Below are 560,678 nucleotides of genomic sequence, written 5' to 3' on the forward strand. Positions count from 1 at the left end.
GTAACATCATTGTATACTTTTTCTGCACTTGTTCAAATGTATTGATATATTTCCTGTATGTAGGTGGCCAGAACTTCATGCAGTGCTCAAAACTAGGCTTCACCAACATCTTTTACAACTTCAACATAACATTTCCTGATTTATGAAGGAAAACATGCCAAAAGCTCTCTTTATGATTCTATCTACCTGTGATGTTAATTTCAAGGAATTATCGACCCGTATTCCTAGATTCCTTTGTTCTACTGCACATTGCAAGATTCAAGATTGTTTAAAGGTCATTTCCAGTACATAAGTGCAGAACAGAATGAAATAATTGCTGCTCCAGATCTGATGCAGCACAAAAAAAAACAGGAAAATAAAGAACACAACAAAATATAAATACAGAAGATAGCTTATATACATAGATTGATTATATGCCCAGAAGGTGACGGTAGGCATAGGAGTGCCTGTACATAAGGTGACTGACAGGAAATGATAAAGTAGTGGTGATTGAGGATGTGGAGGGGTAGATTAATGGGTGAAAACGATGATCACCCTTACTGCTTCCAGAAAGTAACAGTTTTTGAGTCTGGTGGTCCTGGTGTGGATACTACGCAGCCTCCTTCCTGATGGGAGTGGGATAAATAGTCCATGAGCAGGGTGGCTAGGATCCTTCACGATGTTACTAGCCCTTTTCCAGCACCTTTCTGTATATGTGTCTTTGATGGTGGGTAAGCTGGTGCTGGTGATGCATCGGACAGCTTTGACTACCCATTGTAGAGTCTTCCTGTACACCGCAGAGCAGTTTCCGTACTATGCAGCGAGGCATCTCGTCACGATGCTCTTTACTGCGAATCTGTAGAATCACATGAGCAGAGACGTGTATAGTCCAGATCTCTTCAGCCTCCTCAGAAAGTAGAGGCATTAGTGAGCTTTCCTGATTGTGTACAACGTGTTCCAGGACAATGACAGATTGTGCAAGATGTGCACTCCCAGGAGTTTGAAACTGCTCACAGTTTCCACTGCTGTGTCGCCAATGGAAAGAGGGATGTGAATGCTCCGAGTTCTTCTGAAGTCAATAACTATCTCCTTTATCTTGTTGACATTGAGGAAGAGGTTATTTGTCTGTCGCCAGGGCTCAAACTCTTTCACCTCCTCTCTGTAGGCTAAGCACAGCCCAACATTCACTATGCAAGTCTCAGCCTGGTTTGTCATCCCAAAGTGCAACACTTAACACATGTCTGCATTCTTCAAATACACATCCAAATAGGTTTTGCACATGATTAATGTTTTTGCCTTACCTTTCGGGCATTTTCAGATAGCTGTCTTCATTGGGTCGGAAAATTCATTTATCATTTGTGCTGTTAGTTTCTTCTAATTACTTTATGCCCCCACTAAAGAAAATAGGTCCTTCCCACTTAGTCTAAGATCATCATAATTTTATTTGCCTCAATTAAATCTCCTCCTAACAAATCTGGCTTACTCAAAATTTCCTCACCACTGCAATTTTTTTTGTCCTAGCAGCATTTTCATGTATTTCCTTTGCACCCTCTCCAGTGTAATGACAACTTTCCTGTAATGTGGAGACCAAATTTCAAGCTGTGGTTTAACTAGCCATTATTGACAGTTCCAGAATGAACTCCCTGCTCACTTATTCTGTGCTCCTTCCAACAAAAAAAGCTCCCACTATGCATTTTGAACTATTTCATTGATCTGCACTTGTGCTGGGTTCCTCCACATCAATGTCCTCCCCAAATCTATTACCCCAGACTTTTCTGAATTAAGTTCCATTTGCAAATTTTCTGCCTCAACAAACTTCACCATTTATATCTTCCTGCAGGCTAAAGCTCCTTTCCTCCCTATCAACCATGTAATTGTATTGCCAATAAATTTCTTTTCTATGTCACTTACAGTTAAGTTTGGATCATTTTTTATTGCAGAAAATAAGGGGCAAAATTCTAGGATTTGTAGGAATCCTGTGGTAACAGTCCTCTAATCATTCATTAAATCTTAACCCTTTGCTTCATGCAAACCTAACCGGTTTTTGATCCAATTTGCCACTCATCATTGGATCACATGGACTTTTATAACCAACACACATCAAAGTTGCTGGTGAACGCAGCAGGCCAGGCAGCATCCATAGGAAGAGGTACAGTCGTCGTTTCGGGCTGAGACCCTTTGTCAGGACTAACTGAAGGAAGAGCTAGTAAGAGATTTGAAAGTGGGAGGGGGGGGGGAGATCGCTTACTAGCTCTTCCTTCAGTTAGACCTGACGAAGGGTCTCGGCCCGAAACGTCGACTGTACCTCTTCCTATGGATGCTGCCTGGCCTGCTGCGTTCACCAGCAACTTTGATGTGTGTTGCTTGAATTTCCAGCATCTGCAGAATTCCTCGTGTTTAGACTTTTATAACCAGCCTGCCATATGAGCCTTTGTCATGAAGTTACACGTAATCCCCGAGCACTGATTTGAATAGTTTGTCCACTATCAAAAACAAAATAGTTCACAATTTTTCATTTTATTCCTTCCTCCATTTTTAACCAACCAGGATTGAGCAAAATAATAGTAATGGCTGCCAAAATTGTCCCCCTTGCTTTCCTGGGTCTGGGATATATTTCATCCTGACCTGTTGACAACTACTTTCAAGGCTACTAAATCCTTGAATATTTCATGTTTTACTCTATTTATCACATTCATTATTTTGCAATTGTTCTACTTAACGTCAACATTGGCAGCTCCCCCTCTAGTCCAAATACAGCTGCAAAGCATTCATTGGGAAGCTTATCCATTTCTTCTGATGCACAGCAGGTTACTGCATATGCATTCAGTTTTTTTTTAGGTATTCTGCTGTGTCTCATAGGGAGCTTGTTAAAATGGCTGATAGCCTACGCTCAGCCAGGCAGCGAGGCGTCATTTATCCTCCTTTCACTGCCTCAATAAGACCATAAGACATAGGAGCAGAATTAGGCCATTCAACCAATTGAGCCTGCTCCACCATTCCTTCATGGCTGAGACTGGATTCCACTCAATCCCATACTCCTGCCTTCTCGCCATAACCTTTGATGCCCTGACCAATCAGGAAACTATCAATTTTCACTTTAGCCATACCCATGGTCTTGGCCACCACACTCCACAGCTGTCCGTGGCAGAGCATTCCACAGATTCATTACTCTCTGGCTAAAAGAATTCCTCCTTACCTCTGTTCTAAAGGGTAGCCTCTCAAGTTTGAGGCTGTGCCTTCTTGTTCTGGACACCCTCACCATCGGAATCATCCTCTCCACATCCACCTTATCTCGTCCTTTCAACGTTTGGTAGTTTCAATGAGATCCCCCTGAATTCTTCTAAATTCCAGTCAGTACAGGCCCAAAGCTGCCAAATGCTCCTCATACTGTATGTTAACCCCTCCATTCCTGGAATCATCCTCATGAACCTCCTCTGGACTCTCTCCAATAACATCACATCCTTTCTGAGATATGGGGCCCAAAACTGTTGACAATACTTCAAGTACGACCTGACTAGTGACTTCTAAATCCTTAGTGTTATCTCCTTGCTTTTATGTTCTATTCCCCTTGAAATAAATACCAACATTTCATTTGCTTTGTTACAGACTCAACCAGTAAATTATCTTCTGGGAATCTTGCATGAGGACTCCCAAGTCCCTTTGCACCTCTGATGTTTGAATTTTCTCCCCATTTAGATAATAGTCTGCACTTTTGTTCCTTTTATCAAAATGCATTATCATACTTTTCCCAACACTCTATTCCATCTGCCACTTTTTTTCCCATTCTTCCAATTTGTCTAAGTCCTTCTGCAATCACATTGCTTCCTCGGCACTACCTACCCCTCACCTATCTTCGTATCATCCACAAACTTTGCCACAAAACCATCGACTCCATTATCTAAAATGTTGACAAACAGTCTGAAAAGCAAAGGTCCCAATACTGGCCCCTGAGGAACACCACTAGTCACCGGCAGCCAACCAGAAAAGGCTCCTTTTATTGCTGCCTCCTGCCCGTCAGCCATTCCTCTATCCATGCCAATATCTTTCCTGTAATGCCATGGGATTTTATTTTGTTAAGCAGTCTCATGTGTGGCACCTTATCAAACGCCTTCTAACGATCCAAGTAAATGGCATTCACTGCCTCTCCTTTGTCCACCCTGCTTGTTACTTCCTCAAGGAACTCTAACAGATTTGTCAGGCAAAATTTCCCTTTAAAGAGACCATGCTGAATTTGATTTCTTTTATCATTAGTCTCCGAGTACCCTGAAACTTCATCCTTAATAATGGACTCCAACACTTTCCCAACCACTGAGGTTAGGCTAACTGGCCCATAATTTCCTTTCTTTTGCCTTCCTCCCTTCTTAAAGAGTGGAGTAACACTTGCAATTTTCCAGCCCTCCGGAACCATGCCAGAATCAAGTGATCCTTGAAAGACTATCACCATTGCATCTGCTATCTCTTCATTAACTCTTCCAGAACTCTGGGTTGTAGTCCATCTGGTCCAGGTGATTTATCCACCTTAAGATCTTTTAGTTTGCCAAACACTTTTTCCTTTGTAATAGCAATGGCACTCATTCCTACTCCCGGACACTCACGGTCCTCTCACACACTGCTAGTGTCTTTCACAGTGAAGACTGAAGCAAAGTACCTATTAAGTTCATCTGCCATTTCTTTGCCCCCCCATTACTACCTCACCAGCATCATTTTCCAGTGGTCAAACATCAACTCTCACCTTCCTTTTACTCTTTATACAACTGAAAAAAAACTTTTAGTATCCTGCTTTATATTATTGGCTAGTTTGTCCTCATATTTACTCTTTTCCCTTCTTATGGTTTTCTTAGTTGTCTTTTGTTGGATTTTAAAAACTTCCCAATTGTTGAAATTCCCACTCACTTTTGCTACATTATATACCCTTTCCTTAGCTTTTATGCAGTCCTTAACTTCCCTTGTCAGCCATGGTTACCTACCCCTGCCATTTGAGAACTTCTTCTGTGGGACATATCTATCTTGCACCTTGTGAACTATTCCCAGAAACTTCAGTCATCTTTGCTCTGCTGTCATCCTTGCCAGTATCCCCCTCCAACCCCGCTGGGCAAGCTCCTCTCTCACACCTCTGTAAAATTCCCTTTGTTCCATTGTGGTACTGATGCATCTGACTTATGCTTCTCCCTCTCAAATTGCAATATGAATTCAATCACATTATGATCACTGCCTCCTAAGGATTCATTTACCTTAAGCTCCCTAATAATATCTGAGTTATTACACAACACCCAGTCTAAGTAGCCTTTCCCCGAGTAGGCTCAAGCACAAGTTGGTCTAAAAAGCCATCTTGTAGGCATTCAAAAAATTCCCTCTCTTGCAAACCGGCACCAACCTGATTTTCCCAATCCCTTTGTATATTGAACTCCCGCATTACAACTGTGATTATTACACGGTGATGTAACCCTTATTACACGATGATGTAATTGCGTAAAGTACTTTTACTGTGCTCTGTGTTCAGTGTTTGGAGTATTATAAATGAGTTGTTATGGTTTTTCTTAAACATAAAACACCTCCGCTGTTTTTATTTGTGAAAATCTACACCTGTGCCTTCTTCCAGAAGGCAGCAGTGAAAAAAGAGATGGTAGGTGGCCTTCATGATGGATGCTGCTTTCCTGGGACACTGCTCCATGTAAATGTTCTCAATGGTGAGGGGAACTTTTCCTTCATTTTAGGTTTAGGTTAGATGTCCATTCTCTTGTAAGAATGAAGGTGACTTTAATGAAAGATATAGAATATTAAGAGGGCTAAACAGGGAAAATGTCTCCCACAGTAGAGAGAAGCCCTAAGGAGAAATTTCGTCCCGCTGACGGTGTTGGATCTTTGGAATTTTCTACCCCAGTGAACTGTAAGATTCAGTCGTTGACTACATTCAAAACATTAATTGAAAGATTTATTAATATTAAAGAGAAAGGGCTCCTATTTCTTTATGTTTTTATGAACTCCTCCTAAGTGTTTTTTTTCCCATTATTCGGTCCAAAGGCAGATGTCTAAAATTGTTCAGAATCATATTAGATAACAGCGTCCCATCAACAGATGAGGCACTGTTCCGGGCTCCCCGATAGCGAGTGCGCAGGCGTGAGCTGGCTGCTCAGTTGGAGGATGTGCGCATGCGGCGATGCACGAGCTGTCCGGAATGATGCGCCATCAAGGTTGAGTGCGCATGTGTGCGAGCTGGAGCGCGGCGCGGTTGTCATGGAGCTTTTGGAGCCGGAGAGTCGGTCTCGGAGAGTGAAGCATTACCCAGCCTCCGGCTCCTCTCTTCCTTGGGATAGGTTCTCTGCCTGGCTCGAGTGCATCTGTGTGGTCACTTTTGACTTGGAGCTCGGTCAAGCCATCGAGGTGAGTTGATCATGCTGGAAGCGCGGCTTGGAAGGGTCGGACACGGGCGGTGGAGGGTGGAGCCGAAGGAGGGCGGTGATCTGCTGGGTAAAATTTACAGTGCATGATATATAGCATTTAATTTATATAATTTACACTGGCATTGTGCAAGTTTGGCCTCTTGTATTGCCATACACATCACACTGTAACGTAATGTGAAGATGAAGTATCACTGACGACACCTAGTTCTGTCTCAGCATCTTTGTCCACCTGACCTAGTAGTCTTAGTTTTTTCATTTAACAAATAATCAGACATATAATTTTCTAATTAAGTATTATGTAAAACAACATCGGCTTGTGACAGATCGTGTGCATTCGCGAGGATTGTTGCAATGTGTCAAATGGTATTACTGTCGTTATGATGCCGGTGTAGTAAACTAGATGCCAGGACAAATTAGGTGGGGTGAAGAATTTGAAAATCACCTTGAGAGCTGTGGAAATTAAATTCAGTCTACAATAACATGGTCGCTGTAATTACTGGAAGCCTGGCCTATCAAATCTGCAGTAGGCTTGTGTTCTTTTGAATGTCCTTTAAATTGACGTAGTAAGTCATTTAGTTCAAGGGCAAATTCGAGTTACCCAATGAATGCTGGCTTTGCTGGTGAACCGATTTCTGTGAATGAATGAAAAAAGACTGTATTGTTCAATTTTGTCGTGAATTAGGTTTTTATCACTGGAAAAGAATCATTAGACTCTGGAGTTCCATCCTAGATGTCCCCTCTTCAATTTCTTTTAGAACTTAAATACACCAATACAGCACAGAATATTGTCTAATCTTACTTGCCAAGGATTTTTCATGGCCCCTACAATAATTTCTTTATTATCTTCTTTATACGTAATTCTCAAGAGCTCTTTTTAATCTTAGTTTCGTAAACCTTAAATCGGGTTCCTTTTCCTTCTTGACCAAATTAATCTTCTCTCTCTAGATAACCAAGATTCCCTGACCTTGCTATCTAACCGTTCGTTCTGACTGGAACATATCTGTAATCTGTGTAGTTGGTCTATAAATACCTTGCATATGTCAGTTGTGAACTTCCCTAAAAGTAGCTGTCCCAATTAACTCTCCCTAGTTCCTGCCTTATACTCTCCTAATTTGCCCAGGGCCAATTTAGTGTTCTCTCACAGTAAATATATTATGTTCAAAGTAAATATATTATGAAAGTACATCTATGTCACTAGATACAATCCTGAGATTCGTTTGCTTGCAGGTATACTCAAAAGATCCAAAAACCATATTAGAATCAATGAAAGACTGCACCCAAGAGGGTGGACAACCAGTGTGCAAAAGACAACAAGCTATGCAAATAGAAAAGAAAAAAGTAATAAATAAATAAGCAATAAATCTCTCTCTCTCTCTGGCTCTCCATCCCATAGGATGATGATGGTTCCTTTCAATCAGTTAGTGGGGTTTAGGATACCCCACTCCTCAGAAAGGAACAGGGTGTCCGTGAATGGATTTTAGGTGAGTGGGGGGGTTGCACAGGTCCAGACCCACCCTCTTGACATCCCCTCCCAGATCCAGTGGCATGGTGGGGTCCAAGACGGCTGGGGAAGTTCTGTTGCAGTGAATGGGCACACCAAGCTTCGATGCAAGGGATGCCCTTTCCGCGCTTCACGGCACGTGTTTGCTAGATGGCCGTTGACCCTATGAGAGGGTTCATCCGCCCTTTGACAGGTCTTGTTTATCGTCCTGCAGGGTGTCTAGCCACCCTGCTCACCAGGAAAGCCTGGTGGGGGAGCCGGTTTAGTCGCTGACCACCTGACCATGCAACAGGTAGTACTGGGTTACATGGTACCAGTAACACTCAGACAAGTGACCTGACCTGAGCAATAAATATTGAGAACATGAAATGAAGAATCCTTGAAAGTGAGACTGTAGGTTGTGGGAACATTTCAATGATAGGGCAAGTGAAGTTATCTCCTCTCGTTCACAAGCCAGATGATTGAGGGGTAATCACTGTTCCTGAACTTGGTGGTACAAGTCCTGAGGCTCTATACCTTCCTCCTGATTCCAGCAGTGAGAAGAGAACATATCTTGGGTGGTGGGGTCCCTGACGATGGATGCTGCTTTCCTGCAACAACACTCCATGTAGATGTACTCAATGGTGGGGAGGGCTTTACCCATGATGGACTGGACTGTATCCACTCCTGAAAGGATTTTCCATTCAAGGGCATTGAGTGTTTCCATACCAAGCTGTGATGCAGCCAATCAATATACAATATACCGTAGAAGTTTGTCAAATTTTTAGATGTCATGCTGAATCGAGGACACCTCTTTTTCCCTTATTAGGGAGAGAGAGAGAGCCCATGGTATGTCAAACTACCGGGTGAATGAGTACTCTTTGGAGTACTGCAAGTCTGTGTCTTTATTGATGCTTTGCTGCACGCTTGAGTGCTTGGTGGGGAGTGCTGATGCTTTTTTTTTTGCTGGTGGGGGGGTGTCGTTGCTTTGCTGCTGCTTATGTGTGGGTGGGGGGAGCTGGGGGGAACTTTGGGGTTCTAACATTCAGTCTTTGGGGCACTCCTGTTTTCATGGATGTTTGCAAAGAAAAAGAATTTCAGGATGTATATTGTATACACTTCTCTGGCATTAAATGTACCTTTGAAACCTTTGAATCTTAGCAAACTTCTAAGGAAGTAGAGGCGCTGCCATGCCTTCTTCGTAATTGCATTTATGTCCTGGGCCCAGGACAGGTCCTCCGTAATGTAAGACAGGAAATTAAAGTTACTGTCCACCTCTGTTTCCATGATGAAGACTGGCTCATGGATTTCCAGTTTCTTTCTCCTGGTCAATAATCAGCTCCTTTGTCTTGCTGACATTAAGTAAGAGGTTGTTGTTATGGCACCACTCAGCCAGATTTTCAATCTCCTTCCTACATGCTGATTCTTCACCACCTTTAATTTGGCCATCAACAGTGGTGTCATCAGCAAACTTAAATATGGCATTGTAGCTGTGCTTAGTCGGAAGTGGAAAGCGAGTAGAGCAGGGGATTAAGCACACAGCTTTGTGGTGCACCTGTCCTGATGGAGATTGTGGAGATCTTGTTGCCAGTCTAGGGTCGTCAAGTGAGGAAATCGAGGATCCAATTGCACAAGGAGGTATTGAGGCCTAGGCCTTGAAGCTTGTTGATTAGTTTTGAGGTGTGATAGTATTAAGTGCCAAGCTGTAGTTGATAAAGAGCATCTTGATATTTGAATCTTTGCTGTCCAGATGTTCCAAGGTTGAGTGAAGAGCCAATGAAATGGCATTTGCTGTGTACCTGTAGTGCCAGGAGGCAAATTGGAGCAGATCCAAGTTGCTTCTCAGGCAGGACTTGATACATTTCATCACCATCAATTCATCACAGTTGATGTAAGTGCTACTGGATGATAGTCATTGAAGCAGATTACCACGTTCTTCTTAGGCACTGGTATAATTGAAGCCTGCTTGAAATAGGTGGGTATCTCAGACTGCCGAAGTGAGAGGTTAAAGATCTCAGTGAACACTCCAGCCAATTGATCAGCGCAAATCTTTAGTACTTGGCCAGGTACTTCAGCTGGGCTGGATGCTTTTCGTAGGTACACTCTCCTGAAGGATGCTCCCATGTTGGCCTCAGAAACTGAAATCACAGGGTCATCGGGGGCTGAGAGTTCGTGATGATTCCGCTATGTTTTGCTGGTCAAAGTGAGCATTGAAGGCAGTGAGCTCATCTGAAAGCAAAGCTCCGTTGTCACCTATAGTATGTTGCTTGATTTCACTTTGTAAGGGGTGATAGCTTTCAAGCCCTGCCACAGCTGTCGAGCATTCTTCATTGATTCAAATTTAATCCAGAAATTCCTCTTCTCCCGTAAGATGGCTTTCTGAAGATTGTACCTGGACCTCTTGTAACTTGCTTGAATGCCTCTGATCTGGCTCTCATCAGATTGTGGATCTCATGGTTCATGCAGGGCTTCTGGTTGGGGAAGACTGAATAATTTTGTGGGGACACATTCATCTGTGACTGTTTTAAAGTCTGTGACAACTGTGGTGTATTCATTCAGATCCACAGATGAATCCTTGAACGTGGCTCAATCCAATTCCATAGCCGCTCTTCTGCCTTTTCGTTGTCCTAATCTCTGGAGACTTGCTCTTTAGCCTCTGCCTGTATGCGTGTTGGAGAAGGACAGCTAACTAATCAGGTCTCTTGAAATGCAGACTGGGCATGGAAGGATAGGCATTCTTTATCTTATTATAGCAGTGGACCTCTGGTGCTAGAGGTTATATGATAATGGTAATTGGGCAGCAGTTTCTTCAAACGTGCCCTGATTGAAATACCAGACTATGATTTAAAATGCGTTGGGGTGGGCTGTTTCTTGTTTGGTGACGGCATTATGCAATACCTCAAGCGCTTGATTATAGTCTGCCACTGGTAGAATATAAACTGCGGTCAGGATCACAGAGGAGAAATCTTTTGGTAAATAGAACGGTCAGCATTTGATTGTTAGGTGTTCAAGGTCAGGAGAACATGAGTATGACAAAACTGCCACATTGGAACACCATGGAGAGTTTATCATGAAACTCAACCCCCAACTTTTGCTTTTTCTGAATCAGCAGTTCAGTCCGTCCAGTGTATTGAGAAAAAATTTGGGTTTATTCGCCGTACCTGGCATACTTTGAGTAAGCCACACCTCTGTAAAATGCAGAACAGAACAATTTTCACTTTATTTTCACCATTGATGTTCAGTCCCTATATACCTCCATTCCCCACCAAGAAGGTCTCAAAGCTCTCCACTTCTTTTTGGATTCCAGACCTAACCAGTTCCCCTCTACCACCACTCTCCTCCGTCTAGCGGAATTAGTCCTTACTCTTAACAATTTCTCCTTTGGCTCCTCCCACTTCCTCCAAACTAAAGGTGTAGCCATGGGCACCCGTATGGGTCCCAGCTATGCCTGCCTTTTCATTGGCTTTGAGGAACAATCCATGTTCCCAGCCTATACTGGTATCTGTCCCCCTCTTTTCCTTCGCTACATCGACGACTGCATTGGCGCTGCTTCATGCACACATGCTGAGCTTGTTGACTTCATTAACTTTGCCTCCAACTTTCACCCTGCCCTCAGGTTTACCTGGTCCATTTCCGACACCTCGCTCCCCTTTCTTGATCTTTCTGTCTCTATCTCTGGAGACAGCTTATCTACTGATGTCTACTATAAGCCTACGGACTCTCACAGCTACCTGGACTATTTCTCTTCCTACCCTGTCTCTTGCAAAAATGCCATCCCCTTCTCGTAATTCCTCCGTCTCTGCTGCATGTGCTCTCAGCTGGATGAGACTTTTCATTCCAGGACGAAGGAGATGTCTTCCTTTTTTAAAGAAAGAGGCTTCCCTTCCTCCACCATCAACTCTGCTCTCAAACGCATCTCTCCCATTTCACGCACATCTGCTCTCACCCCATCCTCCTGCAACCCCACTAGGAATAGGATTCCCCTTGTCCTAACCTACCACCCCACCAGCCTCCGGGTCCAACATATAATTCTCCGTAACTTCCACCACCTCCAACGGGATCCCACCACCAAGCACATCTTTCCCTCCCCCCCACTCTGCTTTCCGCAGGGATTGCTCCCCACGCGACTCTCTTGTCCATTCGTCCCCCCCCACCAATCCCTTCCCACCGATCTCACTCCTGGCACTTATCCTTGTAAGCGGAACAAGTGCTACACATGCCCTTACACTTCCTCCCTCACCACCATTCAGGGCCCCAGACAGTCCTTCCAGGTGAGGCGACACTTCACCTGTGAGGCGGCTGGGGTGATATAGTGTGTCCGGTGCTCCCGGTGCGGCCTTCTATATATTGGCGAGACCCGACGCAGGCTGGGAGACCGTTTCGCTGAACACCTACGCTCTGTCCGCCAGAGAAAGCAGGATCTCCCAGTGGCCACACATTTTAATTCCATGTCCCATTCCCATTCTGATATGTCTATCCACGGCCTCCTCTACTGTCAAGATGAAGCCACACTCAGGTTGGAGGAGCAACACCTTATACAGTCAGCCCTCCTTATCCGCAGGGGATTGGTTCCAGGACCCCTTGCGGATACCAAAAAACAGGGATGCTCAAGTCCCTTATTCAACCTGTCTCAATGCGTGGACCTTAGGACCCAGCGGAACCCCGGACCTTATTTAACCTGTCTCAGTGCGGTGGATATTAGGCCCCGGCGGTGGAGCTCTGAATCCGCAGTGTTTCTGTTCACGAAAATAATCACGATCACGATTTAAAATAAAGTGGAAGTAATAAAGCAATCGGAAAGAGGTGAAACGCCATCGGTCTTTGGAAAAGTGTTAGGCTACAGTCAGTCAACGATTGGAACAATTTTAAAGGATAAAGTGAGAAAGGCCCTGCCCGATGAAAGCTACAATTATTACTGAGCAACGCAGTGGTTTTGGGTTCTTGATCCCTCACATCAACCCGGCATGGATGGAGAGCGTGCTTGGGAGCGGTCTGTCACTGGATTGAACTCGGGAATTTCTGTTCCTGAGCCTGGCACTGAAACATACGTTTCTTAAGTGTTTTATATGCATAGAAAGGTAAAATATATACTATATACTAAGACAAACGTTTGACTAACTGACGCTAAATAATATCAGATGTACCTGTTCCGACTTAATTAGTAAGAGAACTTCAGTTTTTTTCGATCCCGATCCATAACATATGCACATCTTCCCGTATACTTTAAATCATCTCTAGATTAGTTATAATTCCTAATACAATGTAAATGATATGTAAATAATTGTTATACTGTATTGTTTAGGGAATAATGACAAGAAAAAAAAGTCTATACATGTTCGAACAACAAGTGCTGGAAGAGCACTTCCGGGTTTTCTTGCTTCGCAGTTGGTTGAATTCGCGCATGTGGAACTCGCGGATAAGGAGGGCCAACTGTATTCCATCTGGGTAGCCTCCAACCTGATAGCATGAATATTGACTTCTCTAACTTCCGTTAATGCCCCTCCTCCCCTTCACACCCCATCCCTTATTTATTTAATATATTTTTAATATATTTTTGATTTTCCCCCCTTTTTTTTCTCTCTCTCTTTTTTCTCCTTCTGTCCCTCTCACTATAACTTCTTGCCTGCTCTCTACCCTCCGGGCTCCCCTCCCCACTTCTCTTTCAACCCAGGCTTCCCGTCCCATGATCCTCTCCCTGATTCCAGTTCTTAGATCCACCCCTCCCCTCCTGTCTTCTATCATTTCAGATCTCCCCCTCCCCCTCTCACTTTCAAATCTCTTACTATCTCTTCTTTCAGTCAGTCCTGACGAAGGGTCCCAGCCCGAAACGTCGACTGTACCTCTTCTTATAGATGCTGCCTGGCCTGCTGTGTTCACCAGCATTTTTTGTGTGTGTTGCCTGAATTTCCAGCATCTGCAGATTTCCTCATGTCTGCGAACAGAACAATTCCTCATTTCCCTACAATACAACCATCTTGCCCTTAGGTTCTCAATTTTGTTCTCCAGCAACTTCACATTTGCTAATAAGATGCTGTGTAAAGGGGGCCTCATCCCTCTGTTTCAACCTGGCTTAGAGCTCCTACCCCTGCCTCACTTCTGATCATGGCAATGAACCTTCATTTGCTTAAAGGTGCTGTATCAGTTTGCTTGAGTATTAAGTCGCCAAGTAATACAGAAGATTCTGAAGACTGTAGTTCATTAAGTCAGTTTAAAAACATGTTGCTTAAAGGAAAATTACAGGATGTAAATTGCAGTGAGAGTAATTCAAAAGAGGTATATATTAGTTATATACGTTATATACGTAGTCATAGTCATACCTTATTGATCCCGGGGGAAATTGGTTTTTGTTACAGTTGTGCCATAAATAATTAAATAGTAATAAAACCATAAATAGTTAAATAGTAATGTGTAAATTATGCCAGGACCAACCTATTGGCTCAGGGTGTCTGACCCTCCAAGGGAGCAGTTGTAAAGTTTGATGGCCACAGGCAGGAATGACTTCCTATGACGCTCTGTGTTGCATCTCGGTGGAATGAGGCTCTGGCTGAATGTACTCCTGTGCCCAACCAGTACATTATGTAGTGGATGGGAAACATTGACCAAGATGGCATGCAACTTGGACAGCATCCTCTTTTCAGACACCACCGTGAGAGAGTCCAGTTCCATCCCCACAACATCACTGGCCTTAGGAATGAGTTTGTTGATTCTGTTGGTGTCTGCCACCCTCAGCCTGCTGCCCCAGCACACAACAGCAAACATGATAGCACTGGCCACCACAGACTCGTAAAACTTCCTCAGCATCGTCCGGCGGATGTTAAAGGACCTCAGTCTCCTCAGGAAATAGTAGTTTGCAGAATGCCGCCGTGGTTCACCGGCAACATCTCATCAAGATCCATATTCATCATTATCTATGGCCATGTTAAAGCTTAAGGGGTTGTGATCACTGTTCCCTAACTGTGCTCATACTGAAAGATCGTTATAGAACATAGAACATAGAATAGTACAACACAGTACAGGCCCTTCAGCCCACAATGTTGTGCTGACCCTCAAACCCTGCCTCCCATATAACCCCCCACCTTATTCCTCCATATACCTGTCTAGTAGTCTCTTAAACTTCACGAGTGTATCTGCCTCCATCACTGACTCAGGCAGTGCATTCCATGCACCAACCACTCTCTGAGTAAAAAAACCTTCCTCTAATATCCCCTTTGAACTTCTCACCCCTTACCTTAAAGCCATGTCCTCTTGTACTGAGCAATGGTGCCCTGGGGAAGAGGCGCTGGCTATCCACTCTATCTATTCCTCTTATTACCTTGTACACCTCTATCATGTCTCCTCTCATCCTCCTTCTCTCCAAAGAGTAAAGCCCTAGCTCCCTTAATCTCTGATCATAATGCATACTCTCTAAACCAGGCAGCATCCTGGAAAATCTCCTCTGTACCCTTTCCAATGCTTCCACATCCTTCCTATAGTGAGGCGACCAGAACCGGACATAGTACTCCAAGTGTGGCCTAACCAGAGTTTTATAGAGCTGCATCATTACATCTCAACTCTTAAACTCTATATGCCTCGACTTATGAAAGCTAACACCCCATAAGCTTTCTTAACTACCCTATCCACCTGTGAAGCAACTTTCAGGGATCTGTGGACATGTACCCCCAGATCCCTCTGCTCCTCCACACTACCAAGTATCCTGTCATTTACTTTGTACTCTGCCTCGGAGTTTGTCCTTCCAAAGTGTACCACCTCACACTTCTCTGGGTTGAACTTCATCTGCCACATCTCAGCCCACTTCTGCATCCTATCAATGTCTCTCTGCAATCTTTGACAATCCTCTACACTATCTACAACACCACCAACCTTTGTGTCGTCTGTAAACTTTCCAACCCACCCTTCTACCCCCACATCCAGGTCGTTAATAAAAATTACGAAAAGTAGAGGTCCCAGAACAGATCCTTGTGGGACACCACTAGTCACAATCCTTCAATCTGAATGTACTCCCTCCACCACGACCCTCTGCCTTCTGCAGGCAAGCCAATTCTGAATCCACCTGGCCAAACTTCCTTGGATCCCATGCCTTCTGACTTTCTGAATAAGCCTACCATGTGGAACCTAGTCAAATGTCTTACTAAAATCCATATAGATCACATCCACTGCACTACCCTCATCTATATGCCTGGTCACCTCCTCAAAGAACTCTATCAGGCTTGTTAGACACGATCTGCCCTTCACAAAGCCATGCTGACTGTCCCTGATCAGACCATGATTCTCTAAATGCCCATAGATCCTATCTCTAAGAATCTTTTCCAACAGCTTTCCCACCACAGACGTAAGGCTTACCGGTCTATAATTACCCAGACTATCCCTACTACCTTTTTTGAACAAGAGGACAACATTCGCCTCCCTCCAATCCTCCGGTACCATTCCCATGGACAACGAGGACATAAAGATCCTAGCCAGAGGCTCAGCAATCTCTTCCCTCGCCTCGTGGAGCAGCCTGGGGAATATTCCGTCAGGCCCCGGGGACTTATCTGTCCTAATGTATTTTAACAACTCCAACACCTCCTCTCCCTTAATATCAACATGCTCCAGAACATCAACTTCACTCATATTGTCCTCACCATCATTAAGTTCCCTCTCATTGGTGAATACCGAAGAGAAGTATTCATTGAGGACCTCGCTCACTTCCGCAGCCTCCAGGCACATCTTCCCACCTTTATCTCTAATCGGTCCTACCTTCACTCCTGTCATCCTTTTTTTCTTCACATAATTGAAGAATGCCTTGGGGTTTTCCTTTACCCTACTTGCCAAGGCCTTCTCATGCCCACTTCTTGCTCTTCTCAGCCCCTTCTTAAGCTCCTTTCTTGCTTCCCTATGTTCCTCAATAGACCCATCTGATCCTTGCTTCCTAACCCTCATGTATGCTGCCTTCCTCCACCTGACTAGATTTTCCACCTCACTTGTCACCCATGGTTCCTTCACCCTACTATTCTTTATCTTCCTCACCAGGACAAATTCATCCCTAACATCCTGCAAGAGATCTCTAAACATCGACCACATGTCCATAGTACATTTCCCTGTAAAAACATCATCCCAATTCACACCCGCAAGTTCTAGCCTTATAGCCTCATAATTTGCTCTTCCCCAATTAAAAATTTTCCTGTCCTCTCTGATTCTGTCCTTTTCCATGATAATGCTAAAGGCCAGGGAGCGATGGTCACCGTCCCCCAGATGCTCACCCACTGAGAGATCTGTGACCTGACCCGGTTCATTACCTAGTACTAGATCTAGTATGGCATTCCCCCTAGTCGGCCTGTCCACATAGTGTGACAGGAATCCGCCCTGGACACACTTAACAAACTCTGCCCCATCTAAACCCTTGGAACTAATCAGGTGCCAATCAGTATTAGGGAAGTTAAAGTCACCCATGATAACAACCCTGTTATTTTTGCACCTTTCCAAAATCTGCCTCCCAATCTGCTCCTCTGTATCTCTGCTGCCACCGGGGGCCTATAGAATACCCCCAGTGGAGTAACTGCTCCCTTCCTGTTCCTGATTTCCACCCATACTGACTCAAAAGAGGATCCTGCTACATTACCCACCCTTTCTGTTGCTGTAATAGTATCCCTGACCAGTAATGCCACTCCTCCTCCTCTTTCTCCGCCCTCTCTATCCCTTTTAAAGCACTGAAATCCAGGAATATTAAGAATCCATTCCTGCCCTGGTGCCAGCCAAGTCTCTGTAATGGTCACTACATCATAATTCCATGTGTGTATCCAAGCTCTCAGTTCATCACCTTTGTTCCTGATGCTTCTTGTATTGAGGTACACACATTTCAGCCCTTCTACCTTCCTGTCTTTACACCATTTATTCTGCTTCTCTTTCCTCAAAGCCTCTCTATATGTTAGATCTGGCTTTACTCCATACACTTGTTTCACTGCTCTATCGCTCTGGGTCCCATCCCCCTTGCAAATTAGTTTAAACCCTCCCGAACCATGCCAGCGAACCTACCTGCAAGGATATTGCTCCCCCTCGAGTTCAGGTGCAAGCCATCCAATCTGTACAGGTCCCACCTTCCCCAGAAGAGATCCCAATGAGCTAAAAATCTAAAACCCTGCTCCCTGCACCAACTCCTCAGCCATGCATTCAACTGCCATCTCCTCCAATTCTTACCATCACTGTCTCGTAGCACTGGCAGCAATCCTGAGAACCTCACCCTGTTCTTCAGCCTTCTGCCTAGTTCCTGAAACTGACAGTTAAGGACCTCATTCCTCTTCCTGCCATGATGGCAGGGCCTCCGGCACTGAGTCTGACTCTGTGGTGCAGAAGTGTGGGACGGAGAAGAGGAGAGCTGTCGTCATTGTAGACTCTATAGTCAGGAGAGCAGACAGGAGCTTTTGTGGACGTGAGAAGGACACCCACATGGTTTGTTGCCTCCCCTGGTGCCAGGGTCTGGGATGTCTCTGACCGGGTGCACGACATCCTGGTACGAGAGGGAAAGCAACCAGAGGTCGTGATACATGTTGGGACCAACAGTATCCAGGACGGTAAACTTATTATTCAGGGCAATGGCTACAGGGGTGCTCTGCACTACCTGTCTGCTCACCTTCGCTTTCCCCCCTCTGACTGTCACCCAACAACCTGCTTCCGACAGCCTAGATGTGACTACCTCCCTGTAGCTCTCATCTATGACTGCCTCATTCTCCCTTATGAGTCGAATGTCATCCAGCTGTTGCTCCAGATTCCTTGCACGGTCTTCCAGATCGCCCAGCCGCATGCACTTCTGGCAGATGTGACTCTGCGGGAGAGGGGCGTTCCCCCAAGACTGCCACATCTCACATCTCAGGAGGCATTGTAAAGGAAAACTGTGAGCAAGCTCATCCTCTGCTTCTTCTCGTCAAAGCCTCAAAGCTCCACTCACTCACTGGCCGCTTCCCACAGGCCGCTTCGCTTGAGCTATCCCTCTATTTATCTGTTTGAGCTTTTCAAAATGCTTGGTCACCTGACCTCAATTGCCCAATGAGCTGCTTTCTGCTGAGTCTGAGCTATTCAAATCTTGATTGACTTGATTGCACAGACCAACTGCCAAAACTGCCAGAATCTCTCGAGTCAAAGCTCCACTCCTTCACTGGCCCACTCACTCACTGACCGCTTTCCACAGTATCCAGTGTGACATACTGTTGGATTATCTACATAGCAATTAAGGAAACCCTCCTGGATGCCCATAACAAATTTTGCCCCGTTTAATTCTCTTGCACTAAGGAGGCCCCAGTCTATGTTACAGAAGTTAAAGTCAGCCGCTGCAAAAACCCTCACAAAATGCTGGCGGAACTCAGCAGGTCAGGCACCATCTACGGAAATGAGTAAATAGTTAATGTTTCGGGCTGAGACCCTTCATCGGGACCAGAAAGTAAGGGGGAAGAAGCTGGAATTGGATATTGGGGGGAGGTGATAAGTAGGTGAGGAGAAGAGGTAAGAGGCCAGAGTGGGGAAATCCCTCCTCCTTCCCTTTCTCCCATGATCCACTCTCATCTCCTATCAGATTTCTTCTTTTACAATCCTTTGCATTTTCCACTTAGCACCTCCCAGCTACTTACTTCACCCACTTTCCCCTACTGTTCTTATCACCTTAAGCTATCATGTCTATCCTCCCCCCTCCCACCACCTTCTTATTCTGGCTCCTTCCCCCTTCCTTTCTGGTCCTGATGAAGGGTCTTACCTGAAATGTCAACTGTTCATTCATTTCCATAGATGCTGCCTGACCCACAGAGTTGCACCAGCATTTTGTATGTATTGCTCTGGATTTCCAGCATGTACTGGATCTCTTGTGTTTATCCTGGATATTTACTGTCTGTTAACTTTTTAAAAAGTTACTGTTCTACCTTGCACACAGCAGTCTGCTTCTCTGTTTGAGGTAGGGATTTGAGTAGTAACAAATTGCTTTGTGACAGTTATGTGCTTAAGATTTACAGATTAGTTAGAGAGAAATTGTGGTCTTTTGTCAGTCATGTTCTTCTGGTAATTCATCTGTTGTAAATACTAGCAGAAAATCATTAATAAGTTCTTTTGGTGATGGAAGATTTGATGTATTGCACTTTCAACCACATGGCTGTGCCCTTCAGCTTGAGGTTGTCAATTCCTTTTCAACAATGGTCAACCTTTTAAAGAGGTTTGGAATATCACTTCAATTTTTGGATCTTCCATCTCACAGGGAGATGGGGACAGTAAGTAGTCACATGGAGACCATGCAAATTTTCTACAGACAGCACCATTACTAGGAATTGAATCTAAGTAACTGGAGCTTTGCCATTGTCCACCTAAATGTGCTATTTATGAAGTTCTTGCCCTTACGGATGTTCCATAGTGACCCCAGTCACTGTGCTGGCTTTGAAACATGAAATTTAGTCTACTGCAGCTGCAGTTGTTTCCTGTCATGTGGTTATCTAGGCTATTGGAAGCATCTATGATTTTCCACATGGCACAGAATGTGGATTCCTCTCGGGTGAGCTGCCTTGTCATGCCTAATGTTCATAAATAGCTTCAAGAAACTTGCTAGAAAATGCTCACCAGTTACTCACCAGTCAGCTGCCTTACATCACTTTTGAGCTGTTGGTTGTCTTGCCCTGTTTGACTGTGCTTATTTTTGCTCCTGCTCATTTTTGCTCCAACCTTACTGAAGCCCTTTGACCCACCAAAGTCACCATTCTGAGAATCGTTATTCCAAGGGTTGCTGTGCTCAAACCAAGTTTAAAAAAAACTTTAAAAGAAATCAACAACTTAGTGGAAAATTTCAGGATGTTATAATTTGCTTCACTTCAATTCATTTTATTTTGATTGAGGTAATAAATAATTTACAACATGTCTGGCATGTCTGCTATATATTTGTTAGAATCCTGAAATTGTTACCAATTAAATGAAATAAAGATTCCATCATCTTCACTGTAATATCTGAGCCAACTTTATTTTTAACTTATTGTTGACAACACTGTGGGGGTATATACTGCATATTTCTTTTTAGTTCTGCAAGTTTTGTCTTATTTTTTCTATCTCTACTCTTAGACTGTTTGAGGTAACTCATTTTTTATTTTTCCTTACTTCTTTCCTCTTTTTATGTTTGTATATCTGTGCACTTTTAATGCTACTGTGATGCTGTAATTTCCTTTGGGATCAATAAAGTATCTGTCTATCTATCTGTTCTTTCTCTTTCGGATTAATCAGTTCATCTCTTTTGTGTTAATCTCTGAGTGTTGCAATATCTGACTCATCTCCCCATTAGGCACTTATATTTTCACTGCTTCTCTTCAGTCATCTCACAGAATCAATATGCCACTTGCAAGACATAATAAGCTTTTCATTAACTTCATTCATCCATTTTCTACTTTTGTCTTGGGAACTTTGTAATTCACAGTGGTCTCCAACAGACTTGCCCATCTAACTTACAAAAATTTTCTCTTTGAAGATACAAATCTTCAACTGTATATATATTAACTTGCTGTGTTGCAGCTCCTATTATCTTTCACCGTATAAGTAAACTTCACCCTGCATACAAACTTCACCATGTAGACAATTGTAAATATTTTTATCTTTTAGTAATTTTCAGAGAAAGTGATGATAAAAGAAATGATATTTGTTATTTTAACAGGAGATTCAGGCAAGAGGAGATGTTTTATCAAGCATGAATAATTTGAAATTGCTGTATGAAATGTGTTGCTTTGCAAAACCACCACAGGTATTCCCCTGCTTCTGAACCAATTACTTCTGTACAGCCCATACATATGAAAAAGTATTTGGGAGACTGGCAAGATGGATTTGGTGGCTGCTGTGAGGCTGTGGCATCTTCTAGGAACAGTTCACAGGAATGGAACCCTGCCATTTAATGGAGAGGCCCTGTAACTTGCTGTTATGAAGTTCCTGTAGCTGCATTGAAAAATCAAACTAAAGCTGTCAGAAAATTATATGCAAACAACAAGAATTCTGCAGATGCTGGAAATTCAAGCAACATACATCAAAGTTGCTGGTGAATGCAGCTTATCTTACCTATTTCAGTTTTGGTCTCCTTTTAAGTACAATATATCAATTACTGGCAGTCAACCTCTGATTGTGAACAGTAACTATCACAACTCGGAATGTTTTATTAATTTTAATTCACAGAGATTATAATACTTTTTTCCCTTTCACTTTTTCTTAATTTCTCTCCATATGCTTGAGTTATAGAATCATACAACACTACAGCATAGAATCAGGCCCTTCAGCCCATCTAGTCCATGCCAAACCATTAACCTGCCTAGTCCCATTGACCTGTCCCCAGACCGTAGCCCTCCATACTTCTCCCATCTATGTACCTATCCAAATTTCTCTTAAATGTTGAAATCAAACCCACATTCACCACTTCCACTGGCAGCTCGTTCCGCACACTCATCACCCCCTGAGTGAAGAAGTTCCCCCTCATGTTCCTCTTCAACATTTCACCTTACGTCCTTGACTTCCAAGTTGTAGTTTCACCCAAACTCAGTGGGAAAGCCCTCGTCCCGGCAACATCCTTGTAAGTTTTCTCTGCAGTCTTTCAATCTTATTTATATATTTCCTGTAGATAGGTGACCAAAATTGGACATAGCATTCCAGATTAGGCCTCACCAATGTCTCTTACAATTTCAACATAACATCCCAGCTGCTGTGCTCAGTACATTGATTTATGAAGGCCAATATGCCAAAAGCTTTCTTTATAACCCTATTTATCCATGACTCTGCTTTCAGGGAATTATGGATCTGTATTCCCAGATCCTTCTGTTCTACTGCACTCCTTAGTGCCCTACCATTCATTGTGTAAGTCCTACCCTAGTTTTCCCTCCCAAAGTGCAACACCTCACACATCTGCATTAAATTCCATCTGTCATTTCTCAGCCCATTTTTTTAATCTGGTTCAAATCCTGCTACAAGCTTTGGTCTTCCTCGCTGTCCACTACACCCCCCAATCTTGGTGTCATTCACAAATTTGCTGACCCAGTTAACCACATTATGACCCAGATTGTTGATATAGATGGTAAACAACAGAGGACCCAGCACTGATCCCTGCGGTACACCACTAATCAGAGGCTTCCAGTTAGAGAGACAACCCTCTACTACCACTCATTGGCTTCTCCTATGAAGCCAATGTCTAATCCAATCTGCTACCTCATCTTGAATGTCAACCAACCCTCTTGACCAACCTCCCAACCTCCCTGTCAAAGGCCCTGCTGAAGTTCATGTAGACAACATACACTGCCTGCCTTCATCCTCCTTCCTGGTAACTTTCTCGATAAACTCTATTAAAATTGGTTAGGTACAACTTACACGCACAAAGCCATGTTGACAATCCCAATACTATATCTATCCAAATACTTATATATTTGGGCCCTTAGAATAGCTTCAAATAACTTTTGCACTACTGATGTTAGGCTCACCAGTGTATAATTTCCTGGCTTATTCTTAGAACTTGTCTTAAACAACGGAAAAACATTAACTATTCCGCAATCCTGCGGCACCTCACCTGTGGCTGGGGATGTTTTTAAATATCTCCCCTGGGCCCCCTTCAAGACTCCCACAGGGTTCAAGGGAACACCTTGTTAGGCCCTGGGGATTTTGCCACTCCAATTTGCCTGAAGACAGCAAACACCTCCTTCTCTGTAATCTGTATGGGGTCCATAAACTTGCTGCTGTATTACATTCACATCTATAGATTCTGTCTCCGTCTCCGGAGTAAATACAGATGCAAGAAGTCCATTTCAGATCTGCCCTCTTTTTCGGGTCCACACATACGAGTGGTGATTGATAAGCTCGTGGCCTAATGTAGATGAAGTTAATTTTAGAAAACCTAGCACATTTACTTTTCCTACATTTGCACACTTAGTCCAGCGGTCATGGAGCATATGGATCCCTTCTTTGTAGAAGTCGGCGTCTTGGACCTCCAGAAGTGGTCCACAGCTTGGGGTGATTGATATGTTTGTGGCCTGAGGTAGAAGGAGATGAGTTATTAACTTCAAACTTTCTGCATAGTCACTCAAAGAGTTGAACTGCACGTGCCTGTAACAAGAGTTGTATAACTCACCTCCTTCTACCTTAGGCCACAAACTTATCAATCACCCCTGCTGTGGATCACCTGGAGGTCTAAGATGCTCTTGTTACATGCACGTGCAGTTCAACTCTTTGAGTGATAATGCAGAAAGTTTGAAGTTAATAACTCACCTCCTTCTACCTTAGGCCATGAACTTATCAATCACCCCTCGTAGATTACCATTCTGATCTTCCAGAGGGCTAATTTTGTCCCTTACAATCCTTTTGCTCTTGCTATATCTTTTTCTATATTTACTTTGAAACTAATGGCATTATGATCACTAGATGCAAAGTGTTCCCATACACAAACTTCTATCACCTGCCCTGTCTCGTTACCTAATAGGAGATCCAGTATCACACTCTCTCTAGTTGGGACTTCTATGTACTGATTAAAGAAACTTTCCTAAAATCATTTAACAAACTCTTTCCCATCCAGCCATTTTATAGTATGGGAATCCCAGTCAATATGTGGAAAGCTAAGAACATCTATTATCACAACACGTGCCCAACAACAACAACCCGTTAAGGCGTTCGTCTAGTGATCTGAAGGTCGCTAGTTCGAGCCTCAGCTGTGGCAGCGTGTTTGTGTCCTTGAGCAAGGTACTTAACCACACATTGCTCTAGTGTCTGTGCGAGGAGTGGCGTCCCACAGACTTCCAATCTGCACCTTGTAAGGCATGAAAGTGCCTGACGCAGGCCTCTGAGCATGGTCTGAGTCGATGTTCCCTCCCTCCCCTCCCCATTATCACAACCTTAATTTCTTGAAACAGTCTGCGATCTCTACAAATTTGCTCCTCTAAATCTTGTGGACTGTTGGATGGTCTATAATATAATCCATTAATGTGGTTCTGCTTTTCTTATTCCTCACTAGATGAGTTCTCCTGTCTGTCCTGTCAGAGCACTGCTGTGACACTTTCCCTGACTAGTAGTGCCATCCCTCCTCCTTTAATCCCTCCTCCTTTAATCCCTCCTGCTCTGTCACGTCTAAAACAACAGAACCACAGAACAATGAGCTGCCAGTCCTGCCCCTCCTGCAACCGAGTCTCACTAATGGCTTCAATGTCATAATTTTAGATACTGATCCATGCCCAAATCTCATCTGCCTTTCATACAATACTTATTGTAATAAAAGATAAGCACCTCTTGGATCCTGTGCCAGGTCTGACCAGAAACTAGGGAACCTCAGCAAAATTTGACCCATCATGTGGAACACGCTGACAGATTCTCCGCTCTGAATGTCTTGGCATGTCACAGACTTGCATGTTTTGCAGCACTTGTGTCAGTTTCCTCTGTTGAGCACAGGCAGTTTGAAAGGAATTGTCAACACGCAGTGTGTTGTTCATTATCCTAATTTATTCTCCTTTTGCATCCTCTTCCTCTCAAGTACAAACATATCATTAATGTCTTGCAATAACTTCCACAAAAGTCAGAATAACCTAATAAACTACTATATTAATGCAATCTGAATATTGGATATTTTTTGTTGGATAATGTGCCATTTATAACTGGCCATGTTAAAAGAACATGGTTTGGGTATTGATATGTACATAAATTATTCGCTGGATAAGATAGAAGCTGTTGTTTTGTAGTGAGATAATTTATTTTGTTCTTTTTATAAAATGCCTTCTGCTAAGCTGTTTATATATTTTTGATTCCTCAGCTTGTATATCCCCATGATGTGCGGCTCACAGAGAAAGAGGTAAGATAGTAAATTAATAGAATGACTATTCGTTTAATGACTCCATTAACAGTCTTGCATGAATCTGACAAACCTTCTGAAGTCTGAAATGCCTCAGAAAGGAAAAGATTGTTCAAATTGATGTCAGTTGTCCCTTCCTCAGAGATCAACCCAACTCACTAACTTCTCATACAGCCATCAAAGAAGTCGATAATTTTTGTTGGGGTGGTGAACTGAAGTTAGTGAAAAAGAAAATTTTGTCTTTGATCTAAATAAAATCCCACTCTCAGTTGCTTGGTTATCTCATGAACTCCATCACACCTTATGCTAATGTAGATTTTCCTAAACTAGTGTGAGGTGGTTTATTGCTATTGTTCCCCCCCGCCCCCCCCACTCCTGAGTCAAATTGTCATGTGCTTGAAGGCATTATAGGATCTGAGCACATGATCTAGACTGATATGCAATTGCATTATGAAGTAAACATTTGAAATTATCAACTTGCTTTTATCTTTTTGATGAGAGGACAGATCAGGTGATCAGGTAGACAAGATAAATTTCAATTTTTTGTTGTTCTGGCCAGCATTTATCCCTCAAGCAAACAGGTAAACAGTTGTAAGTGGTCTAAAATACAAACAGAAGATGGTGGAAATGCTGAGCAGACAAGGTAGCTTTCGTGGAAAAGAAACAAAATTGATGTTAGGTGATGTCTGTCAGATTAATTGATAGTTTAGTTTGCTACAGTTTGTGGAGCTCAGCTTGATAATTTAGCCAACACATTTTCCAACTAAGAAATGACATTAGATTTATATTCCTTATTCTTTGCATGAAAATGCACGGGATAGATGAATGTAGATCATCTGCAGGTAGAAATACTTGTACGATGATGTACTGTACCATTCCATGTACTATTTTAACACTTTTGGCTAATGACTAAGTGAGCTTTATAAGTGTCTTACTTTCCTGTCAATAGATTTGTAATTTTGTCTTAAATGCCACTACTTAATATAGTAAAACTCCAATAATCTGCTGTCGAACTATTGAGAAATCATGAAAGTTTGGTATCTGGCTGCTCTTCCCCTGATGTGTTAGGGCACTGGTTCCTGCCCTCCCTCTGATGCATTGGAGCCCCGATTCCCACACAGGTGAAGTGAAGATTGAATTTTGATAAAATATTCTTGAAACATCATTTTTCTCCCCCCCCATGCTGCTTGACCTGCTGAGTACTTCGAGCATTTTGCATTTTTCATTTTTGTTTTACATGCCCAATCATCTGTACTTTTTATATTGCAAAGATTAAACGAAGATTTATACTGCTGTTCAATTACATTCAAAAGGCAAGTATGAAAACAAAGCACAAATCTGATGGGATTTCTATTTAATTATCTTAGAACACTCTTTGAAACAATTGTGAAATTGTGGTGAGGAACGAAATTTGTGCTCCAAGTCTTGAATGCTGAGTAATCCCTGAAATTCCTCTTCCTCTTTCTTAATGTACTGTAATACCTGTACAGATGGAAAGAGACTTTGTTTGTGGGAATATGGAATGGATTGAAAATAATATGTTTTTCAAGTTCCATTTAATGTTCTTTCACTTTCATCTTTTTGAAGTCATTCTGTTTTGTGGCTATTAGCAAAGAAGTCATTGAGACTTTTTCATCTTCAGTAACAGAGACATTTATTTCGAGACTGAAATATTAGAAATTGCTTCACCTTTGGTCAATCTCATTAACTTGACATTTGTTTTATCTCTCTTTTTGCTTCTCTTTTCCTAATTTTCAGAAAACCAGCATCTGCTACCTCTCTTTTCCAGATTCCTACTCTGGTAAGAAATTTACTCAAATGAGGTTTTTATTTTTCTTTGACATCTTTTCTACAAAACACCATTCAATGTTCTGACCTTTATATTGCTATTATTACATTTCTCTTTTTAAAAATCACTACTGGTTTGTTTGGAAAGAAATCCAGAGACAATTCAACTTGACAAAATTAACATTTAGGAAGGATAGCATCTTAATATATAAAACTTTCTTCCAAGTAATAAATGCACACATTTCTTGTGTTTAAAAAATAGTTGACAATATCATAAAGCGAATATCCAGCATCTTCTTGCATTTTCCATTTTTTAAAAACTTGAGACATACAATTTTAAGAACAAAGGGAATACCTAGAAATCCTGGTGGGTGCAGGATTGCTGGCTCTTTTCCATATCTTCCATAATTTTTACTATTGTTTCCTTTTGCTTTTGAGTTGTTGTTGTTGCTTGGGTTGTTCTGCTGAATATTGTGGGGTGCCATGTTGGCACCTGAACGTGAGGCAACACGTACATCCTTGGCTGTCCCAAGTACATCCTTGGGTTATGTTGATTGCTAGCGCAAATGATGTATTTCACTGTATGTTTCTATATACATGTGATAAATAAATGAACCTACATCTGAATTTGAATATGAATCTAAATAATCTTGATTGCACCTGGGTAGTAGCTTTAGTGGGAAACTTGAAATGTTCATTGGTATACTTGAATCCTTTAATGGTTCTGAACACCATGGGGCCTTTTTAAATAACTTCTAATGTGATTCAGCATCTCCCACATATTGGAGATTTGCTAAGAGGTTTCCTGTAGAATAAAGGTTTCTTTGGTTTTCGACTCTTGAGATATCCCAGCACTGTAGTTATTGGTCTGATCAAAGTAAGCATGTCAGATTTTGGCAATACAATATACAAAAAGGAAGTACTCAACAGGTCAGATAGCTTCTGTGGAGAGAGAAAAGCGTTGTTATTGGTTGATGACTTTACGTATCAACTAGCCAGTTACAAATGGTTATCTGGAACTGTTGGAGTATTGTTGAGTCCTGTGGTCAATCATGTATCTAGGCAGAACATGAGTTTCTGTACATTGACCTCATGTTGGCCTTTGTTAGAGCATTTAAGGTGCCAAACACAGAGCTATTAAAATGGGAACAGCATGAGCAACTGGAAGTTCAGGGACACCTTTGCCAATTACATGTCAGCAATTACATGAGAGAAATGAGTTATGAGGACACAAATGGATGTATTACCTGTTTAATGTCAACAGTAGGATACAAAATTGAGGAGTGCACAGCAGCATAGTTGGTAGATCTGTGACCTTATACATAGCTCTTTGACCAGGTTCAATCCTGATACTATATAGTCATAGTCATACTTTATTGATCCCGGGGGAAATTGGTTTTTGTTACAGTTGCACCATAAAAAATAAATAGTAATAAAACCATAAATAGTTAAATAGTAATATGTAAATTATGCCAGTAAATTATGAAATAAGTCCAGGACCAGCCTATTGGCTCAGGGTGTCTGATCCTCCAAGGGAGGAGTTGTAAAGTTTGATGGCCACAGGCAGGGAATGACTTCCTATGATGCTCTGTGTTGCATCTCGGTGGAATGAGTCTCTGGCTGAATGTACTCCTGTGCCCAACCAGTACATTATGTAGTGGATGGGAGACATTGTCCAAGATGGCATGCAACTTGGACAGCATCCTCTTTTCAGACACCACCGTGAGAGAGTCCAGTTCCATCCCCACAACATCACTGGCCTTAGGAATGAGTTTGTTGATTCTGTTGGTGTCTGCTACCCTCAGCCTGCTGCCCCAGCACACAACAGCAAACATGATAGCACTGGCCACCACAGACTCGTAGAACATCCTCAGCATCATCTAGCAGATGTTAAAGGACCTCAGTCTCCTCAGGAAATAGAGACGGCTCTGACTCTTCTTGTAGACAGCCTCAGTGTTCTTTGACCAGTCCAGTCTATTGTCAATTCGTATCCCCAGGTATTTGTAATCCTCCACCATGTCCACACTGATCCCTTGGATGGAAACAGAGGTCACCGGTACATTAGCTCTCCTCAGGTCTACCACCAGCTCCTTAGTCTTTTTCACATTGAGCTGCAGATAATTCTGCTCACACCATGTGACAAAGTTTCCTACCGTAGCCCTGTACTCAGCCTCATCTCCCTTGCTGATGCATCCAACTATGGCAGAGTCATCCAAAAACTTCTGAAGATGACAAGACTGTGTGCAGTAGTTGAAGTCCGAGGTGTAAACGGTGAAGAGAAAGGGAGACAAGACAGTCCCCTGTGGAGCTCCAGTGCTGCTGATCACTCTGTCGGACACACAGTGTTGCAAGCACACATACTGTGGTCTGCCAGTCAGGTAATCAAGAATCCATGACACCAGGGAAGCATCCACCTGCATCGCTGTCAGCTTCTCCCCCAGCAGAGCAGGGCGGATGGTGTTGAATGCACTGGAGAAGTCAAAAAACATGACCCTCACAGTGCTCGCTGGCTTGTCCAGGTGGGCGTAGACACGGTTCAGCAGGTAGACGATGGCATCCTTAGCTCCTAGTCCGGGCTGGTAGGCGAACTGGAGGGGATCTAAGTGTGGCCTGACCATAGGCCGGAGCAGCTCCAGAACAAGTCTGTCCAGGGTATTCATGATGTGGGAGGTCAATGCCACCGGTCTGTAGTCATTGAGACCGCTGGGGCGCAGCGTCTTCGGCACGGGGACAAGGCAGGACGTCTTCCACAGTAGAGGAACCCTCCGGAGCCTCAGGCTCAGGTTGAATACATGGTGAAGTACTCCACATAGCTGAGGGGCACAGGCTTTGAGCACCCTGGTACTGACACCATCCGGTCCTGCAGCCTTGCTTGGGTTGAGACGTTTCAGCTGTCTTCTCACCTGTTCAGCTGTGAAGCCCACCATGGTGGTTTCGTATGGGGAAAGGGTACAGTCATGAGAGCAGGGTGGGGAACTGTGAGGAGGGGTAGGAGGGGAGAGTGGAATATGTGTTAGTTGGGGGCTGACAACAGATGGCTCATGTGGGGGATGGGCAGGGGCCACAATGTCAAATCTGTTAAAGAACAGGTTAAGTTCATTGGCCCTGTCCACACTGCCTTCAGCTCCTCTGTTGCTAGTTTGCCGGAACCCAGTGATGGTCCTCATCCCCCTCCAGACCTCTCTCATGTTGTTCTGCTGGAGTTTCCACTCAAGCTTCCTCCTGTACCTATCTTTAGCCTCCCTGATCCTGGCTTTCAGGTCCCTCTGTATTGCCCTCAGCTCCTCCCTATTTCCATTTCTAAACACCCTCTTTTTAGCGTTCAGGATGTCCTTAATGTCCTTTGTCACCCATGGCTTGTTATTTGAATAACAAAGGACAGTTCTTGTCGGAACATTTTAGTCCACACAGAAGTTAATGTAATCAGTAATGCATTCTGTGAGCCTATCAATATCCTCTCCATGTGGTTCACAGAGTGCCTGCCAGTCTGTCACCTCAAAACAACCCTGGATTGCCTCATGAGCCTCCTCCAACCATTTTCTCACTGTCCTCGAGGTTGCAGGTTTACTCTTCACCAGAGGCACGTAGCAGGGTTTTAGATGCACCAGGTTGTGATCTGTGATATGGGTAGAATTTGAACATTCCTTTTGTAAGTTTAAGGTGGCACTGGAGGTGTGTGACAGCTTACTGGTAGTTAGAAAGGCAAGGAATTCAACTAAAAACATTACTTGTAACATCTTTACTGAAGCAAATTGTGGTGAACTATCACTGCAGACAGTGAGGAGACAGGTGGAGGCGAGGCTGATTTGAGGGGTGAGTCGTGCTGGGACATTGCGAGGTGCAGCGTGTTTGAGCCTGGGTTGCAGACGGAGTTGGCATCACTGCTGGAGATGGAGTGAGCAATTTGGAGAGGAGTAGATATGGAAGAGTTTTGATGCCTGCCCACCTGACCAGGATGCGAGGTTGGATCACTCCAAGTGTCGAGCTGATGTGGTGAGATCAAGAATGGCTTTGGGCTCGGCAGCCCAAGCATATTGTGGTGCTGGGGCCCGGGTCCTAGAGCGAGGCACTGCCTGGTGTTTAGACAATTTAAATGCTGGTTCAGATAGACTGGAAGCCTGTGTGTCAGGACCAGAGGCGAGTGTTGGGCTTATTTTGCTCACCCTCCTGTGAATGTTCATTCCTTTCTCTCTGGCACTGAGGCTGTGAACTGATCGGCTGCTGTGCATTTTTGCCCTGCTGGTGTGATGAGCGGTGACTCCAGCTGCTCTGGGAGTGGATCTGGGGTTTCGGTCTGGTTCAGAATGCTGTTGGCTTGCTTCTGTTGTTCACATGATTTGTGTTTTTTTTTCTCTCTCTTCCTCTGTGCTGCTGTTTTTGGCCTTTTAAAAAAAAATTGGGTTATTCGGGTTTCTTGCTTCGTGTCTGTCTGTAAGCAGACAACTCTCAAAGGTGTATAATTTATACATTCTTCGATAATAAATGTGCTTTGAATCTTAACCATGAGGTTTCCTTTGGATGCTCTGTTCTTTCACTCACATCCTAACGATCTATGCATTAGTAGGCTAAATGGCCTCTGGAAATTGCTTTCAGTGTGTAGGATCTGGGGGTGGTTCATTGGAATGTAGCAAAAATCAATTTGGACTAGCATTGGATTTATGTAAATACTTAATGTCCACCATGGGTTCATTGGGTTGAGGGGCCTGGTTCCTACTCCATGAGTCAATGATAAATCATGTTTATAATCTCAGTTTCAGAATGAGTTAGCATTGCTGTGAGATTATAAATGAGTGTGGTATAATAATGCATATTTAAATATAGTACTGTTTATCACGTACATCAGAAGTTCGAGGTACAGTAACTTAGCTGTTTGAATTTAGAATTGGCTTGTCCGTAGAAGATAGCGGGTAGTGGTCGATGGGACTTCTGGCTGGGGCTCTTGACTGCTGATGTTCCACAGGGACCTGCACTTAGTCCTCTGCTGCTTATGATATGTGTAAATAAACTGGATGAACATGTGGATGGGTGGATTAGTAAATTTGCTGATGATTGCTGGTGCTTTGGATAGTGTAGAAGATTTGTCAGAGGGTACAATGGAATATTGATCAATTGCAGATATGGGCAGAGAAATGGTCAAATGTGAGGTGTTGCACTTTGGCAGGTTAAATCTAAAGGGACAGTATGCTATTAATTCCAAGACCCTTAACAGTATTGATGTACAGAGGGATCTTGGGACTCTGATCCCTGAAAGTGGCTGCACAGGTTGATAAGGCAATAAAGAATATGTATTGCATGCTTTTCTTTATTAGTTGAGGCATGAGTTCAAGTGCTGGGTCATTATGCTGCAGCTTTATAAATGTCTAGTTAGTCAGAATCTGGAATATTGAGTTCTGGTCGTCCTATTATAGGAAAGTTGCGGAGCCTTTGGATAAGGTATAGAAGAGGGTTACCAGGATGCTGCCTGGATTAGAGAGCATGTGTGGTGAGGAGTGGTTTGACAGAGTTGAGTTGCTTTCTCAGTAGTGGTGGAGGTTGAGGGGAGACCTGATAGAAGCTTATAAGATTATGAGAGAGAGAGGTAGACTGGTGTCTTTCTCCCAGGGTTGAAATGTCTAAATCTAGACGGCATGCATTTAAGGTGAGAGTGAGCAAGCTGAAAGAAGATGTGCTGGGCAGTTTTTTTTTACAGTATGGTGGTTGCTGGCAGTGGTAATGGAGATAGTTACAACAGAGCCATTTAAGAAGCTCTTGGATAGGCACATGCATGTGCAAAGAATAGGGATTTAGACAGTCTGAACGCAGAAGAGGTTAGTTTAATTAGACATTCAATTACCAGTTTAATAAGTTCAGTACAACAACATGGGCTGCAGGGCCTGTTCCTATGCTATACTGTTCTAAGTTCGTATTTTCCCTTGAGTTTGAAACATTGGACAGTGCCATGGCACCTGCTCTTAAAGGACTTTGACCCTATGTCACTGTGGACTGCCTTGCTGTTGCAGCTTGACATGTTCATGTTCTGAAATCAGGTTGAATTGTTAGATTTTGTAGTCTGAGTGTGCTTGCACCACTGAGGCAAACTGACACTATGCAATAACTTGTTTGACGTTGGAAGTTCAGTATCTTTTTCAGCACCAAGTGCTGCTCACTAGCCACTTCTAAAGGAGCTCCCTATCTGAAGTACTTTTAGCTAAAATCCTAGCCCTTGCTTTATATCTTTTCTTTGCCCGGTCTCAAGTTTATGTCTGTAGACTCATCGATTCTGACCTGTTTTCTCTCCTATACTTTGTTGACATTAACTTTAATCATTTTCTGTAGTCATTTTCCTTCGTCACCCTTGTTTTTACATTTGTGGTTCAATATCTTTTTCCATGTGCAAAATCCAATTTAATCCCAAAGTGTTTTGGAATGTTTCTGTGTCTTTACAATTATGAGCCATTATTGTTACTGACGCTTTAGGTTGTCTTGGAGACACACAGTTCAGCTTTCGAATCCGACAGTCAGTGGGACACAAACTGTCTGCGATTGGAGATGAAGAGAAGTACAACCGAGATGCCCCAGTTGTTCTTCAGGTGTGTTTAGCAGAATGTTCAAATCCTTTATTTTCCAGTAGAAAAGACCTCGATCATCCACTTATAAAAACATATAGTGACACAAGGTAGAATAATCTGAAGCTGGACTAAGTCTTATCCAGGTCTTCCTGATCAACCCTACTTCCCCTCCCTGCATAACCCCTAATCACTTCCCCTTCCCCAAGTTTACTCTGTTACCCTCCATGGTCTGTCCTCTGCTTCCTTCCATCTCTAGTCTACTTTTTAATTGTATCTGAAAATAACGTGAAGCATACTGAAAATTATTCCACTGTTATAAACACTGACTCTGCCAATTAATTGTATGTTTTTTCACCACTGTTTGAGCACATCCTTCAATTCCTTTAAAGGATACCTGGCGAGGATAATTTAAAAAGGAAATTATGCTAAAATAACTTTTACTGGGTATGTTGATCAAGGAACATAAAGATTGATATAGTACTGTGGTTAACATGTGAATGATCTAACAAAACGCCATGGACAAAGTAGTGCATAGTACATCGAAACTATTGAGATTGAAAGTTCAATAGCAATGTGGATATGAATTTGGCTAAACAATAGAGGTGAAGAGAGTTTTTTTTCCAAGATTGGAGGGTAAAGTATTTTAGTGCTTTCCAGGTGTAGGTTGAGTACCCCTTATCTGAAATTCCGAAATCCGAAAACCTCCAAAACCTGAAAATTTTTTGAGCGCTGATATGACATCACAAATGGAAAATTTCACCAGGCACCGGGAAGGTTCCCAGGCAATGCTCTGGTTTCTGTGCACCACGACAGTTCTGAGAAGTGACCTCACATATGTAATGAACAGGAGTTAATGAAAAATAGAAAATCACTGCATAAAGCAAAAAATGAAGATCTCATTCGTGTATTGAAAGAGTGGATTAATTAGTGTCAGAGAGAACATATGCCACTTAACAGTATGTGCTATCATAATGCAAGCAATGATCTCTCACGACAAACTGAAAGTTGAAGGTAATTGTGAATATTCAGCAGGCTGGTTGGAAAAATTTAAGAAAAGACACAGTATTAATTTTTAAAAGATTTGTGGTGATAAAGCATCTGCTGATCATGAAGCAGCAGAGAAATTCATTGGTGAGTTTGCCAAGATCGTCGCTGATGAAAAATCTGACACGCTGCATCAGTACATATGTGTGATGAACAAGTGGAAGGCTGCTTACCGGTAGCACATTATTTCAGACTTGGAAATGATGGCGATCCTAAGTTATCTCATTATATATTCCAAAATCTGAAAAAAATCCAAAACACTTCTGGCCTTAAGCATTTCTGATAAAAGTTACTCAACACGTATTTGGATTATTGTTCTTTTTAATATAATTACTTAAATTGATTATAGGTAATACAGTTTCAAAGTTTGCAGATTATGTGAAAACCAGATAGTCCTACGGAGTGAGAAGGAACTTGCTGTCTCTTCTAAACTATCCTTCCAAAAATCCAGCTGCTGTCTTTTACCATGGCCTTAGGAAACTCGATGGCCAACTCTAAAACATACAAACGAAAGTAAAGTCTGAGCTGTCAGCCTCAATAAAAATACTTAAATTGACATTTCAGCTTTTTAAAAAAATCCATTCATCCATCTAATTCCAGCTCAGTTGTTTTGTTTTCCCAAATCTATTTTTGCTTATCATCTCTCCCGAGTTTCTGCTGAACCAATATTGCTTGTTTTTAGCAGCTGGTGTTGTAGGATGTATTTCAAAGATTAAGGGAAGATTTGATAGAAGCATTTGTAATTAAGTACAACACTGACAAGAACTTGAAAAACGAGAGCAAGAGGAGGTCACAGAGACTTTTGAGTTTGACATAGGTCCACAATTCCTATACCATTTCCCTGTCCTGATGTTGTATGATTTGATTGCTTAAACCCTCCAAAGATGTATTGATGTCAGTGTTGACTATATTCAAAGAATAAATATACACCAGCCTTTTTATAGAACATTTTCCAAGACTTAAAATGATCTGAGTGAGGAAATTACTCCTCAGTTTAGCACTAAATTATCATCCATTTATTTTGAGAATATGCCTAATTTTATATCTTTTACTTAGGAGAAATAGTTCATCCTCCTCTACCCTGTCAAAACTCTAATGTTCAATGAGATCACACTGTATTCTTCAAAAACTCCAAGGTACTAGGGCTCATTGAGTGAAAATTTGTCTCATAGGGTAATCTCACATTCCTTCTAAGGCAGGCAAACCTCCAGTTGGTGATAAGTGAACTAAAGACAGTTCTCAACATCTGTTTCATGGGAGCACTATATAACTGTAAGAAGACTTTATTGTTCTTATACTCCAAACCATAAAACATAAAAGATAGGAGCGGAATAAGGACATCCAGCTCAGTGATTCTGCTGTGCTATTCAATCATGGTTGATTTACCTTCTCTCTTAATTCCATTCTCATGCCTTCTCCCCATAACCTTTGATGCCCTTACTGATCAAGAACCTATGAACCACCATTTTAAATATACCTAATCACTTGACCTACACAGCTGTGTGTCTTACTTTGTACCAAATATTCCAGGTTGCTACACAGCTGTGTGTCTTACTTTGTACCAAATATTCCAGGTTGCTTGCTTGCAATATCGATGTATTAAGTTTTTTTATGATTAGTATGCAAAAGATACTCAGATCTGACTGAATAGCAACAATAATTCATTTTTTGCCTTTTTAAAAACTAAATTCTTCTTACCTATTTTATATATATGTGAAATAATTTTTATATTTCTCTGGCTGATTTTTTTGTCCCATTGTATGCTTTTGCAACTCTTTTGCTTCATTCAGAGAAGCTGCAGGAAAACGGATAAAGAGCAGCGGATTTGATTAATTGAATAGATCTTTCAAAGAGTTCACCATGATGGACTCTGCTACTATTACATGATATGGTTCATATGCTAATAGACTCAAATTACATTTTTCAGTGGGATCGAGCACATTACTATGGATTTGTCTACTTCCGACAAGTCAAGGATAGTACAATAAAACGGGGATATTTTCAAAAGGTAATCGAATTTCTAAAATAAAATTGATTTGTTTATTTTGTGGATTAGGTTCAACACTTTAATAAGAATATATTTTATTTGGTTAGATTTATGTTAATGGAAATGGTTAAACTTAGACAAGGCACTAAGTTTCATTAGTTAATGACCTTGTCCTAAGAACCTTCGCCTGTCTTATTGAAAAATAGTTTGTTTTCAGTTTGAGCAATGTGCAACCTTTCAGCATGTCACTTATGCAGTATGAATAATGTTATCTAATATGAACTCTGCAAAGTATACTTCTAAGTAGTTTTTGGGCAGAACATGAGCATTGTAGAAATATTTCTGTGACATCATGAGCAGTGCTGGTTTTTGTCAGCATGCAAAGCAATTCTGTCAGTTGGTCCCTTACAAAATAAAGATAGTGTTAACCAGAATGAATTATTCCATCCTGTTCCAAAGGTAGAACCCATGTTCATAAAGCCTCTTTAAAGTAGCAGATAGCATTCGAAGAAATGTTAATTTTTTTTAAATGGTGCTGAATAGCTTAAAGAGAGATGAAGGCACCTGAGCAAAATCTTGGTTTGAGCAGTAGGTCATAAGGAATGTATTAAAAGAGGAAAGAGATAGTTTGTCAAAAGGTTTAAGGAGGGGTGGTTGAGATTCTGATATCTGAAGACATGATATTTAGGAATACATATGTCCAGTATTGGAATAACATGTACTGTACCTGTCTGAGAGTTTAAGTTTGGATAAAATTACCAATCTTATGCAATGTATGGAAGGTTTTGATCAGAGAGATAAGAAATTTTAAAACTAAGTTTTGTTAATTCATTCGTAGTGTAGGTGGGCGAACACGGGACTTAACGTATGATATGGGCAAAATAATTTTCAATGAACACAAGTTTAGAGTCTGATTGAACTTCAGTTGCCAGAGTGTGGGACTGTATCCAGCAAACAGTATGGCGAAGGATTGTGAAGATGGTGACTTTGGTCTTCCCAATAAGCAGAGCAATTATTTGTTTAATAATGGACTTTATCACAATTTAGAAACAATGGACTGATTGAGAAAAGTGGTGGTGAGATATAGCTGTAGATCATCAATGTATATACAGAAGCTGATGATGTGTTTTCAAGTGATGTTGCTACGGGTTTTCATGTTGATGATAGATCCTTTAGAAATACCTGAATTACTGCTGGCACCGGCAGAGAAGTCATTCCTGGCCATTCACTTACAGAGCCTCCCTATTTCCCTTTGCAAATATGCTGTCTCTCCTCAAAGTCCGCTTTCCCATCAATCTCTCAACAGCAAACTTCAATAGTTTACATACTATCTTTTCATCTGTGTAATTGTGTAAATTGTGAATGGCTGAGAGACTAGGATTGATCATATCCCATGAGTAAATTTGCCAACCTGAAACCAAAACACTTATTCTGGAGTTTTTAGTCTTTTAACAATAGTCATTTATCTGTCCTAGTGACTTTAAGTTATCTCACCAAACAATGTTGTTGTGCCTTTCTGCGCCAAATGGCACATTGGGTGGCACCCTTTCCATTTCTTTTTCTGTTTTTGTCTGTTTTTTATGAGGCCAAGTTGCTAGCTCAATGCTCAACCCAGCACGGTTGGAAAGCCTGCAAGGAGCCGGCCAGATTTGAACCTGGGACCACACGCCTTGAAGTCCAGTGTGGATGGATGCTGCTACACCACTGGCCGGCTAACACTAAAGATTATTACATATCAAATAATTTAAAAAAAGACAAGATATAGACATCCACTGGATTGCCATTTTCCCTTATTAAAACCATAATTACGATTTTATTAATGCCATGTTGCAATGTTTTTAAGGATGAGTTTCAGCATTAGACTGGATTGTGTAAAAGGGTCAGATTTCCTTTCATGAAGGACGTTTTTTACGACAATCTAATAGTTACATGGTTACCATTACTAGTGCAAACCTTTTTATTTCAAACTTATTTAGTGAAATTTGAATACTTCATACTTTATTGTTGCCAAACAATTGATTCTAGAATGTACAATCATCACAGCGATATTTGATACTGTGCTTCCCGCTCCCTGGATTACAAATATTAGATATTAAAAAATATTAAAAATAGTAAAACTTAATAAATATTAAAAACTTAAATTATAAATCATAAATAGAAAATAGAAAAATGGAAAGTAAGATAGTGCAAAAAAACCAAGAAGCAGATCTGGATATTTGGAGGGTACGGCCCAGATCCGGGTCAAGATCCGTTCAGCAGTCTTATCTGGGTCAAGATCCGTTCAGCAGTCTTATCACAGTTGGAAAGAAGCTGTTCCCAAATCTGGCCATACAAGTCTTCTAGCTCCTGAGCCTTCTCCCGGAGGGAAGAGGGACGAAAAGTGTGTTGGCTGGGTGGGTTGTGTCCTTGATTATCCTGGCAGCACTGCTCCGACAGCGTGTGGTGTAAAGTGAGTCCAAGGACGGAAGATTGGTTTGTGTGATGTGCTGCGCTGTGTTCACGATCTTCTGCAACTTCTTTCAGTCTTGGACAGGACAACTTCCATACCAGGTTGTGATGCACCCTAGAAGAATGCTTTGTACGGTTCATCTATAAAAATTATAGGGGACAGGCCAACTTTCTTTAGTTTTCTCAGGAAGTAAAGGCGCCAGTGAGCCTTCTTGGCAGTGAACTCTGCTTGGTTGGACCAAGTCAGGTCATTTGTGATATTGACCCCGAGGAACTTTCGACCCGTTCCGCTTGCGCACCACCGATTTAAATTGGGTTGTGCGGTCCGCTACTCCTTCTGAAGTCAACAATCAATTCCTTCGTCTTGCTGATGTTGAGGGATAGGTTATTGTCTTCACACCATGCCACCAGGTTCTTAATTTCCTCTCTGTACTCAAACTCATCATTACCCAAGATACGGCCTACAATTGTGTCATTGGCAAACTTATATATTGAGTTTGATGGAAACTTGGCTAGACAATCATGGGTGTACAGTGAGTACAGCAGGGGGCTGAGTACACAGCCTTGTGGGGCACCGGTGCTCAGAGTAATTGTAGAAGAGAGCTTCTCCCCTATTTTTACAGCCTGGGTCCTGTCTGTGAGGAAGTTGAAGATCCCCTTTGTTGAATTTGGATGTGAAGTGTCTGCAGATAAAGACTGCTGAACTCTAAATAGTTGTCTAAGTAACTTAACCTCAATGTTATCAGTGCATTCCTTGTGATAGCATATGTCATGAATTCCTGAGTTTTGATTTAGCAACAGTAATATACACACAAGTCAGGATTTTAAGATAATTAAGTGATAAGAGTACAAGACTTGCTGTTCTTATTTTCTTACTGGTGGAAACCTTGTGAGAGCAGTTGCTCCATTTGAGGTTAATTCTTGTTACGAAGGGGTGCATGTTGTACCAGTCTCTGTCTTACTCAAAGTACATTCATGCCATCACCAAAGCTACTTCATACAAAGCTCAGCAATGTTACTTTTAATCTTTAAATCTGTATGTGTGCCATTAATATGAGAAAAAACAATTTATTATTGGGCAGGGATTTGGTGCCCTCTGCTGTATTGTATAAATACAGCTTTCAAGACTGCAGGGTAGAGCCTCACTTGGTGCGTGGGATACCTTTCCATTTGTTTATTTGTTGAGACCCGGCACAAAACTGGACCATCCGGCCCTTGGAGCTACACCTCCCAGCAATCCCCGATTTAACCCTAGCCTAATTGGGACAATTTACAATGACTAATTAACCTACCAACTGGTACATCTTTGGACTGTGGGAGGACTTTTGACCAGAGCACCCGGAAGAAACCCATGCGGTAACAGGGAGAATGTACGAACTCCTTACTGACAGTGGAGGGGATTGAACCTGGGTCACCTATCCTGTAAAATGTGTGCTAACCACTATGCTACTGTACCACCAAGAATGAAAGAATGAGTGAAATCAGCAGTAAAAGAGATCATTACAGAATCTTGTGCAGAAGGGTGTGCTACTGATATTGATGCTGTGTGTAGGACTTGGATTCTGGGAATCTGGCATGAATCTATTTCAGTTCATTGTGGAGAGGCTGCTCGTGAGGGCTGGTGTTCGGTAAGATGGGGCATGCTGTGTCACCCCTCAGTGCTGAGATGAGGCATTAAGGTCTGACCCAGGTTAGCACATTGAGTGTAGTTCAGTCCAGCTGAAAGTGTTGAGAGACGATCTGATCAGATGACATGGAGCAGATGCTGTCGGTCCTCAGCAATGGCCCTTGCACACCATACCATCATAGGTGTAGCCCTGAGCCTTTGGTCACCTAGCAGCCGTTCTCACATGCTACATCTCCACAAAAACTGTGAGTGATTCATTGCTGGATTTGAAACAGACTTCAGCACAGCTGTGTGCAAAAGCATGAATGGACGTGATTCATGCCCAAGTTCCTGGCACCACAGTGTGCAGCCGAGTGGATGACTTTATCAAAGTACTGGAGGTTATATACCTGTGAATGTTTGGACTTCAGAACTAAGAGTACTGTGGTGAATTGCCATTAAGCAGGGTATGAGTGTATGTTTTAATTTATTCTCAAGAGGTCTTGATTTGCATTGTAATGTGCTTGTTTTTTTCTTCTTCTTCAGTCATTGGTTCTTATTTCTCGACTTCCTTTTGTGAATCTCTTCCGCTCTCTCCTACAACTTGTTGCACCTGAATACTTTGAAAAGCTGGAGCCTTGTCTTGAGGCAGGTTAGACCATTCATTAGAATGTTAGAATTATCACAAACTCATGGAAATTACAGATGAATTTCCAGAAGCTAGTGTGTTTTAAAAAAAATCTGATGCTTGTTGGAATAGAAAGCTTTGAAAACTGGAAAAAACATCTGGAAAACAGCTAAAATATCTTTAAATTAAAAAAAAATCTTTGTGTAATTTACCAAAATCTTAACTATGTGCATTCCTTTTCTCCAAACTTTTATTCCTGCTATCATCTTCTCATGGTTAAAAGAAAACTTCTATGTTATAAATTACTATTGCCATCTTTGTGTTGAATGGAAGTTTCCTTGGTGAATTTGTGATATTGAAATTGCATATTCTAGTTGCTTGATAATAATGTGCACACCATTTGAAAATTTCAGTTGCACTATATACTTTCAGGTACTGGACAAAGATATATTTTAAAAAGATGTTTTAGCTTTAAAATCAATTTTGATTTGAAATCAGAGAATCTTACAGTTCAAAGGAAGTCTATTGGATCATTATACCTGTCAGTTTGGAACAGGTAACTGTTTGAGTTCCATACACCTTTTCTCCTCAACTTTACACTTTATCCTTCTTCAAATATGGTACATGTTTAATTGTCCTTTTGAAGTTCATATGAAATCAGGTACCAGGTCCAGATTCTAAAAGGCATAAGCATGAGAAACCTATTTCCCTTCATTTCTTTGCCAGTTATTTTAAGTCTATGGCTACTGAGTGCTGAAGATAATTTTCCACTCCTTACTCTATCAAAAGCCATAATAACTTAAAACTTTTGCCTCCTCTTCTGCATTATCTCAGGGATACTGAATGAGCATTGTATTTCCCATTATCTTGCCCTGAGACTTTTCTCTATGTTTCTCTGAAACTTCACAACACAGATAGAGAAACACAGAGAAAAGTCAAGGAGAGGAAGAGGGGAAAAAAAGTTAATGGAGTAATAGGTTTTCTGCTTTGGATGGAAAAACTTCATTTTCATTCTGTTCTTTGTACTCACCAGTGAATGATCTGTGTCCCTGTTGGTAGATGGCTGTAATGAAGATGCTGTTACAAGGGTTCCATCTAGTAATGACCATGTTCATCTGGTACCCGTGGTGAAGCACTATGTTGGAGCATAAGCACTCAGTAGATTAACTTGCTCTGTTTGGATAGGCAGAAAGAAAATAGTTAAAGCAATTTATAAGGGTCCTATTTTTGAGAGCAACTTTTTTTACATGCTTTTCCCCGGCTAGATGAATTTGTAATGATCTCCTTTTAATAATCAATTGTCAACATGCACTATCCCTCATCTGGAGGTTAAGTTAAAACTCTGGATGGTCCTGACATTACAGCTCTTCAGTCCAAGCCCTGCGATCTTTTGCATTTCTGGTAGGTTTAGTTTATTTGTTCAACAAAAATCGGAAATTCCATGCACCCAATGAAAAAAGAGGACTGAGGTGGGTCAGCACTGTACTTGTCCGGAGCTGAGTGGGTTAAAAGCTAAAGGGACAAAGGTCTGTGACCTCTTACACTGTTTCAGTGAAACTCAACACAAGCTTAAGGAACAGAAACTCATCTTATGAAATAGGCAAGTTAAAGTATTACATTCTGAAGATTGAATTGAACTATTTCAGATCATCTATCTGTACAGTTTATATCAAAACTGGCCACTTGTGTTCAAAGGTGAAGAGCCCGTAATGTTAACTCAGCATTTTTCTCTCCACAGATGTTGCCTGACTAGCTAGGTACGTAGTTCCAGTAATGGAAAGCAAATGAAAAAAAGACTTTAGATGTTTGAATTTGAAAGAAAATCAGAAAATATTAGAAAAACTGAGCTAGTCAAACAGCATCTGCGGAAAGAGAAACCAGTTATTGTTTTGGGCCAGAGGCCCTTTCCCTTCAATAATTAATATGACTGTTTCAAAAGTTATGGTTACATTTCCTTTCAGGAAGTGCATTGCTGATTACGGCAACAACGTGTAAGAATATTTCTCTTTATTTTGCTTCTGGTGAGACTGGGAACTCTCTTGATGTAAAAAGTTCCATTCAGTCACGCTTGTATCATTGATTTAATTATTTGATTTATTATGGTGTTAAAAATTCTGAGCGAAATGTTTGGTTAAGAAAATAATCGCAGAAGATTGTATGTTATTTTTTGTATTCTGAATACAGTCAAGCTTCTTCTGTTTTCCAGTTTGCAATGAGGTAGACCAATGGCCAGCACCAGTCCCTGGAAAAACACTTAGCCTTCCTGTCATGGGAGTGGTCATTCAGGTACGAATAGACAGAGCATTAGAATATGGATGTTCGGCATTTAATGGAAAGAAAATCAAATGTATTGTAGTTGTTTGAAGCACAGAAGCATAAGGAGAAGATATTGTGTTCGCTCTTTGAAACAAAAACAAACATTTCTCTATGGTGTATTGGATGAAGAGTTTCTGAGGTGAAAGGTTGTTATTTGGTTTCACCTCTTTGTTCAACCTCACTTTTAGAAATTTACATCGCAATTTTCTTCTCCAAACATGCAGGATTTTAATCTATTCTTATTTTTCTCCTTTGGTGTTCCTTAATCTGCATTTGAGTTTATGGTGTCTGCTGTTGTTTAAGATGTCGTTCAACTCCCAACAAGAGAGAGAATACATATATACATATTGTTGGGTATGATTAATCAATATTCTTCACAGTATGACCATATTAAACTGAAATTTCAACAATTCCATGACACTTAGCGCTTTGTCAGTGACTTACTACTCTTGTTGTCATCTTTGCAATGCAGCACAATGGTGAGAATTTTTGTTCATGACAATGTTGGTCCTAGATGACTAGAAAGGAATGACACACACACATCAGATATGTAACCCAGAGTTCTGCTCAGACTGATGACATTTTATAGAGGCTTCTTTAGATAATTAAATGAATAGACAGAATATATAATTGGTCTTTTTACCAATACTATTGATCTTGGGCTGTGTGCCCAACTACCTAACATCAGATGTTGTCTGATTTTGGTCAATTGGAGTAAAATAAGATGCCTCATATGGTTGAATTAATCTTCTCTAAATTGTGGGTTGGTAAGTGTATTGAACGAGGAAAGGGAATGCACAAATTGAAGTTATAAAGGTAGATAGTATTGGACAGTTTTTGTCGTGATTGCAAGCTATTGTACTGATTTGCATAATAAAGATCCACTGAACAATTTTTCCTTTGACTCCTCCCACTTTCTCCAAACTTGAGGGGCAGCCATTGGCACTCACCTGGGCCCCAGTAATGCCTGCCTCTTTGTTGCTACATAGAACAGTCCATGTTCAAAGCCTTCCTTGGTTACACTCCCCAACTCTTCCTCTGCCACATTGATGACTGCATTGGTGCTGCTGCATGCACCCATGCTGATCTCATCAATTTTATCAACTTTGCCTCTAACTTCCACCCTGCCCTTGAACTCACTTGGTTTATCTCTGACATCTCCCTCCCCTTTCTCAATCTCTCTGACTCTCTGTTTTTTATACAAACTGTCAACTGACATTTTTTATAAGCCTACTGATTCCCACAGTTATCTTGACTATACCTCTTTCCACCATTTCTCCTGTTTAAAAAAAAACAATTACTTCGCCTTCACCGCATCTGTTCCCTGGACAAGGTTTTCCATTCCAGGACATCAGATATGTCCTTCTTCTTTGAAAGACAGGGTTTCCCTCCCACCACTATTGCTGCTGCCCTCACCCATGTGTCCTCCATTTCTTGTATATCTGCTCACCTCATCTTCCCGCTGCCTTACCAGTGATAGAGTTTCTCTTGTCCTTAACAACCACTCCATCAACTTTAGCACACAACACATTATCCTCTGCAACTTCTGCCATCTCCAAAGGGATCCCACAACTAAATATATCTTTACCTCCACCCACCCCCACCCCAATTTCCGCAGGGATCACTCCCTCCACGATTCCCTTGTCCATTTGTCCCTCCTGACTAATCATCTTCCTAGCATTTATCACTGTAAGCAGTCTTAACTGCTACCCTTGCCCATACACCTCCTCCCTCACCTCCAATCAGGGCTTCAGACAGTCCTTCCAGGTGAGGCAACACTTCACTAGCAAATCTGCTGAGGTTGTCTATTGCGTTTAGTGCTTCCAGTGTGGCCTTCTGTGGCCTCGTTGTAAATTGGAAGTCCACTTTGTCAAGCACCTCCACTCCATCTGCTACAAGCGGGACTTCCTGGTGGCCAAACATTTTAATTCCGATTTCTATTCTCATTCCGACGTGTCGTCTTGTGCCAAGACTAAGCCCACATCAGGGTGGAGAAGCAACACTTTATATTCCGTCTGGGTAGCCTCCAACCTGATGTCATAAATAACGATTTCTCCTTCTGGTAAACAAATTTCCCTGCTTCTCCACCCCCCTTCCTCTTTTATCTTTTCTCACTTGCCTATTACTTCCCCTTTGGTTCCTTCCTCCTTCCTTTTCTCATGTGGTCCACTCTCCTCTCCTAATCAGATTCCTCCTTCTTCTGCTCTTGACATTTCCCACCCACCTGGCTTCACCTATCGCCTTCTAGCTAGCCTCCTCCCCACTACACCTTTTTATTCTGGCATCTTCCCCCTTCCTTCTAGTCCTGAAGAAGGGCCTTAGCCCAAAATGTCAACTATCTGTTCATTTCCATAGATGCTGCCTGACCTGCAGAGTTCCTCCAGCATTTTGTTTGTGTTGCTTTGGATTTCCAACATAAGACTTTCTGGTGTTTATGTGAATCTTTGTATAGTTTGGAAGTTCTGAAAACATTATTTTTATAATGCATTTAGGATTTTTTTCCTTTGCCTGCACAACTACAGGTAAGGATACCATCTAAGAATGACAAGATTGGAACAAGTCCTCTCAAGCAATCTAACCAAGAGGTATGCCAAAAGTGCAGATTATTATCATCTATTCTGATGATCTATCTCCATACTTTTTAATTTAATAAGTTTTGATAGTTTAAAAAAACTGTTAAAATTGTTCAGCTTGCAGGACAGGGTTGGTATAAGTATTGCAACTTGAGCTTTTATGTAAATGGATACATAAAGCAGTGGCAATGTGTTTTTATAAGCCCCTTAAGCATAGTTGCAATTCTTGAGGTATTTGCAGGTACACTTATCAGAAGAAATAAGTCAAGCAAAAATTTTTGGGGACATATTAGGATAGATGAGTAAAAGCTTGGTTGAGGGAGATTTTTAAGTGTGCTGAGACAGAATGCCCTGAAATGTAGGAAAAAAATCTATAATTTAGCCAGCTTCAGGAATGGCTGTTAATAATGGAAGCACAGAAATTAAGGATGTACAAAAGTCTAGAATATCTAAGACACTCTAAGATAGGCACATGTATGAAAGAAAAATGGAGGGTATGTAGGAGAGAAAGATTAGATTGATCTTGGAACAACATACATCAAAGTTGCTGGTGAACGCAGCAGGCCAAGCAGCATCTATAGGAAGAGGTGCAGTCGACGTTTCAGGCCTAAGCTAGTCCTGACGAAGGGTCTCGGCCTGAAACGTCGACTGCACCTCTTCCTATAGATGCTGCTTGGCCTGCTGCGTTCACCAGCAACTTTGATGTATGTTGCTTGAATTTCCAGCATCTGCAGAATTCCTGTTGTTTGAGATTGATCTTGGAGTAGGTTAAAAGGCCAGATAATGATGCAGCCAGCTCATCAGTCCCACCATATTTATTCACATGCCACTTGCTGTCCTCCCTTTCAGCCTCACCTGTCATTACATCTCTCTTGCACTCAACCGGGAAGTTGTGCTGCTTCCCTGGAGCCAGGGTCAAGAATGTCTCATAATGGGTACATGGCATCCTGGGAAAGGAGGGTGAGCAGCCAGGGGTGTGGTCTATAGAAGTACCAATGATAAAGGCAGGAGCAGGGATGAGGTTCTGCAAACGATTTTAGGGAACTAGGTGGGAAAAAAAATAGGAGTTCCAGAGCACCCATTGCCCTGTTCCGATGGTTCCCATTCTCTTGCTACGCTAGATTTAACCCTTTTGAGTAGAACCAGCAAACCCCTGGGCAAGGATAATGGTTCCTCTCCAGTTCAGATGTACATTGTCCTGTTTGCATAGGTCCTGCCTGCCCTTGAAGAGGGCTCAATGATACATAAATCCAAAGCCGCCCCCCCCCCCCGCACTAGCTTCTTAGTCATGCTTGGAACTGTATCTCTTTTTCTCCTCACTGGCATGTGGCACAAATAATAATGTTGCAATTACAACCCTGGAAGTCCTACATTTTAAAATTTTCCACTTAGTTCCCTAAAATCACTTTGCAGAACCTCATCCCTGCTCCTGCCTTTCTCACTGGTACACTGTGGACCACAACCTCTGGCTGCTCACCCTCCTTCCTCAGACCATCTTGTACCTATTATGAGACATCCTTGATCCTGGCTCCAGGGAGGCAATGCATCATTCTGGAGTCTCAATTATAGCCGCTGAACGTTATATTACTCCTTTCTATCAAGCCGCCTATCACTATCGCTCTGCCTGACTTCACTCTTTTCTTCTTTGCCTCAGTGCTAGACACTGTGCCACTGGCCCATCTACTGATTCTGAAAAGGAATCACTCCCTAACAGTATCCGAAGGGGTATACCTATTAGTGAGAGGAATGGCCACAAGAGAGGTCTGCATTGTCTGCTTACTCCCCTTACTTCTTGTGGTCACCAGCCCATCTGTAGCCTGCACCACAGATGTGACCACCTCACTAAAACGTGTTAACTATGATGTGCTCAGCATCCCCAATGATCCTGAGTACATCCAACTGCACTTCGACTTCCTTGACCCAGTCTATCAGAAGCTGCACCTGGATGCACTTCCCACAGATGTAGTCATAGTAGTCATAGTCATTGTCATAGTCATACTTTATTAATCCCGGGGGAAATTGGTTTTCGTTACAGTTGCACCATAATAATTAAATAGTAATAAAACCATAAATAGTTAAATAGTAATATGTAAATTATGCCAGGAAATAAGTCCAGAACCAGCCTATTGGCTCAGGGTGTCTGACTCTCCAAGGGAGGAGTTGTAAAGTTTGATGGCCACAGGCAGGAATGACTTCCTATGACACTCTGTGTTGCATCTCTGTGGAATGAGTCTCTGGCTGAATGTACTCCTGTGCCCAACCAGTACATTATATAGTGGATGGGAGACATTGTCCAAGATGGCATGCAACTTGGACAGCATCCTCTTTTCAGACATCACCATCAGGGAGACCATAAGATTCCCTGACTTCCCACATCTTACAAGAAGAGCATTCAATTGCCCTGTCTTCCAATTTGGCTACACAAAATCAAAGGTCACAGATTAACAGGAAAATAAAAGTCTTACCTGCTTCTCACCTGTCCTTCCTTAGCCAAGCCTCAGAAATTCCATTACCACTTTGGCCCACTCTCACAGTAGCCACTTCAGTTGACCTTGCCTTCCTTTTATCAGCTGAATTGTCTCACATTTAGCCAATCAGAAACAATTTTTAAAAAGCTGCTGGCCTCCCCTCTGCTGCTCTGGCTTTAATTGGGATATTTCTATTGTTTAGGAGCAAGCAGTCTAAAAGCTCAGAACAATGGAGGTCATAGGAGAACTGGATACCATCAAAGTGCATTTGGGTCCTGATGTGTCATTGAAGGCAACATGTAGATGAGAAATGACCCCCAAATATATTTGAAAGCATATTCAGTGCAAAGGGATTTGCTACCTTTGGCTGGATGCACAATAATTTGATTGGACAAGGACAGTCATACCCGAAGACACCGGAGAAAGATGGTGCTGGCAATTTGATAAGGATTAAGGAGAAGTGGGTTATCATGCTCACAGTCATTTAAGAGATTGATGAGCGCTGTGGCAGAAGTCAAAGCATGCACAAAGAGTGACAGATAATTCAGTAAAGGAAAATGAGGGGGCCATCTGAGAGACAAAGTGATTCGGAAGCAAACATAAAATGTGATGCATGAAATAAAAAAGCAATTTGTAAATGAGGATATTTGAATGGAAAACATAACATAATTTCCATATGGCCAAAGGATTTGAGCAGAGTTCTAATCTACAACGTGTGCAAAGCATTATGCCTGCTGGAATCAGTAAACATGTGGTAGGTCCAAGTCTGTTCAATCAATTTTGCTTCAGTAATTTCCTGGCAAACCTCCATTTAAACGATGGGGCCTGTTTGTGCCAGATTTGCCCTTCTAATGTTGAGGGAATGCAGTGTATTTACAAAATCACCATACTCCTCCAACAGCCAAATAGATATTCATTTGTGGTCATTTGAGGCACTGATGGTGATAGCATCTGGAACTGAGGAGAAAAAAAATGGAAACTTTCCTTCAGTAACAATTATATTTGAACAATATCTTGGTGTTATCTTTATGCAGGACTCCTGGTGGTAATCGAGATGCGTTCGGATCCTTTAAATGAAGTAGAAAGCATTAGCCACTGATAATAGCTTCTGTCCTCAAGAATGTGACATACTGCATGAATAGAAGATTACTGAAGTCAAAAATCTGAAATAAAAATAGGAATGCTGAAAATACACAGCAGTCAGGCAACTTCTGTAGAAAGAGAAACAGAATTAACCTTTAAGGCTAAAATACCTTACATCATACCTTTCACCAAGGGTAGCATGTCAATGTTTGCTAATGACACTAAATTAAATGGAAAAGCAAATTGTGCAGAGGATACAGAGGGTCAGCTGATAGCTATAGATGGGTTAAATTAGTTGCCAGGGGTCTGGCAGATGGAGTTCAATGTTGATAAATGCAAGGTCATCCACTTTGGAAGGAAAAATAGAAGATCGGATCAAATAATGAAAAATTGCAGCATATTGTTTTGTGGAGGTGCTTGAGGGGCACTTGTGCATGAGTCATAAAAGGTTGGTTTGCAGATGCAACAGGTTTTTAAGAGGGCAAATGCAATGTTGGCCATCATTGCCAGAGGTATTGAATTTAAGAGCAGTGAGGTTTGCTGCAATTGTGCAGGGAAGCACCAGCAGTACTATATGCACTTCTGGTCTCCTTACTTGAGGAAAGAAATACTGGTGTTGAAGGCAGTGCGGGAAAGGTTCACCAGGTTGATTCTGGAGATGATGGGTTTGGCCTCTGAGGAGGGATTGAGTTACCTGGATCTATACTCACTGGAATTCAAAATAATGAGAGGAGATCTTGTAGAAACATAAAATTATGATCAGCCACTAAGAAGCCACAAGGGGAGAAAAGATGAAATATGAAGGTAAGCTAGCCAACAATATCAAAGAGAATACCAAACATTTTTTCGATATATAAAGAGTAAAAGAGAGGCAAGAGGTAATAATGGGGGACAAGGAAGTGGCAGACAAGCTAAATAAGTATTTTATATCCGTCTTCACTGTGGAAGATCCTAGCAGTATGCTGGATGTTCAAGTGTGTCATGGGGTAGAAGTGAGTGCAGTTGCTATTACTAGGGAGAAGGTGCTTGGGAGGCTGATAAGTCTTAAAGCGGATGTCGTCTGGACCAGATGGACCACACCGCACCGTTCTGAAAGAGCCGGCTGGAAGGTTGTGGAGGCATTGGTAATGATCTTTTAAGAATCACAAGATTCTGGCATGGTTCCAGAGGACTGGAAAATTACAAATGTCAGTCCACTCTTCAAGAAAGGAGGGAGGCAGAAGAATGGAAATTATAGGGCAATTAACCTGACAGTGTTTGGGAAGATGTTGGGAGTCGATAGTTAAGAATGAAGTCTCAGGGTACCTGGAGGCACATGATAAAATAGGCCAAAGTCAGCATGATTTCCTTAAGGGAAAATCTTGCCTGATAAATCTGTTGGAATTCTTCGAAGAAGGATAGAAGATTGGCTGACTGGCAGGAAGCGGGAATAAAGGAAGCCTTTCCTGATTGGCTGAGTGACTAGTGGTGTTCCATAGGGGTGGTGATGGCACCGCTTTTTATGTTATATGTCAATGAATGATCTGATGATGGATTTGATGACTTTGTGGCCAAATTTGCGGATGATATGAAGATTGGTGGAGGGGCAGGTAGTGCTGAGGAAGCAGGGAGGCTGTAGAAGGACTTAGACAGATTAGGAGAATGGGCAAAGAAGTGCTAGATGGAATATAGTGTTGGGAAGTATATGATCATGCACTTTGGTAGAAGGAACAAAAGTGTAAACGATCTTCTAAATGGGCAGAAAATTCAAAAATATGAGGTGCAAAGGGACTTGGGAGTCCTTATGCAGAATTCTCTAAAGTTTAACTTGTAGGTTGAGTCGGTGATGAAGAAGGCAAATGCAATGTTAGCATTGATTGTCTGATCCCTGGAGTATTTCTTGCATTTTCATATTTGTACTCTTTTCTGGGCTTGCGATAAAGTTGAGTTGCTCAATGGAAGAGCTGTAAATGGACAACTTGAAGGAAATGGAAAGGAACGGGGAAAGGGAGAGAGAATTTAAAGGGAGGTGAGGAGAATAGAACAGAGTTAGTTGTTTGTAGGAAAAGATGCCAGCTGCATAGGAGCAAGGTCAATATGTAATATAATCAGACTGTATCACCACCATTGTGTGGTGTGCAGATAGATAAGCAAACAAAGTGAGGGTAGATTTTGAAATCTATTTGGTAAGGTTCAACTGAGTTATAAAATTAGAGGTGTGACTTGCAAATCTAAATGAGGCCATATCCACGATGTCAGTTTTAGTTAACATATTTTATGAAAATTGAGAAATGTTTGGAAGTAAACAATATGGACAATTGATGAGATAAACTTGTAAGGAAATATTGTCACTCCAGTCACCAGAAAAGTGAAGAATGAAGAAAGATTTGGAACTGAGTTTTTTGAAAATTTACTAAACAATGCAAACTTGATTCCAGGAATATTTTCGACACCAGATTCAAGGATTAAAGAACTCTGTTCAAAGAGTTTTGAGAGAAACTGTGAAATGTATGGAACATGCTTTTTGATAAGAGGCTTGGAATGTTGAAACAGACTAGCAGTCATGTTCAGGAAAGAGATAACAGACAAATTTTAAAAGGACCAATACCAGATAAGAAGGGTAAGCCTGGTGGATTAAAGTTATGATTCTCTATTTAGAATAGAGAACTCCGATTGTCCAACTAGAAATTACGTCTGAATGCTGAGTCACAGAAACCACGGTATCTAAAAACCTGTTATAAATGTTGTTGAGTAGATACTTGTTTTAAAGCACATATATTTTTAGTGACTAGTACAAGCATGTTGTACTCTGCTTCTAAAATTCAGCTCCAGTGATGTCAACATGCTCACATTCAGAGGTGGAGAGAGATGGAGTTTAACTTGTATACTGCATTGGGTGTGGTGAAAGATATTGGATCCAAACTTTAGAGAACTAAGTTATCTCTGATGTTTTTTTTGACATCCTTTTCCATGCTGGTATTAAAATTGTATTATTGTGAATACTGAGTATATTTTTTTTATCTCCCTCAGAATCTGCTCCCAGCACCAATGGTTATTCCTACTGTAAATGAGCTGGATCTCTTCAGGCAAGGGCTCTTCGGTGTAGCAAGTGAACTTTATTAAATATTTTGGTGCTGCTGTATAAATATCTTGTAAATATTGACTGTAAAAAAATTGTTGGTAACCTTAAAAAGAAAAGATCATAATACCCTTCCTGGTTGTTTTACTATTCATCCAGGTCAGGGTAATTTACTTAATAACAGAAGGTCTTTGGGATCTGGGAGGAACGTAGAACACCTGGGCGCAGGAAGAATCTACATAATTACAGGAAGAAACTGCAAAGTCCATATAGACAGACCAGAGGTCAGGATTGAACCTGGTTTATTGAAGCTGTACTGCCAGCAGCACCTCTTTGCTGCCCTAACAGCCACCTTAAACAGGGGCAAACAAATATTTGCTCTTTTGTTAATTAATTTCTTTTGGAAGGATAGCATTAATTTATTAAGTGTGAATAATATAGTGAAAGATGTGGACATTTTAATAGCTGAACAGATGTGCTTTGGGAAGAGCAATTGTAATTTTCAAAATGAAACTCTCTCTTGAGAGTATTGGAAGAAATCAGAAACAGTAGCTTCTTATTTGACCTTGTCTAAGAACAAGATTGAATTTTCTGTTTTTCAACCAAATCTATTTCACTAATGAATTCTTTGTCTGACAGATGTTTCCAACAAATCCTGATTCACATCCAAATGGTTTGGGAGCTAATGTTGCTTGGAGAACCAGTAATTGTTATGGCAACCTCTCCCACAGTTTCTTCAGATACTGTGCTGGCACTCATAAGGTGAGTTGAGAATGGTCTACATTAAATCTGTTATACCTTAAGGAACATTTCAAAGATTATTTTTTACACTGAACTTCAGCTCGTGCTACTCACACCCCTCTTTAGGTCGACGCTATGGCAGTGTTTATTTACTGTGAATAGTTTCAAACTCCTGCAAGTGAATATCTTGCACAACCTTCCATGGTCCCAGAACACATTCTACACAATCAGGAAAACTACCAATGCCATAAATTTCTGAGGAAGCTGAAGTAAACTGGACTATGTACATCTATAGTCACTTGATTCTACAGATGTGCTGTAGAGAACATCCTAATAAGCTGCAACACTGTGGCAAACAGGAAGGTTCTACAGCAGGTAGCCAAAACTGCCCAACATATCATCGGCACCAGTCCACCCACTGTCAAGGCCATATATACAGAAAGGGCCAGTAACATCATGAAGGGTCTCTCTCACCCTGCTCATGGACTGTTTGCCCTACTCACATCAGGGAGGAGGCTACAAAGAATTCATGCCAGGTCCACCAAGTTTTAAAACAGATTCTTTCTCTAAACAGTGAGGCTGATCAACATCTCCAATCGCTAACCCACCCCACCACATCCCCAACCACCACTACGTTAACATTTCTGGTCAGTCAGCTTATGCACAGACACTCTTGTGCCTACTGTCACTTTATAGACATACAATCAATTTATTTATGTAAGGTATTTTATGTATTTATATTTATTGTGTTTTATTTTAATTATTATTGTGTTCTTTATGTTGTGTGTGTGTGTGTGTGTGTATTTTTGTTCTTCATCAGAGTAGGAGTAACAATTATTTCATTCCCCTTTACACTTGTGTACTGGAAATTACATTAAACAATCTTGAACTTTGGGAAGGTGAGTTAATTGACTGAATGTGAAATTTGGCTTCGGCACTATTCAGTTAGACCAGAGCTTATGCAGGATTAAACTAGACAGATCTAATTCAATTTAATCTTTGTGCCTTGACCCTGAAAACTCTGAAGGTAAGCAATTCCATTAACTAATGTCTCCTTCAATGAAATAACATTATCTCTACTCATTTCTGCCTATACTTTTCCCCTTTACGTCCTGTCAAATCTGATGTTCTTGGTTGATGCAAAGAAACTGAGGGATCAGATGAAGAAATCCAGATGAAGTGTCTTGACCTGAAGCATCAACTGTCCAATTCCCTCCACATATACTGCCTGACCCACTGAGTTCCTTCAGCATCTGGCTTGTTGCTCCAGAATCTGTTGAGCCTCTACTGAATTTGGATGATAACTTATCATTTGTGGTAGATGGCAACAAAATGTGAAATCTGTTCTGGGGACAATGAACAATCTAATGGTACACTCCACTCAGCTCCGAGGAGCACTGTAGCTATCCTTGCAGTTGCAGAGTACAATAAGACCAGGTATCGGGATTGAAATGATAGAAGAAATTGCTTTTATTTTTCTGAAGAGCCAATAGCTTCTTCCTCCACCACAGCAGTTGAAATAAAGTCAAACAGTCATGGACTCATAGTACACAAAAATGGGACCTTTGGCCCACCACACCTACATCAATTATGTTAACCACCAACAATCTTATTTGTCTGTATTAGGTCCTTATTCTTTATTGCCCTGTCCTTTCAAATGTCAATATAAGTGCCTTTTAAACATAATAATTATATCTGTTTCCACCAGCTCCACTTGAATTAAATTCAAAATTATCAACTACTCTGTGTAAAAAAAAACACTTGCCCTCAGATCCACTTTGAAACTTTTTCCCATTAAACCTATGTCCTTTAGTTTTTAATACCTCGACTATGGAAAACAGATTTCTACAACCTACCTATCTCTGCCTCTCGTTGGTTTATATACTTCTATGAGGTCACCCCTTAGTTTTCTTTGCTCCAGTGTAAACAGTCCAATCTTTCCCATAATTAGCATCCTTAATCCAGAAAACATCCTGTAGAATCTGCTCTGAACTCTCTCCAAGTGCATGAGCTGTGGGTTGCCTGAGTTATCGTGGCATGAGCATCCTGAACATAGGTCGTCTATATTGTTGATAATAGCGGAACATTTGTATGTTCAGGGAGTAAAGATCTTTGCAGTTTACAAAGAGCTGCAGATTCAGAAGCTGCAGTTAATCTGCAATCATGGTATACTAGCTCTGTGTTCAAAATGAAGGAAGCTAACTCCCCTCTTGAATAAGGAGGATTGATCTTGTTTGATGTGTCACAAGGAGAAGTCTGAAAAGTTAAAAAGTGACTTGAATTGGTCACTGCACAATAGAATGATCTAGGGTGTAAAATGTTCAGGGTGACTCAGCTTGAATCCTGGGTGGAAGGATTCAGAACTTGGTCATTATGTCTGTAGAAGTATTAGCCTCTGGGTGCATAGCTTCTTGAGGAGTTGGTGTGACTGTGGCTTCCAAAGTTTCTGGGGATATGCTGTCCCAGCAACAGCCCTTTTGTGCCTTCTCTTTTTGACTTCTCTAGTAGGTTTCAGGTCTTTAGCACCTGGCATAATATTATCGTCGATGCAGAAAGCCCAATCGGACTGCATCCTGAGCAGTATAAAAGGTAATCTTGAGCTAAGTCTTTATTCAGACCCAGTGTGTGACCAACAATCACAGTAATGGATCGAAGTGAACTTAGCTTCAGCTGGCTGCCCAACAGGTGATGATCCATTTTATACAATATGTTTGCAAGCATAAGACATGTTGTTGGCTTTGAGTTCTTTTCCTGTGTATGGTTTGCACCAAGCCTTAAATTTCATCTTCAATATCGTATTTCTCTAGGTGGCTGACAGTTGAACAATATATGTGAATAGAAATCCATTCTATATACCTCATTTGCAGTGTGTGGATATGTCATGTACACAGAAATGATCAAATTAATACAATAAGTGGGCTTGAACGTTTACAGTTGTGATGTGTAATAAAATTAAATTGTATGAGACTTAGAAGATGTGCTTTAATTCTTAGCTCTTTGTCTCAATAACTTATTATATGCTCAAGATCATTGACAACAGTAAATACAACAAACTGATTTAGCATTAGTAAAATATATCTGTTAACTACCATATTGTATATTCCACAACTTTTGGTAAATATTTCCATACAATTCTTCACATACATTATGTACCTCAGCAAGCAACACAGATTTGTATATTGTATATTTGTCTTCTCTTGTAGTTGCATTGCACCCCTGAAATACTGCTGTGACTATCGGCCATACTTTACCATCCATGATAATGAATTTAAGGAGTATACAACGCGGACACAGGCACCGTAAGTTATAGCAGCAAGAAAATGCTGTGTTGAAGTTGTGGGTTGGAGTTTACAGTTTGCACACTCAAATGAAAATTCCCATAAATTGATAATGGTAAGGGAATTTCTTTGCTTTTCTCCTGAGCACAGAATAATACCACATGCAATAACAAGACCAACACAAAGAAATTCCTTCATTGTGCAAGTTTCAGCAGTTGCAAACATACTAAGTACCTTTCTCTTCATAGTCAATTGACCTGAATCTCTGAAAGAATCCTGAGTCTAGATTGTAGGAAGAGAAAAGTGAACCTTTATTAAATCAAGATATTTTCTTTAGTTTTACAATAGAAACAGGGAATAACTATAAACAAGACTTGCATTTTAATGGCAATTGCCACATTAGGATTTCCCAAACCACTTTAAAGTCAATGGAATATCTATGGACAATTGTCATTTTTCACTGTGTGATACTTGTCATGCAATTTTAGGATAAGGTCCTATAAAGAGCATTAAATTGTGTTACTTGATCATGTGACGTTTAATGACATTCTTTGAGGTGTAACTAATGGCTTGGACCACCAGAGTAGGTCAGTATTTTTTGTATGAAGTATTGCATGATCCATTAATACTTTCTGAGACTGCAAGAAATGCCTCAGTTTACCATTTTGTATGAAAGTCAGCACCTTTGACAGAGCAGTATTGCCCTTTGATGACGAAGCACTTATTACTGTATCCAACAGTGCAGCAGTTTCAACAAACCAGTGCTTCCATGGTAGTGCACTGGATTTTATAAATTCCAATATGAATTTGCTCTTGACCAAATAGATAATAAGGATTAAATAAATAAATGACCAGGGAGTCAGCATGGTGACTAATTAATTAGTACCTCATAATTTTTCAGCTGGGAAATTGTTATTGTGCGTTGTCTTTTGAAATAAGGTAAATTGCCTTTGTATTGCTTCCCCAATCTGTCAGTATACTGTTCATGTTTTATTTTGCTAAAATGTAAAATTATTTCATTTTTCAGACAACAAGAGAAAATGTTCAGGCTCATTACAATAAAATAACAGAATCTGCTGCTCCTCCTCAGGAGTCTTGCTTGGGAAAAAAAGAATCTTAACTTGTATTCTACATTCCAGTCTTCTGATTTTAGGTATTCAGTCTATCTCAGTTTCCATTCAGAATCAAATTTATTATCACTTTCTTATGTGAAGTGAAATTTGGTTTTGTTTGTGGCAGCAGTACAGTGCAAAGACATAAAATGATTATAAATGATAAAATAAATAAACAGTGCAAAAAATATAATAATGAGATAGTGTTTGTTGGTTCATGAGCCGTTCAAACATCTGAAGACAGAAGGGAAGAAACTGCTGCTGAATCATTGAGTGTGGGACATCAGGCTGCTGTACCTCCACCCTGACAGTAATAACGAGAAGAGGGCAGGTCCCAGATGGTGAGAGCTCTTTATGATGGATGCGGCCATCCTCAGGCACTGCCTCTTGAAGATGTCCTCAGTGGAGGGGAGGATTGTGACCATGAGTGAGCCTATGCAGCCTCTTGCAATGCTGTGCATTGAAGCCTCCATGTAATGCAAGCGGTCAGAACGCTCTTCGCCACTCATCTATAGAAATTTGCAAGACTTTTGTGACATACCAAACCCTTTCAACTCTTAATGAAGTAGGGCCGCTGAGGCACCTTCTTCATGATTGCATCGATGTGTTGGGGCAGGACAGATCCTCAGAGATGTTGACACTGAGGAATTTGAAGCTGCTCACCCTTTCCACTACTGACCTTTCAATGAGGACTGGTGTGTGTTCTGTTGACTTCCCCTTCCTGAAGTCCACAATCAATTCATTAGTCTTGCTGACACCGAGTGTAAGGTTATTGTAACACCACTCAACCTGCTGATTTATTGCACTCATTGCCACCTGAGATTCTTCCAATGACTGTGGCATCATTGACAAACTTATAGGAGGCATTTGAATGGTGTTTAGCCACAGGTTAGATCAAGCTTGCACACTTGAGCTGCTCCTGTCACCTGTGAGTCTGTTGGGGTCATACACTGTGTCCAGTGCTCCCGGTGTGGCCTCCTGTACCCCTACACCTCCTCCCTCACTACCATTCAGGGCCCCAAACAGTCCTTCCAGGTGAGGTAACACTTCACCAGTGAGTCTGTTGGGGTCATACACTGTGTCCGGTGCTCCTGGTGTGGCCTCCTGTCTATCGGTGAGACCCAATGTAGGTTGGGAGAATGTTGTGCCGAGCACCTAAACTCCATCCATCAGAAAAAGCAGAATCTCCCATTTTAATTCCACTTTCCACTCCCATTCCGATATGTCAATCCATGTCCTCTACTGTCGCCGAGGCCACGCTCAGGTTGTAGGAGCAACACCTTGTATTCTGTCTGGGTAGTCTCCAACCTGATGACATGAACACAACTTCTTGAACTTCCGGTAATGTCTCACCCCCCACCTCCCGTCCTTCACCAGTCCCTGTCCTCTTTTTCCCCCTTTTCTTTCTCTCATCTTATCTCCTTGTCTGCCTGTCACCTCCCTCTGGCGCTCTTCCCCCCCTTTCTTCCATGGCCTTCTATCCTCACCTACCAGACTCCCACTTCTCCAGCCCTGTATCTCTTTCGCCAGTCAACTTCCCAGCTATTTACTTCATCCCTCCCCCTCCCAGTTTCACCTATCACCTTGTGTTTCTCCCCCACCCCACCACCTTTTAAATCTATTCTGCATCTTTTTTTTTTCTCCAGTCCTACTTAAGGGCTTTGACCCAAAGTGTCGACTGTACTTTTTTCCACAGATGCTGCCTGGCCTGCTGAGTTCTTTCAGCATTTTGTGTGTGTTGCTTGGATTTCCAGCATCAGCAGATTTTCTTTTGTTTGTGAGGTGTACCTGTGTTGACTGTCAATGAGGAAGGAGATGATATCTTGCAATGTGGAAGTTGAGGATCTGGTTCCAGAGGGAGGTACAGTATATGGGCCCAGGTTTGGGATCTTGGTGATTAATACTGGTTAATATGAAGTTAGTGGCAGCATACAAGGCATCCTTGGTCAACAACTGCTTTTTATCTTAAATGTGTTTCTGGAACTGTTAGAGCCTGCGATTTACAGTTTGGAGATTGATTCATTGAATGAGTGATGTAGTGCTTTGCTATCTCCAAAAAAATTCCAGGAAGCCAATGCTAGCGGTCTTAAGGCGAAGAAGCTTAGTGACGGGTTGTGAGCCCGTGATTGACTCCATTTCGCCGAGTAAAGAGTCCATTAATTTGCTGATTAAAGCATCAAGAAAGATTGAAACATCGAAATGAATGCGGAAGACGAGCGGGGGTTCAGCACCAAATACCTGCCTCTTGATTGCTGCTGACGCATCTCTCTGCTGCTGAAGAAGGAGTCTTGTGTGTTATCCTATTGCTCACTGTTGCTGGAGGGAAAGCCTCTGCATTTGATTGGTATCTCTGTCTCTCCCGATACTGTTAGAGGATGTTACCGAAGTTCTGCGATTTATGGATTAGATAATGGACTGTGGACTCTTTCAGTTCTATGGTTTTTATTTCTGTGTTTTCACTGGTTCTGTCTTATTGCCATTTGGGAAGCCTGTTAGTTCTTTGGGGAAGGAGGTGGGGTTTAGGGGTTGACGTTCTGTTGCCATTTGGCAAGTTTTTTGTGCGGGGAATTTAGGTGTTGATGTGCTGATGCCATTTGGTGAGTCTGTTAGATTTTTTTTGTTGGGGGGTGGTTTGGGGTTGATGTTCTATTGCCGTTTGGTCAGTTTGTTCGTTGTGTGTGTGTGTGTGTGTGGGTGTGTGTGTGTGGGGGGGGCAGGGGGGTTGGGAGTTGATGTTGCTGCAGGGCGCATTTTGATAGTTTTTTAGATGGGAGGTTTTGGGATTGATGATCATGTTGCCATTCTTTGTATGGGGGAGTGGGTTTGATGTTTTTCTAGACTTCCAAGGTTTTTTTTTGTTTCATGGCTAGCTGGAGAAGATGAATCTCAGAGTTATATGCTGCATGCATACTTTGATAATAAATGAACTTTTGAACCTTTGTATTATTTTGTGGCTATCCCTCGAGGTCGAGGATGATGGTCTTCGTTCCGTTGATCTTTTTTTGGGCTGTCAAGTGGCTTATGAGTCCAATCTTAGCTTTGAAAGTTCTTCTGCATTCAAGACAGGTAGTTCCAGATGGCAGATCGGGCTTTGGTTGTTGCTGCCTCTTTTTCCATTTTCTTCTCTTTTCTTCTAATTCTGCACATCTGTTGGCTTCAAAAGTTGCTGTTCCTTCTTGGATGATGGCTTGCCAGAGTTTCCTGTCTTTGGCATTGGTTTCCCAATTGTTGATGTTGATGTTACATTTCTTCATGTTGGCTTTTAAGACTTCTTTGAATCTCTTCTGCTGTCTGCTTCTTTTACGTTTGCCTTATTTAAGCTGGGGGTAGAAGATTTGTTACAGCAGACGTTCATCTTTCATTTGAACAACATGGCTGCTCCATCTTAGTTGGCTCTTGATGACGTAGGCTTCAATGCTTGTTATTTTTGCTTCATTTAGCACGCTGACGTTGGTTCTTCTATCTTCCCAGCTGATATTTGAGATGTTTTGAAGACAGCGTTGATGGAACTTTTCAAGTGCCTTCAGATGTCGTCGGTATGTTGTCCAGGTTTCTGATGCATACAGAAGCATTGGGATCACCACTGCTTTGTACACTAACATTTTGGTGTCTGTTCAGATGTCACGATCATGAAAGACTCTTGTTCAGAGATATCCAAAAGCTGTTCCAGCGCATTTAAGATGATGTTGGATCTCGTCATTAAGGTCGATATTGGAAGAGAGGTGACTTCCAAGATATGGAAAGTGGTCCACGTTTTCCAGGGTTGTTTTGCCAAGTTGAACTGATGGTTCTATCCAATTTGTCTCAGTTGGTGACGGTTGGTAGATGATCTGAGTCTTTTTGGAATTGATGGTAAGTCCAAGTTTTGTGTATGCACGGTTGAAGGCAGTCAGAATCTGTTGTCGGTGGTTTTCTGAGAGAGCTTGCAACACTGTTGTCATCTGCGTATTGGAAATCGATGAGGGAACTCATGGATGTCTTGTTTTTGGACTTGAGACAGGCAAGATTGAAAAGTTTGCCATCTGTTCTGCAGACAATTTCGATTCCTGGGGGTAGGTCGTCCTTGAAGATGTGGATGATTGTCGCAATGAAGATGGTGAACAAAGTTGGGGCAATCACGCATCCCTGTTTTACTCCTGATCTAACTTGAAAAGACTCACAGTTACTGTTGCTGACCGTGATTATGGCAAGCGTGCCATCGTGGAGGAGTCTCAGGATTCGAATGTACCTTTCAGGGCATCCATAGGTGGATAGGACATTCCATAGGAGTTCCCTTGATACCGAGTCAAGGGCTTTGGTGAGGTCGATGAATGCCATGTACAAAGGTTGAAGTTGTTCATGACATTTTTCTTATAGTTGTCGCATTGTGAAGATCATGTTGATTGCTCCACGTGGTGTCCTAAAACCGGCTTGTGTCTCTGGAAGGATCTTCTCGGCTGAAGGCTTGAGTCGGTTGTTCATGATGCGGGTGAGGATCTTTCCTGCTGTTGCTAACAGGGAAATTCCACGATAGTTTTTGCATTCGAATCAATTGCCTTTCCTTTTGTAGATGGTAACGATTGTTGAGTCTCTAAAGTCTGCTGGTATGTCTTCATTTATCCAGATCTTGATGAGAAGTTGATGCAGTTGGTAAGGAAGCGGGTTACCTCCAATTTTGTAGACCTCAGCTGGTATTCCATCGAGTCCAGCGGCCTTGTTTTTTTTCAAGGTTTTGATGGCTTCCTTGACTTCTTCAATTGTTGGTACTTTGCTTAGGGAGTCTTCAACGGGCTGCTTTGAAATGTTGTTAATCACATTCCTGTCAAATGAGATGGTTTAATTTAGAAGATCTTCAAAGTTCTCCCTCCATCTAGAATTGATGTCAGCATTGCTCTTCAGGATGGTTGAATGACCTCTGCTTTTGAGAGGGGCTTGACCATGAGTGGATGGGCCAAAAATAGCTTTAATTGTGTTGAAAAAGCCTCGAGTGTCATTGGCGTCTGCTAGTTGTTGGATTTCCTGAGCTTTCTTCCGCCACCATTGGTTTTTCAGGTTTCGGGTGCTCTTCTTGACTGCAGCCTTGCATTCCTGATAGCGTTTCCTTTTGGTAGCCGATTGTTGGTCATTTTGTAAGGTGATGAAAGCTTTTCTCTTTTCGTCGATGAGTTGTTGGAGTAGTTTGTCATTATCATCGAACCAATCCTGATGTTTTTTCATCTTGGACCCAATTGTTTCTTTGCAGGAAGTGATGATGGCGTTCTTCAATTGATTCCAGTGTTCTTCTACAGTTGGTGGGATTTGTTGAGGCAGCTGTTCTTGAAGATTTTGTTGGAACTTCTGTACATTGAAGGATATCAACATTGAATTTCCTAATAGTGTTCTGATTTTGGTGTTTCCTTTTGGGCTGAATCTTTATTCTCATGGTGGACGAGATGAGTCAATGGTCTGTCCAGCACTTGTCGGCACCCGTAACAGCTCTTGTTATCAGTACATCTTGTTGATCCTCAGATTCTATGATGATGTGGTCGATGAGGTACCAGTGTTTGGAGCGTGGATGCTGCCAGGAGACTTTGTGCCTGTTTTTCTGGCGAAATAGGGTGTTTGTAATCACCAGGTTGTGTTCAGCACATTAGGTGAGGAGGAGTGTTCCATTGGCGTTGACCTTGCCAACTCCTTCCTTGCTTATTATTCCAGTCCAGAGCCTATGATCTTTCCTGACTCTGGCATTGAAGTCTCCCAAGAGAATGATCTTGCCGTTGTTGGGAACAGAGGAAAGGACGTCGTCAAGTTGGGCATAGAAGTTCATCTTTACTTTATCTTCAGCATCCAGAGTTGGAGCATAGGTGCTGATGATGGTGGCGTGTTGGTTCTTGACAAGCTGGATTCGCAGAGTCATGAGGTGTTCAATGATTCCCAGTGGTTGCTCTGTCAGCTTCTGAAGTTGGCTGTTTCGGATGGCAAAACCAACTCCACGGATCCTTGGTTGTTCAGGATCAAGTCCTTTCCAGAAAAAGATGTTTCTCTGTGGATTGTCACCTTGTCATGGTGGAGAAGCTTGTGTGGTCTTGAGATCCCGAGAGCGATGCCATCTGGAGCTATGCTCCTGGTAGGGTCACCCATGGCGGTAAGGTCGAGGGTGAGGTCCCTGACAAAGAACAATCCAACCAAGACCTCAACGGTGGAACAGGCAGACGAAGTTACTTCGAACTCAACGGCTGTGAAAGCGGATGAAGGCTGCAACAAATCCATCAGCTCCAATCGTCGTGGTTTCCGTGCCATTGGAATCAGTTGGTTGATTTGTGAAGTATCGTGTGCTTCTTGGAATGCAACATCAAGTACACGTTAAACAAATACACGCACAGGCGTCTTCGCTCTGTGGGCCACTTCTTCAAGTCTTTTGGCGATCGGGGGAGGGCGACGGGAGCAGGCAATGTGATGGCTGGAAGCTCCTAGTCAAGAACTGGCACGAAAGCGGTGAATACTTGATTCAGTCGCTCAACTTTTGGACAGAAGCAGGAAAGTTGTTTGGCAGTGGTATTCACGTCTGATCAGCCCTATTTAGGAAATACTCTGCTCACATTGAACTGGGAAGGGACTAGAAAAGGTGCCCTAAAAATAGTCTGCTTCACCTATCCTGTCTGGAAAGCTGCGTCCAGAGGGATCACCATCATGCAGTCGAAAAACTTTGAGAAGTGAAACTATGAAATTTGGAACCTGGAATATATGAACTCTGATGGATAACCCAAACTCAGACCGACCATAGAGGAGAACTGCCTTTGTTGCCCAGGAACTCCAAAAATTCAACTTTGACATTGTTGCTCTGAGTGAGACCCGCAGAGCTGGAGAAGGGTAACTAAAGGAAGAGCTTTGTATTATTATACTGCTGGTGATATAGAACATCAGCAGCCTGATGTATAAACACTTCTCGGGCTTCCAGCTGGGTACAGGTATTAATTACTACCAACGTATCGATGCCAAAGTCTGCCATCTTCATGAGGGATGATAACTGTGCATGTCTAGTTCGGTGGTATTTATACCACTGTGGTCTATCCCTCCTGATTGGTTAGTCCTCATCCAATCAGGTTTCCACTCTCCCACCTTGTTTACAATCGAATGTCATTTCTTACTTAGAGTAAGACCTTCATCTTTGTTAAAATTCTTTTCCTCTAATTTTATTTCAATGGCTTGCTTTACTAAGCGGTCCCAAAAGCCATTGGCACAGTACAGTAGTTTTGTGCTGTTGAAGTCAATCCTATAGCCATTGTGATTTCTACCACCAATTTCTCCCGATAACCCAAAAAGATACACCTCTTGTGCTCCTTGATGTGGGTTTCCACCGTGCGTCCTGTCTAGCTGATATACTCTGCTCCGCATTCACAGGGAATCCTGCAAACGCCAGCTGACCTGATTCCCAGGTCACCTTTGACCCGTATAGCATCATGGGTTTGTGGATGGCATTAATCTGGCATTTCTTCAGGATCCTGGCGATCCCTTCAGAAACCATGGAAGTATAAGCAAAATAGGCGGTAGCAACAGGTTCCTCCTCATTGTTAGGTTTCCTGGTTTTTTGTTGGCCCTTTTAGGGTCCAATTGATTTCCTTCACCTCGTAGCCATTCTGTTGGAACATCATGCATAATCATCTTATTTCTTCAGGGAAACTCTCTGGGTCCAAAGTAGTGTTTGCACAGTTGATCAAAGTAGAAAGAACCGCTGTACGTTGGGAGGCATGATGGTGGCTGATATTGTTGAGGTAAAAGTCTGTATGAATGAGTTTCTGATAGACAGCATGTCCAAGGCTACTGTCTGGTTTTTATCATATTAGGATGTCCAGGAATGGGAGGCAACAATTCTTCTCCACTTCTATCGTAAGTTGAATGTTTGGATGTGTACTGTTCAGATGGTCGTGGAACTGTTAGAGTGCCTAGAGTTCATGAGGTCATACTACGAAGGTGTCATCTTTACCTGGAGAAATCGGTGGTAGCAGAACATCGCATACACAATGGCCGTAGGATTGACTTTGTCAGCTCAAAACTACTGTGCTGTGCCTAAGGTTTTCGGGACAGTTTGGTAAAGGAAGCTATTGAAATAAAACTGGAGGAAAAAAACTTTAACAAAGACGAAGGTCTCGCTCTAAGTAAGAACTGGAATTTGATTCTAAACAAGGTAGGAGAGCGGAAGCCTAATTTGATGAGGACTAACTAATCAGGAGGGACAAACTACAGGGTATAAGTACTGTACCACTGGACTAGGCATGCAGAGGCATCATCCCTGATGAAGATGGCAGAGTTTGACACTGAATTGTTGTTTATAATTGAAACCTGTACGGCGGCTGGAAGCCTGAGAAAAATTTATTTGTCATATATGCTGGGAAAGCACCAGATCCTTTTCAGTGATTTATGTTTTGCTATTGTCTAGGTGCTCCAAATCAGTGGAGAGCCAATGTAATTCCCTGTACTGTAGACTGTTGCTGCAGTAAGCAAATTGTAGAGGGTGCAGGTCCAGGTCCTTCCACTAGTCATAACCCACCTCCTGAAGCACTTCATTATGAGTGCAACCAGTCGGTAATCATTCTTCTCTTCTTGGGCACTGGTAGGATTGCTGCCCTTTTGAAGCAGGTGGGAACCTCAGACCACAGCAGAGAGCGTTCGAAAATGTCCTTAAACACTTCAGGCAGTTGGTAGGCATACGTTTTCAGAACCCAGACAGTTACACAAATCAGAGCCTTATGCCTTGTGAGGGTTCACCCTCTTGAAGTATATTCACATAACTCCTGCTGAGAATTTTGAGATGGGAATTGCAGAGTATAATACTTAAGAGGCATTTATCAATTACCAGAATAGAAATTTGAATTGCTGGTTGTTTTTAATGCCTAATTTCTAAATGTTTTAACTACCTTTTACTTTACTTAATGATATTTATATATACATCATTAACACCATCATCAAATAGCAACTTCGTTGCTAAAATATTTAAACGAAATTTATAAATGCATAAAAATTATACTGTAATGCATATTCGCTTTCCTTAATCCTTAGACTCATGAAAGATGTCTGAATGTGACCTGTTGTGAAAAACAAGGATGTCATGTTGTTTTATTCTGAAATGTAACAAGAACAAGGCAATGAGTTTAATTGGAAGCAGGTAGATGAGTTGTTTTAAAATGATGTAATGAACCTGCGATTTGATGGAGATAGTGGTTCAATGCTTGAGGTTAGAACAAAAATTTTTAAACTTCTTCCCAGTGAATATTGAAGGTGAGGGTGGGAATAGTGGGGTGAGATTGCTGTTTATAAGTAAAAGGAATTCAGGAGTTCAGTCCTGCCAAAGGGTTTTGGCCCAAAACGTCGACTGTACTCTTTTCCTAGATGCTGCCTGGCCTGCTGAGTTCCCCCAGCATTCTGTGTGTGTTGTTAGGAGTTCGGGATTGTTCTGTCTTGCAACTTGGTCATAGAGTTGCAGAAAGAATTGGCTATTGTAAGAGAAAAATGACCACCAATTCCATCACAGCCTAATTAGAATGGTAAGTCTTAACCTAGAGCATGAGTTATCAAAAATTGATAATGTCAATAGCATTTTCAAATATTCAAGTGTTTACTCTTATGCTTAACATAAGTGGCTAGTCTGTAATCGCATGTGCCTTAGCAGTGCTTCCTGTGAATTACATTCTTAGAATATAAGTGTAATTACTGAAAATCTGAAGAGGGCAATTTAGATGTTCACCAAAGATACCCTTAAGAATTTGTAGGTTGTGTTGATTGCATATCAATAACTGGATGGCATTCAGAAGTCCAGGCCACCTGGCTGACAAGTAACTGCAAAGGAAATGGTGGGGCGATTTCTTATTTAGTTTGCCCACTGCTGAGTAGCTGAGACCCTATAGCCTTTTGCACTGAGGAGATGTTTATGACAGTCACCTAAGCTTTGTTGTAGTTCTTCATCACTTCATGGAAGATACCATTAGTAAAATGGCAGCTGCTTAGTGTTCCAGTTATTCCATAGAATACATTTGACATTACATGGCCCTTGATTGGGGATAAACCTTGACCTCCTTTATCTAGCACTAAATAATGTTGGTTTCCATAGTTACACATTGCAATTGGGCATCAGACCCGAGCTGGAGAGATTGGCTTCCAGGTGATCCATTAATCTAAGGGCTAAGCTCCATCTCAAATAATATTTTTAAGCCAGCTGTCCATTGCACCAACCATTTAGTTTGACAGATTCAAAAGTTTCCTACTAAGATTAGTGCTGCAAGAACTTCCTCTGTCTTCTGTGTGCTGCAGCTAGAATGTGTTCTTGCCAACAAGAATTTTTTTGTTATTTCTTGTAGTCCGTATCAACTCGGTGCTGTGATTTTGTTTGACAGGCCAAATGTTGCTTTAGGAGTGACCAATCCTTTTTTCATCAAAACATTCCAGCACTGGCCGCATATTATTCGTCTTGGAGAAATCAAAATGTCAGGTAAGAAAAGAATGATTATTACAACACAAATATGTGCAGGGTGCAGTGTTCAAGAAAAAGGGGTTGGCTTTTTTTCACCAAGCACAAAAAGCCTTCAAGGAAAGATCCAACATTCTCCCCTTTGTCAAACCTTCTTTTCTAAGGTGCCACATTTAAGTGACATCACACTGCTCTTTAAGTGACACCTCTGAGTAAGAGAGGTTGAAGACACAGAAGTCTATATATCTACAATTGTAATCTTTGTACAATGGAATAGTTTTGTCATACACATACTTCCAAATAATGTGTAGTAGTTCAAGCCATAACCTCCTATGGATAGCTAAATCTATCTTTTCTACTTCATCCTGTTGACAATTTGTATGAACATGTATAATATAATAATATACATGTAAAAGTTATTAATTACTCTTCTACCTTATATAAGCTGCATTGGTATTGTGGACAAAAAGCAACAGCTCCTTTTCCCTCTTCACTGAATTTGAGTGACCAAATTCTCAAATTTATGTTCTGCTTGTATTGGACTCAATCTGATATCACTTTATACATCAACACGAACTGTTCCTTTTCAACCCATATCCAACATACATAAAGGGATTCAAATTAAATAGTGAGGAGTTGGGGATAAGGTGAGTTAGAAATGTAAAGGGTTAAAGAAAAGGATAAGATAATGGGGCAGTGTAATGTATGAACTATAACATACAGAGTGTGACATGAAAGGGCATTTTAGGTGCTTGTAATAATGCAACAGCAAATGGCATCAAGGTTAGGTAAAATTATTAAATTCAAAATAAAATTCACCCCACTTTATTCAAAATTAAAAAAACAAAATGGATGAATCTATATTGCAAAGAATGATGTGTCTTTAATAGCCTCTATAGGTTGCACGATGACCAAAACTATAAATTGAATATTTGAGGTTATTTTATATTTTGCAAGGATGAACAGTATATAAAAGATAGGGAGGAGTTAAAGCGTTGGGGATTGTGGTACCTCTGTTGTCTTTAGAACAATAAACCTCTGGTTCACATGATGAAGAATTAAAATCACTTTCGATGGAGGTTAAAAAAGAACAAAGAGGAGAAAGTGTTAGCATCCTGTAAAGATAGCTAACTGTTGGAGGAAGTAGCAACTAAGAAATAACGGGAGCTTGTAACAAAGATAATACAATAATTTTGATCAAATCAAATTAACAAAGGTAGTCTTCAAGACAAGATCATGGATTCATTCAGGACTTTTCCTAGAACAATACATTAGGGATCCAATTAGGGAAAAGACTATTTTAGACTTAGTCATATCTAGTGGGCCAGGAAAAAAATTATAATTTCATTGTAAACGATCCCTTGAGGAAGGGTGGTCATAGACTGCTCAAATTTTGCTTTTACTTTGAGAATGACAAACTTAAGTATTAAGTTAAAGTATGAGTGGCAGTTTGACTTAAGGAAAATTAAAATATATATTTCCTGAAGACATTGAATTAGACTATTTGGCCATTGAGTTTTGCTGGTTCTGAGTAATCCCATTGATCCCAGGACTCCACTTCTTAAAAGATTTAATGAGATTAAAGATCAATCTTTAGCTCTATTTGTCACAGGTACATCGAAACATACAGTGAAATTCGTCATTTGCGTCAAATCAAATTAGTGAGGATTGTGCTGGGGGCAGCTTGCAAGTGTTACCATGCTTCTGATGCCAACGTAGCATGCGTACAGCTCACTAACCCTAACCATACGTCTCTGGAATGTGGGAGGAAACTGGATCACCTGAAGGAAACCCCAACTCAGTCACGGGAGAGCAAACAATGAATCCTTGCAAACAGCGCCAGAAAGCAAACCCTGATTGGTGATTGCTGGCACTGTAAAGTGATTGCACTTACTGCTAAGCTACCGTGCCATCTTTTATTTCCCTTTTGAGAATAGATTTCCCTTTAATCTATTCTTTTAAACAAAAGGAACGTATAGGACCTTAGGGCCTGTTTCTGTGCTGTAGGTTCTCCAAAATGTACTTAGTAGTATCCCCAGTTTCCTACAATACACTTTTTCCAGTGCAACTAATGTGGCGGAGAGTGGAGCAAACAATAAACCCATGCAATATTCAACACAAACAACACTGGAGATCAGTATCAAATCTTGGTTGCTGGAGCGGTGAAATAGTTGCACCAGTGAAACTGCCATTGTGCCAACCGCATGCCATCATGAATATATGCAGAGTCAGATATTTAAAGTTTTGAAGAGAATATAAAGAATTAAGATTCCTTGTCTTGTTAGTACTTTCTTATGATCCATTGTTACAGAACTAGGATGTTTATCTCACTGGATTTCTTATTGAATTCTGTGCTTGCCCTCCATTTTCTGTGTGACGCTTGATATCATTGGTCAAATATCTAGCCTGATTTAAGCTCATGTGTTGCTTTTTCCATCTTCTCTATAGCTGCTAGAATTAGAGCTTCTACATTCTCATTAGACTGTGTTTTTCAGGTGATTTACCAAAACAAATAAAAGTGAAGAAATTGACAAAGATTAGGACTCCCGACACAAAACCAGGTACTGGATGGCTGTCGCTTACTTTGAGACCTTCTCAATTCGAATCTTTCGTTTATTAGTTTGAAGATGGATTATGTGTGTCAAGAGTCTGAAAGAATCTGTTAGAAAGGCATAGTTTGTTTCCTCCTTAAGTTTGTATTCAAATCCCTTCAGATGTAGTAGATAAAGATCTGGGACTGAGTTGTGTGCAGTGAGACCAATGCTATCCAGTTTGACTCTCAAGCCTGTCTCTGATTGGTCTGATTTTTCATTGTATTCTAGTAGTTGAACCAACAAGAGGCAAAAGGGCTAGAAACAACAGTACACAGAATTTAAAGACTGTAAGACCATAAGATATAGGAGCAGAATTAGGCCATTTGGCCCATTGAGTCTGGTCTGCCATTTCATCATGGCCGATCCATTTTCCCTCTCAGCCCCAATCTCCTGCCTTCTTCCATATCCTTTCATGCCTTGACCAATCAAGAATCTATCAATGGCATATGCAATAGTACAGCACTGGAACAGGCCCCTTGGTCTACTATGTCTATACCGAATTAAACTATTCCATCTGCCTGCATATGATTCATATACCTCCATTTTCTGTATGTTCATATGCTTACCTAAATTCCTCTAAATAACACTATGTTTCTACCACAGTCTCTGGTAATACATTCCAGGCACTCTCAGTGATTTAAACAAATTTACCTTCCATATTTCCTTTTAAACTTTCCATCTCTCATTTTATTCATACTATTTATCTATGTCTCTTATAATTTTATAAACTTCTGTCAAGTCTCCCCTCAGCCTCATTCTCATGCTTCAGAGAAAATAATTCAAATTTTTCCAACCTTTACTTATAGCTAATATTCTCTAATTCAGCCAACATCTGGGTGGCAAAAGAGACTGCAGATGCTGGAATCTGGAGCAAAATAGAGGATCTGAAAAAAACTATGGAAGGAACTGGATAGTTGACATTTCTGGTCGAAACCCTTCAAGTGCACTGATGATTATTGTGTACAGTTTTGGTCACCGAATTATAGGAAAGATGTCAACAAAACAGAGAGAGTACAGAGAAGATTTACTAGAATGTGACCTGGGTTTCATCACCTAAGTTACAGAGATAAGGTTGAACAAGTTGGGTCTTTATTCTTTGGAACGTAGAAGGTTGAGGGGGGACTTGATAGAGGTATTTAAAATTATGAGGGGGTTAGGTAGATTTGATGTGGATAGGCTTTTTCCATTGAGAGTGGGGGAGATTCAAACAAGAGGACATGAGTTGAGAGTTAAAGGGCAAAAGTTTAGGGGTAACATGAGGGGGAACTTCTTTACTCAGAGAGTGGTAGCTGTGTGGAAGGAACTTCCAGCAGAAGTGGTTGAGGCAGGTTCGATGTTGTTTAAAGTTAAATTGAACAGCTATATGGACAAGAAAGGAATGGATGGTTATGGGCTGAGTGCAGGTTGGTGGGACTAGGTGTGAGTAAGAGTTCGGCACGGACTAGAAGAGCTGAGATGGCCTGTTTCTGTGCTGTAATTATTATATGGTTATATTAGAGGAGATGGTTTCCTTAAGGGAAAATTATGGCTGATAAATCTGTTGTAATTCTTTGAAGAATTAACAGGCAGGATAGACAGAGGAGGATCAGTGGATGTTGTGTACTTGGATTTTTAGAAGGCCTTTGACAAGGTGCCACACATGAAGCTGCTTAACAAGTTAAGAGCCCATGGTATTACAGGAAAGATACTAGTATGGATAGAGAGTTGGCTGATTGGCAGGACGCAATGAGTGGGAATAAAAGGAGCCTTTTCTGGTTGGCTGCTGGTGTCTGGTGGTGTTCCACAGAGGTCTGTGCTGGGACTGCTTCTTTTTACATTGTATGTCAATAACTTAGATGATGGAACTGACAGCTTTGTGGCCAAGTTTGTGGATGATACAAAGATAGCTGGAAGGGCAGGTAGATTTGAGGAAGTAGAGAGGCTACAGAAGGACTTCGACAGATTAAGAGAATGGGCAAAGAAGTGGCAGATGGAATGTTGTGTCAGGAAATGTATGGTCATGCACTTTGGTAGAAGAAATAAAAGGGAAGACTATTTTCCAAATGGAGAGAAAAATTCAAAAATCAGAGGAGCAAAGGGACTTGGGAATCATCATGAAGGACTCCCTAAAGGTTAAATTGCCGGTTGAGTTGGTGGTGAGGACAGCAAATGCAATGTTCATTCATTTCGAGAGGACTAGAATATAAAAGCAAGGATGTAATGTTGAGGCTTTATAAAGCACTGCTGAGGCCCCTTATTGTGAACAGTTTTGGGCCTCTTAGCTAGGAAAGGATGTGCTGACATTGGAGATTGTTCAAAGAAGGTTCATGAAAATGAGTGTGGAATGGAGAGGCTTGTCATATGAGGAATGTTTGATGGCTCTGGGCTTGGTGATTCATTGGAATTCAGGAGATTGACGGGTGACCTATGTCGAATGTTGAAAGGCCTTGATAGAGTGGATATGGATAGGATGTTTCCTATGGTGAGGGAGTCTAAAACCAAAGGACACTGCCTCAGAATAGAGAGACATCCTTTTAAAATGGGGATGAGGAGGAATTTCTTTAGCAAAGAGGAGTGAATCTGTGGAATTTGTTGTCGCAGGCAGTTGTGGAGTCCAAGTCATTAGGTATATTTAAGGCAGAGTTTGATAGATTCTCGATTAGTCAGGGCATGAGAGGATACGGGGAAAAAGAAGGAGATTGGGGCTGAGAGGGAAATGGATTAGCCATGATGAAATGGCGGAGCAGACTTGATGGGACAAATGGCCTAATTCTGCTCCTATATCTTATGGTCTCATGGTCCTACAGCCAGTATAAAATGGTGGAGGGAAGGGGTGGAGCAAGAGCTGGCCAGTGATTGATGGATCCAGGTGAGCAAGGGAGATTGGAATTAGCAACAGAAGCTGGGAGATGATTGATGGAAAAGACCAAGGGCTGAAGATAATAGAATCTGTTAGGAGAGAAAAATGGAGCATGGAGTGAAGTAAGGGAGGTGGGTTTGTCAGATGGGAACAGTGGGAGAGGGGAACCAGTAGGAAGTGTGTGTGGATGATGGAGTGGGGCCAGAGTGAATGTGGGAAGAATTAGATAGATCAGGACAAGAGAGAAAAGAGTGACAGTGGGGGAACAGTTTTAAGTGCAGTGTTGAGGAACAGCATATCATAGCCCATCTGGGTAGTCTACAACCTAATGGCATGAACATTGAATTTTTCAGCCTCTGGTAAACTGCTGTTAAGCAGCTGTTGTAACTCAATTTCATTTGTCTGTTAGCTGATTTAGTTTCAGACTTGGACTTTATCTTATTTTAACTTTTATTTACAATTTTGCTATGTGATACTTAATTCAAGCAATAAAATAAAGTTTATTGGGCATGATTTGTCTTAAATAAAAATCTCTTACTCTTTCATGTACCAAATATTATCTGTCAGGATTATTGTCCTAAAAGTTCTTCCACAATATTGGCTGCTGTATATTTCCTAGATATGTAATTTCTCTCTTGTTTGACATTTAAAATCCTTTCTGGCATTGTAAAAAAAAAAGTTAAGATTGCAAGATTGTGGCTAGAGCCTTTGTAGTTACCGTGCTTATTGTCGTATCTTAGAATAACTTAGTGTTTGGATCAGTGATTTTTCAACTTTGAGGAACGTTTAACTACTTGTTTTGATCCTAATCCTCTCCTTATCTATACATTCTGGGTATCCTTAGTGAAAGTAATTGTGAAATGCACATCTGTTTTCTTCAGCTGGACCTATATTGCCTATAGATTTCCAGTTCTGATCATGATTTTGGTATTTATCTTTGGAATAGTCTTGTGTTTCCCCCATTTTATTATTAGTGATGAATCTGTTGTTGTGCTTTTTTTCTTGATTAGATTGGCTCTGCGGTGTTTTCATTGATTCTTTAAGTGCAGGGTTGTCCTAACCTGGCACAATTACAGATCTTGCAGCCTCAGGCCTCTACTTCAGTGGCCAGATTATTTAACCTACTGAAAAATGACTTCAGCTTGGAGTGGCTCGGACAACCATCTCCCTCTGGTTCAGTTCCATCGCCCCTGGCTTTTGGCCTTCATCTGGATTCTGCCATGCCCTTCATTCCTGCCAACCATCAACTTTGTTCACTGCCTACGCAATCTTGGAACCCAGACCTTACCCATCCTTGCTACAGATTTTAGCAAATCATAACAATAGAAAGCAAATATCGTTTTGTCTTTCTTGTCCATAATTCAGCTTCAATTTTATGAAGTTCATCCTACAATTTAAATAGGGGTTATTTGAGTATGAAATTAAATGGAATAAGCCTCCTTTTACTATTTGATTTGGACTTTTCTGAAGAAGAAATTTAATAGTATGTAGTCCTTTCTTTATGGACATCACAAAAGCTTTGACAGGCATATACTTATGAAGAAGGCATACACAGCTAAGATTAATTTAAATATCATAAATGAACTCTCCAGCAATAACTATATCAAGTGATCGTATACATTAGTTGCTGGAATATTTCTTCTCACTTTTGGTGTAATTCTTTACATTTCTACAGACTTATCCAAAGGTTCAAGTTGCCAGTAATGGTACTGCAAGTGCTGAAGATTTATTGTGGAAATAATAGCTTGTAGGCATTGGCAACCTTCTCTTGAATTGAAGATGGCTAGGAGATAGCAAACCTACTCAGAAGAAGGAGAGGAAGAAATGCTCCCAAAGGAATTCTATTTCTGCTACAATTTTGAGGATTTTTAGAAACAGTTGTTGGCCAAAACATGAAGAAACATAGGCAAAAAATTGTGAGTAACAATTGTTGCAGCTACCATTTTCAGTTTTGGAGCAGGGAATTGAGCCTGTTTCTTTGGCTGTCAAATGACTTGGCTGCTCCTGGTTTGCTACGGGAGACAAAGAATTGGGGCATCAGGTTATGACTGTACAAGAAGATGATGGGGCCACACTTGAAATGTTGTGCACCTTCCTGCCTATAGGGAGGATGTCAATAAGCTGGAAATGGTGCAGAAAAGATTCTTAAGGATGTTACCAGTACTGGAGGGCTTGAGTTACAAGGGAGACTGGATAGGCTGGGGCTATTTTTCCCTAGCAAGTAGGAGGCTGAGGGATGAACTTGTAGAGGCATATTAGATTATGAGGGGAATGAATTAGGTGAATGCTGTCTTTTTCTCAGGGTAGGTGAGAAACGGCACCACAGCATAAAAGCCAGGACCACCAGACTCCGGGACTGCTTCTTCCACCAGGCCATCATACTGATTAACTCACGCTGATTTGGGTGTACTCTATATTACATCGACTGTTCTATTTATTATAAATTACTATGATTGTACATTGCACATTTAGATGGAGACGTAACAAAAAGATTTTAACTCCTCATGTATGTGAAGGATGTAAGAAATAAAGTCAATTCAATTCAATTTTAAAACTAGAGCACTGCCAGTCTTGAGGCTGCATATTGTGGCAGAATCACTGCAACTGACGGCTGATAGTCTGATGAATGCCCAGTTGTAAGCTGCCAAATCTATTTTCAATCTATCCAAACTGGCATGGTGGTAGTGCCACGCTACACAATGGAGGGTGTCACAAATGTGAAGAGAGAACATAGCCTCTAGTAGAGTTTAAAATGATTAATCTGCAAATATGTAAATATTAGCTGCAACTTATACTGAGCAGATAGATTATTTATGGCACTTAATTACATACCAGAAATACCAGTCGGGAAAGTTACAGTGATTCCAGACTGAGACAGGTAGGAGAACTGGCAATTATTGTATTTTCTTTGTTTTTTTTTCTCTCTCTTTAGACCATGATTTTAAAATTGGATCTGTCAGGTGAATGAATGCCAGATACCATGAAACAATGTTCAAGTACCTAAGCCTTGATCTTAATGCATGACTTTCTTGCCTAATCCAGCCATGAAAAATTGACAGTTCATTTTGAATGTTGTCAGTTACAAGATGTTCCTGTTCTGATTAAATGTTTTTTCTGCTCAGTTCAGCTAATTGCCTCTGACCTTTAACCAGGTATTTGCTAGTTGCTATGGTCTTGTTAAAGCCTAGCAACGTAGCTCGGCTTTGACAACACCCTTGGGGTGTTGTCCTCGGAGTAGAGAACTCTCCTCTCTGCACCAGAGTCCCTGCATAAGTCCAAACGCTTATGTCCGCATCTCCAAGGCACTTTGCTGTGATTGGCTAGCCTTTTTAGACTTATTTTAAGACCAAATATATTATTTTGCTTTCAGGCAGTAACACATTTTCTTAATTATTAACCTGCTGGTAGAATAGTTTGCCAATAATACAAGCAGCGCACAACTGAGCTTTAGTTTTTGATACTAGTTTTTGAATCTAGTTAATTTACATTGTATGTTACAGTATTAAACAGGGACTATGTTTTGTCATTTGGAAGCATGATATTGTTCCAACACTGACCAAGCCATGGTTGGTATGGATATTGAAATCCTGAATGACTTTTTGCACTCCTGCTTCTTTCAACATTCAACAATGGAAGGAAGGAGGTAATAATCAGGGAGAGACAACACATCCTTGTCTTTGATTTGTTGCCACTTCTGCTCTCAACTCCATAATTTTGAGGAATGAACTTACAGGATTTGTACATTCATTTTCCATTAAATCAGTCTTAACAATTTAATAACAGTTGATGCAATTCCAATCAGTCTGTTTAGCTGAGATGTTTAAGCTTTGTTCTTGCAACTAATTAAGGTTAGAAATATTGGAAGTTTATAACTCTTAATTCTTTTTAACCAATTCTACCTTTGATTTCTCTTTCTATATTTGATATGGCTCTAATTCATTCTATTTTTATCGGCCATATTTAACAGTACCTAAATCCTAATGATTAAGTAGATAAACAGTTGCTTTTGTCCTCCACCCGGGACCAAGTTACCATATTGTCCTTACCAAGCTTTTCTAACTTGCATTTTCAGCAATTAATAGCACAAACTAAAAGATGCAGAATGAAGTCCAATAGCTAGTGCTGGTAGCTGCATCATTCCAAAAGACAATAGACAATAGGTGCAGGAGTAGGCCATTCAGCCCTTCGAGCCAGCACCGCCATTCACTGTGATCATGGCTGATCATCCACAATCAGTATCTAGTTCCTGCTTTATCCCCGTAATCTTTGATTCCGCTATCTTTTAGAGCTCTATCCATCTCTTTCTTGAAAGCATCCAGAGACTTGGCCTCCACAGCCTTCTGGGGCAGAGCATTCCATATATCCACTACTCTCTGGGTGAAAAAGTTTTTCCTCAACTCTGTTCTAAATGGCCTACCCTTTATTCTTAAACTGTGGCCTCTGGTTCTGGACTCACCTATCAGTGGGAACGTGCTTCCTGCCTGCAGCGTGTCCAATCCCTTAATAATCTTATATGCTTCAATAAGATCCCCTCTCAGCCTTCTAAATTCCAGAGTATACAAGCCCAGTCGCTCCAATCTTTTGACATATGACAGTCCCAACATCCTGGGAATTAACCTTGTGAACCTACGCTGCACTCCCTCAATAGCAAGAATGTCCCTCCTCAAATTTGGGGACCAAAACTGCACACAGTACTCCAGGTGTGGTCTCACCAGGGCCCTGTACAGCTGCAGAAGGACCTCTTTGCTCTTGTACTCAATTCCCCTTGTTATGAAGGCCAGCATGCCATTAGCTTTCTTCACAACCTGCTGTACTTGCATGCTTGCTTTCAGTGACTGATGTACAAGAACACCTAGATCTCGTCGTACTTCTCTTTCCCTAACTTGACTCCATTTAGATAATAATCTGCCTTCCTGTTCTTACCACCAAAGTGGATAACCTCACATTTATCCACATTAAACTGCATCTGCCCACTCACCCAGCCTGCCCAAGTCACCCTGCATTCTCATAACATCCTCTTCACATTTCACACTGCCACCCAGCTTTGTGTCATCGGTAAATTTGCTAACGTTACTTTTAATTCCCTCATCTAAATCATTAATATATATTGTAAACAGCTGCGGTCCCAGCCCTGAACCCTGCGGTACCCCACTGGTCACCGCCTGCCATTCTGAAAGGGACCCGTTAATCGCTACTCTTTGTTTTCTGTCAGCCAGCCAATTTTCAGTCCATGTCAGTACTCTGTCCCCAATACCATGTGCCCTAATTTTGCCCACTAATCTCCTATGTGGGACTTTATCAAAGGCTTTCTGAAAGTCCAGGTACACTACATCCACTTACTCTCCCTTGTCCATTTTCATAGTTACATCCTCAAAAAATTCCAGAAGATTAGTCAAGCACAATTTCCCCTTCGTAAATCCATGCTGACTTGGACCGATCCTGTTACTGCTATCCAGATGTGTCATAATTTCATCTTTTATAATTGACTCCAGCATCTTTCCCACCACTGACGTCAAGCTAACTGGTCTATAATTCCCTTTTTTCTCTCTTCCTCCCTTCTTGAAGAGAGGGACAACATTAGCCACCCTCCAATCCACAGGAACTGATCCTGAATCTATAGAACATTGGAAAATGATTACCAAAGCGTCCACGATTTCTAAAGCCACCTCCTTAAGTACCCTGGGATGCAGACCATCAGGTCCTGGGTACTTATCAGCCTTCAGACCCAACAGTCTATCCAACACCATTTCCTGCCTAATATAAATTTCCTTCAGTTCATCCATTACCCTAGGTCCTTTGGCCACTATTATATCTGGGAGGTTGTTTGTGTCTTCCCTAGTGAAGACAGATCCAAAGTACCTGTTCAACTCGTCTGCCATTTCCTTGTTCCCCATAATAAATTCACCAGACTCTGTCTTCAAGGGCCCAATTTTGGTCTTAACTATTTTTTTCCTTTTAACATACCTGAAGAAGCTATTACCATCCTCCTTTATATTCTTGGCTAGTTTACCTTCGTACCTCATTTTTTTCTCCGCGTATTGCCTTTTTAGTTACCTTCTGTTCCTCTTTAAAAGTTTCCCTATCCTCCGGCTTCCCACTCATCTTTGCTATGTTATACTTCTTCTCTTTTATTTTTACACTGTCCCTTACTTCCCTTGTCAGCCACGGCCTCCCCCTACTCCCCGTAGGATCTTTCTTCCTCTTTGGAATGAACTGATCCTGCACCTTCCGCATTATTCCCAGAAACACTTGCCATTGCTGTTCCACTGTCATCCCTGCTAGGGTATTGTTCCATTGAACTTTGGCCAGCTCCTCCCTCATAGCACCATAGTTCCCTTTGTTCAACTGTAACACTGACACTTCCGAGTTTCCCTTCCCCCTCTCAAATTGTAGATTAAAACTTATCATATTATGGTCACTACCTCCTAATGGCTCTTTTACCTTGAGGTCCTTGATCAAATCCGGTTCATTGCACAACACTAAATCTAGAATTGCGTTCTCTCTGGTAGGTTCCAGTACAAGCTGTTCTAAGAATCCATCTCGGAGGGACTCCATAAACTCCCTTTCTTGGGGTCCAGTACCAACCTGATTCCTCCAGGCTACCTGCATGTTGAAATCCCCCATAACAACTGTAGCATTACCTTTGCGACATGCCAATTTTAACTCTTGATTCAACTTATACCCTACATCCAGACTACTGTTTGGGGGCCTGTAAATAATTCCCATTAGGGTCTTCCTACCCTCAGAACTTCTCAGTTCTATCCATACTGACTCTACGTCTCCTGATTCTATGTCCCCCCCTCGCAAGGGACTGAATATCATTCCTCACCAACAGAGCCACCCCACCCCCTCTGCCCATCAGTCTGTCCTTTCGATACATAGAAACATAGAAAATAGGTGCAGGAGTAGGTCATTCGGCCCTTCGAGCCTGCACCACCATTCAGTATGATCATGGCTGATCATCCAACTCAGAACCCTGTACTAGCCTTCCCTCCATACCCCCTGATCCCTTTAGCCACAAGGGCCATATCTAACTCCCTCTTAAATATAGCCAATGAACTGGCCTCAACTGTTTCCCGTGGCAGAGAATTCCACAGATTCACCACTCTCTGTGTGAAGAAGTTTTTCCTAATCTCGGTCCTAAAAAGCTTCCCCTTTATCCTCAAACTGTGATACGACCTTGAATATTCATTTCCCAGGCCCAGTCCACTTGAAGCCATGTCTCTGTTATTCCCACAACATCATACTTACCAATTTCCAACTGAGCCTCAAGCTCATCTACTTTACTTTTAAACCTTCAGAATGTCCTTTATTTCACTGCACTTCACTTTGCAAGTCAACCCAATTAACGATGAAGAATTGTTGCTCTTTAACTAGGGAATATTTGAACGTGGTCATGATGAGATCTGTCATTACTTGATCAAGTCTTTATCCAAGTACAAAACCATAACCATTTCATTGTTATACAGGTCGACCTTCACTAATCCGACTACCTGTAATCCGGATCCTTCGATAATCCGCACTGATTTCAAATTTCCCACGCAACTGTAATTTCAAATTTTCTGGGCCACCATACCAATCTCCTGCACATTGTTTTGGTTATGCTAGATCTGTTCACATGTTGGCACGCTCTTGTAAGCACAGACAGGCGATTCCTGCTTGTTTATCTGCATTTATTAATATCATTTGGGTGAGGCAGTACAGTACAATAAATAATAAAATACTGTAAGAAATATATAAAAGATAAATAGTGCAAACAGAGAGCAAAATGGGTCAATGGTCTGTTCAGAAATCTGATGATGGAGGGGAAGAAGCTGTTCCTACAAAGTTGAATATGCACCTTCAGGCTCCTGTAGCACCTCCCTGGCGGCAGTGATGAGAAGAAGGCATGACTTTGATGATGAGGATCCCCAGTAATGGATACCGCCTTCTTGAGGCACTATCTTTTGAAGATGTCTGTGATGGTGGGAGGCCATGGTGGAGCTGGCTGAGTGTAAAACCCTTGGTAGCTTTTTTTTCGATCCCATGCTTGGGGCCTCATACCAACCACTCAGAATACTCTCCACGGTACTTCTGTAGAAATTTGCTAGCGTCTTTGGTGACATACCAGATCTCAAACTGTTTATCTGCACTGCAAATTACATGCATTTGAATTATATTCTATTAATTTATTTATGGTAATATTTTGGTTTATGTGCTGTGAGTGATAAATGCTTTCTGGGTACATTGTGGTCAGGAAAAGTGTTTCCTTTGGTTGCGTGTGTGTGTGTATATACAATCAGCTGACAATTGACTTGAACTTGCTTCTGGTGTGCCTTTTGTGTGATTGGATCAATATATTTGGTTACATTTGCTCCCTACCTGACAAACCAATCCCATTGAACTGAATTTCACTTAATTTCCATAAGACCACAAGCCACAGGAGCAGAATTAGGCCATTTTGGTCCATCGAGTCTGCTCCGCCATTCAATCATGGCTGATCTTTTCCCCCTCCTCAACTCCATTCTGCGGCTTCCTCCCCATAACCTTTGATGCCGTATTCAATCAAGAACCTATCAATCTCTGCCTTAAATACACCCAATGACCTGGCCACCACAGCTGCCTATGGTAATAAATTCCATAAATTCACCACCCTCTGGCTAAAGAAATTTTTCTGCACCTCTGCCTTAAATGGACGCCCCTCTATCCTGAGGCTGTACCCTCTTGTCCATGACTACCCCACCATGGGAAACATCCTGTCCACATCTACACTATGTAGGCCTTTCAGCATTCAAATGGTTTCAATGAGATCCCTCCTCATCCTTCTAAATTCCAGCAAGTACAGACCCAGACCTATCAAATATTCTTTGTATAATAACCCTTTCATTACCAGAATAATCCTTGTGAACCATCTTTGGACCCTCTCCAATGCCAGCACATCTTTTCTTACATGAAGATCCCAAATTTGTTCACAATAGTCAAGGTGAGGCCTCACCAGTGCCTTATAAAGCCTAGCATCACATCCCTGGTCTTGTATTCAAGATATCTTGAAATGAATGCTAAGATTGCATTTGCCTTCATCAATATTGAATCAATCTGCAAGTTAACCTTGGGAGTCCTTGTGCAGAACACCCCAAAATCCCTTTGCATCTTGGAGTTTTGGATTTTCTCCCCATTTAGAAAACATTCTGGACATTTATTTCTACTACCAAAGTGTGTAGTTTGTTTATACTAACAATAGATTAATTGCATAAGTGGGATGAATGGTCTGCTATTTGTGTCAGGTTAGTTTGCAGTAGGACCAAAGATCCAGGTGGAGTGTGTTCTGATTGCTAGACCATTTACCAGATTGAGGATTCCGGTGTAAGATGAACAACTGAAGACAATGTTGTTGCAAGGGGTTAATTTGCCTATTTGCTTGAATACCTAGTGTGTGGAAAATAAGACTGGTGAATTTACACCAAAACCATTCCTAGAGATCATGATTTGATCTGGCCTATTTAAAGTGGAATTAAATATTAGTAGTTAAAAACAATGTCGGAAGATGCCATCATAAGGAAAATGGCTTATAGAAGACACATTTTCTCTTGGGGGGGGGAGGCATCAGAACTCCCCGAGTGACTAAAGATATGATGACTAAAATGAAACAGCAAAAGAAGCCTTTAATTAATATTGGTTACTATTTCAATAGAAAGTCGAGTTATAATCTGAAGTTCCAAGAGTACAAGGGAGAAATAAAACAGTATTAATGAAATATGGATCAGCAGATAACACAAAACAAAATACAGAAGTCTTGAAGAGGTAGAAGGTATGATTAAGATTCAAGATAAGTATTTTCCGCCTGCCTTCACTAAAGTGTGGTACCATAATGGTTAGGTTAAAGATAGAAAAGGAGGAGGTACTTGATAACCTGTTATAGGAGAGTCATCTAGTGCTGATTGATTGTGCTCCAGAGAGCAGAGGAATAAGGGTAGAAATTCTGGAGGCTTTAACCAAAATCTTATGATCTTTTTTGAAATAATGGAATGTGCATGTTAAGTGAAATATTGGAAAGGGTGTTTCACTTTTCAAAAGGGGTGAAGGAAAAGCAAACAACTGTAGAGCATTAAGTTTTGTGGAAACAGAAATAGAAAAAAATTAGAGCTTACTTGGAAAAGTGTGGGTATTGATGAGATTTAGTCCTAATTTCTTAAGCACCATTCCTAATTGACTAACTTAATGTAGATTTATTACACTATAAGAGTTCTGATGAAGGTAGTGTAGTTGATGTTGTGTATACTGGCTTACAAAAAACATTTGCCAAAATAGCATATAATATATCCATAAGCAAAACTGGAGCCTTGGATTAATGGAGAAGTGACTTCATGCTCATAAAATTGAGCACAAGGAAGAAAGTAGTGAGGAATTGCAAACATATTTCAGATTAGAAGGGTCTATGCAGTGTGGTCCCTGTGGATTGGTTTTGTAACAGTAATCTTTTTGAAATATATAAATTATCCGGGAAGGTATAGATTCCAGGATTGCAGATGACAGTTAAAGGTGCTAAGAGCAGATTTCAAATTAAAGCAGGTGAAAAGGGAAGACATAGTTTTAATTTTATGTTGAGAAGAATAAAGAGGAAAAATGGAATAAGCATTTTATAGAAGGGGGATATGAAGAAGCTTTATTTGAATGGTATCTGAAATGGAAAGATAAGTCTGTTATTCTATCCCATTTACTTATTCTTCCAGCCGTTACTGAGGTCATTTTGATAATTGAGAATCCAATCTGCAAAATTGTGTTTAAAATGAGCCATCCTATGTAGATACTTTGATCATTTTAATTTTCAAATTTAGTTTAATGCTCTCCCTCAATTTTGACAGGGTATTTCTATCTCAGAAATACCCTCCGTGACAGGGTGTTTCTGAGACAGAGGTACCCTGTCACTGTCCAGGCCTCAGGTAGTCTATAATTACACTTGAGGTTTTATAAGGACAAAACCTATTACACATGTGGATACTGGAATGAAAAGCAACAAAAAAAATGAACGCTATTACAGGTTGTGACAGTGGGTGATCAAATTTTGCTCACACAAAGTGAGCACCAAAGAAAGATTTATTAAATCTCTACTTTCTGTGCAGGTATCTATACGTCTTACAGAACTTTTCTGCACAAGGACAAGGCATTTATTAAACGACTTTTAAAGGTAATTGTTTAAATTTGAGGAGGTAGGTTAGAAATCTTGGGTTGAATCATGAATTCCTTTGTACAGAAATGAAAATCATGATCTGATTTAATGTATTACCTAGCCAGGAGGTAATAAGGCAGTTGTGCTCCTATCACTGTTCTGTAAAACGGAAAGAGACTTGGGGACTATGTGACTAGGCATAAGGTGGAAGATGGAGATTAATGTAAAGGTGGGGGGGGAGCAAGATAAGCCTCTTTGAATTAAGGATAAAACAAGACATTTTGAGACTAGAAATTGTACAGGAGGAAAGGGTTCTTTTACATGGCTAACTAAAGACCATGCAGAGCCACAGAACGTAAAAGACTTTAAAATCGGAAGGAATTAGAATCCAAAACAAGGCAGTTGGGCAATTAAGGAATGAAATGGGCAGTCAATTTTATATACAAAAAAACAGTTGAAATCCAAAAAAGTCTTAAAATGTTTTAAATCCTGAATTAACAAATTCTAAAAACTAAAATTGTTAAGATGTTGCTACATTAGGGTAGCAAAGTAAATGACATAAAGAGGAGTAAATACAGATCAACCACAATCCAGTAGAATTCCACAGCAGGCTTGATATGCTGAAAAGCCCCCTCTTTTATCTTTTAATCAAATAGATTCTGCTTTGCCACCTATTCCTTCATCATTCTTTACATTTTAATGAAACATCAAGATTATTTTCTTTTATTTTAAAAATAGATCCTTGCATGAAATTTGCAAATAATTAAGACCTTCTAAAAGTTAGCATTAGTGGTGCAGTATATTTGTCATGTACAATTCATTGCACAGCAGATGTGCAAGTTTAGGATTTATATCATCAGAAGGAAAACTGTATGTATATTTCAGTGTAAATAATCTGAAAGGTTTTTACTTGTGTTATAGACATCTAGTATGCAAAAGTGGGAAGCCTTCAGCTGTGGCCATTTCTACTTTATCTTTTGTGGTCACTGCATCATGCTTGCAGTACAACCTTGGTTAACTAAGCTGCAGTTTGAAAAGTTGCCGTTGTCCCCGACGTTGCAAAACCAACTATTTTTAGGCAGACCAAAGAGTGCCTTTACTGAGTTTTCAAGAAGCTGCTGTTATTTCCCTTGGTCTGTGTTGTGTACTTCTTCAGGATGAATCTTGCTAGAAACTATTGCATCCTTTCCAAGACTTTTGCAAGACGTCCCAGTAGAAGGTGGATGACTGGCTCATCTCTGCAGCATGTTTTGCCCAAGAAGTTTGGCAATGTATGAAGGGTCTGATGAAGTTGGTCTTTCCCTTCATCTGCCAGGAAATGTCTTGATGTTTGATTGAAAGTTCTGTGATGTAGCATTTTGCCATATGTCTTTGATAGTCTACTTAGGGAATCATTAAACAGGATCCAACATGTTTTGTTTTTGTATGGTCTCACGTACAGTCAGCATAGACTATATTTTGCTTTATAAACAGAGGCATATAACTTCAGGGCTTTCTAATCAGTTATCATTTGAAATGTTGTTTCCAATTTTGAGACACCATATTTTGGGAAAGATGACAAAGCCTCCAAGTATGGACAGATTTACCAGAGTGGTGTCTGAAGTCTTACTTAGATTGAGAAATTGGTGAGGTTAGATTACTTTTCTTCCTGTCAAGGAAAATCATTTGTAGTTCAAAAGATCCCTGAAATGCAACATTAGCAAATCAGACGTTTTCATTCCTAATTACTGTTTGCTCAGTTACAAGATGTTTTAGAAATGTATGCTTTCATTTTTTAAACAGTGCTAATGTCCAAGCACTGATGCTATATTTGCTATTCTTTTCCCAGGGCATTCAAAGAAAGCGTCCGTCAGAAGTACAGAGTGCCATTGTACGTCGCCACTTATTGGAGCTTACACAGAGTTTCATTATTCCCCTGGTAAGCATTTTGTTTGTCTTTACAATTTGAAAAATCTGAAAATAATTTGCAAAAGGAAAGTCTATGTTTTGTTTTTAAAGTAAGTAACTAATCTTCATTCCAGGTGTCCCAGCCGTAGCACCTTGAAAACTTTTAAGATGCCATCAATGATTTATAAGAGTTTTAAATCAGTTAAAATGATGGAAGCTTATGAATGGGGGTTTAAAATAATCTGTGATGGAATGGAAGCTTGTATAGTCTTTCATTATTTTCATTTCTTTCCTTTCAGGAGAGATATGTTGCCAGTCTGATGCCCCTTCAGAGAACTATCACTGCATGGAAGGTAAAACAGGGTATTGTTGATAAACTATGGTGTTCACATTTCATTTATTGTGTTATATCAAACTGATGACATAGAGAAGATTGATAACTTTATGTTTCTATTGCAGTTCATTGAATGTGGGCTTTGGTAAATCAAACATTTATTCATTATTCCTAATTATCCTTCAGAAGGTAATAGAGAGCCCGTGCTTGACCCTGATGTTTAACTATACTAATTCCACTTGCCTTCATTGGGTTTGAATAGTGAATGCATTCTACAATGTTATCAGTAACATGTTCCAGGATTCTGACCCAGTAACAATAAAGTCGTGGTTACACATTTTCAAGTCAGGATAATATATGACTTGAAACGGAGTTTGCAAGTGGTGTGTTCTCCTGTAGCATCTTCTCTTCTTCTGGAGATTTTGCAGGTTTGAGATCATCATATATCTGTATCTCAACTCTATTGATATGCCTTATTTCCACAACCCTTAATACCCTTGATTAACAAAAGCCTACAATTTTAGTTGAACATTTTCATTTGGACTCGCCCAACATAGCCTTTTGGTTAGAGAAATCAAGGTTCGTATTATCTTCTTATGTGAAAATGGTTATTGTCATCAGCTGTGAATGGCTCAGCTCTAACTCATTGTTTTGGACTCTTCCTATCAAACGAGTCAATACCTTTTAATGCAGGCAACACACACACACAATGCTGGAGGAACTCAGCAGGCCAGGCAGAATCTATAGAACAAAGTACAGTCAACATTTCGGTTGCTCTTACTGCAAGGATCTTTTATGTGATGCCTTATTAAGTGCATATGAGGAACATCCATCACCTGCTTCAGTCTGTACTTCATTTTCAATTTATTCTGGTTCAATTTGACCTAATAATATTTCTTCAGACACTCAGCATTATGTTCCCAATGGAACTCAAGTAGATGCAGCAACGCATGTATCAGAATCAGGTTTAATATATGTTGTGAAATTTGTTGCTTTAAGGCAGCCGTACAGTGCAATACATAAAATAGCCTATAAATCACAAAAAAAATATTAAAAGGAGGAGGAGAAGATGGCGGTGTGGCACAGCTTGCACGGCCACTCCGGTGAATGATATCTGTTATCTGTCAAGTAGGGGGCCGTGCACAATCCTGATTTGATGGAGACAGACGTGAGAGCACGGAGGAACATCTGGAGAAACTCTGAAATGCCTTCTTCGCTGCCGCTGCTACTGTGCGATCCAGAATCTCCGGAAGAGGAGGCCCCGAGTCCTCGGTTTTGCTTGTTGCTTTGCGGTCGGAGTGGGGTCGAAGCACTCGGCAGAGATGGTGCTCGGTGTTGGAGGGCTGGTTGGAGGCTCGAAGTTTTCGGATGGACTCAGAGTCAGCTGTGGTCGGGTGCTTCCAATGCATCGGCAGTTGTCGGCGCCTGGAGGTTTATGGCAGGGGGAGTTTCTCCCTTTTGCCGCCGCTATCAGGACTATTGGGAGTTGATCGGAACATTGAGACTTTTTTTTTACCGTGCCTATGGTCTGTTCTTTATCAAATTATGGTATTGCTTTGCACTGCTGTAACTATACGTTATAATTATGTGGTCTTGTCAGTGTTAGTCTTTGGTTTGTCCTGTTTTTTTGTGATATCACTCTGGAGGAACATTGTATCATTTCTTAATGCATGCTTTTCTAAATGACAATAAACGAGGACTGAGTGTTCTCATAATCTAATCTAATATACTGTACATACTGGAAGAAGAGAGCAAAATTAGTGAGGGAGTGTTAATTGTCCCATTTTGTGTGACACTAGTTTGGTACACTAATGCATTCAGTGATCTACACTGACATTTGTGGCAGCAATACATGCAGTGATGCTTCAGGGCTGATTGATGTAATGAAGCATGCAGGAACCTCCATCTGCTGTGTTCTTGATGAACTGAACCAAAAGTCTTAAGATTGGAATATTGCTGAACTCTTCCCTGTCTGATGAGAAGAGTACCATGGGAAGGTGTAATTCACCATCTCAAGAATTTGAAAGGTTTCTTAAGTACAAAAGGAAATGTGCTTTGCAACAGAAGGTAAAATTACTTTATTCTTTTTCCCATTTTTTTTTTCAGAATCCACCACAGATTCGGCCCTTTATCCAAGAGGAATTCATGAAGACTTTGGAGCATACAGGTCCACAACTGACATCTGTGCTGAAAGGAGATTGGGTGGGATTATACAGGTAGAGCTTGAATATAACTAAAAACATGCTTGAGGGAATTGTGAAGTATTTTGTTTTTAGGTAATACTACTTCACACTAGTTTGAAAATCAATAACTGGTCTAAAATTATTTTAATGACCTCTGACAAAATGTCCATCTTCTGATCCAGTTTTTTTTCACATATCATGCCAAATTCAACCCAGCTATGCATAACTTTGTTCACGGTAGCTTGAGTTCAACTAGAAATCCTGCATTCATTTGACAGTCTCCAAACTTTTGCTCCAATAATGTTCCTGCTGCTAGTTGGAGCCTTATAAATATCTTTCCCTCAGGTTGATGTTGATGTCCTGAACTTTACCTTGTATAAACTTCAACTTATCTGAGCTGTTGATAGCAGGAGATCTATTATAAAAGGTCTAATAATCCTGTCTTTCTAATCTACTGTTCTGAACAATGATCTTGAAATCGTTTTTTCTAAAATCCTTCCATGACCTTCCTACTTAAAAGTTGCACAATTTCTCTTCTGTATTAGATCACTGCCTTTGTTGTCCAAATATGGATTTGCTGTATTTGACCCCACCTTCCCAACCCCAACCCTGCCTAATCCCCAGCTGTCCTTCCCAATCTTTTGAATTTCTTTTAAGACCTCCTCATGGCATGCCTCCTGTAACACCTGCTTCAGTGGTTCCTATTACAATCACTGTTTTAGGGAGAGTAAGTTATAACCATTGAATATAAAGAACAAGAACTTCATTTAAGTAATTCTATACATGCTTTTATATTTCCTTTACCTGTCCAAATCTGGTGATATTATGATTGTTATTTCCTAACTGCTGCTCCAATGCCCCTTTTCATTCTAGAACCAAAGCAGAATCAAAGAGTATTTCAAAGATCATAAAATTGTATAGCACCAAAACAGATTCCATCAACCCACCTCGACCTTGCTAATCCTGATCCCTATATACACTTGGCTTTTTTAACCCTGTATATACCTCTACCTTTCCTTTGCAAGTACCTGTCCAATTCCCTTTTAAACATTCTAATTGTATCTTCCTCCACCACCTCCTCTGGCAGCTCATTCCAAATATTCACCACCGTCTGTGTGGAAAAATTTGCTCCTCAGATCTTCTTTAAATTTCTTTCCTCTCACCTTAAACATCTGCCTTTTAGTTCTAGACTCCCTGATGAAGGAAGAAGATTGTGAATATCTCTTGTAAACATATTTAAGGTCACTCCTCATACTTCTACTTTTCAGTGAGAGTAAATCAAGCCTGTTCAATCTCTCCCTATAGCTCCAGTCCTTCATTCTAGTTAACATCCTGGTGAATCTCTACTGTACTCTCACCATTACAACTGCATCCTTCCTGTAGGGTGATGATCAGAACTGTACATAATACTCCAAATACGATCTAACCAATGTTTTAAACAGCTGTACATAGTTCCTTCTGAGCTTTGCTTGTGGGAAATGTCGTTATGATTTATGTCATGAAAATTTTGCTGTTCCTTGCTTTTAACCTTCATGGAAATATCAACTGGAAAATGAGAAGTCTTGGATTGGCACTTCTCTGTTATTATTGCTTTCCGAAGTGGTGGTAAACTACAGGACAAATGAGAATTGTTCCACCTCTGTCACTTCCTGTCCGTAACAAAGTCAACCAACTTCAGTTATTGAGTTGCAGGATGCAGACTATGAGTATAATTTGTATGTTTGGAGGCCAAACTCCCAAGTCATCATGGAGAGTGGGCCTTCTGAGTTAGAATTGGCAAAATAAAGATATTTACTAACTTGGATCTACATCAACATCCTCTGAAGTAAAAGTCCACAATTAAACTCTGGAATATGTGATTGCTTCCCATTTGTCATTCAAGATGAACATTGCACCAGCACAGCTTATGGTTATTGAAAGGAAAAGAGTGTTAAGATCAAGACCTCAAACCCAGCACAAAACTAATGGTCTTACTGAGTGGCAGTGGTCTCTCTTTGCCCCACTCTGCACCCCTCTGTCCATCAACCATGCTTCTGAGACAAAATCTACCTACAGTAGACATCTCAGAGCACTGGAGACACATCACTAACACCGTGTCTGTGGAATCCACTATTATAATAAGTGAACCAATGTCAGTGGCCAGGCAAAACAAACACTCTATTTCACGTTTTTAAAAAAAAATTATTTTTATTTGGATGTATTCACAAGTAATACACAAACTTTTCTTTACATATATAACCTTTTCCATTTTTTATGTGAGTAAATCTATATTAATTTGTACATTCACAATCTCACATTGAGATAATATAGAAAATAATTAGGCACTCAAATAGATGTTTATGTGCAATTGTAATTCCGCTCTATTAAACTAAATAATGATAATAGTTGTTATAAAAATATTAATAATAGTGGTTGAATGCTAAGTTCCGTGTATCTCTTCTGGTCCATTTCTTTCTGGTCCAAAATTTCCCCACATCCTTTCTTTACTTGTGTTAATTCCACGTTTTCAAAAAAAAAGAACAGTAAACATTCGAGGCAAGGGTGCTTACGTTAACACTATTACAGTGTTGGTGAGACAAACAGAATAAACCATTAGGAGAGTCATCTAAAGTCTGCTCGCTCTGGGGTTATAAATTCAATCCATTTATTCCAAATTTGATAAAACTTTTCCTTTTGAATTCTCAGAGAGTAGGTAATCTTTTCCATTTTAGATATTTCCAAAATGATTTCATGCCGATCTTCTAATGTAGGTGATGTTGGATTTAACCACTTTCTGGTGATTGATTTCTTACTTGCTGCTAAAAGGGTCTGCAGCTGCTTTATATCTTTCTTCTGTTCCAAAAAACGATACATGCCCCAAGTAGAGAGTCTCAAAGTTCAGAGGTTTCTGAGTCTTAAATACTTTAACTAATGTTCTGTGAATATCTTCCCAATATAAACTTAATTTAGGGCAATCCCAAAAAATATGGAAATGATTTGCCTCCTTGGAGCCACACCTTCTCCAACACGCCACGTTTGTGTCTTTATATTTTTCCTGGTATAGGGTCTTGAAGTATAATATTTTTCCAACAATGTTCTCTCCAAATCAGAGAGTTAGTTGAAGATCACTGGAGCTGCATATTTTCCCCCAAACCTCCTCTGAACGTACCAACCCTGCTTCTTTCTCCCACTTCTCTTTAATATACAATGTGTTTACATCTTTGGCATGAGAGAGGGCATTATATAATCAAAAAATTAATTTACTTGGTATTGAACTGTAAGCCAAATTCAGAATCTTGAAAAATTCTAATTCTACTGTTGATAAGTCTGTATACAAACTGTCTATTTCAATGGAGAGGCTATGTTGCTCACGTGCTCATCACGAAACTCCTGAAACAGTTGCTCTTTCTCAAGCTCTGTCTACACCAAGTGATGGCAATGTGGATTGAGCTAATGATTTGGGATGTTCTCAAATTCTGTTTTAATATCAATGTTTGTGTCTATTATGTCTCAAATAAGTTAGGCTACTGGTCTGAACAGTATTTCTTTTCTTGGATTGACAGACGATTTATTAAATCACCTAACTTTGATGGCTGGTTTCGTATGAGACACCAAGAGATGTGCAAGAAGCTGGAGATTCTTCACCTGGAGGTGTTATGTCAGGCAGTAAGTACATGCCAGTGTCAGGATTTCAGAGATTACAAGATAGGTTTGCATTATAATTGTCGCTCACAGTAACCATAGCTTTTTTCAGTCCTGATGAAGGGTCTCAGCCCAAAACATCGACTGTACCTCTTCCTATAGATGCTGCCTAGCCTGCTGCGTTCACCAGCAATTTTTATGTGTGTTGCTTGAAATTCCAGCATCTGCAGATTTCCTTGTGTTTGCTTTTTTCCATTGCAGCAATAAATCAGTAAATCCAAATTAGAGGTTTCTGACAAAATTATAACCAATCATCTATAACATCACTCTCAAAGTTGAGACCAGGGCAGGATAAAATGGCATATATTGCTCTTTGATGCCAATACAATGGAACTGCAGCAACAAGCACATGGGTCGAATTTCTGTGGAATTCTCATTAAATTTCAGTAACTGCCATTAGAATCTTACAGCACTAAAAATGTGCGGGCAGCATCTCTAGGAGGAGGTACAGTCCTGACGAAGGGTCTCGGCCTGAAATGTCGACTGTACCTCTTCCTAGAGATGCTGCGTTCACCAGCAACTTTGATGTGTGCTGCTTGAATTTCCAGCATCTGCAGAATTCCTGTTGTTAGCACTAAAAATGTAATTTGTTCCATGGTGCCTATATAGCATTTTGATGGTCTAACTTAACCAAGAATTTTCTCAAAGACTAACTAATATTAATTCTTTTTAAAAAATGACTATTTCGTCATCTTCTGTCAACTTTTTGTTCCACTTCAGTCCAACTCATGGTGTTAACTAAGATCTTCTCATCACCCCTATGCTTCTTTCAGAATTACTTTGATCTGTGTCCTCAGGCAATAGAAGTTCCTGCTCCCAGAAACATTTTCTCCTCATTTCCTCATTAAAGTTGTTTAGAATTCTGAACACTTTCACTAAATCTCCTCTTAATCTTCTTTGTCGTGAAGTAAGGAATTAGTTTTTTTACTCCACCCACAAAAGTGCTTATCATTGTACCACATCTTACCTCAGATTTTATCATCGTTACTAACCAGAATTTCAACTCAGGCTTATCTGATGTTTTCTACTCTGTAACTCTCTGTAGAAAGCCTAGGATCTTTATATTTTTAAAAATTTCAACATATTGACTTGTCTTCAAATAATTTAGTCTATTTAGACCCCTTTAAAATTGTTTCATTAAATTAGTATTTCCTCCCTTTGTTCTTTCTATCAAAATACATCACTTCACAGCACTAAAATATATTTCATCTCCCAATATGCCATTTTACCTCTGTAAATCTTCCTGGAGTCTGCCATAACCTCCTCAGAGTTTATATTTCATCCACTAACTTTGAAAATATGTACTATATACCCAAGTACAAGTCATGAACAAATATCACAAAGGTAGTGATCCTGAGAGTGAGGCATTTCAACATTATTGCATTCCTTATGAAATATCATAATCAACTTAACCAACAAACTTGTTTAAAAAGTATGCAATGTCAAAAAATTAACTCAAGCACTTGAAATTCAGTTTTGAGGATAATTTAGGACAGCTTTCTAATTGAGCAGTGAAAATCCATCCAGTATTTTATTACAAGCCTTAAAATTTTCTAGGATCTACTCATGTGGATTCGGGAAAAGTCTGAAGTGGAAATAGTGGACCTGGTTATAAAACTACGTGAAAAACTGGTAATACTTCCCTTGCAATTATACATTTCTGTTAAATGGATTGTGTTTGTCTCTGTGAGTTAGAACATAAGACCATAAGACATAGGAGCAGAATTAGGCCATTTGGCTCATCGAGTTTGCTCTGCCATTCAATCATGGCTGATTCTTTTTTCCCCTCCTCAGTCCCACTCCCCAGCCTTCTCCCTGTAACCTTCGATGCCGTGGCCATTCAGGAACCTATCAGTCTCCGCCTTAAATACACCCAATGAGCTGGACTCCTCAGCTGCCTGTGGTAAAAAAAATTCCACTAATTCACCATTCTCTGGCGGAAGAAATTTCTCCGCACCTCTGTTTTAAATGGATGTCCCTCCATCTTAAGGCTGTGCCCTCTTGTCCTCAACTCCCCCACCGTGGGAAACATCCTTCCCACATCTACTCTTTCTAGGCCTTTCAACATTCAAAAGGTTTCAATGAGATCCCTCCTCATCCTACTAAATTCCAGTGAGTACAGGCCCTGAGCCATCAAACGTTCCTCATATGATATCCCTTTCATTCCTGGAATCATCCTTGTGAACAACCTCTGAACATTCTCCAATGCCAGCACATCTTTTCTGAGATAAGGAGCCCAAAATTGTTCACAATACTCCAGGTGAGGTCTCACCAGTAACTTATAAAGCCTCAGCATCACATCCCTGCTGTTACATTCTACACCTCTTGAAATTAATGCTAACAATGCATTTGCCTTTCTCACCACCGATTCAACCTGCAAGTTAACCTTTGGGGTGTTCTGCACAAGGACTCCAAAGTCCCTTTGCATCTCAGATTTTTGGATTTTTCTCCTCATATAGAAAATAGTCTGCACATTTATTTATTCTACCAAAGTGCATGACCATGCACTTTCCAACATTGCATTTCAATTGCCACCATCTTGCCCATTCTGTTATAAGTCCTTCTGCAGCCTACCTGTTTCTTCAACACTACCTGCCCCTCCATCAATCTTCATATCATCTGCAAACTTGACAAAGCAGCCATTTATTCCATCATCTAAATCATTGATACACAGCATAAAAAGAAGCGGTTCCAACACCGACCCCTATGGAACACCACTAGTCACTGGCAGCCAACCAAACAAGAATCCTTTTATTCCCACTTGCTGCCTTCTTCCAATCAGCCAATGCTCTAACCATGTTAGTAACTTTCCTGTAATACCATAGGCTCTTAACTTTGGCACCTTGTCAAAGGCCTTCTGAAAATCCAAATATACAACATCCACTGCATCTCCTTTATCTATCCTACTTGTCATCTCAAAGAATTCCAAAAAGTTCGTCAGGCAAGATTTTCCCTTAAGGAAATGATGCTGACTTTGTCCTATCTTGTCCTGTGTCACCAAGCACTCCACAACCTCATCCTTAACAATTGATTCCAACATCTTCCCAACCACTGACGTCAGGCTAACTGCTCTATAATTTCCATTCTGTTGCCTCCCTTCTTTCTTAAAGAGTGGAGTGACATTTGCAATTTTCCAGTCCTCTGGAACCAATTCAGAGTCCAATGATTCTTGAAAGATTATTACTAATGCCTCCACACTCCCTGCTTCTGCCTCTTTCAGAACCCTAGGTTGTAATTCATCTGGCACAGTGACTTATGTACCTTTAGGTCTTTCAGTTTTTTGAACACTTTCTTGTAATAGTAACTGCACTCACTTCTCTTCCCTCACACTGTTCAACACCTGATTCACTGCTAGTGTCTTCCACAGTGAAGGCAATTGCAAAATACTCATTTAGTTCATCTGCCATCTCCTTGTCCCCTGTTATTATTCCTCTGGCTTCATTTTCTAGCAGTCCTATATCCACTCTCATCTCTCTTTTATTTTTTATATATTTGAAAAAGCTTTGTCCATCCACTTTGATATTGTTTGTTAGCTTGCTTTCATATTTCATCTTTTCCTTCTTAATGATTCTTTTAGTTGCTTTCTGTAGGTTTTTAAAAGCTTCCAATCCTCTATCTTCCTGCTAATTTTTGCTTTGTTGTATGCCCTCTCTTTTGCTTTTACATTAGTTTTGACTTCCCTTGTCAGCCACTTTTGTACTATTTTGCCAGTTGAGTATTTCTTCATTTTTGGAATACATCTATCCTGCACCTTCCACATTTTTCCCAGAAACTCAAGCTATTGCTGTTCTTTTGTCACCCCTGCCAGCATCTCCTTCAATTTACTTTGGTCAACTCCTCTCTCATACCACTGTAATTTCCTTTACTCTACTGAAATGCTGCTGCATCTGACTTTACTTTCTCTCTATCATATTTCAAGTTGAACTCAACCATATTGTGATCACTGCCTCCTAAGGGTTCCTTTACCTTAAGCTCCCTAATTGCCTCTGGTTCATTACATAACACCCAATCCAGTATAGCTGATCCCCTAGTAGGCTCAACAACAAACTGCTCTAAAAAGCCATCTCATAGGCATTCAACAAATTCACTCTCTTGAGATCCATTATCAATCTGATTTTCCTAATCGAAATCTCCCATGACTATCATTACAAGCCCTTTTGACATGCTTTTTCTATTTCCCATTGTATTCTGTAGTCCACATCCCAGCTACGTTTGGAAGCCTGTATATAACTGCCAACACGGTCCTATTAATTTCTTAATTCAGCCCACAAGGATTCAACATCTTCTGATCCCATGTCATATCTAATGATTTGATGTCATTCTGTACCAGCAGAACCATGCCTCCCCCTCTTCCTACCTTCCTATCCCTCCAATACAATGTGTAACTTTGGACATTCAGCTCCCAACTACAATCATCCTTCAGCCACGATAGAACATAGAACATTATAGTGCAGTACAGGCCCTTCAGCCCACTGTGTTGTGCTGTAAGTGTTGTCACCACATTCTAAGAAATCTCATTGAAGAAAATACTTTGATTTATTTTCTGTACATCAGCATCGCTGCATTGATTAAATGTAGAAAAGAATTAGTTGGGCCTGTGCCACACTGTTTCCTCATCAATGATTCCAGACCAGTTACTTGTTTCAATCTCAATATGGGTAGTTTAATGTTATTTCTGTTGCTCTTCCAATATTAACCGTGCTCAGTTGTCTTTTTCCTGAGCAGTTTATTAAGATTGATATTGGTCTGTATTTTAATTTCAGGGTGTTTTTTATTAAAACATTGGTTTGTTAGTTGAATTGGAACTAAAGAAAATTTATGTTGTCCACGTTTTCCAGCTATGAACACTGTTGATCCAACTTGTCAACGGATCACTTAATCCTTCTTCAGCAGAGTTATCTTGAACCATTTATTTTTCCCATTTCCCTGTAATTTACCCATTAACCTGATTGCCCTGTACTTGGAAATGGACAGCAAAACTGCAATTGGAAAAAGGAGTCAAGAGATAATGTGTGTTGGGAAAACAATGTTGACTATGTTTACTGTAGGAAATTCATTTGGCCATTTGAGACATACAGTAATAAAGTTAAATAAAAATATTGTCCAGACTTAAAGAAAATGGGAATTATAGAGGAACAACAAAATTAAGTAATTCCTGTACATAGATAATTCAATGCTAATGGGCAGGATCAAGAAGGGATTAAAAATGGGTTCCACATTAGTGCCTTAAAATTTTTACAGCAACTAAATTCTAAAAAACAAGTTCATTGGTTTAGTTTAATTATATTTTACAACTTAAAAAAAAATCTTTAATGGAAAGTGTTTGTTTATTCAGATAAAAGCAAGAGTCTATCAGCTGCCAGTCAGAGAAGATTTGTTGGAGAAGCTGGAGTTGTATGTGGAAACTGTAATTAGCTCCTTACCTGATGATCTACAGGTAGTCCTGCATCGACATTGATTGGAACAAGCAAGTGATCTATAGCTCAGCCTTTTAGAGAAGTCACATCAGATCCACCTGCTTTCCACATCCTGAATCATCCATTGTCAAAAGACACCAAGTGATGCCACTGAATATTAACAGAAGTTTCCACACAACAGCCAGATTTAACCAAATGATGAACTAAGATGCCTGTGATATGGATTGGTTTCCATAACACATTTATTACTGTCATTTTTAATTAAAAAGATGCCACCTGATTAAAGTAGACTGTTTTAAACCCATCGTGGTGTTGTTTGTTTGTAAAATCTTACAATCGATCAGTAAATGTATGAATGTAATTTGCACAGCAAGATTGTTCGCCGATTTTTGTCTTGTGATCTAATCTGTTGGATGATGAGATTGCAGAACTGGCCAATGAAGCTCTTTCTCCTTAACTTGATGGAGTTGGTGTAGTTTGACATTAACTCTACAAGGCTGGTAGAATAGTTTTCCAATTGGTACTGATACATACTTCAACATAAATTGGAAGAAAAGCTTGGAGTAATCACCAAAAAAAAACAATTATTAGTTTGTCTCAACAGGAGAGCAACAGTAGAAGAAGTGAAGAGGAAGTAGAGCAGTTGGATAACTGGAGCAGAGGAAAAAAATTGAAGGACCCAAAGAAAGTAAAAGTGCTAAGGTGACTAACCTTTTACCTGAAGGACACCTAAAGCAGTGACCACTTTTTTTTTGATAACAGCATAGATGTTACATTGTGACACTAGATCAGATGAATTCAAATTGGACACCTCTACTCAAGTACTGTATAATGAAAGAAATCAATGATATTTTCAGATTACCACTTTGACATAGTACAGGTTGAGTACCCCTTATCCAAAATTCCAAAATCCAAAATCCTCCTGAAATCCAAAATATTTTTGACTGTTGAGATGAGGTTGCAAAAGGAAAATTCCACAAGGCTCCCGGGCAATGTGCAGGTCTCTGCACCCCACACAGTCCTGAGAAATTACCTCACATATGTAATGAACAGAAGTTAATGAAAAATTGAAAAACACTGCATAAAGCAAAAAATTAAGTTCTCGATCATGTATTGAAAGAGTGAATTCGTCAGCGGAGGGAACATATACCTCTTAACACTATGTTGATCATGAAAACAGCAAAGATCTATCATGACAAACCAAAAATTGAAGGTCATTGTGAATATTCAGCAGGCTGGTTGCAGAAATTTAAGAACAGGCACGGCATTAATTTTTAAAGATGTGCTGATAATGCGTCTGCTGATCATGAAGCAGCAGAGAAATTAATTGGTGAGTTTGCCAAAATAATCCTGATGAAAATCTAACAGGCTAATATGCATCAGTACACGCTGATGAGAATCAGTACCTATATGTGATGAACAAGTGTAAGATAAAGACTACTTACTGGTAGTACATAAGTGGTTGGAAATGATGGTGATCCCAAGCTGTCTCATATATTCCAAAATCTGCAGCACTTTGGACCCCAAGCATTTTGGATAAAGGGTACTCAAACTGTAATTGGATGAAGTGAAGTGTTTATCATGGGGTGCCATTTGGCGTAGCGGTTAGTGTGACGCTACTGCATCTTGAGGAGTCAGAGTCAAAGTTCAATTCCGGCATTCTTCCTGCGTATGCGTAGGTTTCCTCCAGGTGCTCTGGTTTCCTCCCACAGTCCAAAGATGTGCCAGTTAGTAGGTTAATTGGTCATTGTAAATTCCCCTGTGATTAGGTTAGGGTTAAATTGGTAGGTTGCTGGGTGGCGTGGCTCAGTGGCTGGAAGGGGCTATTCTGTGCTGTATCTCTAAATAAATAATGCAAAATAATAGTTATATCCTCAGCCAGGCTTCTTTGATGAAAACCCTGCCCAGTTACCATCAGCACCAGATTTCCCAACACACGAGGCAACTGCTAGACTAAGATAAGGAATGCCTACCATTCCATGCTCAACCCACATTTCAGAAAATCTTGTTATTTAGCTGCCCTTCTCTGACCTGCATACAGGCAGAGGCTAAAGAGGAAGGCTTCAGAGATGAGAGGAAAAAAGAGATGGTCATGAGGGGCAGAGGAGCAGCTACAGGATTGCTTCAAGTCAGTGGACTGGGCCGTGTTCAAGGAATCATTTGTGGATCTGAACGAATACACCATGGTGTCATGGACTTTATAAAAACAGTCATAGACGAACGTGTCCTCACAAAATCATTGTGAGTCTTCTCCAACCAGAAGCCCTGAATGAACTATGAGATCTGCAAACTGCTGAAAGCCAGATCTGAGGCCTTCAAGTCTTATGATGAAAAAAGTTACAAGAGGTCCAGGTACGACCTCCGGAAAGCCATCTCATGGGCAATGTGGCAATTCCAGACTAAACCTGAATCAACGACGAATGCTCAACAGTTGTGACAGGACTTGAATACAATCGCCTCTTTGTCACTTGATTTAACTTTATAAGAGTGATAAAGGCGACAACAGGGGTTCACTTGCAGATGAGCTTAAAACCCTTCTACGCTCTCTTTGACCGTCAAAATATGGAGGAACCATCACAAACTCCTGCATCTCCCAATGATCCTATGATTTCAGTCTCTGAGGCTAATATATGAACAGCCTTCGGAAGACAACCCACGAAAAGCAGCTGGCCCAGAAGGGTACCTGGCCAAGTACTAAAGACCTGTGCTGATCAACTGGCTGGACTGTTCACTAAGATCTTTAACCTCTCTTTTTCGGTGTGTGATACCCCCTTACTTCAAGCAGGCTTCAATTATACTGGTACCCCAGAAGTGCTTGGTGATCTACTTCAATGACTATCATCCAGTAGCACTTACATCCACAGTGATGAAATGTTTTGAGGGGTTGATGATGAAACATATCAATTCCTGTCCGAGAAGTGATTTAGAACCACTCCTATTTGCCTACCAGAGCAACAGGTCCACAGCATATGCCATTTCATTGGCTCTTTGCTCAACCCTGGAACATCTGGACAGCAAAACTGTGTGCTTAGGCCCCTGCTCTAATTGCTTTACACTTAGGATTGTGTGGCTAAGCACAGCCTGGTATGGAAAAACCAATTCTCTTGAATGGAGAATCCTACAAAAGGTAGTGGATATGGCCCAGTCCATGAGTTGTAAAGTCTTCCCAACCATTGAGTACAACTATATGAAACACTGTCGCAGGAAAACAGGATCCATCATTCGGAGCCCCCACCGTCCATGGCACACTCCCTTCTCACTGCTGCCATCAGAAAGAAGGCACAGGGGCATCAGGATTGACACAACTATGTTCAGGAACAGTTACTACCCCTCAACCATCAGGCTCTTGAATGAAAGAGGATAACTTCACATGTCCCATCATGGAAATGTTCCCATGACTAATGGGTTCACTTTCAATGACTCCTCGTCTTATGTTCTCAATATTTATTGCTTATTTATTTATTTATTGTTATTATTTCTTTTTGTACTTGCACAGTTTGTTGCCTTCTGCACTCTGGTTGAAAGCCCAAATTGGGTGGCCTTTCATTGATTTTGTTATGGTTATTATTCTATAGATTTATTGAGTATGCCCACAGGAAAATGAATCTCAGGGTTGTAAATGGTGATATACATGTACTTTGATAATAAATTTGCTTTGAGTTTTGAACTTTTGGACATGGTCAATGATCAATATCAAATTTTATATATAAAAAGCAAAGTGTGTCAGACTTAATGAAGTTTTCTTAAAGAAATTATATAATGAAGACATTGAATCTGAAATGGAATTTTGCAGGGAAATTATGATATTCTTAAAATTATCCCTGATATTATAATTAGAGTTATCCAGCATAGAAATGGCCAACCAAAATACCCATCTTTTTTTTTATTTGCCTAAGGTTGGCTCATATCCTTATCTCTTCCTATCCATAAAACCTATACAAACTTTTTTAATGTTTTAATTATTCTTGCCTCATATACTCAATAACCTCTGTGCAAAAAAAAACTTCTCTCAGATCCCCGTTAAATTTTTCCTCTCTCACAAACCTATGCTTCCTAGTTCTAGAATACCTTAGCCTTGGAAAAAAGGAGTCCAGAACACCATATATACCTCTCATAATTCTATAAATCTCTTCAGTGTAAACAGCAAGCCACCCTACCCCAGGAAAAACAGTCCCTATTGCTGCATTCACCAGCAACTTTGATGTGTGTTGTTTGAATTTCCAGCATCTGCAGATTTCCTTGTGTTTGCCCTATTAATCCAATCTAACCACATTAAATCAAGTCATCTAGTTCTGAATCTTTCTGCACCCTCTCTAGCTTAATCACATCCTTTATAACATGATGACTAGAACAACACGCAATATTTAAGTGCAGTCTAACGTTTCATTGACGGTAAGCAAAAATCATGTGCCTTCTTCACCAACTTGTCACCATTTCAGGAAATTTTTCTAGGTCTCTCTGTTCTGCAATACTCTCTTAAGGCTCTGCCATTTACTGTGAAAATCCTGCTCGATTTAATGAAATGCATGACAAACAATAGGGGACGTAGCACAATCCCTGTAGCACACCACTCATAGGCCTCCAATCTGAAAAGCAATCCTTCACTATTAACCTCTACCTCCTACTACCAATCCAATTTTGTATCCAGTTGGTTAGCTTGTGCTGTGTACCATGTTTTAGCCTTCCTGACTAACCTACCAGATGGGACCTGAGTTGACATAGAAAACATCCACTGTCTTACCCTTGTCAATCCTCTGGGTCATCTTTTCAAAAAAAAAAATCTCTTTTCCATGCTCAAAACCCAGAGGCAAGGTACTAGAAGAGCAGAGAACAGCCAATGTTTTTTTTGCTTAAGGAAGACAAGTGGGCCAAGCCAGAAAGTCATAGGCTGGCGAGCCTTATATCTTCAACACTTCACTTGTGAGTCTGTTGGGGTCATCTATTGCATCCGGTGCGGACTCCTCTACATCGGTGAAACGCGACGCAGATTGGGGGACCACTTCGTCGAGCACCTCTGCTCCGTCTGCCACAAACAGACAGGATCTCCCGGTTGCCACCCACTTCAACTCTGCTTCCCAATCCCATTCAGATATGTCCATACATGGCCTCCTCTACTGATGAGGCCATGTATGCCATGATGAGGCTAAACTCAGGTTGGAGGAGCAACACCTCATATACTGTCTAGGTAGTCTCCAGCCCCCTGGTATGAACATAGAATTCTCCAACTTCCGGTAATTCCCTTCCTCTATCCCTATTTCACTCTGCCCCATCCCCCAGCTGCCTATCACCTCCCTCATGGTTCTGCCTCCTTCTACTACTCATTGTGATTTCCCCTATTCCTGCTTCACCTTTCCTATCACCTCCCTGCTTCCCCTCCCCCACCCCTTTGTCTTTCAAATTACTGGTTTTTCACCTGGAACCTACCAGCCTTCTCCTTTCCACCCTCCCCCCACCTTCTTTATTGGGCCTCTGCCCCTTTCCTCTACAGTCCTGACGAAGGGTTCCGGCCCAAAACGTTGACTGATCGTTTCCACGGATGCTGCCTGACCTGCTGAGTTCCTCCAGTGTATTGTGAGTGAGCCTTATATCTTATAGCAGAATCAGTGGAAAGGTTTTTAGGTCACATAGAACAGTATAGCACAGTATGGGCCCTTTGGTCCATGATATTGTGCAGACCTTTTAACCAACTCCAAAATCAGTCTAATCCTCACACATAGCCCAATCACAAACAAGAGAAAATCTGCAGATGCTGGAAATCCGAGCAACACACACAAAATGCTGGAGGAACTCAGCAGGCCAGGCAGCATCTAGGAAAAGCATACAATCGATGTTTTGGCCCAAAACATCAGCCGTATTCTTTTCCTAGATGCTGCCTGGGCTGCCGAGATCCCCCAGCATTTTGTGTGTGTTGCTCCCACACAGTCCTCCATTTTTCTTTCATCCATGTGCTGATCTAAGAATCTCTTGTGTATCTGCCTCTACCACCACCCCTAGCAGTGTGTTTCTTGCACTTACCACTCTCATTATAAAAACAAAACTACCTCTGACATCACCCTGTTGTTTTTTTAATCACCTTTAAAGTATGCCCTCTCATGTTAGCCATTCCCTGGTAAAAAGACACTGGCTGTCCAATCTCTTATCATCTCTATCAAGTCTCCTCTCATCCTCCTACACTCCAAAGAGAAAAACCATACCTCACTCAACCTATCCTCATATGTTCTCTAATCCTGGTAAACCACACTTCCACATCCTTCCTATAATGAGGCAACCAGAGCCAAACATGTGGACTTAAATGCATGGAGCTAAGTATAGTCTGGTGGAGGTTCTGTCTCACATATTTGATTTGAGTTTTATAAAGAAAGGAAATAATTGTTGAGGGTAGGGGAGTGAGTGTTGTCTACATGGAATTTATAAAGGATTTGGTTATGTCCTTCACGACAGGCTGATCCAGATCATGTCTGACGAGATCCATGGGAAGTTGGTAAATTGGCTTGGCTATAGAAGAGTGGATTATAGATTCGGGGTATTTTCTGACTGGGGGTCTGTAACCAGTGGTGTTTCTGAAGAATCAGTGTCGTGAACTCTGTTGTTTTTCTTATATAAAAATGATCTGGGTGAAAATATAAGTGTGCTGATCAGTATGTTTGAAGGTGACATGAAAAATGAGCTGTATAGAGCAAGACCATCATATATATGATTATAGATTAGTTGGAAATTTGGGCAAAAAATAATGGATGGAGCTTAATCTGGATGAGTGTGAGGTGATACATTTTGGGAGGTTAAATGCCACTGGAAAGCATGGAGTACATGGCGGGATCCTTAGGAGTATTCACGTGCAGACGGATCTTGGGGTGCAAGTTCCAACCTTCCTGAATGTGGTAGTAAAGAAGGCATATGACATGCTTTTCTCGAACTTCCAGTAGCTATTCCCCCCCACCCTCATTCGCCGTTCCCCTTCCCTGTTTCCCTCTCACCTTATCTCCTTACCTGCACATCACTCATCCCTGGTGCTTCTCCTTCATCCCTTTCCATAGTCTTCTGCACCCCCCCCCCATCAGACTTCCCCTCCTCCAGCCCTTTACCTCTTTCATCAGTCAACTTCCCAGGGCAGGCAAGTAGACATGAGAAAATTTGATTTGGCCATTATCTTAAGTGAATGGCAGAGCAAGCGCAAAGGGTTGTATGACCTTCACCGTGCTTCTATGATCTTCTCTATATTTGTTGAGAACATAATGCAAAATGTTAAATCCATCGATTATTCTAAAGTCAAATAGACTACAGTACCATGAACTTTACTAACAATGCCAAAAATCATGAGAAATATTGTAAAGGGTAGTCATCTCATACCTGAGCCCCTTGACTGAATAACAACTTCCAGTCTGCAAGATGCTATGATTTTTTCTTTTTATGGTGCATCTGAAAATCAGCCATATAATTTTGTAAAATGTCCTAAGGCAAGACCCACATCAACAATTGATTCATATTTTGCCATTTCACCTTTGCTCAGGATTCTCATGTCTGGCTTCCTAACTTTTCCACAGATAATCAGACAGCATTAATTAAACCACGGAGAGAAATCCTAAAAAGGTGAAAATTCCAAATCTTTCTTTAATTAGAATTGACCCAGCTTAGACAGTGTTCTTTGAGCAAATAATTACTGGCACTTATTATTCACAACAAAAGTTCAACTGCAGGTGAACAATTTGCTCATATTGTTTAAAGGGCACAGGAACAAAATCTATGCATCCAGTGAATAAAATGGAAAAGTCAGAGAGTTACTGATCATTCTGTTTTATAATAAGAACTGCATTGGCAACTAATAAAGTGATTTTCTCAATAAGCTATTTCACAGGACAAAGCTTTTTGGCACTAGCGTTTGAAGCAGATATTATGAAGATAATGTTGCCATTAAAAGCTTAAAAGAACTTGTTTTCTCTTATTTCATGTAAGGTTCATTTCTTTAATCCTCCTAAAATTGCTGCCCAGAGATATGAACCAGTCTACAAAACATTCCATCATTGTAAATATACAACTATCACTAGGTTGGACAGTAGAAGTGATCTTGAAAGTTTTATTTTCAGGTTAATGGCAATGATACCAAGGTTGAGCTTACAAAACCATAACTGGCCTAGCACAAATCTGTCAATATCAATGACTTGTAAAAAGTGGAAATTGGAATCAAAGGACAGACAAAAGATAACAAATATTGCACAGATCATCTTTTCCCAGAACTCCACCAACTGGTGGCTTGCTGCTTCATCACACTCTGCTTCTCCTGAGGACTGAAATGCAGAACGGTGAGAATGGCAGTCAGTGTCTGCTGGCGCCCCAGAGCATCAGGCAAGGTCAGGAACCTGTAGATCACATTTTTCACATATTCCAGGTTGGCTCCTTCTCGCTTTTTGTCCCTGAGGTGTTTCTGTACCTCATCTTGGAGAACTTCAACATCTTCTTTATGTCTTTCTTTCTCCATCAGGAGACTGTCCTCCAGCTGATGAACTATGGCTTCCATTTGGTGCTTCTGCTTCCTTAGTGTTGTGACCTCAAGCTCCTTTCGAGCCAGCTGCTCCGCAAAATGAAGAAAAGTAGGTTCATTAGGTCCAGAAAATTTAGCAGTCTGTTTCACGATATCTTGACAAAAATCTCCCTGAAGATCATCTTCATTCTGAGGACTATCCCCATCAGACCAAATCTTGCTTTCAACAAAGTTGTTGTGACTCAATAGCCCACTGGAGCCTAAGCGTAAAGTTTCAGTCTCTCGGTCTTTCTCTGCTAGGACCGCAAGAGCTCTGTCTCTTTGTTTGTGCATTTCTTCTTCCAATTTAATAATTCTTTCATGATACTGGATCTCAACCTTTTCCAGTTCTTTCTTATGAGCTGTTTGGAGTTGGGCTATATACTGTTTATTTGCTTCATTGTCATTTTTGTGCTTGGCCTCCATTTCATCACATGCAAGGCGGAGGGTGATGTACTTCTCCTTCAACTCTGCCAGCTCCTCACGCAAACTCTCCAACTCTTTGGTTGTATTACCATCTTTAGCATTTTTATTTTTGAGTACAACTTGAGCCCTCATCTTATACCGTTCAAATTCTTCCTTCAGTTGTTTCAACTCATGTTGATAATAGAAAACAGAAGCTTTCTCTCCATCTGATGTTTCGGTTGTATCTGTTGAATCAACTTCACAAAGCTTCTCCATGTCTAAGGGCGCCTGTGATTTCCGGACTGCCAGTGCCAACAGTTTCTTCAGTTTTTCCATTTTGTCTCTTAAAATATTCACATCCAGATTAGATTCATCAATGATTAGATCCAATGAGGTTCTGTTGGATGCAGCATTGGCCAATGTCTTGTTCTCCATGTCCAATTGTATTATTCGTTCTTTCAGTTTGTGAATTGTCATCTTGTCTTTCTGCTTACCCTTATCGTACGTGCCCACAAGCTCAGAAAGTTCAGAGACTCGGTTTTCCAAATTTGCAGCGCGTTCCTCCTCCATCTGAGAGAAATGACGTAGCTGTTCCTGGGCCTGAGCAGCCTGAGCACAGGGAGTGAAGGAAGATAGTCTTAAGAAAAATACAAAATACATAACAATATAACATAGAATGTAACATAAAAAGAAGATTAATAAATTGATTTCTTTTCAGAATCTGTCAGAAATGTTACTGGTAAGACATGCATAAAATTTTACTTAGTTGCAGTACAATTTTCAGCGAGAGTTTTTTCCTGTTCTTTAGCTGGTAATGAAAGTAAAAATGTTATACAGCCTTTATTTACCAAAAGTGTGATAACACTAGAGGATGCTGAAGTTTAACCTTACAGATTTTGAGTATTGAAATGAGCATAGTGGATGTGCACAAAGACCAGAGACAAAAACAAAAAAAAAATATCCTTTGCAAAATACACAAAATGTTGAAGGAACTCAGGCAGCATCCATAGAAATGAACAAACAGTTGATGTTTTGGCCGAGACGCTTCTTCAGGACTGGAAAGGAAGGGGGAGGGACGGAGGATAGAAGCTGACAGGCGAAGCTAGGTGGGTGGGTAAGGTAAAGGGCTGGAGAGAAAGGAATCTGATAGGGGAGGCAAGTGGACCATGGGAGAAAGGGTAGGAGGGGTACCAGGGAAAGGTGATAAGCAATTGAGAAGAGGTAAGAGGCCGGAGTGGGAAGGGGGATGGAAATTTTTTTCCCCACTGGAAGGAGAAATCAATATTCATGCCGTCAGAGGCAATCCAGATGAAATATAAAGTGGTGCTCCTCCACCTTGAGGTGGCACAAGAGGAGGCCATGGACTGACATGTCAGAACGGGAGTGGGAACCTGAATTAAAATGTTTGGCCACTGGGAGTTCCACTTTTTGAGAATGAAGCAGATGTACTTGATGAAATGGACTCCCAACTTACGACGGGTCTCACCAATGTAGAGGAGGCTGCACTGGTATCACTAGGTACGACAGACAGCCCCAGCTGATTCACAGGTGAAGTGCTGTCTCACCTGGAAGGACTGTTTGGGGCTCTGAATGGAGGTGAGGGAGGAGGTGAACTGGCAGGTGTAGCACTTTGGCTGCTTGCAGAGATGAGGGTCGGAAGGGAGATTAGCTGGAAGGGGCAAACGGATAAGGGAATCACAGAGGGAATGATCCCTACGGAATTCAGAGAGTAGGAAGGGGAAGGTAAAGGTGTAAAAAAATCACAAACAAGAGAAAATCTGCAGATGCTGAAAATCTGAGCAACACACACAAAATGCTGGAGGAACTCAGTAGACCAGGCAACATCTATGGAATAAAGTACAGTCGATGTTTTGGGCAGGACTGGAGAAAAAACAGCTGAGAAGTAGATTTGAAAGGTGGAGGGAGGGGAGAGAGAAACATCAGGCGATAGGTGAAACTTGGAGGGGAAGGGATGAAGCAAAGAGCCAGGAAGGTGATTGGTGAAAGAAACAGAAGACCATGAAGAAAGAAGAGAGGGGTGGGGAGGAGGAGCACCAGAGAGAGCCGATGGGCAGGCAAGTAGATAACATGAGAGAGGGACAAGGGGATGGGAAATGGTGAAGGGGGGTGTGTGGAGGCATTACTGGAAATTTGATAAATTGATGTTCATGCCACCAGGTTGGAGGCTACCCAAACGGAATATAAGGTGTTGTTCCTCCAACCTAAGTGTGGCCTTATCCCAACAGTGGAGGAGGCCATCGATGGACATATCGGAACGGGAATGGGAAGTAGAATTAAAATGGGTGGCCACTGTGAGGTCCCTCTTGTTCTGGTGGACTCTCCCTATGTGACTCCCTTGTCCATTCGTCCCTCCCCACTAATCTCTCTCCTGGCACTAATCCTTGCAAGCAAAACAAATGATTCACCTGCCCCTACACCTCCTCTTTAACTATCAATCAGGGCCCCAAACAGTCCTTCCAGATGAGGCGACACTTCACCTGTGAGTCTATTGGGGTCAGATACTATGTTTGGTGCTCCCAGTGTGGCCTCCTGTCTCTTGTGTATTGGTGAGACACAATGTAGATTGGGAGACCGCTTCGCTGGGCATCTACACTCCATCCACCAGAACAAGCAGGACCTCCCAGTTTTCTTTCAGTGGGTCGATATCCACTTTAGCCTCCTTTTAGTCTTTAAGAACTATGTAATCTATTTTATATTATTGGCTAGCTTTCATTCATATTTTATCTTTTCTCTCTTTATGGCTTTTTCAATTGCCTTCCATTGGTTATTAAAAGCTTCCCAATCCTCTATCTTCCCAATAATTTTAGCAATATTATAAGCCCTCTCTTTTGCTTTTATGCTATCTTTGACTTCTCTTCTCAGCCACAGTTTCCTCATTCTCCATTTAGAATACTTCATCTTTGAGATGTATCTTTTCTGCTCCTTCCAAAATTCCCCCAGAAAGACCATCCACTGCTGTTCTGTCGTCATTCCTACTAGAGGCTCCCTCCAATCAACTTTGACCAGCTCCTCTCCCCGCCTCGGTAATTCCCTTTACTCCACTGTAATACTGACACATCTGATTTCAGCTTCTCCTTCTCAAACTGCAGAGTGAATTGTATCATATTATTATCACTGCCTCCTAAGGGTTCCTTTACCTAAAGGTCCCTAACCAATTGTGTAATTACATAACACCTAATCTGTTCCCTGAGTAGGCTCAACCACAAACCACTTTGAAAAGCTATCTTGTAGACATTCTACAAATTCCATCTCTTGGGATCCAGCACCAACCTGATTGTCCCAATCTACCTGCATATTGAAATCCCCCATGATTCCTATGGAAACATTACCCTTTTTACTTGCCTTCTTTTTAACTTATGTTGTAATTTGTATTCCACATCCTGGCTACTGTTTCGAGGCATATACTGTATGACTCCCATCAGTGTCTTTCTACCCTTGCAGTTTCTTAGCTCAACCTACACGATTCTCCATCTTCCAATCCTATATCACCTCTCTCTAAGGATTTGATTTCATTTTTTACCAACAGAGCCACCCCACCTCCTCTGCCCTCCTGCCTGTCCTTTCGATACAATGTATATCCTCGGATGTTAAGCTCCCAACCATGATCTTCTTTCAACCACAATTCAGAGATGCCCACAACATCACACCTGCTAATCTCAAACTGCACTGCAAGATCATCTACCTTATTCCATATACTGCTTGCATTCAAATATAACACCGTTAGCCCTGTATTGCATCACTTTTATATTTTGGTCCCCTGTTACACTTTTAACTCATCTCACTGACTGCATTTTTGCCCTATCATCTGCCTGTCCTTCCTCACAGTCTCACCATACACTGCTTCAAGTTGTTTACCAACTGTCCCATCCTCAGCCCTATCACTCCAATTCCCGCCAAATTCGCTTAAACCCTTCCCAACAGATCCAGTAAACCCGCCTGCAAGGATACTGGTCCCTTTCGGGTTCAGGTGTAACCCGCCTATATTGTACAGGTTTACTTACCCCAGAAGAGATCCCAATGATCCAGAAATCTGAAACTTTGTCCCCTGCACCAATTATTCAGCCACTCATTCATCTGCCAACCTATCCTATTCTTACTGTCACTGGCATGTAGCACAGACAGTAATCCGGCGATTACTACCCTGAAGGTCCTGCGTTTCAGCTTTCTGCCTCACTCACTATATTCTCTTTTCAGGACCTCCTCCCTTTTTCTACCTATGTTGTTGGCACTAATTCCAGATGTTCACCCTCCCCCTTTAGAAAGCTGTGGACCTGATCCGAGACATCCCTGATCTTGGCATCTGGGAGGCAACATACCGTCGGGTGTCTCTTTCATGTCCACAGAATCTGCTTTCTAACTATGGAATCCCTTATCACTACTGTACTCCCGGTAGGTCATCCCCCCAGCAGTATCCAAAGCAGTATTCTTATTATTGAGGGGAATGGCCACAGAGGTACTCTGCACTGGCTGTCTATTCCCTTTCCTTCCCCTGACAGTCACCCATGCACCTGCCTCCTGCAACCTGGGGGTGACTACCTCCCTGAAGGTCCTATTTATCACTATCGCATTTTCCCGTATCAGCTGAAGGTCATCCAGCTGCAGCTCCAGTTCCTTGACATGGTCTCTCAGGAGCTGCAATTTAGTGTACTTCATGCAGATGTAGTTATCAGGGAGACTGGACGTCTCCAACAGTTCCCACATCTCACACAAAGTACATACCACCTCCTCCGAACCCACTCTTAGTGCACTAGCTATGTACTAACAGAAAAAAAACTTACCAGAAACTTACTTAGAACCCCTGCCTGTGCTTGTCAAAACCTGACCACTCTAACACTGGCCATATTCCAACAATGGCCGCCCCACGTCCCACTTATAACTCCCTTCTTTTTATTGGCCCTGCTCTGATTGTAGCCCGCCAAAAAGAGCCAAAAGCATTGGAGCTCTTTTTAAATCTTGTGCTGTGTCACCAATGAACGACCTCTCACGCTGATTACAGCCCACTAAAAAATGCCAAAAGCACCAGAGCTCTTGTTAAAACCCAATCTGCAACATCAATGAATGACCTCTCTTGCTGATTGCAGCCTACTGAAAAAGAATTGCTCTATTTGGTGGACATAAAAATAGACTGATGGCTATTAAATTGAAATGATAAACTAAAACAAAAACCAAGATGTTCCACTGTGCAGAGGAACCTAACTCAGTGGAAGGAAAACCTAATTCAAAGTTGTATGAACAGGTATTACGGCAGTGACCAACAACTCAGTAAAAAGAAAATGGTGTTAGGAGCATCTTTAAAGAGGCAGAAAATACCGAAGTGTGGCCTACTGAAGGAATAGCTTATTGAAGGAATCAATACCAATAGAGGAGAAACTAAAAGCGTAGATGTGTGTAAATTAACAAACCTGAAAGCCAGATGACTAAGTAGAATGATTTGAAACTAATGTTGAAATTAATACTTACACTGAGGCACAATATAAATCAGCAAGTCCATGAGTGATGGGTAAAGATGTCGTGGTTTAGCAGAGGATAAGCTAAGAACAGAAGCAAGGAACTTTAATTCACAAAAGCTGAAAGATGAGAGGTAAGTAGGTGAGATGTCAAGTGAAGTTAAGTGCAGAAGCACTGTTTTTCTGTGGAAAGCAACAGTACAGTAGAAAAGACTATAATGAAAGACTGAGATGTCTGATGTATCAGGAAGCAGTTTAGCCATTCTAAAGATAGAGAAGATGACTGATTCTATTGCACTGACTCAGAACAAAACCATTAAAATCTCCCAGAATTAGAAGTGAAGTGTAACATTATCATTATTGGTAAGTTAACTGGACTATGATGTAGCTGATCCACATGGTTAATCAGAACTGACCATATTTCAATTATTTTCAGTTTTGACAGACCAATGACTAAAAATTTATATGAGTGTGAATTATCAGTTAAAACTTTTGGTAGTTGGATTTTTTAAAAAATCAATGTCCACCTCAGAAGTTATCAGCGAGAAAACATAATCAGTTAAAGAAAAGTCAAAACAAAGTGTATGTCGCTAAATCAGGCCACCATCTTGGCAATTGATAATTAAACTGGAAGGCATAAATAATAACACAAGTTTCCTTCAGTTTTTAATAATTCCAGGACTAAATAAGGTAGAACTAAATTATATGTGCACAACACACAAATAAAATCAGTAGGTTAAAGGTACTAAGAACCTTTAGTACATATAAGTTAAGGCTTTGAAATGCCTTAGGTAAGAGTTAATAAGAATCATGAAGAGGGTTAAATCACCTAAACAAAAATTATCTCAATCTTGGTTGAATTAGAAACATATAACACTGGATTTAACACTATTGAGCAGATAAATAAAGCAAGAAGAGAGGGAGCATTAATAAGAAAAACCACCTAACTGGAAGTCTATTAAAAGAAAAAGCAAAGATTTGGCAAGACTATTCATTGCAGGTTGCTGAATTGTAAGAACTAGTAATAGGAAGAGGTTAGCAGAGGTAATTTGCTATACTGGGCGTAATAGCTATCCACAAGCCCATATAAACACACCAATGGTGGCAAAAGCAGATGATGGTTTATAGTAAATGAACACATTTCAGAAACCTAAATAATCAGTTTCTGGCCATTTGCTGATATGAGGTCTATTACCTTTCTCATTTCCAACTGAAGTTGTGCCTGGTAATGAGCTTTTGTCTCATTCATTTCTTCTTCCAATTCCCGCACACGTGGGTCTGGTCTTCTTTTCTCTTCTTCAGCAAGACGTAGTGCATTCCTCACTTCATCCACCTCCTTGCTCAAATGCTTCACTTGAGACTCACAGTCATCTACCCTGTCTGCTGCATGACTTTTTGATGTCAACATATCCTTTGTGTCTTCAAGTTTTAGTTCAACATCTTGACGCAAAGCTCTCTCTTCCTGCAGCAACTTTTGAAGTTCATGAAGCATTGTGGCATGGTCATTCTGCTCGCGGTCTCGTTCATGTTGCTGGGTAATAATCCGTGCTTTGGCCTCTGCTAGTTGTTCTTGGACTTTTTTAATTTCCGCTTCATATTTTGAGTTTTCTTCTTGAAACCTCTGTGTCAAGTCTTCCAGCTCTTGTCTCATTTTCTTCTTGTCTGTTAAGTAAGAAGCTTCCATTCGAGATTTTTCCTGTGTGACAGTTGCCAAAGCATTTGTCAGTGTTGCCAACTGACTTTTCAAATGCATCTTTTTATCAGTTTCACTGTGGTTTTGCAGTTCCCCACACACAATACCACTTTCAGAGCTGTTAGCTTCCTCACTCTTTGGTGAGCTTCCTCGAACGTCTGATTCCAAGACCCTATCTTCATTACTTAACTCTCCCTTGCTGCTATTTGTCAAGCTAGCTGCTGTGTCCACACTATTCGCCGTCCCTAAACTATCCTCACTATGGACTGAGCTTTGATCATCTCCAATGTCAGAGGCTGCACTGGCAACATCTATGGTTTGTAAACTTTTATCTGCTTCCTGTGATGCAGAGAGGACTTTTAAACTGGCTTCTAAAGCCTCTTTCTCTTTAAGGAGGCTTTTGTAAGCCTGGACAACATCTCTCAGCCGTGTCTGGTACTGGAGCAGCTGCTTCTTCTGTGTTTCAATGGTATCCAAAAGCTCTCTCTTACTCGGGCCACCACCAAAGTTTACACCAAACTTCTCCATGTCAATTCAAGGTGGATCTTAAAGCAAATAATCCATCTGCAACAAGGAGAAAAAATATATACTTAATAAAATCTTATCATTTCTTGAATAATAGGGAGCAAAAGGATATATTTTTCTTAAATTTCTGGAAAACTTGATAAAATGCTGCATCAAAGGTTATCGCAGAAAATCGAAGCTGGTATAAGAGATAACAGATTGGCACAGGTAGACGATTAGCTAGCTGAGAGGGGGAGAAAAAGAGAACAAGCCAATAAATACCTTTTGTTGTTGCCGGTTGGAGTACCACAGAGAGGGGGCTGCAATTTTTTCAAAAAATATATAAATAACTCAAATGAAGGCATCAAAGATTTGGTCGCTAAATTTGCCATTGACCAAAAATGGGAAAGTAAGCTTGTGTACAAGGAGGATGTAAAGATGCTACAAGGGAACCTTGATGAGTTAAGTGAGAGAACAAAGCTTTGGCAAACGAATATAAAACAGAAATGTTCAATATTGTATATTTGAAAAGAATTATATGTTAATAGTACCTTATTATCTAAATCGTGAGAGATTGCAGAGCTTTGAGATATGCAGGGATTTGGGTGTCCTGGGGCATGATTCACACAAAATTAGTATGCAGCTACAGCAAATAATGAAGAAAGCTGATTACAAAATCAACTGAATGCAGAAGTATGAAGGTTATGCTTTGGCAATATAGGACATTGCTGAGACTATATGTGGATTATGGCATAAAGTATTAGACTACTTATTCAAGAAACAATGTTTTATTCACCTTAGATTCTACCAGTCACAATAGGGGTAATTTAAAATGGTCAATTAACCCACCTACCAGCATGTTTTTGGGACGTGGGCAGAAACCAGAGCACCCAGATGAAACCTACATAGTTACAGGAAGAACGTGCAAACTCCATACAAATAGGACCCAAAGTCAAGATTAAACCTTTAGATTGACTGAGAATGCCTGCAAGAAAATAAATCTCAGGGTAGTATACTGTATGGTGATATACCTGTACTTTGATAATAAATTTACTTTGAACCTGCCTCTCAGATGCTGTGAGGCAGAGCTCTACTATCTGTGCCAGTATTCAAGGAAAGCTTGCTCAACAAATATCTGAAACAGTAAGGTTGACTTGTAAGGAAGGATAGGATAGAGAGACTAGACTTCTATCCACTGGAATTTAGAAGAACAAAGGAAAACATACAGGATCCTGAGGGGCACTGACCTGGTGGATATGGGGATAATGAAACAGAGACGCAGCGTACAAGCAGCATTTAGGAAGCAATATCCTAGTAATTCAATGGAGTGCAAGAACAGAATCCCTGTGAGTTTAAGAGGAGCACAGGAACAAAGACTTCGTTAGTGTAAAATGACTGCAGGATCTAGAATCGTAATGAATTTAGATAATGGAAAGAATCGGTCAACGATGGTATAACAATAAAAGAAGCAGAGAGAAGGAACTGGGTACCACTAAAGCACTCTGTATCACTTTCCAGTCCATGGACTATCAAATTCCAATTTCACTCAGCTTAGTAGTGACAGAGATACAAAACAAGCAAGGGAGGAGAAATCAGGCACCAGTCTTGCATTTGTCCTTTTTATTATTTTACATGATGCTTAGCCACTGAACCCACATCCTTTGTTTTCTTCCAGCAACACACAAAATAGAAGCAAGTGTATCCCGTTCAGCCCATCCTGCCTCCTCTGCCATTTCATACTGTGATGGCTTCAGGAAGAGCTTATGTCACATAGAACAGTACAGCACAGGAACCTGCCCTTTGGTCCACAATGTTGTGCTGAACTAGCTAAAAAGTAAATCAGATACCGCCAAAAGCTAATCCCTCCATCTTCCTCGCATTCATGTGCCTATTTAAACGTGTCCTAAAGGTCTCTAATGTATCTGTCTCTACCACCATAGCAGGCAGTGCATCTACAACTCTAAATAACAAAAACTTACTCCTCATGTCCCCTATGAATCTACCCTCTCTCACCTTCAATGCATGCCCTCTGGTATTAGACATTTCTACCCTGGGAAAAAGATACTCCTGGTATCTTTTCTTTTGAGTAGATACCCTATCTATACCTCTTATAATCTAATCAACCTCTCAGGCTCTGCTGCTCCACAGAAAACAATCCAAGTTTGGACAGCCTCTCATGATAGCACATGCCCTTCTAAACCAGGCAGCATCCTGATAAACCTCTTCTACACCCTCTCCAAAGACTTAACATCCTTCCTACAGTGGGGCGATCAGAACTGTATGCAAAACTCCAGATGTCACCTCATCAGAGTTTCATAAGCGGGAGGGGAGGGGGGGGGAAGGGGAAGGGAACGTTGACTCAGACCAACAGAGGCCTGCGTTGGGCATTTTCATGGCGCAGATTGGAAGTCTGTGTGGGTCGCCACTCCTCGCACAGACACTAGAGCAATGTGTGATTAAGTGCCTTGCTCAAGGACACAAACACGCTGCAACAGCTGAGGCTTGAACCAGCGACCTTGAGATCACTAGACGAATGCCCTAACCACTTGGCCACGTGCCAGTTTTATAAGCTTGCAACATAACCTCTTGACTTCTGGGATCAATGCTTCGACTAACAAAAGCAAGCATTCCATAAGCCATCTTAACCACCTTATTGATCTGTGTAGCCAATTTCATGGAGCTATGAACTTGGACCCCAAGATCTCTCTGCTTACTAACTGTTAAGTGTCTTGCCCTTACCAGTGACCTACCTGCTTGCATTTGTCCTACTAAGGTGAAACACCTCATTGTTATCTGGGTTCAATTCCATCTACCATTTCCCTGTCCATATCTGCAACTGATCTGTATCATGCTATGTGCTTTGCCAGTCTTCTACACTATCCACAACTCCACCAATCTTGGTATCATCTACAAATTTACTAACCCACCCATCTACATTTTCATCCAGATTATTTATATACATTACAAACAGCAGAGGTCCCAGCACAGATCCTTGTGGAACTCCCGCTCGAATAAGTTCATTCAACTACTACCTTATGCGCAAGCCAATTTGGAGTCGTAACAGCCAATTTCCCGTGGACCCCATGCATCTTAATTTTCAGGATTAGGCTTCCATGAGGGACTTTGTCAAACACCTTATTAAACTCCATGTAAACAACATCCACTGCCTTACCTTCATCAATCTCTCTTGCTGCTTCGTCAAAAAACCCCCAATCAACTCCCAACCTGCCCAGCACAAAGCCATGCTGGCTCTCCCTAATTTGCCATGGGTTTCCAAATGCTGATATATCCTACCCTAAGAAACCTCTCCTGCAATTTCCCTATAAATGGCACCGGTCTATAATTCCCAGGATTTTCCTTTCTTCCCTTCTCAAATAGAGGCACAGCATTAGCCACTCACCAGTCTTCTGGGACCTCACCTGTGGCTACAGAGGACACAAAAATACTGGCCAAGGCCCCAGAAATCTTGTCTCTTGCCTCCTTCAATAAACCTGGGTAAATCCCATTAGGCCCTGGGGACTCATCTACCTTAGGACTCATTAGGTGGCCCTACATTTCTTCCTTGACCTCTAAATTCCCTAACATATTTATACCCTCAGCAAAGAACTCCTGGAACTCCATATCCTTTTCCCTGATAAATACTGAATCAAAGTACTCACTTACCTCACTCACATTCTTCACAAATGTTCCCCTCTTTATCCTTGAGTGGTTCTACCCTCTCCCTGGTTATCCTCTTGCTCTTGGTGTACATATAAAATGGCTTTGGATTCACTTTAATCCTACTTGCAAAGGACTTTTCATGGTCCCTCCTGGCTTTCCTAATTCAGTTCTTTTCTGGTTTCTTTATGTCTGATGTGTCACTGTAGAAAACCTTACGAATTTCTGCAGCTGTACCGTGGAGAGCATTCTGACTGGGATGGGGGCTCCAATGCACTGGATTGGAAAAAGCTGTAGACCCAAGCAGCTCCATCATGCGCACGAGGCTCCCCACCATTAAGGACATTTTCAAGAAGGCAGCACCCATCATGAAGGACGCTCACTACCCAGGACATCCCTCTTCTCACTACCATCAAGAAGGTACAGGAGCCTAAAGATGCACCTTCAGCTCCTTTCCCTCTGCTGTCAGATTTCTGTGTGGTCCTGAGCCCATGAACACCATCCCACTGTTTTGTTCTCTTTCTGCACTGTGTTCTGTTTAAATATTCTTACTGCTATTTACAATGATTTTTATGTATTGCACTGTACTGCTGCTACAAAACAGCAGATTTCATGACGTATGTCAGTGATAATAAGCCTGATTCTGGATTCTGATGCTAAGAGCATCGAGGTTAGTTGGCTTTAAGAATACATAGGCATCACCAGACATATGACCAGACAGACAAAGTAAGTACGAACAGTTAGATCTTTTGTGTAAGACGCGAGAGAATCTTGCTCCCCACATTCAATTCCTATCACTGCTGAATTTGCAATTTCTCTGTGAACACATGGATTTCCACCCTTATACCAAATATCATCCGTGAAAGAATGAGCAATTTCGGTGTCAACGTCTCTGAAGATCTATCCTGGACCCAACATATTGATGCAACTACAAGAAGGCACAACAGCAGCTATATTTCATTAGGAATTTGAGGAGATTTGGTATGTCACCAAAGACTAGTAAATTTCTACAGATGTACAGTGGAGAGCATTCTAAGTGATTGCGTCACTGTCTGGTATGGAGGGGCCACTACACAGGACTGCAGTCGCAAACTCAGCCAGCTCCATCATGGGTACAAGCCTCCCCAGCACCGAGAGCATCTTCAAAAGGTGATGCTCCAAAAGGTGGCATTCATCATCAAAGTCCCCCCTCACCCACGACATGCCCTCTTCACACGGCTACCAACAAAGAGGAGGTACAGGACCCTGAAGACATACACTCAATGTTTTAGGAACCACTTCTTCCACTGCACCATCCAATTTCTGAATGAATAATGAATTCACCCACCTCACTATTCACCCCCCCTCTTTTTGCACTACTTAATTAATTTTATTTCTCTGTATTATATATTCTATTGTAAATCATATTTTTATTATGTATTGCACTGTACTGAGGCCACAAAAGAATTCTCACGACCAATGTCCCCTCTAATTTATAATGACTGGTGTGCACAAAAATCTTGTGCTGTGCAATTTTTTTGCCCAGTGACAACAACATGTGTGCACCGAATAATTCCTTCAATAAATACAGAATAAGTCAGTTCTTAAATATGCAGACAAATCATCGCAAACTCAACACCGTCCGCATCAGAAACGAGAAAAGGAAATGTGATTGTGTACAATCGTGAAATATACTTAACATACTTAACGTGCGCAGTTTAAATTCCTTTGTGCGCTAGTAGCAAAAGATGTGTGCGGACACACGCCGCACACCTTAGAGGGAACATTGTTCACAACACATGCCAGTGATATTAAACCCAATTCAGAAATATGTGCAGGTTCGTAGACTTCTTGGCCACTCTAAATTGTCCCTTCTCTGTAGGCGAGTAGCAAACTGGAGAATTAGTTGGGGAATGGGATATTGTTAACAGGGCTGAAATGGCCACTCTTCTGTTGTAAGGAAACATAATACAGCCTGAATAATGGTGGCAGCTTAACCAAGGCAAAAGCACCTTTTATAGCTCAAATGTAAAGGGAGAGATATTAAAGATCAAGGGACTAATAGTTATTGGGTATTATAGTTAGGATATCAGTTTGTAGTTACAAATACAATTCAAAAAATGGCACGTTACCCCTGTTGAGGATATCACTGGTGCTTGTGGAAAGGGTGAACTGCCAGAGCTCATTGTCTGGACCAGGCATGGGCTGTGAGTCATGGAAGGACTGCTCGACGTGCTGAGATTTATGCAATGGGACTGTGCTTTATATTGATCTCTTTCGGGTTTTTCGACATTTTTTTTTCTTACGGCCAGTCGGCAGGTAGAAATAGTTCTTTGTGTATGAGAGGGTGGGGTCAGGGGTTCTGATGCTACTGTTGCTGTTCCTATTTTGTGAGTGAGGGGTCGGGGATTGTTTATGTCACTGATTTTTCTGTGGGGGAGGGGTTGGGGATTTGTTGCTTTTGTCACTTTTTCCTGTGAGTGACGGGGCCGGAGATTGTTACTGTCACTTTTTTCTGCAGGGGAGGGGGTAGCGATATGTCGCTATTGTTGCTGCTTTTATTTCTGTGGGGGAGATGGTGGGTGATTTTGGGGTTTCTGGGTTTTTATTTCTTTTACATGCGGGGGGGTTGATGTACCGTCTTTCTGTAATCCATGGCTATCTGCAGAAGACAAATATCAGAGTTGTATTGTACATGCATACTTTGACAGTAAAATGAACCTTTGAACATACAGGCATCAACGATATTGGCTGGAAGTCTTGCAGGCAGATTTCAGAAAGTTATTATTATTATAAATAGGGACATCAAAGATGGCAATCCCTGGACTATTTCGTGTGCAGTGCTGCTGAGAACAGAAATGGAGGATAACATGGATTAAAACAAAATAGCAATATTTTCAGTTCTAATTTTACATTTCCAGAATCCACAATATTTTACTTAAGTAGGTGCTTTCTTCTTCCTTGATTGTGTCAGATTTTAACCACTCTGCTGGAGCTTTAAGAAGCCTTATTTTGTCCACTGGGCCTGTTTGATGGCACTTAAACCCAGTGTGGGTTTCAGTTTCACCTTAGCAATTGGTATAAAGATCAAGATTCCTCCTCAGTGCTGTGCTCAGAAATTCTGTCTTGTAAATGGGATATTAAAAAAAGCCTTTCAAAACAAACATAAGACATCCATGAGAATGCATTGAAGAGCTTTAGCCCTATTGTCCTAATACTCGTCTCTCAATGGACATCAGTAAATTATATGATCATCTTGCTCGCAACTGGCCCACCCTTCTTCAACATTATCAAGACCCTGCACAACCAGTGAGGTACTTTTGAAGTAAAGTCACTGTTAAGCAAGCGGGAACATCAGAGAGAATGCACCCCCCTCCCTCCGCATACGACCCATGGGGGAGGAGGGCGCTCCTCTTCCAATCACGGGCTCCGAGCAGACCTAAAAGGGCATCTTAATCCCTAGTGTTCCGTCAGCATCATCCCTCCTCAGACGGACGCCTACAACTCAAAGCCCGCGTTTTGACAACTGACTCAGGACCACGAGTCTCCCCACCCCTGGACCCGTTCCTCACCCGGATTCCCCCTCCGCTGGAAATCCGACTTCTCATCGAGGTTCGCCTTCAGTTCAGGGCACAGCCACGGCGGCCCGAAACCCTTCGCTGACGTCGCCAATAGAACAAGAAGTACGCCATCTTGAGAAGGTCGCCGGTGAGGCGACGTTCCACGTCCCCATTTGACAGTCACCGTTCGTTGGTCACCCCGACCGGAAGGAACGCGTGGAAGTTCAGCTCCAACCTCCGCTTCTGACGTCATTTCTTTATTGTTGGCCGGAAATCATCAGTAGAAACGTCAGCCGTGTTCGAGCCTGCAGACCGTTATCAGATCCACCAAATCCGTTTAATCCTCAAATCGGGACTTTTATTTTAGATACGGCGCTTTGCACTTGCTCGAGTAGAGAGTCGCTCCCGTTCGATTACGTTCATTAACGAAAGGGCCAGAATCTCGATTTTTTTTTCCGGACCCGCCCGAGCCTCCAACCTCCATTTCGAGTTTAGCAGGGCGCCAGTCACCAGGCCGCGATCCACCTTCACAACCATGGGGCTCTCCATTTCCAGCTTATTCACTCGATTATTCGGAAAGAAGCAGATGCGGATCCTGATGGGTAAGGTTGGAAGGGGTCCCTATCGGCCCCGAGTAACTTTGGGTAAAGGTGAACCGAAATGGGGATCATTGTGTTTCACGCGTTGAGGGCGAAGTATGCGGGCTGCCATTCTCGGGGTTTGAGGGATTGCGGTCTAAGGCGGGTCACCCTTTCATGTGATTGAGGGTTATTTCTTTCCATTCCGGTCTCTCTTTTGTTGGTTTCTTGAGCGATAAGGACTACCAGAGAACCAAAGGCTCGTGTACGGGAGTGGTGAGGGAGCAGGTGGTGGCTGCCGGGGAGGGCCGGGTACGCCTCTTCCGTCGCTTCGGTTACCTTGGGAGGGTAGTCTTGCTCGTGGTCAGAAACTGTGGCTTTCGTGGAGTTTAGTGATAAACTAATAGTCCAAAATGTAACGTTTGTTTCAGAATTATGTCGTTAATGTGAGACATTTGGTGTTTTTTTCCCCTAAAGGCCGGTTGATCTCTCTCTGAATTGGTAACGATATATTTCCAACAATGGTGGAGGGTGGATGGGGGAAACACAGGACAGCACCTGGGCGTTTATCCATTGGGCTTGTTTTCGACGCCTTGAATATTATTTAGCTGGTCTATTTTGCTGTTTTTTCTTTTCCATAATGCACTGATATTTGTCTATTTACTAATTCTTTTGAGTATTAAATTAAACTGCAGTTAATACATATTCAGACACCTCTGGTCATGACCAGTCAGCTATAGTCATAGAACACTACAGCACAAAAACAGGCCTTTTGGCCTATCTAGTTTGTGCTGAACTATTCAGCCTAGTCCCATTGACCTGCGTCCTCCATACCCCTCCCATCCTTGTACCTTGTTGAAAGCAAACCCATGTCCACCACTTGAGCTGGCAACTCCTTCCACACTCTAACCACTCTCAGAGTGAAGAAATTCCCCCTCATGTTCCCCTTAAATTTTCCACTTTTTATCCTTAACCCATGACCTTTGATTGTAGTATCACCCAACTTCAGTGGAAAAAGCTTGCTTCCATTTGCCCTATCCATACCCTTCAAAATTTTATACATCTCTATAAAATCTCCCCTCATTCTGCCCTGCTCCAGGGAATAAAGTTCTAACCTATTCAAGCTTTCTATATAACTTAAGGCCTGGCAAAATCCTTGTAAATTTCTTTGCATTCTTTCAATCTTACTGATGTCTTTCCTAGAGGTAGGGGACCGGAACTGAGCAAAATGCTCTAAATTGGGCCTCACCAACATTTTATGCAATTTCAACATAAACATCCCAACTTCTGTACTCGATACTTCGATTTATGAAGGCCAGTGTGTCAAAAGCTCTCTTTTCAAACCTAGCTACCTGTGACACCACTTCCAAGGAATGGATCTGTACTCTCAGATCTCTGTTCGACTGCACTTCTCAGTGTCCAATCACTCACCATATAAGACCTACCCTGACTGGTCTTCCCAAAGTGCAACGCCTCACATTTTTCTGCTTTAAATTCCATCTGCCATTTTTTTGCCCCATTTTTCCTGCTGGTTCTGTTCCCTCTGCAAACTTTGGAAGTCTTCCTCGTTGTCCATTTCTCCCCCAATCTTGGCATTATTTACGAGTTTGCTGATCCAGTTAACCACATTATCGTCCAGAATGTTAATTATAGATGAAAACCGGAGGGCCTAGCATTGATCCCTGCAGCACACCGCTAGTCACAGGCCTCCAGTCAGAGAGGTAACCAGCTACAACTACATTCTGCCTTCTCCCGCAAAACCAATGTCTAAGCTAATTTACCAGCTCAACTTGAATGCCAGGTGACTCGGTCTTCTTAACCAGGTCTTTAGCAGGACCTTGCTCAAGTCAGGCAGACAATATCCACTGCCTTGCTTTCAACTTTCCTGGTAACTTCCTTGATGAGAATGGCTTCTTATTTGATACATCCATATCAATTTATGTGCCATTTTGTAAAATCTCACCGTAACTGCTTAGCGCTATGCCCTGTGCTTTTCTAGACACCATTCAATACCATTTCCAAGATTCTGACATCTTTCTTAGCCAATGAAACACAATTCTCCAACTGCATCAATGATTTTGATAAAGGTATAGTTTAACCGCTTGTTTCTGTCTTCACAATGAGTACCATGCTTTTTAATCAACCTTCTTAACTTGTCCTGCCACTAGGTCTCTGACTTTGCACCTCTTATTAAATTCAACCATTTGGTTTGTACTGGCCCCATTTGTTTCTTCTACTAAAATGATCTCTTCAAATGTATTTATTAAAATTCATGTCATTGTTGTAATTTCGGACTGAAGTTGCTTGTTACTTCACTGCTTACCAAAAGCTTCAGTTTCTTCACCCCATCTTCCAGGGCAATTTGAAATCCCAACCCTTTTTTCACTAAAAGTATCATTTATTGCCTTAAATCTGTTCCCTCTGCCATACTATGGTGTCCCCCCATTAAACAAAACCTCTTAAAATAAATATTTTTTTCTAATCTTGACTCAGCTAATCTGATAGCCTCTTCTAAAAGCCTTACTTCTACCACCAAGAAGTATAATGGTTAATAGGAACAGAGGCCATTTATTGAGCTGTGTGTAAACCTCAGAACTCCCAATCTTTTGGCATTATCTCACTTCTTCTTTTCTCCAAATCTGGCATCTTGATTGTGTTTGCAATTTTTGACTTCCCCTTGAAAATTATTCCTTGAGGTGCTTAGATTCTCAGTTCTGACATTCATTCCCTATTTTTTTCTTGAAACCTATTTGATCGTTTTGTTTTTGGCCATCTGTCCTGATTCAGCATTAATGGTTTTGTGAACAAGCTTGGTGTTTTACATTGTTAAAATCACCATATAAATTAAATCTGCCATATATGTCTAAAGCTACACCAGCCAAGCGTATTGTGTTTAATTTTTTACTGCAAAGTTTTGTGCAAGTTTTGAATTATGATCTGTAACTTCATCCACAAATCTTTATTGTGTATTCAGAATAGTAATGAATGCTGAAGAATTCAGGAATACACAACTACCACTGGTCAGGCACACAACACAATTTCCTTGAGTTACGTTCTTTTGTTCAACCAATTCTTTATCTTTATCTGTATCTGTCTTTTATCCTTGAGTTTCAATTTTGATATTATGTACCATGTGTATATATACATAATCTTAACTGCCCTCATCCATCCTCCCTTTTAGCTTATCAAATCAATTTTCCCCTAATTTTCTGCCTCTTCAGTGTCCATACTTGGCTTTCTCCCAAAATATTATTCCAGTGAGCTTCTCTGCCACTTATTAAACTGGCCTGGAGTTGTCATATTCATTCTTGGCCCACTTGTTTCCTGATCAAAACTGGAGTGTAGCATAAGGAAATCTCCATTTCTCTGGCACTGACTAGGAAGATTGAAGGAAGTTTGGTTAAAGTCTCATCAATTTTTCTTCTGTATTTCTCTTGGCAGACTCAGATACAATCTATGTGGTAAATAAGTTGTCTATTTTTGGGTGATAGGTTTTCTAATATTTTTTTCATGGTCTGTTTGATTACTTAAGCTTTGGGCAAAGTCCTTTTCTTTGATAATTACCAATTAAAAGTATTCCTTGGCCTTGTGCTTTCACCATTAATTGTCCATTTTGCCTGTAAAATTGGCTTCATTACTCTGACGAATTATAATTGAAATAAAGTGGACTTTCCATTTTATGTTAGCTACCACTCCACTCTTGTACTTCACTAACCCCTCCTTTTCACTGTATTCTGCTGGATTGACTCTCCCTTTGTATTCTCAATCTGTCATTTGCAAATTTAGAAATTATGCACTATGTATCAAAGTGCATGTTGTTAATGTATTAAGAAAAGCAGTGGCCCTTTACCATATGTGTACTTGTCTCTTGTCTGAAGAGCAAGTGTTTACCAATAATATTTTCTACCCTTTTAGCTAAGTTCAAATCCATGCGGCAATTTTGTAACAAGTATTTTAGTCTATACTAACTTGTACAAAAACTTGTGTCCATGGCATCCAATGTATTGCCATTATTAAGCTGTTCATCAAAAAAAGTGAGGTCTTGCTGGCATTCATTCGTTTATTTATTTATCACTTAGTATTGCTTTTCCTCTGTATTAAAGTTCCTCAGCTACTCATGTTTACTTAACCAGTCTTAGCTGATTTTCATACAGTTTGATTTACTTTGGTAGTGGGATTAATAATGCTGGAACGTCTGTTTAAACTGTTCGTCCTCACAGTAGTCCCAAGTTGGATTGAACTCTGCAGATAAAGCTAGCTTCAATCCTTCAACTTCCCTGTTCTGGAGAGCTTTGGGTGGTAAAATTTGGCATAGGATGAGATGAGGTTGATAGCATTGCACTTTCCCCACAACTTTCCACATTGCACTAGCTTCTGCACAGAAATGCCAGCAGTAATTTGCTTACATTAGGAACCCCTGAATTATTTTTATAAAAGAGATTTAGATTCCTTTTATGTTAACCACTAGCCTCTTCATTTGTCCTTTGCCCCTCTTATCCTTACTTTTATTAAAAATTCTACTGGGCCTTTTGAGTCTGCCCTGGTTCTTCACTGAATTACAAACTGCTTTCTGTCTAAAAGTGTTAAATTTAATTTTCTGTGGTTTGAGTATGCTGGACATCATGAGAAAGTGACAGTACTCACTGCTGTCCTTCAAGAAGGGAATCTCCCAACAGCTTTTGATCTCCAAACTACAGTTTCTTTTGCTGTTGTCAAACATTGCTGTCCAGCATAAGGTTATTTGGCATTTGAAATTGGAATGTGATAAACTTGGAAAAATATTTTCTTTCTTTCAAGTGATGATATTGGTAATGATCTGATTAGTATGATTTGGGCATAAAATTAGTTTTTAAGACTAAGGACTTTAGGTCCATAATCATCGAGTATTTATGTGTTATAAACTTGATAACTTGAAATGCAACTCTATCAATAAACATTTAAAAAGGACCCTTTTATATTTAAATTGTATTATACTCGTTGGTAGTACACATTAACTGACTCATCATTTAGTGACAGAGGTGACTGGCATAGGCGTGTTTACGGGGGGAAGTCAATAAATGCACAAGGGCATTAGGAATAGACCATAAGACAAAGTAGCAGAAGCCGGCCATTCGGCCCATCGAGTCTGTTCCGCCATTTTATCATGAGCTGATCCATTCTCCCATTTAGTCCCACTCCCCCGCCTTCTCACCATAACCTTTGATGCCCTGGCTACTCAGATACCTATCAATCTCTGCCTTAAATATACCCAATGACTTGGCCTCCACTGCTGCCCGTGGCAACAAATTCCATAGATTCACCACCCTCTGGCTAAAAAAATTTCTTTGCGTCTCTGTTCTGAATGGGCACCCTTCAATCCTTAAGCCATGCCCTCTCGTACTAGACTCCCCCATCATGGGAAACAACTTTGCCACATCCACTCTGTCCATGCCTTTCAACATTCGAAATGTTTCTGAGGTCTCCCCTCATTCTTCTAAACTCCAAGGAGTACAGAATAGAAGGATGAGTTGATGGATTGAGGGGAGATTGCTGGAAGGATCATAAATGCCAGTATAGATGTTTTTGGGCTGAACAGCCTATTTCAGTGCTATGATTTCTACGTAACTAGCTGTTCTAATCTGATGACTTTGCTGTTGTTTTAACCCCTCATTTCATCGTAGAATTCCACAGCTTTGCGACTAAGTAAAGGAAGAGTTTCTTGAGCTTTGTCATCTAATTGCTGCATCATTTATCCTGGGCTCCTCAGTGTCTGGAAACCATCTATTTTTTTAATCAACTAATTTATGTCTTCATTACTTTAAATGTGTCTGTGAACTCTCCCTTTATTAGAGACAACCCCTGAATTAATGAAAATTACCAAAACATGACCCCCAGCTGTAGCTGTAAATTCATATGCATAGGAGCAAAATTAGGCCATTTGGAAAATTGAATCTGCTCAGCCATTCCATCATGGCTGATTTTTTTGTCCCTGTTAGTCCTGTTCTCTCACCTTCTCCCCTTAACCTTTGACACCATTACTAATCAAGAACCTATCAACCTCTGCTTTAAGTATAGACAAAGACTTGACCTCCAAAGCCAACTGTGACAGTGAATTCCATAAGCTAAAGAAATTCCTTATTTCTGTTCTAAATGGACATCCTTCTACTCTGAGGGCGTGCCCTTGGTTCTAGACTTCCCCGCTATAGGAAGTGTCTTCTCCATGTCCACTCTTAGCGAGGTTTCAATGAGATTTCCCTCTCCCCCACCCGAAAATCTTATTAAGCTCCAGCGAAAACAGATCTGATGCCATCAGATGCTCATGTTAACCCTTTCATTTCTGAGATCTTTCTCGTGCACCTTCTCTGGACTCTCCTCTATCAGCATATCCTTTCTTAGATATAGGGTACAAAATACACCATACGTGGGGTCTGACCAGTTCCTTATAAAGCCTCAACATTACATCCTTGATTTCATATTCTATTCCTCTCAAAATGAATGTTCATCGCATTTGCCTGCCCTATCATTGACTCAACTTGCAAGTTAGCCTTCAGGGACAAGACAAGGGCTTCCTTTGAGTTTTCTCCCTGTTTAGAAGATAGTTTATACCCTTATTTTTTCTACCAAAGTGACCATGCACTTCCCTGCACTATATTACAACTGCCTCTTCTTTGCCCATTCTCCTAAATCTGTTGGAAGTCCTTCTGCAGCCTCCATGCTTCCTCAACACTACCTGTCCCTCCACCTTTCTTCATATCGTCAGCAAACTTGGCCACAAAACTATCAATTCAATCATCCAAATTAATGATGTATAATGTGAAAAGAAGCAGTCCAAACACTGACCCCTGTGACACACCACTGGTCACTGGCAGCCAACGAGAAAAGGCACCCTTCATTTCCACTGTACGCCTCCTGCCAGTCAGCCAATCTCTATCCATGCTAGTACTTTTCCTAAAATACCATGGGCTGTTATCTTGTTTATCACACCTTGTCAACGGTCTTTTAAAAATCCAAGTAAGCAACATGCACTGACTCTCCTTTGTCTACCTTACCTGTTATTTCCTCAAAGAATCCCAACAGATTTGTCAGGCACGATTTTCCCTTAAGGAAACCATGTTGAATTAATCCTATTTTATCTTGTGCTTCCCCCAAAACCTCATCCCTAATAATGAACTCCAACACCTTATCAAACATTAAAGTGAGGTTAACTGGCCTATAATTTCCTGTCTTTTGCTTCCCTTTCGTCATTTTGAAAGTTCCTTCTCTGTGGTTGTATCTTTGTATTTTAAAATTGTCCTATGGATTATTTTACAGTTAATATGGTTCCATGGAATTTTTGGCATACTATTATCTATCTAAACTAATTTGTTTTTGTTTTGTACCTTAGTGGGACTTGATGCTGCTGGGAAAACTACAATCCTGTACAAGCTAAAGCTGGGTGAGGTTGTCACCACCATTCCTACTATTGGTAGGTTTCTTGTTGGTTTAATATTTTAGACACTTTTGTCATCATCCTGTTTCTTTGGTACTGTCCGAAGGCAGTCAGCTGACCTATTCCTTTGCCATCATTTAAACTGCTACGGAGTGTGCCCAGAGAACAGTCTCAAGTAAAGGAACATGAACTTTGTATTAGACCATAAGACACAGGAGCAGAATTAGACTATCTGGCCCATCGAGTCTGCTCTGCCATTCAGTCATGGGCGATCCTTTTTACTACCTCCTCCTCAACTCCAGTTCCTGGCCTTCTCTCTGTAACCTTTGATGCCATGTCCAGTCAAGAACCTGTCAATCTCTGCTTAACGACCTGGCCTCCACAGTTGCATGGGCAACAAATTCACCATCCTTTGGCTAAAGAAATTTCTCCGCATCTCTGTTTCGAAGGGGCGCCCTTCTATAATGTGTTCTGTTCCTTTCACATAGAAATTATGTCTTTTTTCAGAGTAGAATCAGAAATATGATGAAGACTGGTCCAAGAAAGTGATATTGGGAATTGTAATGAAAATTTAAAAAATTGTTTGGGTTTTAAGGAGGATCTTGAGGAAGGAGGGCCAAATGGAAGAATATAGGGGAGGGCTTTTAACAGGGTTGGGTCTAGGAGCAATGTGGACCAATCCTATATCAGGTTTTTGAAGAAGGGACCACAGAAGACCTTGCAGAAGATGTAGTTTGTGACATTGATTTAAAAACATGGAAGTCTGAACAATTTTGGGGAGAAAAGCAAATGGAAAGAAGTATCATCAAAACAGAGGGCTTGTTGGTGACTTAAAAAAAAAATTTTGGCTGATGGAAGTTTTGAAATGGGTGGCAGTACCGAAGGAGAGGGAAGCATCAATGTTCTATCTTTGAGGTTCGAAAGGATTAGTTGGGAGAGAAGTTTGGTGACTGCTTAAGTTTAGGGTGTTCCGGGAAGAGCCTGAGGGTTTTCATGACCTAATTGTGAGAAGAAAGGGTGTTGGTGATTGAACTTCGGCTGCTTATATTTCAGGTTTTAATGTGGAAACTGTTGAATACAAGAACATCTGTTTCACTGTGTGGGATGTTGGAGGTCAGGATAAAATTCGCCCTCTATGGAGACACTACTTCCAAAACACACAGGTACATTGCTTCTGGTAATACTTGGTTAAGTTTTATGTTCACAGATAAAAGAAATTCCTTTAATAGAACATTTACCATTTGAGTGCTTGGTATGTGATGGAAGGGATTTGAATGATTTCTCATCAGTGGGTGATGCTTTTCGATATATTCAGTATAGTAATAATATAAATAGACCTGAGGTAAGTATAAAGGAAAAGTAGATTTCAAGTCAGTCAGTTGTAGTTACCTTTGACATTGGCATTCATTCATTTCTTGACTGCCAAATGACGCAGATATATTCTGTCTGCTTGAATCAGTCTTGATTGGCCAATTTTTGCCTCCCAAATCTAAGTAAGAGGTACCTTTGACTCTATCTTACAACACTTATTTAGATTCAAGTTGCTCACTGATGCTGAGTTGGGTTCTGACAAAAATAGTTTCTTGCAGAAACTTGTAACCTTGGAACATCACATGGTCAGAGTGGACCTGTGCACTGAATCTTCTTTATTGCACCACATCAGTGCATCTCAGGACCTGAATGCAGTTTTGGTCTAATGAAAGTTATAGAAACATAGAAACATAGAAAATAGGTGCAGGAGTAGGCCATTCGGCCCTTCGAGCCTGCACCGCCATTTATTATGATCATGGCTGATCATCCAACTCAGAACCCAGCCTTCCCTCCATACCCCCTGACCCCTGTAGCCACAAGGGCCATATCTAACTTCCTTTTAAACATAGCTAATGAACTGGCCTCAACAGTTTGCTGTGGCAGAGAATTCCACAGATTCACCACTCTCTGTGTGAAGAAGTTTTTCCTAACCTCGGTCCTAAAAGGCTTCCCCTCTATCCTCAAACTGTGACCCCTCGTTCTAGACCTCCCCAACATCGGGAACAATCTTCCTGCATCTAGCCTGTCCAATCCCTTTAGGATCTTATACGTTTCAATCAGATCCCCCCTCAATCTTCTAAATTCCAACGAGTACAAGCCCAGTTCATCCAGTCTTTCTTCATATGAAAGACCTGACAGGAACTTCGATGGTTCATTGGTGATTTAGATCAGTGACTAGCAATGAGGCTAATCAAGCTGCATGGAATCAAGGAGCCTCGGCAGAGTGAAGGGCAGGTTTCTTTCTCTTTCTTCCCTGTGGTCCCCCCCCCCCCCATCGTAAGGGATGATAACTGGGGATCACTGGTAGAAGAATCAAATGGAGATGTTGAAAATAATTTTCTGGAGCAGTTGGGGATCTGGAATTTGGTGAATGGTAGAGAAAAACAGAACTGAACAGTTGAAAACTGTTATGTCCGGACCTGTGCAGCACAAGCAAGAAGTAGGTCACCTGGCTCCTCAAATCTGCCCTGCCACTCAACATGGGACGGCAGACCTCAAGTTGTCTCCTATGTCCCCCTGTACCTCATTCAACACAAGTCTCTTTCCATTTAGATCATCTTTTTAATTCCTGAAGTGCATGATCTCTCACTTTCTCACATTAGTTCCATTTGTCATGTTTTTGTCCTATTGCAGAGTCACAATATCCTCATGTAATATGCTCTTTCACCCATTTTTATGTCATTACCAATCATGGATACCATGCATTCTGCCCTCTGCCAGGTCATTATTATAAATAGTAATATGCAGAACCCAGTGTTACTGCAATAGTTAGAAATTTCCAACGTGGAAATTATTCTAGCTCTAATTCCATATGATGTATTTTTTAATCCATGCTAACACTTCTTCCAGTACCATAAGTTCTCGAGAATCAATCATGTGGCACTTTGTCAAACGTTTCTTGAAAATCCAAATTCACCACTTCAGTAGTTTTACTTCTGTCTCCTCTGCCTGTTAAATCCTTTTTAACAAAAAAGGTTCATTAAAATATGATTTTCCTTTAATGAAACCTTGTTCATTTGGTTGGATTGGCTATCTCTTGGATGATTGTCTCTAGCATATTGCCAACTATAGATGTTAAACTGAATGCTTTATAGTTTCCCACATTTTGTCTTCCTTTGTTCTTGAACAAGGATGTCATATTTGATGTTTTCACATCTAACGTTATTCTCTCAGAATTGAGTGAGTTAAAATAAAACTTTAGCCAGTTCTTTTAAAATTGTTTATGCAAGCTCCTGGTGAATTTGCCTTTTTCTAATACCTCATTACTCAATTGTTGGGCATGTGGCCAAGAGGTTAAGGCGTTTGTCTAGTGATCTGAAGGTCGCTAGTTTGAGCCTCAGCTGTGGCAGCGTGTTTGTGTCCTTGAGCAAGGCACTTAATCATACATTGCTCTAGTGTCTGTGCGAGGAGTGGTGCCCCACACAGACTTCCAATCTGCATCTTGTAAGGCATGAAATGCCCAACACAGGCCTCTCATGGTCTGAATCGACATTCCCTTCCCCCTCATCACTCAAGATCAAGATTTTTGCATGTTTTCCCATGCTATTTGAAGCTAGCCTATTGTCATCGAGATTGTTACAATGTCTATGGTAAAGACTTGCAAAAGAATTGTTTACTGTATTTGTCATTTCCTTGTTTCCTGATGTGAGTTTCCAACCTTGTAGTCTAGGTGTCTCACTCTTGAATATTATATTCCTCTTTTTAATATATGTAAAAACTTTTACTGTTGATTTTTGATATAACAATCAAGTTTTCTCTATTTTCCCCATTTACACTTTTTTGTAGTCTTTCACTGCTTGTTGAAAAATTGTATGCACTACTTTTTAATTTATTATTATCCTTGATCCTTTTTATGAATCATAGATAGTTGTTCTTTCTTAGGGAGTCCCTCTACATAGTTGAGATGAACTTAAGTCGCAACATTTGTCCGTGAGCTCTCTGGCATTAATTTCTCTGGTCGTGGTAAATGCTACATAGCCCTCCTCCCATCTTAATTCATATCACCCCATAACTAGATCCTTCTGTTCCTCAAACTTCATACTTGCATGTTATTAAACTGGAAAGAATGCAGTGAAGTTCAACCAGGATGTTGCCTGAACTTGGACCTAGCTCACAAAGAGGGGGTTGCATCGACTAGGACTTCATTCCCTGGAATGTAGGAGATGGAAGGAGGTATATAAGATCATAGTTTTTCTTATTATCCCAGGGAGATGTGCTCAGACAGAGGCACATAACTTTGAGATTATACGGGAGAGATTGAGCTGGTTGAAACAGGCCATCAGTGCTGTTTAAAAGTAATTAAATAATTACATGGATAAGAGAGGTTTAGAAGGCTGTGGGCCAAACTAAGGCGGGTGGGACTAGCTCTCTGAGCAATGTAGTTGGCATGGACTAGTTGGACCAAAGGGCTGCAGAACTGACCATGACAGCAAGTTAAGTCATGAGATTCTGGTCAAACTAGTTAACTGGGGATTCTGCTGCTGAGCTATGAATTGGGTAGAACAGCAGAAAGTCAAACTTTGATCCTCAAAAGTAACAGCAGAGGGGATCTTAGAAGAAAGTGGAACACATAAACCTTGAATATTTAAATTGCTACTGTAGAAAAAATATATGAATTTAAACCATTAATGAAGGTGGCCATTTCTTTTTATTACTAATTTAGATTGCAGTGAGTTTTCAATTGAATCCCGGAGTTTGGATTCCAAAGCCTAGAAGTTTGGAGTAAATCTTTGCCAGCAGCACAAAAATATGATTTTTAATTTAAATTTTTGCAGTGTTTAATGTTTCTATATCCTTTTTAGTTTTCCCTTGAATTGAATTCTGTTATTTATCTTTAAGGTGTATTCAATTGCAAGGGTGGTGTGAAGAAAGTTTTTGAATTGTGTATCCTGGAAGAAGTCTCAGTTGTATTTGCCCTATTTTCATCTGAATTGATCTTTCCTCATTGTTTTTTTTCTATGATAGTTATAACTAATAGGATGCACAATTAAAGCATTTTTTTTCTGTCACTTAATGGGCTAATCATCTCCTTGTTGTTTCAGGGCCTGATTTTTGTTGTGGACAGCAATGACCGAGAAAGAGTCCAGGAATCATTTGAAGAACTACATAAAATGGTGAGTGTGAAATTGCAAATTTTTAAAAAGAATTTTGTTGTGGAGTTGTGTAATATATCCCTATGCTTTAGGCTTTGCAAAATGAAATGTTTTTTGATTGGGTGCCTTTGCCTTAACCTACCTATAGAGTAAACTTTTCAACTAAATGAGTACATGCATATTTTGACCTTGAACTTCCAAAGATATTTGAAAAAGCTTATCATCTTGATGCCTAGTCTAACCATTTTATATGGCACCTTTAATGTCAAGGAGCTCCCTTTTACTGCACATGGCATAGATTTCTCTATTTAAAGATTAGGAAACTTTTTTGGGGAAAAAAAAATCACTTGTTAAAAGGTTTTGAAATTAAGGACATACATATAAGTAATTCAAGCATACTACAAAACAATCTAGTTTTCCAAATACCTTTATCAATTGAATGATCAAGAAAACTCTCAAAAAAAAATAGTGAGATCTGCAAGCTGCAGGCGTTTTCCAAAATGAGAGACTGGTTTATGTCATGAACCAGTAATTCTGGAAAAACGAATTGATTAAAATACGTTAGATTGGACATTTGATATATCAGTGAGGCATTTTACCTTGAGTTTCAAGGCTGTTGCTTGCTATTAATCTTTGTAGCAAAAGAGCTTTTGAAAATCAAACTGAAGAAATTGTTGCCGGAAAAAAAAAGAAATTGTTAGTCTTCATTGAATTAGTTGATTTTTGTCTAGAGCGGGTATTGTTAAGTGCATGAACAAAAGGGGCAGGGTATGGTGGGAAGCTGCTAGTTTTCCTACGTATTAATTCTTGTACGCAGATGGGTTGGTTGCAGATTGAGCTTTACTTTGTCTGGAATGTGTTCATAGTTGGAAAAATTATCACACTGATCATTCTTGAGTTTGTTCATTAGTCTATGTAAGAAATCAAACTCCGGGATAACAGGATATCACACCCTAATCACTAATAAAAGCAAAAGTACTCGGAGGGGAGAGCAGGTCAGAAAACATCTGCAGAACAGAACAGTAGTTTTTTAATATATTATTTCTGTTTCTGCATGATTTTAATCTATTCAATATACATATACTGCAATTTATTTATTATTTTTCTTCCATATTATGTTTTGCATTGAACTGCTGCTGTTAAGTTAACAAATTTCACGACACATGCTGGTGATAATAAACCTGATCCTGAATCTAGTAAATGTTTCGGGTCCTGAGACTATTCATCGAAACTGAGAAAGAGGGGAACCTGTCAGTCCAGCATTTTAATAATTGAGATTTCGGAAGCTTTGCTTTTCATTTTCTGTGGATGTAATGCCATAGCCAGTTAAATGCTGTATCATTTGATGTTTCATGTGCTTCATTGTAGCATTCCCTGCCTCTCCATTATACAGTCATACAGCTGAGGCCTGGACGATTGAAGAATTCATTTAGACAGTTCTTAAAAGCTGTCAGTGACTAATTCCAACAGTTAAGCTGTGCATTTCATGTATTCTCCACTCTAGATGAAAATGGTAGCCTTCTCGGATCCCTTTCAAGGCTTCTGCCTCTGTTCCTAAATCTGTCATTTATCCTCCTCTTAGAAACCTAGAAACATAGAAAACCTACAGTACAATACAGGCCCTTCGGCCCACAAAGCTGTGCCAAACATGTCCTTACCTTAGAACTACCTAGCTTTACCCATAGCCTTCTATTTTTCTAAGCTCCATGTACCCATCCAGCAGTCTCTTAAAAGACCCTTATTGTTTCTGCCTCCACCACCGCCGCTGGCAGCTCATTCCACGCACTCAGCACTCTGCGTTTTTAAAAAAAACTTAACCCTGACATCTCCTCTTTTAGAGTTACGTTACATTGCTGCACAGAAGCAGGTCTTTCGGCCCATCTAATCTGCTGAGCTGTTATTCTCCCTATTCCCATTGACCACACGTGGACCATAGCCCCTCCCCCCCCATCCATGTACTTAACCAAACTTCACTTAAATGTTGCAGAGGAACCCACATCCACTGGCATTTCATTCTACACTCGTTCCACCCTCTTGAGTGAAGAAGTTCCTACTCGGGTTCCCCTTATTTATTTCGCCCTTAACCTGTGGCCTCTGGATCTAGTCTCACCCAACCTCCGTGGAATGCTTGCATTTACTATGTCTAGCCCTTGTAATTTTGTTCATCTCTTATCAAATCTACTTATTCTCATGTGCTCCAGTGAAAAATGTCTGAGCCTATTCAACCTTTCCCTATAACTCAGGTTCTCAAGTCTCAGCAGTATCCTTGTAAATTTTCTCTAATAATCTTCTGTGGGAAAGTTATTGAAAGGTATTTTAAGGGACCAGATGTATAAGTATTTGGATAGACAGCGATTGGTTAGGGATAGTCAACGTGGCTTTGCGTGTGGTAAGTCTTGTCTGTCTGATCTTAAACTTTTTTTTGAGGAGGTTACCAGGAAAGTTGATGCAGGCAAGGCAGTAGCTATTGTCTACATGGATTTAGCAAGGTCTTTGACAAGATCCCACTTGGGAGGTTGATCAAGAAGGTTCAGTCGTTTGCCATTCATGATGAGATAGTAAATTGAATTAAACATTGGATTTGCAAATGAAGCCACAGAGTCGTTGTAGATAATTGCCTCTGACTGGAGGGCTGTGATTAGTGGTATGCCAGAGGAATTGGTGCTGTGTCTGTTGTTTACCATCCAGGTTGATGATATAGATGACAATGTGGTGAACTGCATCAGCAGATTTGCAGATGACACCAAGATTTGTGGTGGTGTGGACAGGGAGGAAGACTATTGCTGTGGATCTGGACCAGTTGCAAAAATGCCCTGAACAATAACAGATGGAATTTAATGCAGAAGTGTGTGAGGCATTGCACTTTGGGAGGACCAAAGAGGGTAGGTCTCGGATGATGAGCACTAAGGCACTGAGGAGTGCAGTAGAACAGAGGAATCTGGGAATACTTATTCATAATGCCTTGATAATGGCATTACAGTTAGATAGGGTTGTAAAGAAGCAATTGGCACATAGGCTTTGAGTACAGGACATGGGACGTTATGGTGAAATTGTACACAATGTTGGTAAGGCCTAATTTGGAGTATTGTGTGCAGGTTTGCTCACCTTCCTTCAGGAAAGATGTAAATAAGACTGAAAGAATGCAGGGAAAATTTACAAGGATGTTGCTGGGACTTGAGGACTTGTTGTTGGGAAAGGTTGTATAGGTTAGGACTTTACACCCTAGAGTGTAGATGATTGAAGGGAGATTTGATAATTATACAAAGTTGAGGGGTATAGATAGGGTAAATTCAAGTAGGCTTTTTTCAATGAGGTTGGGTGAGACTGCAACTGGAGGTCCTGGGTTAAGGGATGAAAAGTGAAATGTTTAAAGGGAACATGAGGGGAAACTTCACACAGAGGGTGGTGAGAGTGCGGAGCAAGCTGTCGGTGGAAGTGGTGGATGGGCGCTCGATTTAAACATTTAAGAGGAACTTGGAGAGGTCCATTGCATGGAGGGATATGGTCCAGGTGCAGGTCAATGGAAGCAGGTAGATGGTTTAGCATACACTAGATGGCCCGAAGGGCCTGTTTTTGTGGTGTAGTGTTTTGATTTCTTTTTTCAATCTTTTGGTGTCTTTTCTGCAGGTAGATGACCAGAATTGCACACGATACTCCATATTAGGCCTCATTGGCTTCAACATACCATCCCAACTCCTGTACTCAGTACTCTGATTTATGAAGGCTAATGTGCCAATAGTTCTCTTTATGATCCTATCTACCTGTGATGCCACTTCCAAGGAATTATCGATCTGTATTCCCAGATCCCTTTGTTCTACCGCACTCTTCAGTACCCTACCATTCACTTGTATGTTCTGCTCTGGTTTGTTCCATCTGCCTTTTATTTGAAGCCCACTTTTTTCCATCTGGTCCGGATTCTGCTGCGAGCTTTGATAGCCTTCCTTGCTGTCCACTATAGTCCTAATCTTTGTGTGATCCAGTTTATCACGATATTATCCAAATCATTGATACAATGATAAATAACAGGGGACCCAGCACTGGTCCCTGTGGCACATGTTAGTCACAGGCCTTCATTCAGACAGACAACCACCTACTACCACTGTGGCTTCTCCTGCGAAGCCAGTGTTGAATCCATTTGCTCATTCTGAATGCCAAGCAACTGAACCTGCTTGACCATCCTCCCATGTGGGGCCTTGCTAAAGTCCGTGTAGAGAACGTCCCCTGTCCTTCCTTCCTTCCTGGTAACCTCCTCAAAACTCAATAAGATTGGTTAGAGGCAACTTGCCATCCACAAAGCCATGTTGACTATCACTAAAGGGGCCTTGTCTATCCAAATGTACAGTCCCTTAGACTATCTTCCAATAGTTTACCCTATCTGTACCCCTTTCAGTATCTTGTATACCTTACTGATATCCTTTTTAACTATTTCTGTTCCATGGTAAACAGACCTAATTTCTCCAGACTCTTTCCTTCTAACTGAAATGTTCCAAGCCAGATTGCATTGGGGTGAATTTCCTCTGCACCCTCCAGCAATTTAACATCTTCCCTGTGGTGAGCTGATCAGAACTGCATATAACGCTCCAGCTGGTTGTTGTATAAGATAGGAGCATAACCTCACTACTCTTGTATTCATTACCTCAAATAATGAAGGCCAGTATCACATATGCCTTCCTAACCATGTTATCTACCTGTGTTGTTACTTTAAAGAACTTTTACACCAAGGTACCTCTGTTTCTCAATACACCCTCGGGCCCTACAATTCATGGTGTCTGCCCTAGCCTCATTAGTACTCCCAAAATGCATCACATTTCATGTATCTTGATGAAGCCCCATCAGCCATTTTTCAGGCCATTTTACCGACATATTGATGTCACCGTTCAGTCTAAGCAACCCTCCAAACTGTCAACAACTGCACCATTCTCAGTGGCCCTAATAATTACACCTCTTACATCCTCATCCAAACCATTATTATATTACAAACAGCAAGGTTCCAGTATTGACCTCTGTGGAACATCAGCTGTCACAGATCACAAAAAGAACCCCCTACCATAACTCGCATCTCCTAACGTTAAGCCAGTTTTGAATCACTGCCACTAACCTCAAAGTTCCCTCACCCTGCACCTCCTGTTTCTACCTCCTATCCAAGATCCACAGACCTACCTGTCCAGGTAGACCCATTGTTTCTGCTTGCTCCTGCCCCACTGAACTTGTATCTGCATAACTCGACTCAGTTTTATTCTTCCCCTTCTCCCTCCTATCAACATCTGTGACACTTCACACACCCTTGATTTTTTTCCAAAAATTTCAGGTTCCTTGAAATATATTCACTATGGATGTCCAGTTCCTTTACACCTCCATCCCCCACCAGGAAGGCCTCAAAGCTGTCCATTACTTTCTGGACACTAAACCCAACCAGTTCCCTCCACTACCCACACCTCGGTGTAGTGGAACTGTCCTCACCCCTAATAATTTCTCCTTCGGCTCCTCCCACTTCCTTCAAACAAAAGGTATAGCAATGGGCACTCGTGTGGGTCCCAGCTATGCCTGCCTGTTGGTTGGCTATGTGGAACAGGCTATGTTCCAAGCAGCCACCGGTATCGCTCCCCAACTCTTCCTACGGTACATCGATGACTGCATTGGTGCTGTTTCCTGCACCTGTATAGAACTTGTCGACTTCATCAACTTTTCCTCCAACTCTGCCCTCAAAATTACCTGGCCCATTTCCAATACTTCACTCCCCTTTCTCGATCTCTCCGTCGCTATCTCTGGAGATAGCTTGCTCCCTGATGTTGATTATAAACCCACTGACTCTGTTACCTAGACTATAACTTCCCACCCTGTTACTTGTAAAAATGCTATCCCCTTTTCTCAATTCCTCTTGTCTCTGCTGCATCTGCTCTCAGGATGAGGCTTTTCATTCCAGAACAAAAGGGATGTCCTCCTCGTCCAAAGCAGGGAGCTTCCCTTGCTCCACCATCAACGCTGACCTCAACCGCATCTCTTCCATTTTGCACACGTCTGCCCTCACCCCATCCTCCCTCCACCCCACAGGGATAGGGTTCCTCTTGTTCTCACCTACCACTCCATCAGCCTCCGTGTCCAAAACGTAATTCTCCGTAACTTCCGCCATCACCAGCGGGATCCCACCACCAAGCACCCACCCCTCTGCTTTGCTTTCCATGGGGATTGCTCCCTATGTGACTCCCTTGGTCCTTCCCCACTGATCTCTCTGATCTTCCTCCTGGCACTTATCCTTGTAAGGGGAACAAGTACTACACCTGCTGCTACACCACCTCCCTCACTACCATTCAGGGCCTCAAACATTCCTTCCAGGTGAGGCACCTGTAAGTCTGTCAGGATCATCCACTGTATTCAGTTCTCCCTGTGAGGCCTCCTCTCCCTCCTTGACACCTGATGTAGATTGTGGGATGGCTGTGTCGAGCATCTTCGTTCCATCCACAACAGGCAGGATTTCCAGATGCCCCCAATTTAATTCTTCACATTCCCATTCTGCCATGTTGGTCCACAGGCCTGTACTGTCCTGATTAGACCACTCTCGCATTGGAGGAGCAACACCTCTTATTCTGTCAGGGTAGCATCCAACCTGACAGCATGAACGTCAATCTCCCTAACTTCTGGTAGTTTCTACCCCTTCTCTTTTTCTATATACCATTCTGGCTTCCCTTCTCACCAGCCTGTCATCACCCCCCCCCCCCCCCCCGGTGTCCCTCCTTCCCTTTTGGGCATCGTGCACTCTCCTATCAGATTCCTTCTCCTTCAGGCCTTTACCTTTTTCACTATCACCTCCCAGCTTCTGACGTTATCACCCCTCCTCCACCCACCCTGCCTATCACCTGCCGGCTTGTACTTCTTCCCCTTCCTCAACTTGTTAATCTGGTTTACCCCTTCCAGTCCTGATTAAAGGTCTCAGCCTGAAATATTGACTGTCCATCGATGCTGCTTGACCTGCTGTGTTTCTCCAACGGTTTATGTGTCAAAGAAGTTCGTTTGTTCTCAGCCTTTGTTTAATTTTAGTGTATAATTACTGAGCTCGTGCTGCATTTTCTTTCCCCTTTGTTCCCAGCTGCAAGAGGACGAGCTGAGGGACGCAGTGTTGCTGGTATTTGCAAACAAGCAGGATCTGCCAAATGCCATGGGTGTAGGAGAGCTTTCTGAAAAGCTGGGATTACAACACATGAGCCAGAGAACTGTAAGTCTTTATTTTCACAGAGTGTGCCTACACAAAATTAGTGTTCATTTACTTTGTAAATGTATTACAGCAAAAGGTAGTGAGCTTTAAGCACAACTCTCAAATTGACCTGAATATTCGTAGCGAGGAGTGTGCCTGTAGCTGATGCACCTTGATGGTTAAAAGTAGTCAATGTTCATTGATGGTACTTACACCTGAGTTTCAATATATTGGCTTTGTGTGCTGCTTCTATATGTGAGCATGGTTATTGTCTTTAGCATACATAGGGTGTGAACAGCATGGAAAATAGCTTTTTGTAATATCAGCACAGTACATTAGAAAAACAGCAGGCACAAGTTAGCTTTAACATTTACTGTAAATGCATAAAACTAGTACAAGTTGAGAGAGGAAAATACACATAGTGTGAAGTAGCACTACGATTTTTCAGGTTAGTTCAAGAAGCACAGAAAGTGTTGTTCGTCTTCAGGATCCTGATAGGTTTGGGGAAAGTGTATGACCCTGGTTGGTGGGGATCCCTGATTATAAAATTGATTATCTGAACATTTATCTCTGGTATTTGTGGCATCCTGCTATGCCTGGGGGATCTGTACTGGGTCCAGTGTTGTTTGTCATATATATTAATGATGGGGTGCTAAATTGGATTAGTAAGTATGCAGATGATATTAAGATGGGTGGAGTTGTGGATAATGAAGTAGGTTTTCAAAGTTTGCAGAGAGATTTAGACCACTTAGAAGAGTGGGCTGAAAGATGGCAGATGGAGTTTAATGCTGATAAATGTGAGGTGCTACATTTTGGTTGGACTAATCAAAATAGGACATACATGGTAAATGGTAGGGCATTGAAGAATGCAGTAGAGCAGAGGAATCTAGGAATAATGGTGCATAGCTCCCTGAAGGTGGAATCTCATGTGGATAGGGTGGTGAAGAAAGCTTTTGGTATGCTGGCCTTTATAAATCAGAGCATTGAGTATAGGAGTTGGGATGTAATGTTGAAATTGTATAAAGCATTGGTAAGGCCAAATTTGGAGTATTGTGTACAGTTCTGGTCACAGAATTATAGAAAAGGTGTCAATAAAATTGAGAGAGTACAGAGGAGATTTACGAGAATGTTACCTGGGTTTCATCTCCGAAGTTACAGAGAAAGTTTGAACAAGTTGGGTCTTTATTCTTTGGAGCGTAGAAGGTTGAGGGGGACTTGATAGAGGTATTTAAAATTATGAGGGGGATAGATAGAGTTGACATGGATAGGCTTTTTCCATTGAGAGTGGGGGAGATTCAAACAAGAGGACATGAGTTGAGAGTTAAAGGGCAAAAGTTTAGGGGTAACATGAGGGGGGAACTTCTTTACTCAGAGAGTGGTAGCTGTGTGGAAGGAACTTCCAGCAGAAGTGGTTGAGGCAGGTTCGATGTTGTCATTTAAGGTTAAATTGGATAGATATATGGACAGGAGAGGAATGGAGGGTTATGGGCTGAGTGCAGGTTGGTGGGACTAGGTGAGAGTAAGAGTTTGGCATGGACTAGAAGGGCCGAGATGGCCTGTTTCTGTGCTGTAATTGTTATATGGTTATATATGTGAACATGTCTCAATTTGTAGAAGTGCTGAATCAGTCCTTCTATAAGTTTAAACATATGCACATAACATTTACTTCGTAATGTGCTGGAGATGTTCAAAGGTGTTATAGGAATATATCTTTTTGGTGACCGCCTCCTGGAACTGCTGTTGTATGAGCTTTGCAAGGAGACAGATCTGAGCTTTCTTACTATCATTGATCATATACTTCTTGCCATCTCCAAAGAGAACAAAGATCCCAAGGTGCTTAATCTGAACTTTCTGACATGTATAGAGGCTTGCATATAAAGAAAGTCCTTTTGGGAGCTGCTGCTGGTCTCTGTGAAGCAACTGATGAAAAGTGGAATCACAAGTAGATATTAGGCTTACTGGTCTATATTTCCCTGATGGAACCCTCGGCAGGTTCCCAACAGCTTTCTCCACCCACCTGGTTTAAACCCTCTATAATAACACTAAGCAAATCTGGTTGAGCACAGTAATGGCACGGTGAGACTGGCCTTCTGTGTTAAGCAAGTTACTGGAGAGAATTCTGAAAGATAAAATACACAAGCATTTGGAAAGACAGGATTTGATTAGGGTTAGTTGGCCTTTTCTGCATGTGTTCATCATGGCTTATGAACTTGATTTTTAGATTATGTGACCAAGGAAGTTGATGAGGGCAGGTGGTTACAATGGTTGATATGGACTTAGTAAAGTCTTTGATAGGATCCACATGGCAGGCTGCTCTGGAAGGTTAGGTTGGACGAGTCCAGGCAGAGCCATCTGATTGGTTACAGATTTGGCTTGATGTAGGAACCAGAGGGTGAAGGTGGAATTTTTTATTTCTCAGGCTGAGACCTATAAATAGTGATGTGCCTCAGGGCTTGGTGTTGGAGCCATTGTTGCTTGTCATCTATTAGATTATGAAGACACGCAGTCCGCTTTTATTGTCATTTAGTAATGCATGCATTAAGAAATGATACAACATTTCCTCCGGTGTGATATCACAAAACACAGGACAAACCAAGACTGAAAAAACTGACAAAACCACATAATTATAACATATAGTTACAACAGTGCAGCAACACCATAACTTGATGGAGAAGTCCAAAAGTCTCTCAAATGTCCCACATCTCACGCAGACGGGAGAAGGAAGAAAAACTCTCCCTGCCATGCCCGACCACAATCCGTCTCTGAGTCATCCGAAAACTTTGAGCCTCCGAATCAGCTCTCCGACACCGAGTACTGAGTGCCATCTCTGTCTGAATGGTTCGACCTCAATCTCAGTTACCAACAGCAGGCAAAGCCGGGGATTTTGAGGCCTTCCCTCCGGAAGATTCCCGACCACGCAGTAACAACAGCAGCGAATGAGCGTTTCAGAAATTTCTCCAGATGTTCCTCTGTGCTTTCATGTCCATCTCCATCAAATCAGAATTGTCCACGGCCCCTATTTAAACGGATATGATATCATTTTTCACTGGAGGGCTGCGCACTGCTCTATCTCCTCCCGCCATTACCAGTGATTTGGATGAGAATGTACAAGACATGGTAAGTTTTCGAATGTTAGTAAATTAGATACTGTCCATGAAGATCATCAAAAATTACTGGACAGATCTGATCAGCTGGATAAGTAGGCTGAAGAATAGTGAATGTAGTTTAATTCGGGTAAAAGCCAAATCCAGTTTAATTATCATTCAAACCATACAGCGTTCCGTTGGAGCCAAGATGCAAAAACATACACGCGCATTCACAGTGAGGGTGGGGGGAGAACAGTCATGCAAGAAAACACTTTTTAGTTGAAGACCCTGAGTGACGATTCCCACAAATTGATGGTTCCTGGCGGTCCAGCCTGTAATTCCACTGATCCAGCACTGTGGAAGGCAGCACCAGGTGAGGCCACCCCTATCTGAGTACGGACACCACAGTATACTGTCTCCATTGTCTCCTCACCTGGACTACAGCAGTAGGCATACCTGAGGCTTGAAGCCCAGTCCTCGCTACAACAGAGGCAACACTGCTGCCTCGCCTGTTGCCTCAGCACCGAACAAAGAAAACAGACCTGCGGCAATCAATGTTCAACAGGTCCTTGTAATCATAAAAGAAATTTCCAAGAAAGTGACTCATGGTTTGCTGCATGCTGCCTTCGAGCACCATCTCCGGTACCTTCGAGTAGCAGGCAGCAGCATGGTCTGGACTGGGGAGAGCTCCCCCGAGCCCAATCCAGCTCCTCCAGCGGCCCTGCTCTGCTCCTGCAGCCCAGTGGCCAGCCTCCCCTTCTCTGAACCGCTGGCTGGCTCCTAAAACACCCTAGCCGGTTACTCTGAACAATGAGCAGCTCACCTGTAGTTATTGGAGTCCAGTAGAGTCTTGCGATTAAAAAAAAACATACTTTACAAAGAAAAAGCATCTTTGGCTGGCCCCTGAGAGGCCTCTGCGTCTACATGTACCATTTTACCAGACGTGTCGAGGAGTTGCACTTTTGGGAAGTCAAGTCAAGGTTGGTGTTGCAGCACCGAAAGGCCGTGGAGTTCAGGTCCACTGGATTAAGATGGGTTATTTTCTGGTAAATAAATGGTAAGTGGGAGGCCTTCAAAAGTGAAATATTGAGGGTTCAGAATCTGTATGGTCCTATTGGAATAAAAGACAAGGCTAACTGGTTTTGGGAACCTCTGTTATAGAAGAATATTGAGGATATATAAAAAAAGAGGGGGAGGCATATAGCAGGTGGTTTAAGATCAAATGAGGCACTTTTGTGTAAGAAATGCAAGAGAGAACAGTTATAGAAGGAAATCAGAAGGGCTAAAAGAGAATATTAAGTTGCTTTGGCAGACAAGGTGAACAGAATCCCAAGGGTTTTTTTAGATGTATATTAAGAGCAAAGGGATAGCAAGGGTCAAAATTGGCCCTTTTGAAGATCAACATAGTCATCTATGCATGGAGCTGAAAGAGATGGAGGAGATCTTAAATTAATTTTTTTGCATCTCATTATTTGGGAACTGAAGCAGAAGAGTAGTGAGGTCATTGACTATATCTGGATTGCAGAACAGGAGGAGCTTACTGTCTTTACATTAATTCGAGTGGATAAATCTCCAGGGTGGTGTGAGTGTGGAAATGGTAGATGTGAGGTTATTTGTAACATTTTAGAGAGTTTGGATCGGTACACAGATGAAAGCAGTATGTCTGGCTGTAGGTAGATGGGCTAGGCGGAAGACCAGCCTGGCGTGCACTAGATTGCCTGATGGACTGTTTGTATGTCATAGTGCTCTGTGACTGTGATGTGGTTCCCTGAAAGTGTCATCACAATAAGTGTGGCGAAGAAAGTTTTTGGCATGCTGGCTGTTAAGTCGGGGCATTGGATATAGAAGTTAGGAGATTATGGTGTGGTTGTACAAGACAATGCAGAGGCTGCACTTGGATAATTGTATTCAATTTTGTTCACCCTGCTACATTAAAGATGCTAGTAAACTGGAAAGATTGCAGATAGGATTGGCAAGGACTTTCCTAGGACTTGATGGACCGATTTGTGGGGAAAGGGTGGACAAGCCAGAGCTGCTTTTCCTTCGATCTTGGAAGACAGGTGAAGTTACAGGGGTGTAGAAAATCATGAGGGATGTAGATAGGGTGAATACATCGTCTTTTTCACAGCACTGGGGAATCAAGAGGAAACAGGTTCCCTCTTGAGAGACAGCTTAATAAAAACTCGAGGGGGAACTTTTTTTTTGTTGCACAGTGTAATATGTATAAGGAAAGAGCTGTCAGAGAAAGCTTTTGAAGGTACATTCACTCATTTTTTCCAAATGTCTTTTAAAAATTGTTAATTGGAAAGGTTTAGAAGGCCAAACACAGGGAAATGGGTCTAGCTTGGTCTGGCAACTTGGTGAGCCTACCTCAAGAACTAATGCCTGGTAGCTCTCTTATCTACCGTGATATGATGTGCTTTGAAGGTTTGGTCATGGCCAAAACTCTTGCTTGAGCAAGGACCTGGACCTGCTGAAATTTATCTATTGCCACAACAGGTCTAGTGGGCATAATCTGGCTCTCCACTCTAGACAACAGCAATATATATGTCAGGCTGCTGTTTAACATTTACAGCTTGGTGATCAATATCATCATGCCCTCACTACTAATCAACAAGCTGAAAAACCTGGGCTCCACTTCCCTCTGTAACTGGATCCTTGATTCCTCATTGGAAGATTTCTGACAGTGCGGATTGGTGATAACATCTCTTCATTGATAATCAGCATGGGGTCTTCTCAAGAATGTGCGCTTAACCTACTGTTCTACAGTCATGAATGTGTGGCTAGGCATAGCTCAAGCACCATCAATAAACTGGCTGATGATGCCACAGTTATCAGGTGGCAAGGAGTGAGATTGATTGATTGGCTGGCTGAGTGGTGTTGCAACAGCAACCTTACAGTTGGCTTCAGCAAGACTAATGAATTGATTGTGAACTTTAAAAATCAGAAATCAGGAGAACATGCACCAGTCCTCATTGAGGTGGCAGTGGTAGAAAGGGTGAGCAGCTTCAAGTTCCTGGGCGTCTATGTAACAGAAGATCTGTCCTCTGCACAGAACATTGATGCAATCACAAGTAAGGCAGGCTAATTGCTCAGCTTCATTTGGGCTAGGAGGAGATTTTGTATGCCACCAAAGGCTCTAGCAAAGTTTTACAGATATACAATGGAGATCATTCTGACTGGTTGCATCACCGTCTGGCATAGAAGTTCCAATGCACAGGGTTGGAAGAGGCTGCAGAGGATTGTAGACTCAGCCGGTTCCATCAAGGACAACCTCAAAAGGCAGTTCCATTAAAAAGGGGGCATCCATCATTACACTCACCATTCAGAACATGCATCTTCTCGTCACTGCCAACGGGGAGCAGCTACAGGACCATGAAGAACTACACTCAACGTTTCAAGAACTTCTTTACTCCCTCATCAGATTTCAGGTCCACTACCTCACCATTCCACTTCAGTACTATATTTTTTTTTATTGACTGTGACTTGAATTTTTTAGGTCTTACACTCTTGCTGCAACAAAACGATAAATTTCATGACATGTCAGTTATGGTGAACCTGATTCTAATTCTGAGTTGTTTCTGTGTCGTATGACTCTTATCATTTGTGGTGTTGCATGTTTTAAATTATTCTAAATCAGGCAGCTTAAAAATATAGATTTTCTCTATTTTGTTGCAGTGTTAATGGGTAAATTGACCTCTTGTCTTTCACATAACCCTGCTCTTAAGATAATGCATAGATTTTGGTCTGATCTTGTATTGAAGATTCAGACTTGGGAATTTCCTGAAAACTTGTATCAACAACTTTTTGTTAACTTCAATTATTCCTGTTAATCTGTTTCATCATTATTCACCATTTCTGGTTTCCATATTGGAATTTCTGGTTTCCATATTGCTGTGCATTACAACAAAGGTTATGTGACGTGATGGATGAATTGTGTGTGTGTATGATGACTTTTTTCTTTGGAAAGAATTCTTGTAATGTGGTTTTAATTTCTCTCTCTTTGTCTTCACAGTGGCACATACAGGCTACATGTGCTACCCAGGGTAATGGCCTATATGAAGGACTGGACTGGTTGTCCACAGAGCTCTCCAAACTGTAGGAGAAGAATAACATCCATGTTCTCGCCTGCATTGGTGTGACAACTGCTAGGACTTGAACTCAAAGACTTTAAACAGCTTATTTTCCCTTTCTTCCATTCTGTATACCCTTATTTTCATTTCATCTCCTTCTGTTTGCCAGCTCTTTATAATGCATGTTTTTTTTTAATTTATCCAAGGTTGGACAGGGATTATCCTTTCATTCAAACAATGCATGGATATTCCTTGCAGGACCAGTTTGAGGAATAACAGCATAAGTTGCCTCTTAGTTGCAAATTAGAACTTTTTTTGTGATTAAGAGAACTTTGCAACCTGCTTTCAACTGCAATAGTTTCCCACTGCAGTTCTAAATACATACCCAAGTAACTGGATGAGCCACATCAACAGTATCCCACAGAGCTTGTTAAATCTGATTTTGGACCATAGAGTATTTTAAATGGTTGCTTGATGCACAATAATGACCCCCCCCCCCTTCAGAGTTCCACAATCAATGTTTTTAATAAGCGGATTCCAGCAAAAGAAGAGGTTTTGCATTTGTTTGCTTTTTGGCTGCAGGTGCCGTAAATGAGCATGGCTGTATTGTTTCAGATTTAGACAAAGTGGACACATGAAGCCTTGTTCAGTCACCAGCTAAACTGTAGCTTGTAGACTGAGTTTTTAAATCTTCATTTTGTGAAGAGTACCAGTTATAAGATAAACAGATTCGTGAGCAATCTTAGCTTAACTGCAGCAATCAGGTGTTGACTGGATAAACCAACTTTCTTTTCATTCACTGATCCTTGCCCTGTGTGAAAGAGCCTTTTATCTTTGTGTCAAGTTGCCCTTTATTTTGATGGATGGTCATGTCTCCCCTCCCAGCATATTCCTCTAAAATGGGATGATAATGTTGGCATTTTCTTCAGTGTAACATCAGGTGACCAGTGAGAGTTGTGGGCCAACCTAAATCTTGCTAGGAAATACTTTATGAATGGAGGTACATCACTTAAAACTACAACAATTTGTATATTTTACTTGATGGCTGTGCATTTTTCACCAACTTAAGAATAAACCATCAGGTTACAAAGGGCACTGGTTTGCTGTTTTAATGGCTTGTGAGTAAATCATACTTTCCACTGTAGTATAGGGCAAACTTGGTTAATAATTGTGCCTCTTTGTGTGTATATATGTGGTTTAAAGATACAGCCAAATCTTAAATTGTATGCATGGGCATTTACCTCATTCTGCCATGGTATGTATTTGTGCTTATGTAAAAAATTATGGGAAGCCCTTTAAAATTTCCCTTGTGTTAATGTAATGTTCTTTTTGGTTATGTAAACACTTAGAGCTTTAGCTGCTGTAAACACATCTGCAAATTTTTTTTGCGTTCCCTGTGGAAACTGTGATCCTGATAACTGGCATTAATCTAAACAGTAAATCAGTGAGCTGAGACAAACCATTCTGAAATTGCTGAGGCAGAGTACCTTTCCTGAAACTGACTTAATCTTAATAAAGGCCTTTTCAGAAACATTCCCTAATATTTTGTGCATGAATTGTGCTTTCAGCTTCATCTTTTATGTTTAAAAATGGGACCAGTGGATGCCAATGTGTCCATCTGACATGGTGGGCAAGGGTTGGAATTTGATGCTCTGGAAAATAGCTTCCTCGGTGTTTGGGAGTGGTAGGAGTATCCTACCAGTTCTGGGAAATGAGGTGTGGAACAAAATGCGGTCATGGTGAATATTGGGTTTTGTAGTTGGGCAAACCTTTTGGTGGGGGGAGGGGTAAATGACAAACCATTTACTTAAATATTTGGCCTAGGAAATGCAGTGTAAACTAGATTGTTTAGAACAAAGCTTTTTTTCCCCTCCGCCCGGGCTATGGATTCAGGATCTTTTTGGTGAGCAGGAGCCAGCATGAATGAATTATAGTATCCCGAGACTCTTGTGCCATTTGTGAGATCATGTCTCCATTATCCTTTAACATCTGTGTGCAGAAATGATCAAAACTTCATTCTTCTCTTTGGATGCAATACTGTTAACCTAACAACATTTGAGGGTTCTAATGAGCAATTGTAGACCTGAGAGATTCTCTATTTCCATTTAGACACACTGATTTCGAGTATTTTTGGAATTTTCAATAATCTTAGATTTACAAGATGTGCTGTTTCCTTTTATTGCATTTCAATCACTCCTGTAAGCCCTGGCTTTAATTCTTAAGTATATGATCCTTAGACTTAGAGCAATGGAAATGGTCTTTACTGTCAACTTTAAATATCACATTGTTACTTTCTTAATTCTAAATTATGGTCATTGTACAATCTTTCTTTGTAATCCAGCATATTTAAAAATCAAGTCCCAGAGTCATTCTGGTAAAATTGCAAATTGTCCAAAATTGCTCCTGGTATTCCCACAATGATCAAACCAGTTTTGTTGGTGTTCTGTAACTATAATGCCTTGCTTTGTAGTCATTTAGAAATAAAGGGCAGCATTTTATTAGCTCTTATTTTTTGTACATTTATAACATGCATGTTGATCTATAAAATACCTTTAGTCATCCACTACCTAGACTTTAGAATGGGATATTTGTTAAGTCATACTTTTTGGGATAAATTTTGTTTACATTGAGTGGCATTTGTTAGTTTGCTATTAAATTTGTACTTGATGCTTCCATTTACAATGCCTCCTATTCCTGTCATCATCAAATTTGGGTGTGTTTTATTTCATAAGCAAGCATCTTTTACTCTAAGATTATTTACTTTGTTGAGAAAAAGCTTTGTTGCTTTTGAATTTCATTGAATTTAGTAGATCTCCTTAAATAAGTTATGAAAAATTGCTAATCCACTACTTTTGGCACCTCGGGCATGAGTGACCCAATTTTGTGACAACAGTCAAGTCTGGTTACATAGCACACAGACTGGGTGTAGCTTCTTATATTGAAGAGATGGCATGCAATTCAACACCAACACCATTAAACCAGGGTGGGTCAACTGTTGTCTTGGTGCATTGATGCAAACTAAGATGGAATATAAATATTAACAGCATTGTGTTAACATATGGATGCTTCCTATGGGTGCAATGGCATTGAAAAGCAAACCTTGGGATGAAATAGAATGTTTAAAATGAGGATGAGGTTACAGGAAAGTGGGATTAACCCAAGAACCAGCATAGACTGATGCTGAAAAGGAAATTGTACTAAAATATTAAAACATGGGTTTGTTTGGCAAGATCTACAAGATAAAAGGAATTGCAGTAACTCATTCAGATGGTGCAAAATCTCCCTATTTTCAACCTAAGCTGGATCAAAACTTTAGAATTGGACAGGTTAATAAAACTCATATTGATTGAAGATCAAATCCCAGGAAGTGTTTGAGTCTACCACGTTAGGTAAGTGAGGGAACAATAGATATGATTTAAATACAATAGCCGAACATGATGGGACTTGGTCAAAGGCCTCAGTGACAAGATCTAATGAGGGATGGTCCAAAATTTGCTTGGTAATAGGCTGAATATGTTGAAGGGTTGTTTGATTATACAAATAAGATGTAATTAAGTTCGTAGATGACTCAAATCATTGTTATTGATAGATTTAGGTCACAAGATGATACACAAGTTGCTAAGATGGGCAGAATAATGTATATTTTTACCAACTGAACTACAGCAATCTTCTGTACATACACACTCACACATGCTTTTGTTTGAGAAAAGATCCAAACCTAATATTTTAATATATTTTATTAAATTTGTTTTTCCCTTTTTCTAAGCACAATACAGGACTCAGTATGGAGACCACAATGTACAGACTAATAGAAATCCCAAACTCTACATGGTTAATGTATTTTACAATATGGACTTGCCCATCTTTATACAGGAAATGTAAATTGAGAATATGTACAAATTATCTTCATATTTCAAATAAAAGTATTTTCAAAGTTACAAGTTTAGGTCAAGAGTAGAATTATTTTAAATTTGGGAAGGGAGAGAAAAACATCACTTCTTAAACTAAACATAGCCTGAACAGGATTTTAGAAATCCAAAAATTAATGGCTCAATCTGCCAAAATGTTCACATGAAGTGCTAGATAAGATGCCACTTCATCTATCCTGAAATCATACTCAGCACTGCAATCTTGTAAGTGGGACACCAACTAGACAATTTACTTATTTCTGCCAAAGACCACTTGCTGTCTGTATTTCTTATTGTTCTAGCAAAATCAAAAGACTATAGAATCTGATGGATCACATGATTGTGAGGCCACCACAGGCCTCTCTGAATTACATGAACTGTAACTGCAGAACCTCTAAAGTAGCGAACTTTCTACTATGGGAGCCCTAAGGAGTGCTGATGCTCCTTTAGAGAGAGTTAAAAGGGGATCGAGTTCTTTTCCATCCTCTAGACTTATCAAGGTTCACAAATCACTTACATGGGGTGATGTAGAATGCAGCAAAAGCTGTGGAAATGGAGTAGGCTAACTACCAATGCACTTCTCAGACAGCTAGGAATTAAATAATGCCCAGATTCTTCTCAGTCTCATGTATGGATTTCAATCATGTTTCTTTGCCCTAAAATCAGCTAGGCATAGCCCACAGCAAAAATAAAATGCATTCCCAATAACCCAGAAAGATCCAAACAGCTGATAGTTGGAATAAGAATGAGCTTTTATACAGCAGATGGAAATAAATGCTCACAACTCATGCCTACCCCACTGGAGTATTTGTTGGCATGAGAAAATGGGGAGATTCCCATCTATGCTGTCTGCTCTGGCCTTGTTCAGCTAGATGACGTAATGGGAGCTCTGCTGAAAAGTACTAATTTAGTGCTGGGCCTATTTGCAGTGTCTGATGGGACAGTGTAGAGGAAGTTATACTGTGCCTAGCCTGTATTGCAAATTGCTGAAAATTTTAACAAAATTGACGCAAGTTTTATTCTGCACCTGAACCATGTCTGGTGAATTTAGAACATGCTAAACTGGTGTCGCTGAGTTGAAAGAAATGGGGAGCAAAATATACATTCAAATGTTTCTAAAAGAAATTTCAAATTGGGGCAAACTATAAACCACAGACAGAAACTTATGCTGTCATGCTTTTGTTAGTAATCCATAGCGCGGCCCTTCCCCCCCCCCCCAATCAACAGTAAGCCCCTGTACCAATTGGCAGCAAATTGGATAACTGATAGGGGCAATAACACCACCCTGATTTTGGTCAGTTTCTATAACTCACATTGAAGGAAGAGATTCAATTCCTGCTGAATTCTAGTCAAAATGAAAAACGGAAATGCTGGAAATGTACTAGTTCTAAAACTACTAGAAAAATGAAACAAATGTATGGACCATTCACTGGACAGGGCTGTGGACATTTCCAGCACATTCTGCTTTTATTCATAGCATAGTACAAAGAACAATCAAACAGTATTGCAAAAAGATAAAGCCTCAATGAGGCAGCCTCGTGAGGAGGATGATAATGAGGCACACGAACTATGAACGAAAGGTCACTTTCACTCATTCCAGGATCCTTCTCTAACTTATAATATTAATGAATTAAACTTTAATTTGGATGTTAATACATCATTCTTTCAAACTTCAGTATACCACTCAACACTTCGTGACACTGGGAAGATTAGGTGTTAAACTTAGTGCAGAATATTTGGCTTGGGAACTTCTATTTCTAAGTGGCTGAAAAAAAAATCAACTGTTTTAAGGACAGCATTTTTCTTCAACAAAGCCACCACAAACAGTTTGCACTTCCCAGGATTCCAGGGAGACTAGTGAAGTCTATCATGACACTACAACCTTTAACAGTGTTAGAAGTTAACTGGAATCAAGTACCAATGATAAGATCTATTGCGATCTGACAGCAAAGAACTACAAGCAACAATTACTGAATTTAAGACATTGTGAAATACAGTGAGATCACACAAGCCTAAAGCTGCAAAATGTACAGAAACTGCTCACAACAGTTAGAGTACACAATTTGGACAGAGTGAGAAAGAATGCGTTGAGAGATAGATTTTAGTATCAGTATTCAAAACTTGGCGATCACAATATTAACACTAAATAGGAAAACAGTTTAAATATATTTGAAGACAGACTGAGAAATCAATACTCCAAATGCTATGGATCAAGGGCCCATCAGTTTTTCTCAATTCATCCAAAAGTTTGTTTTTTTCTATTTTGGATAGATTTGCTGAGAACTATCAATTGGATGGCAAAGACTCTATCTGCTGTGGTCTAGAGTGGTGAAGATCACTAAGAGGCGGCACTGTGTACACTGAACCCAATAGTACTGTTGCTTCCTGATGCAGAACAGGCATGCTTTTGAAGTCCTTATTGCAGTGGGTTGGCAAAACACAATATTGAGCCATTTATCAATGTACAGCTGGGCTCAATGTCTTTGCTTTCTTCGAGGAAACAACACTGGAAAAGATGCACGTGTGGATACACAAACTATCATCCAACCTGTACACTGATAATTACAGGAAGCTGTTGCATAAATAGAACACGGATTAAACTATGTACAGCTGTACATCACTAACAATAGAATAAAAGCTACAACACTGCTAAAATAATCTCACAGCTGTGATGTTTCTGTGCAGCCACTCTGAAGAAGTGGAAGCCCCCTCATCTTTCCACTTTCACTTGCCCTTTGCCTGTTGATACTCAATGGAATCAGTACTGCTCAGTATGATGTAATGGAAGGGAACACCAGGCATATCGGGAAGAAGAGAGAGAACTCAATCTGGGGAAAGGAGTTGGTCAAACCAGCTTCACTGCACTCAACCTTTCACAGCTGTATCTGTAAACATTCTGAGCGTATATCACCTGTCAAGCCCTACCCTTTGCATAAGTTAATGTAGAACCAATCACACAAACATTATTTCTCATTGTCCTACTGCTGTCCTTGCAATTTGAAGATATCTAGCCATTTTAAAGAAACATTAACACTCCCTCAGAGAGCTGCTCATTGTGCACTGTATCTTTTAAGTTCCATCCACACAAGCTGCAAACAGCTGCAGTTTACCCCTCGGCAAATTATTTGCAGATTTCTGCAGCATTCCTCAGCTGTGCAGGAGTGAGACTTCACTCATATCACTAACCCATGAAAATTAAACCCAGCAAAAACTATTCCCAAATGTGTTTGTAAACTGCTTATTGCATTTTTTTTTTAAAAGGTGCATCCTTTCTAAAAAGAATTCACTTCAAGGCGAGAGGATTTAAACATTCCCCTCTTTTGGAATTGACCTGTTTCTGATGCAGGAACTGCTTGACTTGTTCAGTTCTCGCTAACCTGACAGAATTGCAACATCACACAAAGATAAACTAATTACAGGTATGTAACAAAGTCAATAATAATGACAGTGAAATGACTGATCAGCAATCTACATCCTCTCTGAAAACAGGTACCGGTAATTCATCCAAGAGAGTATAGCTGAAATTCTGGAAACTGAACAAATTTGGTGAAAGAAGCTTTTAGCTGTGGCATTTAAGTTATGAAACCAATGACCTAATACGTCAACACTAACAGAACCAGAAGCAGAAGAAATCATATCATGCGAGAAAAGTTTGAGGAAGAAAGAATGAAAGGATTTTGTGTTTGGTTTATTCTTATTCTGATCTGTACCATCTTTAGTGGTGAAATGTGTCTTTCCCACCATCTCTGAGCAGCTCCTGACTCTCAAATGGACTTCCATCAACAAATGCACAAGTATGCCAATACAAAACGTGGGCAGCAAGATATCCAACCACTGTCCTCAATTAATTCTTTTGGATTCCATGATTGGGTGGCTCAGAAGTTACCAATTCCCACAATACACTGGTTCAATACAACAGCTGCTGTCCAGTATGAAGAGAGATCCAGGTGATATAAGCTTTACACCCAGCCGTCCATGGGCAATGCAAGGTACTCATGCATCTGACAAGCAGCTCTGTATTTTATCAATCCACTGCTGGGCACTCTGGCAGTCTTGGGCACAGAAATTGTAAACTCTTTTAGTCGTCTTCAGCTACAGATAAAATAAAAAGGATAATTTTTGTTAGTATGTAACCCATCGTTGTGATGTAATAAAATCAGCAATGTTGATGATAGACTCACATCGAAAAAAGCTTTCTCCTCAATACTTTTGGGAGCTCCCATTCCCGCAGTTCCCAAAGTCACGGATTCTACCTCTGCAAGATCCACAATCCCCTTCACATCTGTGTCTGATTTACTGTCGTAATATCTCAGCTGTGAAAGATAACAAAAAAAAAGCATATAATCCCAGGCAACAAGCATAGTATTAAGTCTAACTCTTGGTTTCATGATACAATCATCCTTTATGCACAAATTGGATGACAGGCTCTGTGTGCTATACCTGATCTTGTAGAATACAACTGCTTGGCTTAAATGCGAGATACAATACAGATTTCCAGAATAAGTGCCATGTCCCGAGTTTGGTTTGATCTGATGCCTTGCCTGGCCTGAGTTACAACCTTCCATCTTGTTTCATAAAATGTCACAGCAATCAGGCCAATTAGCTCATGGTGCCAGATGGTTCTTTGAAGTGCTCTCCAATTTAGACCCATACCCATGAAACTACAACATGCCCACTACTGATAGCTGCACTGCATTCTGATTTCACATCCTTTTTAAGATGGTGCATTCCAAACGATGCCAACAACCTTACCAACTTTCTTGTAAGCTTCAAAGATTTGTGAGCATTCATTCTCAAGCCTCTTGCTTTTGGACTTAAAACCTCACCATAATTTAGATTGAGTTGCTTCTTCCCAAAATGGGTCACTTATATTATACTGCAGCTCCACTGTAAGCTCACCTCAAAGGCTGACATCATTTGAAACTATTAGAAATTTTGATGACTACATTATCAAGTGTTTGTACTTTCTGCCTGGTCATGTAAACCGGTACTATAATATCCCACTGTGAAATGAGAGAGAGGAGATGGCTTCAGGGTTACCTGATGTTTTGTCTTATCAAGCACGAACCAGCGTGGTTTCCAAGCTTTCAGTAAAGCACCCCTCTTGTATAGTATTCCCTCGTACGACCTAAAATCAGAGAAAAGACAGGAAATTAAAACGCAGAAAGCTTGCTCTTTGAAAGACTGTCCTGTACTTTCACATTCAGTATTCAAGAGAATTGCCGGGAAGTTTCAAAAGAACAAGCAATCCCCTTAACATTTATTTACGTCATCAACTGTTGCCACTGCTTCAAGTAGAGAATTCCTGATTTCACTCCTCTCATTCTCCTGCCAGTATTTAGATCTCACTTGCCTGAGGAAACAATTCATTGCCAAAGCAAAGATGGCTGCAGAGTAGCATTTTTGCACAAGGAGAGCAGCCTTCAACTTTAATATCAAACTACCTCATCCCATAGAACATCTTGATAACCCTTTTTGGTATTGCTTCAAGTCATGGTCATGGAAAACTAGAACATAGACAACAATCCTTTGGCCCATCTAGTCCATGCTGTGCTGACCCATTTAAACTGCTTAGTCCCATCAACCTGCACCTGATCATAGCCCTCCATTCCCCTCCCATCCGTGTACCCATCCAAACTTCTCTTGAAATCAAAATCACATCCACCACTTGTGCCGGCAGCTCAACCCACACCCTCACCACCTCTGAGTGAAGAAGTTTCTCATGAACTCCTTAAACATTTCACCTTTCACCCTTAATCTATGACTTCTAGTGGGTCTCACCCACCCTCAGTGGAAAATCTCCCATCAATCTTCTACTTCAGGAGTGAAGTGCTAACCTATTCAATCTTTCCTTATAACTCAGATCCTCCAGACCCAGCAACATCCTTGTAAATTTTCTCTGTACTCTTTCAATCCTATTTGCATTTTTCCTGTAGGGAGGTGAGCAAAACTGCACATGACACTCCAAAGAAGGCAAGTGTGTGGGGTTGATAGGATCTAGGGTTAGCCATAATGGAATGGTGCAGTAGATTCGATGGGCTGAATGGTCTAATTCTGCTCCCATGTCTTATGGTCTTATCCCAACTCTTACCTTGATTTATGAAGGGCAAGGTGCCAAAAGCTTTCTTTACCACCCTTTCTATCTGTGACATCACCTTCATGAATTACAGTCCTGTATTCCCAGATCCCTTTGTTCTAGCACACTGCTCATTGCCCTACCATTCACTGTGTAAGACCTACCCTGGTTGGTCCTACTGAAGTGCAACACCTCACACTTGTCTGACAATGGGTAGAGCAGGGATGGGCAGCCTGTGGCTCACTGGATGATTAGAAGTGGCACATTGCACCCCAGTGATAATAATAAAAAAGTAAGCCTACTCATGCAAAAGTATTAACCAAAAACCGATTTGTAGAAAAAAAATCTGTAACAGGAATTCAAGTAGCTTAGAACTAGAAATGGGTTTTACTGACAATAAATCTAAAACTTAGCAATTATTTTTAGCGATTTTATTATTTCGTGCACATCTTTTGGCGAATGTTATCTTCTTTCACATTAATCTGTTTTCAATGAAAAAAAAACACGTTCAATGAGTCAAACTAGGAAAGAAGCACTTTTGTTCTGCAGTCGTTCCATTACTGTACAATACACGTTGATACTTGTTCAATCCTGAAGCGCCAGGCGTCTGCACCAGCGGTGCATCGCAGATTTTTGCCAGTTTACAATCGACACTCGTACGCTACGGAGTTGTGCTTTGTTTGTCATTTGTGAACATTTGCAGTTTTGTACTTTGCTGAAAATTAAGCCTTGCTTTTACATTCAGTTACCCATCACAGTGCAAAAAAAAATGAGCATTAAAAAAGCAGTAAGTGATAGTAAGCATGAATTCAATGAACAGTGGGAAAATGAGTTCTTATTTATAGCAGGTCTGTCAGGAAAACCGTTGTGCATTATTTGTGAAAACACTTTCTCACATAATAGAAGACATGATCTTAATAGACACTATAACATACAACATCAGACTGAAATAGAAGGAAAAATGAAGCTAGTGCTTGGGTCTGAGTTACGGAAAGAACGTGATTAAGAAAAGAAGAAATCAAAAGACGACAAAATATATTTGTTAAAAGAAGTTGTGAAAGTTTGGCGATGACAGAAGTGTCCTACGAAATTGCTTTAGCGTTGGCCAAAAAACGGAAGTCTTTCTCTGATAAAGAAGAAATTGTTAAGACTCGTCTCCAAATATTTGCAAGATGTCTTGGTGATAAAAATATCGATAGGAAAGTAGACGAAATTGCTCTGTCAAAGCAAACAGTTACGAGACGCACTGAAGAATTCCGTCATGATGTATCTGAGCAACTGAAAGGCCTTGTCCTTGTTTGTACTTTATTTTCTTTAGCTTTGGACAAATCTGCTGACATATGTGATGTAGCCCAGTTAAGCATTTTTATAAGAGGAATTGATTAATAAATTTTAGTGTCTTTCAAGAACTTATTGGTCTTGAGTCGCTTCATGGAAAAACAAGAGGATCAGACATACTTGACAAAGTAAAATCATGCCTAGAAAATCTACAACTAGATTCTAGTAAACTCTTCGATGTTTGTACTAATGGAGTGCCGCCAATGACAAGTAAAGCTGCTGGGACTACAAGTTTGCTTGAAAACTTTTTAGGTCGTCCTCTACTAAAATATCACTGCATTACAAACCAAGAGTCACTGTGTGGAAAAATTTTAAATTTGCAGCATGTTATGTTACTGGTTGTGAAATGCGTGAATAAAATTAGAGCAAGAGGATTAAACAGACGACAATTCAGAGAATATTGTGAAATGTTAGATTTGGAATATGGCGATCTGGTCCTTCATTGTGAGCTGCGCTGGCTTTCCAGATGACAGGTTCTGAGTAGATTTTGGAAACTGACAAAATACTGTTCATAATTTTCTGAAAGAGAAAAATGAGCTGCCTGAGGAAAGAGCCCTTTTATGTGATGACAGTTGGTTATTTGATTTAGCATTTTTAGATGATGTCACCAACCATCTCAATGATGTAAATTTGAAACTCCAGGGCAAGAAAAAATTGTTTCCTACCCTAGTAAATGATATCAATGCATTCAAGATGAAGTTAAAACTATTCACCTCTCAGTTAGAAACTTAAAAGAGCAGAGTGAATGAAGATAATGGCAATTTTACAAAATATATTGAAAAAAATCAGGTTATTGCAAGTCATTTGAAAGTCGTTTTCATGATTTTGCTAAAGAAGAAGACTGCATACTTGCATTTATAAACCCATTTTCACTTAGTGAACAAAAAAATCATGAAGATGCCTAGTAACATACAAATGGAACTTATTGACTTGAAAACAAATTTATTATTGAACATGAAATTTGATGAGCTTCCCTTAGTCCCAAATGCTTCTGACATGATTAATTTCTGGTGTCATTACCCTGTGAACATTTTCCAGAACTAAGAAAATTTGCCCTGTCATTTCGGAATGACGTACAGATGTGAACAAGCATTTTCAGCCATGAAGTTGATTAAAAACAAAATGAGGTCACGATTGACTGATTCAAATTTGAAGAATTCTCTGCTGCTCTCAGTAATTAATTTAACTCCAAACATTAAAAGCTTGGCGAAATCAAAACAGACTCAAAAATCTCATTAAGGTAAGTAATATTTATCTTGTTTTTATATTAAATCAATATATCATGTAAAAATGCTAAATATGTCTATATTAACATATTTTTACAAGAATTGAATGGGGGTACAAGAGTTGTATGGCGCATCTGAACTCATGCGTGAAAAAATTGACGCATGGAATGTAAAAGGTTGGCCACCCCTGGGGTAGAGTGTTAGAGTAGGGAGACTTTTTAGCTTTGGCTCAACAGGTTTGGGCGATAACAGGCGTGGGTGACACAAGTATTCAGTAAGCTTTTTCTTACTCATTCGTCATCTGCAAGTATATAGTTAGGGCAGTAAGAATGGCTCCAGAGGCTGTGCTTTGATCTGTGTGTGAGATGTGGGAATTCTGGGAGACCTCCAGCCTCCCGGATACCACATCTGCACCAGGTGCACCGAGCTGCAGCTCCTCAGAGAACATTGTTAAATAACTGGAACTGCAGCTCGATGACCATCAGCTTCTTTGGGAGACTGAGGAGGTAGTCACCCCTAGGTTGCAAGAGGCAGGTGAATGTCAGGAGTGGGAAGGGAAGTAGGCAGCTGGTACAGAGTACCCTGCAGCTGTTCCCCCCAATAACAAGTATACCATTTTGGGTGCTGTTGGGGGGGGGGGGTTGGGCTGGAGGGAAGAGAACAAGCTACCAGCGGGGAGCTACAGTGAGTGGATCTCTGGCACTGAGGTTCAGAAAGGAATGTAGTGGTGATAGGAGAAGTTCTATAGGAGTCTGTGGACATGATAGAGACACCCAGAGGGCATGTTGTCTCCCAGGTGAAAGGTTCAAGGACGTCTCTGATCGTCTCCATGACATTCTACAGTGGGAGGATGAGCAGCCAGATGTTTTGGTACATATTGGTACCAATGACGTAGGAAGGAAAAGAGAGGAGGTCCTAAAGAGAGAATTTACAGAGCTTGGTAGAAAGCTGAAAAAAAAATTTCCAGGGTAACGATCTCTGGATTGTTGCCTGTGTTACGCACCAGTGAACAGAATGATTTGGCAGATGAATGTGCGTGCTGAGGAACAGGTTCAGGGACACTGTTTCAGATTTACGGATCACTGGGATCTCTCCTAGTGAAGATATGATCTGTACAAAAGAGATGGGCTACACCTGAACCTGGGGGGGTGGGTCAATATCCTTGCGGGAAGGTTTGCTCGAGTTGTATGGGGGGAGGTTAAACTAATTTGGCAGAGGGTTGGGAACCGGACTGATAGGGCTGAGGATAGGGATGTTGGTTTACAAGCAGAGGTAGTGTATAGCGAAACTGTCAGGAAGGACAGGCAGATGATAAGGCAAAGTTGCAGTCAGTGGGATGGGTTGCAGTATAAAAGGGGGGGAGGGGGCAAAATTTAAATGGGTGACAAATACAGGACTGAAGACGATATATTTGAATGCATGCGGTATACAAAATTAGGTAGATGATTTTGTAACTCAGTTAAGAGATTGGCAGGTTGGGTGTTGTGTGTATCATGGAGTTATGACTGAAATACGATGGTAGTTGGGAGCTTAATATCCAAGGATACACAACCTATCTAAAGGACAGGCAGGTAGGCAGAGGAGCAGTGGCTCTGCTGGTGAAAATGAAATCAAATCTTTAGAAAGAGGTGACACAGGATCAGAAGATGTAGAATCCTTGTGGGTAGAGTTAAGAAACTGCAAGGATAAGATGACCCTGATGGGAATTATTTACAGGCCTCCAAACAGTTGCCGGGAGAGGCAACCATCTATTAGAAATCTCTGGCTTCTCCGGCAAAGCCAGCCAAGGTGAAGGAGAATCCTAAGAATATCTACAGATATGTTTAGAGCAAAAGGATTGCAAGGGACAAAATTAATTTTCTGGAAGATCAGAATAGTAATCTATACATGAAGCCAAAAGAGATAACGGAGATCTTAAATCAATTTTTTGCATCTGTATTTACTTGGGAGATGGAAAGGAGGGGAAGATGCCAGAATAAAAAGGAGGATAGCTAGAAGGTGGTAGGTGAAGCCAGGTGGGTGGGAAACGTAAAGGGCTGGACAGGAAGGGATCTGCAGGGAGAGGAGAGTGGACCATAGGAGAAAAGGAAAGAGGAGGGGACCCATGGGGAGATGACAGGCAGATGAGAAAAGGCAAGAGGCCCAAGTGGGGAATGGAAGAAGAGGGGAGGGGAAGGGATTTTTTTTAAACCGGAAGGGGAAATCAATATTCATGCCATCAGACTGGAGGCTACCCAGACGGAATACAAGGTGTTGCATTTACCTAGACTACAAGACTCTAAACAGGAAATGGAGGTGTAGATATATAGGCTACTTCTGCAATAACTAGAATCAATGGTTTAGAGGGGGTAGAATTTTTAAGGCAGGTTTTTGAACCTGCAGAGTCATGGAGTCATATCGCACAGAAAGAAACGCTTCGGCCCAACTGGTCCCTGCGGACTAAGATGCCCCATCCGAGCTAGTTCTATTTGTCTTTGGCACATAACCTTTCCAATCCATGGCTAACTTGTCTAACTGCCTTTGTACCTGCCTCAATCACATCGTTGGCCAGCTTCATCTTTAAACAATTGCCCCTCAAATTTCTTTTAAATCTTTCCTCTCTCACATTAAACCTCTGCTCTCTAGTTCTTGATACCCAAACTCTAGAAAGCATAGCATCTTTGCCGTGCACAATTCTGATTTGATGGAGACAGACGTGAGAAGCAGAGGAACACCTGGAGAAAACTTCTGAAATGTCTGGTTTGCTGCCGCTGCTACTGTGTGATCGAGAATCTCTGGAGGGAAGGCCCCAAAATCCCCGGCTTTGCCTGCTGATGGCGACCGAGGCTGGGGTCGAAGCGTTCGGCAGAGATGGTGCTCGGTACTCGGTGTCGGAGGGCTGATTGGAGGCTCCAAGTTTTCGGACAACTCAGAGTCGGACTGTGGTCGGGCATGGCAGGAAGAGTTTTCTTCCTTCTCCCGTCTGCGTGAGATGTGGGACTTTCGAGAGACTTTGAACTTTTTTTACTGTGACCATGGCCTGTTCTTCATCAAGTTATGGTATTGTTGCACTGTTGTAACTATATGTTATAATTCTGTGGTTTTTGTTAGTTTTTCAGTCTTGGTCTGTCCTGTGTTTCTGTGATACCACACTGGAGGAATATTGTATCATTTCTTAATGCATGCATTACTAAATGACAATAAAAGAGGCCTGCATGTCCTCATAATCTAATCTAATCTATGCCCCCCATGATTTTATACACCTCTGAGATCACCTTTTAGTCTCACAGATATCCAATGAGAGAAGGAGCAGTAACGGACATTTTACTCTCAGTAGAGGATTCCTCCAGCCAGTCCTGAAGATCATGAAATTGATAAACACTTGAAACACCCCAATATACAAGGCTACAGGAGAAATATTAGAGAATGGGATTAGTACAGTTAGCTCCTTGATGACCAGCGTGGACATAGTGGGCTAAAGGGGCTTTTTCTGAGCTGTATAACTCCCTGCCCAACTGAATGTCCCATCTCTCTGTCCTTATCACTGAATTAAAAGATGTTGGTGAACAAAAGGTACAGCAGCATTTCCACAGAACTGTGGCAGATTAATTCAGTCTGCTCTTACCAAGTTTCTTTCGCAATGTCAAAAGCAGATAATGAAGTTGCATCCACAAGTCTGTAAAAGTTATTGGCTTTGTTGGGGAATTTCAGAAATCCTTAGGATTCACAAACTAAGGACAGTTTTCACTGACCTGGCTTGCATACAATTTTCATAGACCTGGTTTTCAGCAGGATATTTCAGAGTGGATGCAGTGAAATATTAACCCCTTCAGAAAACGTGCCTATGATCCTAAAAGGCTGCAGGATAACCTCCTCTATGACCACATCTCAAACTCATGGAGCTCTTAATGCTCTCCCATCTGAAATACACCATGGAAGTTATACAAAAAAAAAGACGATTTCAGATAGAACTTCCTTGACAAGGCTAACTGGCCAGGAGCTACGTTCCAATGCAAATCAAAAGTGTAGCATTTATAAACACTGAATGTTAAAAACTACTTAGTTTCCTGTTTTCCTCTCTTTAAATTAAGAAGTGGTGTTACATTTCGACCCTTTACTGCCTCATAATCTACTGGATTTTGGAAAATGCTCGTCAATGTATCCATTTTTTTTATGGATTCCTCTATTACTTAGGATGTTATCAGGACCTGGAGATTTATTGGCTTTCAATGCTATTTCTTTTTCCAATTGTTTTTTTTTACAAACTTTTCAAACTAATCTCCTGTAAATTTTCCTTGCTATTATCTCCTGTAAATTTTCCTTGCTATTAGACTAGATTCTCTAGCATTTTTAAATTAGATGAGTCCTTTTCTGTGAAAATGGGACCAAATTATTTGTTAAACAGCTCTACCTTTTCTTAGTCCTTGTCATAAATTTGCTTGTTTCTACCTTTGTTTTCACAAATCTTTCTTTTCACATACAAGGTTTTTACAATCCTTTATATGTATCCTCTATATATGACAATGTTGAACTATTGAGATGATGAATTTCATCAAGTGCATTCAAACTTTTGCATTAATAAGCATGTTCTGAACAGACTTTAGATGCAGAAATCTCTCAGCAAGATGAGTGTTAAATGATGGTGCTTCTCAATTTTCCCTTCAGCTGTTCTTTTCAACTTGTACACCAGCAATATTTGTTAACAGCTTCACATCTTTACCTGCATCATTCATATTGTATCAGCCAACATAATGTATTTCATAGAAATTGTCCCTGAAGGTGATCTGCAAACTCTACAAAATTATAACTGAACCCGAGGCTCAAAAACTGGTAAAGCTCAAGTGGCTGCTTCCTCATTGTATCTCAACAATTCTCAAATGGCCAGCTTTTGTGGAATTAAAATAATACATGAGAAAAAAAACATTATTTTAGAATCACGTCTGAATTGAATCAATTAGTGCCAAAACTCTGACATTTCTGATTAAACAGGTAGCAACAATGATAAACATTATGGAGCAGCCTGCTGGACGAGTCTGGAGAGGCAACAGTCATACCCTGGTACAGCCCCACAGCTGATGGTGCACTCCTATCTGCTGCCAAACCATCAGACACTCTTCCCATTGATTGAGATAAACGCTATCGTTATTAAATATCACTTGCTCCATTGTTAGAAGGGATTCTGCCACACTTTGACAGCATGGCTGATCTTGAATTTCTGCTGTTTAAGGATATTTTCCACACAGAGTTGTAGGCTTAAATCAAATAAAACCGTTTTGGTCACATGCTTCAACTTTCATTGAACACACTAGAAGCTGAAGAGCAAATACTGTAAAATGTGCACCAACAATTTATGGGACACAGAACATATGAACAAATGAGTAAAGGATTCATTGTTCTGCATTGGTATGCAATGCTGTTAAAGAGCTACATGGTAAAACTCCTGCATGGATTTTCAAATTGCTCAAGAAGTGAAGCATTCAACTTACATTGCTAGTAACACCTTGGCTGACCATCAAGCCTCAAAATCCTACTCTAAATAACATGCATTTTTTGTTGTTCTTTCTTGAACCGCATTGCAGAATAATGACTTACGGAAGAACTGCATTTTCTGAATGTAGACCCAATCAAATTAATCTTGTGTTTACAACAGTCTTACCCAGTACAGCTGCACAGCTGATACTGCTGCCAAACCATTAAGTGAACCCTTCAAAGCTGCAATCTACTAGAGCAGGGGTTCCCAACCTGGAGTAGGCTAACCCCTTGGTTAATGGCAAGGGTCCATGGCATAAAAAAGGTTAGGAACCCTTGGTCCAGAGGATACATGGCTTTTACACTCTCTCCTGGCATGACAAAAGGCAAAAACCAACACACCTGCAGATCATACATGCATGCAGTTTAACAGGCTCTGATTTGATACACGAGCTCCAAAGGAAATGGGTACTTGATGCAGCAAAATGAACAGACCCATGTCTGCCCATACAAAGTTATTCCACATTTTTCTGCCCTCATGATGTGTAGTTATTCTTTACCTGTGTTCACTCTCTGATGTCTGGAATTGGCTGTATAAGGTGCTTGTGCTCTTTCGTCCCATGACACCACTGGAGGGAGTGGAAGTTGTGCTGCTGTCCGTGTCCAGACTCAGATTCAAAGTGGATCCAACTGCTGCCTCGTGCAAATAAACACACTGTGATCTCCGGTGATGGGACAGACTTGATGACATCAACAGCGAACTTGAAGACAAGTGCTGCAAAGAAGGGAAATTAGCAGAGAATAGACACAACAATGTATTCCATAACCACTCCCTGATTACATACCAACCACAACTCCTTTTTTATACGTACAATATCCCCTTCATACTCACCTCATTTCCAATCAACTGATTCACCTATTCTGAGCGTTTGAGACACCATGGCTAGGCATCAGTCCCTCAGCACCCACCATATCAAGCTCTCTACCAATTTTAAACATTGCAATAAGGCTATCTCTCTAGTTTCCCAAACTTTAGGAAGACATACTACTTATAATTTACATATTTTATTCCAGGAAGTGATCTAGTTGAGTTTCTCTCATTCAGAGGTGATTTATCCTCAAAGTTCACAAATCACAACAAGACTTCTTATCCTTGTATTCTTGCTCCTTTGAATGAAAGACAATGATTTACCTTCCTAATTGCTTGCTGTCTTTACATATTAACTTCATGATTCATTTCTAAGGCTAGCCAAATCCCTGCTTCCTTTCACTCCTTTTAAAAATATTCCTCTTTTCCACTCCTTTTCTTTTAAATGAATAACATCACACTTACATTATATTGCCATCTAGGTCCACATGCTTAAATTCTTTTCTCCTTACAATTACAGTATAGTCGGCCCTCGTGTGAAGGGCCTTGGTATACAGGAATATAAGATGCAGAGTAGGCCATTCAGCCCCACATATCTGCCCTATCATTGAAGTTGCTTTTGTGTAATTATTTATTCCGAGAGGATATTTACTAATAGATTGGTAGATTTTATTTTGAGTTATACTTTTCTAAACCACATTTGCTGTTGATTACAGTGAGCCCAGGGTGGGTTTCTACCCCTCACTTGCTTCTTCTTGTCCAAAACAACAGGATCACAGCAGCGCAGGTAAAACATGCATTTACATCCTATCTAGCATATCACAAGCCCTCAACTATGAATGGGCAATAAATGCAGTCCATTTTCATGTGAATACATTAGTGCTGGGATGTTGACCTACCTTACCCTCCTGCTTGCTCTCTGTCCGTTGGGTTGTTTTGATCTTGTCCCAAGTTTCCTTCCATTTATCCGGCACTTGACCCAACTCACTCTCCAACATCTGCATCTCCTGTTCAGAATCAGAATCAGTTTTGTTATCACTGACATTTGCTCTAGAATCTGTTGTTTTGTGGCAGCAGTACAGTGTAAGACATAAAAGAACTGTAAGTTACAATAAAAATTGGAAAAAAATGAAAAAGAGGAATAGAGAGATTGTTCAAAAATCTGATGGTGCAGGTGAAGAAGCTGTCCCTAAAATGTTGGGTATAAGTCTTTAAACTCCTGTACCTCCTTCCTGTTGCTAGCAACAAGAAGAGGGAAAGCCCTGGATGGTGAAGGTCTTTAATGATGGATACAAAGGTGATAATTCCTGAATTCACACCCATATATTGTATGCTCCCCAGCCCTGCTGCTCCACAACCTCATTTTTGCTGTATTTTAAACATAATTTATTTGTATTTTCAACATTATTGAAGTAACCTGATTCACAAACCTCATACTGTCAAGCACAAACAGACAGCACATTCATTCATTCTTTCTATCTTCTCATTGTTTGATTAAACAATTAGATTCAGATTCCCCAACACTAATTATTCCTTCCATTTATCCGGCACTTGACCCAACTCACTCTCCAACATCTGCATCTCCTGTTCAGAATCAGAATCAGTTTTGTTATCACTGACATTTGCTCTAGAATCTGTTGTTTTGTGGCAGCAGTACAGTGTAAGACATAAAAGAACTGTAAGTTACAATAAAAATTGGAAAAAAATGAAAAAGAGGAATAGAGAGATTGAAATAAAAGGAGATTTTGTCAGGTTAAATGATGCACTGTCTTCCCTCTAATGAACATAACAATTTCAATCTGTACAGCATCATTACCATAATAAAAACATACCAAGTTCCTTCATAGGAACTTATCAAACAATACATTGGCAAATTACAATGACAGCAAAGGGTCTAAAAGAAATACAGTAGGCTTTAAGGAGGGTCAGTAGAAAGGTGGAGAGAATTAGAGAGGGAAATCAAGACCTTTAATGTCAGCTTCTGAAGTCACTACTGCCACTGGTGAACCAACTAAATTCAAGGGTGTTCAAGAGGTCGCAAGTACAGAATACTCAGGATATTATAGGGCTGCAGAAGCTTTTAGATATTAAGACAAGTGAGACCACAGAGGGACTTCAAAACAGAAGTATGAATTTTAAAACTGAGGTGTAGGAGAGCAAGGAGGGGGATACTAGGAGATAGTTTAGGTGTGATTGAGGACATGAAAATCAAATTTTGTATGACTTTAGTTGAAGGCTGATTGGCCAGGAATGCCTTGGAATAGTTGAAAGAAGAGGTTACCATGACGTGCATGAAGATTTCAACATTATAAGACTTGGGAAGAGGGGAAATTGATTAGAGGTGGCAATAGGTGGTCTTCGCAATCGCTAGGATGATACATCTGTACTAACTGCAGACTAAAATATTAAAGTAAAGCTGTGAGAAAGCACTTTCAGATGCAGACTACTCCCAAGAAGATGGTGCAATGAGTGGTTAAAGGTTACAGTTTATGATAAGAACAAAAGATGACAGCATTTGCCTTCTCAAGTGTTTCACTGGAGGGAATAGCTGCTCGTCCAATTCTGCATGTTAAAGAAGCAGTCTGATCAGAGATACTTTACAGTCAAGAGCTTTGAATGATGAGGTAAAGATAAATGTTGATGAGAGAAAACCAACAGTCAGAGAGTTAGAGAGATGATCAGATTATGTCCCCTCACACTGCATAGCAGACAGCAGAACAGATTCATGGATTCTGCACCCACACGTTTGGACATAATAATAGTGGAATAGACAAGAGGAAAAAGGCTCAACTGCACAGAAGCACAACCTCCACAGGTAATCCAATTCACAAAGCCACTCCAGCCAAGGCCGCAGGTTCTTATTATGGACCTATTGTTGGCATTTTCTCAATGATAAATCAGTACTTACAAGATAGATGAAACTCCTGCTGGCCTTAATGTGAACCATAACCACTATATAAATACAGGGCAGCAACCCCCCACCCCCCACACACAGATTTAAGATTTAATCCCCAGTAATGACTTTACCTCCAACAATTTGCTAATAGCATCTGGTTCCATCTTATTCTGGTTGTCGTAACAGGGCCAGACAATCTTACGCTGTGTCTGAGGAGCCATGGTATCTGTTCTTTCCCCGTCATCCACCTGCTCTTTTCGACCGTATACCAGCTCCCAATCATATGGTGGCCCTTCAGAAAGTGTCTCATGTGTGTAATAATCCCAGATCTTCAGATTGGAAATGTTACTATATGGCCTCAAAACCTGCAATTTAAGAGGCTAGAATCAATGAGATTTATAAACTGTCAATTCAACTGGACCAATGCTTGATGGGATTATCGAAAGGCACCACTGTTAGATCAATAGTTAATGGGGTCATAACAGTAAAATGCCTAATAATCACTTATTATATTTTTTGAAGAAAGCTCTCACTTCCACAACAAACGGCAGGAAACCTCACCTCTCCATCTTCAGGTGCATATAGATAATTGAAGAACATTGGCGTTTTCTTACTCAGCCGGTCAATGTAGTCCCACACAGATTTGTATATGTGTTGGCTCTTCCTTTCACCTTTCTCTTCATACATCAGTCCTGTTGAATGCAGTCAGAAAAAAGTATCCTGTAAAACTAAATCAGGACTATTATGAAATACAATATTATGGGCACTTGCCTATAAGGCAGAATAGGATGAGTAATGCTCTATAACCAGGCTAATCTCAACTGGCAGGAATTTTTCTGCCCCCATTCCAGTTTTCAACACCTTACTGGAGACCATGTACTCCTTCAGCTTATCAGCCTGTATTGAATTCTGGAGGACTACTTAAATCAAAAGCCTCAGAGCAACATAACTAATAAATTATAATTATGGCCAACTAAATGGACAAGTGCTTAAATATTTCCCTCACTTGCACACTTATATATTTTTCTTCATTTTTTAACCCATTCTTCTACGTGCTTACCTCTGGAATATGACACAAATTTAGCTACTCTCAGGGAATGAGGGACAAGCTGGTAACTTAGGTGTTTGAACATGGTTTGTGGTAAAAGGCAAATTTTTTTGAGTGAAGTTTTTGTCGACAAGGCACAATGTGGTGAGCAAAGCTATAACTAGATTAATTGTATTTTGGTAGGAAGCATCTGACCGTTAACATTCTACTCAGAGACCAGCACTGCTGCAGCTCATCAACTGCATTGAATTCTAGACAGCAAGTTGAAATGAACAACCTCAGAGTAATAAGCAATCAGAACTCTCAATCAGGCTGCCAAAATCTTTGGGCTTTGGGGACCTTTTTACAGAATTGCAGGCTGATACTGTTGCCAATTCTTCTGGATGCTTGATGGTCTAACAGATACAAAGTGTGAATTAGAGCAGCTTGCTTACCCATCCTACACCCCCATGTCAGCCCAAACAGACATCATTCTCTGCATGCACCACCTGCTCCCACACTCTTATAAAGACAATTAGAAGCTGGTTGCAGTTTTACCACATTCAATCCTTTCATGATCAGAATCCAGCAAGAAAGTTCGGAAGCGGTTGGACACATAATGATATGCCAGAAATTTCAAGTAGTATAGACTGAACTCGAACTCCATCGGAAACTGCAAATGAATCTGAAAACAGAAAAGAGCTATTGAGGGGAACTGCCCATAGGAACTGAGCAAAGATCCACTGGTGAGAAAGAATAAATTGTTACAGGAACTAGAACACTATTAGTTACTGACTGTCAGCATGGCCACGCATCGTGATGGCCTTACAGGAAGGGGTGGATAGTAGTGAGATTAAATGGATGAAATAACCACACTGGCTATAAAATATGAGGGCATGTAAGATCTAGAAAGTATGGTACTGATAGAATGCAGAGAACTCAGTTCAATTAGATTGGCTTTCTGGTGTGACCACTTTCTACACTAGGGGTTGAAATGCTACTTCATTCATCAACTTACATTGATGAGATCCAGTCAGTAAATTAATAATCTGAATGACCGTTACTCAGAAACCATTATTCTTTCTATCAATTAATCCCATTTACTGAAGTATCACTTGCGACTAATAAAATGCTGTTAATTATCATTTTAAGAGACTATACTGTTGTGTAAATTTATTTTTATGTAGAGATACATCAGTTACAGGCCCTGTTTGCCTAATGAGTCCACACCACCCAATTACACCCATGTGACCAATTAACCTACTAGCCCATACATCTTTGGAATGTGCGATGAAACCCACACACCCAGAGGAGTCCTATGCGATTACAGGGAGAACTTATAAACTCCTCCAGTGACAGAACTGAATCTGGGGCACTGGCGCTGAAATAACATTCTCCAGCTGCTATACTACTGTGCTGCTTTAATTTATTTGATAAATTTACAGAAAGGAAAAGGATTTTACATTTCTCTAATAGTTTACATGATGATTGTCCCCAAATATTATTACAACATGAAGTCTAGAACATGGAGATAGTGTGGCAGCCAACTGAATGGAACAAGGCCCAACAAGACAAGAATGACAAGATAATCTTGCAACACTATTAATGTGATAAATATTAACCAAAGTATAGGAATAAGTTTTAAAATGATACCGTTGGTGACCTACTGAGGGAGAAGATTAAGGCTCAAAACAAAGATGCAGCAAGTAAAACTGTCCTGGACCCATTATATAAATATTGTGAAGAAAGCACGACAGTGCCTTTACTTCCTCAGGAGTCTGCGGAGGTTCAGCTGTCATCAAAAAACTTGGCAAATTTCTATAGACGTGTGGTGGAAAGCATGCTGGCTGTACTATGGCCTGGCAATGGGAACACCAATGCCTTTGAATGGAAAATCCTACAAAAGGAAGTGGATTTGGCTCAGTACATCATGGGTAAAACCGTCCCAACCATTGAGCATATCTACATGAAACATTGCTGTAGAAAACAGCATCCACCAACAAAGGTCCTCACCACCCAGACCATACTCTTCTCGCTGCTGCCATCAAGTAGAAGGTACAGGAGCCTCAGGACTCACCCCACCAGGTTCAAGAGCAGTTACTACCCCTCAACCATCAGGCTCTTGAACAAAAGGTGATAACTATACTCGTTTAAGGACTCTTATATCTTGTTATTTCATGCTCATTATTTATTGCTATTTATTTATATTTGCATTTGCAGTTTGTTTACAGTTAATAGTTCCTGATATTTACAGTTTACAGTTACTGTTCTATAGATGTGCTAATTATGCCAGCAGTAAAAGAATTTCAGGGTTGTATTGGTGACATGTAAGTACTCTGATAATAAATTTTACTTTGAACTTTAATTCATTCATTTAACACAGCACACAACATGAATGACAAGCATATGTAAATAAAAATACTATCTAAACTGGTCAATGCTTCCAACAAAGTAAATAATAAGGAATTCATGATTCATTAAGTATATTACAAAGGTAATCTTATCAAGGTATTGATATCAATCTTCCTACATTGTGTACTTTCCCTTGAACTCCAATCACGATGGAACCACTGATACTGAGATAGATGAGACAAAGAAGACAATAGCTCTGAGTCTTTAGATACATGGAGCAGAAATATACTGGAAGGAAAATAGAAGAGTAACTCCATATTTCCTACAGTGAAAAAGGCCAAAGAGCCAGTGGCCACTTTATAATGTACCTACCTGATGCACACAGTCAAGAAATTGCAGAAAGACTGGTGTGAAGCCACTGCTCTGACTAGCCATTGTCTGAGCACCACGGTGACTGAAACGATGCCCAAACGACAGCCACTCCTTCTCAACCAGAAGTCGGAAGCCCTCCAATGTTCTGTAATGTTGGTCAGACAACAACTGCACTAAGGACACTACCTGAAAGCGATTCAAGGATATGTCAGAATATCAATTCCCCATATTTTACTGTGCAAAAGCTGTTAGAAAAAAAATAGCTGAGTTGTGATGGAAAACACTTTAATCTCACCACCTCTGTGTGTTATTAACACCTTCTCCGAATGCTCTTCACTTAACTGTCAATATAAATTAGCTGTTCTTTGTACTCATCAAAACTAGAGTTCAGTTATATCAATTAAAACAATTATTCCCCATGGTAGTGAATTTCACATTCTAATCACACAATGGAAGTTTCTCCTGAATTCCTAATAGTACATTCAAAGGTACCTAATATTTATGACTTTCAGCTTTGAATTCCTTCACTGACAGCAGGTCTACAACTTCTGTAACATAGAAGACCTACACCTGGTCACCTCCTCCTGGCTTTCCTTTACTGTATAACAGACCTGAAGTCTGAACAATATTTCCAGTTAATTACTTCAGCTTTGGTATCACCCTTGCACATTATTTTTGCATCTTCAGTAATCATTTTTATATTATAAAGATGCTACTTCATGAAACTCCTAGTGCATTTTTGCTCTGGTTCTAAACTAACAATAATATAATTTCTCTCATTCTGAATTCTATTCTAATAGAAATGAATTCCAGGATTTTAGCATTTTAATAGTGCTTTATTGATATTATACAAATGCAAGTCAATCTCCTATTTAGTATTGAAAAAATTATTGCCAAATGTTACAAATGAAGTATATTTAGAATTTCAGTCACTGTGCAATGAGAAATGGAAACCAATTTATACACAGCAAATTTTCAGAAACAGCAATGCTAATAACTCAATTCTTGAATGTTTTTTTGTTTGAGGGATAACTATAGGCCAGGCAACAGCACCAATTCCCTTGCTATTCCACTGGACCCATGCATCTAAATAGGAAATGTTCTGTCATATAAAGATGCTTTAATGTTTTCGCCAATACTCTGCACTGCTCATAGTAACTGCAGAAGTAGGCTGTATAAGTAGCCATCCTCAGATACCGTAGCTCCTACAGACTGAACCCTCCACCCCTCTTCAGCCACTAAATATATTTCCCTTGTCTTGCAAAATCTGCTCCACATCAACAAATCAGCTGTGGTACAACTAAGGGTGGACCTTAAACATATAACCACACTGAGTTTAAAAAGGATTGCTGCACCATCTTTGGTCAACTAATTGGCAGCAAAAAAAAAGATTATGATTAATACAAACATTACCTCACAATTAACAGTTTGTGAAATGTTTTCTTTGAGTAAACTTTAGAGCCCAATGGGTAAATGCACATCCCACTGTAGTGTTGTGCCAGATGGACTAAGATTTTTCAGGTCAGATAGAGACACAGAGTCAACTTTGATCAGCTGGTGTCACTTAAATCATCAGACAAGATGCTGAGCTTCAATCATTCTTTGTTTTCTCCTGCTAGAAAGTCTGCACAGGAGGGAAGTATGGATGCACATGGAGGGTGTATGTAGGCCCTGGTGTGCCTACAAACAGAGAAAAGCCAGGCTCCTATCAGACATGCTATCATAATCTTTTTAATGTGTTTGCAGGAAATATGGTCACAAAAGTACAGCTCATAAATGTGGACCCTGAACCCTAAATGTAGCGAGCAGCTCCAAGTTATGATGAAAAATTTTTAAAAATCACCATGAAGATGTATTCTTTTCTCTTACAAATGTATAAAAAAAAATCACAAACCATGTTGGATTTGTGACGAGAATACACATAAAATTAAGATGTTTGCTGGCCTGGGTTAGCATCAGTGACATCAGCAAGTGGTCTGCCACCTGCCCTCAGGGGAAGGAGAGATAAGGAACAATGGAGCAGCGTCTGGAGATGTGTAATGAAGGGACGGGGGAGAGAGAGCTGTCTGGAGCGGCTCCCCCCTTTGAACCTTGAACTGTTTGAAGTGATGGACAGGCGATACCCCAGCAGGGGGATAAAAAGGGACCGGTTCGCTAAGGGACACACACGCCACCCGAGGTAACGAGACCCTGGAAGCGTTACGCTTCTCACGAGTCGGTGGGAAGTACCAGACAACAGCCAGGGTGGAAAGGTACGATCAGCGGGAACCCGGTGTGTGTCCGCCCTTGCCTGGGTGCCAAGTTCACTGCAGAGGATCGACCGCATCTGGAGGAGGGGTCACAGTCGGTGACCTCAGGTGACATCGCCAAGGACCCGCCCAAAAAGCTGCTTGTGAGCCATCTCGCCAGTCTGTGAGTGAAGCTGTGTCTGAATGATCAGTTGTTCCTGTTCCCTCTCTCCCTTCCCCCACGTTGTCCATCGCCATGGCAACGATTACTGCGAACTGAACTACTAAACTGGACTGAACTTTGAGTCACTTTGAAATTTGGTCATTTACCCCTAGACAACGATAGAGCTTGATTGATGCTGTTATCTTAATTCTGTGCACAAGTGTGTTTATCATTGCTAAACTGTTGCATTTATTATCCTTTCGATTACTGTGTTGCTTGTTTCTTTAATAAAACTTCCTTAGTTCTAGTACTCCAGACTCCAACTGAGTGATCCATTTCTGCTGGTTTGGCAACCCAGTTACGGGGTACGTAACATAAGTGGGGTTCTCGTCCGCGATTTTGAACGCTAAATTTGGGACGGAGTAAATTGATTGGGTTAAAATTCCCGAAAGAAAGAAAAGACAAACAGCAGAGATGGAGGCTGAGGAATTTATAAAGGCGCCGACCTTGGAGGCATTAGAGGATGCCAGGAAATCGGAATTGATAGCTGTGGCCAAACGGTTGAATCTTGCTAAGGTGAAGTCGACAATGAGGAGAGAGGAGATACACAGAGCTATTGTAGAGCACTATGTATCTAAAGGTGTGTTTCCCCAAGGTGAGCTGGGGGTGGTGTCTATTGAAAAACCTGCTGGAGACGCGGTACAGGTACAGCTTGAAAAACTGAGACTCGAGCACGAGTTCCGGGTACGGCAGTTAGAACACGAAGAGAAAGAGAGGGACAGACAGTTGAAGAGAGAGGAGAAACAGAGGGAAAGGGAATTTGAGCTGGAGAAGTTAAAGATAAGGGCCGAGCAGGGGCTCGTGCCGAACCAAGGTGGAGGGTTCCGGGCGACCCAGGAGGTTAGGCTGGTTCCCCCATTTGACGATACCGACGTGGATCGGTACTTTCTCCACTTCGAAAAAGTGGCTATAAGTCAGGACTGGCCGAGGGATAAGTGGATTGTCTTACTTCAGAGTGTACTGAAAGGGAAAGCCCAACAAGCTTACTCAGCTTTGTCCGCGGAAGATGCCCAGAGGTATGAGGTGGTGAAAGAGGCCATCTTCAGGATTTATGAGTTGGTCCCGGAGGCATACCGGCAGAGGTTCCGGAATGCGAGGAAACAGTGGGACCGCACGTATTTGGAGTTTGCCCGTGAGATGCAGACATATTGTGAGCGTTGGTGCGCCTCGAAGGGGGTAGAGGGGGATTATGACAGACTGCTACAACTGATCCTGATTGAGCAGTTTAAAGGTTGTGTCCCTGAGGGTATGAGACCCTACCTCGATGAGAAAGAGGCAGCCATGTTAGCCGCAACTGCTAAGTTAGCGGATGAGTATGTGTTGACGCATAAAATGAAGTTTGCCCCGAGTAAAGGCTACCAGAAGGGTAGTCAGGACGGCGGGGAGAGTCCGCCGGAAAAGTCAGAAAGTAAGCCGGGGACTAGTGAAAAGGATAAGGTAGACCGGGAGCAGTCTGGTAGGAAGTCTCCTGGGGTCGTCTGTTATAATTGTGGGAAAGTCGGACATTTTGCGTCCAGGTGCTTTGCCCCAAAGAAGGAGACGGGAAAAGGAAAAGCGGAAATTTTGAATGGCTGTATTGAGCTGTTAAGCGAACCGCTAGGGAAGGACAGGTCTGAAAAAGTCCAGGAAGGGCGCGAGAGGTTTATCTCGGCCGGACTGGTGTCAGTGAAGGAGAGGTTAAAACCAGTTCCAGTGCGGATCTGGAGAGACACGGGAGCGTGTCAGTCACTAATACTGAAGAGTGTATTAGAGTTTAGCTCAGAGACCCAGACTGGGGAGGTAGAGGTCAAAGGTGTTGGGGAAGGGACAGAGTCAGTCCCTTTGCACCAGATACACTTACGGAGCAACCTGGTCTCTGGACAGGTCACGATCGGGGTGAGGTCCGAATTACCGATGAAAGACGTGGAAGTCTTGCTCGGTAATGACATCGCCGGAGGAATCGTGTTCCCAGTCGTGAGATTGACAGGTCAGCCTGCCAGCATTGAGGCCCCGCCCATGGACTCACAGGTTCATCACGGGCCCGCGATAGTGAATTTAGCTGAAACGTTTCTGCCAACCTTTTATGAGACGGGGTGTAGTGAGACAAGAGGTAGTGAGGGAGCTGGGACGGACGTAGCAGTAGCCAGGAAAGAATTTGTGCAGACGCAGGAGCGAGACGAGGGGCTGATGGTTGTGGCAGAGCCAGCTCTCTCTGACACAGCTTTAACAAGGGAACTAGTAGACTATTGTGTGGAGAAGGAAGTGCTAAGGAAAAAAGGGAAATCAAGTACAGTACCCGCAGATGAGGAATGGGGGGTGGTGCAAAAGAGTTATGGGGATGAGGTTTTTAACATGGCCCACGAGGTACCCCCCCGGTGGACATTTTGCGGTGCTGGAGGAAACAGTTGGTGGAATCGTGAAAGAGATTTACCGGCTGCCCAGGGGGAAAAATGTTATTGATCATGACCGACGCGAACTGAGACGGTCACCGGCTTTTGATATGCTAACAAACCTAGTCGGTGTTAGCGTGGAAATCAATGAAGCTAGGGGCCCCCTGATAAGAGGAAAAAAACATTTTGAAAAGATTAGTATGGGATCGATCAGATGGGAGAAGGCTATTGTTCTAGCCAGGTCTACTGATAAGGTCTCTCCCTTAATCCCCGAACAAAGCGAATCTTTAGAAGAAGTAATTAAACGACTCGCACCCGTGTGTTTGATTGTCCCGAGGAAATGCAAAGAACTGGGACGTTGGGTGATGTCTGTTACAATAGGGCAGCCTAGTAAAGAACACCGATATATAATGAGTAATTCAGTGACTAAAGGGCTGATGAACACAGAGGTGTGTATTGGCAATTTAATACGGCTGTCTGAAGCCAGTTTGATAGTGAACCTTGAAAAAAATGAATTCGGCCACACGAAGGTCACTTACCTGGGAACTGTGGTGACACAGGGGCAGCTGGCAGCGATGCAAGCTACAGTGCAGGCTATCGCTGACCTCCCAACCCCGACAGACAAGAGGGCCCTCAGAAGGCTCTTGGAGATGGTGGGGTACTGCAGGAAGTTTTGCAATAACTCTGTGGTCAATACCCATCCCTCTCCTACTAAGCCCTTGCGAGAGAAAACTGAGTCGGAATGGAACGACCCTTGTTATTGTGGTCCGGGACAAAACCAAATGAGAGGTTACATTGGTCGCAATTCATCAGTGTTTTTGGCCACTATGAAGTTTGCTGAGTTGGAGCCTGGTCTAAGGGATTATTAATAACACGTGTAAAAGGAACAGAAAATGTGATGACTGTCTGTCAAGGTGTTGACAGCTTCAAACTCGCTGTGTTAGCCAAATAGCTGATAAAGATGTATATTTGTGTATGTATCAAATAATGTATTCATGTTTGTAATTTTTACCTCCCGGTAAAAATCCTTAAAGGGGGGAAGTGTGACGAGAATACACATAAAATTAAGATGTTTGCTGGCCTGGGTTAGCATCAGTGACATCAGCAAGTGGTCTGCCACCTGCCCTCAGGGGAAGGAGAGATAAGGAACAATGGAGCAGCGTCTGGAGATGTGTAATGAAGGGACGGGGGAGAGAGAGCTGTCTGGAGCGGCTCCCCCCTTTGAACCTTGAACTGTTTGAAGTGATGGACAGGCGATACCCCAGCAGGGGGATAAAAAGGGACCGGTTCGCTAAGGGACACACACGCCACCCGATGTAACGAGACCCTGGAAGCGGTACGCTTCTCACGAGTCGGTGGGAAGTACCAGACAACGGCCAGGGTGGAAAGGTACGATCAGCGGGAACCCGGTGTGTGTGTCCGCCCTTGCCTGGGTGCCGGGTTCACTGCAGAGGATCGACCGCATCTGGAGGAGGGGTCACAGTCGGTGACCTCAGGTGACATCACCAAGGACCCGCCCAAAAAGCTGCTTGTGAGCCATCTCGCCAGTCTGTGAGTGAAGCTGTGTCTGAATGATCAGTTGTTCCTGTTCCCTCTCTCTCTTCCCCCACGTTGTCCATCGCCATGGCAACGATTACTGCGAACTGAACTACTAAACTGGACTGAACTTTGAGTCACTTTGAAATTTGGTCATTTACCCCTAGACAACGATAGAGCTTGATTGATGCTGTTATCTTAATTCTGTGCACAAGTGTGTTTATCATTGCTAAACTGTTGCATTTATTATCCTTTCGATTACTGTGTTGCTTGTTTCTTTAATAAAACTTTCTTAGTTCTAGTACTCCAGACTCCAACTGAGTGATCCATTTCTGCTGGTTTGGCAACCCAGTTACGGGGTACGAAACAGATTCAAAAGTGAACTGATGGTTTCAAGACTGTGTAAACAAACTTCAGCTTGCTAATTAACAGCAGTTACCTGAGTGGTTACATCCCAGCCATCCTCCAGACTGATGAGCACTGAGGATCCGCTGTCCAATAATTCAACAATCAGCACGGAGACCTGAAGCAACTTGTGCAACTATTAAAGGAAAACAAAACCAAAGGTCAGAGCAGGGGGAAGGTAGAGTGCTCAGAGAAGAGGAATTAGAGCTGGAGAAAGGCGAAAGGGATCAGAGATGAATGACAGAAAATGCGGCAAGAGCTGGAGGAGAAAGAAGAGGAGTTGTCAGATTTGTAGGGGAAAATGATGGGAATGCACATGAAGGAACAAGAAATATAGCTGAAATACCTGAGAGAGCCAGTCTGATTCCTCCAGCAAACGGTAGAAGGACAGGTCAGGATCAGTGGATGCTGAACTTGGCACACATGCCTTCATCAACTTCTTAAAGCTGTTTTTCACTTGTCGGACATCAAATATTTCAATGGGAACAACTTCCCATTGCTGTAGAGGGTCCTGTTTTGCCCCCTAGAGAAAGAATGGAATATTTGAGTTTCCTGCCTACTGCAAACTCAGTATACAATAGTGTACACAAGTCCACAGTGTATGTATATGTATGTGTATATAGGATGTATTAGGAAAATTTCCCCCCAGAATGGTACATCAACCATTGGATTCAAAGGATCCATTTTGAGTTCTCTTTGTTTGCAATTATTTGATTTTCAGTCTACACATTGATTGCAAGCTCTGATCAATTTATCTACCAAATCCAATTGCTGCCAGATACCCACCTATGAGAGAGAAACATCAGATTTCCTTCTGGGTCTCCATTTCAAATGAACATTAGGCAATTCTACATCACAGTCCATGCTACAGAAAATTCCCAATTCTGAGTCAACACCAATGAGTGCGAAGATGACAGAGACCAGAGCAAAGACGTGGAGATGCTGTATTGCCTTTTTTGCCCCTTTTCATTATGAATGTAATAAATGCAGTGGGGAACATATGGATGTTATTTACTAGGATTTCCAGAAGGCGTTTGATAAGGTGCTAATAGAAAGCAGAGAGTTGGGATAGCAGAATGTTTCTCTGGTTGACAATCAGTGGTGGGCAGTGTGCCGCAGGAGTCGGTGCTGGGCTCGCAACTGTTCAAGATATACATTAACAACCTGGAAGAGGGGACTGAGTGTAGTGTATCAAAGTTTGCTGATGACACTAAATTGAGTGGAAAAGCAAATTAAGCAGAGGATAGAGAGAGCCTGCAGAGAGGTATAGAAAGGTTAAGTGAGTGGGCAAGGGTCTGGCATATGGAGTACAATGTTGGTAAATGCAAGGTCATCCACTCTGGAAGAAAAATGGAAGATCAGACTATTATTTAAATGGTAAAAGATTGCAGCATGCTGCTGTGCAGAAGGACTTGGGAGTGCTTGTGCATGAATTGTAAAAGGTTGGTTTGCAGGTGTAGCAGACTCTCAAGAAGGCAAATGGAATGTTGGCCTTCATTGCTAAAGGGATTGAATTTAAGAGCAGGGAGGTTATGCTGCAATTGTATAGAGTACTGGTGAGGTTGCATCTGGAGTATTACAGGCAGTTCTGGTCTCCTTACTTGAGGAAGGATATACTGGCTTTGGAGGCAGTGTAGAGGAGGTTCACCAGGTTGATTCCAGAGATGAGGGGGTTAGACTGAGGAAAGATCAAGTCGCCTGGGACTGTACTCGCTGGAATTCAGAAGGTTGAGAGGAGATCTTACAGAGACATATAAAATTATGAAAGGGATAGATTAGAGAGAGGCTGGAAAGCTGTTTCCACTGGTAGGCGGGGCTAGAACTAGGGGACATAGCCTCAAGATTCAGGGGAGTAAATGTAGGATGGAGATGAGCAGGAACGGCTTTTCCCAAAGAATGGTGAATCTGTGGAATTCTCTGCCCAATGAAGCAGTGGAGGCTAAATATATTTAAGACAAGGTTGGATAGATTTTTGCATAGTAGGGAAATTAAGGGTTATGGGGAAAAGGCAGGTAGGTGGAGGTGTGTCCATGGCCAAATCAGTCATGATTTTACTGAATGGTGGAGCAGGCTCGACAGGTCAGATGGCCTACTCCTGCTCCTAGTTCCTGTGTTCTTATATACTTCAAGTTTTGTCTCAAGTGTTTAAGAGTAGCGTTCTCACTTTTAGCTGAGACTTCTCTCCGATGATGTAAAGGCCTGCTCGCTGCTGCCTGAAGTAGTGCGAATCTGATGGACCTCCATTTGCCTGCGGGGACAGTGTCTCTTTGCCTGCTAATCGGAACCCCACATCTGAACTCAAGGAATAAGCACTTAATCGTCCACTGCCCCGAATACTGCCCCACTTCCCTGGAATAGAAAGGAAAATCAGAAGTTAATATTAAATTGCCATCTCTGCTTTAAACTGGATCTTAATTGTGGCAAGACTACTAGCATTAATCATCAATTCTCTGTCATCATCTTCAGGCTGTTACATGAGATGGAGTAGGTTATGGCAAGCAAATGGGGATATGGGTGGAGTTATGGAAGGAGATGAATGCTTGAAGGCAAAATGAGTGGAAAAGGGCTGATGACACCAGGGAAAGTTGGGAAAAGAAAGAAGGGTAGATCGCTAACCCAAAATGTTAGCTGCTTTCTTTTTCCACAGAGGGTGCTCAATTGGCTTAGTTCTTTTTGCATTTGTTTTTGCTTCAGATTCTAGTATCTGCAGTTTTATTTGCTTTGCAAAGTAATTTGTTTTTTATAGTTTATTGTACACCACATTTTACATGCTGACATAGTGGCAAAGTGAGCAAATTGCAGGCCTATTGAAAATCAAAAGGTACAGACGACAAATGCAGGCAATGATAGCACAATGGCAAGTATACTTCCAAATTTATCTTAAGGATCATTTGAAGACATTTAGGAAAGGGAAAAGATAATGAATAAACTAATCAGCTTGGCTAGGATGAAACCACTGGGTGGTTGCACCAGTACAGATTAGAAGTAGTTGGGGGAAGAGATATTTTTACAGATATGGAAACAAAAATTGCAAGAAAGGGGAATAGAGCGCAAGCTTAATGTTCTTATCTCGCTTTTCAAATAGTGGAGAGCAAGTTTAAGAAACCGTAGAGCAGGCAATTTAATGATAGGACTGATAATGGAAGGATTACTCAATTTTTTCAGAAAACATTCAGAGGTTGAAAATATAAGAATAGTCAAGAAAAATTCTAAAACCATAAGCAGTTAATGTCTGAGTAGACTCGAATTGCAACAAGACACAATAAACTTGCAAATGGGCATATAGTTGACCACAAACTTCAATTAAGATAGCTGATAACGATATTTTAGACATAATAGGAAACAAATATCTAAAAAAAAAGTTCAAGAACAGAAGAAATACACAAATTTTGAAAGTAGCAATGTAATTTAATCAGGTCATTAAAGTGCAAGGAATATAATGAGAATATCACATCTAGATAAACAGCATGTATAGAATCTAGGCTGTACTACATCAAATACTGTAAACAGTCCTGGTGCTCATACTATTAAAAAAGGCACTGGACAGGGTATAGAAGAGACTTCGTAAACAATTCTATTGCTCATTTCAGAGTAACGGTCACTAGTAACTCCAACACCTATTGCCCATCCTTGCCTCGAGAAGGTGTTGATGAGCCACTTGATTGAACCTCTATATAATCTTTCTGGTGACTATATTCCAATACTTTTGAGTAAGGAATTCTAAAATTCAGACCCAATGAAATGACGGGGAACAATGGATGATATGTTTCTACCTTGTTATGACCTTGCACCTCATTGTCTGTCTGCACCACATTTTCCCTATACCTAACATTTTATTCTGCTTTCTGTTATTACTTTCCCTTGTACTACTCAATACACTGTTGTGAAGAAATGACCTGTATGTATGGCGTGCAAAACAAACTTTCACTATAACTCGGTATATGTGAGAATAATAAAAATAAAATTAAGCAAACCAGGTTACCAATTCAGGATGATAGTGAACAAATATTATAAACCCAATGACATTTCAAGAAATGCAGTGTTATCTGTTAAGGGCTAGTACACCTGGTCGCGATTTTATGCATGTGATGCCCTTGCCTTTTTGATGAGAAACTGCATGTTTGTAGGGCGTACATGCACTAGAACTTGTCAAGTAACTACAATGCGTTTTGTAAATGGTATATAATGCAGTCTCCAATCAATAGTGGCAGAGTACCACGACTATTTTGTTCTGGAATGAGTTTTTTCAATTTTAGAGCTACTCTTATCCAGGTAAGTCAAAGTATTCCATTACATGCCTGACTTGTACCCTGTAGGAGGCAGATAGATGGCTTTGGAGAGTTAAGATATCTTGTCTTTATTCTACTTTTGTAGCCGCAGTATTTGTGGCTGGTACATTTAAATTTCTAATTAATGGTGACTCTGCTCCCCACCCCAAGGAATTGATGACAATGCAGTGGAAGGTACAGGATTGAGAGATTATGTTTATATAAACAGCAACATGAGTTATAATAGGAAAGATCGACACCATGCAGAGCAAGTTTCATGCAGATGCAAGACTTTTAATATATAATGGATTATATAATACCTGAAATAGTTATTTAATAACTATGATACAAAGATATAAATAATTTCAACATATTCTTCCCTTGCAGCATTATCTGCTGCTGAGCAAAAACTTAAGCCACAACTAATTTAGTCATGAGAGTACAAAAGGATGTTAAAAGTGTTAGAACAGGAGGCAGTGTCAGTTTGTAGTACAAGCTGAAACAGGGTTATTTCTTGCGTGTGCTTATTCTTGGTGTTAGCCCTTTCAAACACAAGGGTAGTATAGGTTATTTGCCTTGTGCTCAATTACTATACCTTGAGGGCTTTCTCTCTCCTTCGTTGTGGCCCTTGGATTTGCCAGAGTGATTACTCTGGCTCTGTTTCCTAATACTGAGAAGGCACAGCAGAAAGTCGGTGAATTTTCTCCAGAATTAAGCACTACATGTCATATGACAGTCACACATTAAAAACAGTGCCATATGCAACATTAGTCAGCTGTAAAGGTCAGGCGTATGTCTCAATTAATATATAACAATGATTTGGTACTGCACATTGGTTATTCATTATGATCTAGTACAAGACATTCCAATACCCATTACAATCTAGAACAGAGTACACAATCACAATTCTAGTATTATAAATGGCAATGATTCTCACTTCCTATTAGGATGGAGCACAATTGCATACATCATAGCCTTTACAACACTAATACCCATTGGTTTAGTGTAAAGCACACACTCTCAATACTGTTTCCTACAGAGCAGATGCCCACTTGTTATTTGGGGTTATTACAGGGCATAATGATTGATGTATAGAGTACATGTATCCATTGTAGTCTATTACCCATCATTGTGGAATTCATTACAGCTTACTACTGGCATACTGACACATCCTAATACCAATGTAATTATGTTGTACAGAGCAATGATACTCAGTTTGGTCAAAGGTATGGCAATATAAGATCCTTTATAGTCTGACATACTGATGTCCAACACTCTTATACAGGGGACGCCAATATCTATTGCAGGTTACTGCATGCATAATGAAAACTTTAACAGGGCATGATGTTACTTATTGCAGTCTAGTGAAGGGCAAGCTGACTTCAGTGTGCTATGTAAAAGATACAGAGCAGCCCCTTTTCCAATTAATTGAATTCTGTTGTCTTATAGTTCAAGTTGGACATTTTTAAACTCAACCACTTTACTCTGAATGGGCTAATTATTTATGACTAAGAAAAACACTCAAATTCAGTTTTCTTTTAAACCACCCTATGTAGCGTATAATCAGACTGTGATTTCTGAACAGTGTCTTGGATTATAGTCAAACACCAATTGCTTTATTTCAATAATGTGGAACAGCACACATCTTTCAATGCTGGTTGTCTGGCCTACCTGGTGAAGATGCGATCTTTGAGCAAGCAATGCTACCAGCATGTTATGGAAAGGAACAATGTAGGCACTTAGCACAATGATCAATCACTAAAATGTGCTGCCTTATCCATCTTCAGCAGCAAACATTCTGACATGTATACATATACAAATACACAAACAGTTGGAGAGTTACCTCAAAACAACCTCCAAAGTTTAATTGTAATGCATATAATGAAAACCACTGGTACGGAGGCTGCTTGTGTATGCAGTCTATAAAATACACTGTAACCATTGCCACTGAGGATGTCAAGAGATTCAGGCATCATCAGCAGCCACCTATCCAAGCTGAATACAAATTACATTGTTCCTTTACCAGTGCTGGATTGAAATTCCAGAAGTCCTCTCCCAACATTATTTATGCTGCAGATTTATAAAACTCTGGTTAGACTGCATCTGGAGTACTGCATTCTGTTCTGGTCACCCATGATAGCAAGGATGTGGAGACTTTGGAGAGGGTGCAGAAGAGGTTTATCACGAAGCTACCTGGATTAGAAAGCATGTCCTATGAGGAGAAGTTGGACAAAATAGGACCTTCTTTTGCGCTATGTTTAAGAGAAAGGCATTTGAGAGGCTCTTAAATAGGCACATACATATGCAGCCAGTAGAGGGGTATGTACACATACAAGCAGAAGGGGTAACTAGGTAAATTACTTTGGCACACATCCTAACTGAAAGGCCTGCTCCTGCACTGTTTTATGTTCTACATTATTGTAGGAATATTTTCACCAGAAGGACTACATCCTTTTCAAGGGCAATCAGGATAGGCTGATTCAACATTTGTGCTTTGACTCCAAAAAAAAGTTAAAGATCGCAAATTCAATAATTTACATTGACACTGGAACTTTACATGGGGGGGGGATGGTTGGTGGAATTAGAATTCACTTGGCACAACTTTTTTTTATATATATTAGTTGGATATAATGATGAGCACAGAGTTGTCCCTTTACATTATATATTTGACTATATTCCACTATTTTCAATTATTAAAAACTCTTCACGAGTCTGTTTCCTCAACACCTCCATTCACTCCCAATGATTCTGCAGTTCTCCCTCAGTCTTAGACTTTTGTTGTGCTGACTTTATCTAGGTTAGAAAAGTTAGGGCCTCTGCTGACTAAAACATCAGTGCTGACAGTTCAGTCCAGCTGCATCTCGCTCTCATTAATTCTGCTGGAGGGAAACTTCATTTGAAGGATTGGACTATTAATGATTAAAAACCAAGTTAATTATGTGCGCGCCCCAGGGATTCAGAGTGATTCTCACCTCCGCGACTGAAAGAACTTGACACATCTTCCTTTCCACCCATCACCTGTTTCATCAGCACACCAATCTTTGGCTGCCTCTGTTTATCAGATGAGTCTACAGAACATAACAGGAGACAGGTCAAGAAAAGATTCCCCAGAATAGAACAGGGAACAAATCCACGAAAGGAATCCAGATTCACCATGACACAGGTCGAGTAAAGATCCCCCAGAATGTAACAGGACACAAGTTAGGCTAGAGCTGCCATCAGTAGGGATAGAGAAGGATAAGGTACAAAAGCATTCAGAGATTGAGTCGGAGGTTGACAGAGCAGAATAAATCTATCTTGCCAAGTGTCTTCATGCCAAAGAGCACTGAGAGAAATAAGCAGCATTTCCCACCATCTTGCCTGGAAGGTATCCAATAATCCAACTGTTGTCTAATTTAAGAAGTTTGTTCAACTTTAATGCTGTAGTCTTACTTTTGCATTTTGTGCTACTTTTATATTCAAGTTTTAAGATAGAAATATGCCCGTTTAAAGTGGTGAGGTGACTATTTTTGGGTATTTAAAATTAAAGGTGTGGTTCAAGTACTAGTTGAGAAATCCTTTATCTTACATACTATTGAAGCACAACTACATCAATCACAAGCTTGAGCAATGTTAGATAACATCATGAAGGATGACCAGAATTGCACCCATCCTTAGACTAGCCTCAACTATTGGCCTGCAGATTTAGTATAACTCTCAGTTCAATGCTCTCCAGATGCAGCCAATCAATATTTTACTCCACTGATAACTTAGACCATAAGACGCAAGAGAAGAATTAGGCCACTCAGCTCATGAAGTCTGCTCCGCCATCAATCGTGGCAGATTTGTTTTCTCTCTCAACCCCATTTCTCGCAAAAGGGAAGATCTCACAAACCTGAACTGCTCATGTGAGCAGAAGTGAAGCCGCTGAGTGTGTTGCGCCCGCCTGTGTCTGCATAGTGAGGCATGGAATTAATCACTGCCTGGAGATACTTTTCTTGCTCTAAACTGGTGGAATCTGTCTGAGAAGGACCTGAAATAGAGAAATACATTTGGGAAAGCAAAGTAGGTAGCTTACATACAATAGACTCAAATTAGCATGATAACAACATAATATGATAAAAATCACAATAAGAAACAAAGTCAAGGTAAAAATTCTCTTGATGCCTGGGATCTTGGTGACTCGAGGGCTTGGTAAAACATGAAGTCAAAAGAAATCAGTGAACAGGGAAAACACGTGCACAACAGAAAGTATTGCTTTTTATTGGATTGTTGGCATGACGGGAAATTATTCCCAATCCCTAATGCTTTAAAGTTGATGGCACTGTGCCATCCACCTGTAGAGGTTTTATGAGAATGCTGTGCTAATGACAGTACATTTCATCATTTTGGTCCCAGACAATCACCATAGAACATCTTCCCTGCAGCACTAATTCATTGTCCTTCTATAAGGAAGTAGCCCAATTCAAATCATACCTAGAGTCAAAGTTTTCCATGAAGGTGATTCAGGGTTGAAGTGATCGAGGTATATAAAGTTAAAATTGGAAGAGATAGGGTAAATAGTTAATCATCTTTCCATGGTAGAGATATCAAAAAGAAGAGGAAATAGATTTAAGATGAGAGGAAGGAGTTTTAATGCAGATTTAAGGGGAAGCTGGGTAAGTTTTTATCTCCCTGCCGCCCACACAGAGTGTGGTTGATATTTGGAGTTGCAGCTAGAACCAGGTAACACTCATTGAAAACTGGGCCCACTCTCTCGACCCCACCCACACTTACTCTGCAGTGACAACTTAATTTCCAAGCCAATAGTATTTGGCAAGACCCTGTAAAGCCAGCGCCATCCCACTGAAAAATAAGCCCTGTTCTGAGAAATGTTAGGACTGCTAGAGAACTCTCACCCTACCCTACACTTACTATCTGTTAAAGCTCTCAAAAGAACCCAAAATGTCCTCCAAGGTTCAATCTTTAACTTAAAAGATGCTATAAACCCCTGCTTATATAGAGGTGGAGATGTTCAAGAACTTCAAGTTCCTAAGTGTATCACTAATGATTTTTCCCTCTTCAGCTCCATTTCTTCAGAAGGCCAAAGAAATTTGGCGTGTTCCTGATGACGTTCACCAATTTTCACAGATTCACCATAGAAATCATCTTATCCAGAGGCATCACAGTTTGGTATGGCAACTGGTCCACCCAAGTTTGCAAGAAATTGCAGAGAATTCTGAACACAGACTAGTCCATCACACAAAACGAGTCTCCCCTCCATCGACTCAGTATACACTTACTGCTGCTTCGGGAAAGCAGCCAAAATAATCAGATTCCTCCCATTTCAGTTATTCTTTTATCCTCCCTCCTGTCCAGAAGATACAAAAGCTTGAGACCATGTACCTTCAGACTCAGGGATAATTTCTATCTTTCTCTATATGATTCTTGAATTGATCTATTATACACTAAAGATGAATTTGATCTCTCAATCTACTTCATCATGGCCTTTATATTTGCTCATCTGCACTGCATTTGTTTGAAACTGTAATGTTATGTTGTGCATTCTGATGTTTCTGTTCCTTTTATACAACCTCAATGTGCTTATCTATGGAATGATCTATCTGGACGGCATGCAAACAAAAGCATTTCTTTGTAACTCAGTGCATGTGACAACCAACCAACTACCTGCAACTATAGCCCTTCTTAGAGCTATTTCTGTTCATCAAAATGAAATCACTGAACCGCACAATGTTTTAGTAGGTAGATTTATTGCTGAGAAGTGCAGGAAATTGTCACTCCTGAGCTAGATTCCATAAGGAGTCCAAAGTTGGAACTTGACAGAATAACTACAGCAAGGATATCACAACTTAACACTTTAGTGACTGAATGGGCAAATTTCCAAAGTGGTTTGGATTGTTTATCCGATACTCCCATGCATAAAATTAAGCACCACTGATGGAAAACAGAAGATTGTTCATCAGTACTCTCTGTGGCCAAAAGCTCCACCAACTCAACCAGCTGAAATCTGCCCAGAACATTTGCAGCTCCACTGCCTGCATTTACATCCACAATCTACTCCTGTCTTTTTAGTTAACTCTTTCTTACCACTTAGCGCTCACTGTCTGAACTGTTTTGCACATATTCTCAACTTTGCAATAACTGTTTTGTTAATAGTTGCTGTTTGCAATCTGTAATTGCCACAGACTACTTCTTTAATGGGTCATTGTGGGTCACACCAATAATTTCAATAGCTCTCTGTTTAAGTGCCTGTAGCACACACAGTCCTACCCTTATGTAACTGTATATTGTAACTCCAGCTTCCACCAACTATAATACATTTCTGAGCTAGTAACCCACATTCCCATTTGTATTATTTGTACTCCCACTTCACCTGTGCTCCCACTTACAGGAGTGGTATATTTCTGCCTCACTTTGACATTGTCATTAATACCTGCAGATGGTGCATTCTGGGATTTAAAGAACCCAACGACACTCTTCCCGTGCAGTCCAGCTGATCGCAGGAGCACTGCCTTTGTGCGTGAGTTCCTCCAACACACAACGGGGAAACGGTTCTGTCTGTAACACCGTGATATGCGTTGCATCGTGCTGTCTTGTATCATCTGTGGGATAATGAGGAGGCTAGGGTAACTGAAAGGGAAAAATAGTGGGTTATCCAAAATTCTGCACTTCCAACTTCTAAATACAGTAAACTTTCAATCATGGTAATACCATTAAAGGTCTCCTCTTTCAGATCCTGCATCTTTACACCTTAACTCAAGCCAGAGAATGGACATTTAATACTCTTTAAAAAAAAATACAAGCCTTTCACATCTCTTTCAGAACCTTACATATTTTACATAATTTTGAAGTGCAATTTTCTTCAACATTGCAACACTCTTTCAATTTTAAAATATAGGAAATAGAATAAACAATTTGTACATTGCATGGTCTTACAAGTACTAATGTTTTCTTTAACCTTTTAATGAAGGGATAAACATTGGATTTTTGATGCCCTGGTCTATTCAGTGGGTAGTAAACCCCAGGGGAAATGAGGAATTACTGTGTTCTGTGTTTCACAGAGACATGGTTCACTCCGGACAAGCCAGATATATTGGTAAGACTTGAGGGCTTCTCGATACACCAGATGGACCAGACTGGTGATTTGGTAGGGGCCTGCTTCAAAGTTCCCTCTAATTTGTAATGACAAATGTGTGCAAAAATCTTGTGCTGTACAATTTTTTTCCCAATGACAACAACATGTGCGCACTGAATTTTATAGAAGTATTCATTTTAACAGCTGGCGAAATACTGTCAATAAGAACTTTGAACTCCTCTGGATTTGATCGGTTTTGCTCTCGTTCATCTGTACTCTCACAAAACATATGTAGCAGGTCTGTTACAGGTAATGAAAGATTTCCTCACTGGAGCTTTTGCACACCATCCATATGTGATTTACTTGCTAAATGAAGTTCTAAAAAGTCAAGTTTCCACATATCACTCCACTTCTTCCCACTTGTAAATTTTCCAGCAACTTTGGCAGTGGAATTTGACATAATGAATGAAAAATTTCTTCAACAAAAACACTATAAATATGCCAGTTCTAAAATCTGTGACAAATCATCGCAAACTCCACACTGTCAACAGCGTCTACACCAGAAAATGGAAAAAGAAATGTGATTATGCATGATTGTGAAATATATTTAACATGCCAACAAGGCAGAGGGTGACTACTTCTTGTGCGCCATTTAAATTGCTTTGTGTGCTACTAGCAAAAAATGTGACTGCACAAACACACGCACACCTTAGAGGGAACATTGGCCTGTTTCATGATAAACTTTTTGTGGTGCTTGGACACAGCGGTCTTGACACACTTGTTTCCCCGACCTGGAACTTCTCATGATTAAGTGCCGACCATTCAAATTATCAAGAGAGTTCTCTTTTGTGATCCTAACCACAGTTTACATACTACCAAAGGTAGGTGTTAAAAAAGCTCGATCCATTGAATGCCATAATTATCTAACGAGCAACAACCTACCCTGCCGCCTTTCAAATTATAGTCGGGGACTTGAATCAGGCTTGTTTGAAGAAACCTCTGCCCAATTATCATCACCATTTCACCTGCAGTATGAGTTGTCGCAATACACTCTACCACTGTTACACTATGATTAAGAATGCTTACTGTTCCATGCCGAGATTACATTTCTGGAAATCTGATCACTTAGCTGTCCTCCTCCTACCTGCATACAGGCAGAGGCTAAACAGCAAAGCTCCAGAAACAAGGACACAAAGAGGTGGTCGTGGAAGGTCATGGGATTACTTTGAGTTGACAGACTGGGCTGTGTTTGAGAATTCATGATCTGAATGAATACACCACTGTTGTCATGGAATTTAAACAGTTGTAAATTGAGTGCATGCCCACAAAATCATTCAGTTTTCCCTAAGTAGTAGCCCTGGATGAACCATGAGATCCGCAATCTGCTGAGCACCAGATCAGTGGCATTCAGATCTGGAAACCAAGTTAAATACAAGAGGTCCAGGTAAAATCTACAGAAGCCACCTCACGTGCTAAGTGACAATTGTGGTCTTGACTTGACTCAATGAAGAATGTTCGACAGTTATGGCAGCACTTGAATGTAATCACCACCTAAAAAGTGAAACCAAGTGACATAGGTGATAACAAGGCTTTCTCCCAGTTGAACTCAATGCCTTTGATGCTCACTTTAATCATCAAAACATGGAGGCACCTTCATGAATTCCCATAGCCCCCAGTGACCTTGTGATTTCAGTCTCTGAGGGCAACGTAAAAGTGTCCTTCAGGTGGGGGTGAGGGGTAAATCCTTGAAAAGCACCAGCCCAGATGTGGTTCCTAACTGAGTACTAATTACCTGTGCTGATCAACTAGCTGAAGTGTTTACCAATATCTTTAACCTCTCGCTTTGACAGTCTGAGGTATTCACCTGCTTCAAGCAGGCTTCAATTATACCAGTGCCCAAGAAGAATATGGCAACCTATTTCAATGACTATTATCCAGTAGTATTTACATCCACAGTGATTAAGTGTCTTGAGAGGTTAGTGATGAAACATATCAACTTCTGCCTGAGAAGTGACTTGGATCCACTCCAATTTGCCTATAGCCACAACAGGTCAACAGTAGATGCCATTTCATTAGCTCTTCACTCAATCCTGCAACATCTGTATGCATACGTCAGGATGCTCTTCATTGACTACAGCTTGGCATTCAATATCATCCCTTCAAAACTAATCAATAAGCTTCAAGTCCGAGGCCTCAATACCTCCTTGTACAACTGAGTCCTTGATTTCTCACTGCAGATCCCAGTCAGTTCAGATTGGCAACATTTCTTCCACCATCACCCTCAGCATAGGTGCATCACAAGGCTGTATGCTTAGTATGCCTGTGAGGCTAATCACAGGTCCAATGCCATACTTAAGTTTGTCAATGACACCACTGTCAATTAAACACTTATGTGGCAAGCAAATACTCCTTTTGGAACAGTTCCAAATGTATTTAATAACATGACCCGAGAGCTTCTCCACCCATTTGGGATTATAAGCAAACTTACCTCTTGCATACCATATACATGCGATTTACTGTTGTTATTCGAAATGGTTCATTCTTTGACCGTGTCAAACTATTACTGAGTGTACCCAAGCCCAGCCGCTGATAGTCACGACAACAAGCTCGCTCGACCATGTGGCTCATGGTTGATTTATCTGATGATCTTATTGTGCTGGACAGTGTCAATGCACTTTGCTCCATCTCCTCTGAAACTACAAAAAAAAAATAGTATCATGTAAGGGTGAGACCGGTAGCTGCATATAATATACGTTTTCAGGAAAAGCAAGATTCCTGTAGGGTGCTTGCTCAGAGTGGCGCTAAGGCAATGCTGCACTGTGAGAGGGGTAGTGCTTTAAACCTGAAGACCTGTCCCTCCTCTGAATGCGACACCTCCACAGAATAGGCCATTTTAACTTGCACACTTCAGCAACATGGTGTTCCTTGGTTTCATGCCCCTTTCGTGCCGTGCTCTCTCAGTAAACAACATCACAAAGAGGAGTACATCCTAACTCCCAAAAGCCTGTTCTGCCATTTTATAACATGGCCAACCCTCTGCACTATGCATTCACCACCATATCCGAAAATCTATTTGATCATAGCCAATCCTCAAAATTTTCCTCATCTCTCTTAATTATTAAGCCCTTCTCCTGAGACCTTCTTCTCTATGTCTGGAGTCTTCTGCCAGAACAAAGAGCTTCTCAGTATCCAGCTTGTCAATCCCTCTGTCTGAATCCCATTTTTTTAATATATAAATCAAGATACTCTTCTTTTATTAAACTCCAGATCAACTCTGCTAGATCTCTCCTCAAATGCAGTTATCCATAAGACATAAGAGCCGAATTAGGACATTCAGCCCATCGAGTCTGCTCCGGCATTCTATCATGGTTGATCCCGGATCCCACTCAACCCCATACACCTACCATTTCGCCATGTCCTTTGATGCCCTGACCGATCAGAAACTATCAACTTCCGCCTTAAATATTCCTATGGACTTGGCCTCCACCACAATTTGTGGCAGAGCATTCCACAGATTTACTACTTTCTGACTAACAAAATTCCTCTTTACCTCTGTTCTAAACAGTCCCCCAGTATAGGAAACATACTCTCCACATCAACCCTATCTACTTCTTTCAACATTTGGTAGGTGTCAACGAGATTCCCCTGCATTCTTCTAAGTTCCAGTGAGTACAGGCCCAAAGCTGCCAAACACTCCTCATATGTTAACCCTTTAATTCCCGGAATCACCCTCGTGTACCTCCTTTGGACTCTCTCCTTTCTGAGATATGGGGCCCAAAACTATTGACAATACTCAAAGTGCAGACTGACTAATGTCTTGTAAAGGCTCAGCATTATCTCCTTGCTTTTATATTCTATTACCCTTGAAATAAATGCCAACATTGCATTTGCCTTCTTTACCATAGACTCAACCTGTAAATTAATCTTCTGGAATCTTGCACGAGGACTTCCAAGTCCCTCTGCACCTCAGATGTTCGAACCTTCTCCCCGTTTAGAAAACAGTTCACACTATTGTTCCTTTTACCAAAATGCATTATCATACATTTCCCAACACTGTATTCCATCTGTCAGTTTTTTGCCCATTCTTCTAATTTGTCTGTCCTGCTGCAATCTCATTGCCTCCTCAGTACTACCTACCCCTCCACCTATCTTTGTATCATCCGCAAACTTTGCCACAACGCCCTCAATTCCATTATCTAAATCATTGACAAACAATATGAAAAGTAGCAGCCCCAATACTGACCCCTGAGGACCACCACTAGTCAACGGTAGCCAACCAGAAAAGGCTCCTTTTATTCCCACTCGCTGCCTCCTGACTGTCAGCCATTCCTCTATCCATGTCAGTATCGTTCTGGTATCCATCTAGTGCATTTACCACTCACCACCTCTAAGTATATCATTCTTGAGGCAGAGACAAGAACTCCACATTGTACACGGTCCCACCAAAGTTTTGTAGAACTGTAACAGGGATTTCTTTACTCCAAATCACAATCAACAGATAACAACATATTGTTTGCCCGAAACTGCATGGTGATATTCTGTTTCATAAACAAGATCCATCAAATGCCATTTTCTCACATTTATAAAATTTCTTAAATACTCTTCATACCAAAGTTAAAAACTTCACTTTATAGCCTAATTGCCAACATTTTTTTTTCATTTGCTTAACACACTCACAAAACTCTTTAACCAATCTGGATAGAAAGCTTATTTTCCTACCCAGCCTTCAGTTCGTAACAAATGGGAAAGCCCCCTCTTCTTTCACCCAAGTGATCAATACAGATTAGAAACAGCTGATGACCCAGTACTTAATTCCTCACTGTAGTGCCAGTAAGAGCCTACAACTCAAAAATATCCTTTTATTTCTACCAAATTAGGATAATATATAACCCCACATGCCTCACTTATAAATTAAGTGGTAATTTAATGTATGCCATTTTAAAATCCACTGATCTTATTTTCCCCTTTTTTTTACTTCCCCAAAAATCTCTCAAATTTGTCAAACATGACTCAACTTCTATAAAACCACATTGTGACTTAGTGCCTTGATATCACATCCTGAATAATATATTTCCATTAATGAAGATTAATTTCTTTGCATTTGTCTAGCACATTCCTCAGGCAGTCCCATTGCTATCCATTCAGTCTACCTGGTGCCACTCCCTCACATAGTGGGTATGGACTACCTGATCTGCCTCACTCACAACACGCTGGAGGAACTCAGCAGGTCGGGCAGCATCCGTGGAAACGATCAGTCAACGTTTCGGGCTGGAACCCAAAAAGGGAAGGGGCAGAAGCCCTATAAAGAACATAGAACAGTACAGCACAGTACAGGCCCTTCGGCCCACAATGTTGTGCCAACCCTCAAACCCTGCCTCCCATATAAGCCCCCACCTTAAATTCCTCCATACACCTGTCTAGTAGTCTCTTAAACTTCACGAGTGTATCTGCCTCCATCACTGACTCAGGCAGTGCATTCCACGCACCAACCACTCTCTGAGTAAAAAACCCTCCTCTAATATCCCCCTTGAACTTCCCACCCCTTACCTTAAAGCCATGTCCTCTTGTATTGAGCAGTGGTGCCCTGGGGAAGAGGTGCTGGCTATCCACTCTACCTATTCCTCTTAGTATCTTGTACACCTCTATCATGTCTCCTCTCATCCTTCTTCTCTCCAAAGAGTAAAGCCCTAGCTCCCTTAATCTCTGATCATAATGCATACTCTCTAAACCAGGCAGCATCTTGGTAAATCTCCTCTGTACCCTTTCCAATGCTTCCACATCCTTCCTATAGTGAGGTGACCAGAACTGGACACAGTACTCCAAGTGTGGCCTAACCAGAGTTTTATAGAGCTGCATCATCACATCGCGATTCTTAAACTCTATCCCTCGACTTATGAAAGCTAACACCCCATAAGCTTTCTTAACTACCCTATCCACCTGTGAGGGGAGAAAGTGGGGGGAGGGTGGGAAGGAGAAGGCTGATAGATTCCAGGTGAAAAACCAGTAAGGGAAAAGACAAAGGGGTGGGGGAGAGGAAGCAGGGAGGGGATAGGCAGGAAAGGTGAAGAAGGAATAGGGGAAAGCACAATGGGTAGTAGAAGGAGGCGGAACCATGAGGGAGGTAGTAGGCAGCTGGGGGAGGGGGCAGAGCGAAACTGGGGTAGGGGAAGGGAGGGGGAGGGAATTACCGGAAGTTGGAGAATTCAATGTTCATACCATGGGGCTGGGGACTACCTAGTAGGTATATGAGGTGTTGCTCCTCCAACCTGAGTTTAGCCTCATCATGGCAGTAGAGGAAGCCATGTATGGACATATCCCAATGGGAATGTGAAGCAGAATTGAAGTGGGTGGCAACCAGAAGATTCTGTCTGTTGTGGCGGACGGAACGGAGGTGCTCGATGAAGCGGTCCCCCAATCTGTGTCGGGAGCCCCAAACAGTCCTTCCAGCTGAGGCAACATTTCACTTGAGTCTGTTGGGGTCATCTATTGCATCTGGTGCGGCCTCCTCTACATTGGTGAAACCCGACTACTACCCATTGTGCTTTCCCCTATTCCTTCTTCACCTTTCCCGACTATCCCCTCCCCCACCCCTTTATCTTTCCCCTTACTGGTTTTTCCACCTGGAACCTACCAGCCTTCTCCTCCCCACCCACCCCCCACCTTCTTTATAGGGCCTCTACCTCCTCCCTCTTTGAGTTCCGGCCTGAAACATTGACTGATCGTTTCCACGGATGCTGCCCGACCTACTGAGTTCCTCCAGCATGTTGTGAGTGTTGCTTTGACCCCAGCATCTGCAGAGTATCTGCCTCACAGTGAGCACGGTCTAGCAGGCAATATACCTCATTCTGAGATTACCAGAGAAAAAGGCTGTGATCCACTTGTATAGAAATAGCACATACCAGAAATTTGGTCTAGGTTGTCACCATGGGCAGGAATGCCTCGTTGGTCCAGGGTTGGAGGTGTGAACTTTTTCCTAGTGACGTACTGCCTCCCAATTGTTCTCTTTGCATTCTTCATGATATTCTTGGACATGGTTCTGAACAGATTAAATCACAATTCATTTTAATTTAAAAAGGAACTCATTTCTTTTATCAATTTACTCTGAAATAATCATAGTACAAAGACCCAGCATTGATTTTGAAGATGTATTACCCAAACACACAGGGGTCAAAAGCCTGAGCCTAACATCCCACACACTGAATTCTTCTCTGTGGAACCTTCGGAGTGGCATCGTGTACTATGTAAACAAAAATCACCACATTCAGCAACAAATTGAGGATCTATTGTTACGGATTCAAAGCAGAGTGGGATCACTAGTCTTTGTTATTCTGTGGATCCAGAAATGCAGTAAACCACAAATGGATGAAGACCTGGCAGCACAATGTGTCTGCATGTTTTCCAACACACCTCTCCAACTCACCTCAGCGACGGGTTCTTCTCCTTTTGCTTCGGCTCTATTACTTGCTTAGCTGACTGGCCGGCAGTGAAGGCAAAGCTGCTGTGCACATCCTGTGGGTATCTCAGCTTGTGGATGTGCTTCCGAAATAGTTCAACCATCTCAGACCCCACCTCTTCATCGAAAGCTATTTTCATCAACTGTTGGAAGTGATAAAGAACAGTCTTGGAATTTCTTTTATTCTGGAAAAAGAGACACCATCTAGTGCAGGGGTTCACAATCTGAGGTCCACGGACCCTTCGGTTAATGCTAGGGTCCATGGCATTAAAAAAAGGTTGGGGACCCCTGATCTAGTGCACTGGATACTCTCTGGTAAAGCTCTTTCTCTTACGGAGTGTGATCCAATTTGGTTTTATTAAGTACTGCAGATGAATATCAAGGCAAGCATTTACAAAAGTAGTGTTGGGAAGAAGCCAATTATTTTGGATACTGGCAAAATACAAGTCATCTCTCATGTTGACAAGACTGGTGAATACAGTGTTAAGGTGTTATATTTGAATGTATGCAGTAAACAAGGTAGATGATTGTTCAGTGCTGTTGGAAATTGACAGGTACGACACTGTAGTCATCAAGGATTTGTGGTTGAAAGAAGATCACAGCTGGGAGCTCTACATCCAAGGATATATATCATATTGAAAAGGCAGGCAAGTGGGCAGAGAGAGTGGGGCAGCTCTATTGGTAAAAAAATGAAACCAAATCCTGAGAAAGAAGTGGGGGCCACAGTGGCGTAGTGGTTAATACAAAGCTATTACAGCTTGGATTGTCGGAGTTCAATCCCAGCATCATCTGTAAGTAGTCTCTGTACGTCCTCCCCACGGAATTTATGGGTTTTCTCCAGGTGCTCTGGTTTCCTCCCACAGTTCAAAAACTCAACAGGTACGTTAATTGGTCATTGAAAATTCTCCTGTGATTGAGTCTGGGTTAAATCTGGACTGTCGAGGGTTGTAGGGTGCCATAGCTCAAAGGGCCGGAAGGACTTATCCTGCACAGTACCTCCAAATAATTAAATGACATAGGATCAGAAGATTTAGAATTCTTGTGGGCAGAGTTAACAAACTGCAAAGATAAGAAGACCCTGATGGGAGTTGTGTGCTGGACTCCGAACAGTAGCTTGGATGCAAGGTACAAATTACAATGGAAGACAGAAAAGCCATGAAAATGGGCAATGTTACGATGGTCAAGGGGGATTTCAATATGCAGGTAGATGGCAAAAATCAGGACATTATTGGATCCCAAGAGGAGGAATCAGAATCAGAATCAGGTTTATTATCACTGGCATGTGACATGAAATTTGTTAACTTAGCATCAGCAGTTCAATGCAATACATAACATAGCAGAGAAAAAAAATAATAATAATAAGTAAATCAATTACATACATATGTTGAATATATCAAAGAAATACTGTATATTAAAAAAAGGTGAGGTAGTCCAAAAATTCAATGTCCATTTAGGAATTGGATGGCAGTGGGGAAGAAGCTGTTCCTGAATCGTTCAGTGTGTGCCTTCAGGCTTCTGTATCTCCTACCTGATCGTAACAGTGAGAAAAGGTCATGCCCATTGTGCTGGAGATCCTTAATAATGGATGCTGCCTTTCTGAGATAATGCTCCCTAAAGGTGTCCAGGGTACTTTGTAGGCTAGTACCCAAGATGGAGTTGACTGGATTTACAACCTTCTGCAGCTTCTTTCAGTCCTGTGCAGTAGCCCTTCCATACCAGGCAGTGATGCAGCCTGTCAGAATGCTCTCCACGGTACAACTATAGAAGTTGTTGAGTGTATTTGTTGACATGCCAAATCTCTTCAAACTCCTAATAAAGCATAGCTGCTGTCTTGCCTTCTTTATGACTACATCAATATGTTGGGACCAGTTTAGGTCCCCAAAGATCTTGACAACCAGGAACTTGAAGCTGCTCACTCCCTCCACTTCTGATCCCTCTATGAGGATTGGTATGTGTTACTTTGTCTTACCCTTCCTGAAGTCCACAATCAGCTCTTTCATCTTACTGACGTTGAGTGCCAGGTTGTTGCTGCGGCACCATTCTATTAGTTGGCATATCTCACTCCTGTACACCCTCTTGTCACCACCTGAGATTCTACCAATAATGGTTGTATCATCAGCAAATTTATGGATGGTATTTGAGCTGTGCCTAGCCACACAGTCACGTGTATATAGAGCTGAGCAGTGGGCTAAGCACACACCCCTGAACCGCACCAGTGTTGATCATCAGCGAGGAGGATATGCTATCACCAATCCACACAGATTGTGGTCTTCCGGTTAGGAAGTCGAGGATCCACTTGCAGAGGGAAGTAAAGAGGCCCAGGTTCTGCAACTTCTCAATCAGGATTGTGGGAATGATGGTATTAAATGCTCAGCTATAGTCAATGAACAGCATCCTGACATAGGTGTCTGCGCTGTCCAGGTGGTCTAAAGCCGCGTGGAGAGCAATTAAGATTGCATCTGCCGTTGATCTATTGTGGCGATAGGCAAATTGCAATGGGTCCAGGTCCTTGCTGAGCAGGAGTTTAGTCTAGTCATAACCAACCTCTCAAAGCATTTCATCGCTGTTGATGTGAGTGCTACGGGGCGATAGTCATTAAGGCAGCCCACATTATTCTTCTTAGGCACTGGCATAATTGTTGCCTTTTTGAAGCAAGTGAGAACTTCTGCCCACTGCAGTGAGAGATCGAAAATGTCCTTGAATACTCCCACTAGTGGGTTGGCACAGGTACATAGAGCCTTATCAGGTACTCCATCGGTACCTTCCACCTTGTGAGGGTTCACTCTCTTAAAAATTCTGTGGAATGCCTGCAAGATGGCTTTTTGGAGCAGCTTGTGGTTGAGCTCATAAGGGAAAAGGCATTCTGAACTTGGTGTTGTGCAATAAACCAGATTTGATTAGGGAGCTGAAAATAAAGAACCCTTTAGGAGGAAGTGATCATGTTGTAGTATTTATCCTGCAGTTTGAAAGGGAGAAGCTGAAATTGGATATATCAGTATCACAGTTGAGTAAAGGGAACTACAGAGGCATGAGAGAAGAACTGGCAAAGATAATTGAAATGGGACACTAGCAGTGATGATGTTACAGCAGCAATGGCTGGATTTTCTGGGAGTAATTTGGAAAACACAGAATCAGTTCATCCCAAAGAAGCAAGAACATTCTAAAGGAGAATGAGGTAACCGTGGCTGACAATGGAAGTCAAAGATAGTAAAAGAGCAGGAAGCTTTAAAAACCAACAGAAAGCAACTGAAAAGGGAATAAAGAGAGAAAATATGAAATACGAAGGTAACATAGTCAATAATCTAAAGCAGGTACCAGAAGTTTTTTATTCCAGATATTAAGAGTTAAAAAAAGAGGCAAGAGTGGACATCAGACCACTGGTGTGGTAGCAATGAGGAACAAAGAAATAGGGAACTGAATAAGTATTTTGCATCGGTCTTCTGTGTAAGACACCAGCAACATTCCAGAAATTCAAGACAGTCAGCGGGCAGAAGTGAATGTAGTTGCTATTACTAAGGAGAAGGTGTTTGGAAACTGAAAGGTTTGAAGATAGATAAAGTCAACTGGACCAGATAGACTACACCTCAGTGTTATGTTTTGTAACTCAAAGGAGCCGAGAGGTAACTCATGGAAGCTTGTGTTTTTTTAAAAAATCTTTAAAATGAGGCGTATACCTCTCACGTGGTAGCATCATGATGTATGCAATTCACATATTTTTACATATAACCCCTGATGAATTATTTAGACAAATTAAGAATGCTTGAACATTTACAATACTGTATTAGACAAATACTGAAATATTAAATACACAATAATCCTCACTGCTTAGCAATAAGCTCCAAGTCAATATAGAATGCATCTCAACTATACAACATATACTATATATGTAAGTATACTATATAAAACTACTTACAGACATCCGCAGTATAGTAACTTTTAAACTGTCCCATTCAGGCCTAAAGATTTAATTGTTATGGATGATCTCTTACTCTTGTGGGATAATATCTTTCCTGACAATGGGTAGGGGAGGGGTCACTCTGCTTGACAGGAGAGGATTGTTTTGGGGCCTCCTTCGTGGTGGTTGTAAGAGTTGTATTTGGGACTGCAGGAAGTGGATCTGACAGCTATTGACGTCTTTCTTTTGGACATGTTGGGATGCTGAAGAGCATGTATGGCAAGCTTCATTGATAACATGGATGATAATGTGGAACCACAGTGTCTGATGTACACCATTTCCTTTACCTATTGGTACGCCATGTCACAATGCTTTGTCCATTGCCATTTCTTCCTGATCTGTAGTAACGAGTTAAAGGGGTGGAGCACAGTAACCAGGTTTGGCAGGAACCTGTTATAGTAATTGACAAATCCTAAAAATGACCACAACTGTGACATGTCCTTTAGTTTTAGGGCATCCACTACTGCTTGAATTTTCTTAGCATACTTGTGTAAACCATGTGCATTGATAGTGTGACCATAGTAGGTGATGCTTGGTTAAAAGAATTCACACTTGTTAGACCATAAGACCACAAGATATAAGAGCATAAGTAGGCTATTCAGTCCATCGAGTCTGCTCCACCATTCAATCATGGGCTGATCCAATTCTTCCAGTCATCCTCACTCCCCTGCCTTCTCCCTATACCCTTTGATGCCCTAGCTAATCAAAAACCTATCTATCTCTGCTTTAAATGCACCCAATGATTTGGCCTCCACAGCCGCTCATGGCAACAAATTCCACAGATTTACCATCCCCTGATTAAAGTAATTTCTCTGCATCTCAGTTCTAAATGGACATCCTTCAATCCTGAAGTTGTGCCCTCTTGTCCTAGAATCCCCTACCATGAGAAATAACTTTGCCATATCTAATCTGTTCGGGCCTTTTAACATTTGTAATGTTTCTATGAGATCCCCCCTCATTCTCCTGAACTCCAGGGAATACAGTCCAAGAGCTGCTAGGCGTTCCTCATACGGTAACCCTTTCATTCCTGCAATCATTCTTGTGAATCTTCTCTGAACCCTCTCCAATGTCAGTATATCCTTTCTAAAATAAGGAGCCCAAAACTGCACACAATACTCCAAGTGTGGTCTCACGAGTAGCTTATAGAGCCTCAACATCACATCCCTGCTCTTATACTCTAGAAATGAATGCCAACATTGCATTCACCTTCTTCACCACTGACTCAACCTGGAGGTTAACCTTTAGGGTATCCTGCACAAGGACTCCCAAATCCGTTTGCATCTCTGCATTTTGAATTCTCTCCCCATCTAAATAATTGTCTGCCCATTTATTTCTTCCACCAAAGTGCATGGCCATACACTTTCCAACATTGTATTTCATTTGCCACTTCTTTGCCCATTCCCCTAAACTTTCTCAGTCTGTTTGCTCAACACTATCCATTCCTCCACCTATCTTTGTATCATTAGCAAATTTAGCCACAAATCCATTAATCCCATAGTCCAAATCACTGACATACATAGTAAAAATTAACACCAACCCCTGTGGAACTCCACTGGTAACCGTCAGCCAGCCAGGATAGGATCCCTTTATTCCCACTCTCTGTTTTCTGCCAATCAGCCAATGTTGCATCATGCTCTGAGCCCATAATCTTCTGATCTTTTTAACAATGTCCTGAGATTCTGGTGATGTTTCTTGTCATCCTTACTGGTATTGATGATGTCATCCAGGTAACAGTGAGTACCTGGACAGTCTAGCAGTACCTGGTCCACTGCTTTCTGCCAAAGTGCAGGTGCAGATACCATTCCAAAAATAAACCTATTATAGCAATGAAGCAGTCTGTGAGTGTTTATGGTGAGAAACAGTTTGAGGCCTCAGCTTTGCTGAAATGTTTATTTCCAGAAAGGTTTGCAAAGATGTCCTCTATCCTGGGCAGACAATATTGATCTACTATCAATACTGGGTTCATGAAAGGTTTGCAAAGATGTCCTCTATCCTGGGCAGACAATATTGATTTACTATCAATACTGGGTTCATGAAAAGTTCGCAAAGATGTCCTCTATCCTGGGCAGACAATATTGATCTACTATCAATACTGGGTTCATGAAAGGTTTGCAAAGATGTCCTCTATCCTGGGCAGACAATATTGATTTACTATCAATACTGGGTTCATGAAAGGTTCGCAAAGATGTCCTCTATCCTGGGCATACAATATTGATCTACTATCAATACTGGGTTCATGGTGACCTTAAAATCATCACAGATCCTGACAGTCCTACTTTTCTCGGCTACTGGGACAAGGGCTGCACTCAACCTTAAGAAGAATTCCTGCAGCCTCCATCTGATCTAGTTCATTGGCCCCTTTATCACGGATAGTATAAGTAATCGGACAGGCTTTGTAAAACTTGGGTGTGGCATTTTTATGTAGCACAATGTTATCCTTGATTTGTTTGAGATTTCCAATACCATCTCCAGACACTACTGTGGTACCATCTAGTATCTTAATTCACTTTCAGTTGACTCTTTTGCAGGGGATGTGGCATGCAAATGGTGGATGGATCATTGTAGTTGTCTCAGCCACTCACATGCCCACAATGCTGGCCCTCCTGTTTTTACCACACTTAAGCCCAATGTGGTTTGTTGATTGTTGTAATTCACTGTTACAAATGTCAATCCCACAGGAGTTATATTTTTCTCCAGTACAAGCTCTTAGTCAGACATCTTTGAAATGCTGTTCCAATTCATTTTGTGGAATGACTGAAACAGCTGAGCCAGTGTCCAATTCCATTTTAATTACTTTGCCATTCACTTCTGACACCAGCCATATTGTTTGTCTATTGTTAGTTTTCACACTGTAAACCTCAAGGCTACCTAGTCCTGCATTACTTGCATTCTTATTTCCTTTTTCATCAACAGTATGCAGAATAGTGCTTTTTGAAACTACAACTTAACTTTTTATCTTTTTCTCTTCCTTGTGCAGTCTGTTTTTATTTGTCTGCCTAACATGTTCTTTGTATGTGTCCTACTTTGTTGCATTTTCTGCAAGTTTTGCCTTTAAATCTGTATTGGTCTGGTGTATGTGGAACCCCTGCCCAACAGTAATACTATTTGTTTGGTCAGACAGGTTTCTGTTTGGATGTTGCAATTTGTTCACACTCATTTTTATTCCTGACTGGAGCACAATTGCATCTCTGTCTGCTGTTTCCATTGATACAACAACTTCAGCTGCTCTTTTAAATGTAAATTGTGTTTCAGTTAGAAGCTGTTTTTGAATGCATTCTTGTAAGATTCCACAAACTGAACAATCTCCCAGTGCATCATTAACCCCGTCACTAAACTGACAATGCTCAGACAATCTCTTCAATTCAGCCATGTATGCTGAAATGGACTTCCTTTCCTCTTACAAAACCTAAAGTGGTCTGCCATCAACAATGATTTTGGTTCCAAATGTTCCTATGTTACCTTAAAGATAACAGCAAAGCTTACTACTGCTGGCTTGGCAGGAGCAGTTAAAACTTGAAGTGATCTATATGCTTTTAAATCCAATGCACTCAGCAAAACTGGCCCTAATTTCTCATTGGCTAATCCATTTACTTTAAAATATTGCTTGAGGTCTATATACATATTCCAATTATCTGTTGTGCAATCAAACACGTCTATCTTTCTGATATAGCCAGCCATTTCTGCTCTTTATATCTTCCAGTACTCAATGTTTATGAACCTGTGAATTCTTCCATGTTCTGACTCTTTTTATTTACTCGATTGGCTTTCCTTTTGTGACGAAAACCTGCTGCACTGAAGGAAAAAAAAATTGTGCTGCACTTTTTTTCTAAAAAACTCGACCATTTCTCACTGCGTTTTAAAAAAAAATCTCGAATGTCTTACTGCGCTTCAACAGGTAGGTAGTCTTCTTGGGTTCATTTTAAAAATACCTCATTGCCACTGTTATGTTTGGTCACTCCAAAACATAAAAAGTAATTGAAAGGAAAACAAGGGAGCCCGGAGATAACTCGTGTATGTTCATTTTTTTTTACTTCAAGTGAGATGCATATATATCATGTGGTAGCATCACGACATGCAATTCACATATTTTCTTACACATAACCCATAATGAATTATTTAAACACTTAATATCACATTTACAATATTACTCAAATATTACTGAAATATTAAATACACAACACTCAGGGTCTGAACAAGGTCATTGAAGAGACTGCAGATGCATTAATAATGATGTTCAAGAACCTCTAGATTCTGGAATGGTTCTAGATGACTCGAAAATGGAAAGGGAGGGAAGCAAAAAAATTATAGGCCAGTTAGCCTAACTTCAGTGTTGGCAAGATGTTATTCCAGTATTAAGGCTGAGGTTTTGGGGAACTTGGTGGCATATAAGTCAGCATGGTTTCCTGAAGGGAATATCTTGCCTGACAAATGTGTTGGAATTCTTTGAGGAAGTAACAGGCAGGATAGCACAAGGAGAGACAGTGGATGTTGCTTACCTGGATTTGCGGAAATCCTCTGACAAGGTGCTACAGGACGAAGCAGCTAAACAAGATGAGAACCCATGGTAGATACTAGCATTGACTGAAGATTGGCTGATTGGCAGAAGGCAAAGAGTGGGAATACAGCAGGCATTTTCTAGTTGGTTGCCTGAGACTATTGATGTTCCACAGCTGCTGTTGAGCCTGCTATTTTTTTACATTACATTTTAATGATCTGGGATGGAATTGATAGGCTTGTGGCCAAGTTTGCAGACGATACAAAGATAAGAGGAGGGGTAGGTAATGTTCAGAAACCAGGGAGTCTGCAGAAGACTTGGATACATTAGGAAAATGGGCAAAGAAGTAGCAGATGGAATACGGTACAAGGAAATATTTGGTCATATACTCTGGTAAAGGAAGAAAAGGCATAAACTACAAACGTATTTTCTAAAATGGAGTGAATTCAGAAATCAGAGTTGCAAAGGGATTCAGGAGTCCTCATGCAGCTTCCCTTAAACATTAACTTGCAAGTTGAGTTGGTAATAAGGAAGGCAAATGCAATATTAGAATATTAGCATTCATTTCAAGAAAACTAGAATATAAAAACAAGGATGTACTGCTGAGGCTTTATGAAAGCACTTTTCAGCCCACATATGGAGTACAGTGATCAATTCTGGGCTCTATATCAAAAGAAGGACACACTGCACCCAGGGGAGGTTTATAAAAATGAACCCAGAAAGGGTTAATGTATGAGGAGAACTTTGTAGCTCTGGGCCTGTTCTCACTGGAGTTTAGAAGAATGGGGTGGGGGGGGGCGGATCTCATTGAAGTCCACTGAGTAGTGGAAGGCCTGGATAGAGTGGAAATTGAGGGAATGTTTTCAACAGTGGGAGGGTCTAGGACCAAAGGCACAGCCTCAGGATAGAAGGGCATCCCTTCTGAACAGAGGCGAGTGATTTCTTTAGCCAGAAAGTGATCAATGGGTGGAATTCATTGCTACAGCTGGATGTAGAGGCCAAGACATTGGGCACATTTAAAGCAAAGGTTCTTAATTAGTAAAGGTGTCAAAGGTTACAGGGGTGCAGAAGAATGGGGTGGGGAGGGTGTTCAGAGAAAAAATAAAACAGCCATTATCAAACAGTGAGCAGAATGACCCAATTATACTCCTGTCTTATAAATAATAAACAATGAATCACCTTCTCCTAGTTATTTATCCGCTTTTTAAGAAGGGTGGGAAGCAGCAGAAAGGAAACTATAGACCTGTTAGCCTGACATCAGTAGTTGGGAAGTTGTTGGAATCAATTGTTAGGGATGAGATTATGGAGTACCTGGAGGCACATGACAAGATAGGCCAAAGCCAGCATGGTTTCCTGAAAGGAAAATCCTGCCTGACAAACCAACTGCAATTTTTTGAGGAAATTACAAGCAGGGTAGGCAAAGGAGATGCAGTAGATGTGGTGTACTTGGATTTTCAAAAGACCTTTGACAAGGTGCCGCACATGAGGCTACTTAGCAAGATAAGAGCCCATGGAATTACAGGGAAGTTACTAGAATGGGTGGAGCATTGGCTGGTCAGCAGAAAACAGAGAGTGGGAATAAAGGGATCCTATTCTGGCTGGCTGCCGGTTACCAGTGGAGTTCCACAGAGGTCGGTGTTAGGACAGTTGCTTTTTACGATCTATGACAATGATTTGGACTACGGCAGTAATGGATTTATGGCTAAATTTGCCAATGATACAAAGATAGGGGAAGGAGCGGATAGTGTTGAGGAACAGAGAGCCTGCAGAGAGACTTAGATAATTTAAGGGAACGGGCAAAGAAGTGGCAAATGAAATACAATGCTGGAAAGTGTATGGTCATGCACTTTGGTGGAAGAAATAAATGGGCAGACTATTATTTAGATGAGGAGAGAATTTAAAATGCAGAGATGCAAAGGGACTTGGGAGTCCTTGTGCAAGATATCCAGGTTGAGTCGGTTATGAAGAAGGAGAATGCAATGTTGGCATTCATTTCTAGAGATATAGAATACAAGAACAGGGATGTGATGTTGAGGCTCTATAAGGCACTCGCGAGACTACACTTGGAGTATTGTGTGCAGTTTTGGGCTCTTTATTTTAGATATACTGTCATTGGAGAGGGTTCAGAGAAGATTCATAAGAATGTTTCCAGGAGTGAAAGGGTTACCATATGAGGAACATCTGGCAGCTCTTGGGCTGTAATCCCTGGAGTTCAGGAGAATGAGGGGGGATCTCATAGAAACATTACAAATGTTAAAAGGCCTGAATCATCCTATTAAAAGGAAAAAAGTTTTTAAAGTGTTCCGGAGACTTAAAGCACAAATTTTATTTTTACAAGAGACCCATGTACGGAGGGGGGACAGACTACGTTTTTTCAAATTCTGGAAGGGACAACAATTTCATTCGAACTCCAATGCTAAGATTCGAGGCGTCTCTATTTTTATAGACTCCTCAGTTACTTTTATACAACAGGATATTATCTCTGATCCGAATGGTAGATTTTTATTGGTTAGTGGTTTACTATTTAATAAAAAAGTAGTTTTGGTTAATGTTTATGCTCCTAATATGGATTGTCCGGAATTTTATAAATCATTGTTTGATCAGTTTCCGAATTTGAACGAGTTTTCATTGATTTGGGGCGGAGATCTTAATACCTGTTTATCTCCAGCTTTGGACCGTTCGGCTCCTTTACGGACTTTACCTAATAAATCTGCAAATTTGATTAATTTTTTCCTTTCTGATTCTGGGTCGACGGACATTTGGCGTTTTCTGCATCCTCAGGAAAAAGATTTTTCCTTCTTTTCACATGTTCATCATTCCTATTCAAGAATTGATTATTTTTTCATTGATTCTTGTCTCATTCCTTCAGTGATTAAATGTGATTATGATTCTATAACCATTTCGGATCATGCTCCACTTAAGCTTTCTATTAAAATTATGGCCAATATACCAAACAATAGACAATGGCGTTTTAATTCGCTGTTGCTTCAGGACTCGGACTTTGTTAATTTTATGAATGAACAGATTGAGCTTTTTTTTACAATTAACCATACAGAAGATATTTCGGTTAACACTCTTTGGGACACTTTTAAAGCCTATATTCGGGGTCAGATTATTTCGTATTCCGTTGCTTTGAGGAAGAAACAGAAGCAGGAGGAGATGGTAATTGTGGACAAGATTAAAGAAATTGATAAGAAATATGTTATGGCTCCTTCTGAGGAGCTATACAAACAAAGAACTGAACTTCAAATGGAACACAGTTTACTACTCTCGTCCTCGATTGTAAACCAATTAAAGAAAACAAGAAGTGATTTTTATGTTCACAGTGATAAAATTGGCAAGCTGCTGGCTAATCAATTGAAATCTAATTATGTTAAATCTCAAATCAATCAGATTTATAACCAAAATGATCGATTGATATTGGATCATGTGGGGATTAATCAAACCTTTTGTGATTTTTATTCTTCTTTATATCAATCAGAGTCTCCTCGAGATTCTAAATATATGAATGATTTTTTAGATAAGTTAGACTTCCCTCAGATTTCACAGGATATGTCTTCTTTATTAGATACTTCCATTACAATGGATGAGATTAAGAATGTTATTTTTTCTATGAATCTGGGGAAAGCTCCTGGCCCTGATGGGTTTACCGTTGAATTTTATAAATGTTTTGCTTCTTTATTGATTCCTTGGCTCTATAAGGTTTTTGAGGCTTCTTTGAAACTTGGTAAACTTCCGGAATCTTTTAATAGAGCATCAATTTCTTTAATACTAAAGAAGGATAAAGACCCTGCTCAATGTGCATCTTATAGACCAATATCTTTATTAAATGTTGATTCTAAAGTTTTTTCTAAGTTATTAGCAAATAGACTAGAAAAAGTACTTCCTTCTATTATTTCGGAAGACCAAACGGGTTTTATTAAAGGTCGTTACTCTTTTTATAATATTCGTACATTGTTAAATATCGTTTATACTCCCTCACAAAATGTTCCTGAGTGTGTTATTTCTTTAGATGCCGAGAAAGCTTTTGATAGAGTAGAATGGCCTTATTTATTTAAGGTGCTTGAAATGTTTAATTTTAGCTTGAAATTTATATCCTGGATTAAACTGTTATATCACTCCCCTGTAGCCTCGGTTCGTACTAACTCCTTAAACTCACCTTTTTTTCCTCTCTTTCGTGGTACTCGACAAGGCTGTCCTCTTAGTCCCCTATTATTTGATATTGCATTAGAACCTCTTGCAATTGCTATTCGAGAATCTTCAAATATTACTGGGATAACTCGGGGATTAAAGTCCCATAAATTATCACTCTATGCTGATGATTTACTTTTATATATTTCTAATCCTGAGAGATCCATTCCTGCTGTTTTAGAGTTATTAGCACAATTTGGTCTTTTCTCAGGTTATAAATTAAATCTTAGTAAGAGTGAACTTTTTCCGATTAATAAACATCTTCCCTTATATTATAAATTTCCATTTAAATTGATTAATAATTACTTTTCATATCTTGGGATTAAAATTACTTGTAAACATAAAGATTTATTTAAGACTAACTTTTTACCATTAATAGACCATATTACTCAACTTTCATCTAAATGGTTTCCCTTATATTTAACTTTGATTGGTCGTATTAATGCAGTTAAGATGTTTTTTTTGCCAAAATTTTTATATGTGTTTCAGGCATTACCAATTTTCGTTCCTAAATCTTTTTTTGATAAAGTTGACTCTAAAATTTCTTCATTTATTTGGCAGAATAAGAATCCGAGACTGGGTAAAATACATTTACAGAAAGCTAAGAGAGATGGAGGTTTAGCATTACCTAACTTTAGATTTTATTATTGGGCTATTAATATTCGACATATGAAATTTTGGTTACTTGACCGGGACATACTATCTATTCCTAAATGGGTAGCATTGGAATTACAATCTGTTCAGGGTTATACACTTGGTTCTATTTTAGGTTCCTCTCTTCCTTTTGATTCGAAACGTCTTAAGCAGGTCTCTAACCCGATAGTTAAATATGCTTTGCGCATTTGGTTTCAATTCAGAAAATTTTTTGATCTTAATCAATTCGGGTTAGCGATTCCTATTTTAGGTAACATATTTTTTCCTCCCTCTTTTACGGATCGCGCTTTTCAAACTTGGAAGACTAAGGGTATTTTACGGTTTTTGGATTTATTTTTAGATGGTTCCCTTATGTCTTTTGAACAATTATCTAATAAATATAACTTATCAAGAATACATTTTTTTAGATATTTACAAGTTAGAAATTTCCTAAGTACTATACTTTCTTCCTTTCCAATGCTTCCTCCTATATATATTTTAGATTCGATAATTAACCTTAATCCATGTCAGAAAGGTGCATCGGCTATGATTTATAATATTATTATGAAACTTAGGAAAGCTCCATTTGATAAGATTAGGGTAGATTGGGAACAGGAATTGGGGCTTACCATTTCTGTGGATGATTGGGGGCAGATTTTACAATTAGTTAATACTTCCTCTATTTGTGCTAAACATTCCCTAATTCAATTTAAAGTGGTTCATAGAGCACATATGTCCAAAGATAAGTTAGCGCGTTTTTACTCGCATATTAATCCTTTCTGTGATAGATGTTCGGGGCAGATAGCCTCTTTAACTCATATGTTTTGGTCTTGCCCTACTTTGGAAACTTTTTGGAGAGATATTTTCAATATTATTTCTAAGGTATTAAATATAGATATCTCTCCTCACCCTATTACTGCTATCTTTGGACTACCTAAAATTTCTAGTAATCTTTCCCCTTCAGCCCGTAGAATGATTGCATTTCTTACTTTAATGGCGAAAAGATGTATTTTACAACATTGGAAAGAGCTTAATGCTCCAACTACCTTTTTTTGGTTTTCTCAGACGATTTTATGTTTGAATCTGGAGAAAATTAGAAGTAACCTTTATGATTCTTCATTTAAATTTGAACAGATTTGGGGACCTTTTATTCGATATTTTCATTTAATGTAATATTTACCCTTCTTGTTTTTTCTTCACTGTTTTAATGGAGGTCGGGATTGAGGACGTGATTTTAAGTTTAACTCTGTTTGGTTTCAAGTTAGCCCATTGCTTTGCTTTGCTTTTAGTTAGTTGCACGGTGGGTTTTTTTTTGGGGTTTTTTTTTTTCTTTTTTTTTCCATTGATATATATAAAATCTAGTATACTATTATGTTATCTTGGTTTCTTATGCTTAAATTACATTGTTTGTAGTATTTTCTTTTTGGTATTGTTATCTTTTGGAATTTTATTATACTTTAACATTGTATTAATGTTTATATGGCTTACCTTTTTTGTATACTTACTCAATAAAAAGATTTAAAAAGAAAGAAAGAAAAGGCCTGAACAGATTAGATATGGTAAAGTTATTTCCCATGGTAGGGGATTCCAGGACAAGAGGGCACGACTTCAGGATTGAAGGATGTCCATTTAGAACTGAGATTTTTACTTTATTTAGAGGATGGTAAATCTGTGGAATTTGCATGAGCAGCTGTGGAGGCCAAGTCATTGGGTGTATTTAAGGCAGAGATCAATAGGTTCTTGATTAACCAGGGCATCAAAGAGTATGGGGTGAAGGCAAGGGGAGTGGGGAATGACTGGAAGAATTGGATCAGCCCATGATTGAAAAGTGGAGCAGACTTGATGGGCCGAATGGCCTATTTCTGCTCCTGTATCTGTATCCTGGTCGAAATAGTGCCAGAGTTATGAAAAAGCATCGTCATGGATGAACATCTCTGAACTCTACTGTATAACAATTTGGCATTCCATAAACACTGCAATGGAATGTCAACAGTATTCTGTTCCAAGATCACGGAGGAAGGCTGCAGTGCAGTACTTTTGGATACAAGAAATTAATATAATAACAATTCTGCCATCACTAACAGTTCTACAAGGGTAACATATCAGGAAATATATAATCAATGCACATTGCCTAATATTCTTTGAAATTCATACCTGAAAGGTGGAGGATCGCAATTGGAGTCTATCCTGCACATCCTGGTCTGTGCGTGAATGCGGGCTAATCTTCTTGTCTTTCATGAATGATGCAACAGGGAATGAACGAATCACAGTCTGTTCCCCTGCTATAAGATCAGACAAAAAAAATTATTAATGCTCCAGAAATAATTAATACAGCAGTATTCAACCAGAGAAACAGAATCCTTTATAATCTGTATTTCACTAATTAAATTGCAGCCTAAGACACTATAAATTCATTGATCCACATGTTAATTCTCAGAATTTCTTGATTAGTTCCCACTCTGCCATCCATCAGTATCAGGTGCATCTCCATCTTCTTACCCAGGGTTTCTGTGGGTACCCCTTTAAAGATGATGCGGTAGGTGGTAAGGAAAATGGCTCCCTCTGCTGGAAGAATATTGGGTCCTCCCACGGAACCTCCCATTGATTCTTCCCGACCATCAGGTTCCAAGAATACTCGTAATCCTTCCATTACCAACTCCTCTCCGATCAGTAGACTGGGGCGCAGTAGCTTAGGCTGAAGATCATAACAATTGAGAGAGAAAAGGAATTGTTAATGGTGAAAAGATTATCAAACCATGGCATAAAAAGGAGCAGTCTCTACATACATATTAACATCTAGTTGTTCAACCGTCACAAATATTGAGCATTATATCTTAGATGATTTAACTACAACTCCTGTAAGCTGATTTTGACTTTAAGTTTGCTAACTGAGAACAAACACTCGATTAATAAAAAGGAAACACAACTTGTGACAGACTAAGAGACAACTAGAACAAGACAAGCAGATAGTTGGGAGTACTTTGTCTTCCCCTTGTTGGGTCAACAGGACAAGCACTTGTGTTCAATCACTAGTTTAGCAAGGGGTGGGGTGGGTCTCAGAAAAGGCTGATTCACAGAAGAAACCTTTCACCAATATATTTATACCTCTTAAAGTTAAAATCTCAAATAGTTAATCCCCTCTTTCTCTTTAAGAACATTGCTCATTACGCTGCAATTTTTTGCGGGAATATAGCTAAGAATCAACTTCTCCAAGCCTTTTAATCTCAAGCCTGGCTGAGCAGCAGAATGTTCTTGGCTCCTTTCTCATCCTTACAAACTGTTATCAATATTTGCCCGAGCTAATGAAAACAGACCACTTGTAGGCCACTTTCAAACCAACATACATACTGCTATAAATCTCTGCTCAAACAGATTGTTGTCAGTTGTCCTTCAGATTAGCACATAAAGTAGGAATCAACAACTGATGTATTAATTCACAACTTCATTATTCTATTGCAGCACGAGCACAGATCCAGCTTTGTGAAGAGCAGTGTTTCCAACCGCTGACTATTCACAATGTTGATCTATGCTTCTGATTCTATAGATTTGCTAAGTATGCCCACAGTAAAAGAATCTTGGGGTTGGATGAGGGGTCATACATGTACTCTGATAATAAATCTTACTCTGAACTTTGATCAGTGTTTTTACCTTAATTCAATCTAGCTTCCAGCAAAAGGAGTTATTTGTAGAAATATATTCAATTTCTCCTTAATGCTGCTCTTTAACATTAAACAACAGAAATTCCTGATTCCAAATTCTGCCAAAATTAGAACCTGGAATGGCTGGTACAGCAGTATGGAGAACAGACAGGTTACCATGAACTGACAATATACTCACTTTCTGAATGGGAGGCAAGCGCTTGCTTTCTCGATGAACAGCATCCAGTGTCTCGATGTGCATTTGCACAATGTCTGCAGAATATAATATAAATAATTACCTTGTAATCAGACCAGGGAATGAGGTGGGTGGACAGAGAATAATTTCAATGGTTGAGGGGGATCTAGGAGGGGATGTGGATATCCAATTTAGAATAACCAGCTTGAAAATAATAAAATGAAGAGTTGAAGCTGCAAATTTTACATCTACAATGCATAACAAGACTAGAGACTACAGTGATACCACAGCATGGTCTTTGTTGTGTGTGGTTTTTCATGGATTCTATTGTTTCTTTGTTTTGTGGGTTTGCAAGAAGATGAATTTCGAAGTTGTATATGGTATATATACTTTGATAATAAATATGAAATCTGAATACAGAAGAACAGCCCGGACAGATTTTTCCATGAAAATCCTTCTACTTTGAGCCCTCAAACTCAACCAGCACATGTTAGGCACAGAGTTAAGATCTCTCGAAACTATGGCTTCAAGCACTTCCAAGCAAGCACAGCATGATTATCTGGAAATTAAAAACTTCTAGTCTGCTTAACAAGGGAAGTCTGATCATTAGACAGTATATCTTATTCCTGGTGAATATAGAAGTTTTGTAAACACAAAATAATCTGCAGATGCTGGGGTCAAAGCAACACTCACAACACGCTGGAGGAACCCAGTGGTCCTGACAAAGGGTTCCGGCCCAAAACGTCGGCTGATGGTTTCCACGGATGCTGCCCAACCTGCTGAGCTCCTCCAGTGTGTTGACAGAAGTTTTGAGCACCAGTCCACCATCCATGATCCTGAACCCTACTCACAGCGAACATTCCAGACAAGAAATCATAGCTCACCTGGTAAATTCGCATGAAGTGCTTTGAGGTGGTCACTACTGACACCACTCTCTGTGCACACTTTATCCACAAATCTGTTGATGAATCGAACCACTGAATTTGCCACATCAGAAGTCTCTGCATCCTCAAATCCACTTTCAGTATCATAGCTCTCAGCCACACTGCCTGCAATACTGCAGACCAAGGAACAATTAGGGCAGAACACAATAACAATGCATCAATTCAGCTACATATACTGAAAGAAAGCAGGATTGTCTGGTAGAAAACTATCTGGATTTGGAGCACTGCTCTTTATGAGATTTCCCCTTGAAATGAGTTGGATGATCAGCCATGATCATACTGAATGGCGGTGCAGGCTCGAAGGGCCGAATGGCCTACTCCTGCACCTATTTTCTATGTTTCTAACTGCGAAGTGCTTCATCTTTCAATTCCCCCACAAATGAAAAAGAATTTCATTATCTGAATAACAGGGTTTCATTGACTCAGCATGACTAATAGCACAGGTTGCTGTTTCACTGTCAATGAGTACCCACCTACAGACATGTAATAACAAAACACAAGTGAGCTGGTCCTTACCTGTTTGTTACAAAGCTGTTGCTGACACTCTCCATGTCTCCAATTGCTGTAGAGCGAAGAAGGCGATTCTTGCTGGTGTCAAGTGGCAGGAGCAGGTAAGTGAGACGATTACCATAGTGAATAGCCTGACTATATACTGTGCTTTCCTCTTTATCGATAAGTTCTTGCTGTTTCTCTTTACTGTATGTTGGCCACATACGTAACTGTTCTGCTGCTACCTGCAGTGCTGACCTGTGCTCTCCCTCACCATTGACAGAACCCTGCAAAACAACAGAATGGCTGAACGCTCAGAATATCTTTCATTACCTCAATACCTCATAATTATAATAATTTTTTTCTCTAATATTAACATTATTCATTTTGTGAGTTTCCTTGTCTGTGCGAGTAATCTCTAATAGAAATTTGATTTCTGTTATGTTTGCGTGGAACAACAAGAACTTAGTGGACTTAAACCTCTTTTAGTGATTCATATTAGTAATGATACACACTGGGCCACTTACAATGTGGGAGCTACAAACCAGGCCCCCCCGAGATGAAAAACACGCACCCCTGAAAGCTCGCACCCAAATGAGAGTGCCTCCCGCACGTAGGAGACCCAATTGATTCAGTACGCGATCAACTGGCCGCATGCACTCTTGCCACATTCTCATAATTGATCCGATAAGGTTCAGTTTCATCGTCAGGGAGCGAATCTCGGGTCAGATTAAGGTTTCACACAGTCTCTCTACACGACCATCAACTGCGACTGATGTTCCAATATCCTACAGCTGACGATTTTACTATCAGTGCCTGAACAACTCTACAGGTTAAGTAGTGACTGCTCTCCATCAGATTGCTGAATTTACGTGACATGAGCAATAATTGGTTGAAGAATGGTTGATTAGGGTTGAACTCTTATGAAAATGGTCAGAGTGCAGAATCAAGGACACAATGTCATGTTTGTCAAAATCTTGGGTAGGCTGCATTTCGGATAAAATATAGTCAAAATAAGCACTGATCAGTGACTTGATGTCCATCATGGATTCCCTAATCAGCTGTGACCAATGGGAGCACCAGTCAGTGATCAGGGAGCTACTTACTGTTTCTGAGAGATGATCACTATCCATTTCCAAATACAATGCTCGGATATGTTTCTGTACATCACTGTAAAACATGGCTTCCCAGAACTGAAGATTAGTCCATACCAGATGATCCTGTACACAGCTGTATGCAAACTGTGTAACACCAGACCCCAGTTTCTGCAAACATTGAAGTACATGATTAAAATACTGTAAAATACAGAACCATTGGTTGGATCTATGGAATAATTTTTAATACCACAGTCATCACCAACATCTTGTGCTTACAAATTGCCTTTATTGGAGCTAAATCCCTTAACCACTTTCTATACAGTGTATTCAAGCTAATATAGACACATCAGGACCAGTACATTTTAGCACAATTAAGTTAGCCAAACCCAATTAGCCAAAGTTTCATGGAAATAGTCAAAAGCAAAAAAAAAGACAAGTCGTGGTTTAACTAGGTAACAATCTGTATAGTTAAATGAAGTGCTATACCAATTAGAACACTGCTAATACCTTTACAGTACTGCAATGCTGTGTACTAGTTCCTAATAGTTATCAATGGAGGAATTCATCTGCCGTGTCCTTTTGATTGGCTGTAAATGAACAAAATCAGTGCAGACACCTAGTGCAGATAATGGACTGCCTTCATGCTTTAGACATCTGCATCCTCCAAATCTTCATTTTCATTGGAAGATTTATGATGAGTGTTAATACTTTCATAATTCCTATCTTGAAGTAGTGAAATTGTGTCGTTTTCACTCCCAACCGTTTCTAGTATCGCCAAGTCTGAATATCTGAAACTGCGGTGAGTAAGACAGCTCAGAATTGTCCTACTGCTTATTTCTTGCCACCTATCAGTGATACAATCACTGCTTTTAAACACAACACATGCAACTGACTCTACTTAAAAACTGATCGCTCTAAGCACAGTGTAATGTCTAACAGCCAAGCAAGTGCATGTGACAGATGCTAGTTAGAAACTGTTTAGCAATAGTCTCCTGTCCCAATTAAGAGGCATAGTGTCCCAAATAAACAAAGGGAATCCCTGCTATTCTCTCGATTTACTTTTTGTTCCTTGAGTTGTCTCAAACAAATGGCTGCCCTGATTAACTGATGGCCCAAACAACCAGAATCCACTGTATACTAACTACCAGAAACAATAACTCCAAATTCTTATCGTCAGCTCGGTGCTGGCTTCCAGATTTTGGTAGCTGGGCATTTATTTATTTAGTGATATCGCATAGAATAGGCTCTTCCGGCCCTTTGAGCTGCATGGCCCAGCAGCCCTCTGACTATCCTTATTTAACCCTAACCTAATCAAGGGACAATTTACAATGACCAATTAACCTACCCAGTCTTCGGACCATGGGAGGAAACCAGAGGACCCATCGACACACGCACTCCACAGGGAGAACAGACAAATTCCTTATAGAGGACGCCAGGACAGAACTACGAAATCCAATGCCCGAGTTGTAATAGCACCATTCTAACTGCTCTGTTAACATGCCTCCAAACCTGTATGTAGATCTTTTCCAAACCCTGTCCCATGTAAGCATTCAGGCCATTCCTCCTCCTCTCAGCCACCTGTCCTTCTCATTCAGATCTCTCTTTCTTTGCCCATCTTCTCAGAAGTGATACTCATGCATGCATTTGGCACTTTCAATTTGGCTTGTTACCACTGGCCTGTGAATGTTCACTATTCATTGTGCAGAGTTGGATATGCACATCACATAAACTTACTCTGCAGAAAGCTGTAACCAATGGGAGTAGAGCTGCTGCAACTATATGTTCATCCAATGGTGTGCAATCCTGTAATAAAAAAGGATCAATTCAGATCATTTTACCTGCGCAGCCCTAATCCTGCTGCAAACTCTCCTTTCCTAAGCCTGTGACTGCATAATGGTTTAAACTGAAAAAAATACTACCTCAAACAAATCAGAAAGAACAGCTTAAAGAAGTTAATTTGTCATTTGAAAAGGAAAAACCGAGAAGTAGGGTAAATGCTGAGAATGGAATCAAATGGAGAATGGGGAAATGGTGTAAAAGACACTGAAGCCAGTCTAGATCAGCCATCATCATTTTTACTTATAGATAAAGCACAGTGACAGTCCCTTCCGGTTCAAAGAGCCCACACTGCCCAATTATACCCTTGCGACCAATTAATTTACTAACCTGTATGTCTTTTGGAATGTGAGAGAAAACCAGAGCACCCAGAGGAAACCAAAGTGGTCATGGGGAGAACGTAGACTCCTTACAGACTGTGGTGGGAATTGAACCCAGTAATAGTGTTAAACTAACCGCTATACTACCATGCTGCCCATATGGAATACTGGGGCAGGCTTGAGGGGCCTAATCTTAACTGTTCTTGAGAAGATGGTGATGAGCTAGCTTCTTGAATTACTGTAGTCACTGCAGTGTGAATATGGCCACAATGCTATTAGGGAGGGTGTTCGAGGATTCCGAATATACTCAGGTCTTGAATGTACACAGCTTTTTGTATAGAATTCTTAAGATGCTCAATGCGTGATGAAATTTCTTTTTGACCAGTTACTCCTAGACTGTGGTCCCTGAGTCTAAGCATCCCAGCAGGAAAACCACCATAGCTATTTAGAAAGCTCCACAAGAATTTTATAAGATGAACTAAATGTCTCCTCCAATGCAGTCCAGTTCTGTCAGAGGCAAAGCCTGCTTACATTGTAGAGTGCTATTTCATTTAGAAAACAAATTACTAAACAAAGTACCAAATTCACCAGCAATGGAAGAAAGAAGCCCAAGGACAGAGATTTAAAAAAAGAATCAACAGCCTATTGCCATTTGAGAAGAAAATCAAAGTACCTGCAATGCACAGTTCATCATCCGGACAATATAGTCAAACTGTTGATGATCGAGGACTGCTCGATTTTGCAGAACATGTAAATTCAACTCTTCAGTGAGGCATTGTCGAGCAGCACGTCCCTTAAGTGCCCTTAACATGGCAGGTAACAACTGTACAGAGAGAAAAAATACATCATTTGGTAAAATAAATAATGGTTACATTTAAAGCTGATGATTGTTCTTACTATCACATGGAAGGTCCTACACCACCAGATTCAGGAAGAGTTACTATCCTACAACCATTAAGCTCCTGATCTGGACTTCAACTTCACTCACCACTACTCAGAACTAATTCTACAAGCAACTTTCAAAGACATTTTAACACCTCATGCTCTAAGTAACTAGTTCCTTGAGGTTGTTATAACAGGGAGTGATAATGGGGACAAGCTCCCATTACTTATTAAATGTTCCCAATGGTGTGCACCTCAAATAGCCTCTGATAACCAAGTCCAGGTCCTAGCCTTCACGTGTGGCTTAGCTACTAAGCCCACCAGATCAGTGTCTACTGACAGGAGAAGAAGGGGGAAAGATGGGTAACTGGCGCCTTAACACTAGTTGCTTCAGGCAAATGGGGCTCATCAGCCATAGTTGGCAGCTCATCTAGAAGGAAAACTCTGATCTCAAACCTCTGCCATCTTGCAGCTATACCCACTCATGGGGAAGGCTTTGGGAGTAAACCACAAGGAAAAAAATTGATACTGGAGTCCCTTAGGCAGTCCTACATTGAGTTCAACACTGACCGGCAACTCATGCGACACTGCTGGCACCAAACTGTTTCAGTCTCTGCCATTCCTTTGGGTTCACCAGATACGTGGAGAAGGGGAGCTTGCTGCATGGGCATCAGCTTGCTCTCCATATTACACTGCCCAGGCCTGCATATCTAGACAGCTAGGACACAATATCCATGTTTGACCTCAATCAACGGAGGCCTCACTCGCTCACCCTCAGTAACCACTGAGCAAATCTACATGAAACACTGTTGCAGGAAAGCAGCATCCATCATCAGGGACCCTCACCAACCAGGACAGGCTCTCTTGTTGCTGCTGTCATCAGGAAGGTACAAGAACCTCAGGAATCCCACCACCAGGTTCAGGAACAGTTACTATACCTCAACCATAAGGTTCTTGAACCAAAGGGGATAACTTCACTCACTACATCAATGAAATATTCCCACAATCAATGGACTCACTTTCAAGGACTCTTCATCTCATGTTCTTTGCATTCACTGCTTTTTAAGAAAAAATTATTATTGTTTCTTCCTTTCATTTGCAGTTTGTTTTCTGCACTCTGGTTGAATGTCCTGGTTGGCGGTCTGTCACCGATTCTGTTCTATATTATTCTATAGAATTGTTGAGAATGCCCACAAGAAAATGAATCTCAAGGCTGCACATGGTGACATATACGTACTTCAGTAGTTAATTTACTTTTGTAACTTAACGCCCAAGGTATCTCCCAGATACTGCTGAATGATCTTTCCTAACTTCCTAGCACCCTGATATAGATAGGATTTAGCTACAGAAGTTTCCTCTTAGCTACACCATTAACTTCGTCTGACACAAGTCACACAAAACATCTTGTAATGGACCATTGTACCAGTTTTCCACAGGTCTTTATCAGTTGCACCAAGTCTCTTTGCATGAGATCACACTTCATTTATTTGGCAAAAAGTGTTTGGCATGGGCATCAAGTTCAAAAACAACTAAAAATCAATGGCCATCACATGACAATTAAGTATTCAAAAAGGCAAGGTACAATTAGGTAACAGAACATTAAACTACCTTTTTGGCCTCCAACATTTTATTTTCAAATATGTAGGTAATGCAGTTCCTGACAACCTCTAACCTTCGGGCACTGTTGGCAAGGACGATACCATTTCGATCAATGACAGCAGCTTTAAATAAAAGAAAAATTCTTTCAGAACCTTTCTATGTAGTGAATGTCTTCCAGCATCCTCTTTTGCTTTCACTTTGCCCTCACCCACATCATCGAAGATACAGATTGGTCAGACAACACGAATTTAAGGTGATCAACAAAAGACAATAAAAAGACAACTTTTTCATTAAATGGGAAATGATCTCCAATTTACTGTTTGAAAGACTGTGAAAGCAGTCATGTTGTGGCATTCAAAGAATGCACCCAAAGGCAACGGCTAAAGGATAGAACTGGATTGCACATACAAAAGCTGGGCCAGTACAAATCTTTATCATGCTGTAAACATTTGATGAATCAAAAATTCACATATTCCCTTGTACCCAAATCAATTATAAACACACGGGCCCCAGTGCCAGCAGAAGGCTCACCACTGATCCGAGACTTCCAACACACTCACCACTTGGAGGGCCCATGGGCACTATGCATTTCATCTCAGCTTTGACAGCAGGTGGAGCATTCTTTAGTTTGGCTGTGGCCTGGTCAATGATCCACTGCACCATGCTTTCATCCAGTTGAGGAAAGGTGGTTCGCTGCAACCGTAGGTGGGAGCCCTCAGTTGGTTTCTGTATTTTGTGCATTGTGACTGCTGGGTAAGGGTTCTCCTAATGGAAGGGTAGAGATGACATAGTGAACTTGAAGACTTCTAACTTCAGTCTTCCAAATTAAAGAGTGAACAACAATCTGTGAAAATGGCACATTTTGCAGCTCGTCATCCATTTATAGCCCAGAAGAGTAAACTCTCTTTTTAATGTCTCAATGGATAAATATTCCAAAAGTGAAATCTTAAACCAGATTTTCTGCCAAACAATTAATGAGTAATTTAAAATTGATGTTGATATTACTGTCCTCATTGAATCTAGAAAAGTAACACAACCAGACACAAACTTCCAAATTCCCAGCAGCAGATTATCTAAGTTGTTTCCCAACAGAGCATGGCAAGTTATCAAATCAAGTAGCAACTGTTTTCCAACCATGAACATACATTCCGATGAAGCTTTTCTGATATTTCTTTCACGTGCTTTAGAACTCTCTGCGGGTTTCCCTCTTCTGATCGTATTCTTTCTATTTCATTAGCTACCAGCTGTAAACAATCACAGAAACACATGTCACTCCTTAAAGGTCAGAATCAAACTGTTAAATGCAAACAGTGCTGAATAATAAGACCTGCAAAGGGAACAAGGTGTAACCGGCAACACAAAGCTGATGGCCTGCCCATTTTGCCTACTTACACTCAGGTGCATAGAAGTTAAGGCAGGATCAATCATTTATTTTCTGGTTGGGTCGGGGCTGGGGATGGATTTGGTCAGACTGAGGTGTCCTCCGATACTTTATACCACTCCAAGCTAAGAGCAGATTGATAAATGGGCTCAACCCCCATTACCCTCTAAAAGATGGTTATAATTATCAGAAAGTAGACCATTCATATCAAAACTTCCAGTAACCTGCTGTGCAGCTGGCAATTAATAACCCAAACCTTGCATTAACCATTACTTTCCTTTTTTTAAATCTTTTTATTAATTTTTCAAAATTATAAACTCAATAACAAAGTTGGTACACAGAGATTGGAAAAACGTTCTTCAACATATATAAAATGAATTTTAAGTAACATAGATATAAAAGACTTCCAAACTCATAATGAGATTAAACATTAAAAAAGAAATAAAAAGAAAAAATATATATAAACAAAAAAACCCCAAAAGAAAAAAAAGTAAAAAAAACCCCAAGACAAAAAAACAAAACAGGGCTAGACCAACAGCTTATATCGGACATGTTCAATAATGTCGTTAACTCCGCTCCCCTCCTCATATAATTTAAGTTTAGAAAAAAGATTTGGAAAGGTCAGATTACATCATATGAAAATGTTGCATAAAAGGTTTCCAAGTTTCTTCAAATTTAACCGAAGGGTCAAAAATATCACTTCTAATTTTTTTCCAAATTTAAACTTAATATGGTTTGAGAAAACCATTGGAATGTAGTTGGAGGATTAGTTTCCTTCCAGTTCAACAAAATAGATCTTCTCGCCATTAAAGTAACAAAAGCTATCATTCAACAGGCTGAAGAAGACAAAGATCTATGCTCTACCATTGGCAATCCAAAGATTGCCGTAATAGGATGGGGTTCTAAATCGAAGCATAGAACTGTTGAAATAATATCAAAAATGTCTTTCCAATATTTTTCCAAAAGTGGACAGGACCAAAACATATGAGTTAAAGAAGTCACTTCAGAGTGACATCTATCACAAGTAGGGTTTATATGGGAATAAAAACGAACTAGTTTATCTTTGGACAGATGAGCTCTGTGTACTACTTTAAATTGTATTAGAGTATGTTTAGCACATATAGAAAAAGTGAAATGAAAAAAACTAATTGAAAAATTTTATCCCATTTCTCTGTAGGTAGGGAAAGTTGAAGTTCCCTGTCCCATTCATTTTTAATTTTGTCGGATATATCTGGCTGTAATTTCATAATTATATCATAAATTATTGCTATTAATCCCTTCTGCAAAGGATTAAAGCCTAAAATTTTATCAAGAGTGCCAGAAGGATTGGAAGTCGGAAAGGTAGGCAACGTAATATTTAAAAAATTTCTTATTTGTAAGTATCTAAAAAAGTGGGATCTAGGCAAATCAAATTTCTCAGATAATTGCTCAAAAGACATAAAGCAGTTATCCAAAAATAAATCGCGAAAACATATTATGCCTTTCGTTTTCCATATCAAAAAGGCTTGGTCCATTACCGAAGGTTGGAAAAAAAAATTAGATATAACAGGACTTGATAACATAAATTCATTCAGGCCAAAAAATTCACGAAATTGAAACCATATTCGCAATGTATGTTTAACTATAGGGTTGAAAATTTGTTTATTCAATTTAAATAGTGCAAAAGGCAACGAAGTTCCTAAAATGGAGGCTAAAGAAAACCCTTGTACAGAATGGCCTTCAAGGGTTACCCAATGTGGGCTTGGAGTTATATTCCAATCTTGTGTCCAAAATATTAAGTATCGGATATTAATTGCCCAGTAATAAAATCTTAGGACAGGCAATGCCAAACCACCTTCTTTCTTAGATTTCTGTAAGTATTTTTTACTTAATCTGGGATTTCTATTTTGCCATATACAAGAAGAAATTTTAGAGTCAATAATATCAAAAAAAGATTTTGGAATAAAAATCGGTTTCGCTTGAAATAAATATAAAAACTTGGGTAAAATAATCATTTTAAAAGCATTAATACGGCCAATCAATGATAGAGACAAAGGGGACCATTTGGTAATCAGTTGTTTAACCTGATTAATTAGTGGTAAAAGGTTGAAATTGAATAGATCCTTATGTCTCTTAGTAATTTTAACTCCCAAATAAGTAAAATAATCAGTAATCAATCTAAATGGAGAATTTCTATAAATAGGAACCTGCATATTTAATGGAGAGAGTTCACTCTTACTTAGGTTCAGTTTATAACCAGAAAAGCTACTAAACTGAGCAAGCAAAGTTAATACTGCCGGAATAGATTTTCCTGGGTTAGAAATATATAATAGTAGATCATCTGCATATAGTAATAATTTATGAGTCTCATTTCCACGAGTAATACCAAATATATTAGGGGAATCACAAATGGCAATAGCTAACGGTTCCAAAGCAATATCAAATAATAATGGACTAAGAGGGCAACCCTGCCTAGTACCACAGAATAAATGAAAGAAAGGGGATCTTTGGTTGTTAGTAAATACCGAGGCCAAAGGGGTAAAATATATCAGTTTAATCCAGGAAATGAATATCGGACTAAAATTGAATTTCTCAAGGGTATTAAATAAATATACCCATTCAACTCTATCAAAAGCTTTTTCAGCATCCAATGAAACGACACATTCTGGAATTTTGGGTGAAGGCGTATAAACGATATTCATTAATCTCCTAATATTAAAAAAAGAGTAACAATTTTTAATAAATCCAGTTTGATCAGCAGAAATAATTTGGGGTAATACATTCTCCAATCTTGTTGCCAACATTTTAGAAAAAATCTTAGAATCAACATTCAGCAGAGATATAGGCCTATAAGATGCACATTCAGTAGGATCCTCATCTTCTTTAAGAATTAGGGAAATAGAAGCTTGATAGAAAGATTGTGGTAATTTACCTATTGAAAAGGCATCCCTAAAAACGCTACATAGCCAAGGAGTTAGTGTAGTTGAGAAAAATGTTAAAAATTCTACTGTAAATCCATCTGGACCAGGTGCTTTACCTGAATTCATTGAAAAAATGGCATTCTTTATTTCCTCTACAGTAATAGGTACATCTAGTTTTGAACGTTCATTAGATGATAATTTTGGAATATTCAATTTCTTAAAGAATTCATACATTATAGTAGAGTCATCAGGAAATTCTGATTGATAAAGAGAGGTATAAAATTCTTGAAAGGATTTATTAATCTCATGGTCAACTGTCAAAGTGCCATCTTGTTTACGAATTTTAAGAATCTGTCGTTTAACCGAGGCCGATTTCAATTGATTAGCTAAAAGCTTCCCAGTTTTATCACCATGTATATAAAATTGACTCTTAGTTTTAATTAATTGACTTTCAATTGAAGATGATAATAAAAGGTTATATACATCAAAGTTGCTGGTGAATGCAGCAGGCCAAGCAGCATCTATAGGAAGAGGCGCAGTCGACGTTTCAGGCCGAGACCCTTCGTCAGGACTAACTGAAGGAAGAGTGAGTAAGGGATTTGAAAGCTGGAGGGGGAGGGGGAGATGCAAAATGATAGGAGAAGACAGGAGGGGGAGGGATAGAGCCGAAAGCTGGACAGGTGATAGGCAAAAGGGGATACGAGAGGATCATGGGACAGGAGGTCCGGGAAGAAAGACAAGGGGGGGGGGACCCAGAGGATGGGCAAGAGGTATATTCAGAGGGACAGAGGGAGAAAAAGAAGAGTGAGAGAAAGAATGTGTGCATAAAAATGAGTAACAGATGGGGTACGAGGGGGAGGTGGGGCCTTAGCAGAAGTTAGAGAAGTCGATGTTCATGCCATCAGGTTGGAGGCTACCCAGACGGAATATAAGGTGTTGTTCCTCCAACCTGAGTGTGGCTTCATCCCCACAGTAGAGGAGGCCGTGGACAGACATGTCAGAATGGGAATGGGACGTGGAACCAAAATGTGTGGCCACTGGGAGATCCTGCTTTCTCTGGCGGACAGAGCGTAGATGTTCAGCAAAGCGGTCTCCCAGTCTGCGTCGGGTCTCACCAATATATAAAAGGCCACATCGGGAGCACCGGACGCAGTATATCACCCCAGTCACATCAGGAGCACCGGACGCAGTATATCGCCCCAGTCGAAAAATGGTTATGTTCCATTTGAAGTTCAACTCTCTGTTTATAAAGTTCTTGATTGGGAGCTATAGAATATTTCTTATCAACTTCTTTAATCTTGTTAACTAGTTTAAGTATTTCCTTGTTAGTTCGCTTTTTTAATCCAGCAGTGTATGAAATAAAAACAACAGGAATTCTGCAGATGCTGGAAATTCAAGCAACACACATCAAAGTTGCTGGTGAACGCAGCAGGCCAAGCAGCATCTATAGGAAGAGGCGCAGTCGACGTTTCAGGCCGAGACCCTTCGTCAGGACGAAGGGTCTCGGCCTGAAACGTCGACTGCGCCTCTTCCTATAGATGCTGCTTGGCCTGCTGCGTTCACCAGCAACTTTGAAGTGTATGAAATAATTTGTCCACGAATATATGCTTTAAAAGTATCCCAGAGGATCCCACTGGAAATATCATCCGTGGAATTCGTTGTACAGAAAAACTTAATCTGTTCATCAATAAACCTAACAAATTCTGAATCTTGAAGCAAAGAGATATTAAATCTCCATTGTCTAGAATTAGTAGATATATCCCTTAAGTTGATAAATAATTTCAATGGTGCATGGTCAGAAACAACAATAGAATCATATTCACAACTCGTAACAAAAGGAATTAATCGAGAGTCAATAAGAAAATAGTCAATTCTTGAATAATGCTGATGTACATGTGAAAAAAAAAGAGAACTCTTTGTCATTCTGATGCAAGAATCTCCAAATTTCTGAAATTCCAGAGTCAATCATAAAAGAGTTAATAAGGGTAGCCAATTTATTCGGAAGTGCTTGATTAAATTTGGATCTATCTAACAAAGTGTTTAAACAACAATTAAAATCACCACCCATAATCAGCATATAGTCATTTAAATTGGGAAGAGATGTGAGGAGATTCTTGAAAAAATCAGGACAGTCAACATTTGGAGCATAAACATTGAGCATGGCAACTTTTTTGTTAAATAGCAAGCCAGTAATCAATAAAAACCTGCCATTAGAATCTGAAATTGTCTCAATGCGTAAATGAAATTGACGAATTTATAAATATAGAAAAGCCCTTTTACTTTAGCTTGTGAATTCGCATGATACTGTTAGCCCTTCCAGAATCTAAAGAAGTGTTGATTATCCTCATTCCAGACATGAGTTTCTTGTACAAAAATAATTATGAGCATTCATCCTGTGGAATACTTTGAAAATTTTCTTCCGTTTAACCGGGTGGTTTAAACCATCTGTATTCCAAGAAACTAAATTAATGGTCTTACCCATCATAATGAGCTCGAGTATAAAGAATGTAAAGGGTTAACCAGAGTAGAGACTCATGACCCCGGAAGAGGAAAAAAGGTCCAAAGAGGAACCGGAAGTTACGACATTTCAAGACATTTTAGTGGTTTCTGGTCAGCCCATTTAAAAAGAAAAAATGAAAAAGGAATGTGACGAGAATACACATAGATTAAGATGTTAGCTGTCCTGTGCTGGCACCAGTGGGATCAGCAGTTGGTCTGCCACCTGTCTTCAGGAGAAAGAGAGATAAGGGAAAACAATGGAGCAGCATTTGGAGATGTTAATGAAGGGACGGGAGAGTTTAACAGAAGGAGAGCTGTCAAGATTGGCTCCCCCTTTGAACCCTGAACTGTTTGAAGTGATGGACAGGCGATACCCCAGCAGGGGGATAAAAAGGGACAGGTTCGCTAAGGCAAGACACACACGACACCACGAGGTAACAAGACCCTGGAAGCGGTGCGCCTCCCATACGTCGGTGGGAAGTTTTGGAAGGCTCGTCGCGGGACCAAGCCATAGATGCACAGGGTGGAAAGGCACGATCAGCGGGAGCCTGGTGTGTGTCCGCCCTTGCCTGGGTGCCAGGTTCACCGCAGAGAAACGATCGTATCTGGAAACGGAGGGGTCACGGTCGGTGACCTCAGAAGACATCACAAAGGGCTCGCCCGAAAGCTGACTGCGAAGAATATCGAAGGTCTGTGTGGAAGCCGTTTGAATATTCATTCGTTTTGCTCTCTCTCTCCTTCCCCCCACTGTCCATCTCCCACAGCAGTGATTACTGCGAACTGAACTGAATTCAATTGAACTGAACTTTGCGTCACTTTGAAACTGGTCATTTACGCCTAGACGACGATAGAGCTTGATTGATCCTGTTATCCTAATTCTGTGTACATGTGTGTTTATCATTGCTGAACTGTTGCATTTATTATCCTTTTGATTAGAGAACTGTGTTGCTTGTTTCTTTAATAAAACTTTCTTAGTTCTAGTAATCCAGACTCCAACTGAGTGATCCATTTCTGCTGGTTTGGCAACCCAGTTACGGGGTACGTAACAGGAATAAAAGGAAAAATACCACCCACCTCCCACAAAACCCCAGAAAAAAGCCAGACAGTGGCCAATGCTAAATCTAAGACTAAACCTACCCCATCTTTCCGGAGGGCGACCCAACAGAAATATGTTTATCAAGAAAAACACCACCCTTATGGAAAAAAGTAAAAACTAACTATAATAAGAAAAAAAAATCGAAAGCGATTAAAAGCATTAAAAAGTTCCTTACTACTCATATTTCAAAGAACATCAAACATTAAATCATATTACTATGTTAATTTTTCAAATATAAATGATCGGAGATGACATAAGAAACAGCAAGGATTCTGGGGAGAAGAAAAAAACAATCCCCCATTTTAAAATATAATACTTTAGTAACATTTCGAAAAGAAAACAATCATTAAACTTATAACTAAATAACTACCCAAAGGTATTAACAGTAAGATATACAGGATAACTAACAAAAAAGCCTAATATCGTTTAACTATGTAAAACGAACCTACACTGCCAGATCGAAAAAACAAAGCCTCGATCTAAACAATCAGAAACAAGAGAATAAACCAAATGATACATTGACTAATCCTCCGTAGAGGAAGACAGATCATCGAGAAAGATTTGGGCTTCCATCGGATTTTTAAACAGACTGCGTGAGTTATCCGGCATAACCACTCTCAGACGGGCTGGAAACAGTAGCGCTATTTTATAGCCCCGACGATAAAGTTCTGCCATCTGAGGTTTAAAAGCCATCCATTTTTTCAATACGTCTTGGGTGTAGTCTTCAACAGTTCTGAACTTGAAATCTTGAAATTCGATCATACCTTTCTTCCGAGCTGCTAGGATAACTCGTTCCTTATCATGGACATAATGAAACCAAACGATAATTGGTCTCGGTTTAGCCGATCTCTCCGGATTAAAATGGAATGAGCGATGAGCAAGATCTAATATTGGTGGTTCTTCCAATATATCAGAGCCAAACACATCCATTAGCAATTTAGAAAAGTATTTAGTAGGATCTCCCTTCTCCACATCCTCAGGGAAACCAATTAAGCGCAAATTCTGTCGTCGGGAACGATTTTCAAGATCGATAGTCTTAGCTTGATAGCGTTCCAATTGCTGAGTTACCGAAGTTAAACTTTTTTCGAGCGCTTCAATTCTTTTATCTCTTTTACGGCCATCTTTGTCTAACTCCGAAATCCTGACTTGATGTCGGTTGATTTCACGTCTGAATGTTCTTGATTCTTCTTTCCTTAAATTCAACGCTTCTTCAATTGTGGTGAGTCTTCGATTAACTGTATCTTCTAAAAGTTTCTTCATTTGTTCCATAGTTACTGGAGCATCCTTCGAAGCTCCAGGATCACCGTTTTTTTTCCCGTTCCCGGCAGAACCTTTCCCTTCTTTGGCTTCTCGTGTTCTGGTATTCATCTTCAATAAGTAAAAGTCGTAGTTCAATAATATAGATCGTTTAGTGTAGGTATAGGTAAGGTAAGTAAGAGTGGTTACGTGCAAAAATGTAAAGGGTATGGAGCAACGCCCAAAAGCAGCTCACTCCATGAGTCCCCTGTCAGAAAGTCGTGTAGTTACTTTCCAAACACAAAATTTACAAATCCAGCATTACAATTCACAATCACTCTTAAACTGATAAATTAATATGCCTTACCTCATCAAACAAATCACATGCTCGATATGGTGAGCCTCTTTCTGATATAAATCCCGCAAAAGCCATCCCATCAAGAACTTTGGTGAGAAACTCATCGTCCAGCAATACTCTTTGGGCCAAGAAGGCCACCTGTGTCAGTGCAGAGCAATAGTTATAGGCCCACAAAATATTCCAGCAACAACTGATAAATGTTACCTTGAAGATATTCAAACTACTTTTCAATAAACAGCAGATCATTCTGAAAATTATCATGAACTATCAAGTAATCCCTCTAAACTGCTGAAGCATTTAACCATGATATCTGTCCACCTGTATACAACTTGTACTGCACGATTATTCTCAACTGTGTAATGATTTTGTAAACTCACTGACATCTCCTTAGATCCCTTCATAGTATGTTCATTGCTTCTCTCTAGCTTCCTGAAACATGGAGTCACCATCACCAGTGAGGATACCAGCATCATGGGGTCACTGCCATCCCCTAGGCTCCTTGCAAGTGGGCTGTACGCAGCACCTATACCTTCTGTACTGTCTTGGCAATTTCACACCTACACTCACCAGACACTGCTAGCCCTATGTACAGACCGTGCACTGTGGGGTCACAGTAATGCCTACATTCCCTATTGCATGTATACATTGTCACCTGTACACAATGTGTTGTGTGATCATTTACTATGTGAACATGATTGCTTGCTTACCACGCGATCGTTGTTAATTCTTCATGCCGTGTACTGTGTAAAATATGCAAGATATACACTCAGTGGCCTCTTTATTAGGCACACTTGTACGTTAATGCAAATACCTAATCAACGAATCAATGCAGAAAAGCATACAGACATGAACAAGAGTTTCAGTTGTTGTTCAGACCAAACATCAGAAAGGCAAAGAAATGTGTTCTCAGTAATTTAACCGTGGAATGATTGTTCCTATCAGATGGGGTGGTTTGAGTATCTCAGAAACTGTTGATTTCCTGTTACTTACATGCACAAGTCCTCTACGGTTTACAGAGAATGGTGTGAAAAAAAACATCCAGTGAGCAGCAGTTCTGTGGGTGAAGACGCTCTGAGAGGTCAGAGGAAAATGGCCGGACTGGTTCAAGCTGACAGGAAGGCAGCAGTAGCTCAAATGACCATGTGTTACTACTGTGGTGTACAGGAGAGCATCTTTGAATGCGTAACACTTCGAACCTTGAAGTTAATGGGCTACAGCAGAAGACCACAAACATACATTCAGTAGCCACTTTATTAAGTACCTAACAAAGTGGCCAGTGAGTGTACAATTCCCTTATAACAAAGCATTGAACGCGCTTTAATTACATTGTGATCACTATTTGTTCATGCACGTGGCCAAGTGGTTAAGGCGTTCGTCTAGTTACCTCAAGGTCGCTAGTTCGAGCCTCAGCTGTGGTAGTGTGTTTGTGCCCTTGAGCAAGGCACTTAATCACACATCACTCTAGTCTGTGCGAGTGGCGCCCCACACAGACTTCCAATCTGCGCCTTGTAAGGCATGAAAATGCCCGATGCAGGCCTCTCATGGTCTGAGTCGACATTCCCTCCCTATGTGGTACGAAATCTCTGTAAACTTTATGTACGGTATGATCACTCTTTACTACATGCTCTACCTTGCTCATTCATTTTTTTCCCACCTTTGAGGCTCTGAATGTTCCCTGCTTACCTTGTGAAAACGAATTACTGGCTCAGGATGGATACGAATGATTTGCAGGCTCCAGCGGTAACTCTGAAACAATTGTGCAAACAAGCGCAGGAAGACAGCTCTGATTTCTTTATCCTGTCGGAGGATATAGAGTGAGTTAGGTAGCATGAAATTAACTTCAGAGAATAAGTGACATGCAAGAGATCTGCCCTAATGAAAATGTACAGAAATAACAGTACAAGTTACATTAAGAAAATTATAATAATGTAATGCACAACTAAATCAGTGACAGTTTCCATGGCTGTTCCACTCACATAATAAAGGCATCACTTCACCTTACTAGATTGAATAAACATTGGATACGCTGCGTGATTAAGTTCAAGTGATTAAGCCTCCTTATTCCACATTAAAGTAAACATCAGAATTTTTAGATGGTCAGACTATAATCCTCTCACAGGGCTTTTTACAATCTTTTGACATCAAAGCAATAATCGGGTTATTAACTGATTGAAAACTAATTGAGCCAAAACCGATGCAGACATGAAATGCAGAACACTTTAGAAACCACAGATTTGTTCATTCCAAGCATGTTGATCCCAATTATGACACAGGAGGCCATTCAGCTTCTTGGGTCCATGTTTGTTCCCAGCTGAGGAATGCCATAAGTTCCATTTCCTCTATCTTTACTTCCCTATGCACCTACAATTTATACATTCATGAGCCTATTGACAAAGTATCCTGGATTATTTTGCCTTCTAGTTTTACCCAGGGATAATTTTCAGAGGCCAACTTAAGTAGCATATCGTCAGAAGGAAACCAGAGCACCCAGTTATTGAAAGTAGGGCAAATTCCACACAGACAGCATCTGAGGTTAGAATCACCTGAGATGGAGTTGAGCAGCACCTGTACCATAGCATATTGCAAAGTGTTACTTTCAATGCTAATTAACACAGTAACTTATAAAACAGACTCTACAGACACAATGTCTAAACCAGAGCTAACTTGCTCTACTGTTCTACAAACTAGAAACGAACTTTGTATTTTTAAAAAAAGCTGCATGATACTTAAACATAAAGTTGATCTGCTTTTTGGAAGGAATATCTTTACGTCTCTCTTCATACATCATACAAACAGATTACAAGAACTGTTCACACAATTAGGAATGTGTTTTAAGATAAATCAATTTATACATCACTCTAGGAAAACCTCCTGTTCAACATATTAAATAGTGCTTAATAATACAGTATTTATTACTCAGAGGTTAAACACACAACTAAACTAATTCTTATCTTTGCGATAGAAAATTAGTCAAATGATTTTCTTGACAAATGACTAAATGCTCAGACTTTAACACTTTTCTTTAAAACAAGAGGTAAACCTCTCGAGTCTTTCTTGTAAATTCAGCATCTTAATTTCTTCCTTACAACTGGATCTAGTACTCAAGTTGAAATATGATTAGTATACTACAGTTTGATCATCTCTTGCTTTGATTTATTGCACTGTTCTGATATTTTACATCACTAAACTTTGCATTGGTGGATAGTTAACTATAGTTAACTATTTGTTTTCCTCCTCTCCTTAGTTAGTTAGGCTTAATATGTGGAGCTAAGATAACATAGTCACTGGACGAATAGCCAAGAGTTCTGGATCAGTGATCAGAATTATGAGTTCAAGTACCACCATGCCATCTGATAATTTAACTTAAAGCAATTGAATAAATCTGGAATTCAAAAAGCAGAAGTAATGGTAGCCAATTACAAGAGAAAATCTGCAGATGCTGGAAATCTGAGCAACACACCCAAAATGCTGGAAGAACTCAGAAGGCCAGGCAGCATCTATGGAAAAGAGGATAGTTGACACTTGATGCCAAGATCCTTTACTAGTTCTCTAGTCCAGGTGAAGGGTCTTGGCCCGAAATATCGACTATACTTTTTCCATAGATGTTGCCTGGCCTGCTGAGTTTCTCCGGTATTTTGGGTGTGTTACTAGTTAATGGTAGCCACGAAGCTACCAGATTTTCATAAAAACCCATCTGCTTTACTCATGTACTTCACAGGGAAAAAAATATCAGCCATCCTTATCCTTGCCTGTAGGCGACTCTCGACTGAAGGGGCAATAAGGAATGGGTAATTAACATATACTGTATATTGCCAGAAGCATCTATATTCCACAAATTTTTTAAAAAATTTAATTTTAACTATTTCATTTGTCTAATGTTTTACCTACCCCAAGTTCAAATATTATGCTAATTGACATTTTCTTTGAAATGCTCCTGTAAAGGAACTACATAAATGCATGTTATTGTTTGTGTAAATCATACAATCTTCAAAATCACGACAAGAACTGAAATAGGTCAAACTTTCCTGGCAAATGTACATGAATGACCATCCATAACCTTCTGAATAATTCCAGAGTACGGTCAAGGCCAGGACTGATCGATCTTTGGATATTAAGAGAATAAAAGAGTATTGGAACTGGTCAGGAAAATGGATCAATCAGGACCCTCTTGAAAAGGTAAAACAGACTTGAGAGCTAAATAGCTTACACTTGCTCTACCTCTTAAGCTTCTTTCCACAAAAAGTGTTAAGCAGAGAGAGCTGTACTACTTTAGATACATAGTTGGTAGACAAATAGATTAACATTTTAAAAATGTGGAGTTTTATGTATAAAGGAAGAATAGTAAAATCCTTTGCAAAGCTCCTGATGGAACAATCTATCAACTTCTGGCACCTCAGTTAAGGAAGGATATCTTAAATCACAGGCAGGATAACATTTACTAAGATTAGACCAGATATGTGAAATTTAACTTGTACAGGTTAACTGGTGTTGCAGTTCCTTCCATTACAGCAGGTAGAGCTATGATGTGATTTAAAAGGTGCACATAGAGGTCAAAAATTTTCAAGATCAAATTCAAGTTCAGTTCATTGTCATTCAATCATATATATGTATACTGGTGTAAGTAAGGAAGCCCTTTTACCACAGGCTGAGGAAAGGATTTAGGAGTGTCTTTCAAATTCAAGTTCCTAGAATATGGAATACTACATCTCAACTACAACTTACAAGTCAAAACAGAACTCCATTTTTAGAAAAGGAACTAGAGACTTACTAAAAAGAAACTCTAAAAGCTTATGGGGAAAAAGAAAGTAAATAAGACTAACGCTTAGCTCTTTTAGAGATCCCAGACAGAAGTGATGGGCATTGTTTTCACCACCCTCCAGTCCTTTGCTGCCAATCACTACACTGTGTGCAGATTATACGATTAACATTGGTAAAGAGGTTCTTCGCTGAGCTGAGATGTAGGGGGAAGAACAGAAGCACTTGCTGGAAATCCAAAAAGGGAAACAAATACTACAGGAAAGTTTACATTTGCAATCTAAGACCAATCTCTCAGAACATATGGAAATAGTTATAGGATAATATGGGCCATCTTGACAAATGACCTACTGACCACATCTCAACTAACTTGCAAAACAGTTGGATTTTGATTATTCAGCAACATCAGGATCTCTCATTGTAAGTTTGCTGTTTGGTGAGCAGGATAAGGATTAATCATCAACTGCAGAGTCGGCATTTGGTCAGGGTAAAAGGTGAAGCAGTACATAACTGTTTATTCGGAGCAAGGAATAATCCCCAACTGTAAAGTTACTGTTCGCTTAGGGTAAGAACCAATTCCCCAAATGTACAGACGTACTGTTTTCTTTTCAATAGTCTTTTTAACCCTGAAACAAAGTTCATCATCAACTGATTAACTCAATCCTAATTCAGAGTGAGGTTTCCTCGCGGTAACAATAGCAGCCACTTGTGCACATCAAGGGCTATTTACTAAAATCATACCAACTTGGGCTGTCATTTCAGGAAGAAATAAGTTAATCCATATAGAGTTACAAAATTAACTATTTATTAATTTCCACTTCTCATCTGCTTTCATTACTATACCTGAAATTTCATTGAAGATGCTGACATAGAAGGTGGGAAGGCATAATCTGCATATTCTAACTCTGGGTCCAAAACCTGTAAGAAAACATGGAAAATACACATTTAAATCAGCCAAACATAGAATAATTAAAAATCCAATGCCCTTGCTCTTAATTTCTTCCATTATGAGTTGTTATTGCAAACACACTTCTACCCAAGTGGTTAATGTCATACTAAGCCCTACATTGTTAAAAATCAGCAGAAATTCCCAAATTTCCCATGTTTAAAAGTAAAACTAACCCAGACCTTTGAAAAACTGAATGCCCAACATGTTCTAGGATCTGAGATAAACCATACACCATATTGTGCTTATTTATGGAATGTACAGTATAGAGAGATGTTTGAGGGATCACTGATAATGAACAGATATAAACATGAGAAATTCTGCAGATGCTGGAAATCCAAAGCAACACAGACCAGGTGCTGGAACTGCAGGTCAGGGAGCACTTATGGAAATTAATAAACGGTTGATGTTTCGGACCAAGTCCCTTCTTTAGGTTTGGAAAGGAAGAGGGAAGACGCCAGAATAAAAAGGTAGGGGGAGGCGAAGGAGGACAGCTAGAAGGTGATAAGTGTGGGCAGGAAAGATAAAGGGCTCGAGAGGAAAGAATCTGACAGAAGAGGAGAGTGGACCATGGGAGGAAGGGAAGGAGAAGGGGACCCAGGGTGAGGTGATAGACAGGTGAGAAGAGGTAAGAAGCCAGAGTGGGAAATAGAAGGTGGTGTGGGGGAGGGGGAAGAAAAAGAGATTTTTCCTCCCAGAAGGAGAAATTGATATTCATGCTATCAGGTTAGAGGCTAAACAGATGGAATACAAGGTATAACTCCTATATTCTGAGGGTGGCCTCATCTTGGTATATGTTGGAATGTAAATGGGAATTAAAATTAAAATGTTTGACCACCAGGAAGTTCCGCTTTTGTCGAATGGGGCAGAGGTGCTCGATGAAGTGGTCCCCCAATTTACGACGGGTCTCATCAATGCAGAGGAGACCACACTGGAAGCACAGGACACAATATATGACCCCAGCAGATTGGTGGGTGAAGTGTTGCCTCACCTGGAAAGACTGTTTGGGGCCCTGAATGGAAGTGAAGGAGGTGAATAGGCTGGTGTAGCACTTTGACCACTTGCAAGGATAAGTGCCGGGAGGGACGAATGGACAAGGGAATCCACGGAGGGAGTGATCCCTGTGGAAAGTGTCGGGGGAGGGGGAAGAAGAGGGGTTGGGTGGTAAAGATATGTTCGGTGGTAGGATACTTTTGGAGATGGCAGAAGTTGCACACAACGATGTGTTGGATGCAGAGGCTCATGGGGTAGTAGGAAAGGGCAAGAGGAACTCTGTCACTGTTAAGGTGGTGGGAAGATGAGGTGAGCGCGGTTGTTAAGGAAGTGGAGGAGATACGGTTGAGGGCAGCATTGATGGAGGAAGGGCAAGTCTGTTCTTTGAAGGAGAACATCACTGATGTCCTGGAAAGGAACAGACATTCCTCAATTTACAAGTGGACTGTGTTCTAAGAAAACATTGCACTGTCATTTACTTACAGTAGTCTGTCACTACTTTGCTTAGTAAAAGTAGCTTAATGAGGAGTTCTAAGTGCAAGCAAATCAGCAGTGGTCATACTGACTGGTCAAGCAACTCCAGAAACTGATTGGTCTGCTCCTGCTCCTCATTTGAATCTTTGCAAGTAAGTTGTAGTGGTGGATTTGCATGCCAATTTAACAGGAATTGTGAAGGAGTTTAGAGGTGGAGTCATCATTTATGTTCCGATTATGTTGATGATAGCAAATTACAGCTGGATGAAATTTGCAAAATTAAACACAAGGATTCTTCTCCATAACTGTTCTCAGAAGGCTGATGAAAGGACATTAAGGTTCAGGCAGAAATATGACAGCTCTCCTCTTTATCATCAGATTAAGCTCCTTGCAGCAAACCATATGGCCGAATCTAATGTTGCACTCCATATTGTGATCATCTTGAAAATGGCATACAATCACCCATGGAACTGTCTCCTAGAAGGGCAAGACATAGTTTGCTGCCTTGAAGCCCATTTTTTCAATCCTCAAGATGAACATCCCTTTTCAAAAAGAGTTTCATCTCATTTTATTAAGCACTTACAGATGCAAGAAAAAGTTTGTGTACCCTTTGTAATTACCTGGTTTTCTGCATTAATTACTCATAAAATGTGGTCTGATCTTCTTCTAAGTCACAATAATACACAAACACAATCTGCCTAGCCTAATAACAATTGTACTTCTCATCAATACTCGGTACACCATTTAAACAATCACAATCTAGGTTTCAAAAAAAGTACATGAACCTCTGCGGTAATGCCTTCTACAAAAGCTATCATTTGGAGTCAGGTGTTCCAATCGATGAGACTGGAGGTGTGAATTGTCGAGGTGCCCTGCCTATATATAAAAAAAGACACACAAGGTCAGGTTACTGACGAAGCCTGCTCTTCTTAAGAAAGATCTTGTTATGTGCACCATGGCTCAATCAAAACAACTTTCAGAGGACCTCAGAAGAAAAATTGTACAGGTGCATGAAGCTGGAAAAGGCTACAAAAGCATTTCTAAAGATCTGAGTATTCACCAGTCCACTATAAAATAAATTGTGTACCAATGGAAGAAAACCAGTACTGTTGCTACTCTCCCTAGGAATGGGCATCCTGCAAAGATCACACCAACAGCACAATGTGTAATGTTGAAAGAGGTGGAAAAGAACCCAAGGGTAACAGCACAGACCTTCAGAAATCTCTAGAACTTGCTAAAGTCTCTGTTCATGTGTCCACTATAAGAAAAACACTGAAGAATGGTGTTCATGGAAGGACACCATTGTCGTTGTGGACATCACCGAGTCGTGGCTGAAAGAATGCCATAGTTGGGAGCTTAACATCAAAGGATATTCTTTATATCGAAAGGACAGGCAGGAAGGCATAGGCAATAGTATGGCTCTGTTGGCAAGAGATGGAATTACATCTTTAGAAAGAGGTGATATAGGGTCAGAGAATGTTGAATCTTTGTGGGCGGAGTTATGAAACTGCAAGGATAAAAAAAAACACATTATAGGCCTCCAAATAGTAGCCAAGATGTGGAGTTGAGGTTGCAAATGGAGCTGGAAAAGGCATGTAATAATGGTAATGTCACAATTGTAATGGAGGACTTCAATATGCAAGGGATTGGGAAAATCAGGTTGGTGTCAGATCGCAAGAGCGGAGGCTTGTTGAATGCCTATGAGATGGCTTTTTAAGAGCAGATTGTGCTTGAGCCTACTATGGGAAAGGCTACCTTGGATTGGGTGTTGTGTAATAACCCAGATCTTACTAGGGAGCTTAACATAAAGGAACCTTTAGGAGGCAGAGGTCATAATATGATTGAACTCACACTGCAATTTGAGAGGGGAGAAGTATCGGTATCACAATGGAATAAAGGGGATTACAGAGGCACGAGAGGGGAACTTTCCCAGGTGGATTGGAGAGCAGGATACTGGTGAGGATGACGGCAGAGCAGAGATGGCTGAAGTTTCTGGGAATAGTTCACAAGGTGCAGGGCAGATATGTCCCACAGAAGAAGCTGTTCTCAAACAGCAGGGCTAAGCAACAGTGGCTGACAAGGCAAGCTAAGGACTGCATAAAAGCCAAGGAAAGGGCACATAAGGTAGCAAAAGTGAATGAGAAGTTGGATGAGAAGCTTATAAAATCCAACAAATGGCAACTAAACAAGCTGTAAGAAGGCAAAGGATTAAATATGAAGGCAAACTAGCCAATAATATAAAGCAGGATACTAGAAGTTTTTTCCAGTAATATGAAGACTAAAAGGGAGGTGAGAGTTGACATTGGACCACTGGAAAATAATGCTGGTGATACAGTACTGGGGAAAAAGAAATGGCAAATGAACTTGATGGGTACTTTTCCTCAGACTTCACTGTGGAAGACATTAGCAGTGAAAGAGATCTGTGAGTGTCAGGGAGCAAGAGTGAGTGTCATTGTTATTACAAAGGAAAAAATGCGAAGCAAGCTCTAAGGTCTTAAGGTGGATAAGTCACCTGGACCAGATGGACTACATCCTTGAGTCCTAAGAGAGATTGTAGAAGAGATAATGGATGCATTGGTTATGATCTTTCAAGAATCACTTGATTCTGGCATGATCCTGGAGGACTGGAAGATTGGAAATGTCACTCCACTCTTTAAGAATGGAGGAAGGCAAAAGAAAGGAAATTATAGGCCAGTGAGCCTAACCTCAGTGTTTGGGAAAATATTGGAGCCCATTATTAAGGATGAGCTATTAGGGAACTTGGATACTAATGATAAAATAAAATGGTTTCTGTAAAGGGAAATCTTGCCTGACAAACCTGTTAGAGTTCTTCGAGGAAGAAACAAGCAAGGTGGACAAAGGAGAGGCAGTGGAAGTCATTTACTTAGATTGTCAGGTGGCATTTGATATGGTGCCGCACATGAGGCTGCTTAATAAGATAAAATTCAAATGGCATTACAGAAAAGATACTGGTGTGGATAGAAGAATGGTTCACAGGCAGGAGGCAGCAAATGGGAATAAAGGGGGCCTTTTCTGGTTGGCTGCCGGTGACGAGTGGTATTCCTCAGAGGTCAGTATTGGGACCACTACTTTTCATATTGTTTGTCAATGATTTGGATAATGGAATTGATGGCTTTGCGGCAAAGTTTGCGGATGACATAAAGATAGGTGGAGGGGTAGGTAGTGTTGAGGAAGCAACGCAATTACAGCAGGACCAAAAATTGGAAGAATGGGCAAAAAAGTGGCAGATAGAATGAAGTGTTGGGAAATATACAACAATGCATTTTAGTAAAAGGAACAATAGTGCGGACTATTATCTAAATGGGGAGGTTCAAACATCAGAGATGCACAGGGACTTAACAGTCCTCGTATAGGACTCCCAGGAGGTTAATTTACAGGTTGAGTCTATAGTAAAGAAGGCACATGCAATCTTGGCATTAATTTCAAGGGGAATAGAATATAATAATAATGAGATAATGCTGAGGATTTATAAGACACTAGTCAGGCTGCACTTGGAGTACTGCCAAAAGTTTTGGGCCCCATATCTCAGAAAGGATGTGGTGTCATAGGAGAGAGTCCAGAGGAGGTTCATGGGGATGATTCCGGGAATTAGGGAATTAACATACGAGGAGTGTTTGGCAGCTTTGTGCCTGTACTCACTGGAATTTAGAAAAAATGCGGGGGGGGGGGGGTTCTCATTGAAACCTACCGAATGTGGAAAGGATGGACTTGGAGAGGATGTTTCCTGTGGTGGGAGTGTCCAGAAATAGAGGGCACAGCCTCAAAATTGAGGGGCAACCTTTTAGAAGGAGTTTTTTTTTAAACCCAGAGAGTAGTAAATCTATGGAATACTCTGCCACAGACTGCGGTGGTGGTCAAGTCCGTGGGGATATTTAAAACAGAAGATGATAGTTTCCTGATTGGTCAGGGCATCAAAGGATATGGCGAGAAGGCAGATGTATGGGGCTGACAGGGATCCAGGATCACCCGTGATGGCATGGCAGAGCAGATTCAATGGGCTGAATGGCCTAATTCTGCTCCTATGTCCTATGGACACCAGGGAGGAAACCATTGCTCTCCAAAAGAATCACTGCTGCACGTCTCAAGTTTGCAACAGCCTACCTGGATGCTCCACAACGTTTCTGGGACCAGTGAGACAAAAGTTGAACGTTTTAGTCATAGTCATACTTTATTAATCCTGGGGGAAATTGGTTTTCGTTACAGTTGCTCCATAAATAATAAATAGTAATAGAACCATAAATAGTTAAATAGTAATATGTAAATTATGCCAGTAAATTATGAAATAAGTCCAGGACCAGCCTATTGGCTCAGGATGTCTGACCCTCCAAGGGAGGAGTTGTAAAGTTTGATGGCCACAGGCAGGAATGACTTCCTATGACACTCTGTGTTGCATCTCAGTGGAATGAGTCTCTGGCTGAATGTACTCCTGTGCCCAACCAGTACATTATATAGTGGATGGGAGACATTGACCAAGACAGCATGCAACTTGGACAGCATTCTCTTTTCAGACACCACCGTGAGAGAGCCCAGTTCCATCCCCACAACATCACTGGCCTTACGAATGAACAGAAATGCACACCACTATGTTTGGAAGAAAAAGGGCACTGCACAAAACCTAAACCCCACACCAACCGCATAGTAGAAGGAGCATCATGGTTTGGAGCTGCTTTGCTGCCTCATGGCCTGGACAGCTTGCAATGCTTGAGGGAATGATGAATTCAAAATTCTATCAAGGAGAATGTCAGGGTTACGATCTGTCACCTGAAGCTGAATAGAAGCTGGGTGATCAACAAGACAATGATCAGAAACACAAGAGTAAATAAACACCAGAATGGTTTAAAAAGAAGAAAATTTGTGTTTTGGAATGGCCAAATCAGAGTCCAGACCTTAACCTAATTGAGATGCTCGATATGACCTGAAGAAGTCTGTTCATGCAAGATATCCCAGAAATAACTGATGAACAGAAACAACTTTGTATGGAGGAATGATCTAAAATTCTCCCTCGTTATTGTGCAAGTCTGATCAGCAGCTACAGGAAACATTTGGTGAAGGTTATTGCTGCTAAAGGAGGTTCTACCAGTTATTAAATACAAGGATTCACATACTTTTTCCAGCATGGACTGTGAATGATTAAACAATGTGTTTGCTCAGTAAAGACATAAAAAGTACTATTGTTCGTGCGTTATTCGTTTCGGCAGATTGTAGCTGTCTATTATTGTGACTTAGATGAGGATCAGACCACATTTTATGAGGTATTAATGCAGAAAACCAGGTAATTGCAAAGGGCTCATAAACTTTTTCTCGTAACTGTACTTAGGGGAGCAGCCAGCTACTCAGTGAGTCGTTTTATTTACTTGAAAAAATTTTCTGCTGCCAATCTCCTCATTCTCTCCTCCCAAAAAACACACACTGACACAACCTAATTATTTCACTTTTTCTTGGATCATTAAATTCAGAATCAATGAATCTGATCTTTGAACTACACACTTAACCCTTTTACATTTTCTCATTATAACAACTCTGTATCGTGTAAAGCACTCCCACAGGTAGTACTTTTGGCACTGATTCTTATTTTGTTTGCCTTGTTTTGGATTGTTAAATCTTCAGCTTCAGCAGCACAAAGGGTGGATATCACAGAATTTGCACATTCTTCATATCCATTAATACCGTCTACTGTAATTTTGTCTTAATATTTAAGGTTTGCTTCAGTTTCCTAGGGGTGCAATACTTGAACTTCAGAGGCATCCAGATGCCAATTTCAAAAATGCGCAGGATTCTTATGCACCATGATAAGAAGAGGAGCACTAAAAATGACATGGGAGGAAGGGCATTTTTATTACAGCAGTTATTACACCAATCAGGGAAACATACCCAAAAGTCAATTTAAAGATTCACATGCTCATAAATTGTTGAGTATCTTGTGGGACTAAATGTAGCACTCTGGAGATGAGTCCTGTTTACCCATGTGAATTAATTGGGCAACTAGTTAATAAAGATAGTTTGATGTCCCAAGGGGATATCATTTTAAGGTGAATGGAAGCTCCTGCCAGGGGTGGTGATAGAAAAATAGGGGACTATGTAGAGGATTGATCTTCGAGTTGGTTAAAAGGTTGATACAACATCGTGGGCTGAATGGCCTGTATTGTGCTATAAACGCTCTATGTACCAAAGGAAAGGCAGTGAGGAAAAGATGACAAAAGTGATGAATTATAATGATATCTTCAAATGATCTTGTCGATCAATAGTATACGTAACAGATTATTTCACAATGATATTTATTTCGTTTGTGATCATTTGAAGCATTAAACTGTGTTAAACTTAGAGTTCTAGCATTAAACAATACGGCTTAGCTAATAATTCAACAATGACACCTTCACAGCAATATAGACACTCATCGTCTTACTTCCCAGTGACCGAGCTTGTGTGAGGTTGTCCAGATTCCAACCAATTCAATTCTACTGTTAGGTTCACCACACACATTGTATCCACAAATAAACTATGGAAGTTGCAGCAAGGCAAGGGTTGGAATGTTGTGCTGACAGAGATAGTACAGACACTGCAGTTATTCAAGATGAACAGGGCTCTTGAAAACTTAGATTCTCTTTACACAGGCTCTTTGTTCAAGCCTGGGATCCAAGGTCACCAGGCATACCAAGACTAGATAAGGATGCAGTGAAGGATTGTAGGGCATGTACTAGCTATTGGACAGTTATTTTACTAATTCTGTTATCATTAGCCTTTAACACAAAGATTTTATTGGTTATTAACACAAGAAAAATGTATTGTGATTGGTACTTATATATGCGAATTATGAAATTCAGAAGATGCACAAAGCTTCTACTGGATCAATATTTGCACAAAAATTGACAATTCTGAGCTAAAGTTTCAGAACAGCTTAGTGACTGGGGCTGAACTGTTCTTGTCACAAGCACATAAAGTGTGATTGAGAAATGAGTGCGAACTGTCAAGAGTCCAGTCCATTGGCAATGATAAAATCCTGCAACAATTGAATTAGATAGAATCTCACTGGATGCTTTTGCTCCCCAACTGTATCCCATCTGCCAACATTACCTAGTGACAAAAAAGATCATTACTGGTAATCAGGAGTAACTTACCATGGAAAGTGCTGTTTGAGTCTGAACCAAGTAGGGCTCTGGCAGAACTGAAATATGGATACACTCTGGGATCACAACTGTGCCACCATCCAGATCAGCCACAATTACATCCAACTGGAGACAAAACAACAGTGAACAAATGGAAACTTACCAATTCCAATAACACTAATATTTTCTCAATTCCCTCCTATCACATACTAACTCTGCTAACCACTGAAACTTACGTCTGCTCAACCCCTGCACATGCCACTCTCACACCACTGGATAATATTAAATTTCAGCTAAACCCAAATCCAGCTTCTTGCCTTTCACTCTACTAGCCTCCACATCTATTCTGAACACTGAAATTTCCAATTTTAGGTAAACCACAACTCATGTCCTTCCTGACTTGCACAAGTTCCCCCAGGTTCTCTCTCCTTTGGTTCATTTTTTCCAATCCACTCTCCCACCTGGCTCTATCTGTCTATAAATTACCCCCTCATCTAGTTCTGTTAATCACTTACCAGTTCCTGTCCCACCCCTCCCCTGTATTCCTCTGTACTAACTGCTCCACTCCCCATGACTCCAAATTGACTCGTATCTCAGCATATCGCTTTTGCCTCCACAGATGCTGCTTGAGCCAGCAATTTTTTTGCTCCAGATTTTTAAATCTAAAATATTTTATTTCTCAAATTTAAAATTTGTTTGGGTTATAACTGATCGTTAAAATTATAAACACCAAATACATAAATGAAATGCGAAATTAAGAAAAACCAAAGACACAATGACTGGGCTTAAAGATTTGGATAGTGTACTTTACTCACCAAGTCCTGCATATCTGCTCGGAAGGAAGAGTGGATTCCAATGATGAATGGTGTGGGGCTGCTCAGCACTTCAATTAGCTGAGCTGGTAGGATTGGAATATATGTAAAACTACAAAGAAACAAAAAGGTTCAATAGCAATAGTCCCAAGAAAAAAAAAGCTCTCCACATTCAATTCTCAATGAAGCCACAAACTGTTGCTCTTCTCACACATCACCATAAGTGCATTTTACCCCAGACCACCGCTTACACTCAGAGTTTGATGGCGTTGCTCTAACCCAAGCATTCAAGTGCTTGTAAATATACAAGAATGATAAAATACCCATACAACTGAGAAGCTCATTCCTCCAGCTGACTTAACCAATAATATATTAATAATCATCAAATTTCCCAACATTTTGGTGCCTTTGCCATGGTTATAACAGCGTCCCAATGAAGATGCTGACATTCTCCTAATTACCTGTACTTTAGAGGAAACATGAGAGCAAGTAGTGCTCGGCAAGCTTCTGTTAGCCTTTGGTAACTGGAGGACAGGAACAGAATCTTGTGTTCGGTTAGGGCAGCACAAAAAAGATCCAATACATTGTTAATACCTAAAAAAAAAATGGAAGAAATACAAAATATAATCTACGACTGTAAATGGTGTAAAATCTATTGCTCTATCTTTTAGATTATGGCAAGCAGGATAGTATCTGTCAAAAACACCTCATCAAATATGCTTTGTACTAAAAAAGATAGTGACCACCATGCCCACTGGTAGCAATGCAAAAGTAACATGGACAAAATTAATCAAACCAAATTGGTTTTTAAATATTTTTAATGGGATGAGGGTAACACAGTCACTTAATAGGGAACCTAATTGTCCTTGGAAAGGTGATGGAGAAATGCTGTTATGAACTACTGTAGTGCTGTCAGGTAAGTCGTTTCATTATCTTGACCTAACAAATGCACAAAATATTTCTAAGGACAAGACAGTGCAATAATTATAGGAAATGTGCACTTGTGCACTGAGACCTTTGTAGCAGGGTACGGTCTTAGATTTAAGAGATATTCCTAAAAGTCTTTGAAGTTATTGTGCTGCATCTTGTTTATGGTAATCAATGCATTCATACATGGCAGAGTGGGGTGGTAGATGGGGTACAGACAAATAGGTTATTTTATTCCATAGAAAGGAGTAAATAGTTAACATTTCAAGTGGAGACCCTTCATCAGGACAACCAGTGAGAACTGATGGAGCTCCATATACTCATTTAGAAAGTAACGAATATTTCACCATCATCCTTACTTATGGTTTATCATCATTATCATCAGGTGCCATGCCCAGTATGAGCTTTGACTGCCATGGCCCACACACTCCTGTTTCCGGTCAAGTGGATCAATTCATTGGTATTCATTTCCAGTTCTCTGGCTGCTATCTCCATCATCAATTGTCTTTGTCTTCTTCTTGCTTTCTTCCCTTCAATCTTTCCCATAATTACCATGCATTCTAACTCCTCTTTCTTAATCACATGTCCAATGAAGTTACCTTACCTTTTCATGATCTCATACATTATTCTCTTTTTGTGTTTGCTCTGTTCATGACATCCTCGTTAGATATTCGTTTTGTCTATGATATTCTTTGCATCCTCCTCAAAAACCACATCTCTGGAAACATTAGTTTCCTCATGTTACTAGATATTGTCCAACATTGAGCCATATAACATAATTGGATAAACGTAACATTTCAGTACTCTGAGGTGGGTTGTCATGCCTAGTTTAGTATTGGTCAGTATAGTCTTCATTCTCGTAAAGGTGTCTTTTGCCATCTCTCTTCTTCTTTTGATGTCCAAGTCGCACCTGCCATCTGATGTCACCCAGCTTCCTAGGTAGCAAAAGTTCTGTACTTGTTTTATGTCTTCCCCATTTATTCTCGGACTGCAGACAGGATTCTCCTTCTTTTAGGATATCACCATACATTCTGTCTTTTTGCAATTGATAGACAGACCCATTTTTGCATTTTCTTCAACAATTATATCAATTAAGTTTTGTAGTTCTTCCTCCGTACTTGCAATTAACACAGTGTCATCTGCACATCTGAAATTATTGATGTTTTCACCGCCAACTTTGATTCCCAAGATGTCTCTTATTTTTTGTAATATTGTTTCACTGTACACATTAAATAAATCAGGGGAGAAAACACACCCTTGTCTAACACCTCTCTTGATTTTCGTAAACAGACTCACTTCTCCATCTATTCTTACAGCAGCAATTTGTTCCCAGTACAGATTTCCGATTAGGCGGAGGTCTTTCGAATCTAGATCTAGAGTTTTCTGTAATATTTCAAATAACTTATTATGCTTCACTTTATCAAATGCTTTTGTGTAGTCGATAAAACAAACAAATCTTTTTGCACTTGAATAGCTCGTTCTGATAGTATCCTTAACATCAATATTGCGTTTCTTGCACTTTTGTCTTTCAGAAAACCACATCTTTGCCTATTTCAGCTTATATCTTACTTTTAGCTCTTGTCATCAAAATTCTTAGAGGTATCTTGGTGATATGACTCATTAAACTTATGGTCCCATGTAATTCATATTCTATTGCTCCAGCTTTCTTAGGAAGAGTGATAAATGCTGGTTGGTGGAATAATTCAGGCAAATCAAGTGGAGAATCACTCTAGTACATCTACCTTCTGATCTGCTCCTCAGCCACTATATTCATTTTGCTGGACTAGTTAAGCTTTACGTCAGCAACACCACCATAACTTTAAAAACGTCTGTGAAATTTGGTGACAATGGTGACAGAGTTTAAAGGAAGATGGTTAGAAGTACTGGGGAAGGTCATGGACTGGAAATTGTGTGGTGTGAATGTTATTTACTGGTCAGTTCTAGCTGTTGCCTGAGTGTACGTACATGAGCTACCAGCAGAAACAAAATTCATCATGTGAACCGGGGAGAAGAAGTGGGAAAAGAGTGGTTGAAGCAGCAGAAAGCAGATGGGTCATATTAAAAGGACAGTGGCAGCATCCTGGGGGGGGGGGGGGGTGTAAAACCGGTGTAGAAATTGTTAAGCAAATACAGCAATGAACTTCTGCCATTCTACATACATATCTGTTTTAACTCTTCCTTTTACCCTCCTTTTCCCTGGTTTTGTGCTGGCTTACACATCTGTGCGCACATGTGTGTGTTTTGCACTAAGAGTTAATTATCAACTTTGCTTCCCTCTGCTTGGGCTACTGAACGCTTCTTGTATTGTTAATGGAAAGATGACACCTTCCAATATTTTGCTTTTGTTTACATTCCCAGCATTTTTCTCATGCTGGAAAAAAGTTTGATTCCAATAATAAAACCTGGAAATATAACAAGCAGCAAGGTTCAAATGGTGATAGCAGAAAAGCTGCGGCTCCCTTCTTAAAACAGAGAAAGCCAAAAGGATGTAAAGGTGTTCAAAATCACAGAGTTAGTGAATAAGCACAAATAACTTCAGTGACAGTATGATCATTTATCACTTTTAGGCATAAATGAAAGAGGTGGGATGAATAAGGGTATGGCTCTCCTTTTAACGAAAGAGTTTACACAGAGGAAAAAAAGGCAACAACTTCAGCAAGTTAGCAGACTCTAGGTGGTGTAGTGGTGGAAGGAAACAACTTCTCAAGGGTAGTTAAAAGCAAAATTGATAAAAAAATAATGGGAAGTACTGGATGGAGGCAGAGAGAACATGGAGATAGAGGGGTGCATGTGTGTGTGCACCATGTACCTTCAAAGTGGATGGGAAAGGGAGAAGGGAAACTAGCACACCTTTTGTGGGGGAGCCCACGTTTTTGAGTGGGTTAGGCAAGGCTGTGGTTCTTCAATGTGAGTGAAAGGGGCAGCAAAGAGTACCATTAATGTGAATGGAAGGATACTTACATCTGATGGCATGAACATTGACTTCTCAAAATTCCGCTAATGCCCCACCTTCCCCTCTTACCCCATCCATTATTTATTTATTTATATACTCACATTCTTTTTCTCTCTTCTTTTTTCTCTATCTGTCCCTCTCACTATACCCCTTGCCCATCCTCTGGGCTTCCCCCTCCCCCTTCCTTTCTCCCTAGGCCTCCTGTCCCATGATCCTCTCATATCCCTTTTGCCAACCAACTGTCCAGTTCTTGGCTCCATCCCTCCCTCTCCTGTCTTCTCCTATCATTTCAGATCTGCCCTCTCCTTCCCACTTTCAAATCTCTTACTAGCTCTTCTTTCAGCTAGTCCTGACGAAGGATTTTGGCCCAAAACGTCGACTGTACCTCTTCCTAGAGATGCTGCCTGGCCTGCTGCATTCACCAGCAACTTTTATGTGTGTTGCTTGAAATTCCAGCATCTGCAGATTTCCTCGTGGATACTTACATCTTCATTGTTTGGGTGGGTGAAGTGAGCATACGCCACGAAATGGGGTGAGTGAGAATGCACCACAGGCGGGGTGGGGGAGGGAAATGAGTTATACATCTTTGGGACAAATCAACAGTAACAGCAGCACTTTTAGGGTGGGGCGAATAAGGGGGGTATGGCTCTCCACCTTTCTTGTTCAGGTGGGCTGTGGAAAGCAAGCACACATTTCGAGTTGGGGCAGCCAACCAAGTGGGTGGGTATTGGAGTGGGCAATCTCACACCTTTTAGGTTTTGCAGGTTGGCATGTGGAGAAACAACTGGGAGTGTGGCTTTCAGGTGAAACCTCAATACCATCCGTCTGATGACACTTTGGATGATGTTTAGTTGAACTAACTTACACACAGAATAAACATAGGTGGATCAACACAATAGGCAGGGCTGTCCTGTACTCACTCTCTTCAACTGTTGTAATAAATAATGCAGTATTTAAAAAATGTTTTTGAAAAGTTGATGTATAAAATTGAGGTCAGTAGAATCAATGCACACAGTCTGTTCTGTTGCAAATATGTGGACTACAAATACATACCTAGCTGTTTGAGGAGCAGTGCAACACTGCAACCAGTGACTGGCAGTGCATCACTAATAGGAGTCTGTATGACTTGACGGTCTCCTGCTCCCAGTGAGATTGTTCTCTGTGGAAGAATCAAGCACAAGTTATAAGTAAAACTTTTACCAACATTCAGAGTGGCTTGATTAAGTAATTTTACCAACAAACAATACTCTCCTTTAGTAGAGGAGCCTAAAATCAATGTTCAGAGACAAAAATTGATCTTATTGGGAATAGAAGAAAGCAAGCCTATAATTTCAAAGTCAAATAGCATACTTGGTTAAAGAGTACACAGCAAAGAAATTGGGTTATACGACATTTTAAAGGAAGGTCAACAAATTGTCTAATCTTCTATATAATGTTTCCAGCAAAACAGATTATCCACATAAACAGTATTTCACAAAGGTGACCAGCTGGTGGAGCTATTACATCACATTCAAGGCCCCAATGGTCACCATTAGGAACTGCAAGTAACTGCAGCCTGAAATTCTTGTTTCATCCTTCCATGAGATAATTTAATCTTTATTATCACTATGAATCTATATCCTCAATATACCCAGCCATAAAATAATCTTTCAATCAGATTTAAAATTAAATAGAAATAGCAACTACCATTTTCAGCGGATATATTGAACACTTAACACTATCTTTCTTACGTAGTGTCCCAACTTCTCTCTTGAAGAGTTCAGCTGCAATTTTTAAATCTTGCTCTTACATTGGAAGCCCCCAGTAGGAGGACAACCTAATCACTACCTATCCGATCAATTCCCTTCCAAATGCTAAAAACCTTAGTTAAATGACTCCTTAATCTATTATTTTATGGGGCAACTGAGTGTGGTCAATTGATTCTTGTAATCGAACACAGTAACATTCTGATGAATGGCCAATACACTTCTTCAAAGGCTTACATATGCTTTCTAAGCTGCAGGATGCAAAACTATACACGCTACTCAAGAAATCATATATCCAGGGCATTGTATAGCTATAGTAAAACTTAAATTAGATGACTACAACATAAATGTAAGTATTCTATTAATGTTTTTCTAGCTACTAATTTTTTGCTGTTAGATATACTGTACACGGCCTCAGAAGCATTAGGAATACGGCTACTTATAATATATAAGATTAGGATTTGATTTCATTTCAAAGTGAAACTTGAATATAGTATATCATACACAAGATACTGATGAAATGGGCAGAATGTAAAATGTAAAACAATTTTACGAAAGGAACAGATGCAATACATACTGTAGAATTTTTTTTTAAAAAGATTTGTAGTCAAGAATTTGTTTAAAAAAGGATGATGATCTCAAAAAAAAATCACTAACAGGTTACAGGGAAAGAACTTGATAAACATGAGAAATTCTGCAGATGTTGTAAATCCGAAGCAATTCACACAAAATGCTGGAGGAATTCGGCAGGTCAGCCAGCAACTATAGAAATTAATAATTTATTCATTTCTATTGATGCTGTCTGACCTGCTGAGTTCCTCCAGCATTTTGCGTGCATTGATAAACACCTGAAGAAAAAAATATTTATAGGGGTATGCTAAATGAGTAGAGAAATGCAATTAACTGGACTGCTGTTTTTTTTTTAAAACAAAAGAGAACCAGTTTAGACCAAATGGCCCAAATTCTCTCATTCCAAGACTCACTTTGAATCAATGAATTAAACAAAATCTCTGAAGTATCACTGTACACAGCTTTAACATTTTAAATTATTAAAATTTGCACTTTTTTAGTCCAAAGCAGATACTTGTTACTTACCTGCATTGAAAGTAATTGCCTGTTTGCCTAATTATTTGACAGCTTAGCAATTTTACGCCCATGGCTCTTCCACGTATTATGACACAAAGAAAATATAGGTGATTTGAAATTTCCTCTACATTGAACAAACTACTTGTTTGTTATGGCAATGACATGTCATGGATATGATATCTTGACTATGGTGCACAGTTCTGCTTCCTACAAGCCTTCAAAGGAGTGTATCACAGATTCCTGAGAAAGTCATAGAAGATGTTTCCCAATTGCCAGATCCAGGGTCAAGCGGAAATGAGGGAAGGAAGAAACTGGGCAGAGGCTCGTAAGTGTCAAAGCTGATAAATTGCAAGGACCCAATTATTCACTTCTCAAAGTTTTGAAAGAAGTGACTCTAGAGATGGAAGATGATAACTGTAGTATCCACTAACGAGCTGTAGATTCTAGAACTATGCTCCTGGATGGAGTTACAGCAAATGTGACATCGTTATTTAACTGGAAAGTAAAAACCAGGAAATTATCAACCCGTTAGCTATCAGTGATAGGAAAAATATTGGCATCTATAATGAAGGGTCTAATTACAAAACTGCTTGTAAATAATATTATTGAGCAGTCAACATGGATTGATGAAGAAAAACATATTTGGTTTATCCACTGGAGTTCTTCAAAGACATGACCAATAGAACAGATAATGGTGAATTAATTAATTTTCTGAAGGCTCTTGATAAGGTACTACACAATATGCTGGTCAACCAAATTAAAGCATGTGGAATTGGAGGCAGAAATACTAAAATGGATTGAGAATTGGTTATCAAATAGGGAGCAAATAGCTGGGTGGGGGTGAAGACATTCATTCTCAGGTTGATATGTAGGATACTGTAGGAATTAGTACCATTTATTAGAGCCTCATCTGTTCTCAGTCCACATCATCAATTTGGTTGCAAGGACAAAACATTGATTTCCCTTCAATTTCATGAACTTTCATACTGGCTACCAGAATTTTATGTAACACCACAGCAATCATCTTCTCTAAATTCACATAAAGCTAAATTTGAAGATTGACATGATTTTAGCTATTGAGAATTATACAGACTTAAAATGTTTATGACCATATAAAATTGTTAAGACACAGGAGAGACCAACCATTGGTCCATGATTTCCATGATGACTCCTTGTGGAGTATTCCGGGGGGGGGGGGGGAAGAGTTCAGGCTGCATGTCAACACCTTCAGTTGGAGTCAGTGCACAAGAGAATAATAAAAATAAGATTCTCAGAGGGATAGGAGAAGTGGTAGGGAGAAGAGAGCATAAATAGGGCGCTAACTGTTTCTAGTTGATCTATAAATGCAAGAGTTACAAAATCATTTAAGATGTTACTGAAAAGGAAAAACAACAGCTATTGATTAAAAAAAAAACACTTCAGATGTCTTTAAAATTGAGAGCTAACTGGGCAAGTTGGATGAGAATAAGAAATCTTCCACATGTGCAAATCCAATTCAGGGGCCCATACGTCCACATATTGATGGAAAATAAGGAGAACCAATCTTGGAGTTGCTACGAGGTGGAAATCATTACCATCATGGTTGAAATGTAGATGCTTTCAAAATGATACTAGTTAGTTCCACAATAGAAAAAGGGGAATTGAAAGACATGCTGAAAGACAGAAAATGCAGAAGGAATAGAAGGAGACTCGGAGCATAAACATCAACAAGGCTAAATATCCCATTTCCATTTTATGTTCCAAAAATTTGTTAATATCTCTTTCATGCTAATTATAACTCAGCTTCTTTTCCTGAACCCCCTTTTAAATAATGACATTATTCTGAAATGCCAATTCCACAGCTATTCCCTTAATCCCCCCAAAGCAGGATGCATTTTTGTCTTAAAAAATTTAAGGACTAACTAATCATGTAATGTTAGCAGTAGAAGCTGCCAAGATCCAGAAATGCGGACTTAAGTTAAAAGTAATTAAAGCAACAAAAGATTCATACCACTGCTTCCTCGTTCTCATCATCCATCTAGGTTAGCAACAGACAAGACATATGGTAGATTAAAAACAAATGACAGATTAGAGATAGAGAATTTGAACAAAATCTATGAAATGACCAAATAAATAGCATGATCAGCCCTGTAGAAACACAAGAAAAATTCTTACATCATGGCTTGCACTTCCAACTCATTAACTGCTACTTCACAAAGGGAAAAATCTACTCTTCCCCATCTTCACCAATCTAGCTATTGCTGATGCATCAGTCAACAACAGTATCAGGTGGAATAACTACTGCACAGTCCTTGCGGAGAAGTCCTGATTTGACAGTTTCTATGGCACTGTTCACCTTATTGAACGGGGCAGGCTGCTAACAGATCCAGCAACACAGGACTGGTTATCTGAGGTGACGTGGACCAGCAGCAGCACCAGAATTGTACACACTCACAATCTGTAGCCTTACAATCTGGCATACTATGTCCCACTCTACCTTCACCATCGAACCAGTGGATCAATTCTGATTCAATGAAGGATGCCAGGATCAGCACCAAGCGCACAGAGTGAGGGATTAATCTGAAAAAGCTACAAAACTGGATTACTTGCATCAGACACCATAAATTGCATGCAACAGACAGAGCTAAATGATCTTGCAGCCAATGAATCAGATCTGAATTTTGCAGTGCTGCTATATCCAGTAGTCAATCAAACAATTCACTGCGAGTGTAATTCAGATGGTGACGAGGAAGCATAGAGCAGGGAGACAGGTTGGCCAGTTGAGTGGTGTCACAACAATAATCTTGCACTCAATGCCAGCAAGACCAAGGAATTAATTGTGGATCAGTCAGGGGAAGTTGGGTGACAAGCTTCTGATTCACTGGGGATCAATGGTAGAATAGGTGAGCAGCTTCAAGTTCTTGGACATTAACACCTCAGAGGATCTATCGTGGGCCCAACACATTGATGCTATCATGAAGAAGGCACGTCAGCCCATCTACCACATCCACTTTGATCCTCTCAAATTTTTTAAATCGCCACACCAACCAAGCCTGTAAGAAGCTGCACAGTTGTAGACACAGTTCCACATACCAAGGATACCAGCTGCATCTTCATGGACTCCATCTACACTTCTCACTGCCCCAGTAAACCAGCCAGCATATTCAGAGACCCCATCCATCCAAGACGTTCTTTCTTTAGTCTTCCCCTCCCCCCCGCCACTGGACAAAAGATACAAAAGCCTGAAAGCATGTACCACCAAGCTCAAGGGGAGCTTCTGTTCTGCTGTTATAAAACTACTTACTTGTTCCCTTATATGATAAGATGGCCTCTAGACATCACAATCTACCTTGTTAAGACCTTGAACCTTATTGTCTCCCTGTACTGCACTTCCTCTGTAACTAACATTTTATTCTCCATTCTGTTATTGTTTCACCATATCCTACCTCAATGTGTGGTTGTAATGAAATGATTTGCATGAATGGAATTCAAGAAAAGCTTTTCTCTGTACCTCAGTGCACAAAACAATCATAAACTAACTTACCATTGGCTCTTCTTAGTTAGAAGTTTGAAGTGATTTGTTTTGTCACCAAAAACTTGCAAATTTCTACATGTGCGGTGGAGAGCTTTCTGTCTGTTTGCCATCACAGCTTGATATGGAGCTCCAATGTACAGGATTACAAGAGGTTGCAGATGGTTGTAGACTTAGCCAGCTCCATCACAGGTACAATACTTCACATCATCAAGGATATTTTCAAGAATGTGGCATTCATTACCATGAACCTTACCATCCAAGACATGTCCTCTTTGCTTTACTACCATCAAGGTAGTGGCACAGGAGTCTGAAGATCCATACTCAATGATTTATGAACAGCTTCTTCCTCTCCACAATCACATTATTTATTGGTTCATGAACCCTACCTCACTATTACAGCAGGCAGTGAAGAAAGCTAATGGCATGTTGGCCTTCATAACAAGGGGAGTTGAGTATAGGAGCAAAGAGGTCCTTCTGCAGCTGTACAAGGCCCTGATGAGGCCCCACCTGGAGTATTGTGTGCAGTTTTGGTCTCCAAATTTGAGGAAGGACGTTCTTGCTATGGAGGGAGTGCAGTGTAGGTTCACTGGGTTAATTCCAGGGATGGCGGGAATGTCATATGTTGAAAGATTGGAGCGACTGGGCTTGTATACACTGGAATTTAGAAGGATGAGGGGGGATCTGATTGAAACATATAAGATTATTAAGGGATTGGACACGCCAAAGGCAGGAAACATGTTCCCGATTTTGGGGGAGTCTGGAACCAGAGGCCACAGTTTAAGAATAAGGGGTAGACTAGAGTTTAGAACAGAGTTGAGAAAAAACTTTTCACACAGAGGGTTGTGGATCTGTGGAATACTCTGCCTCAGAAGGCAGTGGAGGCCTATTCTCTGGATTCTTTCAAGAAAGAGTTAAATAGAGCTGTTAAAGATAGCGGAGTCAAGGGATATGGGGAGAAGGCAGGAACAGGGTACTGATTGTGGATGATCAGCCATGATCACAGTGAATGGCAATGCTGGCTCAAAGGGCCGAATGGCCTACTCCTGCACCTATTGTCTATTATTCCTTTTTTTTTTGCTTTATTTATTTTGAAACTTATAGTAATTTTTATGGCTTTGTGCTGTACTGGTGCCACAAAAAAAATTTCATGTCATATAAGACAGTGGTAATATACCCAACTCTGAATCATAATGGATGTTCCCTCGCTCCTTTATAGTGAAGCCCAATTCATGAATGCAAAACAGAAAGTTGAAGCATTTGCAAGGATCTTCAGCCAGAAGTGCCATGCATATGATCCATCTTGGTCTCTTCCAGTGGGCCCCAGTATGAAAGATGCTTGTTTTCAGCCAACCTGATTCACTTCTAGTCATTGCTACCTGTAAGAAGTTTGTATGCTCTCCCCGTGACCACATGAGTTTCCTTCCATATTCCAAAGACATACTGTACCAGTTGGTAGGTTAATTGGTCATTGTCAGTTGTCCTGTGATTAGGCTAGGATTAAATTTAGGGATTGCTGGATGGTGTGGCTCAAAGGGTCGGCGGGGTGGGATGGGGGGGGGAGGGTAGAGATGGACGAATAGACAGACACAGCAAAAGGCAGAAAATACACCAAAGGCTGTGGGTTCTGACAACTTGCTGACATTAGCTCTGGAGATATGCGCTCCAGATCTTGTCACACTCTTGGCAACGCTGTTCCAGCACAGTATAATATTGGCATCTATTTGACACCATGGAAAATTGCCCAGGTATGCCCTGCCCACAAGTAGCAGGATGTTCAACCCAGCCAATTCCTGCCCCATTAGCCTATGCTTGATCATCAGCCAAGTGATGGCAAGTTCTCTATATTGCTATCAAGTTATTGCTTAGCAACAACCTGCTCACAGAAGTTCAGTTTGGGCTCTGCCAAAATCATTAAGCATCTGACCTCAATGCAGCCTTAGTGAAAACACAGACAAGAGAATCAAAGTCCTGACTTGCATTGTGAGTAACAATCTTTGATATTAAGACAGTACTTGATCAAGTATGGTAACAGGGAAGCCTGACAATGGGAATCATAGGGAAAGCCCTCTACTGCTTGGAACCCTACCTAGCACAAAGAAGGACAGGAGGTTGGAGGTCAATGGTCTCAGCCACAGGACATCTCTTCAGGAGTCCTTGGCCCAAACATCTTAAGCTGCTTCAAGCATAAAGTCAAAGTAGGCATGTTAACAGATAATCACACTATGTTCAACAACAGTTGTAACTCCTCAGATTATGAAGCATACTTGTGCTGATTGTTGTAAAGTAATATTTGTGCCACATGCCTTGTCAGGAAATCACAATTACCAACGAGAGAAAATCCTGTTCTCTATCTAATCCAATGGCATTACTATCACTGAATCCCCCAACTATTGATATCCTTGGGGGTGGGTTACCATTAACTGAAACTGAACTAGAATACCCTTATATACAATATACCTAAGATTGCAGGGTCAATTGCAATTCCAGGAATCCTGCAGTGAGTGACTTGTCTCCTAACTCCTCAAAATCCTCCACCATCTACAAGTTTCAAGGCGGGAGTGCGATGAAATATGCTCCACGTGCCTGGGTGAATGCAATTTGAACAACACTGAAGAAGGTCGACACCATACAGGACATAACAACCCATCCTCAACAATAGTCATTACCACCCTTGTAAAGTTGGAACAATTTGTACTAATACACACAAAATACTGGAGGAACTCAGCAGGCAAGGCAACATTTAGGGATTCATCTTCGAATCTGGATGAGTATACCGCAGTTGCTACCATCTTCATTAAAACCTGTGTAGATGAGTGTGTGCCTACAAAGACTTGCTGTACATACCCAAATCAAAAGCCGTGAATGACCCAGGAGGTTCCTCATCTACTGAGGGCTAGATTGACAGCATTTAGGTCTGGTGACCCAGAACTGTACAAGAAAACCAGGTATGACTTGGGGAGGGGCATTTCAAGAGCGAAGAAACAATTCCGAGCAAGATTGGAGGCAACATCAGATGCACTTCAACTCTGGCAGGGTTTGCAGGACATTACTTCCTACAAAGCAAAACCCAACATCATGAATGGCACTGATGCTTCACTCCCAGACAAGGGAGTGAGAATATAACTACAGCTGTGAAGATCCCTGCTGAATTTTGTGATCCTGCAATCTGTGTCTTGGAAGCCAAAGTTAGGCTGTCTCGCAAGGTGGCAGTCCCCGATGGAGTACCTGTTAAGGCTCTGAAAACTTGTGCTAACTAAACTGACGTGAGTATTCAAGGACATTTTCAACCTCTCACTGCTATGGTCAGAAGTTCCCATCTCCTTCAAAATGGCAACAAATATACCAGTGCCCAAGAAGAGTAGTGTGAATTGCCTTAATAACCATCATCCAGTAGCACTCACATCTACAATAATGAAATGTTTTGAGGTTGGTTATGGCTAGATTCAACTCTTGCATCAACAAGGACCTGGACCCACTGCAATTTGCCCATCACCACAATAGGTCTATGGTAGATGCAATCTCATTGGCTCTATATACAGCATTAGATCACCTGGATGATACAAATACCTATGTCAGGATGCTGTTCATTGACTATAGCTCAGCATTTAACACCATCATTCCCATGTTCCTGATCAATAAGCTACAGAACCTAGGCCTCTGTACTTCCCTCTGCCATTGGATCCTTGACTTCCTAAGGAAGACCACAATCTGTGCGGATTGGTAATAATATCTCCTCCTTGCTAACAATCAACACTGACGCATCTCAGAGGTGTGTACTTAGCCCACTGCTCTACTCTCTATATACCCATGACTGTGTGGCTAGGTATAGTTCAAATGCCATCTATAAATTTCCTGATGACACAACCACTGTTGGTAACGTTATGATGGAGATGAGAGGGCATACAAGAGCAAGATATACCAGTTAGTTAGTGGTGTCGCAGCAACAACCTTGCACTCAACGTCAGTAAGACAAAACAGCAGATTGTGGACTTCAGGAAAGGAAGGACAAGGGAAGCGAATCAATCCTCAGCGAGGGATCAGAAGTGGAGAGAGCAAACAATTTCAAGTTCCTGGGTGTCAAGACCTCTGAGGATCTAACCTGGTCCGAACATATTGACATATTGATGTCACTATAAAGAAGGCAAGACAGCGGCAATATTTCATTAGGAGTTTGAAGAGATTTTGTTTGTCACCTAAAACACTCTAAAACATCTATAGATGTACTGTGGAGAGCATTTTGACAGGCTGCATCACTGTCTGGTATGGGGGGTGGGGGGGGGGGGAGAGAGAAAGAGGCTACTGCTCAGGACCGAAAGAAGATTTAAAATTAGTCAGCTCCATCTTGGGTACTAGCCTCTGCAGTATCCAGGACATCTTCAAGGAGTGGAGCCTCAGAAAGGCAGCGTTTATTATTAAGGACCCCACCAAACATTACATGCCCTCTTCTCATTGTTACTATCAGGAAGGAGGTACAGAAGCCTGAAGGCACACACTCAGCAATTCAGGAACAGCTTCTTCCCCTCTGCCATTAGATTCCTAAATGGACATTAGACCCATGAACACTACTTCATTTTGTTTTTATATATTATTGTTTTTGTAGTCTTTTTAACTATTTAATATACAGGTGTCCCCCGCTTTTCAAACGTTCGCTTTACGAAACCTTCACTGTTACAAAAGACCTACATTAGTTACCTGTTTTCATTAACAGAAGGTGTTTTCACTGTTACGAAAAAAGGCAGCACGCGATAAAAGGCAGCACGCGCCCAGGCAGCCAAGCTCCTCCCCTGGAACTGCTTTCTAGCTGGCATTGGTTAAACACGTGCCTGTGAGCCTCCATTTGCAAGATGAGTTTTAAGGTATCGGAAAAGCCTAAAAGAACTCGTAAGGGTGTTACACTTAGCGTAAAACTAGACATAATTAAGCATTTCGATCGTGGTGAACGAAGTAAGGACAAAGTGAGTTTAGCTTGTGGAAGTTGACGAAGTTGAAGTTGAAGAGGTTTTGGCATCTCATGACCAAGAACTGATAAATGAAGAGCTGATGAAATTGGAAGAGGAAAGGATAACAATCGAAACCCAATGCAGTAGCGAAGGGACCGAAAGTGAACGCGAAGCAACTGCATGAGATTTTCGCTGCAATAATAAAGTATGACTTTAATTTTGAAAGGGTACGTAGCTTTAGGGCGTATTTGCAAGATGCTTCGAGTGCTTACAAAGAACTGTATGATAGAAAAATGCATGAGGCTAAGCAGTCAGGCATACTATCATTTTTCAAGCCTTCCACATCAGCCACAGCAGACGACGAACCTCGACCTTCGACATTGAGGCAGGCAGACATAGAAGAAGATGACCTGCCTGCCCTGATGGAAACAGACGACGATGAGATGACACTGCAGTGTCCCACCACCCCAACCCCCAGGTCGCAGACCGATACATTGCCACGGAGAATGCAGCGGTAGCTGGGACGCACCCAGCACATCTTTAAGAAAAAAGCAGAAATAAACAAGCTAATTAATTATGTGCCGGGCGGCACCTAATTAATTAACTTGTCTATTTCGGTTTTTTTCTTAAAGATGTGCTGGCTGTGTCCCGGCTACCGCTGCACCCCTGCATTCTTCGCGGATCGGTATCGGTCGGCGGCCCGGAGGTTGAGGACCACTGCACCACCCCAACTTCCGACGACTCAGCCTAACACACCACCATCAGTGTGCTTGGCGCTGTCTTCCCAATTCCGGCAAGTGATACTACACTGTAATACATTATTTCTACTTTATATAGGCTGTGTATTTTTATGTGTTATTTGGTATGATTTGGCAGCTTCATAGCTTGAAGGTTGGAGAGTGTTTCTGCCCCGAGCGCTAGCGTGAGATTTTCGCTACGGAGAACAGTGTGGCAATGATTGTAGAAAAGTATTTCTACTTTATATAGGCTGTGTATTTATCACATCATTCCTGCTTTTACTATATGTTACTGTTATTTTAGGTTTTATGTGTTATCTGGCAGGTTATTTTTTTGGGTCTGCGAACGCTCACAAATTTTTCCCATATAAATAACTGGTGATTGCTTCTTCACTTTACGACAGTCCGGCTTACAAACCGTTTCATAGGAACACTCTACCTTCGGATGGCGGGGGAAACCTGTACATATATACTTAATTGATATACTTTTTTCCCTTTTGTATTATAATGTATTGCATTGTACTGCTGCCGCCAAGTTAACAAATTTCACTGAAGCAGCTTGCCAAGATTTCTTCATCAGCATCTTCTAAACCCACAACCTCCACGAGCTGGAAGGATAAGGAAAGCCAAAACATGGAAACATCATTACTTGGAAGGTGCTCTCAAAGCCACAAACCATCTTAACTTGGAAATACATCACCATTTCTTCACCTTAGCTGGGTCAAAATCCTGGAATTCACTACCTAATAACATTAGGTGTACAGCCATATCTCAAGCACTGCAAAGGTTCAAAAGTTAGCTCACCACCACCTTTTCAATTGCAATTAGTGATAGCCAAATAAATTCTGGCTCAGTTTACGAAGGTCACATCAGCCGAATGAATAAAAAAAATACATTGCTTTTCGTGATTGGTATTCTGCTGTTCTGCTTGCTATTTTTTCTACCCCTTCAGATAATTATTCAGTTAGAATTGGATCTGCCGTTACTACTACCTTTTGCAATCTACTCAAAGGTCAGAGTTCAAAGTAAATTTATTATCTAAGTATACATATGCCACCATTTTCAACTGTCATTTTTTTGCAGCATACTCAGTAATTCCAAGACATTTTCACATCGCCTTGTCTCCTGAAAGTGTTAAAACCCTTCCAGCCGTGTAGTTACAGAGATAAAACAATGGTATGTTTATCAGGTTTGAAGGCTGATGGAAGAAGGGTGAGCTTCAAGGACAGTGGGCTTACACAGGGAATAATAAAGGTGGTAAGAAACCACAAGAGTAATGGAATAACTGGTCAGATCATTTAAAGAAAAGGGGACTGGTAGGCAGAGTGATAATTCAACTGGAGTAGAACATTGACACTTGGAGCAAAGGATGGGATTGGATTCGGAGAAATATTGAAGAACACAATGAGCAACTGAAAGTGGAACTGGTCTAAGTAGGATGTTGGCAATTCCACTGGTACAGATGTGAGGTGCCAAATGCTCATATTTATGTCCTGATGTTTTCTGTTTGAATCATGATTTCAACTTTTACAATTTGAAGTCAGCTTCCAAATGCTAATAAATTTGAAAGAGGATGAAATGGGCAGACATACAACGGTAAATCTTTAGCATACAGCAGGCTAATTCAAATTGTTCGATGGGGAACCTCCCCACCTTCACTTTCAACAACGAGCAACATGAAAAGCAGAGAATAAATATTCGAAACCCTTTCCTCAACTCTAAAAGGTATTTTACTATGCTGTTTATTAAATAGAACACTTAATGAGGGAGGGCACATAACTTTCCTCAGTCTGCCCTGGACAATCTGTATAATACTCTGCATGATACTCATGCATGACTCAGCTACTTAGCAACTCCACCCACTTTGTTTTCAGGAACAATCTGTAAGATACTCATGCATGACTCAGCTATTTAGCAACCCCAGCCACTATGTTTTCAGGAACCAGAACAGTAAGCATTTATTGTCCAACCCCAATCACACAGGAATATGTGATACTGAGTCATATCTTTGAACCATAGATATACTGTATATCTGCCGTAGGTATTCCACAATGTTACTGGAGAAGGTAAAGACCTAACTTTGACAAAGAAGCCGTGATATAGTTTCAGGATGGTGTCTGGCTTGGAGGACCTTGATGTTCCATATATCATAATTTATGGTGTAGCATTCACTGTTTTAAGAGGTGCTGTCACAGTAGCCAAGATGAGTAACTGCAGTGCACATTGTAAATGGCTCACACTGTTATGTCAGAAGTGGATGGGATAGCAGCCATGCAGGCTGTTTTGTCCTGGGAGGTGTTGAGCCTCTTCACTACCATTGAAGCTGCACTCATCCTAGCGGAAAGTATTTAATCACAATCCTGACTTTCCTTTTGTAGATGATGGAAAGGCTTTGAGGTATCAGTTAAACACTCACAGATTACTCAACTCCTGACCTGTTCCAGTGGCCAAACTACATATTTTTGGTCAATGGCAACTCCCAATAGGTTGATGGTGGGGTACCTGTTGTTTGTCCAAGAAAGAAAATGAAATCACCAATCATTCCATTCTATAATTTGCTTCTGGAATAGGTTCTCAGAACAACAGCGCACAGATACTCAATCCTGGTGCATTCAAGTGTTCCAAACATGACCTGAACTTCTCAGCAAAGGAAATCCAAATGGAATCTACCACTGCACAGAATTATCTTCTTGCAAAATTGAAGCCCCAGTCTGTTCTTCTTATGATAGTCACTCATCTTTATTTAAATGAAAAAGACAGTCAACATATGCCTTCACTAATTTCACCAAAGTATTTATTGATAATTCAACACAGTTCTGGAAAAACGTCATTATTTCGGAAACTGAACTAAACTGAGAATGAAAAAAAACATGCTCAGACTGACTGACCTGGGATCCTCCTGTGATGGGAATGATGCAAGTCAGCAGGTTCCCAACCACCTTCTCCAATGGAAAATCCAGACAGTCAATGTAAATGGTGTACATTAGACCCAGGCAATTCTGCATGAGAGACAGAGGAGAAAGAAAGAGAAACAACTGGAGATAAATCACTTATATTTTCTATTACACATAGCAGTAAGTTAAAATACAAAGATGCTTGAAATACTCAAATCAGGCAGTGACTGCAGCCATAAACAAAGGTAATTTTTTCAGTATAATTCAGGACATTTCAGATGTTTTTTGTAAATTATATAGGCCTGGTTTTGCTTTTTTCAAGGATGACACCTGGAGAGTCAGTATTTCAACAGACTGCCGACTACTCTTGCTACACAGCCAACAGTGACAAAAGGAAAGACAGCTGCTACTCTGGTCCTTAGCTGCTTATACATTAGATTGCAGGACTCAGACTGCCCTCCTTCCCCTGCTTGTACAGGAAATGTTAAATAAGCAATGGAAGCTATATAAAGGTGTTCACATGTAATGTCACCCAAACAGCGCAAATCAGGAATGACCACAACTTAACAACTGCAGTCACAGACCCCTCCCAGAGAAACAACAATGCAGGAGAATGGTCTCAATCCTGTTGAAAACCAAGCACTGGCCCTGTTTTTCGTCCCCAAGATAATGATGTGAATCACTGTCGTTTGAAGATTGGATCAATTCCTGCCAAGATCAATCTATAAAGTCTGGATTCCTGCTGGTCTCTAGCTGTAAGTCAGACTAACATTTGTTCAAGTATGCCAACTATAGCAAAGGCTTGTCTGGAATACCCCAAGAGGACCACAACCTTGTTGTAGGGTTTGGAGGCTTGCGTGCCTCAATGACCCGGACAGCTGGAGTCAGGGGCTTGTGATTTGACTCCTGGTAGGATCACCCATACCAAACAGGTCAAAGGGTAGAGGCCAGACTAAGAGTGGTGCACTGCTCCTCCAGGTTCAGAGGTTCAGCTCAGGAGTAACAACCCTGACTGGTCAAAAAAGAACAGAAAAGCAATGAAAACTCTCATTGCTGCCCTTAATGCCAGCGCCATAACAGGCAGACAAAAAAAAATCTCTGGAATGCTAAAACAAGAGATTCTGCAGATGCTGGAAATCCAGAGCAACACCCACAAAATGCTGGAGGGACTCAGCAGCTTAGAGAGCATCTATGGTAAGAAACAAACAGTCGATGTTTCAGGCTGACACTCTTCATCACGACAGAGGTGATAGTAAATAATACTATATATCTTATCGTAAGATAATACTATATCAGAACTATGAGATATAAACTACAGATGTGGTAAGGCAGCTTCCACTGTGGTCTTCAAGAGGGAATTGGATAAATACATGGTTGAAAAAATTTGCGAGTCTGCAAAGCATGAGCTGGTAGATGGACCTCGAGAGCTGCACTGGTAGAGAGCTGATGCACACTCAACAAGCCAAATACTGGCCCCTGTGGGGTAACCAAGTATAATTTGTTGTACTCAGTTCCATCTCAGTACATCACTTAATTCCTCCAGGGCCTCCAATTTATCACAATCTTTGTCTGATAAGAAACCACAAACGAGTTGCAATTATCACTCAAACTTTGGCATAACTGATGCCAATGCTTTTGGTCACCCCTGTAAACTTTGTACATACATTACCACTTCTGTACTTCTTCCACATCACCATCTGAGATGGAACAGAGTTTGTAATCTTAATGAAACTTGTTCCCAAGCAAGCTTTTGACTTGAAATCTTTCATCACTATAAGACTGCCTATTGTCACTGCAAACTTCTTTGGTCACGCTCAGTTATCTCTGGCTGTAACAGTTCCATACGTCCAAAGTAAACCTGATCGATTGCTCAACTTTTCAGCTAATTCAAAATTCTGCTTGTACTCTGATTCTCAACCTTCAAGCAATACTCCTAAATCCACTTAAGTGCAAATGCAAATGTAAAATTCTTACTACATTGAAACACGAAGCTTCTTTGCCTTCTTCTCATCTTTTCTGGTATGTCTTTATGAGCTCTTCAAATTTTAGGGTTCTCACATCCCTATAATGGCCAATCAATTAGTTAGCTGAAACCAAGCTTTGGAATTTTCAACCCCCAATCAACTCAATAATCTCCTTGTGTCACTGGATTCTCGATTTCCTCACTTGCAGACTCCAGTCAGTTTGGATTGGCTAAAACATCACCTCCATGATCTCCATCATCACGGGTGCTCCACAAGGCTGTGTGCTTACTCGCTTTATACTTATGCCCGTGTGGCTAAACACAGCTCCAATGATATATTCAAGTTTGCTGACTACACCACTGTTGTAGGCCAAATCAAAGGTGGTGACAAATCAGAATATAGGAGGGAAATCGAAAATCTGGCTGAGTGCTGCAATAAACATATCCTCTTTCTCAATGTCAGCAAGACCAAGGAACTGATTACTGACTTCAGGATGAGGAATCCAAAGGTGAGCCAGTCCTCTGAGGTTCAGAGGTGGGGAGGTCAGCAACTTTAAATTCCTCAGTGTTATTATTTCAGAGGACCTGTCCTGGGTCCAGCATGCAAGTACAATTATGAAGAAAGCACGGCAGCACCTCTGCTTCCTTAGCAGCTTGTGAAGATTCGGCATGGCACCTAAAACTTTGACAAATTTCCATAGATGCGCAGTGGAGTGTATTTTGACAGGCTGCATCACAGCCTGGTATGGAAACACCAATGCCCTTGAATTGAAAATGCTACAAAAAGTAGTGAATATGGCCCAGTCCATCACGGGTAAAGCCTTCCCCACCACTGCATACATCTACACAAAGCACTTTTGCAGAAAAGTACCATCCATCATCAGGGACCGCAACCACTTAACACATGCTCTCTTCATGCTGCTGCCATCAGAAAGGTGATACAGGAGCTTCAAGACTCAAAACACTAGATTCAGGAACAATTATTACCCTTCAAACATTAGGCTCTTGAACCAAAGGGGATAACTTCACTCAGCTTCACTTGCCCCATCATTGAAATGTTCCGACAAACTATGGACTAATTTTCAAGGACTTTTCAGCTCACATTCATATTTATTGTTTATTTATTGTATATGGAGGACAGGTATATGGAGGAATCTAAGGTGGGGGCTTATATGGGAGGCAGGGTTTGAGGGTCGGCACAACATTGTGGGCCGAAGGGCCTGTACTGTGCTGTACTATTCTATGTTCTATGTTATTATTTCTTTTCTTTTTATATGTGCATAGTTCATTGTCTTTTGCACATTGGTTGAATGCCAAGTTAGTGCATTCTTTCATTGATTATATTATGGTTATTATATTATTATGGACTTTATTTTGGATTTAATGAGTATGCCCACAAGGAAATGAATTTCAGGGTCGTACATGGTGACATATCTGCACTTTCATAATAAAGTTACTTTGACTTCTAAACTTCTCCAGCCCCGGTCATCATTAAAACCAACCTACATTCAACAATTTCACATCAGCCATTCTGGTACCTAGTTTTTCTTTCCCCGCTCTTTCTTCCGGTAACTTCAGTTTTTATTTCCTTCTATTTATCCCAGATGCACGTTTTGTAATTTATTCACCGTTACTATCCTTTTCAGCTATCATCACTACCACCACAATCTTTCACAATCTTGACCCTATCACAAACCTTTGTTCTGTAGAACCATCCCAACAATGTTCCTTTTTTTGCAACTCAAAACTTACTTCCAACTTTTCCCATTTTTGATGAAAGTTCATTACCTTAAAATGTTAGCTCTATTTCTTGACCATATATGCTATGGGATCTGCTGAGAATTTCCACCATTTTCTGTTATTACTCAAAGTAATTAATTTTGGAGTGCTTTTGAAATTTGTTCGATTATGCTTCCCTGATATGCTTTGAGAAGTTTGTTTTTTTAAAAACATTAACAATCTAGGCTAGTCATGTGATGATTTTATGATAATAAATCATTATGCTGTATGTGAGACTCTGCATTGCTAAATGACCATTTGTTCCATGACATTTTTGTATGACTAAATAATGACATGTACAATTATTTATATACTTCATAGTTTCCACTAAGTTAAATAAAAATGCACGGTTTCTTGTCATCCATGCAGTTCTTACCCTGAACACCTCCGTGTAGTCCAACTGTGAAACCAGAACCAGACTTTTTGGGGCAAATAACTGTGGAGTCTGAAATTTTGAGTCCTCTTCAGTGCAATTTCCATGATTTTGCTGAGGTTTTAGAGAAAAACATTAAGCAGACCTCAGTGAAAAATACAGTGTAACATATGCAAATGCTCCAGTAAATCAAGACCCCAGCCAATAATTGCAGGCAAGAAGTCCAATACATGAATAGGAATACAGTTACCTATTCAAGGAGGGGGGGAGGGGTGGCATTTAAGCATGTTTTATATGACTGGTTATCCAGGTCAGCTGGGATCTAATGTAATGAGAACACAATGAACTGCAAATACTGTTCAACAAACAATCTGTTGGAGACCTCAACAGGTCAAGCAACATCTGTTGAAGGAAAGGAACTGACAATGTTTTGGGTTGAAACACCATTTTGCTTTTCTTCAACTTCCTCCACTCTTACATTCCTCTGAGTTATTGCTGCTTCTCAAACATTTATTCAGTCAATCATCTGTAGATTTTTAGATGCCCAAGGACATCAATTATGAATCCCCACTCCACAGCTCTTGGCTTTTTCTTCTCAAACTCTCCAGAAAACAAGCTACTCTGACAAGGGCATCTGATAACTGCATTAAGATTTCAAATAGATCACTGTTGCTCACATGAAACATTGTGGGACATTACTGCCACATTAAAAATGTTAATTAAACAGAGGTTACTGTAGTAATATAAATACCTGTGAACTCTCAACTGCTTCCCAAAAGGTGAAACATGCACAATAATGTCTCTCTGAGTTGATATCTGTTAAAACTGCAACAAAGAAGTTTGGAGATTTCCTTTCAAGAACCAGCTGCCATCCACCAGGTTGACAAAACTGCAAGAGGTGATCAGAGAAAATGAAGAATTTACATACAAATCTTCCAATGTGAGATTATAACAACATCTGTTATCCAATCATGAAGTACTTACACACATGGAAATCCCAGTATCATACACACTCCTGTAGACTGCAAGACTGGCTGAATCAAATGAGGGTGAGGACTGAGGCAACCATACAAAACTTTTTAACATTTACTTAGGCAGAACCTTTTTAAGTGTTTAAAATGTCTTCGCCTTAAACCTCAATGTCACAGTAGGGAAAATAAACACTCATGAGTTTACCTTCTTACTCTAAACTTTCAGATCCTTCAGTGACATTTTCAGTCCCTGATACTCCTCCTACAATGCTACACTCAGATCAAATTCGTTGAATTGGCTACTGTAGGATAACCGAGGGAGTGGAGAAAGGGAGAGCATTCACTGTCAAATACAAGAGGAAAGGGAATTTGTCTAAAAGCTAGCATAAACTTGAAGGACCAAATGGCCTCCCATACTGTAAGGAAATATGAAAATACAGAATGACAAAGTAAAAAGATGAAGACAAAATGCATTTTAAAAGGTAGTTCAACAGCCTGCATGGTATTATAAGGACCTGAATACATGTAGATATTGTACGTGGTAGCCCATGTTCAGAAAGTAGACAGCAAAGTACATGAACCTGGGTTTTATAAACCGAGGCAAAGACTACAAAGAAAAAGAGTCCATGTTGAACCTTTATAAAGTACTATTTTGTTCACACATAGGATACTGAATCCAACTCTGCTTACCACACCTTAGGAAGGATGAGATGGTCCCAGCACAAAGTAACACTTTATATTTGTCAAGTTTAAACCCCATCTGTTATTTTTGTGTCTGTATCTACAATTGATCTATATCCTGCTGAATCCTTTGCCAGTCTTCTACACCAGGGGTCCCGCGGACCGGTTTAATATTGACAATATTCTTGCGGACTGGCCGACCAGGGGGGTGGGGGGGCGCGGGGGGATGTTAATTACAACTGGAATATAGGTGATAAGTCAACTATAAGTCACTTATAAGTGGCTAATACACTCAATTTCATTTCTAAAAGGGTTTATCTAATGAATTTAATATTAAACACAGCACATATTTTTCTTGCATGAATATAGTGATAAGTCAATTATAAGTCACTTATAAGTCAATAGCATCATAACATTTTAAGTAACGTTTGGATATTAAACACACAGCGCATATTTTCCTCATAAGAAGATATAAAATCATTGCAACACACCAATATTGCTGAATCAGTGGGAGCCCTGGGCTTGTTTTCCTGCAACAAGACGGTCCTATCGAGGGGTGACGGAAGACAGCGATACTCGAAGGGGCTTCCTTATGTCCAGTCTATTCTGCAATTCAGTTTTCGTTGCATTCATTGCAGAGATATGATGTTGGAAATGGAAGCAAAACTTTCAGTGCTTTCGTGGCTACCTCAGGATATTCAGCAACACACATCAAAGTTGCTGGTGAACGCAGCAGGCCAGGCAGCATCTCTAGGAAGAGGTACAGTCGACCTTTCAAGCCGAGACCCTTCGTCAGGACTAACTGAAGGAAGAGTTAGTAACAGATTTGAAAGTGGGAGGGGGAGGGGGAGATCCAAAATGATAGGAGAAGACAGGAGGGGGAGGGATGGAGCCAAGAGCTGGACAGGTGATTGGCAAAGGGGATACGAGCGGATCATGGGACAGGAGGTCCGGGAAGAAAGACAAGGGCGGGGGGACCCAGAGGATGGGCAAGGGGTACAGTCAGAGGGACAGAGGGAGAAAAAGGAGAGTGAGAGAAAGAATGTGTGTATAAAAATAAATAACAGATGGGTACGAGGGGGAGGTGGGGCATTAGCAGAAGTTAGAGAAGTCGATGTTCATACCATCAGGTTGGAGGCTACCCAGACGGAATATAAGGTGTTGTTCCTCCAACCTGAGTGTGGCTTCATCTTTACAGTAGAGGAGGCTGTGGATAGATATGTCAGAATGGGAATGGGATGTGGAATTAAAATGTGTGGCCACTGGGAGATCCTGCTTTCTCTGGCGGACAGAGCGTAGGTATTCAGCAAAGCGGTCTCCCAGGATATTCAGCCTTCACTTTGATCCAGAATGCCGGCAGAGATGTTATGTCAAACATACTTTTCAGCCCACTGTCATTCGCAAGCTCGAGGAGTTGATCTTCTTGCGCTGACATGGATGATTCACCGGGGACATTCACAAATGGGTCACGGACCCATTCCTTTGCACGTCTTGGGTCATTTGCGGTTGGGACGTAACGCTCAAATTTTGTTGACAGCGAAGATAGGTGACGTGAGTTAAGAGCTTTTACTTTGATGTGATTGATATTTTCAACGTCATTCAATATGCTGTTAAGATCAGCTGACATTTTTCAGCTAGCCAGCATTTCCCTGTGTATGACAGTGTGCAGACTGGCGTTCCGGAGTAACCCCTTTGACTCAGGAAGTGAAACCAGACAGCCGCCCAGTCATAGCTACAGCCCCGTTTGTGCATATTCCAACACAGAATGACCAGTCCAGCTTGCCTGACATGAAAACTATTCAAAGACTTGAATAGTTCTGCCCCAGTTGTGTTAGTTGGCAGCAGCAGTGCACACAACATATCCTCATGCACATAGTCTTGAAATGTATATCACACATAAACCAGCAGTATTGCCTTGTTGTCGACATCTGCAGACTCATCGACCTGGATAGCATACCATGGTGACTCGTTAAGCCGTTCCAACAGCTGTGCTTCGATGTCCTCCACTATGTCATCGATTCTCCTTCAGACTGTGGTAGCTGAAAGAGAAACCTGTGCCATCCTGTTAGCTGCAGCTTCTCCCAGCAGTTCATAGCACATGTCCTTGGCAGCAAGCGGAATCAATTCTTCACCAACAGTGAAAGGCTCCTTAGCCTTAGCAATACGGCTAGCCCCCAAGTACGATGCTGTCAGAGCAGCAGCATTTGTGGAGATGGTGGCTCTCAGCACTTGCTTCTGTCCCACTTGCTCACGTGTTTTCCGCTCAAAAAACTCAACAGGTTTGTCTTTAAGTGCAGAGTGCTTGGACTCAAGGTGCCAAAGCAGTTTTGAGGGCTTCATCGCCTCATTGGACAGCTTGTCTCCACATATCACACACAGGGGGCTTGGAGCGTGCGAGTCACCGGACACAATAAAGCCATGTTTTTTGTACAACTCGTCGTATTTTCTGTTGAAGGAAGCTTTCTTCTTTTTTTGCAGTCTCGGCCTCAGCTGTCTCTGTGTTATCATCACCGTTAGGCCTTTTATGTCCTCTACCACCTCTTCCAAAGAAACTCTTAAGTGACGTTTGTTTTTTACTCATCGAGTAGCTGTAGGTTAATGACCGACTGATGACCTCGTGTGCATTCAAGTTCAACAGTGGGCGTGACAGGGAATGAGGAAAGGTGCAGCTGACTCATAATTTCATATCACCAAATCATATGGTTTCCTCATGGCCCGGTAGCACATGCTTTGTGGCCCGGTACTGGTCCGCAGCCTGGTGGTTGGGGACCACTGTTCTACACTATGAAACACCAATCTTCGTATCATTTACAGACTTATTAACCCATCAAACTTCATTTACATATAACGAACAACTATAGATCCCTGTGGAACGCCACTAGTCATGGACCTCCAGCCAGAACAAGTCCCATGACCAGTATCATCTGTCCTCTATGAGCAAGCCAATTCTGAATTCAACCAATTCATATGGATTCCATGCACCTTAAAGTTCTGGATGAGCCGCCCCATGAGGGACATTGTCAAATGCGATACTAAAATTTGGCAGGTGACTGCGTGGCTGAAGAACTGGTGCAGGGGGCAGGGGTTTTGATTTATGGATATTAGGATCTGTTCTGGGGAAGGTACGACCTGTACAAAAGGGACAGGTTGCACCTGAACCCAAGGGGGTCCGATATGCTTGCAGACAGGTTGGCAAGAGTTGTTTGAGTGGATTGAAACTAATTTGGCAGTGGCATTGGCACCGGAGTGATAGTGCTGAAGATGAGGTAGTTGGTTAACAAACAGTAGCAACGTGTAGTGAGGCTCGTAGCAAGGAGAGGCTGATGATAGGGCAAAATTGCAGTCAACAGGATAAGTTGCAATGTAAAAGATGGACAAAATCAAAAAAGGTGAATATAGGACTAAAGCTGTTATATTTGAATGTGCGTAGTATATGGAAAAAGGTACATGAGCTTGTGGCACAGTTACAGATTGGCATATATGATGTTGTATGCATCACTGAATCATGCCTGAAAGAAGATTATAGCTAGGAGCTAAAAGTCCAAGGATACACATTTATCGAAGGACAGGCAGGAAGGCAAAGAGGGTGGAGTTGCTCTTTTGGTAAAAATTGAAATCAAATCATTAGAAAAAGATAACACAGGAAAGTGTTGAATCATTATGGATAGAGCCAAAGAATAGCAAGGATGTTTTAGACCCTGATGGGAGTTACATACAGACCCCCTAAGTGTAACAAGGATGTGGTCTACAAATTACAAATGGACATAGAAAATGCTTGCCAAAAGGCAAAAAGTTGCAACAGTCATGGGGGATTTCAATATGCAGGTAGATAGGGAAAATCAGGTTGGTGCTGGATTCCAAGAGGGGAATTTCTAGAATGCCTCCGAGATGGCCTTTTAGAGCAGCTCATGGTTGAGCCCACTAGGGAATCAGATAGAAACATAGAAAACCTACAGCACAATACAAGCCCTTCGGCCCACAATGCTGTGCCAAACATGTACTTACTTAGAAATTACCTAGGGATACCCACAGCCCTCAATTTTTCTAAGCCCTATGTATCTATCCAGGAGTCTCTTGAAAGACCCTATCATATCCGCCTCCACCACTGCTGCCGGCAACCCATTCCACGCGCTCACCACTCTGTGTAAAAAAACTTACCCCTGACATCTCCTCTATACCTGCTTCCAAGCAGCTTAAAACTGTGCCCTCTCATGTTAGTCATAGATGTTTAGGACTGGGTGCTGTGCATTGAATTGGAATAGATTAGAGAGCTTAAGGTAAAATGACCCTCTGGGGAAAGTGATCACAATGTGATCGAATTCACCCTGAAAACTGAGAAAGAGAAGCTGAAGTCATATGCATCAATACTGAGTAAAGGTAATTTCAGAGGCATGAGAAAACAGTTGGCCAGAAATGACTGGAAAAGAATACTGGCAAGGATGATGGCAAAGCAGCAATGGCTGGAATTTCTGGAAGCAATTCAAAAGACACAGGATATATACACATCTCAAAGAGGAAGTAGTATTCTAAAGGCAGGATGACACTACTGTGGCTAACAAGAGAAGTCAAAACTAATGGGAAGTTAGAGGATTGAGAAGCTTTTAAAAACCAACAGAAGGCAGCTAAAAAAGTCATTAAGGTCAAGATGGAATATGAAAGTAAGCTAGCCAATAATATTAAAGAGGATACCAGAACTTCCTTCACATACATAAAGTGTAAATGAGAGGTGAGAGTGGATATCGGACCGCTGGAAAACAATGATAGATAGGTAGCAATGGGGGGAACAAAGAAATGGCGGACAAACTGATTAAGTATTTTGCATCAGTCTTCACTGTGGAAGACGTGAGTAGTATGGTGGAAGTTCTAGGTGTCAGGCAGCATGAAGTGTGTGAAGTTACCATAACTAAAGAGAAGGTTCTTGGGAAACTGAAAGGTATTAAGGTAGATAAGTCACCTGGACCAGATGGTGTACACCCAGGGTTCTGAAAGTGGTGGCTGAAGAGATTGTGGAGGCATTAGTAATGATCTTTCAAGAATCAACAGATTGTGGAAAGGTTTCTATTGACTGGAAAATTGCAAATGTCACTCCGCGCTTCAAGAAGGGAGGGAGGCAGAAGAATGGAAATTATAGGCCAGTTAGTCTGACCTCAGTGGTTGGGGAGATGTTGAGATCGATTACTAAGGTTATGGTTTCGGGGTACTTGGAGTCACATGATAGAATAAGCTATAATCAGCATGGTTTTCCCAAGGGAAAATCTTTCCTGACTAATTTGTTGGGATTCTTTGAAAAATAACAAGCAGGATAGACAAAGGAGAATCAGTTGATGTTGTGCACTTGTATTTTCAGAAGGCCTTTGACAAGGTGCCACACAAGGCTGCCTAACAAGCTACAAGCCCATGGTATTACAGGAAAGATTCTAGCATGGATAAAGCTGTGGCTGATTGGCAGGAGGCAAAGAGTGGGAATAAAGGGAGCTTTTTCTGGTTGGCTACCAGTGACTAGTGGCGATCCACAGGGGTCTGTGTTGGGACCAATTCTTTTTACGTTATATGTCAGATTTAGATGATGGAATTGATGGCTTTGTTGCAAAGTTTATAGACAATACAAAGATATGTGGAGGAGCAGGTAGTTTTGAGGAAGTAGATAGGCTACAGGAGGACAGATTAGAATCTGCAAAGATAGTGACAAATGGAATATAGTGTCAAGAAATGTATGGTCATACACTATGGTAGAAGAAGTGAAGAGAGTGACTTAATTGAAACGTATCAAATGGTGAAAGGCCTTGATAGAGTGGATGCGGAGAGGATGTTTCCAATGGTGGAAGAATGCAAGACCAGAGAACACAGCAACAAAATAAAGGGGCAACCATTTAGAAAGGTGATGAGGAGGAATTTCTTTAGCCAGAGAGTAGTGAATCTGTGGAATTCATTGCCACAGGCAGCTGTGGCAGCCTGCTTTATGTATATTTAAGGCAGAGGTTGACAATTCCTCAATTGATCAGGGCATCAAGGAATACGGGAGGAAGGCAGGAGATTGGGGCTGAGATGAAAATGGATTAACTATGATGAAATGGCGGGACAGACTCAATGGGCCAAATGGCCTAATTTTGCTCCTATATCTTATGATCTTGTATCTTAAAATCAATATAGAAACATCCACAGCTCTATCTTCATCAATCACCCTCTTCACTTCCTTGAAAAGCTCAGTCAAGTTAGTAAGACATGATTTGCCCCGCATAGAGCCTCATTTGGCCAAATAGAACTTTCCCACATTAGGCCAAGTATTTCTAATTGCTCATAAATCCCATCTCTAAGCATCTTCCCCAGTAACTTCCCTAACAATGAAGTGAGACTCACTGGTTTTCATTTTTCAAGAGGGAATAAGGACATGACATTAGCTACTCACCAGTCCCCTCGTATCTCACCTGGGACTAGAGGGGATCTCCATTCTCACCTCTTGCCTCTCTCAATAACCGAGGGGTATACCTATCAGGCTATGCAGACACATCTCCTTAATGTTCTTTAAGAACCTCACACTACCATCATCTTTTTAAAAATCTCAAAACATGCTATCAAATTAGCACTTTCTGCACTGATCTCCCTGTCCTCCATGTCCTTTACATCAGTATTTACCAAGGAAAAGTACTCATTTAGGACCTCACCTGTACACTCTGCCTCACTCTGCCTTCGGATTCTCTCTATTCCTATTTGCTAAGGACTTTCCATGGCCCCTCCTGGCTCTCCAAACTCCCTTCCCGAGTTATTTTCTAGCTTCTTTATAATGCTCATGGGCTCCATTTCTGATTTTAGTTTCTGAAACTTTACATAAGCTTTCTTTTTTCTTCTTGACTGAATTCACCATCTTTCTTGGCATAATTTAACATCTTTGTCCTTCCTTCTTACTGGAACATACCTGTCCTGTACTCTGTGTAGTTGGTCTTTATATACCCACCACATGTCAGATTTGGACATGCCCAAAAACAGCTGTTCCCAATTAATTCGCCCTGCTTCCTGCCTAACACACTCATAATGCCTAGCATCCTGACAATGCCTAGCCAAACCTGACACTTAAAGTTCATGCTCAATACTCTCCTCTTGACTAGCATCTTCCTGCTCCTGGCACCCGTCTCTCTCTTTAGCTGCCAACTACGTTAGCCCAGAGCCCAAAAGCCAAATGGTCACTGAATGCACCCATCCACAAGAGCAATCTTGCCAAGTAGAGGGCCTGCCCTCCCTAAAAGTGCACTGTGACACCTTAGTCCCCATTGAGTATGCCTAATGTAATATCTGCCCGAGTGTCTGAACCTGCAGAGAGATCGCATGCTTGTGCACACGAATGCGTGCGAGTGTGTGAAGAGCAAAGAGAGACAAACTAAAGGATTAAATACCTACTTTCAAAAGGTAAAGACTAACAATATTTATAGCAGGGACTAACCAATTGAATGCCCTCTGGAAAGGGATTGTCTTCCCATTCCTTTTCAGGAAAGCGCTGGAGAATCCGTCCCTGACCATCACCACTCCCTGTAAAGGAACAAAAATCCATATTAATGACTCAGATCACAACACAGTAAACTAGATTAAACAGCTTATACTGTATCAGTCCATCGGTCTGGTCTAAGTGTTTCCCATGAGCAAGTGTAGTACTTCATAATGCAATGAAGAACGTCTTGGGTGCAAAGACAAGACATTATTTTCACAAGAACTGTGTGGTTGCCAATTCTACTAATAGCATTATGGACAAGTTACAACTGTCATAAGGAAATTGTCAAAAACAAGGTTACGAAAGCCTATCCTACATGTTGGCTCTTTCATTACCTCCAATATTTTATAAAGCAAATCAATGGGAACTTCCCTAATACTTCTGACATAGTGAGGTCTATTTTCATTGACATATGACCTTTCCATACATTGAAGTTCAATTACAAAAAGAATGGAGAGTGCTCTTCAGCAGTCAGCTCACTTAGCTCTACAATCACAATTCACAGACATTACATACTAATTAGACATACACGGCATCAAATCACTTGAACAACCAATGAATGTAATGCATACAAATCAGCCAAAGATCCAACTACTCACTTTAGTCCTAGATAAATGCACCAAGCCAAAAAAATCACACCATAAGCAAACATGACATTTAAAGTCATATTAATGAAAAGATACTAGCCTTTCCTATACTCATACATCTTCAAAGATGAACAATTATAATTACTATTTATCTTCAACATTCTGCAAATGAATTTTCATTTTTTCAAAAGATGGCAAGCTGTAGCTTTGACAAAAGTAGCAGACATGTGGAATGAGTTGCTGAAGGAAATGGTAGAGGCAGGTGCAATTGCAAAGTTTAAAAGACATTTGGGCATCTACATGGATATAAAGGGTTTAGAATGATATGGATCAAATGCAGATAAATGGGACTAGTATAAGTTGGGCCAAAGGATCCATTTCCATGCTGTATAACTATTATAAGGAAAGTGGTAGATCACATACACGGAACACGAGAACACACAATTCTGGGAACAACCGTACTGTATTTCAGCGGTTTGACTTGCCAACTGTTCAAAGCACAAGCCTCACGCAGCAACTTTTCACTTTACCCAATATGATTTACTTCATCATTTATCTGGATAGCCTGTTCCAGATTAATCATTTTATATAAAACAAAAAAAACTAAATAGACGATTTAGCTTTTTTGTGCAAATGAAACACTTGTATAGACTTCACTAACAAAAGATCAGCCTTATATGGGCTCAAATTAAACAAATCACATAACGAACTCAAGCCCAACCTTGAACCTTGGCATGCTCACATCTTCAGGGAAAAGCTTACAAAATTTTTTTCACGACTCTTGCCAATATGGAATTAAACAAACAGCTATGAAGTCTTAATCCTAATGATCACTGCAGAACATTCTAGGTATATAGGGTGCAGTACCAGGAACATTCCATTGAGTGACAAAGTTTAAGGTTGCACATACTGGGTTAATTAGCTTTCAAACACACATTTAGTAAAACCATACCACATTCAAAGAGCTCAAATAAACTTTACAAAATTATAATGACCTTGTCTAATGGTCTGCTCAATATTAATTATACAGAGCTTCAATAATTCTTTCAGATTTGTAACTATGAACAGCAATCTATTATCCTAATAGAGACTGGTGGTGTTGCATGGGTGAAGGAGCGTGCCTAAATATTAACCTGTTAGAACATATTCAGAACAGCACTAAGGCAAGTAATTTACCTTGGAGAAATCAAACTCCAGATATGAATTAAATTCAAATAAAAGGCCTTGAATTCCTTAACGCCATGATCCTACCAATAACACCTCCAATGGCAAGAGCAACAGATTTGCTCCTGCATTTCAGGGGAAAAATTTGACAAAGACCACCCAGGGAGAGGTCGGCAAATCCAAAAGGTGGTAATATCAAACCTTTACAAGTTCGTCTTGGCTCTCAACTGGTATTTTCCCTAATTTTGGGTGCCACACCACTCTAAGATTTCTATAGTTCAACTAGGCTTAGAGTAAATTAACTACTGCAGAATGAAATCAGGGTTGTGGGATTTCAGTTATATGAATAAAGTGGTTCAGATAAGTTTATAGTCACCGCAATGAAATTCCTTGCTCACATCAAGCTCAGGGTTAACAGGATATACAGTAATAATAAACACAACAGTAAGTACAATGAAGAGCAAAAGACAGCTGAATGGTGCAGGTGTTTTACTACAATCTGAAGTAGTATGGAAAAAATACTAAAGCAACAGTTAGCAGAATAATCAAAAGAGGTAGAATCAAGAGCACAAGAATTTGGCACCACTGGCAACGGCTGTGGAAGAGGTGATTGGTTCAGACAAAAGAATTGCACAAGACTATAAGACGTAGGAGCAGAATTAGGCCATTTAACCCATCGAATCTGCTCCGCCATTCCACCATGGCTGATCTCGGATCCCACTCAACTCCATACACCTGCCTTTCGCCATATCCTTTGATAAGGAAACTATCAACTTCCACCTTAAATATACCTACAACTTCTAGAATACATTGAACCAGAGTTAAGGGAGTGTGATAAGAGAAGATTGGTTCAAAAGTCTGACAGCAGTGGGGAAGAAGCTGTTTTTCCTTAGCAGAGGAAAAGGAGAGATGTTCAAAATTATGACCAGTAAGGAACGGAGAGCACATTTCTGGTGACAAGCAGATTGGTGAAAGGTCACATTGAAAGTTTATACAGCCACTTAACAGAAGGATAGTAAATGCAATTTTAATACTAACTCTAAAACAAAATTCCCTAAAGGATATAATCTAGACGGACACATATTCTTACTTTAACAGCTCTTAGACAGATGGGCTGAACAACTTCCTTTTGTACTACTCTATTCTGTGATTCTAGAGTGATCATTATTTTCAGTTTTATAGCTTTCTGAGTTGAAAATAGTCCTTCTGTAAATGTCCTGGCAAAACATAAGTTTGTTTTGGAAAGCCGTACCAAAATGGGCAAATCAAATTGTATAAATTTTAGTCCTGCCAAAAGGATTATAAAGTTAAATTAGGGTGGAACATACACAGAAGATGCTCTGTGGAATACTGAAGAAGTGAAACACTGTCCAGTACATCAATCAGTTAACATGGCAGCACAGGTAGTTAGGGTTGCCACAGAGTTAAAAATGCCCAGTGAAGGAGTGGGTTTATTAGCCTACAACATCAGTACCAATCCTTTTATCCTTCTACATAGATTCCACTTACTCGCATTAGATCTGTCATTCTATATCTTGCCTATTTGTGTGTCTCAGTTCCTGACTCAGTCATGTTCAGTGGCAATTTATAGAGTCAGTTATTGAGTATGACAGCACAGAAACAGGCCCTTCAGCCCATCTAGTGCTTGACAGACGGATCTTCTGCTAGTTCCATCTGCTTGCACCTAGACCGGCCAAATCCCTCCCATCAATAAACTATCAAAACTTCTCTTAAATATCCTAATTGAACCTGATTCTACCACTCCCACTAGCATCTCACTCCACACTCAAACCACCCTGAGTGAAGAAGCTCCCCCTCACAGTCCCCTTAAATATTTCACCTTAAACCTATGACTTGTAGTTCTAGTCTCACACAACCTGAGGGGGGAAAGCCTACATGCATTTACCCAATCTATACAGCTCATCATTTTTATATACTTCCATATGATCTCCCTTCATTGTGTTCTCCAGTCATGCTTTGATTTGGATGATGGAATTGATGGCTTTGTTGTAAAGTTTGCGGATGATATGAAGATAGGTGGAGGAGCAGGTAGCTTTCGGAAAGTCGAGAGGGTACAGAAGGACTTAGAGATTAGGAGAATGGACAAAGTAGTGGCAGATGCAGTACAGTGTCGGAAAGTATATGGTCATGCACTTTGGTAGAAGAAATGAAAGGGTTAACTATTTTCTAACTGGAGAGAAAATACAGAAATCTGAGGCGCAGAGGGACTCTAGAGTCCTTGTGCAGGATTTCCTAAAGGTTAATTTGCAGGTTGAGTCTGTGATGAGGAAGGCAAATGCAGTGTTAGCATTCATTTCAAGAGGACTGGAATACAAAACCAAGGATGAAATGCTGAGACTTTATAAAGTACTGGGAGGGGCCTCACTTGGAGTATTGTAAGCTGTTTTAGACAACTTATCTTAGAATTTCATCTATTCAATATACATATACTGTAACTGATTGATTTATTTATTGTATTTTTTCTTCTTCTATATTATGTATTGCATTGAACTGCTGCTGCTAAGTTAACAAATTTCACGACACATGCCACTGATAATAAACCTGATTCTGATTCTGAAAGGATGTGCTGAAACTGGAGAGGGTTCAAAGGAGGTTCACAAAACTGGCTCCTGAATTGAATGGTTTATCATATGAAGAGCGCTTGATGGCTCTGGGCCTGTATTCGGTAGAATTCAGAAGGGGGGGTGGCGGGCAGTGACCTAACTGAAACCTATCCATTGGCGAAAGGCCTTGATAGAGTGGATGTGGAGGGAATGTTTCCTATAGTAGGAAGCCTCAGAATAGAGGGGCTTCCTTTCAGAACGGAGACGGTAAGGAATTTCGTTAGCCAGAAGGGATACAGGGAGAAGCAGGAATTTAGGGCTGAGAGGAAGATTGGATCAGCCATGATGAAACAGCAGAGCACATTTGATGGGCCAAATAGCCTAATTCTGCTCCTATATCTTATGGTTTTATACCATAGGGAGCTCAGAATGGCTACTGTGGGTAGAGTGAAACTTTGTAAACCCGTCACCTAGCCTGTTCCAAACATCAACCACTGTCAAAAAATTCTCCTCTGAAACTCACTCCTCTCACTTTAAACCAATGCTTTTCAAGGGGAAAACAGAAATATATCTATCCTGTCTCTGCCACATAACTTAATTTACCTATATTTGGTCACTATCAGAGCCTCCTTTACTTCAGGGAAAACAACACAGCCTATCCAAACTTTCCCCTAAACTGACGTCCTGTAATCCAGTCAATATTCGGGTGACTCTCCTCTGCATTCTCTCTAGCACAACCACATCCTTCCCATACATACTGTGACAAAAAGAGTTGCATCTGATACTCTGTGCGGTCTAAAGATGCAATATAATGTTCCAGCTTTCATATTCTACGCCCCAGTCCATGAAGGCAATACACCTAATATGCCATATATCTACTTCACCGAACTGTTTGTTGCTACTTTCAGGGAACTAAGGACTTGGACCCCAAGTACCATGTTCATCAACATTCAAAAGGCAGCATGAAGGGTGGTTTGCCTCATTATTTGTGGCAAAGATTGTAAGAGCAGGGACATCAGGTTAAACTTTATAGAACATTGGTTAGTCCACACCTGAAGTATTGTGTGCAGTCTGGTGGCTTGGTCGATTACTGGTTACCACAATACTTTACAGCACTGGTGACTTGGGTTTATTTCGCACCACTGCCTATAAGAAGTTCGTACATTCGCCCAGTGACCTTGTAGGCTTCCTCCCGATGCTCTGGTTTCCTCCCACAGTCCAAGTACATACCAGCTAGTAGGTCAACTAGTCACTGTAAATAGTCCTGTGATTACTCCAAATACGTACCGGCTAGTAGGTTAACTAGTCGTAAATTGTCCTGTGATTAATCCAAATACGTACCGGCTAGTAGGTCAACTAGTCCTGTGATTTGGCTAGGATTAAAATTGGGGGATTGCTGGGCAGGATGGTTCAAAAGGCCAGAAGGGTCTGTTCTGCACTGTATCTCAATAAGTAAATAAACAAACACCATTGAAAGTATATAATTGCACTGGAGATTAACCTGGCAGTATCCTGGCAAAAACTATACCATGATGACAAAAGAACACTCCAAGCAACTGCGAAAAGGTTATTGAAAAGCACAAGTCAGGAAATGGATAAAAAGAAAACTTCCAAGTCACTGAATATCCCTTGGAGTACAGTCAAGTCAATCATCATGAAATGGAAAGAATATGACATGGCTGTAAATCTGCCAAGAGCAGGCCATCCTCACACACTGAGTGACCATGCAAGAAGGGAACTTATGACAACTCTGGAGAAGTTACAAGCTTCAGTGCCTGAGGTGGAAGAGACTGCACATACAATAACTGTTGCCCAGTTGCTTCACCAGTTGCAGCTTTATGAGAGAGCGGCAAATTGACCAAAGTTTAATTTAGAACCAGCAATGCTGACAACTTGAAATGGAAAATATATAATATAAAGCATTTATTTGCAAAAATTTCTTCACTAAATTCTGATGGTTTTAACTATCAGCTATGAATTTCACAAGATAGTTACAAAACAAGACACCAAAAAGACTTTTTTATTTCTATAAAAATGCAAAAACAAAATTTTTACATTAAAAGCCATTACATTCAGTAACGTCTTCTTCATGTGCCTTGCACGTTACATGCTTGGGCAATCGTGGCTCTGCACATCGAACGATCCCTCACAGCGTCAATGATATCTCGCACACTTAGATCTGTTAGTTCTTTCACTTGTCCATATATTTTCTTCTTTGCCTTCCTCTTCCGCGTTTCCCAGACCCTCCCTTGGAGGGTCAGACATCCTGAGCCAATAGCCTGGTCCTGGACTTATTTCATAATTTACTGGCATAATTTACATATTACTATTTAACTATTTATGGTTCTATTACTATTTATTATTTATGGAGCAACTGTAACGAAAACCAATTTCCCCCGGAATTAATAAAGTATGACTATGACTAATACAGCCTTGTAACGTAAGGCATTCTATTTCTCCCTTTCTGATGACATGGCCCAGGAACTTAAGTTTCCTCTCACTTAATGTTCTCATTAAAGATCTTTTTGTATGGGCACGTTGGAGTACTGTCTCATTAGTTACCCTATCTCTACATGATATTTTCAGCATTCTTCTAAGAAACCACATTTCTGTTGCTTCTAAGTTTCTTTGGAGTTCTGGTATTATAGTCCATGTTTCAGAAGCATACAGCAAGATTGACCGGATGTAACATTTTAGTAGCGGAAGCCTTGTTGTCATAGAAATATGTCTGTTGGTAAAAATGGGCTTCATTTTTTGGAAGTTGGCTTCGGCAATGGCAGATCTTTTTATTTCTACTTTACTTCTAGCATCTTGTGACATAAAGCTACCAAGGTAATTGAACAAAAGACCAGCTTTAATCTCCTGATGTACAATTGGCAGTTGGGAGTATCCTGCTGTTTTGATATTACCATACATTTGTGTTTTTTTTTTACAGTTGATGGTTAGATCAAGATCTGCACTTGTTTGTACTACTTTGCCTAGGAGGATTTGTAGGTCTTCTGCAGCACTTGTTATTAGGGTGGTATTGTCTGCATATCTTATATTGTTGATGTTAACACCTCCAATTTTTATCCCATCTAGGTCTTCTATTTCTCTGAGAATCATTTCACTATAGATATTAAATAATTCCGGTGAGGCAATGCATCCTTGTCTAACTCCTCTTTGAATTTTAGTCCAACTGCTTATATTATCATCAATTTTTACCGCCACTGTTTGATTCCAATATAAATTTTGAAGCCGTTGTTGGTCCCTTCCGTCAATGTTTACTTTAGCAAGAATTTGAAATAATTTTTCATGTTGCACTTTGTCGAATGCTTTAGTGAAACCAATAAAACAACACATAAAAAGACATTATTTTGATATTCGGCTGCCCTTATTGAAAGCATTCGTAGTATGAAAATTGTGTTCCTAGTTCCTCTATCTTCAATAAACCCACATTGCAGTTTAGAAGTTTCTGGCCTTAACTTGTTTTTAATTCAACTCCGAACAATTCTCAACAAAATGTTTATTATGCGACTCATAAGACTAATTGTTCTATAATTTTCGCAGTCAATAGTTCTAGGAATTTTTGGCAGAGTTATAAATACTGATTTCAAGAGAATGTCAGGCAATACACCAGACTCATATGCCATTAAACAGTTCAAAAAGAATATCTGTGCCCAGATCTTCTAGGGCTTGTATCATTTCCACTGAAATTTCATCAGGTCCAGTGGCTTTACCATGTTTCACACTTTTCATTGCTTTAGTTATTTCTTCTTTGGTAATAGGTGGGCCAGTATTAGGGTGTTTAATATCTGGGGGTTCCCCTCTATCATCTTCAAAAAGCTGCTCTATATACTGAATCCACCTCTTCACATTCTTTATCTGGATCTGTTTGTATGGATCTGTCTGCTGATCTTATACATCCTGTAGAGGTTTTCTTAATTCCAGTAATTTCCTTAATTTTCTTGTGCATTTCTTTGCTGTTGTTAATATGGCCTTCTACTTCATTGCATTTTTGAGTCAGCTTCCTTTGCAATATTGCACAATTCTCTGTATTGCACTTCATTGTTCTTCACTAACCTCCTTTGTTCCATCAGATCTAGAATTGCTTTGGTTATCCACCCCTTGTTGGTGTGTTGAATTTCTTGCACTTGGATTATCTCCTTTGCTGATTGCTGTATAGCATATTTAAACCTGTCCCAAATAGATGTTGTTTCGTTTTCATTGAGGTGTTCTTCTACAGCTGTTTTGAATTGTTGCTTACGTATGCTATCATTTTTAAGTTCTCCCAACATATACTTCCTTCTCTTTTTTCCACGTTTCAGTTTCTTTAATTTTGTTTTGATGGTAGCCATTACTGGATGGCGACCTGAACCACAGTCTGCTCCTAGGTAGGCTTTAGAATTTGTGATATTATTTCTAAAGCATTCATTGATGGTAATGAAATCTATTTGATTCCTTGTTCTATCTCCAGGGCTAATCCAAGTACACAATCTACGTGGATAGTTTTTATAGCAAGTATTGGTGATCACTTGGTTGTTTCTGACACACCAATCAGTAAACCTTTCTCCACTTTCATCTTTCTCCCCTAATCCAAAAGGTCCTATGATGTTATCAACCCTTTCCTGTCCAACTTTGGAGTTAAAATCTCCCATGACTTGTTTTATATCCTGAGATTTACATTGCTCATAAGCACTGTCAGGATCTTCAAAAATAGACCTGTGCCACTCATGTGGCCCTCTGGACAGATCTGCCCTTTTCATAGCTGGAGGAACTTCCCGTCTCAAACTCTGCCCCTCTATGTGCAGTACTGAAGGAGCCTATTCTGTGGTACTTCCCCACAAAGACTTAGTATTGGCTGCACCAAGTTTCAGTCCTTCCCTCAGCACATACTCCCGCAGTCTGGACTGTGCTGAAAGACCAACAAGTTTTGGGCAGACCAAAGGGCAAATAGGTGACATTCCAGCAGCAGTTGACGTCTGATTGGTATGTGTTCCTGAGATCAGAGAGTCCTCTGTTGGGGATGAACTGGGATAGTGAATCTTGCATCTGTCACTACAACTTGCTTGCAAATCCACATTCTACAAAAAGGTGGACGACTTTCTCTTCACAGCCATACCAAGGGTAGGTTGCACTGGGGGTACATTACTTGCAAAGAAGAATTTAACTGTGGCTCCCCAGCAGCCAAGTGAGGTCTTGGTGTTTATTGGTGAGAGCTGGCGATGAGGCATTCTCTGCCAGATGGTTTAGACAGTTTGCTCAGGGAGCCAGTCAACCATATCCTAAGTGAGCCTGTCCTGCAGTATCTGCAGGATGCTTTATGCTGATCACTGCCTGCTGGACTTATGGTCAAAGGTGTCTGATCGGAAGTACTCTTCCACAAAGGTCAGGTAGTGCACCAATGTCCAACTGACTGGGATGCTGCACAGTAACAGAGCCAGATCCATCTTCTGCAACACTAGTGATAGGTAGAACTTTAGCATGTAGTGACACTTGGTCCCTGTACTTTGGGTCCACACACTACTTGTTAGAGCCATGCATGAAAGTGGTCATCAAGATGAGGGAAACATTGGGTATGATTTTGCTCTCATTCTCTGGCGGTTTCCGAATTGTCACCAGTTGAGCTTACTTCACAAATGCTAAATATGCAAAGGTTGCTAAATTGAGAACCATTAGAAAGGCACTTCAAGCATGCAAATAAAAGGTTACTGGCCTAGTTACAAGGTTGTAGATATTCCACCACTAACTGAAACAAACACTGCATGTGAAGCACCAGTTTATTTACATTGGCATGTTTCAACAGTACAGTTAACCATTACAAGGCAGAAACAACAAGGACAATGAATTTAAAGAGAGAGTAGATGGTGGAGTCTCAGGTTTCATATTACCCACTGCAATCTCATATACATAACTGCACATCACTAACTAATAAAATTGCATCTTTACACCTGCAGCATTTTAAACTGTATGCAAAGAACAGGCTCACCACCAGATAGCGATGTCATTTCTTCAGGTTTTCTTCCCTGCACAGTTTTTAGTCCTTTGGTTTCGCCAGCTCAATATAGCCTCTTCTCATCTCCTCCCCAAGAATCAAAGCAGGACTGTTGTGGAATACCCATTGGGGTGGCCTGCTTTTACCACAAATAATTTAGTTATACTTACAATGATTCTAATCCCGTTCCTCTTGTTCAGTCATTACTCACTTACATCCATGCCAGGGCATTTTCCTGTACCCAAATGGCTTATGTTCCTCATGGATGTCCAATCTCCCTTCACTTTCATCACTCATCAATATGTTCTGAGGTTCTTCTTGCTTGAACGGACTCTGCCAGCTCCCCCCACATCACTGCTCTTGATCACATGGATGCACACATTTTTACACTAAAGGACAAGTCATTCAATTTCTCCTGCAAACATTCATAGGCCCAAGCAATGTTTGGCCTTTCATGGACATGTGGAACAGTTTATGCTTCATTCCTACACTCAACAGAATACCTTGCATGTTTTTTTGTTAAACTCAATGGGAATCCCAAGTTTCCAGTCATCTGTTACTTTAATTCTCCACTCTCTTCCCACCCTAATCATTGTCTTGGATCTTTTTCATTAATGCCATGTATAAGCTTGAGGAACAGCATCCTGTCATCCATCTGGACAGATTGCAGTACTCAGGATTTGATTTCAAGTGACTACCAATGGTTTTAAATTCTCTCTTTAAATGTGGATATATTGTTCTGTTTAAATTCATTACTTTACTTTTCCCTAATGCCTCTACCTCAACAGTTTTTAAAAGTAATTATTACTTGATGATATTAATCTGCATCTTATCAAGGCATCCTCAGTTCTTGCTTCAACTTAAAACATGCTTGTTTTCTCACTCTTCCGGTTCTGATGGAGAATCCTTGATCAGAAATATCATTCCCCATGGATGCTATATGGTTCTGTTGAGCTCTTTTGACATTTTGTGTTATTGTTTCATACACCAGACAAAGAGAAATGAAATATTTGTTCAGGCTAAGAGGAAGTGATGGGGGTGAGAAATGAGCCTGTCCATAGTGCAAGATCAAAGGGGACACCCAATACCTTTAAGGTAAAACCCCACTAATGATTAACATTTCAGACACAGGTTCCTGCAGACAGGGAAGGGTGACTTAGTCAGACATCAGGGGCTTTGTTTTGCTTGATGAATAGCAACTGACCTCCATGTCAGAGTGGGAAAGAGAAAGAATATCAGAATTGCCTTTAACATTTAAGGTAACAGTCACTTATCAACCCCAAGACAAGGTACATCATAACAGAATGAGGAACATTTGTCTTTTGCTGCCTGTCAAATCTGTGAATTGGACTTTACAGTCCAATTCACAGATTTGACAGGCAGCAATGGATTGAGTTACTCCAAACTTGCACAAGTTTTACACATTTCCCAGAAGCTCTGGATAATAGCATAATGTTGTAACGTTTGGTCAAACGATTGATGAAGCATAAGCTGTTTTGAAATTTCCAAGCCCACAATATTCAGATGTGAAACCAGTGAACAGAAAACATATATAAAAGCACACTTTCCGTAAAGTTCAAAAATTACACAGTTAAATACATTCTATTTTGGAAGGATATTACAAACCAAGATAATAGCAGAGTGCAGATTGATTGCAAGAATATGATGTTATAAACTAAACCTCAAGAAAAGTATAAAATTATCATCAAGCAGTCCAGTCTGTAGAGGGGTACTTTAAAAATTGCAAAAAAATTTTAACACTACAAGGTTGTTTGTAATATTGTAGTTGGGGAATCAGTAATAATAAGCAAATTCAACAGCAATCACTATATATACTGTATGATTAACCTATATTGAATAAGTTTTGTAAAGCTTGAAGATATATTCCCTCTTGAATCTTCAGACTTTAATACGTTTAGTTATTTAAATAAAAAAATGGTCCTTAGCAAAAAAATGTAATCAATATATACAATTTTACTTTAAACTGATAGGGGGTGGACATATATCAGTTAGGAAGTAATCTATCCACGGCCAACAATTAAGAATAGTATCATATGAAATGCTTATAGAACATAGAATAGTACAGCACATCACAGGCCCTTCGGCCCACAATGTTGTGCCGACCCTCAAACCCTGCCTCCCATATAACCCCCCACCTTAAATTCCTCTATATACCTGTCTAGTAGTCTCTTAAACTTCACGAGTGTATCTGCCTCCACCACTGACTCAGGCAGTGCATCCCACGCACCAACCACTCTCTGAGTAAAACAAACCTTCCTCTAATATCCCCCTTGAACTTCCCACCCCTTACCTTAAAGCCATGTCCTCTTGTATTGAGCAGTGGTGCCCTGGGGAAGAGGAGCTGGCTATCCACTCTATCTATTCCTCTTAATATCTTGTACACTTCTATCATGTCTCCTCTCATCCTCCTTCTCTCCAAAGAGTAAAGCCCTAGCTCTCTTAATCTCCAATCATAATCCATACTCTCTAAACCAGGCAGCATCCTGGTAAATCTCCTCTGTACCCTTTCCAATGCTTCCACATCCTTCCTATAGTGAGGTGACCAGAACTGGACACAGTACTCCAAATGTGGCCTAACCAGAGTTTTACAGACCTGTATCATTACATCGCAACTCTTAAACTCTATCCCTCGACTTATGAAAGCTAACACCCCATAAGCTTTCTTAACTACCCTATCTACCTGTGAGGCAACTTTCAGGGATCTGTGGACATGTACCCCCAGATCCCTCTGTTCCTCCACACTACCAAGTGTCCCGACATTTACTTTGTACTCTGCCTTGGAGTTTGTCCTTCCAAAGTGTACCACCTCACACTTCTCCGGGTTGAACTCCATCTGCCACTTCTCAGCCCACTTCTGCATCCTATCAATGTCTCTCTGCAATCTTCGACAATCCTCTACACTATCTACAACACCACCGACCTTTGTGTCGTCTGCAAACTTGCCAACCCACCCTTCTACCCCCACATCCAGGTCGTTAATAAAAATTATGAAAAGTAGAGGTCCCAGAACAGATCCTTGTGGGACACCACTAGTCACAATCCTCCAATCTGAATGTACTCCCTCCACCACGACCCTCTGCCTTCTGCAGACAAGCCAATTCTGAATCCACCTGGCCAAACTTCCCTGGATCCCATGCCTTCTGACTTTCTGAATAAGCCTACCGTGTGGAACCTTGTCAAATGCCTTACTAAAATTCATGTAGATCATATCCACTGCACTACCCTCATCTATATGCCTAGTCACCTCCTCAAAGAACTCTATCAGGCTTGTTAGACACGATCTGCCCTTCACAAAGCCATGCTGACTGTCCCTGATCAGACCATGATTCTCTAAATGCCCAGAGATCCTCTCTCTAAGAATCTTTTCCAGCAGCTTTCCCACCACAGACGCAAGGCTCATTGGTCTATAATTACCCGAACTATCCCTACTGCCTTTTTTGAACAAGGGAACAACATTCGCCTCCCTCCAGTACTATTCCCATGGACAACAAGGACACAAAGATCCTAGCCAGAGGCTCAGCAATCTCTTCTCTCGCCTCGTGGAGCAGTCTGGGGAATATTCCATCAGGCCCTGGGGACTTATCCGTCCTAATCTATTTTAACAACTCCAATACCTCCTCTCCCTTAATATCAACATGCTCCAGAACATCAACCTCACTCACATTGTCCTCACCATCATCAAGTTCCCTCTCATTGGTGAATACCGAAGAGAAGTATTCATTGAGGACCTTGCTCACTTCCACAGCCTCCAGGCACATTTTCCCACCTTTATCTCTAATCGGTCCTACCTTCACTCCTGTCATCTTTTTGTTCTTCACATAATTGAAGAATGCCTTGGGGTTTTCCTTTACCCTACTCGCCAAGGCCTTCTCATGCCCCCCTCTTGCTCTTCTCAGCCCCTCCTTAAGCTCCTCAATAATATATACAAAATGTTTTTAAGAGCAGTATACTTGAACACTGAGACAATTTTAGAAGGCAGCATCCAAAAAAATGGAAAAGAGAACAAAGTAAATCAGCACAAAGTACTACAACAGCAAGAGTTTCCCCAATTATGCAAAAAAAAGGAAAGTAGCAAAATAACTCAGGAGAAATTATATTTATGGAGTATAAAAATAACTGAGACTACCTGTCAAAAATTAGATGACTAATATAGTGTACAAAATGAGATACAGTGTCCGGAGACTGACTCAAGTCTGAGGAACTTAACTTCTAATATCATGGATCAGAAAGCACAGGAAAAAGTTAAATAATAAAAAAAAATCTTTAAGCTGACTGCTTGAACATTGTTTTTCAGAAACAGCTGCAAAGACAGTAGATACTTTATTATTACAAAAATTCCCTCAGCTCTGGGAAAAGTCCCAGATTGGAAGATAGCCAATTTAACATGCTATTCAATAAAGAAGCGAGCGCAAACATACGAAACTGCAGTAACTGCAATAAGAACAAACTAGACATGTTAACGGGGTTGTCAAAAATTCATAATATGATTGGGCAGAAAAATCAAGATTTGCAGAGGAAATGTAATATTTGATATATCCAGTAGAGTTTATTCAGAATTTAACAAGCATGCTGTAAAACATGGGAACTAATGAATATGGTATACTGAGATTTTGAGAATGTGTCACATAAAAAAAAGATAGTTACCAAAAAAAAGCAAACAGGGGCCCAGTGGGTTGAGGGTACTATGTTAGCACAGATAAAAGACAAGTCAAAATAAAAAGTAATGTCACTTTCAGATGGCTAGGCTGATGCCTATGGCGAGGTGTGGGATCAGTATTTGGCCCTCAGCTTTCAAAACTTATATTAATAATTTCGATGAAATTACAGTGAAACATATCCAAGTTTGCTGACGATTCAAGGCTAGTTAGCCAAGTAAGCCACATGATGCAAAAGGTACAGAGAGAGTTCAGGGAGATGTCAAGGAGATAGCAGATGATGTTTGTTTTGGATAAAAAGTATTTACTTTGATAGGAAACATTATAAAAAAACTAACTTAAAGGGGAAGAAGCCATTAAATATCAATATTCAGTAAAACATGGATTTTCCAAGAACCAATAGTTAAAATGCAGATATGGAAAGCAATTACAAAGACATTTTTAAAAATTTTCATTGCAGGAGATTTAGAGTGCTTGCATTGATCCAATTGTTCAGAGCTTCAGTGAGAATAAGCTTGGCACACTGTAATTAGCTTTGTTCTCTGTATTGTTTTGGAGATGGAGCAGCGCAGATTTGATTCCTGTGAGGAGAGTTAGCACAGATCAGCTATTCAGCACACCACGTCCATGCTGAGCACCATGCAACTATTTATGGGTTATTATTGTCATATGTACCAAGATACAGTTAAAAGCTCATACTGTCTATATAGATCAAATTATTACAGTGCACTGAGCTAGAATAAGGTAAAACAATAATAATGCAGAATAAAGTGTAAAAGTTATCAAAACAATACAGGTAAATGACAAATTGCAAGATCATAATGAGGTAGGTAAAGTCCATCTTATTGTAAAAGAGTTCGATAACAGTGGAATAAAAGGTTTCATGAGCCTGGTGGTGTATGCTTTCAGGAATTTGTATCTTTTGCCCAATGGGAGGGGAAGATGAGAGGATGTCCAGGCTGAGGAACAGGAGCTACCCTATGAAGAGAGACTGAATTGCCTGGGACTATACTCGCTGGAATTCAGAAGAATGAGAGAGAATCAAATAAAAATGGATAAAATTATGAAATGAATAGATAAGCTAAGAGGCAGTAAAGTATTTCCACTGAACCATCGAGAATAGAACTAAGGGAAATAGCCTCAAGATTCAATGGAATAGATTTAGGGTGGAGATACGGAGAAACTACTTTTCCCAGAGAATAGCAATTCTGTAGAATTCTCTGCCCGGGAAGCAGTACAATTTACCTCATTAAAAATATTTAAGACAGTTAGATAGATTTTTGCCTAGTAGGCAAATTAAGAGTGGGGGGGGGGGGAAACAGGTAGATGGAGCTGAATCCATGATCTTATTGAATGGTAAAGTAGGTTGGAAGGGCCAAGTGGTCTACTCCTACTCCTGCTCCCATTTCTTTAGCTCAAGTTTCTTAAGAGAACGACTAACAGGGTCAGATGCTGAGAAGTGGTTTTCTCAGTTTAGTCAATGCAGAACTAGGTCATCCTTTAGGAATAAACAGATATTTTATACCTGAAGGTTGTGTGCTTTCAAAATTATCTACCACAAAAGGCTATTGACTCTCACATTGTCAGCTATCAAGATTGAAATTTGATCTTCAAACTCAAAGGAAATCAAGAGGTCAAGAGAGAAAATGCACAATCTCAATAAATGAGACAGCAGGCTTGAGGATTGATATAACTTATGATTACTATTTCTAATTTTCTTAAGGAAGTTGTATCACTGAATACAGTTGGAAGATTGGCAAGTACCCATAAATTCAAGGAATTTTGGGAAATTCAAAGAATCACTGCTTGCTTTTAAAACAAACTGAATGAAAGCAAGTTTTTTTTGTTAAATATGTAGATGTTTCTTGAAGCGAGACAAATATTTAATGCTCACCCCCAATTCCACTTTAAAAGGTGGTGGTGATTCACCTTCCTGAGTCACTGCAGTTCTTTACTGGAGGCAAACCTACAATGCTGTCATGAAGAATGAATGAACAGCAATATAATAGCAATTCACGGTGACGTTGAACTTGTTAGGGAGCCTGTAATTGATGGTGTCCATAAACTCCTGTTGCCCTCACCCAGATTTGTGGAAGAGAACTTGGGTTTGGGAATTGTTCTTCTCAGACAGCATCTCAGAGAAAAAAAATACAACAGATTTAACTTCCTCGGCAAGACAACTTCAAAGAAAAGTGCAGGGAGCTGTGCCAGCCACCATGTGTAGTCCTTGTTGGCCTTGTACAAATTTTGGATGTGCCAATGTTGATTTTTTTTGGCAACATTATAAGGCTTTGCTATCTTTGACTTCCTTGATTAGCCACAGATTAACCACTTTTCCTGTTGGGTCATTGTGTCTTAGAAGGGGTAGTTGCTGTAAACCACAATCTAATTCTTTTTAATGTTAGACACTGGTTGATTGCCATCATATCTTAATTAGTTTCCCAAATTCTATCATAGTCATGCCTCATCTTCATTATTTGGTTTAGATTTAAGACTTTGGAAATGACTCTTTCCTAAAGCCTTCTTAACTACTAGAGCAATCAACACGCTTTCCTTAAATAATCCAAAATCTTTTCCATTATCAGCATATTGACATAGAAACATATACACTCCATTTATAAACTATACAAGGGGTAACTTTGTAGGTGTATATAAAATCATGAAGAGCATAAAGAAAGTGAATAGTGACAGTTTTCTTTCCCCCAAAGATAGGGAAGTCAAAAACTAAAGAGCATACATTTAAAGTGAGGGGGGGGGGGATTTTAAAAGGGATCTGAAGGGCAAGCTTTTCCTATAAAGAGGATGGTGGGTATGTGGGTTGAGCTGCCAGAGGAAGTTGTAAAAGTAGGTACAGTTACAAGGTTTTAAAAATATTTACACAGGTATAAAGATAGGACAGGTTTTGAGGAATATGGGCAAAATACAGGCAAGCAGAACCAGCTCAGTCATGATTTTGGTTGGCATGGTTAAGCTCAACCAAATAACCTTTTCCTGTGCTGTATAACACTATGATTCTATCAATTCAGTCATAGACTATTACTGTTAAAATCATTGAAATTTAAGGTCACTGTCCATTCATTAGAATCCTTTCTTTGCCAGTTCACTTGATCAGCTGTGTTTCAAGCTTGTATTTCAGATCATGTCGGTTTAAGTATAGATTAAAAGACTCCCATGATTATTGTTTTAGTCTTGAACAAGCAACTCTAATTTCCCTATTTATTCCAATCTCTACATTACTGCAGGTGACTCGCTATGTTTTGGCCTTACAGAATTGACAAATTATAACTCAAAAATACATGATGCTGAATAAAATTCACTTTTAAGGAATCTGTAGAAATAAAGTAAATTAACAAAATTTATTGTTTCTACTTGTGTTTTTTTTGATGTTCTGATACTTAGTTCTGATCCAATTTTCCTCTCAGCCCCAATTTCCTACCTCCCCCCCCAATATCCCTTCACACCCTGACCAATCAAGAATCTATCAACCTCTGCCTTAAATATACATAAAAACTTGGCCTCCACAGCTGACTGTGGCAACAAATCCCACAGATTCACCAATATGAATTTACCAGGGTGGTTTGAGTAGGTTGTGAAGAGATAGAGAAAATCTACAGGGTCTTTTGAACAAAGATGGAGAAAATTATCCAGCATTTTGATGTGTGACCAATAGAGTTAGTTTTATTACAGGACTGCAGTTTACAATCATAGCTAATGGTACATGATTTGTTCAATCTATGAGCAAAACAATTTTGTGGACTGAAATGGCAAGCTTTCACATCTTAAATTATGAACAAAATAAACAGACAGCAGAAAAATCACAAACACATTGATAATTCTATGATGAACAAGTGAGAGGCCCCACAGCAGATTCATACTCAAAGAAAAACCAATAGGGAGAATCCAGACATATGCTTTTATTACCAGGAACTTGAGATCACCTCCTAAAACAACTAAGTTAGGACCCTGAAACAGGAATATTCCAAGACTAACAGCACAACATCAAGCTATTTTCCTCAGAGAAATAAATTATAATGACTGAATTTTTAAAGTCTATTTCCCACAATACAATCCTCAGACTGAGATATTCAGTAACTAACTAGTTACCTCATTTTGACCTTACTCACATGGTAAGTCGTGCATTTATAGTACCAGCCCAATTTAAAATTTTTCTCCACAGGTAGGAAAAAACTAGCTGGATTTACAAGCTTATATCATTAGATCACTAAGCACTGAAACCATGCAGACCCCATCTGCAGTATCTGTAGACATGCATGCTTCTTCTGTTAAATTTGCTTTCAAGCCTCTACTCCCACACTTACACTTAAAATACCTTGTTTGCAACAACAGCAGAAATGAAATTTAAAATATGCCCATTAGTTAAGGTCTTAATTTTGCTGGTCCAACAGCAGAACTGAGACATTAGATCTTTTAGATGTCTTCTTCCATATCTGGTTGTAATAGGTATATTTATTTTTTAATTTTACTAATTTTCAAATCTCACTGTGATAAATATAAAATCAAATTTCTGGATCAGCCTGCCAAAAAAACAAATCTTAAGTACCAAGTTTGAAGACAGCTAAAAATAAAGTGCAGTTATCTGCCCTTGTGGTTCAAACATTAGCTTCAAGGGTTGAGAGGTGTTCTCATGGAGACATGTAAATCAGGGATGTTTAGTTGGTACTGAATGCCCTTTCAACCTGGGGGTGAGAGGCTGGCTATTTTGAGAATATCCTTTACTAAAGTGCCATTGTACATATTATTTAAAGCCAAAGATCAGCAATGACATTGAATACTGGAACAGACTCAAGAGGCCACACACCTATTTGTGCTTCAATTTCTTGTGTTTATCTTACACAAATTAGCCTACTGTCACCATCTGGCGAACTGCAACTAAAATCTGGCATTGAAACAGAATAAAATGCTCATGATGGTGCATTCCAATTTTTCACTACAACCAGAGTGAAGGGAATGGATTTTTTTAAATTATTATTTTGTAAGCAAATAATTGACTCACTTCATCAGTATTTACAAAAATGTGATGCACTGCAGCTTCACAGAATGGAAACCTTGTTGCCTTTTAATGGACCTGTCACTTCTGTCCTTTGTACATACAATGCACTTCAACTTGGATTCCAGGCCCAAGTCAGATTTCTTCTTTTTGATACTGCTTAAGTCAGAATGTCATATACAAGTGAAAGTATGGGTACTTGCAACTACATTGTATTAACTACAGCATTAATTATATGTCAAATCAGATTTGTAGGTAAAGCCCATGACACTTTAACTAATAAGCTCTCAAGGTTGAATGCATCTGCAACAATGTTGTCAATATTTTCAGCAACGCTTAAAAATACCTGAACAGGCATTTTCTCAATGTGCTAATTGATCTAAATATTATATATTCTGGCCACAAGTTTGTAAATAGCGGAACCATTTGTAATCTACCTCCAACCTTTCGCTACACCAGAAGATTTTAACTTCAGAAATGCAACTGTGTTGTAACACACACAAATTCAGCAAGTCAGGCAGCATCTATGGAGAGGAATAAACAGCCTACAATTCAGGCTAAAATACTTCATCGGGACCCATGAAGGGAAGAAAAACATTGTATATTTAGTAAATATACCAAAAAGCTCAAAAGGAAAGTTATTTTACTGCATTTTAAAATAACAGTGTCACAAAAATTAGTAAGCAGTACCTTCGCCACTGGACAAGCAAATATGTGGCCACAAATTAACACTGCATCATGGCATATTGCATTTATAAAATATGACGATTTGAAACCCAAAATCGACTTTGAAAAACAAATTGATTCATTAACACCCTTCCTTGAAAAAAACTAATCAACTAGTTGCTTTGATCTACATCTGAACAGAGCCACATTTAGTGTCTTTCAGAACTAAATACTAGCCCATTTGCCTTACATTAACAGTGAAATGACCATTAGAAGTAATAAAAGTGATTGAATTTCCAGTTTTTTCTGAATAAGGAAACAAAATAAACTGCTAACAGGCGTCAATTAGAAGTTGACTCTAGTCTCCATTTATAACTGTACCGAAATCTGGACAAATTCTGGTTATCCCATCTGCATTTCTGAAACAATAACAATTGGAGTTACCAAGTATCAACCTTTTACCCAATACTCGTTTACTGTCACTGGCTCAGCACACAGAATAATAATTCAAGACAACACAAAGCATCATCAATAATTAAAAAAATAACTGCATATCTGAGGCATACATAAATGAAATGAACTATTCTGCATATTTTAATGTTCTTTCTTTTCTGAAACAAAAGATACCAGTCTACAACTGTCAGCACATAGAACAACAATACCAAAGCAATATACTGGAGGCACACATTCTAGAGGCCAACTCAATCAGATGTTACTGCTCAGCATTTTCTGACGTCTCTCCTAGGGTATGAGATATCCCTAACTATCTATCACAGGAAAATGCATAACCCCAAGAATCTAGATTCATAGGGCTTTAATTCTTCCCACTGTCCTATGTCGATGACCATGTCTCCTGATGCTCATGTATTTTTTTTGTCAATCAAAACCCTTCAGCATGCTACCTAACTCTAAAACAAATTTCAACAATGCTTTGGGACACCCGAAGGGCCAGTTGCATCACAAAAGACCACTTAAGAGAAAGGCTTTGGAAATTGCGAAGTAACCACTTAACAATTTACCAATGATGCTGTTCTAATCAGTTTTGGACTTTACTGCACCAACCTAAAAGCAACCCAAAGAATCAGTTCCAAAAAAAATAGAATGGAAATTGCTTAATATATATCACAACTCCTTGAAAACCGGGATCTCAGGAGATGAAGTCACATTGCTGCTGTTTATAAATGGGGCAACAGATAAAAAAACAACTCCAGTTTAACTTGGACTACTGACATTGGAGTTTTCTCTTATAAAAATAAGTCTCAAGATTCCCATTTGTTAAAATAACACATTGAACAATGGCCTCCAAGCTAATTGTACAAATAAGATATCCATCTTAATTTTTTTTTAATTCTTGTCATTCCAGAATTGGAAACCCTATGAAAGCCACTACTGTCTGCCTCGCAGGTTCACAATAAACTTAGAGCAAAAACAAATGAAACTGTTGGAGGTTATCAATGGTCCAATCTCTTATAATGCTGAACCTGAACACCACTCAGTAACATGATTAAAACAGGACAACGCACAAACATCCACTCAATAATAAAGAGGAATAGAATTCTGTGGGTGAGGGCCAGAATCTGCAAACAGCCATCAGAAGGCTCTTAGCTGTCATCTTGACTCAAAATGTTTTTGGTATAAAAGGGTAAGTAAAGGTAAATAAATAAATACAGACAAAATCCAGGTGAAAGGTCTCAAACAGCAATGTTGACTGTCCATTTGCCTCCATAGATGCTGCCTGACCTACTAAGTTCCTCCAGTATCTTGTGTATTTTTACATGCATATTTATTGAAGGGGAACCACTGCACTAGGCTTTAGCACTACTTAAACACTGATTGTCCCATCAACCCATCAGGCCTGGAGATGGGTTCATACCCTGAAAATTTTCCAGCAGTTTCCTACTTATCTATAAAGGTCCAAAGCTTTTCAGTCTTGGTGGCAATGTCAAACACTACAGGGCATAGCTTAAAGGTGAAGGGCAAAAGTTTAAGGGGCATTTATGAGGAAAGCTTTTTTTTAAAAAAAAGGTAGAGTGGCAAGTTCCTGGAATGCTTTGCCAAGGGAGGTGGTGGAAGTAGATATAGCAGCAGCATTTAAAAGACACTCAGACAGGTATTTGGATATGCGAGAAAGGCAAAGATATACTGTACATCAAGCACAGGTAGATGTGATTAGTTTAAATTGGCAATATAGTCAGCAAAAACATCATGGGCTGAAGAGTCTTTTCGTGTACTGTGCTATTCTGTGCTCTAGATTAACATAAAAATCAAATAAACAGATGACATTGTAAAACTCAGCAGAACAGAGCATCTGTATGACAAGGGCCTTGTTTATAGTCATTCATTTTATCTGCTAGGAATCTGAGACACCATTTAAATCATTACCACTCTATCACAAATAAATGGAAATGTTCCTAGTCAAAGTCTTAGAGGACAGAATCTGGCCTTTGAGGATGGGCAGACTAGGAATTTTTTTCTTGGAGCATAGGACACTGAGAATATTATTCTAGGAAGTATATAAAATCTGAGGGGCATAGATAGGGTGTAGTCAGTCTTTCATTCTGCCGAGTAGGGAATAAAGAACTAGAGGGCTAAAGTTTAAGATGAGGGGCAAGAAATTTAATAGGAACCTGAGGGATATTCGTTTCCACACAGAGGGTGGTATGTACGTGAAACAAGCTGAAAGAGGAAATGATTGAGGCACAATAATGTCGGTAAGGTTTAAAGAGATATGGATCAAATGCAGACAAGTGGGACTTGATTAGATGGGCATCTTTGTAAGCACACAAGCTGGGCTGCAGGTCATTTCTGTGCTGTATATTCCTGTGACATATATCTTAATAATATAGGTCATTTGTCACATTTCCTGCAGTTACAAAGAACAAGAAATAGATGTAAACAATGTTAAATGATAGGATATATTATTGTAAAGGGATCAAGCATAATATTTCTAGAGTGGCAATTCAAGGCAATGTGGCAATGAGGGGTGCAAGAATGATACAGAGAGGATGTACGTTTATGGAGATACAAAAAGGCCAAATGGATGGCCAAAAACATGGTAGATGGAATATAATGTGCAAGGACATGAAGAGAGATCAAGACTATGGCTGTACTCTTGAGAGTTTAGGTTACTCCATAAAACTTATAAAATTTCTGTAGGACTTGACAAGGTAGATATTTTCCCCAGGATGGAGTGCCAAAAACCAGCAGTCAGTGTCTCAAAATAAAAAACAGGTCATGTAGGGCTCAAAGAGTAGTCAACTTCTGGAATTCTCTATTCAAGAGACTGCTGGAGGCTCTAACCATGACAGTCAGGAACTGGTATATATTAAGGAAATTACTGGATCTGAATTTGTGTAGAAAATTGGTCTTTAGGTTAAAAACTCAACTGTGACCGTGACTAGCACAAGGAGCCGTGCTTCCCTTTCAAAAAGAAATAACATTGGAATACTTCAAGAAGTTGATCATAAAATTCCACGCTACTGCAGGTTAAATGGGCAGTTGGTACAGATTACATCTGCAGAGTGACTGAGACCATCTGAGTATTGCTCGATGTTTCACGAAGTCCCAATACCACGCGGCACAAAGCCTAACCACAATGCAAATTCTCTCTCTAAAGAAACTTCTATGAAAATTCAGATCACTGTTGTCATCCTCTGCTCAGTGTTCAATGTGCTCAGTCAGGTCTTTTATATAGCACAAGGACATTACAATGACAGCACTTCATCGTGATAAAGGAACACACGATGTGTGACGATACAAACAGACTGAATAATTCAAACCCATAAACTCCAGCACAATAAAAAACAATACAATCCCAATTATAGGCATGAAGACAGCACTATTTTTAATCTGACTGCTTATATGTATAATTTATTAAGCAGGGAGAAAAAAAAAGAAATATTCTGTGTAATTTAACTGTACAAATGGGAGAGGCACCAGTGCCATTTTGTTGCTCACACGCAAACGTGTGAGCAAAGAATGGGCGGCACTGTAGTGCAGTGGTTAGCACAACGCTTTACAGTACCAGCAATCTCGGTTCAATGCCCGCTGCTACCCGTAAAGAGTTCGTACATTCTCCCCAAAACTGTGTGAGTTTCCTTCCACCATCCAAAGATGTATTAGTTAGTTGGTAGGTTAATTGGTCATTCTAAATTGTTCAGTGAGTAGGCTAGGATTAAATTGAGGATTTCTAGGCAGTGTGGCTCGAAGGGCCTGAAGTGCCTATTCCACACTGCAAGTCAATAAATAAATCTATTAGTGTCACTTACTACATTTGGTGCTTCTAGTGTGGCGACTTCTACATCAGCGAGACTTGACAACAGACTTGGGGAAAATCGCTTCATCAAGCAACTTTCCTCCATTCACTATACCAGACAGGATCTCCCTGTGGCCAGCCATTTTAATTCCACTTCCCACTCAAAAGCTGATGCTAGATACAACACCTCATATTCCACCCTAGTAGTCTCCGACCACATAACACAAACATTGATTTCTCTCACTTATGGTAACCACACCCCTTCAAACTCTTTTTCTCCCCCCCCCCCGTTATGTCATTAGCCCCATCATCCAGCCTCTTTTTCCATTCTGCTGTCTTCTTTATCCACTCATCACTCAGCCTTTTTTCCCCCTCAAGTTCCCCTTCTCAGGTCTTCCTTTTATGCCAGGGTCCACTGTGCCCTCCTATGAGATTCCATCTTCTTCAGCTCACTGTCACTTCCATCTACCCTCCAACTTCTTACATCATTCTCATTCTTCCTTGCCCACCTCCATTTGCCCCCTTCTCATCAGGATCCACCAAACACCCACGTGGTTTTTGGATTTTGGAATTTCAGATAAGGGGTACTCAATCTGTAGATTCTTTACATGATTGAAAATGCCTTTTTATATTCTGGACAGGGTTCTGATCATTCCACCAAGTCTGTATAAATCATTTCACACCCCCCCCCCCGCCAAAGATTCAAAAATTCTGTAAGTTGACAAAACAGTTTGAGGAGACTCATTTGCTATGTTTTTTGAATCCTTTGTTTGAGGTCTGCTAAGTTCCTCTGAAATTATCACTGACTTCTCAATCAGTAACAAAAGATATCTGTACTTACATGTAGCCTGTCATAATTTCAATATGTCCCATATCATTTGAGTCAATGAAATACTTAGAAGTGAAGTTTTACAGTCTTGAATAATTATCAAGTAAAATGGTGACTTCTCTATCGTTTGATTAACATTTTTCATCAAGACTGAATTCCTGAACCAATGACAATAACCCTCTCTGAGATGTGATAGCCAGCACATTGGACTTCAATGAGAGGTGACATACCAGTGCAATGCATTCTTAATAGTGGAATTACATTTATGGTTTCCAATCCTCTGGAGTACAAGGAAAGTTCAACCAATTCATTCATCATATCTCTACCTTTTTTAAAAAAGGAATTAGGATGCAGGCCATCAAATCTAGTGGTCTTATCAATCTTTGGTTTCATTAGTTTGCCTGATGAAATATTTCCTATTTCTGGGGAAAAGTTAACTTCCCACTTCCTATATCCCTTCTATTGGTGATTGATCTGAAATAACAATTAAGGATCTCTGCCATTTCTTCATTTCCCATTATTTCCCCCCTCATTTTTGCTCTTCCTTTTTCTATATCTGTTTTCATTTTTTTAAAAACAATTTTTAAAGAAGTGATCCTTTGCAGGCCTCTAAAAAAAAACTTCCCATCGTTTAGCTAGCCACGAATTTTCACAATATTGTTTGTCCATTTTTGCACCCCATTCGATACCACCCTTCTTAGTAAATGAAAAACTGTGCATCATTCTCACAGGCTGCACTGGAACACACTTACTCACAAATGAGTATCTCCTTTAATATCTACACTGCTAATCAGCACTCATTATTTTAAAACAATAGCAGTTACAATTGCCTGAGGACAGAATTGGTAAAATTGACTAGTAAAATAAATTAAAGAAATCATACTTCTCACCCTAAAACTCATTTTGAAATTCTAGTGTTATGATCACTCTTTCTGAGAGAATATTTACCAAAAGCTTAATTTATTTTATCACAAGATACAATGTATGTAAAATATCCAATTTCATGATGGCTCCTCCAAATAGTGCTCTGAGAATCCACCCCATATACGCTCAATAAACTTGTCCTTCAGGATAACCATGCAAATTTGATTTGTGAAATTTATGTTAATAAATAAGCTTCCATTATTTCTCAATGTCAGCTTCCCTTTGCCGGATCTTTCTTCCAATCCAGACTGTCACTCAGCCCACCAAACACTGATTAAGATACACAGAACCATAGAAACTACAGCACAGAAACAGGCCTTTTGGCCCTTCTTGGTTGTGCCGAACCATTTTCTGCCTCGTCCCACTGACCTGCACACGGACCATATCCTTCCATACACCTCCCATCCATGTATCTGTCCAATTTATTCTTAAATGTTAAAAAAGAACCCGCATTTACCACCTCGTCTGGCAGCTCATTCCATACTCCCACCACTCTCTGCGTGAAGAAGCCCCCCCAATGTTCCCTTTAAACTTTTCCCCCCTCACCCTTAACCCATGTCCTCTGGTTTTTTTCCTCCCCTTGCCTCAGTGGAAAAAGCCTGCTTGCATTCACTCTATCTATACCCATCATAATTTTATATACCTTTATCAAATCTCCCCTCATTCTTCTACGCTCCAGGGAATAAAGTCCTAACCTATTCAAACTTTCTCTGTAACTGAGTTTCTCAAGTCCCGGCAACATCCTTGTAAACCTTCTCTGCACTCTTTCAACCTTATTTATATCCTTCCTGTAATTTGGTGACCAAAACTGAACACAATACTCCAGATTCAGCCTCACCAATGCCTTATACAACCTCATCATAACATTCTAGCTCTTATACTCAATACTTTGATTAATAAAGGCCAATGTACCAAAAGCTCTCTTTACGACCCTATCTACCTGTGACGCCACTTTTAGGGAATTTTGTATCAGTATTCCCAAATCCATCTGTTCCACTGCACTCCTCAGTGCCTTACCATTAACCCTCTATGTTCTACGTTGGTTTGTCCTTCCAACATGCAATACCTCACACTTGTCAGTATTAAACTCCATCCGCCATTTTTCAGCCCATTTTTCCAGCTGGTCCAAGTCCCTCTGCAGGCTCTGAAAATCTTCCTCACTGTCTACCACACCTCCAATCTTTGTATCATCAGCAAACTTGCTGATCCAATTTACCACATTATCATCCAGATCATTGATATAGATGACAAATAACAATAGACCCAGCACTGATCCCTGTGGCACACCACTAGTCACAGGCCTCCACTCGGAGAAGCAATTCTCTACCACCACTCTCTGGCTTCTTCCATCGAGCCAATGTCTAATCCAATTTACCACCTCTCCATGTATACCTAGTGACTGAATTTTCCTAACTAACCTCCCATGTGGGACCTTGTCAAAGGCCTTACTGAAGTCCATGTAGAAAATATCCACTGCCTTCCCTTCATCCACTTTCCTGGTAACCTCCTCGAAAAACTCCAATAGATTGGTCAAACATGACCTACCACGCACAAAGCCATGTTGACTCTCCCTAATAAGTCCCTGTCTATCCAAATGCTTGTAGATTCTGTCTCTTAGTACGCCCTCCAATAACTTACCTACTACCGACGTTAAACTTACTGGCCTATAATTTCCCGGATTACTTTTCGATCCTTTTTTAAACAACGGAACAACATGAGTCACTCTCCAATCCTCCGGCACCTCACCTGTAGACAGCGACATTTTAAATATTTCAGCCAGGGTCCCTGCAATTTCAACACTAGTCTCCTTCAAAGTCCGAGGGAACACTCTGTCAGGTCCCGGGGATTTATCCACTTTAATTTTCCTCAGGACAGCAAGGACCTCCTCCTTTTCAATCTGTACAGTTTCCATGATCTCACTACTTGTTTCCCTTAATTCCATAGACTTCATGCCAGTTTCCTTAGCAAATACAGACGCAAAAAACCTATTAAGATCTCCCCCATTTCCTTTGGTTCTGCACATAGCCGACCACTCTGATCTTCAAGAGGACCAATTTTATCCCTTACAATCCTTTTGCTCTTAATATACCTGTAAAAGCTCTTTGGATTATCCTTCACTTTGACTGCCAAGGCAACCTCATGTCTTCTTTTAGCCCTCCTGATTTCTTTCTTAAGTATTTTCTTGCACCTCTTATACTCCTCAAGAACCTTATTTACTCCCTGATTCCTATACACGTCATACAACTCCCCCTTCTTCTTTATCAGAGTTGCAATATCCCTTGAGAACCAAGGTTCCTTATTCCTATTCACCTTGCCTTTAATCCTGACAGGAACATACAAATTCTGCACTCTCAAAATTTCTGCTTTGAAGGCTTCCCACCTACCAATCACATCCATGCCAGAGAACAACCTGTCCCAATCCACGCTTTTTAGATCCTTTCTCATTTCTTCAAATTTGGCCTTCTTCCAGTTAAGAACCTCCAAGATCTCCTGATCATCTGATCTCCTCCAAGAAAATTTATAAGCACCCACACCAAACTCCGTGATAGCTACTAGTTAAAAATCTCCCAATTGCTTTCTGTAAGAAGGCAGTACGTTCAGATTCAGTGGCCTCTTGGGAGCTGACCAGAAGTGTAATGCTGGACTCTTAAGAACTTCAGGTACTGCAGGTCTAACTCAACAGTCAGCTGATCATTGGCGGATGATCTAGACTGTGCAGGCCTTGTTGCTGCCTGCTACAGGAAGGCATTGGAGTTGGTGCATGAAGGCGGCATGCAGGGTAACTGTGAGTAATTGTCTGAGATGTTTCCCTTGTGATCACAAAACCCTGTTAGATACTGATAATGTAAGATGCTGCAGTCCCGTTTCCTTTGTCTGGTGGTGCACCAGATGGCAGGGGAACTGTGCGGCCTCAGTTTTTAGCAAGGACTAGGCCTCAAGCTGCAGGGTTGCCTGCTGCTGCAGTCCAGGATAGGAGATGCCAGAGATGAAGCAGTATGGTGTCCATGCTCAGTTGAGGGCTGGCTTCTCCCGTCGATATTGCCCTACAGTTTTGATCAGAGAATGACAAGGTGGATTGCGTGCGTGTGTTTGTCTGTGGACTTCTGGGAAATGGATCATCAATTTGCAGGACATGTCACTCAGGGACTTGGGCTATATATAGTTTTTTACATGACTGTATGTGCACTTGCTATCTTGAATGTGCTGTGTATGTTTTGCACCTTGGTCCTCTGCTATTTTGTTCGGCTGTATTCATGTATGGCCGAATGATAAATGAACTTGAATTTGAATTTCTGTTTGTCAACCCATGCCAATGTGCAGTGCTTACAAAAAGTATTCACCCCCCCTTGGAAGCTTCGATGTTTTATAATTTTACAACATTGAATCACAGTGGATTTAATTTGGCCTTTCTTTGACATGATCAACAGAAAAAGACATTCGTGTCAAAGAGAAAACAAATCTCTACAAAGTGATTTAAATTAATTATGAATATTAAACATAAAATAATTGATGCATAAATTACTCACCCCCTTCAAGTCATTACTTAGTAGGTGCACCTTTGGCAGCAATTACAACACTGAGTTTGTGTGGATAGGTCTCTAACAGCTTTGCACACCTGGACACTGCAATTTTTCCCTATTCTTCTTTACAAAACAGCTCAAGCTCTGTCAGATTGCATAAGGATCGTGAATGAATAGCTCTTTTCAAGTCCAGCCACACATTCTCAATTGGATTGAGGTCTGGAATCTGACTCAGCCACTCCAGGAAATTAACTTTTGTTTTTAAAACCACTCCTGTGTGACTTTGGCTTTATACTTGGGGTCATTGTCTTGCTGCAAAACAAATCCTCTCCTAAGTTGCAGTTCTCTTACAGACTGCATCAGGTTTTCCTCCAGGATTTGGCTGTGTTTTGCTGCATTCATTTTACCTTCTACCTTCACAAGCCTTCCAGGGCCTGCTGCAGTGAAGCAACCCCACAGCATGATGCAGCCAACACAATGCTTCACAGTAGGGATGGAAGCAACACACATCAAAGTTGCTGGTGAACGCAGCAGGCCAGGCAGCATCTCCAGGAAGAGGTACAGTCGACGTTTCAGGCCGAGACCCTTTGTCAGGACAGCAGGGATGGTGTGTTTTTGATGCTGAGGTGTTTGGCTTACAACAAACATAGCATTTAGCCTGATGGCCAAAAAGCTCAATTTTGGTTTCATTAGACCATTGAACCTTCTTCCAGCTGATTTCAGTCTCCCACATGCCTTCTGGCAAACTCCAGACAAGATTTCATGCAAGGTTTTCTTCCCCCAACAGTGGCTCTCTCTTTGCCACTTTCCCAAAAAGGTGTAACTGGTGAAGCAACCAGGCAACAGTTGTTGTATGGGTAATTTCTCCCATCTCAGCCACTGAAGCTCCTCCAGAGTTGTCATAAGTCTCTTGGTGGCCTCCCATACTAATTCCCTTCTTGCACGGTCACTCACTTTTTGAGGACAACCTGCTCTAGGCAGATTAACAGCTGTGCCATATTCTTTCTCTTTCTTGATGATTGACAACTGTATTCAGTGACTTGGAAATTTTCTTGTATCTATCTCCTGACTTGTGCTTTTCAATAACCTTTTTGTGGAGTTGCTTGGAGTGCTTTTTCTTCATGGTGTAGTTCTTGCCACAATACTGACTCACCATACCTTCCAGATAAAGGTATATTTTTACTACAATCAATTTAAACACCTTAATTGCACACAGGTCTCCAAAAATAGATTCATTTAACTATTTATGTGACTTCTAAAACCAATTGGCTGCACCAGTTGGTGTGTCATATTAAAGGGAGGTGAATACTTATGAATCAATTATTTTGTGTTTTATATTTGTAATTAATTTAAACCACTTTGTAGAGATCTGTTTTCACTTTGATACGCAAGAGTCTTTCTGTTGATCAATGTCAGAAGAGCCAAATTAAATTCACTGTGATTCAATGTTGTAAGACAATAAAACATGAAAACTTCTGGGGGGCGGGGGGGTGAATACTTTCAACAGACACAATTACACCAATCCCACATGCTTCAGTTTTAGTTGATACCTCATGTAGCACCTTATCAAAAGCTTTCCTAAAGGCCAAATACAACTCCATGAGCTCTTAGCTTATTTAGCAGTGCAATTTTTCCCATTTCAACCATTCTATCATTCCACCATTTCCTCATTCTTCAAGTTCCAGGGTGTCATAATCTCTGAGGATCTAACCTGGTTCCAACACACTGATGTAGTCATAAAGAAGGCAAGACAGCAGCTATACTTTATTAGGAGTTTGAAGTGATTTGGCATGTCAACAAATACACTCAAAAACTTCTATAGTTGTACCATGGAGAGCATTCTGACAGGCTACATCACTGTCTGGTATGGAGGGGCTACCGCACAGGACCGAAAGAAGCTGCAGAAGGTTGTAAATCTAGTCAGCTCCATCTTGGGTACTAGCCTACAAAGTACCCTGGACATCTTTAGGGAGTGGTGTATCAGAAAGGCAGCATCCATTAGTAAGAACCTCCAGCACCCAGGGCATGCCCTTTTCTCACTGTTACCATCAGGTAGGAGATACAGAAGCCTGAAGGCACACACTCAGCGATTCAGGACAGCTTCTTCCCCTCTGCCATCTGATTCCTGAATGGACTTTGAAGCTTTGGACACTACCTTACTTTTTTAATATACAGTATTTCTGTTTTTGCACATTTTTAATAATCTATTCAAGATATGCAATTGATTTACTTGTTTATGTATTATGTTTTATTTTATTTATTATTATTATCTCTCTCTCTGCTAGATTATGTATTGCATTGAACTGCTGCCAAGTTAACAAATTTCACGTCACATGCCGGTGATAATAAATCTGATTCCGATTCTGATATATTTCTTCTTCCTTAAAACTAGTTGCCCAAAGTAAATAAACCATAAGACCATAAGACAAAGGAGCAGAGGTAGGCCATTCGGCCCATCGAGTCTGCTCCGCCATTTTATCATGAGCTGATCCATTTTATCCTATTTAGTCCCACTGCCCCATCTTCTCACCATAACCTTTGATGCCCTGGCTACTCAGATACCTATCAATCTCTGCCTTAAATACACCCAATGACTTGGCCTCCACTGCTGCCCGTGGCAACAAATTCCATAGATTCACCACCCTCTGACTAAAAAAATTTTTTCGCATTTCTGTTCTGAAAGGGCGCCCTTCAATCCTGAAGTCATGCCCTCTCGTACTAGATTCCCCCATCATGGGAAACAACTTTGCCACATCCACTCTGTCCATGCCTTTTAACATTCGAAATGTTTCTATGAGGTCTCCCCTCATTCTTCTAAACTCCAAGGAATACAGTCCAAGAGCAGACAAACGTTCCTCATATGTTAACCCTCTCATTCCCGGAATCATTCTAGTGAAGCTTCTCTGTACCCCCTCCAACATCAGCACATCCTTTCTTAAATAAGGAGACCAAAACTGCCCACAGTACTCCAAGTGAGGTCTCACCAGCGCCTTATAAAGCCTCAACATCACATCCCTGCTCCTATACTCTATTCCTCTAGAAATGAATGCCAACATTGCATTCGCCTTCTTCACTACTGACTCAACCTGGAGGTTAACTTTAAGGGAATCCTGTACGAGGACTCCCAAGTCCCGTTGCATCTCAGAATTTTGAATTCTTTCCCTATTTAAATAATAGTCTGCCCGTTTATTTTTTCTGCCAAAGTGCATAACCATACACTTTCCAACATTGTACTTCATTTGCCACTTCTCTGCCCATTCTTCCAATCTATCCAAGTCTCTCTGCAGACTCTCCGTTTCCTCAGCACTACCGGCCCCTCCACCTATCTTCGTATCGTCAGCAAACTTAGCCACAAAGCCATCTATTCCATAATCCAAATCGTTGATGTACAATGTAAAAAGCGGCCCCAACACTGATCCCTGTGGAACACCACTGGTAACCGGCAGCCAACCAGAATAGGATCTCTTTATTCCCACCCTGTGTTTCCTGCCAATCAGCCAACGCTCTATCCACGTATGTAACTTTCCTGTAATTCCATGGGCTCTTATCTTGTTAAGCAGCCTCATGTGTGGCACCTTGTCAAAGGCCTTCTGAAAATCCAAATATACAACATCCACTGCATCTCCCTTGTCTAGCCTACTGGTAATTTCCTCAAAAAAATTGTAATAGGTTTGTCAGGCAGGATTTTCCTTTAAGGAATCCATGCTGAGTTCTGCCTATCTTGTCATATGCCTCCAGGTACTCTGTAACCTCATCCTTGACAATCGACTCCAACAACTTCCCAACCACCGACGTCAAGCTAACAGGTCTATAATTTCCTTTTTGCTTCCTTGCCCCCTTCTTAAATAGCAGAGTGACATTTGCAATCTTCCAGTCTTCCGGAACCATGCGAGAATCTATCGACTTTTGAAAGATCACCGCTAATGCCTCCGCAATCTCCACAGCTACTTCCTTCAGAAAATGAGGGTGCATTCCATCTGGTCCAGGAGATTTATCGACCTTTAGCCTATTCAGCTTCCTGAGTACTTTCTCTGTCGTAATTGTGACTGTGCACACTTCTCTTCCCTGCCACCCTTGAGTGTCCGGTATCCTGCTGTCTTCCTCAGTGAAGACTGATGCAAAATACTTATTCAGTTCCTCTGCCATCTCCTCATCTCCCATTACAATTTCTCCAGCATCATTTTCTATCGGTCCTATATCTACTCTCACCTGTCTTTTACTCTTTATATACTTGAAAAAGCTTTTAGTATCCTCTTTGATATTATTTGCTAGTTTCCTTTCATAGTTAATCTTTTCTCTCTTAATGACCTTCTTGGTTTCCTTTTGTAAGGTTTTAAAGACTTCCCAATCCTCTGTCTTCCCACTAATTTTTGCTTCCTTGTATGCCCTCTCCTTAGCTTTAACTTTGGCTTTGACTTCTCTTGTCAACCACGGTTGCATCCTTTTTCCACTCGAAAATTTCTTCTTTTTTGGAATATACCTGTCTTGCACATTCCTCATTTCTCACATAAACTCCAGCCACTACTGCTCTGCCGTCTTTCCCGCCAGTGTCTCTTTCCAGTCAACTTTGGCCAGTTCCTCTCTCATGCCACTGTAGTTTCCTTTACTCCACTGAAACACCGACACATCAGATTTCGGCTTCTCTTTTTCTAATTTCACAGTGAACTCAATCATGTTATGATCACTGCCTCCTAAGGGTTCCTTCACCTCAATCTCTCCAATCACCTCTGGTTCATTACACAATACCCAATCCAGTACAGCCGATCCCCTAGTGCGCTCAACAACAAGCTGTTCTAAAAAGCCATCTTGCAGACATTCTACAAATTCTCTCTCTTGAGATCCAGTGCCGACCTGATTTTTCCAATCTACTCGCATGTTAAAATCCCCCACAATTATCATAACACTGCCCTTCTGACAAGCCTTTTCTATTTCCAGTTGTAATTTGTAGTCCACATCCCTGCAGCTGTTTGGAGGCCTATAAATAACTGCCATCAGGGTCCTTTTACCCCTGCTATTCCTTAGCTCAACCCATGAAGATTCTGCACCTTCCGATCCTATATCACCTCTTTCTAACGATTTAATATCATTTCTTACCAATAAAGCCACGCCTCCCCCTCTGCCTACCTTCCTATCCTTCCGATACACCGTGTATCCTTGGACGTTCAGCTCCCAGAGACATGCATCCTTTAGCCAGGTCTCAGTGATGGCCACAATATCATACCTGCCAATCTGTAGCTGTACAACAAGATCATCCACCTTATTTCTTATGCTGCGTGCATTTAAGTACAACACCTTAAGACCAGTACTTGATACTTTTTGCTTTGATTTCACTGCAACTCATCCCAATGGCTACACATTTGCCCCATCACCTGCCTGTCTTTCCTGACATCTTTACTGCTCACTATCTTAGATTTATTTCTGTTTTCCCCTTCCTCCGCTCTATCATTCCAGTTCCCATCCCCCTGCCAAATTAGTTTAAACCCTCCCTAACAGCTCTATTAAACTTTCCCGCCAGGATATTGGTCCCCTTCGGGTTCAGGTGTAACCTGTCCTTTTTGAACAGGTCATACTTCCCCCAGAAGAGATCCCAATTATCCAAGAATCTGAAGCCCTGCCCCCTACACCAGTCTCTCAGCCAGGCATTCATCTGCCTGATCCGACTACTCTTGCCCTCTCTAGCACGTGGCACAGGTAGCAATCCCGAGATTACTACCCTGGAGGTCCTGCTTCTCAGCTTCCTTCCTAACTCCTGGAAATCTCTCTTCAGGACCTCCTCCTTTGTCCTATCTATGTCATTGGTACCAACATGTACCAAGACATCTGGCTACTCACCCTCCCCCTTTAGAATATTCAGGACCCGATCTGAGACATCCCGTACCCTGGCACCTGGGAGGCAACACACCATGCGGGTATCTCTGTCAGGCTCACAGAATCTCTTGTCTGTTCCCCTGACTATGGAATCTCCCACGACTACCGCATTTCTCTTCTCCCTCCTTCTCTCCTGCACAACAGCGCCAGGCTCAGTGCCAGAGACCCGGTCACCGTGGGCGTCCCCTGTCAGGTCATCCCCCTCAACAGCATCCAGAACAAGATATTTGTTGCTGACAGGGACAGCCACAGGGGCGCTCTCCACTATCCGGGCATTTCCCTTCCTTCTCTTGACAGTGACCCAGTGTTCTGACTCCTGTAGCCTAGGGGTGACTACCAAGACTGCAAAATGAAGGCATGGGAACAACACTGGCAGAGGGTTAATTAAAACAAAGTTTATATTAAACATGTGAAACCAGAAATTAGTAATAAAAATTAAGACAGGAAATACATTTTACATAGGAACTGAGGGCATACAGCAAGTATTTAATACTGAAAATACTCATACTAGCTGCAGTTTGTGAATAGAGATCACTTTGCTTATTAGGAATATCCTATCTCAAATTCTATCTCACCAGTGTTAATATATTGATAGTGAAATTATGGTGGTAAGAAATGAATGCACAGTTAATGTGGGCCACACCCCCTACCAACCTCATCATTTCCTCACCCAACTCTCCAGGAAGATCCTCTCTCCACACTACCAAGAACTTCCCATCCAAACCACCCAAGCCCAATACAAACCCTGCATCTGAACAGTCTAGACATTGTCTCTCTCTGCATAAAGCTTTATAATTCTCATTGTCTCAATACATTTGAATTTCATACATATCAGAAAAAGCAATTTCCTTAGTGGGAAATTTTATTTCAGACTATGAAGGTACAATAGTAACCACATTCAAGAAGTGAACAAACACAAGCATTAATTAACAGTTACATATGGTCTACAAATTGTCCAAGTTCTCAAGCAAACATGCAAATGATTAGGTAAAATATACTGTGGGTGGGGAAAGATCCAAAACCAATGAAAAAAACCCTCCCTCAATAAGACCTGTACCACTTTCAATCAAACCACCCACAGACATGCCAATGTGATACAAGCTGAAAGACAGTATTCAAAATAATGAAATAGAGTCAAGGAGCAGTAAGTAATTAGGGGCTTTCACCACATGTACAGTTTCAGACACGCAGTTCAGCTCTACTGCACAAACAGCAATTCTAAGCTGCATTGCAGCAAACCTTTCTATTTTAAGCACTGGCAACAGTTCACTGAGAACATATCAACTGAAAATTTCTTACAAATTCCAAATTCTAGTGAAGCTATCCAAAAGTCTGCTTTTTATTTATCTAGTCTTGTGTACAAAAATCTTGTTATTCAGCAAACCCCAAAACAAATATGCTGTTATTTACAATCTATAATACAGATAAAAGTATTTATCATGTAAATAATGCAGCCAGGGGAAAGCAAGCACATTGCGGGGAAACATCTAGTGCCTCAGACTCGAGATCCAAAGTTTGTGACGGGAATGTCCAACTTGCCTCTTACAGACCTTACCTCAGCTAGTTTGTAAAAGCATTTACATTCCTGTCACCATCTTCCTGGCCCAACTGACATATTTACTCTTTGTTTAATAGAAATAGACTTTCATCTTGAGCTCTGAAGGGACGTTGCATAGTTTGTACAGCTGTTCAGGCCCCATTTATTCATTGCAGTGCAACAGAGAACGAATTTGCACAAAAAATCTAAACATGGGTACCAATTCAGACTCTACGTGTTTAGTTGGGGGGGGGGTAGTTTGAAAATATCTGATGGCCCGATCAAGGGAATGGCGGCGTAAGGAAAAGGTCTCTCGACAAAAAAGAAGGTAAACTGCCCCAAAATCGAATTTAGACAAATACTTAATATTGCATAACTATATTAATAAAAGGGGCAAGGATGATGCCTAAGAACAAGAATAAAAAGTCCGCTTCGAAGGCTGATAAACATAAAGAGATGCAGCAAGGCGAAGGGCCTAGCTCCCCCACGGCAAGCCAGGACGGAGATAATGAGGGGGAATCAGTGACTCTGACTTTGATTCTCGGAGAGATTCGCGAGTTCCGACAAGATAACAGCAAACAGCTGGAAGATATTAAAGGAGAAATAGTAAAAACTAACTCGCGGATAGATGAAGCCGAAGCGAGGATTGTTGGAATTGAAGAGAAGCTACAAAATGCCGAGGAAGTGATAGCAGAAATGCTGAAGCTACAAGACCAACTCCAGTGGAAACTAATAGATCAAGGCGGCCGCTCGAGAAGGGAAAATGTGAGGATCTACGGAGTTCCCGAAGGAACCGAAGATAAACCCGGATTGATGATTCCCTTCGTGGAGAAGCTGCTTAGAGAGAACCTTGATATGCCGGCCGCAAAAGACCTACAGATAGAAAGGGCTCACCGCGCGTTGGCACCACAGCCTCCGGCAGGCGCCCAGCCCAGATCGATTCTGATCAGATTTCTCAGTTACAGAACGAAGGAAGAGGTGCTTAAAAGAGCATGGCAAAAGAAAGGTTTCATGTGGAACAACTGCAAAATCAGTTTAGACCACGACTACGCACCGGGGATTCTTGCCAGATGGAAGGAATATACGGAAACACGGAGAGTCCTGAAGGAAAACAACATCAGATTCCAGACCCTGTATCCAGCTCGGCTGAGAGTCTTTTACGACGAAGGGACAAAAACTTACGATACGGTGGAGGAGGCAACGTCGGACCTGGCGGACCGGGGACTACCTATTAAAGTTATCACCCAACCGGAGTCGCTACTGGAGAGGATTCGGCAGAAGTCGTGGCAGTTAGTGGGGCGAGGACGCTCCACTCGAACCAGAGTGTCAAACTACAAGGAAAAGCTGCAAATATTCAGACGCGAATGTACAGAGAATACAGATTAATTAAGAGAAATGACTGAAAAGAGTAAATCGGACTTAAAAGTAAAATGAAAACTGGTAACTGAAAATAAACTAGGCGGAATAACTTGAATGATAGCAATATGGTCGAGACATAAATAGGAGAAAATTCTCTATGATTATTCAAACTGCTGAGGGCCCTCTAACACAGGGTGAAGATAGAGGTTATCCCTCTGAACTGAGGCGGGTCGGTGCTCAGGCCTCACTGTGGGAAGTCGGGAAAAATTTTCAAATGTTATACGTTCAGAAATGTCTAGGGTGTGGTTATATGTCTTGGTTTACTGTTGAGAAGGGATTGCTTACTGTTTGGTTAGAAAAGGAGAGTGCTTTTTTTCTACTAGAGAAAAATGCAAACTGAATTGGTAAAAATAATTTCCTATAATGTTAATGGGGTTTTGAATCCAATTAAAAGAAATAAGATTATGTCTAAATTGAAAAAAGAGAGGGCACAAATAGCTTTCCTCCAGGAAACACATATGAGCCAATCTGAACATGGAAAATTAAGAAGAATGGGCTTTAAGCATGTATTTTATTCATCATATAAATTGAGTCACAAAAGTGGGGTAGCTACTTTAATATCAAGTACTCTTAATTATGAACATATTTCAGAGACTAGAGACAAAGAAGGACCGTTTGTAAAAATCACAGGAAAAATAGAAGGTACAGAAATAACATTGCTGAATGTTTATGCTCCTCCAGGTAGTGAATGGTCATTTTATAGACACATTTTTGACCTAATGGTCAGTTCTGGAGGGGTAGTAATTTGTGGAGGGGATTTTAATATTAGATTAAATCCTATATTAGATTCTTCAAGAATAGTTACTCAGAATAAACCTCTGACTCGGAAAGTGAATTCATTGATGGAGGAGTTGGGAATTATAGATGTCTGGAGGGAATTACACCCTACTAGTAAAGATTATACATATTACTCTTTCCCTCAATCAGCCTATTCAAGGATAGACTATTTCTTTATCTTTAATACAGATAGACTCAGGATAAAAAACTGTAATATTGCAACAATTGATCTGTCAGATCATAGCCCAGTCTCTATGTCTCTAATCCTGGAAAGGAAAATGAGGAAAACACTATGGAGGCTAAACTCACATATACTTAATAACCCAAAAGTAATGGAGAGATTAAGGGGAGAAATCAAAGAATATCTAGACCTTAATGACACGGGAGAAACATCACCAGTGATTTTATGGGATACATTGAAAGCTGTACTGAGAGGGAAAATTATTTCCATTACTACTCACATGAAAAAAATCAATGCACAAAAATTAGCAGGCCTTCAAGGAAAATTAAAACAACTTCAAGTTGTAGATAGCAACAAAAGTAATTCAAATCGAAAACAGGAAATTAGGAAATTGCAAAGTGAAATTGATGATATTTATACGTTGGAAACTCAAAGAAATTTTCTTTACCTGAGACAAAAGAATTATGAAGTAGGAGGTAAATCAGCTAGATTATTAGCATATAAATTACGAAAACAACAAGCAGACAATACAATTCATAAAATAAAGAATCCAAAGACAAAGCTTGTGGAGAGTACAATAGGGAAAATTCAAGAGAGTTTTGAAACATATTATCGAGAGCTGTACTCCCAACCCCGGGCCCCCAATGAGCCCTATATAGACAGTGTATTGAATTTTTTAGATCTACCTAAACTTACAGATTTACAAAATGAAAGTTTATTAGAACCAGTAACTGTCAAAGAACTGAACGTGGCCATCTCTAGGTTAAAGGCTGGAAAGTCCCCGGGTTCTGATGGGTTTACCTCAGAGTGGTACAAGTCCCTGAAGACACAGTTAGCCCCATTACTACTTAACACCTTTAACTGGATCTTGCAGAGAGGAGAAACTCCACCTTCCTGGAGAGAAGCGATTATTTCAGTTATTCCTAAAGAGGGTAAAGATAAACTAGAATGTGGCAATTATCGGCCAATTAGTGTTCTTAATTTAGATTATAAACTATTTACATCTATATTAGCGTGCAGATTGGAAAAGCTTTTACCTGGCCTAATCCATTTAGACCAGACTGGATTTATTCAACAAAGACAAACACAGGACAACATAAGGAGAACTCTGCACATATTAGAACAGGTTAATAAGAACGAGACAGAGACAATGGTAGTAGGATTGGACGCTGAGAAAGCTTTTGATTCGGTTAGTTGGGCATTCCTATACAGAGTGTTAGGAAGATTCGGCTTTCAAGAAAGGTTTATTAAAGTAAATCAGACTCTATATGATAGCCCTACAGCCCGAATTAAGATAAATGGGGACCTCTCTGACTCCTTCATTTTAGAGAGAGGCACTAGACAGGGATGCCCAATTTCTCCTCTTCTTTTTGCGCTATATATTGAACCACTTGCCCAACTAATAAGACAGAGCGAAATCGTAAAAGGTATCAAGGTGGCAGGGATTGAACAGAAAATGGCGTTATTCGCAGATGATGTTTTGGTCTATCTGAGTGAACCAGAAAAATCATTTATAGGATTGTTTACACTGTTGGATGACTTTGGGAAAATATCAGGTTATAAAATAAATGTAAAGAAATCGCAGGTTATGTCCCTAAATTATACACCATCCAAAAAATTGCAGGATACATACGATCTTAAGTGGGAAGCTAAATCATTAAAATATTTAGGAATAACCCTGCCGAAGGATCTTTCAACACTGTCACAGGTAAATTATGGGCCATTAATCTCAGAGATAAAAGCAGATATGCATAGATGGAATCTTATCCCCTTTTTAAGTTTAAATTCAAGGATAAATACTATAAAAATGAATATTCTTCCTCGGTTATTATATCTTTTCCGTACTTTACCAGTGGAGGTGGATGATAATCAATTCAGGGAATGGGACAAATGGATTTCCCGCTTCATTTGGCAAGGAAGGAAACCGAGAATTCGATATAACACCTTACAGTTAGGGAAGGAAAGAGGAGGTATGGTTCTTCCTTGCCTGAGAAATTATTTTTATGCCTCACAGATAACCCCTCTGTTATATTGGTGTAATAGGGAATATAAGGCTAGATGGAAGGAAATAGAATTTGGATTAGTTGACAGTTTTCCTCTTCAGGCCTCAATAGCTGACAAAGGATTGATGGCCCAGTTGGAAAAATTTAATAATGCTTGGATAAATCTTACATTAAAAGTATGGCAGAAGGTGGTTAATTCATGTGGAATTAATAACATGCTAAAACTCTTTAGATGGTGTGCATATGATACCGAATTCCTTCCCAACAGAGGAGATAAAAGATTTGAGCTATGGATAAAGAAAGGTCTTACAACCTACCTCTCATTTATAGATAAAAGAGTATTACAAAGTTTCCAAATCCTGCAGGGCAAACATGGCCTAGAACATAATGACTTTTTTAGGTACCTTCAAATACGAAACTATGTTAACCAGAGTTGTAGATATACAGACCTATCAACAGTAGAATTAGAATTTTTCAAGATTCTGAATTCGGCTTGCAGTTCAATACCTAGTAAATCAGTTTCTCGCCTATATAATGCACTCTCCCATGCTAAAAATGTAAATACACTGTATATTAAAGAGAAGTGGGAGAAAGAAGCGGGGTTGGTACTTTCAGAGGAGGCTTGGGGGAAAATCTGCAGCTTTCAATGGTCCTCGATTAATTCTTTGACTTGGAGAGAACATTGTTGGAAAAACATTATAAGATACTTCAAGACCCCATATCAGGAAAAATATAAAGATACAAATGTGATGTGTTGGAGAAGGTGCGGCTCCAAGGAGGCAAATCATTTTCATATTTTCTGGGATTGCCCTAAATTAAGTCTATTTTGGGAAGGTATTCATAGAACATTAGTTAAGGTACTTAGGTCCCAGATACCTCTGAACTTTGAGACGCTCTATTTGGGGCATGTATTGTTCCTTGAACAGAAGGAAGATATAAAGTTGCTGCAGGCCCTCTTAGCGGCAAGTAAGAAATCAATCACTAGAAAATGGCTAAATCCAATACCACCTACATTAGAAGATTGGTACGAAATTATCTTGGAAATATTTAAAATGGAAAAGTTGACTTACTCCCTGAGAACTCAAAAAGAAACATTTTATCAAATCTGGAATAAATGGATTGAATATATAACCCCAATGCGAGCAGACTTTAGATGACTCTCCTAATGATTTATATTGCTCTTCTCATCAACACAGTAATATTGCTAACGTAAGCACCCCTAGTCTAAATGTTTGTTGTTTTTTTTTGGAAAATAGAGAATTAACACAAGTAAAGGGAAAGATTTGGGAAAGGGATAAAAAAAAATGAAAAAATTAAGTAAATAAGTACATAGGGATTGGATAATTATGTCTGCGGGCAGGAACAAGCACGAACAAATTGGGATATAAACACCTACAATGGTTGGTATATAGGCTTGTATGCAACATTTTGGACCAGTGGAAATGGTCCAGAAGGGTTGTATGGAAACTATTATTACCATTTTTCTTAACAACTAATTTCATTACTTAGCCCAATAGGTTAGATTTACCACAGTACATAATTATCTATTTAAATGTTTATTTTCCTTTTATATCATCTCAATGTGTACTTAAGAATGTATAAATAATTGTAGTTTTATACATATAAAAAAATGGAAAAGGTTATATGTGTGAAAAAAGTACATGATAATTGTGAATTCCTTATCCAAATAAAAATAAAATTAAAAAAAAAGAAAATATCTGATGGCCCATACCCACTGAACAATAGCCACAGTTCAGACTTCTGGACAGTTATCAGGCATTGCACACCCAGTAATAAGCATTCAGAAAATTCCAGAAAAATAAAAGAGGTCCAGTAGACCCCACGACAGTTAACATGAAGACAAGGGACACGCTAAATTACACAGATGAATTTTATTTGCTGAAACAAGAAGCCCAAGAACACCAGAATAAAATTCAATTTGGACAGACTGAAGGACCTCTCCATTGCTGAATCTTTTAAAGCTACAGTTGGCGGAAGAATTGCCCCACTGCTGACGCTTGACAAAGATGCTGAAGCTAGATAGCTAGATTCAGTGAAGTGATGACAGAAACAGCCAATGAGATACTTGGAAAAAATAGCCAGAAACCCAACCCTAGATAACAGAGGAGATCCTAAAATGTGTGACACTAGGAGAGACTTAAAGAAAACTAAGAACACAACAGATAGGGTACAGAGAAAGAAGACAGCCTGAACAAGAACAAGAGCAGGAATGCAATTTCAAATTGTGAGGAACCTCACTAAACAAAGACAGAGACAGCCATGAGTCAGCACCATCCAAGAGAAGAAGGAAACTGTCTCACAGAAGATGAAGGCATTCTCAACAGATGGACTGAGCTTTGTTCAGACCTTCACAACAATTGTACCCAAAAAGACCCCAGCATACTTGCAAGACAGGATTCTTCAAAAATGATGATGACTTTCCAATTCTGCGGGAAGAAGTAGAAGCAGCCATGAGATTGCTGAAGAATGGGAAAGCTGTAAGAATAGACAACATCCTGGCTGAACTGATAAAACATGAAGGAGAAACAATGATAGATGTCCTCACTGAAATCTGGCAGACTGGGGAATGGCCAACAAAATAGACAAAATTACTCACTCTCCCTAAGAAAGGCAACCTGCAGCAGTGCCAGCATTATAGAACCACAAGTCTTATCAACCATGCAAGCAAAGTGATGTTGAAAGTCATCTTAAACAGACTGAAACCACAGGAAGAAGAAATAATCACGAAGAGCAGGCTGGATTCAGAAGTGGAAAAAGTACAACAGAACAGATATTCAACCTCTACGTACTGTGGGAGAAAAACAACCAACATCAACAGGACATCTTCTACATGTTCATAGACTTCTAGAAGGCATTCTATAGGGTGTGGATGATGCACTGTGGGCCACAATGAAGAGATATAACACAGGCCAGAAACAGATGCAAACCATCAAGCAGGCTTACACCAAAGCTAGCAGTGTGATACTTGTTCAGGGCAGAATTGGAGTCCAATGAGAGACAGAGACAGAAACACAAAATGCTGGAGGAGCTCAGCAGGTTAGGCAGCATCTATGAAGGGAAGTGAGCAGGTGACATTTCAGACAGAGACCTTTCATCAGGAATGAAATGAAAGAGGGCAGCAGCCACAATAAGAAGGTGGGGACAGGGGGAAGAAGCACAAGCTGGCCTGTGATAGGCAAATCCAGGTGAGAGAGGAAGGCAGGTAGGTGAGGGAGGTTGGAGAATTGAGAATGATGTACAAAGCGAGAAGTGATAGGTGAAAGAGGCAAAGGGCTGAGGAAAATGCAATCTGATAGGAAAGCTCAGGAGACCATGAATTAAAGGTAAGGAGGTGAGTAACCAGAGGAGGAAGGTGTGGGCCATGGGCAGGTCATGTGGACAGGAGACAGGAAAGAGAAGGGGTAAAGGGCACAGAGCGATAGGGGAAAATAAAGTGGGGGAGGAACAGAAGGGAATGGTCACTAAAGTTAGAGAAACCGATATTGATGCCATCAGATTGGAGAATACTAATACACAATATGAGGTGCTGTTCCTCCAATTTGTATCTAGCCTCAAATTAGCAGTAGAGGCGGCTCTGGACACAAACATGTCAGTGTGGGAATGGGAGGTAGAATTAAAATGACTGGCCAACAGGGGATCCTAACTGATTTGGTAGGTGGAACAAAAGTGCTCGATGAACTGATCGTTCAATCTGTGTCAGGTCTCATCAATGTAGGGTAGGCTGTAGTGGGAGAATCAGATGCAAGAATCTGGTCAAGATGGTCCCCGCATACAATGCTCCTTTGGTCAACTTCTGGATAGATCATGAAAGCATACATTTCACTTCTGTTAAGTCTCTTATGTTTGTTTTTCTTCTTGGATGTGATTCTGGAACTGTCGAAGCCTGTAATTTGTTGTTTGGAGATTGTTTGGGTGGCCTTGGGGTTCCAGGAAGCAGAGGCAAAGTGCACGACCCTCATGGCTGGCAGGCTGTAGGCAAGACAACGTTTGACTCCATTTTGCTGATTAAAGCTTCCATTGCGCGCCAATTAAAACGACAAGGTAGATTGAAACATTGAGACAAATGCAGAAGGTGAACACCGGTTGCTTGCCTTTTGATCACTGAGTGTCACTCTGCTACGCTCCCGGAGAGGGGAGAGCCTGCTGTTGAGCTTGGAGAATGTTGCTCAGTTTTCTGCATTTAGAATGTGGACTTCAGACTTTTTTTCTGTCCTAGTTTTTTTGTATTCTGTGTTTTTTTCCCCAATCTTTCTTGTTATTTTTTCTGCCGGGGGGGAGACAGAATTTGGGGGTTGGTGTGCCTGTTCCTTTTTGTTCATTTTTCTTTGTGTGGGGAGGGGTGATTTGGGGGTGGGGGGTTGACATACTTGTTTCATTTTAGTTTGCTTTTTTTGTGTGGGGAAGGGAGGAGAGGATTTAGGGTTGATGATTGTGCTGCCTTTCCTTTTCTTTCTTGGTTTCATGGTTACCCAGGGAAGAAGAATTTCAATATACTTCAATAATAAATTAACCTTTGAAGAAATGACACCACTAGATTCACATGTCAAGTGCTAACTCACCAGGAAGGATTTAGTTTAATCCAAGCACATGTGAGCTGGTGCAGTTTGGGGGGAGGGTCTAATGTAAGGGGAAAGTATACAGTTAATGGCAAGACTCTTGGGGTTCAAGTCCATTACATACTGAAAGTTGCCATACAAGTATAGAGATGGTAAAGGCAGAGTATGGAATGGTTGCTTTCATTGGTCAGTGCATCGAGCACAAGAGTCAGAGAATCATGTTGTAGCTATATATAAAAAAAAACTTTGGTTAGGCCACACATAATTTCATGTGCAATTCTGGTCGTGCCATTTCAGGAAGGATGTGAAGGCTTTGTAAAGGGTTAGAAGAGGTTTACCAGGATATTGCCTGGATTAGGGAGTACGAGCTACAAGGAGACATTGGACAAACCTGGGTTGTTTTCTCTGGAGTGTTAAAGGCTGAGGGGTGATCTGATCTGAGGTTAATAACATTTATAATGGTAAAGATAAGGTAGACAATCAGAACTCCCTGCCCCCAGATAGAAATATAAATATGACAGCACATGCAGTTAATCTCAGAAAAGTTTAAAGGAAACATGAGGGACTGTTTTATTGAGGGGCTGTCAGGAGTAGTGATAAAAGTGGACATAAAAGTGGAGTTTAAGGCATTGTTCCTGTGCTATCTAACATGCTGATAATAGAGGGATATGGATCACGAACAGGCAAAAGAGATTTAATTAATTTAATTTAATTAAATTAATTAATTCAGCATTATGTTCAGCACAGATATTGTGGGTGAAAAGGACCTATTCCAGTGTTGGACTGTTTTTTGTTCAGCTCATTCCAACCACTCACATTAATCCTCCACTAATCCCATTTCACTCTCCCTACAATCCCATGAACGCCCAAGATTCTACCACTTTGTAGTAAGCACACCAACAACCTAGGTTCAATCCTGACCTCCGAGTGGAATTTCCATGCACTCTTTATGACATCATGTGTTTTCTCCTGATGCTCTGAATTCACCCTGCCCTCCCCACCACATCCCAGATGTGTGGGTTGGTAGATTAACTCGCTGCTGTAAATTGCCGTTAGGCAAGGCAATAGTTGAATCCAGAGGGGTTGATAGGAATCTAGGTAGCATAAAAGTGAGATTAGAATAAATGGTTGCTTGGGCCCAACACATTTCTATGTTGTCTCTCTGACACTACAATTTCAACATCGGTGACACATTAACTTATCAACCTAAATTTTTTGGAATGATAGAGGAAGCTGGGGCATCCAGGGAGAAAATAAGAACTCCACGAAGACAGCATCCAAGTCAGAATTGACCTGTGTCACTGGAGCTGTGATATCCCAAAGTTAAACAGGTCTCAGTACAAGCTGGACTAAATTTAAAAATCCATACCCGATTTAAATTTTAATTATTCAAAACTAATACTAAATTATGGACAAAGTCCAGCAAAGAAGTGGCTGTCACTGAGCTGAGCGATTGGAACAATGCTCAGTACAGGTTACACATTCACAATCAAGAAGCTCTCTGTGACTGAGAGCTCATTTTTATATAATACTAGTCAAGGCCTGGGTGCAGCAATGTTTTCTGATTAATTAAAACATCACAAAATATTCCAAGCAACACACACAAAATGCTGGTGGAACACAGCAGGCCAGGCAGCATCTACGATATTTTGTATGTCAGTCTGGGAAAGTTATTGTCAGAGCCTCCATGATCTGAACACATATTACTCACAAATTATTTTTGAGAACTGAAACACTGCTTCATACAAAGGGAGAAAGTTTAGTGGAGAGTAGCAATGTATTAACAAATCTACAGACTTGACTTTTATTTTGGACACAGGTAGTGCTACTCAAGTGTTAGTCATTCATTTATTTTATTTGATAATAATATAAAATTATCCAAGTTGTGTGCCATCACTTATTGGATGAGGCAGCTTTAGTAGAGTATCTAAACATCTTTGACTGATTTTAATCAGCAATGATTTCATTTTTGTTAAAAATAGAATGATAAAGGATAGTGTTCCTCTTTGAAAGGTGCCAACTGATCTTCAAAATACTAACAGCACCATCTTAATATCAAGATTAAACACTTGTATGATTGTTCACAGCAACAGGAGCGCAAGACCCATTAACAGACACTCCAACAAATTCTAATTAACACAAGATACACAATAACATGAAAGTTGTGATTATATCATTCGTAGTAACATTGTTCTATCAAGTAGAAAAAACAAAGTGTATTAGCAGTAATTAGCAAATACATTTACAACATTAATTAGATAAATCAAAAATATTTAGGCAAATAGGGCTCCATACCTAGATTCAAGCTGTCATAATTCATTAGTGGATTAAAAATTCCAACAAATGTATTTTATAATTCAAAAGCATGGCTCAATACTGACCTTGTACACTATCAAACCAGGACTGCATGCAACAAATTTGGTGCTGCCATTTTTGTGCACATGGCATAAATCTGCAGTGCGATTATGCAGTTGGAATTTGAATGCACGGAGGAAAAAGTACACAGAACTGAGCAGGAGGCCGAACAATGACAAATATGAGAAATGAAATGTTGAGAGCAAGAGGTCACAAAATACCTTAAAGAACAGCAAAAGTAATACATTACTGACAAGATAGGAAAAGCAAAAATAAACCAGAAAGAAAATTTTGATTAGTTTATTAACAATTTCCCAGACATTAAAAAAATCGGCAGTCGTTAAATTCTGAACTGCTGAAATCCAGCTTCCCATGAGATGTTCAGCATCCCTACCCTCTACAAATTGAAATTGAAATGCAAGCTGCAAGTCTCAAGATCTTAGATTCTGAATTAACAAGGCCTTGGGGAATCTACAACAAAAATATTTCAGGGCATTTCCTTTGGGGATAGGAAGAGGCAGTTGAAGAATAAAGCTCAATGGCTCTCTGCACCAAGACAAGAGATATGGAAGTGACAGGAGGAGAATAGGCATTTGTTCTTGTGTTGGTGTGTGGCCAAGTGGTTAAGGCATTGGTCTAGCGATCCGAAGGTCGCTAGTTCAAGCCTCAGCTGAGGCAGCGTGTTGTGTCCTTGATCAAGGCACTTGCTCTGTGACGACACCAGTGCCAAGCTGTATCGGCCCTAGTGCCATTCCCTTGGACAACATCGGTGGCGTGGAGAGCAGAGACCTACAGCTGGGCAACTGCCGGTCTTCCATACAACTTTGCCCAGGCCTGCGCCCTGGAAACCTTCCGAGGCGCAAATCCATGGTCTCACGAGACTAATGGATGCCTATTTTTCTCTTAAGACTCCCATCATCCCAATCCCAAATTACTCACAAATAACCATTTTGCTAAATATCAGCAGCTAGCTTCCAGGAATCACTTCTCCAAGCCACCAGCTCACACTCCTTGCCTCATTTGACCACGGATACTTATTCCTTGCTCCATCCAAAGACTAACTAAACTCCATGGTAATTTAAGGACTGTCTGTGATGTTCTAAAGCACAAAGTCTGTGTCAGGGTGAGGTTATTAATGCAAGGCAAAGGGTTAGGTGATTATACCAAACAAGTGTGTGGTGGGAAGAAGAAATGCAAGGGGAAAATCACCAATAATGGAAAGGTAGTACTTTCCCAAAGGGAGATCGATACTTTAAATGTTCTGAAAGCAGCTTTAGAGTCCTGCAACTGATGCTTCAGCCAGCCGGAAACCTCCAAATGAGACTTTAATTCAGTATTTTCATAGGGTCTCCTTTCCATAGCAGTATTTCATGTCAGAGGTATGAGTGTGCTATTTATGTACTGCATGTGCCTGGCTCCTTCTGTATCTTTGCATATCATGCCAATAAAAACATTAAGGCTTACAGTCTTCAACCTGAAAATAGTCTTCAAAGCCCTAACATTTGGGAATGAGCTTACATAGGAACATCAACTATGCACAAATACTGTCCCTGCCCATCCCCAGAAAGTGAAAGCATTTGGATAATTTGCCCTACAGTGATGATGGAGCTGACCACCGAAGAGATTTCTATGTTTAATCTGCAAATAAAGTCCAGATGCTGCTCAATCCACATCAATCAAAAAGGCCTGCAGTGAATGGTTAATGATCAAGTGAGAACCTGTCAAAACTCAAAAAAAAACTTGAGAACAATGAAACAAAAATCAAATCAAGGTTGAAGAGCTGAATATTTTTTCATACTCCTTTTAAGAATCTAAAATTTTAAATACTGTTCACCATCTCATAATGGACCCCAAAGATTTATTATTCTCATCTAGAATGAAACATCAATAAAGAAAAAGTATTCAATTACTGAAGACATAAAAGTTATGCTTGACACTGTTCTCACCTAGCTCTTTCTAGAAGTGTCAGTGACAAGTAACTACAACTGTGCCAGTTACTTGCTGTATAATTCACGTGTGAAAAGCATATTCCATGCTATTAACATAAATTTTAATGACTATCTACAGACTAGATTTCCAGCAGTGTCAGTCACTGCTCACCAATGTATATGGAGAACTGAAGCGGTCAAACATCACATGGGTGTTTAATACATAAAATGAAGTATTTCCACAAAGTCCCACTCCTTTCTAGTGAAAAGCATAATTATATCAAAAACAGCTATAAAATGCTAAGTCCTGTAGAATACTAATGTGCACCTGATCTAATATAATTGATACTTATTTCACAAACAAATTTAAGAAATCTTAAAAGTTATCATTTAAGCTGGGTCTCTAGGATTCCCAAAGTAATAGAAAGGCATTAGGAATCCATCGTGAAAGTAGTTCTTTTTTTAATGACTCAAAATACTGCAGTAGCACCTCAATCCAGTGTAGTTTTGTAAAATGACTGACAGCACAAAATGTTTTTACCCATTACTCCATACTTTTATGATGGACTTTGAGGACCACCCTCAATAACTAACAGTGTAAACTACCAAGTAATCGCTACTCTGATGACAACCCATTTTGCATTTGATCAGCACAACAGCTGTCCATGAGCCAACACTTCCAGTCAGTGCAATGTGGGACTAAACATTTTGAAAACAATAGCCACACTTCAGTCTCTGTAATAAAGAGATAAAACAGCACAGATCTTTGCATACTGTTTATGTGTATTAATTGAAAGAGTATATTGCATCTTTTGTCTTGATTTTTTCACAGTTCAGAGCCACAGGACAACCACTGAACAGTTCAGAATTTGCCATACCCCCTCCTTTTCCACTCTGAAATTATTGCAAATACAATGAACAGATAATTAGAATATTCATCTTTTTTGTGGTTCTTTTCTGAACTCTAATAAAATTATGAATCTTGCATTACTTTTCCCTGTGACTGCCTGGTACCCTAAATACCAATTATTGATACTAGAATCAAATCTTATGCTGGCCTACATCTTCCCACTGCTGCTGCAGCAATCTTCAACCCTTCCTTCAGTCACCATCTAGAAATCACAATTAAGCATCTTTGTTTCTAAACAGCAAAGGAGACTGATTCACCATGGCTGAAGGGCCTCCAACTATCTGTTCCAAGTTCTCCACCTCTGTTCTTGCTCAGTGTCATACAAAAAGTACTTTCACCACTCCTCACAGCAGTCCAAAGAGGACATCTCTTCTGAAATACCCTGGTCAGTTCCTTAATCACTTCTCTTATTCTACTCTTTCACAGAACTCTTTCTCTAATGTACCTTTCCCAGTTCTGTAATTTAAAAATTATATTTTATTTCTTCCCAATACCCAATTAAGATTACTGACCTGAAATGCTAACTTTGCTCAGTCTTCCCATGCAAGCTCAGGAATGGCAACAATTCACCATACCTCAACAACCTCAGACCTCAAGCACTCCTGCTCACTTAAATACTGACTTGGTTCTACTTTTTAGTTGTGGTCATATATTCAACGTATGTGTTTGGTGTTTCCAGTGAAATAATGACCACAAACAGACTTGAGTGGAGCACCAACACAGAGGCCATGTATAAGCGTCAGAGTCGCCTCTACTTTCTGAGGACACTTGGAGTATGCAGGCCTCTCCTTCACATGTTCTATCAGTCTGTTGCTGCCAGTACAATCTTCTATAGGGTGGTATGCTAGGGAATTGGCATCACAGGTGATGCCAACAGGCTCAATAAACTGATTAGAAAGACTGGCTCTGTTATGCATGCCACCTTGGTTGAACATAGGAGCACTTTCAGTAATAGCATAAGACAACTGCACTGCTCCAAAGAGCGCTATACGAGGTCATTCTTACCCTCTGCCATTAGACTCTATAATGAGCCTATAGCTGGGGAAGTGATGACACCCTCCTATTAGACTGTATGTGGCAACTTTTTTTTATTCTTTCTACTTCTCTTCAAACATTTTTATCTGTGTACTTGTAATGCTACTGTGACACTGTAATTTCATTTGGGATCAATAAAGCATCAATTTATCTATTTTGCAAATACAAACATTTGTAGATCTGCTCACTACAGAACCTCAATTTTCCATACGATTCCCTGTCCAATATTGCAAAGTAAGCTCCTCAAGATATTAAAGATTATTAGCCTGAAATGTTAACTCTTTTCCTCCATCTCCACAGTAAATTCCTAACCAAATGCTCAATTTTCTGATATTACTCATCAACAAGCTTCAAAACCTGCGCCCCTGTAACTGGATCCTTGATTTCCTTATCGGGAGACCACAGTCATTGCAGATTGGAAATAACATCTCCTCGTTAACAATCAACACCGACACACCTCAAGGATGTGTGCTAAGCCCACTGCTCTACTCTTTCTCCACCTATGACTGTGTGGCTAAGCACAGCTCAGATGGCATCTTAAATTTGCCTTTGACACAACTATTGTTGGCAGAATCTCAGATCATGACAAGTACAGAAGTAAATCGATCAGTGGGTTGAATGATGTCGTGACAACAACCTTGCGCGCAACATCAATAAGACCAAGAACTTGACTGTGGACTTCAGGAAGGGGAAGTTGAGATGACACATGTCAGTCCTTATCGAGGGATCAGCAGTGGAAAAGGTGAGAAGTTTCAAGTTCCTGGGTGTCAACATTTCTGAGGATCTATCATGGGCTGAACATATTGATGCAATTACAATGAAGGCACATCAGTGGCTACATTTCATTAGGAGTTTGAGGAGATTTCGTATGTCACAAAGACTAGCAAATTTCTACAGATGTACTGTTGTGAACATTCTAACTGGTTGAATGCAGGGGTCACCGCACAGGATCAGAGAAAGCTACAGAGGGCTGCAAACATAGTCATCTTCATCATGAGTACTAGCCTCCCCAGCATTGAGAATATCTTCAAAAGGTGATGCCTCAAAGAGGCAGCATCTATCATTAAGGACTCCCATCACCCAGGACATGCCCTCCTCTCATTGTTACCATTAAGGAAGAGGTACAGGAGCATGAAGGCACACACACTGTTCCAGGAACAGTTTCTTCCCTCCACCATCAGATTTCTGAATGGACAATGACCAACCCCATGGGCACTACCTCGCTATTTTTGGCTCTTTTTTGCACTACTTACTTAATTTAATTTTTATATATAGTGTAATTATATTTTTATGTATTGCCCTGTACTGCTGATGCAAACCAACAAATTTCACTCATGCCAGTGATTTTAAACCTGATTTTGATTCACAAAAGTGGTAGCCCAATAATAGAATAATAATCCGCAGGTTATTCAAACAATATATGAAGTTGCAACATTAACCATCAGAATTCAAATGAAAATCCATTCATGCCATAATATGCAACTCCCTGAATTAGGCCTAAGACTGCTTTGTGCATGTATCACCCATCATCCGATATCCATTACAAAAACATATGTACTATTGTTGGATATGGACTGGATCACAATTGTTGATTGACATGCCTAGAACGATATAGCACTTTGGTTTGTCTGATCTTTCATCTTTACCATGACAATTGAGTTAACCACGTCTCAGGAATTTGACAATGATAAACATGTTTATTTTGATGCCTGCAATGTTAAGCATTTCCTTAAAATTCTCCATCTTGTGTTTTTTTTTGTATTTCAGAACACCTTAAGAACCAACTGCATTGTTGATGAGGTGCCAACATTTTTAAAAAAGTATACACTGATCGTGTGCCTTGTCAAAAGCCTACGTCTCAAGTCTAAGGAAGCAAAAGAAGATACTGCACAGGAAGTGGTATTTTACAACTTCAATTAGAAGAGCAAAAAGAGAACTCTCAAACCACAAAGTTGCACTAAATTATACAGGCAACAGGCCATGAGGAACATCACATTAAATAACTTCCTTTGCAGTATCCTCTTATTAACTGCCACGTTCCAATGTTTATATCTCAAGAATGTAAGATAAAAATTATCTCCAAGACTGTTTACTCTTGTGCCATTACTTGGTAAGAGGACAAAACAACTGACTCAGCCAGTAGGCTTCCCTGCATCAGAGAGAGGAAGTTAAAGGCTTGCGCATCTCCAGAATGAACACATGATCTAAACTGAATGATTTGTACTGAAGGACTGTTGCACATACTTGAAGCATCCATACAAAGCTCAATCTCTGCTTGATCTTATTGTCCAGCAGATGCTAAAAATGCCATTTTCATAAATAAAAGGAAATTGTATTGAATCCGTTAACATTTCCTCTCTTGAGCAACATTTCTAAAAACAGTATAATTGGTCAACTATTTTTGTGAAATGTCACTAAATACAAATAATCTGCTATATGCTTTCTCATAATGCTCATTGCACTGTTTAACTTTTATACATACAACACACACAAAAAATGCTGGTTAAAGCAGCAGGCCAGGCAGCATCCATAGTAAGAGGTACAGTTGACGTTTCAGGCCGAGACCCTGCGTCCTGAAGGGTCTCGGCCCAAAACGTCGACTGTACTTCTTCCTATAGATGCTGCCTGGCCAGCTGCATTCACCAGCATTTTTTGTGCCTGTTGCTTGAATTTCCAGCATCTGTAGATATCCTCGTGTTTGAACTTTTATACATAAATTGCTTTGAGACACAGGAGTTCTAACAAGGATAATAAACAAATTAACTTTTACTCCATATATACAACTGCTCCCTATTGGAAATATTTATGAAAAATAATCTGGCTATTACCGACTAGTGTAATTGTCTTCTCCTTACAAAATTACTCAGTTATTCTGCAAAGATGCCAAAAGTTGCATCACTGAAGTACACATTTGTATATTCACATAATAGAACAAAGAATGCTGACTTGTATTAAGGTACTGCTCATTGCAGCACACAGAATACTACTGGCCATTTGGCCTAGCTGGCATTGTTAATGCACCTATTAACTACTTATCTAAACCATATCCAACCTGCGTTATATATTTTTCTATATTTTTTCTCTTTTATATTTACCCAGCTGCCTCTCAAGTACATAGACCACTCGCCCACCATTCCATGTGATAACAAGTTCCACATTCTAATGATAAAGAAAGGATACTCAGAATCAGGTTTACTATCACTGGCATGCAATGTGAAATTTGTTAACTTAGCAGCAGTTCAATGCAATACGTAATCTAGCAGAGAGAAAAAAGATAATAAAACAAAACATAATAAATAAACAAATCAATTACATATATTGAATAGATTTTAAAAAACGTGTAAAATAGAAATATTGTATATTTTTAAAAAGTGAGGTAGTGTCCAAAGCTTCAATGTCCATTTAGAAATCAGATGGCAGAGAGGAAGAAGCTGTTCCTGAATCGCTGAGTGTGTGCCTTCAGGCTTCTGAACCTCCTACCTGATGGTAACAGTGAGAAAAGAGCATGCTCTGGGTGCTGGAGGTCCTTCATAATGGACGCTGCCTTTCTGAGACACTGCTCCCTAAAGATGTACTGGGTACTTTGTAGGCTAGTGCCCAAGATGGAGCTGACTAGATTTACAAACTACTGCAGCTTCTTTCGGTCCTGTGCGGTAGCCCCTGTATACCAGACACTGACGCAGCTTGTCAGAATGCTCTCCATGGTTCAACTATAGAAGTTGTTGAGTACATTTGTTGACATGCCAAATCTCTTCAAACTCCTAATAAAGTATAGCTGCTGTCTTGTCTTCGTTATAATTACATCACTATGTTGGGACCAGGTTAGATCCTCAGAGATCTTGACAACCAGGAACTTGAAGCTGCTCACTCTCTCCAATTCTGATCCCTCTATGAGGATTGGTATGTGTTCCATCGTCTTACCCTTCCTGAAGTCCACAATCAGCTCTTTCGTCTTACAACCCGGTTGAGTGCCAGGTTGTTGCTGTGGCACCACTCCACCAGTTGGCATATCTCACTCCTGTACGCCCTCTTGTCACCACCTGAGATTCTATCAACAATTGTAAACACAACTTTGTTGGATCAAATAACGACAGCACAAAAAGATCGTTACTTATCTTTTCACCCATTTATTTCTTCGAGCTCAGCCGGCGAGTGAACTTGGACCCGACATCAGGGAGAGACCCTTTCTCATCTCCCCGGCGGTTCTACAAGTTCACTGCCTGATGTCAGAATTGTCAGAAGTTATAAGGCCACCGATACAAAAGAACAATCAGTTTGATAACCATTCTGTTCAAGTCAATGGATTATTGATACAGAGAATAATCAGTTTGATAACTATTCTGGCCAAGTCAATGGACTATTGATATAGAAGTACAATCAATCTGTTAGACACTCCAGCCATCTCAATTAAAGAATGTCCTACCTGGTTTGCTGGAGCCACAACTTAATTACAAAGATAAGAACATCCGTCAAATTTATGCTTTAATTAAGAAAAGAATGTTCTGTCTAATTTCCATCAGGTACTGCTATTTGTCAAAATCAAAAGGTGTGAAAAGCCCAGAGACATCTATGTGGATCTGGGCAAACTTTAATCATCTTGCTCCAAAGAAGGCAGCTGTGAGACATTATTCAAACACACTGCAGTCACAGACATAGTCAGTACTTAATTCATTGTTTACAGGGATCTGAGAATCCCCCATTCCCTTAAACTTTATCACAATGGGTATATCATCAGCAATGGTATTTGAGCTATCCCTAGCCACAGAGTCCTGTGTATATAGAGAATAGAGCAGTGGGCTAAGCATACTCCCCTGAGGTGCGCCAGTGTTGATTTTCAGTGAGGAGGATATGTTATCACCAATGCACACAGACTGTGGTCTTCCGGTTAGGAAGTCGAGGACTCAATTGCAGAGGGAGGTAGGAAGGTACAGAGGTCCAGGTTCTGCAACTTCTCTATCAGGATTGTGGGAATGAAGGTATGAAATGCTGAGCTATAGTCATGAACAGCATCCTGACATAGGTGTTTGTGTTGTCCAGGTGATCTAAAGCCGTGTGAACAGCCATTGAGATTGCATCTGCTGTTGACCTATTGTGGCGATAGGCAAATTGCAATGGGCCCAGGTCCTTGCTGAGGTAGTTCAGTCTAGTCATGACCAACCTCTCAAGGCATTTCATCACTGTCGATGTGAGTACTACTGAGCGATAGTCATTAAGGCAGCCCACATTATTCTTCTTAGGCACTGGTATAATTGTTGCCTTTTTGAAGCAAGTGGGAACTTCTGCCCATAGCAGTGAGAGGTTGAAAATGTCCTTGAATGCTCCCGCTAGTTGGTTGGCACAGGTTTTCAGAGCCTTACCAGGTATTCCATCAGGTCCTTCTGCTTTGCGAGGGTTCAGTCTCTTAAATTCACTTATTAAATTTTTCAATAGATACTTTCATAACCTATCAATGAATCAGAATCACGTTTATTATCACCGGCGTGTTGTGAAATTTGTTAACTTAGCAGCAATTTAATTTACCAAGTGATGCCTTTATGTTGAGAGGCTTATTGTATCATATTGTAATAATGATATTTCAACTGAGCTTGCAGTAATAGCTTTTTTTTCATGCTTACTCAACACCCTTTACTGTTTTTAGTCTGGAATTCTTATCTTTTCAGGTGTCTCCCAAATCAATAATCTTAAAGCTTTTAAGTAAGTTTTTTTTTAAAAAACACAGAGAGTAGTGAGTGCCTGGAATGGGCTGTCGGCGGCAGTGGTGGAGGCAGAAACGATAGGGTCTTTTAAGAGACTCATGGATCTTAGAAAAATAGAGGACTATGAGTAAAGCCTAGGTAGTTCTACATTAGGGCCATGTTCAGCACAGCTTTGTGGGCCAAAGAGCCTGTATTGTGCTGTATGTTTTCTATGTTTCTAAATCATCTAGAATGACAAAGACAGATCACCACTTCTTAGTCACAGACCAGTGTGATTTTAAAATATCAATATTCTCATGCTGTCATGAATTCAGATTTCTGGAATTAGCCCAATGGCAGCCTGGGCACACCCTCACCATATATTTCAAGAGAATAGTTCTCTCCCATCTGAGAATAACAATTACCAGCCTTGCTAAAAGCTCCACCCCAAAAATGAATCTTTAAAATCCTACTGGATGAAATTGTTATCTGTGGACACCACAAATTAAAATAGTCAGACTTAAGATGACACTTCATGAATGATGGATTCAACATTATTCCAGCTGCATCCCCATTGCCTGTAACAAACTCTCCAAACAAGCCAAGCCCTAGTGCAGATTTAATATTAATTTCATTATAGCTTTCAAGCTAACAGTATAAGCACCAAGAGTTTCATGTGAACAGGCTCTGATAAGTGAAGCTTTGTTTCTGGAATGCTATAACTTCAACCAAACTTCCTTAGTTCTATTCCATAGAACTCTTACTGTTTTAACATTCATTTCCACAAACTAAACATGGATTAATCATCCTGCCTTTTAAAAGTCTAATTTATCCTCAAAATGAACTGAAAATATATAGCAACAATTTAAATTCTGCTGTTAGAAAATATTGTGCATAGCAATTCAAAATAGGCCATCTACAATCCATTAGATTTCATTATTACAATACTTATTAATAGAGCTGAAATACATCATTATTCATATCTCAGTCCATCAGGTAGACTGCAGCTATATTGACTATATATGGGAAAACTTTTGCACAAGCACACTGCTTCAGAGAACCACAAGCTTCCTGTCTTCTTCCTCCAACTCTATAGTAAGAGAACAGCTTCACTTCCACCAGAACCAGTTAACTTTACTCCAGAGCATGAAGTTTTAAGATCAGTCTTTTTACAATGAGATTTCAAACTCTTATTTTAAAACTGTAGCAACAGTATCGATTTAGAAATCAAGAAGTCAAATGAGATATTTACAGATACTTCATAGTAAGCACCAAATTGTAAGTGCAGATATTTCAGTTTACAAAAGCCAATGCTGTCACCACCCATAGCTGGCTGAATTTCATTTAAGTAAAAGATTCCAGATGCTCCATTTCATTCAAAAGGACAATAGTTGGGGATATGAATTTTGCATAGCACATGATATCATTAAACACTCCCTGAAACAGCAACAAGTTCCTCATATTGCATCATTACTGACACATATAATCAAAACCACAAACTTTTGTCTAGTTAACTTCCCATTAGTTCTTTGCTCCCTTTACATGCTGTTTTTAACACCATTTGCTGTAGCACAGAAGGGAAGATTTGATGCTCTGGAATTTTATAAAGTTACTTTTCAATTACAATCTGTATGAAGGTTGGACACATTAGAACACACTTGCCTTTAAGTAAACGGAGTATTGATTTGGCAATACTTTCATCTTTACACTGGAACTCCTTACCCAACAGCACTGTTGGAATAGCACTACCAGAGAGACTTACAGTGGTTCAAGATGGCAGCCCATTACAACTATTAAGGACAACTAGTGAAGATGCAATTAGAGGTGAGCAATAACTGCTAGCCTTGCCAACAAGACATTCATTCCATGAAAAGATCAATTAAACAAAATGCCCAGAGTCCATTCTTTTCAAGAGGTGCACATTACCCAAATACTTAGCGCAAGTGATTATGCCCAAGAATACTTCTCACTTTACCTTCGATTTTGCATTGGTTTTATTGACCCTCTCCACTACTATTCAGTAGTAGTTTGGTACACTTTGTGGGACTGCATGGCTTACTCAGACAGCATAGAAAGAATGAGAATCCTCTAAAAATTCACATGACAGATGACTTTGGAATTCCACCTTGTACCAATGTTCAACAACTCTGAAGCAAGCTCAATTGCTGATGAAATTCAAGTAAATCCAACTCTGCACTGTAGGAAAGAAAGTGACTCCAAAATCCCAGAATGGTTAAAAAGCATTCAAGTTATTCTGCCTATCCAGTCTATATTCATTCTATATCAGAGAAGCTACTGAGACACATTCCTCCATAACCCTGCACATTTCTATTTGTTTTGAAATATACATCCAGCTCCCTTTTGAATGCTGGCACTAGGGTACCTAGTCACCCTAATCATTTGTTGTGCAAAACATTTCTCCTATCATTTTGGTTCTTTTGCCACTTCCCTCATTCTCTGTTCCCTGGCAAACGGAAGTTTCTTGTTGCACAACCCCCCGCCCCATTAACTCTCTGTAACTTTCATTATTTTAATAACTTTACCAGGTCTCCCTGCGACCTCCTCTGTCCCAAAGAGAATCATATCAGCATATCCAGTCTATTCACTTGTGGATCTTAACCCCAAAAATATTTTCTGTGCCCTCTCTACTGTCTTTACAATCTTACTAAGGTATAACACCCAAAACTGGAAATGAATACTCTAGGAAACTGATTATTTCTGTGCCTCACTTTATATATTTTTTAATTGACCCTTATTCATCATTCCTGAGGAAACTGATTAAAACACATTAGTTATAACAAGTCTATAACCATCGTTGACCTAGCAAAATGTCCAAATCATCCACAACCATTTTAACAAAATTTGAAACAGATTCACACACAGAGATACCTGTACAAATGATCAAATGGCTTTTTAAAAGCACTTTAAAAGGGGGTGAGAGTTTGGAAAGGAACTTTATCATTTAGAGCTGAGACAAGAAGACTCTCAAGGTGAAGAGGAGGAAATTGGAATGCATAATGTGTACCTGGAGGAATACAGACTTATGGATTGAGAAGCTTACTTAGATATTAAATATAATTTATAAAGTTTTTTTACAGAATAAAATAGGGCCCTTCAGTGCAAGCGGTCCATACCAGTGCTTTTGCTTTACAAGAGCCTCCCCATTCAGTTCATTTAACTCCATCTATAACTACACCACAGATGATAGCAAGCTATGTTATTTTTGAATTCAGCCTATTCATTATTTTGTACTACTGCTATCCAAGGATAATTACAGATGGGCAATAAATGCTGACTTTTTCCCATCTACAAACAATAAAAAAAACACTCTACTGGGAAATTAAAATATTCAGACTGCCATTCACGCCACAGTCCTCTATTACTCAATCAACATTAACACAATTATCCTGGATGGGCCCTTGCTCCAAGATGACAACAAAACCATGGTGAACATGGAAGCCTAAAACTACAAATGGGCCCTCTGCAGCCAAGTGGTATTTTCATTCAAGTAGAATCCATATCATAATTGAAGGGTAGCAATTTCACTGCCATTCTTCCCACCACAATTTTCTTTGCATAATTTCATTTTACTCGTTATTTTAGTTTGTCTATGGCCTACTAAAAGGACATGACCTACTTATTCACCAGATTCATAAACTTCATCATATCGTGAAGATCCTATAATGTGTTAAAACTAGTACTGTCAAAAACAACATCAACCCAAATTGTGAGTTAAAGCCTGCTGCGTTCCACCAGCATTTTGTGTGTGTTGTGAGTTAAAGAACAGCCGTTTCCCTTGGGATCTAGATTCAAGTGCAGCCCAGTTTAATCGCTTTCAAGATTTCCAAATGCTTTTTGTTAGGATTTAATACAAATATTTGTTTGGATTGTCTCGATTCAGTCCCTAGTGAGTACAAGTATACTTCCAAGCCTAAAAGTTGTTTTTCACATACACAAGATGTCTTGTGCAGTTTTTAATATTGAAATCTTTTACTTAGATCAGAATAGAGGAAGCTTTACTCTGTGCTACATATCTGACCTGGTGACTCATATGTGCTCAATTCTAAAACTTGCTCGCAGATCCAAAATAAATATTCCTCACTATCTTATAATCATTTCAGTGATTTGTTCCTTTTGTCTCAGCCCTTGCAGAACACTACAAGCTTCTTGAGTGATAACCAGAGTGATTCAGTATTCTTTTCAACAATGATGCCCATTCCCTTCAAGGGTCCATTCCTTCATTGGGCAGATTCTCATTCTCATAACATAGAACTGTACAACCCTTTGACCCACGGTGTTGTGCTGACCTACAAAAAGCTACTCTATGATCAATCTAACCTTTTCCTCCTACACAGACCATAACCCTCCATTTTCCTTACATCCATGTGCCCAAGGGTCTTTTAAAAGTCCTTGTTATATCAGCCTCTACCACCACCCTGCTCAGTGCATTCCAGGCACCCACAAATGTGTAAACAAAAAACTGTGACATTTCCCTTAAAGTTCTTATACTTAAACTTATTTTCTTAACTCCTTAATATTATAAGAGCAAAGTAATAAGTAGCAGCATCCCCTGGCCAATCCAGATTTTCCAACAAGGTGGAAAATGATATGCATTATTTCTTTTTCTACCAATTAACACACTCAAGATAGTGTGATCACCATAGCTGATCTAAAGCAGACCAATCCTCACTTCAAATCATAATGGCATTGCCCTTTCTTTCTTCACAAAAGCAAACGAGAGTTTTCTTTCCAGATTTCCATCGAGTTGAAGCTGCCCAGATGCTCATCACATAGGGCACAGAATTCTCCTTCAAAATCACTGCCCCATGAATACTCAAAAATTTGGTGACTTTATGCTTCCAATATTACTCTATATTTGTGATACACCCACCTTTATTATGCTGAAAGACAACCTTGATCTCTATGGCAACAACATTAATGCAATAATAGACACACCCAAGAAAATCCTGTATAACAAGGGAGGCACTTAATTGCTAAAGTTTGCATTCTCAACCTCATGAATTTTTTAAATACACTATACAATATTTTCAGGGATTTTATTTTTACTCCTTTCATCCATGCTGTGGTGGAGCTGATACCTGCAAAATAGTTTGCAAAAGAGCCAGTGATCCAAAGAAAATTACAGATCTCAACTCTACACCCCTGTCATATCAATTAATGATTTACCACCATTCACATAGCTAAATGGAGGAGATGACAGCACAAACCCCTGTCCTCAGCAATAAGCGGAGTACACAAGAGTTGAAGAGTGAAGCATTAGCAACAACGCTTATCCCTGAAGTGCCAAATGGAAAAACCTTCTGGCCTAGATCTCAACAGCATAAATCAACTTTCAGTCAATTAGGTTCACTCCACATATTACTAATAAATGTGAGTGCTTTGGGTGCAGCAATGACTTTGGAATTGACAGCCTTCTGTGATATTAAAGCCTTGAACTCCAAGAATAAACAGCATGCACAGCCATGCTATTCCCATAACAAGTGGAAAACTGACATCTCCCAAAAAGGCAGAAAAGTGCCGAGGTAAATCCTGTTCAAAATGCAGGAAATGTTCAATCCCACTAATTTCCAATCAGTTTAATTGCAAGGTATTGTAACACAACATTATGCAGCACTTACTCGTCAATTATCTGCTCACCAATGCCAGGTTGTGTTTTGCCAAATCCACACTGCCCTTCATTACAGCCCTGATCCTAAGAACTGAAATCCATGTGATGAGATGAGAATAAAGCAAATTAATGTAACGAAGGTGGAAAATCCTCAAAGTATTGATACAGGGGGGGAAAGGGAGAATATCCAGATACTGAACAATTTTGTGACAATGAGGGGTGTCTCCTTTCCATAATTATGGGATTAACAATATCCTACACAGAACAGCTAGTGAGTATCACCCATCACTTCTAGGATTGATTACTGGCATATGTGATGCTGTTGAACTCTGCACCCTTATAAACCTTACCTTATGCCTGATAACTCCAGACCATGTGGCCTTAGGAGAACAGAATAGTAGATAATTCTGCCAAAGAAGCTAGCGTGCTTGCATCACTTCCTTTCAACATCTATACCAACTATAATCCACTGCCTAAAGAAAGTAAATTTCTCATCCATGCAATCTTAGGAAGATTGGTATAGTTAAGGGCAGAGAATCCTGAATGAAATTGTCTTGCATCTAGCAAATATGGAATTTCTAGCAAATTCCATATTTCAGCCTTTCACCTTCAAAATCAACTTGCACAAGAATTAACTTACTAGTTGAGGAGCAAATTAACGTGTACTACATATACACATAAGAGTTATCTATTAACTGATGATAGAGTTAATCATCAAGTAACTCTAATATAAAATCTGAAGACAAAAGACAAGGCTAACACATGAAACACCACTCTGCAAATGCTCACAATGTTTCAAACGGACCCTACCACATCATAGCCACAATCCTACATGATGGTAATTTCAAATGCCATACAAAGAAAAATGCATTTTGTTGTTTGGAGGTCTACGCATCAGACCATCACAGGAAGAATTCTTCAAAGCAATGCCAAAATTAGAATCAGAATCTGGTTTAGTATCACTGACACTTGTTGTGAAATTTGTTGTTTTATTGATGGGTTGGTTCATTGTCCATTCAAAAATCTGATGGCAGAGAGGAAAATGTTGCGTGTGTGTTTTCATGCTTCTGTACCTTCTCCCAGAGGGTAGCAATGAGAAGAGAGCATGCCTTGGGTGATGGGGATCCTTAATGACGGATGCATCGCCTTTTGAAGATGACTTTGATGCTAGGGAGGCTAGTGTCCATGATGGAACTGGCTAATTTGGTAACCTAATGCAGCTTTTTCCAATCCTGTGCAGTGGGCAAGCGCCTCCACACCAGACAGTGATGCAACCAGTTAGAAAATTCTCCATGGTACAAATGTAGAAGTTTGCTAGGATCTTTGGTGATATACCAATTCTCCTCAAACTCCTAATAGAGGGGTTTTCAACCTGGGGTCCACAGACCCCTTGCTTAATGGTATTGGTCCACAGAATAAATAAAAGTTAATAATCCCTGTCCTAATGAAATATAGGTGCTGATGTTCATTCTTTGTAATTCTATCAATATGTCGGATCCAAGGTAGACCCTTCAGAGAAGTTGACACCTGGTGGAGAATCTCACCTGGTCCCGCAACACCAGCTCCATAGCTGAGAAAGCCCAGCAGCATCTTTACTTTCTGTGAATTCTGAGAAAAGTCCATCTCCCCCCACCTCCCCCCCCCCCACATCCTCACCACATTCTGCAGAGGATGTATCGAGAGCATCCTGAGCAGCTGCATCACTGCCTGGTTCAGGAATTGCACCGTCTCAGATCGCAAGACCCTGCAGCGGATAGTGAGGTCAGCTGAGATCATCGGGGTCTCTCTTCCCGCCATTACAGACATTTACACCACACGCTGCACCCGTAAAGCCAACAGCATTGTGAAGGACCCCATGCACCCCTCATACAAACTCTCCTCCCTCCTGCCATCTGGCAAAAGGTACCGAAGCATTTGGGCTCTCACAACCAGACTGTGCAACAGTTTCTTCCCCCAAGCCATCAGACTCATTAATACCCAGAATCTAGACTGACAACTACATCATTTATTATTATATTGTAATTTGCCCTCTACTGTGCCTATTGTCTTGTTTATTATTTATTGTACTGCCCTGCTCTGCTTTGTGCACTTTATATAGTCCTGAATAGATCTGTAGTCTAGTGTAGTTTTTGTGTTGTTTTACATAGTCTAGAGCAGCCTTGTGTTGTCTCGCTTAGTCTAGTGTAGTTTTGTGTTGTTTCATGTAGCACCATGGTCCTGGAGGAACATTGTTTTGTTTTTACTGTGTACTGTATCAGCAGTTTATGGTTGAAATGACAATAGAAGTTTCTTGACTTGACTTCTGATCCTTTGATGAGGACAGCTGTGTAATCCCGTGATCTTCGCTTCCCGAGGTCCACAATCAATTCCTTGGTCTTACCGACATTGAGTGCAAGGTTGTTGTTGCGATACCACTCAACAAGCTGATCTATCTTATTCTTGTATGCCTCTTCATCACCACCTGGGATTCTGGCAACAACAGTTGTGTCAATGGCAAATTTATACATCACGTTTGAGCTGTGCCTAGCCACACAGTCATGGGTGTAGAGACAGTTGAGCAGTGAGCCAGTGGCGATTGTCATGAGATGTTATTGCCTACAAGCAACAATCTTTAATGTCTGCAACAAGGGGCAAAACAAGGGAAAGTTTAATGATTGCACAATTTCCAATATCATTTTCAATTATTTTGGAAACAGCAGAATCCATTCCTGCATACAAGTTTTTCAAATTCAAGTTTATTACATGGGCATATATAAACCTGGGTATAAATAATATGAAAATTAACTTCTTGCAACAGCAGCACTGCACAGTACAAATTATACACAACATCCATAGAATGTAAGCATAGTGCAGGTTCTTCAGGCCACAATGTTGCGTTGACCTTTCAGCCAACTCTATCTCTACCACCACCTCTGGCAGCATGTACCATGCACTTACCACTGTGTAAAATAAAATATATCTGACATTTCCTCCCATCACCTTAAAGATATGCCCCCTTGTATTAGCCATTTCAGTACCAGGAAGTTGTCTATGGCTGTCTACTCGATTTGTGCTTTGTATAATCCTGTACACCTTCACTAAGTCACATCCTCTTTCTCCCAAGAAAAAGTCCTAACTCGCTCAACCTATCCTCATGAGGCATGCTTTTTAGTCAAGGCATCAGCAGCCTGGTAAAATCTCCTCTGCATTCTCACCTTCCACATCTTTTCTGTAATGAGTAGAATAGAACTAAAACCAATAATCTAAGTGTAATCTAACCAATTTTATAGAGCTGCAATATTACCTTGCAACTCTGGAACTCAATTCCACCCCCCACCCCCCCACAACTAATGAAGGCCAACACACCACACACCTTCTTAAGCACCTCCCAGCTTAGATGTGAACCCCCAAAATCCTTCTGTTCCTCCACACTGTTAAGAATCCTGTCAATGATGGATGCTGCCTTGTTGAAACATTGCATCAATGATAGGGAGACCTCTACCTGTAACCCGTAATGGAACTGGCCATATCCACCACTATGGATTACTTGTGTCTTGGTGCTTTGGAGTTTCCATACCAGGCTGTGATGTGACCAGTCTGAATGCTTTCCACCATACATTTGTAGAAGTTTATCAGAGTCTTTTCTGATGTACGAGAAAGTAGAAGTGCTGGCAAACCTTCTTCATGATTGCATCTATGTGCTGGGCCAAGTATAGGTCTGAGATGCTGACACCCAAGAAGTTGAAGTTGTTTACCCTTCCCACTGCAGACACTTCAATGACGACCATTGTGTGTTCAAAGCAAAACACACACACACACACACACACACACACACACACACACGGAACTCAGCAGGTCTGGCAACAGCTATGGAAATGAATAGATAGCTGAGGTTTTGGGCTGAGACACTTCTTCAGGACTGAGAAGGAAGGAAAGATGCCAGAATAAAAAAAGGTGTGGGGAGGGGAAAGAGGGGATGTGTATTCGTCTATCCTCCTCTTCCTAAAGTCCACAATCAGTTCCTTGGTCTTGCTGATATTAAGCACAAGGTTGTTACAGCACCAACTAGCTTTTCCTTCCTGTACACTGCCTTGTCATCATCAGTGATTCTGCCAACAGTGATGTTATCAGCAAAATTATAGATGGCATTAGTGCTGTGATTAGCCTCTCTGATATAGCTATAGAGAGAGGTACAGCAAGGGCCTAAGCATGCAGGCCTGAAGTGCTCCTGTGTTGGTGGTCAGTGAAGAGGAAATTAGGTTTCTGATCCATATTATTTCTTGTCTGCCAATGAGGAATTCAAGGGTCCAATTTGAAAGGGAGGTACAAAGGTATGTTTTGAAGCTGGTTAATAAGTTTTGAGGGGATGGTGTTGAACGTCAAGCTCTGGACAATGAAGAACAACCAGGCATACACATTCCAGTTGTCCAGAGCAGAGTGGAGAAGCAGAGAGATAGCACATGCTATTACGGCAATAGGTGAATTGAAGTGGGTCCAGGTCCCACAGGTCCTGAATAAGGCTGGAGTTGATTTAAGATGTAACCAACCTCTCAAGGTATTTTATTACAATGGAAGCAAGCACCACTGAGTGGTAGTCATTGAGGCATGTCACCCAGCTCTTCTTGTGCAGTAGTACAATTGACGGCATCTTGAAGCAAGTGAGAACCTCAGACCAAAGAAGTGAGAGTGGAGATGTCCCTAAAACTCCAGCCAGTCAGTCATGCATGTTTTAAGCACTTGACCAGGTCCACAGTTAGGGACTGATGCCTCATGAAGGTTTGACCCCCCCCCCCCAAAGGATGTTCTGATATCTGCCTCCAAACTGAGATCACATTGTCATCGGGTGTTGCAGGGACTTGCAGAAATATGTAATTATTCTCCCTCTCAACCTGTGCATTAAAGACATTAAGCTCATCAGGGAGTAATGCATCTTTGCTGTTTATGCTATTTGTTCTCAGCTTGTAGGAGGTGGAATGCAAGCCCTAGCACAGCTGTCAAGCATCTGTTGGTGTGTCAGGCTTAGTCTGGAATTGCCTCGTTGCCTTCGTGATAGCTTTCCAGAGGCTGTACTTGGACTTCATACAAGTCCCTGGATCGCCAATCCTATATGCCACAGATCTAGCCCTCAGCAATCAAAACCTAGACGATGTCCAGGCACAGTACAAACAGTGGCAAATAACATTCTCAACATGCACGCATCAGGTATTTCTCTATCTCCAATAGGTGAGAACCTAACCAACTACACTTCATAGTCAGAAGCATAGCCTTTGCCATGTCCCACAACATCATGTGAACAAGCCATCCAAACACAGCGATTATAAGAGCAACTTAGAGACCAGGTATCCCCCTGTAAGTACCCTAAAGTCTTTTCTCCCACCTTTAAGCTACCTCAAGAACATTTTGGCATTTATTTCAACAATGTGGAAAATTGACAAAAAGCAGACCACTGGACTCCATATTTGTTCTGCACATAATCAGAGAGCCATGAATAAAAATGACAAAAACTGTCAGCAGTACTATCAAGTAGTACTTATTCACCAGTGGCCAATTTGAGCTTTGCCAAAGCACTCAGCCCGGAACTCATCACAACTTTAGTTCAAACATGAATGAAAAAAGGTAAATTCAAGAGTTGAGGCGAATGACTCCTCTTGACATCAAGGCAGCTTTTGACTGACTGTGGCATCAAGACATACTGTTAAACCGAAGACAGTCTGAACAATGGACAAACACTTCAATAGCTGGAATCATACCACACAGAGAAGTGGTAGTGTTTAAGCCCATGGATATCACTGTAGGAGTTCTTTAGAGTAATGTCCAAGGTTGACTCATCTTCAACTACTTTATCAAGGACTGTTCTTCCATCAATTTAGAGATGGGATGTTCTTGATGTCTATTCAATGTTCAGTTCCATTCAAAATTCCTCAGCAATCCATGCTTGCATTCAGCAAGACTTCAAACATATTCAGGCAGGGGCTGATAAACGGTAAGTAACATTTGCATTACTAATAGGCCAGGTTGTCTATACAGCAAAAGAACAAGAGCCTTCTTGTTTAAGCTTTTTTGAACCACTTACTGAGTAACCTCCCATCAATTAATGTTACTTGCTCTCTGTGGCTAATTCCTGAAATTCTAGATTAAAAATAACATTTTAATGCTCTGTAAAGCCATCACAATCAAAAAGCCATCAGTTCAGAAGATACAGCATGCTAAGTAATGTTAAATTCAAATCTTTCACCTTATTTACAGACCATTAAATACCTAAGAACACGTATCAAAGTTGTTGGTGAATGCAGCAGGCCAGGCAGCGTCTCTAGGAAGAGGTACAGTCAACGTTTCAGGCCAAGACCCTTCATCAGGACTAACTGAAGGAAGAGCTAGTAAGAGATTTGTAAGTGGGAGGGGGAGGGGGAGATCCAAAATGATAGGAGAAGACAGGAGGGGGAGGGATGGAGCCAAGAGCTGGACAGGTGATTGGCAAAAGGAATATGAGAGGATCATGGGACAGGAGGCCCAGGGAGAAGGAAAGGGGGGGGCACCCAGAGGATGGGCAAGGGGTATAGTCAGAGGGACAGAGGGAGAAATAGGAGAGTGAGAGAAAGAATGTGTGTATATAAATAAATAACAGATGGGGTACGAGGGGGAGGTGGGGCATTGGCGGAAGTTAGGGAAGTCAATGTTCATGCCATCAGGTTGGAGGCTACCCAGACGGAATATAAGGTGTTGTTCCTCCCACCTGAGTGTGGCTTCATCCTTACAGTAGAGGAGGCCGTGGATAGACATGTCAGAATAGGAATGGGATGTGGAATTAAAATGTGTGGCCACTGGGAGATCCTGCTTTCTCTGGCGGACAGAGCGTAGGTGTTCAGCAAAACGATCTCCCAGTCTGCGTCGGGTCTCACCAATATATAGAAGGCCACATCGGGAGCACCGGACGCAGTATATCACCCCAGCTGACTCACTTTGATATGTGTTGATTAAATACCTAGGACAAGTTTAAACCCTACAACATAAGATCCACAATGTTTTAAACCAGCTACATTTAAATTTTTCCCCAATATTTCAATGGCTCAAATGATGTGCGTAACATTACAGCCCGAAGGCACAAGGCAGTTGGACTACTAAAACAAAAATCAAGAAAAGAATAGGTGATATAACAATCAGAAAACTTCCATTTGGCTTCCCCAAAACTAAATCAGGGTAAAATCTATGTGGAGATCACATGAATCAATGGCGGGAATTGTTGCTGTTTCCAATTTTATGTCAATGACTTGAACTCACAAAGCAAATAAATTGCCAATGATGCTAAATTATCTGGTATGGTAAAACTGGTGGCAGTTCAAAATTGTATCACATAAAGGTGGCAATCAACATGCCATACTTCTGCTGTCACCTCCATCTCCAAGCCCACTTTCCTGGCAAGAATTCCCCACCCAGCACTGATGATCCCTTCTCCAACCCTTCTCACCTTCTTGAACACAGGCGCTGGTTCACTGTCTGCCCTGAATCTTTTTATCCCTAATTGCTGATGAGACATTATTTGGCTCAACTTCAGCACTCCTCATTGAACCTTACCCCCTCTGAATGCACTGCCCTCCATTCTTTCCACACCAATCTCAACCTTACCAAGAAACCCACAGTCAAAGGGGATGCTGTTGTAGTGTGGCAGACTTACCTCTAACTTGCTGAGGCCAGATGGCAGTTTTCAAACATCTCCTCTTGCCCTCTTGTCTCTGCCTGCTCCTGCCACACTGAGCTCGTCTCCTACCTCGACTCCATTCTACCCTCCTTGGGTCAATCTCTTCCCATCTACATCTGTGTCACTTCTCATGCTCTTGATCTCACTAACTCTCAATACCCTGGTCCTGACTGCCTCAAGTTCACTCTGGATGTCCAGTCCCTATACACTTCTATCCACCATTGAGAAGGCGTTAAAGCCATTCACTTAATTCTCAATAAAAGAACCAACCAGTTCCCCTGCACTGCCACCCTCCTCCATCTGGCAGAACTGGTCTTCACCCCCAACAATTTTTCTTTCAGCTCCGCCCACTTCTTCTAGACTCAAGGGGCAGCCCTGGGCATGCTATGCCTACCTTTTTTATTGGCTACGTAGAGCAGTCCATATTCCGAGCCCTTCCCGGTAATGCTCCCCAACTCTTTCTCCACTACATTGACGACTGTCAGTTGACATCCTTTACAAACCTACTGATTCCCACTGCTATCTTGACTATACCTCCTCCCACCCCATTTCCTGTAAAAATGCTATTCCCTTTTCTCAATTCCTTGGTTGCCACCACATATGTTCCCAGAATGAGGGTTTCCTTTCCATCAGACATCAGAGTTCTCCTCCTTCTTCAAAGAACGGGGTCTCCCTTCCTCCAGCATTGATTCTGCCCTCTCATTTCCTCCATTTCCCACACATCCGTGTTTTGGATTTCCAGCACGTGCAGAATCTCTAGTGTTTATGTCATACCGGTGCTAGTTCTTTGAAGTATTTAATTACTCTAACATTGTCCTTTCTCATTTTTATTCAATTCCCTTTCTTGGTGTTTAATGAACCAGCCTTTCTACTTTTTAGGCAGTAAATTCCAGATCACAACTTGATGCAACAAAGGTCAAAAGTCAAAAAGCAAATGATGCAGTATCCCAGTGACTACGTAAAATTGAATTTAATAAACCTAATAAATAGTGGTCTAAAGTAAAAGTGAAAGCTGCCTGATTGTTGGAAAAGGAACCAGATGTCCTTGCCTGTTTGGCCGTCACATAACTATTTCATCATGGTAACTAAAATTGCAATCAATACTGCATTTCAAAGTTATCTTCAGTCAAGAACAAATGCTAGGTAACTTTAATTGAACATCAAAGTGAGAAACCTTACACGTTAGCTTTATTTGTCACATGTACATTGAAACATACAGTGCATTATGTTTTTGCGTCTATCACATCAGCCAGGATTGTGTTAGGCAGCATGCAAGTGTCGTCACACTTCCGATGTCAACAAAGCATGTCCACAACTCAATAACTGTAACAGTATGTCTTTTTTGGAACATAGAGCATCCAGAGGAATACCCACGCAGGAATATAAGTTAACAGATAGCAGCAAACTCCAATCTTACAGCTGCCACTCCAAGTAGAAAATATAGACTTACGATTTTATGATGGATTGACAGCATTGCATTTCTCTCACAAAAAACAAATGAGCTAGATGGGTTTCTGTATAATGGTTCATGCTTCTTGAAGCCTCCAATTTTAACTAAATCCAAACTTATGTCAAATGACCAACATGACACTATTGCAATGCCCCATTTTCTAGATATTTCCTTGTACTATTATGGCTGATCCCTCTCGAAACTCCATTTCCCACTTGCTTCCTAAATACTACTGCCTAATAACAACAAATTTCAGCTTTTAACACTTCTCAATCTTCAGGTTTAGGAGTTTCAGATTTCCACAACCAGTTGTGTGAAATGGTTCCTGCCATCAATTTTGGATGCCAATTTTTAAATTGTACCTCCTCATTCTGGCCAGAAAATTAGTTTCTTTCCACTTAACTTGCCAACTTGTTTAACTGTCTCAAACACAGTAAAATCACCCTACTCTTGTAAATACAAGCTTATTTTATGCCACTTGAGTTCAATCTATTTTAACACCAGTAATTTTGGCAAATTTGTGCATCATTCTCCAAGACCATAAGACATAGAGCAGAATTAGGCCATTCGGCCCAATGAAGTCTGTTCTGCCATTTCATCATGGCTAATCCATTTTTCCTCTCAGCCCTAATCTCCTGTATTCTCCCCATATCCCTTCATGCCCTGGCCAATCAAGAATCTATCAACCTTTGCCTTAAATATGCATATAGACTTGGCCTCCACAGCTGCCCGTGGCAACAAATTACACAGATTCACCACTCTCTGACTAAAGAATTTTCTCTTCATTTAGGAAGTAGTCAACTCTTTCATTTCTTCTACCATAGTGCATGGCCATACACTCCCCAACACTGTATTCCATCTATCACTTGTTTGCCCATGCTCCTAATTTGTCTAGGTCCTTCTGTAACCTCTCTACTTCCTCAAAACTACCCACCCCTCCATCCATCTTCATATCATCTGCAAAGTTTGCAACAAAGCCATCAACTCCATCATCCAAATCATTAACAGATAGCGTAAAAAGTCTTGATCCCAACACGGACACCTGTGGAACACCTCTAGTCACCAGCAGCCAACCAGAAAAGGCTCCCTTTATTCCCACTCTACACATTCTAAACACAAATTCCATATGGGAGTCCAACCTGAGTTTAACTTCCATGCTTTCCAAACAAAATGCCAACATTCAATTTTAAAGAACTTTGTTTACACATAGCCACAGCTTCTTGTGACACACATGCAGAGACACAAACCTCCAGCTTCAGCACAAGCTCTCCATACTTGATAATCAACATCACACAAATAAAATGAAACCAAGTAACTGACCAAATCAATTCAATTTAGTAATTCCATTTATAACTGAACAGCATCCAATAGTAAATTGAAGATTTTATTGAACCACCTCTAAAAATTAAGGACAGAATTTGCACAATACTTCAAAAGCTTTTGTTTTTAATAAGACTTTAGCAAATGGGTGTACTTTGAGTCAAATTTTCTGTTGTACAACACCCAATCTGATGCTTACAGAAAATGCATGCCCCACTCAAGAAATTAGATTGATCCAAAATCCATTCATGTATGCCTTTCCAACAATATTTAAAATATTTTTGGGCTTTGCAGTTTTTTTTTGTATTTGGCTCTCAGATACAACTGTTTTTCCTTCAGACAATGTGAATTAGTACGAAATTGTTTCATACAACTAATAATTTGAATAAGCAGAAATTTACTTAGTCACTTGAGAATTTGGAGCTGGAAAGGGCACATTCCTCTGGAAAGGAATACTTTTCATGGAGGGTGAGGAAAACTACCACGAATGGAGTCCTCCTCCCGACAAAATGCTTAGAATATTTTCTTATCAAAACCGACACCCTATTTTATCAGATAGACAACTGAACAACCTCAAAACAAACACCCAGTCTAGCAACTGCCACCTGTTACATTAAATCAACCAAGGAATACTTATGATGTAATAGTCAAAATGACTACTCCTAACATCATCGGCCTGATCCCAAAACAACAGTAGTAATAGATATACTGCCACAGCAAAATCATTGGTGAAGATTTTAAGAAACTAAGAGATGGCAGTGACTCACCTCTTTGCACACTGTGGGTGCGCGAAGAAGGTGTGGAGGAGGATGGAAGGGACGGTGTCAAGATTCATGCCCAGCAGCTGTGTAGCCGAGGACTCCCTGATCTACAGGCTGGTCCTAGGGACGCACACGGAGACAAACATCTGGTGTTGCTGGCAGATCATCAATTCAGTGAAGGACGCTCTTTGGTCTGCCTGAAACTTGGTGGTCTACCAGCACATGGAGATGTCCGTGACTGAATGTTGCCGACTGGCACATTCTCACCTGCAGGAGTGCGTGCTGAGGGATGCACTCAAGCTTGGTGCAGACACCGCGAAGGCTCGGTGGGGAAGGACCACAGTTTAAGGTTCGTCAGCCGCAGGAGTGGGAGGGGTCGGGTGGGGAGGAGAATACCCCCATCAGCAGTGTGGATAGACAAATCAACTTGGTGCCCCAGGAGTGGCTGAAAATGTATAGACCGTAATAAGGCTTAATGTCTTAATTCTTGACTAAGGTTTGAGAGTCAATGAACAATTTATTGTAAACATCTTTCATGTGAATATGGACTGAGAGTCAATGCATAATTTTATTGTAAATAACTTTATTTATTGAATAAGGACTCAGGGACAACGAGTGTCTTTTCCCTATGTAAATAACTTTATTTTGTAATATTTCTGAATAAAGTATATTTTTGGGGGAAAAAAATCTTCTGGCTGATGAAACTGAAACAACTGGAGCCATAACGTCCACAGTGCTTGAATTACTTTCAAGCTAACCATAATCTGCAGTTATAAACTGCCATAAATCACCAGAATTCTTTTGATGCCAATTACTATGGTATCTACAACTCAATTAACTACAAATATGGGGCATTCTTAAAATGGAAATTCCATCTTGATTCAAGGTAAAAAGAAAATTCTCCAGGGAACTGAAGACTGAGGTCTATTTAAAAAAACCAAGAGCCAAAAAAACACATTTGTGGGTGGAAAGAGCACATGAGATTCAGAACCTCAAAAGTAACCAGGATTTTCATGGATTTGTTACTTACTAGTGTAACAGCCGAAACACCAAAGTAACCAACCCACCAAGGGCTTATGATGGAGGCAAGCTTAATTAGCAGATATGGTCAGGAATTACTAGGAGAACATTAAATGAATCCTCAAACATTTCATGGGAAACCATCAGGTCCAGCCTTGTTGCCAAACTAACAATGTTAATAAAGCCAAACATCATTGCAAACCAAACATGACCTCAGTAGCAGACAGTATTCCTGCTGCAATTCTAAAACTTGAAGAGGAGCTTCAGTCACAAATTCATATCCTGATCTCCCACGTTATGAAAGATAAGAACATGTCAAGAAAGAAGACACTCCTGACTGAAGTAACTAGAGGGAGTCTCCATTGGGGAGCAGATACAAGAGCCTGAAGACCTACTGTCAACACTTTAGGAACAGTTTCTTCCCCTCTACCATCTGAATGATATGCAAACCCATGAACACCATCTCATTATTTCTCTTTTGTACCTTTTTTTTTTGCAACTTACAGTATTTTTATGTCTTGCACACAAAACAACAAACTTCATGACGTATGTTGGTGATAAATGTCCTTGGTTATACCACTCACAGAGTGGATTCCACCCATCCAATGCTACAATAATTATAGCCTTTACTGTGCAATGAATAAGGCATCCAGCAATAGCAACAACTATTCTGTATGACCTTACAAAAACGTTCAACTTAGTCAAGCATGAGACTGGACTCCTCAAATTCAACTGTCCTCAGAAACTTGTCCCAAAGCTGTCTGCAACATGACAACGTGCTAGCACTGATCTTAACCAACAGATGTACTCTTAGTACATACTGTGTCAAACAAGGTTGTCATGGCCCAACACTTTCTCACTACAAACTGCAATTTGCCTCTGATGACATTCCTTTTGGAGTGTGACTATTCTATAGAGCCAATGAAAACTGTTCAACTTTCGCGCCAGGGCCAAGATCACCTGAATCATAGTCACTGAGATAAAGCAAGCTGAAAATAAACCCTGTCATTATTTTGTCCCTTTGCTGAAAATGGCCCTTACAGTAAACAACAGCAAAGCAAATGTCACGACAACCCTGCAACATAGAGGTCCATAGCTAGACTCGGACAGCGTGAACACTTCTCATATCTCACAAGTTGCCTCCAACAAAATATGACATTACTGACAGAATTCACCATTGCTTTCAGTGGACTGCATAGCCTTTAGCCATCTGAGGATCAAAAGCTCAAACTAGCCAAACTAGTAACGTCCCTTCTCTCCTACATGGACTACCTACCAAAGGCATCTGAAGGCTCAGAGGAATCATCAGTGCTGCCATGAAATCCTCCAAATGCATTGACAGAATAAGCAAACCAAAGTCAATCTCCTTTCCTAGGCCAACATTAAGCTTCTAATCACTCAGATAACTCCAACAAGCAAACCACATCACTGACGTGCCCAATACCAGACTTCAAACTAAATCATGGGATTACAAGGATGACAGAGAAAAGAATTCAAAAATGCTCTCAAACCGTTCTTGAAAAAGTGTAACTGACTCATCAGAATCCCTAGGTCCCATCTGTGCAAAATGAAAGAGGAACACAGAGCTGAATACGTTCATCAGAAGCATACAAGAACAAATGGTAGAGGAGCACATCAAATCCCCACCCTCTTTATGGCAAGTCCCACATTGGCCTCATCAACCTATTTAGAAAACAGAGAACTGGAGTGGAAGTCATCAATGAACCCAAGGCACTGCCTCAGAAAGGTTTTATAAGACACACTCTACTAAGTTATCTCAACGTATCATAAAATCTTCAAGAGTCACTCCATGAAATCATGCCACAGCAACATGTTGATTGTGATTTTTTTTCCCCCAACTACAGATCTTAATTCAGAAAACAAAGTTAGGACTTAAATGTTCAAAAAAGTTATTCAATTTATTATTCATTTTATGTTGCTGAATGTTCCAAATGACTGATGTCCAAAGCATTGATATGAAGTGTAGTCACCCTTGTTATATAGTTCAATAGGTGCCCAAAACACAAAATACTGTCAGATTAATAACTCCTGATATATTTTTACTATTATATGGAGGAATGTGGACCAGAATCCCAGGGAAGTCTTGGTTATTAATGCAGTGCTGTGGATCTATAACATATATGTGAACAATTAAACAGAAATAATGCTGAACATACACAATCATTATATGCCTAAACAGTTGCATTGTTTGTCACTTTATGTGACAAACAAGTTCATAGAAACCCTACAGCACAATACAGGCACTTTGGCCCATAAAGCTGTGCCGAACATGTCCTTACCTGAGAAATTACCTAGGGTTACCCATAGCCCTCTACTTTTCTGAGCTCCACACACCTGTCCAAGTCTTTTAAAAAGACCCTACTGTATCCACCTCCACCACCGTCATCAGCAGCCCATTCCATGCACTCACCACTCGCTGCGTAAAAAACTTACCCCTGATATCTCCTCCATACCTACTTCCAAGCACCTTAAAACTGTGCCCTCTCGTGCTAGCCATTTCAGCCCTGGGAAAAAGCCTCTGACTATCCACACAATCAATGTCTCTCATCATCTTATAAACCTAAAGAGTAAATAGTTGATGTTTCAGGCCGAGACCCTTCATCAGAAGCGTCCTGATGAAGGGTCTCGGCCCAAAACGTCAACTGTACTCTTTTTCGTAGATGTTGCCTGGCCTGCTGAGTTTCTCCAGCATTTTGTGTGTGTGTTGCTTGGATTTCCAGCATCTGCAGATTTTTTCCTTGTATGTGATTGGACTTAGAAAGCTGTACCATCTCATTTGAAATACAAGAAAAAACAGGCTTATTACAGAGGGGCATTCAAAAAAACTGGTATTTTCAGCAGCAGAAGCTGAAGAGTACAGTTAAAACTCTCAATAGTGCTATGAGAAGGCCTGGAAAAGAAAGATCAAACTTTATAATGTGAGGAGAAAGTGACATGGAAACAGAAACTCCCTAAACAATATTGATACATACTTGAGAAAGTGCAAGTGATTTTAATGGAAAGATCAAAGTGCTGACCCATTGTGGACTATTGGATTTCCTACTGTGCTACAAGACTGAACATAATAATAACTATTCTAATAGTTACTATCTGCAAAAATTCACAAAAGATATGAACACCAAGCATTTCCTTAGGCAACCCAATTAAAAATAATGACAACAAAAACGAATGACTATCCAGGGGAGATGTAGAAGCGCTCATAATAAATCCACTGTCAATTATGGATGATATTTTCCCCTGAAGTGCTGTGGTAGCCCAGAAATATTTCAGATACTGGGAGGTACCAGCACACTGAAAGCAGATAATGTTAAGAAACTGGAAGTTTCAAGAGAAAAGAACAAAAGGAAGCAACTACATCTAATATAATTTTATTTCCCATATAAAACAATGAAACTGATTGTCAATGTTAAATCTCCAACAATTAATTCAGAAAAACAAAGCCCCAGCCAATCTTTCACTTCACGTACACAGCCAGTGACTTTGCTTCTAAATCACTTCACCTGCCGTTAAGGTGTGTGGATATCCCAAGTTCATAACAACCCTAAATCAACCTTCATAACTATGGGAAGCCCTTTAGATTTAATTGTTAGAATAAAAGCCAAATACTTCCACTGTTTTAGACTTGTGATTCAATTTAAACACAAGTTTCCAAAGATGTTAGGTGTTATTTTAGCTTGATTTCTTTCCCCAATTATTTGTGACAGATTTGTTATATTATTTTGAGTTTCCAAACAAAATCTAGCACTTTACTGGAGTTCAGACATCCCAACCTGCAAAAACTCATTTCAGGGAGGTAGCGCCATCAATTTGGGGGAGACTCCCGGAACTTCCGGGAGAGGTGGGATGTCTGCAATAGAGTTGCTCCTTAGCACCTAGCCAGCTAGCTTAAATAACGTTAGCTATGCTAATGAATGAATGACACCTGTTAAACTCAACTCAACATGTCTTTTACAGTTTTAACCCACCATGGGCACAATAGAAAAGTCACTGTTGCAAACTGCAGCGAGGAACACTGTCATTATTTTTGACCCCTATTAGGCAGGGGTACACTTTAGGGTGGTCTGGGATGACGTACGTTTTATATTTTCTTTTTTTGGAACACTCTCCCATGGCGCGTGCACACACTCTCTCTCTCTCTCTCGTGCTCTCTCTCCCTCTCATGGTCGCTCTCGCTCTCTCAAAAATTGATTTCTGGGATATTGTATATAATTTGCGGGCATCAGGGAGCCACTATTAATATGCGGGAGACTCCCGGAACTTCCGGGAGAGGTGAGATGTCTGGGAATTATGTGAATTAAAGGACTGAGAAACATTTATACATTCACTGCACAAAATTCATATTCTTCATTGAGTTTGGCTCTTCATTCAGGTTCAAATGTTGTCGGTTCAAGTCACAAGCTTCAGTAAAAAATTCAAGGAAGTTTCAAAAAAATTTCAAGCAGGTTTCAGAGTTTGAGTTTGGGAGGACTGCTGTATTGTCAAGTGTTACTGTCTTTCCTACAAAACGTCACAAGCTTTATTCTGTTTGTTTCATTGAATAGAAGAAAATATTCAATGAAAGATCAAAACAAAACATTAATTTAAAACAAAACATTAACAAAATCAACCAATTTCCCTCGGGATCAATAAAGTATGACTATGACTAACTTTTTTGAGCAACACACATAAAAGTTGCTGGTGAAATTTGTGTGTGTTGCTTGAAATTCCAGCATCTGCAGATTTCCTCGTGTTTGCATTTTTAAATTAACTCTTTTGACTTGCAAACATTTCACACATTTATTTTTATTTCAATATTTCCAGTATCTGCAACATTTCATTTATTCTACCCTTTCCCTCAATTCCAAATGAACAATGTAAATAGTGCATCCTTCAGTTTTTCAAAACGGGATCAATTTCAATTTTGAGTTCTACTGCACTATTTAGCTACTACTCCAGAATGGCTCTAGTCAGTTAATATCCCTGTCAGTTTCTTGCCTTTTATCTCTTCAGTTTTGTAACCTTCTGCAATAGTCCTCACAATTAACCATACTATCAGAAACTGAATTTAAACAAGGCTTCATGCTGTACTTTACAGCCCTTGTATCCCATCACCTTGAGAGAGAGGAAAACATTCCAATAACACTCTTTCCTCTTATATCTACAGAACAGTTACTACTGATTCACATATATTTACAAAGTCTGTGCCTTCAGTTTCCAGTGTCTTGCCATATGGAATACGATTGTTTTTAAATCTTGTGCAGAATCTCACACTGAACTTAAGTGTCATCACTTTCCCCATTCACAGACAATCCAACTTCATAATCAGCTGTATAAATTGCTCCTTCCAATTCAGTATTATACTTATACTGATGCAAAGAGCAAGAAATAAATACTTCAGTGGATATCAATTGAAACACTTCCCAGAAACAAGACTGCACAAACCACAATACTCACCAGAAGCAAACGTTAATACAAAACACATACGTTAATACAAACGAAAACACAAAATTCTCCAAGGTTACCACTTATCAATCCAGACTGAAATTTACACAAGTTACTAAGCAAAATGAAAATTTACAGATGCACATATACAGCAATGAAAATCAGCATGCTCCACCAAGCTTCCAGTAAAGCGAAATTTAATGCTCATTGCATTTACAAATTTGATCGTGTGTCATTCACTCCCACTGCCCACCTGTGTCATAAAGTTATTTCACTTTAAGCAAGCAAGCCAATCTGACCACTAAATTGTTCCCTCTAACTCTAAAGTCCATTCACTTGTATCCACATCTTCACTCCCTATCCCACATCTTAAAGGGATATTTCCAGGACTTGAGTTATAAGAGAATGGACAGGCTGGGACTGTTCTCCCAAGAGCAAAGATGGGTGGCGAGTGATATTACAGAGGCTTAAAAAATCTTGAAGGGCAGAGATAAAGTGGATGGTCACAGTCTTTCCTCCATCACTCCCCTCTCCCAAAGTAGAGTAGTCAAACTAACATATATGGGTTTACGACAGTGAAGCAAATATTTATTTAAAGAAGGGTCTCAAGGTCAAATTTTCCCACACTATGGCATATGCAACAAGCTGCCAGAGGATGTAGCAGAAACAGCTACAATTACAAAATGTAAAATATATTTGTACAGGTACATGGATAGGAAAACTTTAGACAGATATGGGCCAAATGTAGGTAAATGGGACAAGTTCAGGAAATCATCCCAGTAAGCACAGACAAATTAGGCTGAAAGGCCTATGTGCATGCTGCATGACTTTTAACTGACACTGTTCACTTTCAAACAACCTGTCACTCTCAGACCCACCACCACGCACATTACCCTTTCACATACTCCTGGTACTCTCCATCATCCTATCGTCTCTGCCCACCTTCACCCACTCTAGTATTCTTTCATTATCCTAGCTCAATCTCCCACCCATCTTTGCAGCTTCTCACTCCTGATCTCATCCTAGGTCCCTGCATCTCTGACCCACCTCGTTCTCCAGTGATTCTTCCTGTCAAAACCCCTCCCACCTCCCTATCTTTCCTCACTATCCTCCCTCTCAACACCACCTCTTGTCTCTCCCTCCTAAGTCTTATCTCCCACACCCGCCCCCCCCCACCACCCTACCCTCAACTGGGTCCCTCCCTCCCTCCCTCCTCCCACACCCTCCGCTGGGCCTCAGATCTCACGGCTGCAGTACTGAGCCGGGCGGAGGAGGTGTGGGACGGGGATGCGAGAGCATTCGGCGGCGGAAAGCTCGGCCTGGCCCTGTCGTACTCACCTCGCTTGTCGTGATCGTAGCCCACCAGCACAAAGTAGTCGGCCAGCCGGGCCATGGCTGTGTCGCTGCTGCTGGGCACAGCCTGCACTACCAGGCGTCAGCATCGTCCCGCCGCCATCCCGCTCACAGCGCGCCTGCGCACCCTGCGCCGAGGGGGTGGGAGGAGCGGAGCAACCGACCACACAGACCATAATATGAAGCACGCCCCGGGGCCGGGGCAACCGCCTTGACATCCGGCTCGCGCTCGCCAGGCAACGCAGAATGTCGGGCAGTTCTCCCTTGACAACCGCCTCGGGCTTCAGCTGCTGCTGTCAGGTCACGGGCCCGACATGGAGCAGATCGCCGGCTTCCCTCTCAGGAAGGACAGTCCGTATCTCCAGAGAGGGCTCATCCTTCGTCGCGAAAGATGGGCAAGGGTACGCAAAAACTCGGAAAGAAAACGTTGGGGGAGTCTAGTTGTTATGGTCTCAAGAACAAATGACGTGGTTAGGAATAGAGGGCTATTCCTCCGAAAATATAGTTGGCATGTAAATTGAACGACTAACCATTAAAAGTCAGAATGTTCGGATCATTTATTTGTATGATCACTTGCAATTTATACAGATGCAGCTAAGAAGAATTAACACAGGTCTATAAGGCACGATTAAAACGTGTTAGGGCTACACCGGCAGGTTCAAGAGCAATAATTTCCCTTCATCCATCCTGCCCAACCAATGTCGCCATTCTGCCGGCTTTATTTTTTTGTTCCAGTTCTGTTCTTTATTACATGATGTTATAAAATTTATATTTTTTCTTATGCATGTTATGTCTGTAATAATATGTGCCTCTGTTGCTGGAAGTGCTTAAGGAAGTTTCGATGCACCTGTGCATCCATGAGCTTTTGAACGTGACAATAAGCTCGACTTTGACTTTTGGCAGGAAAATTATCCTTACTTGACAGAGCATTTATCATGGGCTCTTCTAAAACGCTTTTGGAAGGGAAAACATGAATAACAAAAATATTGGTAGGTGCTGAAAATCTTAAGATATGCAGCAAGGCAAGTAACATTTACAGAGAGAAATGAAGAGGTAGCATTTCAGGTCAAAGACCCTTTCTCAGAACTAGAAACAGAGAGCACAAATTAGTTTTGGGTTGCAAAAGAAAAGTATGAATGGGATGGTGTGGAGTCACTGGACTGTGATGTTAAGTCTTTCTCTGTGGACAGTACAGAGTCTACTGAGCGCATCAAGCATTCAGTTTTTGTTTTCAGATTTTCAGTGTATGAAGATTTTTGCTTTTTAATCCAGGCCACCTCTGATTTAATTTGCTTTGTCTCTCTCCAAAAGCTGCTTGACCAGCTGAGCATTCTCAGCATTCATCTTTGTTTCTCATTTCCAGCAACTGCTGTGTACTGTGCCCTATAGTTCCAGTGGACATCTTTTCCAGACAAATTATCTGCCCTCAATGTCCTCCATGTCAACACCAATCCGTTTCATCTACTGTCTCTTAGTCTCCACCCTATGACAGAAAATTCCTATGCCTTCTTTCTTGCCTGCAAGTTCAAATTCATCCGATTTCTAAATTTTCCTGTTCTGAAGAAGGTTTGACAATCTGAAAAATTAATGCTGTTTCTCTCTCACCCTTTATATTGCTGTGTTATCAATCTCTCTGGTAAAAGGACATGTTGCTTGATGTGTTACGGACATCCAGCATTTTCTCTTCTAATTTTATGTTGTGTTGCCAAGTTATTAATCTCTGCTAAGAGGAACAGGTTCTACTTGTTCACTTTGTTCTCTTGGTTTTATACAACTTTATTAATTCTTGCCATTGGCTCCTTTGTTCCAAAATGTGTTCCACCCTGGCCTGCTTTTCCTCATAACTAAAGTTCTCTCAACAGCATAGTCATAAATCTCTTTCTGAGTTCTATCACATCCTTAAAGTTACAAGCAATATCCCAGTAGCAGTCCAGTCCAGCCAATACTTTACACAATTCCAGCATGATATTATTATATTGTATCCCATGGCCAATAAAATCTAGCATTCTCAGTGCCTTTATAAAAATCCTATACCTCCATGGAAAAACTCAATGTTATAGAGTACAACATATTTGGAAAAAGTAGAGAAGCTATTTATTAGAGGTAGCATAATTGCAGTAGATAAAAAAGAAATGATGCTGTAGAATTCAGGTGACAGATTAAAGATTTTGAAAAATGAATCACACTTTTAGGGATATATTACAGGCTTGTAGGAAATATGCATACCAATTGGGGGGGGGGAACAACCAATAAATATGTGAGAATAGCATCTACCCAAGAAAAAACTGGCTGAAGGACAAGGCAAAGAGATTGTAAATGTGCAATGTATTCAGATCTCCTTTCTAATCCAGTATGTAGTTAGTTCATACTTGAAATCTTTCCATCTTTCTAATGGAAAGATTTTCCGTTAGAACTAGTGATGAGAACTAAATCTGGGCTGTAGGATGCGTAAGACTAGAGGAACATGTAGGGTAGTCAATAAACTTTGATGTTTAAAAAAAATTGAGAAGACAAAACTTTAATAAAGACTATGATCACAGATTGGAGAAAAGAATCACACTCTTCTCTAAGCTCTCTCCAGTGCAATCATGTTCTTCCTTAATTGTGGTGTACAATGCTCCAGCTGTGGCCTGAAATAATGTTTTTTGTGACGTTATAGGATGATGACGAAAGGGCGACGAATACCAGTTACTTGAGTCATGTGGCAGTAACAACCTTGCTCATCGTCAGCGAGACCAAAGAGCTGATTGTGGACTTCAGAAAGGGTAAGATGACAGAACACAAGTCAACCCTTGTAGAGGGTTCAGAAATAGAGAGAGTGAGCAATTTCACGTTACTGGGTGTCAATATCTCTGAGGACCTAACCTGGACACAGCATATTGAAGCAGCTGTAAAGAAGGCAAGACAGCTGTTATATTTCATTAGGAGTTTGAGGAGATTTGATTTGTCAATTAAAACACAAAAAAAACTTCTACAAATGTACTGTGGAGAGCATTCTGACAGGCTGTATCACTGTCTGGTATGTCGGGGGGAGGGCTACTCGACAAGATCAAAGTAAGTTGCAGTAACTTGTAAGATTAGTCAATTCCATGGGTCCTAGCCTCCATAGTGTCCAAGACATCATCAAGGAGTAGGGCCTTAGGAGGGAACTTCCCATCATTAAGGATACCCACCACCCAGGACATGCCCTCTTCTCATTGTTACTGCTGGGCAGGAGGTACAGAAGCCTGAAGGCACACACTCAGTGATTCGGGAACAGCTTCACCCCCTCTCCATTCAATTTCTAAATAGACATTGATCCCATGAACACCACCCCACTACTTTTTATCTCCTTTTTGGCACTACTTATTTTAACTTGACTAGTAGACATTTATATACTTAATCTATGTGTGGGCACCTGGCCAAGTGGTTAAGGCATTGGACTGGCATCCTAAAGGTCGTGAGTTCGAGCCCCAGCCGAGGGATCGGTTTGTGAACTTGAGCAAGGCACTTAGTCACACATTGCTCTGCGACGACACTGGTGCCAAGCTGTATGGGTCTTAATGCCCTTCCCTTGGACAACATTGGTGGCGTGGAGAGGGGAGCCTTGCAGCATGGGCAACTGCTGGTCTTCCATACAACCTTGCCCAGCCCTGCACCCTGGAGAGTGAAGGCTTTCCAGGTGCAGATCCATGGTCTCGCAAGACTAACGATGCCTTTACTATACTTAATCTAATTCAGTTTTTTTTCTGTATATTTATTTATCATGTGTTGTACTGTTGGCGCAAAGTTAACAAATTTCATGACATATGCCGGTGATATTAAATCTGGTTCTGATTAACCTCTTGTGCTGCCACCTTGGGGAACCTTGATCCCTTTAGTCCTTAATAATCTCTTGGTGCCTACGATTCATGATGAGTGCCGTACCATTAATAGACCTCCCAAAGTATATCGCCTCACACTTATCACAATTAAGTTCCATCTGCCATTGCTCTACCCACATTACCAATTTTCAATATGCTTTTGGCAAGCCTCCTTCCTATCAACACCGTCATTTTTTGCAATAAAACATCCCTCCACCATTACCTCTGCTCTTATAACCAAGCCCATTTCCAGTGGGCTCAAACTTTTGGACATGTAGGATCTTGTCAATATAGTCTGTGTAGATTGCATCAACCACGCTGTCCTCATCAATACATGTTGTTATCTTTTCATATTCAATGAAGTCCAGTGGAAAAAAAATATGCTGGGTACATCAATGAGATATCATGTACAAATAAAGAAACATAGGAAATATTGAGGTCAATAAAAGAGGCATATACTAAGTATATTGACAATTGTGACAAGAGGAAATAACAGGTCAAAATGCAAGTTAAAATATAATTAAAATTAAGATAAATTTAAAATTCAAGTATTAAAGAACACAAAATAGTAAAACGTCTGCTTTTTTTTAAAAAAAGGCAAATTGAACATAAAAACACACAAAACAGGAGTAGGAATGAGCTGGTTGGCCCTTTAAACTTGTCATGTAGGACAGAATCTTGGGCCCTACCATCCTGATCTGCTGCTTAAAAGCTTTCATCCAACTGCAGGTCATGCAGGGATGCTCGAAGATGACGGAACATTGAAGAATTCCTTTCAGAACTCCTTGGACAATGAGGAGTACCCACTTGTAGCAAAGCCTAGGTAACAGTTCAGGTTTTGGCCTCTCAGTCGGAGCTCACCATGCAAAAGGTGGGCAATGGCCATCCCAGATGAGTCTCACCACTTAGCCTTGACGTTCAATGGCTGAGACCCCACTGGGAGCAGAGACAGGCAGTGGAAAGTCTGAATGCACCTTTGCTGGATCATGAGAAGCACCATATGGGTGTGCAGTCTGACTTGGGCTGACAATGGACTGTTCGCTCAGAAAGGAGACCTGAGCCAGATGGCATTTGAGCCGGCTAGGCACAGCTCAGATGTCATCTATAAATGTGCCAATGACGGCACTGTTGGCAGAATCTCAAATGGCAACAAGGAAGCGTACAGGATCGAAATATTTGCACTGTTTGAGTGGTGTCACAATAGTGTTCTTGCATTCAATGTCAGCAAGACCAAGGAACTGATTGTGGACTTAGGAAAGGTGAAGTCAGGAGAACACACAGCAAGTCCTCATTGAGGGGTCAGCGGGAAATGGCAAATAGTTTCAAGTTCCTGGTTGTTAACAACTTAGAGGATGTATCCTTGGCCTAACACATAGATACAATCATGAAGAAGCAGCTCTACCTCATTATGAGTTGGAGGAGATTTGGTACAGCACCAAAGACTAGCAAATTTCTACAGATAGGCGGTGGAGAGCATTATGACTGGTTCCATCATCATTTGATATGGAGGCATCAATGCACAGGGCTATAAAAAAAACTCCATAGGGGTATAAACTCAGATAGCTCTACAAGGGGTACAAGCCTTCTCATCACTGAGGATATCTTCAAAAGGCAGCATCCATCATTCAGGACTCTCACCATCTGGCACATGACCTCTTCTCATTATTACCATCAGGGAGGAGGTATAGGAACCTGAAAATCCACACTCAATGTTTTAGGAACAGCTTCTTTCTCTGTGCCATCAGATTTCTAAACAATCCATGAACACTATTTTACTATTCCTCTTTTACACTGTTTATTGTCTTATAGTAATTTGTTATATCTGCAATGTTCTGCTGTCAGAAAACATGAAATTTCACAGCCAGTGTCAGTGACAATAAATCTGATTTTGATGCTGTGAGTTGGGACTCCTTGAGTGAGGAGGAAAGGGAACACGACTGAATAGGAGAAGAGATAGAATAAGAAGGGAAATTTAGGAGGTTGGTGGAGATTGGAGTCAATGTGGTATATAATTTAAATTTAGTGATTTAACACTGGTGATTTTCAGGTTAAGGTATTGTGATGGACACATTGTTTCTTTTGATTGACTGGCTACCAATCTGGGCCCAGTAATTGACAGGTATTCCCTGCCTCTTGTAACTGGCAAGTAGACAGTTCCCTTAAGTGTGGAAACCTTTGCAGATATGTGGAGGATGATCCAAGGTTGTGCCAAGATTGGGAAAACTGTTATAGGATCCATGGAAGAATTACCATTCTCAAATATATTACAAGTCCTGCTTAAGTATCTTAATTACAAACATGTCATAGTATCCAAGATACAAAATATGGCCAAACTGCAATTAATGTGTTGTAAGATTTGTACTTTTTATTCTGTCTTGTACAGGTTTTTCTTTTTCAGGAAATGTTTAGGTGAACCTTGATCATGGTCAGGGACAGTTTCTGAAACCCTGAATAGTTTGCTGATCCTGGTGATTGATGGATTAAATCCAGTAAACTGATAGATAAACCCCTGATGAACGACAGGTTAACCATGAGCTATTAGTTATAACTGATGGGCTGGTAATCCCAGTTACAGTCAGAACTAATGCTTCATAATAAGATAGTTTGAGTAAAGCTGGAATCAGTTGTTGGTGGAAGTAAAAGTGAGAAAGCATGTATAATATCCTGCAGACAAAATTGATTTACTAGTGATATGAGAAGGCAAGTATATCACTGAGCATTGCCTTCTGCCTCACATCATCCATTTTTCTTTCCCCAGGTGTTGATCTGGCCTTGACCTAGGAGTCAGCGAATGCTGGGAATTCTTGTCCTTTAAAAATATGGCGGCACGTAATGTGGTGGTTCGCATAATGCTATTACAGTATCAGCGATCAGCGTTGAGTTCCCACTGCTGTGTGTAAGGAGTTGTACGTTCTACCCATGATCGCATGGATTCCTCTGGGTGGCCCGGTTCCCTCCTACATTCCAAAAATGTACGGGTTCGGGTTATTAAGTTGTGGGGATGCTGTGTTGGTGCCAGAAACATGGCGCCACTTGCAGGCTGCTCCCAGCACATATTTCGACTGTGTTGGTTGTTGTCACAAATTATGCATTTCGCTGTATGTTTCATGTTTATGTGACAAATAAAGCTTATCTTGATCTTTAATCTTTGAATATACCTTAATCACCTGAACCCAGTATGACCCTACTCAGTTCTAACGAAAGGTCTTTGACCTGAAACATTACTTTTGTTTCTCCTTACATAGATGTTGGCTGATTTGCTGAATATTTTAAGGACTTTTATTGTTATTTCAGATTTTGTACGTTTACAGGCTTTTTTAAAAAAAATTCCCGGGCTCCTCTGACTAATAAGTTTTGCAATGTTGCCATCTACTGCCCACAAGCTACAGTTGCAGCCCCCCTCCCCCTGCAGATTTCTGGTCACACTGTTGCAACTCCTCAAACCTCCTGTGGGAGTGGAATTAATCTTTGGAATTTATGGGAAACTGTTCAGCTATAATCTTATACATTCCTTTTTTTTTGCTGTACTGTACTTCATTCACAAATCACATACACATTTCAGGGACATTTAAGACATCAGAGTAGTATTAGCTATAGGGTTAAGAATATGAGCCAATGAATCACACCTTTACCCTACAGTCGTACTACAATTATTAACAATTTAAAGAAAGTTATTTAGCTTAAAGTAAACGTAAGCATTCTCTTCCATAGGTAGCTATCTAATATTACCACTCAGCTCTTAATGTTACCAGAACAAAATTCTGATTGAACAAATGAAAATTGTCATGAAAGCTTCAAAGTGCATTTATTATGAAAGAATGTATAGATTATACAACCTTGAGATTTGTCTGCTTACAGGCAGCCACAAAGCAAGAAACCCGAAAGAACCAAATTTTAAAAAAGACCAATACCTAGTGTGCAGAGAAAGAGAAAAACGAACACAAATCATGCAAACGATAGAAGCAAGCACAGCATTCCGAACCTACTTGAGTCCTCAGATCTGAATCCCCGGAGAAGGCCCAAAGCCTCAGTGTCAGTTCATCATACAAGCAGGGCAAATTGCCAGGAAGCTCAGAGACACTAAGCACAGCAGCTGGGACAGTCTCACAGCCTGAATGTTGCAAAGAGAGGAGTGAACATCACGGCAGGAGAGCGAGCAAAATTAGTAAAATCATCATAAAGTCTTTCAAAATATGTGTTATTCCTTATTTTCCAACTAATTGTTTTCACATAATGATATCTAACAACTGTTGTACTTTACATCAATCTCTTCAGTAGCTGAATACTATCACTGCAGGCAGCATGTCCTTTTTGCAAGCTCTCGTCAATTGGACCACTTAACATTTATGATCAAAAGCACTGATGGATAGAACAATACAGATTTGCAGGGCCATTTAGTGAAGTCAGTAGGGTACCTACTATCCTTAAAACACTGGAATACCTATGTCATTGCTCATTTGGAATTGCACCCAATTCTCTTAACACCATTATGCTCATTGTTCTGTACCATTGCAGACAATATTATACATTGTTCTTTCTATGCAGGTCCTAGTGGTCCCATGATTAAACTGGAATATTGTACATTGCAGTGGAGTTTCACTGGACTTGCTTCAGCAATGATGAATTTGCCTGATGAGCAAATTGCCTCAGTAAGTCAAGCCTATCCAGAACCCCATGCAAGTTCTCCCTAAACAGCCTCCACATTTCTGCTATGTCGCCTTCCCCCCAGTTAAATACTTTCCTATGTCTTCTGCTTCTATCCTTCTCCATGACTGATGAAGATCATGGAGTATGGTCACTATCTCTGAAATGCTCTCCCACCGAGAGCTGTGTCAGTTGACCAGGTTTATTGATCAGTACTAGATCCTGTATGGCCTCTCTAGTCAGTACGTCCACATACTATGTCAGGAATCCTTCCTGGATACACCTAACAAATTCTGCCTAATCTAAAGCTTTTGCAGTAAGTAGGTGTCATCTTCCCGATAAGGGGGTTCACGCTGCTTGGCAGGTGATACTTGTGGTTGTGAAACAATCTCAGGTTCTGGGGCCTCCTCCATAGGAGTTGTAGGAATTGACTACCTGGAACTGCAGGAAGTGGTTCTGGCAGAGTCAGAACATTTGGATATGGCCCAGGTGTGGACAGAGAGAGAGAGACTGAAGTGGGTTGACAGTTCACTGACTTTAATGAGAACTGCTGCAGAATACGAAGGAAAAGGAAAACAATAAATGCTAAGCCAGCAGGGCCATTATCTAAAACTCTCAAACTGAAGATTAAATGCCAACACTGTAGCTGAAAGCAATATCTAAATACTAAATGAAAACCACTCTTTTCCAGCATCTGTTGAAATGGTAGTACTCCTTCCCGGACAAGGACGAAGGTAAGCAGAGAGTGTAACATTGATGTGCTTTGGGTCAAGTCTCGGCAAGACTACAACGAAAAGAAGGGAGTTAAATACCGCCATAGTGAAACAGTAATTAACTGAAATGTGCATACTTGCGAGCGCAATTACCAAACCCACAGCAGAGTCCATGGTTGTGACAGGGCCCACTAACCCCTAGGCACAGCTACCGAGGCACCACAGACCTGTGCCTGCTGGAAGTCCCAGATGAGAGACTTGTTATCCGCCAGGAGCATTCCTCAGGGCCATACCTCCCTAATCCATGATGTACTGGACCTTGCCCTGTACCCGGCAAGATGCTAGGAGGCACTGCACAATATATACCAGGGAACCATACACCAAGAGGGGAGGAGGGGGAGATGGTTGACTGGAATCAGGGGAGAGGTTGTAACTGGCTTGAGCTGGGAAACATGGAAAACTGGGCCGATCTTCATTGATGCTGGTAGGCACAATAGGAGACCTTATTTTCAGCCTTTTCCACTACAAATAGCCCTACGTAGCACGGAGCCAACTTGTAGCTCTCAACTTTGTGGGTAACATCTCTTGATGCCAGCCAGACCTCTCCTGGCTTGAGAGGTTGCACCTGTCAGTGGAGCCAATCAGCCTGTTGGGCATGTTGTTTCTGAGCACTCAGCAGAGAAGCCCTGGCTCGTCTCCATGTGCACTTGTAGCGTTGGATCAGCTGTTCAGCAGCAGGCACTCCCACATCAATCTGCTGGTCAGGCAAGAGCAATGGATGGAATTCCTTCTGGCATTTAAAAGGGACAACTGGAGGTTATTGCGGGCAACCTCTGCCCAAACCAGTTCATGGGTCCAAGACAAGGAAGCCGGAAGAAACACACAATTAGGGGGAGCCAATTTCAGAGAGAATAGACCCACCAGGACTGCCCTCCCTGCTGATGGGTATCCTCTTTTACTGGACACTTCGGACATGACATCTAGAAATGCCTCGAATCACCTCAATAGAGGCAGGAACCTGTTCTCCTGCACCGATCTTGTTTATCTGGTTATCAACTTGAATAGCCAGACTGTCCTGCTCATCACGGACAATAATTTCATGCTGGACCCCTATGTTCAGTCTACACTGGAAGGCAGTGATGATGGATCTCTCATTCCTCCTCATCTTTACTGCAAGTGTGTGGAATTTGATTGCATAGGCCTTCACTGTCCCTCTGATTTGGCCCGGGACTGATAGTCAGTGAGCAGCCTTCTGACCCCGAACTGGAAAGTCAAATACTTTCCTTAACTCGGCAACAAAATGTCGAAATGACTGGGCTGCGCGGAAACCTTGCTCCCTTAGAGCATTGAACAGGTTAAGTGAAGGTCCATCCAAGAGATTTACCATGTACACCAGCTTATGTGCGTCGTCACCAATCCAACCTGGCTGAGCTTGGGAGGTCAGCTCACAGTGGGAGATGAAATTTCTGCAGTGGTCACGGTCACCAGAGTATTTGCCCAGTAGAGGAGTACTTGGTTCTGGTACTGATGCAGGAATCGGTTCTGGTCCGGACATGGGAGTGGGGACATTAGTGGCAGAAGTTGTCGGGGCATCAGAAAAGGAGGATCTGCGAGATCCTGGGAGTGGAACTGATGCAGCCAGAGGCTGCTGAATTACTTTGGCAAGAATGCTAATGGTTGTCAGCTAACACTGGCTGCCTGCCGTAAGTTCCTGGACTGTGGCCAATTGTCTGTGCTGAGCTGCTGAACAGTTGCTGCGAGAGATGACATCTGTTTCACCAGCTGAGACTGGGCTTGTTGACATGAGATTGTCAGTCGCATTACCTCAGTCACTTCTCCCAAAACAGATTCGAATGCCTGAAACTTATCTCTATCTCAGGGCCAAGGTCAGCTGTTCTCTCTCTGCTGGGTAAATTTTTATGGTTGAGACTTGCTGTCAGAATGTTTGGATATGGTACAGGTATGGATAGAGAGACACAAACAGGCCAATAATTCACTAACTTTAATGAGAACTGTTGCAAAATTTAAAGGAAAAGGAAAACAATAAGCACTAAGCCAACAGGGCCGTTAACTAAAACACTCAAGCTGAATGTTAAATGCCAAACCTGCTGCTGAAAGCAATATCTAAATACTAAATTAAAACCGCTCTTTTCCAGCGTCTGTTGAAATGGTAGTCCTCTTTCCCGATCAAGGACAAGGGTAAGCAGGGAGCATAGCAATGCTGTGCTTCTGATCGAGCCTCAACAAGACCACAACGAAAAGAAGGGAGTTGAATACTAACATAATGAAACAGTAATTATCTGGAATATGTATATTCATGAGTGCAATTGCTGAACTTGCCACACAGCCCACCTGTGAAGGCATGTAGATCCCACAACAGAGTCCGTGGTAATGACAGACAGCTCTGGACACCATTCTTCTCTGACAATTGACTCTGGTGTCCTCAACTGATTGATATGTCATCTGCAGATGATATCAGGCACGAGCTCCTCTGTATATGAATGTGGTTCAGTCCTGTCCTTAATATTTCCAAGTACCCACTTTTAATCACCTCTGCAGTTCCTTGCCAGGACTGCTTGTCCAAGAATGAGACATCGACCCTCCTTGTTTGAAGAGCCCTCAATTTGTCCCAGCTGTCTGTCAAGCCCTCAATTTGTCTCGGCTGTTTGTTCTGCATGCACAACATTGTGGACTGAGGGGCCTATACTGTGCTGTACTATTCTATGTTCTATGTTCTATACTCCTTCTGAGATTGGGTTTGAGGAGATCCGAGCATGAGCGCAAGGGATGACCCAGGAACAACATAGACGGTAAGCTGTTGGTTGTGGAGCATGCTGCATTGCGAAATGCAAGGAGGTAATTGGCAAGGTTCTGATTCAGTGTTAGCGTAGTGTGTTCTGCAGACATTGCTCACAGTACATTCTTTGGAATCTGGACAGACTTTTCTGCCAAGCCACTTGTAGCTGGGTTGTACGGTGCAGTTATAATATGTCTTATTCTATTCATTTTCAAGAATGACTGAAACTGTTCCACAATAAACTGTGGTCCATTGTCACTGAATAAGTGTTATGGAAGACCAGTCCTTGAGAAGAGGCTTCTCTACGCATCAGCAGTTTGCAAGGTTGTAGTGGAGTCTATTGGGAGCACTTCTGGCCACCTTGCAGCTGCATCTGCTACCATGAAGAAATTTGTGTCCTTGAACAGTCAGGGAAAATCCACATGAATCCTCTGCCAGGGTAATGCAGGCCAATGCCAGGGATGGAGAGGCTCTGCTCTTGGCATCTTCTGGACGTGGCAGAAGCAGAATCAGATTCAGGTTTATTATCACTGGCATGTGTTGTGAAATTTGATAACTTGGCAGCAGCAGTTCAATGCAATACGTGGTAATGTAGAAAGAAAAAAAAAAGTAAGTCATTTACAGTAAGTATATATACTGTATATTAAATAGATTAAAATAGAGAAAAAACAAATAATATATATGAAAAAAGTGAGGTAGTGTTCGTTAGTTCAATGTTCATTTAGGAATCGTATGACAGAGGGGAAGAAGCAATTCCTGAATTGCTGAGCGTGTGCCTTTAGGCTTCTCTACCTTCTTCCTGATGGTAACAATGAGAAGAGGGCATGCCTTGGGTGATGGGAGTCCTTCTGGATTGGAGAGCATGCCCTATAGGTTGAATGAACTTGGTCTTTTCTCCTTGGAGTGACAGAGGATGAGAAGTGACCTGATAGAGGTGTACAAGATGATGAGAGGCATTGATTGTGTGGATAGCCAGAGGCTTTTTCCCAGGGCTGAAATGGCTAATACAATGGGGCATAGTTTTAAGGTGCTTGGAAGTAGGTACAAGGGGGGTGTAGGAGGTAAGTTTTTCCAGACAGAGTGGTGGCTATGTGGAATGCATTGCCAGTGAAGGTGGTAGAGGCGGATACAATAGGGTCTTTTACGAGACTCTCAGATAAGTACATGGAGCTTAGAAAAACAGAGGGCTATGCGGTAGGAAAATTCTAGGCACTTCATGGTCGGCACAACATTGTGGGCTGAAGGCTGTAATGTGCTGTAGATCTCTATGTTAATAATGCGGCACTGCTCCTCGAAGATGTCTTGGATACTATGAAGGCTCGTACCCAAGATGGAGCTGACTAATTTTACAATTTTCTGTAGCTTCTTTCAGTCCTGTGCAGTAGCACCCCCCCCCACCCCCCATGCCAGACAGAGATGCTCTCCACGGTACATTGATAGAAGTTTTCAAGTGTTTTAGGTGGCAAATCAAATCTCTTCAAACCTTTAATGAAACGTATCTGCTGTCTTGCCATCTTTATAGCTGCAGTGAAATTTTGGGACCTGGTTGAATTCTCAGAATCTGGACACACAGGAACATGAGATTGCTCACTCTCTTCACTTCTGATCCCTCTATGAGGATTGGTTTGTGTTCCTTTGTCTTATCCTTCCTGAAGCCCACAATCAGCTCTTTCGTCTTACTGACATTGAGTGCTAGGTTGTTGCTGCGACACCACTCAACTAGTTGGCATATCTCACTTCTGTACACCCTCTGATCTCCATCTGAGATTCTACCAACAATGGTTGTAACATCAGCAAATTTATAGATGGTATTTGAGCTATACCTAGCCACACAGTCATGGGTATAGAGGGAGTAGAGCAATGGGCTAAGCACGCTCCCTTGATGTGCACCTGTGTTGATTGTCAACGAGGAGGAGATGTAATCACCAATCCACACAGATTGTGGTCTTCTGGTTAGGAAGTCGGGGATCCAATTGTAGAGGGAGGTACAGAGGTCCATGTTCTGTAGCATATCGATTGGGACTGTGGGAATGATGGTGTTAAACTCTGAGCTATAGTCAATGAACAGCATTCTGACATAGGTGTTTGTATTGTCCATGTGATCTCAGGCTGTCTGAAGAGCCGCTGAGATTGTGTCTGCCATTGACCTATTGTGGCGATAGGCAAATTGCAGACAGTCCAGGTCCTTGCCCTCGATCCAGGACTTATATGCATCTAGAGTCAGGAAGCGAGCAAGCAGCATCATTGTAGACCCATCACACCCTGGACATCTCCTGTTCCAACTCCTTCCTTCTGGTAGGCCCTTTAGATCACTGTATGCCAGGACAAGTAGGTACAAGAACAGTTTCTTTCCATATGCCATCAGTCTTATGAACTCTTGAATTTTAGTCTATTATAAACCAAGTCCACCTGTACATACACAGGTATACCTCATTGTATATAGTTCACAATTATTTGTACTATTGTTTTGTTTGTTTTTTGCTTTGTTTGCTTTTTGATTCTGTACAGTGAGAGCTGAGGGAAGCCGGCATCAAATTCCCTGTATGTGTCCACATACTTGGCAATAATAAAGGATTCTGATTCTGATTCTGAGTTGAATGTAGCCATGACCAACCTCTCAAAACATTTCATCACCATAGACATGAGTGCTACCAGATGATAGTCATTAAGGCAGCTCGCTCTTCTTAGGTACTGGTATAATTGTTGCCCTTTTGAAGCAAGTCGGAACTTCCGCCCATAGCAGTGAGCGGTTGAAAATGTCCTTAAGTACTCCCACCAGTTGGTTGGCACAGGTTTTCAAAGGCTTAACAGGTACTCCATCAGGACCTTCTGCCTTGTGAGGGTTCACCCTCTTTAATGACAACCTAACATTGGCCTCTGAGACAGAGATCACAAGGTCATCAGGTGCAGTAGGGATCTTCACAGCTGCAGTTATATTCTTCCTTTCAAAATGGGCATAGAAGGCATTGAGTTCATCTGGTAGTGAAGCATCACTGTGATTCATGCTGTTGGGTTTCACTTTGTAGGAAGTAACGTCTTGCAAACCCTGCCAGAGTTGTGAGTTCAGAGCATCTGAAGTCACCTCCAATCTCACTCGGAATTGTTTCTTCACTCTTGAAATGGCCCTCTGCAAGTCATATCTAGTTTCCTTGTACAGACCTAGGTCTAGCTCTCAGTAGACGATGAACCTCCTGGTTCATTCATGATTTGTGGTTTGGAAATGTACAGTAAGTCTTCATAGACACACACTCATCCACATAGGTTTTAATGATAGTAGTAACAAATGCAGTGTACTCATTCAGATTCGAAATGAATCCCTAATACAGTATAATCCAACAATTCAAAGCAGTCCTGTAAGCAGTCCTGTAAGCACTCCTGTGCTTCCCTTGTCCATACTTTATTGGTCCTCACTGCTGGTGCTGCAGTCTTCAGTCTCTGCCTATACTCAGGGAATAGAAGTACAGCCAGTTGATCAGACTTTTTGAAATGTGGGTGTGGAATAGCACGGTAGGCATTCTTGATTGTGGTGTAACAGTGGTCCAGTGTGTTGTTTCCTCTGGCATTGCAATTGGTTTGTTGTTCCTAATTATTTTGTGACATTTTCAAGGCCTCTCATGTTGGCACCCTGAACAGTGCATGGCAAGCTGCTTGATCAGCTGATCTATCCCAGGCCACCAGACAAAGTTTTGAGCCAAAGCTTTCAGTTTGATGATGCCTAGATGACCTGAATGTAGCTCCTCCAACACTTTAGCTCTTAGCTTGGATGGTACATCTCTCAATTCCCACATAAGGCACTCCCTGACAAGGGCAAGCTGATCTCACTCTGGCAAAATGGGGGAACTAGGGTTTCTACTGCACATTCCAGCAATGTTAGGTGGCCATGTAGACCTAAGACAGTGTGGGTTGTTTTTGGTTTCTCCTTGTATCACCTCTGCCATAATAGGGAGACTTTCAATTTGCATTAGGATTAATACAGTATTTTAAGAGGAGCGTTCTCTTCTGTAAATTCTTCAAGTATTTCCTTTTCCCAGGGTAAACGGGACACTCCATCAGCATTTCCATGATTAGTTGTCCTCTTGAATTCAATCTTAAAACTGTGTTTTCCAAGAAACAGAGCCCATCTCTGTATTGGTGTTGCTGCTATAAATGGAACACCCTTCTGTCGATTGAAAATGGACACTAGTGGTTGACAACCAGTAACAAGGGTAAGCTGTCTCCCATACATGTACTGGTTGAAATATTTTAGGTCCCAAATCAGACTCAAGGCCCCTCTGTCAATCTGTGGATAATTTTTCTCTGCCCTGACCAATCAGGAACATGACTGCACCTATATCATAAAGCGAGACGTCACAGGCAAGCTTAACTGGATGATATGGATCATAATATTGTGAGTACAATGTCTGATGTAATCATTTCCTTTACCTTTTGGAAAGCTACTGTACACTGCTTTGTCCATTGCCATTTCTTACTGATCTGTAGTAATGAATTCAAGGGGTAGAATACAGTACCCAGGTTTGGCAGGAATCGGTAATAGTAATTGATAAATCCTAATAAGGACCACAATTATGACATGTCCTTTGGCCTTGGGGCATCCGTCACTGCTTGAATTTTCTCAGCTCATGTGTAATTCTTGTGAGTCAATGATGTGACCGCAGTAAGTGATGCTTGGTTTAAAGAATTCATGCTTGTTGCGTCGTGCTCTGAGCCCATAATCTTCTCATCTTTTTAACACTGTTTTGAGATTTTGGAGATATTCCTTATCATCCTTTCCCTTAACAGTGATGTCATCCAGGTAACACTGAGTTCCTGAACAGCTTTGCAGCAGCTGGTTCATAGCTTTCAGACAGAGTGCAGGTGCAGGTGCTACTCAAAAAATAAGCCTATTACAACGATAAAGCCGTTTATGAGTGTTTATGGTGAGAAACACTTTGGACTCTTCTTCTATTTCCATCTCTAGGTAGATCTCATCTAAGTCCACTTTGCTGAAAAAAAGGTTTGCAATGATATCCTCTATCTGGACAAAGGGTATTGATCAACTTTCAGTACTGGGTTGATGGTGACCTTAAAATAACCACAGATCCTGACAGACCCATTCTTCTCGGCTACTGGGACAACTGGCATTGCCCATGGGATTCATTCAGCCTTGGAAAGAATTCCTTCAGCCTCCATGCAATCTAGCTCACTGGCTACTTTATCATGGATGATATAAGGAACAGGATGGGCTTTAGACCACAATACATAGGATCAGAATCAGGCCATTCAGCCCATCAAGTCTGTTCTGCTATTCTATCATGGCTGATCCTGGATCCCACTCAACCCAATATACCTGCCTGCTTGCCATATCCTTTGATGCCCTGACCAATCAGGAAACTATCAACTTCCACCTCAAATATACCATCAGACTTGGCCTCCACCGCAGTCTGTGGCAGAGCATTCCACAGATTCACTATTTTCTGGCTAAAAAAAAAGCCTCCTTACCTCTGTTCTAAAGGGTCGCCCCTCAATTTTGAGGCTGTACCCTCTAGTTCTGGATACCCCCACCATAGGAAACATCCTCTCCACACCACCCTTTCAATGTTTGGTACACTTAACCTTCTGGGACTCTTGCATGAAGACTCCGAAGTCCCTCTGCACCTCTGACGTTTGAACCTTCTTCCGATTTAGATAATAGTTCGCACTATTGCTCCTTTCACCAAAATACATTATCATACATTTCCCAACACTGTATTCCATCTGCCACTTTTTTGCCCGTTCTTCTAATTTGTCTAAGTTTTGCTGCAATAGCATTGTTTCCTCAACACTACCTACCCCTCCACCTATCTTTGTATCAATCACTAACTTTGCCACAAAGCCATCAATTCCATTATCCAAATCATTAACAAACAATGTGAAAAGTAGCGGTCCCAATACTGACCACTGAGGAACGCTACTAGTCACCTGCAGCCAACCAGAAAAGACCCCTTTTATTCCCACTCGCTGCCTCCTGCCTGTCACCCATTCCTCTATCCATGCCAGTATCTTTCCTGTAATGCCTTAGGATTTTTTTCTTGCTAAGCAGCCTCATGTGTGGCACCTTATCTAATGCCTTCTGAAAATCCAAAGAAATGACATCCACTACCTCTCCTTTGTCCACCCTGCTTGATACTTCCTCGAAGAACTCAAACGGATTGGTCAGGCAAGATTTCCCTTTACTGAAACCATGCTGACTTTGACTTATTTTATCATTAGTCTCCAAGTATTCTGAAACTTCATCCTTTATAATAGACTCCAACACTTTCCCAACCACTGAGGTTAGGCTAACTGGCCTATAATTTCCTTTCTTTTGCCTTCCTCCCTTCTTAAAGAGTGGAGTGATATTTGCAATCTTCCAGTCCTCTGGCACCATGCCAGAATCAAGTGATTCTTTGCAAAACCTGGGTGTCAAATTTTCATTTAACTGTATTTTACCCTTGATATATTTGAGTTTTCCAATGCCATCCTTGAACATTGCTGCCAGTACCTTAATTCACTTTCAATTGACTCTGTTTCAGGGGTTGTGAAATGCCAGTAGTGGATGGATCTCCAATCAAGTTGTAGTTGTTTCAGCCACTCACATTCCCACAATGCTGGCCCTCCTGTTTATACCAAGTTCAAACCCAATGTGGCTTGTTGCCTGTTGTATTTCATTGTTAAAAATGTAATTCCCACAGAAGTTATCTTTTCTCCAGTATAAGTCCTTAGTTGGCTGTCTGCAGGCTTCAGTTTAGTATCTTTGAAATGCCTTTCAAACTCATTTTGTGGAAAGGCAGAAACAGCTGAGCCAGTGTCTAATTCACTTTTAATTAATTTGATGTTCACTTCAGTGTACTGTAAGCCAAATTGCTTGAAAATTAGTTTTCACATTGTAAATTTCAAGGCTCCTTATTTCTGTGTCACTCTTATCATTATCAGATTTTCATCAGCAGCATGTAAATTAGTGCTCTTTTTGAAACTGTAACTTGACTTTTTAATCTTTTTCTCTTCCCTGTGCAGTCTATTTTTATTTTTGTCTGCCTGACATACTCTTTGTATATGTCCTACTTTGTTGCATCAAGTTTTGCCTTTAAACCTGTATTGGTGTGGTGTATGCGAGTCCCTGCCACAATGGTAACACAATTTTTCAGCCAGGCAGGCCTCTGTCTAGATGCTGCAATTTTGTTCACACTCAGTTTCATTCCTGACTGCGTCTCTGCAGTTTCCATTGATACAGGAAGTTGTGCTTCAGTTAGGAGCCATTTTTGAATGCTTTCTTGGAAGATTACACAAACTAAACTATCTCTCAGTGCATCATTAAGCCCATCACTGAAATGACAATGCCCAGACAACTTTTTCATTTCAGTCATATATGCTGAAATGGACTCCCCTTCCTTTTGATTTTGCTTATGAAACCTAAAGCGTTTTGCAGTCAACCATGATTTTGGTTCTAAATGTTCCAGTGTTACTTTCATAGTATCAGCAAAGCTCATTTCGGTTGGGTTGACTGGAGCAGTTAAACTTCAAACCAAACTGTACACTCTTTCACCTACACATTCAGCAAAACTGGCACTCACTTTGCATTGCTTCAAAATACTGCTTAATTTGCTCCATATACAATATCCAGTTACCTGTTGTATAATCAAACACCTTCTATCTTTATGTCGGTCATTTCTGCTCTTTTTAAAAAAATTATAATTAATATAACCACATACTCACTGTTCATGAACCTGTGAATTTGTTGGTTTTCTACCCTTTTTTTAACTTGATCATCTTTTTGTGCTTTTTTTAAACTGAAACATCCTGCTACCCTTCAACTGGTAGGTGGTCATCTCTGGTTTGTTTAAAACTTCCTTGTTTCCAGTGTTATGTTTTGTAACTCCAAAATATAAAACATAGGGAAACATGTACTCATCATTTTTACTTTTATTGAGGCCTGCACTTACGACGTGGTGCCATGATGACGTATGCCATTCACGTACTTTTACATATAATCCAAAATGAATTATTTAAACAAACAAGGAATGTTTTATCCAACAATATATTTCCAATATTACTGAGACATTAAATACTCAACAATGTGCACATGCAAATGTCCCTGCTGCTGCACACACCAGTTACTTCATACGCTTTTCCTTCCTTACAAAATGGGTATATCACCACATCTCTCGGTTAATCATTATAAATCCATCACTACTCCGATGCAGACTAACTGAAAACTGGAATAGACTGTGTAGTCACACAAGCCCAATCTACATTCAATCAGATAATCTTGACACATCCTTCTGATTCCTTTGAATCTCTGAGATCCCAAAGCACTATCATTCTTCACCTTCTAATTCACAGGCTCCTGGAAAAGAGAACTCCAAAAATGACACTCCCCTATGTGAAGAAATTTACTTGCATCTCAGCATTCAATGCTGGCCCATTATTCTCATTATAGTCACATATTCCTCCCTTCTCTGTTACCTGTTAGTTCTCTATCACTTCTCTGGAGCTTGCTCTAATCCACCATAAGTTTTTATTACTCCCAGTACTCCACTGAATGAGACTGCTAATTGTAAGTATTTGATCAATATATTCACTATTGCTCTGTTTTAAATACTGATTATTCCAACACTGCCTTGACTGCTGTATTTGATGAAACAGCAAAGTAGCATTTCCAAAGGGAATCTGAGTTTGAATTGGCCAATCCAATGCCTTTTCATCATCTTCCATTGAAGGGGTGTGACTCAGGTACTGAGGTCATTTGGAGACTCATTGATTTTGTTTATCAAAATTTATTTTCTTGTTTGGAGCCAGTATGAAAGAAATACTTTCTTGCAAATTGAATTATGAAAATCAGAAGGAAGCAGTAGGAAACATCTGGTTTATTTCCCTTTTACTTTCCAAGATGTAACATCCATTATTCATTTTCATATTATGCAAATCAATATACCAGGCTTATATGGACTTCAGTAAGAACTTTGATTAAATTCCACGTGGGAGTGTGCTTGGAATCCAGAGTGAAACTAATTGGCTTGATAGTGAAAATCAGAGTGATGGTGGAAGGTTGTTTCTCACTGTGGAGTGGAGACCAGTTGGGCCAAAGGACCTGTTTCCATTCTGCTTCACTCTACGACTCTCTAACCAGGCTTTGTAGTATAACTCCTCACCAACCTTGCCAACTCCCAGCACCTCCCCACAATCTACTTCATTGGATGTCAAATCATGAATCACATCATCGTATGAATCATGAAGTAAAATAATGAAATTTAAAATTATATGTAATTCCTCTGAAATGCAATGGAGTAATAGTTACACTTTCACAGTTTAAGCTGATTTACTTAACAGCACTTGCTTTTTTCTTTATCCCCTTTCAATGAGGTGTTTGCTTGTGAATTCCAATTATTCTCATTAATAAAATTCTCAGTCGGCACATAAGCATCCTTCATCATCAAAGCATCTGTCCCTTTCTATAATCCTTGGGTGGGATTGTTAGCATTCTTCATCGCCACACAGTGCCTATCACTTTGTGTGTTTCCTTCTGGTTCATTGGTAGCTACACACACCAGTGATTATGTTGCTCTAAAAAAAACTTAGCACCGATCATTTAAGTGTTTTTATTTTCCATATTTAGCATTTCCATGAAGTCCATCTGTCCAAGGAATGTCTGGGTGAGGTTTTTACTGGCATGGAATTTGGAATATTTCCCCTCCTTTCAATGAAGGATGGATATAGAATGTTTGCAAAGAGAAAGTTCCTCTCCCACACTGTAATCTGTTTACTGTAACACAGCCTACTGATGTAATCCAAACAAATACAGTTTATTTTTCCTATTTCTTTTCTTTCAAAGAGCCTGCTGATTATTCAAAGGCCTTTCAGACAGGACTCTCTGTTTTACAGATACCCTGTCCTCATCCCCTTTCTACATTTCTTTTCCCAACACAGTCTTCCATTATCTACTGATCATTTTACGCATTCAGAAGCACTTCTGGCATTATGCATTATCTAGCTACTCTGCATTAGCTTCCTGTATCTTTTAGAATTGACATTAAAGTTGCTTACTTGTTTTTTTAAACAGAATCAGAGAATCATTTTCATCTTATAATCCTGCTCAAGCTCTCAGATCTTCTTCGCCAGTCTCTTAAATCTCAGCAGTCCCCCTCAAAGGATAATAGGCAGGTCAGCTTTCTTGAACTACGCTCCCAAACTGTGGCATTCCATACCTAAAACTATAAGGGATGCAGACTCAGTAGACACATTTAAACATCAGCTCAAAACCTACTTATTTCACCTTGCTTTTAACTAACATCTTTTTGTCTTCTATTTTCATGTTATTGTTATTACTTGTTATTTTCATGTTTTCACTTTATCCCATTTGAAAGCACTTTAAACTACATTGTCAGTATGAAAAGTGCTCTTTAAATAAGTTACTATTTTATACCCTGAATTGCAGAGTCTTGCCTTGCTCACCAAAATCTGTAGGAACAGTCCTTTCATCACTTCTGCCCTTTACAGAAGTTTGACTTTGTAATTTTCAACAAAACAGATGACTAGGGTCCTGTAACCCATTAACCTATTCTGCTTGTGTATTACACCTTTTATAAATGATAGCTGATAGTTGCTGTTTATATTAATTCCTCAGCTAATCGGTCTGGACCAAAAATACTTTCTTGAGTTAAACTATCTTGGTCAAAGCCTCTTCTTATTGCAGTTTGTTTCACATCTCCTGCACTTTATCCATATTGTGTACTGGCATGGGTGCATGATCAGTTCCTGTTTGACCTCTATACTGATGAGTCATACATACCATTTTTCTTCATTGTTTTCGGGTCACATAGGCCTCATCTCCTAGATACTTTGGATCAATTGGCAATGATAAAGTTTATCATTCTACTGAATTTTCATGAACTGCAAATTCTTTAGTTGTCAAAAGTTATCATTTCAGGAGTGGATTTTTGATATAACGTAGAAAATGCAGTTCCACTAGAGTTTCAGTCCAGTAGTTTTCTACAGAAGCATTTCTTACTTTTAGAGTTTTCCTATTTAACAACTTGACGATGAAAGGATATCTTCTCCAACCATGGCAACAAATTCCATAGATTCACCACACTCTGGCTAAAAAAATTTCTTCACATTTCTGTTCTGAATGGGCGCCCTTCTATCATTAAGTCATGCCCTCTTGTACTAGACTCCCCCATCATGGGAAACAACTTTGCTACATCCACTCTATCCAAGTCTTTCAACATTCAGATACCTATCAATCTCTGCCTTAAATACACCCAATGACGGGCAGTGGAGGCCAAGTCATTGGGTGTATTTAAGGCAGAGATTGATAGGTATCTGAGTAGCCAAGGCATCAAAGGTTATGGTGAGAAGGCAGGGGAGTGGGACTAGATGGGAGAATGGATCAACTCATGATAAAATGGCGGAGCAGACTCGATGGGCCAAATGGCCGACTTCTGCTCCTTTGTCTTATGGTCTTACGGAAATTCACTTCTTCCAGTAGCCCAGCAAGAGACTGAGTGAGCAGTTGAGAGACCAGTGAGCTGATGAGGGAGTGGGTGAGAGACTGGGTGAGCAGGAGAAGGGTCTGTGTGTAGATGAGAGACCAGATGATCAGGTGAGGGTCTGACTGAGTAGGTGAGAGCTGGGTGATCAGGTGTGAGACTAGTGAGCAGGCAAGGGACCTGTGTGTAGGTGAGAGGGTGAAAGTTCAGTAAGTGGGTGATGTCACATTCTGACCTAAAGTAAAGCTAAATACTGGTTGTTAAGGTGGGTTGATGTGGTTCAGAGTCTTCAGTTCCTGTTCCCTAGTCACTGGCTGCATTGTCCTACATATAATTTTGTTAGTTTGTATGGTTCAGCTCTGGCCCATCATTAAGAATGCCTTTTTCTCTCTCTGCAACATTGCCAAACTCTAACTTTGTTTCAGCTCCACTGCTGCTGTGTTATCTCTAGGTTTTGTTCCCTAGCTCCTCTCTCATTTGTCTAAATTTGTGGCTTATCTAAAACTCTGGAGCTTGTGTGCTAACCAACAAGAAAACCTATTTCACATCTTTATTGGCTGCCAGAGATTTAATGCCTTGATTTTTGGATTTACTCTTTAAATTTCTCCCATCCTTGTTATTAAATCCCTCCATCACCTCATCCCTCTATATCATTTAATTATTCCTTCTTAACAATCTTCTGGCATCTCTGTGACCCTCCAGTTCCAAAGACTCAAAGCCTTGTAGTTCCCTCTCTAAACTTCTATGCCTCCCAGTTTCTCTGTCCTTTAAAACAATCCTTGAAACGTATTGTACCTTTGATCAAGCTGGTGGTAATCTCACAAATATCTCGAATATATCTCTGCTAAATTTTATTTGATAATGTTGAAACATGTTGCTGGGCTAAAGTTTACATGTAAATGAGGATTGTTTCTGCTTTTCTGTGCATAAGTGAGAGCACATTTTGCAATGGGACACTGCTCTAATTCTAAACACAAAATATTCTGCGGATGCTGGGGTCAAAGCAACACTCAAAACAGGCTGGAGGAACTCAGCAGGTCGGGCAGCATCCGTGGAAAAGATCGGTCAGCGTTTCGGGCCAGGACCCTTCGTCAGGACTGTAGAGGGAAGGGGCAGAGGCCCTATAAAGAAGGTGGGTGGGGAGGGTGGGAAGGAGAAGGCTGGTAGATTCCAGGTGAAAAACCAGTAAGGGGAAAGATAAAGGGGTGGGGGAGGGGAAGCAGGGAGGTGATAGGCAGGAAAGGTGAAGAAGGAATGGGGGAAACGCAATGGGTAGTAGAAGGAGGTGGAACCATGAGGGAGGTGATAGGCAGCCGGGGGAGAGGGCAGAGTGACGTAGGGATAGGGGAAGGGGTGGGGAGGGAATTACTGGAAGTTGGAGAATTCTATGTTCATACCAAGGGGCTGGAGACTACCTAGACGGTATATGAGGTGTTGCTCCTCCAACCTGAGTTTAGCCTCATCATGACAGTAGAGGAGGCCATGTATGGACATATCTGAATGGGAGTGGGAAGCAGAGCTGAAGTGTGTGGCAACTGGGAGATCCTGTCTGTTGTGGCGGACGGAGCGGAGGTGCTCGACGAAGCGGTCCCCCAATCTGCGTCGGGTTTCACCAATGTAGAGGAGGCCACACCGGGAGCACCAGATGCAATAGATGACCCCAATAGACTCACAAGTGAAGTGTTACCTCACCTGGAAGGACTGTTTGGGGCCCTGAATGGTGGCAAGAGAGGAGGTGTAGGGACAGGTGTAGCACTTGCGCTTACAGGGATAAGTGCAAGGTGGGAGATCCATGGGGAGGGACGTGTGGGCCAGGGAGTCGCGGAGGGACCGATCCCTGCGGAAAGCAGAGGGGGTGGAGAGGGATAAATGTGCTGAGTGGTGGGGTCCTGTGGAAGGTGGCAGAAGTTGCGGAGGATAATGTACTGGATCCGGAGGCTGGTGGGGTGGTAGGTGAGGACAAGAGGAACTCTGTCCCTGTTGTGGTGGCGGGGGGATGGAGTGAAAGCCGAAGTGCAGGAAATGGAGGAGATACGGGTGAGGGCATCATTGATGACAGCAGAAGGGAAACCACAATCCTTAAAGAAAGAGGACATTTGAGATGTCCTGGAACGGAAAACCTCATCCTGAGAACAAATGCGGCGGAGATGGAGGAACTGGGAATAGGGAATGGTATTTTTGCATGTGGTGGGGTGGGAAGAGGTATGGTTGAGGTAGTTATGAGAGTCAGTTAACTTGTAGAAGATGTCAGTGGACAGTCTGCCTCCAGAGATGGAGACCGAGAGATCGAGAGAGCGGGGAGAAGTGTCCGAGATAGACCAAGTGAATTTGAGGGCTGGGTGGAAGTTAGAAGTAAAGTCGATGAAATTGACGAGCTCAGCATAGGTGCAGGAAGCAGCACCAATGTGGTCGTCAATGTACCGAAGGAGAAGTTGGGGAGCAGTACCAGAATAGGTTTGGAGCACAGACTGTTCCACATAACCAACGAAGAGGCATGGGCCCATGCGAGTTCCCATTGCTACACCCTTAGTCTGAAGAAAGTGGGAAGAGCCAAAAGAGGTATTGAGTGTGAGAACCAGTTCCGCCAACCAGAGGAGGGTAGTGGTGTTGGGGAACTGGTGAGATCTATTATCCAGAAAGTAGCAGAGGGCTTTGAGGCCTTCTTGATGGGGAATGGAGGTGTATAGGGATTGGACATCCATAGTGCAAATGAAGCGGTTGGGACCGGGGAACTGGAAGTTATTGAAGAGGTGGAGGGCATGGGATGTATCCCGGATGTAGGTGGGGAGGGACTGAACTATGGGTGACAAAATGGAGTCCAGGTAGGCAGATACTAGTTCGGTGGGACATGAGCAGGCAGAAACTACTCTAATTCTGCTGATTAGCTTTTAATGACTAAAGATTGGTGCAAATGTCGCCATAAATGGCAATGAGGAAGCATCTGAAAATTGGCCTTAAACATTAAACCACTGTTAGAAAGCTATGTTGTTTATGGATGTGTGTTATTACTGGGATGAGAGAGGGAGAGCTAATGTTTGAATTTTTGGATTTGTTGCTTGGGCCATTGATTTGTTCAGCAGATTACTTAATGGGTTTTCACAATACACCAACCCTTACTTGACTTGTCAGTGTCAGAGGAACTGTTTTCCAATGTGTATTGGATAAGTAGGTGCTGAGTGACAAGTTCTAAGGGAGATTGACCCATGATGAAACTGGCTCCAGCTGGTAAGATAGGGTCACCTTCTGTAATTAATTTTGATCCCAGTTAATAGAGTAAGAGATTTGCAGACCATCCAACTGTTCAAATTACTGAAACTTATTGAACCTTGAGAGTTCCTCTCAGTCATGGTACAGATTGCACCACCATAAAATCCTAGAGCAAAACAAAACAGTTAACCCCGCGGACAGTCAACACAGCCAGTGCATTATTTACATGGAGACATTCAGAGATTCCCCCCATCCCTTTCTCTTGTTCTCTCACCTCACTCCCTCACCTTTGTTCTCTTACTTCACATTTCAACCTCTGTGTGTGTCTCTCTTTTATTGTTTCTGTCTTTATCAGGCAACGTGGAAGTTTTAATCTGTTTCTCACTTCACTGTAGCTGATAGAGGAGCATTTGATAGAACAGTGTACTGAAGAGGGAAGTTTATTCTGTATCCAATTGCTGCTGTACCTATCCAACTAGTGTTTGACAGTTCAATGTAAAGAAAGCTTTATTCGGTAACAATAGAACTGACAGTGTAGTGGGAGCTTTATGCTGCACCTGCCTGCTGGTCAGAATGCAATTCTAGTTAAACAGAATGTATGATACTGAAGCATGCCTTTCAATCTATATCTTTTGTATTTACATTTACATTCAAATGAGCCTCATGCAAACCAATTTTCAACAATAAGATGGACTCTTGGCCTCAGTCTACCTTGTTATGGCCTTCTTTAAAATTTATTTACTCATGTACGGGATGTGGGCATTGCCAACTAAGCCAGCATTTATTGCCCATCCCTAGTTGCCCTTGAGAAGGTGGTGATGAGCTGCCTTCTTGAACTGCTGCGGTCCCTGAGGTGCAGGTACACCCACAGCACTGTTAGGGAGGGAATCCCATGATCTTGACCCAGCAACAACAAAGGAACGGCGATAGGTTTCCAAGTCAGGATGGTGAGTGACTTGGAGGGAGATTTCCAGGTGGTGGTGTTCCCAGGTATCTGCTGTTCTCGTCCTTCTAGATGGTAGTGTTCGTAAGTCTGGAAGGTGCTGCCTTAGGAACTTTGGTGTGTTGTTGCAGAGCATCTTGTAGATAGTACACACTGCTGCAACTGTATGTCAATGGTGGAGGGATTGGATGCTTGTGGAAGGGGTACCAATCAAGTGGGCTGCCTTGTGCACTGGATGGTGTCCAGCTTTTTGAGTGTTGATGGAGCTGTTTTCATCCAGGTGAGTGACGAGTATTCCATTACACTCCTGACCTGAGCCTTTATACTCCGAACCATTACACTCTTAACCTGGTGGACAGACCTGGTGAAATCAGGAGGTGAGTTACACGCTGCAGGGTTCCCAGCCTTTGACCTGCTCTGGTAGCCACGGTGTTTATATGGCTAGACCAGTTCAGTTTCCTGTCAATGGTAACCCCCCCCCCCAGGATGTTGATAGTCAGGGATTCAGTGATGGTGATGCCACTGAATGTCAGGAGACGATGCTTAGAGCCTCTCTTGTTGGAAATGGTCATTGCCTGGCACTTGCATAGCTCAAATTTTACTTGCCACTTGTCAGCCCAAGCCTGGATATTGCTCAGGCCCTGCTGCATTTGGGTATGAACTGCTTCACTATCTGAGGAGTTAGGAATGGTGCAGAACATCGTGCAGTCACCTGCGAACATCCCCACTTCTGACCTGTGACAGAAGGAAGGTGATTGATGAAGTAGCTGAAGATGGTTGGTCCGAGGACACATGACTGAGGAACCTGTACTGATGTCCTGAGGATGAGATGATTGACCCCCAACCACCACAACCATCTTCCTTTATGTCAGGTATGATTCCAACTAGCGGAGGGTTTTTCCCCAAATTCCCATTGACTCCATTTTAGCCAGGGCACCTTGATACCACACTCGGTCAAATGCTGCCTTGATGTTGAAGGCGATCTCTCTCGCCTCACCTCTGGTATTTAGCTCTATGGTCCATGTTTGGACCAAGGAGGTGGTGAAGTCAGGAGCTAAGTGACAGAACCCAAGCTGGGCATCTGTAAGCAGGTTATTGCCACGTAGGTGCTGCATGATAGCTTTGTTGATGACCCCTTCATTACTTTGCTGGTGAGTGAGAGTAGGCTGATAGGGCAGTAATTGGCTTGGTTGGACTTGTCCTGTTTCTTGTGTACAGGACATACCTGGACAATTTTCCACATTGCTGAATAGATGCCAGTGTTGTAGCTGCACTTTATTGTTTTCATTCATTACATTGTTATTGTTTTAGCTTGTTCCAGCTCAATGCACTGTTTAATTATTTGATCTGTATAAGATTATGCAAGACTTGGAGAGGAGGCTGGCCTCTGCTGGCGGGCTTTTCCATTGGTGCTGTTCTCCAATGTTCACTCCCTGGAAGACAAGCTGAATTGTCTTCATCTGCATCTGACCCAGCGTGAGATAAGGATCTACTTCATGCTTGTTCTTGCAGAAACGTGGCTCCTTGACAATATCCCAAGCACCATCAATCATTGGCCCATGCCACTCAGAGACTTGTGCTAAATATTATTTTTGGGACTGTATGTGCTATCACAAGTATATTCTGAAGGTTTCTCACCTTTGTCTGTCTGATTTTTTTCTGTCTGAACATCACCATCTATTTTAAACTTATCAACTTCCTTTGATGGTTCAATGGTGATGAAAGGACAATGTGATTATAGCCCAGTGACCTAGTTCACTCGATAATACCACAAGTGGCTCACCTGAAAGAGCAGGTGGGGCTTTGGCTAATGTCTCATCTGAGAAACAGTACCTCCTCGAGTACAACTTTCTTCATCAAGAGTGCAAGGTGGTTGCTGAAAGACCACTCAACTAGCTGATCTATCGCACTCCTGTACGCTCTCATCACCATCTGAAACTCTGCCAATATTAGTTGTGTCATCAGCAAATTTACAGATGGCGTTTGAGCAGGACCTAACCACACAGTTATGTGTGTAGAGGCAATAGAGCTGTGGGCTACGCACACATCCCTGAGGTGCTCCGGTGTTGATTATCAATGAGGTGGAGATGCTATTTCTGATCCGCACAGACTGTGGTCTTCCAGTGAGGAAGTCAGGGAACCAGTTGCCGAGGGAGGTACAGAGGCCTACGTTTTGGAGAATTTTGATCAGAACTGTAGGAATGATTGTGTTAAACACTGAACTGCAGTCAATAAACAGCAGCCTGATGTAAGCATTTGTATTGTCCAGGTGATTCTAGGCCGGGAGAAGAGCCAATGATATTGCATCCGATTTAGAGCTGTTGTGGCAATAGGCAAATTGCAGTTGGTCCAGGTCCTTGTTGATGCAGGAGTTGATTCTCGCCATAACCAACCTCTCAAAGCACTTCATCACAGATGTGAGTGCTACTGGGTAGTAGTTATTAAGGCAGTTCACCCTGCTCTTCTTGGTATGATTGTTGCTCTTTTCAAGCAGGTGGGAACGTCTGACTGTAGCTAAAGATTGAAAATGTCTTTGAATACCCCTGCTGGTTGGTTGCAACAGGTTTTCAGAGCCTTACCAGATACAACATCGGGGCCTGTTGCCTTGTGGTGGTTCACCCTCTTGAAAGATATTCTGACGTCAGCCTCTGAGACAGAGATCACGGGGTCACCAGATGCTGCAAGGATCCTTATAGCTGTAGTTTTATTTTCCCTTTATAAGTATGCAAAAAGAGGCCTTGAGCTCACCCAGGAGTGAAGCATCACTGCCGTTTGTGACGTTAGGATTCACTTTGTAGGAAGTAACGGCCTGCAAACCCAGCCAGAACTGCCGTGCATCCAATTCCACCACTGACTTCAACCGAAATAGTTCTTTTGCTCTTGAGGTCATCCTCCATAAGTCACATCTGGCCTCCTTGTATCGTCCCGGATCATCAGTCTCGAATGCCACAGATATAGCCCTCAGAAGTTATGAAACTCCTGGTTCACCTATGGTTTTTGATTTGAGTATGTCCAGTATGTTCTCATAGGCACACATTCATACACACAGATTTTAATGTGACAACTGTGGTGTATTCATTTAACTTACCAACGTTCGAAGTATATTTTATTATCAAAGTACATATATGTCACCATAAACCATAAAATTCATTTTCTTGTGGACCTACTCAACAAACCTGTAGAATAATAATCAATGAAAGACCCCCAAGTAGGGCATTCAACCACTGTGCAGAATTCAACAAACTGTGCAAATGCAAAAAGAAGAAACAATAATATAAATACACAAGCAATAAATATCGAGAACATGGGATGTAGAGTCCTTGAAAGTGAGTGAATTAGTTTTGGGGACATTTGAATGACGGGGCAAGTGAAGTTATCCCCTTTGGTTCAAGGCCCTGATGGCTGAGGGGTAGTAACTATTCCTGAACCTGGGGGTGCAAATCCTGAGCATCTTGTACCTTCTTTCTGATGGCAGCAGTGAGAAGAGGTCACATCCTGAGTGGAGGGTGTGTCTGATGATGGCTCCTGCTTCCCTGCAATTGTATTTCACGTAGATGTGCTCAGTGGTAGGGAGGGCTTTACCTGTGCTGGACTGGGCCATATCTATTACTTTTTGTTGGATTTTCCATTCAAGTCCATTGGTGTTTCCATACCAGGCTGTGACGCAATCAGTCAATATACTCTCCAACCCACATCTATAGAAGTTTGTTAAAGTTTTAGATGCCATGCTAAATCTTCACAACCCTCTAAGGAAGTGGAGGTGCTGCTGTGCCTTTTATGTAATTTCACTTATATACTGGGCTCAGGACAGCTCCTCTGAAGTAATAACACTGAGGAATTTAAAGTTGCTGATCCTCTCCACCTCTGATGAGAAAGGCTCATGGACCTCAGGTTTCCTTCTCCTGAAGTCAATTATAAGTTCCTTGGTCTTGCTGACACTGAGCGAGAGGTTGTTGTTAAGATACCACTCAGCCAGGTTTTCAGTCTCCCTCCTATATGCTGATTCATGACCTCCTTTGATTGACCCTATGGCAGTAGTGTCATCAGCAAACTTGAATATGGCACTGGAGCTGTGCTTAGCCACACAGTCACAGGGTAAAGCAAGAACAGCAGGGGACTAAGCACACAGCCTTGTAGTGCACTATGCTGATGGAGATCGTGGAGGAGATATTGTTGCCAATTCAAACTGATTAGGCTCTGTAAGTGAGGAAATCCAGGGTTCAATTGCACAAGGTTTTGGTGCGTGGCCAAGTGGTTAAGGCGTTGGGCTAGTGATCTGAAGGTTGCTAGTTTGAGCCTCAGTCCTTGAGCAAGGCACTTAACCACACATTGCTCTGTGATGACACCGGTGCCAAGATGTTTCGGCCCCAGTGCCCTTCCCTTGGACGACATCTGTGGTGTGGAGAGGGGAGACTTGCAGCATGGGCAACTGCCGGTCTTCCATAAAACCCTGCCCAGGCCTGCGCCCTGGAAACCTCCGAAGGCGCAAATCCATGATCTCACGAGACTAATGGATGCCTAAAAGAAAAACTTGCATGAGGAGGTATTGAGGCTAAGGTTTTGGAGCTTATTGATTAGATTTGAGGGGAAGATAGTATTCAATGCTGAGCTGTAGCCGACAAAGAGCATTCTGTTGTATGCATCTCTACTGTCCAGATGTTCCAGGGATTTATCAGCTCCAATCTCTCTAAATTGTATTTGTAAATCTCTAATGACATGTGAATTCCATTAGTTTACCATTAAATATTGAGAGAAAGTAAAGTTTCTGATATTTTGCTGCTATAACTTATGAGTTATACATGGACACATCGTTAAGTGGTTTCTGTACTATTAATTTGCAGTATTTATCCTGAATTCTTTTAATCTTTATAAATATTATAAAAAGCTTTGTTTTTTTTGTAGTATCTTCTCTTGTTTCTGACTTTCATACTAGAGCAGGCTGAAGAATAGGGAAAGTAAATTAGTCATGATTGAATGGAAAAGCAGACTTGATGGGCCAAATGGCCTAATTCTGCTCCCATGTCTTATGGTCTATGGCATTAACAAGCTTCTGTTTCTAATATACTTTTTATTTAGAAAAAAAATCAATTTCTCACTTTAGTCTTTGAGGTTTTTTTGCTGTAGTTTTTATTACTAGACAGTTACTACGCTATAGTTCTTATTGTCCAGTTGTTCCCTGTATTGATTGTTCTACTTGTTGATTTCCCATTGCTAGATCCTGCATTGATTACATTTATTTTTCAATAATTTTCTATTTGGTAAGAAACAAACACTGTTTCCTTTCCCTTTTCTTTATACCTTCTGAATTTATTGAAATGTCTACTGTTATATTTTATTCATTTCATAAATTTGCTTATATACTTCTTACTTCACTTTATTGAGGTGTGGTTTCTAGAATGCCCATTCAGATTGAGTCCTTATAATTCTTTTTTTAATTAAGATAGGTACGGTTTCATTATTAATGTTGTCCTTTTGTTTTCCCCTGCATTCTGTAATTACACAGCTATTCTGACTGACTTCTTCACCATTTTCTCCAACTACAGTGGATTCCAATTAACTGGGGCAGCCACTTATTTGGGACAACCCTTAAAGAATAAATCTAAACAAGAAAAGAGCCGGTGTTCCCTTCGTTTATTTGGGACTCTATGAGAGTGATGATGAACTGTTTCTAACCAGTGTGAACTTGTATAGTCATTACGCTGTGCTTACAGCAAAAAGTTCTGAAATAGCATCAGTTACATGTGTTTATGTTCAAAAAGCAGTGACTTTTGTCACTGATAGTTGGTGAGAAATAAGCAGTGAGACAACTTAGAACTGATTTTTTCACTGCGGTTTCAAGCATTCAGGTTTGGAGAGAAGAGGCTGGAGATGAAAATGAAACTATTTCACTCCTTCAGCAAGTTAAGAACTATGAAGACTATGAAGGTATTGACAATCATCTTGAATGTTACAATGTGAATGAAGATCTGGAGGATACAATTGTCAAAAACATCGTATGAAGGCAGTCCATTATCTGCACTGGGTGCCTGTGCTGACTTTGATCAGTGACAGTAAATCAAAAGAACACAGCAGCTTAGTGTACACTGGATGAATTCCTCCACTGATAACTATTACGAACTAATACATAGTATTATAGTACTGTAGTAACATTGGTAGTGTTCTAATTTGTTCTGTATTTCATTCAAATACATAAATTTGTTACTCAGTTAAATAGTAGTTCATTCTTTTATACCTTTTTAAAATATTTCCATGGAAATTTGGCAGCTGGGGCAGCTGCCAATTGGGCCAAAAGGTACTGGTCCCGGTGTGTCCCAATTAACTGGAATCCACTGTATTTTTAAATCTTGCATTAGTCGTCTATACTTTGTATATGCATTTTACTGCAATGTAGGGAAGTTGTAAGCTGGTTCCAGTGTTAAAAAGAGCACAATGAGATCACCAGAATAGATCCTGCGCCTGTGAACATGATGATTCATTCCATTTACTTTTTGCTCTTGCAACATCTCGAGGCCTGATGAGATACTGGTATATCCCAGGTTAGTAAGGGTACGCAATGTAAGAGAGAGGAATGCGGAGGCTCCAGCAGAAACTTTCATACCTTCTCTGCCCATGGAAGGGGTGTCGGAAGTCTGGTGGACAGCACATGGGGAACTTTTGTTCAAGAAAAGCAGAAGGGAGATACCAAACAATTAAGAAAATTGATGGAAAAAATTCTAAGGAACTGTATTAAACTGCTCTTGGAGATGCAAAAATAGATTAAGTATAGTCAGCATGGTTTAATTAAGCAGTAATTCTGTTTGTCTAATCTGAGTGAGTTTTTCAAGGAGGCATCTAATTATAACAAAAGGTAGTTTAGTCAATGCAGTCTATAAGGACTACAATGAAACCTTTGACAAAATTCCCTATTAGAGGTTGGTCCAAAGACTAAGAATCTATGGGATCCAATGCAATCAGGAAAATGGACCTGAAACTTGCTTGGTCATAGGATTACAGGCTAACGGTCCAAGACTGATTTTGTAATTAGAAACCTATAGCCTCTAATGACCACAAATCAGTGCCAGTATCATTGTTATTTGTTCTATGCATCAATGATCTGGATGTGAATGTAGATGATATGATTAGTAAATTTGCAGATGATGCTAAGATTGGCACAGTTGCTAATTATGAGGAGGGTAGGCTGTAGATAATATCAATCAGTTGGAAGGATGGGCATTGCAGTGGTGTTAATCCTGAAAAGCTTCAGGTGATGGATTTTGGGAGGGCTAATGTACACAATGAACACAGGAAGTATGGAAGAACAGAGGGATCCTGGTTTACAAGTCAAAAGATCCCTGAAGCGCTTGCAGGGAGGGGAGGAGAAGATGGCGGCGTGACGCAGAGTGCGCGGCCGCTCCGAAATGATATCGTATTTGTAAGTAGGTACCGTGCACAATCCTGATTTGATGGAGACAGATGTGAGAAGCATGGAGGAACATCTGGAGAAACTTCTGAAATGCCTGCTTCACTGCCGTTGCTACTGTGCGATCAAGAATCTCCGGAGGCGAAGGCCCCAGATCCTCGGCTTTGCCTACTGCCTGTTGCCGGGGCCGGGGTCGAAGCACTCGGCAGAGATGGTGCTCGGTGCTCGGTGTCGGAGGGCTGGTCGGAGGCTCAAAGTTTTCCGACGGACTCAAGAGTCGGTTGTGGTCGGGTGCTTCCAGGGTGCTGCATCGGCAAGTTTGCGGCGCTAGAGGTTCATGGCAGGCAGAGTTTTTCTTCCTTCTACCGTCTGCGTGAGATGAGGACTTCTGAGAGACTTTGAGACTTTTTTTTACCATGCCCATGGTCTGTTCTTTATCAAATTATGGTATTGCTTTGCACCGTTGTAACTATATGTTATAATTATGTGGTTTTTGTCAGTTTTTTTAGTCTTGGTTTGTCTTGTGTTTCTGTGATGTCATTCTGGAGGAACATTGTATCATTTCTTAATGCATGCTTTCCTAAATGCCAATAAAAGAGGACTGCGTGTCCTCATAATCTAAAAAAGCACAGAAAAAGTTAAAAAAATATGGTTAAAAGGCATATGGAATAATCGTCATCATTAGCCAGGATGCAGAGTATTTGAGCAGGCAGATTGTTTTACAGTTTTATAAAACTCTGGTTGAGTTTCAACTGCAGTAGTGTGTATCGTACTGGTCATGATATGATCGGAAGCTTGGGATTGCAGTGGACAAGCTGCAGAGGAGATTGACCAGAGTGTTGCCCGGGATGGAGTGCTTCAGTCATGATGACAGACTGGATGGGCTTCGTTTTGCTTTCTTTGTAGTGGAGGAGGCTGGCGGGTTGCTGACTGAGATACACAAAGTTATGAGGGGTGTAGATGGTGAGAATTTTTTTCCCTTTAGCAGAGGTGTTCATAATTTGAGAGGCTGGATTTAAGGTAAAAGGCTGAAGACTTAAAGGAGAATGGAGGATTTTTTTTTTCACCCAGAGGATGGTTGAATTCTGAACATGCTAGCTGAGTGTAAGGGGACATGTATTCTCACAATATTTAAGAAGTTTTTGAACAGGCACCTGAAACTTTGGTAAGGGCCTTGTGCTAGAAAATGGGATTAGAATTGATAAATACTTGGCGGCTAGAATGTCACGTTGGGCTGAAGGGCCTATTCCTGTGCTATATGACTTTATGAGTCTGAACATTCATATTCAGAGATGTTTTACCAGATACATAGAGTCATTGCCCTGTGGCCAACGTGTCCATGCCAGTTGTTTACTTGAGTTCGTACCATTTGTCTGTATTTGACCCATATCACTCCATATCTTCCCTATCCATATATCTGACAGAATGATATCTCTACAGAAGTTGTGGATACAGCCCAGTCCATCGCAGGCAAAAGCCTCCCCATTAGTGAGCGCATTTGCAAGAAACACTGCCACAAGAAAACATGATCGATTATCAAGAACCCCCACAATTCAGGCCATGCTCCCTTGCTGCTAATAACATCGGGCAGGAGGAACAGGAACCTTAGGTCCCAAATCACCAGGTTCAGGAAAAATTATTAGCCTAGAACCATCAGGCTCCTGAACCAGTATAGATAACTTTACTCACCTCAACTCTGAACTGATTTGGAGTTGAAATCTAGACAAGTCTGTATGTTCCTTTCTGTGTGCTTGTGGGTTTCCTCCGTGAGCTCTGGTTTCCTTTCACAGTCCAAGGGTGTGCCAGTTAGTAGGTTAATTGTCCCTGAGTAGGCGAGGGTTAAATCAGTGGGTTGCTGGGCAGCACGACTCGAAGGGCCGGAAGGGCCTGTTCTGTGCTGTGTCTGACATGAAAGTACCTTGATAATAAATTGACCTTGACTTTGGCCGAATGCCTTTTAAAGGTTGTAATTGCACCCACATCTACCACTTCTTCTGGCAGCTTGTTCCACCCTCTGTATGGAAAAAACTTGCCAAAGGTTCTCCTTAAATCCTCCCACTCTTACCATAAATCTATATCCTTTAGTTTTAGACGACCTTCCCCTAGAAAGAAAAACACAGTGACCATTTACTTTACCTATGCCCCTCATGATTTTATATACTGTAAGGCTACTCCTCAGCCTGCTGCACTCTAGCCCCAGTCTACCCAGCCTCTCCTTGTAACTCAAGCCCTCCAGTTCTGGTGACATCCCTCCAAATGATTTCCGCACCATCTCCAGCTTAATGATATCCCTCCTAAAGCTGGACAGGCAGAGGTGCATTCATGTCTTGGCTCACCAATGGCCTGAACAGACGTAACTTGACGCCCCGCACACATATACACACACACACACACACACACACACACACACACACACACACACACACGTGGATAAAGCACATTCTTGTGTGGAGACAGACATTGCAAACCTAAACAGATAAACAAGCAAACCACAAGCAGGTCAAAGTGTAATGGCTGTACCTACATATTATGCTATTGGTGATGAGGTCATTAATCAGGTAAATGAGCAGTGAGGTGAAAGTGATATGGAGATAATCAATAAACTCCCCTTAGAATGAGTAACCGACAACATATCTCAATTGTCTAATGATGAGCAAAAAGGCAACATTGTTGACCCTGAACATTGTCCTTTCCGCAATGCACAGAGAGATACTTAAGAGAGGTTAATCACACACACACACACACACACACACACACACACACACACAATCAGCGGCACCATGAGTACGCAGTCAAAGAGGCAGTCACCAACGGTGAGTTTGTCCAGAAGTGGTGAAAATTATGGTAAAAATACTCTCAAAGGAGTGAGAGAAAGAAAAAGTGACAAAGGGAAAGGGGCAATGATAGAGAGGGAGGGGGAGGGAGAGACTTGAAAACTGAAACAGAATGAAGTGAGACAGAAAGGTAGTTATGAAGAAAGAGAGACCAGAGAGAGAGGAAAGGAGAGGGGGAGAGAGAGGGAGAGGGGGAGAGGGAGGGAGAGGGGGAGAGAGAGAAGAGGAGGGGGAGACAGAGGAAGGGAGGAGAGGAAGGAAGAAAGGAGAGAGAGAAAGGGACAAGGGGAGAGGGAGGGAGGGAGGGAGAAGGGAGAGAGAGGAAGGGACAAGGGGAGAGGGAGGGAGAGGGGGAGAGAGAGGGGAAAGGGAGGAAGGGAGAAGGAGAGAGGAAGGGAGAGGGGGAGAGAGAGGAAGGGACAAGGGGAGCGGGAGGGAGAGGGGGGAGAGAGAGGGGAAAGGGAGGAAGGGAGAAGGAGAGAGGAAGGGAAAAGGAGAGAGGAAGGGAGAGGGGAGAAGGAGGGAGGGGGGAGGGGGGACAGAGAGGGAGAGGGGGGAGAGAGAGAAATTGCCAGGGAAAAGCAAGAAACGAGGCAGTAAGGACAAGCCAAAGCGAGAGACACTTGGGTCAATATTGAGGAGAGAATACTGAGTTACGAGTGAGCAAGTCACAAATGAAAGGTCTAGTTCAGAGAGAGAAAATAGTAAAAGAGAAAGAGAATGTCAGAGTATATGAATTAAGTAAAAGAGGCTGCAGGGGAACAGGGTCACTGAGAGAATGGAGATACCTCAGTTTCTATGTGATAAGCAAAATGAGTGCTTTCAGCTGTGACAGAGAGGAGGAGACCCCTGCATGTGTTGTTCCATTATTTTTCCAGTGTTTGATGCTCCCCGACTGTCACTCAAACTTGTTCTGTTTATTATTCTCTCGCTCTTTCTTGTTCTTACTGTCTTGTAGGAATCTGAGGGGGAGGTTTTATTGAACCTCATTCTTAACAGTGTTCTGCGGTACCTGATGATGGGATTGCCGTATCTGTCTCTTCCATCACATTTTTTTCCGTCCTTTGTGTTATCTGCTGTCAAGTTATGGGTTTAATCTTTACACAAAAACCAAATTCTGTCCCACTGTAAAAGACCCTATGTTATCATTTGGAAGGGATTCTTTGTTAGTTTTCTCAACAATATTTACCCTTTAAACTATTTCACAAATAAAACAGATATTTGCTTAATTAAGTTGCTGCTGTTCTGCAATATTAACCATATTTACTGAGAATTCTCGTAAGATGCAATATAAATAAATTTTCCTTAATCCCACTCCCTGTCATTTCATTACAGAGTTTAATCTCCACCAAACCCTTGGAACAGGAACGTGACCAGGCGGTGACTCAGAACAACAATAAGAACAAGAGTGAATACAGGAATTATGAGGTGAGTAGGTAGCCGCCTCACAGGAGGGATCTACAGGACAGCTGTACAGTGGACAGGAGACCAGAGCTGGGAAGAGTGGAAGAGTTCCAAGGAGAGTACAACAGAAAAATAGAGAGGATGAAATGCGCCTGAGCTGGGCAGGTGGGGTACAGGGTTTTGTGATAGATATACATAGAAAAAATAGGACTGAGATGGGATGGTAGGGAGAACGAGGAGTAGATAAAGACATGGAACACCTTCTGGGGGAGAACAATTTATGGGGGTTAGAGAAAGAGAATTACGCATTCTCAGGGGATGAAAGGAGCAAAAGAGAGTGAGAGTGTGAGAGTGAAAGAAAGACAGGCGAGTCCTGGAAGAGGGAGTTAGCGGGGCGAGTGCATGCTGAGGTGCAGCTCTGTGTCTATATTCAATCCTAGGTATAGACTAGCTTTTTATAGTGATGCCAAGGGGGAACCCAATGGGATTGAACGGTTTAATAAGTAGACTCTTTGTTCTTTATTTAGAATGGAATTCACCAGGACCGGGTTTTGAAGACATATCGACAGATGCACACTCACCAGACTGTGGAGTTTGTGAAGAGAAAGGTTAAGAAGTTAAAAATCAAAGTCCTCTTCTCTCAGTCAGTCCCTTTTGGAATAGATTAGCAGAATAACATAACACAGAAGGAAACCATTTTACCTTTCTTGGCCATACTTGTCTTTCAGATAAGATATTAACTCAAAGACAGACAGTATTTGCTCTCTCAGGTATACACTGAAGATCCTCTAGAATGCTTTGAACAAGTACAAGGGGAGTTATCTTTGGTGTCCGGGCCAATAGTAAATCATTATTTAACTTTACAAAGAATCAAATCATGGTTGTTATCATTGTATATATTACAGAATGTCATAAAACAGCATACAGTAGTGTCTCTCCCAACTTTGCACAAATTGCAACAGAGACTACAATTAAATATTATTTTATTGGGCTTAAAGGGACAGACTGAAAGGGTCATAATGATTACAATAGAGCTGTCTGATCAGCCCACTCCTTTCCTCTTTTCCCTAGTACTGTAAGAAATTTCTTTCATAGTTACATGATTCTGTCTTAAAATTACTCCCGAATCCTGGTGGGGTTTGGGGACCCTGGTTGACAAGAGATATTGAGATCCCATGCAGTAAAAGTGGGACTGTGCATTAGCAATTGGGAATTAGTGAATCTCTTGATGACTATAAGAAGGGTAGGAGTGCAATTAACATAGAAACATACAAAATAGGTGCAGGAGTAGGCCATTCGGCCCTTCGAGCCTGCACCGCCATTCAGTATGATCATGACTGATCATCCAATTAAGAGGGAAGTTAGGAGGTCAGGAAGAAAACGTGAGAAGGACCTGGCAGGCAAGGTGAGGCAAAATCCCAAGTGACTCTGTTGGTAAATTAAGAGTAAAAGGGTGGCTAGGGAGTAAGTAATTCTCTTTAAAGATTAGCATGGCCATCTGTGTGTGGAACCAAAGGAAATGGATGAATTTTTTAGTGAGTATTTCTCTTTAAAAAATGAGTGGTGTTGTCTTGGACAACATGCAAATGAGCAAAGAGGAGTTGTTGGAAGCCTTAAAGTGCATTAAGGTGGCTAATTCCTCAGGACCTGACTTAGTACATTCTCAGACCTTGTAGAGGAACAATTATGCAGACGTTGCAGAGATCTTTGCTTCAGTGAGGAGATTGATGGGACTAGGCAGGACAATAGTTTGTCATGGACTGGATGGACCAACGGGCATTTTTCTGTGCTGTAGTGCTCTATGATTCTATGATGCTGGCTAAATGTGAGGTTCCGGAGGATTGGAGAGTTGCTAACGTGCTAGCATTGTTTATGAAGGGTAGAATCAGAATCAGATTTAATATTTCTGGCCTATGAATAGTGAGGCTGTGTACATAGGTGCATCGTCCACGCAGAAACCTGATGGCGGAGGGGAAGAAGCCATTCCTAAAACATTGAGAGTGTGCCTTCAGGCTGCTGTGCCTCCTCCTTGATGGAAGCAAAGAGAAGAGGGCATGTGCTGGGTGATGGGGGTTTTGAGGGATTGCCTTTTGAAGGTGTCCTCGATGCTGGGGAGGCTAGTGCCCATGATAGAGCTGTCTGAATTTCCAACTTTCTGCAACTTCTTTTGATTCTCTGCAATGGTCCCTCCGTACCAGACAATGAAGCAACCGGTTAGAATGCTCTCCACAGTATATCTGTAGAAATGTGCTAGAGTCTTTGGTGACACACCAAAACTCTTCAAACTCCAAATGAAATATAGCTGCTGTCATGTCTTCTTTATAAATCCATCAATATGTTGTGTCCAGGATAGTTCTTCAGAGATGTGGACATCCAGGAGCTTGAAACTGCTCACCCTTTCCACTACTGAAACCTCAATGAAGGCTGGTGTGTATTCCCTCGACTTCACCTTCCTGGAGTCAATAATCAATTCCTTTGTCTTACTGACATTGAGTGCAAGTTTGTTGTGACATCAGTCAACCAGCTGATCCACCTCACTCTTGTAGTCCTCCTTGTCACCACCTGAAATTCTGCCAACAATAGTTGTGTCATTGGCAAATTTATAGATGGATGTAGAGAGAGTAGAGCAGTGGGCTAAGCACACATTCTTGAAGCGTGCTAGAGTTGATTTTCAGTGCAGTATTGCTATTTCTGATCTGCACGGACTGTGACCTCCTAGTGAGAGAGTCATGGATCCAGTTGCAGAGGGAGTTACAGAGGCCCAGGTTTTTGGAACTTGTTGATTGGTACCGAGAGCAGGATTGTGTTGAACACTGAGCTATAATCAATAAATAACAGGAATTCCTATGGTCCAGGCAGTCCAAGGTCTAAGCCAGTGAGATTCAGTCTGCTGTAGACCTAGATGGTGGAGAAATTGCAGAGGGTCCAGCTCCTTGCTGAGGCAGGAGTTGATTCTGGCCATGACCAACCTCTCAGAGCACTTCATCACAGTCAATCTGAGTGCAACTGGGCGACAGTTGTCGAAGCAGCTTACCCGGATCTTCTTGGGCACTGGTATGATTGAAGCAGGTGGGAACCTCTGGCTGCAGCAGGGAGATTGAAGATGTCTTTGAACAGTGCTGCCAGTTGGTTGGCACAGGTTTTCAGTGCCCTGCCAGGTACACCATCAGGGCCTGACGCCTTGCGAGGGTTCACCCTTTTGAAAGATGTTCTGACATTGTTCTCCGAGACCAGCATCACAGGGTCACCAGATCTTTCAGGGATTTGCACAGGTTTAGTTTTATTCTCCCTTTCAAAATATGCATAAAAGGCGTTGAGCTCATCTGGGTGTGAAGCATCATAGCCGTTCATGATGTTAGGTTTGTAAGAAATAATGGCCTGCAAACCCTGCCGAAGCTGACATGAAATCAACTCCATTTTGGACTTCAATTGGAATTGTTTTTTAGCTCTTAAAATAGCCTTCTGTAGGTCCTACCTGGACTTCTTGTATAGTTCTGGATCACTGATCTTGAACGCCACAGATCTAGCCCTCAGCAGACTCTGAAGATTCTGTTTCATCCATGGCTTTTGGTTTGGATATGTCTAGTATGGTTTTGAAGCACATCCACATTGGTCTTGATGAAGACAGTGACAACTGTGGCCTATTCATTTAGATCCAAAGATGAGTTCCTGAATATTGTCCAATCCACTGATTCAAAGCAGTACAAAAGCATACCAGGAAATTACAGGCCGCTGAGTCGAACATCTAACCTGATGGGTAACTTGCTGGAGAATATTCTAAGGGACAGGATCGACCACATTTGAAGAGACAGGGTCCGATTTGTGACAGTCAGCACAGCTTTGTGCATGATAAGTCTAGTCTGAGAAGTCTCTTGGAATTCTTTGAGGAGGTAACAAGAGAGTAGATGAAGATAGGGCAGTTAATGTTTTCTATATGGTTGCTAGCAAGGCCTCTGACAAGCCTCCTCATGGCAGGCTAAATCATACGGGATCCAGAATTTGCAATTGGCTTAGTGGTACGAAGCAGAGGGTAATGGTCGCCTCTCAGACTGGAGGTCTGTGTCTAGTGGTCTGCCACCGAGGTCGCTTCTGGGACCTTTGTTGTTCATAATTTACATAAGCAATTTGTATGTTAAGATACAAGGCAGGTTTGTGGATGCTAGTAACTTATGTGGTGTAGGTAGTGTAGATAGAAAGTTATGAAAAATTACAGTGTGTCGAGATCAGCTTGGTATGTGCGCTGAGGATTAGCAAATGGATTTCAATCCAAACAAATGTGAGGTTTATTGGGAGATCAAACTAGGGTAGGACTTTTACAGTGAATACCAGAACCCTGGGGAGTGTAATGGTAGAACATAAATCACTGAAAGCAGTACCACAGTTATAAGGGGTGGTGAAGAAGGCATTAAAATCCTGGTTTTCATCAGTGAGAGCATTGAGGTAGAAGTTGGGAGGTTATATAAGACATGGGTGAGACTGCGCTTGGAGTAGTGTGTACAGATTGGAGCACAGGACTAGCTCAGCGTGGTTAAGTTGAGCTGAAGGACTTGTTCCAAGCTGAATGACTCTCTCTTGCACTGACTTTATGGATGGTATATTCCAGTTCGCCACACTTCATTGTGATTCCTCATGACACTTTCCGGTTCTGTGTCCTCTCATGTCTGACCTTTCTGCATTTCTCCTGATGGGCTCAATTTCCCCCAGTGACATTTAAAATCATACTGTACACCTCAGAACTGTGTATGATTTTGAATGTCTTTATCAGATCTCCTCTCAGCCAGTTCAGTTCTCAGCACAATATTCCAGTTTATTGAGTGAATCCATTTAACTCTTCATGTCTGGTACATTGAAGTACATGTCTTTCATCTCTCAAAGGTCATGACACCCGTGCTAAAATATAGTGCTGAAACTGGCCACAGTATTTTACCTGGAGCCTAACCAGTGACAGGAGGCCTTTGTCATCATTACTTTCTTACTATCCTGTCACCATTCAGCCAAGTTACACCTCTGAGCAGCTGAAAGGGGAAAATGAAAAGGTAGAGTTTGGTGCGGTGAGGGACAAAAGTGACGGGTGGTACACTACCTGTAGGCCTGTCCCAAGATGACAGATAAGTGTGAAATTAGGGTAGGAAAATCTTTTTGTTGAATGATCGTTTTGCTGGTGTCCAAGTGACCTATTTGTCTCTGTATCTTTGATTGCAGATTTCTCAGTGGGTCCCTTGTTTGCAGGCTGAGATGACAGTGATGGAAGCTCTAGAGGAGCTTGACTATCTAGTTGATGAATCTGACCCTGACGTGGATTTTCCAAACTCTTTCCATGCCTACCAGACAGCAGAGGGACTCAGGAGGATTTATCCCAGCCTGGGTAAGAATGTGTTTGACAATCACAGGCACAAGGAGACAAAGGCAGGTGGAGACAGTGAGACAACAGCAAACATACACACTCGAGGATATGCAGGCAGGAACTCAGTGTCAGTGGGATACACACACGTGTGCAGAAATGATTGGTGGATGATGATTTCATAATGTTTGAGTCAGAGCACTACAGTCTCTCTGAGAGTGCACTGCTGTTTCAACAGTGCAATAGTTCTTCAGGGCTGACTCTGACACTGCCCTCCCTCCAAGCATGCAGCGGCTCCCTTCATTAATGTCACACCCCCAGTGCGACTCTTTGTCAGCACTGTCCCTGCAAGTATGCAGTGCTCACTCTGCAACAAACAAGAGAAAATCTGCGGGTGCTGGGAATCCAAGCAACACTTACAAAATGCTGGAGGAACCCAGCACCTATGGATAAGCATAAACAGTTGTTGTTTTGGGCTGAGACCCTTCATCAGGACTCCAGAAATCACTCTGTATTCTGTTAGTGCTGTTCTGTTCACTGGTTCACCTGGGTTCTTGCTTATTGGTATGAATCAGATATTTAGGGACAACGTTTACAATGCTCTGGATTAGGGTTGGATGAATTGAGGATGTCATAAACTCCCTTGGATTAGGTGTCATAAAGTCAAAGAGTTTAAATGCTTGGAGGGATGGAGTGGTCAAAGACTGGGAGGAGAATATGGGGCAGAGTATTTGAAATGACGAGGGTTGCTGAGCAATAGTCAAAATGCTGACTTGGATCCTCTGCTTGTCCCACTGAGTATTTCCAGTCTTCAGTTTTTTAGTTTTTGAATTAGGATTTTTTGTTCTGTTGTATTGCGATTAGTTTGGGTTTGTTTGTTTTGTAGACTGGCTGCACCTGGTTGGACTGATACACGATATTGGAAAAATCCTCATAATCTGGGGGGAGCCACAGGTAAGGCAGAGAGAGGAGAGAATCTTGAGTGAATCAGGGAAGAGGCATTGACGTATGTAACCATAAAGATTGCTATGAACAGAGGAACAGGAGAAGATTATTTAGCCCCTTTCAGAGGTCCTGGATTCAGTTAACTATCTCTCTTACCTTGTCTATCCATGGTACCTGTCCTTGCTTCTATAACTCATATCCTCGAATAATATAGAAAGAGGACATTTGGCTTGTTGACAATGCTGCCTCTCAGAACAATCCCATTCTTCCATTTATTTTCCTACAACCCATACTGACTTCATAGTCATAGTCATACTTTATTGATCCCGGGGGAAATTGGTTTTCGTTACAGTTGCACCATAAATAATTAAATAGTAATAAAACCATAAATAATTAAATAATAATATGTAAATTATGCCAGGAAATAAGTCCAGGACCAGCCTATTGGCTCAGGGTGTCTGACCCTCCAGGGGAGGAGTTGTAAAGTCTGATGGCCACAGGCAGGAATGACTTCCTATGATGCTCTGTGTTGCATCTCGGTGGAATGAGGCTCTGAATGTACTCCTGTGCCCACCCAGTACATTATGTAGTGGATGGGAGACATTGTCCAAGATGGCATGCAACTTGGACAGCATCCTCTTTTCAGACACCACCGTGAGAGAGTCCAGTTCCATCCCCACAACATCACTGGCCTTACGAATGAGTCTGTTGATTCTGTTGGTGTCTGCTGCCCTCCACCTGCTGCCCCAGCACACAACAGCAAACATGATAGCACTGGCCACCACAGACTCGTAGAACATCCTCAGCATCGTCCGGCAAATGTTAAAGGACCTCAGTCTCCTCAGGAAATAGAGACCCTTTAACTCCCTCATTCTCCAAACACAAACTATGAGGGCTAATTTATAGTAACCAGTTTACATACTAATTGTAAATACCCATATCTTTTGATTCAGAGAGTTCTTGATACCTTGATGGTCACAGTCTGGCTCCTGACATCACCATTAAGTGTCCGGACACTTATTTATTAGCTTGATTTGAAATTTCCAGCAAGACTAAATGTTTTCTCTATTCAACCTATTAATTTATTCAATGAGCTTTTCATTTAGATAATCTTAATCCCCTGTACTGAAACCTCCCTTAAAAGTCTGTTGCCCATATCCTGAACTGCACCAAGTTCTTTTCACCCGTTCACCTTGTGTTTGCCGATTTGTATTGGCAATGGCTCTTACTCTCATCAAACAATTTTGTGAGTTTCTTCCTCCAATCCAAGTAATTTCTTTCAACCCAATAAATTTCAAAGGTTTTGGCCCTCCTCCAATTCTGGCATCTTGCCTATTCTAGCTTTTCATCGCTCCATCAATGAAATCCAACTCAGATGCCAAGACTTAAAGTTTTAGTCATTTCCCTCCTTCATTCTTAAGTTGCTGTTTAAAACCCAACCCTTTCGGTTAAGTTTTTAAACTTCTCCTTGCATATTTCATAAAGTTATTGAATGTGTCTATTTTTTTTTCAACCTTCCCTTAGAATTTAACCTTTTCACTCTCTTTTCATTCTGGTACCTCACTGCACTGCAATATATTCTGTGAATGTGGTGCATAAAACTGATTGTAATATGACCCAACCCCCACCCTGAAGTTTAACCAGTCTCCCAGATTCTGACTTCTCAATTTCAAAATTGTTTTTCTTGTTTTCTAATCCTCTAAAGTTTCATCCCTGACACCAACTTCCTAACCTTCTCTCCTCCACTTTCCTCCTTTAAGGTGACCTTTTAAACCTGACATCTAACCAAGCTTTTGTCAGTACTGATGTTTCATATGATCTAGTGGCCATTTCTTTATTTGGTACAGCTCTTGTGAAGCACCTTGAGATGTTTTTACTATGTTAAGATGAAATTTTATTGGGAGTAATTTTTTTTTAATGAAATGCCTTTATCTGTAAGCTGCAATGATTTTTGGGCTGACTGGTAGGAGCTTTGTCCTGGGAAAGGCATGCTGATTTGTGGGACACCTGTACTAGATTACAGTTTTGCTTATGGTCATTGCCTCTCCACAGTGGTGTGTGGTTGGAGACACTTACCCAGTCGGGTGCAAGTTTCAGGATTCCATAGTTTACAGGGATACCACATTTGCAGACAATCCGGATCTTAAGGACCCGAGATACAGGTAAGGATCCTGATTCCTCTTTCATCACACGTTCACTTTGAGCTCTCAGTTCAAATCTCTCCATGAAGTTAACCAAAACAGGTGAGATTTGGAATATTTTCAGCTTCCGACTCACAATAGGCTGCTGGAGTCTATGTCCTTTGATCCTCCCAAAAATTCAAATTGGTTGACTGTGCTGACACATTGTCTTTCCTCATTTTCCCTCAATGAATTTAATTAGCCTGTAAGCACTACCTCACGGATGTTAAAGGAACGTCCTCAATTGAACTTCTCTCTGACTTTAAGAGGTTCCTTAAAATCTACCACCTATCTGAACCATTCCTAAATGTATTCAGCTACAGAACATGAGTAGAAGTTGAAACGGGGGAGAAGGTGATTGAAAATGCTCTATTGGGAAGGGGATTAGAAGGGGCAGTACTAATCTGTTGCTTTCTGCCCACAATAGGAAGACTCACCATTAATAGAATAATATTCAATATCCTGAAACTGCAGCAAGAGACAGACAGGTTTCATACCTTCATAATCCTTCTTTATTCAGATAACTGTTTAATCGTTTGTCTCACTCTCTTAAAATAGAAGTGTGCGGAAAAGTTTTAGATTGAGAATAGAAGGTTGCTGCCTTGGTAAAGCTTGTGCTGTAAACGATTTCCTTTCATGTTCTGCAGCTCACTTTATGGGATTTATGAGCCTAACTGTGGTTTGGATAAAGTGCTGATGTCGTGGGGTCACGATGGTAAGTGGTGATAGCGAGTACAGCACCGTGAGTAGTAATGGGGGATCTGCAAGGGAGCTGTAGCTGATGAACTGTCCAAACTGCAGATGTAGAAGGGAATGTTCAGCTGTGAAGTGGGTTCAGGTGCACAGAAATGTAGTAATCTTATTCTACCCCGCGGCCCTGGTACTCCTTCTCTGCCACCTGTCCCACACCCCTTCCTCAGTTCACCATCCCCAACAGCCTTTGCTCCCACCAGATTCACAGACCCGCCCTTCGTTCCACAAACAGTACCGTGCAAGTCTTCGGCACCCTATATATATATCCCTATACGTGCTCTTTCTGGCATCAGAAGAATTTTATATGTTTCAATGAAACTGCCTCTTAGTCTTCCATAGTCAAATGTATAGTCCCAGTCTAGTCTCACCTTATAAATCTGGCATCCCAGGAATCAATCTGATGAACATTTGCTGACCTGCCTTCCCTCCATTAGAGTGATATCCTTCCTTAAGTAGGGAGACCAGACATGTACACAATATTCAAGACGTGGCCTCTCCAGAGTCCCAGATAATTAAAACAAGATGTTTCTACTCGTGTTCAAATCCTCTTGCAACAAAGGCCAAAATAAGTTCAATATTTTCCCCCCTCCACCTGAGTTATTACACTGAATGATTTGTATGGAAGAAAAGACTAGAACGTCATTTGAAAGATAAATTATGAAGGATTTGGAAAGGAAGTACATAACCAGAGATGACAAAGCAGCCAGTAAGATTATGTGACAGCTTCAGCTGGAGATTTATCAGTGCGGGCAGAATCGGTCAAATGGAAGGAACTGTGCATGAAGTTCTTTGAACCCAAGACAGAGTTCCAACGACAGTCAGTGAATGAGAAGGTAACAATTACCATCTAGAACTGGCTGTTTTAGAGGGATAAGTCCTATTTACACGAGTCCTATTTATTGTAGAAGTACAAGGTGGAGCCAAGTAATTATTGAAATCGACATAGATTTGTCTTTGAAACTTTTACAACAGGCAGCTTGGTTGCATTGAACGCTGCAATTTGCTTGGTTAATGTGATGCAGGACTACATATCTGCAGGGGAAGAAGGGAAAGCACTGAACATGAAATCCATTTATAATTCTGTTAAGGTCACACTCTGAGAACAGCTCTGGAGTCATTCTTCGTATTACTTTTTATTATTATTGGCACATTTTTTTCCTTTTAGCACATTGGTTGTGTGTGCTCTTCCATGGATTCTATCGTGTTTCTTTATTTTGTGGGTGCCTGCAAGAAGATGAATCTCACAAGTTGTATACATACTTTGATAATATAGTTACTTTGAACTTTAATTTCTAAAGCTCTGGTTTCTCCCTTGCAGAATATATGTATAATGTGCTGAAAACTAATGGATGTAAACTTCCTGAAGAGGTAATTATGAATCAGTTTTGTATCTTCTCTGGGTGTCTACCTCAATTAGTTGGATAATCACAACAGTCATTATGATTACTGTTAACTACACAATGTACCATGAAATCACTGATGCAATGTTAGCTGAGTCAGTGACATGACCAACTTATAGTCATTAGTTGATAGTTTTCAGAAATTAAAACACACGATCCAGGTCAATCTAGAGAGAATACTGCAGTTGTTACTGAGGGACACAGCAATCATTAAGACAGGGCCAAAGGTGAAGTATATTACCAATAAAATTGTACTGATGGAGATCAAGAAAAAGTTTCAGATTAATTACCCTTCATCACAATAAAGAAGTGACAACACAACTATGTTGAATTGCAGAGGAGAGAGGGTGGAAAGAACAGAGAAATTTCTGCGAAAGGGTGCAAACGAAAGGTGGCAAAGTAACAACTACTTTTAAATACCAGCTATTATAGTCAGAAGAGTAGAATCAAAGGAAAACATAGACATTGGAAATACAATACTGGTTACAAGAAATTATAGAATTCAAATATACACCCCTTCCCACTGCTGTAATTTTTTTTCTTCCATGTTTTTCTTACTTTGCCTTTTCTGCTGGAGTGCTGCGTTGTCAAAGTGGCAGGTACTGAGACACAACTGCACAGGTTGGCAATGGAGGACTGTAGGGGCTCCAACTGGTGAGGGATGCAGTACTGGTGGAGCAGTTAGAAATTCTTTGCTAAGGGAGTATTGGTATGGAGGGTATGTCTGTCCTGCTTAAGGGACAGTATGGAACAAGCACTGAGAAGTTAGTACTGTGGGAGTCCTGGGAAGAAAAAAAAATGGGGGGTATGAAGAATAGGCTATCCCTGGAATGTGCAAGGATTCTGTTCCTGGAAACTGCCCGTAAACTGATTTTCCATAGGTCAAAAATGTCCATTTTCTATCCATAACTCTTATCACTAAACCTACAACTGCTACATTTTTTTCCCATTCACTAACCACTAACATAACCTATAATTAAGTTAATTGAATATATATTGTATCTAGTCATTACTTTAAAAAGTGAATTGTTTTATTACAACTAACTTGAAAAATGGTTTTAAAACTGTTGGGAGAATTCACGTTGTCAGATTTCTGTAGGTTATGTCATTTGTAATTTGGGAAAGCCCTGTGTTTGTAAAATGTTTTATTATTAAAAAATGAATGTCTTTTTGTGTGTACAGGGGGATGCATGGCTGTCAATTACTTACATGGCTATTATCCATTTTTGTCTGTGTCCATTTGTTGGGCCTCTGCCTTGACTTGTGCATGTATGCCTATTGTAGGGACTGTACATTATCCGCTACCATTCATTCTATCCCTGGCACAGCAAGGGAGATTACATGCATCTCTGTAACAGCAAAGACCTGAAAATGCTGGAGTGGGTTAAAGATTTCAAGTGAGTCCGTTAAAAATACCACAAGATTTTTAATAGACATTCTGTAGATTTGATCTTTCAGTGTTTTAGGGAGACACATCAGACATGGTAGCTCAGAAACTGGAGGAACTTTGGCAACTGGTCAGCCATAGCCAACTGGCATTATCTATGGAATGCCCTGGGTTTACTACAAATATCTAACAAGGTCAATGTTAAGGATACTAGGGGAGTGTCACAGAGTTAAGTGCCAAAGTCACTAATTTTGTCACCAAAGTCAGTGCAGAAGAGTCTCTGAAGTTAGCACTGGAATCACCAGGGGTATGTCACAGGGCCAGTGTTCAGATTATTGGCAGAATGTAACTGGGATCAGTGTTGAGCAGAGGGTCACAAGGGTGAGTTGTTTGTGGAATGTCCATAAGTCACAGGAGCAGAATTAGACCCATTCAGCCCACTGAGTCTGCACTGCCATTTCATCATGGCACTTCGTTATCCCTCTCAGTTCCATGCTCACACCTTCTCCCTGTACATTTTGATGCCCTTACTAATCAAGTAACTATCAACCTCCACTTTAAATATATTCAATGACTTGGCTTCCACGGCCATCTGCGATAATGAATTCTACTGATTCACTACCCTCTGACTAAAATAATTCCTCATCTCTGATTCTAGACTCCCCCACACATCGTATCAAGGCCTTTCAATATTTGATGGGTTTTGATGAGATCTCCCCCTCATTTTTCTAAACTCCATAAAGTACAGGTCTAGCACCATCAAATGCTCCTCACGCATTAACCCTTTAATTACTGAAATCCTTCTCTTAAACCTCCTCTGGACCCTTTCCAATGTCAGCATATTTTTTCCTAGATAAGGGGCACAAAACTGCTCACAATACTCCGTGCGGTCTGATCAATGCCTTATAAAGTCTCAGCATTACTTCCTTGCTTTTATATTCTAGTCCTCTTGAAATGAGTGCTAACATTGCATTTCCCTTCCTTACCATTGACTCAACCTGCAAGTTAACCTTTAGTGAATCTTGCACAAGAACTCCCAAGCCCTTTTGCACTTCTGATTTTTGAACAGTATGTGCTTTTATTCCTACTACCAAAGTGCATGACCATACTATTTGCAGTACAATATTCCATCTGCCACTTCTTTGCCCATTCTCCCAATCTGTTCAAGTCCTTCTGCAGACTGCCTGCTTTGTCAACACTACCTGTCCCTCCACCTATCATTGCATTGTCCGCAAACTTCTGAAAGCCCAGCACACAACAACCACTTACTCCCCTTTGTCTATCCTGCTTATTTCCTCATAGAGTTCCAAGTTTCATCAGGCAAGATTTCTCCTTAATGAAACCATACTGTTAGCTATTTTATCATGTGCTTCCAAGCATGCAAAAATCTCATCCTTAATAACAGAATAGAATAGAATATAGTACAGCACAGTACAGTTCCTTCGGCCCACAATGTTGTGCCAACCCTCAAACCCTGCCTCCCATATAACCCCCCACCTTAAATTCCTCCTGTCTACTAGTCTCTTAAACTTCACTAGTGTATCTGCCTTCACCACTGACTCAGGCAGTGCATTCCATGCACCAACCACTCTCTGAGTAAAAAACCTTCCTCTAATATCCCCCTTGAACTTCCCACCCCTTACCTTAAAGCCATGTCCTCTTGTATTGAGCAGTGGTGCCCTGGGAAAGAGGCGCTGGCTATCCACTCTATCTATTCCTCTTATTATCTTGTACACCTCTATCATGACTCCTCTCATCCTCCTCCTCTCCAAAGAGTAAAGCCCTAGCTCCCTTAATCTCTGATCATAATGCATACTTTCTAAACCAGGCAGCATCCTGGTAAATCTCCTCTGTACCCTTTCCAATGCTTCCACATCCTTCCTATAGTGAGGCGACCAAAACTGGACACAGTACTCCAAGTGTGGCCTAACCAGAGTTTTATAGAGCTGCATCATTACATCGCGACTCTTAAACTCTATCCCTCGATTTATGAAAGCTAACACCCCATAAGCTTTCTTAACTACCCTATCCACCTGTGACTCCAACATCTTCCCAACAATTGATGTCAGTCTAATTGGCCTATAATTTCCTTTCTTCTGCCTCCCTCCCTTCTTGAAGACTGGAATGACTTTTGCAAATTTTCAGTTCTCTGGAACGATTCCAGAAGATTTTTGAAATATTACTGATGGCTGCACAATCTCTTCAGCTACGTCTTTCAGAACCTCTGGTGTGTAGTCCATCTGGTCCAGGTCTTCAGACCTTTCAGATTCCCAAGTACTTTCTCCTTGGAAACAGCAACCACACTTACTTATGCCCCCTGATACTCTCGAATTTGTGGCATACTGACTTCTACAGTGAAGACTGATGCAAAATACTTATTAAGTTTGTCCACCATTTCTTTGTTCCCCATTAATACCTCTCCAGCTTAAATTTTCTAGCAGTCTGATATTCACTTTTAGTCTTTATATATGAATCCCTCTGGTTTCCTTGGCTGCTTAACTCTAGGGAAGACACTCTCCTGTCCCACCGAATTCGTAAGATTGAGACAGCTCTCCCACTCCAGATCCCGGTTTGTGTGGGCACTGTGTAATTTGCTACCCTGTTACAAATTAGTGCTACGAAATAACAGACAGTATACAATTAAAGGAATTATATTTATGAATCTTAACTAAAGGGTTAGTGAAGAAAAACAAATAAGAAAAGGATCCATTTTAATTAATAGTCAAACGTGCACAAGTTGGAGCTCATTTTGAACTTCTCCGTCACTCACACGCCGGGTTCTCGGTCAGCATGAAAGCACACACTCCCCTCCGAACGTCGCCGGCAATCCATCTCGAACAAAAGGGGCTCCCACCGGGTCGTTTCCTATGACCGGTTCTCCCTGGCCTTTTCTCTCTTCATCGCGCCCCCCGCCCCCGGAACAAAAGCCTCAAGCTTCACCAGAGAAACCTCCCCTCAGCTCTACCATCGTAATTCGGCGGCACACATTTCTCCTCATCCCTCGTCTTCAACAATTACCCAAACAAGCTGAAATCTGAACAGACTGCTAAATGAAATACATACAGTAAAAATATGAACCAGGGCATTACATATATCCGAAAAAACGTTTGGTACCCACCTTGTCTCTCCTTATGATTCTTTTTTTAGTTATTTTCTGTTGGTGTTTAAGCTTCCTAATCCTCTTAACTTCCCACTATTTCTTTGCTAAACTATATGCCCACTCTTTTCCTTTTATGCTGTTTTTGACTTCCCTTGTCAGCCAACTTTACCTTATCCTCCCTTTAAAATATTTCTTTATCTTTGGGATGTATCTTTCTTTTGACTTCCAAATTGCTCCCAGAAACTCCAGCCATCACTGGTAGTGTCCCCTTCCAATTAACTTTGGCGAGCTCTTCTCTCATGCCTCTGTAAATTCTTTTTACTCCACTGTAACACTGATACACCTGACTTTAGCTTCTCCCTCTGAAACTGCAGGAAGAATTCTATCTGATCCCTGACTTCTAAGGGTTCCTTTACCTTAAGCTCCCTAATGAAATCAGATGTCCCATGCAATCAGTGCTTGTGGATTATAGACTATTTGAATCACTATGAATATGGGATGGTGCTGTTTGCACAGAGTAAATCTGAAACCGAAGTTAAGTCTATGATGAGCATTTTGGGGGGAGAAGAATATGATGGGGTAGGAAAGAATGTAAATGGGATATATAGGTAATGGAAAGGGGCTTTCCATGTTGATTGCCTTTTTCTAATGTACCCAAATCATTCTGCATCAAGTTTAATCTTCCCAAAGGATGTGAAAATGGGCTGATTTCAGCATTTAAAATAGAAACAGGAAAAGAGAAAGGGCTAGAAACTGATGGAAATAGAGGGTAATTACATTATTTTAGGTTAATTGGATGAAGTCTAATGGGGTACAATGAGATGAGAATGATTACAGTTGGGCATATTTAAATTACTGGGTAGGGTGCTGAGCTATCAGAGGCTACAATGGGCACTTTAGGTAGAAAAGGCTGTAATGGGAAAGGGTTACAATGGGATGATTAGTCAATAGATGTTGAAAGCCTTTTGTTAAAGTAACAAACCTCTTCTGTGTCTGCAGTAAGTTTGATCTGTACACCAAGAGCACTGATTTACCTGATATAAAGAAGCTACAGTCCTATTATCAACAACTGATTGACAAGTACTGTCCTGGGAAATTACATTGGTAACCAGCAGAACTCTCTCCTGGGAGATGATGATCAAAAACAGGAAGTATGAGTCACAAAGAACTGAAGAAGCCTATCACTGCAGCTGCTAGAAATCTGAAATAGCAACAGAGCAGTGAACACTTACCAGGTCAGACATCATCTGTGGAATGAAAAAGATAGAGTATATGATATTGATTAAAGATTTTGAACTGCATTCTGAAACCAATGATGACCTTTAGATTTAGAACATCAATATATGTTCAAAATTCATGCATTTCCAAGGAACACCTTGCTCTCAAATGAAAATATTGCTCATGTTCCATAGTTTTAAGCTTATCCTGTTATCTAGCTTTCAGTGTTATGTTTTACCCAATAACTCATCAACCCAGTGCCTTTCTAAACACCACTGCTGACAGAACCCCAACTCTGCTATTTCTCTCCTCTATCTGACATCAAGCCCAAGAAGAAACTTTGGAACAAGCAAGAACCTTGAAGTAAAACCATATGCTGATTAATATGAAGTTTTTGATTACTTAAAAATTCTATTCTGAATTTTACTGGTAGCAGTAGGAAGAGATGTACACAAGCCTTTGGAAAACACAAATACTCCAACACTAAATTTATAGGACCCACAACTTTCTAGTTACAGACAGCACTGTTGATGTGCAACATCTTCAGCCAAGTGGGTGAATAGCTCAAGACTACATTCATCTGGACCAAGTGATGGTAAGTCATAAAATGGGGAATTGATGTCAGGTAACTATTGTTGAGAGCAACGTATCATTTCAGATTAGCAGCTTTTCAACTATGCTGAAAAAGTTAAAAATCAGTAAGATGGGAGAGATGGAGATAATGAAGGCAATGTATATGAAGGGTGGACACCATGCAAATTTAAATATCATAGGTAGTGGTGGTGCCTACAGAAAATGTAAAAAGAACAATTTACAACAGGAAGTATTGGAAACTGAGGCACAAGATACTGGAAAGCAGATCATTACAGCTGCTAGAAATCTGAAATAAAAATAGAGCACAGGAAACACTTACGAGGTCAGATGGCATCTGTGGAATAAGAAAAAGAGTAAATCAGATTGACTAATGCTTTTGGGTTTCACTGAAAGAGGCTAAAGACTGAGGCTAGAATCAGAGTGCATTCAAGAATCAAAATGAGAGGCATCTAGAAGCTCAGGATGCAGGACAACAGAGTAATATAATGGAAGAAGAGGCACAAGGGAGAGCTGAAGGTAGTTTGACACTAGGATAATTCTAACGTCCCGTGAAGACACAAAAAATTCCCATGGCTGCACCTTATATTTTGATGCTGTGGATGCAGTTAAATGAGTTGTTCAAAGTGAGAACAAGTTCAACCAGGAAAGAGAGCTAATGGTGGTGGAGACTAATTTGAGAGAAAGGCCCCCAAGACCTTTGAGAGAGAGGTTGATATCAATGATTTCTGGGGAGACTAAGTTTGTAATACAGCAATTACCCCTTAACAGAATTCTCTTTAACTTAGTCTACTTGAACACTAAACCAACAGTTGGTTCAGTAGAAAAAATTTAGACTACACCAGAGAAATGATAAAGTGCCTTCCTTCAGTCCCCACTGGAGGGTGCAAGTTGCTGCAACATTCATTCACCTCCTTATGCGGTAAGGCATCCATTCAGCATTTGGAGTACCAATGATAAGTTTTCCTCACAAGCATTGTCAGATGGAGAAAGTGGGGCATCAGTATGGTGCATGTCTGAAATTGTCTCTGTTCATGGTGAAGGAGATCAGAAACTATGCATTGAAATGTGAAGTTTATAATTGAAATATAGATCTTGAATCTCCAACAGCACCTGGTATAAACTGGAACACCATCAGAATTATTGTCTTGACCATTCATTCCCTTTACCACTGGTGCACTGTGGTTGCAATGTGTATCTTCTACAAGATTGTCAGCAACATACCAAAGCATCTTTGATAACACACCCTGAACTTACAACTTCTGCGAAGAATCAGATATATACGAATACCACATTTCCTTCATATTACATCCCATCTAGGCTTAGATTTAGATCACTGGGTCTAAATACGAGGGCTGCCTTCTACGAGTTTCTTTGCTGGATGGACTTCAGTGATTCAGTTAGTGGGTTACCACCAATGTTCCCTCTAATTTGAAGTCAACAATGTGTACAAAAATATTGAGCTGTGCAATTTTTGCCCAGTGACATGTGCATACTGAATAATTTCTTCAATTAAAAACAGTATGAATAAGCCAGTTCTAAAGACTAGACAAATTATTGCAAACTCCATGTTGTCAACACCACCCACATCAGAAACCATAAAAGGTATTGTGTTTGTGCACAATTGTGTAATATACTTAACATGCCTACCAGGTAGATGGGACAACCTTTTGTGCACAACTTAAATTTCTTTGTATGCCAGTAGCAAAGGATGCGTGCACACGCACATCTAAGAAGGAACATTGGTTACTGCCACTTCTTAAGAACAAACAAGGTTGGATAATAAATGTTGCTATATCACCAGTGATCATGTACTAGAAATGAATGAAATAAAATATTTCCCTGGCTCTTTTCTTATGCATTGACTGGAGTTTCTAATGTTTGACGCATACCAAATACATCTCAAATATTCAAAAATTATTCCAGGACCTCACACACACTACTGCATTTAGGAAAATTTTCATATAAAACCAGAATCTGGAGAGTTCTGGATTAGTTACAGTTGGAAAGTTTTATTGCAAGAGTGAAATTTTTGAGAATTCCTCTCAAACAGTTTACAAATGGCAATAGAGCACAGCGCATGGTCTGTCACTGAGAAACTACCCTGAAAACAGCACCAGATTGACTCAGTGACCATAAGATGAAATACAATTAGAACGAGGACTGAGAAATCCAACCCACCCCTTCATTTCCCAGTCTTAGATTGGAGCCAAAAATCTGAGACTGGGTCATGGAAAGGCAAATGGGATTTCCTGATCCATTACTGTACCGGGTGGCAAAAAAGTGGCATTGTGACACCATCTGCAGGACTGAATAAGGACCAATGGATACTGGGCATAAAGTTAACTCTCATACTAGAGCAAACACTGGCCGCTCACCTGTTCAAAAGGGGCTTGGCATACAGTTATGCCTAGAACATCATAAAATAAAACCTGGATGTCAACTTGTTTCTACTCAGAAGGAAGTTCGTTGATAAATTATCTCTAGTGATCTGCAGTTATTTATTGAGACACAGCATAGAATAGGCTCTCCCAGACCCTTTGAGCCATGCCACCCAGCAACCCCCAATTAACCCTAGCCTAATCACGGGACAATTTACAATGACCAATTAACCTACTAACCGTTATGTCTTCGGACTGTGGGAGGGAACAGGAACACTTGGAGGGAACTCACCCAGATGACAGATGATGCCAGAATTGAATTCCGAACTCTGATGCCCGAGATGTAATAGTTTTGCGCTAACCGCTATTCTATTGTGGCACCAAATGTTAAGATAGTGTTCATTAGACTCTACATGATTAGAGAATCAGCATTTTGTGATTGTTGCTGACTGTTAAAGTGATTGTTAGACAATCTAATCCCAATACAATTGTGCCTAGAAGAATCTGCAGACGGCATTAGTGACATCCAGTGTCAACATGCTAAGCCTGTCCATTAAATACACCACTTAGTATTTATAAATGGTGATAGAGATAATATATGATAGAGCCCACAATTAGAAACCATTTGCCATTTCCAATCTCCAAGCAAGGTCATTAAGGGCAGGATGTAGAAAAATTTGCAAGAATGATTTCAGGAAAGGAAAACATAGCTTAGAGGAGAACCATCCCCTGATGAGTATAGAAGACTTTTTTAAAAAAAAGTAATCTGCTTCTGCCTCCTAGGGGTAGCCCAAGATAAATTGTTCCATAGGCCAGATGTGATATCTACCTCACAGCAAGTATGAGATGCAGTCTGGCAAGATGATCTTTCCTGCAGAACTGGAGAAATGAGTGGAAGAGATACATAATAGAAAAATATAAATCAGTAAAGATTGTGAAAATTATTTTCTTCTGCGAACATTCGCTGGTAAATGTTCATCAGCGGGATGCTGCGTTTTGCTCTCAGTCTGCCGGAACTCCTTCTTCCTCCTGCCATAATCTGCCTTCTCATCAACACCCGCACCTTTCCCTTCTGCTTTCCCCACTGTCGGCTTCAATCGGCTCCCCTTGGCCTTGCGGTTTCTCCAGGCTTTGAGCCAGGAGATGAGGATCACGGCAATGAACAGACCCCAGATGACACATTCCCCAGAGTAGGGCTCCACTTGCTTACGAGTCATTTGCAGGATAGATGGCAAAAGATCCTTCACTATCCGTTTTGGAAATGCTTTGTCCTGTAAAACAAATTACATTTAGAAACTAGAGGCAAGCACAGGGCAGGTATGGCACGGGGAAGAGACGGCAGTAGGCAGCACTATTAGGGGTGGTGTGGGTTCAGTATAAATTGAGTGAAGTTCATTTTGTACTAAATACTGGTTGTATTCACCCTGGGAGAGTACAGATGAATTTTACTCCGTAATACACATTGCACCTTCCCTTGGCATGTCAAATGGGACAATGCAGGGAGAGCTTTACTCATATTCATTCCATGCCAGGTTAGCTAAAGCCTGCAAAGTTGGTCTCACCTTGAAGCCATATTCATGTAGGAGCAATTCCAAGTTGGGGTCTCCTAAAGTGACCGCGGGGAAAAATTCTTCCACATGTTGCCGAGTCCACCAATCTTTAAGTGAGCTACAGTGTGGGAGGGGGAAAATGGGTGGTGAGGGGTGAGGAAAACAACAGGGAGGTGTAAGATATGGAGGATGGGATCACAAAAAGCAGGAAGGGGAAAATAATAAGGAAAATAGAGACACGTTCATTAAAATAAGATTGAGAGAAATTACATCACAGAACTAGCCTATTAAACCTAACTATCCGTTTTAGTGGAACAATGGACATACACTTGCCCTCTTCCATCTATACAATCTAATTTTTTTTAAATTCCATTTCAGGATATAAGTGATGCTCTAAAGGCAAAGAATCATTGTTAAATGCACCTGAGAAAGTATTGAAGAGCTGCATTCCTTCCGGCTAAGGTTCCCCAACAACCTTTGTATTTTATTGTATTTAGAGATACAGCCCTTCCAGCTACACTGCCAGCAACTCACCGATTTAAACCTAGCCCAATCACAGGACATTTTACAATGACCAATTAACCTACTAACTGGTACGTCTGTGAACCGTGGGAAGAAACTCAGACATTCACGGGGAGGATGTACAAACTCCTTACAGATGACATCTTTGAACTCCAATGCTCTGAGCTGTTATGGCGCTTTGGGTAGAGAGTTCCAGCATTCATCCAAGTTATGAAGGAATGCCGACACATTTCCAAGTCAGGATGATGAATGGCTTGGAGCAGAATCTGTAGGTGGAGGCTTTCCTATATACCTGCAGATTTGTCCCTCTTGCTTGCACAGGTCCTGAATTTGGGAGCTGCTGTCAGAGTAGTCCAGATAGAAAAATACTATGCATTTTGTAGATGTTACATCCTGCAGCCACTGTTGATAGGGTGCTGATAAAGTATGTCCTGTTCAACACACACAAAATGCTGGAGGAACTCTGATCCTCCAGAATTTTGTGTGTGTTGCTTAGATTTCCAGCATCTACAGATTTTCTCAAGTATGTCCTGTTGGTTGGTTGTAGTGTGGTACAGCATGGAAACAAGCTCTTTGGCCCACCAAATTCATGCCAACCGTCAACCTACCTACTTATGCTTTTCTGACACTAATCTTATTTTATTCTCCTCATATCCCCATTAACTTCTCTATTTCCTGAGGAGACTGAGGTCCTTTAACATCTGCCGGACGATGCTGAGGATGTTCTATGAGTCTGTGGTGGCCAGTGCTATCATGTTTGCTGTTGTGTGCTGGGGCAGCAGGCTGAGGGTGGCAGACACCAACAGAATCAACAAACTTATTCGTAAGGCCGTTGATGTTGTGGGGATGGAACTGGACTCTCTCACGGTGGTGTCTGAAAAGAGGATGCTGTCTAAGTTGCATGCCATCTTGGTCAATGTCTCCCATCCACTACATAATGTACTGGGTGGGCACAGGAGTACATTCAGAGCCTCATTCCACCGAGATGCAGCACTGAGCGACATAGGAAGTCATTCCTGCCTGTGGCCATCAAACTTTACAACTGCTCCCTTGGAGGGTCAGACATCCTGAGCCAATAGGCTGGTCCTGGACTTATTTCATAATTTACTGGCATAATTTACATATTACTATTTAACTATTTATGGTTCTATTACTATTTATTATTTATGGTGCAACTGTAACGAAAACCAATTTCCCCCTGGGATCAATAAAGTATGACTATGACTATGACTACGACTACTACTACTACTATGAACTTCTGCACCCCTCCTCCAGACTCTACCAGTCACCTCCTTATTACGGGCAATTTACACTAACTGACTGACCTGCACTGCTTTGGGAATATGGGGAGGAAGCCAGAGCATCACGAGGAATCTCAAGATGCAACAAGAACACACAAACTCTACACACAGCACCAAAATTCAAAGTAAATTTTAAAACCAAAGTACATATATGTCACCATAAACAATCCCGAGATTCATTTTGTTATGGGCATACCCAATAAATCTATAGAATAAGAACCACAACAGAATCATTGAAAGACCAGCTAACTAGGGCATTCAACCAGAGTGCAGAAGTAAGCAACAAGTAACAAGAACTTGAAAGTGAGCCCATGGGCCGTGGGAACATTTCAATGATTGGGGAAGTGAAATTATCCTCTTTGGTTCAACAGCCTGGTCATTGAGGGGTAGTAACTATTCCGGAACCTGGTGGTGCAAGTCATGGGGTAGTTTACCTACTTCCTGATGGCAGCAGTGAGAAGACAGCATGTCCTGGTGATGACGCTGCTTTCCTGCAACAGAGTTTCATGTAGATATGCTCAAAAGGTTGGAAGGGCTTTACCCGTGATGGTCTGGGCTGTATCTGCTACTTTTTGTTGGATTTTCTGTTTGAGGGCATTGGTGTTTCTATACCAGGCCGTGATGCAGCCAGTCAACATACTTTCCACTACACATCTATAGATGAGTTGTCAAAGTTTTACATGTCATGCTGAGTCTCTGCAAACTGCAAAGGAAGTAGAGGTACTGCTGTGCTTTCTTCATAATGCATTTATGTGGGCTGGGCCCAGGACAGATCCTCTGAGATAATAATACCTAGGAATTTAAAGTTGCTGACCCTCCAAATCTCTGATCCTCCCATGAGAATTGGCTTATGGACCTCTGGTTTCCCTTTGCTGAAGTCTAGACCCAGGGATACAAGTACATAGTTTTCTAAAAGTGCTTTCACAAGTAGAAAGGGTGCTGAAGATGGTGCTTGGCAAGCTTACCTTCATCAGCCAGGGCAATGAATACAAGTGTCAGGATAATCATGTTACAACTGTACAAGACATTACTGAGGCCATACTTGGGAGTAGCATGTACAGTTCTGGTTGCCCAGCTATAGGAAGGAACGGATATAGAAAAGATTCTCAAGGATGTTATCAGGGCTGAAGGACTTAAGTTATAGAGGCTGAATAAGCTGGGGCTTTCCTCCACCCTCCCTCCCCCCCAGAGCATAGGGGACTTGGCAGTTACCTTAAAGGAGGTAGATAAGATCATGAGGGTATCAATGAGATGAACTGTTACTTTATTTTACAGAGGGTTTGAAGTCTAAAGGGAGAGATCATAGATTTAAGGTGAGAAAGTAAAGATTTAAAGAGGGATCCAGATGGGCAACTTGTTCAACACCAAGGGTGGTGGGTATCCGGAATGTGCAGATACAATTACAATATTTGGACAGGTACATGGATGGAAAAGGTTTAGAGGGACATGAGCTAACTGCAGGCAAACAGGATCAACTCAGGTCGGCATGTATAAGTTGGCCAAAAAGACTTGTTTCCATGCTGTATAATTCTCTTACACAAAGTAGCTGAAGGTGACTGGGTCTAGAACACAGTGTCAAGGAAATTTGGCAGTGATGATCTAGAGATATATTGATTGACATTAAACAACTACAGGCTACGTTTCTTCGTGTATTGTATGAGCCCAGTGATTGGAGTGCTTTCTTCTTGACTTCAGTTTTACCAGAAACAACACACTTGGTCAAATGATGCCAAGGCTCTAGATTCAGCTGTTAGTTCTACATCTGGATTGAGGATATGATGTGGTATTAAGTTGTGTGGTTCTGGCAAAACCCAAATTAGATATTCACAGGTTAGTTATTCACGTTTGATAACAATATTAATGGTGTTTTTTTACTACTGCTGCTGAAAGCATATCATATTCTAATCTCAACCCATAAACTAGTTTAACACTACAAGACTACGGACTCTCAGTTACCTGGACTATTCCTCTTCCCACCCTGTCTCTTGCAAAAATGCCATCCCCTTCTCGCAATTCCTCTGTCTCCACCGCATCTGCTCTCAGGATGATGCTTTTCATTCCAGGACAAACTTTCATTCCTCCACCATCAACTCTGCTCTCAAACGCATCTCTCCCATTTCACGCACATCTACTCTCACTCCATCCTCCTGTCACCCCACTAGGAATAGGGTTCCCCTTGTCCTAACCTACCAACCCACCAGCCTCCGGGTCCAGCATATAATTCTCCATCACTTCCGCCACCTCCAATGGGATCCCACCACCACGCACATCTTTCCCTCCCCACCTTCTGCTTTCCACAGCGATCGCTCCCTATGCGACTCCCTTGTCCATTCGTCCCCCCCATCCCTTCCCACCGATCTCCCTCCCGACACTTATCCTTGTAAGTGGAACAAGTGCTACACATGCCCTTACACTTCCTCCCTTACCACCATTCAGGGCCTCAGACAGTCCTTCCAGGTGAGGTGACACTTCACCTGTGAGTTGGCTGGGGTGATATACTGCGTCCGGTGCGGCCTTCTATATATTGGCAAGACCCGTCGCAGGCTGGGAGACTGTTTTGCTGAACACCTATGCTCTGTCCGCCAGAGAAAGCAGGATCTCCCAGTGGCCACACATTTTAATTCCATGTCCCATTCCCATTCTGATATGTCTATCCACGCCTCCTCTACTGTAAAGATGAAGCCACACTCAGGTTGGACGAACCACACCTTATATTCCGTCTGGGTAGCCTCCAACCTGATGGCATGAATATTGACTTCTCTAACTTCTGTTAATGCCCCTCCTCCCCTTCACACCCCATCCCCTATTTGTTTATTTAATATTTTTTAAAATATATTTTTTATTTCCCCCCTCCCCTTTTTTTTTTCTCTCTTTTTTTCTCCCTCTGTCCCTCTCACTATAACTCCTTGCCTGCTCTCCACTCTCCGGGCTCCCCTCCCACCTTCTCTTTCTCCCCAGGCTTCCCGTCCCATGAGTGAGTTCCAATGTTGCATGTTTCATGAAAATGGGCCCCTTCTCCTTATTGTTTCTTTACTAACCCTGTAGTCAAATCAAAAATTATAAAGCTCAATTGTTTAAGTGCATATTGTGTACAGCTTCTTATTTCGTGGTACTGATTTGTTACAGGGGAACACATCACGCAGCATCCACCCAAACAAGATTGCTCAAGTTTGGCCGGGCCAGAGGCCGTCTTCCCCTAGATTAATGCCGTCAGCCAAGCCCGAGGGTTACACTAGAAACAAATCTAAAGTCTTTCCCTTCTGCAGAAACTTCTCTGGTCCTGTGTTCTACATGTCAAGCATTTACTGCTTGTACACATGGCTCCTTGCCAAATGCATCTAATCACTGGAAATTATCTCTATAAATCCACCCTTGCCACTTTTTCTCCCCCACCAATTGAACTCTTTGCTGACATTCTCCTGTAATCTGTTTTGCATCTGAATGCAATTATTCACTTCATTCTTTTAATTTGTATCTGGAAGCATCTTATGAATCAACAGTTAATTCTTTCTGTAGTGTAGAGCCCAGTTCTGCACAGTTTCCAACACAGGTCTTCAAAAATCTTGATATTTGCTCATTCATGACCATTATGCTTTTAGATCTTCATCTGGTGATAAAATATAGACCCTAATTTGTGTTTTCTGGCCTCCAAATACTGAGGAGCTGCCTCATATGCCTTGTGAATTTATCCCTCCAAATTGCTTTGAAGCACCCCTTCATTCTGGCTCCTAACATGGACTATATTACATCTTTCAAACACCGAATCACCCTCTCCTCATATTCACTTTTCCCTCAGCGCTGTTCTTAGTATTTGGGAAAATTGCTGCGCTGTAGCCACTCACCTGCCAGTGCCATACTTAGTATACCAGTACTTGTAGAGTTGGGCTCTGATGTAAGTAGGAGGTTTGGCGCTGAAGGCATATTTGGACTTATCCACTTGCACTAGGCGTATTACTGAAAATAAAAACATATGCATGACTGCAGTAGAGAAGTGAGCAATCCTGCAACAAGAGGATTGTTGCAGTAAGAGGTTTTGTACTCCATGCAACGAAACAGCGAGAGGTCCTGTAATCAGTTCAGGATAAATACAGACTGAGCATCCCTTATCCGAAAATCCAATATCCAAGAACCTCTGAAATCTGAAAGTTTTCTGAGCGCTGACAATACGGCACAAGTGGAAAAATTCAAATGCTGACGAGCTGCTTTTCATATCTTGTGAATTTATCCCTCCAAATCTCTGAAGCACACCTTCATTCTGACTCCTAAAACAGACTATCACACTGGGAAGGTTCCCAGGTGACGCACCACAAACAGTTCTGAGAAGTGACCTCATATACCCCGAGTGGGGCCCTGTTGGCACCAGTTTGTTTTTAGCAGTCATTATAGACAGACCTTTGTGCTTTACTCACAATGATTACCAAGAGCTTTGCACTTATTCTCTGCTCTGTGCTGTGAAGCTCTTGTTGAAAATGTCAGAAAGGCCTGCAGTTACCCTTACGGGTAATAGTGAAAAGAAAGAGGAAGCATTTATCTTTACCTATAACACAAAAAGTCAAGTTGTTGTAAACACTTGACAGCAGTGTAAATGGGAAGGAGTTTAACCTGAACGATGCAGTGTATGTTATAACTAAAGATACACTTGTGTATACCCAGCACAATCTCTGGCTTGTGGTGACGATGAAAAAAGTGATGACTTTAAAGTATGTCAAATGAGGAAAAAGAGTATGTCAGGACTCCTTACATACACAAAAGGGATAGTTTCAAAGTCTGTCAATAAGCTGGAAGAAGTGGGTATCAAAGAAGTTCTTAACATTGATAACGAGGCTCCAGCTGTTCATTCAATAACTGATGGCGAAATAGCTGAAATGGTAATGAATCAGTCATCGCGATGAAAAGAGTGAAGATGAAGTCGATATAGTTAACACAGTAGAAAAGATGCTTAAAGACAACAGGGTGAAAATGTGTAATGGACATATTGAAGGGCTAGAGTACCATGCATTCGTAACAGAACAAGAAATCATGTCAGTTTATAAAATCAAAGAAAGATTGCTACGACAAAAGCAGATGATACAAGAAGAAACATCCAGTACAGAACCTCCTCATCCCAAGCATCTACTTCCAGGACCCTCAAGCAAAGTTTCTCAGACCTGATGGACAGTAGTTGTAGCATTTTGTGCTGCATTTATCTTCTGCAAACAAAGATCGTCACCTTTTTTGGTAAGTACAAAACATTTTTCCATCAAGTCTGAATTTCATCTCCACCTAGAATCCCAGGTTTCAGTATAACATGACCAGTGTCATCATTGCATAAAAATAAAAAGTTGACTTTTTCACAGATTTCATTGAATTTAGTTACAGGTAAATGTAATGTTTTGTTTTTATACCTTAAATAAAACCAAAAAAAAAGTGTACTATAACTTTTTAAATCAAACCACAGCATCATAGGTGGGGACCAAAAGCCTGGCGTTGTTTGTTTTTGCTGAACAGCTGATTCTGGTATTCTCCCGATGCTGCTCTGCTGTTTTTGTTACCCTGCACACATTATATTTTCATTATATTAATGGAATGTGGTAATTTTTACTGTTAAATACACATGTGATAAACAAGTGTAGGACAAAGGCTGCTTACCAGTAGCACATAAATTCAGAGTTAGGAATGATGGTGATGCCAAACAGCCACTGACTGTCCACATGGGTGGTTGAGGTAGTGACCATTTACCTTTCTGATGGTTCAATGTACACATTGTTGTTTCAGGTATAAAATTATTTAAAATAGTATATAAAACTACTTTCAGGGTATACGTACAAGCTGTATGTGTAATATTCTATGGTTCTATGTTTAGACATGGGTCCAATCCCTAAGCTATTTCATTATACAGATGCAAAATTTCCAAAGTCCAACAAAAATCTGAAATCCAAAACATTTCCGGCCCCAAGCATTTCGGATAAAGGGTGCTCAACCAGTGAAATGTCTTGTACCCAATGTAGTTTAACAGCGAGAGACCCTGGCTCCAGTGGTAGTGTGATATAGCAGTGAGAGATCCTGAAATTAGTGCAGGTTAACAGTGAGAGATGTTGTGAACAGCAAAGCACAAGCGACACTGCAACTACAACGGGGACGAGATTCCCTGCACTTACCATCAGGCTTTCCCTGGAGTAGCCTATGGACAAAGCTGGTGAACCAGGGACTCTGCCTGTGGTGTCCGAGAGCAGCAAACCACATTTGCCAGTCAAGCCTGGGCTGATGTGGGGTCACCAGAGGTGCGGGCAAGCTGACATTCCCCGGCTTGTACATGAAATCAATCTCCTGAGAAAATGAAAAGACCCAGAAAGGGAATCAGACACAAGTATGGGACCACAGTGTACAGCCTATGGATGGTGCACCCTAATCAGGACAAGGACTGTCAGGTTACTCCACAATTGGGCCACGCTTAGGAATTGGAAGCTGTACCACATTGACAGGAGAACTTTGGGTAGACTATGCTTAACCACTGGCTAATGATTGGACAATTATTTTGTACTCACAGAATGGGAGCTATATCTAAATGGCAGGGTGAGTACATGACAAATTCTGAGGGAGATGACGAGCCTTGCAGGACCTAGAATTAGTTGCACCAACAAATCCAGATTAATGCAACAACACCGCCCCCCCCCAACCTGCTTGCATTTACTAACCCTGCTCCCCATCACCTTTCGTACCTGCTTTCGAAGCAATCTTACCGTCCATTGTTGGCCATCATAGCTTCCTTCCACTACAACTTCTGGACGGCCTCCCACTCCTGTCATTCTCCGGAACAGTCCGTAAGAGTTGACCAGCTCGTAACGGTCAACCACTTTGTATAGCCGCAGGATCTCGGGCTGAAGGCTGGAACTTGTTTCATAATCAATAAAGGAGTATGGTACCTGGGATGACAGAAAATTAGAGTACAATAGAATGAGATCGCTCCCATCAGTCACTACAGCACTGACTAAAAACCACAAACAAACCAGACTTGAAGAGACTCTCAGCAACACACACAAAATGCTGGAGGAATTCGGCAGGCCAGGCAGCATCTACACGAGAAAGTACAGTTGACGTTTCGGGAACAGACTCTCACCTAATACACCCTCATCAGCAGTGGACTCAACCCCAGCAAAAACACATCACTGCCATCCATAACCACACTGTGCAGTGATGCACACACCATTCCACAGTTTCAGCTATTTCATACACCCCTCCCCCTCCCCCTGATCTCACAAGGGAGTGATTGCTTGTGGGAAAAGAGAATGGCAAAACTATGTGAGCAGGAGACAAGTCCTAGCATGTAGAGGATGTGTGGACTGCTCCTGTGGAACAGCCTCCTCTGCTGTAAATTCTGTAACTTCAATTATGTCAGATTACAATCAATAAACAATGAACCTCTGTCTTAAATAGATCCATCCTCCCTTCTTCCACTTTGCATTAAGTAGTCCCTCTATACCCTTCCCCTGGTTGGATCACTCATTCAACTTTTGCTCTCCAAAAAAAAAGGACCAGATTCTTTTTTTCCTGAACCTCCTCCCTCTCATTTTAAATTTGTCACTTGTTCTGAAATTTGTACTAATCATAACCATGTCAAAAGGCTTCAAGTTATCTTTTCCCTTGGAACTTTAGATCTGGATTAACTGGCTCCTAATTCCACTGATAATTGATCTCCTTTCCTCACTCGTGCCTTATGAAGGATAGACCCAGCCATCACTCAGAGATGACTGGTGGTCCTTGGTGGTGTGAAGCTGTACGCAGTTGTCCACGGGTAAAACCAGAAAATATCAAAACACACAAGGGGTTAGGCAACATCTATGGGAAGAATAAGTTAACATTTTAGATCAAAGATCCTTTGCCAGAATTCTAATCTCATCATTGATGCTGCCTGACCTGCTGAGTGCTTCCAGAATTTTCTATTTTTTTCATGTTTTCAGCATGTACATTTTAAAAATATATTTTTCATTCACTGTTGTCCAGAGGTGCCAGAACCCAGGATATTGTTGGCCCTAGACATGTTTTCATTCTTTACTTGTTATGATGCAATGAGATTCGTGATCATCACTGAAATATCTCAAGCTCTACCACTCACCAGACTGACAGAAAACATAGCAGTAGCAGCAGAGGCAATCACGACCCATGAAGAGGTAGCCCACATCTTAGCAAAAAACCCTCTCGTCATCAGGGAGCTAAAGGAGAGAAAAAGAATGTTATGACGAAGATGCAAAGTGACTTCATTAAATCACGTGGTAGGGCAACCAAATAAACTAAGGTATAGGGATGCTGTGAACCGTCATGGAAAGGAGAGGATTCCACCTGGACTGTAAGGATGATTCTACCTGGAAGAAGCAAGGGTACTAGGTGTATTCTGGCTGAGGGTTTCAGCATTTCTCATAAGTGCTTTGGTAGCATCACCACCAAGGACCTAGCCATTTCCTAAAAGATATAGCTGGTAATCTAGGTCTGCAGTGCAGGATCCTGAGGGATAAGAGATAGACTTACATGATCTTGTCCCCATTCAACTATTCACTGCAGATACTGGCATCGATTACATTGATATAAATTTTATTTTCACAGTTTAATTACCCACTATTGGGATAAATGGAATGGATTCAGGAAAGATCACTAATTCATCCCTGGGAAGATGAGTTGCAGAGGAATTGTGTTCCACTACATGGCCTGGTATATCCCAGAGTATCAGTACAATTAAGGTAGATGATCAACTCTGGTTCATAGAAGAATGCAGGACACATTAAGCGCAGTATCAGAAATACCCGGACACGAGGCACCAACCTGCCCAAAGAACAACATAGGCCTCTAACATTCACAGTAAATGCAGCATGCAATAAGCAGTTAGCTCCTGACACCCAACTAATCAAATTAATATTCTGAATTCTTGCCGCATCTAGTCATAGTGGTGGACAACTAATCTGCTAACACAAGGAATTAATTCCAAGAACACCTCTATCCTCAATGATGGTACAGTTTAGCAAGTCTAATCACAAACAAGAAAAAAAAATCTGCAGATGCTGGAAATACAAGCAACACACACAAAACACTGGATGAACTCAGCAGCCCAGGCAGCATCAATGGAGAAGAGTCAATAGTTGACATTTCGGGCCGAGATCCTTCATCAAGACCGGAGATAATAGATGAGAAGTCAGAGTAAGGAGGTGGGGGGAGGGCGGTGAAGTAAAGAGCTGGGAAGTCGACTTACTGAAAGAGACAAGGGCTGGAGAAGGGGGAGTCTGATAGGAGAGGACAGGAGGCCATAGAAGAAAGAAGGGGGAGGTGCACCATAGGGAGGTGATGGGTAGGTAAGGAGATAGGGCAAGAGAGGGAAATGGGAATGAGGAATGGTAATGGAGAGTGGGGGGGAGCCATTACCAGAAGTTTGAGAACTTGATGTTCATGCCATCAGGTTGGATGCTAGCCAGACAGAATACAAGGTGTTGCTTCTCCAACCCGAGTATGACCTCATAGCGGCAGTACAGGAGGCCATTTACTGACATGTCAGAATGGGAATGGGAAGTGGAATTAAAATAGCCAGCCACTGGAAGATCAGATAAAAGGTGGTCAACCTTGACATCATTTTTCCTTTATTCAAGGCTCAAGCAACTCCCTATTCAACAGTTCTGTTGGCATATTTTCATGACAAACTTCAGTGGTTTATGATGGCAGCCCACAATCACGTGCTCAAAGGTAAACAATAAATCTTCATCTTCCCAGCAATGTCCACATTTCACAAGTGAATACAAGTAAACCTCAGTGATCAGGTCAGAGGTGGAGTTCGCTAGGATTTTGCATAGATACTCCAAACTTACTTGAGCAATGAGGTCAGTATCTCCCAGGTGAGGGAAATTACCCCAATCCAGATGGTTATTGGAGTCACAATCTTCAACCAATGTGTAAATTCATGGTAAGTAAAGCCTGCAAAACATCGAAAAAGAGAAGTAATTTAGAATAAATCTATGCTCACCATCTGAGTGTCTACTGTAGCATTTAAAGGTTTTACTCTGTATATAAACCATGATATAATTACCTATTCTTTACCCTTTTTCAATAGTTGTTTATTCAGTCATTATAAGATCACATTGTTACAATATTTCATTATGCATACTATTTAGCTTTGTTTATTGCTATTTAAAATGCACTAGAGCTCCTTTAGCACCAACAGATCCCAGAACTCACCCACTGTTCCTTTTCCAGGGACACACTGGCACAAATGCAACTCCCAAAAGAGGACCAGAACTCTTGATTGCCTGCCACCTTGACCCATACTGCCAGCTACCTGCATCCGTGAATAGCCACCTTGGCCAGGCCCAGGAGCAAACTGACCGGATTCCCCACGTGACCCACCCCCTCTGTACCGGGTGACCGAAGATTAGGACTACAGAGCTGAAATGCTGCCAACAGCCGAGGACCAGCCCCTTCAGTTACTCAAATAGAGGCTGCAACCTCTCATACTCTGATACACTGTCACCATCTATAAGGAGTTTCGACGTTCTCCCCGTAACCAGGTGGGCTTCCTTTGGGTCCTCTGGTTTCCTCCAGCATTTCAAAGACGTACGGTTAGGGTTAGTGAGTTGTAGGCATGCTTAGTTGCTGCTGGAAGTGTGGTGACACCTCTGCGCTGTACAGTACAATCTTCACTGATTTCATTTGATACAAATGATGCAATTTACTGTTTTGATGTACTGCACGTGGCCAAATAAAGCTAATCTTCCTCGGTTTCTTTAAGGATCTGCTATATGGTACCGCTCTGTGCAAGTTTCCCCAATGTAAAACAGGGAGGATTTCTGCATAAGGAAATGCCACTGAGGACCTCCTCATTGCCAGATGGCAAAGCGGACTCCCATTGTGTGTTCAGACAGCATGATGTAACTGCCCTTGGATCACTTGACTGAACCATGTAGAGGGAGCCAAACTCTGCATTTAATCCTGTGCTAAACTTGGCCTGTGAGTTACTCAATGGGAGTGTTCAGTGAGTTTTATTCTGTACATAACCTATACTCTAACTACCCTGAAAGATAGTGCCAGTGGATGCCTTGAACCATGAAGTGTTTAATTAATATAATCTTACAAGGTAAAATCTTACATTGGCCTGTGACAATTTAGAAACAGCTGATTAAATCATTTCTCTGCTGCCACCTTCAATTATTTATCCAATTGCCCAAGGAATGTGTCGGAGAGCTCAATCATTACAAATATATTTTACAAATATCAAAGAGAAGTTGGAGTACGGAAGGAAGCTCTTTGGCTCATTATTCTACAGCAGGTCCAAACAAAAGCACTTCAACCAGTAAACAGGAACTCTGCAGATGCTGGAAATTCAAGCAACACACATCAAAGTTGCTGGTGAACGCACCAGGCCAGGCAGCATCTGTAGGAAGAGGTGTAGTTGACGTTTCAGGCCGAGACCCTTCGTCAGGACTAACTGAAGGAAGAGTGAGTAAGGGATTTGAAAGTTGGAAGGGGAGGGGGAGATCCAAAATGATAGGAGAAGACAGGAGGGGGAGGGATGGAGCCAAGAGCTGGACAGGTGATTGGCAAAAGGGATACGAGAGGATCATGGGACAGGAGGTGTGGGAAGAAAGACAAGGGGGGGGGGAACCCAGAGGATGGGCAAGAGGTATATTCAGAGGGACAGAGGGAGAAAAAGGAGAGTGAGAGAAAGAATGTGTGCATAAAAATAAGTAACAGATGGGGTACGAGGGGGAGGTGGGGCCTTGGCAGAAGTTAGAGAAGTCGATGTTCATACCATCAGGTTGGAGGCTACCCAGACGGAATATAAGGTGTTGTTCCTCCAACCTGAGTGTGGCTTCATCTTTACAGTAGAGGAGGCTGTGGATAGACATGTCAGAATGGGAATGGGATGTGGAATTAAAATGTGTGGCCACTGGGAGATCCTGCTTTCTCTGGCGGACAGAGCGTAGATGTTCAGCAAAGCGGTCTCCCAGTCTGCGTCGGGTCTCGCCAATATATAAAAGGCCACATCGGGAGCACCAGACGCAGTATATCACCCCAGTCGACTCACAGGTGAAGTGTTGCCTCACCTGGAAGGACTGTTTGGGGCCCCGAATGGTGGTAAGGGAGGAAGTGTAAGGGCATGTGTAGCACTTGTTCCGCTTACACGGATAAGTGCCAGGAGGGAGATCAGTGGGGTGGGATGGGGGGGACGAATGGACAAGGGAGTTGCGTAGGGAGCGATCCCTGCGGAATGCAGAGAGATGGGGGGAGGGAAAGATGGGTGGGATCCCGTTGGAGGTGGCGGAAGTTACGGAGAATAATATGTTGGACCCGGAGTCTGGTGGGGTGGTAGGTGAGGACCAGGGGAACCCTATTCCTAGTGGGGTGGCGGGAAGATGGAGTGAGAGCAGATGTACGTGAAATGGGGGAGATGCGTTTTTAAGAGCAGAGTTGATAGTGGAGGAAGGGAAGCCCCTTTCTTTAAAAAAGGAAAACATCTCCCTCGTCCTAGAATGAAAAGCCTCATCCTGAGCAGATGCGGCGGAGACGGAGGAATTGCGAGAAGGGGATGGTGTTTTTGCAAGATACAGGGTGAGAAGAGGAATAGTCCAGATAGCTGTGAGAGTCAGTAGGCTTATAGTAGACATCAGTGGATAAGCTGTCTCCAGAGACAGAGACAGAAAGATCTAGAAAGGGGAGGGAGGTGTCGGAAATGGACCAGGTAAACTTGAGGGCAGGGTGAAAGTTGGAGGCAAAGTTAATAAAGTCAACGAGTGCTGCATGCGTGCAGGAAGCAGTGCCAATGCAGTCGTCGATGTAGCGAAGGAAAAGTGGGGGACAGATACCAGAATAGGCACGGAACATAGATTGTTCCACAAAGCCAACAAAAAGGCAGGCATAGCTAGGACCCATACGGGTGCCCATAGCTACACCTTTAGTTTGGAGGAAGTGGGAGGAACCGAAGGAGAAATTATTAAGAGTAAGGACTAATTCCGCTAGACGGAGCAGAGTGGTGGTAGAGGGGAACTGATTAGGTCTGGAATCTAAAAAGAAGTGGAGAGCTTTGAGACCTTCCTGATGGGGGATGGAAGTATATAAGGACTGGACATCCATGGTGAAAATAAAGCGGTGGGGGCCAGGGAACTTAAAATCATCGAAAAGTTTAAGAGCGTGAGAAGTGTCACGAACATAGGTAGGAAGTGATTGAACAAGGGGTGATAAAACTGTGTCGAGGTATGCAGAAACGAGTTCGGTGGGGCAGGAGCAAGCTGAGACAATAGGTCGGCCAGGACAGGCAGGTTTGTGGATCTTGGGTAGGAGGTAGAAACGGGAAGTGTGGGGTGTGGGAACTATAAGGTTGGTAGCAGTGGACGGGAGATCCCCTGAGCGGATAAAGTCGGTGATGGTGTGGGAGACAATGGCCTGGTGCTCCTTAGTGGGGTCACGATCGAGGGGTAAATAAGAGGAGGTATCCGCGAGTTGTCACTGTGCCTCGGCAAGGTAGAGGTTAGTACGCCAGACTACAACAGCACCCCCCGTATCGGCGGGTTTAATAATAAAGTTAGGATTAGTGCGGAGGGAGTGGAGAGCAGAGTGTTCCGAAGGAGTGAGGTTGGAATGGGGACAAGGTGCGGTGAAGTCGAGACGGTTGATGTCCCGTCGGCAATTAGCGATAAAGAAATCCAGCGCAGGTAGAAGGCCAGAGTGGAGTGTCCATGAAGAAGAGGAGGGTTGAAGACGGGAGAAGGGGTCATCGGTGGAGGTGGAAGAGTCCTTGCCGAAGAAGTAGGCTCGGAGACGGAGAAAGAAAAGTTCCGCATCATGGCAAACACGGAACTCGCTGAGGTGTGGGCGAAGGGGGACAAACGTGAGGCCCGTACTGAGAACAGAGCGTTCTGCCTCCGACAGTTGAAGGTCGGAGGGGATGGTAAAGACCCGGCACGGATGAGATCTGGGATCAGAGGGGGGAGGGGGGAGGCTGGGGGTGTCAATGGAGAGGGGAGGGTTGGGAAGATGGAGCCTCCGAGGGCCCAGGAGCTGACGGTGGGATCTGAGGAAGACAGGGCTGCGGAGTGGTGGTGGGGGAAGGGGAGACGGGAGTCACAACAGCAGCACATAAAGACCCGGCCTGGAGTTCAAGGCTGGAATCTTGAGAGCTGGGATCAGACGGGGGAGGGAGGAGGCTGGGGGTGTCAATGGAGAGGGGAGGGTTGGGGTGAGAAGAAGATGGAGCCTCTGAGGACCCAGGAGCTGACGATGGGATCTGAAGGAGATGGGATTGCAGAGTGGTGGTGGGGGAAGGGGAGATGGGAGTCACAATAGCAGCACATAAAGACCCGGCCTGGAGTTCAAGGCTGGAGTCGCAGTTGGTGGTTGCGCAATCGCTGTGAAGGTGTCCATGGTCGTTGCTGGAGTCCAGGTTTTGAATATGCCCTGAGGTGTTGGAGCTGGCGAGATCAATGGCAGAGGCCGCAATCTGAAGTTCGTGCCTGCTAGTTTCAGGGCCAGCAGGCTCTGGAGTCCGTAGATGTAGGATCTTGCGATCTTTTCAACCAGTCCCAACTTGTTTCTACACACGTGCAAATTCATATAAATACTTATCCTGCTCCCATTTTCACAACTGCCTCCACTACTCTCTTGCCATTGGACTCAGACTTGATCCATTTGTGTTTTAAGGAATTTTTTCTTGCTCACTTTTGATTCTTCATTTTATGATCTTTTTGCTAATGGGTAATGATTCTTTCAAATTCTATTCTCTCTCAATCTTTATGGTTTTAAATCCCTTTATCAGATCCCCCATAACCTCCTGTTTCAAAAAACTCTGTTTTACCAAAACACCTTAACCTATGAATCATTCCAGACGAGACAAAGGTAAGCAACATTTAGTAGCACAGTATTTTAATTGTTAATGAATTAGAAGAGATATGTTTGAGTTGCTGATTAGCACGGAGACAGATTAGTTGTGTGCAATTCCTGTGTGAAAAACGGATCTGAAGCTGATATTTCTCATACCTATTTTTGATTCAATTGACCATTTCTCCCAGTCCACACTCAGCCCACAGTAGTGAATAGTTCCATAAATAAGTGCTCCAAGAACTGACAGCTCAACGACAGCAACAGCCACGGCTTGCAGTCTCTGCAAAAACCCTAGTCCTATAGAGAGTAAAAAAAAACAACACAAGTCAAACTTACGCTGTTCAATCATTCCTCTATAGTCTCACGATCTTCCTTCCTCACTTATGTATCTATGTCACATTTTGGGGTACTTTACCCTAGATACAGACCAGATCCGTCTAAATCAGCAATCACTGATACCAAGTCTGGCTAAACTGATGTTTATGATTTTGTCACACCTACTAAGTCACTGGTTGTATATACGCACCTTCATCTAAGTTAGTTATGGAAGATTTACTTTGGTTACCCAGATCTAGTTAAATCACTTGTAACAAGTATTAAGCCCAGGGAAACAACAGGAATTCTGCAGATGCTGGAAATTCAAGCAACACACATCAAAGTTGCTGGTGAACGCAGCAGGCCAGGCAGCATCTCTAGGAAGAGGTGCAGTCGACGTTTCGGGCCGAGACCCTTCGTCAGGACTAACTGAAGGAAGAGTTAGTAAGAGATTTGAAAGTGGGAGGGGGAGGGGGAGATCCAAAGTGATAGGAGAAGACAGGAGGGGGAGGGATGGAGCCAAGAGCTGGACAGGTGATTGGCAAAAGGGATATGAGAGGATCATGGGACAGGAGGTCCGGGGAGAAAGACAAAGGAGGGGGGAACCCAAAGGATGGGCAAGGGGTATATTCAGAGGGACAGAGGGAGAAAAAGGAGAGTGAGAGAAGTATTCCTTCAGTTAGTCCTGATGAAGGGTCTCGGCCTGAAACGTCGACTGTACCTCTTCCTAGAGATGCTGCCTGGCCTGCTGCGTTCACCAGCAACTTTGATGATTAAACCCAGGGCTACAGTTTCCTGATCTTGAGCACCATGTACCCCAACAGCAGCCAAGTCACCTATCAAAGAAACTTGTTTCCTAATAGATGCATTCACTCCCATCTAAATCACCGATCGTGGTACCCAACCCTGACATAATCATGTGCTCAACTCTACGTCGTCACTCGTGCATTCTAGCTAAGCGGTCTTAGCCCCAGCTAAATCCCCAGTCACAGACATCCGATACAGCTAAGCTGCAACTCACAGGTATTCTACCCTAGTTAAATCACTGGTTGCAGGTAACTGGACCCAGCTAAATCCTTGGTCATGTGTATTCAACTATGTCTTAAGTACTATTTACATATACCTGACTCCTTACTCACTCTTCCTTCAGTTAGTCCTGACGAAGGGTCTCGGCCTGAAACGTCGACTGCACCTCTTCCTATAGATGCTGCCTGGCCTGCTGCGTTCACCAGCAACTTTGATGTGTGTTGCTATACTGCAAGTCACAGGTCCTGATCTGGCTGTGTTACATCATTGTGGCAACATCAGTTATCTGCCTTTGGTTACACCACTCGGCACAGTAACCCATAGAATCTCTTGGTACTCACTCTCAGTGTTTCGTGTCTTGCTGTATCCGAACCAGCCAGAAATGTGCTGATCATCTAGTAGTGAGAATCCCAGAATAATTGTAAGCAGGTTGAAGAAGTTGTAGTTACCAGTGATAATAATTAACACCTGGAGCAGAACCTGCAGGGAAGGGAAAATTATTTTAAAGGGAAGAAAACAAGAGAAGAAAGAGCAAAATATAATGAGACAAGGGCACATATATGCAAACGCGCGTACACACACACACACGCAAATGATAGTTCAGGAGACAAGGGGTAGAAAGATACGTCAATGTTTTCTGTCCACCACTTAATACAAGTTTACAGTAGGTTGGAGAAAATGACTGCAGAAATGAGCAATAATATAAAGATGCACAATTCCTGCTTTGCTACACTTCACTGCAAAATGGTCTACAGCAACAAATATTGTCACCCTTGGAATAGGATTCCAACAAAACTCACTCCCTGTTCATCCTTCGCAATGTGTGCTTCCTTCTCAAAGAACTGGAGAATGACATGCTTCCTACAGCTTTCCAAGAACACAGACTTGGAGCTTTTGGTTTTATCCAACCTCTGCTGAGTGGGGTCCAAACATTAGCTATGGGAGGACACTTGACCACTGTTATACCACAAAGGACACTTACCGTGCCATCCCATGTCCACACTTCAGAAAGCCCAATCACCTGGCTGTACTTCTACTCGCAGCGTATAGGCAGAGACTAAAGATTACACCACCAGTGGTGAGGACAAGAAGGTACAGTCAAGAGAGGTGGAAGAGCACTTACAGAACTGTTTTGAGTCCCGTATTCAATGACTCATCTTCAAGTCTGAATGAATAAGCCCCAGTTGTCACCAACCTCATCAAAACATGTGTGGACAAATGTGTGCCTTCAAGAACATACCAGACATACCCAAATCAAAAGCTGTGGATGAATGAGGAGATTTGTAGTCTGTGGCATTTAAGACCAGTGATCCAGAATTATACAAGTAGTCCAGGTACGACTTATGGAAGCCTATCTTAAGAGTGGAAAAAACAATTCCAATGGAGGTTAGAGACAGAATTGGATGCATGTCAGCTCTGACAGGATTTGCAGGCCATTCTTTCCTACAAAATGAAACCTAACATCATGAATGGCTGTGATGATTCACTCCCAGATGAGCTCAATGCCTTTTATGCACACTTTGAAAGGGAGAATAAGACTACATATATGTGAATAACTGAAGCATCCAGTAACCTTATGATCTGTCTCAGAGGCTGACATCAGAACATTCAAGTGGGTGAACACTCGCAAGGTGTCAGGCTCTGGTGGTATATCTGATAGGGCTAAAACCCATGGCAACCAACTGGCTGGAGTGTTCAAGTGCATCTTTATTCTTTCGCTGCTGCAGTCAGATTTCCACCTGCTTTAAAAGGACACTATTCTCTCTACACCCATGGCTGTGTGGCTAGGTATAGGTCACAAGCCATCTATAAATTTGATAACAACATGACTATTGTTGGCAGCAATAGCCTTGCACTCAATGTCAGTAAGACCAAGGAACTGATTGTGGACCAGAAAGGAGAAGTTGAGGGAACACACACCAGTCCTCATCTGGGGAGCAGTTGGAAAGGGTGAGCAGTTTCAAGTTCCGGGGTATCAACACCTCTGGGAATCTATCCTGGGCGCAATATATCAATGCAATTACAGAGAAGACACGGCAGTGCCTACACTTCATTAGGAGTTTGAGGAGAATTGGTATGTTACCAAAGACATTCGCAAAATTCTACAGATGTACTGTGGAGAGCATTTTAATTGGTTGTATCACTGTCTGGTATGGACAGACCACTGGACAGGATTGAAAAAAAACTGCAGAAAATTGTAACCTTAGCCCGTTCAATCATGGGCACTAGCCTCCCCAGCATCCTGGACACCTGCAAAAGGTAAAGCCTCAAAAAGACAGCGTACATTATTAAGGACCCCCATCACCCAGGACGTGCCTTCTCCTTGCTACCATTACAAGGAGGTGGTAGAGGAGCCTGCAACACCCACTCAACATTTCAGGAACAGCTTTTTCCCCTCTGCTATCAGATTTCCAAATAGACAATGAACCGATGAACACTACCTCGGTATTTTTCCCTTCTCTTTTTGCATCACTTATTTTTTTATATATTTTTTTGCTTTTTATTCTAATTTTTAGAATCCAGTTTGTGATGCTTGTTTGTACCACTGGACTTAGACTTCTGAGGTCAAGAAAGTGTAGCTGCCCCAATGTAATGGCTTCTTCACTCCTCTTTCGCAGTTTCTCGGTCATTGCCTGACACAACAGACGACTGCTATGCAATCTTCATTACTATATATTGCATTGTACTGCTGCCGCAAAGCAACACATTTCGCGACGTACGTGATATTAAACCTGATCTTGATTTGTACCGAGAAGTAATGGTTAGAGGGACTGTCTATTCAATACATTTGTACAACAGCTCTATCACTTTATATCACCTGTCAAGAGTAGATGGTAGGCCATCAAATGCAAATGCTGGGCCTACCTGACCATAAAATGCAAAGAGCCTTAGATGACGAGTTGGAGCAAAGAAGAGCAGAGGGACTGGTATCTCTAGAACATAAGTGATAACCACGCTGAATTTCTGAAACCAAAATGGCAGCTGATGTGCAAACCAGGCAGCAGCAGTTGGGATGCACTGGGTCTCGTAGTGATATGTTAGAGCTGTAAGGAACCCAGATAAACAAGTTTATTGTTTGCACCTCGCACGGTCCCAATTTCACAAATACCAGCACTCATTACAAGCTCTATGATCAGATATTCATTGCTACGCCCGGGGTATAATACCTCCTGCTGTGTCATTATCATTGAATCAAATTTGATATATAATACAGACAATCACTACATCATAGCCATTTGGGTAACTGACATTTGTCCTTAGAGAATTCACAAATTACTACCCAAAAATTTGAACAATGGAATAAAAATTTCCTCTTGCAGAATATAAAGTAAAATAAATAAACAATATTTTCCTCAACTTCCATTTCTTAGTACACGTGCAGATGACACGGCTTTGTATTATGGAAAATTGTGATAAGGATCATTTCCTAAGAGTGACAGCTATCCCTGTAACTAGAGTATCACCTACACACGGATATTCATTGGAATGGTTTCTTGAAATCCCAAAACTCTAATGCTGATATGAACAATGTCTACTCTGGGTGGAATAACATGGGGTAAAGAAAGCTATAAACAAGGAAAAAAAGCTTGGGATTCCTCTAGATACTCACCTGTCAGCCCCCACCAGGTTGGGCATCGACTGGTCAGTTTCACCACACCTGATGCAAACATGAGTCTGAAGAAAAGCCAGCGTACTAGCCAGAAGGTGATGTTGTCATAATGCTTTGAGGGTGCTGTCCGCCATTTCCGCAGGTATAGTGGGGCAACGAGAATTGCTAGGAATCCAGTCTCCAGCAGCAAACTGTCCCTGCAGAGTCAGTCAGATACTATTACTCATCCTAGAACAATGATCTTACACACACTCTTCTCATATTGCTCACAATTCACTCCCTGCAGACTTCTCATGGTCTGCCTCTTGCACACAGCTTCACTCTGTACCACCTGAATGCAGCTTACTGCACATTCCTTCACTATGCATCGGTCACACAATGCTCCACGACATCTCCCTTCACTGCACACTTGCACACTGCTTGATGGCAACTCCTGACTGCATAGCCTCAGCTTGCTGCTCAACAATGAATCCCCTGGCACACTGCTTCATTAAACATCTCTTCACACAGTCCCCCAATTTGTTTCTCACACATTGTGCCTCAAAGCTGTCATGCAATTTGTGCATTGAGTTATGGTGTGAAGCTGAACTCACCACTGGAAATACAGGAAGACTTGTCCAACCTGAGAAAATAAAATAAAAATGAATCATAAATATTTGAAGATCATTCTGACCTTGAAGTGTGCAGCAGTTGTTTTCAAACATTTAAAGAACTACCACAATGGAAGAAATGGAGAGTGTGCACAGCTTTAATAGATATTTGCAGCTTTCTACATTGTGGGGATGTTAATGACTTGTGTAACTTGCTAGTCTGGGAAGGTAAGAAAATATAATGAAAGAGACTAATAGCAAAGAAATGAGTTCCCAGCACTGATTGATTGATTGATTATCAGATTCCGAACCCAGAGTTGCTTTGGGAAGCAATCAATTTTTAATTAAAAGTTTGTGAAATAAACATAATCACAGGATGAGATCAGGAATAATATGCCCAAGGAACATTCTTTGATCTTCACTAACCAGTACACCTTACCTAGACCCAACATTTCAGGGATCTACAATGCAATCAAATTGTAGGGAAATAAGAAACAATAGGGTTTCTTTAAGAGATCTCATACAAGGCCTCAGCTGAACTGTTACCGTGGTAATGAGAGTCCAAGTTTAAGGCAGGAAAATAGTGATCAGACTTGTTTATGAAATCCACATGAGAAATTAAGTCTTTCAATTAACAATTCCATGCTCATCTGTATTTGACTGACAATATAAATAACTAGGATGCTGTACAACTAATGTAGTGAAAAATGAAGGTGATAAGGTGAAAATGGGTCAGAGCTGAACTGGACTATCCATATTGTACTGCTTTAACAGAGAACACAAGGTAAAGGAGGGAGATGGTTATCAGAAGCAGGATTTAACTCCACAGTAAACCCTGAGACTGCACAGGCAACCAAAAGCCAACACTTCCAAGGAGAGACTCAGAATTTGGAAGTGAGAACAAAGGAATCCCGTTCTGGAAAAGACTGATCACATGACATCTTGATGTATTAAGAGTCTGCAAGATGTGACTCAATTGAATTAAAAGGTGAATTAGGCAGTACACCCCTTCCCAGTTTGATTGCTTTCTAGTTCAATCTCATTCTTATACTTGACACATTCTCATTGGTTCTTAGGCTGAAATTCTATATGCCAATGACAACTCAACCCCTACACTTGCCAAATATCCAGTGACCCTGAGAAAGTGGTACAACAGGTGAATGATTTTCCATTCCAGAAGCCTAACATGCACAGGGGATGTGTGTGCCGGCACAGATACAGCAAGTGCAGATACATACATGTACACACACAGACCTGGTACACAGACAGGTACAGGAACCAGAGGCAGGCAAAGACAAAACAGTCACGGAGAGGTTCAAACAGTAGTGCAGTGAATGACAGGATGATGCCCAGCAGGCAGATTAGCTCCATGCCCTGCTCGGTGTCCAGTCCAAGAGAGGGGCACAACCACAGCAATGTCGGGGAGTCCTTTAATTGATCCAGCAGCGTCTTTCCGGTGAACCTCAGCATCTTGCGAGCTGGCAGAATTCCTTCCCTTCCATAGAGGCCTGTCGGAAGAGTAAAAACAGATTATCCAGGTTTAGTGAGGCCTCAGAGATAGGTAGCAACACAATGTTAATTTACAGGAATATTAATACATTAAGAGAGATAAGGGTGATAAAGGGAAAGAGAAGAGGGGAGGATTTAGGGAGAGAGATACAAGGACAAGCATGGTGAGAGAAGTAAGGGGAAGAGAGATATTAATATTGAACATTTAAAAATATGAGAAGTATGCCAACTGGCCTATCAAGTTTCAATACAATCATAAACACAAGAGTTTACAGATGCTGGAAATAGAGTCATAGAAAAATACAGCATAGAAACAGGTCCTTCTGCCCATCTAGTCCATGCCAAACTGTTCAGACTGTCTACTCCCATTGACCTGCACTGAGACCATAGCCCTCCATATCTCTACCACCCACGTACTTATATAAACTTCTCTTAAATGTTGAATCGAGCTCACGTGCACTACTTACTCTGGCAGCTCGTTCCACAATCACTCAACCCTCTGAGTGAAGAAGTTTCCCCTCATATTTCCCTTAAACTTTTCACCCTTCACCCTTAACCCATGATCTCAGGTTGTAGTCCCAGCCAACCTCAGTGGGAAAAAGCCTGTGTGCATTTACCCTATCTATACCCCTCATAATTTTGTATATTTCTATCAAATATCCCCTCAATCTTCTACATTCCAAGGAATAAAGTCATAACTCATTCAATCTTACCTTGGGTACTCCAGACCCAGCAACATCCTTATAAACTTTCACTGCACACTTTCAATCTTATTTCAAGTCAAGTCGTCACTTTTTATTGTCATTTTGACAATAACTGCTGGTACAGTACACAGTAAAAACAAGACAACGTTTTTCAGGACCATGGTGCTACATAAAACAATACAAAAACTGCACTGAACTACGTAAAACAACACAAAAACTACACTAGACTACAGACCTACCCAGGACTGCATAAAGTGCACAAAACAGTGCAGGTATTACAATAAATAATAAACAAGACAATAGGGACAGTAGAGGGCAGTAGGTTGGTATCAGTCCAGGCTCTGGGTATTGAGGAGTCTGATGGCTTGGGGGAAGAAACTGTTACATAGTCTGGTCGTGAGAGCCCGAATGCTTCTGTGCCTTTTGCCAGATGGCAGGAGGGAGAAGAGTTTGTATGATGGGTGTGTGGGGTCCTTCACAATGCTGCCAGCTTTGCGGATGCAGCGTGTGGTGTAAGTGTCTGTAATAGCGGGAAGAGAGACCCCGATGATCTTCTCAGCTGACCTCACTATCTGCTGCAGGGTCTTGCGATCCAAGATGGTGCAATTCCTGAACCAGGCAGTGATGCAGCTGCTCAGGATGCTCTCAGTACAACCTCTGTAGAATGTGGTGAGGATGGGGGGTTGGGAGATGGACTTTTCTCAGCCTTCGCAGAAAGTAGAGATGCTGCTGGGCTTTCTTTGCTATGGAGCTGGTGTTGAGGGACCAGGTGAGATGCTCCGCCAGGTGAAGAGTAAGAAATTTGGTGCATCAATCCTGTAGGTAGGTGACCAAAACTGCACTCAATTCTCCAAATTGGGCCTCATCAACATCTTATACAACTTCAATATAACATCCGATCTCCTGGACTCAATACTTTGATTTATGAAGGCCAATGTGCTAAAAAGCTCTCTTTACAACCCTATCTACCTTTCAATGATGAATAGATCTGTATTCCCAGATCCCTTTGTTCTACAGCAACCTACTGTTCTGTAGGTTGTACTGTTGTGTAAGACAGACCCTGGTTGGTCCCACTGTAGTGCAACACCTTGCACGTGTCTGCATTAAATTCCAACTGCCATTTTTCAGCCTGTGTTTCCAGCTGGCTACCAGGAAATTCCACCTCTTGTGGGTGGAGCAGAGGTGCTTGACAAAGTGGTCCCCAAGTTTCAGCAATATAGAGCAGGCTGCAATAGGAGCACTGGATGCAGTAGACAATCCCAGCAAATTCGCAGGTGATGTGTTACCTCACCTGTTCAGAATTTTGAATAGAGGTGAGGGAGGTGGTGAATGAGTAGGTGTAGCAATTCTGTTGCTTGCAGGGATGATTACCAGAAGGGATGAAGGGATAAGGGAATCACAGAGGGAAACCAGGGAAAGAGTTCCTCTTGTCTTTAGCTGCCACCTCAAGAGCCTTTGCATCCAACGCATCATTCTCTGCCGCTTCCGCCATCTTCAATGGGACCCTATCACCAAACGCATCTTTACCTCCCCCCCATTCTCCATTTTCTGCAGGGAGCATTCCCTCCATGTCCCTAGTCCATTTCTCCTCCCCACTAATCTCTCTGCCGGCACTTACCCCTGCAAGCCGCCAAAGTGCTACACCTGCCCATTCACTTCCTCCCTCACTGCCATTCAGGGCTCCAAACAGTCCTTCCAGGTGAGGCAATGCTTCATTCACATATCTGTTGGGATCGTGTACTGTATCTGGTGTTCCTGTTGCAGCCCCCTCTAAAACGGCGGGAGGAGAGACAGCAGCGCGCCTGCGCGTGCGCAGCCCTCCAGTGAAAAATGATATTGTATCTGTTAAATAGGGGCCATGGACAATTCTGATTTGATGGAGAATGGACGTGAAAGCACCGAGGAACATCTGGAGAAATTTCTGAAACGCTCGTTCGCTGCTGTCGTTACTGCGTGGTAGGGAATCTTTCGGAGGGTAGGCCTCAAAATCCCCGGCTTTGCCTGCTGTTGGTGACCAAGGTTGAGGTTGAATCGTTCGGACAGAGATGGCGCTCAGTACTCGGCCAGGAGAGCTGATCAGAGCTCGAAGTTTTCGGATGACTCAGAGTCGGACTGTCGTCTGCATGGCAGGGAAAGTTTTTCTTCCTTCTCCCATCTGCGTGAGATGTGGGACACTTGAGAGACTTTGAACTTTTACTGTGCTCATGGACTTCTTCATCAAGTTACGGTATTGTTGCACTGTTGTAACTATATGTTATAATTATGTGGTTTTGCCAGTTTTTTCAGTCTTGGTTTGTCCTGTGTTTTGTGATATCACACTGGAGGAAATATGGTATCATTTCTTAATGCATGCATTACTAAATGATAATAAAAGAGGACTACGTGTCTTCATAATCTAATATTAAATAGACCCGGCGTAAATTGGGAGACCGCTTTGTTGAGAACCTCCATCCACCCGCAAAAAAGATTCCCGGTGGCCAAAGATTTTAATTCCTACACCCATTTTCATTCCAACATGTCGGTCCATGGCTTCCTCTTCTGCCACATTGAGACCACTCAGGGTGGAGGAGCAACACCTCATGTTCCATCTAGGTAGTCTCCAACCTAATGACATGAGCACCGATTTCTCCTAGTAATTTTTCCAGCCCTTTCCCTCTTCTATTCTCCACTCTGGCCTCTTATCTTTTCTCAACGGCCTGTCACCTCCCCCTGGTGCCCTTCCTCCTTCCCTATCTCCTCTCCTGTCAAATACCTTCTTCAGTCTTTCGTCTTTTCCACCCATCACCTGCCAGCTTCTTATTTCATCCCTTACTCTCCCACCCACCTGACTTCACCTATCACCTTCTTGCTTGTCCTTCCCTTCACTGCACTTTTGTATTCTGTCATCTTCCCCCCTCCTTTCTGGTCCTGATGAAGGGTTTCAGCTCGTAACGTCGACCGTTTATCCATTTCTATAGATGCTGCCTGACTTACTGAGTTCCTCCAGCATTGTGTGTGTGTGTGTGTGTGTGTGTGTGTGTGTGTGTGTGTGTGTGTGTGTGTGTGTGTGAAATTCTGCAGATGCTGGGAATCTTGATCAACACATATGCTGGAGGAACTGAACGCCAAATAGCATCGATGGAGGGGAACAACCTTTCAACATTTTGGGTGAGACCCTTCATCAGGACAATACAATCTGGCAAAAGTTGTATTTCAACACCGGACACCACTCCTTCCCCATAGTGCTAGATGCTTATTGTGCCTTGACATTCATCTGCCTCCCAAAATAAATTCAGTAGCTTGACCAAGAGAGAGGGAGAAAGAAAGACAGACAGAGGGACACAGAAAGTGTTTTATGCTTCTGTATTTAAAGCAAAAAAAAACACAAGCTCCTTTAAAAGGAAAACACTAATGGCATCTGCCCTGCTGACTTCAATGACTTATTCACCAGTAAAGCCAAATAAAATGGCTGGGATTTTTAAGCAACACACACAAAATGCTGGTGGAATGCAGCAGGCCAGGCAGCATCTATAGGAAGAAGGACAATCGATGTTTCGGGTTGAGACCCTTCATCAGGACTAACAGAAAAAAGAGATTGTAAGAGATTTGAAAGTGGGGGGGGACCCCAAAATGATAGGAGAAGACGGGGGGTGGGGGGGGGGGAGGGATGAAGCCAAGAGCTGGGAAGTTGATTGGCAAAGGGGGAGTATCATAGGATGGAAGGCCTTGGAAGAAAGAAAGGGGGAGGGGAGCACCAGAGGAAGATGGAGAACAGGCAAGGAGTTATTGTGAGAGGGAAAGAGAGAGAAAAAAAAAATAGGGATGGGGTAAGAAGGGGAGGAGGGGCATTAACAGAAGTTAGAGAAATCAATGTTCATGCCATCAGGTTGGAGGCTACCCAGACAGAATACAAGGTGTTGTTCCTCCAACCTGAGTGTGGCTTCATCTTGACAGTAGAGGAGGCCGTGGATTGACATATCAGAATGGGAATGGGACGTGGAATTAAAATGTGTGGCCACTGGGAGATCCTGCTTCCTCTGGCGGACAGAGCGTCGGTGTTCAGCGGAACGGTCTTCCAGCCTGTGTTGGGTCTCGCCAATATATAGAAGGCCGCACTGGGAGCACCGGACGCAGTGTATCACACCAGCTGACTCATAGGTGAAGTGTCGCCTCACTTGGAAGGACTGTCTGGGGCCTTGAATGGTGGTGAGGGAGGAAGTGTAAGGGCATGTGTAGCACTTGTTCTGCTTACAAGGATAAGTGCTGGGAGGGAGATCAATGGGAAGGGATGGGGGGGACAAATGGACAAGGGAGTTGCGTAGGGAGCGATCCCTGCGGAAAGCAGAAAGGCGGGGGGGAGGGAAAGATGTGCTTTGTGGTGGGATCCCATTGGAGATGGCGGAAGTTACGGAGAATTATATGTTGGACATGTTGGCTGGTGGGGTGGTAGGTGAGGACATGAGGAACCCTATTCCTAGTGGGGTGGCGGGAGGATGGGGTGAGAGCAGATGTGCGTGTTTTTACTAATTACAACACTTCAGAGCTGCAAAGCCAATATATGAACCCTATATTATGTAAAGACCCTATGTAAATAACCCTATGTAAAGAATTGTTTTTCAAACATACCATTATTTAATCAAAACAAGGGACTTCCACATTTACAGTAATTTAAATCAAGAACATCTTCAACCTTTCACTGCTGCGATCAGAGGATAGTATCCATTTCAAAAGGGCATCCATCATACCAGTATCCAAGAAGAGCTAAGCTACCTCAATGACTATCGCCCAGTGGCATTCACATCTATTATGAAGTGCTTTGAGAGGTTGGTCACGGCTAGAATTAATAACTGCCCAAGAATGGACCTGGACCTGCTGCAATTTGCAACAACTGGACAACAGCAATACATACATGAGACTGCTGTTCATCGATTACAGCTCGGCATTCAACACCAACCATCCTCTCAGTATGATTCAAAAAGCTTTAAAATCTAGGCCTCTGAATCTCTCTCTGCAACTGGATCCTTGACTTCCTCATTGGCAGACCACAATCAGCATAGATTAGTAATCACATTTCCTTCGCACTGAAACCAAGACAGGCACACCACTGTTCCACTCTCTCATGACTAGGCACAGCTCGAATGCCATTTATCAATATGCTGAAGATACCATTGTTGTTGGCAGAATCACGTTCAGTATGTTGGCCAAGTCATTGGGTATATGAAACAGAAGTTGATAGGTTTTTGATTAGTAGTGACGTCATAGGTTATAGAGAGAAGGTGGAAAATTGGGGTTGAGGGGGAAATAAATTAACTCTGATCAACTAGTGATTACTTTCGACAGGCCAAATGGCCTCATTTTTCTCCTATGTCTTATGGTGATGACGTGGTGTAAAGGAGCGAGAGAGATGGCCTGGTTGAGTGATGTCACAACAACCTTGCACTAAACATTAGCAAAACCAAGGAATAGATTGTGGACTTCAGGAAGGGGGAATCATGAGAAAACACATCAATTCTCATTGCAAGGTCAGTGACTGAAAGAGTGAGCAGCTTCACGTTCCTGGGCAACAACACCTCAGGGGATCTATCCTGGGCCCATGACATGGATGCGACGTCAATGGCTAAACATCACTATGAGTGTGAGGTTTGGTATGTCACCAAAGACTCTAGCAAATTTCTACAGAAGTACCATGGAGAGTATTCTGATGAGTACATCATCACCTACTGTGGAGGCTCCAATACGTAGGATCGACAGAGGCTCAGCCAGATCCATCACAGGCACAAGCCTCCTCAGCAGCAGACATCCAGAAAAGATGGTGCCTTGAGAAGCACCCTCACCAGCTGGGACATGCCCTCATCTCATCATTACCATCAGAGAGGAGGTATAGGAGCCTAAAGTCCCACACTCATTGTTTAAGGAACAGCTTTTCCCCCTATATCAGTCATCAGATTTCAGAAAGGTCCAAAACAAGAAATTTCACAGCATGTTAATGATAATAAAGCTGATTCTGACCCTATAGCACAAACTAATTGCATGATTACATAGTCATACAAACTACTTATAGACAACTTCAGTTATAGCAGTTTTGCACAATTCCACATATGCATGAATGCCCTGCATTATTTTAATCTCACTAATTCAGTGCATAGTCTGTGCCACAGGAAGACCCTGAACTTTTATTATCCCAGTCAGGCCAGCCCCTTATGTTCTGATGCTGTCAAATGGTACTTACACGATCCTACTGTCATGCCAGGGGTTTATAAGCATCAGTATTTGCAATACCCACTGCCACACCACTCTTAACAATGCTCTGATGAGATTGTCCCCTGCACTATTATACCACCCTTTCCACAATCCCTCTATCACCTCAGGCCCTTCTGATTTCCCGTTGTCTTATAGCATCTTGTCAGTTAGACCAGTTGATATATTCTCTTGTGTTGTCCAAATCCTTCCTCCAACCACTGTCACAGCAATATTCTGTAGTTAAATTAGCCCTAGCATTACCTTGCTGTCATTTAGAACTTACTTTTTCCTGTGGTCATACTAGCTCCTTTGCATTGTACCAACCTCACACGAGCTTACTCCAAACCTGCTATCTCTGCACACCTTAGTACAATTCCACAGCAATAATATGAAACCTTTCCGTTACCCTGTTACGTCAACAGTCCACAACATGCCACAGTTAATTCATATCTCGCGGTTATGCCAACCCTTTCCTACATCCAGCAGATGTACCAATCTTTGGTATGGGGCTGCACAGGTGTCAACTGCGCTGTCGTGCTGTCATTCTGGTCCTTGTATCACCCCGCCGTGACACCAGTCTCTTGCACTAGATCAATCTCACTGAACAATTGTTGTTGCAACAACCTGTCACATCAATTACGCCCATTATCCTGCAGCCACAACAACTCTTGCACAGTCCTGCTCTCCAGCAAGCCCGTGAAAGCCGCTCGCACCGTCCAACAGTCAGGACCGTCCCCTTTACTATCCCCCTGCCCCAGCCACTCCTTCGCACCGACACCACCGCCCAGCCGGAGCCTTCCCGCGGTTCCGCGGCCCGGCGGCCAGTTACCTGGGACCTGCACATAGAGCGAGGCGAAGGCGCAGAGGTAGACGGCAGCAACGCCCCAGAGGAAGGCAACACGCGGCAGCCGAGTCGCCGCCATCGAGGCAGAGGATGGCGTGTCGTGTCAGGCCAGGCCGGGCCGGGCCGCGGGATCTCGGAGCGGGTGGGGGAGGCTGTCCGCAATGCCGCCAGGAAGGCCACGATGATTAGGCGTAACGTGAGCTGTTAATCAGTGACATGTGGAAATAAATAACCGCTTTTACAACAGGTCTCAATTTTGCTGCCTTTTTAACAAACTCTCAGATTTACCCCCCTCTTCCTATAATGGGCTGTTCCGAACCGCAAGTTCCGCCTTTACCATGGACTCTACCATCAGATCGACCGGGGGGGAGGGATGGTCTTTGCCGGAGTTTGATCGCGGACGGTGAGGTCCACCAGTCCGTTCAACGACTGAATGTTTCCCTGGCTGTCAAGAGTCTCCAACATATAGCGTTTAACCCGGCGGCAAGTAACGCCCACGCTGTCTTCGTGTCAGCCGGCTGCCGAGTGGTCGGGTCTGGATCTGCGCGTGCGCGCTCCGGTCGGCGATCGCGCGGGAAAAAACAAAAAAAATGGTGGCGGCCTGGCAGCTGCGGACATAACGGAATCCTTTCCGCCCAGGTGAGCGCTTCCACCCGCTTGTCCCTGCCTTTCTCCGGTCTCTGTTACCCAGTAATATGCCCGGCAGAGTGGGACATGAGGGTGGGTTCTGCGCCTGTACCCGTCAGTGCTTTTCTACCTTTCTTAGTCCTGTGGCCAACAGACGCCTGGGTCTGTTTCTCTGCCTCTGAAGTTTTGACTCTACATAGGTGTGTGTGGACTCTTTGCCGATATTTTCATCCCATACATGTCCCCATCTTTCTACCTGTGGTTTACTGTCTGACTCCCTCTGCCTGTGGCTCTGCCCTTATTTTTTTAAAAGTCGTCCATCAAAACAAACATGTTTTTAACCCACAGAGGCTAATTGTTTTCTATTGTTTCTGTTTTGCTTAACTTTCAATATTTCCCACCTATTTTCTTAAACCCATGACCCCTAATGGGGCATCGCCCCCCGCCCCGCTAGCTGCAGTGTTCTCCAACCTGGACACAAAATACTCTGCAGATGCTGGCGTCAAAGCAACACTCACAATACGCTGGAGGAACTCAGCAGGTCGGGCAGCATCCGTGGAAAAGATCGGTCAAGGTTTCGGGCCGGAACCCTTCGTCGGGACAGAGGGAAGGGGCAGAGGCCCTATAAAGAAGGTGGGGGGAGGGTGGGAAGGAGAAGGCTGGTAGGTTCCAGGTGAAAAACCAGTAAGGGGAAAGATCAAGGGGTGGGGGAGGGGATAGGCAGGAAAGGTGAAGAAGGAATAGGGGAAAACACAATGGGTAGTAGAAAGAGGTGGAACCATGAGGGAGGTGATAGGCAGCTGGGGGAGGGTGCAGAGTGAAATAGGGATAGAGGAAGGGAGGGGGAGGGAGAGGGAATTACTGGAAGCTGGAGAATTCTATGTTCATACCAAGGGGCTGGAGACTACCTAGACGGTATACGAGATGTTGCTCCTCCAACCTGAGTTTACCCTCATCATGGCAGTAGAGAAGGCCATGTATGGACATATCTGAACGGGAGTGAGAAGCAGAGTTGAAGTGGGTGGCGACTGGGCGATCCTGTCTGCTGTGGTGGACAGAGCAGAGGTGCTCGATGATGCGGTCCCCAAATCTGTGTTGGGCACCAATGTAGAGGAGGCCGCACCGGGAGCACTGGATGCAATAGATGACCCCAACAGACTCACAAGTGAAGTGTTGCCTCACTTGGAAGGACTGTCTGGGGCCCTGAATGGTGGCAAGAGAGGAGGTGTAGGGACAGATGTAGCACTTGCGCTTACAGGGATAAGTGCCAGGTGGGAGATCCGTGGGGAAGGACCGATCCCTGCGGTAAGCGGAGAGGGAAAGATGTGCTTAGTGGTGGGGTCCTCTTCAACAGGACCCCACCACTAAGCACATCTTTCCCTCTCCACTTTCCACAGGGATCAGTCCCTCTGCGACTCACTGATCCATATATCCCTCCCCATGGATCTCCCACCCGGCACTTATCCCTGTAAGCGCAAGTGCTACACCTGTCCCTACACTTCCTCTCATGCCACCATTCAGGGCCCCAGACAGTCCTTCCAGGTGAGGCAACACTTCACTTGTGAGTCTGTTGGGGTCATCTATTGCATCCGGTGCGGCCTCCTCTACATGGGTGAAACCTGACGCAGATTGGGGGACCGCTTCGTCGAGCACCTCCGCTCCGTCCGCTACAACAGACAGGATCTCCCAGTAGCCACCCACTTCAACTCTGCTTCCCACTCCCATTCAGATATGTCCATACATGGTCTCCTCTACTGCCATGATGAGGCTAAACTCAGATTGGAGGAGCAACACCTCATATACCGTCTAGGTAGTCTCCAGCCCCTTGGTATGAACATAGAATCCTCCAACTTCCGGTAATTCCCCCCTCTCCCGTCCTCTATCCCTATGTCACTCTGCCCCCTCTCCCAGCCGCCTATCACCTCCCTCATGGTTCCACCTCCTACTACCTATTGTGTTTCTTCTTCCTTCTTCACCTTTCCTGCCTTTCCCCTCCCCCACCCCTTTATCTTTCCGCTTACTGGTTTTTCACCTGGAACCTACCAGCCTTCTCCTTCCCACCCTCCCCCCACCTTCTTTATAGGGCCTCTGTCCCTTCCCTCTACAGTCCTGACGAAGGGTTCCGGCCCGAAACGTTGACTGATCATTTCCACGGATGCCGTCTGACCTGACTTCGCTAACCTGGAACAGTCTTTCAGGTTGTCCCCAGGTGCAGCCCATCTTTGAAGATCCATCCTCTCCCAGGGATGAGATCTTTGGAGCTTCTGTTGGTGGTTCTGTAGCTCTGGGATTTTACCAGATGGGGTTACTAACCCCATGCCCAGGACCTTTCGCAGTCAGGCTTGACACCGTCCACGGCAGAGTTGGTAAATTACTTACCTTTTAAGATTTTTATTCTACCTGTTTGCCATGGTTAATGTATGCGCTTAGGACACTGGTTGCAACTTAAACTGATAGCTTTCTGTAATTTTTTAAAAAATGTGTTATTGTCCATAGAATGCCAATACTTTTTCACGTCTATGCGCCACTAGTATTCCTGTTGCATTAAGTACTAATTTCAGCTTAATAAGTACTTATCATCGAAACTAATGTCAAAAATATCTTGCCGGTCCCTGATGCAAGTTTCTTTCAGATTTAAGGTCTTCCTCCCTTCTAATTTGAGTGGCAAGGTGTAGATGTGTCTCTGCCAAAGGAGCTGTAAGGTGCTCCTTCACTCTACTAGCCTGTGGGTCAGCCAGGTCACTTCAAGCCATAGGAGCAGGTGGTGGATGGTCATTTGAACAGCTGGTGCACATCAGAAGTCCTGGTTATGTGACCACTGATGCCAGGCAGACACACTCTGAAGATAATGACTGGGGTCACCTGTCTTGTAAAGACACTGCCCAGAAGATAATGGCAAACCAATTCTGTAGAAACATTTGCCAAGTACTATCATGGTCATGCAAAGAGCATGATTGCCTAAGTCATATGACGTGACACATAACAAACATACTTTCTTCAGACGTTCTCTACTCATTTCTGAATTCTCTTTCTCTCCACAGATATTCTGACCTGAAGATTTTTAAATTCGTCATCCATGGGATTTTGTTTGAGATGAAGATGGAGGATGTTGAATCACGATTTGCACATCTTCTTCAGCCGATCAGAGAGCTGACAAAGAACTGGGAGATTGATGTAGCAGCTCAACTGGAGGAGTATTTGGAAGAGGTGTGTTTTTTTAAAATATCTCAGAAGGTTTCTTGTTCTGGAACAGGATACCTCAGTTATTTTCTTCTTCAACATCACAGTTCCTTTAGCTTTTCTTTTTTTTTGCTTTTATGTACCTGTCTATTAGTTTATTATTAAGTTACTAACAGAATATTCAATAGCAATGCAGCGCTTAACTCTGAGGCCTAGCAGTGAAGGACAAAATCAGAATACTGATAAGAGACTAGATAGTCAGGGAAATAGGCAGGAGTTTCTGTGGCTGCAAAAGAGACACTAGGATGATGTGTTGCCTCCTGGGTGCAAGGTTTGAGGATTTACCTAAACGGTCGGTGTCTCTGACTAAGATCTTACATCAGGGTTGGAAAGGAAGGAGGCGGGAGCCAGTTTAAGGCGGAGGGGAAGGAGAGCAAGCTGGCAGTTAAAAGGTGAGACCAGGGGAGGGTGAAGTAAGAAGCTAGAGGGTGATTGGGAAACCTTGTCTTTGGAGAGGGAAAAAAAGGCATCTCAGTTATTCCAGAAGGAAAAGCCTCATCCGAGAACAAGTGTGGCGAAGATGGAAAAACTGAGTCCACTGGAGGCTGGGTACTTGAGTCTGCCTGTCCTGGCATTGGAGGAGTGTCTGTGTATGGGTTAGAGGGAGGAATGAGGTTTGTTTTTGCTGCTGTTGTTTGTTTCTTGTTGTGTTCTGTTTTGTGGTGGTGTTCTGCTAAACATTGTGGGCATGCTATGTTGCTGCCGGAATGTGTGGTGAGGCTTGCGGGCTGCTCCCAGCACATCCTGACGTTTTGGTGTTAATGCAAATTATGTAATTAGATTAGTTTATGAGGACACGCAGTCCTCTTTTATTGTCATTTAGTAATACTTGCATTAAGAAATGATAGCAACACACATCAAAGTTGCTGGTGAACGCAGCAGGCCAGGCAGCATCTCTAGGAAGAGGTACAGTTGACGTTTCTGGCCGAGACCCTTCGTCAGGACTAACTCAAGAAATGATACCATGTTCCTCCAGTATGATATCACAGAAACACAAGACAAACCAAGACTAAAAAAACTGATTAAAACCACATAATTATAACATATGGTTACAACAGTGCAAAGCAATACCATAATTTGATAAAGAACAGATGATGGGCACAGTAAAAAAAAAGTCTCAAAGTCTCTCGAAAGTCCTATCATCTCACGCAGACGGTAGAAGGAAGAAAAACTCTCCCTGCCATGAACCTCCAGCGCCGCAAACTTGCCGATGCAGCACCCTGGAAGCACCTGACCACAGCTGACTCTTGAGTCTGTCCGAAAAGTCCGAGCCTCCGACCAGCTCTCCGACACCGAGCACCATCTCTGCCGAGCGCTTCGACCCCGGCCCCGGCAATAGGCAAAGCCGAGGATTTGTGGCCTTCCCCTCCGGAGATTCTGGATCGCACAGTAGCAGCGGCAGCGAAGCAGGCATTTCAGAAGTTTCTCCGGATGTTCCTCCGTGCTTCTCACGTCTGTTTCCATCAAATCAGGATTGTGCACCGTACCTACTTAACAAATACCAATATCATTTCGGAGCGGCCGTGTGCACTGCCATCTTCTCTTCTCCTCCCATTACATAATTGAGTGTATGTTTAGGTGTACATTTGATAAATAAATTTGAAACTGAAGTGGGAGAAGGGAGTAGCATCTTTACAAGTGACAGGGTGGGAAATGGTATTGTGAAGATACTGAGAGTCTGTAGGTTTTTAAAACATGTCGGTAGATAATCTATATCTCTGGCAATAGAGAAATTGAGAAAGGGGCAAGAGAGGTGTCAGAGATGAACCAAGTAAATTTGAGGGCAAAGTAGAGATGGAGGCAAACTTGATGAGATGGGTGAACTCAGAATGGGTACAGGAATTAGTGCTATTGCAAACATCAGTGTAGCAGCAGAGAAAGATTTGGGTTGGGTTACCTGTGTAGCGTTGGAACATGAGTTGCTCCATGTAGCTGATGAAAGGGCAGGCATAGCTGGGGCCCATGTAAGTGTCCACGGTTATACCTTTGGTTTGGCGAAAATGGGAGGCACTAAAACAGATCGTTGAGGGTGAGAACCAGGGACTGGATGTTCATAGCAAAAATAAAGTGATCGGGGCCAAGGGACTGAAAGCGTTTGAGATAATGGAGAGCATGTGAAGTGTCACAGATTTAGGTAAGAAGGGCTGAACCAAGGGGGACAAAATGGGGTCGAGGTATGCAGACACAAGTCAGTGGGGCAGGAGCAGACAGAAATGGGGCTGATCAGGAAAGGAAAAAAAAAACACAGGCACGGACTGAACATGTCTTTGGAGGGAATTATCACATGTTAACAAGAAATAACTCGGTAGCAAAATGCAAGGAAGGAAGTTCAGAGATTGAAGAATTGAATGAGGAAGAGGTTAAAATGGGGCTGATAATGTAGGCCTACTGGAACAGCAAGGTGGTTGACAAGGTCTGTCATAGGAAGCTCGTCTAGATGATTAAGATGCATGGGATCCACATCAGTTGGCTGTTTGGATTCGGAATTGGTTTGCCCATTGAAGACAGAAAGTAGTGGTCGATGGAACTTAATCTGGCTGGAGGTCTGTGACCGGTGGTGTTCTGCAGGGATCTGAATTAGGAATTCTGGCCTAAATGAAAATGTAGAACTGTGGGTTAATTAGTTTGCAGACAATACGAAGATTAGTGGTGTTTTGAATAGTGGTCGCCAACCTTTTTAAGCCCAAGATCCCCTACCTTGGCCTTAGTGAAAGGCAAGATTGACCTACTAAATCGTTTAGAGAAAAAACAGCTCAGATTGTACTTCCAACTTGAGGCCTTTTATTTGGGCTAATAGTATTTGAATTTTGCATAAAATGCTTTTGTCAAACTTTCAAATTAATTCAACCAAGTAAACACTGTAACTAGCATATCAAACAGGCCATAGCTGTCGTTCTTTAAGAATATTACAATACTTCATACCTTTAATTCTAAGTTTCATTATTTCATTACTTACACGAAATGATGCGTCAATAGCAGCCTTACTTTGAGCAGCATGTTTTGTGAAAAACGATTGCTGGGCCTTCAACCCCGATTTCAGCTCCTCGACTTTCCTGGCACGAATTGCGCTCTTCGGGGGGGTAGGTGTCTTTAAATTTCTGGTGGTTGGTGTTGTGGTGCCGCTCCAGATTCCCTCTTTTAGTCAGTCCTTGTGTTTGGTGGCACAACATGCATACACACTTGTCTTTCACCAAGGTAAATATAAATTCCTCTTCCCATTCTGGATGGAATTTGTACGTTTTGCCTTCTTTTGTGGAGCCTCCGCCGTGCTAGCTAGCTGCCTTGCAGGACATCACCAGCGAGTGCCGTATATTGATATTTGCGACAGTCTATCTAATCTAATCTAATTGGTCACTTCGATGCAGCACAATCTACGCTGAAAAAAATACAACAGCTAAATCAAAAGAGAGAGAGAGGGAGAGGCGCTAACTTTTCAGTAAAGACTAAAATTAATGCAATTTACTAGCACGCTACCCAAAATGATAAACATGAATTCACGCTATCAAAGGCAAAAAATTTGAAAGAAAGAGCAGTACAACTGATCAAACTTTTGCATAACTGACGTAATATAAATAGCAGCATAATAGAGTCAAAACCGATTAAAGTTGACCAAATTTTAGTTAAGTCATGAATGCATTAGGGAGTCATTTTTACCCACACGTGTTTTTTTTTTTCACCATTAGACAGTTTGCCCGTTGTTTGTTTATGTTTAAGATAAACAAAGCTCTCCCACGCTCCATGGAAATTTGTCAGACAGCGGCAATAGTCACATGATAGCACACATGTGACACACGGCGCTGGGCAGTGGAAAAAGAGAAACACAATAATCAGGGGAAGCAACTAAGTGTGGGTTAAAAACAACTCACATATGTGCTCTAGGGGTGAAATTTGCTTTTGCATCAAAAGGTTTATCAGGCATAATATATTTGTGTATTTATTTTTCATTTTTTTCGGGATCTACTGGGAAAGTCTCAAAGATCAACTGATTGATCGCAATTGATTGGTTGGCGACCACTAGTGTAGAAGACTGCAAAAGGATACAGAATATCATAGAAGGATATAGATCATTTATAGATGAGGAAAAGAAGTGGTAGATGGAATTTAACCAAGCTAAATGTGAAGTGTTACAGTTTGGGAAATCAAATGCAAAGGGACAGTACATTGTTAATGGTGAAACCCTTAATGGTATTGATGTGCAGAGGGATCTTGGTGTCCAAGTCCATAACTTACTGATGTGTCATCACCCTATCCTCCCACCACCCCACCACCCACCAGGGTTAGGGTTCCTCTTGTCCTCTACTACCCCTCCAGCCAAAGCGTCCAACACATAATTCTCTATAACTTTTGCCATCTCTAACGGGATCCCCCCACCAAGCACATCTTCTCCCCCACCCCACTTTGCACTTTCTGCAGGGGTCGCTCACTACGTGACTCACTTGTCCATTCGTCTCTCCCACTGATCTCCCTCCTGGCACTTATCCTTGCAAGTGCAGCAAGTGCTGCACCTGCTTCCACACCTCCTCCCTCACCACCATTTAGTCCTCTCAGCTGAAGTGACTCTTTATCTATGAGTCTCTTGAGGTCACCTCCTGTATCCGGTACTCCCGGTTAGCCTCCTGTATATTGGTGAGACCTGACATAGATTGGGAGACCACTTTGCCAAGCACCTTTGTTTCGTACACCAGAAAAAGTGGGATCTCCCAGTGGCCACCCATTTTAATTGCACATCTCATTTCCATTCTGACATGTGGTCCACGGCTTCCTCTATTTTTGCACTGAGGATACACTTTGGTTGGAGAAGCAACTCCTTATATTCTTTCTGGGTAGCCTTCAACCTGATGGCATGAATGTCGATTGTCAAACTTCTGTTAATTCCCTGCTCCCCTCCAATCATTCCCCATTCCCATTTCCTCCTCTCACATTATCTCCTTAACTGCCCATCATCTCCCACTGGTGCTCCTTCCCCTTTTCTTTCTTCCATGGCCTTCTCTCCTCTCCTATCAGATTTCCCCTTCTCCAACCCTGTACCTCCTTCACCAATCAACTTCCCAGCTCTTTACTTCACTCTTCGCCCCACCCCCATCACCTGTGTTTCTTCCCTCCCCCCACCTTCTTACTCTGATGAAGGGTCTTGGCCCGAAATGTTGACTGTTTACTCTTTTCCGTAGATGCTGTCTGGCCTGCTGAGTTCCTGCACCGTTTTGTGTGTGTTGTTTGGATTTCCAGCATCTGCAGATTTTCTCTTGTTTGTGGAGTCTTGCTTTTGGTTCTGGTCACCCCTTTATCGGAAGGATGTTGAGGCTTTGGAGATTGTGCAGAAAAGGTTTACTAGGGTGCTGCCTGGATTAGAGGGCATGTGCTTTAAGGAGAGTTTGAACAAACTTCTGTAGAGTGGTGGAAGCTGTGATGAGATTTAATAGAGGTCTATAAGATTGAGATGCATAGATAGAGTTGTTGTCGAGTCGTTGTCTTCGACTTGTGATCCTATGGATAGTGTATTTGTCCACAGGACTTTTGAGGCAGGATATAGAAGTAGATTGCTAGGCCTTTCTTCTGCACAGATACTGCTGCTGCCCTGTTGGGACCCGGCTGAATTCAACCTGGGAAGCATCTGCCTTGAAGTCCCGTGCTAATGCCACTACACCGCTGGCCAGTCCGTGGATAGAGTAGGCAGCCATTGTTATTTTTTCCAGGGTTGAAATGCCTAAAAGTAGAGGGCATGCATTTAAGGTGAGAGGCAAGTGCTTTTTTTTTTACAATGCTAGGTGCCTGCAATGTGCTGCCTTGTGTGGTGGTGGAAGCATGGGCATTGTGCTGTCAGAAGCGATTAGACTATTTGGCCATTTGATTGCTAATGTAATAGGTTTGGCACAACATTATGGGCCAAAGGGGTTGCTCCTGTACTGGACTGTACTATTAATTGTTTAACTTGGAGTGGCGATGAAGCATTTCTATATTCGATAAGATTTATTTGGTTTACTGCTTCTGTGATTAAGTCTGCTTTACTCAATTTAATCTCAGTTTCTCTAAATCTACAGATTTGAACATTAACGATAGTTATGTAGTTGTTTATTCTTTCAAACTCTTCAGCAGCCAAATATTTTTAACATGTAGTCACTCTCATGTTAAAGCAAACAAAACAGCTTGTTGGCACAAATATGCTTCTATATGCAGCAATGATCTGTTTTAAAATGTCAAAACTAAAAAAAGGTTTCTAAAAATTATTATGCCCCCTTATTACTACACTGCAGCTTGTATTTGATAATGTGGTAACAAATCACCAGTCTTGAAGTGTTGCAGTTTTTTTGATGAGGGTATTCATAGAGTGCCTCTGGAATGGGGTTTGAGCTTGGAATCTGATTTGGCCAAGGGTGGTACCAAGTGAGCCACAACTGATATGCAGTATAGAATGCAGCTACTCAGACTAGGACCAAAAGTATTGCGTACAAGGTTAAACTAAGTGTTATCTTATTTAAACAGCTGTGGGTACAAATATCAGATTGTAACCTAGATTCCTACACCAAAGTAATGAGATCATGTCATTAAAAATAAATCCATTTGGGTTCTGCTTTATTGTCCATCCTCAAGTGTCCTTGAGAATGTGGTGATGAGTCATCTTGAGCTGCTGCAGCCTTCTGGTGAACGTACTCACAAAGATAGAGTTTAGACCCTTCAACAATGATGGACCAACAATATACGTGGAAGTCTTCATTATTTATCATAAACTTACAAAGAACAACGATAAAAGCACTGGTATCAATATCACTCAGGCCAAAAACAATTACACTAAGGATTCGATGATCAACCCCTCCAAGATTATAACTTCTATGTAAATATCAGCTCATATGTAAATCTGCTTTTGTTCCTGACACTGGCTCCAGGTACACATCTGGATGCCTCGCATTTCCAATCACAATTTTGCTAATCTGTGGATGCACTAATGGCAAGTCAGCAAATAACAAGGAGTTAGCGTGTTTTCAATGTGCATCTTGCAGGGAAACTTGCAAGTGATGTTCCCATGCTACCCTCGTCTTTGTTGGTAGAGATCAGTCAGATTTAATATTTATCACGACACAGCAGGAGACCATTCAGCCCATGCAGTCTTTGCCAACTCGTATCAATCCCACTTTCTCAATTCTTTCTCTGTAACCTGTTCTATCTCATGTGCCTACTAACTCCCCTGATGGTCTTGCCATTCAGCAATATTAGGAGCAATTTACAGCAGCTAATTAGCAAATGTTTTGGATGTCGGAGGAAATGAACAGCAAGAGAGGAACAAAGCAGTCATGGTTAGGATATGCTTTATTTTCTAAAAGGTACTGGCTATAGCAATTGCACTTTTGAAGGAAACAAATGTATAGGGTTATTGATATGGTGCGAATCAACCAGTTAAGTTTCATTTTTTTATTCGATTAAGATTGTGGTTTTGCAGCAAGCCTTAAGTTGAATACAAACAATTTGATAATATTTCTCATTTTTGACTAAACAATCTGCAAATTATTCTACATGTTAGCTTTTTCTCATAACTATCCATATCACTTTTCCATAAGATAGACATCTGGGATGATCCAGTTCCATTCAATGCTGCATGGACCATGGCCCTTTTGGATATCTTGGTTTCAACACTTCTCTCTTCTTGGGACCTCCCAATTTAGTTTCCAGATTTTTGTTTGTATAGCTGCAGCTACACAATAATCAGGCCAATAACTTTATTCTTTTCCTCTCGCTCTCTCCTGTTAGTTGGACCAGATCTGCATTTCCTTTGATGATGGGAAAACAACAATGAACTTTGCAGAGGCTGCGCTGCTGATCCAGGGTTCTGCGTGTATTTACAGCAGGAAGGTGAGTTCATCCTAGCCTTGTGCACTGAAGGAGACCATACCGGCATTGGGGAGTACAAGGCAGATCTTGATCTGAAAAATAGTTATGAGAATGAAGACATCAGCTGGCTTTTTTTTTGGAGCATCTATGAACGCATGTGTGAATTTGGAGAGGTTGTAGGATTACTTGGAGGATCCAGCAAAGGTGTGCGTTGCTCAAAGCTGGGGATTAGTAGTGATGAAGAGTCGAGTATGGAGGTTCAGGTCGGTAAACTAGGAAACAGGTGCTTGGTGGTCACAAAGTAGATTGGCTTTGTAGAGGGAAATTTGGAGAGCAAAGTTCCAAGAAACTAACTCGTTCATTCTTGGTCCAAGAATACTTAGTCAAGAAATACGCTGAAGGGGAAAGCTCAAAGGTAAAACTAAAAAATTATCTGATAGCATTGAGGAATTTTTTGACTTGCAATGGACTGGCCTGATTGGATTGACAGTACTACAGAATAAGTGAGTAATTTTTCTCTCTCTTCGCAGGTGGAGTATCTGTATTCTTTGGTGTACCAAGCACTGGACCTCATATCCAACAAAAAGTAAAGAGTCCTTTTACTAATTAACTAGTATTGTCCATGGATTAAGTTATGTTTACGGCCCTATATATGTAAGGGCTTTCTTCTGAGTATCCAAGGATGTGTTATGAATTAATATCGATCTACTTTGTATGTTATAAAATATTACATTCAAAAAAATTGAGCATTTCTATACGAGATGCAATTGCTATGTCAGGGACTGCACAGTTCTTGTACTTTCTTCTGGCATGCTAGCAAGCAATTCAGCCCATTAAGTATCTTCCTATTTATATAGCCTATTTGCTTTAACATGCTTGTCAACTCTATCCTAATTCTCCTGTTTAGGGTGGTGGGGTGGAGATACTTCTCTACCAGAGCAGGTGTAAAGTTCTCCTTCCCTCTGCTAGCCTGCCTGCAGGTCACCCTTGGGTAAGGTATTGCACCTGCTTAGACCCCTGATCAAGGTCACGTAAAGCCATGGGAGCAGGTGGTGGGTGGTCGTATGAGCAACTTGTGCATATCACAAGCCCTGGTTATGCGATCACTAATGCTAGGCAGACAGTCTCTGAAGAGTAGTAATAATGGCTATGGGTAAAGCATTGTAAAGGCATTGACAAGAAGAAGGCAATAGCAAACCATTTCTGTTATGTCTGCCTCTCGCTGTGAAAGGGGACACCTTTTTTTTCCTATTGGGGGGAGGGAGAGAGAGACTGGTATGTCGAATTGTCGGGTGAATGATTATTTTTTGTTGTTCTGCAAATCATGGTCTTTACTGGGGTCTTTGCTATTGCATGCTTGGTGTGTGGAGGGTGCTGATGCTTTTTTTGCAGAAAGGGGTGGGTGAGGATCGCTGCTTTGCTTCTGCCTGTGCTTGGGAGGGGGGAGTATGGGGGGATGGGGCTTTTGGTTCTAATGTTTTTAACCATCACTCATTCTTTGGGGTACTCTTCTGTTTTTGTGGATGTCTGCAAAGAACAAGAATTTCAGGATGTACATTGCATTTATTTCTCTGATATTAAAATGTAACTATTCAACCACTGAATATTGAACCATTATACATGAGTATTAATATCAATAGAACACTATTGCACAAAAATACTACATCAAGTACAGGTTTCCCCCGCCATCCGAAGGTAGAGCATTCCTATGAAACGGTTCGTAAGCCGGAATGTCGTAAAGCGAAGAAGCGATTACCATTTATTTATATGGGAAAATTTTGTGAGCGTTCGCAGACCCAAAAATAACCTACCAAATCATGCCAAATAACGCATAAAACGTAAAATAACAGTAACATATAGTAAAAGCATGAATGATATGATAAATACACAGCTTATATAAAGTAGAAATACTTTTCCACAATCATTGCCTGAACTGTTCTCCGCAGCGAAAATCTCATGCAAGCGCCGTCAGCAAAAACACGGCGCAAGCGCTCTCCAGTAACCTTTAAGCTATGAAGCTGCCAAATCATATCAAATAACACATAAAAATACACAGCCGATATAAAGTAGAAATAATGTATGTACAGTGTAGTATCACTTACTGGAATTGGGAAAGCACGGAGCACTCTGGTGGTGTGATAGACCGAGTCATCGGAGTTTGGGTGGTGCAGTGGCCCCCACCCTCCGGGCAGCAAACCGATACCGATCCGCAAAGCATGCAGCAGTAGCCGGGAGGCACACAGCGCATCTTTAAGAAAAAAGCCGAAATAAACATGCTAATTAATTAGGTGCCACCCGGCACATAATTGTTGGCCCAGATCAGTGCCGATTGCATCGCCTGTGATCTGGGCCGACAATTACGTGTCGGGTGGCACCTAATTAATTAGCATGTTTATTTTGGCTTTTTTCTTAAAGATGTTCTGTGTGTCTCCTGGCTACTGCTGCACTCTTCGCGAATCGGTATCTGTCCGCGGCCTGGGTGTTGGGGTGGTGGGACAGTGGGGTGTCATCTCGTCGTCTGTTTCCATTAGAGCAGGTAGCTCATCTTCTCCTATGACTGCCTGCCTCGATGTCAAAGGTCGAGGTTCGTTGCCTGCTGTGGCTGATGTGGAAGGCTTGCTCGACTGCTGAGCCTCGTGCATTTTTCTATCATACAGTTCTTTGTAAGCACTCAAACCATCTTGCAAATATCCCCTAAACCTACGTAACCTTTCAAAATTAAAGTCGTACTTTATCATTACTCATTCGGTTTCGATTGTTATCCTTTCCTCTTCCAATTGCATCAGCTCTTCATCTATTAGTTCTTGGTCATGGGATGCCAAAACCTCTTCAACAACATCTTCGTCAGCTTCCAGAAGCCAAACTCACTTAGTCCTTACTTCGTTCACCACGATCAAAACACTTATGTCTAGTTTTACGCTAAGTGTAACACCCTTACGAGCTCTTTCAGGCTTTTCCGATACCATAGAACTCATCTTGCAAATGGCTGCTCACAGGCATGTGTTAAAGCAAAGCAGTTCCGAATCCGGGGGAGAGTGGCTGCTCGGGGCATGCGCTGCCTTTTATCGCGCACTGATTTTTTTCATGTGCTGCTTTTTTCGTAACAATGAAAACACCTTCTGTTAGCAAAAACAGGGTACTAATGTAGGTCTTTCGTAACAGTGAGGTTTCGTAAAGCGAATGTTCGAAAAGTGGGGGACACCTGTAATGTTGTTTCAGGAGGATTACCCATGGTAACAGATTATAATGGTGTTGGTGAGAGTTGCATCTAGTAATCAATTTGGTGACTTTGTGGGACTGATGAACCTAGACGAGGCCTTTGTTTTGGGACCCTTGCATCCAGTAATGTACTTACAATAGTTGCAAACTATCATAAAATGAAGTCAATTCCTGTCTCCATTTTCTTGAAGCAAAAATGTCATTGTAGTGACATTCTTGTTATAGAATCTGCTTGAAATGTTGTTTTACCTTCACTCTTTTAGGCGGAATCAGAAGCCAGCATCTATTGGGGAAAGTGGTACGGATCATGATATTTCTTTGGATAATCAGAATGCGGAAATGGAAGTAAGAAATTCTGACTTGTGATGCACAATATATTGAAATTAATATTTATTGCTAGTGAATGCTTAAATCAAACCTAAAGAAGGGCCTACATTGTACACTTTGAATTGAGAATGTCCAAGTGATGCAATTGTTATATTGAGAAGCTTTATGTGAGACTAAAGTGGTGATTCCAGTTCTGAACACTAACTTGGGAATACTATAATTACGTACAAAATGTATAAATAGAGCTTGAAATAGTGGCATTAATTACTTTTTAAAGTTGAGATGTACACATAATGTTCTTGGGAATTGGTTAAAAGTAGCATTGTAAATTTAACTGCCCTGCTAAGCGGTGCTGAGTTGCGTGGTTCTGTGCCATCTAGTCTGTGGTCAGGAATCCAGTATAATAGTTACTTCCCTGATGTGACATAGTGTTGTACATCTATTAAAACACTGGGAATTAATGGTTTTTTTTGTCATTAACAGCAGAAATCCTTGTTTTCCAGTTTTTGTCTCTAGATGACATCGAGTGTCCCTCAAAAAACAGCATTGATATGGAGAAAGAAGACAATTCTCCTGTAAGTAAACCTTATTTGTGATTATACAGTATTTTGGCATTATTGGTTATTTCATCTGTGAACACCATCTTTTTCTCCTCGCCCCAGATTTAGAACATGGACGTCACAGCACAGTCCAGGCCTTTTAGAGAGTTCTATAGAGCTGCAACATTACCTCACAGCTCTTGAACTCAACCTCCCAACTAATGAAGGCAACACATTATGTGCCATCTTAACTCCCTGATAACTTGCGCGGCTGTTTTGTTACAACGATAGGTTCTCTGAGCCAGCTCAGATAGACAGAAAGATACAAATTCCAATTATCTACAGTACTTAAAAGTACATTTATCAGGACAAAGCAGAGCAAACACTAAAATACTAATCTTGGTATGTATGGGGCCCCTTTCACTGCAGCACATCTCTCATTCCGTCGATCCACTATGCTGTTCATGACCAGCCCATTAGTGAAGCCCAAAAAAAATCTACTGCCAAGCCCCCACCCCCTGGCCACTCTATACTTTTATACTCTTCTCACTGATATAAATTACTACAGTAAGTGAACCAATATATAGCACCAGTTCAAACCACTGAATCAGAACCCACCATTATTTCCTGCCACTCTTCATGAGTCCCACACCTGTACTCATCTAACTTGGAGTACTGTGGGCAGTTTTGGTCTCCTTATTTAAGAAAGGATGTGCTGACGTTGGAGAGGGTACAGAGAAGATTCACTAGAATGATTCTGGGAATGAGAGGGTTAACATATGAGGAACGTTTGTCCGCTCTTGGACTGTATTCCTTGGAGTTTAGAAGAATGAGGGGAGACCTCATAGAAACATTTCGAATGTTAAAAGGCATGGACAGAGTGGATGTGGCAAAGTTGTTTCCCATGATGGGGGAGTCTAGTACGAGAGGGCATGACTTCAGGATTGAAGGGCGCCCTTTCAGAACAGAAATGCGAAAAAAATTTTTTTAGTCAGAGGGTGGTGAATCTATGGAATTTGTTGCCACGGGCAGCAGTGGAGGCCAAGTCATTGGGTGTATTTAAGGCAGAGATTGATAGGTATCTGAGTAGCCAGGGCATCAAAGGTTATGGTGAGAAGGCGGGGCAGTGGGACTAAATAGGATAAAATGGATCAGCTCATGATAAAATGGCGGAGCAGACTCGATGGGCCGAATGGCCTACTTCTGCTCCTTTGTCTTATGGTCTATTATACTTCCATGGTTGCGCTCTCAAAGTTCTATCACATTCAAGGCCACAATGGTGAACCCCTTAAAGTGCAGTGGCAACTTTAGAACAGGATGAACATGTGAACAATGGAACATAGGATGTACAATTTATCTCTGCTTAAAAGATGGAGAGCTCAATTATGGTTCTGCAATTGAAGAAATGCTGAGCAAAACTGAATTCTAAATAACATGGTAAGCAGCGATATAAGGTTGCAATAGACTGGGATTTCACCGGAGGTAGATTTTCTTTTTAGAAGCAGTGTCTTTTTGTGGGGTGGGAGTCTCTTGAGTGACCTGATGACAGTCAGCCTATAATAGAACTAATGACGAGAGAAAAGAACGTGGGTATGCTGACCTGAAAACCATTTGCAGATCAAAATTGAATTGTGACAGTCAACTATTTATATAGGGATACTCATTGTAAGAATACTTGTTCTGAATGGTAAAATATAAAAAAAAGTGGACTTGTGTACTCCTGGATGTAAGATTTTTAATTAGTGTTTAAATGCAGAAACATTGCAGAATTTTGCAGCAGTTATCTGTATTTGGCTCTGACTGTCATTTGCTTTCTCTGAATGCTGAAGGTTGTGAGCATTATCCCAATAACGCCACTGGCACTGGTACCACCTGAAGAAATAGAAAAAAAGAACAATCCACTGTTCAGGTATGAAGTGTGCTGCCCAACATCTTTGGCTGATATGACTGCTTTTTATTGAATGCATCTTCTGCCCTCTCATGGACGCCTTGCTTATTTGCTTGGTTTCCTTCTTCCCTTGCTGCTTTCTCTCAGCAGAGATTTTGGACAGCTTCCGGTTGAATCATCACCTCAGCTGTTGGGGTGATGTGTTTGCTCTTAATAATAAATTGGCTGTCAAGAAAAATAGAGATGCCAAGTTAAAATGTTTCTGAGACTGTCAGTTGAATAAGATATTGCTTGAGGGTTTACAACAAATATGTACATGAACTGTGGAGTATTTGAGTCCCAGACTTAAGTTTGCTTAATTTACTGGCACTGAAGTATGAATAGAGTGTTTCCAACATTCAGAATAGTTTCACATTGAAATGTTCAGGAGAGGTATTTTATCAGTGGCCTCTTAAGGCTGATACGATTCCATAAACACTTACCTGACTGATATACTGAGTCAGATGGAGTAAAAGTTGAGTGCTATCTCCTGTGCTGATCTCAGCTCAGGTTTTCAGGAAGCCAGCAAGAGGAGGCCAGGACAAGTCTCCCAAATGGTGACCTGCCATGGAAGTGTAAGTATGGATTTTAGAGTCTCAGGGGTCATACAATATGGAAACAGCCCTTCAGCCCAACTGGTCCATGCAACCAAGATGCATCCAAACTAATAGATGTTGGAGGAAGTGAAGCTTAGGATTGGGTTTTAGCTTGAGGGTCATGTTTACTTATCACAATGGTCTACTTGAGACCATTGAGTTGGATCCCAGCAAAGGACGCAGCAAGGGAATAGAAGGTATTCAGAAATAGGAATTGAAGGAAATAGTTTTAATCCTTGGAACCTAATGCTGCTGGTTTGCTCTGAATTATAGCCGAAGAGGAGAGATCCTGGGTAGCCGCAAGGATTTCCGAATGAATACGTGCACTCCTCATGCCACTGGTGCTTTTATTTTGGAGCTGAAAAACGCATCACCAATGAGCTATCTAAATAAGCAACAGCAGGACAATGCAGAACATAATAGGAATGGTAATTAAGTGTATGACCGAAAGCAGGTGTTGAATTTTCAATGAAAATGTCACTGATTTTCAATCTTTTTCTGTACCTTCGATCTTTATTACCATCTGATTCAACAACTGCTATTTCACAAGTACGTGATTTTGTTTTGTTGTGATTCTGTTATTAACTTCTCATAAACTCGTTAATTCAATCTTTTTTACCAAGTCACCTTGGATTTGAGCCCTGAATGTTAGTGAATATTTAATTATTTCAATTTCAATATTAAGTTGGCATAGTGCGAAATGATTTGCTGCAGGAAATGATTAAAGTATGGAATGTTGTATCTTGTAAGAGGAAAAGTAGATTTGAAGTAGAAGAAAATCAAAGGCTAAAGACCACAGTAGTGGATTTTTAGTTAAAGTTTCAAATTAGGTTTTTCTAAGAGTATCTGGTATTTACTTGGGGTTGGTGCAGAACAGTGGACATTGTGATTTGATTGGGATTGTTACAATACAGATCTAGAAGAGAGACTCTGGACCTCTGGTCTTACAAAATGGTAAGGTGATGATTTTAGAATATTAGCAGGTCATGTAACTTTCCAAATAAAGCCAGCTGATTTCCTCATTTAAAAATTCTTGACATTATGTCCTTCTTCTGCAGAGGTAACATTTCCTTCCTTTGGTTGAGTCTAACATCAACAACATAGTTTTTTGAATGCTAGCTTTATTATCTGGTCTTGGTGTGATGTAACCATGGAGTTAACCAAATTTTCCCCAACCAAAGTTGAAATAAATTTATGGAATATCAGATTTAATAGGCGTGGGTTGTAATTCTTTATATGGTGTCTCTGGGTATGAAATTCCTTGAACTATTTTATAATGGTCCTGAAGTAAAATCTCTTTGAACATTACACTGCAGTACTGAATTCTGGGAACTCCTGCTGTTCTGTGCCATTAACGTTGAAGTGTGCCAATGACCAGTTCTTGCCAGTTATTTCTTAAATCTTGCCTTTGGGCAATGCCTCTGAAACATTAAGTTAGATTCCACCTGTATACTGACGTGCTTCCTGTCATCATCTATTTACCCCTCTTTTTAATTGGGTCTTTGACTGAACCAAAACTACTTCCCTGTAATCACTTGGAGGACCAAAGCAATTGTTTTCTTCATTCCTACACAATACTTCTGTTTGAGGCTGAGCTAAACCTATTTCCAACTTTTCTACAGTGCACCATAATTACCTCCTATCCAATAAATGTTCCATGTAAACATCTAAATCAGTTATATAGTTCACATTTATCCATTTCATTCAATAATTTCTGTTGTCACTACTATTACACTGCTTGGTTTTGGCATATTTGGCCTTGTTTTCAAATTCTCCATAGCTATGCTTCAAGAGCATCCTTCAGATCTAAAACCCTCTGAGATCTTGGCCTTTCTGTAATGAGAACTGAAGAAATAGAAGCAGGAATGGGCCATGTGGTCCATCGAGCCTGTTGCCCCCATTCACTAAGATAATGGCAGATCTGGCTGTGGACTCAGCTCCATCTACCTACCTTTCCCCATAATCCTTAATGCTTCTGCTATGCAAAAACCTCTGTAACTGTGTTTTAAATATATCTAATGAGGTAGCTTCCCTGGCAATTAGTGCATTTTTAGCTTTCAAGGCTGTAAACTTCCTCAAACCTTCTGTTTGTTTAACTCTTTGCTCTGTGGGATAGTCTTTGAAACATCTCTTGGTATATTGGTTTCTGTGTTGATTTTGGATTTTGTCCTACTAAAAGTTAGTAGAAGTTCAAAGTCTTAATTTTAGGTTAATTTTACTGTAGTGATACCAGGAATGCATAACGCTAATAATGAGGGAGATTGGAAAAGCTGGGGAACTCTTGGACAGGGTTAAGAGGAAATTTAACAAGTGTTGAAGCGTGTTTAAAATGTAACTGTTTCGACTGATGGGAAAAATAATAAGACATGGATTTGAAGAAATTGGCATAAAGACCAAGTGGGTTGAGTTGTTAAGAACTTTTGAGTCATTACAGCTACGATATTCTTGGCTTCCTCTGCTGTATGATTCTTTGAAGTTGGAAATTAGAAGGAGGACAGATGTCTCCCAAGATTGCTGCTAGCACTTGCTGAGAACACAGAAGGTTGTGTGAAATGTGTGCTATGAGTGCAGGCAGGCAGCACAGTTGGATTCTGCTCATTACTTCATACAATGTTTTATTCGTAGGCCTGCAAGATTTTGCACAAGACATGGTGATGGATAATCACGACAGTAAAGCTCCTGTTCTAGCATTGCACTTTTCAGATGATGTAGGTAAGTATAGTGCTCTGGAAAATTTTGGTACAGCTGTTTATCTGAAGAGAAGGGTCTGAGTGATGAGGGCATCAATTGCAGTGCAAACGTTATTCCTGTTTTGCCTGTAGTTTTTATTTATTTGTTCACAGATAAGGATATCACTGGTAAGACCACAATATACTATCAAATGGTAATTTCTCCTGAACCAAGAAGACAATTAAGAGTAAGCCGCAATGTGTACTTAACATTGCAGTTAAGGGTACAGAAACAGATATAGACTTGGCATGGTAACAATGGCAAATTTACTTCCTTGAAGAGCAATAACGATGCAGATGAGATCTTGTAAGAACCTTGGAGTTGTATGGCAACTAATATCAACATTAGCATTTTGTAATTACAGATTTTTAAAAAGAAATAGCTTAAAATTATACTCCCTAGCTACCTTTTGTTTTAGGTTGTAAGGGAACAGGGAGATTATGGTGTTTACTGCTAGAAAGTAGCACTAATGTAAAATTTCAGCCATAGTCCTCTTGAACGATAGAGCATAGATGAAAGGCTCAATAGCTGCTTCTTCTCAGGTCCATCACCCCTTCTGGGGCATTGGCTGCCAGAGTCCTCTTTGAGCCTGTCTTTCGTTATCTCCCTATATAGCCCATTTTCTCATTCCTCTCCCAGGGATGAAATCTTTGGAGCTTCTGTTGGCATTTCTGTACACAGAAGGTTTTTACAAGATGGGGTTGCTATCCCCAGGCCCAGCCCTCCTCCTTTTTCAGCCAGGCTTACAACTGTCCACAGTGGAGCTATTGAATCTGCTACTTTTTCTTATATTCTTGGTGGGATCTGAACTTCTCTCCATGTTCAGGCTTCTTGTTACTAGTCTGGTAACTTGTACAAGAAATGAATGACAGGGTAAGCCACTGAGCTCCTGTGTTTGTTGCAGCATGCAATAAAATGACAGCCAAGGTCAGTGTCATTTTCTTGCACTAATCAGATTTGCTTGACATCTTGAAACTCCATCAACCTCTTTCCAGCATATACTCAGCCACTGAGTTTCTTTAGCACTTGCTGTTAAAGAATTTACCACTTTCTGAGTAAATAAATTTCTCCTTGGTCCTGAATGACCAACCTGTGAAACTAAACCCGGGTTTTGTACGCCCCAATCAGGAGAAACATGACCATTGCATCGACTGTATTAAACTAGCTAAGAATAGTCATACAATGTGGTCACCTTCTATTCTTTTAAACTTGAATATCGACTCAAGCTAGTTGTACTCTCCTCAAACCTGTTATCCTGGCAATCAAAACTTTCACAGGACAGAAAATGAAGTGATTTATTCAACTTAAATCATTGATTTATAGAATTGTACTACATGGAAACAGGCCCTTCATGCCAGTTTACCCACGCCAACTAAGCTACCAGCCTGAGCATGAATTTGGGCCACATCCACCTAAATCTTTCCTGTCTGTGTATCTGTCCAGGTATCTCAAATGTTTCAATTCTACCTGCCTCTATCACTTCTTCTGGCTTGTTTCATACATCCACCAGTGTGTGTGTGTGTGTGTGTGTATGTCTGTCTGTCTGTCTGTCTTGTCCTTTAGGTCTCCTTGTGGGTGGCACTGTAGCGTCATGGTTAGTGTAACATTGTGCAGCGCCAACAGCCCAGGTTCAATTCCTGCTGCTGTCTGTAAGGAGTTTGTACAGTATGACAGTGTGTTCCCTCTGTGACCATGTGGCTTTCCTCCAAGTGCTCTGGATTCCTCCCAGATTCCAAAGACACATGGATTTGTAAGTTGTGGGCATCCTGTGTTAGGGCCAGAAGCATGGTGACACTAGTGGGCTGCCCCCAGCATGTCCTCGGACTGTGTTGGTTGTTGACGCAAATGACTTATTTCAATGTATGTTTTGATATGTGTATAACAAATTGAGCTAATCTTTATCTTGAAGTCTCACCCCTTACATTATTTTTATATATACACACACACAAGGATGTACTCTAATCTAAGGAGGAGGAACCTTTCATCTTATGTCCCACATAATTTCAGCCCTCTCTAAGGTCATCCCTCAGCTTCCTTTGCACCAAGAAAGCAGTTCCTACCCGCTATGTTTGAGTCATTTCTGTGCTGTCTCTATATTAATCACATCCTTCTACCGTTACAGAGACCAGACCAGCAAAATAATACTCCTGATGTTGTCTCACCAGCATCTTGTATAGCTATAACATTATGTCCAAACTCTTGTGCACAGTGCTCCAACTGATGAAAGCAAATATGTAACGCACTTTCACAATCTTGTCTACCTGCAGTGCCAGTTTTAGGGAACTATGTAATTTTACCTCTAGGTCTCTCTGTTCTATATCACTCTGTATGTCCTGCCAAGGTTTAATATCCCAGAATATATCACTCTGCACTTGTCTAAACTTTAATTTCATCTGGTAGTCCTTTGCTTACTTTCCCAGTTGGTCTATATGCTGTGGCAGCTATAGACAACCTTCACTGTCCAGCACATCACCAATTTTGATATAATCTGCAAACTTGCTGGTCAAATCAGCGTATGTGACAAACTACAGGGGGATCAGAACTAATCCCTGTAGGACACCACTGGTTGCACCTCAAAATCATCTGCATTACCACTGTGTCTCCTTCCACCAGGTCAATTTTGCATCCAGTTCGCCAGCTTACTCTGGATTCCTTGTGATATAACCTTCCTGACCAGCTTTCCGTGTGGACCTTGTCAGAAGCCATGCTAAAATTGGCTTGGACAACATCTACCACCCTGTCCTTGTCAATCTTCTTGGTTACTTCTTCAAAAATAAGCCAAACCTGTGAGAAATTTTCCCAAGCACAATCATGCTGATTATCCCTAATCACTTATTATCTTTCCAAATGCAGATCCATCTGTCAGAATCCTTGCAATCACTGATGTTAAGCTCCCCAACCTGGAGTTTTTTGGCTTCTCTGCACAGCTCACAGCCCTTCTTAAATAAAGTACCAAATGGTGATTGAGTTGTTTTAAATGTCATTGACATAGCACCTGGTGTTTCTCATTAATTCAGAAGCATTATCCAGTTTACCAGTTGCATGTCTTTTTATCTCCATGGAAATTTAGATTCTAGATTCTATGGCACTGAAAGTTCTGGTGATCCTTGATGCTTCACACAAAGGACTAGTATTTGTATTTCAATCTGGGCTGTGGGCATCAGACCCTTGATCTGTTGGGGAAAGAAATGATTGACGCAGTTAATCCAAGTGAAGTCTTTTTTCCCCTCTTTCGAATAAATAAACCATGGTTCTTATCGGTATACTCTTGTGTTGAGATTGTTCTCTCTTAACCCACAGTTAACTTAAACTGAAATATGTGGTGCAGAAAGCCCTACAATTAATAACAGACAACTGCTTAACTGTCTTTCCAGGTGTCAGTATTGAGAAGGGGTTTGCATATCTGCCTAACTCAAACTGACAATCTAATGCTTTGTTCCCATGAAATGCAGTGTCTGTTCGCACCAACAATGAGACATAATCTATTACTCAGATTAAGAGAAATGAACAGAATTTTCTAATGTGGTGCTGCAGGCTTCATTTTAAAATGGCTGCAGCAGATGAAATTTGTCAAGTCCCACTAAATATGTTCTTACAGGGAGCCAACTCGATCATGGAGACCCATAATGTGCCTATATTTTTAAACTCAACTCTTTATTTTCTAATTATCTTCCTGGAATTTGCTTTTGGGAGCTGGTTGTACCCAAGTACTTACTTTCTGGACTAAACACATTTATCGTCTCCTCTTACCTTAGGCCGCACAGGAATTGATGATGGTGGCGATGCTGATGATGATTTTCTCCCACAGTTACCAGAAGAAAAGATGGATCAGGAACACATTGCAAGACAGAAGGTAGGAGCTGTTGTGGGGGAAGATATTTAGAAGATTGGATCTGTGAGGAACCAGAGCATTTGTACAGTGGGCTGCGGGTTGCTATATTTTTGCTCCTGATGTGTAGTGTTGACACTTCATGTCCCTGCAGGGTGTATCTGAGGCTCCGGGTTATGCCCTCCGTGAGAAACGAGTGAAAACAATTGACCCAGTGGACAGAAAGGTAATGCTAACAAATTCTGGAATCATCATTCAGTGTTTTAAATTTAAGAAAATAATCTGCAGGAAGTCTGATTCTAACACTGGATGTGGTATCCTAGCAGTTATAAGACTGGACTAAAAGTACAGAAGTCTGATATTTGTGAACCTGAATTCAGTTAATTATATAAAACTGGAATAATAAAGACAAGTATTGATGCTGATGAACATGAAACTTAAAAGAAGGAAATCTCTAGTTCTTAACTGTTGTCTGAAATTATTCAGTAATCCATTTGCTAATATCGAAAAAAAAGATATATTGAGGATAAATTGGATCAATTAGTTTCCATGCATTCAGACTTGATTCCTATTGAACAAAGGTGCACCCAGCACATAAACCCTGCAGTTTCCATCTCATTGAACCTGTGTTAACATTGGGAGGGTTCTATAATATATAATTCAGGCAGCAGTGTGGTTCACATTGCAAGATTAGTGCTGTAGCCAAAATTCCTTTCCTAGACTAATCAGAGCTGCAGCATAGTTGTGAGGCCTGATTACAATTTACCTTCTTCCTTCGGTTGCTAAGTCAGTCTATCTAGTTGAACAGTATTTGGAAATTGACACACTAAATTGTAAAATCAGAACCTGTTCTGTTTCCTGCACTATTAAGAACTGTTCAGCTTCCTGGAAAGAGACTGAACTTTAAACAAATTAAGTATGTTTTGTTTGTAACATGCTTTTTTTTCGGTGGATGGAATTGCTTTGAGTATCTTAACTACCTTTTTAAATGAACGTAATTTAATTTGGAAAAGAGCATAGTTTTACTCTGAAAGAATTAATTGGGGCTGCTAAATTGTTGAGGTTTATTTACAAATATGATTTGTAAACAACACATGCAGTGTGTTATTCATTACCATGCTGACAAGGACCAGTTTTGGTTCACCATGGATTTAGAAGAGCATCAGTTTCTCAAAGTGCATTGTCAACTTGATGAATCCATGATACAAGAGCCAGAGAGCAGCAGCTGCATGTTATAAGCTAAGTTATCATGCAACCAGACTGGATCAGATGAAAGGATCTCAAGGTAAATATATGATGACATATATGTACTTTGAAAATAAGTTTTTCAGTCCTGTCACATCCACATGTGAATGATGGACAATTGAATACTTAGCAGCAGGAGGAATCTCCTTAATGATAAACGGGTCCAGCACATGAGTTTGAAAGACAAAAGTGTATGCAAACACTTCAGTTTCACCCAGAAATACTGAATTGGATGATATTTCTTGAATTTATTACCTATTATCAAGTAACCTTAATAAAGTGATAGAGCAACACTTGACTTTGACCACTATTAAGAAGGGAGTACCCAGACCTTGACCAAGCAGTTATAAAGGATCAGGTGTACATTTCCAAGTTAGGATGATGTGTGATTATGAGGCGGAGTTTGCAAGGGTTCCTGTGCATCTTCTGAATGGACCTGTCAGCTTATGTTACTGTGCTCCTACTATAGTGATATCCACTCAGCATTGCTATACAATTGCAAAAGCACTATCTTCAGTTATTATTTTTTATGCTGCAGGAAGTGCTTGATCCTTGGAGGAGCTTGGACCCCTTTGAAGCCACACAAGACAAGCCATTCAAGAAAGGTATCCACCTGAACTTCTCCAGGTGTTGTGTCTGTTGTTTCAGGAACCCAGCCTGAAGATATGAACTCCTATCAAACCAAATCATTTATTTGATTTAACTGTGACTGGGTTCTTTATCAAAAATCCAACTGGAGGAGCCTGGTGATAACTCTATATCATTCTAGATCATATACAGCACAGTACAGGTCCTTCCGCCCATGATGTGCTGACTTTTTAATCTACTCCAAGATCAATTTTATATATAAACTACCACTGACATCCCTCCTATACTTTCCTCCAATCGCCTTAAGATTATGTTCTTTCATATTAGCCATTTCTGGCCTGAGAAAAAGGCTGTAGGTGTGCACTCTATCTATGCCTCTTACCATCTTACAAACCTCAATCAGGTCACCTCTCATCCTCCGTCGCTCCAAAGAGAGAAAACCTGGTTTGCTCAAACTTTCCTCATCAGACATGCTGTCTATTCCAGGCAGCATCCTGATAAATCTCTTCGGTACCCTTTCTAAAATTTCCACATCTTTCCTTTAATGAAGTGATCAAACTTGAACACATTACTCCAAGTGTGGTCTAACCAGAGTTTTTTTTTTAGAGCTGCAACATTATCCTGGGTACTCTTGAACTCAGTCCCCTGTCTAATGTCTTTTTAACCACCCTTTCAATTTGCCCGGCAATTTTGAAGGATCTATAGAAGTAGACCTCAGGATTCCTCTGTTCCTCCACACTGTTAAGAATCCTGTCATTGAACTTGTATTCCACTTTCAAGTATGGCCTTCCAAAGTGTATCACTTCACACTTTTCTGGATTGAACTCCATTTGCCACTTTTCACCTACAGTAATCTTCAATACTATCCACAACACCATCAACCTTCCTGTCATCTATAAATTACTAACGCACACTTCTACTTCCTGATCTAAGTCAGTACAGATCCCTGCGGAACAGCACAGGTAAACTGACCTTCAAGCAGAGTACACTCCATCTACCACTATCTTCTGCTTTCTGTGGGCAAGTCAATTCTGAATCCATACAGCCAAGTTTCCCTGGATTCCATTTCTCTTGATTTTCTGAATGAGCCTGCCGTTGAGAGCTTTGTTGAATGCCTTACTAAACTCCACATCCATCGCTTTACCATCAACAATTTGTTATGTCACCTGGAACAATTCAATCAGGCTCATGAAGCACGATCTGCTCTCAGAAAGCTTTGCAGAGTATCTCGAATCAGACAATGCTCCAAATATTTGTTAATCCTTTCTCTAGAATCAGCTCCAATAGCTTGCCCACCACCGATGTAAGACTCATTGGTGTGTTATTCTAAGGATTATTCCTACTACCTTTCTTGAACAAAGGCATAACATTTGCCATTCTCCAATCTTCTGGTATTACTCCTGTGGCCAGTGAGCACTCTAAGAACATCATCAAAGGTGCAGCAATCTCTTCCCTTGCTTCACATAGTAACCTGGAGCATATATCGTCCAGCCTTGGGGACTTATCTATCCTAATGCTGTTTGGAAGTTCTGGTACATCCTTTTTTTTACTGACAGGTTCCAGCGTATTAGGCTGTTCTAAACAGTTCTCATATTCGTCAAGGTCCCTCTCATTGGTGAATACAGAAGCAAAGTATTCATTAAGGACCTCCTCAAACTCCAGGCTCATGTTTTTCACTTTTATCATGGCTCAGTCCTTCCCTTGCCCTAGTTATCCTCCTGTTCTTCAACTATGTGTAGAATGTTTTAGAGTTTTTCGTAATCCTACTCGCAAAAACCTTCTAATATGCCCTTCCATCACACCACCAGCAACTTTTGCAAGATAGTACCGGTAAACCATGGTGATGTTCTGCGGGTGACAGACAATGCTTTTGAACTTTTCTAGCTCTCTTAAGTCCCTTCTTAAGCTTCTTCTCTCTCAAGAGTCCTGTCTGATCCTTCCTAAACCTTAAATATGCTTCTTTCTTCCTCTTGATTAGATGTTCCACTTCTCTGTTGGTTCTTATGGTTCCTTCATACTATCATCCTTTTCTTGCCTCAATGGGACAAACCTATCCAGAATGCCAAGCAAGTGCTCCCTAAACAACCTCCACATTTTCATTGTGCATTTCCCCGAGTATATCTGTTCCCAATTTATGATACCAAGTTTCTGCCTCATAGCATCAGAATTCGCTTTCCCCCAATTAAATGCTTTCTCATACCATCTGCTCCTATCCCTGACCATGGCTATGGTAAAGGTCAGCAAGCTATGGTCACTCTGAAATACTGTACTCACCCACCAAGAGATCTGTCCCCTAACCAGATTCATTGCCTAGTACTAAATTCTATATGGCTTCTCCTCTAGTCAGCCTGTCGACATACTGTATTGTGTCAAGGATCTTTCCTGAACGTATCTAACAAGCTCTGCCCAATCTAGCCTTTTTTGCGGTAATGAAGTGCCATTCAGTATTAAGGAAGTTACAATCATGCATGACACAGCCCTATTTTTACACCTTTCCAAGTCCTGTTCTTCAGTGTCTCTTGCAATTGGGGGTTCTATAGAATACTCCCACCGGCAATCGTTCTCTTCCTCTTTCTGGCAATCACCCACACTGACTCAGTAGATGATCCCTCCATGATGTCTTCCCTTTCTGCAGCTATGATACTCTCTGTAATTAACAATGCCACTGCCCCACCTCTTTTACCTCCTTACTTGTTCCTTTTGAATCCCAGATCATCCAGCAACTATTCCTGCCCTTGTGACAGCCAAGTTTGTGTAATGGCCACGGTGTCATAGTTCCATGAAGCATATGTGTCTTTAAATTTCTTCTTGCTAACATAATCCAACTCCAGGTGGTGAGCTGCTGCCTTGTTCATCTGCAGTCCTTCTGGTCAAAGTACTTCTACAATACTATTGGGTAGGAAATTCTAGGGTTTAACCAGTTGGTGGTAAAGTCTAAACAATATGTTACATGAGAAAGAACTGGTAGGTGTTTCCTATAAGTCTGGTGGGAGGTGTTGTCTGAAAAGCCTGGATTGTATTTATTTCAGATGGTGTACCCTACAGTCACTGGATAGAAAGAATTAACATTTTAGGTACTTGATGAGATGCCAACTAAGTTGACAGCTGTGGATAAGTTGTGTTCTGATGTTGTTGGCATTTAAGCTAGGTGGTTAATTTTGACATAATCTTGGGCTGTCAGTGATGTTACTCCATGGAACCAAGACGAGAAAGAGAGTTGGATTTTATCCCAGTCTCAATGCCAGCACTTTCTAGCAAAACTGTTTGGGAAATGGTTAATCTCAATGTTACTGCCAGACTGTTGAATGATACTTTCAGGAATAAATTTTCACACAGTAATTAGCTGTAATCTGGAGAACCTCATCTTTCACAAGAGTTTAGATGTTAGATGAGCTCTATAGATATTAGCCAAGATTATTAAGGATTGTGGTGTTTATATTAAAAAGAATTGCAAGTGAAGGTGATGTGCATTTTCATTATTGAATGGTGATGACGGTTTGCGGTGCTGAAAGGTCTGTTCCTGGATAATGTCTTTGCCTTTTGGTCCATTGTTTCAAGAATTGACTAAACACTGATTTGGAGTGAGCTATTTTGCGCAAGCTGGTGTTTTGGAATGTGCCATCTTGTTTATACTGGAGATCTGACTTGAAACTTGATATCTATAGCCCAGAAATCAAATGATCCAAGTTCAAACACCGACTACCAGTAAATCAGATGTTATTGATTATGGCTGATTGTGATGTAGGGACAGGGAATTATTCAGGCTGTTAAGCTGTTTGATTTTTTTAAAGTTTTACTGTTCTGTTGTCAAAATGGTGATGGGGTGACTTTTGTCTTTTTTAGGAAGGTATTTTATCATCCCATCATGTGTCAATGTCACAGGAACCAAACGGAAGCGGAAAAGCTTTGGAAAAGTGAAAGACTTTGGGAAATGGTTCTCTGGAACATGTGAGTGGCTCCTGATATGATTCTCCCAATGATCATTGAATAATAGACTGTGGCCCCTGGGGTCTGCACTGAGCATGGATGTTTCAAATGTCACTATTACATGTATCAAATATTGTGGGTATCTTCTGTTGAAAGCAAGTTATCCGTAGACAAGATTTATAAACTGAAATCTGTTTTAAAGTGGCTTGCAGTTGGTGTACTCTGCACAGTGATGTTTACTGCCGTTAAAATAGTTTTCTCTGTTTCTTTGTTGCACTGCTCCCTTTTTCTTTTAATTTATTAGATTATGGTGGACAGAGTGATACAAAGAACAAAAAAAGAGGACCGATGTTTGCAGGTGAGAATTAATGCTTATAAATTAAGGCCAGTTTTTATTCCCATCTCAGTGGTTCATTAAAAGGATCTTCCCTGACTTTATTGACTGAAAGAATCGAGGTGATTCAGCTGTAAAAGGAATAGCACCCAAATCCTGACTGAATCCTATTTCATCACTGAGCACTTGGTTTACTCATTTCCTTAATCTCATTCCCTATCTGGTCTGTTTCTTGTCCTCTGGCCACATTTGCTGTGGATGGATTGGAAAGCTAGTGGCAAAGAAGAGTTCACGTTTGCAGTTTAATGAGAAATCGGATGTCACATTTTTGATGCTGTTTCTGTTGACCAGAATAAGCAACCCCCACGTTAGAGGGATTGTATTCCTGGAAAATCGCATCATCTGCACGTGCATCAAGAAAAGTGAATTGGAAAAAAAAATTGAGAGTAAATTTTATTCCATGTCATAAAATTTTGGGTGGTGATTTATGAATTCTGTAGGAGTAAACTGATGTTGTTTGAAGTAGTTGCAAAGGGGTCAACTGTATTTAAGTGAAAAGCTGGAGAGGGTCCAGAGATGCCTCCAGAGGCAATTACAAGAATGGATGAGAAGCCATTACATAAGACTTTCCGTAGATCTTTGAAAGTAATTCAGCAATGCAGAAGAATATGGTGCTAAGTGTTGTAGACAAGTCAGGAAATGTTTTAAAAAAGCTTAATTTGATAATTTTGATAGAATGTTATTTGTTACTGTGAGAGCTAGTGTGTTGCCCTAGGAGGGGTAGAAACCAGTGTGTGGGTATCTGAAAATAGAATTGTTGGAGGCAAAAGTGTGGATTTGTCAAAGGAAACTGGAATTAGAGGGAATTATTGAATGGTGATTTGCAAAGGGGCATCAATTACTTATGAAGAATGTAATGATTTGGTGTATGTTATGAAGGTGTTTGGGGCAGTACCTGTGGGGAGAAGACCATAACAACATCAGGTGAAGCAAAGGCAGAATGGATGTTGTGAAGGAATTACTCCAGGAATTAGTTTTTTTTTGGAAACTTGAGCTCGGAGAGAGCGTAATTGCAAGGTGAAACGAAACTAGGTAAGATGCAGGTTCAAAATCAGGTTTTATCATCACTGTCTTGTATGACATGAAATTTGTTAATTTAATAAAGTAGCAGCAGTATTGTGCAAACACCTGAATTACAAAATAGTGCACAGAAAGTAATAATGAGGTAGTGTTCATAGACCATTTAGAAATCTAATAACTGAGGGGAAGAAGCTCTTACTGAACCATTAAGACTCCTCTGCCTCCTCCCTAATGAAGTATGTTTCTCATGGTGAGGGTTCTTAATGATAGATTCTGCGTTATTGAGACTGCCTCGATGGTGGGTGCTGGTGGTGGGGTTGTGCTTGTGATGGAGCTTGCTGATACTACAACTCTTCTTGCAATCCTATGCATTGGAGCCTCCATATTAGGCTGTGATGCAACCAGTTAGAATGCTTTCCACCATACAGCTATAAAAATTTGCAGGAGTCTTTAGTGACATACCAAAACGAATGAGAAATTTCCAAACCTGTGTTAATGATAATGAACCTAATCTTGATCTTAAACCTCCAATGAAGTAGACCCACTGGCATGCCACCTTTGTGATTGCATCAATGTGTTAGGTCCCAGACAGATTGTTGGAGATGTTGACACCCACAAACTTAAAGCTGCTTGCCCATTCCACTACTAAACCCTCAAATGAGGACTGTTATGTGTTCTCCCAACTTCCCCTTCCTGAAGTCTACAATCAGTTTCTTGATCTTGATGATGTTGAATGCAAGGTAGTTGGTGCAACACCACTCAACCAGCTGATCTGCCTCCTGTACACCTCATTGCCATTGAGATTTTACCAACAACAGTAAATTTATAATAGAAAATGGCATTTGAGCTGTACTTAGCTACACAGTCATGTGTGTAGAGCAAGTATGGCAGTGAATATGTGCATCTTTGAGAAGTACCAGTGTTATCAGTGAGGAGAAGATGGTATCACTGATATTTACTGACTGGTTTCTTAAAGATGAAATAGAGGATCCTGTTGCAGAGGGGGTACTAGAGGCTGAGGTTTAGAAGCTTGGTGATTAATACTGAGGGTATTGAATACTGAATCTGGCGTTTGTATTTTTTTTGCTGTTGTCTAGGTGCTCCAAAGTAGAGTGGAGAGCCATTGGCTTTTGCATCCACTGTAGACAAATTGCAGCGGGACCAAGTTGTTGCTCTGCAAGAGTTAATTCTAGCCATAACCAACTTCTCAAAGCATTTCATTACGATAGATGTGGTTGAAGCAGCTTATCCTTCTCTTGGGCATCAGTATAACTGCTGTCTTTTTGAACCAGGTGGGAACATCAGACCACAGCAGTGAAAAGTTGAAGATGTATTTGAACACTAGGCAGTTGATTGGCACAGATTTTCAGTATCCTGCCAGGCACACCATTGGGACCTGACAGCTTGCAAGGCTTCACCCTCTTCAAAGATGTTATGTCACCCTCACATAGAGATCACAGTGTCAAAGTTTAAAGTAAATTTATTATCAAAATACATCTATGTCACCATATACAATGCTGAGATTCATTTTCTTGTGGCCATACTCAATAAATCTATAATAGAATAATAACCATAATAGAATCAATGAAATGCCACACCAACTTGGGTGTTCAACCAGTTTGCAAAGACAGCAATCTGTGAAATACATAAAGGAAGAAATGATAATAGATAAGTAAGCAATAAATATCGAGAACATGATGAAAAGTCCTTGAAAGTTGAGTCAGTAAGTTGTGGGAACATTTCAATGATGAGGCAAGTGAAGTTGAGTGAAGGTATCCTCTTTGGTTAAAGACCCAGATGGTGGAGGGGTAATAGCTGTCCCTGGTGGTGATAGCTGTCCCTCCTGAGGCTCTTGTACCATCTTTCTGATGGCAGCAGCAAGAAGAGAGCATGTCCTGGGTGATGGAGGTCCATCATCAGTGTCGCTGGATGCTGTAGGGATTTTATAGGTTTAGTATTATTCTCCCTTTCAAAGTTGTTGAACTCACTGGGGAGTGAAGCATCAATGTTTCTTATACTGTTAGGTCTCACCTTCTAGGATGTAATAGCTGCTGTACATCTGATTGTGTCTTTAATTTCATTGTCTTTACTCTGTTATGATGGCCTTCTGTAGGTCATACTTGGACTACTTGCAGGATTCAGGATCACCAGCCTCGAATACCACAGGTCTAAGCCTAAGGTTTATCCAGAGTTTCTGGTTTGGGAAAACTTGAGTTGTTATAAGACCATAAGATGTAGGAGAAGACACAGGCCATTCAGCCCATCGAGTCTGCTCCGCCATTCAATCATGGGCTGAACCAATTCTTCCAGTCAACCCCACTCCCCTGTCTTCTCCCCATACTCTTTGATGCCCTGGCTAATCAAGAACCTATCCATCGCTGCCTTAAATGAACCCAATGACTTGGCCTCCACAGCCGCTCATGGCAGCAAATTCCACAGATTTACCACTCTCTGACTGAAGTAATTTCTCCACATCTTTGTTCTAAATGGTCGTCCTTCAATCCTGAAGTCATGCCCTCTTGTCCTAGACTCCCTACCATGGGAAATAACTTTGCCATATCTAATCTGCTCAGGCCTTTTAACATTCGGAATGTTTCTATGAGATCCCCCCTCATTCTCCTGAACTCTAGGGAATACAGCCCAAGAGCTGCCAGACGTTCCTCATATGGTAGCCCTTTTATTCCTGGAATCATTCTCGTGAATCTTCTCTGCACCTTTTCCAATGTCAGTATATCCTTTCTAAAATAAGGAGCCCAAAACTGCACACATTACTCCGTGTGGTCTCACGAATGTCTTAAGGAGCCTCAACATCACATCCCTGCTCTTATGTTCTATACCTCCAGAAATGAATGCCAACATTGCATTCGCTTTCTTCACCATTTACTCAACCTGGAGGTTAACCTTTAGGGTATTCTGCACAAGGACTCCCAACTCCCTTTGCATTTCTGCATTTTGAATTCTCTCCTCATCTAAATGATAGTATGCCTGTTTATTTCTTCCACCAAAGTGCATGACCATACACTTTCCAACATTGTACTTCATTTGCCACTTCTTTGCCCATTCCCCTAAACTATCTATGTCTCTCTGCAGCCTCTTTGTTTCCTCAATGCTACCCGCTCCTCCACCTACCTTTATATCATTGGCAAATTTAGCTGCAGATCCATTAAACCCATAGTCCAAATCATTGGCATACATCATAAAAAGCAGCGGTCCCAACACAGACCCCTGTGGATCTCCACTGGTAACCGGCAACCAGCCAGAATAGGATCCCTTTGTTCCGACTCTGTTTTCTGCCGACCAACCAATGCTCCACCCATGCTAGTAACTTCCCTGTAATTCCATGGACTGTTATCATGCTAAGCAGCCTCATGTGCGGCATCCTGTCAAAGGCTTTCTGAAAATCCAAGTACACCACGTCTACTGCATCTCCTTTGTCTGCCCTGATTGTAATTTACTCAAAAAAATTGCAGTAGGTTAGTCTGGCAAGATTTTCCTTTCAGGAAACTATGCTGGCTTTGGCCTATCTTGTCATGTGCCTCCAGGTACTCCGTAATCTCATCCCTAACAATCGATTCCAACAACTTCTCAACCACTGATGTCAGGCTAACAGGTCTTGATAAAATCAGTGACAGCTGTGGTATATTCATTCTGATCCAAAGATGAATCCTTGAATATGGTCCAGTTCACCGATTCTAATCAATACTATAAATGCTCCTCCACCTTCCTTGGTCCTTGCATACCTTCGTGGTCTTCACCAATGGTGCTGCAGTCTTCAGTGACTGCATTGTGCTGGTAGCAGAAGTACAGCTAGATGATTGGACTTAACCAAAGTGCAGGCATGGGATAGGATGATGAGCATTCTTGATGGTGATGTAAACAGTGATTATGCATGTTGGTTTTTCTGGTTCTTTAATTGTGTCAGTGGTAGTTTGTCAGAGACTTCTTCAGGCAGGTCTTGTTGAAGTCCCCTGCTAGCTAGAGCTTGGAATGTTTTGTTGTGGGGAAAATGGGAGGAAAAGACTTGGAACTGAGTAGTCTAGCTTTGTAATGCAATCTATGATCCCTAGCGTTTGTAGTTAGAAATGAATTGATGGGGTCTCTTAGTAAACAATTGTCTTTTGGCTATGAATTTTTATAAACGGGGAGACAAATTGAGGCTGTACATCTGGAGCAGACTAAGCAAAGTGGGGACCGTTATAGGTAAACGTTTACATTGAGAGTAGAGGTTTTATAATTTTTTTTTTGAGTTTTCAAAAAGAATACATGAAAAGATAAAATCTACCCTCCCCCCTCCCCTTAACCCTCCCCCCCCATATATAGTCCTACCTAAAAGAAAAAAGAAGGGAAAAAAAGGAAAAGAGCCGCCTGGGTGTTGGAAGGTTTTCACATGCTCCATGGGATTCAAAATAAATTTGGTATAATTATTCGTTACTTTCCCCAAGGGACCAAGATCTTTATCGGAGCACTTAAATATGCCATCCTTTGTAAATAAAGCTGCCAAATATTCAAAAATGTTACATATTTATCTCTTTAAATTATAAGTGATTTTTTCAAGTGGAATAGAACTAGCCATTTCATTATTCCAACAATCCATACTTAAATACGAATCAGATTTCCAAGTAACTGCTATAGACTTCTTAGCTACTGCCAATGCAATTTTTATGAATTATTTCTGATATTTATTCAATTTAAGTTTCGGTTTTATCCCTTCAATATCACCTAATAGAAATAATACAGGGTTATGTGGAAGTTGAGTTCCAGTAATTTGTTCCAATAAGACTCTTAAATTTATCCAAAAGGGTTGAATTTTAAAACAAGATCAAGTAGAATGTAAAAAAGTACCAATTTCTTGATTACACCGAAAGCATTTATCGGATAGATTTGAATTTAATCTATTTATTTTTTGTGGTGTAATATATAATTGGTGTAAAAAATTATATTGTACTAATCTAAGTCGAACATTTATTGTATTTGTCATACTGTCAAGACAGAGTCTTGACCAATTTGTTTCATCAATATTAATATTCAGATCTGTTTCCCATTTTTGCTTTGACTTATGAGTTCCTTGTTTAATTGTCTGTTCTTGAATCAAATTATACATACAAGAAATAAATTTTTTAATTTTCCCTTTTTGAATTAAAATTTCAATTTCATTAGGTTTTGGCAAAAACATTGTTTGACCCAGCTTACCTTTTAAGTAAGCCCTTAATTGAAGGTAACAAAAGAAAGTATTATTTGATATTTTATATTTATCCTTTAGTTGTTCAAATGACATCAATATACCTCGTTCATAACAATCTCCTATAAATTTAATCCCTTTTTGTTACCAATTATATAAAAGTTGATTGTCCATTGTAAAAGGAATAAGTCTATTTTGGAACAAAGGTCTCCTTGCTAATAGAGATTTCTGTGTTTCATTATCAACATTTATCTTATTCCATAGATCAATCAAGTGTATTAATATAGGAGATTCTTTCTTTTCCCGTATCCATTTAGATTCCCATTTATATATAAAATCTTCAGGTTTATTTTCTCCTGTCTTGTCTAATTCTATTTTAATCCATGCTGGTTTTCGATCATCGAAGTAAGATGCAATAAATCTAAGTTGATTTGCTTTATAATAGTTTTTAAAGTTTGGAAGTTGTAACCCTCCTAACCCAAATTTACATGTCAATTTTTCCAATGATATTCTTGACATTTTACCTTTCCAAAGAAATTTTCTCACACATTTATTTAACTCTTGAAAAAATTTCTGTGGCAATTGTATTGGTAATGTTTGAAACAAATACTGTAATCTAGGAAATATATTCATTTTTACAACATTGACTCTACCTACTAATGTTATTGGTAGTATTATCCATTTATCAAAATCTTCCTGAATTTTTTTCAATAGTGGTAAATAATTAAATTTATATAAATTCTTTACATCATTATCAAGTCTTATACCTAAATACTTTATACCATTTACCGGCCATCTAAATTGGGTTACTAATCGACATTGACTATAGTCTCCTTTAGTAAGAGGTAAAATTTCACTTTTATCCCAATTTATTTTGTAACCTGATACCTTCCCATATTCATCCAATCTAGAAGATAATTTATGTAACGAATGTTGTGGATTTGTTAAGTAACGTGATGACGTGGGATTGAGACGTGTGAATCCAGCTCTCCCGTAAAAAATCAGCAAAGTACCGTTTAAACAAAACAAAGTTAATAAATACTTTCTGAAAACTATTTATAAACTTTGCAAGACTACCTTACGATATGCCTCCTAAACCGCAACAAAAGAAGTCTGCTGTTGCGAAGCAGCCGTGAGAGGGGAAGAAAAAAGGGCCTACTGCAACGATGGAGCCTCGGACTCAGGTTGGATCTCCTTCGGTAGAACAGGGAGCAATGGCGGCGGTAGCGGTTTCTCCGAAGAAGCTGCCGGAAATGCGCATGCGCAAAGAAGAGCGCATGCGCAAATGGACACAACTCAAACTACAAGAACCGACAGCCACTGCAATTGAAAATGACTCAGAGTCAGAATTGGATTCTGCAGAGAACACAGATGAAGAAGAGGAGGAAGAATTGGAAGCGATTGGAAGTAAAGGAGATGATAGAGACATAAGAGAGGCTATATTGCAATTAACGGCTGAACTAAGAAAAGTAAGAGAAGAGCTTAGAGATACGAAGATGTGTTATAATAAAGCTATGGAAAGACAGGATAAAATGGATAAGAAGCTTCAGAAGATGGAAAGAGCAATGGGGCATATGAATGATAGAGTGGAAAAAACAGAAAATGATCTGCTTGTCTGGAACGCGGAAAGAAATCGACTCTTGGAGAAAGTGGACATGTTGGAAAATTTCAGTTAACATAATAATATTAAAATTGTTGGTCTTAAAGAAGGTATGGAGGGAGAAAAACCAATAGAATTTTTTCAAAGATGGATCCCGGAAGTTTTGCAAATGGAAGAGGAGGTTCGACCAATTGAAATTGAGCGGGCACATAGAGCTCTAAGACCAAAACCAAAAGATGACCAATATCCACGATCGATTTTAATAAAATTCTTAAGATTTCAAGACAAGGAAAGGATTCTACAGGCAGCTGCTCGAGCTGCCAAGGATAGAAAAGGGCCATTGATGATTCAAGGGAACAAAGTTTTTTTCTACCCTGATATAAGTTATGAACTTTTGAAGAGAAGGAAGAAATTTAATCCAGTGAAAAAAACCCTATGGGATCACGGTTATCAATTTATATTGCGTTATCCTGCAACCTTGAAGACTTTTTTGTCTGGTGGAGAAAAAAGATTTTTTGATGACTACCGGAAAGCGGAGCAGTTTGTGCGAGATTCTCTGAATATTCACCAGATACAAGAACAAATCCAGGGGAGCGAGATAGATTGAAGATGAAGATTGGGTCAAAGAATGGACTTGTTGGATTTTTGAAGGTGGATGAATGTATAAATATATTATTAATTATACGAGGGGGGTAAGAAAGGTTAAAATTGGAGGAATATTAGTTGGGAATAGTAACATTGATTTTGTCTATATATAATTTTTTTGTTGCAGGGGAGCTGGAAGAAGCACTGACCAATTGCTACGCTAATCGTGTGCAAGCGTGGCTTTAGCCACGACCCGTAAAATGGAGGGGGGTAGTGTTGTGTATCCTCTCATTCACAACATTAGTGGGGGGGGGGTATTTTGTTTTTTCTTTTTTTGTATCCTTTCTATCTTTGTTTTTCTTTTTGCCTGGAGGGTTGGGAGGGAAACACATAGCAACATGGTGAAGTTTAAAGAGATTCCCCAAGGAACTATGAGAGTTGAGAAGATAAGTAATGTTTTAGATTGGAGTAATTTTGTTAAGAATAATGACTATTGAATTTTTTGAGTTTTAATGTTAATGGGCTTAATGGACCAGTGAAAAGAAAAAGAATCTTAACACATAATAAAAAAATGAAGATAGATTTAGCTTTTTTACAAGAAACGCACCTAACAGAAATAGAACATCAGAAACTAAAGAGAGATTGGGTGGGTAGTGTTGTTGCGGCTTCATTTAATTCAAAAGCGAGGGGAGTAGCAATTTTGATCAATAAAACGTTACCAATTAGAATACAAAATGTAATAACTGATTCTGCGGGGAGATATGTGATTATACATTGTCAACTTTTTTCTGAACTATGGACTTTTATGAATATTTATGCACCAAACGAGAGTAGAGGTTTGAGTTGCTCCAATGTGCCTTTGAGTGATTATAAGATGATTTGCTTTGTAGATATGGAGGTTCTGTACTGGAAACACATGAAAGAAAGACTGGGGGCACAAAGGAAGTATCAGCAGAGAATGGTGAGTAACCTGCAAGTTGATATTAGTACGAAAAGATCAAGGGACTCTATCTATTTGTCAAATTGATTTGTTGTAATAATTCCCCTTCTGGTGATTGGAGATTATTTAAGGAAGAACCTTGAATTCTCTGTCTACTGAATTATGTTCTCGGCTAAGGTCAGAGGCAGTACAATCTTAATAACTTTCAGATATGGACAGATGATTGGAGCCAGGCACAAACTGAAAGCATGGTTTGGCATGATTGTATACATTGGTTATTGCCTTGAAAGGAGGTAGTGAGGGCGTATGATTAGATGAGCTTTCTGATAGGGCTTTGATGTGGTACATAGCTGGGATGGATTTCTTGTGGCAGAAGTACAGATGGAGTGGATATCTTCAGGTTGGTGCATGGTTTCACAGTAATAAAACAAGGCTTCATAGTGTAAGGGAAGGTAGAGAAGCTTTAGGGAGTTTAACGGGCTAGATAATTAAGCATGGTTAGAAATATGTGAAAAATTGAGGCTATCACAAAGGGGAAAAAAGTTTTATTAAATGTGAGGAATTGAAAAGTGTTGATGCTCAGAGGGACTTGCAAATTTTGTATTATTTACTGGAAGATGCAGCTTCAGCAAGCAGTTAGAAAGACATATGGTATACCTTGGTCCTTATTATACAAGTACTTACTCCAATTATATTGGGACCTCACGAGGCTAAGTACATTATCTTGGATGTAGGTCTGGTTCGTGTGGTTCTCCTCGAACAATAGAGTGCAGTGAGGATTTATCAGTGATTACGAGCTTTTATTGTAAATGATTAAGCAGATTACTATATTTATTATTTATTACTATTTATTATTTATGGAGCAACTGTAACGAAAATGCAATTTCCCCTGGGATCAATAAAGTATGACTATGACAATTCAAAACAGGTTAAGGGACATGGCTTAGTGGAGAAAAGTGCTGAGATAAAAGATTAGTCATGGTCTTTTTTAAATTGGAGCATGTCTTAATTAAGGTTCATGATCGATAGACCATCCTAAGGGTGGTGAAAGCTTGTTGGGGTGGTATTGTTTTGGGGTGACAGGGGATAGTACTTGGGCTGCTTCGTCCTTGATGTTTGTTGTATGCTGTAATAGGGTTTGGCAGGATCGTGCATGGTTGGATGTCGAGTGTGTGGCTTGAGGGCATTGAGCATGAACCCATCTATGATAGGTAGGTGGAACTCGCTCAGGTTCCACGGAGTATAGAAATGAATTGTTTGGAGATGACAGATCAGATGGATGAAATAGTGAGAGGAATCTGATTTCTGGAATGCCAATGAGTAATTGAGGTTGTTTGTATGCGGGGGAGTTTGAAAAGGAATTGGAAATTATAGAGTCTAATTCAGGTGCTTTGCTTTGTCGTCCCTAATGCATTTGCTGATGCATTCCGGTTTATGTCAATGCTCCTGCTGTCGGTGTATATAATTATGTTAATGAAGTCTTTCCTCTGCAGATTGCTCTACGTGGGCGAGTAATAGAAGAGTTAGAAACTGAAGCAGGAAATGTGGAAGAAGAATTAAACAAGTCGCAAGAACAAGATGAAGACCATCTGGATTATGATGGAGTGGAAGGTAGTTAGAGAGAAGGAATTTCACACTTTTTTTTACATAGGGGTATAATTCTGTTTCTTGCAGCCTCAGTACTTTGTCACTCTGCTGCAGTTATCAATTAGTTTGGAATGAAATCCCAGTGTAGGACTCAAACTGGAAAGTGCTAGGGGCAGATTCCTGCCTTCCAATTGTGGTGTAATTGAACATTGGCTGCTTCCTTAGCTCAGCCAGTCACTGTGTAGGCTTCAGTTATTTCATGGAGTAAGTGATAATGGGATGTAGCAAAGGATACATTTCTAATCCACTGCTAAATATCATAAATATATCCTGTTCTGTATCTTGATAAGACTGTCACACACATCTCTTGGGATTGGAACCATTTCTGATCTTTCCCAGTAATCGGTCATAGCTGCTAGGTTTGTTGGAAGAATTAGGGGTTCCATTTTTGGCTTGAATATATCAGTTTTGTCTTGATAACCACACTATATTACCTGAAAATCAGGCAAGCTCTAGAATATTTAAGTAAATTTAGTACAACTTATAATCTTCTGTCTTGGCTAGGTAGAATCTCAATATTCAATCAAAATCTCCTAATTTGTATTCTTCTATCTCAAACAACTATTTTTTTTCCTTTTCCAGTTGCTATGGACAGATAGTGAATTTCATACATCAAGCAGTGTCAGCGAATTTGCATTGCTCTTGCACAGAAGGGATCTACATTTTCAGGATTGTACAACATACAGAAATGCAGAAAATGAGACCAGGAGCAGTCTATTTGACCTTTTGAGCCTGCTCCGCCATTCTTTATGATCACTGCCCATACTCTCTCTTAAATTCATGTTGATGCTTACTCACTCCCTAAAATTTTTGATTTCTTTTACAAATCTACTGGCCTCCATAAATTTAAATTCATTTAGTGGGTGTTGAAGGCTAATACTCTCACGTTTAAGAAGCATTTAGATGGGCACATGAAATGCCATAGCAGAGGACGTGACAAACTGAAAGCTGCAAAATGGATCAGTATGGATAGGTACTTGGTGGCTCGCGTGCCTCTGAACCACTGCTTGCAGACAGATCCATGATGCAAATTTTCTGAAAACAAGCCATCAAATAGGATTTGAACTAATGCTGCCTGGTTCTATACTCTCCTAAAGAAACATTTTTGAACGACTGAATGTGCATTCGCAGAAATGCCGTATTTTCACATTACAAGGCTTGTAGTTTGGTCTGTTTTGGACAAAATGAAAGCTTGTCATGGCCTGAAGGGTTAATAGACACCTGTACCAAACACGGACTTTTATTTCGAGTAAAGGGGTAATATCACATACCATGAGGGGATATTATATTCTTTTGCTCTTTACTAGGTGTGGGGGAGGAGATGCCGGAAATGAGTTGTATCTATTACCTCTCACAATGAGACTTTGCCACAAACATTAATATTCATGGAGTACTGTCATTAACAAAACATTTTAACATGAGTTAAAGTACAGTGCTAATAAAAACTTACGAAAAGGTGCAGGGAGGAAGTCCTTGTCTGTTTTCCTTGTCTGTTGGATCAGAGCAGCAAATGTTTTACGGGCAGAGCTCAGAACATAGCAGCTGGTTTGTCTTTGGTCATATCCTACAGACAATCCTCTGCTCTGTACAGCACACATACTTTCAGAGCAGTAATTTCTCATGCTATTGACCACCATTGTCCAATCTACATAATTTCTTTGTGTAGGAGGTGGGATTTATTTCCTCCCACGCAATCTCAGATAGGCAGCAGAAACAGAACTTCAAAAATCTGTCAGGAGTTGGGTCCATATTTGTGACTAGTTGGAATTGTAAATGCAATTTAATTGTGGCTTGGGAAGAAACTAAGTCAGGATTATCTTCCAGTTGCTGTTAATTAATGCTGGTTAGCGACAAATAGTCTTGAACTGGAATGAACTAAATTTTCAGTTACCTCAAATACCAAAAAGTAAGTGAAACATTTTGAACTTCCACTACCTTTATTTCTTTCTACATTGCTGATGAATTTCATCTGAAGTTTGCCATAAATTTCATTTTACAACAAACCTCTTACTCTAGTTAGCTAGAACTGGGCATCCAGGACAGACGAGACACTTTGCTGCAAAGGTACAAAGGTTGTTCTAATTGATTAAAGTTTAGCCAATTGCCAAATATTTAAGTCTGGTTCTTGCAGTAAACTGATGCACCAGTCCTACATGGGGGTTCTGCAATTTGGACAGTTCATTTTTGGGTTTAAGAGGAGACAGAGTGCTCCTGCTTTTTCAGGTTATTTCCCAATCAGCTCTGGACTTCTGGTTCCATGAGAACGCATGCTCATTTTGTGCTTAATGGTCATGAGGTGATGTGGTATATTCATCTACAAAAAACAGGCTGAGTTATAAACAATGAGTAAAAGTGTAAATTGAAATAATTCTGTCAGCGTTCCTGTTTTAGTGAGCATTTGATGATTGCTGCTGTTGAAGGAACTGAATCTTGGCGTAGTTCTTAGCTTTCTTTGGGTACATTGATTCTTTTTGTGACTGAGGTTTTTAATGATAAATTTCTAGTATGAATTTGTGCAAATTGTATAACTGTTCCACAAACAGTTAATGCATAACTGCTCTGCAATTACAGGGTATCCTGCCCTAGATTTGATAGTGGGTGGGAGATAGTGAATATTATTCAGTAAAACAATGTGGACAGCTGGAAAGCTTTTGTTCTGATACGCATTTGTTTTACTTTAGATGACTATGGCATTGATTTGGAACACGAAGTTGTTGGATCTCAGGAAAACCATTGCCCCTTGAATTTGGGTAATAATTAAAATCATAATTCAACTGTATTGTAACCCACTATTTCTTCTTACCCATAATTAGATAAATCTTTCATTCCACCCTTTCCTGTTATATCCTATATATCCCTCCCCAACCTCTCACCATGTAACTTGGGATGATCCTTTCTCTTCTACAACTCCGTGTAGACCTAGCCCATTTCCTCTAACTTTTAACTTTGGAGCTTTTCTCCACCATTAGTGAGTAAATGCTCTCCTTTCCTGTAAGTTAAGGGAAACTTTTCTTCTCCACATTTTTCTTCTTGATTCTGGGTAAACCTTCCTCTTTTCGTAACTCAGTTGAATTTTCTTCTCCCATTCTCTTTGCTTCACCAGTATGAACCTCCTTGCAATTTAAGTAAAACTTTTATACCCTCTCTTCTCACCTACATCTTGCCCTCAATACAAATAGTGACTTACTTGTCTTCGCTGTAATTGAACCTTCCCCTTGTAATTCTGATTATGCCTTCCTCTTCCCATTTAATAATGAGTTAATCTGTCTCCATTCCTCTAAAACTCTCTTTTGTCCATGATTAAATCTTCCATTTATAATTTCAGATCCTCTTGGAGAAGCTGGATTTGTGAGTTATGAGGAGCTTGTCAGAAGGAATGTGGTATGCAAAACACCTGTCAAAAATTCATTTTTAAGTATTCTCTTTTAGTTTAATACCCATAACTTTAATATCCAGGCCTTTTAAAATGCCGATACTAAGCTTAACCTGTAGGTTCTGGATTATAGTAGGAATTCCAAGCAGGAATTTCTGACTGGTAGTTTTGAGATATCTCAGCTGTATTGAAACTCAGAATCTTCACTCTGGATTTCAGCAGTGAATGGCAGAATCGGAAGTTAAACATTATAAATTAATTCTTGGGTTGTGGCTGTTGGAAAGCCTGAACTTATTGTTCATCCTTAATTATCCTGAGAGGCTGATGTTGTACTTTTTTCCCCAAATTGAAACTTCCTCTATTGCTTTGGCACCATCACTTCTGATTGAGTCTCTTTACTCTGTATTGAACAAGGGAAAGAGATTTCTGAAGTGAAAGAGCAATGTATCTACTCTCATAAGGCTTCCTGCTTTTGATTATGTCTCTATATTGGATGACTCTATTGTGAGTATCTGTGTTCAGTCCTGAAGCGTGAATGAGCTTACAGGCACTTGCCATTTCAGTTCTCCGTCTCAGTTCCCACTCAGAAGAACCCTCTGACCTTGATCTCTACATTGTTCAATTGAAACTTGAGAAGGAGCAACACCTCTCTTTCCATCCAAGCAAATTGCAGCCTTCTACATTTGAAATTGTAATCAATTTCATATTTCTACGAGTGTCTGTAACTTTGATAATTCGTTAATTATTTTGTTTTCCTCATTTAAAATTCTTCTAATATCTTCCTATTTATTCTGTTATTACTTTATTTCATCTTGCACTTGTTTTCCTTTTTGAAACATAATTACTCCACATTTCTAGCCCATTGTGCACCTCCCCTTTTATTTTTTCACCCTTCCTTTTGTCCCAACCCTTTCTCTACAGCTAAGCACATATTCTGTCTCTGTCCCTAGATTTAATAAAAGATCATTAATTTGAGCATTAGCTCTGAATTTCCAGTTAGCTATACAGCACAGAAAACGGACACCACCCCAACTTGTCTCTGTCAACCAAGCTACCTGAGATAGTCCTATTTGTCTGCGTTTGGCCTTTATCCCTTTGAAGATTTCCTATCCATATACCTGCTTGGAGGTTGTCAGAGAGATGTTATGGAAACTTGAGCTCACAAAGTACATCTTGACTATTAAATGTGCTTTCTTAATATACTAATGCTACTCTAACTGGTTATATTCTCTCAGACAATTTCTGACTTTGGGGACCTTTCTGTAATGCTCAAGGATAATATCTGTGCAGTGGTTATCAGAAATCAGGTTTAATATCATTGGCATATGCTATGAAAATTGTTGTTTTGCAGCAGCAGTATATTGTAATAAATAAAACTATAAATTACAGTAAGAAATATATTTACATTTCATTAAGAGTTTATATTTTTATTAAATAAGTGTTTCCAAAGAGAGGGGAAGAATTACTGAGGTAGTGTTCGTGGGTTAATTGTCCATTCAGAAATTTGATGGTAAAGGGGAAGAAGCTGTTCCTGAAACATTGAGTGTGTGTCTTCAAGCTCCTAAACCACCTCACTGATGGTAGCATTGAGAAGAGGGCATGTCCTGGGTGATTGGGTTCCTTAATGTTGGATACTGCCTTTCTGAGGGATTGCCTTTTGAAGGTGCCTGTGATGGAGCTGGCTGAGTGTACAACTTTCTGCAGCTATTTTTTCTGATCCTGTGCGATAGCCCCTCCATATCAGGTGGTGATGCGACCAGCTAGAATGCTCTCCACGGTACTCGTGCAGAAATTTGCAAGCATCTTTGGTGACATACCAATTTGCAAACTCCTAATGAAATGTAGATGCTGTCGTGCCTTCTTTGTAACTACATTAATATGTTCAGCCCAGGGTAGATCCTCAGAAATGCTGACACCCAGGAACTTGTGAAACTGCTTATCCTTTCCATTTCTGATTCCTCTTTGAGGACTGGTATGTGTTTCCTCAACCTACCCCTCCACAATCAACTCCTTGGTCTGTCTGACATTGAGTACAAGATTGTTGCTGTGAAGCCACTTAACCAGCTGATCTCTCTCGCTCCTGTACACATCCTTGTCATCTGAATTCTGCTAACAACATTTTAAACAGATTTATAGGTAGTGTTTGAGCTGTGTGCAGCCATACAATCATGGGTGTAGAGACAGTAGAACAGTGGGCTAAGCACACATCCTTGAGGTGCACCAGTAAATGTCCCTTGGTGTTCTGCACTTAAGAGGAACAGTGCACAGGGCTGCTTCAGTTGTCCCCATATCTTTAATTCCTGGTTTTCATGGAATTGCACCTAGAATCTTGGTTATTGGATTAAATGCTGACCTATTCTTGTATTCCAGGAACTGTTTATTGCTAACTCCCAGCAGTATGCCCAGGAAACTGCTCTGTCACTTCGTGTTAAGGACTGGGAGGAAAAGATTGGCCCAAGACTAGAAAAAGAAGTAAGTATACTTCAGTTGGGCTAATGAGAGGAGCAATACTTAGTGGGTCGATTGTTTTTCTAATAAGCTAGACTGGAAGCAAACTTCATTACTAGTCTGTAGCACCACTCTTTTTTTTCACTTTCTAATCCCTTTACACTTTACATTTGTGATAGTTTAGTAGAGAGGAATCTGCAGGATATGAAATCTGACGAAAAATAAACAAAATAATGTGCAGGACAGATTAAGAAGAAAATATAAATTGAACTATGTGAAAAGAAGGTTAAAAAGTCAAGTGTGGGGATCTGCTAGCACTTTGAAAATTGAAGGCAGTACAAATACCAGGCCAAATTTCAGGGCTGAGAATTAAACATTACAATGCAGTTCTTGCCTTTTGGCTTTAAAATAGCCATCAATAAAACAAAAAATATAGTTATAGCTAAAGATAGACGATAAAGCAATAATTGCACAATCACTTATGTTCTGTAGAAAGGAGATGGAGGAAGAAGGATGAAAATTAATCATGGAAATATGTTAAAATAACTGTGGGGAATTGTAACGATTCTGAAACTAACCGGTCTAGAGAAATATAAAGTGATGAGTGCAAAATTGAATACCAATCACTTGAGGGCAGTGTGTACAGAACACATTTTGGTTTGAATACAGGTTTCCCCTGCCATCCGAAGGTAGAGTGTTCCTATGAAACGGTTCGTAAGCCGGAATGTCGTAAAGCGAAGAAGCAATTACCATTTATTTATATGGGAAAAATTTGTGAGTGTTCGCAGACCCAAAAATAACCTACCAAATCATGCCAAATAACACATAAAACCTAAAATAACAGTAACATATAGTAAAAGCAGGAATGATGTGATAAATACACAGCCTACATAAAATAGAAATACTTCTCTACAATCATTGCCTGTACTGTTCTCTGTAGCTAAAATCACATGCAAGCGCTCTCGGCAGAAACACCCTCTCCAGTAACCTTTAAGCTATGAAGCTGCCAAATTGTACCAAATAACACATAAAAATACACAGCCTATATAAAGTAGAAATAATGTAAGTACAGTGTAGTATCACTTAAGGGAATCAGGAAGACAGCGCCGAGCACACTGATGATGGTGTGTTAGGCTGAGTCATCGGAGGTTGGGGTGGTGCAGTGGACCGATACCGATCCGTGGAGAATGCAGGAGTACAGCGGTAGCCGGGACGCATCCAGCACATCTTTAAGAAAAAAGCCGAAATAAACAAGCTAATTAATTAGGTGCCATCCGACTTGTAAATGTTGGCCCTGATCAGAGGTGATGCAATTGGCTTTTAGGCTTTTCTGATTCCTTAGGACTCATCTTGCTAACGGCTGCTCACAGGCACGTGTTTTAAGGAAAGCCAGCTAGAATGCTGTTCCGAATCCGGGGGAGGAGTGGCTGCTCGGGGCGCGCACTGCCTTTTATTGCGCGCTGCCTTTTTTTGTAACAGTGAAAACACCTTCTGTTAGCGAAAACAGGTAACTAATGTAGGTCTTTGGTAATAGTGAGGTTTCGTAAATCGAACGTTCGAAAAGCGGGGGACACCTGCATACATAATCTGATTGTATTTTTCAGTCATTCATTCGAGCGAATAGATACCAGTACAGTATTCCCAATCAGCTGACATAAGTAAAAACACTGATCATTATTTTTTTTGTCTGAATTTGGGCATATTCTTGCTTTTAACTTTGAGACAACAACACTCTGAGTTTTTGGTCCAACAGCTTTTCACTGATGTTAACATATACAATTCCGTTTTGTTGTGCAAGGGGAGGGTGTTTGGGGGGAGGAATTGATGTTCTGGTGTTTTTTTTGTGCAGGGGGAAGGCTTTTTGGGGGGTTGATAGTCCTGGTCCTTTTTGGCGGGGGGGGAGGGTTTGATGTTCGGGGTGTCATTCTCTTTTAAGGGGGAGGGTTGATGTTTCTGTCTGAATGACTTTCATGTTCTTATTTTGTGACTATCTGGAGAAATACAAATTTCAGAGTTGTATGTGGATACAAGCTTTGATAATAAATGAACCTTTGAATTCTGTACAGATTAGACAATCCCTTAAAATATTACTGGCATTCTGTTCATATTAAACATAATACAATGTTTATTGTTCATTCTTTTTCAAATAATCATCCAGGTCTTCATTTAAACCAAGATTAACTTATTTTCACTCTGTTTATTTTTTCTCTATATTCTCTAGTGCCTGTGCGACTATAAAACTTTCATTGAAGAAATACTTACTCTTAAGCTTCACATATGCCAGTTGTAGTTCAATTCTCAACAAAAGTATTTATATCCTTTACATCCAACTGACAGCTATCAAGTACAACACACAAATTGAGAGTCAATCAGCATGGCAACCGGCACTTTGGCCCACTGAGTCAACATAACTATTAAACATCCATTTACTCCAATCCCCCATTTATTTTTTCCCCACATTACCAGCAACTCCTCTCATATGCTACTACATTATACTTGCTGTATATCCCAAGACTAATGTACAGTAACCAATGAATTAATCAACCAGCATGTCTTTAGGATGAGAGGAAACCCATGCAGTCACAGGGAGAATCTGCAAATCCCACATAGTTGGCACCAGAGATCAACATTGAGCCTGCATCACTGGAATTGTGGGGCAAACTTCTAATTGCATTTCTGCACAAACCACAACAGTTTCTTAATTTTTCCCTGGTAATACATAATCTTTTTCCTTTCTTGGGGTTTCCATCATTTGAAACTTGTTAGATTCCAGACATTAACCACACAAATGCTTTGAATAATTGGAAACTTAATCATGCAACAGCAGTGGTTTCATAATTGAAGCAGTGCCATATGATGTCCAAATCATTGTTTGTAATATCAGTTTTAATACTGCATTAAGAAGTATTAATACTGCAATTTCTCTTAAGTGCTATCCCCTTTGACACTTCAAGCTTAAATTGTTCATTATATAAAGAGAATTGAAAAGCTAAAAATAGAGGTTAAATTTAAAGAAATAAGGAAAATTATGTCTTTGATCAGCATCTAAATGAACTCAAATCCTACTTGTGCTCTGGAGGTTTCATAATGCAAATCTATTGTTTTGAGAAATGTACCTTTATTATTAGATTTCTTTTTTAAAAAAAGTCATCCTTTTCCTTGTGTTAAATGTTGAGCAGTAAGTTGGAGGTTCTGGGAGAAGCCTCAAGCTCTTGCATCCATGATAGAGGCTGTGAGCAAGTTGCAAAGGAAGATCTTATCTACGGTGTACCACTGGAGAAGGGTTTGAAGCTCCTACAATGTATGCAGGTCCCCTGACTCATATATAGAATGAATTGGGTTAAGAATATTCTCAACCAAATCTAATAATGAAAAGTGAAGCAAAACAAAAAAGTCAATTCATAGCGTAACTTTATAAGCTTATGCTTGTCTAAATTTAATTGGTAAATATTATCGATTACGGAACAATTCACAATTATGAAGAAATGGTTAACTTTAGAGATTCTTTTATACACCTTGGGTAAATTTTGCTACATTTTCTCCCTATTCATCTGTAGCCCTCTTGGTCATCTGCTCAGTTGTGTGGCTCATGACCACTCCAGCATTATGAGGTCTATTCTTATACTCTTAACAAGCAGCTTTTATATCCATGAGTGTGCAAGCCAAATCCTTTTCAGTTTGCGTTTTTTTTTGGCAATTGGTCTTTCTTCTGGGAATGATCTGTTTCTTAAAAAGAGTGGAGATAATCTCCAGCTTACAAAAAGAATGTCTCAATACATAGGCATTTTGTTTCCCATGAGTTGGAGTTTCTATGCGTTTACCTTGATGTTCCAATGAACTCTCATCTACGCTGAACATAGTAATCTACAGCACATTATAGGCTCTTCGGCCCACAATGTTGTTCCAACCATCTAACCTATTATAGAAACTGCCTAAAATTAGCCTAGCAAAAAAAAAAAAAATTAGCCTAGCACAGCTGCTTGTGAAAAGGTCATTTGGGTGCACCATGATAAGCAATCTCTCAGTGAATATTTTTAATGGCAGAAATGAGGGTGTGAAAAATTACTGGAGGTAGGTGGGAATGTAACTTCAAATTACAATGAGATCAGCTGCTATTAACTGGCAGGGTAGGCTCGGGGCCAGGTGATCTATTCCCAGTTTGTATGTAACTTGCCCCAATAGAGAGTGGATAGGGTGAATAATAAATGCGCTTAAGAGCAAGCTAAATAAACGTATTGGAGTGGAGTGAATGCTGAAGAGCACTAAATCTCAGCTGTAGATTACCAGTGCTGAAGAGGAGTGGATATGAAGCGAGAGGAGAAGATGGCGGCGCGACGCAGCTCGCAGCGGCCACTCCGGTGGTGATGTCTGTTATTTGTCAAGTAGGGTGCTGTGCACAATCCTGATTTGATGGAGACGGACATGAGAGCACGGAGGAATATCTGGTGAAACTTCTGAAATGCCTGCTTCGCTGCTTCTGCTACTGTGTGATCCAGAACCTCCAGAGAAGGCCCCGAGTCCTCGGCTTTGCTTGTTGCTCGGCAGCTGGGTTGGGATCAAAGCACTCGGCAGAGGATGGTGCTCGGAGAGGCTGGTCAGAGGTTCGAAGTTTTCGGACGGAGTTTGCTGCGGTTGGGTGCTTCCAATGGTGCTGCATTGGCAAGTTGGCAGTGCTTGGAGGTTCCTCCCTTCTGCCGCCTGTGTGAGATGATGAGTCTGTCGGGACTTTGAGACTTGTTTTTTTACCGTGCCCATGGTCTGCTCTTTATTGAATTAAGGTATTGCTTTGCACTGTTGTAACTATATGTTATAATTGTGGTTTTGTCAGTTTTAGTCTTGGTTTGTCCTGTGTTTTCTTGTGATATCATTCTGGAGGAACGTATCATTTTTTAATGCATGCATTTCTAAATGACAATAAACGAGGACTGAGTGTCCCCATAATCTAATCTAGTATGAATGCAGAGCTAAATGGCTTCTTTCAGTGTTGCATGTTCTGTCATTCTGATCAACTATAACATGTTTATTATTTCTTTTATACTTTGTAGGAGGAGAGAGCTGCCTTTGCCATCCATGATTATGCGGATAGAATTGTGGATGCATTTGATTACATAAAACAAAGACGTTCATTTGCAAATATTGTGTCTGGAAAGGAGTCATTTGAGGTGTGTCGATACATGCTCGCCTCTCTACAGCTGGTGAGTATGCTGTCCATGAGTTAATGAAATCCTGTTTAATTCAAGAAATTCAAACATTGACTGAGAAAGCAACATTAGTTTTAACACAGGAAATGGAAAACAAAGGCATGAATTCGTCATCATTTTGTGTATGCCTCTGAATCAAACAGTTGTGGCTTCAAGCCCCATCCCAAACATTTCAACCCACAAACCCAGTTGGATCTTAGAAGTCCAGAGGAGCAAAGCTGGGCTTTGCTGTGTGGGTGGGTGGTGTTGAATGTAGGAACAGACTTTACTTGACATGTTTAGATCTTGAACTGTTTCAGGTCAATGTTTCCTTGGGCCTTGAAGGGATCGGTGATTTTATTGATGGGCATTTCATTGCAGTGCATTGGGATGGACCTGTCCCTCTTGGGTATGCTTTATTATTGGGTGGTTTTGCTTTGTTGTCCTTCCTGCCACAAGAATAGATAATTGTTGAGCTCTTGGATGATTAATTTTCTGTTTTCAGTTATCTCTGTGTGCTCTTTCACCATCTGCACCAGTCCTGGCTATATCACATTAGTGAACTGGGATTATTAGTAATTCGTCACCTACTCATGATACTGTGTTCTTTCTCCGGCACAGGCTAATGACTACACGGTGGAATTATGGCAGAGAGACGGATTGTATGAGTCAGTTGACACGATGGAACTCACGTTGCTGAGCAAAGTAAGAGCTCATGATCGGTTCCGGACCTACATGGCTCCATCTCTTTCCAATAAATAAGAAAACTCTCAAACCTTCCTGCGTCTCTCACAGCCTTTAAAGTTGCTAACTCTCCTACATATTACTGAAAGCCGTAAATGGAGAAGGCTGTGCTGTTTCTGCTTGATGTACGCAGCTAATGTCTGAGATGTTGCTCATGAACAAGTTGCCTGGATCTTTCATTTGATGGAAACCTTCCTTAACATTAAATCCTCAACAAAACAATTTGTGGATTGACTTTGAAAAGAAAGAGTAATTATGTTTAAATATTCTCATGTGTAGTTCCAGATTATTTTAAGTACAGCATGAATATTGAAATGCATCCTTTACAGTAATCTTTTAAGCCACTTTATTTGCTCTTATTTTTCCGCCTGTGCTGAAGACATAGCTTTCTCATTAAATGAATTCATTTACTGTTATTAAGGCACCCGAGTTTCAGATTTGTGTCAAGAAATGTTTGGGCTTGTCCATGCTTCCCTGGAGTGTCAGCAATGTCACATTCTAGGTTGGTATTAGATCTACAGTATCATCTTCTGATTGGAGTGCAGTTTAAGTGAGACACATTTTCACCCTCCTTAAAATTTCCCAGATTTGGAAATCTCTTCAAATACTATATGTAACTTAGTGCTGGTTGTAACTTTGTAAGATGCAATGCAGTTCTTGTATGTTTTGGGGGTCAGAATTGTGGTTGAATATTTCCCTTGCTGTTTACTGTAAACAAGAATAAACCTTGTCAGTAGTACTGAGGGAGGGAACATGAGTGGGATGGTGGGGAACCAGGAATGATGCTCTAATATTGATTAGTATGGTTGGTGAAGGTGTGTATTGTGTTTATTAAGAATAACTGGAGATCATGATGAGTTTGGGTACACATTCAATGCACTTTTACCAAGAACAATTTTTAAAATATAACTGTCTATCAAAACTTGTAAACTTGGACATTCTATTTAAAGCTTTTTTATAGAAGTGATGGTATTGCAAGATCTGTAGAACTACGCTATTCAAGGCAATTATTGTATCCAGGATATAATATTCTGTTGACAAATGCTTTTAGCATATGCTCAAGAGGAACAACACAAAAAAACAATTACTATGCACCATTGTGGGGTGTGGGGCATTCTCATTGTTAAAATAATTACAAGCAAAATTTCAGTGAGTGGAAAATGGTAAAAAGTGAATCTTCCTCTGTTGCAGTGTCAGTGGCCTTTGTTACTATGACAGCAAACAAATCAGTGCACTGTACCATCTATTTTGTATATGTGTAAAATAAAAATTAAAATGATTTGAAATGAATGATTCTTTAAGAATTCACAGAATGTCATCATGTGTGTAGATAACAAACTCTTCAGTGCAGTACAGTGAAGAGACACTGGCGGTCAAGTTGTTCAAGGATTCTGATTGACCATTTGGCTATTTATGCATGGAATGTGTCAGTGACAGAGCCAGAAAGTATTTTCACAGCAGCAGCATTTAATTCCATAACAAGATAGAGATCACATCCAGAGTTTGGATTAATAAGTGGTGATTCTTATCCCAACCCAACCAATACATACCGATCACCAAGAACAGAACCAAACCAGTTGTCTCTTGACATGATAATTGAACTAGCATGTTTAAAATGCTGGTGATCACTAATAACAATAACCCTCAGGACTCATCACAAAGAAGCTGAAGACTGGTTATTGTACAAAAATAAGTTGTAACCTGACTTCCTAAAGCCTTGCTGTGATTGATATGAAGCACTTTAAGAGAAGTAATCAGTCTACCTGCTTAAATGAGCAAGTTCCACAAATACTCAAGCTTTTCATCCAGAACAAAGCAGACTGCTTGCTGAGTATCCATTAAAGCAATGAGACTAACTAGTCAGTCAATCATTCTTTGTCAGAGGTACTTTATCCCACAGCTACATGAGTTCTACAGAGAAGTTCACCCAAGCCTGATTATCTAAGCTGCATCAATGCCCTCCACCACAAGGTCAGAAGTCAAGATGTTCACTGACAATTGCAGTTTTTAACTTCATTTGTAAATACTCAGCAACTGATTGCCCATACATGCAGTCTAAATCATACAAATGGAACATGCCTTTTTGGATTACGTTGTCCATGACTGATCAAGTACCATCAGTACTAAACCTGTTTGCCAGTCCCTAGGCAATTCCAGTGCTTGATTAGATATTTAAATGATAAAATGCTTGCCTCTACCCCCAACTCAAGTATTGTGCTCCAGATACCAGAACACACTGGAAGAATTCTTCGGATCTCTCATTTCGTACCCTAAACTTGTGTCTTGAAATTTTCATCTCTGCTCTGGTGGAACATTTCTACTCTTGAGCCACACCCACTTGTATTTCAGGTTCTGCCTGTCCAGTTTCATGATAACAAATGCTCCGTCCCAAGCAACATCCTGCCGAATCTCCTCAGCACCCCTCCATTGTATTCACATTCTTCCCATCGCGTGGCAGACTTGCACAGTATTACAGTTGTGGCCTATGTTTTATAAAATTATACAATAAGCTCTCTGCGCTTATACCTGATGCCCCAGCTAATGAAGACAAGTATCACATAAACGTCTCCCAGCTTGTGTGTGTGTTGCAATCTATGGATTTGTACACCAAATTCCCACCTTTTCACAAAACTCCATACAGCCCTAACATTTGAGTGATACTCCCGGGGCCATGGTTACAACAGCAGGGTCCTGTAATAACTGATTTACCCCTTATCACCCCAAGTTGTTCCTACCAACTATAAGGCTCAAGTTGGAAGCATGATCAAATACTCAACCTTTACTAAATGAGTGAAATGACAAGAGCTCTGAAGAAGCCCAATACCCATCCAGGATAACGCAGCCCACTTGATTAGAGTTTCATCATCACCCTAAACATTCATTTTGCACATTGTCTGTAGTGTGTGTGTGCCACTTACAAAATGCTCACCAGATTACCATGGCAGTGCCTACCAAGCCACCACCAGCAAGGGCAAAGGTAGCAGGCACATACAGACATCAGAATGTGCAGCTCCACCTCCAAATCAGGCATCAATGGAAATGTGTCACTTGTCCATAACTACACTAAATCCAAATACTGGATCCTCCTATAAGACGACAAAATGAGATTACCTTCACCAGGATTGCAAATGTTCAAGATGATAGCCGACCACCATTTTCCCATGCACAATAAATCCTTGCTTCACCAGTGATACCCTGATACTTATTATGAATATAAAAACACCTTTCACATGTACTTAGCTACACTGCTTGACAAATGTGGCTGGAAGTGTTTGTAATTTACAAACATACTACAGCCATATGTCAACGATTACTGGACAGTGCTTTCCAAAATTGAACTCCGGCACCAGAAAGAAAAAGGTAGCTGACACATAATTGAGTCAGCAATTCAGTAATTACAGAAACTTGGCCATACAAACTGGACGTGGTTGAAAGATCTGTAGTCTGAATACCAACACTGGGGAACAAAACAATTTTAAAACAGTCTGTAAATCAACGTTCACAGCATTTGCCAACTTTGCAACCATTTCACCACTAATCCTTTAATCTTTCAGATTCTTTTCAGTGAATAAAATGATTTACAACATTATGAAATGCCTTTTGCAAGTTCAAATATTCAACTTCATTAACACCATAAACTATTATTTTATCATGTTAATCATGTTTGAGTTGGAACAACTTTCCACAAATGCACTATTGATTTGCATATTTCTAACATTCGTAGGGTCGTACTTTAAAGTTTAACAAATCTTAGCTGATTCAATTTATTACCCTGCATATTTCTAACATTCGTAGGGTCGTACTTTAGAGTTTAGCAAATCTTAGCTGATTCAATTTATTACCCTATCTTTCCTAAATTTCCACTTGTAAACCATTACTTTGTTTTTAAACATAGTACCAAAGTTGAACAAAATCTTTCAGTCTTACTTAAAGTTATGAGAAGTGGGGAAAAGACAGTTGGGGGGGAAGGGTGGAACTGTCAGCCCCGTTGAAATGAGCTTTGGATGGCACTTCGGTGCTGTGAGAATGATTAATTTGGAAAATTAGTAGTGAGATGTTGCCCTACAGTCAATTTAGAGGCGCAGGAACACAGGGATCTGAACCATAAGATTAATTCCATTTCTGTTCTGATATAAAGACTCAAAGTGGGAAATAGATTATGGGAACTCTGTTCAACTCCCAGAAATAGCATTTTCTTGATTCAACTCAAACACTTGACATAATCTTCTTACTTAACACTACTTATTGTATCTTCTCAGTTTACTGTCTGCAGGCATGTGATGGGAATTTCCGAAATGCAGTTTCACAGAATGCATTGGCCAAGTTTGTATCATTAATAATTTATTAACTTCAGAATTGTGTTAAGACAGGCATATCCATCCTGCGGGAAGATAATCAAATCTGCCTAAACCACATACCACATTACACCTTTGATTATTCCACTTTAAATCCATAGTTCTGCATAGCGTAGCCAAGATTGCACATGTGCAATTCCTGAGCTAGGTTTCACAGGTCTGCCATACTCTTGGTTCTTCATATGCACCTGGTATTTCAGGTTATTAGGACTGAAAAAGTTACCTATTTCATCATCATTCAGATTTGTGCCAAGCTGGTCTTGAGCCCATCATGAAACAATTTTTCCTGGCGGGCAAGTTTGCTAGATCTGTTGGGGAGGGTTTAAATTAATTTCGCAGCGGGGGGGGGAAATTACCAGGTAAGGGATGGGGCAGATGGTTTATGAGTAGATGCAGTGTGTAATGAGAATGTGAGGATGGATCGGCAGTTGATATGGAAAAATTGCAGTCAGTAGGAGGCATTGAATTGTGTCTTTTAATAACAGGGAGGTGGGTTCAACAGTTTGTAAAAATGAGGGCAAAGTACAAGGGAAGGGAGATGCAGCAAAGGTTACAGAAGTCTCCAGAATAAACAAAGACAAGAATTTAACTTCCAGTAAGGCAAAATTAAAAAGGGTGGTGAATACAGGACTAAAGGTGTTATATCTGAATGCGTGCAGTATAAAGAAGTACAGCTCAAGAAAAAAGCTTGTGAACCCTTTGCAACTACCTGGTTTTCTGCATGAATTGCTCATAAAATGTGTTCTGATCTTCATCTAAGTCACAATAATAGGCAAATGCAATCTACTAACAATTGTACGCCTCATCAATACTGAGTACACTATTTAAACAATCACAGTCTCAGTTCAAAAAAGTATTTGAACCTCTGAGGTAATGCCTTCAAAAAAAAGCTATTTGGAGTCAGGTGTTCCAATCAATGGATGCTGAAGGAGGTGAAAAGAACCCAAGGGTAAAAGCAAAAGTCCTTCAGAAAGCTCTAGAACTTGCTGAAGTCTCTCTTCATGCGTCCACTATAAGAAAAACACTGAACAAAAATGGTGTTCATGGAAGGACACCATGGGAGAAACCACTGCTCTCCAAAAACAAAACATTGCTGCAAGTCTCAAGTTTTCAAAAGACCACCTGGATGTTCCACAATGCTTCTGGGGCAATGTTCTGTGGACAGATGAGACAAAAGTTGAACTTTTTGGCAGAAATGCACACCATTATGTTTGGGGGGAAATGGGCACTGCACACCCAACACCAAATCCTCATCCCAACTGTGAAGCACAGTGGAAAGACCATCACGGTTCAGGGCTGCTTTGCTGCCTCAGGGCCTGGACAGCTTGCAATTATTGAGGGAACAATGGATAGTATCAAGACACGTCATAGGAGAATATCAGGGTAGCGGTCTGTCACCTGGGGCATAACAGAAGTTGGATGATGCAACAAGGCCATGATCCGAAACACAATAGTAAATCAACAGCATAGTATAAGGATAAGAAAATTTGTATTTTGGGATGTCAAAGTCAGAGACCAGACCTTAACCCAATTGAGATGCTGTAGCATGACTTGAAGAGTGCTGTTCATGCAAGGTATCCCAATAATATCGATGAACTGAAATAGCTTTGTGTGGAGGAATGGTCTTGGCCATTGTGCAAGTCTAATTCAGCAGCTACGGGAAACATTTGGAGGAGGTTATTCCTGCTAAAGGAGGTTCTACCAGTTATTAAATACAAGGGTTCACATACTTTTTCAAGCCTGGACTGTGAATGATTAAACAATGTGTTCAATAGAGATATGAAAAGTACAATTGTTGATCTGTGCAACTCACACAGAATGCTGGAGGAACTCAGCAGGCCAGGCAGCATCTATGGAAAAAACTAAAGTTGACATTTCGGGCCGAGACCCTTTCCAGTCTGACCTGAGGGTTTCCGCCCGAAATGTCAACTGTACTTTTTTTCCACTGATGCTGCCTGGCCTGCTGAGTTCCTCCAGCATTTTGTGTGTGTTGCTTGGATTTCCAGTTTCTGCAGATTTTCTCTTGGTTGTAATTGTTTATGTATTATTAGTTTAGCCAGATTGTGTCTGTCTATTATGGTGACTTAGAGTAAAATCAGACCACATTTAATGAATAGTTCACAAACTTTTTCTTGCAACTGTAAGTAGGTGATTTTATAGCTCAGTTGGAAATTGGCAAGTATGAAATTTGGGCATCTGTAAGTCATGGCTGAAAGAAGATCACAGCTGGGAACTTAAAATCCAAGGATACACATTGTATCGAAATGACAGGCAGGTAGGCAGAGGGGGTGGGGTGGCTCTGTTAGTAAAAAAATGAAATCAATTTTTTAGAAAGAAGTGTAATAGGATCAGAAGATATAGAATGCTCAGTTTCAAGTATTGAGTTTCTGTCTGTCTGATTAGCACCCTGTTCTTAAAGTCTGTTATGTATAGGAATCCAATCTATTGCCCTAACTCTTGGGTCTAATTATACAGACTATATTCCATTAGCTAGATAGAAATAGTAATAAATTTGCAAACAAAATATACAAGTATTGACGAGTTCTGAACTTTTTGAGACATGCACAATCATTTAAATTACTAATTGATCATTTTGACTCAACAAGTGAAGTTATTTCAGACAATTATAACGGAAATTACTAAGTGGATGCTGACACTAATTAATAATAGGTGAGCAACAGAGTTTGGCAGTCAAGTTCCTGAATACTAAACAAATCTTGCAGTTAATCTTAAATCAATATTCAGCTTATAAGATTCATTATTATTGACATAAACAATCTGTAATCACTTCACTGAAACTTAACCTCATTTGAAAAAATAGTTTGATTATTGCCATTTGATCAGATTGTGAGGTTTGGAAAAGTGTTAGACAAAGATTGGGAAGTTGCTTGCAGTAAAAGGCTCTGGGGTCCTAGTCCACTTGTGGAACGAGGTGAACTTGCTCACCAGTAATTGTTGCTAATGTAAATATTTGCCAATAACTTCCCAGTATTTTTTTTCAACTGAACAACTGAACATAGGTTTTCATGTGGCCTCGGATACTCTCAGCAATTTCCTGATCAGTTTTGCTCCTATTGTAGTAATCGACGAAAAGCCCATCAGGGTTGAGAAGGTAGATGATAATGGTGTGATCCACAATGTAATCATTATCTTCATCCTTGGGACCAGCACTATAATATACCCGATATGCCTTCCCCAGCTCCTTAATCTGTTCTGGAGTCCCAGTTAGCCCAATCATACGAGGGTGAAAATCTCTGATGTATTTTGCCATCTCTTCCACTCCATCTCGATCTGGATCCACTGTGATGAAGATAGGTTGGACTGGTGGCAATGTTTTGTCCATGTCCAAAATTTGTACTGCATTGGACATCTTCTCCAGTTCATCAGGACAGATGTCAGGGCAATGTGTGAACCCAAAGTATAGCAGCACCCACCGGCCAATAAAATCACTCTTGGTTTTGGGTCTTCCAGTGTGATCTAATAAGTTGAAGTTACCTTGACCAAGAGCCAACTTCTTCAACTGCTCCTGGCGTCTCACCTTCTCCTGTTGCTTCTTTTCCAAGTGAACGTAGAACCAAAACCCTATCACAGCAGTTCCAAAGAGGCAAGTTATTAGAAATTTCGTCCGCAGTGTCATCTGTTGGTTCTCAGCAGATCTTCCTGTGTTTGCAGAGGACTTTGAGAATGGTCTGTGGCTCAGGAGGATTAAATTGCCAGGTGTAACAGGCATAACTCTACGAGCTAGATGAGAGGTATTGATTAAATCACAGGTTCTTAACATCCTTCCCACAGCTGGAAATTGCATCTTTTCTCTCAAATATTGACTTGTGCCTTTGTGATTTGTTAAAAGTAGAAGATTTTTCAACGAACAGTTCACAAGCATTCCAGTGATCCGAGCTGGCAGAATAGTCGATCTCTTAGTAGGCAGTCCCTTCCCAGCAGAGGAAAAGGGAACCAATTTTGTACCAAAGTGTTTCAGTGCCTTAGGATTACAGTTGTTTGTTATAGACCTGGCCTGTGACTGCCATTCTGTTCCAGTGGTGATCCACTGAGTTCTTGTTCTTAAGTGCCCATTATTCAGCCAGTCCGCATCCCTCAAGAGCACTCTGCCACCTCTGTTTAATATATCCACACAAAAGGCTGCTTGCTTCAGGAACTGGCCACCACTGCCCAGAAATTCATTCCCCAAAATGTAGGTGCTCAATCTCGCATACATTTTTACATCTATAAAAGAAAAACAGACTCATGCCAAATCAAACACATGGGAGAAATACTGCAATGATACACAAGAAAACAAATGTAAAAGCATACAAACACACACGAGCAGATACTGTTGAAACTCTGCAAACAAACATGGTGTACAGACCCAACTTACCGCCCACTTCGGAGGGCTCTAACTCACCTGATTACCTACTTTAAGAGATCTACTGACCCACTCTGTAACCCACTGCAGTGACCACTGTCTGTCCTAGGAGCCGGCCCACTGCAGAGATCCACTGATTCACCCTGTAGCCTACTGCAGAAAGCCACTGACCTACCCAGCACCCCGCTCCCACTGGCCCGTCCGACACAGAGTAAAGATCCCACACCCCCTCCCCCGAACCCCAAACCCCAAACCCACTCAGGCGGCGGAGATCCCACCGGGTACAGGCCTCGATCCTTGCTGTTCCGTTTCCCCACGTTTTCGCTCACCCACTCTGCCGAAACTCTGTGGTATTAGCTCCGGTTCTTCTGCACCACACCCGTTGAAGGTCCTGTCCCTGTCCTTACTTTCCCAGATTTCCGAGGTTGCACCCTGGACACCACGTTTGGACGGTGACAAACTACATTTCCCAGGACGCTCCGCGGCTGCGCATGCGTGATGTCTTTGGAAACGTCCCGGATGGAGGAGCAGGTAAGCGGGAAAGGTGTACGGTATAAAGAACATCTTCTATAGTACAGTATCACTCAGGGCAGGAAAGAACTAGAGCGCGAAACCCTAAACCCAAAACCCAACCCCAACTTCAACCTCACAGACGAATCTCTAATCAACACTAAAACGAAACATTAGGCGTTAACATCAAACCTACTAATTACCTGGAGCTATCAACAACCCTACAACCAGCCTCTACTGTAAAAATTAAACACTCAGCCGCTGGAGAGTTATCAACCACCGATCCTCTAACCTGTCTTAACTAAATAGTCCAATGATTCTCACTATTCCCATCTCCATTCTCTGAACTTCTATTCACTTCCCCTTTTCCAATCTCTAAACGGTTTTATATTTTCTCCACAACTAGTTATAATGTTTCCATGTTCCTAAGCGCTCCCCAGTTCTCCAATACTTTTGTTACCCCATACCCAATTACCTAAAACTACCCCATTCTCAATATCCCCATCTTTCTTCCTCCTCATCCTGCCTACGGTCCTTATTCCCAAGAAGGTGTGACCTTATAAAAATGTTTAAAACCATGAGGGGTATAGATAGGGTGAATGTACTTGGTCTTTCTTCCAGGGAAGGGGAACTAAAAACTAAAGAGCATAGGTTTCAGATAAGAGGTGAAGGATTTAAAAGGGATCTGAAAGGTAACTTCTTTCAGAGAGTGGTGCATAAATGAAATGAGCTGACAGTGAAAGTGTTTGAGGCACAACAACAATATTTAAAACACATTTGAATAAGCACCTTAACAGGAGGGTTTTGGAGGGACATGGGCCAAGCTCAGGCATACAGGACTAGGTTGGTAGGCATTATGGTTAGCACGAATGAGTTGGGCTGAAGATCATGTTTCCGTGCTGTATTCCTTGATTTTATGGCTCTATTCCAATTTCCTGATTTTATAGCTCTTCCATCTCCTTGACTGTCTTGCACTGCCATAACTGTTCTTTCCTTTAGTTAGTCCCTAGTTTGCCGTAAGCTATTCCATTCCTAATTCCCTGACCATTCCCAACTCTCCAACTGTTCCTATCCCTCATCCCCAAGCCCCAACTGCTGTACAGTACTGCCATCCTCAGTTCACTGACTGCACTGCACATCACCCTTGCCTGAGAGCAAGTGACAGTGTGAAGAGTGATCAGACCCATTTTAGCACATCTACACTGTTCACCCTCTACATGTAATTCTTTTTTGATTTCCTACTCTCCCAATCTCTAACCATTAAAAAAACATTATAACCAGCATCTCCCAATCTTAAATACCCAAAAGCATTAAATCTAACCCTTTCCCACTTTCAAACAACACACACAGAATGCTGGAGGAACTCAGCAGGCCAGGCAGCATCTATGGAAAAGTGTACAGTTGACGTTTCGGGCCAAAACCCCTCAGCAGGACTGGAGAAAAAAAGATGAGCAGATTTAAAAGGTGGGGGGAGGGGAGGAAGAAACACAAGGTGATAGGTGAAACTGGGAAGGGGGAGGGATGAAGTAAATAGCTGGGATATTGATTGGAGATCAACTTTCCCACTTTGTACTAATGGTAAGAATGTGTGAATTTAACATAAAGTAACATACCCAAATCCTACCAAAACCACTAGCCCCAATCCCTCACAATGACATATCCAAACACCGTCATCTCTAAAGGAGAGTGAAGACTTTTAAACCCCGCCCCCCAGCTAATCCCCAACAACATAGCAAAACTGTTAACAAATGTTCAAGGACGAGGGGACACAGGTTTTTATTAACCTGTATTGTTACTTTTAGTGATTTAAGTTTCCATACCCCTGGATCCATTGCTCCTTCATTCTGCTTAATCTCCTACCTTCTTTTGTTGATGAGGCTTCCTTATTTATCATTCCAACAAAATTGCATCTCTAACACTTACCTGTTTCCAATCCCACAGCCACTCTTTGATTAACGATATACCCATCCTGCAGGTTTGTTTAATTTTTCCCCTTAATTTGGCAGCATCTTCCAATGTGTAAACATCATCCTCCATGAAATTGTTCTTCTGAGTTCACATAGATTATGTGGCCACTTCCTATGCCACTACCGCTGTTCCCAACTTTTGCCTTATTGACACTTCAGCACATTTTGTTAACAGACCCCTAACTCCTTTTGTGCTGAAGTTCATGTTAAACATGGTATCTTACATAAGATGTGACCTTTATCTTTATGTACTGATACTTCAAAGATATTAAAACCTGGTCAAGCATCACCTCCCCCTTTTATAATTTACAGTGTCCTATCCCAATATTCCTTATTTCCTTTAATTTTACAATAACCAAGCTTCCATAATTTCCAAGAAAAGAAATCCAAAAATTATGATCCTTTGACTGAAGAGGTTTCTTCTCAATACTGGTGAATTTGGTCTATTTTTTATTTTGAGAATGTTACCCCTAAGTTTAGACACCCCAGCCAGCACCTTCCCTACATTTACCTTGTAAGTACCTTGAAGAGCCTTGTACCTTTGATTTTTCTAAACTCCCTGGCCCACTCAATCACTCCTCATATGACAGACCTGCCTTTGTGAAAGCCAGTCTGATGTCAATTGCAGCTATCTCAAATATATCGCTTTCTAGCTATGGAAACCAAAATTATGGAGGTAAGTAATGGCACTGTAAATGGGCTGGGAGTAAAGAAAGGCTAGTCCTATCTCCCGAGGTCATTCTATTTTATATCATGAGCAACAGAAGGAGATGGCTACAAGCCTGTTCTGCTTTTCAACAGTATCTTCTGTCTCAATTCCTCTTCTCTTCTGCCCTCTTTCCTCATTTACAGCTTTTCTATGTACCTTTTGAAGCAGTTCCTTGAAAAGGAAGAGAGTGATTGTTCCATTCGCACCAATCACTATTGCTGGCAGAATTTCAGATGGTAACGGGAGGGCGTACATGAGCGAGGTATCGCAGCTAGTTGAGTGATGTCGCAGCAACAAGCTTGCATTCAACATCAGTAAGACCAAAAAGCTGATTGTGGACTTCAGAAAGGGTGAAACGAGGGAACCCACGCCAGTCCTCATAGAGGGATCGGAGTGGAAAGAGTGAGCAATTTCAATTTCCGAGGTGTTAGTATCTCTGAGAATCTATCCAGAGCCCAGCATATTGTTGCAGCTACAAAGAAGGCATGAAAGTGGCTATATTTCATTAGGAGTTTGAGGAGATTTGGTTTGTCACCAAAAACACTCACAACTTTCTACCAGCGTGTCATGCAGCATTCTAACTGGCTGCATCACCGTCTTGTGGTGGGATGGGGAGGGCATGGGAATGGGGCTACTGCACAGGAACGAGAGTTGTAAACGTAATCAGCTTCATTGTGGGTACTAGTCTCCATAGTATCAAGGACATTTTCAAGCTGCAATGCCACAAAAGATGGCATCCATCAGAACACGTGGTGATTCAGGAACAGCTTCTTCCCCTCTGCTATCTGATTTCTGAATGGACATTGAACCCATGAACACCACCTCACTGCTTTTTTATGTTTATATTTGCACTACTTATTTAATTTAATAGTTATCTATCTATATCTATTTTTACTGTAATTTACATTATTTTCTATTATTATTTATTGCATTGTACTACTGCCGCAAAGACAACAAATTTTGCAACATATGCTGGTGATATTAAACCTGATTCTGATTCGCTGTATGATGTGACACAATTCACACTGGTTAATGGTCATTATTGTGGCACTTTTCAATGAGTTACACCGCTCACAAATGTCACTGCATCGTGACGTGATCATACCAATCAATACCCATTGTGAGGGAGTCCACTGTCTGTGATAAATTGCCACAGTATCTTAGGCTTAAAGCATTGCCAAGAGAATGAGGCAGATGATAAATGGGTGGGTAGAGTTCTTGCTTGGAGAAGGTGCTCAAGGGTATTTTTAAAAAATCATATTTTGGGATATGGCAAGACCAAAGTTTATTGCCTAAGACTAATTGTCTTTGAGAAGGTTGATAGTGACCTTTTGGGGGAAATTATCGAGTGGCTGGAATTTTAACCTAACATGGGATTTAGCATGTTCTTGCTGGGGACTTAGTTCAGCTGGTTTCATTCAGTATGAGTTTGTCTGATGTTCTCATTGGCTTAAAGTGGTTTAAATTTGGTGCAGCTTGATTATAATGACTTAATACAACAGATGTAGAGTATTAGTGCGATCACTTGAGTTAAGTGTGATGTTCTCGTAAGGGGTGGTTTATTGGTGAATCTTCAGGTCGCTGTAGAAACTGATCCAGAATCTGCATACTCTGGAATGTTAGGGTGGATTCCCTTGATGGGGAAAGCTTGTGCATGACGTTGTTGGCTTTTGGAGAGGCTGATGCATGACCAACCACCACAGGGTCCTTAACAGGCCGGGGTCAGGGAATGCAAGACAACTGGATACTCTTCATTGCTGCAGCCTTCTTCACTGCCGTTGTGATGTGCCGTCATCCCCTGCCAGCTCTACCACTGAGGTCTTGGTTGGATTGCTCTTTGTCTAGAACCTTCTTCTCAACCTTACCACCATGGGTGACCATACCAGGAGCTAAGTGCCAGATGGCTTAACTCCAGATGCTATCATTCTCAGGATCTCTGGAACTCTCAAGCCTCTCCACCACTACAAGGTGACAATCCTGGAGAAGACCAAGCATATATTACTGAACTTAAAAATAATTGCTGAATGTTTATAGATTCTGCCAAGACTGGGGTTAACAAACACACTGTGCCTATTTTCTACCCAGTCAGTAAACAGAATGTCTCTACTCTTTTACCCAAATCCTGTTGTAATAAAGTCCAACTGAGTCTTTACTTTCCTGTCTGTTTGCTCAACCGTCATCATGTTCAATAATTTTGTCAATGATGACTCAGAGTTCCCTCTGAACATCAATACCTTTCAAATTTTCACCATTTAAAAAATTACTTTTTGATTTTTTCAATGGAAGTGGATGACCTCACATTTTTCTACTGTACATTCCATATGCTATCCGCTTGTCCATTCATTTAATCTTACTAAATTTTCATGAAACTGTTCTCCACACTGCCAATTGCCTAGCTTTGATTCATCAGTAAAATAATTGTCAATTCATCTGCCATTTCCTGATTCCTCAGTATAATTTCCCAGGTGTTTGCCTGTAAAGGCCCAACATTATTTTTTGTTAATTATTCCATCTTCCAGATTCAGCTCTCCCAATGTGTCAATAAATATTTGGCATACATTTATAAATAAGTATTTTTTTATTGTCACATATACCAGAGTACAGTGAAAAGGTTTGCTTCTATACCGTCCATACAGATCATTCCATCACTTCAGTGAAGTAGTACAAGGGAACACGATAACAATGCAGAATATGGTTACAGCGAAAGTGCAGTGCAGCTAAACAATAAGGTGTGAGGCCATTATAAGGTAGATTGTGAGGTCAGGAGTCCATCTTATCCTCGGGGATTATTCAATACTCTTATAACAGTGCTGTCCTGTCTTTGACTTTGGTAGTACGTACATTCAGGATTTTTGTACCTTCTGCATGATGGAAGGGGTGGGGGAGTCTTCAATCATGTTAGCTGCTTTACTGAGGCAGTTAGAAATGTAGACAGAACCCATGGAGGGGAGACTGTTTTACTTGATGCGCTAAGCTGCATCCATAACTCTCTGCAGTTTCTCGTGGTCTTGTGCAGAGCAGTTACCATACCAAGCCATGATACATTTGGATATCATGCCTTTTGCTTCTCCCTGGGCCTCCTGTCCCATGATCCTCTCATACCCCTTTGTCCAGCTCTTGGCTCCATCTCGCCCCCTCCTGTCTTCTATCATTTTGGATCCCCCCCTCCCCCTCCCACTTTCAAATCTCTTATTAGCTCTTTCTTCAGTTAGTCCTGACGAGGGGTCTCGACCTGAAACGTCGACTGTACCTCTTCCTAGAGATGCTGCCTGGCCTGCTGCGTTCACCAGCAACTTTGATGTGTGTTGCTTGAATTTCCAGCATCTGCAGAATTCCTCGTGTATACATTTGGATAGGATGTTTTCTCTGGTGCATTTATAAAGATTGGATTAACAGTAAGGCCGCAGTCAGTCCATGTGGGCAGCAAAGTCTCTCATACTATTTTGCTCAGCACCAGTGCTCCCCAAGGCTGTGTGCTCAGCCCACTGCTGTTGACACAGCTGACGCATGACTGTGTCACAGGATTCGGCTCACACCGTGTCGTCAGGTTTGTGGATGACTCAACAGTGGTTGGCCTTATCAAGAACGATGACGGAGTGTAGAGAGGAAGTGGAGTGGCTGGTGGATTGGTGTGAGAAGAACAATCTAAGCCTGAACATGGGGAAGACAAAGGAAATTACTGAGGAATTCAGGAAGATGCAGACGAACCATCCCCCTCTGCAAATACGTGGGTCCTCTGAAGAGAGAGTTAAGTGCACCAGGTTCCTGGGAGTTCACATCACAGATGACCTCACCTTGTCCCTTAATATCACCTGTCTGACCAAGAAGGCACAGCAGTGCCTCCACTTCCCAAGAAGATTGAGGAAAGCAAGCCCCCCCCCCACCTTAACTATGTTTTACAGGAGCACCGTTGAGAGTGTCCCGACCAGTTGCATCTCCATCTGGTATGGGAGCAGTCGAGCATCGGATCATGGTGTACAAAGGCTGTTGTTTGTGTGTACTAAGGCTGTTGTAAATCTAGTCAAGAAGAAAAGAAGAACTTACAAAAGGTTCAAAAAATTAGGTGATAATAGAGATCTAGAAGATTATAAGGCTAGCAGGAGGGAGCTTAAGAATGAAATTCGGAGAGCCAGAAAGGGCCATGAGAAGGCCTTGGCAGACAGGATTAAGGAAAACCCCAAGGCATTCTACAAGTATGTGAAGAGCAAGAGGATAAGATGTGAGAGAATAGGACCAATCAAGTGTGACAGTGAAAAAGGGTGCATGGAACCGGAGGAGATAGCAGGGGTACTTAATGAATACTACGCTTCAGTATTCACTGTGGAAAAGGTTCTTGGTGATTGTAGTGATGACTTGCAGTGCACTGAAAAGCTTGAGCATGTAGATATTAAGGAAGAGGATGTGCTGGGGCTTTTGGAAAGCATCAAGTTGGGTAAGTCACCGGAACCGGACAGGATGTACCCCAGGCTACTGTGGGAAGCGAGGGAGGAGATTGTTGAGCTTCTGGCGATGATCTTTGCATCATCAATGAAGTCGGGAGAGGTTCCGGAGGATTGGAGGGTTGCGGATGTTGTTCCCTTATTCAAGAAAGGGAGTAGGGATAGTCCAGGAAATTATAGACCAGTGAGTCTCACTTCAGTGGTTGTTAAGTTGATGGAGGAGATCCTGAGAGGCAGGATTTATGAACATTTGGAGAGGCATAATATGATTAGGAATTGTCAGTATGGCTTTGTCAAAGGCAGGTCGTGCCTTACGAACCTGATTGAATTTTTTGAGGATGTGACTAAACACATTGATGAAAGTAGAGCTGTAGATGTCGTGTATATGGATTTTAGCAAGGCATTTGATAAGGTACCCAGTGCAAGGCTTATTGAAAAAGTAAGGAGGCATGGGATCCAAGGGGACATTGCTTTGTGGATCCAGAACTGGCTTGTCCACAGAAAGCAAAGAGTGGTTGTAGATGGGTCATATTCTGCATGGAGGTCGGTGACCAGTGGTGTGCCTCAGGGATTTGTTCTGGGACCCCTACTCTTTGTGATTTTTATAAATGTCTTGGATGAGGAAGAGAAGGGATGGGTTAGTAAATTTACTGATGACACAAAGTTGGGGGTGTTGTGCATAGTGTGGAGGGCTGTTAGAGGTTACAGCGAGACATTGATAGGATGCAAAACTGGACTGAAAAGTGGCAGATGGAGTTCAACCCAGATAAGCGGTTCATTTTGGTAGGTCAAGTATGATGGCAGAATATAGCATTAATGGTAAGATTCTTGGCAGTGTGGAGGATCAGAAGGATCTTGAGGTCCGAGTCCATAGGACACTCAAAGCTGCTGCGCAGCTTGACTCTGTGGTTAAGAAGGCATACGATGCATTGGCCTTCATCAATTGTGGGATTGAGTTTAAGAGCTGAGAGGTAATGGTGCAGCTATATAGGACCCTGGTCAGACCCCACTTGGAGTACTGTGCTCAATTCTGGTTGCCTCACTACAGGAAGGATGTGGAAACCATCGAAAGGTTGCAGAGGAGATTTACAAGAATGTTGCCTGGAATGGGGAACATGTCTTATGAGAATAGGTTGAGTGAACTTGGCCTTTTCTCCTTGGAGCAACTGAGGATGAGAGCTGACCTGATAGAGGTGTACAAGATAATGAGAGGCATCAATCGTGTGGATAGTCAGAGGCTTTTTACCAGGGCTGAAATGGCTAGCACAAGAGGGCATTGTTCTAAGGTGCTTGGAAGTAGGTGCAGAGGAGATGTCAGGGGTAAGTTTTTTATGCAGAGAGTGGTGAGTGCGTGGAATGGGTTGCCGGTGACGGTGGTGGAGGCGGAAGCGATGGGGTCTTTTAAGAGACTCCTGGATGGATACATGGAGCTCAGAAAAATAGAGGGCTATGGGTAAGCCTTGGTAGTTCTAAGGTAAGGACTTGTTGGGCACAGCTTTGTGGGCCGAAAGGCCTGTGTTGTGCTGTAGGTTTTCTATGTTTCCATGTTTCTAAATCCCTACAAAGGACTGTGAGAATAGGTCCTGTGAGAATAGTGAAACCATCTCTCACTGCTCCCCATCTGTAATTTCTTCGGCTCTTCAACTTTTTGACCACACTTTGACTCAGACTCGCTATCGCAGCCATATATCCTTTCTTGGAATGTGCCTCTGTTGCCAACTTACTCTAGTTGGCTTTAGGGTTCGTTTCCAAGCCTCTCAATTTGGACCTTCTGAGGATCCCAGGTACTCACATTTTATTGACTCTGCCTCTCGCCGCTTCTCCCGTCAAGCTCTGAAGGCGACTCTCTCCGCCATGAGGAGGTACTTGGTGTCCCTATCCCAGACCCTTCCACACCTTCGGGACACTTTCTTCGCCGTCTGTAATGGTCCTACCCGTTATTTCATCCTCCGTCGGATTCACGCCTGCAATCGCCGTTTTTTTGACTTTGTCATGTTAGGCAAAGATTGCAAGATCCTACATCTATGGACTCCAGAGCCTGCTGGCCATGAAACTAGCAGGCATGAACTTCAGATTGCCTCTGCCATTAATCTCGCTGGCTCCAACACCTCAGGGCATATTCAAAACCTGGACTCCAGCAACGACCATGGACACTTTCGAAGTGATTGCGCAACCACCAACTGCGACTCCAGCCTTGAACTCCAGGCCAGGTCTTTGTGTGCTGCTATTGTGACTCCCGTCTCCCCTTCCCCCACCACCACTCTGCAACTCTGTCTCCCTCAGATCCCACCGTCAGCTCCTGGGCCCTCAGAGGCTTCATCTTCCTTTCACGCCAACCATTCCCTCTCCACTGACACCCCCAGCCTCCCCCCTCCCCCCTCTGATCTCAGCTCTCAAGATTCCAGCCTTGAACTCCAGGCCGGATCTTTATGTGCTGCTATTGTGACTCCTGTCTCCACTTCCCCCACCAATACTCTTCAATCCCATCTCCTTCAGATCCCATCGTCAGCTCCTGGGTCCTCAGAGGCTCCATCTTCCTCTCACCCCAACCCTCCCCTCTCCATTGACACCCCCAACCTCCCCCCTCCCCCCTCTGATCCCAGCTCTCATCCATGCTGGGTCTTTACCATCCCCTCCGACCTTCAACTGTCGGAGGCAGAGTGCTCTGTCCTCAGTAAGGGCCTCACCTTTGTCCCCCTTCGCCCACACCTCAGCGAGTTCCGTGTTCGCCATGATGCGGAACTTTTCTTCCGCCGTCTCCGTCTCCAAGCCTACTTCTTCGGCGAGGACTCTTCCACCCCCACTGATGACCCCTTCTCCCGTCTTCAACCCTCCTCTTCTTCATGGACACCCCGCTCTGGATCTCTTTATCGCTAACTGCCAACGGGACATCAACCGTCTCGACTTCACCGCACCTTGTTCCCATTCCAACCTCACTCCTTCGGAGCGCTCTGCTCTCCACTCCCTCCGCACTAATCCTAACCTTATTATTAAACCCGCCGATAAGGGGGGTGCTGTTGTAGTCTGGCGTACTGACCTCTACCTTGCCAAGGCACAGCGACAACTCGCGGATACCTCCTCTTATTTACCCCTCGATCGTGACCCCACTAAGGAGCACCAGGCCATTGTCTCCCACACCATCACCGACTTTATCCGTTCAGGGGATCTCCCATCCACTGCTACCAACCTTATAGTTCCCACACCTCGCACTTCCCGTTTCTACCTCCTACCCAAGATCCACAAACCTGCCTGTCCTGGCCGACCTATTGTCTCAGCTTGCTCCTGCCCCACTGTACTCGTTTCTGCATACCTCGACACGGTTTTATCCCCCCTTGTTCAATCCCTTCCTACCTATGTTCGTGACACTTCTCACGCTCGTAAAATTTTCGATGATTTTAAGTTCCCTGGCCCCCACTGCTTTATTTTCACCATGGATGTCTAGTCCTTATATACTTCCATCCCCCATCAGGAAGGTCTCAAAGCTCTACGCTTCTTTTTAGATTCCAGACCTAATCAGTTCCCCTCTACCACCACTCTGCTCCGTCTAGCGGAATTAGTCCTTACTTTTAATAATTTCTCCTTTGACTCCTCCCACTTCCTCCAAACTAAAGGTGTAGCTATGGGCACCCGTATGGGTCCTAGCTATGCCTGCCTTTTTGTTGGGTTTGTGGAACAATCTATGTTCCGTGCCTATTCTGGTATCTGTCCCCCACTTTTCCTTCGCTACATCAACAACTGCATTGGCGCTGCTTCCTGCACGCATGCAGAGCTCATTGACTTTATTAACTTTGCCTCCAACTTTCACCCTGCCCTCAAGTTTACCTGGTCCATTTCCGACACCTCCCTCCCCTTTCTAGATCTTTCTGTCTCTACCTCTGGAGACAGCTTATCCACTGATGTCTACTATAAGCCTACTGACTCTCACAGCTATCTGGACTATTCCTCTTCTCACCCTGTCTCTTGCAAAAACGCCATCCCCTTCTCGCAATTCCTCCGTCCCCGCCGCATCTGCTCTCAGGATGAGGCTTTTCATTCTAGGACAAGGGAGATGTCTTCCTTTTTTAAAGAAAGGGGCTTCCCTTCCTCCACTATCAACTCTGCTCTTAAACGCATCTCCCCCATTTCACGTACATCTGCTCTCACTCCATCCTCCCGCCACCCCACTAGGAATAGGGTTCCCCTGGTCCTCACCTACCACCCCACCAGCCTCCGGGTCCAACATATTATTCTCCGTAACTTCCGCCGCCTCCAACGGGATCCCACCACTAAGCACACCTTTCCCTCCACCCCCCCTGCATTCCGCAGGGATCGCTCCCTACGCAACTCCCTTGTCCATTCGTCTCCCCCATCCCTCCCCACTGGTCTCCCTCCTAGCACTTATCCGTGTAAGCGGAACAAGTGCTACACATGCCCTTACACTTCCTCCCTTACCACCATTCAGGGCCCCAAACAGTCCTTCCAGGTGAGGCAACTCTTCACCTGTGAGTCGGCTGGGCTGATATACTGTGTCCGGTGCTCCCGATGTGGCCTTTTATATATTGGCGAGACCCAACGCAGACTGGGAGACCGCTTTGCTGAACACCTACGCTCTGTCCGCCAGAGAAAGCAGGATCCCCCAGTGGCCACACATTTTAATTCCACATCCCATTCCCATTCTGACATGTCTATCCACGGCCTCCTCTACTGTAAAGATGAAGCCACACTCAGGTTGGAGGAACAACACCTTATATTCCGTCTGGGTAGCCTCCAACCTGATGGCATGAACATTGACTTCTCTAACTTCCGCTAATGCCCCACCTCCCCCTCGTACCCCATCTGTTACTTATTTTTATACACACATTCTTTCTCTCACTCTCCTTTTTTTCTCCCTCTGTCCCTCTGAATATACCCCTTGCCCATCCTCTGGGTCCCCCCCCACCTCCTTGTCTTTCTTCCCGGACCTCCTGTCCCATGATCCTCTCGTATCCCCTTTTGCCTATCACCTGTCCAGCTCTTGGCTCCATCCCTCCCCCTCCTGTCTTTTCCTATCATTTTGGATCTCCCCCTCCCCCTCCAACTTTCAAATCCCTTACTCACTCTTCCCTCAGTTAGTCCTGATGAAGGGTCTCGGCCTGAAACGTCGACTGCACCTCTTCCTAGAGATGCTGCCTGGCCTGCTGCGTTCACCAGTGCTGCCTGGCCTGCTGCATTCACCAGCAACTTTTATGTGTGTTGTGAGAATAGGTGACGGGATCATTGGGTCTCCCTGCCATCCATCGGGGATATTTATCGGGAACGCTGCATATGCAGGGCCCTTAGTATTATCAAGGATCCCACCCATCCATCCAGCATCCTCTTTGACTTTCTACCATCAGGGAGGATTCTACGATGCATAAAAACAAGGACAGTCAGTTTGAGAAACAGTTTCTTTCCCCAGGCCATTAGGCTTCTGAACTCCTGGCTGCATCGTATTCGAAGTGTAATTGGTTATTCTAATACTAATGCACTTTAGTTTGTTATTTATGTGTGTTTCATCTGTGGATTTTATCGTAATCTTCATAAGTTATCGTGTGTTATGTGTAGTTACTGTGCTTTATACCCTGGTTTGGAGAAATGTTGTTTCATTTGTATATACATTAGGGCCAGGCATCACCACTGGAGTGGCCGCTGCAAGCTGCGTCGCGCTGCCATCCAACAGTTGTTGCCAATTTGTTGTGTTTGTGCCCAACTACATATCGACTAAATAAAAGCATGCATGTGGGAGATGGCTTTAACTGGTGTATTCACAATGCAGCGAGAGAGAGAGAGAACAATGCAGATGTGTAGATAGTGCATTTGAAGACTACAGATCAATATGTAGTGCTAAGCAGGGGGTGGGGGGGGAGTCGTCGCTCTAAAAGAAATAGATCCATACATTACAACGGTTTGTTTCATCATTTAAAAAAAAATTGGATAGCTATATGGACAGGAAAAGAATGGAGGGTTATGGGCTGAGTGCAGGTAGATGAGACTAGGTGAGAGTAAGTGTTCGGCACGGACTAGAAGGGCCGAGGTGGCCTGTTTCCGTGTTGTAATTGTTATATGGTTATATGGTATGTACATTTTATATATGTGCATATAGTTAATTGCCAATAAACTTGACTTAACTTGCTGAGGGTAAGAGGGGACATAACAAATTTCTTTAGCCTCCTGAGAAAGTAGAAGTGCTGTGTACTTTCTTTGCTATGGTGTCTATATGGTTGAACCTATTGATGATGTTCACAATGTTTCGCAATGTGTGTGGAAAAGTCTGGAACCTACTTCTATTTCAGTGACCACTGGTAGCTCTGATTGGAACCATTGGTTACAGTCAACATGGTTTGGTCCCATATGATCTGAACCTAGCAATGTCAGCATTCGATGACATAATTTATTGTGATGGAGTGAAGGCCTCTTCACACCATAATAGTTTATTGCTTTTATTCATGTTCCCTAGAACAGGTAATCAGAGAATACAGATTAACATCAGAGTCTGTTTGAATTAATTTTGGAGCTGGAAGATCTCCAGGAGCTTTTTGTTTTAATGTCAATTCCACTCACACCCACATATCATGGTGGGTGGAAACAGTTAAATAACCAAACCTCTCCTGACTATTTCACCACTACAAATCCTCACTGAGAATTGCAGGCAAAGGGAAGATCAATGCTGATATTTGAATCAGTACTTGAACGTGATCCCTGTCCTAAAGTTGCTGTTTGCAGTTAATGCTGGTGTTGTATGGGCTTTGTATTTTGGCACTGACCAGATTATCTAGGTGCTCCTGCATAGATGTTAAGTTTATAAGTTGAATTTCTCGCCAACAGTTATTTCTCAGATTGGAGATTAGTCATGTACACTGGTAAAACTGAAGAGAGAATGTGGATTATAGGATGGAACTGGATGTGATCTTCATCACAAGCCATGGGTGACAAAGGACATTAAGGACCATCCTGAACGCTAAAAAGAGGGCGTTTAGAGATGGAAATAGGGAGGAGCTGAGGGCAATACAGAGGGACCTGAAAGCCAGGATCAGGGAGGCTAAAGGCAGGTACAGGAGGAAGCTTGAGTGGAAACTCCAGCAGAACAACATGAGAGAGGTCTGGAGGGGGATGAGGACCATCACTGGGTTCCGGCAAACTAGCAACAGAGGAGCTGAAGGCAGTGTGGACAGGGCCAATGAACTTAATCTGTTCTTTAACAGATCTGACATTGTGGCCCCTGCCCATCCCCCACATGAGCCATCTGTTGTCGGCCCCCAACCAACACATATTCCACTCTCCCCTCCTACCCCTCCTCACAGTCCTCCACCCTGCTCTCATGATTATACCCCTTCCCCACACAAAACCACCACGGTGGGCTTCACAGCTGAACAGGTGAGAAGACAGCTGAAACGTCTCAACCCAAGCAAGGCTGCAGGACTGGATGGTGTCAGTACCAGGGTGCTCAAAGCCTGTGCCCCTCAGCTATGTGGAGTACTTTGCCATGTATTCAACCTGAGCCTAAGGCTCCGGAGGGTTCCTGTGCTGTGGAAGACATCCTGCCTCGTCCCTATGCCGAAGACGCCACCCCAGCGGCCTCAATGACTACAGACCGGTGGCATTGACCTCCCACATCAAGAAGGCCCTGGAGAGACTTCTTCTGGAGCTACTCCCTTAGATCCCCTCCAGTTCTCCTACCAGCCCCGACTAGGAGTTGAGGATGCCATCGTCTAACTGCTGAACCGTGTCTACGCCCACCTGGACAAGCCAGCGAGCACTGTGAGGGTCATGTTTTTTGACTTCTCCAGTGCATTCAACACCATCTGCCCTGCTCTGCTGGGGGAGAAGCTGACAGCGATGCAGGCGGATGCTTCCCTGGTGTCATGGATTCTTGATTACCTGACTGGCAGACCACAGTACGTGTGCTTGCAACACTGTGTGTCCAACAGAGTAATCAGCAGTACTGGAGCTCCACAGGGGACTGTCTTGTCTCCCTTTCTCTTCACCATTTACACCTCAGACTTCAACTACTGCACAGAGTCTTGTCATCTTCAGAAGTTTTCGGATGACTCTGCCATAGTTGGATGCATCAGCAAGGGAGATGAGGCTGAGTACAGGGCTACGGTAGGAAACTTTGTCACATGGTGTGAGCAGAATTATCTGCAGCTTAATGTGAAAAAGACTAAGGAGCTGGTGGAAGCCTTGAGGAGAGCTAAGGTACCGGTGACCCCTGTTTCCATCCAGGGGTCAGTGTGGACATGGTGGAGGATTACAAATACCTGGGGATACGAATTGACAATAAACTGGACTGGTCAAAGAACACAGAGGCTGTCTACCAGAGGGGTCAGAGCCGTCTCTATTTCCTGAGGAGACTGAGGTCCTTTAACATCTGCCGGACGATGCTGAGGATGTTCTACGTGTCTGTGGTGGCCAGTGCTATCATGTTTGCTGTTGTGTGCTGGGGCAGCAGGCTGAGGGTAGCAGACACCAACAGAATCAACAAACTCATTCGTAAGGCCAGTGATGTTGTGGGGATGGAAATGGACTCTCTCACGGTGGTGTCTGAAAAGAGGATGCTGTCTAAGTTGCATGCCATCTTGGTCAATGTCTCCCATCCACTACATAACGTACTGGGTGGGCACAGGAGTACATTCAGCCAGAGACTCATTCCACCGAGATGCAGCACAGAGCGTCATAGGAAGTCATTCCTGCCTGTGGCCATCAAACTTTACAACTGCTCCCTTGGAGGGTCAGACACCCTGAGCCGATAGGCTGATCCTGGACTTATTTCATAATTTACTGGCATAATTTACATATTACTATTTAACTATTTATGGTTCTATTACTATTTATTATTTATGGTGCAACTGTAATGAAAACCAATTTCCCCCGGGATCAATAAAGTATGACTATGACTATGACTATCAAGCCGGACCAACTGTTTGAATCTTTGCCAAAGTTCATCTACTGACCTCGTATTTTGTTTACCAGAACCCCTTTGACAACTCATTCCCCATACCATTATAATTCCCCTAATTCATATTGAAGACTAAGGCTATGGACCTATGGTGTTCACCCTTAAACTTCATTTGGAATTCCATCATATTGTGGCCATACCCCCAAGGAGATCTTTCACCACAGTGTGTTGTGTAACACTGTTCCAAGAAGAAATCCCTGATGTACTCTGCAAATTCTTCTATGATAGCCTTGCTAATTGGGGTTGTGCAATCAATATGTAGATTAACATCTTCCATGATAGTTGTAGTTCCTTTCAAGCATGCCTTAGATCAAGGGTTGCCAACCTTTTTAATGCCATGAATCAATACCATTAAGCAAGGAGTATATGGACCCCCTACTATAGATATTTCCCCATTTTTGCTGTGCCCTACAGAGTGGTTACATTTTGGGAGCCTACAGACCACTCCCACCCATGTCTTCTTTCCCGTTATTCATGATTTCAACCCAATCTGGTTCTACATTGGTACCCACTGCCTCTATATCACAATTCCACGGCTCTCTAATACTTACTTTGATTAAGAATGCTGCCCTGGCTTCTTTCACATTTGTTCTTTTTCTCTTGGGACATCATATAACCTGGAATACTGAGCACCCCCAGTCCTGGTTACTGTGCATGACCAGAAAGAACTGTGACATGAATAATTGAGAAAGGGCATTGTTTTATTTTGGAATTGATGTGTGTACAGTGGGCTGGATAAAGGTTAGAGGATCAGAGATAACGGGTGGTTTAATTAAATCATTGGGTCACAGTATTTTTCATGGCTTTTAAACACAAATTCCAAACTACTGTCGTCTGATACATAGGGTTCTTTTCTAACCATTGGTACAAAGACTGAAAGTTCAATTATGTCTATGTTTCAGTTTGTCTTAAGTTCAAAGTTCAAAGTACAAAGTAAATTTTATTATCAAAGTACATATATGTCACTATATACAACCCTGAGATTCATTTATCTGTGTGCATACTCAGCAAATCTATAGAATAGTAACTACAACAATGAAAGATCAACTGGAGTATAGAAGACAACAAGCAGTGCAAATGCAAATATAAATAAATAGCAATAAATAAGACCATAAGACCTAAGATATAGGAGCAGAATTGGGCTATTTGGCCCATCGAGTCTGCTCTGCTATTTCATCATGGCTGATGTATTTTTCCCCTCTGTAAACGTAACTTTGCTGGATCAAATAACGACAGCACCAAAAGATCGTTACTTACCTATTCACCCGTTTATTTCTTCGAGCTCAGCCGGGGAGTGAACTCGGACCCGACATCAGGGAGAGAATCTTTCTCATCTCCCCGGCGGTTCTACAAGTTCACTGCCTGATGTCAGAATTGTCAGAAGTTATAAGGGCACCGATACAAAACAACAATCAATTTGATAACCATTCCGGTCAAGTCAATGGACTATTGATACAAAGAACAATCAGTTTGATAACCATTCTGGCCAGGTCAATGGACTATTGATACAAAAGTACAATCAATTTGTTAGACACTCCAGCCACCTTAATTAAAGAAAAAAATGTCCTACTGGTTTGCTGGACTTAATTACAAAGATAAGAACATCTGTCAAATTTATGCTTGAAATAAAAAGGAATGTTCTGTCTAATTTCCATCAGGTACTGCTTTTTGTCAAAATCAAAAGGTGTGAAAAGCCCAGAGACATCTTATGTGGATCTGGGCAAATTTTAACCCTTATCTTGCTCCAAAGAAAGCAGCTGTGAGACATTATTCAAACACACTGCAGTCACAGACATAGTCAGTACTTAATTCATTGTTTACAGGGATCTGAGAATCCCCCATTCCCTTAAACTTGATCACCTCAGCCCCAATCTCCTATCTTCCCCTGTATCCCTTCATGTCCTGACCAATTAAGAACATGTGATAACAAGATAAAATGTCTTTAAAGTGAGATCATTGGTTGTGGCAACATCTCAGTGGATGGGTAACTGAGTGCAAAAGCCTGATGATTGTGGGGTAGTAACAGTTCTTGAACGTGGTAGTGTGAGTCCTGAGGCCCTTGTATCTTCTATCTGATGGAGTATTGGTGAGGATCTCTGATGATAGATGCTGCCTTCCTATGACAGCGTTCTTGAACAAATTCCTTTTGTTCCTTTAAGAAAGATGGAATGACAGAGTTCTGCAAATGCAGAGGACCCAGCAATGGAAAGATGAAGCAGTATGTGTGTGGCTTTTCCAGAGCTGAGAGAACAAATTAGTGTACAACTTTATGGATATTGTTGCACTGCATTTCTCACTATGGACTCCCTGTAAATGAGAAGTGCTCCACTACCACAACCCAACCTGTACTCATTTCATATACGTAGTAGCTGAATAAAACCCAACAAAGAACTATCACAAAATGGAGATGTTTCATGATCTGTTGATCTTGGTCTAATCCATGTGTTGATTCTCAGACATCTTTCTTTTGCTGGCCGTGTGACTGGCTGGCTGACTACATTTCAGCCCCTGGCCCTCAAACTACCAGCATAATTTATCAAGTGTTACTTTAAGTCATTGGACCTTGTAGGTGAGTAAAAAAGAGTATTTGGATCTGTCAGTAACAGTTTCAACAGATTAATAGATTGTGTCCAACCCTTCCAACAGGCCAGCAACATAGGCCTGACCCACTAGAGCAAGGTTTGAACAATTGTTGAAGAAAGTGTTGATGTGTAGGTGGATAAAATGAATTTGAGGAAGATACGAGGTCAGACATCAGGCTGGATGCAGTGAATGAGGCATAGGCTGAGTGGGAGTGATTGAGATTTGTGATAAGATAGGTGCTCAGTACTTACTGTCTAGTGAGTGGGTGACTTAAGCCGAGGGAAATGATGTGTAAATGACAGAAGAAAAATATGGAAATAATTAATGTATTTTCATAAAATGTTTAAAGAAATGCAGCAAAGTGCTTTTTGATGTTTAAAAAAATTCAAGCAAAGGGCTTTTATGGACATTTGAATGTTGATCAGATTCTGCATTATCTGCACGTCAAGTAATGAATACGGAACCTTTGAGACATAAAATGGAAGGATGCATAACTGATTTATTGTGCGTTTGTATTGTCCCACAATGTAAACCATCATTTATACGGTAATCAATCTTGGTATGTTTGTTGTTAGCACGGCTGGTGTTTATTGTTGAATGTGGGGTGTATGGGGTGTCCAGGTAATTTATTACCCCTCCCTGGGACAGCTCACCCACCTCAGCTCTCACCTGTGACTCCAAGAAGGTATTTTCATGTGACAGCAGCTACACCCTGGTACACCACTTCGCCAGGCAGGCTAAACCAGGTGAGGGTAGTCAGTGGCCTCATACCCCAGTGAGATATTGACTTGCCTGTCCCAGCATGCTAAGTTAGCTCCGGCGGACGGGGCAGATGAGATCTACAGTGAGATCCAGTGGCCAGGAAGGTGGCTCTGCAACGCTCCATGGAGAGTGAAGGGCACGACGAGGCATAGAATTCCAATCATCCACTGCAACCAAGGAAGACCCCACTTGTGACGTTTGTTCATACCACTGCACCCAGACTTCAAAGGTTGAGGGAGTGGAACAGACCCAGTGTAATGGCTTTTCCACTTTAAAAACTCTCCCGCACAGGTTTTCTGTCATCATCGAACACAAGAGACAACCACCACTATTGTTGATTCCAACTTGCTGTAGTTGTATGGAGGAAATTTAAATATATATGTGGGACTAGAATCAAACATACGTTAGGCTGGATGGGGATGGTAATTATCTAACCCTGAGTGACTTTAATGAACCAGTTAACTTTTTATAGTGGTCTGACAGTTCCATTGTCAGTTTTACCCATACAAAATTTAGTTGATGGGCCTATCCCTGCTGTCTCCTGAATACCCTTTTGGAGCACATTTTCCCTTATTGGTTATCAAAATCCAGAACTCTGGTCCCTTGCTTCCCTTGGATATCACATGCTATTTTTCACCCATTGAAACCCAACCGTACAGCTTCTAACTTTACATCAAAGATAATCCCTCAATCTTCATATTCTCCCATTGAAGTTCACCTCTCTGTAAACATAACCCAATATCCTGTTCTCTAATTCTCAGATAAAATCCCGTCATCCAGTGCCATAATCTTTTGGATGAAGGTCATACTTCCTGTCCCCAAACCAACCCCCAACATTAATTACTTACTTTCACATGATCAAATACTGATTAACATATGCCAGGTATTTCACATACTGCACATGCAACAATATGGAGGGCTTTATTTGTTCACTTATACCTGAGAAAGTTATTTAAATTTTAGTTAATAGCAAATGCTTATGCTTGCTACCAGTTAAATCATTCAGGACTTTTGGAGGTTCCAAAAATACCTAGAAATTTAATAGAACACCTCATTCTTAATTTGGGCAACACAGTGCAGTGATGTGTTTGTTAAAAGAAAGGGGGATGAACCTGGAGCCAGGCACGGAGTTTGAAGGACCAGACTTCCTGTGACTGACAATAAAATTAATGGGATATTTCATTCTTTTCAAACCTGATGCAGACATTTGGCAGAAATAGGTGGAAATCAGGACACAAATCTGACAACGACAAAAGAGAGTTTGGTGTGTTCCAAAATAAAAGAATAACAATGACTTTCATCAGAATTCTGAAGTTGTTAATTCATTAACTCCCTCCGTAGGTGTAGCCTGCCTTGTTGAATCTTTCCAGAACTTTAAGTTCCTAGAATTTTCAGTTTGTATTTTTGATTTCCAATAACCACAGGGGAAGTCATCAATAATAGGGTCAATATAATGTGTTCTGAGTTCATTCCTGCATTAGGTGTGGGTATTATAGACCAACTATTGACACTAGGACAATGAGGAGAGGTGGGGTTAACTCTACTGAGTGATCAAGTTCCCATGTCATCATTTTGTTAGTTTGTGATGTGGCTCTGATAATTCATGGATTTGAAGCCAAGAATAAGTATCTGTTACTCAGTAATATATTCTCTTTGAGCCTCTGTGGAGAATTTTAGGATATTTGATTATATTAAAAATGTAACTTGTTGCAGTTTTGAAGGAAAGCTCATGTTTCTGTTCTACTGTTAACAAATTTAAGACATCCCTGAATTACTTGGGGCTCATGAAGAATGACTAGATTACATATTTTAGCAAATTTGGTTCAGGGTTAAGTACAGATCAGAACAATGAGACAAACTCTTCTGCTCTTCTACAATATAATTTCAAGGCATTTTGGAGATGCCCCTGAGCAAACAAGCACAATCTCTATACTGAAATGAACTTTCGTTCATCCAAAGCTTCTTTGGATGAGCAGCAGCACTCCCCACAGCCTAGTGGTCCCTCAGTACTGTACCACCACCATCCTAAACTGTGTACCACTCTGTCTGCACATCTACCTCTGAAAGTGGCACTCCATCAATGTTCAACAATGCAGTATTCCCCCAGTTTTGTGCAACACTATCACTTTCCTTCTGAGTTTAAGCTTTGGGAGAAGGACATTTGACTCACAGACAAATGTACTATCCTCTGTACAAAATATCCCACCATTTAAAAAAAATGTTGAATTACTTTATGGAATGCAGATACCTGACAGCAACCAAAGAGAGTTTTGCTGTCTTTTGTAGTTGATTATTGGTGGATTATTTAGTATTTTTCAGGTGAATGGCAGTGTTTCTCTGACTGACTGATGTTAGTGAGTGCGAACTTTGCCCCTCAAGACACAGTCAGTCACATTGCAACATTTTACAGCAAGCTTGGATGGCAGTGGATTTCATCAGGAGCAAGGAGGATTAAAAAAAAACTTTAATGATTTTCTTGTATCCATTATGCAAATATATACATTTGATGCTTCGTTTAGGTGTATGGTAGATTGGAGGGTGGGAGACTGACATTGACAGATCCTGTGAAACTAATTCTAATCTCAGACAGAGTTGGAGCTACTGTATCTTTCCAATGCCAGACTGGGTTTTGTGTAGGTACAAACAAACATTGTTCCCTGGGATGGAGAGCCCTCTGACTGTACTAGAGAGAGCAGAGACTCTGGTTCATTAAGTATAGGTGACATATACTATTGTGTCCTATTCTCTGCCAGGTTGGTTCCTGTCCTGAACTGAGATCTACAAAGCTACATGGAAGATGTTGAGAAAACCTTGAGGATGAATGCCGGAGATGTCCGTTGAATATCTGTACAATATCTATGATGCATTGAAGATTATTTCAGTATTCGTCCATATCCTGAGGGGATTTTGCAAACAACTTCTCTATTGTGTTGAAGATCAAGCTGCCTCTCTAAACAAGCTATTCTAGTACAGCTGCCATGCTGTTGTGCACCCAATGATATAGAAGATTGCTTGGGTAAGACGTTAAAAAAAATAGGATAACTTCTGTAAAATGTATTATTAGCCCATCATCTCAGTTAGCAGTGGTCTATTGGAAAATGTTGTTGGCAATGCTAACAAGCTGTGCTTGTCAATAATCTGCTCTTTGTTGCTAAGATTGGCTTCTGCAAGAATTACTCACTCCAGACCTCATAATAATCCTTATTCTAGCCCAAAGTTCTTTCCTTGCCTATTTTGGAATCTTACAACAATCTCTGGAGTTTGCTTCTGATTTTTTTTTCTCTCTACCCATGACTGGTTCGTTATTTGACCTTAAATCCAATCCAAATGCCTCCACAAGGGCACCCTAGAATACTTCTATTTTTAAAATGTTTCTATACCACTTTCTTGTTGCCATTCTTCCAGGTTATAGTTTTCATCACTTGCCCCACCTACACCACCAAAGTGATAGTATGGGTCTTGTCACCAAATCACATCATAGTTCCCTATTGTCTGGAATTTTCTCTTCACCATGTTTCATTTCATTAATTTTTCTCATTTTCTGCAGCAGCCCACTCAGATAAATAAGTGTTTTTCAGTGAGACATTGTGTTCCTCCTTCAGGCTCTGTATTAAGTGACTTCTCATCCTTGATGCCTTCAACCTTTGTGAATTCATTAAACACCTACTTTACCCAGTTTTCCCCTTCAGCTAAACTTCCTAGCCCCAACCTGTAATTATGCTTATTCCCTTATCCCAGATCACTTCTTTGTGTTGCTGTCCGACCATGTCCTCCTCCTCCTCCTTCTGTACCCTACTTTTAGAGTTCAGCCACAGAAAAAACTTAACTACCGACTTCACAGAACATTCAACTGTCAAAGGCTCCAAGGATGAGAAATCACTTAGTACAGAGCCTGAAGGAGGATTGTAATGTCATGCTGAAAAGCTGTTTGCCCTTCATTCACAGTGATATTTCTGGAGTTTGCAATCTCAACCACTCCTGCTATTTTCAATACTGTAGAAGCAATTATAACCTTTAGTCCCTCATCCCATAATTACTGCTCATAATAGCTGTCATATCTACTCACCTAGATTGAAGGAATACTGTTTAGAAGGGATATTATGGTCATTCACCACCAGAATTAGCAGGCTTACCACCTCGCTAAGCGTTTAATGACCATGCTGCCTCCCTTTGTTGGGGGCTGTGAGCATCACATCACTAACTTGACCAACCTTGTAAAAATGATAACCAACATCCAGCTGACCCTGGAGGACATAATGGCCAATGTCGACATGGTGTCCCTGTTCACGAGAGTTCCCATTAAGGACAGCTTGGTCCTCTTGCAGTCAAGGTTTGATAAGGGTACCACTGACCCTTTTGAACACACCCTTAGATCAACAGATGGCCACTCTGTTCAAGGGATCTACTATAAACAAACAGAGGGAGTGGCCATGGGATCACCCCTGTAGCCAGCTATTGTTAATTTCTTCATGGAGGACTTTGAGGAGAGGGGTCTGAGTTCATTGCCCTTACACCCCAAATGTCTTTAACAAAGACAAAGGTCTCATCCTGACTAAGAACTGGAATTTAATTGTAATCAAGGTGGGACAGCAGAAACCTGATTGGATGAGGACGAGCCAATCAGGAGGGACGGACGACAGGGCTATAAATACCACTGGACTAGACATGCGCAGGCATCATCCCTGATGAAGATGGCAGAGTGTGTCATCAAAACGTCGGTTATAGTCGATGCTTTACCTGGCTGGAAGTCCAAGAAGAGTTTATTTGTACTTATTTCTTTTCATGACCCCAAGATAATAGACAATAGACAATAGCTGCAGGAGTAGGCCATTCGGCCCTTCGAGCCAGCACCACCATTCACTGTGATCATGGCTGATCATCCACAATCAGTACCCTTTTCCTGCCTTCTTCCCATATCCCTTGACTTCGCTATCTTTAAGAGCTCTATCTAACTCTTTCTTGAAAGCATCCAGAGAATTGGCCTCCACTGCCTTCTCAGGCAGAGCATTCCACAGATCCACAACCCTCTGTGTGAAAAAGTTTTTCCTCAACTCCGTTTGAAATTGTCTACCCCTTATTCTTAAACTGTAGCCTCTGGTTCTGGACTCCCCCAACATCAGGAACATGTTTCCTGCCTCTAGCGTGTCCAATTCCTTAATAATCTTATGTGTTTCAATCAACTCCCCTCTCATCCTTCTAAATTCCAGTGTATACAATCCCAGTCGCTCCAATCTTTCAACATATGACATTCCCGCCATCCCTGGAATTAACCCAGTGAACCCACGCTGCACTCCCTCCATAGCAAGAATGTTGAATAGCTTGGAACATGCTTTCCTCCCTGCCACAGTCCTAATGTAGATTTTTTTTTTCTGTCAGCCATAATATGCTGAATCACAAATAGTTCTTTATAATGCTTCTACCTCAAGATGTAAATAATGCTAAGGATGTTTTATTATATAAACACAAAATTCTGCAGATGCTAGAAATCTTGAGCAACACACGCAAAATGCTGGAGAGACTCAGAAAGTTAGGCAGCATCTATGAAGGGGAATAAACAGTCAACGTTTTGGGTCAAGACCCTTCCTTGAAAGATGCTTTATAGATGGCAGCCAGTCTGGAATGTTAGACAGTATGGGATCTGGGGGGACATAGTGGGTTGGATTCACAACTGGCTCAATGGTAGAAAGCAAAGGGTGATGGTCAAGGGTTTTTCAGACTGGAGGCATGTACCTACTGGTGTGCCACAGGGGTCAGGACTGAGACCTTTGTCATTCTTCAAGGAGGTAACCAAGAGAGTAGATGAGGGTAGAGCCGTGAATGTTGTCCAAATGGACTTCGGCAAGGTATTTGACAAGGTTCCTGATTAGCAGGTTAGTCTGGAAGGCTAGATCATATGGGATCCAGCATCCACAATTGGTTCAGTGGTAGGAAGCAGAGGGTAATGGCTTAGGGTTTTCTCTCAGATTGGAGGTCTGTGTCTCGTGGTCTGCTACTGAGGTCAGTGCTGGAACCTCTGTTGTTTGTAATTTGCATAAATGATGTGGAAGTTAAAATACAAGGCAGGTTTGTGGATGATAATAAAATAGGTCGTGTTGCAGGCGGTGCAGACAGAAAGTTATGGAAAATTACAGCGGGTCTTGATAAGCTTGGTATGTGGGCTGAGGATTAGCAAATGCCTCTCAAACCGGATAAATATGAACTTTTTTTTTGGGAGATCAAACCATGGTAGGACTTTTACAGTGAATGGTAGAGCCCAGATAGTGGCGTCACAGGTGGATAGGTTGTAAAGAAGGTACTTGACAGGCTGAGCTTCATCAATCAGGGCATTTGTGGTTATATGAGATGATGCTGAGGCCACACTTGGAATGTTGTGTAAAGTTTTGGTCACTCATAGAAGAATGTTATTGAATGAGAACAAATGCAGAAAAGGTTTACCAGGATGTTGCCTGGATGTTGGGAGGGGAGGTGCAAGTTACAAGGAGAGTTGCATAGACTAGGAATTGATTCTCTGGAAAGTAGGAGATTGAGGAGTGACCTGATAGAGGTATATTAGATCCTGAGGGGCATAGGCAGGGTGAAAGCACACAATCTTTTCCCCAGATGCTAAAAACAAGAGGGCAAAGGCTTAAGATCAGCGGTGAAAGGTTACAATGGGACACTGGGGCCAGCTTCATGCAAAAGCTCGTGTATACTTGGAATGACTTGTTAAAAATAGTGGTTGAGATGGGCACATTAACAATATTTAAAAGCCATCTAGACAAGTACTTGGACAAGAGGGGTTCAGAGGGCTATGGGCCAAATATGAGAAGATGGGACGAGCTTGCTGGGCAACACAGTTGTGTGAGTATCACTCTTATGACTCCTAGACAGAGCTGAATTTTAGGATGAGGTGAAAACATCAAAATAGTGACTGACATCGAAGACCCCAATGAAATTTTGTTAACATGAAACAGTTGGGGTGGGGGGAATGGAGGAGGGAGGAGTGCCAAAAAAAAACCCTCTGCTGATTGATGTGGATGAAGGAAGATGGTTGTTATCAGTAATCATTCTTCTCACAAGATAGTTGCTGCAGGGATTCCTCAGGACAGAGAATTTTCTTTGGCCACCATATGAACTGAAGTTTAATCATGATTTCAATATGTTCAATTCATGTTGTGACTTCTCAGACCTCAATAACAACCTGTACAATTGCAGTAAAACTTCCCTATTTTCAAAGTCCAACACCTTTGCAATAAAAGGCTTTTTTCTCTTTTTAATTACTTATTGGCTCTACCTGCTAGCTGACAGTAATTAATGCACTAGACCCCTCTGTACTTTACTGACTTGTAGTCTCTCTCTATTAATATAAGAATCTGCCTTTTGATTTCTCTTGCTGAAGTGCATGATCTCACATTTGCCAGTTTTTTGCCCACTCACTTAATCTATCTACATCCTACTGCAGAGTCACAGTAACCTCATAGCAACACATCTTTTCACCTACTCTCATGTCATCACGATATTTAGAAACCTTACGTTACAGTTCCTTCCTTCCTCAAGGTCATTGGCATAAGTAGTGAACATCTGTGGATCAAGAACTGATCTCTGCAATACTCTGTTAGTTACTTCCTTCCAGCCTGAAAAGGACTCAATTACTGCAGCTCTTTGTTTTCTATTGGACAGCCAGTGTTCCTCCAGTACCATGGGATTTTAATTTATGCATCTACTAATTCCCTTCAAGTAATTTTCCCTGTTAAATCCTCAAAAAAATGGAATAAGTTTGTGAAACATGATCTACCTTCCATAAAATCATGTTAACTCGGTTTAACCATATTCAGCTTTCCTAAATGATTATCTGTTTCTTCTTTGATTATTGATTCTAGTCTCATGCCAATTATAGCTGTCAAACTAATTGTCTTACAGTTCCCTGTCTTCTCCCTTTCTCAGAGGAGTCACATTCTTTTCCAGTCTTCCGATATCCTCCCAGAGTTTAGTGCTTTATGAAATTTTTCAGCCATTGGGTTTATTATTTCAGCAGTTACTTCTGTAACAACCTTACTGTACAATCCATCAGGTCCTGTTTGGCCAACTTTAGCTCCCTAAGTTTGTCCAGTAGCTCATCCTTTCCAGTTGGGGTTTATGTAGCTTCTACCACATTATTTGAAATTAACTCTTTTGATTTCTTAGAGATACTAGCAATGATGACTGATGTGAAAAATTTATTCAACATATTTGCCATTTCTTTGTTGTTGTTATCTTACCAGCCTCAGAATGCAAATGACCCACATTTCCCTTTTTTGATTGCGATAAACTTGCTGAGGATTTATAGACTAGCTGTTTGACTATTTGTCACTGTTCATCTACTGACCAGACTTACAGCTTGTTTAACAAGAAACCCTTTGATAACGCATTCTTCATAGCACTATATTTGCCCAAATTTAAATTGAAGACACTGGTTATATACTTATGGTGCTCATCTTCAAACCTTAGCACCTTCCAATCTCACAACTCTACCAGCTAGAAGGACAAGCGCCGCAAAAGCATGGAAACACCACTGATTGAAGTTGCCCTTCAAGCCATGCACCAAGCAACACACATAAAAGTTGCTGGTGAACGCAGCAGGCCAGGCAGCATCTCTAGGAAGAGGTACAGTCGATGTTTCGGGCCGAGACCCTTCATCAGGACTAACTGAAAGAAGAGCTAGTAAGAGATTTGAAAGTGGGAGGGGGAGGGGGAGATCCGAAATGATAGGAGAAGACAGCAGGGGGAGGGATGGAGCCAAGAGCTGGACAGTTGATTGGCAAAAGGGATATGAGAGGATCATGGGACAGGAGGCCTAGAGAGAAAGAAAAGTGTGTGTGGGGGGGAAGCCCAGAGGATGGGCAAGGGGTATAGTGACAGGGACAGAGGGAGAAAAAGGAGACAGAGAGAAAAAGAATGTGTATATAAATAAATAAATAACAGATGGGGTATGAAGGGGAGGAGGGGCATTAGCGGAAGTTTGAGAAGTCAATGTTCATGCCATCAGGTACTGTGTATATATAGGCTGTGTATTTATCATATCATTCCTGCTTTTACTATATGTTAGTGTTACTTATTTTTGGTTTTATGTGTTATTTGGTATGATTTGTTAGTTTTGTTTTGGGTCTGGGCACGCTCAAAATTTTTCCCATATAAATTAATGGTAATTGCTTTTCCGCTTCACGCCATTTTGGCACGCAAGGTTTCATAGGAACACTCTACCTTAGCGGGGGAAATATGGGACAAACCAATTTAGCCCAATGTACGGGATGTCCCGGCATATACGGGACAGTTGGCAACCCTATCTTCAAGTTCAACAGTGCGTGATAGGGAACGAGGAAAGGTGCGGCTGACTCATATCGTTTCCTCACGGCCCGGTTGTACATGCTTTACGGCCCGGTACCGGTCCGCGGCCCGGTGGTTAGGGACTGCTGATATAGGTAGATAGAGGAAAGATGTCCTGTGCAGTGAACATAGGGAGTTAGGAAAGAGGTTGAAATGCAGGACATTGGTTAGCAATTTATGGATTAGAAGTTACCATATGCTGGTCAGGGCAAGGATAGAAGAAATGGATGAATATGTGGCCGAGGAACTGGTGCAGGGGATAGTGTATCAGGTTCATGGATCATTGAAACCTCTTCTGGAGCAGGGGCAACCTGTACAATAAGAACAGGTTGCACCTTGACTGGTGGGGAACCAACATCCTAGCTAGCAGATTTGCTGGTGCTACTCAGAAGGGTTTAAACAAGTTTGGTAGGGGAATGGGAACCAGGGCTCAGGTCATAAAGTGAAGGGATTATAAGAAGGTGAAGGTAGGTGTCATGACCAGCAGGTGTGTAAGGAAGAACAGGTAGGAGCAAGGTATTAGACATGATGAGGTGGATGGGTTGAATTGTGTTTATTTCAGTGCTAGAAGTATTAGGATGAAAGGGCGATGAACTTAGAGCATGAATCAGTACATAGACTTGGAAGAGAAATGGGACAGGACTGGATGCTTATTGTTTAAGGGTTTCAATGTTTTGTAAAAAATGAAGTAGAAGGTAAAAGAGGAGGGATAGTTGCACTATTAATCAGGTATACTAACAGAACTGTACTCAGAGGGGAATAATACAGAACTCATCTGCAGAATCTAAAGGTAGAGCTCAAAAATACAAAAGGTACAATTGCTCTGATGAGACACTACAAATCCCCGATTGCCATGGAACACTGAGGAACAGATACGCAGGCAGATTAAGGAAAAGTGTGAAAACAACAGGGTACCATGGGTGATTTAAACTTGTCTTAGATAGACTGGGATCTCCTTAACGTAAGAGATTTAAATAGGGCAGAATTAACTAGGTGCATCCAGGTGTTTTTTTTAAACAGTACAGTCAGCCCTCCAACTGCGGATCGAAAATACTGTACAAGTATTCCCCCGCCATCTGAAAGTAGAGCGTTCCTATGAAACCTTTTGTAAGCCGAACCCAAAAAATAACCTACCAAATCATATCAAATAACACATAAGACCTAAAATAACACTAACATATCATAAAAGCAGGAATGCTACTAGCAGAACCAATAGTAACATTGGCAGCTTTCAAGATTCTTTCTCTCTGCACATAAATAGTATGAATGGTGGACGCAGGCAAGTTCAACGCACGCACAATGTCTTTATTTCATTCACCAGGATCGAAATGCTTAATTACGTCCAGTTTTACGTTAAGTGTAACACCCTTACGAGCTCTCTTAGGCTTTTCTGATACCTTAGGACACATCTTGCTAGTGGATGCACAAAATAAATCGACATAAAGCACTCTTGCTGCTTGAGGTGCGCGCTGCCTCTATAACGGCTCGCTGCAAAATGAATGCTGAACGCTATTTTCACTTTTTGTAACACCCTTACAAGCTCTCTAAGGCTTTTATATAAGGGACTTGAGCATCCGCGGGGGTTCCCGGAACCAATCTGCCGCAGATACGGGGGGGCCGACTGTATAAGCAAGAGGAGGTGGTGTTGAGTAATGAGCCTGGGTAGGTGGAAGAATAGTTAGGGAACAGTGACCACAACTCCTTATATTTTAAGATAGCTGTAGGTAACGATCCTCCAAGAGGACTACGACCTCGTTGTGGTTTGGAGGCTTGCTTGCCTCAATGACCCGGAGGGCTATGCTGGCTGGAGTCAGGGCTTTGTGCTTTGGCTTTTGGTAGGGGCAACCATGCCGAAAAAGGTCAAAGGGTAGAGGCCAGACTAAGAGTGCTCCACCAGTCCTCCAGGTTCAGGGGTTCAGCTCAGAGCTAACAACCCTGACTGGTGAAACAAAATTGTTACGGAAACAACAATAAAGAATCCTTCTATCTCTGAGTGTGACGGCATTCCTGAGTCTCCATCCAGTACTTGTGTGACTGACAGTAGTGAAAACCGAGAGGAAGCAACAGACATGAAGAAGGAAACCCTGTACACAGCTAGAGATGGAGGGCCTTCATTGCCCCTAAACACCAGCAGCTTAATAGGCAGAGAGAAGAGATGGGTAAGGATAAGTATGGACGTTGTGGGAGAGTGTTGGGTTGCAGCGAGGCAAATTACAAGACTTTTAGGGAGGAAGTATAGAGAGTTAATTTGGAACAACATTTTTTGAGCAAGCGCACTTTTGACATTCAGTATAATGATTGTTTAGAGACCAAGTGTACAGAGTACAGCACAAGTATGTTTCAGTAATAAGAAAGGAATTGGATGGCAAGGAATGTATTTAGAGGCAGTGAATTCAGTCAAGTAAAAAAAGAAGCATGAATAAGGATTAGGAAGTTAAAATCAAACAGAGCCCTCAAGGATTATATTGTTGCTGGAAAAGAACTCTGTAAGGGAATTAGGTGAGCTAAGACAGGTCACAAAAAATCCTTGAAAGTGGGAATAAAGAGAATCCTGAGGTATTATATACATACATCAAGAGAAAGTGGGTAACTAGAGAGAGGGTAGGACCACTCAAGGATAAAGGAGGGAGCATGTGCTTGGAGATGATGGATGTGCACACCCTTAACTTCCAAGCGCAGGTGGAATATGAACATCCACAGTGCCTATAAAAAGTATTCGACACTCCCCCCTGGAAATTTTCATGTTTGCCTTTATTAAGAGTTGGGGAACTATGTTGCAGCTTTATGAAACTGCATTAGGCTGCTTTTAGGGTATTGGATTAACTTCTGGTTGCCTCATTATAGGAATGATGTGGAGGTTTCGGAGAGAGTGCAGAAGAGATTTACCAGGATGCTATATGGAAAAGATAGCATGTGCTACAAGGAGGGTTGGACAACTTGAGCTGTTTTCTCTGGAGCGGCAGACATTGAGGGGAGATCTGATAGAGGTTTATAAGATTCAGAGTTTATAAGAATCAGAGGTTTAGAGGTTTATAAGAATCAGAGTAGACAGCCGGTATCTTTTTCTCTGTGTTGACATCAAAGGCATGCGTTTATGCATTTAAGGTGGGCGGGGGCAAATTCAAAGGAGATGTGCAGGGTGAGCTTTTTACACGGAGAGTGGTGGGTGCCTGGAATACATTGTCAGACATGGTGGTGCAGACAAGTACGATAGAAGCGTTCAAGAGGCTCTTAGAAAGGCGTATGAATGTGCGGAGAATGGACATTGTGCAGGCAGTAGGGATTAGTTTAGTTAGGTGTTTAATTACTAGTTTAGTTAGTTTAGCACAGCACTGAGTGCTGAAGGGCTTCTTCCTGTGCTGTAATGTTTTATGTTCGATGTCTATGTATGCAATACCCTGAAGGAGTTACATTGAATGGTATCTGGAAGTTATTTGTTTTATTGTAATTGTGTCAGTATTTATAAGCATCAGCTCCCGTAACCATAGAAATGATATGTTCAATGTTATCAATGCAAAGCTCAATTTGAGCTTGGAATCTGTAACCATGAGAGATAGCATTGATGCATCAACAGCATTGGAAATGAAGTCACTTAGCCCTTCTTTTCTGCAGTATATATAGATATCTCTGTTGTTCATTACAAGTACATTGAATCATGTGACTAGTATCGCTGAAGATTGGGACCATATACCTGTTCAGAGAATATGCTTCCATTCATAACTGTATCTATAAGATTTTGTATAGTATACACATCTTGTTAAATTGCTATCACACTTCTTTTGATATGAAGTAACATACCCTACTTTATTCATTACAATTACTAAGGAGGATCTGTTAGTGTACAAGTATTTTTATTCATTTTGCAAGGGAACCCTACATCTCTGGGGAAGTTGTATGGATCCCTGTAGGTTAGATTTGAGATGTGAGATTTAATTTTGTTCCGATAATTCATGGTCACAAGTAGTATCACCATTTTACAGCATCAAGCCCCCAATGTTCCTTGGTTATCATTATAATATCATTACAAATTATCTTTGGGCTACCATGGCAGTGTAGCGGTTAGTGAGACACCATTACAGCTCGGAGCGTTCCAGAGTTTGGAGTCCAATTCTGGCACTGTTCTGTAAGGAGTCACTGTACATCCTCCCCTTGGAATGCGTGCATTTCCTCTGGGTCGTCCAGTTTACTCCCACAGTTCAAAGACGTACCAGGTAGGTTAATTGAACATTGTAAATCGTCCCGTGATTGGGTCAGGGTTAATTAGGTTTGTCGGGGGTTGCTGGGATGGTGTGGCTCGAGGGGCTGGAAGGGATGATTCTGCACTGCATCACTAAATAAAAATAAAATGTTGTTACCATTCCAGTGGTAGTCTGTGACCTTCCACATCAGCATACCCAATGCCAGTTTGTAGCTATCCTGACCAATATACTCAGTGCCAGCTTATTGTTGTGATGTGTTTCCTGAATGTCATATCACATGCAAGCCTTGGGCCCCACTGATAACAAATGTGAGGTACAAGCCTGTGATTCTCAGTCTCAGGCAGGCATTTTGCTGGCGTGGTGAGAAACACTTATATCCCAATGTCAGCTTGTGCATGTGAGACACTTTGGTAGCTCTGCTTGCTCCCAATAATCACATCCACTCACACTTTCAGAGTGTTGGGCGAGTGCTTTCTGTATTTCCCTCTTGGAGCTGCAGTACTAGAATATGAGGATGAAATACCTGCCCTTTCACCTCCCCTTTCACACCTTTGGAATCCCAAACTATTTGAAGCAAGGTGGCACCAGTGAACTACGGCAATGTTCTGCAGAGCTACAGACAATACTTCTGATATGTTAGACATGTTAGCAGAAAGCCAGCATGCATTCAGAAAGGGGAAATCATGTTTCACTAATATGGTGGAGTTCTATGAAGAGGCAGATAAAATTTATGATAACAATAGAGTGGTTGATATAATTTACTTGGACTTTCAGAAGACTTTTGACAAGGTACCCCATGAGAAGTTAATAATCAAATTACAAGAGATAGGGATTCAGGGTAAAGTGTGTGAATGGGTGCAGAATTGGCTCAAAAACAGAAAACAATGGGTTACAGTGAGAGGATCATTTTCACGCTTGGAAGCTGTTAAAAGTGGGGTTCCACAGAGATCAGTTTTGGGGCCGCTGCTGCTTTTAATTTACATTAATGATTTGAATAAGCACATAACAAATAAACTAGTAAAGTTTGCCGATGACACAAAATTAGGGGGGCGGGGTGGAGGCGGGCTGATACCATTCAGACAGCAGATCAATACGGTTAGATCTAAACAAAAACCAGGTGTGGGCAGATAAATAGCAGATGAAATTTAATGTAAGTAAATGTAAAGTATTACATATAGGAAGTAGAAATATTAGGTATAAATATACAATGGGGGGGTGTTGTTAGAAAGTGCACTTTATGAGAAGGATTTGGGCATCCTGGTAGACTCATCCCTATCAACATCTGGACAATGTATAGAAACGACTAGGAAGGTTAATAGAACGTTAGGCTAAATAATATTCTCAGTGGAGTTGAAGTCAAGAGATGTACTCCTTAAGCTGTATAATAAGCCTGTGAGGCCACACCTTGAATACTGTGTACAGTTTTGGTCTCCGTAATGTGTGAGGGATGTGAAGGTACTGGAGAGAGTCCAGAGAAGGGTGACTAGACTCATTCCATGTCTGCAGGTATGAGCTATGAAGAAAGATTGAAAGAATTATATGTTTTTAGCCTCAGTAGATGTAGAATGAGAGGAGACATGATAAACGTGTTCAAAATCATTAAGAGTATAAATAAGTAGGGTGGATGCCAGCTGCTGCTTCAAAATTAATCCATCCGAGGACACGGAGCCATAGGTGGAGACTGGTTAAAGGGAGATTTCAGATTATTATCAGGAAGCATTTCCTGATTACAGTTAGATTACAGGAAGCATTTCAGGAATGATGCTGTCCAAGTTGCATGCCATCCTGGACAGTGTCTCCCATCCACTACATAATGTACTGGGTGGGCACAGGAGTACATTCAGCCAGAGACTCATTCCACTGAGATGCAACACAGAGCATCATAGGAAGTCATTCCTGCCTGTGGCCATCAAACTTTACAACTCCTCCCTTGGGAGGTCAGACACCCTGAGCCAACAGGCTGGTCCTGGACTTATTTCCTGGCATAATTTACATATTACTATTTAACTATTTATGGTTTTATTACTATTTAATTATTTATGGTGCAACTGTAACAAAAACCAATTTCCCCGGGATCAATAAAGTATGACTATGACTATGTGACTATGATTTATTTACATGAATTGTGGAAACATGGAACAAACTACCTAATCTTATAATTGAAAGCCGTACCTTAGAGACTTCCAAATCTAAACTTGCTAGTTATTTCAACACACTATGTAAATAGAAGTGTGGGAGCTTTGTTGGGCCGAATGGCCTGTTCTTGTCAAAAACTTTCTAATATTCTAATACACGCTTTTGAATTATTCTTACTGCAATCTGCAGCACGTAATTTCCCTTTAAGCAATGTATTTTTCAATTACTTTAATGGTCTACATACAGACTTCACAATCTTCTGAAGAAATGGGTGGACCAAGCAGGTACGGCATATTTAAACGTATGAAGGTTCATTGCCACGGCTAGAAACCAGGCAGGAGGAGGGGAATACAAGCTGGGCTGAATTGCAGAGGGATAAGGCCCACTCTACCCAGCATCATGTTGGCAAATGAGTGGTCGCTGGAGAACAAAATTGAGGACCTGAGGACAAAATTGATGTATCAGAGGGAAATGAGAGATTGTTGTGTTCTGTGTTTGAGTGAGACGTAGTTTTCTTCCAGCACAACAATACAGCAGTCAGGCCCGAAGGCTAATCAATAAACCGAATGGACAGAACTGCTAATTCAGAAAAGGTACATCTCCGGAATGGTCTCTGGAAAGCCATCTCACAGGGGAAGTGGCAACTTTGGACTAAACTTGAATCAACGAAGGATGCTTGACAGTTGTGGCAGTGCTTGAATACGATAATCTCTTTTAAATTTAAATCAAGTGACATAGGTGACGACAGGGTTTCACTTCCAGATGAGCTCGATGCCTTCTGTGCTCACTTTTACCATCAAAACATGATCATGATGGAACCACACAAACTCCCACAGTCCCTGATGATTCTGTGATTTCAGTCTCTGAAACCGATGTGCAAGCATCCTTCAGGGAGGTGAACCCATGAAAAGCATCCGGCTCTGTTGGGGTACCTGGCCGAATACTAAAAACTGTGCTGATCAACTGGCTGGAGTGTTTACTGAGATCTTGAACCTCTCACTTTGGTGGTCTGTTTCAAGCAGGCTTCAATTATACCAGTGCCTAAGAAGAATAAGGTAACCTACCTCAGTGACTTTCGTCCACTATCACTTACATCCACAGTGATAAGGTGTTTTCAGAGATTGGTGAGGAAACATATCAGCTCCTGCATGAGAAGCAACTTGGATCTGCTCCAATTTACCTACCAGAACAACAGGTCAAAAGCAGATGCCTTCTCATTGGCTCTTCACTCAACCTTGGAACATCTAGACAGCAAAGATACATACATCAAGATCAGTTTTATTATCTACAGCTCAGCATTCAATACCATCATCTCCTTGAAACTAATCAATAAGTTTCAAGACCTTGGCCTCAATACCTCTTTGGATCCTCGATTTCCTCACTTGCAGACCCGGTCAGTTCAGAATAACATCTCCACAATCTCCCATCAGCACAGTGGCACCACAAGGCTGTGTGCTTAGCCCCCTGCTCTACTTGCTTTACACTTATGACTGTGTGGCTAAGCACTGCTCCAATGCCATATCTAAGTTTGCTGACAACACCACTGTTGTTGGCTGAATCAAAGGTGGTGATGAATCCAGATATAGGATGGAGATTGAAAATCTGGCTGAATGGTGCCAGAAAAATAACTTCTTGCTCAATGTCAGCAAGACCAAGGAGCTGATTATTGACCACAGGAAGAGGAAATCGGAGGTCCTTGAGCCAGTCCTCATCAGAGAATCAGAGGTGGGGAGGGTCAGCAATTTAAATTCCTTAGTTATTTCAGAGGACCTGTCCTGGGCCCAGCAAGTAAGCACCTCTACTTTCTTAGGTGTTTGCAAAAATTCAGCATGATATCTAAAACTTTGACAAACTTCTGTAGATGTGTAGTGGAGTGTATACTGACTGGCTGCATCACATCCTGGTATGGAAGCACCAACACTCTCGAATGGAAAATTCTACAAAAAGTAGCGGATACAGCCAGTCAATCATAGGTGAAGCCCTCTCCACCATTGAGCACATCCACATGAAGCATTGTTGCAGGGAAGCAGCATCCCCACCATCCGGGACGTGCTCTCTTCTCGCTGCTGCCATCAGGGAGAGCCATAGGACTCACACCACCAGGTTCAGGAACAATTATTATCCCTCAACCATCATCAACTATCAGGCTTTTGAACCAAGGGGGATAACCACTTCAAATGTTCCCACAACCTATGCACTCTCTTTCAAGGATTCTTCATCTCATGTTCTCCATATTTATTGCTTATTTATTTATTATTATTTCTTTTTTTATTTGCACAGTTTGTTGTCTTTGCACACTGGTTGAATGCCTAAGTTGGCACAGTCTTTCATTGATTCTATTATGGTTATTACTCTATTATGAATTTATTGAGTATGCCTGCAAGAAAATGAATCTCATGGTTGTGTATGGGGACATATATGTACTTTGATAATAAATTTACTTTGAACGTTAAACTTCTATCAGACAGTAATTTGCTTCCTGTATTGTAACATTTCAAATAAAACCTCACTGGCGTGAAATTGCTTTGGGTTGTCCTGAGAATGTGAAAGATGCTTTAAAAAGAATGCACGTGACTCACTTTTTGCTTGTCATTTGTTGATCAACAGTTTGGGGAATTGATCATTTTATTTTTGTTTATTTAGGGACACAGTGTGAAACAAGCCCTTTCGACCCAATGAGCTGCACTGCCCAGCAACACACCTAATCACAGGACAATTTATCATCAAGTCAAGTCAAATCACTTTTTATTGTCATTTCAACTATAGCTGCTGGTACAGAACATAGTAAAAATGAGACGACGTTTTCCAGGACCATGGTGCTACATGAAACAATACAAAAACTACACTGAACTACGTAAGAAAAAACACAAAAAACACACTAAACTACAGACCTATTCAGGACTGCATAAAGTGCACAAAACAGTGCGGGCACTACAATAAATAATAATAAATAATAAACAAGACAGTAGGCACAGTAGGGGGTATAGTAGGCTGGTGTCAAGCCAGGCTCTGGGTATTGAGGAGTCTGATGGCTTGGGGGAAGAAGCTTGGACTGTGGAAGGAAACTGGAGCACCCAAAGGAAACCCATGCGGTCACGGGGAGAATGTGCAAATTTCTTACAGTCCTGCCAGAATTGAACTCCAAACTCCAAGCCCCTGACCTGTATAGCTTGTTCTAACCGCTGTGCTATCATGGCACCCCTGACCACCTGAAAATTCTTTCTGTAAATGTCACCCTAAACTTGCTATGACTCTCCATTTTATTTCATCCATACCCACCTTCTTGCACTCAGATCACACATACTCTATGCCAATCCTCTTTTACCTCCATGATGGATGTTGAAAACTCGATGAATTGCTCCCATTTGATAAGTGGAAGGTGATCAAAGGACGACGGGAGTTGCCTGATGACCAGAGATGGTAAATCTTTGATGAAGAGTTTGCATGCTTTGCCTTTGTGTGATAAGCTTTGAGGGTCATTGAGAAACATTTCAGATTTCTTTGTGATTTCTTTATCTTACTTGCAATTGGAAGATCTAAGAGTGTAGATCGTTTGTAGAAACTGACTTGAGGAGCAAGAAATGCCCTTTTTACACTTTCTTCTATGCCATCATCCAAATGTAGGAGTTATTGACTGATCCTAAAGCTATTTCACTGTGAATTTCTGCTGGTGTCAGAGCTGAGCTTGTTTGTGCTGATGGTTAAGGAGGCTGGTCAGCTGCCTTTGCTCTCACAGGATTAACTCTGCTGAAGTTGGGAAAGATGTGTCAACATTAGATTTCACTCTGTTGCACAATGCTGTCCAAGGTCGAAAGGATTGCTGATAATGGCCACTCAAATGTAGCGCATGGGCTTTGGACTGTATTCTGTGAGGTGGCGGCCACATCAGTTGATAAAAAGCTGTGTTTTAATTCCAGTCAGAAATTCTGTACTGTTACACAAGTAGTCAGTTGAGTAGTAATTTAAAAATATCCCCATTCACCCAGACCGGAATAAACCTCTTTCCATTCACTCCCATTGTGCAGGATCCTAATGGGTTCTCTGCTCAGTTCAGCTTTGAATATGATTGGTACATTAAAGTTGTGTTATAGAAGGCATTATTTAGTTTTGTTGACTATGTGCGATGATCTGCAATAAGTAGCTGATTAAATAGATCTTGGAATGTGGGTTGTGTGAATGTTACAGGCAGTCTATAAATATCCACATTCAGGAATATTGAGTCCTTAGTAACCACTTCAGCTTGTCACGATTCAGCCTAAAGGACATCACCTTGTTGTTAATTGTGGTGAATCATGCCTGCTGTGACTAACAAACACTCATCCCTAGTTTGTACCTCTATGTACACTTCAGAATCATTAAGCTGCATTGTTAGACTCTCCAAGATTCTCACCCCATTAGTGCTGTTGTTATGTACTGTTAACTTCCGCTTGGCTTTCCACAATCACGGCTAATGTGTCTTTTTAAAAGAGTTGGGCACTTTAGAGAACTGATGTCAAGGGTTCATTACCTCTTATTGTCTTATTTATTTCTGGGCACTTTTCTGTACACATCAGAACGTCTCTATGCAGAATTGAACACCTTCAGTCATCATTACCACCAAGCTGCCCCAGTTACAAAGTGGAACACATCTTGTGTCTACAAAGTGGGAAATTGCCCTGAGATCCAATGGTAAGCTATATATTTGAGTTCCCTGGCTCCCAAGTAAATTAATCTAATTCAGAATGGTGGGTATACTTGAATTAGAAAACAGTTGAATTCATAGGCTTTGAAGGAAGAAGAAAGGCTCACTCATGCTTGATCTTTCAGAATGTTACTTGCTGTGTTGGTCATAGAGCCGTAGAGCACCACACACAGAAAGAGGCCCTTCGGCCCATCTAGTCCATGCTAAACTGTTCGAGTCACCCACCCTCAGTAGAATAACCTTACTTGTATTTACCCTATCCATAAGCCCCCCCCCCCATAATTTTGTCAAATCTCTCCTCATTCTCCTATGGTCCAAGGAATAAATTTGTAACCTATTCAACCTTTCCTTAAAACTGAGGTCTTCAAGTCCTAGCAACAGCCTAGTAAATTTTCTCCGTACTCTTACAGTTTTATTGATATCTTTCCTGTAGAACTGTATACAATATTCCAAATTTGGACTCAACGAATGTTGTACACAATTTCAACATAACATCCCAACTCCTGTACTTAATGCTTTGATCTATGAAGACCAATGTGCCAAAAGCTCTACTCTCAACCCTATTTACCTGTGTAGCCCCCTGGTAAGCCTCAGGCTCGCTCAGCTTGCTTCCGTCTAGGGGGGGCAGCCTTTGGCCAGGCCAAACTGGGTAATCAAGTTTGGGTGGATGCTGTGTGATGTACCCCACCCTGCCAAATAACAGACAATACACCATATGCGATTAAATGATTACATTTTATAGATCTTACTGGAACTATGTAACTAATAGAGATAAAATATAAAAGGAAAGTAAAAGGTGCCAAACTTATCAAAGTTCAACCACTTCATGCACAGCAGTTGGAGCTCAATTAACGGAGTCTTCTTTCCACCATTCGATCCCTGTCGACCCGCCAACTGGGACCAACCACGGTGGTCGGCCAGACACTCCACACGAGTCTGTCTTCGTCTCCTCTCCTCGCTGAAGACCCTGGGCCTCGGACTCCACTCGGGGTCCATCCCGCCGCCCAGCTTACAGCATCGCATCTCCTCTCTCTGCCCCCATCCGCCTTCTGCCACAAAGCCTGCGAAAAACAATAGCTTACAGACACACGAGAAAGAATAACATCTATCCCAATTGTTTCGTTCCCTCCTTATCAATAATAAGCTGCTAGAGAGAGAAATTTCTCAGCAGTCAACATAACAAAGAAGCCATTTTGATTAGCCTCAGCAGTAACATAAAAGAAGAAACCCCTTACACCTGTGCCACCACTTTCAATGATTTATGGATCTGTATTCCCAGATCCATTTGT

At 41.2% G+C, this 560,678-nt stretch overlaps 8 protein-coding genes across 19 annotated transcripts; 4 read left to right on the forward strand and 4 right to left on the reverse strand.

Moving 5' to 3' along the window:
- The first annotated feature begins 6,066 nt into the window (after positions 1-6,066).
- Positions 6,067-119,505, forward strand: dennd6b (DENN/MADD domain containing 6B). 4 transcript variants are annotated; one of them, XM_063072895.1, is made up of 21 exons: positions 6,067-6,360; positions 25,610-25,648; positions 27,407-27,449; positions 33,893-34,005; positions 36,956-37,036; positions 41,616-41,721; positions 43,904-43,983; positions 46,536-46,598; positions 53,147-53,202; positions 53,835-53,957; positions 57,140-57,235; positions 68,673-68,767; positions 71,242-71,307; positions 85,279-85,343; positions 87,154-87,243; positions 87,512-87,565; positions 89,653-89,762; positions 93,272-93,374; positions 94,968-95,042; positions 99,432-99,529; positions 119,279-119,505. In XM_063072895.1, exons 1-21 carry the CDS (start codon positions 6,121-6,123, stop codon positions 119,364-119,366), a joined length of 1,884 nt encoding a protein of 627 aa, XP_062928965.1. In that variant the 5' UTR covers positions 6,067-6,120; the 3' UTR covers positions 119,367-119,505. The 4 variants fall into 4 exon arrangements, with proteins under 4 accessions (XP_062928965.1, XP_062928967.1, XP_062928968.1 ...); XM_063072897.1 differs by lacking the exons at positions 99,432-99,529; positions 119,279-119,505 and adding an exon at positions 98,848-99,403; XM_063072896.1 differs by lacking the exons at positions 99,432-99,529; positions 119,279-119,505 and adding an exon at positions 98,746-99,403 and having other exon boundaries at positions 6,071-6,360.
- On the reverse strand, positions 106,019-122,756 carry gcc1 (GRIP and coiled-coil domain containing 1). 2 transcript variants are annotated; one of them, XM_063072894.1, is made up of 3 exons: positions 121,782-121,895; positions 114,411-115,472; positions 106,019-108,356 (listed from the first exon to the last, which is right to left on the reverse strand). In XM_063072894.1, exons 2-3 carry the CDS (start codon positions 115,434-115,436, stop codon positions 107,043-107,045), a joined length of 2,340 nt encoding a protein of 779 aa, XP_062928964.1. In that variant the 5' UTR covers positions 115,437-115,472; positions 121,782-121,895; the 3' UTR covers positions 106,019-107,042. The 2 variants fall into 2 exon arrangements, with proteins under 2 accessions (XP_062928964.1, XP_062928963.1); XM_063072893.1 differs by lacking the exon at positions 121,782-121,895 and adding an exon at positions 122,621-122,756 and having other exon boundaries at positions 106,447-108,356.
- Positions 122,757-122,882: 126 nt separating this feature from the next.
- On the forward strand, positions 122,883-156,975 carry LOC134359520 (ADP-ribosylation factor 4). The gene is made up of 6 exons (XM_063072899.1): positions 122,883-123,210; positions 130,550-130,630; positions 131,648-131,757; positions 135,667-135,738; positions 142,802-142,927; positions 150,008-156,975. The coding sequence occupies exons 1-6, from the start codon at positions 123,144-123,146 to the stop codon at positions 150,092-150,094; spliced, it is 543 nt and encodes a 180-aa protein (XP_062928969.1). The 5' UTR covers positions 122,883-123,143; the 3' UTR covers positions 150,095-156,975.
- On the reverse strand, positions 153,785-365,227 carry sbf1 (SET binding factor 1). Of its 4 annotated transcripts, XM_063072889.1 has the most exons (42): positions 365,073-365,227; positions 281,960-282,045; positions 273,624-273,761; positions 272,876-272,986; positions 268,752-268,862; positions 254,895-255,000; positions 250,423-250,555; positions 249,965-250,073; positions 249,162-249,275; positions 240,456-240,530; positions 236,541-236,654; positions 234,867-234,995; positions 226,533-226,631; positions 225,948-226,152; positions 225,397-225,509; positions 223,580-223,729; positions 222,485-222,553; positions 220,760-220,918; positions 219,681-219,940; positions 219,105-219,277; positions 218,224-218,297; positions 216,886-217,081; positions 216,541-216,668; positions 201,080-201,255; positions 200,559-200,695; positions 196,148-196,355; positions 193,018-193,214; positions 190,480-190,617; positions 189,578-189,673; positions 187,201-187,275; positions 184,502-184,686; positions 182,684-182,860; positions 182,372-182,473; positions 175,577-175,762; positions 173,411-173,537; positions 172,387-172,517; positions 171,957-172,190; positions 169,829-169,936; positions 168,622-168,836; positions 159,014-159,101; positions 158,155-158,286; positions 153,785-158,065 (listed from the first exon to the last, which is right to left on the reverse strand). In XM_063072889.1, exons 1-42 carry the CDS (start codon positions 365,125-365,127, stop codon positions 157,967-157,969), a joined length of 5,718 nt encoding a protein of 1,905 aa, XP_062928959.1. In that variant the 5' UTR covers positions 365,128-365,227; the 3' UTR covers positions 153,785-157,966. The 4 variants fall into 4 exon arrangements, with proteins under 4 accessions (XP_062928959.1, XP_062928960.1, XP_062928961.1 ...); XM_063072890.1 differs by lacking the exon at positions 189,578-189,673; XM_063072891.1 differs by lacking the exons at positions 187,201-187,275; positions 189,578-189,673.
- Positions 365,228-402,792: 37,565 nt separating this feature from the next.
- Positions 402,793-423,125, forward strand: miox (myo-inositol oxygenase). The gene is made up of 10 exons (XM_063072907.1): positions 402,793-402,928; positions 404,285-404,377; positions 404,881-404,961; positions 409,556-409,718; positions 410,581-410,648; positions 412,692-412,801; positions 413,467-413,534; positions 414,891-414,940; positions 416,257-416,369; positions 420,459-423,125. The coding sequence occupies exons 1-10, from the start codon at positions 402,896-402,898 to the stop codon at positions 420,565-420,567; spliced, it is 888 nt and encodes a 295-aa protein (XP_062928977.1). The 5' UTR covers positions 402,793-402,895; the 3' UTR covers positions 420,568-423,125.
- A 128-nt stretch (positions 423,126-423,253) lies between these two features.
- lmf2a (lipase maturation factor 2a) lies at positions 423,254-457,112 on the reverse strand. Of its 2 annotated transcripts, XM_063072901.1 has the most exons (15): positions 457,003-457,112; positions 456,651-456,866; positions 448,644-448,897; positions 447,393-447,421; positions 446,800-446,996; positions 446,055-446,233; positions 443,531-443,669; positions 442,005-442,145; positions 436,847-436,952; positions 435,115-435,211; positions 433,742-433,924; positions 433,160-433,328; positions 430,865-430,976; positions 425,212-425,317; positions 423,254-424,920 (listed from the first exon to the last, which is right to left on the reverse strand). In XM_063072901.1, the coding sequence occupies exons 2-15, from the start codon at positions 456,742-456,744 to the stop codon at positions 424,591-424,593; spliced, it is 2,136 nt and encodes a 711-aa protein (XP_062928971.1). In that variant the 5' UTR covers positions 456,745-456,866; positions 457,003-457,112; the 3' UTR covers positions 423,254-424,590. The 2 variants fall into 2 exon arrangements, with proteins under 2 accessions (XP_062928971.1, XP_062928970.1); XM_063072900.1 differs by lacking the exon at positions 457,003-457,112 and having other exon boundaries at positions 456,651-456,947.
- Positions 456,773-516,669, forward strand: ncaph2 (non-SMC condensin II complex, subunit H2). 4 transcript variants are annotated; one of them, XM_063072904.1, is made up of 21 exons: positions 456,773-456,912; positions 460,334-460,499; positions 468,273-468,374; positions 468,884-468,939; positions 471,836-471,917; positions 472,403-472,474; positions 474,268-474,347; positions 475,235-475,389; positions 477,587-477,673; positions 481,447-481,544; positions 481,675-481,746; positions 483,304-483,370; positions 487,197-487,301; positions 487,585-487,638; positions 496,949-497,019; positions 498,492-498,609; positions 501,327-501,395; positions 501,971-502,026; positions 504,389-504,490; positions 509,512-509,661; positions 510,268-516,669. In XM_063072904.1, exons 2-21 carry the CDS (start codon positions 460,386-460,388, stop codon positions 510,406-510,408), a joined length of 1,851 nt encoding a protein of 616 aa, XP_062928974.1. In that variant the 5' UTR covers positions 456,773-456,912; positions 460,334-460,385; the 3' UTR covers positions 510,409-516,669. The 4 variants fall into 4 exon arrangements, with proteins under 4 accessions (XP_062928974.1, XP_062928973.1, XP_062928972.1 ...); XM_063072903.1 differs by lacking the exon at positions 456,773-456,912 and adding an exon at positions 457,170-457,304; XM_063072902.1 differs by lacking the exon at positions 456,773-456,912 and adding an exon at positions 457,323-457,492.
- Positions 516,670-516,724: 55 nt separating this feature from the next.
- LOC134359523 (protein SCO2 homolog, mitochondrial) lies at positions 516,725-519,574 on the reverse strand. Its single transcript, XM_063072906.1, has 2 exons — positions 519,438-519,574; positions 516,725-518,969 (listed from the first exon to the last, which is right to left on the reverse strand). The coding sequence occupies exon 2, from the start codon at positions 518,959-518,961 to the stop codon at positions 517,744-517,746; it is 1,218 nt and encodes a 405-aa protein (XP_062928976.1). The 5' UTR covers positions 518,962-518,969; positions 519,438-519,574; the 3' UTR covers positions 516,725-517,743.
- Between the last annotated feature and the right edge of the window lie 41,104 nt (positions 519,575-560,678).

The sequence above is a fragment of the Mobula hypostoma genome, chromosome 20 (assembly GCF_963921235.1).
Source record: "Mobula hypostoma chromosome 20, sMobHyp1.1, whole genome shotgun sequence".
Lineage (NCBI taxonomy): Eukaryota > Metazoa > Chordata > Chondrichthyes > Myliobatiformes > Myliobatidae > Mobula > Mobula hypostoma.

Bases quoted from the DNA above. Each gene is read 5' to 3' on its own strand.
- dennd6b (XM_063072895.1), top strand. From the start codon at position 6,121: ATGTGCGCATGCGGCGATGCACGAGCTGTCCGGAATGATGCGCCATCA. The intron at 87,566-89,652 runs GTAAAACAGGGT...TTTTTTTTTCAG, and splicing joins GAACTATCACTGCATGGAAG to AATCCACCACAGATTCGGCC. The intron at 93,375-94,967 runs GTAAGTACATGC...AAAATTTTCTAG, and splicing joins TGGAGGTGTTATGTCAGGCA to GATCTACTCATGTGGATTCG.
- gcc1 (XM_063072894.1), bottom strand. From the start codon at position 115,436: ATGGAGAAGTTTGGTGTAAACTTTGGTGGTGGCCCGAGTAAGAGAGAG. The intron at 108,357-114,410 runs GTAATAGACCTC...CCCTGTGCTCAG, and splicing joins TTCAGTTGGAAATGAGAAAG to GCTGCTCAGGCCCAGGAACA.
- LOC134359520 (XM_063072899.1), top strand. From the start codon at position 123,144: ATGGGGCTCTCCATTTCCAGCTTATTCACTCGATTATTCGGAAAGAAG. The intron at 123,211-130,549 runs GTAAGGTTGGAA...TTTGTACCTTAG, and splicing joins GCAGATGCGGATCCTGATGG to TGGGACTTGATGCTGCTGGG. The intron at 135,739-142,801 runs GTGAGTGTGAAA...CTTTGTTCCCAG, and splicing joins TTGAAGAACTACATAAAATG to CTGCAAGAGGACGAGCTGAG.
- sbf1 (XM_063072889.1), bottom strand. From the start codon at position 365,127: ATGGCCCGGCTGGCCGACTACTTTGTGCTGGTGGGCTACGATCACGAC. The intron at 236,655-240,455 runs GTATAGTAATGA...ATCCTCCGACAG, and splicing joins CATCTTCAATGAAATTTCAG to GATAAAGAAATCAGAGCTGT. The intron at 220,919-222,484 runs GTAAGTTTATGT...CAATGTTTGCAG, and splicing joins TGGTTACAGCTTTCTGCAGA to AAACTGGGGTCTGGTGTTAC.
- miox (XM_063072907.1), top strand. From the start codon at position 402,896: ATGAGTACGCAGTCAAAGAGGCAGTCACCAACG. The intron at 409,719-410,580 runs GTAAGAATGTGT...TTTGTTTTGTAG, and splicing joins GAGGATTTATCCCAGCCTGG to ACTGGCTGCACCTGGTTGGA. The intron at 410,649-412,691 runs GTAAGGCAGAGA...GCCTCTCCACAG, and splicing joins TAATCTGGGGGGAGCCACAG to TGGTGTGTGGTTGGAGACAC.
- lmf2a (XM_063072901.1), bottom strand. From the start codon at position 456,744: ATGGCGGCGACTCGGCTGCCGCGTGTTGCCTTCCTCTGGGGCGTTGCT. The intron at 448,898-456,650 runs GTAACTGGCCGC...CTCTTCCGACAG, and splicing joins GCTCTATGTGCAGGTCCCAG to GCCTCTATGGAAGGGAAGGA. The intron at 433,329-433,741 runs GTAAGATTGCTT...TCATTTTCTCAG, and splicing joins ATGATGGCCAACAATGGACG to GAGATTGATTTCATGTACAA.
- ncaph2 (XM_063072902.1), top strand. From the start codon at position 457,380: ATGAGGGTGGGTTCTGCGCCTGTACCCGTCAGTGCTTTTCTACCTTTC. The intron at 468,375-468,883 runs GTGAGTTCATCC...CTCTCTTCGCAG, and splicing joins CGTGTATTTACAGCAGGAAG to GTGGAGTATCTGTATTCTTT. The intron at 487,639-496,948 runs GTGAGAATTAAT...TTTGCTTTGTAG, and splicing joins AAGAGGACCGATGTTTGCAG to ATATGGAGGTTCTGTACTGG.
- LOC134359523 (XM_063072906.1), bottom strand. From the start codon at position 518,961: ATGTATGCGAGATTGAGCACCTACATTTTGGGGAATGAATTTCTGGGC.